This window comes from Phyllostomus hastatus, unplaced genomic scaffold (assembly GCF_019186645.2).
Source record: "Phyllostomus hastatus isolate PE091 unplaced genomic scaffold, TTU_PhHast_1.1 phas_contig_137, whole genome shotgun sequence".
NCBI lineage: Eukaryota > Metazoa > Chordata > Mammalia > Chiroptera > Phyllostomidae > Phyllostomus > Phyllostomus hastatus.
This window is the reverse complement of record NW_025333583.1, coordinates 3,686,989-4,263,704: the sequence shown is the minus strand read 5'-3', so window position 1 is coordinate 4,263,704 and position 576,716 is coordinate 3,686,989. Positions and strand designations below refer to the sequence as shown.

The following is a 576,716-nucleotide window of genomic DNA, read 5'->3' as shown; positions in this document are numbered from 1 at the left end:
GTTGCTGGGGGCCGTGGCCTGCAGCCCAGGCATGTACCCTGACTGGGAATCGAACCTGTGATGCTTCGGTTCACAGCCCGAGCTCAATCCACTGAGCTACGCCGGCCAGACGCTGGTGCATTTTCAAGGCTGTCCGAGAGGCAGGGTGGGAAAGCAGAGCCCAAAGGCATGAAGTGAAGTCGCACTCATGGGATCTGAAGGGTGGAAATGGACTCAGGGGTTTCCGGCTCCACCTTCCACCCGGGGCCAGAAGGCCCGGGTAAGGCTCCCCCTCCGGCAACCCCTCCAGACAGGTGGCTAGCCATGGGGGCTGGAGAAAAGTGCGCAGCCTCGACTTTCAATAAAAGACAGGAGCCCTACACCTGAACAGAAAGGGAAGCCGGACCACTTTCTCCACGGAGCCTCCAGAAAGCAATGCAGTGTTCCATTCCACTTCTAACACTCTGAGGCTTCAAAAGGAAGGTGATTTTACAAAGGGGCATCTGACTTCTAAGGGGCTTTGAACGCTGGAGTCTTCAATGCTCCCCTCAGCTACACAGCATTTTCCAAAGTGCATCGTGGAGGAATCAGTAGGAGTCAGGTGAATAAAAGAGTTTCATGGTCAAACAGATATGGATTCAATACATAGGGACTTTAAAAAGTGTAAAAAAATAAAGTAAACACTTTATAGTAGCACTTCTTAGAGAAGCTTATATGCTAGGTAGTTCTTTACTTTCCAGAGGGTTAACTAATGGAGTCATCTTGACTAGACATCAGAGTTCATGGCTGCTGAGGTCCCTGGCCTCAGAGGCAAAAATCAAAAGCAGGCACGTGCAGCAACTTACTGGGGAGGAAAAAAATTAATTATGAACATATCTGAGTTTCAAAATGCATTTTCTGTTTCTAAGCTTTCTCTCTCTCTCTCTTTTTTTTGGTTCAAAAGATACTGCTCTCCAAGCAGTAACGCCTTGTGTGCTGACCCCTGGTGGATTCCGCAAGTGCCTCTTTACTACAATTTGTGGAGTTGGAATAGATCGTATTCCCGCAATCACAGACTCAAACGCCTTCAGAAGCCAGATGGGTTACATACGTGTGTCCGAATGCTGAATGTGACAATAGATATGGTGTCTATGGGTCACAAAAGTGGGGAGTGCAGGCTCCAGCAAAGATACATGAACTCAGTGTCTTAAAACAAAACGTTGGCAAACACAAATTAGCGAAACCGAGAGCGGGTGCCTGGTGGGGCCAGTCCTTCTGGCTGGACCTTCCACGCTGAAGTCACGCAGAAAGGTTCAGCCTCTGTCTGCCCTGAGGTCACACCCCACACTCGTTTTGTAGATTAATTGCAAGTGTTCTTTCCATGATTCACTCTTACTTTCCAAAAAAAAAAAAAACGTAGCAAAACCTCATGGGCTACTTGTGTAAATTACAGGGACACATTTGTTGACAAAGCCCAATATTAATCTTCAAGTGAATTCGTATATGGATTGTGTTTTAAGTTAAAAAAAAATGGAACCTTTTTTGTCCTAGGTGTTAATTCGAAGCGTTTTACAGAGTTAAAACATTGAAATGGTATACAAGTTTAATTTTTTTTCTATGCTTTTTAATGCGGTCGTCTTAAAGTTGAAGAGTTTAAAATCAGAAACCAACCTCGACGTGCTGGCTCCTCAACTGAAGAGCATAATGGAAGGGCGTGAGAGTGAATCGCTGAGGAGGACAAGGCGTGGTGTGCTAGAACCAGACACTCTGTCCAAATTCCTGGGGGGAAAAAAAATCCAGGTTACATTTCTGCTACGGGCATTTTCACTCATTTTACTTGTAATGGTTAAAGGGCAGTCAATCTTTCCTTATTCTGCTTGATTTAAAATTTCTGGTCTATTTTTTTTTCTGGAATCTGTTGGGGGGGTCTCCGTTTGAAATATCAGTGGCTTCTTATGATCTACCAAGTTCCTCCCCCCCCTACCCTGGATATTTTTGGTTCCCACCGTCGGTTTCCTCTGTTTTAACCGCCCTATTTCGGGTATCATTGTGTCGTTGGAGAAAATCTGCCAGCTTCTCTCGTGCTATGGGGTGCGCATTCTCCGCTGCTTGGTCAGGACTCAGCTTTCTAGGGACTGCTGAGTCAGCCGTCATCATCCATCTGCTCTGCAGATCCTATGTTCTCCTGCCCTCCGGCCTTGAGGATTTATGCAAAATCCAAACAAAGAAAAACACCCTTACCCTCATTTCTGTAGGATTTCAGGAAGGGGGGGGGCAGTTTAAATGCATCCAGTCTGAATCTTTAATGAGTGGTCTCTATCTGTTCTTTCAGATGAACCTGAGAAGCAATTTATTTTGCTAAAAATGCACCCTGTGCCCTGGCTGGTGTGGCTCAGTGGATTGAGTGTCGGCCCACAAAGTGAAGGGTGGCGGGATGGACTCCCGGTCAGGGCACATGCCTGGGTTACAGGCTGGGTCCTCAGCTGGCAGCATGCAAGAAGCAACCAGTCGATGTTTCTCTCCCTCTCTCTCTCCCTCCCCACTCTCTAAAAATAAATAACATTTTTAAAAACATATCTGTAATTAATTCACTCACTTCCACCCAGGGTGAAACTCTTAGTTTTATATCCATGATTTCTATATTCTCTCGCTTATCAATGAATTTCTAGTTTTGTATTTATTATACCCTTCTTTCTTTTGCTTTGTGGTTAATTTTCTTATGTGCTTGAATATTTAGTCTTTTATTCATAAAAGCATTGAATCCTGAATTGTGTTTAGCATATGACTGTGGCCGAATTCCATAGTTATCAAAATCTAACATTCCCACGGTCATTCAATTCTAAGGAGCTCATAATTTCAGTTTTGATTTCCTTTGTGATAGGAGTTATTTAGAAGAGCAGTCTTAAGTTTCCAAACAGGCTTTTAAAAATCTTTTTATTAGCATCTTATCTTGCTTTACTGATCAACAGTGACAGTAAACTCTAAAAATTTTACTACAATTATTTTTTATATTATGCTATTTTTAAAATTCTTTATTTTTTTTACCACCTGTCCACTTAGGAACTACCTCATGAAAACTATCTAGATTATACCATGAAGTTTCTGTCGCATATGGAGATAATGTTTTTACAGAAATTTATATGCTTTCCTCTTCTGCCTTTCCAAATTTGAGTCCAACATGTTCACCTGCCATCAAGAGATGGTGGAAAATGAGAATAAAATCCATTTGTAGAGAGAAAATGTAGGGATGAACAGAGTTTTCCGTTTCTGACATGACATTTAAATGACATTTTGCAGGAAGACAATGGCAAATATGCTTGACAGCCAGTTGAAAACAAAGAGATGTCTCAGTTCCTTTGCTTCTACTTAATATATCAAATGCCAGGCAAAAAGGCACCAATGCTCCAAAAGTTTATAAAAAAAAAAACAAAAACATCTTGTCTGCCGGTTGGGGTGTTTAGCCAAGAAGGTGGGAGCCATGGCGGGGGAAATATTAACCAGAGGGAGGAAGAGGAGTTTGTCCGCCTGGTCCTGGGGGCCGATGGCTGGAAGGACAAGACGAAGAGGCCTGTGGACACGGGAACTCGCAGGAGGGACTCAGACCAGTGTCCGTTTCCCTGGGAGCCTCGGCTCAGGGAGGGGGGCTTGTGCTAAGATGACCCCGAGGCCTCAGCTTCCCGCTGGGGCCGTGGGAGGTGCGGAGGTGCAGGCAGGGTGGCCCTGTTCCAACAAGGGAGGGCAGTGCAGGTTCCCACCGGCGGATCTCCGTCTGTGCCGCCACCGGTCACCCTCGTTCAGATCCAGGGAGGCGGCGGGGCGATGCTGAGCGGACCGCCAGGAAAGGCACAGGCTCGGGGCGGGTGGTGGCGCTGAAGCTGGCAGGGAGCATCTGAGCAAGGGGCTCGGCGTTGGTGAAAATCACCGGGAGGATGACGGCGAGGCCAGAGGGAAGGGGCAGCCCGGCCCTGATGCAGCCTGAAGGAATCAGCGATGAAGTCGTCACTCCCCAGGCCAGACCGGAAAGAGGCCCACAATAGCATGGGGCCGCCACCTCTCAGCAGGCCAGGTGCACATCCGGGGACCAGCTTGAGAGATCAGGGGCTCCTTTCACCCCCCGCGCCCCCCCCAATGCCACGCAACTCTGCCGGTCCCACCCTGTGTTCCAGAGGCCATGCTAGAGAGGAACAAGGGTTAGAAGCCACAAGACTGCAGCTGGCCTCTCATAAACTGATTTAAGCCCAGAGATTGCATGGATTATTGCTTTAGATGAAATTGGAATCAATCTCAACTGGACCAGAATTTAACAATTTTCCCACCACTCAGCAGGTGGGGGGTATAAAGGAATCGAGAATTGTTTTAAGAGCAGAGCCTCTCACCTGGGAATCTAGTTTAAAGATTTGTGCACTGTCGGAGGGAGTGCAGACCGGTGCAGCCACTGTGGAAAGCAGTATGGAGACACCTCACAAAATTAAAAATGGAACTGCCTCATGACCCAGCATTTCTACTTCTAGGGAATTTATCTGAAGAAACCCAAAACGCTAACTGGAAAGAATATATGCAGCCCTATGTTCATTGCAGCGTAATGTAGAATTGCTAAGATTTGGCAGCAGCCCAAGTGCCCATCAGTTGATGAGTGGATAAAAAAAGCTGTGGTACATTTACACGATGGAATACTACTTGGCCATAAAAAGGGAAATCTTACCATTTATGACAGCATGGATGGACCTGGAGAGTATTATGCTAAGTGAAAGAAAAGTCAGAGAAAGACAAGTACTGTATGTTTTCACTTACATGTGGAATCTAAGGAACAAAATAAACTAACAAGCAAAAGAGAAACAGACTCATAGACCCAGAGAACAGACTGACAGCTGTCAGAGGGGAGAGGTGTGGGGGACTGGGTGATAGAGCTGAAGGGGTGAAGCAAAGGAAGAAACACAGACACGGACACCAGTACAGTGATTACAAGAGGGAAAGGGGGCGGGGGCAGGCAGAAGAGGTTATGCGGGGGCAGATGGTGATGGAAGGAGACTTGACTTGGGGTGGTGAACACACAGCACAACATACAGATGGTGTATTATAGAACTGTACACCTGAAACCGATGTCATTTTATTAACCAAGGCCACCCCAGTAAGTTCAATAAAAAGAAGTCAAAGGTGAGAGGCAACTTTATATTGTGCAGGTTCACGTCATTCTGGAGGTTAGAGTTCCCCTACACTTTAGAATCCACACCCGCCACACGGCCCAGCAAATAACAAACTCTCACAAAGCCGGGCGGTTATTTTGTTTCCCTCTCCCTAGCAGAGAAGCAAGGAGGCAGTTAGCAGCACGCACACCGAGGGTGGAGGCTCACTCCCCTGGACTGGGAGGGAGGCCAGGGACCCTTTAGCAGGCACAGAAAGAACTCTCTGACAACTGCATCTGATGGTCATCTGTCTGGTCTCAGGAGACTGACCCCGTGACATACCCACCGGGTGACATATCCACCTTTTTGAGAAGGTGCCAGCCGGTGTGGCTCAGTGGGCTGAGCACAGGCCTGCGAATCGAAAGGTCACTGATTCAAGTCCCACAGGACACATGCCTGGGCTGCAGGCTGACCGAGGGCCCTGCAAGAGGCAACATGTCTCATGCACCAATGTTTCTCTCCCCCTTTCTCCCTCCGCCCCTCTCTAAAAATGAAAGAAAAAGGTGCCAACACGTGCAACACAGTTGCAGAAAAATGACATCAGGTGTGAAAATAATATAAACTGTGTAAATACTTTGCTGTTTTAGAGAGATGTAGCATTTTTATATACTATATGTAGACATCTTTATATGTTTATGAATTTCTAGGACTTATTTTTATTCACATCATAGTATCTGATAATATATGTAACCATGGGAAATTAACTTAACACTTGTTTCTTAGTAAACACATTCCCCAGTTCCGTCTATGTAAGGCCTGCGTGTCCCAGTCGTGTGGTTTTTCCTATGATAGAATTATATTGATATTTAATAACTGCTTCTTAGTGAAGGTAGTGAGATAGTATGGATTTACTTACTACTGTGTAGCTTCTCACTTGATAAACTATGTACCTAGGAGTAATTTATAGCGGAAATTACCCATCTAACCAGCTGTCCAGTCTTTTTTAAGAACTAATGTAACTCATCACACTTATTAAATTTGCACACATATATATATACATATATGCATACACATATATCTGTGCAAAACACACAAGTGACTTCAGTGTTGTGGTTTATTGTCATTTATAACAACTTGCTTTTTGGTCATATTGATTGCAAAGTAAGTTTTCAGCATGGACCCTTTAAGCAAGAACTGCAGAAAGTTCAAAACAGAAATTAAGCACTATATTTCAAGAAGGTAAACTAGCCCAAGGAAAAGAAGAGAGAGTATGAACTGGTTTAGTGTATAAACCAGCCTTCAGGCAGTAAGCTCGGCTGTGAGAGCGACTCGAGGACTTGCAGACAGGTTGTGTGACGCCAAGAGCCAGCACAGTGAGAGCACGCGCCTGCTACGCCTTCGGTAAATCCAAGCTCCAGATTTTTCTAGGAGCTACAGGGAGAAACGTCTCCCTCAGAAGCAGTAATGGCATTTGTCACCCAGATCTACCACTGGATTCACACTTGAGCCCGTGGAGGAGAAAAAGGAGTCAGCATTACAAAGAAGTCAGCTTAGGTCGAAGCAGCAGTCCCTGTGGCCAGGGTCGTGAGAACAGCGATACCTAGTGAGCGATCTCCAAAGCGCACATCCATCGAGGCCGAAGCACAGGCAGGGAGGGGCCCTCCCTGCCTCACCCACCAACCCCGGTGTGAGCGAGTGACCGTGGTTCCCCACGGAGGAGCGTATGGGTTTCCTCCTGCACTTACGTCTTACTCTATGCGCCAATCTGCAGGAGGTACTTTTATGACTCTCAATTTTTGTTTTCAAGAGAAAAAATAAAAGTAATAAACATGTGCTTTGCTGAATTACTGGTAAGAAAATGTGGGTGATCCTATCAATATCCATTACTGAAAATAATCCAGCCGGGTGTACTGGGAAGTGGTACCATCGTGTTAACGGGACCACTTCTGGCCCGACTACGTGGGTGGTCATGACACCGGAGCCCACTGTCATTTGCCTTGTTCACGACCCTACAAAGATGGCCCTGCTAACAGACCAATTCTTGTCACCCACCCAGGTCTCAATAAATTGCCTCACAAAGGTTCCAATGGGAAGAAAGTCCCCATCTGTTCAGTAGACACTTGTCTTATTCTTAGAGCCACTCAGTGTTGTCAGCTCAACTCACGCTAACGGGACGCAGGTCACTGAGCTCCGGACACTCAGCTTCTAAATCTGGTTCCCCCAGTGGGAGGGCCTCAGGGCTGCCCCGTGGCTTTGAGGACGCGATTGCTGCTGCTCCCCCAATGAGGAGGATTGGCTGCCGGTGGGTTGTGATGATCGCAGTGATCTGTGGCCATGAACGGCACGAAATTAACTGTCCCACTTTTCATCAGGCCTCTTGCCTTGACCTGCAACACGGTTGCCTCACCCGGCGGAGGCACAGCTCCCACAACTTGCATCACATCAGCTGAATGTTCCCTTCTAATCGGTCCAAGTGGGAGCTTGGATGATTTATTGTAACTTACAAGCGAAATCGATGGCTCCCAAATCCCGCTGCACAAGAACTTACCACAGGCCTACAAAATCAAATCTACAAGAGGCATCGGTTTTGATTTGAGGCTTCCTAGGAAATGCTGCTTTAAAACACCAAGGCACTTGCGACTCCTTTCGAATAGCTTTTCAGTCTGTAGCACATTCTGTGCTTCCTTATTAATGAGCTCAACCTTTCATTTCTTCAATAGATTGCATTACTTTTCAGCCAGTTCAAGTCAGTCTGGTAAACATAAATAAATGCCTTATTAGAAATTTGGACAATGCTAATTTTGGTAAAAAAAAAAAAGTAGTAACAACACTTTCCTTAGCATTGCAATGGCTTTGCAGGCAAACCTTGGAGGGCAATCTTTGAAAGGTGATGAATACAGTATGTACAGACTCCCTCATGTTGAAAAGGCCTTCCCTTCTTCCTTCCCCCTCCTTCAGAAGTAGAAGTTACAATGGGTTTTTGGTAGCATCTCTGCTTTACACTTACACAAAGGGGTCGCCTATTGCTAAGGCTACAATGGAGCCAAGTGCAGATGTTGTCCTCCCCCAACTGCCGCCATGCCCTCTGGGTAAGTTTTCGGTCTCTTCTGACCTCCATCCATTTAAAACATTGAGTCTAGTGGTTACTTTTTAATACAGAGAACAGCATCATTGGAAACAAATGTTAAAAATGTATCTACATCAGTTCTGTAAACAATTCACATATAATATACACACTAATATGCACGGTATCATAGAATTTTCTCTTGTTCAGGATCTAGAAAAGTTCCACAATATCAAGTTCTCTAAGGAACACTCTAATTCACCAAAACAGTCACCAAGAGAATTTACTTTCAGATCCAAATTCAACTGATCAAATTCTGTCCAGAATCTGCCAAAACTATGGACACATTAACACTCATTAAAAATACAGGTTTCAAAATCAGAAGGAATTGGACCCCAACTCCTATAGCCCACTATGTGTGGGGTCTTGAGTGAGTCTGTATAGCAGTTAAGTCTGAATGTTTTCCACGGGATGCCTGTCTCAAGAGAGCTTTACAATCAGCATTTGGTGCTGTCTGCAACACTGCAGTTGGCCTACATTGTCTACTTTTTAACTAGTGGGAAACTGAACATCAAACAGTTCCCACATAATGAGTAAAAAGATAATCCTTGTATCATATTCCTTGTCATACTTCCAATAATGCAGGGCAAATTTTAATTTATCAAGTTCGATGAAGACTTTCTTCCGAGACATTTCGTGATCATTCGGCACATTCTTCTGAGATTTACTGAGTGCCTACGCCCACCACATGCCAGACATTGTGCTGAGGCATTTAAGTATCACAGCTGCAGAAAGAATTTTGAGAGAATTCTGATTTATCCCCACACTGCAAGAATTCTTATATAAAGTTCTGGGTATTATTTGGACGGTACGTTCTTATCTGGGTACTGAAATTTGACAATTTCATTAAATTATGAGGGCATAGAACATCAACAGCGCTTTACCAGGACAAGGATCCTTACTGAGAAGGCCATCAGCACCTTGGGGGCCTGGGAGTGGAACATGTCTGGCACATGACGCTGCACAGGTGACTAACACATCCTTTAGAGAGACGTGCATCCCTTCCCCCACCCCCTTTTAAAATTCACCAACATAAAGAATCCTTGCAATCACCACATTTTATTTTGTGAGGCTGTGTTCCCTAATTGCAACGAATTTTCAATCTTTAAATAACTGTGTAACAATTCAAAGTAAACACTGTCCTGGACTTAATGATATCAGAGCATTACAATTTAACAAGTGAACAAAGGTTACATCATTTTTGCAGTTGGAAAACTACTATCCACCCTCCTTAAATTTCTTCAAGTATAAGTCACCAAAATGTATTCACATCAACAGGATTAAATAAATGTTTCAAATGCATTATTCTTTGAAATTAAGACATTAAAAAACAGAAAAAAAAATTGCCCTGACCGGCGTGGCTCAGTGGGGTTGGGCACTGTTCTGCAAAGCAAAAGGTCACTGTTCAATTCCCTGCCAGGGCACATGTCTGGGCTGGGGGCCAGGTCCCTGGGTTGGGGATGTGTGAGAGGCAACTGATCGGTGTTTCTCTCCCTCTTTTTTTCTCCCTTCCTTCCCCTCTCTCTGAAAATAAATACAATCTTAAAAAGAAAAAACCCCTGAAAATAGCATGAATGACTTCTTGCTAAAAAGAAAGCAACGTCAAAACAGATTACAAGCCTAAATAATACTTATGAGCTAAAACACATATGCGTGTGAGGTGACCCCACTGCTTCTCAACGCGTCGTTCTGCGATCACTCAACTTGACTGCCATCGAGAGCAACGCACCTCGGCGCGAACGGCTGCATTCTCCAGCCAGTCCACTCAACTGCGAGTCAGAAATGTTTTCATTTACACAGAAGCACTTTGAAGCATAAATATGAAACTTGTGCTCCAAAACTGACAGGTATGTTTCTAAACTCTAGATTTGATCTGTATGTCCACACTTGAGACAATGACATAAATTTCAATTTACTGATTTTTAATACTTTAAACTAGCACTTAACTTTTCCTTTTAATGTCTCATGTAGATTTCAAGTGAGGTTTTTACATTCTTCGTATTTATTAATGTGCCAACTGAGTTATTCTAATTCCCAGGGTGCTACCACGTAAATGGGAATTGAGAGCAATAAAATAATTCTGAAATCCAAAATACCACTGTCTTCCTGTAGATTTCTAACACAGAAATTCCAATCACGTAAAAATAAGAAGGTGAAAACCTCCAGCTTTCCCGTCACGTCTGACCTCTTATCGCTTAAGTCTGATGAAGATAACCTGAGACTGATGTTCGTGACAGTTTCCATTTGTATCTTGGTTGCATCGTGTGCAAGTGGAAAACGCAGACTGAGAGCATCCAGTTTGTAATTCTACAGTACAAATGAAGACAAAAACTCAATGCGGTAAGAGCGCATCTGCAAGTCTAGAAGGAAAATTATAACCCAAGACGCAGGGGGGAAAAGATTTATATGGAGTTTTTAATCCATATTAGAATTCAACTGTTGTAACTTGACCATAAACTGAAACAGAAACCATCTTCTGAGACATACATTCTAATAAAGGTATCAACAGTACTGATAGTCAACGAAGGGTTGGTTATTTGAACTTCTTAGTAACATATCATTTCTCTATCCAATAGAAATCTATAGTGGTTTGCCCCAATTACATATCTGAAACAATGTCTTATGAAAACAAATGAAACAAAATTAAATAAAGTTGAAGATAAAAATACTCTGAAGGTATTAAAAATAAAGCAAACTATAATCCTTGGCAGATCAATCAGGTAAAAAACATTGGTGGAAGTTGGAAGCACAGGATAACCGAGACAATCTTCAGCACAAAGCACATCTTTAAAAACATGAAATGATACTCTTTGGAGGACAATAGTTAAATATCCAAGAATCATCAGGTTTGAAAAATATTGCTTAATCACTTTCCAAAACACGGTTAGCTGCAAGAACTGAAGATCTTGTTAAAAAATATCAAGATAATCATATTTATTGCATCTTTAAAATGCATTTCCAAACAGAAAATTAACATGCACCCTAGCTTCACCAAAATATATATATTTAAGAGAGGGGGAACCTACAATATTTTATAAACAAAGTGTAGACCATATGTGCTTTTCAAAGGGGCTGAATTAAATATAACCAGCTGCCAATGTTGTGCTCTGACATACTTGAATTAGTGGGTATGTGTATGCTAAATTCATTTATTTTTGTCAACAATAAATGAAATAAAAACACTGCCCTATACAATCCACTATTAGCAGTGAGTACAACAGCAAAAAATTATTGTACAATTTATACATACTAAAATATTTTCTTTCTCTAGTGATAATGCAGAACAAAACCTAATTATTATGAGAGTTAATTTGGGAAATCTCAAATTACAATAGGGAAAAACCAAATCAGGGTGTCTACTGAGCCCAAAACAAAGGTTCCTGGTCATAAGGCTGTAAGATTAGTAAGTGCAAGTGGTAGAATAAAGCATGCTCAAATTGTATGCTTGGGTCTTTGTCTATTTATCGAACCTTTAAATTAAACAAGCCTAGCTAAAGAAATGCCTTAAGCAGAGCAAGATAATTGGGAATCATGTCATTTCTTTTACCATTTCCGTTACCCCACTTATACAATGCGCAAAGTGCTAAGCAACACTACAAAACACATTTACATCAACACTGAAGACCTGGGGAAATGAAATCCAACAATTTTATTTTAATGAGCTGCATTTTCTAAATTTTTGTTTTATTTTTTCCTGTTTTCATACAGTATTGAAAACAAAACGCGGCACATTCACATTTTCCCGAGGAGATGTAAAGATGATCTCTACAGGGGTAAACGTTGTAAAGCCTGAAGCTCAATCAACTGATGTTGAAAACTCTCAAAGGGAGTAAAGGCTTGATCTGAATGGTCTAGAACATGTAATTTAATAGAAGAGATGGTCGTCTTAATATTTAATGATTTAAAAGAACTTCCCAGTCCATGCGAAGGGTACAGTCAGTCCAAGAATAAATCAAATTTCTGAACGCATTTTATGCTACATATGTGTATACTTTGCGATCTTCAGGTGTTCGTGCCAAGTATTCTCTCTCAATAAGTCCTTCAATACGCTTCTTAATAACGACTGGACTTGGTAAGAATCGAGCCTTTAACTGCTGAGTTACCTAAAACAGAAGGGTAAAAAAAAACTATTATTCACCAGCAAATTCTAAAAATGTTACCATTTCCATACTAACACAAAAATGTGTCCCTTTGAATACAACTGATGTGCCATTTTAAGACTCAAATCAAACTTTACCAAGTTGATTACCCAAGCTGAAAGTGCCAGAAGTTTTAAAAGGTTTTATTTGAAGACGTAATGCATGGTTAAAACACGCCTCCTCACATCAGCAGGTGAACACTAGAGTAGATTATGATTGTTTGGAATGTATCAGTATGAGTGTATACCAATTACACTTCAATCGTTTTGACTTTGGGGTGCCCCCCCACTTCACCGAATCTGGGGAGCACAGCATGATGTGTGTAAGAGCAAACTGTGGACGCCAACTGCCTGGACTCAGAGCCACTCTCCCACTCCCTGGCGGCTCTAGGACTCCGGGGAAGTCATGCAGCCTCATCAAGCTGCTGGGTGTACTAAATGAGTTAACAGACGGGACGCTTTTATAACAGTGCCCATTGCACAGTTAAGTGCTACAGTTGCCATTCTTTCCTCCAACTGTCAGGATTCTAAGTATTGTGACATCAGTTATAAGAAGACAGTAACTAAGGCAGCAGCCAAAGCCTGACTGTGCACTATGTATCGGTCATTTCATGTATTAATTTATTTAGTGCTCTTAGCCCCATAGAGGAGGCGTCTAACTTTTACAAATGAGGATAACATGCCAGAGCAGAAAACTGACATCAACACAGTAGAGAGCGCCAGCAGTCAGAGATGAGAATCTGAACCTTGCTGCCGCCAGCCCACACTCTCCCCATGAGCCCACAGCCTCTCGCAGAGCATCCATCCGCAAGCCTGCTTTTCCTCTCCTTTTCCTCTCCTTTAGCTCATTTTCCAAGGCCACAACAAACTGAAAATTCTTTGAAGTCTGACACTCCAGCACTCCACCCTCCAACTAAAATCTACCATCCTTCTAGTATTATCATCCCATTGTCAACAAACTTGTTCTCAACCCACCTGAGACCTCTAATCCTCTGACCCTTTCTTCTAAGCTAGGAATAACTTTTGATGACAGCAGGCTGTACACAAGGATCATTTCAGCACACACTCAACAGTACCCACAACTCCCAGATTCCTGTTTCTATCCCATAAACACCTTTTCTACATTCCTGACATCATTCAAAATCTACTACTGAGCTCCCTGCTGAGTAACTGAGTAAAGTTGTGGTTTGTCATACCTTGCACGCAGACCAGGAGTCAGCAAACTGCACCCACAGGCCCAATACACCCCCACTGCCTGTTTTCTTAATTCTTACTAGAACACACTGCCAACCCACTTGTTATCTATGGCTACTTCCATGCTACAAATGGTTATAAAAACAACATACCCACCCACCCACACACCCCATCCCTATCTGCCAGTCTCTAAAAGAGACTGTTAACAAAAATTACAATTTTAGCCAAAATGCCCAGAAGCGATACACAAATTCATAGTACTCAAGTTCCACAAGTTTCTGAGGACAGTAACTTGGCATCCTGTTTTACATAGGGAGAAGAGGCTATTTCAGTTTGAAATTCCTCCAACTCCCACCACCTGACACATTCAGTCATATCTGTGTCCATCCCTTGCTAACATGCACCCCTGCCCCGTGCCCTGGACTCTCTGGAAGAAGAATGTTCAGTAACATCCCTGTGAACGCACCTACCATCCTCCTGCGCCCTCTCTGTACAGCCCTCTTGTCGTTCCCCTCACTTTGGTACCTCAATTATGCCCTCACTTCATCTTCTCCCCTTTTGTTTTTAAGCATCCATTTTTTATCCTCAGTATATAAACACGCTCAGTATCTTCCCTTCCAGGAGTATGAAGTCCAGAGCCCCTCAACTCGACCCTCAGTCCCGAAGCACTGCTCTCGGCCTCTTCCCATGCGCCCACGCCACAGAGGACACGCTGCTCTCACACTGCACCTCCGTTTCCTTCTCAAGGCACTGCCATCAAAACCCACTCGTACCAGCGAAGTGCCCAGCCCAGCGAAGTGCCTGGGAAACTAACCAGTCACCTAATTGCCCACACGTCTTAATTATTTATTTGATTTGGTTATTCCATGATTTTTGAATTTGCAGTATGTAAACACTCAATAAATGTTAACAGTTATCTTTCGACAATAAGGTCGTTTTACACAAAGGTATTAAATAGCACTGAAAACTGTTTATTCTTCCTGTGACAATATTCTAGGATTTTCATTACAAACATGTTTTTAAAGTATGCACCTATTTCGATGTACTGCTATGTTTAAATTATCATAGCAGTATTGTCATGCTTTTAATAAGTATCACCTGACTGTAGTTTCCTAATTTAAAATTGTATCTTAAATCAGCCGAATACAGCACTGCCCTAAATCCCCACCGCTAAGCTGCCCCTGTCCCACACTCGCGCACTGCCAGTGCCCTCACCTCTGCCACTAGCACGTTGTGCTGCATCTTCTTTCTAGATTTCATTATCCGCACGATGGCCGCCTCTATCTCGTGTTTTCTGTCGTCGTCTACTTTCTGTCTTGTTTCTTTCCTTTCTGGGTCAGACTCACCTTGTTTGGCAGCAACTAAAAGAGAAAGACACTTACGTGATTATCATGTAGTTTCAAATGTAATGGGGAAAAAATGTGGTTTATAAACAGTACAAATTAGTAATGTCCACTGGGAAAAACCGATTTCAACCTAAGTCTACATATATGCTCATTCCAAGTAAACGTCCAAGAAGTGCCTAATTCAGTGTTTAATAAATATTTAGCGCCCTGGCTGGAGTAGCTCAGTGGATTGAGTACTGGCTGCAAACCAAAGTGTCGCAGGTTTGATTCCCAGTCAGGGCACATGCCTGGGTTGCAGACCACAGCCCCCAGCAACCGCACATTGATGTCTCTCTCTCTCTCTCTCTCTCTCTCCCCCCCCCCTTTCCCTTCCCTCTCTAAAAAAAATAAACAAAATCTTAAAAAAAAAGTTTAAGTAACAAGCAGTAACATAAAAATTCTGCAATTCTAAATTATTCCTTTTAAATACTAGGAATTTGTTTTTATAGAGAGTACAGTAAAAGAGATTATATTCTTATTTTTATACAATGATTCTTTTCTTGAAAAAGAAAGGTAGCTAAATAGATTATTATTTATTAGTCAGTTTCGTTGCTTGTGAGTTCAGCAGGTCAACTACTATTTCACCACCTCAAGGCTAGGTTAAACCTCACAAGTATCTCAGGTAAACAAATACCTGATGTCTTACCAATTCAAAATGTGGCTCTACTGTCTGCCTAATGCTTAAAGAGGAAGGTAGGGCATGTACTGCTGAGATTTAGTTTGGTCAATAAATAACTAGAAAGTATCGCTAGAATGTCAATTAAGCAAACTCTGTAACAATTCATTTATTTGTACCTCTCACCAGTTATCTAACAATTTCTTGTCATATATCTTATTACCTTATTTATTTCACAATCTCACTGTCACTAAATACACTATATTCTAATCTTTAGGAGAAGTCTTACTGTTACTTTCTATAGACTTCCAAGTCAATTGCTAAGGAATTAAATATAGAAGTTTCTTTCTCCTACAACCTTGCCCTAATTGAAGAGGAAGAGAAAGAAAAGTGGTAACTAAATTTTGGTTTACTGGTTAGCAGAAATTGGAAAACCACAAAGAGCCACATGGGACACTGCTGCCTCAGGCGTGGGCACCCCCAAGAGACAGCAGACTGCACGATTTATAAGACCATCCCAGGGAACTGATCCACCTAGCTGTTTCTCACTACAATCCCTTGGTTAAGAATTCTGCTTTCAGTGTCTCCCCAATTTAATCAATCTTAAAAAAGGTTAGATTTAAATGGTCTGCTGAGACAGAATAATGTTATTCCTCAAAAAACTCAATGTCATTAAAAGAGACAGGCATTGCTTTAAATCAATTTAATGTGAAAAACTTGATTGAATCCTGGATCCAAAAAGTAAGGTATGAAAGGCATTTCTGATACAACTGCAGACATACAAACACAGGCGGTATGTAGTTGTATGATGTTACTAATTTTATCAAGTTTGAACTATTATTACAATTCTGGGGGAAAATATCTTGTTCTAAGGATGAATGTTTGCTGAAGTACTTGGAGAGAAGTGTTACGACGTCTGCAAATGAATTTTAAAATGCTGGAGCACGTATACACCTGGATGGGGGGAGAGGGGAAGGACGGAGGCAAGGGTGCCCAAGCAAGTGGGGCAAATCCTTAGTGACCTGTAAATACATGTGATGACAATGTCCACTGTGTGTTTTCACCATTTCTGCAGATCTGAAAATATTTTTTAAAAAGAGATAGAGGGAAAGAAATATTTTAAACAACCCATGTGATTCATCTAGATTGGTCACCTAAATAGGTATACTCCAAAATAAATGTGAATACTGTGGTGATACAAACTGAACCATGATTTTGTAAAACCACGAGGGCAGGGCTTACTCCTAGAGCCCAGCGCAACGCTCTGCACTTGAAAAGCACAACGAAGGTATCTGCTTGTGTAAGTGGGCGCCCACGTATATGGACGTAAGCGGGGAACGGAGGCAGAAGGCAAGTGGCGGTGGTGGAAGAATCTACCAACTATGGAAACTGCTGCAAATTACAACAAATCTAGTTCTTTCCAAAGGTTGTATTAGGTAGTATTTTTAACTTCTTTGCTTAAATTTCTATTACAAACTACAGTAAAAAGCAGCATAAATAGGTATGGCCAGAATTTCTGAGTGCATATTTGATTATGATTCTAAGTATTTAATAACAATAGGTATTTTGACAACTTAAGAAAGCCTATGTGGTCAAAATACTTGTAACAGAGAGAAAATTTTAACTTACACAAAATACCAGCAAGAGCCAAGCTAATCTAAGTACCACTCCAAAATGAAAAATAGTATTTCTTTACAGAATTTATAGCTTAAAAGAAATCCAGATCATGCCAAATTTTTCATCATATATAACTATATTCCTATTTTAATAAGATCTAAAACACTACACACATATAACACCAAAAATTAAAAATCCATCAACAGTTTTTTAAAGCTTAAAAAAAAAAAAAAGATTTTATTTATTTATTTATTTCTAGAGAGAGGGGAAAGGAGGGAGAAAGAGAGGGAGGAACAACAATGTGTAAGAGAAACATCTATCGCTTGCCTCTTGCATGGCCCCCAACTAGGGACCTGGCTCACAAGTGCCTTGACTAGGAATCGAACGGGAAACCTTTAAGTTCGCAAGATGGCATTCAATCCACTGAGCCATACTAGCCATGGCTATTTTTTTGATAATAATAATAATAATACTGCACAATATTATTGCTGAGCATGATGGAATCTATGATTACAAAGATTTTATTTAGGGTAAAGCAGCATGAGACTAAAATTCAGATTTATGTCATCATACATTTTCCCCCAAATCTAGGATACAAACACCGTATTTTGCCATGTATAATGCAGACCTTTTCACCCAAATTTTTAAGGGAAAAAAAAAGGATGCACATTATACATGGGTAGTGCCTAAAAAACCTTTTATCTGTTCTTGTGTTTTGTAATTATTTGTTACATAAAATTTTTTGTATGTTAAAAAATAAATGTTAAAATTCCTTTATAATACAGAAAACAAGTATCTAAATATAAATAAATAAAAGATTGAATTAAAAATTGAAACCAAAGGTTGTTTTTCCTGAAAGTGTGGCCCAAAAACGTGGGTGCACATCACACACAGTAAGTCCTGCAACCCCACACCTGTATCTGTCCAAAACTACAAACTCGTACGTCTCACACCAGGGGAAAAAAGACATTTTTTCCCATGACTCACTAGAACAGCTCTGTTTTATTTTTAATCTACATCCGTGTCCCAAAGATATGGGGTCAATTTTGATGATGAAGATACAATGATACCATTTTCAACTATGGAACAGTGTAGTCAAGGCTTTAACAGAAATACACCACCCAGCTTCACAAAGCACACGGGTCCAATCAGGGTCAAAAAGGGAAACATAAGTGTGTCTACTGTGTTCTTGAATCAATGTGCTCTGGCAACTGATTGTATATTTAGAATTAAAATAATTTTTAAAAGACTATCTTTTACTAACATACAACATAAATACAATTTCTTAAGTAAAAAAACTGCAGTCACTATCTTATCTTATTTTAAAAAGTTTTACCACAAGACATATCTGCTATAATAAACAAATCAGTACTGGAAAACTTTCTAATACCAGCTTTAAGACCAAGTTTAAAACTACATTAGCGTTTAAGTGTCAACAAAGGTGGAGCGCCTTTTTTCTCTTTAAATGCACAGAAAACACACATCTTACATCATGTTAAATATACAATAAATAGAATGTTTATTAACTTTGTTAATAAAGGTCGTACTAAAAATTGTTCACAACAGGGACACTTATATGTTTTAAAGAAAGAAATTAGGAGTTTTAAGATTTTCAAACTTAAAAATATTCATCAAAATATAAATAGTTGCATCTAAGATCAAACTTTAGATAATTCCCAATTTTGAAAAATGTATAAATCAGTTTTAAAGGCAAATGTCCACTATCATTAGTTAACCAGATAAAAAGAGTCACTTTATAAATAGCAGCATGTGGATAAAATTGTACTCCATGCATTAAAACCTATGGAAATAAGTAACACAATCGCCATGCCGCATTACTTTTTAAAGTGCTTGGACTCAACTGCGTTTTGACAGGAACACATATCAATAAAAGCCGTTTTATTTCTCAAGCCTATGTCTCATGCAGCACCAGAAAAGATTTTTTAAAGGATAAAAATCAAACTGATAAGAATTTTTAGAGAAAAAAACTGTAATTTGTTTCAGGAGAAAAACTCTAGTACCTGTCTGAATCTTGACCCTGTGCAGCTTGGATGTGAACTGATCGTTGACGGTGAAGATGTGGCCATTTTCGATTTCCTTGGACTTGGGCTCCTTGGTGAGAACCCGCTGTGTGGGTTTGCCGCAGGCGAGGGACTGCAGCGCTCTAACAAGTTCTCGCTCGGGGATATCCGTTTCTTGTTGAATTTCCTGAAATTTCATCGGATGGACATAATTATAGTTTTTGAAAGATTAAAGCATATTAATTAGTAAGTAAAACTGACCAAACAGAGGTTAGAGATGTAATTCCCTTAAAGTAATAATTTATAACCAAGAATTCCACGACTATTATGATGCTTCACTAAAATCTCACTATTTGAATAAACCAGAGAAAAACAGTGACTCAAATGACAAAATATTGAACATATATGTACTTTTTTGTTTCAGGAAATATAAGGCCTGATCTAAAAACGTCACCCAGCAGAGAATATTAGGGACCTGTTTTAATATTTAAATAAAAAACAAAGTGCTAATCAACACATAATTGCTAGTTTTAGACATACTCTACAATCTTCCTTCCCACACTTGGGAAGGGAGTTGACACACACTACTCTTCCGCTTAGCGATTTCGTTTGCAGAGAGAGGCAATGTAAGCTTGAACTAAGGCCTTCTATCATGCAATCAGAATTTATAGTCCAAGGTGACCCTATCTATTGTCTGTATGACCAAATAAAAAAATCAAATAGCTGGCAATTAACACTAAATATGAGAAGCAATCTGTTTTCAAGTGCAGGTGATAACTGTTGCTACATATTATGAGATAAATAAAAGACAATAAAAGCAGCTCAGGGAAAAATTAATGTGTTGCTGACCCTTGAACAACGTGGGTTTGAACTACGTGGGTACACTGTACATGTTTCTCAGTAAAAACAGTCAACCCTTCACATCCGTGGCTTTCACATCCACAGACTTAACCAACCTTGCATGGGAAAGGGTATTTTTGGATTCCTAATGACCGTTTTACAATCGTGGCTGAATCTAGGGATGGATGCAAGGGGCCAATGACTGTAGAGTTAAAAGTTGTATGTGGATTTTCAACTGAGTGTGTGCAGGTACTGGGACCCTACATTCTACCTTATTTAGGGGTCAACTGGATAACTTTTAAATTCATTATAATCTTATGTCAGTGGGACAATAGATAATTGTACACAGATATGGTTTAGTCCCTACACAACTAGATGGATGTATGATGCAACAAGTCTGCACACAGGGTTACATCATTTTGATTCACTGTATACAGCTGTTTCTTTCTCAAAAGTAGCACAGTAAGGTGGGTATGAAGACGGTTATGCTCGGATTATGTAACTAACATGAGAGGGTCAGCCTGCTTTTCACAAGAGTCCGTGAGCAAGTGTAGTTTTTTTCTAAATGACTGTCTGGTTAAGTGAGGATTCAGAAAAACGTGAATTTTAGTGATGATGTATATTCATATGCTTGAAATGATCTCTGGTTATGTCCACCTATTTTAGGCGTTGCAAATATTATACATGTTAACCCCGGTGAATCAAACAGGTGTTGTTATTAGAATGTTGATTATAATTATTATGTAGAGACGCTAAAATGGACTTATTTATATACTTTATTGCTTAATTATATTCAAAGAACTAGAAATAGTCTTAGGTGATAGCACAATTGCAGATCATCACCAGAGATAACCACTGCAATCCAATATGTATTCTTCTATGTCTTTTTTCTGTACAGCTACATACATACACATGAATAGAAACACACATATACATGTATGCACATGAACATGCCATCTATGTAAGTATTACTGTTAAATGTAAGTGGGACCACACCGTATGAATTCTCCTACTAATTTCTTGGAGATTTTCCATGTCATCAGAGAATTTAAAGCTACAGGGAATTCCATAGTACTGCTCTAACACGATATAAATGAAGACTGAGACTGTACTTCATTTTGTGAACCATGCATTTCATACAAAAGCCAGGTTTTCTGAAGCATATTTCCAGATGTGTACTTGGTTTCTCTAAGTTATAATTATATCTGACAAAGTACCTTTCAAGTTGCTTAACTGTCTATCTTTATCACAGTCTAAGAGTAACCATTCTCTCTACCCTCCATTTTCTTTTTGTCTTGTCCATCTGTTGGGCCCAAAACTGGGAGCAGTAGTAAAGGTAGGTATCCTAACTTGTTTCTGACTTTAATGGGAAGATAGCTAATATTTTAATACTAACTACTGCTTGCTTAGGTCTCTCACTGGATACACCCGTAAGACATTAAGGACAGGTATTTCATTCCATTCTTAGGTGGCCAAGAGTCCCTCCATCCTGGATTGTAAGGGATGGGGACTGACTTTTATCAAATGCTTTCTGTACACCTGTAGAAATCATTCACTGATTTTCTCCTTGAAGTGGTATCTGGCAATACAACAAGTGGTCAGTCAATTATTCCCGTTGTTATTATTACAAAATCTCGCAACTATTTGTTAATAAATTCCTTCTTTGTACTCCAGGGGTAAGTCCTATTTGGACAGTAAGTTCCTTTCTCAACATACTGCTGAACTTGAGTGTGCGTTTGGTTTGGATAACAGAGCTGTCTCTTTCTGTTGCTGCGGTTTCCGGGCTCAATTCTGCACTAAGGCTACGCCGGCCTCAGATGCTTCCCAGGGTATGTATTCTGCTTTTGGGGTTCAAGTTCCTCTGCACAGCTTTCATTTTAATTTGCTAATTGTGCTATTCAGTTGTGTTATTGTCTGTCAGTCAGTACATGTGAGGAATTTTTATGATGGTGAAATTTTCTGCTTATAGTTCCAACCATTTTCTTTTATATATTGTGGTTATATCACTAATTGTTAGTAGCTTCTTGATAAAATATTATCATCGTTGTCTAATGGCTTGCTATTTAAATTCTACTGACATTAATTTTGCTATTGTCCACAATTAGCTTTTATTATTTCAGACTTACTCGCAGAAAAATTTAAAAGTATAATAAAGAACATTTAGAAAATGTGTATTAATACCCATAGCTCTTTCAAAAACCAAATGCTAATTACCAAAGCCGAAGGTATAGAATACCATTGTACAGACTTCCTTATTCTAGCTGTTCTAAACCACAATACAGACTTCTATTCAAAAAATATACACACACCCAAGAAGAGGAAAAAGCCACAGTAGCCTGACTTCTATGAATTAAATGTGAAACTACAAATAAATGCCACCTTTTTGTAGGTAGTTTCCAAGATGGCTCGTAATAATTTTGGTATGTTTTAACCGTGTGTGGTTCCCTCCTTGTATCAGGGCTGACTGGGGAGACCAAGAAAATAAGAAGTGGCAATATGTGGCTTCCAAGGCTAGGTCACCAAGACACTATAGGTCCTGCTTGGGTTGCCTGGATTGCCTGCTCTAAGGAGTCAGCCACCATAACTCAAGGACGTGGTAAGGCCCACGTGGAGATCTCTTACCAAAAGCCGAAAGAACTTGCCAGCCACATGGAAGGAAGCATACACCAGTAGCTTAGAAGTGTATATTCTAGCCCCAAACAACCAAGATGCCTGAAGCCCCAGCTGACATGTTAATGCAACCTCATGCGGTCGAGCCAGAAACCACCCAAACAAGCCTTTCCTGAATCCATAACTCACCGAAACCACGGAAGATAGTAAATTGTTAGTGGTTAAGTTTTAAGATTTGTCACGTAGCATTACATAACTAATATACTATCTTACCAAACTCATAAAGAACATTCAAAATTAAAAGATCAACTTCTTTTAAAGTTACTAACTACCTATTCTAACTTGTACAGGTGATTTCGGGAGAGCTGGCAATAAGATGTGTGTGGCAGACTACGGAGAAACCCCTGGTGTATTCTGAGCAAGGACAAACTGCACGTGCCCCCGGCAACGCCTCAGATCACGATGTGACCAGTGAGAAGGCGCTGGAGTCACCGCAACAGCAGCCCTCATACGCCGTTTCTACTAAGGCTTCTTCTGGTTTGTGACTTAGCTACTAACATTTAAAGCATGAGAGGGAATTTCTACTTTATTTTACTTTCTACCTACTGCTCATTAGCATCAATGACCCCAAACCGGTTTCAAAAGGCAAAAGTTAGCTTGGACCATTAAAATTACTAGCAATTCCAATAACAGCTACAGAAAATGAGTTTATGTTTTTGTTTATCTGATTATTTTGTCAGTTCTTTATAAATGAGAACTCTGAAAACCAACTCTAGCATTTTCCAAGCAGCTTATTTTGCTTAAAATATATTATCCAGGACAGGTGCAGATTAAAACATCCAAGCTGTTAAAGACAATTTAATTCTACCTCTGTTTGAAAAGGCTTACAATGTCTGAGTAAGGTATTCAATATTTGCTCAGTCAACATTGTTGGGACTTGATCATTTATAACTTGTATGTGAAAATTAAGGTTATTCCCTAGTTAAGACATACCTGGAAATATGTAAGGGCAAAAGCACTGACTTAGAAAACTCAGGTTTCAAAACATTTCCTGTAGGAATATCACATAAAAGTGGTCATCTCTTAACTATACCCTTCACATAAACAGAAGTATGGACATGCGTATTAATATTAAAACAGGCCTAAAATTTAATCTTGCTCTTAATTTCAAACTTAATCTATTTCCTATGTTCACCTATATCTAGAAACTGCCTCTCCGTTAGTATAAATAGGGCAGTAACTTTAAAAATGCTCATTATTTTAAGTTTACTAAGAATCACATGACCTTCATTTTAACTCCAACCTATTTAAAGGTATTTAGAGAAAGAAAAAGGGTAATAAAAAAGCCAGCATATTAAAAGGCACTGTAAAAAAAGAAAAGATGGAAAGAAAAGATGGGGAAGAAAAAATCTGATACTGTATCAAGACAGTGTAAAATTAGCACAAGGACAAACACTGAAATCAATCAAACAAGTGAGAGAATACAGAAACAGACTCACAAATGTATGGTCAGCTGCTTTTTAAAATAAAGGTACCATGATAATCTAAAGAGAAAAGACTACTGCTTTAGACAAATGATGCTGGAATGAACAACTAAGTATTGGCGTTTATCATTCACTGCAATGTCAAGGTGGTCAATAATTTCTTAGGATACTGAAAGCCAGAACTATAAAAGGGAAAAACTTGGACTTTTGTCAATATTAAAAAATTCTGCTCTTGAAAACATACCACTAAAAAACTGAAAAGGCAAGTGACAGACTGAGCAAATATTCACAGGACACAGATCTGACAAAGAATTTGTATGCAGAATTTATAAAGAGCTTCCAGAAACTCAGTCAAGATATGGAAACCTCCCTAGCAAGACACATCAGTGGCACACGAACACATAAAAGATGCTCAACATCATCAGTCATCAAGGAAAGGCAAATAAAATCCACAGTAAGATATAGTTACACATCGGTTAAAATGGCTAATGTTAAAAAGATGGCTAATTCCAAATTTTGAAGAGTAAGTATGTGAGGAGCTGGACTCGTTTACACTGCGAGCAGGAATGAAAAGTGGTACAATCACTTTGGAACACAGTTTGGTAGCTTCTTAAAAAGTTAAACATACATCCCTGTTTTTAACAGCCTCAATCTGGTAACTCAAATGCCCATCAACAGAAAACGTAGTGCGTCCACAGAGTATCACTCAGCAATAAAAAGGAATGAACTACCGTAGCTATTACTTGGAATAACATGGATGAATCTAAGAAACACCGTGCTATGTAAAAGAAGCACTGCAAAAGCATTATGTATTGTATTCCATTCATGGAAAATGCTATAAAGGCAAAACTAACCCATGGTGATACAGAGCAAATCACTGGCTGCCTGGGTATGGGTACAAAGGGAGGGAATTGACTGCACAGGAGTATAAAAAATTTGGAGAGTAATATTCTATAGATTGTGATGGCAGTTGCATAGGTATACACATCTGTTAAAATTCCATCAAAATACGCACTTAAATGGGGTATGTTTGACCACATAAAACTCATACTTCAATAAAGTTGATTAAAAAAGCCAAATGAAATGTGACCCAACAAGTATATGATTAGTTCCACATATCTAATTTTATGCTGTTTCCTCTAATGGTACTCAAAGGTTACTCAAATAGTAGAAAAAATAATAATCCTCAAGTAATAATGACTCTAAAGGTTACTCAGATAAGACAGACTCAAGTAACATGTGAGAAGGAGAAACACAACTGGTTAGAATTTACACAGCCAACCCGTACCTCAAACGTGTATTTCTCTCTATTATTAAAGAGCATTAATATGGTCATCTGGAAGGTGGAGACTTGCAGTATGTGCTTCCGTGTGTTAGAGCCAGTGACTTGTGCCCCTCCAACACCAACTTCAGATCCATCTTCCTGTTTCATTGTTTTAAAAAACATAAAGTAGATATAGTTATCTCTTGGTAACTTTCACAGTATGCTTGAGAAATAACCCTTTATGAAACTACAAAATTTTTTGCTATACAAAAAGAAAATGTTATTTAAAAATGTATATGCCTGTATATATGTGTGTGTATGTAAACACACAATAATTAAAGCTGAGTTCTTCAGTATCCTTGACCTTCCCATTTACACTTAAATACACGGTGGAGCAAAAGTAGGTATACAGTTATGAGTATGTGCAACACAACGTTTATTCTTGTATTATTATTTATCAATTATTGTGCTATTTTCTGTCCAAAAACCTGTAAAACCTACTTTTCCCTGCCCTGTAATCAATAGTTTCTAACATTATTCAGTTAGATATAAAAATCAGAATATACGTAGCCATTTTCAACAATATTAAAAAAAAACTTTGGTGTTATAATGGTATCATACAAAACTACTAAAATTCTAATTACAATACAGAATGAAACAGTTATTTGCTGCCTACATGACAACTTACATATTTTTTTAATGTTTTGATAGAAGCCTTTTATTACTTTTCTATTTTAAGGCAAATGACCCTGATTTGAGTTATACCAAGCAATGAAGGTATTCTAAATCTCACAATTTTAGATATAAAAAGGTGACTTTTTCCTTCCTTAAAAAAAAAACAAAAACAAAAAACCCACCCAAGAATTTTGGAGGGGGAGGGGGTAGGGAGAAGGAGGGGAAGGGCAAGGGAATAAGGGAGGGGAGGGGAAGGGGGAGAGGGAGAAACATCTATTGGTTGCCTCCCATATGCACCTTCTGGTGTATGGGATGATGCTCCAACCAACCAAGCCACCCAGCCAGTGTGCAACTGCATTTTTTTTTAAACAAAAGCAATTCACTAGCATAGTGTTCATTTTATTTTACTCTTAAAAATGTTTGACTATCTTTTTTTAATTAAACATTTTATTGTTATTCTGTTACAGTTGTCCCAATTTCCCCCCCTTTGCTCTCCTCCTCCCAGCCCACCCCCGCCCCCACAGTCACTCCCACTCCTGCTGCCCATGCCCAGTAAGTTACTTCATACGTGTTCCTTGCTTAGTCCCTTGCTTGTTTTAAATAATCAAATAATCACTTTACTAACATTTTGTATATCTCACAAATCTAAAGTGATATAATGTTTCCAGTTCTGACTACTGACAAATAGTAAGGATTACAGGAGACTGAGAATTCCGAAAAGGAACTCACAGCTTTGCATGCCCTCAAATCAACTTAAATTTTATTTTATGCAATACAGTCTCAAGACTGATCTTATAAATAAAGTATGTAATTGTTATTATTACTTATTCCTTAAGAAAGGATACTAGTATAATCTTCATATTGTCAAATGAAGGTATTTAGCAACTAAGAGAATATAGGTAAGTAAAGCCAAAGTTCTCTCTTTTCTAAGTATATGAAACAGGTAGGGAAATAAGAGAAATAAATAATTTACTCAAATCAACAGAAATCACAAATCGATTCTACAGACTAATTTTAAGTTACTTTATATATATATACACACACATACATATATATGTTCAAACTATCAATATTTACCTTTTTCACTGGTCCGTAGAAAGTGGCATTGAGATCTGCAGAGCCCATATGATGCTGGAGTGTGAGCTGTCGACCACTGTGTTTTGCTAAGTAAAACCTTTGGCAAATCAAACCAGATTTTAGAGAATCAAACGATTTACATATTTGAAAATATAAACTATGTGATAACAACCCTTAACAAATACATATATAAAAGAGAGTTTAAAAGATTAAGAGTTAAACCTTAGAAATCAGGTCCAGTTCTAATTTTCTACGTAAGAGGAAACAAAAATAAAAATAAAGAGAAAGGAAAGGAAAGGAGGGGCACAGAGAAGGACAGACAGAGAAAAATACAGACCTAAGTGAGCTAGGTACCACAAGATACAGGCAGCGCACTAAATCATTTCTGCTGGTACCCTTTGCCCCTGGCCTGCTGCTCAGCCCCTGTGGTTAGAAGACCACCGTTCTCCATAGTAACTCAACAATCAATCAGTCCCAAGTCACTGGCAGACATCGACAATACAAACTATACTCTTAACCATGCACTAATGCTGAAGGACATCAACCAAATAGTCCTCTGAAAAGAATTTATGCAATGCACAGTAAAACCATAAAGGATAAATTCTCCTTTTGAACAACAGTTTTAAAAATGGAATATACTCATTTTCAATCAGGGACACTATAAATGCTCGTATTTATTTCAATTTTGGACAGTTATCTCTACTTAGAAATATGAAGTCTGATCTATGTTTACCTTCTAAATATCTCAAAAGCATGTCTCGGTGCTGGTGGGATGTTGCACTTCGGTGTGGCTGACTGAGTGGGCCAGTATCCTGTTGTGAGCACCCGCACCGTGAGATCGACACCGCCCAAAGACACCTGCGGGAAGGAGAAAGAGCCGTCGCCAACACTTCACGAGGACTTGGCATCTGTTCCACACAGACACTGTGTTTGCTATCAGAGCAGTCAGGGCCATGCTCCGCATCAAGCAAATAAAACACTTATCTTCTTAAAGATCAGACTAATCAGTACTTTTCACATTTTAATTCTCCTGGTGAGTTTTTATAATTATCGCTTAAGATGTTGACTTTAAAATATTGACCAGAGGACAGTTAACATGTGAACAAAAGGTGACTGGTGTCACTGAGAAATGTCAAGTTTTGGCCCTGAAGCTTTTTTAGATAAAAGGTTAAGGGGTCATATCTGAGTCACTTTTAAAGGAAATTCTAGGGTAATATCTCTCATCTCAGCTTTTAAGTATTTTTACCATCTTAACACACAAAATATTCCAATCCCATTCACATTTGAAGTACATTGAGAAACACTGTTTCTGCATGGAATTCACATTCTAACAACCTCTATACAGGACACTAGATCCAGTTTTACATGGTAGGTACTCTATGAGTATTTGCATAATAGATGACTATATCTAAAAATATATGCCAGGATTACTGTCACATTAGATATTTTCTTCTTTTTAAACAAATTATATTTTTAAGAAAATAAAAATAAAACCTATTAAAAAACTTCTGAAATGTGAATTTATTGGTAGTCACAGCTTGTTCTAAACCATTATTGCATTTTTATCTAACTTGAATGATTTAGTGATAGATTTCTAAAAGGAAGAGATGAGTTCATAAAATATTGTGAAGTATTCCATACTCAGATTTCTTCACAAATATCTACTAAATGATTACTCCAGTTTAAAGAGACCACAACTGGGAACCCTAGACGACACACAGATGAGCTGACCGCAGCAGAGACTGCTACGAGGTAGCAGAGAGGATGAACACGAACCGAGGAGGCTGGGAACTGCCGGTACCTGTGCAAGGAGGTGTGGGGGGGTTGGTTCAGCCCGCCCAAGTCTGCTCTCTCTTCTTTCATACACCCACACAGACTTAACCTTCGAGTCTTTTTTTTTTAATGCCACTTTTAAAAGAAGCCTTCTCTGACCACTCTTCCCTGCTCCCCAACAACTGCCTCTATGTCTTCTATCACCAGCTAAAGTGCTATGAGTTATCTTGCTTATCATCTATTTCCCAGATTAGAAAGTAAGCTCCGTAGCAGCAGAGGATTTTCCTTTCCTCACTATTTGAGGCCACCAAGCTTATATCCAAAGACAGAATACGACAGAGTCAAGTACAGGGAGGCAGAGGTGCCAGGAAAGTCTGTGAATAAATAGAAATATGATAGCAAGGTGGTTTTCCTGCCCCATTCACATTTTAAAAATAAGAACAGGAAAAAATAAACACTTAAGTTACTTTCAGTATAATACAGAAGATTTATCTAAAAGTGAATGGAAGAGCCACTCTCTTGATATATTTCAGCAGGTCAAGAAAGTTACCAAGAATCACCTGCTTGAGGACTAGTGATATTTTAAAAGTGCTCAAAGATTTCAGAAAGTTTAGGATGTATTTGATCACTTTGTCACTTTTTCATCAAATCTTTCTAAGTAGGTTAAAGATTAGGAGACTTAAGGCTTAAGGTCCTTAGCAGAAACAATTAAAAAAGTAACTGCATGCAAATAATGGCCTTTCAGTAAATGGGAGCTGCAACTAAATTAGCAGATCTGTAGTTCAGAGCCTCTGGAGAAGTACTCTGCTTACTATAGTTATTAGCTAATATTCTATTACACAATGAAGGATATATCTGAAAATTCACAAACTTCGTAACAGAAAACAACAGGCAAACAATCTGATGAAATCATCATGTTGAACAGTCACCCCACCCCGTAAATGAAACAACTGCAGCAGAATCATCAAGAGTCGAGAGTGTGATTTTCCTATCAAAAGGCCTTCAACTATCACAGGTAGTAAGACACTTAAAAAATAGTAAGGGTGCTGGATCCATCAGGAACAGTCCCTTACAGATGATTTCAGTAGTGTTTTTGTAGACCAGGTTATTTCCCCAAACCTTTCAATATGTGTAAAATTAGCAGAAGGAAAAAATAAACAGAAAAAAATTTTATCATATGAAAATGTAATCATATCAATATATTAGAATTAAGTACAAATTCCTAAATAGTCAGGAAAAAACAAACAAACAAAACCTCAAAAACAAAACCAACCCTAAGATAATCACATTATTCAGTTCTTGCCCACACAGATTTCAATATATCACACACTAGTATCCTTCCTGCTCTCAGCCATTCCCTGCTGTAGGTATTATGAGGGAAATCATTATATAACTACTTAAAATGCAGAGGGGCCACAAATCCCTTTGGGTGAGAATGCCTTCATATGTACTTGTCCGTTTCTACAGAATCAGCTGTTTTCACATATTTTGTTTGTTATGAGACTGTAGGACCATAGAAGGGATAATCTAGTATTTAAATATCAAAAAATAGCTCTCACTTTTTTTTAAATGATTGTGACATGTCTCAATTACCAAGTGATACAAAGTCACTAGAGAGAGAAAACTTTTAAAGAAAAACTGTGGAGTTCTCTAAACTTAAGGAAAAGTTAAAAAACAGTTTAAAAAATTCAGAACTTTATTAAATCCTCATAAACCCCCACTGGATTCCAAAGCCATACAGGTCACAGCTCATCCCTACTCTGGGAGTCGGAGTACAGACCACACTCACAACACACTAGTGTCAGTGTTCTATACTCAGCTTATCCCCAACTGATCCTGGCAATGTCAGGCCCATCTAGTATCAATTAAATATGAAGTAACAGAGACACAGCACAATGCTGGTGTAAAGTGAAAGGACGAGAACTATAACTCAGTAAGCTTGCCTAAGCTCAGTATTCTTTCCACAGTCTATAGTGACTATAATAGCAGAATCATGCTATTTATCACATTTTCAGCACATTCCTTTAAGTGGGGAGGATAAACTAAGTTTTAAAAGAATAAAAATTAACATTAATCGTTAGAAAAAGAGGTTATATGGAGAAAAATAGTTTTTAGACAATATATGTTGTTTCAGACTACACATGTTGACAATAACATTTAAAAAAACACCAGTTCAGTTATTTTACAGATAAAAATGCGTGTTACAAAAAACTTCATATTAAAACATACACATTTAAGTAGAAATTAGAGAATTTTACCCCAGTTGCCTGTAGATGTTGCCTGAATTCATCCATGGTTGTGTTTGAGATGCTCATATCCCTAAACATTCCTTCCAGTTTTGATGTGAACTGACATCCACATTCAGTCTGGGGAAGAAACCCACAAATAGACACAAATAAGTGATTGGTTTTTCTATGAGAACACACACAGTGAAATAAACCAGTCCATGTTACTGACGCCATTTCTAAATCTTCCCAATAGTTGCTCTATGACTACAGGTACGCAACTTTAGTGTGTTTAAAAATAACCAAAGATTTTAAAATGCAGATTTCAGGTCTCGTTCAGAGATTCCAACAACCTCACTGAAGCCAGGGTTCAGAGCTCTGCATTTTTAACCAGCACCCCAAGCGATACAGGAACAGGTAGTCTATGGGCCACACCTTTGTGACAGAACTCTACACTAATATTCCCTTTACTGTTTCCTTTGTACTAATCCGATCCAGATCTCCATAAATCAATTCCAGCAAACTCTGAATGTCTGAGAACTTGAACAAATGTAAGGACAGCCTGTGCAAAAAAATTCTAGCTTTATTAATTTATAAACTAGGTATTTTAAATTAATTAAATATTTTCTAATCAGATGTTGCTGGCATTTAATCAAGTGATAAACGTTAAGTGCACATCCTTGCATCTTATATACACCTTACCTTTAACTTAGATATCATATTTTTTTCAGAGTCATCAGAAACACTTTTATTTGTGAGAAGTCTCCTCGCCAAATGTTGTTTATAATAGCGTTCAAATACATCTTTTTCTTGCATAAACCTAAAAAGGACCATTGCTTTATCCAATATCGTTTCTACTTCTTGTTCTGTTAGCTGAAAAATCAATTAAAAGGCTATTCAGTAATCCCAAAATTTTAGTTATACAAAAACAGCACTGCACCTCAACAGTTTAAAAACAACACTGTGACAATGAACATAAATATCAAGTTGAGCCATGTCAGAAGGAGTGATTTCATTAGAGGAAGTGTCCCCTACTCTACACAGCAGCAGCACACCACAACTCTTACATCCTATTCTAGTGCAGCATTAAGCAGGGGCTGAAGTACAGTTCCATGCCCTAGAGGGCTACCACTGAAATGATACATGACTAGATTAAAGGATGACAAAGAACAGAAGAAATAAAATGGTAATGGCAAAAAAGAACATTTTATGATGCCTTTGCGTAACTTAGGCAGGAATATACATAGTCAAAAGACAGATATTTTCATGTTAGCTCATTCAAAATCTAAATTGTGCAAACAGAAAGGTAATAATTTGTTAGAATTTAAAGAGTAAAAAGGCCCCCTTTCCTTTATATTTTAAGTAAGGGAAAAATGATACTGTGGCACATTATATTAAGTTTATATTAAAAATATGGAAGATTAAACAAATGTGTCTTTTTTATCCTGTGTTCTTGATCTTCCTTTTGCTTGTTTCTGTTATAGGAGCCTGTAAAACCTGTGGCCATTTGTTGCTTTCCCTTTTGTCTCACAAATTCCAAGATGAAGTCAAAAAGACCAATTTATGTGTGATCACAATATGTTTAATTTGATTTTCTATGCTACAGTTAGCTTCCAAGATCCCAGACATAAAATAAAGGATTGAAACTGAGCTTCAGTATATGTTTTCAAACTATTTTCTGATAGTTAGTCTATCTACGCCCTTCAAATTCTTGACATCTAAGTATTATTTGATTCATAAACCGCCAAACCAGACGACAGCAACAACATTTTGTGCTGTGGATAACTGTTTTTTAGTTTATTATCTCCAGAGCTGATCTAACCCTCGCGGTCTAAAGACTTCAAGAACCAAGGCTGTGTAGCTGTTGGTTTTTACACATTAAGTGAAATGTCAAAGTACCTCTGGCCATTTCAAATACCTTAAACAATCCTTCACAAAAACCACAGCACACATCTAAGTACAGCAAAGGGCTATGCTTATTTTTATATCTACAAAATTTCCTAACTTTATACTTGATTTCTTAAGTTTACACACAATCTTCTACCTACGAGTAAAATTTAATGTATTTTCAAATATATTATACTTACCCCTTTGACTCCCTTTTTCAACTTATCATCAATAAATAATGAGAGGTATTCAGGGGACCTGGAGTTGAGGTTGAGAAAGTACTCAAAGTCACCAGCAATAGTTTGTTTAAAGAGCCGGTCATTATTAAATGATTCCTGGAGGAAGCGATCAAATCTACTCTTCAGATCCAACAAGCCCTTCCAAATAAAAACACAGAAAGTCAAGATACATTATTTTTCTAGAAACAATACACATATGAACATGCATGCTAATTTTAACTTCACTGGATATGTGTGTATTCAGTATTAAATTTTTAAGCTTATATCTAAGTCTATTAGAAATGTCAGTGATTAGAGAAGTATTCTATCTTCCATTTATGTATTGCTGCCAATGAATCAAAGAACGTCCTCACTTGTTACTCCTGATCATCTGTCCTTATTAAATGTGCAAATCTGAGAAAATTAGCTTTAAAAATGTACCTCAAAAGCCCATTCTTTATATTAAAACACAAGAAACTTGGAGCATAATTTATTCAGACTATTGCTTGAAAGCAAAACATTTTGACACAAAAAGTATTTAACACATTTTTTTAACACACTAAGGTATATGAATAGGTAGGTATCTAAAAAAGTGAAACAACAGCTTCCACTCTTAAGACTATTTAAACAGGGTCTTTGCCAGACAGAATATAAATGAGAAGCAGCAGCTTAGTCTGGCTCCCAGATATATACATATTTTGCAAAGTTCTAAAATATTTAAGTCTACCACTGGGAAAATTAAGCAAAAAATACATAATATATAACATAGTAAAAGTGACCTTTTTATAGCATTTGACAATATTCCTTTATCATAAACTTAGAGAGAATCTTCCATATTTACTTACCTGGATATAGTCAACGGGATTCTTTCCTTCGCCCTCCTCAGAAACTAGGGCTTTACCTTGTTCCCTCAAATAGGAACTCATACACTCACACATTGTTTTCAAACCATTTGGCACACGACTAAATAACTTGTACATGCAAGCAAGGTCTGCAATCAGAAAGAACACAAAAATCGGCTACATTAAAGATTAAGAAAAAATATGAATCTGTTCATGCTAATTTGTGATACTTAAAACTAAATTCTCCATTATAATCATTTGCTGACATGAAAAAATACTAAAAAACTCCCAGCAAAATTCCAAAAAAGAAAAAAAAACCCAGGATAATTAATGGTTATTATTGCAATTTATAAAATACGTGTTTTAGGTGAAACATTCTGAAAGCATCAGTAAAATGTCTCAGCGATTTTAGTTTACATGAAGAGATGCCCAAAAAACATAACAAAGCCACAAAAAATGAAAACAAATTTTGAATTTCTGCATAATTGATCCGATATAATTCTAATCTAGAACCTAATATTACTAGAAATTATGTATCAAAAGGATAACTTTAATTGTGGTGTAATTTGTAGTCAATGTTCATTAAAACCAATTAAAAAGTTTGGTCCTATAGCTATTTAAAAAAACATCTGGTCTTATAGATATTTTTAAGCATGACATCTCAAAAGTTCAAACAACAACCATGAAAACAAATAAAGTATACTAGGATTTACTTCATTACATATCATGGGAAAGTTTAAATGAAATTTATAGCATCAATTCCTATTCCTCAATATTTTCCTCAGTGCAAATCTCTAAGACTTCCCCAGGTGATGTCTTAGAGCCGGAGCCAGTATCTGTACTTTTAAAAATTGGTCTATCTCGCTATCTTGCTTTTATTTAGAATGAACACTTTAGACTCTGTCCACTTTTTACATCATTTTCACAAGATTAAAATGTGGAGCTGAAATAACGCTTTTCCATATCTAGGGTTTCTTTGAAATAAGAACTTACAGGGAGACTATAGTGTCAGAACTTTACGATGACATAAAAAAGCTTTATAATTAAGAACTTTAAAAATGGAGTTAAAAGAACAGTTTCTAGATCAGAGGCTGGTAAATCTTTTCTATAAAGTACCACAAAAATACTGCAGATCTATGAACCACACATGGTCTCTGTTGCTATTCAATTTTGCCAGTGTACAAGCAAGAAGCCATAGGCGATACATAGGTAAATGGGCATGGCTGTTTCAATAAAACTTTATTTATTAAATCTAAAATTTATATAATTTTATATATAATGAAATTGTTCTTTAAAAAAAGAATTCCCAACCAAACTGGTGGTGGCTCATATTTGGCAAACAAGCTGTAATTTACTAGTCTGGTATACATTTACAAGAGCAATTTAAATCCTAAAACTGATGTATGTATTTTAAAAATACTTAAAAGTTTTACAAAAAGGGCTCCTAAAATTATTCAGTAACTCACAGAAGCCAATTTTATTTAAAAATAAGTTTCCATCAATAATGCATGTCCAAAGTAATCTACATACAACAAAGCTTATAGTTTTCTCACATTTAATATAAAACCAAATTTCCCATGTTAAAAACAGGTATTACATATTTAACAATATAGACATACAAGGTCTGCCCAGAAAGTATCCAGCAATGTAATATGAAAAATAGAGACATTTATTGAAGGTACAAGAAGAACTGTACACAGGGCAATGATGCCTCAGTACTCTTCAAAGTAGGCTCCTTGGGACCTCACACAGTTCTCCCAACTGCTGTATCAGATGCTTTGTCATATTTTCTTGAATCTTGATGGTCTGAAATCTCTTCCTTTTTTAAAAGGTGATTTTAGTTTTCAAAAAAACCAAAAGCCACAGGGCACCACATCTGGGCTGGAGGGGGGATGAGTCACCTGGGTGATCTGATGTTTCGCCAAACAATTCTGCACGAGATGTGATGCAAGAGCAGGAATGCTGTCATGATGAAGCTGTCAATCACCAGGTGCCCATAGCCGTGGCCTTCTGAATCATCTGAACAGTTTCCGCAGAGGATTGTTCAAGCTTAATGCAGATTTGTTGCTCTACTCACTCAGTCATTTTGAATGCGATGGCCACACAGTACACATGCTCACTCCATGGTGTCTACCACCCCCACTGACTAGTAATAGTGAAGTCATCACTGTTCTTGGCTGCCAGGTTACATTCATGTCTCACAAACCATTCTAGTTACATTAACAGTGGTTGGACTTTTTCCGGACAGACCTCGTATACCCCAGTAAATCTGGCATTATCAAATACCTCTTAACAAAATGGTTTTCAACATATCTATTTTGTTTCTACTTCATTACAGTTTTCCTGAATTATATGCTATATTAAATTAAACTGTAGGTAAATTACTACAATTTCATTGGCTTTCACTATATATAAATGTATGGTGTAGTGGAGGATATGAATGAGAAAATAAAAAATACTTGGCATTCCAAAATTAAATATCATTATTTCTGTATACAATAAAACAATAAAACGAGATACCATTTGAACTTAACTTCACAGTACTATCTGCATCTGATAATCAATCCAGTTCATTCTCCATTCATGGTGGGAAAACTGTTTTCACTTTCTGATTTATGAGACATTTGGCTTCATAATGGTGAAGCTGTGCCCCTGACCTATTCTTGACATAATGCTCAAGAGCAGAGCCTAGCAAAATTAAGACATTTCACAATTAGTTTTCTAGTAGAAAGTCAGGAAATTGAAGCCAGGATTTTACAATTTAATTTTGAATCACAGAAGTTGCTTACTTGCTGAAAACATTAAGTGCTAAATAGAGAACTATGGTGAGTAGCTACTGTGGTATTTCTTCATTTATGTACTTACTGAGCACTCGCCGTGTATCAGGCATAGTTAATGTCATTAACCCAAGTCTCCATGCAGGTTACAGAAATAATGTAATTCAGGCACCACTAACCACCTCTCTCCATCAAACATTTTATAGCCCCTAACCTTCAGCCCATTGAATCTTCCCCCTCTCACACCTTCAAGGTAGGTAAGAAAGAACTGACTCAACAGTGGCTAAACAGTACACTGGAAAGCTGGCTGATTCTCATTCTGTTTAAGTAGAGGAAAACACTTTTCATAATGTCCCAATCTGCCAGGGACCCTTTAGATCAGGGGCCAAACTGCAGTCTATGGGCCAAATACAAATACAGCCCACTGTCTTTTTTGTACATCTTAGGGACTAAAAATGGTTTTCACATTTTTAAGTGGTTGAAAAGAAAATCAAATGAAAGTTTACAGAAATATAGTCAAGCTTATTCTTTTGTGGTATTGTCTACTTTCTCAATACCACAGAGCATAGAGGAGTAGTGGACTATCATATATGGCTCACACACCTAAATATTTACTATGTGTCCCTTTACAAGAAAAAGTGTGCTAACCCCTGATTAAGACCTTCAGGAGCAGCTTATTCTAGAAAACATGGCAAACATACTTAAAAATGCTTTTGTTTCTATAAAGCAAAAATAATTTTAAGCCTTTTTGCTTTTACAAAAATGGTTTACCAGAAGGGCCTTTTAAAAAAGTTAACTTTGGGGGTTTAATGGAAACAATAAAGTACAACTGTTCAGGAACTTATCGCATGTGCAGAAATATGTAACCATTTCAGAACACACAGCAAGGGTTCCCTGAGAGGAACCATGGACCAACCTCTCTTCTCATCATCTTTCTTTCCCATTCTCTTATATTCTCCTCTCTTGAAAATTATTCACTTAAATTTTCTTCTTTTCATTCCCTTCCTAGGTCATTACCCCAAACAGGCAATACATATTTCTTCTATAAGAAATAAATGGCTAAAATATCAATAAGACTTCATCCAACGAGCAGGAAAATAGAAAAGTACCATGTTTATTTTTTAATATCATACCAGCGATTTATTTATAAACTCAGTTTTACAGCAAAGGTTCAGAAATTCAGAATAAGGGAAACATGACTGTTTACTTATTTCTTCTAGGATACTTGTCACAAAACATGTTTTCAGGAAAATAAAGGTAAATAGCCAAAAGAAGTAAATGCTACAGTTATCTCAAAATATTTACTTTTATGCAATTCTCCTTCTCTGTTTTCAGTCTGTAACTTCAAAGTCCCCCAAACCAGTTTACTAATTTATCTAAATACATCAATACAAAAGACACCCATTTTTGCCTTTTTGGAACCTTTATCAAAATTGACTCCGACAATAGAGCCTACAAAACTTGTAAGTCTGGAACTTCGGATTTTAAAAGAATCACAAAAACTACAGGACACTATATGGGAACAGAGTCCAAACCCTTTCGTATATATAACACCAAAGTTCAGGAATAGATGAGAAGCTCTCTGGCCTCACCAATATTAGATTTAGCTTCTGGGTTAAGAAAAACACAAACTGAGGAGACTTAAGATGAAAGACAGAAAAAAAAAGCCATTTGATTCACCAGAAACATCTAAAATCCTCATTATTATAAAGTTTTACTATGAAATACCATCAAAGTAACAAATAACAAACTAATGCTAGACATACACAACTTCTTGAAAACTGACATTGTAACCTATTTTAATTATAGGAAAATAAAAAAATTACTGAATAATTGGTAGAACTATAAGAATTTAACTGTTTTTCAACTGCTAAGACTTACCTTCTGTCTTTCCATTTTTTAACATATGTACTAGCCCAGAATTCTCCATTTCTACTATAGTTTTCATGTGCTTGGAAATGAGTTCCCTCTCAACCACCTTTACAATCGGCTCTTCAGTTGATTTGTCAAGGCAGTGCATCACTCGTTCTATTTCTTCATTAATTCTAGCTTCTACTTTCTTTATATATACTGAAGCACTGTTTTCTGCTAAAAATTTCTGGCTTTCCATCTGCAAATAAGAAGCATGATTCTTTAAAAACATAAAACCAAAATGTGTTTCTGCTTTTAACTAGGTTTCTGTAGTGTTTATCACAAACCAAATTAAGTATCATAAGCATTATTAATATTTTAGTTTATTACACATGTTCATATAGTCTGAGTTATATATATCCTTTAAAAGGCATCACTTACCCAAGACCAAATGAATACCCTATCCTTAAGCAGTGTTTTAAATGCCAGCCAGTGCACTCCTAATAGCAGAAGTAAACACATGCCAGAATACAGCACCTGACTCCAAGTGAGAGTGGCAACTTCTTCTTTGATCTGTTTTAATGTAAAATTATGCCTAGAAAGATCCATCATGTTCATCACCGAGTTTTGCTGGAGTACTCCTACATACCAACATCCTCCTGCCACCCCACTCCCAGTCTCAAAGGAGTATATATACTGAAGTTGGAGAAATAGAGCTTTTAAGTATTAAGCTTGTCTGCTAACACCAGCCTTACAGAAGTTCTACTAAATTACCAACGTTAACCCAAATGATTTAAACCTATTTGAAAGTAGGATTAATGAACATATCTAAGAATTACATAATAAAAGATACACTGATGTGAACTATGTACAAATTTAGTTAACACTTCTTACCCTAACAAAAAGTAGTTTTAATCCTAGAAAATATGAAGTTTCTAAGAACTAACAAACCAAACAAAAATCTTGGTGAGACCATCCTGATAAACCCTGGTTACTATTACTTTATAAATACTGTCTTTTCAGTTGGTGTTTGGGTTGTATATACTGCCACAAATTTGCATCAGCTGTACTTACTGACCTATAATTTCCCAATAAACAGTCTGTAAGACATATGCACTATGGGACCATGGGTATTTCTACATTTATTTTGCTAGTTACTGAACAGTGCGACTTCTTCAGTGATGCACTGCCTATTAACTCGTGGTAAATAATTTGCAACATATAAATATAATAAAATGTTAGTTATGTCTAAGTTTATATGTTTTATAAGATAAAAAACAATGTGTCTTAAGTTCAAACTCTTCCATTTGTTTTCAATGAGTTCCTTCACTGAAATGTGAGAATGTGGGTAGTTATGCTGAAGCATGTTTTTGCACACTCCTCTCCCTCAGTAAAAAAAGGTCAAGATATTCAAATTAATAACCACATTCAGTAACTTTAAGAACATCTTAAAAGAGCACTATTTATATCTTCACTGATTACCTGAAAAAATTCTGCAGACATTTCCAAAAAAGGAGCCTCAAAATCTTCTTCATAGACGGATCGTCCTTCAAGGCCTAAAATCATTAACATCTGGCAAGCATTTCTTATTGCGCCTCTGTCAAAAGAAGTTGAAACCATTTGAAAATCAAATTATATCAAAGACTCATGTAAAAAAAAAAAACACAACAGTAGTAGCTAGAGTTTCAGAACGTTTTTTAAATCAAAGTGACCAATCTCCCAGAAGCGGCTTCTTTATAACATAAGGCTCTAAAGTAATTTTATTTGGAAAGCATATCTTGACTGCACAGGTATTTATCTAAAGTTGTTCTCATGTAGTGATTACTTAAGCATTTTACAGAAATATGTTTAAAATGTGCCAATATTTGTGTATTTAAAAGCAGTGAGAATAAAAATGCTGCTTATTAGGAAGCAGGGAGGAGGGAAGGAGGCTGTGTTGCTAGACAGAAATTTTTGTACCAAGTGGCTTTTAAGCAATCCTGACCAAGCACCAAAGCTGAAATAAAAAGACTAGCAAAAGTCTTCATTTAATAGCTGCTTTGAATAGAGAAGCAGAGAAAGCAGTTTTGTATGTTTAAGCCACTCTAGCTGGCATCACAAAAATGGCACTCCAATCATGCTAGAAAGGGAGAAGGGATATGACAGAACGGTACAGTAGTTCTTAGTCATTTTAGACTATGCTCAACGTTTTCATTAAATATGTTAAGAATGAAGGCTAGTCAAAAGCCCTTAAAGAAAAAGACAAAAGAAAAACAATGTTATCAAGCAGCTAAAAAAGAAGAAAAAGAAAGAAAGGGACAAAATGCCAGCATAAAAAATACATGAAAAATTGAATGGGGAGACTAACGGCTGATTTGCTTTAAAAAAGTACACCAAATGAAAGCTTAGGGTGGCCTCTTCTAGCAAGAGAAGTATGCTTTTAAGTCAACATCTACGTATTTTTTGTTAATCGTGATATGGGCTTTCAAGAATTTTCATAATGTGCTAGGCAAACTTTTATTTATTTTAATAAAATTTTGACAGCAAATGGATTCTCAGGATATAACTGCTAAAAACCAAAGCTCAAGTAAAAAGATGATTAATACCGGTCTACAACTTCTCCTTTCCGCTCTCTTGCAATCATATCCAATAACGTTTGTCGTAGATGATCCCTAATACACCCATAACGTACAACTTGATCTCGAAAAATAATTAATCCTAAATTGTAGACATTCTCCACATTATTTTGTTGTACATATACACGGTCCTGCAGGGAACAGAAAATCATATAAACATGAGCACAACTGAAGACATAACACTCACCGTGAGCTACAAAAGTAAAGGCAATGCAATTCCAAAAGCAGTCATTTCAGGTGAGAAACACTTCAAGCTATCTTAAGCAACATGGAATTTTCTACTAGCCTCTAAATTATATAAAAGTAGGACTTTACAATTTACAATTGTTTTGAAATGAACGATGGCTGTATTGCTCACTTACCCTAAGAAAAGAGGAGAAAACAGCAAGCACACACCCGGAGAGGGGCCCAGGAGAGGAAGCAGAGAGCAGGAGAGAAAGGCGGACGGCCACACAGGCAGAGCTTCCCTTCTCCCCAGAGTCACGCCAGGCCCTAACATGGCTCTTACTTTGTGAAATACTCTACCTGAAAACAATTTTCTATGAAGTAAAATTAAGACCCAAATGATTTAAGTTGATTGCATACTGGTAAATATTAAAAGGCTTTCAGGCTTATAGCAGAGCAGCATTAAAACACCTCCAGTTATTGTCATTTTAAACAGATTACTTACTACTAGCCATCTTATTTTCAAGTTCTTATCAATGTGATTACAGGCGTCTCACTTTCTAAAGCTCAGGTAATCCAGAACTGGCTATCAAAGTCCTATTTTGGTCATTATTTCAAAATACATATTTACACCAAAATACACTGAAATAAAACTACTGATCTGAACTCACAAAAGGATTAGTAATAGAATTCCTTTCTGTTTTTAACCAGAAGCTCTCTGGTCTGTGAACTTCCTAAAATTATAAAATTGTGTTTGTTCATACATAAGTACTTTGGAAACAGAGCTTTCACTAGATTCTTAAAGGCATCTGTAATCCCCAAACAGTTAAGAACCACTTTAAACTGTGGTCCTTGAACTTTGAAAAGGAACACTGGCATTACAAGCAGTATCAAACAAAGCTACAAGGTGAACATGAACAGAAGTTCTACCATATTAGCGATGCAACTAAAATGATATCGATCAACCTTCCAATCAATTTTGACTAAATTCTCTATGAGTAACACTCTTTTCATGCGACATCCTTCTCCAATCTTCTTTTATTTATGTCACATAATAGTACATAACAAATGGATACAAGGAAACTTGCTCTTTTATTAGCACCTTTGGTGCTCACATTTTCCAAGTCCTGATATCAACTTTAGTGAGTTCAAAATTTCCACTGATGATTTTTCTGACAAGTTCTTGAGCTTCACAAGACACTAAGTACCAAGATTCCCACTGAGCAACTCTTTCTCCCTTTTTGATGGCTCTCTGTTTTCCATATACTGAAGCTAGTCTTTCTACTCATGACCTTCAGACCCTAGTGTATGTTATAAAATTCCCTCATTTAAGAGTACAGTTCAATAATTTACAGGGAATTTCTACAGTTGCATAACAATTGCCACAATCCAATCCTAGACTATTTCTATCACTACCCGCCCCCCAAAATCTTCCAAGCCATTTGCAGTCAATCCCACCCCAGAACCCTTGCTTTCTCTTTCTACACATTTTCTTTTCTAGACATTTCATAATTGGAATCATGTCATCTTCCATATCTGACTTTTTACTAAGTATAAAGTTGTTAAGGTTCAATAATGTAATATGTATTTCACTCCTTGTTAGTGCTGAATAGTATTCCACTGTATGGATATACCACCTTTAGTTTATTCATTCATCAGCTAAAGGGTATTCTGAGCCATTTCCCGTTGTCTACTATGAGTAATGTTGCTATGAACATTTAGGTACAATCTATTTGTGTACGTATGCGTTCAATTTTTCTTGGATAAGATTTTTAGGAGTAAAAGTACTGAGAGGAACATGAAAAGTACCTATTTTCTCTAAAGTGAAAATATCAGTTATTAAAAATTTTTGAATATGAAAGTAAGAGACACAGAGTCAGGAATTCTTCATATAATTTCCATCTCTACCATTAGCTGGCTGTGTGTCAGCTGATGTTGGAGCCAAGCTTCGAATGTTTAAGTCCATGAGAGACAACTGTGGGGAAGGGAAATACAGATGTTGTAGCCTGAAAGCTAAACCTTTGTCTTTTAATGTTAATGTAAGATTCTCAAGGTGTAGGTAATGATTATAGTCAAATGGCATATAATATTAACTCTGAAATTTGATTATAGATCCCAGAGGGATACTAAATGGAGAAGGGAAAACCCACAAACTTGAGTGTGGCTATTTAAATTAGTAATACTAAAGAGTCATTTATATTATATGTTTAGTATGTATGATTAATTACCATCAAGCAAAGTAAGAGCTACATGCATATACCACATGTTTATGTGCACATATGTTAAACAGATGTGCGTGCACACCTTTAACAATAAACCTGTGATGTGTACATGAAGTATGAAAATATTTGCTAAATGAAAATGCTAAATATGTGTATTGCTTATTAACACAATCAGCCTATGGGTAACACAATAGTATTTTCATAATACTAGTTTCTAATAGGAACCTCTCTTTGTTAAAGTACAATCTCAAAGTACAGATAAGAAAAAAATCATCCCAAGAGAAAAAAATATTAAACATAGCATAAAAATAATATTTTAACCTCAGGCTTTTTAACCAAAATGTAGTTTGTATGAGTCTAACACCAGTCATTTATCTGTTGAAGACAGCTCAGCAAAGGTAGAAAGTTGATGGATGCTTCTATCTGCCTTTTCAAGCCAAAATGCAGCCATTTTAAATATAAAATGTTCTGAAAAACATGTTTGAAAGCCTAATGTCTGAATCAAACATCAGATTTACTAAAGAGAGGTGACTTCATCTCCACAGAGATAAGCTACATTTTAAATCTCTAAATTTATTATTCTCTCTCAGGAGTTGCTAACCTGCAGTGTGCGGGAACCTTCACAAGCTAGATGGACGAGGGGGTGGGGAGTGATCAATGACGGAATCATTTCATCACTCCTGTTTTCAGAACTGGGAAACAGTCAGACTGCTTTTGCATCTGACTTCATCTGTGCAATTAACTCGATAAACCAACCTAGAAGCACTTCATCTGTAATGCAACATCCACCTCACAATCTTAATTCTACTTATTTCCATTTCTATCCTTGATAGAACAGCTTTTATTAAGACCAACTTCCCTGCCAAGAACAACTATAAAAGTGAGATTCAAGAAAATTTAAAAGTACCACCTGTTTAAAAACACGGACTAGGACAGGCAGATCGCTAGGAGCTGAGCAGAGAGTTGCAGTCTTGCTTGCTCCTACTACAAAAAAAGAGGACCTAAGCCAGCGGATGTCCACGTAAAACCTCTGTGGCAAATACCTACTCATAACCTAGGACTCTTCACAGTCTCAGTTGACAAGAGGTTATCAGTCTACAAGACCGCAGGTATTACTACTACCACCATCTAAAAACGATTTGTCTGTCCCCCTTAACTAATGGCTTCTCCAAGATACCCAATCCATCAAGACACCTAAATATTTAATGTATGACAGATCAAACTCAGCATGCCAAAAGTATTTTTAGGGGTGTCAAGATGTGCTAGGTAAAAATACAAATTTTATGAAAGCTAAACCTGTGCAAAGTCAAGGAGTGACTTTGTAAGTGGCTACACAGCGTCACCACTCAGAAACTGGTATTAAAAACAAATCAAAATAAAGCAAAAAATCTGTTAATGAAGTCAACTCTTACTAGTTAATTTACCTATAAGAAATGGTTCAGCAAATATTTTTAACCAACCGTCATTATGCCACAGAAAAGCAAAGTAGGGTAAATGGCTATTGGGCACAGTAGCCAATGAGGCACCCAAGGAAAGAAATAAATTATAAATTCTTTCACAGTATCACTCATATCTAGTGTCTCACTGAATAATGTTTTCTTACGAAACTAAATCGGTACTTGGGAAGCAAATTCTAAAACTAACCTTTTAGAATTGGTCACATTCAATTACAAAACTTGCTAGTACAACCTTAAATACAATAGTCCTTTGTCTTTTTATAAAGTCTAAGGGAGCTCTTTATAAAATCTGTGCTTCGAATACAAGTAGTTCAGTACTTTCAATAATACCACTAATGAAACAAGGGCAGTTATGGATTACTACACATTCGTCTACACTTCCCTGCCTGGTCCTTACAGTGGTCACTGGGAGTTATTTATTTAGGCAAAGACCCACAGAAAACAACAAGCGTTGGGGAGAATACAGAGAAATTGAAGGTTCTGAGAAAAGCAAGGTCTTAGAGAAATAGTTATATATCTGTGTGCATAGTAGCATTATTCAAACTAACCAAAGAGTAAAGACTACTCAAGCGTCCACTGACAGATGAATGCATAAGCAAAATGTGGTACATACATACAATGGAATATTATTAGCCTTAAAAGGGAAGGCAATTCTGACACATGCTATAACACAGGTTAACTCTGAGTCACACTGGAGGTCAAATGCAGAGACAGGAAGTACAATGGTGGTGACCAGGAGCTAAGGGGAAGGGGCAATGGGGAGTTATTGTTTAATGGCTACAGAGTTTTAGTTTGGCAAGATCCAAGTTCTGGAGATGGTTAGAGGTGATGTTTGCATGGCAGTATGAATATACTTAGTATCACTGGACTGTACACTTAAAAATAGTTAAGATAAATTTTGTTATGTGTGTTATACAACTTTTTAAAATCCAACTATTTAAAAGCATCAAAGAGCAACAAAGGCAACCTGGACTTGAGGGGTCCAGATTCTGGAGAAAAGCCCAGTATACTGAGAGGAGCCCCACATTCACCTTTTGTTCCCCTGGGTCATTTGTTGTTTTTGGAGAACTGGAAATAGGGGACCAAACAGAAAGTATCAAGCAGCTAAGACTTATAAGGGACCAAAGACGGAAGAGGAGAGAAATCAGAAGAACCAGAAATTCTGCAAACAATTTTGATCAAGATGTTCACTGACACACATAACCTAAGCGTGGATGAGGTACCAAACCACCCAACAGCAGCACTGGGAAAGGAGCTGGATCGAGACTGCTGGCTGACTTGCTGAGGCAAGGAGAGAAAAGCTGGAATTCAAGGCAGAGTAATGTGTAGAGCAAACTGGTAAACACCTCAAGCTTTTTGCTGAGACCCCAGAAGGTCTATTCCCTGAATAAAGACCTGCCTTGGAAATAGAGGCAAACTAAAAACAGCCCAATCTTACTAACAAAGCCTAAATAAAGGCCAACTTCAACTAAATTATAGTGATCTGCCCATACTGTGCCTGCCTGCAAAAGAAAATTGCATTTCCTTTAAAGATAATATTATCCAAGGTCTCCACATTTTTCATATACAGTATTGGTAAAATTACCAGGTTTGTTCCCCCACCAAAATAAAACACCCCAGGATCAAATGTCTGAAAACCAAGAGGAAAAAACACACAGGGAGTCTAAAGTAGTCTAAAACTCATTCTATCTAGGAAGTAGTTGAAAACAAAACTAATATAAAGTAAACCACAAGTCAAGGACCTATGTTGTAATCACTAAGATAACCACTAAAATAATTTTAGAGTAATATATAAAAAGCAGCTAATGGGGAAGGATGATAATGGGACAATAAAATATACTTGATACTAAAGAAGGCAAGAAAGCCGGGAAAGCCAATAAAGAACAGGTGAGACTAAAATTAAAAAAAAAATTAGTGGGATGGCAAATTTAAACCAAATGTACCAATAATTACATTAAATGTAAATGAAAATTACTGTAAATGATGGGGTTAAAAGGCATGTTACTGTTTGGTGCTTACAAGTGACACACCTTAAATATAAGGACACAGAAAGGGTGGAAAGAAAAAGATGGGAAGAAATTTGCCACACAAACATTAATCAAAAGAAAGCTCATATAGGTAATACTATACAGAGCAGACTTTTAATTAAGGCAAGAAGTATTACTAGAGATAAAGATATTTCATAAAAGAAGGCAATTCAATAGAAAGATAAAACTATTCCAAATTTATAGTCACTCCAAATATATAAACTAAAATGAGAAATAAATCCAAATTTACAATAAATGATATTACAAATTTAAAGATTTTAACATTTCTTAGTAGCTGACAGGACAAGCAAAAAATATTTTTAGTTAAGATGTGAAAGATTTGAACATGGTTAATAAATTCAACCGAACTGATATGTGTACAACACTATGTAACTTGCAGACTGAAACACTGGAATTAACTGAAATTTAAAACTTTTCTTCAAAGATACCATTAAGAGAGAGGAGGACAAGTCCAGAATGAAGACAGTATTTCATAATACATCTATCTGAAAAATAACATCTATCCAGAATATATAACTTCCACAAATTACAAAAAAAAAAGGCAAAAAAGTTTGTGTTCGTTAAGTTATGCATCAACAAAAATGTTTTAGAAAATTAGAAGAGGACTTTCAAATTGGTGTAGGGCTAGTGTAGAGCATCTGATTTTTTGGTGAGTTTCTAAGTATCACAACAATGGTTTTAAATAACTTCTGATGACAACTAGGAACATAAGTCCTAGCCATTTTTTTCAATGAGTATTTTAATATCAGACTTAAAATTATTGATAAAAAGCACAGAATACAAAAGATCGCAACGTGCTTTGATAACTCAGAACAGTGACTCTGCACCAGTAATGCCACACCACACTGCTGTGCCAGAGGGATTTTTAAAACATGCAATAAATACCTGAGGGGCACTGACCTCTTATCCCTTAGACTGTCACAGGGATTTTTAAAACATGCAATAAATACCTGAGGGGCACTGACCTCTTATCCCTTAGACTGTCAAATAAAAAATGACAACAGCCAATACAACAATAAACGTCCAGTGTGAAGGAATCAAAATTACACCTATTTTTTTGGTCACAATGGCAAATCTTTTTTGGTGTGCCACAGAATTTTACTAATTAGTTTATGTGTGCCATGAGATGAAAAAGGTTGAAAGTCTCTGGTTAGCTCAGAGATAAAGTCAGTGTTCTTAAATCAGGCTCTGAAAACAGGGTTATCTGCCCAAACAGATGTCTACATCATAAAATTTCCCAATGACAGAAGAACTTGGAAAAAGAAAACACAGCTTTTTAGAACAAGGGCTTGATACATAATACAGACTTGTATACTTTCTGAATGAATGACTTTACCTTCATAAGCACAAAACGTGAATCAATGTTAGTCCAACTCAGCGTAAATTATCATATGTAATTTATCAGGGTAAATGATCATACTCATAAGTTCTGTTAAAGCAGAGTCAATATATGTAAGTCTTCTGCATTGAGGTGAAGACTGTGAGCTTTGGAATAAAAAAAATTCACTACTCCAGTTATGTAGTAACTGTGTGATTGTGGCAAGTTAACCTCTCTAATCCCAGTTGTTAATCTAACTTCAGTTTATTAATTCACAAAATTGAGAATATAATACTCACCTGGAAGTTCAGGTATTTAAAACATCTTGCACAGGGATACAGCCATGTGGTAAATGATATCTCTTGTTATGTATTCGGAAAAGTATTTTTACTTTTTCAAATAAATAAAAAAAGTTATTGCTTTCCCAGATTATAATAAAAAAAAAACTCTGAGAATTAAATAAATTAATATGCTTAGGCTGTGAACTGCTATCTGCTATTATAAGGAATAGTAGAACTGGGTAGACTCATAGGCAACCAAGGCTCTATAAACCCACCTTAAGAGTTGCTTAAGACATTTCATCAACTTAATAGTAGTAACCTACCCACAGCTCCTGTTTCCCTTCGCTTTCAGTTTTAAATGGTGTGAAACTTCAGAGCTGAAAGAGCTCTAAATTTAAAATGATCTAACCAACGCAACTTCCAACCACATCCCCTAGGTAGGTTTGAGGAAACCAACACATTAATCCTTGAAACTGCATACAAAAGGGTGTGTGTGTGGTGCATAGATGCACACATGTATCTTCCAGGAGAGGACCCATGATTTTTGACCATTCTCCAAGGGGTGTGTAACTCCCAGAAGAACCAAAGCTCTTACCCAAAAATTTTATTTTCCTTGTAAATAAGGAAACAAGTGTCTTAACCAGAAAGGTTAAATGACTTTAGCAAATTAATGACCACGTATGAACTAAAGCTTACTGTCTCTTAATTCATCATTAAATATTTTCCTCACTACTCCAAATTTCCTATATATATAGTATTGGGAGCTTCCCCTTTATGTACAAAAGTTTCACTTCCTTTATTACATCAAGAAATACATGCTCTATCTCTGACTGTACCACAGGGCCTACACCTTGTGCTTAATATATACTTGCCTCCCTAAACTCAATGTCATGGACTGTTGGCTATACCATCACTGTGCACACACAAAAACAGTTCACAGGTCACAGTAACCACAGTGTTCGTGGTTCTATTAATTTGTTTGAAACAGACATTGAGATGGAAGGCAATGAATTCCTAATTGTCAAGTACAACACTCTTAACCTTTAAAATATTATGATGATGCCCTGGTTTTATTTTACATAAAGGTCTAGTGCTTGGCTTTTGACCTAACCATAAAGATGTCAAGGTCTTACACTGTCAGCCACAAACGCAAGAACTAGAGAACATATGGGGAAAGCCTGTCTTGAACAAACCACTCTTGCAAAAGCAGCCATTAAAAATACTAAACAGGTGTGATGCTTAACAGCCCAAAAGCCACTGGACCCATTTTCTAAGATATCATTTTGAAAGCAGAGGAAGTGCCAAGATTCTTAAGCAAACTATCTGTGCTCATCCAGAATACAGCTACTTTTCAAACTTCCCTAAATGTGTAACCTAGAACATTGGAAAAAAGAAATGTTTCTTGAACCTAAAACCATCAAAATCTATAGAAAAAAAATACAAACTCACAAATTCCACCATCTCCATATTCTCATCCTATTTCTGACTTCCAGGGACATACAAATCCTTAGTAGCTTCAGCAAATAATTTACATTTCTCACAACTCTACTCCTTGACATTTATTACCTTCGGTAACTTTAACATTCATAATAGTGGCCAATCTGACATAAGTCCTTACAGATGCCTTAATTTTCATCTCCCATTTTACTAGGATTCCCTGCCCCCTCCCCCATATTGATACAGGCAAATCCTGAAACCCATCATTAGAAAACATCAAACATTTCTGGCACTGAAGATATTTTCCTCCCACTTCCCCTTACTTTATTGTAGTTTGACAAACCTGCTCCTCATGCTCACTGGATCTTCAGATCTATTGATCCCTAATACCTAATACCTCTATTTCCTAGAACCTTAGGATTCACTTGCCTACTTATTAAAACAGTCCATGATCATTTCATTAATGCCACTAGCAATCAGAATTCTCCCCCACACCCTTAGGCAACGTCTATCACTGGCTTTCCCTTATTTTGAATATTCTTCTCTGAGATGTCTAAGTACCTTCAGAAAAAGCACAAACTCTGCTGCCTGCCTCTACTATATGAAATTTGTGCCACCTCACCTAAATTATCCTCTCACAACCACAGATAATCCATTTGTTTATAGATAGCTGACCCCAGCAGAGGAGTTATTCCAAACTTCTCTCTTGTATTAATTTCCTACTGCTGCTAAACAAATTACCAAAAATTTAGTAGCTTTTATATTCTCTTAAGAGTTCTAGACTAAAATCAGTTTCATTGGGTTAAGGTCAGGATGACTACAGAGCTGGTTCCTTCTGGAGGTTCTGAGGGGGGAATCCACTTCCTTGCCTTTCTCAGCTTCTGATGACCACAGGTATTCCTTGGCTGCAGCCTCCCCCATCTTCGAAGCGTGTCACTCCCATCCCTGCCTCTGTCCGCACACTGCCTTCTCCTCTGACTCCCATCTCCTGCAACCCTTTGGTAAGCACACCGGGAGACCCCTTTGGGGGCCTACCAGAACCACCTAGGACAATCTCATTTCAAGGCCCTTAACCTAATCACATTTACAAAGTTCCCTTTACCTTTCAAGGTAACAATCATTAGGTTCCAAAAATCAGTCATGGACATATTCGGAGGATCATTATTTAGCCTACCCCATTCCTCAACACCTCACATGGCTGTCACCCTAAACGGATGGTCCCACCTCCGACTTTACTTGGAAGAGCATCAGAAGAGTTTTTCAGCTCCTCTCCACAAAGCTGTTGCTACGTTCCACCTCACCGTTTTACCCATCCTTGATGACTTTCCAAATGCTTCAAAAGAAGTACTGACCCTCTTTCCTAGATTATCTTTCCCCTACGATTTTGAATTTACAGTCTCTAATCTTTAACCTGAAATACTCTATCTTGCTGTTCATAAAAATGACCAGAAATACAGACAAATTCAAGTAAAAACATGAAAATATCTTTGAAATTTACCATCATTTTAGGCAGAAAATTCCTCTACTAACCATCCATTAACCTACATATCACAACAGAAAACCCTTTTTTCTCTTTCCTTTCCTGACATGAATTCTAATTGCTCAAAAATAGCTTAGAGAATACCACCCATAATTTCATCCTGATGTTGTATAATGTTTAATGGGAAAAAACAAACTGATAATCTCAATTTATTGATTATACCAATAATTAAAGTTACTTTATAACCTATAACAAACTTTATAAAATATTTAATTTTTCCCACAATCATTAATCTTTTAAATAATTAAATAATTAAAGCTGAAAATAAAGGTCATACTGAGCAACCTCAAACCAATCTTAGAAGTTTAATATGTTAACTGTTCTTTTATGAACAGAATGAACTTAAAATAACCAATTTAAGTAAAGCAGAGATCACAAACTCTACTGCCTTCAGAGTCTAAACAGGTAATGCAAGTCTCAAACACCAGGAAGAGGTGGAGTGGCAGAAACTGGAGGTCACATGTTTCATCTAGAGGCATAAACATTTTTTTTTTTTTGAAACACTGAACCTGCCAAACAACAAAGTTATGTGGGACAAATTTTGACCAATGGCTGCTTCCATGTAACCTGTGAATACATTGTCATTTTCAGGAGTTAGTGCATCCCAAGGTACCCATACATTGGGGCTCATGGCACTTTAGACACAGATACCCCTTGTTAAAGTAAAGTCAGCTGGCTGAGTAGGTGGTAGGTGGTAGGTGGGTAGACACTGAAGTATCTTCTCTCCTTCTCTGAGCCTGAGATCTAAAATTCCAACAGTTAGAACTAGTATTCATTGGAAGAAGAGATCTGTTTTGTCTCCATGAAGGTATAACCAGAACACTTCAAGTATATGCTCTAGCTAGCAGGCAATGTGACCAAAAGTAATGCAGACATCGACTACTTTTTTGATTTTTAGACAACTAAAATCACTTATTTACTTTGACTAAAATACTGGATGCATGGATGCACACACTTATCAAAAATAATTTTATATACTTTATTTCTGTACATTTCAAGGTATATAAAGTATACCTTAAATTTAAAAAGCCCTCATTTAATTAAGACCAGAAAACCTCGGGGAAGAAGGGCAAAATAAAGAAAACGAAAGGATTCTACTTTGTGAAACATGAAGAAACCTCATCAACTCTTTAATTTCTGAATATAAAAGAACGTATTTTTAATAAGCATTTTGAAAAAGGACAAGCTATTTTGAAATCTATGTATATTAACTCTTTCGAGATATGTAAGTGCCTAGGTTTGCTCAAGGAGTTCTGCTGGGTGTGGGAGATGCAGTGTGGTGACAGATCTCATAAAGTTCAGTCTAAGAAAACAAGGCACTAAACGGTGGTTAATGAACGTGATAAATGCTGCAAAGGAACAGTACCAGGTACGATCAGAACAGCTGTGGCCAGCAGGCAGTACGTGTAGCATGGGTCAGGGAAAGCTTACCAGAAATTAAGCTAAGTTCTAGAGGGTAAGTAGGAATAAATCACATAAAGAAAGGAAACATTCTAGAAACATTTTCAGACAGGAGACATGTTCGAAGATTTGAAGATGAGAAGGATCTCTGCAGGGAAGTAACATCATGTGCTTTAAAATAGTAACTCTAGGAGCAACATGGAAAAGAGAGAGGAGCACAATGTTTTAAGACTAGTTATTATATGAAGAGAAAGGAAAGAAATGAAGGTGATCTGGTCTTAGGTAGTAGACATAAAAACAGAAATTGCCAATTATCGAAATATACGATATGGAAAGAGGGAGAAGAAACTGACAAAAATAAGTCCCATAAACAAATGAAATGAATTGACACAGATTATGAGCTCACTTGGAAATGCCAAGTTTGAAATACCTCTCAGACAATGCAGGGAGCTGTCAACTAGACAAATGAATGTATGAGTCTGAATCTCAGAGAATGAGACTGCAGACATAATTTGGGAATCAACTACACAGAGGCACTAAATGAAACCATGGTAGTAAATGAGGTAGGTATACCAGGAGAAGGAAAACTAGGTCAAAGCCCCAAGAATGCCTCTAGTTAAATGGCAGAGGGGGGGTGGCTAAGAAGAGAAAGTCAGAAAGGGAGGAGGCACAGTAAGGGAGTGCTGTGTCACAGAAATTAAGGACCCAACATGTGAGAAGAAATGACTGCCCAACTGTGCAAATACTGCTGGACAAAAATAAAAAAGCAGGAGAATTAGCAGTGATCTTTGCCTTCAGATGTGCAAATATGGTGATCCTGATAAGGGTAAGACTGAACAGAATACTTGAGACAGAATCTTAACTGGAACATACCCAAACTGAATGAAAGATGAGAAAAGGGAGATAACAAGTGTCAACATTTCTTATGAGATGTTTAGTAACTCGAGGACCCAAAACAAAATTCAGTAGAATTTCATTTTGAGGATGTGAGTGGCCCAAACATACTAAAACTGATGAGTAAGACCCAGTGTAAAGGCAGAACCTGAAAATACTTTTGGTTTTTGACAAGGTAAAAAGGGATGTAATCCTTACAAGGGGTAGAGTATTGGCTTTTGCCAGAGAGACACTACCCTCCATTAAAACAGGATGGAAAAAGAAAAACACAAAAGGGGAGAAAATACAGGTAAAATTGTAGATTCAGTGGCAAGACACTAACATAGTTTCCACCTGATGCTCTCTCTTTTCCCTGAGAGGCAGAAGGCAAGATGAGTTATTAAAAGCAAGGGGACCAACAGGACAGCTGGAAGTTTGAAGAGAAACAATAATTTCAAAGTGGTGGAATGAGCTGGCTAGAGAAAGAGTGAGGCTACTGGGTAGTGTAGGGGGCTGACTGGAGGTCTGTGACAAAGGACAAATGGTGGCACTGACCTACCCTATGTGGGGCTTCTCCAACAGAGGCCCAGGAAAGGTTTAAGTTGCTGGGTTTATCTAGGGTTGTAGCGCTACCAGATAGGTTGATGAAAGGTTGAGGGGACAAGAAATAATAATATTAGTTAAATTTTACTGGGCACATTTTAGTCTGGGGCTCTGAAAATACTTTATATAAATGGATCCTTTAAGCCTCATGGCTACTCTATCTCGTTGGTACCATATTTCATTTTATGAACGAGGAAGCTGAGGAATGAACTTGACTATGGCCACATTAGCTGCTAACATTTCATGAGAATAGATAGATAGATAGATAGACAGATAACTGAAATAAAACAAATAAAAAAAAATAACAAGCCCTGGCTGGTGTGGTCAGTGGGCTGAGTGCCAGCCTGCAAACTAAAAGGTTGCTGGTTAGAGTCCTGGGTTGCAGGCGAGGTCCCCAGTTGCAAGTGGCAGTCAATTGATGTCTCTCTCCTTTCTCTCTCCCTTCCCCCTCTCTAAAAATAAATAAATAAAATCTTTTAAAAAAGTAACATGATAAAAGATTGAGTGTGTATGTAATTTTAAAATACTTGTGTTAGTAGAGCAACGGACCATGAAATTATAGGTGGACTTCTACCTTAGTGTTAAAATATAAAGACTCACCAAATCCAGCAGAAGTTAAAGAGAACAGTAATAAGCTAACTCATTTCACAGTTACATCCCAAACATCATATGTTTTTATATACTACTATCTCATTTCCTCCAAATGTCAGCACAACATGAATCTATATTCTGAAAAGGAAAATGAGGCTCAGAAACACTAAACAATTTATTGCACCTTTTACCAAACCCTTGAGAAATGAAGTACCCTCTTCCTGACCTCCTTGCCACTAGGCCCTACAAAACCAGGGTGATATAGGCCTGACTGAATTTACCAGCAGAACATGTTTTCTCTCACTGAACATTCGTTCCACACATTACTTTATTCTAGTAAGTAAAAGAAACTAGGAAAACTCTTACTACTTCATTACAACTAAAGAAAATAAAATAAAAATTTGAAAAGCAAAAAGTAAAAGCTTAAAAGAAAATCATTATTTCCATTTCCCAAATATGAGCACTGATATAATAAGATGTTATAGCTTGGTCATTTTGTAGTGACAGAATAATTAAGCAGTTTGATGGGTTTACTTTCATTCTATAATCATACTGAAGTTTAAAAAAACCTGATAGTTTATCACCTTTAAAGTAATGAAACACCTTAGCTCAAGTCAATGTTTTCCAAATTGTTGTACTGAACAAGATATTTGTCTTAACTGAAAGAAATAACAGTAATAATACGTGAAAAAATGAAACGTACAAAGGGGACCCTCCCCCAAACCGGAATTATCTTCTGGAGGGTGGGTCCCTTGTAGTACAGGCTTCTCCCGATCTATATAGGTGAGTGTTCTAGGAACCCAACTCTATCAGTGTACCGGCTGGCATTGTTGTGACAGGCTGTGTTCAGCTTCAGCAATTTTGTTTAGAAGACTCTTTCAATGTGTTTGCCCATTTCATGATGGGTGATTTACGAGCACACCTGCCCACACTACAAGGGGTGTTCGGCAGTTTTTGACCAAAAACAGCATGACCCCTATCCACCCCATCCTCCTTATTCACCGGATCTTGCCCTGAGAAACTTTCTTTATTTCCCTGGATGAAAAAAGTCCTCAAAGGGAAATGTTTTACCAATGCAGAAGAGGTGAAACAAGAAAAGGCAGATGCACTAAAAGGCACACAAATCGGCAAGTTCAAAAACTGTTTTAAGCAGTGGAAAAACTGTCTTCATAGGTGTATCACATCAAATGGAGAGTACTACGACGGTGACTGAAGTTTAAACATGTAAGAATAAATACACAATTTTTTATAAGTAAATTCTGGGATTGTTTTGGTCACCCCTCATATATCTGAAGGATATGTAATACTCCAAGGATTTACTATTAGAATAAATAGATGGCAGCTAATAGAGTACAGTTATTACAAAAGTATTTGAATTAATGACATCCCCTTTCACTGAAGATAGGAGGACATTAGGTTTTAAAAATGTGTAATAAAATATTTGCCTTTCATCTATCATGTTGTCATTTAACCACCCTTACACTCAAGCGATATTAATAAAGGTTTTCAATATTTCCCATTTTGAAGCAAAAATGCTAGATATTGAAGAAAAAAAATAACATCTTATCCTCCAAGTCTTTCATTCCAATCATTAAGTACATGAAACACTAAATCTTTTACTCATAAGCTAAGGTGGCCCTTGCAAGTGAAATATAGTTTATTAAAAAAAAAAAAAGCACCTTCCACACTGACATACTATTCAACTAAATGTAACAAGAAAACATTTTGAAATATCTGACTTCTTAAAGGAAAAACAAGAAAAAACTCTACTTACCATATACATTAGTATGTCTCTGATCATCACCATAGCTGTTTGATGATCATTCCAAGCTTGATTTAGCGTTTGAAGAAAGTTGTTATTCAATGAATTAAGTACATCCTCTCGCACCTATTAACAGAAGAGTTCATTACAGTTTGTTTACACATACACACACGTGCACACACTCATATGTATACATGCACTTATCTGTTTGATAAAATAAAGTGGAATCTTCAATTTTAAATTAAAGAAACGTTACAGACCAATAGAAATATTTTAAGCTATAATATAACCTATGTACGGATGACTAACAAATGTGTTTTGTATAGTCCAGGCCCTTCCCTTGACTTCCGAAATCATAAAGCAACCTCCTGGGCATTTCTTAATATCACAGTCGGAATAGAATCCTAAACACTTGTAAGGAAATACAAGCCTCTATAGAACTGGTCCCAGGTCATCGCTCCAACTCCACCTTCCCTCTCCTGTCTTTGAAGAATGGTGAGACCACTGATTCTGGAGTCAAATTACCTGGGCTCAAATCCCAGCTCCCTGACTAGGTGTGTGACTTTGGGTAAATTATTTAATCCCTATGCTTTAGTTTCCTTACATGTGAAATAGTGTCCATCGTGTAGGATTGTTCTAAGGATTGCATTAACACTCCTAACACACTTAGAACAGTGCCTGGCACTCATTAAACACTCAGGGAACATTAACTATTAATTTAGTACACTCTAGCTACAATGGAGCTGCATACAGCAAATGTGCTCTGACATTTCTTCTGCCTTGATTCACAGCTCACTCCCTCATTTCTTTCTACTCAAGTTTCACCTCCACAAACAGGTTTCCCCTGACCACCTATTTCAAACAACAACCTCTATCTTTACTCCTTTACCCTACCGTTCATTTTTCTGCACAGTACTCATCACTACCCACTATATTACTAGTTTATTGCTTTTCCCACCAAAACATACAGCAGCAGGGATTCTATCTTTTCCATGTGAATCTCCTGCACCTACAACAGTGCCTGGCATTTGTATGTTAAGAACCTTTAGCTCACCCCACCCTCTAATCCCTGGTCCACTTCCAACACGGTAAGCTCTCTCAGGACATCTGTCTTTGCACATTAAGTTCCCCGAGTCTGAAATGCCTTTCTAATGCAATCCTGATACAACTACGTAGATTCAAGAATTTCTTTACAAAGTCCACAAACATACTTCCACTTTCTTCAATAGGAGGTTACTGACCACTTCTTCCTGCTATGCTATTAGTCCAATAGAAAGTATTTAAGTAGAAAACAGAATCTAGACTCTGGTTCTAGCATTAAATGAAGAAGTATTGCGTTTGTCCTCTAAGTTCCCATGACTCTTTGGGACTACACTGCCAACCTCTCCCTGTTATTTAAATCCAACTAATCTTCCATGGTAAGGTATAGCTCAATTCTCAGTTAACTCCAGCCTCACCACACATCTGTATCTCCAAATATCCTTTACCACAGATAATCTGCAATAGTAAATTTCTTCCAGGTTGGGGAGAATCTGAAGTCATGATGTTTTTTTTAAAAAACAAATTAATACATGAGTTGAAATATATAAATATCTATAAATCCGAATTCTAAACACATGCAATAAAATGTCATTGTATATTATAACTAGTGTAAACAAGTGGTTGGAAGTGCCAAACACTGAAAGAAAATACACATAACACACTATTCCCAACACATGACAGAATAAGTTCAAATTGAGAAAACTGTATCTAATTTATTTTTTCTTACATATTAGAGGAAATGAGGTCTTCAAAAGATATTAGAGAGGGGACAATACATCTATTCTACAACCACTAGCCTATACTTAATCTTTTGTTCACAACTGTATTTTGAAGCATCTGAACTTCAAAACATATCACCCAGAAATTCTCCCATAAAAATGTTGACTATATCAAAAGTGATAAACATCCATGTTGGTTAGTTTATAGTACTGTGTTTAACAAATACTATTATGCAAAGTAGAAAAAATATCATTTATTTAAACCCATAAGTCTACCATTTGTCAGATACAAATTCCCAAGATAGCTATGAACACAAGTTGAAAATGTAGCTATTTACAAAATTCTTCACCAAACTTCATATTCTTTCACTGAAGCACTAAATTTTGAGTGTTAATTAAATTAAAATCATGACAATACTAGAGATACTCTACTACGTAACAAAAATGATATATTCCAAACACCAGAATTTTTTGCAATTAATTAGTTTTAAGGACTTAAGTAAACCTCTGTATACTCCTTTGCTGTAAAAATTAAGTTATGTGTTAACTATACTAAAGTCACTCTGATTTTGGAAAACAAAAATGTGCTTGGTGTATTTATTTGAATGAATGAAAACATGATAAAATATAGTATGTTTTTCAAAATAATACTCTTTAAAGTAAAATATATCAACAAGTGTTTATGTAATATTTATACCTGACTTTCAACAAAATAATGTGATCAACTAGCACAAGCTGCCATAAAGCTTCATTTGCATCACACTTCAAACAATTATCCTTACAAATCAATAACAGAGAATATTAAGCAAAAAATAGCTACTGAGTTAATTTTATTTAATTTTGAGTGACTACACATACACACACATCTAAGATGTACAATAATGCCTTAGATACCCTTGCTGTAACCACCTGTTGATTCTTCAAATCAGTCTATGAGCAAAAAATTATTTCTTTAATACCATCCCAGGAAAATATCTTTCTACTCTGATACATGAAAAGTAAATGGATATTTATTCAAATATATACAATAAATGGTAGGAATCAGATGAAAATTGAACTTTTATGAGAATTAAACAGGCTTAAAAAGAAAAATTGGCATATAAATGAAAAATATACATTAAGTGAAAAAAATTGATCTGATTTTATAAATTATTAACGTAACAATACAGAAATTTTGAAAAAGAGAAAGAGGGGACAGTGTGGGGGACGGCAACATTGTTAGTCTCACACTCTAAGACAACCAAACCATCTGTTTTTGTACCATCAAAGGCAAGTGGGAAGGAACCCTGCTGTAGAGGTGATACCAGAATCAAAAGGGGCCTGACGCAGGGAAGTACAAGGTATCCATTCGAAGAGCTGGAATTTGAAGGGTGAGACAAACAAGAACAAGTAAAGCCATGGAAGTTGAGAGTAGAACGGAGTCTGCTATGACAGAGACTAAAATGAGTAGTTGAAAACTGAGGGCTGTGCATGGCACTGAGCCTTGCAAAGGATAAAGCAATATACAGACAACAGTTCAAAAACAGATGACGAGCCTGGTGAATAACTAGAATCATATGCAGAGCAACAGATTTTGATCAAGGGAACAAGAAGACAAGACAGACTGGGAGAAAATACTTGCACAAGATGTATCTAATAAAGGACTGTTCCATCTTGTTTCCTAGCCACGGTAAAATCAGTTTCGTATATGTCATCACACTTGAAGGCACAGAACCTAACAATGTTAAGTGAGGACTTAACTGTATACAAAGAATTCATAAAACTCAGCAATAAGAAAACAAATAACCAAATTAAAAAAACTGACAAAACACCTGGACACCTCACCAAAAAATTCAGATGCTAAATAAGCACAGAAAAAGATATTCAATCTGATCACCAAAAAATGCAAATTAAAAATATAATGGGATACCACTACACATGAATTAGAATGGGCAAAACCTCAAACACAACACCAAATGCTGGTAAGGATGTAGATTAACAAGCATTCTCATTCATTGCTGTTGGAAATGCAAAATGGCACCAGCCACTTTGGAAGACAGTTCAGCAGTTTCTTACACAACTAGATATATTCTTACCATAATGATCCTGCAATTATGTTCCTTGGTATAAAAACCAAAGGAATTGATAACTCATGTCCACACAAAATCCCCCACACAGATGTTTATAGCAGCTTTGTTCATAATTGCCAAAACTTGGAAGCAACCAAGATGTTCTTTAGTCAATGAATAGATACATCCGGACAACAGAATACAGCCATGAAAAGACATGGAGGAACCTTAAGTGCATAATACCAAGTGAAAGAAGACAATCTGAAAAGGCTACATATCATATGACTCCAAGTGCTATATGACATTCTAGAAAAGGTAAAACTAAGGAGGCTGTAAAACCACAGATTGCCAGGGGTCAGGGTGGAAGGAGCTATGGAAAGGCAGTGAAACTATCCTCTTTGGTACTGTAACAAAGGATACATTCCCTAATTTATGTGTTAAAACCCACAGAATGCACACCAATAGAGAGAGCCCTACTGTAAACTACAGACTGGGTGGTGACAGAGATACATCAGTGTAGGTTCACCCTTTGTAACGCATGTGCCACTCCAGTGCGAGATGCAGGAAGCAGGGGAGGCTGTGTGCGTGTGTGTGGAGGCAGAAGGCATATGAAACATCCCTGTACCTTCTGCTCAGTTTTGATGTGAACCTAAAACTGCTCTAAAAATAAAGTCTATTAAAAAAAAATGGGGCCTAACCAAGATCCAAAGAAAATGAATCTGTTTTGTTTTTCTGCATAAAAAGAAAAAACAAATATATCCACGGGCATAAAAGAACCACACTAGCCATTCATGTACCTTCCCTTTGTAGAATTTGTTCAACACAAATCTTTTTAAGTAGTCAGAGTAATTATTATTGATATAATTCTGAGTCCTGACTTTTTTTAAACCACTGATTAACATTCAACATTAACCTCTGCTTTAGGAGAAAAACATCTAGTTATATGTAGCATATCATTTCCAAAGCATTGTAGTAATTCAAAGAAAAAGGTTTATTAGAATAAAACAAAAGAAAAAAATGTCATCTGAGATTTTAAGCGACTTCTTACATAATACTAAAAGCATGATGTATATAGGAAAAAAAATAAATTGTGCTCCATCAAAACACTTGTTCTGCTCTGGCTGGTGTGGCTCAGTGGCCTGAGCACTGGCCTGCAAACCAAAAGGTCGCCAGTTGGATTCCCAGTCAGGGCACATGCCTAGGTTGCAGGCCAGGTCCCCCAAAAAGGGCACACGAGAGGCAACTGTACATTGATGTTTCTCTCGTGCTCTCTCCCCCCTCCCTTCTCCTCTCTAAAATAAATAAATAAAATCTTAAAAAAGAAAACACCCCAAAAACCTTGTTCAGCAGATAGTTAAAACAATAAAGACAAGCTATAGATAAAAACATCAAATGACCTGTATCCAGAATATTGACACATATATGTATACATATATACACGTATTTTTAAACTCTCATAGAAGTAAAGGAAGTAAACAATTAAAAATTGGAAGAAAGACTTGAATGCACACTTCACCAAAGAAGTAAAGGCAATTTTGTACATGGAAAGATTTCAACATCAGCCATTGAGGAAATGCAAATTAAAACCATGAGGTAACACTACACATCCATTAGAATGGCTAACATAAAATAAACTGACAGAACAAAGTGCTGATGATGATCCCCAGCAAGTAGAACTCTCATATGTCACCAAAAGAGTAAAGGAACACAAAAATGATACAGTCCTGAAGAAAAACAGGTTGGCAGTATCGCAGTATCTTATAAAGTTAAATATACGCTTGCCATATGACCCAGCAATCCCACTCCTAGAGAAATGAAAGCATATATGCACACAAAACCTGTACACAAATGTTCCAAGTAGCTCTATTCAAAATCACAAGAAACCACATACAACACAAATGTCTTAAAACAAGTAAATAGGCAAATGGATAAGCAAATGATGGTACATTCATACAATAGAATATCACTCAGCAATAAAGAAAATTATTGATACATACAATAGCTTGGATCAATCTCAAAATAATTATGCTGAATGAAGAATTAGTCTCAAAGGGTTACAAACATTCCATTTACATAACATTCTTGAGAAAACAAAACTACAGTGACAGAGGACAGATCAGTGGTTACTACATATTAGGGGTGAAAGAAAGGTGTGACTATTAAAAGAAAACAGAGGGAGTTTTCTGGTGTAAGGGAATGTTCTATATTGTGAGATATTATGGAAATCTACACATGGGATAAAAACCAAAGAAAGTACATGAAAATAAGAGGCTAGTTTTATTATATAACTTGCAATTAAGATTCCCAAGTTGGGTACTGCCTTGTTACTATACCATAAAGGTAAGCTATGATACCACAATCTTTACTCATAAAAGCAATTTGAATGCCAAATAATGAAAGAATTGTGAATTATTTTGAGTATGTCAATTTTATGAATGATCATGCAATAATGCAAATTGGCATACTACATTCTTCATTTCTGTGAATATGGCTTTTCCTGTCCTTTTTCTTAAATACTTGGCAAAGATTAAAGTGGAATTACTAAGGCAAAAAGAAACCCTCATTTTTCGACGTTATAATAAAACATGTTCACTTATAATTTAATGCCCAAGTTGCAAAACAGACACCTTCAAAGCAAATTCCTGGCCAAGGGAAGAGGAGGAGGATGGAAAGGAGTATGAAAGGACAGCAGGCATGAGCATGCCCTTGAGTTTCCACATCCAAGTATCTTTCTGGAATGATAAGGAGGTTAATGTTGGGCCAGCAGCTTTTGGCTGGCTGGCTGGAGAGTTGAAGGACATTAATAATCCGCATAGCACCCCACCCTCGAACATGTGCAGGCATGCGCATGCACACAAAATTACTTTTAATCAATTAAAAATTTTCACCCTCTAAATTTCAATGCCTGAGGAAAAATCCTAGGCAGCCAAATTAACAGACTGTCTAGGTAATACAAAGAAATTCATCAGCTAAAACTAATTATAAAGATTTTAGTTCTAAAGTTCACCGAAATGAAAATTGAGCCATATAATTAATGATGGTGGGGATTACTGGAAGTTAAGGACTTTTTTCTTAAAGAATTTCAAAACTTGGGATAATATTTAATTCAAGCATCAATTAAATCTCTGAAGTACAGAAATTTGTACTTAGCATTATTTTGCATTAAAATAGACATGTATTAAGAACATAAAATGAAGCATGAATAACAGGAACACATGCTAACTATACAAAGAAGACTTTTAAAAAATATCACAAGGATATTATAAGTTTAAGAGAGATGACCTCCTAGAAGTCTGTAGTATTATAACATTCAATCTGGAACTAAAACAATCAAATCAGTATTTGCAACCTCAGGACAGGTACTAACTAGTTACTTAACCTACCTGGTCTGCAGCTCCTCTTACCTGTAATATGACTGGGTTTGCTTCGGTCCATGACATTTATACCACATCCACTAAGATGCTTTAGTACCGTTGCAGGGCAGGCTCCATTTCCTCTCATTAAACATTATTTCTATTGGTTTTGTATGATTTTAAAAGTGGGGTTGATTTTCTACTGTTTTAAAAGAACTGAGAGTCTGGATGTCTGCTATGTACCTTTCTGACTCCAAATTCTGAAATAGTTTGCTGTTTTGTCAATGAAACCAGAATATTTGCATAAGTATGCAACATTTACCATAATTTAAAAAAATTTAAGTTCTCATTTATAACATTTGAATTTTTTCAGAGTCCTGCCTATATGATCTGGGGCCTTGTCACTTTATAAATTATACCAGCTATGTAAATCGTCCTTTTCCAAGAAATGCCATTAAAAAATTCTTGAAGATCTCAAAACAACTTTCACTTCATCATACCACAGTGATGTGTCTAAACCTATCAATAAAAGTAGCGCAAAAATGAATCTCAATGGAAGCTAAGTCTTGGAATATAGAAAACATTTCTCCTAATCAAACATAAATAGTTAGAAAAGAGCTGTACAGCTCTTTGCATCACCCCAATAATTCTTGATTTTAGAGATTAAAAAGAGATAGTGCAATGTTTTGCTATTTTTATGTAACAGCCATATACAATGAATAGTGGCCACACAGGAGTATGAATGTCAAAAAGCCCCTCTGTCTGATTTATTTTATTTTTAAATTTAGAGAGGGGAAGGGAGGGAGAAAGAGAGGGAAAGAAACATCAATGTGTAGTTGCCTCTTGCACACTCCCTACTAGGGACCTGGCCCGCAACCCAGGCAAGTGCCCTGACTGGGAATCAAACCAGTGACCCTTTGGTTTGCAGGCTGGCACTCAATCTACTGAACCACACCAGCCAGGCCTGTGTCTGATTTAAATCATAGATTCAACACTTAGTGGATGTGTGACTCAGAGCAACTTAATTCTTTGTACATCAGTTTTTATAAAACAGGAGTACCTACTTCAAGAAGGTGTTTTGTGGACAAAATGAGTTAACATACACAAAATACTTAAAACAGTTCCTAGCCTACAGTAAATGTTATATAAACATTTTCTACTAATATTTCTTATATTATATATTCATAATATGATTAATACACGTATTTGAATCTTGTCCCTCAAAGCATGTTCCAAAGAGCAACATCATGGTCACGATCCTCATCGTCATTATTTGGAATCTTGTTAGAAATGCACAACCACAATCTACATTTTATCAAGATTATCAGAATATTCATTAAGTACCTTAAATTCTGAGAAAAAAGTGACATTAAATATATACATGCCTGTTCACATATTTTATACAGTATTTCCCAAACTCTCAATTTCCACTTGATTCTTGTTTTCGTGTCCTCTATACAACAGTTATTTCTCCACTAGAAGGAATTATTTTACTCCATACTTTGAGGAGTTTGTAATGTAGCCAATCTCCTAATATTTGTATATTCAATGTAAGTTAGGTGAATACATGTTGTTACCTCTTCTAATACATATAACACCTCAAGATTTCTGTATTTCAAAGCAAGCTTCTCCTAAAGTTAGGAGTATTGATCTTAACTGTTGCATATGTTTAAAACTTTCTAAGAATTCACTAATGGGAAATGATTCCTGAATGATACAAAATTCACTGCCCTCTTGACATTTTCTACACTGATAGGTTTGTTCTAATTTTCACTAAATTTTCAGAATAAAGGTAGAAATCTTGATCAGAGGAATCATAATAGTATCATTAACAAATCAAGATAGCCAATGTAGGGAAAGCTTTCTTCCTGATGCTGAAGGAAGATTCTGCTCTAAGTAATTTACTAATGCATATAATAGTAACATCAACTTAAGGATTTTGCAAAGAGGGAGCTACTTTGCTTTAAGTGTCCAAAGTGAAGCTCTTAATTCAAAACAATACATAAAATCTCTACCCAAAATAACACTTCAAAGATTAAATGATTCCTTTCAGCAAACAAAAGCAGGATGCTAGGCACTATGGGGGATACAAAATGCATTAAGCCACTTTAAAATCTCTATGGGGAAAGGGAGGAAAGAGCAGCCTAACAGTAACGACCACATGATCTTAATGTAATGACGAGTGATAGAGAAATCATAAGGTTAAAAGGAGGGGCACACAGGGGGAATTAATACAACACACTTTCAAATTTTCATACACAAAGAAAATTGGGTACATGTTCAAGCAAATAATCATCTAAATTGTGACAGTTCTGTAAAGATTTTATTTACTTATTTTTAGACAGAGGGGAAGGGTAGGAGAAAGAAAGGGAGAGAAACATTAATGTGTGGTTGCTTCTCATGCATCCCCCACTGGGGACCTGGCCCACAACCCAGGCATGTGCCCTGACTGGGAATCAAACCAGCGACCTTTTGCTTTGCAGTCAGGTGACCAGAGACCAAATGCTTAGCAGACCAGCAGCTGGCACTAGTAAGTCCTCAATAGGCAGTTTTCTGAATGAATGAAAAGTGAGCAGAATGAAGCCCTTCTTATTTTGTCTTCTTCCCAGGCAAAGCAAGGTATTATTTGAAAAATAGGGTACATGAATAGAAAGAGTTTGAAAGCCACTGAAATAAATGTTCCTTTTAGCAATAAGAACCTGTTTCTTGTAAAAAAGTCAACATCTTTTTGTTCAGCTGCTTTTTAAAGAGGAAAACAAACCTTCAAAGTACAAGAATTAGGTTTCATAAGCTTATTTATGAGGCTGCATTATTAATAAATTACTATATTATAGAGTAATAATTTGAAAGAAAATGGAAAATGAAACATAAAACAAATCTAAGAAACCTGTTAAGTATCACAAAATTAAAATAAAATTCTTGACATGTAAAAACAGAAGAAAGTTTCTCCCCTGACTTAAAGAAATAATTTAAAATTGAAATGATTCTATTCTATTCTGATTTTATTCTGTGTCACACATGATGACACAGGAAAAAACTGCAAAAATTATGAACCTCCTAAGTCTTAATAACCCAAAATTTCAAGACACATAATCATTATATAATTTTAAGGCTCTGGCAAACAAAAACAATCCCAATCTCACTTTATAAATTAGTAATCTAAAGTGCAGAAAAGTCTAGTAATTTGTTCAAGACTGTTGGTGGCAGAATTAGCCCTAAAGTCCAGCTCTTCATACTTTCCACCCAGTAGTCTTCTATTGCTGCTGTATATTTCTTATTAAACATGGAATGCTCAACACTTGGTAAAAGAAAAGGAACAGTCCTAGTTTAATGTACTGTGACCTTACAAACTATCAAGTCTGAACCCCAAAAAGGAATCTTCTAAAAGTAAATAATCTCCCCCAAAACAAATACTTTAAATATCTCATAATTTTGTCAATTATACCTCAATAAACCTGTATAAAACCTTTTAAAAAGACAACTCAAGGTTTATATAACCCTGCCCACTAGTAACTAGTACTAATTATATCTTTACTTTTGAATTTAAAATTGTCTTTTAATGTTACAAACACAGAAATTCAGATAAATGTTGCCATTATTTTATAATTTAAGGTGCCACTAACACTATGCCCATTTTTCAGTCTCCACCTCAATCCTCAAACCACTTGAAAAGTTTAAATTCAGAGTTCAATCTGGATCCCTTATTTCTTTTTTTCTGTGCGATTTCTTTCACTTCTAGGGTTTTAACATTATCTATATGCTCAAAACCCCCGAATTTACATGTTTAGTCCAAACTTCTCGAAGAACTGGATTTGCATACCCAATTTCACTGGCATCTTAAAAGTAACCTGTTTAAATAGAGTTCCCCTCCACCCTCCTAATCTGTATCAAGAAATGGAATCACTGGCCCTGGCCAAACGACTGGAGCATCATCCTGTACACCAAAAGGCTACGGGTTTGATTCCTGGTCAGGGCACATGCCTCGGTTGCGGGTTCAATCCCTGGTCAGGGTGCATAGGGAAGGAAACCAACTGATGTTGCTCTCTGCAATCAATCAATCAATCAATCAATCAAATCAATAACCATATCCTCTGGTGAGGATTAAAAAAGAAGAAAAAAGAAATGTATTCACTGAATTATCCAAGAGCCCCAAACCTGGAAATCACTCTTCCCTCTTCTTCAATCTGATGGCAACAATTTTTTTACATCCAAAATATATATCTTAAAACTGAACATTTTTCTCTAACCCCATTGTCACTGGACTGGTACAAATCACCAGTATCACTCACCTGAAGCTAGTGAATTATTCCTTTCTGTTCCCCTCACTTCAACTCTTGAGCCCTCCAACTTTGAGCTCTCCAACAGATTTACCACACAGAAACCAGAGTAATGTCTTAAAACCCTAATCAGATCATGTCACTGTCTTGATTACATGGCTTGCATGTAATCCTTGCATAGTTTCCTAGTGTATACATAAATCAGTATGAAGTCCTCATACCTAGGCATCAAAGCCTGCCATGATCTGGCTTCTGCTTCTCTCTCTAACCTCACCTAGACCCACTCTTCCTCACTATCAATTCTTAACTTCCCATTCACAACAGGCTTTTTCTCTCTCCCCTTCACTTTCTCTAGTTCAGAAATGGGCACAAGATGGCTTGCTATCTTTCTAAAATACCGTAATTTTTTCTTGAAATACCACCTGCCACTCATTATATCTGGTCTATTATGGTTACTGTGCTGTAACAGGAGTGCTGAGAAGCCTTGACAAAGAACATATAGCTCAGAAAGCTGAAAATACTACCTGGTCATTCACAGAAAAAGAAGTCTTAGAAGCACTCCTTTAGCCTGGAATGCTCTTCAACCCATTTGTCTCACGAACATCTTTTTCATTTTTCAAGTCTTAGTTTAAAAATCACCAGTTCCTCAAAGAGCCATATCTTGGCCTATGTAGTTGCTCTCATCAATTTTCTTTATCACTGTATCCTTTTTTCTTCATTATATTTTATAACTAAACATTTGTTTATCTGTTCCTGGGACCAGATGTAGTCTATTCTCAACAAAGTTCTCACACTTAAGCCAGAGCCTGGCAAATAATAGATACTTGTGAATGTTGAATTCTGCAATGTCTCACAAGGATACATTTGAGGCTTTAACAAAATGATCTATAATTTAAAAATTGTTAAAACTGGAAAGAAGAACTTGCTCCCCTCCAATGTAACCATGCTCTTAAAGTTATTTAGAAAAAATGTTAAAGAAAAAAGAATTCCTGTGAAATCTGAAATGTTTTCATATTTACAAAATAAGACAAAATTCTTCTTAAGGCCAAGCACAAAAGCCACATCACACCCTCATTTTTGTTTTGTGGTCTTGTGGAATTCACTGAATTCCTTTGGGTCTCAGTTTCCTCAAAGGGAACATTCTTCTAGAGACAGAAAGAAAATACTACCAAGAAACAGAAATTAGCATTTGGATTTTCTATGCCTGCTTCAATTTTGTGAATTCATTTCCAAAGTCAACAGTCAGATACTTTCATCCCAAAGATGTGTTCTCTCTTCATATGCCCTCTGCTTTACCACAAATGTTCCTCAAAATGTTCACTCTTCTCATTTTGAAATCAGGGTACTGATAAACTACAGTGAACACTGACTCTATTGATTCCAAGTAAAAACTGTATTTCCTTTGAGTTCTTCAACGTGAAGAGACAGGTTCTGACCATCTATGCCTCAGCACTAAAACACCAGAAAGGTTCACTTCAGTAGAACCTTTAAGCAAGGCTTGGTTCACTTTATATGTATATACGCCAGTTCAGTTAACTATTACAAGCACAATGAACAAAAAACTGATGAACAGACCATGCAGTAACGCTTTCAAAACACAAAGGGAATATATACTCCTTGAGACTGAACATAATTACATCAACAGAACCTTAAACCATTTCTTCATCTTCCAGTTAGAAGGTGGAATGTTGAGACCCATGATACTGATTTTCATGCCAACTGCACTCAGCACATTTTATCAGAAACATTTCTGAACGTCCCATTTGGTAGAACAAGTGTGAAACTTCCTACATCAGAGGACAAACATTTTGAGCTATGGTATGATGGCCCTAACCTGCCAGTTAATAGACTTATTTCAGCAGTGTCTCCACACAGTAGTATTCACAGTTAAATTTTCATAAAAGTAAAAATCAAGTAAGATAAATGGAAAACACAAAAATGAAAGCACAGATACTTGCAGAGTTTCAAAAAGTAATTTGATTGAGATAAAGAATTAGATATGCTGAAACTGGTACATTTCCTAGCCAGAAACTGATAGTTTAAGCTGAGCAAATGAGTGTTTGTGAAAGAAAAAAGTTAAAGAACATTTTCAGATGTTGAAGATACATAATTAAGGCCTACATAAAAAAAATTAAGAATTTAGCATATATTTTTAATTTCTTTAGCACATTCAACAAGAATACACGTTCTCTGGGATATATTGGGGGAACTGCTGTATTTTGACATGACAGTTAACCTTATAATATAGGACCACTTTAAGCAACTGAAAATATGCTAAACCTCTCCCAATTACCATGGAGTTATTTGTTCACATGACTTCAATTTCTACCTAACCATGTTGCAGAGTCCAAAAACTAATCACTTAAAACACTGACCTCACACTCTGGCCTCCTCTCCTCACTTACTGGATAAGCCAATTCTCAACTACAGCACAATAACTACAGATGTTTTTCTACATCTGCGCCCCAAGCTGCAAAGCACTGCTTAAAAAACACAAAACAAAAACCTAAATACACCTTTAGGCCATTTTCTACTGAGCTATCGTTTTCCTTACTTAACAATTCCTAAGTATATTCTCCACAAAGGCTATTTCAAGCCTCTTTATCTTGTTTTCAGAAGACACGTGGTTTAATTATCTGATTCATAATAGTTTTAGAACTAAAGAATCTTGGAGATATTACTGCCAATTTCTTCATTTTAATTATATAAACTAAGACCTAGAATTTAAAGGACTATAGCTTCACAAACATTGAGTCAATTGACTTGAAGACGCCCCAAGCTCCCTTAAGGCCAGCATATTCACTGCACGCTGATCCATGCACTACATACGCCTCACGAGCCAATCTACAGAGGTCAAGGACTCAGGCTGAAGCCACACTGACTGAATGTCCAAGGCCATTTACTAGCTATGTGCGCTTGGACAAATTACCAATTCTCTGCGCCTCAATTTCTTCACTTATAAAATAGAGATAACAGTAGCATCTGACTCATTGGATTGTGACCATTAACTAAGTTAATACTTGTAAAAAGCATTAGAATTGGACCTGGCACATAGTAAGTAATCAAGAGTCAGTTATGACTGTTATCATTCCCAACAGAACTCTGGCAAATGAGAACACGCCCCTCTCTTTTACCTTTACTCCCCCCACTGTTGCCAACTCTCTCCACATGCAAAACCTCAGCTGCTCCAATCTTCTCCCCTTTCAAGAGTTTTAAGCAAAACTCTTCCATTCTATTTCTCTTCTTTCTTTTGATACCAAGCTTTGTAAATTAGCCCCCCCCCCATCCCTATTTAACCAGTTTGCTCTTGAAGATTCACCCCTTGACTCTGGGATTTTTGTTTTCGGAACCCCAATACTCATTCCTCAGTACAGGCTACTACCAAATGTCCAGCTGATCTTCAGTGTTGAGCTCCTGCCCAAGCTCTAATCCTGTATATCTCCAGACACACGTTTCTACTTGAGCATCTTATTACAATCTCACACTCAATTTTCTCTGAACATAAAATAACTTCTAAGGTGCCTGCCAACTATAAAAATTTCCAATATAATCTAAAACAACATTTTTCATTTCCTCTACTCGTTCCGCATCAGTTTCCCACTCCAACTTTACAATATTTCTATTGGTGAGACCATAATTCTCCCAGTAACCAAAGCCTATCTAGTCCTTCTTTAGAATTTCTGGCATCATCAATTCATTTCTAGCCTATCACTATACTCTGATTTTTCTGGGTTTTCTCTTGCTTCTATCAAATCATCTCTCAATTCAACATGTCTATCATTTCCATTCTAATCTTACTAAAATACTGTCATATTACCATCTACTAAAAATATCCAATAAACCTCAACTATTAGTCCAAATCCCTTAACTTGGCAATCAGGTTTTTCTCCAATTTGTTCCCAAACCATTTTTGTAACACTATAATCCAATAATCCCCATAAATTGTAATATATATACACTTCAAATTCTATCTGAGCGTATATTTCTCTATAATCATGTGACATCTGCAATCCCTGGAATGCCTTCCACACTGTTTACTTATATCCCAAATCTGCCACAGCTCAGTTCAATTTGATCCTTTTGCATAAAATCTTACAGCCCAGGGTAACTTAATTACCACGTATTTATATAACGCCTCACACTGTTATCTAAATGTGTGTATTGTCTCGCACATCACAGTAAAAACAAACCTAGGAAGGGATAGTAGCATATGTCTCCTTATATATCGTACAGCCACTGTACTTTCCTAGAAGGCTGTGCATAGTAGGCACTTAACAAAAACCTGCTGATTTGTTTGGAGAACACAATCACCTGCTTTATGATATAATTCCACTTAAGGGAAAAGACTTGCAGAAAGAACAGTAGAAATAAAAAGTGACTATTTTGTAATCACTAGAGTAATAATGATTCATGCAAGAATCATCAATGGATGCTAAAACCATTACATGAAAGTTTCTTGGGGAACAGGATATTTACACAATCTCAAAATATATCTGAACAAATTACTTATGAATTACAAAGGGAAAAAAGGTACCTTTACAGTGGAGAAATCTGGCGAACACCAAGTGATCAAAGTTAACATCACCAATAATGGGATAAACTGACATCATGTGCCTCCTGATGTGATGCACTGAGGACACAACATCACTTATGTATTATTCCTGCCAAAAATGCATAACCTGAAACTAGTCATGAGGAAACAATCAGACAAACCAAAAACTGAGGGACAATCTGCAAAACAACTGACCCATACTCTTCAAAAATGTCAATGTGTTGAAAGACAAAGAAAAGCTGAGGAATTGTGTGTGTGATCCTGGATTGGATCAGAAAACAAACAGCTATAAAGGACATCTCTGCTACACAGCACAAGGGTGAATTTACATGTGGACTGTATTAAATAACAGTATTACAGCAATGTTCAACTGCCTGGTTTTGAACATTGTTCTTTGGTTAAGTAAGAGAATTTCCTTGTTCTTAGGAGTAACACTCCACAGTATTTGAGGGTAAATAAATCTAAAACTCATTCTCTAATTGTTCAGCAATAATAATATCAATAATAGTAATAATAGGTATCAATAAAAAGATTGGCAAAAATATGGTAAAATGCTAACAAGTGAATCTACAATAAAACAGATCATTATACTATTGGTGCAACTTTTCCATTCTTTCAAAATAAAATTAAAAAAAATTAATAATCTAATACCACACAAAAACTCTGAGAAGTTTTTATTTATCTGTGGCATTTACATTTTATCTGACAATCTTAAAGCAAGACATACTTGCACTGGAAGAGTTTGCTCTATAAAAACAAGTGTTCTAAAAAAAAAACACACCTACATCTTTTTGGAACCAAAGAACCATTTTATAATGTTAACAGCCCACCACTCTATTTTTTAAATTCACATTTGTATAGTAAAACTCAGGTAAAATGAATAAAGTCAATTTCAAATGGTGAAAAATCTTAGACAATATTTTTTAAATAATGTCGTTTTAATGTTTTCAACTATACAGAGAAAGTGGAGAAAACTAATATCAGCTGATTAAGCATTTTAAGGAAAAATGATCTATAATTAACATGTTAATAAGCACTTGTAAATTACTGAAAGTTTGCTTTCTTAAAATCTGATTACCTGATTACAAGTTTTGAGTAAGGTTTTGTAATACAACCAATTACTTGATTATTATTTCTATAAGCTTCCTGGAGCCTTTAAAAATAGTACTTCTAGTCAAAGTAAAATATGGTATAAAGGATTTTCTAGATTTAATATAATTAGTAACAGTCCTTTAAAGTTGGATACCTTATTTATGAGATGTTCGGTAACAACTTCTCTTAGTCCAGTGTAGAGCTTTTCTCCATGTTTATGCAAAACCATTGTATATGCATTTCTATAGAGCTCCTCAAAACTAAGACCACTGTTATTCTTACGCTGGATTTCTTGAATTGCATTTTTCAGAAGGTCCCAAATGCTGTTTACATATTTTTCATCCATGGTCATCTGTAATATCCAAGAGAGAAAAAAGAGACAAAAAAAAAGGAAAAAAAAAGAAAAAAAAACCAATGGTTGAAATTTGTCTGTATTTGTCCATATAGTAAATATTTTATTATATGGCTATAATAATAATAAAGCTGTATGATTTATAAGGACATTAACAACCTATTTTAACAGAAATAAAGAAATACATTTAAAACAGTTTTCAGATAGAAACAATTTTTAAAAATCCTTTAAGACCTCCCTCCCTTATCTACAGCAGAACACTCTACTTTAAATAAAACCATAATCCCTAATGTTAATACTCGCTTCAGGTGAAAATGTAAGATGCCCCTAAGTTTATTTAGTACAACACAAGTTCAGAGATTTCCTTTCTTGAAGATTTACAGAGCTCCTAAGCAAATAAAGATTGGGAGAAGACCTGCAATTAAAAACAAAACAATATACCAAAACCAAAACCAAAACCAAAACACACACACAAAAAAACCCACGTCTTCTCTAAGCTAGCATTCTCACCTTTCCTCCTTTACCAGTTTAGATACCATAATCCATCATTTGTAACTACCTCTTATACAACATTGTCACTTTCCCTTCTGGTTCCTCCATCCAAAATACATGCCATCCTAAGCCTCCGCTGCCTGCCTACAGTTCACCTGCACCCATGTAGTTGAAAGTAAATGAACACACACCCATATTTAATCCATCTCAGTTTAAATTCATGGCCTCTAATCGCAAGTGGGCCCTTAGTGCAATCCCACAATTCTGCTTTTCTAGTCTACTGACTCAACTCTTCTAGATGATTTTACACCACCTCCTCCATCCTCACTTTAGGATAATAACTTGCTTCCTGTTCCACTGAGAAGACAGGAACAACCTGAAAAGAAAGTGCACAAACTCACCATATCCACTAACCTAGTTGATTGTTTACCAATGTAATCTGCTAGCTCTTGTGTTCAAAATGCCAAGTTCTTATACTCAAATTATACCACAGGGCCCAAGAACATAGGCAAAATCTGGGAACTTGTTAGAAATGGAGAATTTCAGACCCCTATCCAGGCCTACAGAACCATCACCTGCATTTTAACAAGAACCCCAGGCAGTATGTATACGAATGATGTTTAACAAGTACTGCTTTAGTTCCATCACAACTCACCTATTCAAGCACCCCTTTGGCAATCTCCCCTCCCAGCACCATCAAATTTTTTCTTCTCTGCTATGTAATTTTCATCTGCATTCAAAATCATCAGTTCCCCATCTTAAAAACAAATCTTCACAACCCCACATATTTCTCCAGCACCACCTAATTTCTCTTTCCCATTTACAGCAAAATCTCGGGGCAAGGGAGGTGAATAACTATGTTCACCATCTCCAAGTCCTATTTTTCCCATTATATCTTGAAGCCACTCTAGTAAGGCTTCCATCTCTACCGTTTCATTGACATTAGTCAAGAAGATCACCAGTGACTTCCACATTGTGAGAGTGAATGGGCAAAGTCTCAGTTCTTATCGTACTTTACCTATCTGGCAGCAACTGAAAGAGCTGATCATTCCTCCTTGGAAATGCATTTCTCACTTGCCTTCCAAGCACTAAAATTTTCCTTCTTTCTATTCTATTGGCCCCTATTTGTCACTCTGCTTGTCACAATCTGTAACCCTAAGGTTCAGGTTCTAAACCCTTTTGTCTATCCACATTGTTTTAAAAAGGTGAAGCTGATCTCATCTATAATCACGGCTTCAAATTAACCTCAAAATGTATACATCCTACTTGGCCTTCTCTCCTAACACCAGAGTCATATATTCAGCTTCCTACTCAATGTTTCCACTTGAATGCTTGCTATCAAGTCTAAAACAGAAACCCTAATCTTTTCCCCTAAATCTGCTTCTCAAGCAGTCTTCTCCAACTGAGCAAACATCCAATCCATCCTTACATCTGCTAATGCCAAAAAGCTTGTAATCCTCTTTATACCCTTACCTCACTTATAATCCAACAGGAAATTCTGTTGCCTCTACCTTCAAAATGTACCCAGAATCTAAGTCCTCCTCACTAGTTACACTACTAGCCTAGTCCAAAGCACCATCACTCTCAGATTATTGCCAACAGCCTCCTTACCCGTCTTATGTGAACTTTCTGTTCTTGGCTTATTATCATGGAGCAACCAAACTGACCTGAAAACATAAATCCAATCATGTCACTCATCTGTTCACAACCCACAAGGCACTTCTCATTTCACTGGGTGCCCTTACACTATCTCACAAAGCCTTATTAGATCTGATAGTCTCTGCGACTTCAGCTAGCCCCCCTCCTTGCTCACTCTGCTCCAGCCACGCCAGCTTCTCTGCTACTTCCTGGAATACACCCAACAAGTTCACTCTAAGGTATCTGTATCTGCTAGTCTCTCTGAAATGCTCTTCCCCCAGATACCTGCATGGCTCATTCACTTATGAACCTCAACTCTGCTCAACTGTCACCTTAAAATGAAGTTTTATAACTGCCCACTCTTTTAAAAATAGCAGCAGCCTCCTACCAGCAACCCTCAAATTCCAACCCCACATTCCTTATTTCTTTCCCTGGACTCCCTCTTGCCAGTCAAATGCCAGCTCCATTAAGGCAGGGATTTTTTTCACTGCTGAATCCCTGAGCCACTAAAATCATATCTGGCATATAACAGGTTACACTTTTTGACTGAATGATTTCCTGCTAATCTCTGACTAAGGAGCTCTTTTTATACCGCCTAAAACTTACAAGTTCTACATTCACAATCTGGGAAACCCTGCAACAATTACTCATTAGTTTCTCACCTACTTCTGATCTGGATAGAAATTACTGAGCTAGAATTCACTCCAAAGACGACAGAGAAAAAACTGTTGGAAGAAAAGGATATGCTTACTGTATAGACTGTGGTGATGGTTTTGCAGGTGAATACTTACCTCCAAACTCATCAGGTTGTATACATTACATAGGTACAGTTTTTTGTATGTCAGTCACACCTCCATGAAGTGGTTAAAAAAAAAAAAAGTCCTCTCCAAGCCATGTCCAATGAGTATGAATGTGAAAGAAAAAGGAGGAGGTAGGAAAAACAGTTCTTTCAATCATCCTAGCAATAAAATACCAGCTCAACTATCAATCAAGAGGATTCTTAAGCAGATGACTCAAGCTGAGTCTTATTACTCATATCTTTTCTGGAGGGCTTATAAAAAGAAACTCTTTAGAAAAACAACTTCTTTCCTATTTCTCTAATCTTATTCAATCCCAGGTCCATTGAACTTTTCTGAAATGGCCTCTTATACCTAAATCACTATTTTTTGGTTAGATACATAGGGTGCCATCCATATCAAATATAAATAAAATGTAGCTATTTATAAATTTTCATAAATAAAAATACAAACCCGAATGATCATAATGGGTTCAATACTCCACATACAGTAGTCCTCCTTATCCACAATTTTGCCTTCTGGGGTTTCAGTTACCCACAGTCAACTATGGTCCAAAAATACTAAATTAAAAATTTCAGATATAAACAATTCATAGTGTTTAAACTATGTTACCATCTAAACAGCATAAAATCTTGTACCATCCTGCTCTGTCCAGCCCAGGACACAAATCATCCTTCTATCTACCATATCCACGCTATATATATATATATGTTACCTGCCCATTAATCACTTGGCAGCTATTAGATCAACTGTTCCTGTTTCACAGTGCTTGTGTTCAAATAACGCTTATTTTATTGAAGAATGGCCCCAAAGTATAAGAGCAGTGATGCTTGCAATTTGGATATGCCAAAGAGAAGATGCAAAGTGCTTTCCTTAAGTGAAAAAGTTAAAGTTCTTAACTTGAAAAAAAAAATCATATGGTGAGGTTGTGAAGATAGATCTACAGTAAGAATGATTCTTCTAACCATGACATTATGAGGAAGTAAAAAGAAATTTGTGCTAGTTTAGCTGTCATACCTTAAACAGCCACAGTGCACGATAAACCCTTTGTTAAGATGGAAAAGGCACTAAATTTGTGGGTAGAAGACTTGAACGAACGGGTTCTGAATGACAGCAGCAAGAAAGCACTGAGCCTATACGAAAACTTTTAGCACAAGTGATTCCCTCCAACAAATGACCATATTCACATAATTTTATTTCATTATATTTTATTATTGTTGTTTGGTACTATTTTATTATTTTATTGTATTATTGTTGTTTGGCACTACCACAATTTCAGGTATCCACTGGGGATATTGGAATTTATCCCATGTACAAGGGGACTACTATATGTGCATGTGGTTTTAGTTTGCTGACAGAATATGCAGAGGTTATAATAAACCAGACTAAGACACCATCCCTTAATATCAGTTAGTAACTATCTAAAGCAGAATATTCAGAACAATTTCAGAGGAGGAGGAGTGTGTGTGTAGACTATAAACTCCAGAGATAACTAAACTGCTAATAGTTGAGCAAAACTTCAAATGGCCTTTTCAAGCTCTACAACTTAAGTTTCCATGTACATTTGCAAGCTAGAAAATATACAAAAATGTCTCTACCCAGCACAAATTACTGATTTTTTTTATTAGAGACTAAAGAATTTAAAAAATATAAACCAAGGGGCTTCAGATATTATACAAGTACTCTCCCATTAAGATAAAATCATTTCCCACATAAAAGTTGTTTTGTAATCCAGTATCGTATTAATGTTTTCCTCAACATTCCTGACTTACAGAGCAGAGCTAGAGCAACAGGACAACAATGTTTCTTCTTGTGATTGCTCAGGTATAAAAATTTTCAAACAAAGGAAAAGAAAATGGAGATTAAATGATTTACTCAAATTACAGAGCTAGTGTTAGAACTCAACATCCCAAAGCTAGTCCATAATCTTGGACTCAATCACATTCCACTGTGCTAACATGGTGAAGTATATCAATCACACTGCCAGTCACTGATTATCTTGGTAAACGTAGAATGGTACACTAGCAGAGAACACAGGTTTTGCTGTCTGAATGGCCTGAATTTGTGTCATGGCTGTTTTAAATTCACAAGCCAGGTGGCCTTGGGCAAATTACTTAACTCCTCTGAGGTTTTATTTCCTCACGTGTAAAGGGGATTTACTAACAGTATCTATCTCAAAGAACTATCATTAAGATTAAATGAGAATGTCAGTCAAGTTAAGCCCAGCCCAGGACACAGTCTAACTCCTCTCACGTTGACTAACAAAAGAACCCAATGATAGAATATTCCTCTTGAACTCTCATCTATGGGCATCAAATGTCAGGAAAAATACAGCTTTTCAAACTTAGCAAATAAACAAATTATGACCTGAAACAAAAACCCCATAAGAGTACAACTACGCTAAATAAATGTAAGTCAGTATAATGTAGTCTTCTTTCAGAAAACAGTATTCCCCTACTTCATGTCTCCTGTTCATCTACTGCTATTTAAATAATTTTAATCCTGAGAGTTCTGTGCAGGGCTCTTTTCGCTTTACAATGGGTCCCTATGCATTTTCATTCACAGTTACAACTATTACTCAAACATCTAGGATTCTCAAATTCACAAGACTAGACTGGCAAGGGATTCTGGAGCCTCCTAACAAAATTTTGCAAATATAACATACATATGTACCCTTTTCTGGGTAGTGGATTCCCAGCTCAGATTTCCCAAGAAGTCTGGGCCACATGTAAAGTAAGATAAATTACTGGCTTATAAATTTAATTGCTCCCAAATCTATATTGCCAGTCCAGATGCTCCCCCTAAAGCCTAAAACAATCTGCTAGCTATCTGCAATCAAATGCTCCAGACCAAGGATCAAACTTAGCTTGTCCAAAATCCCTAGTAAATCCACTCCCCACCCAATCTTCCTCCTGTATTCTCAGATTCAGTAGAGGCAACACAACCATGCAGGTAATAAGATAGAAGCATAACCCTTAACTTTTCTTTTTTCCTCTCTCTCAACCCCTTCTCATTCATTCGTCAAGTGCTTTAATAACGTTGGGCCAAATATGTCCCCATTCTTTCACCCTGAATATTAATGCCTTAAAATTTTCATCTAGATCACTCCAAGAGCCTTTCAAACTTCATAAACCCTAATATTCTCCTGGAATCTACCTTTCTCAAAATCACCAGTGAAATAAACATGAGCATCATGAAATAAACATGAGTATCATGCCCATGTTCAATTTAAAACCAATTCTCATCAATGACAGGGCTGTGGAGGGTATATTTTGAAAGGGAACATAACACTCTTTCAGATCTAGTCTATGCCTACTTTAACTTCATTTTTCACTCACCACTACATATTTTACATTTATTCCCTAATGACATTAAACCAATGGTAAATCCAGACTGCTGTTACTCCTCCCACCTACTCACCACCCTCCCATGTCTTTGTTATGACCCCCCGCATTTGATTCTTCACATGGCCTCTGAACACAGCTCAGGTGTCATATTCGCCAGAGATCCTTCTCTGACCTCAAAGCAAAGCTAATGATCCCTTCTTAGCTGTTTCAAATACTCAGCTTTTATCTAACATTACATTCCCATACTGCTTTATAATATGTTCGTGCATCTTTTTTTGACTAGAGTATGAGATGCTTAAGGGAGTGTACATTTTTCTTCAATGCCATTTAGAAGACCATAAGCAAATGTCTGGTGAATGAATATCATTTCACCTGTGTTATACCAATGCAATTTTAAAAACATGAACATTTGAACTACTAAGCACAATAACAGGGGGAAATATTTTAATGTGCTTATTTATAGCAATTAATGTAATTTTTAAATAGTCAAACATATTCTTTGAAATGAAGTATAATAATGTGCAAGCAACAAACTCAAATTTTGGATATGAAGTAGTATTTTCACATTTTCCATTCATGTAACTAAATATCTCACAAGTTTGCTTAATCATGAATTTTATTAATAAGTTTTAACTGGGAGGAAACCAGTGAGCGGAAAAGGCCATTAAAGAGAAGACCCATTAAGCTACAATGTTCCCCGAAATTAAACAAGTCCAAAAACAAAAGAAACTAGCTTCAAGTGCAAATTCCTACATACACATGCTTTTGTCTTGGCATCACTGAGCATGCCAACAACTGTGGCAAAATAATTATGCTAATAATAAACTTTAATTTCTCACTCACCCATCCTTGCTACAGAACACATTAGCTGTCACAAAACACAAAGGCCCTAGTTTTATGTACATTTTTTTTTTACAAAAGAGTGATAATATGCTTACTTTAAATGATGTAAGGAGGATTTTAATTCCATTTGATGAAACTGAGTTAGACTGCAATAACTGCAAACATACTCAGGAAGGGACCTCGTAATAATACTTCAGCAAAACAATAAAATGATAAAATGCATACACATATACACACAAACATTTAATATTTGTTAATTGTTAGGTGTATACAATATCTATCCCTAAAAAGCTCAAGTTACAAAGTGATCAGCAAGCAAAGTAAATTCAGTTAGCAGGAAAAGAAGTAAAAGCCCCCTTTTAAAGGAAAGCTGTAATTAAGTATTCTTAAATTCTTAAGATTTAGTATGCCTTTTAAAAAAACAAATCAAGACTTTAATTTTAAAAAGGGACCTTCTCCCCCTTACCTTTCCCCAATCCAAGATTAAAATTCCCTCACTAGAAAGTACCAATAACAAAAATAATGCTAATCGTCTTTATTTTCTTTCATAAATCTCTGATTTTCTCACCTACATTACTTCAAATGATATACAAACATAACCTTCAAAATGCCTGAATTTGAAAGGATCTAAGTCTCTCATCTACTTACACATCTTGAAGTTGAGGTAACTTAGTTTCTAAGAGTTGGAGAGAATTATAGCATGAGCCAATTAAAACTATAATGAAGGGAACTGTATTCTTCACATTCACTATATACAAAAGACAAGAAGTCTTTAGTCCCCTGTGAATAATTTTCTACAAGAAATTCAGAACAGGGTGGGTGGGGGAAAAGGGTGAGAATTTGAAATTCCAAGCAATTCAGAATGACACTGCTAGCAAAAAACAAGGAAAAATGCTTAATCTTAATTTTAAGCTTCAGCCTCAAAAAAAGTTGCTTTGGTACAAATATCTGAGGAATGGCAGTGTTCTAGTCAGACACAACTAAGTCATAAATTATGAAAAGGAAGCTCCCTCCAAATGTTGTAAGCACCTCAGGGTGATATAAAGTCTCCCTTCTTTTATTTTATTGTACCCTTTAGACTACATGGCACAATGACTAGATAATATTAAAAAATATGGCTTAAATGCAGTCTAGTTATTGCTAGTGATGATTAATCTTACTTGATGACCAATGACCATGTAATAATTTATGACATCTGCAATAATGCTATTTACCCATCCATTAATCTTTAAGCAACCTCAACCAGCAAAAATATTGCCAAAGATGCAAGTTTTGAGAATAACAGTCCAGTGGAAAACATTCAGACATTGGACAAGTTATTTAACTTTCCAGACTTCACTTTCCTCATCTGCTTAGGGAAGGAGGAATGGGAGAAGATGGTGTATTGTGGGGCAATTAAGTTTGTGAAAACATTTGGCACACAGCACTTGCTCAATAAATGTTTCTTTACTACACAGAAAAGACATATATTGTCTTAAAGATTCAACCTAAATGTAAAGTTAAGACTAGTGATGTTTGGTTGACTGGTTTCTCTTTAGTTCCAGCAGACACCCGATGGAAGTAGAACTGGGCTGCCAAAAGTAGTAAACTGACATTAAGGAAAGAGAGAAAAAGTTTATCAATTAGAAAAGCACAGTAGTCTCAGACAATAATTCTGTGAAATCACAAACTAAGTCTGATCTACACTTAGATGGCCTCAGCATTATTAAATTATATAAGAGTAACATGATGAGAAAACCAAATCATCAACAGAAGGTTCAATTACAACCTACATTTCAGATCTCAACATGAGTAAGCTGTTCAAAAATCAATTTGAAAACTTTGAACAATTTTTTTTCAAGGACACAAGTAAAGCTTCCAGACTAGCCTATTAAAATCTATGTAAATCACAAGTGACTTAAATTCAAACAATACAGTATTATTTCATTATCTCTATGAATTACTTTTGCATTTACTGAAAAACATGTGTAACATTTCAGTCTGATGATGACCACAACAAATAAGATGCAATCCTAAGTGGTATTCTCACTAAGGCAACAAGCCTGTCACTATCCTCTATTGGTCTTAAACACATGTTACTTGGCACCCTGAAACACATTTTATCCAGAGACTACTGTATTCACCTTGACTGACACTCTTCAAACATTATAATCAGAGATCCTCTCTATTAAGACAAATTATTACATCTATAAGATCAGCACTTTAAAATAATAAAAACATTTGCTGTATTTCCCAACATGCTATTAAATACCAAACACTATTTAGGATCCTGTGTATAAAATTGCTTTTTAAACATTCACCTGGAAAACAAATAATAGAAAAGCAGGACTCGAATTTTGAGTGAAATTTCAAAGCAGTAGTAATGTTACAGGGAAAAAGACTTTAAATGTACATGCATGTTTGAATTCCATACTTTTACCCTATAATCTAAAAGTATTGATTTTAATCAAAAGTGAAAATACTGTCTTCTCTCTAGCTTAAGTCAGTAAGTTTTTTTTTTAATGGGTAAAACAGTTTTTCTAAAACTATGATAATGTGTAAAAGCTCTATAAACTGTAAGGCACCTAATACCAAATTAGTTTACACTAGAACCAACTACACACAATGCAAAGGAGGAGATAAAAACGTGTGAAACAGTATAAACTGCCAGTTAGCTTTGTCTTTTAATTGAAGGAACATAACCGTAACCACTGTGGAAAGACAGCAAAAGGCCTATAATAGAAAATTATTACTAATACACAAGGTCTGTCCAGAAAAAGTCCAGCCCCTGTTAATATAACTAGAATGGTTTGTGCAATATCCGTGTAACCTGGCAGCCAGGGAGACTGTGCTGGAATGCACATGGGTGAACAATGACTTCACTGTAGCAGTCAGTGGGGGTGGTAGACGCCTTTGAGTGAGTATGTGTACTGTGTGGCCATCGCATTCAAAATGAGTGAATAGAGCAACAATTCTGCATCCAATTTTGTGTTAAACTTGAACATTCCTCTGTGGAAACTATTCGGATGATTCAGAAGGCTTTCCCAGAAAATGCAATGAGTGGAGTGCAAATAAAAGTGTGACACAAACACTTTAAAGATGGTCAAGAATCTGTTGAAAATGACCCACATTCTGGAAGGCCTGCAACAAGCAGAACCCCTGAGAATGTTGAATGTATACGGGGTGCAATCAAAAAAGATTGGTGACTGACAGTGTAAGAACTACAAGCTGATCTGGAGATTCTAAAAACTACTGTCATCAGAGATTTTGACGCAGGGTCCTGGCATGAAATGTGTCCTGACAAAATTCATTTTGCAGTTTCTGCATGCTGCAGTTGCTAATGAATTAATTCAAACTGCTACCAATGAACATGGTTTCCTCAAGAAAGTCATAACCAGAGATGAATCATCTACTGCTATGATCAGGAAACAAAGGCCCAGTTGTCCCAATGGAAGTCACCTGGTTCTCCACACCTGAAGAAGGCGTAGCAAAGTCGCAGCAAGATCAAGACCATGTTAACTGTGTTTTTTGATTGGGAAGGCATGGCCCATCACAAGTATATTCCTTCAGGCCAAAAAATAAGGAGTACTGTACCTCAGTGTTCTTGTCAGTTGAGAAATGCAGTGCAACAAAATGGCCACAGCTATGGGCAACTGGTAACTGGCAACTTCATCACCACAACATGCCCACTCATACATCACATCTCATGCAGACTTTTTTTACAAAACATCCAATCACCCACGAGACTCACAGCTCCCCTCTTACAGCCCAGACTTTGTGTTCTTTGCCTTCTAGCTTTTCCCAAACTTATGACTAAAATCAAAATCACCCTTGAAAGGGAAGGTATTTCAGACTGTTGATGAGATTCAGGAAAATACGATGGGGCAGCTGATGGCGATTCCAACAAAGGATTTTGCAGAGTGTTTTGAACAGTGAAAGAGATGCTCGAAGAACTGTGTCTGAGTACGTACCCAAGGTACCCACTTTGAAGGGGGCTGAGGCATCCATGTCCTATGTACAATGTTTCTTGCATCTTCCTTAATAAATGTCTCTTTTTCATAACGCATGGCTGGATACTTTCTAGACAAACATCATGGTATCAAATCTGCTCAAAACTTCTCTAAACCTATCAATCACACAGAAAGATGTAGAACACATAGCTAACTTCCCCATTGCTTCATACTAGAATTTAACCATCATCACTGAAATATACCATTTTTATTTTAAAGGAAATTGTAAGGATGAAACAGGTAAGTGACTTCTGCAACATCACAGAAAATGTTTTAGGCCATAGATCACACCAGCATTCAATTCCTAGACTTATGTGTAAGTACAATGCCTTCACTAAAATTTTTAGAGTTCAAAATGAGCCTAAAACAACCCCAAAGTAAAATCTCTCCATCTTACAAATGAGGAAAACCGTGGCTAAGAGACTTATCCACGATCACACAGCTAGTTAGAGCAATGAAGGAAACCAAGTGTTCTAAGCTAAGAGTGTGTCCCTTATACTATGTCAACTCAAGTCACTTGGGTGCTCAATGTTAAAACACTAAATGACTACAGCCAAATGCTTATTTCAGTTCAGTCTAGAGAAAAATACTTTCAACTGGAAATCATGCTTCTCAATCATGGTTCCTCCATGAAGTCCTCTCTAGTTCTCTATTGCTAATCTAGTAAATAAAATTAGAACAGATTCTCTTTAAAGTCCCATACAGCTCTTAAAAAGTAAAATACGAATACAAACAGCAAGTAAGTCACTTGTGTATTTGGCTAGTAATAGCATTCATCCAAAAAATATACCTTTTTCATGTCTTCTTTGCATACACCAAGAGGAAAAGTGAATTAGTTAAAAATATCTGATCTTTGTGCTTCAAAATTCATTTTACTATTTATGTTTAACCCAATTCTTAGTACATTCTCAAACACAAAAAATGTTAAAGATTATATTAAAGTATGTATACATATTAATAACTTCAAGGATCCACTTTTTTCTAAACACATACTTAACAAAACAAGTTTATATTAACAAAGGAAGTTAAAAATATGTGCTATGAGCCTTATAATTTGAAAAGGAAAGTGTTAACTCATAAATATGACAACTAGTCTGTGTTTCTTATAGGTTGTAATTTTGTCTAAAGTCAATACACACTAGGGTCTCTTTAAGCAATTTATATATTCTAATTTCACTGTATATTTTGACTGATCCAAAGTTTTTATAATATTTATTCTTATAAGTGGTACATTTACGTTGAATCTAGTGAAGCTTAAGCTTGCACACACAAGAGCTCCTTCCAAGGCCCAGAACTTAATTTTGAACTCTTTTCATAGAGAGTACTGCATTGTACAAGCTTTAGAGCACCCCAAATCTGCCCCTGGCTAATAATTTAAATGGAAACCTTAGAATTAATTTCCTAGTACATTCATATTAAGAAAGTAAATATTTGAGAATCTAGCAAATTCTTAACAGAATATAATTAGGTGGTGTGGTTTCATGGAAAGAACACAAATTTTTGAGTCAGACATACCTGGGACTGAATCCCAGCTACACTCTTTCCTAGGTGTAAATGTATTCGATTATACTAGGTCTCTGAGTCCCAGATAGATTTAATAACAGAAGTAATAACATCTAAAGATTGTTGTGAGGATTTGAGATTATAGTTCAAAGTACCTAAAACAAAGCCTAACACAAAGCAGACATACAAAACACTGTGGCTATTCATCTTATAAAGAAACTTCTCACATACTATTAATAAATTGGAAATAAATAAATAAGGAAAACGAATTTTTCATGACTACTTTCAAGAGCACAGGGTAAATACAAGAAGCTAAGTGCTGCTCAGAAGAAGCAGTTAAGAGCTGCTTTAGATAAGAATGACTAACAATCAGTATATTAAAAGTATTCCTTTTAGCAATGATGGCTTGCTTTTGGAAAAGGTACCTCTAAAAATGTTGTATTTTTTAAAGTAGGTAAAGATATCCTTTGAAGTCTTTATTCTTTTGCTTACCAGTAGCCCTTCCTCATTTAAAAAGCAAATTTGGATCCATTCCTTTCTCAATGATTACAAGCACTAAAAGAATGAAAAGTCAAATGAAGAAGTTTTACTCAGTTACATTTTCAACTTTAAAACTGATTTAAGAAAAAGATGTAATGCTTTCTAGTAGTAAAAGCTCTGGATTAGGGGTTAAGGCAACTATCAACCTGTGCAAGTAGGACTCTCCTCAATTTTAAAAAGGCTTAACTAATGACTGATGATTTTAAAGCAATGGTTCAACAACTTACACAAATGGCAACACAGGACCTGCTCTAAATATCAGAGAGGGAGATTTGTAAAGATATTTAACTTTGCTCTTCCTGGGTCTGTCCCAAATGAAACACATTACTTTTCTTTTAACTTTATTTTTATTGTTTATATTCTTACAGATGTGGCCCCTGTCCACCACTCCCCACCCCGTCCATCACCACATTGTTGTCTGTGTCTATGGGTTATGCATCTATGTTATTTGGTTACACATTAATTTTAGTTGAAAATTCTGACTTTAGGATTCGAAAATTCTTGTAAATGTCTCAGTGATGCCATTGTTTATTGGAAAGCACTTCCTGACATTATGTCTTTTAATTGTCACAATTAATCCACAAAAAAGATTATTATAGTTCCCATCTTAAAGATAAGAAACAAACTAGAGTCTATTAGTTCATTCATTTGGCATTGTTGGGATACTACTGTGCCATACTGACAAAGATCAATACAAAGAGACTTGATGCCTCCTCTAAAGAAAACTGTGTTCTAGTAAAGGACAGACTATTCTCTGAAGGCTCTTGGCTATTAAGACAGGTAACATGGTAGTCACAAGACAACAGGAAAAAAGCATCTTCCTTCTCGGAGACCTGAGAGAAGGAGTTGAGAATGAGCAAAGATACTAGTTAAAGGACACAAGGACACTTTGAAAGGGAAAAAAGTTGAAGAACTTACACAAGCTACCATTAGTTTTCACAATGAAGCAGTACTTAAATTTTTTGAAGAACGATAAGGGAATTTTCAATAAAGAACTTAAGGGCAGTGATTAAAGTCTGGAATAATTCATGCAGCAAAGGGGAGAATGAGCTTACAAGGACACAAAAAAACTGCCCAAAGGCACTGAGAGTCCAGCTAAGTTAGAGACCACTGAATCTTGCAACTTTCAAGAGGAGTGTAAAATAGCGTAAAAAATACAAGCAGCGAAGGCAGACAGGTGGAATGATCCAAGATGCTTTCTGCTGGTAGTTCTGACCTTGCTGTGAGAAGGTAGCAGGAAATAAGGGGCAACTAGTAGCATTCAATGGGAGAAGGGAAAGGAGTCTTCTCGAGATCCAAAAGGACATTAATGTGCGAAGGAAACAACACGACAGAATAATTAAATAATAATTACAGCATGCATTTATTTATAACACTTGCTACATGCCAGGCATTACTGTAAGAGCTTTACATGTATCAATTAACTATTTTTACAACAATCTTATGAGGTAGGTCCTATTGTTTTTCCTTTTTACAAAAGAGGAAACTGGCAGAGGTTAAATGATTTGCTTAAACCCTACATCTAATAAATAGAAGAGCTAGGATACAAGGCAATATTGGAGTTTAAGATTTCTAAAGTAGTGGGATGACAACCTCCAAGACAGTGTGAAGATCACAAACATAGAAGAGGCCAGGTCTATTTGATCATCACTGTATATCTAGCGCCTGATCCCTAGTAGAACATACAATAAATGTATTTTAAATCAAATAAATGAATGACTATGCCCACATGCACTGGATAAAGTCAAGATTTAAACTTGAAAGGATGTCCGTAAAGAAGGTATTAAAGTCTTCAATGACTGAGGGAACACAGGTAAGAAGTTAGAACAGGGTCGTAAGAAGGATTCAAAAGAATAGTTCACAGGGGCCTGAGCCACAAAAGAGAATGATGGATGTGGCAGTAAATGGCACCTGGGCCCAGTGATTCAAGGATTATACAGAAAAGAAGCACCTCAATTCAAGAAAATAAGCCCTTATCCTCAGGGCAAACCAAGGTTTCAGATGAAAAGGCTAAGAATTCCAAGAACAGGATGAGGATATGGACGAGTAAAGTAGGGGATCCGCGTGTACAGGCGAACAGGCTAGGAGGAAGCAGTCAAGGCGTGAAATGTAAAGGACCACAGAAAAGACTGACCAGAGGTTATGTCTTCTGACACTCATCCGATGCTGCCAATGCGTCATACTACCTACCTTCACTTTGTCATTATTGTTTCAGGAGACCAGGATGCTTGCACTGACTTACCAAATTAATCGATTATTATGGTTTGGCTTAAAGAACTAGTTTCACATTTAATTAATTGCTAGTAACCACTCACACTACGTCTAACATTATGCTAAGTGCTCTGTGGTTCAAAAGGGTGTCTGGTATAAGCTCTGGGCAGGGACCACAACCTAGTTCACAAGTGAAACAAAAAAAGGAAGGTAGGGGAGAAAGGGAGGGAAAACTGGGAGGAAATTTTTTAAAGTATATAAAAACTTAACGTAAATATTAGAATGTTCATACCAAATGAGTGTTTACTCCTCCAATAAAGTTATGTCCTTACTCCAATGATTATGTGAGACTCATTATCCGAACTTCTCTTTGAATCTATCCCCCAAGAGCCAGCAGCATTCTTGTGAAGTGCCCCAGGGGTACCCAACCTATATCCTTTGAGACTAATTTCTTAGTGTCGTTCACAAATTGTGCAGGCTTTTCAAAATTCAAGTTCTCAAAACTGTACCAAAAAAATGACAGCATCACTAAAATAAATGTATAGCATCCTCATATTTTAGTATTTAAACTGTGGCATAATCATGGCTCCATGCTGATATAGCAATAGCTAACTGTACTAGGTACTGTTCTAATGCTTTATTTTCTTTACCTCACAACAACCCTGTAAGGTAGATACTACTAGTATTTACATTTTGCAAGGGAGAAAAGCAGGCTACAAGTGGTTAAGTAACGTGTTAAATATAACACAGCTAGCAAGAGGAGGAGCTGACATTCAAACCCTGGCAGCCCAGAGCCCACACTCATATGGCTCAGTCTCTGGACTTTTCAGGCATATTCCTTTGCTGTGTATAATGCGCACCCATAGCTTTAGTACCACCCATGTGTAATGTGCATCCTTTTGTACCACCTGTGTACAACCTTATTTTTCCCTCAAAAGTCTGGGCAAAAAAGTGTACATTATACTCGACAAAAGACAGTACATATGTTGAATACATTAGTGTAAAAATAAATGAAAATTCTCTACAGACTTTCCACAGTTTTATTCTTACAAGTAGAGAAATACAAATTAAAACATTAACTATTTTTTTAACCTATGACATTAAAAGTATATGTTGACTAAGACACTGCTACACAAAATGACACGATCTTGAGAGGTATAATTAATTCTAAAGAGCATCACTTTAGAGCCAGACAGTCTGGGTTAGAATCCCAATTCTGACACTTAAAATTACAGTGGTCTTAAGCAAATCACTTAACCTCTCAAGGCCTTGTTTGTAAAACAGATGAGAATAGTAGTATTCTATAGAGTTGTGCAAATTAAATGAGTTTATATATGCAAAGAGAACAATGCAAGCACATGACAGCATTCAGTGAGCGTTAGCTATTATTATTACTACCTTTCTGTCAATTTGGTAATACATATCAATTATGGTCAGCCCAGTAATTCCATAATCATAAATGAGCTCAAATATTCATATGCCTAGTCACCGCTACATTATTTATAACAGAGTAAATATGGATTCACTAGAATTAATCAAAATACCTGGCAGTAAGGAAATGATTAAGCAAAATGAGGTGCTATAGAGTATTGCAGTCATCAAAAATCATGCTTTCAATATATATAACATGAAAATGTTATGTATGGTAGGGTATATTTTTTAAAGGCAGTATGTAAAATGATATTGTACCTCACTTTTACTGTGTGTTCACATGTGCATGACAGATTAAAAGGAAACACATCAAAATGTTACAATCCCTGTAGTGTTACAGGTAATTTTTATTTCCTTATTTATAATTTAGATATTTATTAAGTTTTCTATTACGAATATGTATCGTTTTTATAATTAGAAAAGGACTAAAATGAATTCATTGTTTTGACATTATGATTGAACAGTTTTCACAATATACTGATAGGCACTAACTGTAATTCATATTTCATCTCAGTGACTTGTTCTTACTAGTAACACCTTTACTTTTTTTGTTGATTTTACAATGGACAAACTATTCTGGGTTGCATTATTTAAAACTACAAATCGTCCAGCAAGTTTTATAAAAATCTAATAAAACTGCTAAAGAACATTAAGATAATCTTGAATGACAGTAAGAGCAAAGAACTATCTCTAAGATCTCCTAATTTATAATACAAAGGGAAGCCATACTACTTGATCTAGTCTTAATTATAAAATCTTCCTAAACTAGACAAAAGGCGGTTACTTAATGAATGAATGTTGTATATACAAATAAATGAAGCCTTCTCTATTTTGTTTGAATGAATCATCCTTGTGGCCAATACAGAATTTTAAAGGACAAATTCTCACCGTTATATTCTATACTACCAAAAATAGTTTCAAATTCAATATTGGCACTAATAATTTTCCAGGTTCCTCTGAACTGTTATCTAGGATGGCAATACAAAATAAGCACTTTATGGATAATTACTTTATACTTTTATTTTTCAACTTCTTACAGCTACACTACAGCTGGCTGTCCTAAAACTATTAAAAAGAATCAGTCTAAGTATAAGCAACCCTTTAATGAATCTGTTACACTTTACTCCAGAATTTCTCTATAAGGAAATACTAGAGCATGAAAAACAAACTTAACAGTTAATTCCCCACCTTGTGTGATTTGCAAAAACTATTATTATTCAGGTTTCCTGTATGTAGAGCCCAGGTAGTTCTAGACAATTACTTTCCCTAAGGGAAACCCAGTATGAAGATCAAAGCTGTTCCCCCAAATCTGGCAAATGTTAGGTAGCTAGGAAAAACAAAAACATTAACTGCCCTCATTTGTTGTTAAAAGTTCTTATGCCCTTACATATATCAAAAATAATCTTAAAACTTAATCTCTTACTAATGTCAGTCACTTTGTGGGTTCCACCTAACAGTAACCTCCACATCATCCCCTGTCCAAGCCACACAGGTAGAGCTCTGGTAAACTCATCTAGAATGATGGAACAGACGTCACAATCAGAGATTCTTTATCATGATTAGCATGCTTCTACAGACTAGCAACTGAAGCCATTTCCAGATCACACTCTAAAGACAAAGCACTTTCAAAATATCTTAAACTCTGATGGCTAAGCCAATTAAGGCAAATTGAAGGACAGGCCAGCATTTCGATTCAAATATATCCCCTCCAATCCAACCAACTTCTCAAGCTCATGTGGACAAAGCCCTGGACAGTACAGATGATGAGGAATGGCTTTTCAGAGATAAGAACAGAAGGTTCATCTGACAGCAAGTAATCCTACATAGTGGAACAAAAGCTCAGGAGTGAGACACGTGGCAACAGCAAGGAAAGAAGAGCAGGAACTTCTGGTGGGCAGCATTTTTTTGGCCCAAATCCATAGTTTCCAGGAGTTTGGCAACTACAACCTCCTTCCTTGAAAAAGTTTTGTAGCCCTTGCTGCCATTTTGGGTATCCAAAAAAACCAAAAAGATGTTAAATGACGTATTTTGAACACCGCAGGAAAGCTTAAAAACTGGAATAAACTTTTCCTCTATCAACAATTTATAAATATAGAAAGTTCCTTATTGTTATCCACCTTAAAAAGAACCAATTTCTCTTGAAATCTTATGAAAAAGTCTAGTTAAAATGTAAATTGTACATAAAACTGGATGGTGTAACTTCTATTTTTGTGACCAATGATGAAAGCACACTTAAAATATGCATTCAAAATACTAAAAAGAACCTGATTCTACTGATAGGACTCTATCAGGAATAGGCTTACACGACTATAAAGGATCTTGTTAGGTCACTTACCACTCCTTTGCAATGAAAACAAAACAATCCCCCAACATATTTTTATACATTTTACTTATTAATTTTATAGAACAGAATCTGAAATGAGTACTGCAGACTTCTGGTTAAACTATAATTTCCCTTAAATTACAGTAACTATATGTCCAAATGGTAATGTAAAATACAGCATTTGTATGTACATAGGTATACACATAAACAATATTTTTTTCTTTATGGAACACTACATATTTACTACTTCTAACTAGCAATCAATGCAGACTATAGTTATGCAAAAATTACTGACCTGGACAAAAAATTTTAAATGCCTGTAAGTACTCATTTACCAGTGAGAAATACTGTACCACTGAGGCACATCTATATCTTAATAAAGGCTCAAGGAACTGTGACTTTAAAATTTACATATTAAAAAACTATAATAGTTCTTGTCATTGGGAACTAGTTATGAATGATGTTAATAATTATGAAGGAATAATGAAAAAATCTATGGTTTTTTAAAAAATCAGCAGACATTAACTACTGAATATTGAACACTAGTCATAAATTCCATTAAAGGATTTTGAAAAACTTAGAGGGCAACAAACTAGAGACAGGATCCAAATCAGCTCATAACCATAATGCTACTTAAAAAAAATCTGTTTCAGTACTATCATATATTATACTCTCCAACTAAAGGAATAATGAAATTTTCTCCCAACAATTCAACATCCAGAAACAGCAATCCTGGTCTTTCAAGCTACACTGATATATCCCAAGTCCTTAGAACAGTGCCTGAAACATAGCACTCAGCATCTCTTGAATGAATGAAAAAATGAGAGAACAGGCAGGAACAAGCAAAGCTATAGACCAAAGAGTTGACACTACATAGGTTAATCAGAATGTTGAGTGAGTTGATGTCAAACGTGAGCTATCCCACATTTCAGCAATAATCTGAGGTAGAAGAACTCACACTCTAAGAGCAGCAAACTTTTCCTAGAAAACTTGTATAATATTACTTAAAATACTAAATAATTCTAAACTCTGCTAAAAAATGGTCAGCACTGGTTTAGTAGGAAAACATTACTCACAAATTCATCAACATAGTTCACTGTTCAATTCCATGCTCTTTTGTCAACATTTCTCACTTTGTAGTTTCTCACCTTTACTTAGAAAAAAACTTCAAATATTGAAGAATCCCTTCAAAACACTTAATTCCCCTGAGTATATCCCACATATGTACAGAGAGCAGGAAGTCTCCACACACTGACATTGGTACATATTTATTATTACAATTTCAGAAGTCTGAATCAGGTGTATTCTTTTAAATTTTAAGAATTCAGAGAGGTCAAGTTCTTTGGGTGACTTTCTTAACTATGACAACTATATTATTAATAAAGTCTTTCCCGGCTGAAAACTCCACTTTAGAAAACTCGTGCTTTAAAAAGTGAGTACAAAGCCCCTTTCTCCTCCCCATAGGATGTGTATGATTCTTAGAAATGAAACCCCAAGATCTTTCTCTAGTTTTACTGTTTTAAAATCTTCTGTTCAACTGTTAGTTTGTCTACCTTGATATATCCGTGTTACTGCAGCGATACGAACAAGTACGTCCATTGCTCTGTTACAACAGAACATTTTGCGTGCTTGCCATTGACTACCTGAGTCAGATGGAGCATCCAAAGTTACACCCTATATGCTGAACACCACAAGTGGACGACTCAACGTAAGGCTAAAAAGAGAAAGTTTCTAAGCAGCGTATGTTTGCAGTCTGTCACTAAACCCTACAGAGGAAAGCAACCCAGGGCAGTGACTACTCATTCTTTTGGGCTTCCAGGGCTAAGAAATGGGGAACTGATTGTCCAATTTGTTCCTGCTTGCTTCTCCTGACCCTCCTACGGGAGAGGAGGCAATTCCTGCACAAGAGTTTGTAAAGTGCTTTGGAAGCTTGTGTGTGAAAGACGCTGTGAATGCACCTGAGGTTATCGGTGTGTCACTACTGAGCATTACGAGGAACCCCTGTCCCTGCGTCGGGGGTAGGCTGATAGCATAACGCTTCCTGAGGACTGGGGGAGAGAGAAAAAGGGCAGTCCCCTTCATCAGCGTAAAGGTCCGGGTGGCCGTCTTTCAGGCTGGGTTATTTTGTGAAACCACAGCGAATCCACACGTGAAAAGTTACACACAGACCGCACACAAGGAGAACTTCAACTGTCCCCATCCTCGCAGGTCTGGGAGTCCTAGGAAGTGAGAGGTGAGAAGAACACTAGGGGTTGGGGCTACAGCCCTGTGGGAAAGGTGCAAGGACCGGCAAAGGGGTCCCGGCCACAACTGACGCCCGCGGGGCGGCTGAAACAGTTCCGCGCGGGGGCGCGGTGCCGGGCGCGGGGAACCGCCAGGCCCCGGAGGGCGGCCGCGCAGGGGTGCCGGGAAGGCTCGCGCCCCGCGGCCGGCGGCGTGGGGGAGGGGAGACAGGGCCTGCGGCCTGTTAAGGGAGTTCAGCCCGGGCCTCGCGTGCGGCTCTCAGCCGGGCCCCCGGCCCCGGGGTCCCGGGTACCGAGTAGAGACTCACCGGAAAGGCCCGGATCCGCATTTTGGTGTCCTTCCGGCTGCCCGTTCCTTTGCTCAGATTCGACATGGTGCCCGCACCCTCCCGGCCGCGGCTGTGGGTCGCTCTCCGAGGCGCCGGTGTCACATTTAAGGCGGACGGGCAGGAGAGGGGCGACGCTGGGGGCGGCGGCGCGGCCCCCGGGCTAGGCTGGGGAGCTGGCCGGCCCCTGGGCGGCCGCGGTGGGGGCGGCGGCAGCTGAAGCTCCGGCGTCTGAGGCTCGGTTGGGGGTACTGCGCTGGCGCGGCTGTTCCGCGGGGTCCCCCTCACGTCCGACTCGGCTCCCTTTATCGCGCTCCTCCGCGATGGCGGCGGCGGCGGCGACGGACAAACATCTCACTGCGCAAGCCGAACGTCCTCCTCCTCCTTCTCCTCCTCCGCCTCAGCGAGACGAGATCCGGCCCAGAGGGTGGAGGGGGTGGAGGGAGGGAGGAGAGCCGGAGAGCGGAGAGACTGGGGGGAGGGAGGTGGGAGGACGGGAGGAGGCGGCGGACGGCCGCCGCGTTGGGGCAGGGACGCTCAAATCTCGCGAGAAGAGGACTAGCGCGCAACCCTAGGTGAGGCGGGGCGAAGGCGGGGAGCGGGGTGGGGCGGGGGGAGAGTGGGGAGTTGGGAAAGTGGGAGGGACCAGCGGGGCGGGGAGGGGGGCGGGGCTGAGGGCGGGAGGAGTAAATTGCCTTTTTGAAAGGGGAGAGTCGAAGACCGGGTACTGGACGGAGGTAGTTGCTGATTGGTGGAGCATGGAGCGGGTCTTGGTCACGTGGGCCCAGTGGGCGGGTAAAGTTTGGGGAGCCCGTGCGGGATGGTAGTGGGCTGGGTCCCGCTGAGCTGGGCCTGGGTGGTGGCTGGGGCTGGGGCTGGGGCTGGGGCTGGGGCTGGGGCTGGGGCGGGGATTGGGGCGGGGTTTGGGGCGGGAGGATAGTCTCCGGAGGATCGTGGGGTACACGGTGGATAACTATGTCCTGGAACTGGTTCCTGTGTTTTACTAGGGCATGTGGACTAGGGATGGATCTTGAGCAGAAGCCAGCAAGTTGAAAAAGAAGAGTTTGCAGGAGTCACCTGCAGCGTCAAATTAGGGTCCTGTATGGGTAACAAGGTATTCAGATTGGATGTGCACGCCCCAACTCCAGGACTGAGGGTTGGAGACGCAAAATTTCCTTAAACTGCAGAAGCTCCAGGGCCTCTTCAATCGCTGATACTCTCTGAGGGACCCAGGACTTTTTACTTTTAAAATTTCTTTTCCTTATCATTGAAATAAAATGACAAATCCCTTAATGTAGTGCAATATGTTGGTAAATGGTGTTAAACAGAAGGTATGATAGGAGCCTATATTTAACCAAACATTCATTTTCACCACTACCAAGAGTGTTTTGAAAGACAAAATTATTGCCTTTGATTCAATTTACTGCAAATTTGGAAGTTTTTTTTTCCATTGTAGTCAAAACGCCTAGTTTGATTCATCAGTGATGAATTTTACTTTCTGATTTGCCTATTTGCCCCAATGATGTTATATTTGCCAGTCTGACACTGCAGAGAAATATATGAGTTCCCACTAAAGTTTGGGATCTTCTCATTTTAAGTAAGAAGCAACTGTTGGGAGGGGTATCTACATTTGGAAGCTGGGGTTAGACACACACACACACACACACACACACACATTTATGTATATATGTCAGCCATATATATTTTAACAGGTAAACTGAAATACAGTTTTCTATATGTTTACTACTTGAATTTGCCCTAAATTAACTTAATGACTGTATTTGAATGTATGCTTTCCTCCCATACTTGGTTGAAATGCCCCATTTGAAAATATATTTTCTTGTTTTGTTTTTCAGTATTTGCTAATCAAAACATGAGCTTAAGAAATGAGGATGTTGCTTGAAGTAATGTCTGTGTAAACACTGAAGCTAAAAATAGGTCATCAAGAACTGGGTTGATAAGATTGGGAGGGACTCCAATTTAAATATAAGATAATATGAGTCTTGGATAGAAGTTTATAATCTGTATGGTGATTGAACCTCCATTTGTATGGGCATTAGAATACAACAACCAATGTTTTTTTTATTGTAATGTCATATGGCCCAGTTTCTTAATATAAGAATGTGCAAGTATGTTCTGGAGCCGTGGGTTTGATTCCTAGCTCTATCAACTTACTAGCTATATTTTGTGCCTTTTGGGGCAAAGACTTGAATTTTGTGCTTGGCGTTCCTCATCTGTAAAATGAGGATAATAATACTTCCTTCTTGGGCTGCCGTGAAATTTAAATGAATTCATACGTTTCAAGAAGACTGAGAGCAGTGCTCAACACAGAGTAGCCAGTCAACACTTGTTGGCTATTATTAGCATAGATAATTAAGGCCAAGTTTATATTATCTTCCCTTATTCAATATATATGTTTCTAAAAAGAAATATTTCTATGCTTTTATAAAAATGAATTTTATTTTAAAATGGAGCCAGTCTCCAATACTTGGATTGCACAAACCAATAAAATACTTTCCAAAACCTGGAGAACCAATATAGATTCTGCAACTTTATGTTTGCAAATAGGGGCATTAAAAAGGAATAACTAGCATAAACTAGTCCATTATGGGTTTGTTTTTATTTGTTGTTTTTTTTTAGTATTTTAATCACATAAATGGGGAAAGGTCAATTTTTGAATAAAGGACAGTATCTTAAATTGATTGATTTAGCCTCATGAAGCACAATCCACTGAGCTGATATTTCTCATTTCACTGTGAACTTGAGAAACTGTCAAGGGCCCACATTTAGGAACCCTCTGCAGTAAGGCATATTTCCATGTAATTGTGATGCAATAATCATGTTTTAATTTATTTGCTTTGTGAACACATATTTTTTTATATGTTGACTTTGTTTAAGCAAAATTTGACAGCATTTAGAAGAATCACTCTCAACTATGTCCTCTGTTAGGCTTTTAATCACAAAGACCCAGGAAAAGTCTTTAAAATGAATTCGTCTGCCACTGTCACCAAGAAATTTACTGCTCATTTGTTTGTCCAGTTATCTCTTCATTTATTCAAGAAATATTTATTTAATGGCTTCTCTGTATCAGGCACTAAGGAGGATAAGACAGCTGAGACCTTCCATCACGGACTCCACGGCCCTTTTTCATATCTCAGATTCGGAAACCACAGACCCACACTGGATTTGGCAATAACTGCTTGTACGCTCCAGTCCAGAAATCAGAGACTTTTTCTTCTCAAGAAACGAGCATCCTCAAAAATAGGTGAAATACTCTCTAAAGCAGCAGCAGACTTTTCTATACCCAATGATATCCCGGACTTGAGACTAGCAAATTAACTTTCAGGAGAGTCATTTTTCTGTCAACCGCCACCTGATCTAGCAGAGAAAGCAGTGTTGGAATTGGAACTCACTGGATGTTGCGTGCCTGTGGGTTGGTATTCCCACTTTTGCTGACGGTGTCCTGACACAGGAAAACAGTGGCCCCATTTCCATTTATGTGTAGGGCGCACGTGCTGTCAAAGCTGGAAGGCTGAGTGGACCAGCCCCTATTCTACATCTCAGTCTGGAATTGGAAATTATGCATTGTGAGAAGCCAGTAAAAGGGAATAGCCTCCTCTTGGCCATGAGTTTCTAGGTATCCAGGACACCAAGCCACTTTAATCACTGTATCAGACCTGCTGATTTGGTTGTGCTAATATTGGTTATTAAAACCGCTGAGGGCCTACCAATTCACTGAGAAAAACCTGTTCAAAGGTTTTGAAAAGAAAAAGACTGGGTTAGGGAAAGAGGTATGTTTTTCAAATTGGAAGGGGAAGATCTATAGATATTATCACTTCTGTGAAAGTGAGGGCTAGATTTTCTACTTTCTTACTTGTCTCCACCAGGCAACTAATAAGTATTGTAGGCCATCAGATTTGTATATATTTAAAGCAGTAACATTCATATGTGCTTTCTGAGATGACCTGTTAGAGGAGTATCCCATTGAAACGTAACCACAGGCCCTTATTCTTTTCCTTACATATCCTCGAAACAAGGAGCGTATGAAACATAAGAACAGATGAGACAAGTTACATCTGGAGTTAAAGAAAAAAAGTCTCAACATATCATAAAAATCCATCTCCATTTTTCACCACATTGTCATGTGCATAAAATCAGCTCACTCACAGCTCTGGAAACTTTCTAGTTGGCCTGGACAGTGTTCTGTTTGTTGCCCATTTTTCTAGTAAATTACTATTTTTGAAATAAAAATATTTATATGTACCACCAACTAATCTAATTTCACAGAACATAAATTCTCAGTTGAAAATTAGAGGCACCGCATCCATGTCATTTTGTTTTGAAGAAAAGGAATTTCCTTTTATTGATAGTAGTAACTGTATCAAGAAATCTCCAGGGAACAATTACAAATATGTATTGCTTTCATTCACAATGAGGAAAGACTATGGTGACATAAGTCAGCAGCTCTGTGTTTGTGAAGTAAGTTAATTTTGGAGCTAGATAAAGCATGGTTCCAAAGAACTATAAAAGTCAATAGTCTAAATTTTGCATTAGATTTTTAGCAATCGTGTGAATTATGAATACAGCAGTCAACAAATGTAACAAAATAGTATTATTTTTAAATTTCAATAAGCTATTTGTCTTTAGTCCTGATAAAACTCTATTCTTTCTTATATCTAGAACTAGTAAAAGTCAAAATCTGCTTAAAAGAAGGGATTGCTGGTAGAGATTCAAAATAATTGTTAAGAGACTAACCAATAAGAAAAGAAAATTGGGCCAATTTCTAACCCAAAAGTGATACAATGAATAATTTTCTAGAGATGAGTTTATTTGTGGTTATGGTTTCTGAATCTTCTAATTCTTGGGGGGCGGGTTATTGGGCAGAAGACCCCTTCAGTCTGCAGTTCTGAGAGAGGGACAAGATAGACACCTTGTGAGGATGAAACCGGCAACTTTGCATCTAATCTGGTTAAAAAACCTTTTAAAGAATTTTCATTTCTGAGGCCTTTTGAAATGGTCCTTCTCTGCCACTGCAATCCTTGTGGACAAGTGCTTATCTCTATAGGGACCTACATCTTTTGAGAAAAGTTGCTTTAGATGCTTGGATGGTTATGGCAGTGTCACATTCTTTTACTAATTATTATAGCAACATTTGTCCTTTGGCAGAGTCTTGCTCCCTTTTAGCACCCTGGTTTCTTATTTTAAAGGATTTTCCCATTGGTTGGTGTTGGTGGGTAGTGGTGTCCACTTCCTATCACAGTAGCCAGACAGGCCTGATCCTCCCCCTCCATTCCTCAGATTGGCCTGGGGATGTACAAGGTAGACTCAGGCAATCAGACCCCCTCCCAGAAACTCCTGAGTAGGCGTATGGAGGACACAGGGCCAGCTGGTAAGCACGCAGGCTGTGGCCGTGGGTGGCCTCGGCTCTTCCCACTGAATGACTTGAGCTGTGACTCCTGCTCCTCCACTTCCCAGCAGTCCTTTGATTCCTGCTTGTTCTCCTTCCCTGGTCCCCCCACCTCCCCTGATTTCTGTGACTCCAAACATGCCTTCCCCAAATTGCATTTTTGCTTAAAATAGCCAAAGTTTGTTTCTGCTGTGTATCAATCAAGGTCCTGGCAGGAAACAGATGGCTCACTCTAAGAGGGAATTGGAAGTGACTTTCGTGCAGGGACTGTTTACAGAAGTGTGGGCAGAGTTAGGGAGTGATCAGGGACAATGAAGCATCTCGGGACTAGCTACAGCAGGGAGCCTTGCAGCACTTCTAGGCGAGAAGGGCCAAGAGTGGAAGTGGCCGCCAGAACCTGGAGAGAAAATTCTCTCTGTAGCTATGGGAGAGGGCTGCCCTGAGAAGCTGAGGCCTTAAGAAAGGTCTCAGGCTACTGGGTTCTGTATGGAGGCAGCCAGGGGACAAAATACCTTGGCCTCACTCTCCTCCTGTCTTCAGTCTTTTGGCTGGTCCTTCTGAGTGGATGGAACTAACTGAAAACCAGGGAGCAAAGGAGCCCTTGATGGAGCTCATGAAGGTCAGCCCTCCAAGACCCAGAGTGGAGTGAAGGGTGGATAATAGATCTAAAGAGGCGTATAAAGACTATCCATGTAGAGTGCTTGTGAACAAGACTTGGGCTGACGAAGGTGAGGGATACACATTATCTTTTAAAAGCCCCTCATATTGTTGGAGTCTTTGCATTGCAGGAAGGTGGCTTGCTGAGTGGGTAAATGGAGAGTGATACCCAAACCCTGTATCTGACAAGTGCCATCAATACTTGAAGGATGGAACACCTGTTTGTTTCCTTGATCAAAGACGCCAACTGCCTTTGACACTGTGAAGCTATGTGGCTGAATTTCTCTGGGTGGTAGACAGAGCCCTTTGGCTGTTTTTACTTGCATTAGAATCATCATATAGGGTAGCAGTGGCTGGCTGTGCTCTGCCAGTACTCTAATATTTTCAACGGTGAAATAATAGAGTACCGTGGTAAAGAGGGCGAGCTCTGGAATGAGACAACCTGGATCCTAATCTGAGTTCTGCAATGTATCAAGCGAGCCCCATTTATTCTCTTGGATAAAATTAGGTGAATAATTAGTACCAACTTCATGAGGCCAGTGTGAGAATTAAATGAAACAATGTAGCTAAGGGATATAGCCCATCTGGCTGTAGTCTGAAGTCCAGGAATATTAACAACTCTTTTATGGTTAATTTTTAATTCCATTTTGGACTTTCATTCGTGCAGCCCCCATGTCATCCTGTTTGCTTATCTATTTCTCAGTACCCGGTCCCATCACCTTAACCTGGTGGCCTCCCTGTCACGTGTATCTGGTATCTACACTTCAGGCTCTCAATCACATCGCTTTCCAATCAATGTAGATCTTCTTCCCTGTAAATGTTGCTTCTCTACGCCTATTCACTAGCTATCTCTTATCAGTGGAGGAAGATCCCAAATTATCAGTCTTCCCAGGGAGGCCCAGGAGCTGCAAGGCTTCTGAAAACAACCAACAAGAAGAACCAATGACGGGAACTCTGCTCTTTCAAACCAGGTCAGAATCTTCCCCAAGCTTTAGATCACTAAGACACCTCCTCTGCATGTTGGGTTCCCCACCATTCTAGGATTGACACTTTAAATCTGTTATGTTTATTTGAAGAGTAAACAATGGATTTTTTAAAAATAAATGCACAAAGCTCTGAGTCCCAGCTGTCACTTCTCATGATCTTTCTTATACCATACTGTTTCTTTCCAAAACGCACACATTATAAACTTGGGCTACGAAAATTCCTCATCTGTGCTTGTGCACTCCTTTCCCCACTGCCATGACACATTTGTCCTGCACAAGGGAACAGCAAAGCTGGACCTTGCATCATGACAACAACCGAAAGGCGATGAGTCTCACTGTCAATGGCAAGTGCATGGCAAATTAAAAGCATCCTTAAAATTTTGATTAAATATATGGAGCTATCTAACCTGAAGTAATTTTTGGATCTACTGATAAGAAGTCTAGCTAGTACTTTTTATAATTGTCTTCAGATTTTTAGAAGCAAAAGAATATGGGCCCTATGGGTCTAGTTTGATCAACTCATTGGCCATCAGCTTTTGGTGAATTTACTTGGCTACTGCCTGACATTACACTAACCAGTGATATGTGGTAACAAGTGACCATGAGTAGAGATGGAGAAGAATTACAACTTAATTTACTATAAGTAATATCACTTTTTAAAACCAGGTAGCAGGCTCTCCTCTGTATCTATACCTGGCACGTAATTTGAACTCAAAAAATATTAGCAATTATCTTATGGTTGTGTCAGAGAAATCAAGTATATAGCCAACTCAAGAAATATGTGAAATTAAATAACTGTTAACAATGACGGTTGTCCATAAAAATAGTGCATCTGAATCAGCTAAATTACTCTTTGATGTAAGTAACAGCAAACCCAACCCAAACTGGCATAAGCAATAATCAAAGCTATTCTCTCACCCATAACAAGGAGTCCGGAGTTACTGTGGGTTCCAGGCATGGTACGTCAGGGCTTTGGAGCAACTCTCTTGGCCCTGGCCTGGCTGGTGGGAAGGTGGCTGCAGTCATTACAGGCATCACTTACAGGTACAACGAAGTCTAGACTAGAGGAAGACATGAGACAGACTGTGTCTTTTTGATGGATCTATGTTATGAGCTAGAAAACTATTCCCAGAAGCCATCCCAGGAGACTTGCTCATGGCTCATTGGCCAAGACTAGGTTACATGTCTCTATTAACCCACTCAGTGGCAAGGGGGAGTGGGCATCATTTATACTAATCAGGGTAGAAGCGTTGGGAGCCAGCTACCACCGCCTACCAGTACAGAGCACGTTTATCTCCGAAGAGATTTGGCATGGCGATGGATGAGTCTCAGGGAGTACGAAGGGAAATGTGTGTATGTGTATGCACGTGTGTGTATGTGCGTGCATGTGTGTGTAATAATAGGGTGTTTGGCTAATGGCAGGGCCCTGATCTCGGCTCAAATTACATTAAAAGTATAACTTTCAAACCTGGATAAAGAGATCAAAAAGAAACACCTCACAGCCAGAGACACACAGAAAGGCACAGCTTGTTTCAAAAAGGTACGATGGGCTTGCACATTCACACTGACTCCTGCATACTCCTTTTACGGAGCACACGATTCTCTTTCAGAGGCGCTGGAGAAATGCCATTCTCCGCTCCCTGCTTGTATGAGGTCGAGAGACAAGGGCAGCCACAGGCAAATGAGGGCAAGGAGGTTGGTTGCCCACACGGAACAGCCTGACAGGTGATTAACAGACCCCTTTCCTCTTCAAACTCTGCACTCTAAAAACGAAAACAAAGCAAAACCCAATGCACAAAAACACCCAGGGACCCAACTAGCTCGTTGCTGAGGCATACAAGATAGGGAGGTAAGGAACATAGCATGAGAGGCCCTGTGCTGTCTCTCCAGGCCCCACAGTACCCCGCTCGGAGCCCCACAGCCAGCCGCTCTGCTATTGGACAGAGCCGCCAGCACCTTGGCATTCATTATTACATCATGGAAACTAAGTGTGCCGGGAAACAAGCAAATTCCCTAGATGGGTGCGATCTTCAAAAAAGGGGAAAAGCAACTTCTCTAGCATTTTGCCTGATTTCCAATACCACAAACACAGCTATGTAAAACACATGGGAAACTAATGTGGCCAAGAGACTCAAGCATGGGCCCTACTTGAGCCAATACGTGGGGAAGACCCATGAGCTTAAGATTCTCAGGAGAGGCCGCTGTGGCCCTCTGGGAGCTCCCCCTCCCCCGCCTGGCTGCTGAGGGGTGTCCTGGGATTCCCTTCTTCACTCCACTGCCTGCTTGTTGATAAGAGGTTGGCTGTTGTCCACATTACAATGGAAATTAAGACATTGCCCTAGAATGAAGTGTGACCTTTGGTTCATTTTAGACACTCATCAAGGGTGTGCATAGGTATGTGAACACTTTGCATTGAGATGTTTCATTCAGAAATGTTTGTACTTGATTGATGCCAAAATGTTTACCTGTCATTCTGGAACCAAGCTCTTGATCCTGTCTTTACTACTTAGTAGCAAAGGTGTATATGTCTCCCAAAGACATAAAGAGTTTGTATAAAAAGGAAAATTCCCTTGGGAATAGAAGTTCATATTTTAGGTCAGACCTATTCTTAATGTATGGCTTCTTTTACATTCACTAACTCCCTTAAGGTAAGGAAACATCTAAAGTCAAGTTTCTGAGCATTCTTTTTTTAAAAAGATTTTATTTATTTATTTTTAGAGAGGGAAGGGAGGGAGATAGAGAGCGAGAGAGAGAAACATCAATGCGTGGTTGCTGGGGGTCATGGCCTGCAACCCAGGCATGTGCCCTGACTGGGAATTGAACCTGCGACACTTTGGTTCACAGCCCTCACTCAGTCCACTGAGCTACGCCAGCCAAAAGTTTCTGAGCATTCTTAATTTGGGTACACTTTTGCAAAGGTGAGACGGGCTGCCAGGGATTGAACATTTACTACATGCCTGTTCCACGACGCAGCTGTGCTCACCTGATCTTCACAGCACCCCCATGGGATTCAGTGTTGTTAGCCTCCCGATGAAGAGCTCTGGGTGTGTGTGATTCCAGGCACCCCGCCAGTCAGCTGCACGGCCTGGGTGCTCCTGTATGAAAAGGGAATAACAACAACAGTTTCTATAGGCACGAGACGGTTGTGAGAATCAAACGAGTTAAGGAAATTTAAGGGCTCTTCGCACTTTGCAAATAAATAAAGTTAGTGTCTTCTCTTATTTTATTGTTTTCCTCATTTTTTAAAAAGATTTTATTTATTTATTTCTAGAGAGGGAAGGGAGGGAGAGAGAGAGAGAGAGAGAAAGAAACATCAATGTGCGGTTGCTGGGGGTTATGGCCTGCAACCCAGGCATGTGCCCTGGCTGGGAATCGAACCTGGGACACTTTGGTTCCCAGCCCGCGCTTGTTTTCCTCATTTTACAGGTTAGAAAGTCATTTCTCAGAGAGATGGAGTAACGCGTCCTATCTGACAAGTTCCTGGAGAGGTTACATAATTCACCAAAGCTCACCATGTGAGTAAATTGGGAGAGAGGAACCAGATTTAAAGCTTAAATCTGCCTTAAGCTTTCTCCAGTTCTAGAGCATGCACATTTTTCTATCGAATCATCTATTTTCATACTCTATTTCACACAGTATAGCAGGACAAAGCGCCTGAAAGTTGGGGATCAAAAATAATTTATTTTGGTATCGTCCCGAGTGCTCTGCACCTAGAGGGCACTAAGAGAATGTTACTGAAAGGCCAACCCATAGAACATCAATGCCTCAGACCCTGACAAACCATCTCGTTGTAATTTTGAGTGATGGCCTGAAAAGTGTAGTGATATTCATGGCTTGGGCAGCAAGGCAAAGTGGTTTCCCCAAGGTCACCTAGCTGCAGGTGACAGATCTCTGGTGGGAAGTGTGCGTGGCTGCATTACCCCCAATCCTGGTCACCTGCTGGATCGCCCCCCCCCACCCCCCCGTGCTTTGAAAAAGCTCTCAATGCATGCAGAATAAACTTAGTACAATGGATAGCAAAACCTTAAGTGACAAGAACCTAAGAATCAGCCCTGGCTGGCGTAGCTCAGTGGATTGAGCGTGGGCTGTGAACCAAAGTGTCGCAGGTTCGATTCCCAGTCAGGGCACATGCCTGGGTTGCAGGCCATGACTCCCAGCAACCCCACATTGATGTTTCTCTCTCTCTTTCTCCCTCCCTTCCCTCTCTAAAAAATAAATAAATAAATAAAATGTTTTTTTTTTAAAAGAACCTAAGAATCAGATTTGGGTTCTCTAGAAAAACAGCCAACAAGATACAGCTAGCTTGCTAGATACATAGATATATTATAAGCAATGGGCCCATCATTATGGAAGCTAAGAAGTCCTACCACTAGCTTTCCGTAAGCTGGAGAACCAGGTGTAAAATCAGTCTGAGTGTGAAGGCCCAGGAGCCATGGAGTGCCAAGGGCTCCAGCGCCAAGGGCAGGAGAGAATGAAAGCCCCAAGCCAGGCAGAGAGTAACCTCTGACCTCTTGTTCTATTGGAGCCCTGAAAGGATCGGATGATGCCCACCCACATTGATCAGGTTTATCTTCTTCACCCAGTCTGCTGAGTGCAGTGCTAATTTCTTCTGGAAACACCCTCACAGACACACCCGGAAATAATGTTTTATCTGTGCTCTGAGCATCCATCCCTTAGCCCAGTCAGTTGACCTATAAAATTAACCATCCAATCAGGCTTTGTTTTCTGACGTGAAAGAAATGTACAAGCAAACCAAACATACTGGTGATGAAAGCAACCTCCCTTACGGGCTAACACTGGGGTTGGAACAAGGTTGGGCCGTCAGTCACTCTTCCTGTCCTCTGCAGCTTCGTTAGTTCCATGTCACTATGATCTCTACTCACGAAGACCATGTCTGTGTACTTTAAGACATAACCTAGCACGTTAGAGAAAGGAAGTTTCAATAGAGGTTTTGAAGCATAATGAATTTCCTTAGTTCACCAGAAACCTTAGAAATAGATCTCTGAGTGTCCCAGCTATGGTTAATTGATGTTTTTCAGTAACTGTAGTGGAACTGGGTTTGTTTGTTTGTTTGGTTGGTTGGTTGGTTCTGTCCAGGGTTTATTTTGTACAGAAAACATATGATGAGAGGTGGGCAGGGTGTAGATGAATGATAAAGCACTTTGAACAGGTACACTTTAGGGGATAATATTGTCAGAATCCTTTCTTTTAAAGTACACCCAATAAAACTCAAGATTGCTAAAGCTCTTTCCTTTGGTAGGGGAACTCTTACTCATCTTTCTCTCAGTGCTACTCGTGGGAACTATTGAGTTCGAGTGCTTAAACATGGTAGAATGAAACAAAAAGTCATAGAACCAGAACGTGACCTCTGTCTTATCATTGACTCTCAAAATTTGTTTTTTATGTCTTATTACATCTTTATATATTTATCTTATTTTCAATTGAGATATAATTGATTATAACATCATATTAATTTTGAGTGTACAACATATGATTCAATGTATATGTATATTGCAAAACAATCACCACAAGTGTAGTTGACATCCATCACCACACATAGTAACAATTTATTTGGGTGTGTGATGAAACATCTTTTTATTTATGGGTTTGGATAGATGACACCAGGATCAAATTACATGTTCCCAAATAAAACAACCACCAAAGAAAAATGCGCTTTGGTTCGGCTGACCTACAAGGTAGGATTGCCCTTTGACATGAGGATTTTAAAGGCATTTCAATGCATTATGAGATTATAGCAAATATAACTGATGATTTGATTTTTGATATTTAAGTCAATACCAAAGAGTCAATATGGAAAATTTAAATCACCTCCACATATAAAAATAAATGCGTAATTTTGTTGTATGTTAAGTTTTACGTCAAGTGGAAAAAAGAGGCACAAAAAAATTCTGGACTCTAGTATATGCAGGCTGGTATGTTTAGGAGGAAAGTGTACTGATGTCTTCCCCTGGATTTCAAAAACCAATAAGGAAGTCTTGTTGGATGTACTTAGAAACGAGTAGACAGGTATGTGATAACACAAATCTAGTGAAATGTTAATTGTAGGATCTAGGTATTCACTGCCTAGTTCTTTCAACTTAATAATAGGTTTGACATTTTTCAATAAAATGTTAGACAAAACACGAATGCATGGATTGACTTATAGTGAGACTTTATTTAAAAATAGAGAAAAGCCTAGGATGTGCGTGTATTATAGGAAGCCTCACAGTGAGTGAACTTGATACATGAAGATGGAGAATGAACAATGATATTGATTGTAATCTATTGAGTGCTGAGTATGTACCAGGCACAGTATAAAGTGCTTAATAAACATTATCTACTTTAATTTAATACTCAAAAGTATTATTTGAAGTGTGTATTTTTACCCCAATTTTACAGGCTAGAAAAAGGTATAAGAAGGTTTCATAACTTGTGGGAGGGGGAGGGGGAACATCCAGTATGTGGCACAGCTGAGAGTTAAGCCACGTCTGTCTGGGTCTACAGCCAATGTCCTCAATCACTGGACTCTAGGAAAGAGAAATCTGAATTTCAGACACTTAGAGACCATCTAGTTCAATTTCTGCATCTCTTAATACAAGTGACAGGAGGGTGAGTGGTACCAGAATACCCAAATTTCTACTATTTGGCCCAGATTTTTTCTACTAATCTTGATGTCTCTCTAAGTGCACTGGGTTTTTTTCCCCCCCACAAAATGGATTCACTATAGGATTCCATTAAGGAACAAATTTCCATAATGGGCTTTAACAATACTGTGCTATAGTCCCATTTGATCTATGCTTTTTTCAGATATAATATGTGTCATAAGTGGTGGCTCCCTGATGCTATAAACAGTATGCCCTACCATGTAACATTTCCTTGAGCTTTTGAATGCATTCAAATTGGGCACATTTCCCTGGTGGAAAAAATGCATGGAATTCGGAAATAAATATTATTGTATCTATTTGAGTGAAAATGCTATCATTCTGATAATTCCGGAAATTTTTCACAGCTCACTTCCAAACTTGTGGCATTTCTGAGACCTTTTTTTTTTTTAATTTTAGCAGTGATGGATGTACACAGCGCAAACCACCTTTAAAAAACATGAACAAAGAAAAGAGAAATTGAGTATTAAAAAGCTAAAAAGAACATATTTATGTCCTTTCCTCTGCTTGCATCTCACCCTTCACCCAACTCATGTCTTATTCTGACATGAGAATATGGCAGCATTCAAGAAATGAAGAGATCCACTAACTTTTATGCTTTGAGTTCTAGGAGGCTGTCATCTACTCTAATGCTATTAGTCAAATGTTTTGCAGCTTTGTAGTTAGACGTCCTGGGTCGAGCTTTTGGCTCCACCAATCCCCAGGTGTCAGGGAAGCTCCTATTCTTCTAAGTCATTTTTCCATCAGCTATTACATAGTCGCCTCAAAGGAATACTGTGAAGATCAGAGGAAAATGTACTGATGCTTTGAAAACAAAATGACAAAAACATCAGAACTAAGAACAACACAAACAAGTTTTCAAATTTTATCATTTGTTTCTGCCACTTTCTGTAAGACATAACTATGTTTCCAATGTGTAATGGGTCTGTGAACATCTTTCCTGATTTCAGAACACACACAAAAAAACAATTCTCCATGGGTTTCTTGCATATCTGCACACCTTTCTAGTGGGACACCGATTACTTTTATTACAGACTATCTTTTCAAAATTGTTTTGTGTAGATAACGTCCCTGAAAGACAGAAATAGTGTCTCTGGAGCAAAGATCAGGCATGCTTACTGTCCAGTAATAAAAGATTTGGGTCCCCTAACCTCAGGGTTTCTCTTCCATAGCACGGGCCACTGTCTGTGCAGTTATTTATCTGGGTTCATCTGTGCTGTCCTGTGGAGAATGGGCCTAGTGAAACTGGTGCAAATGCTGGTTCTCTAGATACTGCTCGTGCTGTGTGTAACACAGTCTCTTATCTCTGACCCAGGAATCCCATGTCTTCTACCAGCCCTCATCAAATCGTGGCAGGCAAGGAGAGTAAAATCTCAGAACTTTCACAGTTCTTGACAAGAAGTTAGGGTGTAAAATAGATACCAAGATTCTTCTGTCAATGCCTTGAGAGAACTTTTACAAACTATACGTGAACTTCTGGGGAGAACAGGCAGGATATTGTAGTGATTAAACACACAGACTGTGTGACCAGGCTGTCTGGGTTCTGATTCTACGTAGGGCTCTCTTGTAGTTTGGGTTCCCCTAGACAGAGACTCTATGATAAGGATATGAGTGACAACAGTGAAACAGGAAGGGATCCCAGGAATCACTGGTAAGAATTGAGGAAATAAGAAAGGGGAGGAAAGGCAACCAATAACTGATGAATTTTCAAGTAAGTTATAACTGTGGGCAACAAAGCTTTACCCTACTTGGGAATTATTAGTAGCCAATGTAGAACATACAACTCTGAGTTATCATCCTACCTGAGGGAAAAGGAACCTCGGATATTTTACACCAAATCCCATTCATCACTGATTGAGGGACCCTGGGAGGGGCCAGGGTTCTCGCTCTGGTTTTTCTGGCTTGGCCTGCGCATAGCACATGCTGGGCTGCAGTGGGCCCTGGCAGTTGGCACTGAGATGTGCACTACATTGATAACACCCAAGGGAGTATAGTTGGCACACCCACAGCCTTTGCTACAAACATCCTCTAGCAGTGTATTCTTTGGAAGCCACTCAACCTGTTTATGCCCCTCGTTTCCTCATCTGTAAAGTTGGAATAATAATAATAGCACCAGCCACACAGGGTTGACAGAAAGATTAAGGAAAAATTCCATTCATGTAAAGCACTTAATAGAATCTATAGCATTTCCTAAGCCCTTAGTAAATGTGGCCGTTCTCTTTAATAGAAGAAGATGACATTTATTGATTGATTGATAGTTTGTCTTTATCATTTTTTTGATATTCTGGAGGTTGACTTCTAATTCCTTAACACTGTGCAATTTTATTTTACTAAATGCCCAAAATGGACTTTTATAGATTCAGGGTATATTTATGCTGGCCATTTGTCAAGGACCAACGCTGGCTGCCTCATGGGAAGCAGCAAAAAAAGATGTGCTTAAACCTTATTATTCCTATTTAAATTTCCTTAGAGGATTTATGGGGCTAAGCACTCCTGAACTCTTTAATTTAAAGATTTACTGCTTTGTCAGAGAAACTAATTAAATCTTATTGAAGTGTCAGTAGCACAGCAGCATTAGACTCAATTTTCTCTTCTATTACGGGAATGAGAATATAAAAGAGAAGTGTATTTTAAACTCGATTTTCTAGTATTATGTATCGTTTATGTCAGACTCCTGTGAATCAGTGTCCTAGTAACCATGGAATTCACCAAAACAAACACTCAGGAATTTTAGTAAGCCTACTTAAATCTCGATTAAGGTAAAATTCTGTTATTAAGCTAAACAACATGAGTAGAAAGTTACAGCTTACCAGGGAAAAGACTCATATTTATGGAAACCTTCAGAGGTCTTGGATTTGCCTGTTTGCTACCCTAGTGATTCCCCTGACCTCTACCCCCTTTTCTTCTCCTGAGACGTTCCTCTCGGCTCGCTCTGACTCTCTTATTTAAAGATCTCGTTCACTTTTACATATTTCCTGAGTCTTTATATTAAGGGAATTGTCTCAGAAATTTCCCCCCAAGTCCTTTTTTCAGTTTTGCAATTGTCTATTTAGGTCATCTTTTCTTTGTCTAAGTCTAAGGATGTCTTGATGCAATATGTATCTGTATATATGTGAATATGAAAAAAGTTAAGAAAATTATAATTTTTAATGAATATTTTATCAGTGTTTACACTGAAAAAAAAATAACCCAAATCTTCCATATTAAAACTTACAGTTTTAATAAGACAAATTTACATTTAGCTACATTTTTTCACTTTTAAATACTTAATTATTATAGATAAAGGTGAGTTGAAAAAAATCTGTAAACTTTCTCTTCTTCCATTAGTCAACTTAAAAAAAACAATTTTCTTTGGATGTCTTACTGCCTTATAAAACCTTTTAAAGAAAAAGGTAGGATCAAGTTTCCTATAAATTTAATCCATATGTGCTATGACATTATTTTTATTCTTTCAAATTTTCTTACCATTTTCTTTCTTGCTTAGCCTCAGTTTAATAAAATATATTGCTATAAATAAAGTGAATCAAATGTTTTTATCATAAACATAGTATACTCAGGCTATTAGGGAGGAAAATTAATGAAATCCAGTGCTTAACCTATGCTTTTATAAAGAAAACATAAAATAAAACAAGTTTTAAAAAGCAAGTTCAAATTGTATTACTGATTTATTGATGTTAAGAGTACTTTAAATGGTCTTTTAGTGCATATAGGTCATTGTAAAAATAATGTGATTTAGTAATAACTGAATTCAATCTCTGCTACATTTATTTTCATTGTAAAAAGTCTTCTAAATTCTTATAAAATATAGACATCAGAAAAAGAATTGCTGTTCTTTCCTCTCCTTTGAATGCCTTCTTGGGCTTTAAGCTCTATTTTAAAAAGTTCAATGTTTATGTGTTGCTCTACTCACTAATGCTATGGTATTTATTGAATGCTCACTGTATGATAAGCTCCAGAAATACCATGATAACTCAGCATGCTTTCTGGCCAATGAGACCAGATAGTAATCAACTAATGCCACACAAAAAGCCGGTCAGAGACAACTGTGATAATTGCCGTGTATGAAAGCTAAACAGACGCTGTGAGAGCATGCATTAGGGAGACCAGACCCAGCCTTGTGAATAGAGAGAGGGCTTCCTAGAGGAAGGGGCATTTGAACTGAGATCTGAGGGTTGTGTAGGGCTCAAACATAAAATACAGTTTTAGCTACAATTGCAAGTCTGCAGCCTGAGAGTCACTATACAAAATTCTGTTTCCAGATTTCACAGCTGAAGTAAGCAGCCCATCACAATTAGTGAGCCCACCCCTGCAGTTTCATTGGAGATGCTTCCCTCAATTACACTTCAACTATCTGGGCCTTAAATTACTCTTTTATTAATAAAGCAGTTTATAATGTTAACTCCATTTCTGAGAAGATTGCTGTAAGAATCAATTGAAGTAACACATGTGAAAGTGGTTTTTTTTTTCCCACAGCATAGAGTTTTGTGCAGATACTATTTTATCTCTACATGATCTCCATCACTATTATTATTTTCACATAGCAAGTCGAAAAAAGAGTTGGTGCTTTAGAAGAAAGGGTTCTTTGTTTCCACAACTAAAATTTCTGGGTGTTCTTGCCCAATTGTTCATTAGCAAATAATTTTTAGTAAGTAATTCCTTGATATAGCTGTCTCCCATAGAGTAAGAACAGATCTTTTTAAATCTTGCAATAACAACCTTTTTCATTAATTTAAAACTGTTTGACTTTAATTAATAATATTGAACATATTTTGATATCTTTAAAAAAAAACACCTAAGGGTTAAATTTTATGAATCTATGATTGTAATGCAGAATGAGCGTTTCTAATAAAAGCCAAGAATTTGCTTTTGTGCAACCTGAAATATTCATTGCCTAAGATTTCTAAGAAAATAATGGAGAATATGGTCAAGTAGAATTTCCAAATGAAAACATGGAATCGGAGTCCTATTGCGCCAAATCCAGCTTATTCGTCCTGAAAAGAAAGACTACAGCAAAGACACACAATCAGCATAGACTACATAACACCAAGGGAATAAATAAATTCATTGCTCGTTTATTCATTCATTCAATCACTATTTAGCTCAAAGGATAAAAGGAAAAATAAGACAATAGACAGAAGTGACCCTGGTCTTTGTAGAGCTGCTAATCTAGTTCTAGTTAAGCGTGGTGAACATGTGTAAGATGTATATGTAATTTCAGGAACACGTACTAGAAAGAACATGAGCTAAGAAGTATATTCCTTATAGAAACTACGAGGCCGATGATTCATACAAAAATGTATGTGTAGACCTCAAAGCCACCCACAAGTTCTGGAAGACACCTAAGCTGTTTGCATTACTTCATCCCACTCCCTGGCAAATGTCCCCTTTGGCATTTGTTTAGATTCCAGCTGAGAGGAGATTAAAGTTGTCAGAGGCATGATCACCCCACCTCTGCTCTGTGAAAAGGGAACAGAATGGCTCTCAGGAAAAGGCTAGGTTTCTCACAAGGTAGGTTATCCTTTCAGTGGGAGATGGCAGGCCCAGCTCGGCGTGCTGGCGGAGTGGAGACCGTCTCCCTGCAGACCCACCCACCCACTGGACTCCGAGCAGGCTTTGCAGGAGAGACAGGCAAAGAATGCAACCGCTTGGCTTGTAGCCAGCCCTGCTCAGCATCCTAAAATGCCGTAGGAAATGTTAGCTCATTTCTGGAAGGTCATCCACCTACTGAGACGAATCCAAAGAACCTCAGAGACTTGGGAGACTCCTACTGACTTTGAAGTCCATAACCTCAAAGCAGAGATGTACAGCTGGACTAGCAAAAAGAGTATCATTAGCAAAGCACAAGTTCCATCAGAAAGATAAAGCAGGCAAATGTATATTTGGTGACACTGCTGCCCCCTCTTCTTGCACCATATTTTACCTCCTCTTCCTTTGCTGACGCCTAGGGTCCTCAGCCACACCTGACTGTGCCGTGTTCCTCTGCAGAGCCCCGCTAAAGTTCATCGTGCCTGGACGTGCTCTGAGGCTAACCAAATCTTACCTTTCAATGGGAGTTATTATCCTGTCTTTCATTTCTTATGGGCCATTTTTTTTTCCTGGGTGAAAGATGACCTGAAAAATTCATTCATGGTTCATTGTTGTTAATGGTGATAATGGATAAGGATCATACCTGACATTAAATGCCTCTTGAGAAAATATAAAAGTATCTGGTAATCTCTTTAGGTTATATATATATTTATATATAATATATATAGTGAACATATATACACACATACATGCCACAATATATCCACAATATTGCAATTTCAATATGTAATCAATATAAAAATTACTAATAAAAGATTTACATTCTTATTTTATGCTGTCATAATAATATATATATTATATCTATATGTAATACATACGTGTACACACACACACACGAGGTTTTTGGGTGTGATGCAATGAGTGCAGTGCAAATAAAAGTGAGGCATGAACACTTCAAAGTAGGTGGAGAATCTGTTAAAAGTGGTCCATGTCCTGGAAGGCCTGCAAGAGGCAGAACACTTGAGGATGTTGAACGTGTACGGGCTGCAATCAACAAAGACTGGTGACTGACAGTGTGAGAAGCTAGCTGATCTCGGGGTTCTAAAAACTATCAAAATCTCAGGATTTTGATGCAGGAACTTGGCATGAAATGTGTCGTGGCAAAATTTGTTCTGTGGCTTCTGCTACCAGAGCAGAAGGAACATTGAGCTGCAGTTGCTAATGAACTGATTCAAACTGCTACCAATGAACTGGATTTCCTCAAGAAGGTCATAATCAGAGATGAATGGTGGGTCTATGTCCATGATCCCAAAACAAAGGCCCTATTGTCCCAATGGAAGTCGCCTGGTTCTCCACACCTGAAGAAGGTGCAGCAAAGTTGCAGCAAGATCAAGACCATGTTAATGGTCTTTTTTGGTCTGTGTTTGGTCTGTGTTTTGGTCTGTGTTTTTTTAATTGGGAAGGTGTTATCCCTAATGAGTAAGCCCCTCCAGGCCAAACAATAGGAAGTACTACCTCAATGTTCTTCATTGGTTGGCAGGTGCAATACAATGAGAATGGACAAAGTATCCAGCCAGGTAATATGAAAAATAGAGACATTTATTGAAGAAGGTACAAGACACAAGAAACATTGTACATAGGACAATGATGCCTCAGTCCCCTTCAAAGAAGGAACCTTGGGGCCTCACACAGTTCTCCCAATCACCATCAGCTGCCTTGTTTCATCAGTTTGATACAGATTCATTGCTCTACTTGCTCAGTCATTTTTTAATGCAATGACCACACAGTACATATACTCACTCAATGATGTCTACTGCCCCCACTGACTAGTACAGTGAAGTCATCATTGTTCACGCATGTGCATTCCAGTCCACTCTCCTTGGCTGCCAGGTTACATCAATGTCACACAAACCATTCTCATTATATTAGCAGTGGCTAGACTTTTTCTTATATATATATACACATATTCTCATATATACATATTCTCATATATATATATATATTCTCATCTATCTATCTATCTATCTATATGAATTTAAAACATTTCTTGAAGTCCAGAGAATGGTACTAAAATTAAAAAGTTCTAGCCTCACTTAATATCCAAAATTTATAAAAAATGTATAAAACTTAACATGCAAAGAACAAATGATCCAATTAAGAAATGGGCAAAGGACTTGAATAGGCACTTCTCCAAAGAGGACACACAGATGGCCAATCGATATATGAAAAGATGCTCAACATCACTAATCATGAGAGAAATGCAAATTAAAACCACAATGAGATACCATCTCACATCTGTCAGAATGGCTACCACCAATAAATCAACAAACAAGTGTTGGAAAAGATGTGGAGAAAAGGGAACCCGCATGCGTTGTTTGCGGGATTGTGATTTGTGCAGGCTCTGTGGGAAAGAGGATAAAGTTACCTCAAAAAATTAAATATGGAATTGCCTTATGACCCAGCAATTTTACTTCTGGAATATATCCAAGAAACCTGAAACACTGATTCAAAAGACTATAGGCACCCCTATGTGCATTGCAGTGTTGATTACGATAGCCAAGCTGTGGAAGCAGCCCAAGTGCCCATCAGTAGATGAGTGGATAAAAAAAGCTGTGGTACCTTTATACAATGGAATATTCCTCAGCCAAAAAGAAAAAAAAAAAGAAAGAAATCTTACATTTTTGCAACAGCATGGATGAACCTGGTGAGTATTATGCTAAGTGAAATAAGCCAGTCAGAGAAGAAAGACAATTGCCATATGATTTCATTTATATGTGGAATCTAATAAACAAAATAAACTAACAAACAATAGAAACAGACTCATACATACAGAGAACAGACTGACAGCTGTCAGAGGGAAAGATGTTGGGGGCTGGATAAAAAGTCGAACGGATGAAGCAAAGGAAAAAAAAATCTCATAGGCACTGACAACAGTATGGTGATTGCCAGGAGGAAAGAGGGGTAGAAGAGGGTAAAGGGGGGCTAGATGATGGTGGAAGAAATCTTTTTTTTAAATATTTCATTTTTTTAAGATTTTATTTATTTATTTTTAGAGAGGAAAGGGAGGGAGAAAGAGAGAGAGAGAGAAATATCAATGTGCAGTTGCTGGGGGCCGTGGCCTGCAACCCAGGCATGTGCCCTGACTGGGAATCGAACCTGTGACACTTTGGTTTGCAGCCCTCGCTCAATCCACTGAGCTATGCCAGCCAGTGATGGAAGAAATCTTAACCCGGGGTGGTGACCACACAATGCAGGCGAGGTATCATAGAATTACATACTCGAAACCTATACAATTTTATTAACCAATGTCACCCCAATAAATTCAATGAAAAATAAATAGAAGTTCAAGCCCTAAAGAAGAGTTATATTTGGAGATGTATCCCCCATTTGTTAACTCTACCTTCATATAATTTCTGCATATGATTTGATTAGCCTGGTACTTTGATCTCAACCTGGTGTTATATAAATACGCGTTGAGCCCAAGATGCACTGTTGGAAATTCTAGACCTGTCAGTGAATTTGACTGTTTCTGGGCACTTGTACAAGCTCCAGCAAGAAAGATTAGTTACATGTTTTCTTTAGTGATGACATGAGCTCACTAGTAATACCTTCAGATTAAATTTGTCACCTATTCAACACAGAGTTCTTACAAAAGGCCTCAAAGCAAACATATAGTCTATTAAGTGTAAAAATTGGGGAATGTTGACAGCTGCCAAGCCCATGTGACATTTACACATTCTACTTGCTGAGCCAACACGTCAGTCAATTTGTCTGACCTTCCTTTGCCCCCTTCTTGAGAAGCTGTTCCCATTGCTTCTAGTGAATGGGCAGCAAGCCATTTGACCCTACCCTCCTGACCACAGGGATGAAAAAGAGAAAGAGTAGTAAAGCCAGTAGGTATGGAAAGAAACACCAGGGACTGTGTGGCTCCAGTGAGAGAGAGGGGGGTGGGGAGGGAGGGAGGGAAGGAGAGAGAGAGAGAGAGAGAGAGAGAGAGAGAGAGAGAGAGAGAGAGAGAGAGAGAGAGAAAGCAAAAGAGAGAAGGTTCATCTTGATTCCAGAGAGCTTCTGATTCCTTTTTCTGATCCCATGGGTGGCCCTGATGCATTCCTTATTTTGATTCTGTGAGATGATTTGTGTGCAAAAAAGGCTGATTTTTATAGCAGTGCTATCCATTAGAAATAGAACACGAGGCACATGTATAATTTGAAACTTTCTAGTAGACACAGTAAAAAGAAACAGGCAAAATTATTTTTAATAATGCATTTTATTGAACCCAATATACCCACAATATTGCTATTTCCATCAGAAATCAATGGAAAGGTTTTCAATGAGGCACTTACATTTTTAGTTTCATGCTAAGTCATCAGAGTCTGGTGTACCTTTTCCACTATGGCACAATTCAGTTTGGATCAACCACATTCTAAGGGCCCAAAGGCACTTGGATGTGACAGCAGCTACCGTATTGAGCAGTGCAGGGATGGACCAGTCACTGGAAGGCAGCTTTGCTATCAGGGATTTCATTTCCCAGTTACCTTGCATCCAAGAAAGGCTGGTGACTAAGTATAGTCAAAGGATTGGGAGTAGACATTATGTATGTCACTTCTGAACTAAGATGGTTAAGAAGCAGCTGTGGCTTCTCTGCTCTCTGTCTGTTTGTATCAGCTTGATGCAAGTGGACACTGTCTCTGAAAGATGGCATAAGAATGAAGAAACATGGGTTTTGAATCATCACTTGAAGGAGAACCTGCCATTAATTGGAAATATTTGTGTTGGATGTTACATAAGCAATCCCCCAAAAAAACCCACAGAAAAAAACACTCTGTTTTTGTTGAACAGTTTTGTTTAGGTTTATTTGGATAGCCATAAGTCTACCTTATTTAATATCCCATGTTTTTTATTGGTGTTATATGGATTTTCTATTTCTTGTAGCAAGTGATAATCTAACACATGAATGTGGTCACACACACACACATGTGCAGGCACAGGCACAATAGCTAATTACCTTTGGGTTTTTCCAAATGAGTGATACATCTGTGTGTATTTTACCCAGGACATGTTTGGGCTGCAAACTTGATATGAGAAAATGAAGCTCTAAGAACAAAGCAAGAGGAAAAAATGAATAAACTATAAAACTCTAAGAAGAAAATGAGGAACTAAAGCTTCACAACTTTATGCAGTGATTTTTGGCAGTGATTTTTTTGGATATGAGACGAAGGCATGGGCAATAAAAAATAAGCAAATTAGGCATCATGAAAATAAAAGCTTTTGTGCATCAAGAATCACTTTTAACAGTAAAAAGACAATTCACAGACTGGGAAAAATGCAAATCATATATCTGATAAGATAATAATATACAGAATACATAGACAACTCCTGAATCTCAAGGACAAAAAACCCAAACAACCCAATTCAAAAATAGGCAGTGGGCTTGGATAGTTATTTCTTCAAAGAAGATATGCAAATGGCCAATAAGCATAGGAAAAGATGCTCAACATCCCTAAATATTAGGTAAATGCAAATCAAAACTAAGGAGACACAACTTCACACCCATTAAGATGGCTACTATAGAGATTTAACAAAAACCACCCACGTTGGTGAGGACAGATTGGAACCCTTGGGCACTGTTGGTGGGACTATACATTGGTGTAATGCTAGGGAAAACAGGATGGCAATTCCTTAAAAAATTAAGAACAAAATTGGGTATGATCCAGCAATTCCACTTCTGGGTATAAACTCAAAAGAATTGAATGCAGGGTCTTGAAGAGGCATCTGTACAACTGTGTTCATTGCAGAGTTATTTACAATAGCTAAAATGTGGACACAACCAAAGTGTCTGTCAACAGCTGAACGGGTAAGCAAACTGCAATATATACATACGGTATAATATTATTTAGTCTTAAAAAGGCAGGGCAGTCTGACACATGCTACAGCAAGAGTGAACTGTGGGGATATTATGCTAAGTTTACAGTAAGCTGGACACAGAAGACAAATACTCTATCATTCCACTTATATGAGTACCTAGAGGAGTCAAAGTCCTAAACACAGAAAGTAAAATGGTGATTTCCAGGGGTTGGGTGAAAGGAAAGGAGGACTTATTATTTCATGGGCACAGAGTTTTAATTTTGCAAGATGAAAAGAGTTCCGGAGATGGATGGAGGCGATGGGCGCACAGTAACACGAATGCACTCAATACCACCACACTGTACACTTAAAGGTGGTTAAGACAGCAAATTTTATATTGCGTGTATTTTACCACCATAAAAATGTTTATTAAAACACCTTATTTTAAAAAAAAAACCAACAGAAGAACATGATAAAAAGCCTTTAGAATCCTGAGAAATTCCATGAGTGAATATGGAATTCATCCCTGCCAAGAATTTCCCCAACCTCAGAGTACACACATAGAATAAGAAAGAAACAGGCAATGCTATAATTATTTACTAAGTTTTTTCATTATACAAACATAACTGTAACAAAGTACTGAAGGTATCTCTGTTTTTATGGAGGGACATTCTGAAGCACAGAGGTGTTCAAGAACTGCTTCCACGTCCTGCAGATGGTAGCCTAAAGGGCGGTTTCTCAGCTTCAGCCTTATTCACGTTTTGGAGCAGCATCTCTGACCTCTACCCACTAGCCGCTAACAGCACCCCGCCCCCGCTGGGTTGTGATAACAGACCTTGCCAAAAGTGCCCTGGGTGCAAAAGCACCCCCAGCTGAGAACCACTGATGTAATAGCAAGAAGTCCCTAGGGTGAGGGGGTTCTGGCAGAGCCCCTCCCTAGAACCAGACCGGCAGAAAACAACGGGTCAGGGCAAGGTAGAATCCGTTTAGGACGATCTCACCTACCAAATTATCAGAACGCGTTCGGCCACAGAACCGAGCTACAGTCTGACTTCTAACTCCTATCAGAGCAGCGCTAGGTGATTAAACGAGGGCTTCCCCACGAATCTCAAATGGTAGAGTACGATCCGCCCTTGGGCTCAGGGTGGGGCTGAGCCTCCAGGAGGGGTGCAGTGACTGGAGAGCCAGGAGAATGGGCAGGTCAAGACAAGGTAGCACTGCAAGGCAAGAGCGGTCCCAGCCGAGATCGCTCAGAAAAGCATCATAGAAGCGTTGTCATCTGCGGGAGCGTATTTTTTAAAAGCAAACTCCATGGCCATGAGGGGCAGACACCCACTCACATGACTTCCAATGGAAAAGGAGGTTTAGTTTCAGGATCTGGAGCTCCCAGATACCTGAGTTACAGCTGGGGATGGAACCGCCAGGTGCGGGGCTGCCAGGGACCACAGGTGCTTTCTCCTTCAGTAGCTGTATATTTCTCCTCCTGCGAACGGATTTGCAGGCATGGTCTCCTCTGTTTAACAAACCGACTTCCTCTGCTTACTCTTGGTCTCTGATGCTTCACAACTTTGTCCTGCACAAACATGACTTGGGTTGACAAGGTACTAGCCCAAGAATAGACCCTAGGTGAGCTTTTACAAAGCTTTCGATGTTGACTCGCTATGTTAATTCCAGCTATCCAGTAAAAAAAAAAAATCTGATTGCTTCAGTTTTGCTTGGCTACGCACCGAACACGATCCATTCAGCTTAGAGTAGCAATGGGAATGCGTGGTAAAAACACAGCCACACATACCCATCCCTTTAGCAGCCCTGGTAGGGCTGTGGAGGACGGTGGCAGTTCCCAGGAAGGGGAGTTTGGGAAGACTCATTTCTGAAAACATGTCCAGGACAGCTTTGACGTGTGAGTACATGGTATCAGATGGTCAAGGGTACTGAGCAGTAGGCTGTGGCATTTAGACTTTCCAGGGCATCTGTCCTCTCTGTGGACAGACACACTGTGGAGGAAAGCGGTTCTGTTTTTCTAGAATACACTCTTTGGCTCTCGGGCTCCAGAGTCAAGTAGCAGATTAATTTGATGTTATAGTGTGTTTACAGAGAAGTCAAGCCGTGACGGGAAACAATCAGATATAAGACAACTGGAATACGAGCTTCCTTCAAGTAAACTTGTCGGAAAGAGAGACTCTCTGATATCTCAACTTGTAAAAATAAAGTTAGCGGATCACTAGAAGACATTTAATTAAAGAATCTACAAACAACAACAGCAATAACATCTACAACTACAGCTACAAACAGCACCAATAATAAAAGCTAATGTTTATCACGCTTCTACTATGGGCCAGAAATTGTGTCAGGCATTTGTGTGAATGGAGCAAGGCGAGTTTTGTTCACTATCCAGTAAACGTATATTACCTTCCTCTTTCAGGGACTAGAATCACCAAACCTTTGAATTGCATGGCCTTTGACATGCGCACCAGGGGCAGGCTCCTCTAGCACTTACCTGTGACTGCCCTGACAGTCACCAGAGGCTGCCTGGTAACTGGCTAACCAGCCAGTCCAGAGCTGAACTGGCCCCAGATGGCGCAGCCTTCCAAGTGGGAGGGATGGTCTGGCGGTTCCATGCACAGAGGTACGTACGGTTGGCATGGATTCTACGTTTTTGGATTTAGAGTCCACATTAGAATATCAAATGTGTTGTGTAAACTGTATGTCTCTACAGAGAATAAAAGTCTATTCTAGGATTTAATAAGCCTGCTTCTTGCTTCAAATTTAATGCTAATGGCAAAGTGAAAAAGATTTCTAGTGACAGATAATTAGTGATAATGGTGATTACCAGCATTTATGTAGTCTTTCACCCAAACAGATGGTGAAGAGCTTAAAAAATGAATGCTCTAAGGCATCATTTCTCCCCCTTCTTAAGTAAAAGTTCCTCCAGGGTCAACGGTAGATTGTGTTTAACACAGTGCATTATGTTACCCGTACTAAATAACAATTCCTGGGCAATTCAGTGAGTCTGTTAATTTGCTTAGCAATTAGCTACGAATAGATTTTTTACCCTGAATACATTACAAATGTGTGAATGCATGTGAGCCGTCTTTATTGTTCTTAGTCATTTATTTACCTTTTACCAGCCTCCACGGTTACCATCACGAGGATGGATGACTTTCAGGCCATGTGAGGCTCAGGTTGCTGAGCGGGCCCCTCTCTGGTGGCCTGCAGAGCCCCTGCCTCTGTTGGGAAAGCCAGCCTCTTGCAACGCACAGGGACAGAGCTGGGTGGGAGACCTGTACGTATTCTCGGATCCCCAGGACCCAGTATCAGGACGCAATTTCTGGTTACCTTTTTTCTCTTTCTATGTCAACTTTTAAAGACATAATGTTAAAAAGGCTTAATGTTTAATCAAAATGTATCATATATGAAGTTATGAAAGGAAACGTTGAGTCCCTTCCTTGCTCTCTTCTCCCTTTCCTTCCCCTCTCCTCTCTTGGGGAAGGTGGCTTGGGATTTGTGTTATTCACTGTCTGGTTCACATGGGTGCTTCCTGGTGGGATCTGGGGAAAATTTCAGGTGAATGCTCTTTGGCTTAATGAGACTAAGATATTAATTTGGAAGAAAAGTCAAGGTGATGTTAATGGGAAGAATATGAATTTCTACTCTAGACTTTGGACCAACCTTCAGAAGGAAACGAGTGTTTGTGTTGGTGGATGGGTTTGGTGTAGCCTCTCAGCATGGAAGCAGTGGCAGAGGGTAAGCGGGGGCTGCTGCAGTCTGGGAAGAAAGACTCTAGCCTCCCTCCCTTCCTCCCTGTCCCCCAGTCCTTTTCCTGCCTTGGGCAGACTTATCTTGAAGTTCTCACCAATTCCCTGAGCATCCTCATAACCATTTTTTGAACTCTATATCTGATCAATTTCTTGTCTCCATTTCTTGAGTCAGAGACCAGTGCTCTCCTCTTTGGAGCAGAATCCGCTGGATGGCTGGTTGGGGTGGGGGTGGGGTGGGGAGAAGGGTTGAAAGAGATATCGTGGTCGAGAGGCCTGGAGAGGTGATCTGGATTGGAATCCCAAAGCCAGGTGGCACCGGGAATGCCATTCTCTACCTGAAGCTTCAGCTTCTTCCCTATGTAAAATAGGCTTAATAAGTTCCCTGAGCATCATATAAAATACGAAAACACTCAGCTCATAGTGCTGGCCACATAGTATAGACTCTATCATGCTAGCTTTTCTTCTTAATCACTGGCACTCAGTGCCTGGAATTGTGGCATTTACTTGGCTACGTCTTCACGGAGGGGTGAAAAGTCCTGGGAAAGATGGGAATGGATGGGGTATGAGAAAAGAAGGGGTCAAAGGGAGAGAGAGGAGATAGGAAACAAGGGCGTCCCAGGCAAAGCACCTCAGAGCAGTGGAGAGGCTTCCTCTGGGGCCTAATCCCCTGCCTGGGGGAGTGAGACCTGAAATCTTAGCCACAGTGAGGCTGAAGAAACCTGAGCATCTACAGGAGGGGTGCCAGGTTTAATCCCACCTCCATCTCCACACTCCCTACTGGGAACCATGACCTGGAGGGGAGACCTGATGCAGGAGCCACACATGTTCATGTCTCCAGGGGCCACAGCGGCAGCTCAAATGTCAGAGGCGTCCAAGTGGAAGAGAGGTGGGGCTGTGGTGAGTGGGTGTCTCACCTCAAGGGCCTCAGAGTCACTTTTTTTTTTTTTTTTTAAAAAATGCCCTTTCTACCAATCGGTTCTGCCCATCTTTTGCTTTGGTTTGCAAGCTTTGGCTTAATTCTTCAAGCAGTCCTGTGCAATGTCGCTCCAGCCAAATGTCCATGAGGCAGTAACTGTATAAGGGAGCAGGGATGGCTCTCTTTTCCCTGCCTAGTCACACAGAGCCCTCCTCGTGAGCTGCTGGGCTCCAGAAGCTTCTTCTGGTAGACCCGGAACATCTCAGAGGGGCAAAGAGGGAGAAAAAGTCTATCCCCTGGGTTACATAATAATGCATTTTTTATTGGGAAGAACTCAATTAGTATTGTCTTGGAACTGCATAGGAAGGTAGTGAGAAGAAAAAAGCCATATGATTTCACTCATATGTGGAAACTAATGAACAAACTGGGCTAACTAGCAAAATGGAAACAGACTTAGAGAGCAGGACGGCAGTTATGGGGGAGGTTAGGGGGTGGAGGGATCAAGTGAAACGGAAAAAGGACTCATGAACACAGACACCAATGTGGTGATTTTTTGGTGGGGAGTGCAGGTAGCAAAAGGGGATAAATTATAATGGAAAAAATTACAAGAACTAAAAAAAAGGAGATAGTGAATTCAATGAGAAGAATGGTCAGGAAAAACTGAACCACTGAAATGTGAATGACCGGCAGGGCATTGCCCAGAATTGGAGTCTAGGATTCTATCATGACTGAAGTCTCTCCAACCTTCACGTGTCTTGTTTGTAAAATCGAACCATCACTACACCCTCGTGCAGATGTGCGTGTCAAACGAGGCCACGCAGAGAAAAGTGTTGCTATGCTAAAATTTCCACTATGTACTTATTTGCATTTGTACTCACTGTCTGCAAATGTTTCCTTGATCTCTTTATCCCTTTTAAGCACAAAACTGTTCCTTTTTCTGAAAGTTTAAGTGCGGCTCTTAATCTCCCCTCCAAACATTGCCTCTTTCCCAGATATTTTCATATGTATTTGACTTTCCTCATGAGGGGTGAGACAAACTCCTCTTGGTAATTATCCTTATGTTCTCCCACACCAATGCCAAAAAGGTCTACAAATTTTGAAATTGTATTATCTTCGTCAATTGCAGCTGAATTGAACAAAGACAGTCTTCAGTTCTGACACATCTGCCCCAACTGCTGCCCGGCTGGCATTTTAACCCACAGCTCACCTGCAAAAATGCATGTATTGTTCATTGTGGTTACGGTCATCTGCCGTGGCTGGAAAGAGGGACTGGAAAATCAGCTTCTTCTCATGGTCTAGCAAGTCTGTTTGTTTATAAGCAAACCTTTATACACAATTCATACCTGCCTATATACACCCGATGGAAGGAAGCACAGTAAATGCTGGCTGCCATTCTAGGTGACAAACCTGAGGCTCGTTTAAGAATAGGTGAAACAAGTGGGAAAAAAGAAGCTGGGACAGGTAGATTTCTCAGTAGTGTTTTCTAGCCAGAGTGTTAGAGTGCATTTCTGAATCATTTTTCTACCCTGATGTACTTTTCTGTCAGACAAGGCCACTTCTAAGAGTTGGGACATAGCGTTATCTGGGTCTCTCAGCTTCTCTGGGATTGTATTTCTTTGAACCTGGTATGTGTTAGTCAGAGCTTTCCAGAGAAAGAGCACCGAAGGGATGAATGGATATATACCCTAAGAAAGAAGGAGTTGACCCGTGTGGTTTACGGAGACTGTGCTCAGCAAGCTGCAGACCCCAAGAGCCCATGATGGGAGTCCAGTGACTCCAGTCTGAGGGCCAGCAAGCTCAGGAACCAAGAAGAACCTGTGTTTAAGTTTGAAACATGGCAGACATACTAATGACAAATCCTTCTTAAAATTTAAGTTTAATTTTTTAAAAAGCATCTCTCTAAACATTCTATAATTTAGGCTGTGTCCTTAATGACCACCAAACAGCTGAAAAAAAAGAGAAAAATCCAGTCAAACAGTAGACATGACTTCAGTTTCTCTCTTTGAAAAGACTTGCTTTGCCCACCCTTTGCTTAATCTGACCAAGTTTCTCTTGACCAAAGCTCTCCAATGGAAGTTTTTACCAGTCTTCCTAAAGCCACAGAGAAGCTGGTGTTATTTTAGAGGGCATCTTTGGGTAAAACTGAATTCAATGACAAGTTTTTTTTTAATCAATAACTTCTTTTATTATGTCTTTGTCACAGGAAAGCCAGAAAATGTAGCTCAGAGACAGCTACTATTAATGGCCCTCCTCAATCTTTTTTCATGTTTATACATGGAAAACAGTGAAAATGAGAACACCTTATATGCTGCTTTTTTAACACTTTCAGTTTTGTATTTCTACTTATGCTTTTAGAGAAATTTTTAATTTTACTTCATTTTATTTCTTTTTTTAATCTTCATTGTATTTTTTTTTATTTTGGCACATTTTGCACTACGCTATTCTTTTGGGTGATAAAAAATAATAAGCAAGGCAATAACAAATTAGTTCTCTATGAAACTCACGCTGTGTTTTTACTGAGTATATTCCATGGTTGTTCTTAAAAATGACCAAACTAAATAAAATTATAGTCCCTTTGCTTTGAAAATAGTTTGTGGCTAGGAAATGAATATTATGTGATGTTTTGGGTGATGATATTACATACTTTTGGTGGAAGTTTTAATATTGTATTTTTGCTTATTTATCTCTTACTTACAATTTTTTATTGAAAATTTCTAGATGACAAGACAGAATTCTTCAAAGACATGAGAAATGGCAAGAACTTGGTAAGCTTTAGTGGCAGGAAGACAAAAAGCCCTGGTTGAACTGTGTGGGTCTTTACATTTTTTACACACACACACACACACACACACACACACTTTTACCCAGGTGAAATTATTGACTCGAAATAAGCACTCAGTGCAACTTTGAGTAAAAAGTGATGTCACAACACATCTAGTCCCTGAGGGCACCCGTTACATGTGGTCCTGTTTATGAACCCCAGTCCTGCCTCAACACCTGCTTTCTTTGAAGTACTATTTGCTTTCTCAGTCATTGTCCGGAGCTCGGTAGGCAGCTTTCAGTCCTTTAAAGAGACTTTGGAGGTGGGGGCGGGGGGGTGGAAGGGTGGGAGTGGGGGAATGGAAGGAAGTACAGCATGGTCTCAGAAAAGACCCCTAACTTGAAAATGGAGACTCCTGAATGATCACCATAACAATGAGATATTTGTATATTGCATTTGTATTGTATAGTTTATAAAACTGAGATCTAATTCATGTGCCATAAATTCACCCTTCTAAAGTCTACAATCCAGGGATTTCTAGTATATTCGCAGACTCGTGCAGCCATCACCAGGGTCTAATTGAAAAACGTTGCCATGACCCTTGTCCCCACGAGCAGCGACTCTCCAGTATTCCTTCCTCCCAGCCCGGCACCACCAAGCCACTTTCTGTCTGCGGGTTTACCTGCTTTGGGCATTTCCCATAAATAGACTCACACAAGTATGGGCCGTTTGTTTGTTTTGGTGTGTGTGCTGGCTTCTCTCACCTAGTATAAAGTTTTCAAGGTTCATCCATGTTGTGACGTGTGTCAGTATTTCATTCCTTTTTATGGCCAAGAAATATTCCGCTGCAGAGCTATTCTATACCTTTGGTTTATCCACATATCACTTAGTGGGCATTGGAGTTAGTAATTTCCACTTTTTGGCTATTATGAATAATGTAGCTACAAATATTCACACTCAAGTTTTTTGCTTATAGATGATGCTTGAGTGTTTATGATGTGCTGAGGTCAAGGCAAGGCCTGCTGTTTCCATCTTTTCAGGTAGGGAAACAGAGGTTCTCAGAAATAATTGCCTGCTAAATAATAAAGTCGGCACACAAGTCCAGTTCTATGATCAAGAATAGCTTAAAGAATGCCAAGAAGCTTACTATTCCCAAAGAAAGACAAAACTTGTTGTCCATTTCAGTTTTATAAAGGTATTCACCAGTGCCTGTTGGAAAAACTTGCATAGATTAATTTAAAGTTTTCAGGAGAATATGTTTCTATAACAAGTCGTCAGAACTGAACACAGAGTTCTATTGCTTGTGGAGGTGCAGGCAGTTTTGTCCTTTGCTGGTTTGTGACTTCACTTTCAAGGAAAACGCAAAGATGTATTGTAGCTGTTCACAGTTCTGACAGCTCACAGAAAGTAACATCTCCAGATTATTTTTCCTCCTAATTATCATGCATCTTATCTTGGAGACGTATTTATGACTAGATTTAAATCTTAACACACTCTATTAATATTTCAGTTTTGGCACCAGACACGAGGAATAGTATTATTCATGAAACCCTTGCCAAAAGCATTCTATGAGTCAAAAGTTGACTAAACGAATTAAGTCCCTTTTTTTGATCATTTAAGTCATCATATATCAAAATTTTGCAGGGGATTTGAAAAGAGTTGAATCCAAGCTTCTTACCTAATGCATATGGTCTGGTCCAAGAGCCAAATTCTTCCTGCCCACCTGCCCTGTTATAGACAAGAGCAATGTCACTAATAATAAAGAACAGAAGCTGGATAACAAAGACAAAAAAAAGTCCTGTTCAGTTTTTCCTTGTTCGGGATATCTTTGTCACACACTGTATTTTTGATGAGTTCTGACTTGTTCTGGCCTTTCTCTGGCTTGCTGGGGTAAATTGCTCTCACCTTGTAGGAATACTCTTACTCCCTGTATCACACTATATTAAAATGATTTGTTTAAGGGACTGTGTTCTCTATCAGAGGATGCGTGTCTTGGGAATTACGTATTTTGTTCTCTTCGGCATCCTGTAGAATTCCTAGTATAGTCATGCAGTAAAGATTTGTGGAATCGGATTGACTTTTTAATAGGATCTCAAGAACTCTGAGTTCTGCCTTTGACGGCCGATTGTGAAATCACTCTCTGCATCACCACCGTAGCCCTTAGCGCCAGAAGAACTGAACTGGACCTAGCAGATTGTAAAGTATCTGGCACCTGGTCCCTGCACTTAGGAAGTTAACAAAGCCTATACAAAGGAGGAGGCAAGCCAGAGAAAAGTAAGTTCGCAATGAACAGAATGACTACACGTACGATGCATGTCATTAGTGGAATACCGATCTGTGGGATATGTGAAAGGATCGGATGTGTAAGTGTTGACATTAGTCACGGTATTTTATAGGAATTGGGTTATGTTATTAGCAAGTTTCCCCAAGATCAATCAGTCTGTCTTTCAACATGAAATTATTGAGCAATTAGGGTGGAGCCAAAAAGGCTTCCTGACTGATTGGTTGTGGGTGTAACAGGTAAGAGTCAAAGAGGCCTCCAGGGTTTCTGACCAGGGCCACAGAGGAAACGAGGTTGCCAGCGCCCGAGAAGAATCTGTGCTGAAGCAGGTTGTGCTGGGGCGGGGGGTGGGGGGGGTGGGGGGGGGGTGGGGGGGGCGATCAGGAGTCAGTCCTACGCTCCATCCAGGTGGGCACTCAGGACCCCCCAGTGAACAAAACACGAAAAGCCTCCAGCCCTGCCATCATCACATTCGCATGGAGGATAGGGCACAAAAATGTGTTATGTAGGAAAATGACACAGGTGTAAGAAGGGACGAGAGCTAAGAGAAAGCGTAGAGAAGGCGAGGGTATTGGGAGTGCTGGCGGGAGGCGGGGGGTATCTGGAGAGGAGTGATGTCAGGCAGAGAGAATAGTCGGAACAGTTTGCTAGTTTCTCCTGGGACCACCGGGGACTAAAGAATAGAGTAGTATAAGGAGAGTACAAGAGACCCAGCAGGCCGAGGGGCCGGATCCTGCGGGGCTCATAGACTATGCTATAAGGACCTTGGTTTATGCTACTGTGGTTTAAACAGGGAGTTTGGGTGGGTCTCCCGTGGTGGCATGATCTGATTTATGTATTTAAAGGATTTATCTAGCTGCTGGGTTGAGCATAGGCTCCAGGAAGGTGGAAGAGACTCCGGTGGAGGAGTGGAGACATTAAAAAATGCTATTGCAGTAATCTAGCCAAGGGATGGTCGTGGTGGACCACTGGGGGTGGCAAGAAGAGGTTGGATTCTGGGTATGTTTTGAAAGTAGAGCCCACTGGATGTCTTTAGATTGAATGTAGGGTGTGACCAGAAAAAGGATTCCAGGATGACTTCAAGGTTTTTGACCTGAGCAACTGGAAGGGTGGGGTTGCCGTTAATAAAACAGGACGTCTGTAGTCAGGAGATTCACAGAGGAAGATCAGAGCTGGTCTGCACACGTCGGCCTTGAGATGCTTATTAGACATCCAAGTGATACAAGGGCTGTGGGAGAGGAGGGGTCCATCAGCTGAGAGGCTGCCGGGGAAACGGTGTCCTCGGGTGAGAACCAGGTTACAGTGAGAGCAGGAAACTGAAGGGAACGTGCAGAGACAGCTTGCGGATGGAGGGGTTTTACCAAGGAGAGACGATGAGCTGCAGAGGGCGGTGGGGGGCGTGTTTTAAGAGTTGGAAGGAGCAGCAGCGAGACCTTTATAGGGGTTGGAGCGAGGAAGGTTCCAGGTGACCTGAAAATCTGGGCCTCGTTAGGGTGATGGACATGCACGAAGGTGTGAGGCTTAATGAGATTTGTTCTGGGGGATTCAAGGCGGTGGTGATGAGGCTTTGAATCTTAGGGGCCAGACGAAGGGGGTTGTCTGGAGCTCCCTTTCAACCCTGTGGGGGGTGAGGAAGTCAGAGGAAGATGCTCCCTTTGACCCCTGCCGATGTGTTTAAGAACCTCTTCAGAAGACCGACGTTGCTGCAGGCAGGCACCCTGTATTGAGTCCTGTTTATGAGGGGTAGGAGGTATAGGGTCATTGAAACCCTGTTATACTTAGAGCACTAGGCTAAGCCACGTGGGGCAAAGAAATCATGTGGGTGCTGCCCTTAAATTATTTGCGATTATTATGTTTTGTATGAAAATGGAAATCATATTTTCACCACAGTGACAACCCAAGTTAACCAGTCACAGAATCCGTGTCACTTTGAAATTCCTCAGAGGAATACCTCAGAGAGGGCACTCCGTCGGGATGTTCTTCAGGCTGGCCCGTGGTTTTGCAAAGACTTTATTTTTTATTTTTTTTAAGAGATTTTATTTATTTATTTTTAGAGAAGGGGGAGGGAGGGAGAAAGAGAGAGAGAGAGAAACATCCATGTGTGGTTGCCTCTAGCACACCCCCCACCAGGGTCCCGGCCCACAACCCAGGCACGTGACCCAGAACCGGGGGCCCTTTGGTTCAAAGGCTGGCACCCCGTCCGCTGAGGCACACCAGCCAGGGCTATTTTTAAAGGCACTAATTGGCAGAGAACTTGAGTTCGGGTTTCACTTTTCAATTTACTCATTGTGAACTTTCATGTTCATTGTGCATTCACTTTTCCTATCTTTTAACGTTGGCGTAATGAGACCTACTTCACGGACAAGTGAAAAATAAAATGAGAATGCATGCAAAAAGAAGTGTACAAAAAATAAACAAGGAAGTGTCATAGAAAGTAAAGGTGGTATTATCATGGCGAGAAATGGTAAATATTTTTCTGTGTATTTAATCTGTGAGTACTAGGGGATCCTCAAAAGCACCCTTTGAAATACTTAGCAGGTCCTGTACCAAGCCACCATTAACCAGAGGACCCAACAATGGTATTTTGAAAAAGGAAATTGCTCCTTGGATTTATAAATAGAAATAGAATAGCGATAAAGAAAACATATATATATATACATATATATATATATATATATAAAATCTCTAAATAGAATTGTCATCACTTGTTGTACTTAGCAATATAGACTATGTGTAAAATTTAAGTATTTTTATCTACATTAAAAGTTGATATGAAAGTATTTTCTTTTCAAAGGAAAAATCATAAACATTATAAGATTTTATACTTAATGCATTTTGATTAAAAACTTCAGAAATTTTAAAAAGTTAAATTTTTTTTTACATTTTGTTGCTCTAGTTTATATAGTGGTTCTACGCTCCTAGTGTTAAATGCTAGAATTTGGTCATTAAATAATGACTGCCTGCTCCAGATGGGTGGTAGATGTAATGTCGAGGGCCCCAGGCCATATATATATATATATATACACACACACACACACACACACACACACACACACATATGTATATATATACACACACGGTAGTTCACAATAAAGGGGAAGCAAGGTCAGAGATGGTGGGTAGAATGGGATTTTATACCATTTCCCCCACTTAATCCTAGTGTGGGCCAGTAATCAATCATAATTTTCCTAAAACCAGTTCTGGAATATTCTCCCTTTCACTCCTCCCTCCCAATTTTGAGTCTATATGGTGGTTTGCACACAGAACAACATCTCTTACAGTTGAGATAGAAATACTGATGGGTGAGAAACCAAAGCCACAGCTAGTTCAAGACCAGCAGATAGTCAGCCACTTAGGTGATGGATCTCCATATCTCAGTTGAGCCAACTTGTATGTTTTTCTTCGTTCAGTTTCAGCACTTTCCTACTGAGAATAGTAGTGAGTGGAATTCAGCTAATATCTCTGCTCTGGCTGCTACACAAACAGCCACAATTCACAGATACTTAGGGCTGGAACCACTCTGAAAAGATTGTGTAGTCTACCTGAGTCTACTCTCTATGGCTTTGGGCCTGCAGAATCATCCATAAGCCGTGTCAGATGAATGCACCTGAGTTCTACTTTTAAATATATTTTCACTGAAAATGATTTTTATGACTGAAAAATATAATTTTGGAAACAGTCATACGCTGATCAACTTTCTCACATCTACCTTACATTTCTCACATTATAGTTTAGGTTAAATTAGTTGGAGAAAAAGGAAGCAGTCTTGCAAAAAAACAAGGACAAAGCGAGGGGAGAAAGCATCCAGTGACCTCAAGGGTCATAACTGAGAGGCAGGAGCACAGTTAATGCAAATGCCACGTGATGTTGGTGATTACCTGTCACTATCACCATTGAGACAACAATGGCGCAAAGCATGGGTCTTCTCATGGCGAGAGTGTTTTGTAAAAGCATGCCAAACAATTTTGTTTGCACATACAAGGAAACCCAACTCCAACAGGCTTAAATGACAAAGAAATTCATTGGCTCCCGTCACTAGAAGGCCAGACAGAAGACAGATTTTCAGTTGTCTTCACCCACAGACTCCATTTCCCCGTGGCTCCCTCAGCTCTGTACCTCCCCATGGGTCAGCTCCATCCTCAGGCTGGCAGGGAACTGGAGGCAGCGATTCCATGAACACCATCATCAGAGGGGGAAAAAAGAGAAAGCTTCAGGAAGCTCATTCTGAAGCACATGGGGGAAGCCCACAGCATCCCTCTTCTCCCAACTCGTTGGCAAAGATTTTCCCCTGCCCAATCACTGACGGGAGGAAGGGATTTAGTTCTCAGCCAGAGTTCTGTTTGGAAGGCTTGAGGGGCGAATGCTTGCTAGGTAAGTGATTGCCAATGTCCACCTACTCTCTCACTTTCTGCTAGATTTTGCTGAGTGTGAGCGTCATGTTTTACTCATTCTTTTATTTTTGGCATCTATCACAGTGGCTTGCACAGACTTGTCATTCAAAAATACCATTGAATAAATAAATTAACAAATGAGTACCCCGAAAGGTGGCAAATCTGATTTGTAATTGTCCTGTAGTTTTTTTTTTAAGTCCAAATAGTCCTTGGTTTCCTGAGATTAGAAAGGAAGTCATTCATAAGGGCATCTTTTTGGGAGGGAACAGAGGAAGATACAATAATATAATCAGAACTCAAATTACATAGGACTTTATAATAGACCAGATGTCAACCATTTGAACATTTAGCAGTAAACAGACAGAAGTGCTGCATTTTTTAATGAACAATTTGGATCCTGAATCAAATGAGCTTCTGAATTTCACACAATGAAAGCTTCCAGATTTTCAGGCTGCATTAATAGGTTTAAAATCATTTTGCCGGAAGATGGGGGGCCGGAAGCATGGGTCAGCAATTTGCAGGTATTTCTAACAGATTTTGTGATTAGTGGGACTGAGAACTACAGAGCTGAACAGAAACTCAACAGAGAGCAATTAGCGCCAACTTGTAGGAAGGGCTCCCCCTTGAAGCAAGTTTTCTTCTGCTTTCCTCACCATTTACCCAGAATGACCTGCCTACTACAAATTATCAGCATTGGATTACTGTGAGTGGGAGGAAATGCAATATTCACCAGTGCTTTGCATCAGCCTGTTGGGCACCCTCATGTGCACCCAGCCTCCTGCTGCTGTTTTGAGGGGTTAACCTCTCATTGCATCAGTGATACCTTGAAGTTTCATGCCAAGCCCTATAAAGTAAACAGCTCAACAGGTGGGTGATTTGGGAGGAGCCCTCAGTATTTCAATGGCAACACGTCCAGCACATCCTCATTAGGGCTGCCTCCTCATCCTGATTGAAAAGAAAACAAACAAGCTGGTCTTCCACCTCAGTGACTGTGCACCTGCCAGGCTGCTGTTTACTGGCATGAGCGGTAACTGTGCTGCTCTGGGCCCCGACGGTCTCGCCAGAGGTTGCAAATTCGTGGGGCCCGCACAATGGTTGTGGTTTTCTTTTCTTTTTATACTATTTGAATTTGAATGACTTCAGGTGAGGCATGTTCTTTTCTTTACTGTAAGTCTCACTTACAGTAAGTGTCTTATTTGACTCACGCATTTCTATTGCTTGCCCCGGCCCCTGTAGGCATGGAGCTTGGCAGCCCAGAGTAAACCACAGAAGGAAACAGACATTGAGGCCGAGCCTATTTCGGTTCAGGAGGGAAAATACAGAGGAAAACAGGTGCTACTTGAGCATCCTAGGCTAAATGTGACTATTAGCATTTTCAATCACTGCTTCTGGAACTGTGTTGAAACCCGTGGTGGAAGGTGTGGGGGCGGGTCGTCGAGAGGACATGGCCATTGTTTGACCCAGGTGCTGGGCCTGGGCCAGCAGAGGCTCCACAACCCCTTGCCCTGTCCTTGGAATGTACGTTCTGCCCCCTCGTTCCCACAGTGGGAACGTTTTCAAAGACTCGGCTTTGGGAGAATACGATGTTGTTGAGACCAGCTGGCCGGTAGGTATACGTTACTGAAGATTTTGGTGACAAATGCGGAGGTAGACTTGCCTTGCTGTCACCTGAGATAAGCCTTGCATGTAAGGTCCTTGGCTTATTAAACATGCCATGTGCCTCCTGACTCTGTTTTGGGTCTCCTCTCGCCTTCTGGGTGCAGGGGACAGTTTCGGATTTCATCCAAGAAGCTCCTGAGATATCTAATCAGAATTGGGTTATCTTTACCTCTATCTTGACAGGCTCATGGTTTTGGATCAACTTGGTACTCAGGGTTTCCTGCTACTACCCTAAGAATGTGGCTCATTTCACATGTTTCTGTAAGAACGGCTGATTTTGGAGATAACAGTGTTTTCACTGCGTGTACAAGGCGCTACAGCACTGAATCGAAAACCTGCCACTCCCCAGTCCCAGTATTTATTCTCTGCTGTTACAGGTTCTTTCATTTATTGCTTTTCTTTCCATATTTCTTATGTAGGTTGCCCTGGTGATTTGTCTTTTTCTAGCCTTCTATGCCTTTGCTTATTATTTTAGATTCATGCCTCCACTCAGCCAATATTTGTCGGGCAGCTGCTGTACAATGGGCACTATCTGAAGCAGGGTGTCCCACCTCTTGCCTTGCTGGTGGAAGCTAACTGTGGCTGAGAGCCTCTGAAAAATGAGAAGGATTGTTGTCAGCTATTTAGGGGAAGCTTTGTTCAGGTCATTTGTGAGGATAGGCAGTTTGAAGAGCTATCTTATAAATCCTTATCACGTATATGAACTGTTAGTTATTCTAATTAGAGGGTAAGTAGTCTGTTTTATGCCAGCCATTCCTTAGCTACCCAGAGTGACTTAAGTATGCACTTAAAAAATCATTTGAAAAAAAATCATTGGTCTTGAAGTTATTACAGCTTCACAGGGAGTTGCAAAGGCCATGGAGAGAATCCCTTTGCCCACGTCACTCAGTTTCCCCGATGGTCACCCCTTACAGAACTCTAGCACCATATCACAGCCAGAAAGCTGACATCGGTACCGTCAGCATGTGCATGGCTCTATGTCATCTTATTACATGCACAGATTTGTGTAACCGCTCCAGCAATCCGGATACAAAGCGATTCTAACACCGCAGAGATTTCCCTCTTGCTACCCACCCCTCCCTCCACATCACTAAACCCTGGCAACCACTAATCTGTTTTCTATTTCTGTAATTTCATTATGTTAGGATAATTATGTAAGTGGAACCATATGGCCTGTGGCCTTTTGATTGGCACTTTGCACTCGGCTTAGTGCCCCGTAGACCCATCCGGGCCGTGACACTAGTCCATTCCTTTGTATCGCTGAGTGGTGTTCCACGGCATAGATGTGCCACAGTCGGCTGGCTCTTTCCCTTAAGGTTGCTGTAGACAACGGTGCAGAGTTCTGTGTGCACATGTGTTTTTGTTTCTGTAGGATAAGTGTAGTTTCTGGGTCATATGGTAAGTATATGTGTAGTGTTTTCTTTTAAAAACTGTCCAACTGTGGCTTTGTATACTTCCAACATGCTATTTTTTTTCTTCTTTTTTTTTATATAGAACATTAGTTCCTTAGGAAGCGGATTCTTGATGAAGGTTCTTCAAATGGGAAAAGCCAATTTGCTTATCATTGTGATCATTCTGCCTTATCACAGTGTGTTTCCTCTGTAAGGTAAGACATCATGATTGATGGGGAGACTTAGGATCCTGGTACATGGCCTATTAGAGACCCACCGATACAGAAGCTGGGTTGAAGGGCTATGGGCAGGGGTGGACACATCAGGCCTGTACTCACTGACCTCACTTTATCAACATGGGCTCAGTTCGTTCTGGCATTCCAGATAATTAAGAGACACTTCGCTATCAATGCGTGCTCTTCTCCCAAGACACTGAAACAATTTTTGAGCTTTTTTTTTTTTTTTTGGCCTGGGCCACATTCCTAGGATTTAGGAGGTATGTTCTTTTCAGTCAGTTTCTTAAAGGAGAAACTGAAAGTGTGTAAGTAAAGTCAAAGGCAGTAGTGAAAGTCACGGGGTGGTGGGTCGGAAAAAAAATCTCTGGCTTCATGAACAATTGTGTCACTTTCTAGCTGTTTGAGTGGCCCATAGTAGTTAACACTTTAACCTCAGTTTCCTGTCCTATAAAAAGGGGGACACTCATGTCTACCTCCTAGGGTCTAGGAAAGGAGCAAGTGCAGTTTGGTGGGTAAATCTGTGGGCATACAGTACCAACAAGCACAGTTTTGCTAGGGACTTGTCCCATTCAAGGTAAGGTACTCACCCTCTTGTACTGAATATAGGTGCTTAAAAGACGTGACTGTGGCTGGCGTAGCTCAGTGGATTGAGCACGGGCTGAGAACCAAAGTGTCGCAGGTTCGATTCCCAGTCAGGCCACATACCTGGGTTGTAGGTCACGGCCCCCAGCAACTGCACATTGATGTTTCTCTCTCTCTCTCTCATTCTCCCTCTCTTCCCTCTCTAAAAATAAATAAATAAAATCTTTTAAAAAGAAGACATGACTGTGTTCTGATCCCTCTTTCTAATTCCTTTTTGTCTTCTCACTCTCTTTTTTTAGCTCCCCAAAGCCAGAAACACGACGGTCACTTTAGAACTCTGTTCTTTCATTCAACAAATATTTACTGAGCAGCTACTGTGTGCCAGCTGTGGTTCTAGGTTCTGAAGATAAAGCCCTCAAAAGGATAAAGTCTAGGTTCTCCTGGGGATTGTAATCGAGCGGAGGGACACGTATGAAACAGGTAAGCAAACACGTGTACTAGATCACGTCAGACCGTGTGAAAGTGTTAAGTTAAAGAAAGGACAGGGCACACAGAGGCAGCTGGGATGGGGCAGAAGAGGCGAGGAATGAGGGCTATTTTAGAAGTGGTGGTCAAGGGAGCAATCTCTAAGGATGGGGCACCAGAAAAAAAACTCAAAGGAAGTGAGGAAATAGCAATAGAAAAATATAGGAAAATAGGGTGACGGGCACAGCGTTTGCAAATGAATCTGATGTGTTTGGTACTTAGTGTTTAGCACACGTGAGAGAAGGAAGACGAAGCTGGAGAGACCGGGCTTTTGAGGACACGGCAAGAAGTTTGGACTTGACTCTAAGCAGCACGAGGGGGTTTTGAACGTTGCAATGATGCGATCTGATTTGTGTTTTACGAGGAGTCTTTTTTCTGCTGGACCGGAGAGGTGACAGTGGTAAGAGGACACGCGAAGGGACGAGCTCCGAGGTGCTGCAGTCACCTCCTGGGGACAGGTGGCCGTGGCTTGGCCGAGGGTGTTGGCAGTGGAGATGGAGGGAAGAAGGTGGACTTGAGATAAGTTTTAGAGAAGAGCTGATCGGACCTACACAGACAGAACTCGGGAAGTGAAGGAAAATGAGCCACCAAGGGTGACGCCTACACTTTTGGCCAAGGCTTTGTCAGTTGGGAAATCCAGGGCTCCCTCCATTGCTCCACCGTATCTTTTAAACAAGACTGGTTTCTCGCATTGCAGAAGATGAGCTCATTGAGATGTACATGTGCTGTGTTCAGTGACAACCAAGGCTGGGCTATAGGTAGATTTGGCAGAACCAGAGAAGGGATGTTAATCACTTCTGAATCCTTTAGATACGTGTCCCTTCTGTGCCCCAGTGGTGGACTGCTTTGTAACTTCTGCTGGGGAGGTGGATTGCTTTGGTAACTTTTTGCTTGGTGGTGGGTTACTTTGTAACTTTTGCTTGGGTTGCCTTCCAGCTGTCCCAGTTTCCACACCTACTCCCTGGCCCCCACGTCTGCTGTTTCCTCTGCATCTCAGCAGAACAGGAACCTCTGCGCAAGGCACAGCCCAGGCAGCAGACTTGGTGTGGGCCCTGGTGGTTGAGCCCTGCCCTGCGGGTGCTAGGCCTCCTGGCTTGGGGAATCTGGCATGCTATCTACCCTGGCTGTCTGTGCTGACCCCTCACCTGGCTTGGGGGCTGTAACAGAGCAGAGCAGACCTCCCCTCACACTTCCTTCGGTTAGGGTCTGCGAGGAAAGGGGCCGCAGCCCTGGGTGCGTCTAGTACTGAAAACCCAGCCCTGCTACTGGGAGCTGGCTCTGGGAAGCTGATGCAGGCTGGTGGCAGTTCCTCCTCTGCAGAGCCTGACTAGTACCCTCAGGAGACTCCCTTGACTTCTGTGAGCAGTATGTCCCTCATTTGCAAAGATGAGGATAGAAACACTGGTTGCTTCTCAGAGTTACTGTGAGAGCTGACTTAATTCGAGAGGCAGGAAGCACCCAAAGCAAGCGTGGCAGACTCGGCCTGGACCCGAGGTTCTGCCCCAGGTTCTGTCCCAGGACCACCCAGGTTCTGCCCCATCTGGATCCTGACACTGGAACCAGTTTGTTAACCTCTCTGTGCCTCAGCATCCTCCTCTCCAATGAGAGGATAATGACCGCACCGCACCTACTTCGATTGGTTATTGGGACAATTAGTTGAACTATTTTGTGTAAAATGCTTCAGGCCAGGCCTGGCTGGTATTTGATTAAGAGACTTCAAAACAGCGCCTGGAAAGAGGCCCCTGGTGACTCTCCGTCGGGAAAACGGTGTCTGTAAACAGTGCACAAACAGCCTCACAAAGGTATTGTTTCATTTTTACACCCTCCGCTGGCCTTGCCGATTCTGTTTTCCAGAAATAATTACATTTTTGGCATGTGACTCTCTGAGATCCAGGCGAGAGGATCACGTACTCGGATGCCCTTGGGGAGAAGCAGGTCTCAGGACGCGGAATGGGAAGCGGGCCCAGGTGAACCAGGGAGCACGCGGTCTCGTCTGCCAGCAGGTCCTGACGACTCCGCCTTAGCGGAGTGATTGACAGCTCAATGACGGCTTCAGTCCAAGGTGTGTCCCATGCAAGTTTTTCAAGAGAAGCTGGAAACTGGGCATCTGTAGGCAGACATTCCGGGCTTATAAATATTGGAAGTTAAACCAGAATTTAAAACACCTTGCTGGCTAACGAAATGTATGTTTCAGGGGGGTAGGCCTGGCATAGGGCCACCAGCTCGGAAACTTGGAGCTAGATTAGTGTGTGAGATCAGTTGCAAATGGGATCCGAGAAAGGTTAATTTAAATGAGAGGATGGTTTTAAGCACTAGAAGCCACTGGGGCGGGGAAGCCCAGGTGGTTGATGCCGCAGGAGCTCCTGTAGGGCAGGAGGCAGGTTGGACTTGTGATAAGGGAGGATGCTGAAACGAGGAACCACGTGGCCCGGCCATACCTCAGAACCTGATGGAGGGCTGGCCCCAATGCCACAGATGTCTGTGCTTTGAATCCCCAGGCTGTTTTTGCTTCCTTGGCAGGCAGGTTACACAGAGGCGGTATTGTTCAATTCCCACCGCTTCCTGGGGCCCGCATGGCAGCTGCTGTGCATAGCTGCGGCATTCTCCGCATTGAGCAACCGCTCCCTTTGTCTCCAGGCTCCTGCGGGCCTCCCAGGGTGCTCGGAGGAGCACGAACACAAAGACGGCTGGAGTGGGATCACGTGCGCTGGTGCACTCACCTGGATGACGTCGTAGACCAGGCTCTCCGCGTTGCCTGTCGTTGCGGAGCTTAGTTTCACTTTCAATGAGCTGGTCTGTCACACGGCTCTTTGGGTGGGGTTCAGCTGTGCCACATCACAGGTGTGTGAGAGTTGTTGAATTCTCTCATCCACTGGCAGAGAGAAGCAAGGCATAAAATCGGGGCAAAAATAAAACCTCGATAATCACTGCGAATGTTCAAAATGAGAAGCAAGCATCTAATGTTATTTAAAAATTATATAGGACAATATTAGCTGATCGGTGGTTCTTAGGGGCAATTTTGTACCCCCGCCCTACGCGGCCTCCCACCATCCCCCCCAATGACAATAATGTTTGGAGACACTTTTGGTTGTTACAGCTGAGGGGGGGCTTTGTTCCGGCATCTCGTGGGGAGAAGGGCCAGGGATGCTTCCAAACACCCTGAGATGCACAGGACGGTCTCCCACAGCAAAGAATTAATAGGCCCACTGTGTTCACGGTGACAAGGCTGAGAAACACGCCCTAGAGTGAAAACAATTCATATGAGTGTGAGAAGGTAACGTTAGAAAGGAAACCCGGGACATAAGTTAAAGGCTGCCATGCACTGGGTTAAAGTTGCGTTTGTGTGTGGTTACAGCAAATTGCCCTCTTCATGAACTCTGATTTGGGATTAATTAAGCTGATGATATGTATTATGTATTTTATGCTTTATATATATGAAGCACTCTATTTCCTCTTACAATAAGAAACTATTTTCACTGTAAAGGAGCTTAGGTTGCACATAGATGTCCCCCAAAGGGGGACATGCTGATATCCAGAGCAATAATCATATAGACAAGCAGAACCTATAAAGCAAAACCTCGGGTCTTCCGTCCTCCTTTTGTGAGGATCCGCCCATTGTGTCATCACCACCAACTGCTCCCAGTAGGTGTGGAGTTTACCTTTGACACCTTGCTCTACTGACAGATGCTTTCAATACAAAGGAAGTTCAAAGACAAGTAAAGAGAGGCTGCTGCGGAGTTTATGCAACAGACGTGCCATGGACTTGTCACCACGTCAAGTTCAACACTTAACCAGGAGTTCCCCCTGAGTGGACCACACAGGTTGAGATTCCCAAAGGGGACGCTGGCTGTTCCCCAAAGCCCAGCCTGAGCCGCTGAGGACTGAGGGCAATGCCAAGTGGCTGGAAGGGGCGGGATATCGAGGTGAAATACCGAATTTTGTGAGATGTCTGACAGAAAGGAAGCAAGATTGGCATAATTGATCTCTTTCTTTTTTTTTCTGTAAGAATACTGGTGGTTTCTCTGGAGTATTCTTGAAGAAATAAGTCATTTCAATTTCTCTGCAAAAGAGAAGAGGTGGGGCCTTGGCATTTGAAACGAAATATACGCATGGCCTGTTAAACTAGGGAGACTTTTATCCTTGCCCGGAAACAACCTCATTAGGCAACCACAGAGCGCACATCACCCACACGGACCCGACGGAAACCCAAGCCCAAACTGGCATATTTACATGGGGTCTTGAACAAAGTCTTATTTGTTAAGCTTAAATAATATACACCCCCCTTTTCTCAGGTTGCTTATCCCTGTTTTCATGTTTCCCATTATTAAACCTCTCTCTCCTTTGACCTTCAACAAAATAATGAGAGTTTGTGCTAAGTGCTTAGCAGGTGTTGTAAGCACTTCACATACAGCTAATTGTTTAAGCCTCACCTGTGAAGTATGTATTATTATCCAGTTTCCAAATGAGGAAAACGAGGCCCAGGGATGTTAAATAATTTGTTAAAAGTAATTCAGCTAGTAAATGAGGAGCTGAAATTTCAATGTAGGCTGCCTAGCACCAAACTCTGTCACGTAAACATTACCCAGTATGGCTGGAAATCAGGATTTAGGATTTTTCTAAGCAACATCAGTCAGTTTTGCCAGGGAGAATATTGAGAAAACCAATTGCTTGTTTCCCTGAGATTCCTTTTGACTCTCCACACTATCTTTGCAAGAAAAGAGTACTTAAAAGTTTATAGATTAGGAGATACTCAAGGGGAGCCTTCCCAGGTTGCCGAAGTAGCAGTAGACAAGAAAGTAGACTCTGCGTGAGACAGTGATTTGAATTCTATTTACATTTCCCAGCTGAGTGACGCCGAGCAAGTTGCTTTCCATCTCTGAGCCTTGGGGTCCTCATTTGTAAAGTGGATAATGAGACAACCTTGTGTCATTGTAAAGATTATATGATGTAATTTAGAACAAGCGCTTAATGCAATGCCTGGCACATAGAAAATGCTCAACAAATGTTAGTTCTTGGTTTTGCAGAGAGCCTAGTGGTGGGATTGTAGAATTGGGGTAGATTAGCCAGCAAACCTCAGATAAATGTTTTAAAACCACGAGATTAAATTCTCACTCTGCCACTGAGAAATACAGGGACTGTTGGGTAATTATTTGACTTTTTGGAAACTTTAACTTATAAAGGACAGGTATGACATATTGTATGAGTTCACAGTGTATGGCTACCTTTATCATTTATTAGGTGGCCCTTTTCTTGTCTGAAAAACAATACCAGGCCAAACAAACAAAGCCCAGGAAGGTGAAGTTTGAGATGAGACACCTAGTGTGTCAATATTTTGATGTACAGCAAACAGCTGTTACTAATTTGGTGCCAAGAAACCATATCACACAAGGAAGGTGATAGGATTTCTATTAATAGAGGGGGCTTTTAGAGATTATTTGAATTTTTCTCAGTACCAAGATAAAGGTAGTTCGACTTATTTACAGATGTGGACAGGAAAAAAAAGACACTGTGAAAAATAAGGACTGGGGTGATGGGTGTGCTACAGGTAATGTGAAAGCAGGGACAGGTTTTTCCTTTCATAGTTTTCACCAAAGCTGAGTAGCTGCCACTTGCCGCACTTGGTTCATTTCTGTGCTCTTTCCCCGAGTCAAGTCCTTTTAAAATGAGGAAGGATCGCCCTCTAGAGGTCAAGCTAAAGAGAGAAGAACTGCTGATGAGATTCACATCCAGGAAGATCTGGGAGCTGAAAAAAAACACCCCTCCTAATTTGAAAAGAGACAACTGTAGGTTCTGCAAACGAGGAGGGGTGTTGCCGTGTCAGGTTAATTAGTATAATTCAGGGAATTAGGTAATCCAGAGCACCTCCCTTCTGAGGCTGCCCCACGACACTAATTAAATAAAGCGGCAACTCTTTAATGACAAACCCCTTTCATGAGCAGGAAGTTCAAGAACACTAAGGAGAAGACACAACAGTTAATCAGCCACCGGTGGCCCATTCTATTTATTTACTCTCATCGCTGCCACGGAGAGTGATTGCTTTACCTTTAGATGCATAATTTGGCTAATCTGTCAAGACTGGACAGAACGTATTGAAGTGCCAGGGCCACGACACTTCGCTTGTGCTCCTCTTGCACAGTCTGATTCCGAAAGTCCTGAAGGAAACAGATGAAGTGGCCCCAGAGCAGGGCGAGAAAGGCATGGACACAGTGGGAGGGGGGCCCTGGGGTGGAGCAGGGGAGGTGTCCTTTTGAAAACATAATTACACTGGCATTTAATGAGGCACATTTATGAATGCTTGAACACAGGTAAAACCCACGTCCAAATTTAAGAGAAAGTTTTTTAGTCTTTACTTTTCAGTGATAGTTTACTTTCAGTATTAATTTGGATTGGTTTCAGGGGTACAGCACAGTTGTAGACAATTATATACCTTACAGAGTGGTCACCCCTGATATTTCCAGTACCCACCTAACACCGTACAGAGTGATTACAATATTTTTCCCTATGTCCCTTGTGCTGTACTTCACCTTCCTATGACTGTTTTGTAACCACCAATTTGTCCTCCTTAATCCTTTCATCTTGTTCGCCCAGTCCCCCAAGTCCCCTCCCTTCTGGCAACCACCTATCTGCTCTCTGTCTATGAGTCTGTTTCAATTTTGTTTGTTTATGTTGTTCACATATAAGTGAAATCATCTGATGTTTGTCTTTCTCTCACTGATTTTCCTGAGCATAATATCCTCTAGGTTCATCTATGCTGAACCAAATGGTAAGAGTTCATCCTTTTTTAAAGCCGAGTAGTATTCCTTTGTGTGTGTGCACCAGAGCTGTTTTTAGTCCACTTGTCTATTGACTGCCATCCAAATGTGAGAAATGTTTTTATTCAAAATTTACTTCATAATGAAAATGGCTCTCACCGAAGATATTTGTATTGGCCCATTTTGATCGCTAAAGATGCAATACATTTGTTTCAATAGTAATAACTTTTCAGCTGTAGAAAGTCATCTTCAGACCAATATAATTTATATGTAGTAAGCAAGCTGGAAATCAAATGTTGAAGTTGTGTATCATTTATAAGTCCTTAATAAAGTGATGATTCATAAGTAATGGAGCTTTGCAGTCAGTGTCACTTAGTTCTATGCTATTTACCATCAGTATGTTTAGAAAATTGCACTAAAAGGAAAGGAACAAATCATCTTTCTTATAAGGTGTTATATTTTGGAGTAGATTAACAGTTTTTCATTGAAGGTGAGCTGAAAGCTGATTGAACTTAACTGGAAGCTCTTTCAAGGCCATAAATTCTAGGAGTCTGACACAAAATCAGTAAACAAGAGTTATAGAATCAGTGAAGTACAAATCTGAGGCTCCTTTAAAGAAAAAAACATGAAATTGACTTGAAAGATATAGCCCAACACTCAGGATACAGATGTAGATAACCACAAGGAAAAGAAAGTCTTTTCATTGGAAAAAAAAAAAGAAAAGAGAAAAAAAAAGTAAAAGAAAAGAAAAGAAATATTGGACCACTGACTTAAATCTAGCAAGATACATGGAAAATACTTTTTACATTACAGATCTGACCTGCATAGAGTTTTAGGGAAGTAAAATACCATTCTAACTTAAATAACACATTGATGAGTACATTTTCTCCATTATATTCCTTATAAAACCATGTAAATAAAGAAAAGCATCACTCAGAAATGACCTGGAGTTGCCTCTGTTGATCTTAAAGAGTGTTGGGTGGAATTATTGTTAGCCTGAAATTTGTATTCATTAATTTTTGGTGATGAAATCACTTAGCATTTGTTAAGCATTTGAAATTATGAAAAGTATAATGGGTTGTTTCCATGTGGTTACTTTTAGAAAAAAAGGGTAATCATTATACATTTTGTATGTAGTACTTGTGAAAGGACCGGAACACATTTGGTGATAAATTTAGCCAAAGAGATACACACACACACACAGAGATGCATGCACAATACCCTCCATGCAGTGTGCTGGACACTGTTTTTCTGTACGACTAACTCATCTAATGTAGGTAGGATATATGATATTGTTTGTCCAGCCAAGCAATGGTTTAAGATAAAAACACACGATGCTAGAAGTACGCATCCCCCAAACTTCTAAAATGCCTTTTGTTTTATTTTATAGACTCTGCTCTTGATCAGTAACAATTAAGTACATTCTTATGACTAAAGCAACACTTTGTCACAATGGATAGAAGCATCTGCATCAATCTAGAACGTTTTACATAGAAAAGACCTTTGTCTCACAAGTGCAGACTAGGTTCAGACACTGGAGTCTGAGTTTGTTTCCCCTGCTTCTGGCATTGCACCCAGCGGCCAACCAGCTGCATTTCCCCTGAGGTTTGCATTCTGCCATAATTAGGCCAGCAAATTATTTGCTAGTGGATGTGGTTTTGAGGAGTGCTCCCAGCGTCTGAGGAACAAATGCAAAGCCCCCCTTGACAGCTTGTTGAATTCAGCACCTTGTTTGGAACAGCTCCTTTAGCACTGCGGTGCCAGCTGCAGACTGCTAGTCAGTCGTGTGGGTTGTCGCCCCAGGAAAACACACGGAAGCCCAGTGACCTTGGCCTCTGACCAGCAACCAGGGGTATCCATATATATGGCTGTATAAGTATAAGCATTTTATTTTATTTTAGGCAAGAGAGATTAATGAGAGAAGCATTTTAAATTTCTCCCGAGTATTTAAGAGCAGGTTGTGTTTGCTCAGTGGTGGTGGGGACTGGGGAGGGAGCTAAGAAAGAACAGTTAATAAGGACTAAAGGATTCATGAAGTCTGGGAAACTGGTGGTGAAAGACACATACCATATGATCTCACCTATAAGTGGAATTTAATGAGCAAAACAAACAAGCAAGCTAACTATAACCAGGGACATTGAAGTAAAGAACAAACTGACAGTAACCAGAGAGGAGGGGGAGGGGATAACAGGGGGACAGGGGAAGGGTCCTCAAGGAACATGTATAAAGGACACATGGACAAAGCCAAAGGGGGTAGGATTGAGGATGAGAGTGGGGATGGACAGGGGGTGTAGTGGGGGGGCGCGTGGAAATGGAGATAACTGTATTTGAACAACAATAAAAAAAGGGAAGTCTGGGAAATCGTGGCATTTGCATGAAACTGAGGAGAGCTGGCATGAATGTTTCCTAGAGCATCAAATTTTATATTAAACCATATTTTTAGTTTTAATAAAGGAGAAATGCCCACCGATGGACCTGAAGCTGAAGTGCTATGATGGCAGATGTGTGTCCTAATAGTGCTATGATATGGACATGAAGGACTGTGTGTGTGCAAGACAGAAAGTAAGAAAGAGAAAAATAAGATTAGTATTTGGAGAATATGTTTTTTTTTCCCCCCCTGCAGGAGAATCCCCTTTAAAATCCTCTGTCAGTTTTAGAATTGATGGTCAGTTAATTCTGAGTTGTTTATTTTCACATAAAACTTCATCTGTTGGTAATGAGGCCGGGACCTTTACTTCAACATTCCATGGGTACCAACGCTTAACCATGTGGCAAAAGACTCTAATGTGTTGCCCACTCCCATCACTGCCAATGCCTTCTCTTACTCCACTCCCAGGAATTAGAGGTGACTGGTGCCTACTTGCCTCCTTTCGTTCAAGCACGATTTATCTAGAGAAAAGCTTTTCAAAAGTAGACCTATGCATTTCTGCCCTTTCCCTCTCCTTATCTCACCCCTCATGGTTGTGCCCAGCTCTTTTTCAGTGGAGTATGATGACTGAAAGCTGGCTCTGAACTCAAGTGGCAAATGGTCACTGACATGGTCAAGAGGCTCCTAAAACTCTGGTAGTGTTTTCATCAGCTCCCCCTATTTCCAGAGGTTTATAATTTGGAGTGAAATGTTCTGTAAGCTCTGTAACATACATGGGTGGAAGTGAAAAATCTCTTGGGCATTATTTCAGTGGCTGAAAATATGCAGACAAAGTTTTTGCTACTGAAGGATACAGCCAATCTGCTAGCTTTGATATTTTGAGAGAGCCCAGAAAGAAGGGAGATAAATAACTCAGTAAGCAAAAACTCATTGCCTGTGGATGATTGTAAGTGCTGATAGTTATTCATGGATAATAGACACAAACAGATATAACGTGGTAGTTATATAATTGTAGTATTTATCTGGCATTCCTAGAAGAGGTTGCATATGCATAAATATACATGTACACATATTGATGTATTCCACCTTCAGACCATTTTCAAGCATGACTATAGATTTAATGCGCTCCTGTTCTGTGATGCATGACTGCACAATGCGTTATGATCTGAAATATGAGCTATTTTTCAAATCTGCTAAGGAATTGAAGGTTGAGGTAGAATGGAACATAAAAATATTCTTTGTTCGTAAATGAGGTGTAAATCTTCTGAAGCTGCCAGAACATTTTGTGAATCGAAGGACTTCAAATAGCTTTTCAAAGTTCCCGACTTCAATAACCAGAGAGACTAGGAGGGAAAGAACCTGGCAGTTTTGCCATAATAATTCTATTGAATTTCTGAAGTCTGACTGACAGTGGTAATTTTAGTTCTGAATGTACACTTTTTAGTATTGATAAAGATGAGATGTTAAACCGGTTGCAGGAAAGTAAGACCAAGGATTGAGAAGCCTGTGTAATATTAGCTCTCCATATTATTTCAAGTGTAAATCCATAAAAACCTGCCTAAAGTCACTAGTAGTGGAAAAGTGGGGGTGAATGTAGTAGATAATATTGGGACTCTGCCCAGGCATTTCTGTATTACATTTTACTATTTTTGAGTCCTCTTCTCTTTCAGTGTGCTTTCCCCCCAATGGCTATGGGCTTTCAGAGGTCTGCCCATGAGCTCCTGGGCACCTCTGTCTGTGCACAGAGTTTTATATTGTCTGGGGACTGGGCCAGTGACTGACAGGTGCAGGGGCGTGAAAGCCCCAGCTCCTTGTCTCAAATGGAAACCCCTCTGAGGTGTAAGTGACATTTTGGAGCTCTCTAGCAGGGTCAGGCGGACACCACCCCCTAGGGGCTCTGCCTGGCATTGCACCTGGTTGGGCTTCCTCCTTTCTCTCACCACCCTCCCCACTTCCTTAATCCACCCCTTGCATGTGAGTCCTCATTTCAACATCAGCTTCCAGAGAACCAGCACTGAGGCTGTGAAGGAAAAACAAGAAGGAGATGACCTGATTTACACAGTCACCTTGTTTCTCTAAGCACGTTTATTTTTGACTCATGATGAGACCACGGGAGTGGAGATGATTTCAAAGGGAGGTCACAGTTCAGCGGCTCTGGTCCATATCTCTGGATGTCCTTGTTAATACCAGGAACTTTACATCTCGTTGTTAATCAATTTAGAGGAGACCTTGGATGATTCTGGCATCAAATAACAAAAATGTTACTTACACTGGCTGAAAGAATATTTTTTTTGCCTACATATCTGAAAAGTCAAGCATTTCAGGCACAGGGACATCCAGGTGACAGAAATGTTCATCAGTAACATTTCTGTCACTTTCTGGGTCTGTTTCTCTTCATGCTGGCTTCAACCTTGGGTGGATTTTCCCTTGTGGTGACAAAGATGGCATCATGCCATCTTAGCATCTTCTGAAAAGAAGACATCTTTTCCAACAGTTCTAATAAAGAGACTAGAGTCTATTTTGTTGTTGTTGTTTGTTTGTTTGTTTGTTTGTTTTAAACACATTGGGTCCTGGACCCATTCCTGAATCAGAAATCGTATCCTGGAAATGGAAAGTTCCTACTGGCTAATTGAGTCACATGCTCACTTCTAGAGCTGGGGACTGGGTATGGGGTGGGGTCAGCTCATCTAATCATGTGGCCTGGGAGTTGGAAAAGAGATAGTTCCCTGAAAGAAGACCAGGTGCTCATTAACAGAGGGGGTTCGACGTTGGCCAGGCCAAAATAATGGGTGCCTCTTACAAGACTGCAAAATCTAATGGGTTTTACAGTCTGTTTATTAAAAGAGGGGACAATAAAATGTGCTTTAACTTACTTGACAGTGTTAGATTCAACGCTTTGCGTGAACTTCAAAAATTATAGAGGATTTTACAGAGGCCAGGCAAAATGGTAAGTTCTCTTCCCCAGGTCTATGACTAAGGGACAATGTAGGGAGATATTACTAAAGAGAAGGTCATACCCAGTTTCTTTAGCTCACCAGATATTGACTCCAATATGATTTTGAAGGAGCTGGGAGAATATTTCTTCAAGTGTTGCAAAAGGTCAGACTCTGACCATGTGCTGAAGACGCGAGTAGCAAGTCTCACTAACTTCATGGAAAACTTGGGGCATTACATAATTACTTGTCCCTGACAAACCAGCCAAAAAATAACATATTGTAAGAGCTTTCAGACTTTCACAAAAAGTCACTAGAAGGTTAATAGTAGAGTCAGTACCTTAGCTCTCACTCTGTCTGATAAGAGTTTAAGTTTTCAGTAGATAATCAGCAAAGTAGATAATTGGCTGGGAGATAATGGAGCAGACACTGTTACTCTGAGAATCGCTCTTATACAAGTCTACTTATTTTTCAGTGGTGGGTTTTTTCTTTGGAAAGAGTGCCACATTATAGGAGAGTGCAGGAAATTTAATTATTAAGTTAGGCAATAAACTCTTTAAATGGTCTTTAAATTTCCAAGGGATTCAACAATTCTATTAGTCGAGGTGTATGTAAGTAAAAAAAAACCTCAAAACAATCAGAAAACCCTTGTACAAAAGGCAAACGATTAGAAAGACCGTACCCTGGGGCCTAAGCAATATAATTAAAAGAAGTATTTTAAAAAAGAAGTTGTCTTATAAAGTAGAAGAAGACAGTTGTTCTGTTTGCCGAAGCTTTTCCAGGCCCTGGGAGCATTAGTAGGATCTGCGTAATTGTGATATTTTCTAAAATACAGATAACAGGAGATCACTTATCTTTCTAGCATATAAAAACATGTCAAAAGGGCCAGGGCTCTTGTTGAAATGCTCTGTATATGTCACCATTTATAGTAAAGTTAGAAGGGAGACACGTGCTCCCAGCATCGTGGGAGACGACAGGTATGTCGGTACTTAGCTGCTGTCCTTCACCAGGGCTCATGAGGCAGAGGGTCTGTTCTTAGACTATGTTGTTGTTATCTTCTCCTTTAGACAAAGAATAAGTAATGGTGACTTATTTATCTATTTACTTGTTTATTGGAGATGAGTGCAGCTTGTCTCTGAGTAAAGAGGAATGAGGATGGGCAATGCATTGCACCCCTCCTCATTCATGTGGACTTGACCCCAGTGTTGTAGACACCCCTGGCTGTGAGGTGCTGTAACATTATCATTTTTGTCCTGGTTATAGGTAGTCAGGGTCCTTCCTCACCTAGATTCACTGAAGCATGCAGGATGGTGATATCAGTTAATGATTGCTGTTGAACAGCAACACCCCAAAACTTAGTGGCTTAAAACAATGATTTATTGTTTTTCACACTTCTAAGGGCTGACAGGGCAGGGAGACTCATTCCGGCAGTGGCATTCGGCTGGGGGTCATGGGCTCACAGCCCAAAACGGCCTCACATACACGACTGGCAGGTGCTGGCTGTTGGCTGGGGTGCCTCAGTTGGCTTCCGAGGTCTCACGACACCCATGAGGCTAGATTGGCTTTCTCTCATGGCAATTTCAGGAAGGTTTCCCAAAAAGGCAAGTGCAGAATTTCCGAGGCTTTTGAGGCCTACGGGCTGGGGCTTGAATAACATCCCTTTCAGCACGTTTTATTGGTTAAAGCAAGACACGAGGCCAGCTGGGTTCCAGAGTTTGAAAAATAGACTCTGGTTTCAGATGAGAGAATCAGCAAAGGCCCACTAGAGGCACAGTGTGAGATGGGAGACATTCTGGGCCTTTAGACAATTTACCACGATGGTAATCTGACAGGTTGCTGTTATTATTAAGTTAATGTAGGTATTTTGATGCCAAAGACCATGCTAGAATTGTGTAAAAGACTTACTTGGAACGACAACAAAATCCCAATCTCAGTAGAATTTGTTGTTTTTTTAAATTTAATCTTTATTATATTTTTCCCATTACCATTTAGTCCTCTTATACCCTCTCCCTCTCTCATAATCACTGCACTGCTGTCCATGTCCATGGGTCCTTTTTCTTTTTTGCTCAATCCCTCCACCCCCTCACCTCCCACCACTGCCCCCAGCTGTCACCCTGCTCTCCGTTTGTGAGTCTGTCCCCATTTTCATTGTTAGTTCAATTTGTTCATTAGCTTCCACATGTGAGTGAAATCATACAGTATTTGTCTTTCTCTGACTGGCTTATCTCACTTAGCATAATGTTTTCCAGAGCCATCCACATTGTCACAAAGGGTAAAATCTTCCTTTTCATGACTGAGTTGTATTTCATTGTGTAAATGTCCCATAGTTGTTTTATCCACTCATCTTGTGTTTGGCATAACTCGTTAAGCTCTTGCATAGAGCAAGCAGAGGAGGATTCAATCACAGGTATTGTATTGGAAGGACAGGTTGCACAGCGCATGCAGATCACCTCTGAGCACAGGTGGAAGGTAAAAACGGGCACTCTCTTTGTAGACTCCTTTCAGACCTGAGGTGGGTCAGGACAGTCTTGTTCAAAGTGTGGTTTATGACATAAAAGCATCAGCAGCACTTGCATGCTGGTTAGAAATGCAAACGTTTAGACTCCATCCAAAACCGGAATGAGTATCTCTGGAGTGGGGCCCAGGAACCTGCATTTTAACAAACCTTCCAGGGGATTCTCAATGCATACTAAAATCTGAGCAGCAGTGATTTAGATCAGACCCCTCTTCCATAGAAGCACCAGATTAGAGATACTTTATCTCAAATCTCTTTTCTTCATATACCTAGGGTTCATCCAAAGATCTGTATAAAGTTGGATTCATCTAACAGAATCATCTAGTTTGTTTCTCAATAGGTTTGAATTCAAGTAACTTTATCATTAATATTTATCCTGCTATATATGTAGGAAGTCAACGATGAGAGATATTACACTGTCTGTTCTGATGTGGGATCAGAGGCATCACACAGGGTTGTTCCGAGAGGGCACCTTCTAAACAATGGTGCGCACGGCACTTTGTGAACACAGGTGGAGCTCATCTCGCTCAGAGGCAAAACAAACACACCCTGGCAAGGCCCAACCAAAGAGCCCAATGCTTTTGCAAGGAGCTTCGTGGCAGACAGCTGTTCGCGCTCATTTTCTAAAGGAAGGGATTTAGGCTTACTCACAAAAGTAAACATGGTATTGTAATCCAGAGCCTGTGTTTTTTTCTTTTAAATAATGAAGAGTTCATTTATTAAAGTAGGAGAGCCTCATCACAGCCAATTATGTCCTAGAAAAATCATTTGTAAAAAGAGATGATCACAAATAACATTAAGGATAATAGCTAATTTTATCAGCACATTTTCTGAGGAGCATTCCCATTTTAAACGAGGCAGTTTTCCCAGATTTATACTTAGTATTCCAGACATCGGGGCGCGTTCCTGTGACGCTGCTCACTATGTTTCAGCCCCGAGTCTACCATGACCTCCTTATTTTCACTGATCCTTCAACCCTGGGCAGGCTGCCTCCTCTCTCACTTGGAATCATTGGGGACCCCACCAGGCAGCAAAGATTCAGACTCACAGATTTTGAGGACAAGTTCTGAATGTGACAGGGCAGGGCACTGAAGTGGTAGACTCCGCATTAAACCCAAGAGCTGTGCCTCCAGCTGGTGCAGCTCCTCTCGTCCAGAGGTGGAGCCAGTTTCCCCTCCCCTAGATCCTGGGCTGACCTTGTGACTTGCGTTGACCAATAGAATGGACAGAAGTTACACTGTGAGTTCCGATGCCCAAATGTTTTTAAAAATAATTTTTTATTTTTCAATTTCAGTGGACATCCAATATTATATTAGTTTCAGGTGAAAACCCAGTGGTCAGGCACTTATATAACTTATAAGGAGATCACTCTGATAAATATCTAGTACCCATCTGACACCCTTCTTAATTATTAATGATATTTCCTATACTGTACTTGGCGTCCCCATAACTCTTCTGTAACTACCAACTTGTACTTCTGAATCCTCTCACCTTTGTGAATGCCTAAATCTTATGGGACCTTGCAGCTTCTTCCTTACTCTCTGGGAACACTACCCTGAAGCCACCAGGGAGGGAAGTAGTTCTATCCCACTGGAGGATGAGATGCATGGAATTTTGTTTTGTTGAGTGCTCTGAACAAATGCATGTTTGAAAAGATTATAAAACTGATGAAAAATAAGAATGAGAAAATGCACTCACAACTTATTAGAACCTTTTCTTTTACTACCTGAAAGTATATAAAAATGAGTGGGCTAAATACTGAGTTTGTCTTCCCTCTTGTTATAATAACAAATATCCAGTGTGGGCACCACGCATCCTTCTGCTGCGTTGAGTTTGTTGAACACTGCTCTGTCCCAGAGACCAGGGAAATGGTGGAGAATGGGAGGCGCACAGTGCCTGCCCTCAGGGGGTGTAGTACAGATGGCGAAGGCAGAGAAAACCAAGTGGACAGACCAAATGATTCTACATTAGCATAAATGTTACAAAGTAAAAAGAGAGGGCTGAGGATAATAGTGGCGGGTGTCTACTTGGTACAGGGTGGCCAGGGCAATTGCTTGACAGAATAGCACTTCAACTGAGATCTAAAGGGTGAGAATAAGTCAGCTACACAAAAAAGTCGGGGAGGAGAGTTCCTGGTGGAGGGAAAAGTGAGCGAAGACCACCAGGCAGGAAATAATTGGGGTTTGCTAGGGGAGGGATTAGCACGCTGGCTCTGGGGTCAGAGTTCAAATCCAGCCTCTGTTGCTCTCTAGCAGGGTGACCCTGGTGTGAGTTTCCTAACTTCTGTGTGCCTCAGTTTCCTTATCTGTAAATAGGGTACTCCATGAAGTTGAAAGCAGGAGAGGTTATATCACACACAGGACTTTGTGGGCCATCCCAAAAGATTTGGGAACCACCTGACAAAGTATAATGAGAAGCCATTTAAGGGTTTTTAGAAGAATAATCTCATTGGTTTTATATCTGAGAAAATTATTTTTTGCTGCTGTACAGAAAAGAAGAGGAGGAGGTATGTGTGGACCAGGCGGGCCGGGTGGGAGGGTAGGAGTCCAGGTAAGAGGAGAAGGCTTCCCAGTGGACACGACTTGCCGACGGCTGGATGGGGAAAGACAGGAAAGCAAAGCATCCAAAGTGAACCTTAGGTTTTGGCTTTAACAACTGGGTGGTTTATGTGGGCATTTACCGAGGTGCCATTTACCTGGTTTGAGGATCATGGAGCCAGGTAGGCTGGTCTGGGCCCGCCAGACCATCAGGCCTAGACCCTACACCGAAAGCTGCACCATAAAGGCTGGTAATGATCCCAGCCATCCTTTGTACACTTGAGAAAGAATACTTCAATATTGCCCTCGCTGGGCCTGGCATTGATCGAGGGCTGTCTAGATGGTGACTCTCCTAATGCACAGAATGACGCTTTGAGGCAGAGACTGTCCTCATTGCCATTTGACAGACGAGGACGAAGAAAGTCTTGTAGCAATAAGACAGGGACCACAGATTAGAGTCCAAGGGAGTCCGGCTCCAGGGCTGCGCCCCTCACCGGTAAATTCCTATGGAGGCTGTGAAGCAGGGGGAGCAATTCTGACTTTTTATTAATAAACTTTAACTAAAATATAATATACACACACAAGAAACTATGACACTCACAGGCATGCTGCTCTGTGAGTTATCGAAGTGGACGTGTTTGAGAGCAACTCTCTAGTCCAGCAACGGAAGCTTCCTGTGCCCGAAACCCGCCCGGTGCCCCTTTCCCGGTCACTCCTCCCCGCTGCTCCCCAGAGGTCACTCTCCCGACTTCTACTGCAGTAGCTAGACCTTGCCTGTTTTTGTCTTAACATAAATGAAGTGATAAGATTTACCTTTTTAAAAATGACAATAATCTGCCTTGTTTTGGGGTCCTGAAGTGGAAAGTAGAATAACTTAGCAGGAACTGTCTCTCAATGCCGTGGAGAAGCCGCCGTGCCCACGCAGGGGACGTAGGGCCAGGTGTGGAAGGACCTTCCCCGAGTCTGCCGGGGACAGGCGGTGCAGTCTATCTGGAGAGAAAGGAAAAGAATGTAGAAAGGACATTTTAAAGGAGGCACCTTGAGTATGCATGAACCAAACTGGGCTGGTAAATGCCAGATGGAATTCATAATGTGGGTCAAGAACGGGAGGTGAAGCCCCTACGAAGTTATAAAGGCCAAGTGCAAGGTCGTAGGACATTCATGGAAAAGCCATTTCTTAGTTGGGGTGTTTGGGGTGAGGGGCCACTTAGAGTAGTCCTCTTTTCAAAATCCACTTTGAAAAACCACAAGGGGAAGCTCTGAAAAGGCAATAATATGGACCAGAGACTATATCACGTAGTGCGGTTTATGAGATGCAGTAAAGAAGATTAAGGGACAGTACAAGCCTACAGTTGTCAGTTAATCACAGGCCGCATGAGTGATAAAAGGGATTTGTGATCTGCCGCCTGCAGATGGTGGAAGCCCACGCTAGCTAAGTGAACTGAGGCGCAGGTGAGTAGGGGACACCCCGAGGGGAGGCGTGCTCCCCAGGCCAGACCCTGGGTTTTATGAACATTCAGGTCTTCACGCTGTACGGAGTTGTCTTCCTCATGAGGTTAAAATGCATGTACAAGGGTTGTGGTCTGAGATCTTAAAAAAGGGGAGCTAGAATCATGGTCCAGGGTCATTTGCATATGACTTTTCTGCCTTCATGAAAGACCAATGGCCTCTGGGAGTGGGAAATGGTCCCTGTGGGTTTGGGGCAGATGACTGCCTGCACCAGGAGTAGAAAGTATTCCTCCCACTCCTCAGATGACCTTTTCCCATTTTGTCAAAAGCTGGCTCCGTCTCAGCCTTCAGCCTCCGTTCCTAAAAGTGACACCTAATCAGTCTCTACTTAGCACTCGAAGCATTTTCCTCTCCACACTTATTACAATCAGTATCTATTTCATGTATTGTTTGCACTTGGTTGGTAAACCCTTGGCTGCTTCCTGAGCTGCGATGTAAACACCAGCCCGTCAGGGACAGCCTATCCAGTTCCCTGCAGTAACCCCAGACCTGGCACCACACTCCACCTGTAGGGGGTGCTAAACTAGGATGTCCTAGATAAACAGTGGACTTTCCGGAAGGCCTATGTAGCAACCACAGGTCCCTGAGTGGCAGGTTCTTGTAGAGGCAAGTTGCTGTTGAATAAGCCTGTACTGTACCTTCGGCTTTTGAAAGCCATGGTCTCTGTGAGCAGGTTTGAGTGTTTGTGGTACCTTGTCTTCGTATCTTTTCTAAACTGACCCCTCAGCTTAAAAAAACGAGAGAGGTTGCAGGGGATGAACCATTCTTTTATTCTACTTTTCTTCAAGTCTGTCTAGTACAGAAGGCAGCGGCTCTCCCCTTGTGCTTAACTAACATCTAGGATTTTTTCCTGAGTGCGCTTGCCCTGGGGAAATCCAGTGTGTATGTGTGTGTGAGTGTGTGTGTGTGTGTTAGTGGGATTTTGTTTCCATTTCCTGGATCATCCTAGTGAATCTGAGAAGTCTCTGGCATTGCCTCACTGGCTTAAGTGTGGCCAGGAAATTCTGGGGATCTAGGGATCTGGAAATTTTGGGGTCCTTCGAGCTGGAGTCCTTCTCCATTTGGACCCTCAATGGCAATTCAAGGTATCTTCAAGTCCAGAGAACAATGTGTTCCTCCTCTTTGTTCAGCCCAGGGCATAGGGCGTGGAGGCAGACTCATTTCACAGCGGAAGCGCACATGACCATGACTTCCAAGGCCTGGGCGGCGACAGAAGAGCGCAGTGAGTGGCACGAATGGAGGTTTATCCCATGAGAGCCAGGCTGCCTGGGCTCAAACACTGTCTTTATTGCTTAGTGGCAGTGTGACTTGGGGACAGTGACTTATCCAGTATGGACAATTGCTTACCAGTTTTGGTGTCTGGGTTTTTTACCTTCAGGTGCTAAATTCCATGCCCATAAAAGTCCTTTCCTTTTTGAACCTGTTAGACCAAAAGGGATTTGCCATCTGGCAAATGGTATATACAGATATTCTCTTTCTCAGGAAAACTCCAAAGTTCTGGTGTACAGTTGTTTACAATCAGGGGAGAAGCAATGCCGCTCCTAGTGGAAGGTGTCTGGCCCATTGTCCAGGCTCAGGGGCCTGCGAGAAGCAAGATGGCCCAGACCTCTGGCAGGGCAGCCAGTGTGCAGGTAAGCAGGATTAGGCTGGCACAGGGCCAGAGGTATGGTTTTTCATTTTATGTTATTTTCTTAGCTTAATCCACTGACGCCTTTTCCCTAAAGCAAATGTAATACGCATTGGCAAAATAGTGCAAATGTAACTGACACCATATGGTGCAATATTTATTTTCTTCTTAGGCAAATACTGTTAATTTAAATAGTAAGTATCTGTTGTGAACATTTACTTATTTTTCCTTTTTATTGAATTCGTTGGGATGACACTGGTTAACACAATTATGTGAACAAAGCAATAGCTAAAATACTTTTAACAAAGTAGGCTTATTCCATCCTCTTGCATCTGTTTAATTATTTTACTGTCATATAATATTTGTGTCTTTAAAAAACATTTGTTTCATGGCCTTTTCAATCAATGGCAAGTTTACGTAGAAAGCTCAAAATAAAAATGTTCCAGATTGGGCTAATGATTTATCTCTTGGCTTGTTCATCTAGTTAAAAGTCAAAGTTAACTAGAAATTAAATGCTTCCTATCATCAATTATCAGTCAACAGTCTGTTGGGTGAGGCGGTATAAGGGGCATGAGATAAACAGAGACAAATTGGTCTTTAGGTGCCTGACATTTCTCCACACTGTATTGCACTTTATATAGATTTCACATATGCTCTTCAGCTAAATAGAAACATAAGCTTGTGTATTTGATTTACTCCTAAATCAGACTATGTATATTAGACCAAATAGCAAGCTATGAATTCACTTTTTAAAAAGATTTTATTTATTTATTTTTAGAGAGAGGGGAAGGGTGAGAGAAAGAGAGAGAGAAACATCAATGTGTGGCTGCCTCTCACATGGCCCCCACTGGGGGCCTGGCCCCCAACCCAGGCATGTGTCCTAACTGGGAATTGAACTGGCGACCCTTTGGTTTGCAGCCCGAGCTCAGTCCACTGAGCTATACCAGCCAGGGCTGAATTCACTTTTAATAGCTTGAATTTTCTTGGCTTTTGATCTGTCTTCATGACTCTCACAAGCTTGAGAGTCTCAGGGTTTTTATGGAGATTTCTGACCTCAGTGTTTTTCTATTCTTAGAAAACTTTTTTTTTTAAACGGAGGTGTACTTTATACCCAAGTAAGTGCACAAATCTTAAGTGTGTGGTAGACAGAATAATGGACGGCCAAAAAGACCCGCATCCTCATCCCTGAAAACTGTGACTATATGATCATCCAGGACCAAAGGGATTTTCCAGAGCTGCTTAAATGAAGGTCCTTGCGATGGAGAAATTGTTCTGGATTATCCCTGTGGGCCCAGTGAAATCCAAGGAGTTCTTAAAAGCAGAAAAGGGAAGGAGAAACAGAAGTCAGAGTGATGAGATATGAAAAAGACTGCACCAGCCCCCAACACTGGCTTTGAAGATGCAGGGAAGGGACCAGGATCCGAGGACTGCGGGTGGCACCCAGCCGCAGGAATGGGTGAACAGCATAAGCTCCACCACAGCCTTCAGAAAGGAACCCAAGCCTGGCAACACTCGGATTTGAGCTCAGTGAGACTTTTGCAAGATACCGGCTCACAAAATTATAAGAGAATAGACTTGTGTCACTTTAAGCCACTGTATGTGTGATGATTTGTTATGGTACCAGTAGGAAACCAACATGACAGCAAAATAAAATTTTATATGTGTATAAATCTAACCTGTGTAACCACTACCCACAACTAGACATAGGACATTTCCAGCCCCCTAGAAAGTTACCTCATGCCTTTTCCCAAAATCACCCATTAGGAGGAGTCACTATTTGGATTTGGATCTTCATAAATTAGTTTCACCTGTTTCTGACCTTCCTGTCAATGAAATCATGCCCCACGCTCTTTTGTGTCTGGCTTCTGTCTTTCAACATAATATTTTTGAAGTTCGTCTATCAATTCCATTTATTTTTATTGCTATGTGGGTTTCCCATTGATGGATATATCACTTGGTGCATGGAAAAGAATTTATTCTTTTTTCTTTGTTTCTAGATTTTGTCTATTAATAATAAAGCTTTTTTTAGTGGACATATGAGCTTGTTTCTGTTGGAACTATACGGAGTAGCAGAATTGCTGCATTTTAGATAGGTGTATATTTAACTTTAGCAAAAATTGCCAATAGTTCCCCCAAGTGATTATTCTATTGCAGAATACTTTTGCAAAGATTTGGATCAGATGCAGAAACTCTCAGGAGAAACATAAAAAATTCTGTAGTGGGCTGCCTGTTGTCATAGTTATTCATGAAAAGGATTTTTTTTGTGTGGAACCATATGGCACAGGGCTTGTTACCAGCTTGTTTGGTGGAGAGCAAAGAGCAAGGGGAGACCACGGCTGGACCATGGTGCTTTAGACTTTCACTGCCAACTGAAATACTCAGCTCTGGTCAAGGTACTGGTCAGAATCAAAAGCTGGTAGTATGAAACTTAACTAGCACTAACATGTGTCAATCACTATTTGGAGAGATATTGGTGGCAGATGTAAACAAGACAGAGGGAAGATGAGGAAGAAGACCGAGAGCCTTGGGTGTGGGGTATTGCCATTTATTATTGCACAAAACGGAGCGCGATGAGTACGATGACCCTCCTCCCAAGGTAGGTGGTGGAGGTGTCCTGACAAAACCATAGGCACCAGATTCTGGAGACATGAGGAGCAGGATGATCCTTACGCGTCTGTTTTTCAAAATTCTTTTTTTTAAGGATTTTATTTATTTATTTTTAGAGAGGGAAGGGAGGGAGATAGAGAGAGAGAAACATCAATGTGCGGTTGCTGGGGGTCATGGCCTGCAACCCAGGCATGTACCCTGACTGGGAATCGAACCTGCGATGCTTTGGTTCGCAGCCCGTGCTCAGTCCACTGAGCTATGCCAGCCAGGGCTTGTTTTTCAAAATTCTTAAAGCTCACAAATACCCTCGTCCCCCAGGCTTCCATCATCCTTCTCATCTACATTTCAATGGGCGATGAGATGACAGACACAGTGGACCCCCATTATTTACAGACTGTGTGTGTGTGAGTTCACCTTCTCACTAAAGTTGTTGATAACCCCCCAGTCAATGCGCACTGCCCTGTCACCGCCATTTGCAGATATGCACAGAGTGACAAAACATTTCAGTCCCCAGGCGTATGTTCCCGGCTGATGGCGAAGAGGCCTTGTCTTCTTGTTTTAGCTCTCGGGCTGCAAACTCGTGTCCTGTCCATGGCGTATCAATGCCATGATTTCCGCATTTATGTATTTTTTGTTGGTGAGTTTGATGTTTAAAATGTCTCCCAAGCTAGTAGTGCTGAAGTACTGTCTACTGCTTTTCTTGTGATGTAAGAAAATTATAATGAACATTAGGAAGAACACACGTGTTAGACAAACTTACTTCTGGCATGAGTTACAGTGCTCTTGGCTGTGAATTCCTTATTGAATCACAATATATATTAAACTAGGTGTCTTTTAGACAGAAATGCACATAAAATAAGCTTATGTATGGATTGGATGATGAAAATTGTGTGATCACAGGCTCATAGGACCCTAACCTTATATTTCCCTTAAGAGGAATTATTCAGTATTTTCTAATCCAGTTCACAGTGAGGTTATAACACCATGATTAATGAGAATGCATTTATATAGGATATAGACCCTCAAGGCCACCAATATCCTTGAGAAATTCTCCGTGATAAAACGTACCAACCTCACATAGAAACAGGAGAAAACAGAGTTCTTACAGATCTACTGAAGGGATTTCTTTAGTTTCAAAGAGAAATTTCATAAAAGCCCATTCTGATCTCTTTCAGGTTCCGGCGTATGGCTTCATATTTGCCCATCTCTGTTTCTCCTACCTAAAATAGCTGACACACCGGGGCCATGCTCATAGAATCATAGCACATCAATGGTGGCAAGACCCCCAGAGGAATCGGTCCAGCTCTGTCTTTAACAGACAAGGCGTCCGAGGTCCGGCAGGGTCGAAAGGTTGCCATGGCCTGGAATTACATTCCTTTCACTGCATTTTATTTCATAACTATACACAGACCAGAGGAGAGGAGGTGACGAGAATAGAAATGGAGGAAACTCCCGTTAAACAGTCAGTACAGGAAGAATACATTCTGGATTATCAGCATCGCGTGTATGTGGGACATAACCATAGACAGAAGCATTGGTTTGTCAGATAACTGAGATCTCTGTCCGTGCCAGTCCGCGTCCCGACCGACAGTGTCACCCTGCAGAGACACCCTGCGACTGGGTGACCGCCAGCTCGCCCTGCCTCGTGTGAAGGGCGCCTCTGTGTTTGGGATGGGCCGTGAGATACAGGGGAGCTGAAATGACTCTTGGGGCCGCCCCGTTTCCTGACTTCCTGGACCTGGAAATAAGTCTGTCTTCACCTGTTCGGTGTGAAGCACACTCATGTGATACTTAAAAGGCTGTTTCTGATCTTCGGAAGACAGACATTGGATTAAATCATTAGTTTCATATTGTAGATCCTGAAGTAATTTTCAATGTCTCATTTGAAAAGTACCTCATCTGAATAGATGTTTATTAGTAGCCAATATGTTTATTTTTCTTATGTATCATTTTTACTATCTAGGCCTACTGTATATATGTGTGTGTGTGTATGTGTGTGTGTGTGTATATAAATACACATGTGTTATATATAATGTTCTTTGCACTGAGAGGAGGATGCTGCCACAGTGTGGGAGAAGCGACCACACCAGAAACGTGGGGTCCTGGAATGTCTGAGTGATGTTGTCATTCACGCGTGAAGGCGATGCTACAAGCTCACTCTGTCGGCATGACATAGTGCACGGTGTTTCTGCGTAAACACCATAGTTCTGGTGTTTCTGTGTTTCTGCGTAAACTCTGATAGGAGAGTTCATCACAGATATTTTGGGAAGAATATCATTTACTAATAATTCTATCACTCAGAGATGAGTCTGTGATGTTTGGACATACTTTATCATTTGTGTGTATGTACTCACAGATACTTGTATTTTTTACATATAACAAAATGGGATTATATGCTCTATTTTGTATTCCCACTTAAGGTTAATATAGCATGTGTATATTCCTAAAACTATAAAATCCATCATGCTCCCAAAGCTGCTAAAGTAATCCCCAGTTTTGGACAAAGAGGTTATTTTTTTTGCTCTTTAAAGTAGCATTACAATGAGTAGCTTTGAATGTGTTCGGCATAACTGACGATTTTCTCAGGATAAACGAGACGTGGAGTTACTGGGGGAGGGGGCTGGGGGCTTTCCTAGTGTCAGTGCAGGGCTGCCTGCCCGTTGCTGTGGTAGGGCCTCTTCGTGTGATGTGGGGAAGGGGATCGCGCTCCTTGTGGTGGTAACTGCCCCCCTGAGAGGCTCCAAATGGATCATTCAGGTAGAGCCTAATGCTCTGTTTTGTTAGAATAGCTGTTAGTCATTTTCCTGGAGGGGGGTACCTGTGGTTAAACCTCTTTCTTTTTCATTGAATTTGAAAACCATGATTTAAAAAAAAAACTGAAGTGGATATGTTGGTAAGAAAAATGATAACAGTGTACACACAAACTTTTTGATTATTTTAAGGAGGAACATAAATTTTTGAGACTCTTTCCCTTTGACAGGCAGTAGAGTTAGAGTCGGAGAAGGTTGGGAGAGGGAGAGAGAGAGAGAGAGCGAGAGAGAGAGAGATTTGAAGGTGTTACTCTGCTGGCTATGGACAGAGTCAGGGCCCATGAGCCAAAGAATGCAGCCAAAGCTGGAAAAGGAAAGGAAATCGATTCTCTCTTGAAGCCTCCAGAATAAGCACAGCCCTGCTGACACCTTGAGTTTAGGACATCTGATCCCCAGAACTGTAAGATAATAAATGTGTGTTCTACTTTGTTATGGCAACAATAGAAAACCAATAAAAATTTCCCAAAGGATGTCAGAGTGATGGTAGGAGGTAGGGTGGCTTCAGGGACTGGTGAATCCAACCACTTAATGACATACTCCATATCCTAGACTCTTTATAAAATTCCTCTCTGACATCCTCAATGTGGTTTTTGCTTTTGTTCTCAGGCTAATCTACTCATGGTGACAAGATTGCTGCTTTGGCTCCAAGCATCACATCTCACACCACATTATTCATTCAGGAAGGAAGAAGGATTACTTATTTAGCCAGGTAGCTATAGCATTTATAGATTCATTCACACCCTGCAGGGGACTGCCACCAGGGAGACTTAATCCTAGGAGTAAAGAACACTTTCTCATATCAGCAGAATACAACACTTTTTGACCTGCAGGGCCACCACTCTTTGTATTTGACCCGCAAGTCTGGATAGCTAAAGGAAAAAATGTAAAGAGCTGTGTGGAAGTTGTGATATGATATTGACTAGGTAAGTGACCTTTGAACCCCTAAATGTTCTTGTCATGTTTATTAAGGATGAGAGTTGACATTCAGGGCACTCGTTTCCAATGGAAGTGTTTGTTGAGAAGATGTGCATTTATCAAATATTTGGAGACACGGCTAATGAAGCATCTTGCCTAAAGTGTTACAGGATCCCAAACAAAATTTAATTCAGCCCAAGCACTTATTAGTAAGTAGCTGTGGAAATGGCCATTAACTTAAAGGCTTGTAATCTTCTTTTGAAAGCTCTGAAGGCAGATTGCCTTTTAAAATGATCAACATGTACTTATTTGCCTGTAACAAACTCTTTTCAGTGATGTTTGCTCCATAAATAGCTTTCATGGACCCATTCCATTTCTCAGCTTGTCCAGGTAACTACACCGCATTTTGTTCTGAGGTCCCAGTGAGCAGGAGGATGATGTCATGGTTCCCTGGCGTAAGACAGTCAGTGTAGTCGTTTGGCTGGAAATTTCCCCAAGAACGGCTGCACCTTCATCAAGGTTTCCGCCGCAGCCCAGCAGCCCTGGGGTTGACTGTCCTGGTGGGCAGGAGGTCCTTCGGGGTCCTTGGAATGGAACTGATGAGAAACGGCTCAGAGACCATTGGAGCCTCTTGAAGTCCCTCCAGCCTTCAAAAAAGAAATGAACTCTTTCAGTGTGTATTCAAAAAGTAGATTTCAAATGCATTGTTTTCTATGGGAAAGAGCTCTGGGGCTGGGTTCTGTCTTATTCACCATATAAATTCTCTGTGGCTACCAAGCAGCAGCAGGAGGGCTGAGATCCTCACCTGGGTGAGGTGCTGTGGACAGGGCGCAGCGCCGTGAGTCAGGAGACCTGGATTCCCGCTGTGGAGTGCCACTGGCGATCTGTGTAGGGTTGGGAGTGCCAATGAGTCTCTACTTTTCCTTGAAGGCAAAGGCCATGCCTTGTACATAGTACTGCTATTCCTATTCCTATCAAGATTGTTTTCCTTGTCTTCTTACTGGGTGCTGGGTATGGTAGTAGGCGATTTACTAGCTCATGAAATCTCCGTATGCCAAATGATGGCAGCGTATCTCAATTTTACTGATAAAGTAACTGAGGCATAAAGATGCCCAGTGACTTTGCCTGAGATCACAGGAGCCTGCAGGAGTTAGGGCCCGGGGCTGTGTATTTTCGAGGCTGTGCACTTCTTCAAGATTTATGATAAGGAAGGTCGATCTTAGCAACAGTCACTGTTGTAAATAGCCGTTACAACTGCTTGTATATTGTAATCACTGGGGTTGCTTTACTTGAAAGAACATGAATGCTGCGGTCTGTCCACAGGGATGGTGATATAATGTGTCCAGGGTACAGCTGGGCAATGGGGCTTTTAACGCTCCCCCGTTTATTTTATTGTGCAGCCAGGAAGGAGCACCACTGCTTTACATGAAGTTTCAGGGATGGGGGACAGAAGGCTGGGAAGACTGGGGTGTTTCCCAGTCTTGGAGCTCTCATTTTCACAGGGCTGTCTTTTTTGGGAATGGTATTTGAAGAGATCCATTAATTGCTAGATTCCTGAGCTTCGGTGCCCCTCTAGAAATGTAAAGCACTTGAGGATGGAAGAAATCAAATATTTGGGAGGAGTTGTTGACTGAGTTGGTTCAGGACAGATTTGATGTTGGTGACTTTCTGTTTTAAGAGAGGAAGTGTCATTGTAGATAGCTAGGTATTAATAAAGGGAGCAAAGGTAATTGGACATTGAGTTTAGTCAACTGGGGAACATAGGCCTGCTTGCCTAACCAGGAAGCTACAGCATTTACAGACTCATTCATGCACTGCAGGGTCTGCAACTCAGGAGGCTTAATCCAAGGGGCACTGGAAATCTCTCCAGGACCACTGTCCACCCTCTGGTTCCCAGATTGTTGGGGGGCCCTGGGGGGAGCCCTATCAGTCTAAAGAGGGTGGATCTGTCAGATGCCCACAACAGCTTGGGAAGTTGGTTGGTTACTTTGAAAAAGCACCAGGTCCTCCCCAAGCTGAGCTAATACAATCCCAGGGGAACATTCTCTCCCTCTCTCTCTCTCTCTCTCCTCTCTGTCTCTCTCAGTGACCCACACTTGCCCTGTTCATTTGTATGGTCTCTCTCTCACCCAGGAACACATGCAGCCATGTGGATCTAGCAGCCATAAAGGCCCACAGCAGACCGATGTCTCCAGAGACCTACACTTTAACATGAACCAGAAACCCAGGACACGGGCCTTTGTTTGGCCTTGCTATGAAGACACCATCAGACTTCTTCCATGGTGGGACAGATGGAGATGGGATGTTGGAAACCCAAGGGAAGGCTTCCACCAAATAAGTCTTGCCACACCACCGTCTCCTGTGCGTGGGCCTGTGAAATGCATTTCTTATGATCTTGTGAAAGAGCCTGATTTCCACTGTCAACAGAAGGAGTATCTGTGTTTAATAATGTGATGGCAGATTTGCACATCATCTATATAGACAAGACTATGACTGAAGACAATGGCGGAGGAGAAAATGGCCACAGTTTGGGTGGACAATACAAAACCATCCACAGAGTAGATCAGATAAATAGGAAGAGAATAATTGACTCACTACTTGGAGGCCTGTTTAACTGTTATATGTGACCCTGGGGTCATTTAGCAAGTTACTTTTTCTAGCGCAATAAACGGTATAGCATGTGGTTCAAAGAGTTATTTGCTTCTGAGCTCTCCATGTACTCTGCTGCTCTTCAATGTCCAATGCTTTTCTTATGTTAAAGAATGGGTTTTGTTGGACAAAATAGTATTATAAAAAAAACCAAGAATCTTCTGGATGATTTATAGAGTGAAGTTTCTCATATTTAGAGAGTCTTCGTTATACCCCTATCTTTCCATCGGAAGTGAGTTCCTGGTCTGAACTAAGCCCATAGGAATTAAAAATCCTCAAGGTTAGAGGAGAAACTATGGCGGAATGAAGGAGAAAGGGTGTGTCTTGGGAATTCGTGCTGGATGAAATTAGGGACAATTTTTCACAAATGACTACAATTATGACTGGTAATTGTGTTTGCTAAAGAAAAGGGGTGCTGTATTTCTTGGAATGCTCTTAACAAAGATGGGTGTATATATGATCATCATAAAATGGTATTGAGCAGATGGCAGAACAAATTTTCTTATCATTATTAAGAATAGACTTTTACATTGTCCTCAGATTCAGACATCTCAAGCGTAAGAATTTTGAGGTGACTTGAGGAGGAGAAATCCTAGTAAAACAATGAGAGATGTTCCCTGAATGTAAACCCAGAGCCACAGGGAATTAATTATCTTTTAGTGAAACCTGGACAGGAACGGATTTAATCTCTCTCTGAGTTCAGGGTGAATTGTGTTTCAAGTTCAGCTTTTCAAGGAACTTTTAATAATGTCAAACTACTAAGTATGCATGTATGGGATTGGATAAATTCAGTCTTTCTTTTCTCACCTTTTAGAAAACTAATTGTGAGAAGATTATTGTAGTCATGAAATCGTTTGACTGTTTTGTGGCTCTAAGGCAGAAATCAAAAAGAATTAAAGGTATGGTGGGTCTTTTATTCATTCCTGTACAAGAAACAGTGTTCTCCGATTACACACTTTTTCAAATACAGCTTGAGTGAATGAATATTTCCCTGCATTGATATTTAACAATCGAGTATTGCTGCAGGTGGCAGAGCTCAGTCTCTTAAGAAAGGAATATAACTGGACATTACATTTTGATTGTAATCACCACATACTTCTCTGCCCAATTGTTTTTATCATATTCTTTGAGTTCTACTGATGGTGATCTCCATAATCAGCAGGTATTTCTGTATTTTGCTTCTTATTTTGGTGGCAACAACTATCAAGTTCAGTGATTATACATGCCAGGATTCACGGAGGGCCCTAAGATCTCTTTTCTAGAGGATAAACTGGAGTTTGGATGAAGTAATCAAATGAATGCCCTAATGTTTCACATTGTTCCTGTACACAGCTCTCTGTTTGGTTATTTGTTCTAGATTCACAGCTTAGGCAGTAGAAGGATCTCAAGGCAATGGGAACAGACAGAGTTGGGATGCTAGAAAAATCACCAGGGCTTGCTATTTAAGTCTTCTTTTGTTTCCATACCCCTATTCGTTAAAGCAAATTTGCAGAAGACCGTATGTATGAAAGCAGATAGCTCTGGCAGAGATTGGTGTACATGGATAATTGATGTAGTTGTTAACCTTTGGCTTTTCATCACCCACCGAGTTATTAATTTGTTGTCGTTGGTGGTATTGATGGCCATTAAGAATTCATCACGGGACGGTTTCCTCTTCCTGCTTCTTTGTTCCCTTCTTCACGGGTGAAGCAATGACTGAATGCTAGCAAAGTGTTTTGCTGTCCCTCTATTATTACCTGATACCTCATCAATTTAACGAAAAGAAAAATTAAAAGCTAGGGAAAAAAAGCTAGCAATTTGACATATAATTTTTAAAAATTAATTTAACACCTTTATTTAAAATGAGGTCTATGTTGGGAATCTATGTTTTGAATGGAAAAAAAAATAACAGTGTCTCGTGTTTGTTTAGTGCTTTAGACAATGTATCCACATACAGGATCTCATTTGATTCTTCCATACTGCGGATGCTGGAAACGTACCGATCACCTTCACTTAATTGAGAATGCCTCTAATTACAAACATTTTAAATTGACTGGCTTAGTGTGGCCAATTCAGGGGGCAGCACGGAACTCCTGTAGGACTGTCAGGCTGAAGTAACCATGAATTCAGTTCAGTTTACAGAACGTGTACGAAATGCCAGTCACAGACTAGTCCTTGAGCTTGGCATGGGTGGTAATTCATTATTATAACTTTTCTGGTTATGGCAATGTAATTTGGGTGGTTGTCATTTATTGCCTTTTTTCTCGTGCTTGGGAAATGTTTCTTTAAACTATGTCAACACAAAATTTTCCATTTTGTAAATATGCAGATAATATAATTGTACACAAACTAAAAATGGCAGTTGTTTTTAAAAATCTCAAAGGTTAATTACCTATTTGGTGTGTGTCTTTGTTCTTAGAAAAATGTGTTTTACATCTCATTTGTATCTTTTCCTTCTGGTTGTAACCTTGCCCCATTGTATAGCTGTTACAATGCTGGCAGTAAATGAACCGTTTGAGCCATTGGGCAGCTGGTGCCTCCGGGTATTATTCCTCGATTCAGCCATCTTCCTTTGCGACTTGTTTGTGACCATTGAAATCCCTTCCTAGGGACAGGACCATTCCTGCCTTTTCCTTGCTTCAGCTGCTTCCACTTCAACTTGGCATGGGATTCGGGGAGCCCTGGACTGTGTTTCTTGCTTTCTCAGATTTCAAGCACAGCTAAACAGCAGAAATCGCCTGGGAAGGCTCGTTTAACACGTGAGTTTCTAGTCTTCTCTCTGCCTGCTTCCCAACCTCTCCAACCATTTTAGTTGGTCTGGGGCAGGGCCCTGGAATCTGCCTTTCAACACTCTGGAAATTTTAAGGTATTTGTTTAGAAAGGGTATTGGCATTAAAACGTGATTGTCGCAAACCAGGACATGGAGATATTCTGTTGACTAGCAGTTCTTGAGGGAGTTCTGAGATTTCCAGCCCCTAAGAAATGATCCTGAACCTTTTTTCTGTCCTCCTAACCTGGTTGAGTGTCTTGGTCCAGCCAGCCCACAGTTGCGCTGAGACCATAGTATGTGCCATTGGCGGTGGCTCTGTCTGTTTCTGCTCACGTGCCGGTGACACGGGATATTCAGGGACCCAGTAAGAGTGTCAGTGAAATATCAAAGCACAATTAACTGTAAGGACATCACTATTTGCTCTAGATTTGTTAGTGTGATCTGGAGAGTGACACGTATGATGGGAACAGCGGCATTTGCTGATGACATAACACAGATTCGGGACACTGAGCACACAGTTTAATTTGCTCACGTTTAAGGGCCCGAGTGCTGCACGGTGAGGAGAGACTGCCACAGCTGCTGCGCATGCGTCAGCGTTCGCATTCCACACCGACACGAAGTCCTCGCGCCCGTTTCTCAGCGAAGTCCACTGACAAGTCCACTGGCCTGACACCGAGTATGTCTTACTGGGCATCTGGCCAGAGCTCTTTGCAGGAGAGGATGCTGACCCCTTGAGGAGGCCCTGGTGCTCCCATGTCTCGGGCATCAGCTGTTCCTTCAAGTTCACCACCTCACATTCTATTCTGCAATGGTGCTCAGCTGATTGGCGGTCTGATTTGCTGGGTACTTCGAAGAACTTGAGTTTCTGGAACATGGAGCGATGCCCATGGGTAACAGGAAACCGACAGTCTTTATCTTGTCCCTAAAGAAAGCAGGATAAGGGGAGGAGAAACACAACTTGTTAGTAGCTTTTATACAAAACATCCAGTTTTTTTCCCAAATCACCCACCACTGCCTAAAGTGTTACAACTTCATTTTAAATATAGCATAATATTTTCTTGCTGTGTATTTGCTCAGTGACAACTCTAGACTATATGTTGAAACTGGCCCTTTGATGAAGTCCAGAGAAGAGGGTTGATAACACTACAATTTGAAAACACTGACAAAGTGTCTGTATGCCTGAGAATCATTGACTGGACGTTTAAAGGTGAAGACTATTTTGCCACCTCAGGCAGAAGGCCTTTTCCCATCCAGGCTCTTTAGTTGAAAAGCACGCATCTGAGGCAATTATTTTATGAACCAGATCGATCTGCAGCTACGGACTTCGCAGTAGGTAACTGAGTACCCGTCACGTCCGACCAATAAAGGGGAGAGAGTATCCACAGTAATAACCCAGCACTGTGTGAGTGATTATCTTTTCATTTTGCTCACTTCCCTTTTCCCGCTAACAGTGTTATGTAGGATTTTGACATAAAACAGGACAAACTGCTCCCAGGAAGAAGCCTGGAGAATGGTGTTTAAACTTATTGCCTCTTCTCCAATTTTGGTCTCTCTCTTTCATTACGTGAGGCTGTAACTCCAGTGAACGGCAGTTAGTGGCCCGCAGCTAGGGGTGCGCATCTGCGCCCTTCCTTGGGAGGAAGGCCCGTGGTTCCACATATTGGGATCCATAAAATAACACCTGCTGGTGCTTAGTAAGCACTCACTTTGCTGCTTCATTTTTTCTTCACAAAAGCAACACGGTGACTGCTATTATGACCCCGTTTTTAGGGAAGAGTGAACTGGCATAGGCTAGACCAGTGACTTAGCCAAGGCCGTGTTGCTGGTGAATGGTGGAGTTGGAGCTTTAGCCATGTGAGTCCGGGGCTGCCTTCTTAACCCCTTTGTTACAGGAGACGAAGACAGTGTATCGCTTTTGATGTGTCTGGTTTCTCCTACCAGTAAAATAAATAGAATAGCACTTGTCATTTTAGGTGTCTCCATGGGCCCTTTCTCCTAATCTTTTTGACAACTTGAGATTGTTTTTTTTTTCTTCAACGTAGGAGGAAAAGATTGCATTTCTATGTTGAAATTCAGGAAAAATTAAAATCCTATCTCCAGTTTTCTGAGAGCACTGGTTCTTAGAAATATTGACATTGGCATTATTCTATAAAATACTTCCTCGACATAATAGTGGAGAATTTCACAAGCAAATTAGGTCTGACTGTTCCAAAAAGCCAGTCCAAACAAACTGGTCTTCATAAATCTTTGTAAAATTCTTTGAGAGCTGTTAGAAAGTAAATAAATCTCCCAGAAACACCAGAGGAGTAATATAATGGCATGTCACTTTACTACTCAATCCTTGAGAAAGTAAAAGAAAAAAAAATCTGAAAAAATCTGTGTAATTCCTAATCAACTGTTCTCTCTCTATCTACTGGATGTTATGCCAACCTAGCTGTTGATTTTCATCCACTACTTAGTTTCTTGTTTTCACACAGTCCCAAAATTGGCTCAATCTTTCAAATTAAAGTAGATTCCAAATTAGAAATGGGTGGTGTTCCAATAGTTTATTTGTTGGCAGCTCGGAAGCTGGAAAATGTTTAGCTTCAGAGAAATAATACATCATAAACATTGGGTAGGTTCCCAAACTATCATAGAAAATATATACACCAACATGGTAAAATTGATACTACTCTATCTCTCAGTGAACATTGCAGGTCTGTGAGAAGGTAACGGTTTAAGAGGAGAAAACATAACATTGTAAAACACGCCGTGTGCAACTTCAGACGAGTGGACGCGAGCCTGCAAAGACGTCCGTCACAACCTAAATGACGCTGGTTCGTGTGTGGGAGTACGGAAGATGTTCCTTTGCAGACTTCTTCCTTTGAATGTTGCATTTCTACTCTGTGATCTGTAATGTTTTACAAAAATTCCATTTCGTGCTTTTAAGTGACCAGAACTATCTGTGTATTTATGTATGTACGTATGATTTCTTTAGGCAAAGGGCACATCTCTGCTTCTCCTCCGTCTTTGAAAACACACAGCCACTGGAACACGACCGTTGGGTGCGCATTTCTCATTTCTGTGCCCACAGCTCCTCTGACAACACACTCTGTTGGCTCCACCTCCAAAGCACATTCAGAAAGGGTGCTCACCGTTGCAGCCCTTGGCCAAGGAACTGTCGCCTCTTGCCCAGATTACTATTTTTAGCCTTAAATCTGGTCTCCTTGTTTTCTGTATTGTTTTTGTAGAGTCTTTGTAAAAGCAGGGCTACTGATATGATCTTTAAAAAATATGGTAAGAGTATGCTATGCACCCCCATTCACGTGGAATAAATCCAGAATCATCGGAAGAAAGTGGAAGTCCCCCTGGGCATTTTCCTTCACTTCCTCTGCTCTCTCTCTTTCCCACTCCATTGCCTTCACACCTGCCTCCTCACCTTCCTCAAACACCCATCCGGAGCCTGCCCAGGACCTTGCCCTCTGTTCTCAGTGCCTAGAATGTGCCCCCCCACCCCCCGCCCCAAATCCTCAGAATCCCCTTTCCTCTTTACATACACGATGAGGCATTTTCTGGCCATGATATAAACATTTCAGCAATGCTTGCTCCTTATAGCCATCTAACCTAATATACATTTTATGCATTTTTATGTCTATTGATTATCATGTCACAAAGGAAAAAGCCCATATAGGCAGGGAGTTTTGAGAATTCTGTGTCCTACGGCATCCTCCGTGCCTGGAATCCTGCCCAGCACATGGTATATCATCAGGATGTATTTGCTGAATGAATGAAGGCATGTAATGAAGGCATGAAAAATACACTCAAAGGATAGAAACTAAACTCATAATAATACTTGCTCCTCGGGACTGGGGAAGAGAGGCATAGGCCCTCTCTTTTTAGTAGTAATATTTTTTCTTTCATATATAAAAATGTCTGAAGAACATATGATAAATTTTTATGGATGAATACATTAGTATTTGTAACATCAGCTTCTGAATATTTCTGTATGTTGAAATTTTTCATAAAAACATTTTTTCTAGATTTGCCATAATTACTGGATAAAGCGCAGACTCTGAGCTCGCGGGAGGCCTTTCATGTTGGATCTTGCTCACCGCTCCATCCTCATTTGCTTCACTCGCCACGGGGACAATCTCCTCTGCCTTGCTGTTATTTTTGCTCTACCTGGGATGAGCTCTCCACTGTTCTCTGCCTGGCTACATCCACCCGTCTGCACGACTCCGGTTACCCTCTTTGCACCTGTAATGGAACTTCCTGTAAGCGAGATACAATTTTCATCCTGCCTTGTAAAAGTCAAATAAAACTGCCTCTACCTTTGTACCCCACATCCTGTGGGGAGTCCCATGCTCTTTTCAACACTGATGAGAATTCCCACCAGCCTGTTACTTCTCACTATCTCTTGATTTGACTTCCTGCCACTGCCGGATTAGATGGCTCCCGTATTCTCTCCTCCACCCTATTGGTTCCATTTTCTCTTCCTGGCGATAAGGGAATCATGAAACTCAGGCCCAATTTTCTTTGTTCTCCTTCTTCCAGTCTGAGGAGACCAATGGGTGCAGACTCCTGATAAAGACTCAGGGCTGAAGCAGGGGTTGGAAAATAGAAACGCAGAGTGTGGGGCCGGGGGGTCAAGATCTAGCAGTTTAGAGCCGATCCGTTTTGCTGGATGGCAACACTCTCGTTCTGAAAGAGCCCTCAGCTGTACCCAGCCCAGGGGGCACTGGCCGGCCAGCATTCCTCTTACACTCCCAGGCTGTCTCTCCAGTGTTTTCTCAAGCCCTCCAGTGCTCGGGCAGCTGCTTCTCACCTCCTAAATGCCAATGTACATATTTTGCATTGCATTTAGTTTTCACTTTGTCTTTTGGCCATTTTAGGTTATGCCCAAAGGGCCCTTTTTATGCCCCCCAAAGCCTTCTTAAGACACCTTCCTCCAAAAGAACAGTTCTCTCTCAGAGGGGACTTCTGTGCTCCGTACCTAGAGTAACTGTCTTCTCCCCAAGACACACATTATTGTAGGGGTCAGTTTACCTATGTGTCCTTGTCGGTCCATGAAAGTTTCAAGTAAAACATTTTATTTTTGCTGACTCTTGTATCACTGGCTCCTAGCTCAGAGAATGATCACTAATAATGTTTGATGAGTGAATGGACACTGTTTTCCACTTACTACAGGCATCTGTTAGAGAGTGCCATTTGACTTCAAATACATGTGTTCTTTTTTTTTAAGATTTTTAAAAAAGATTTTATTTATTTATTTTTAGAGAGGGAAGGGAAAGAGAAAGAGAGAGAGAGAGAGAGAAACATCAATGTGCGGTTGCTGGGGGCTGTGGCCTGCAACCCAGGCATGTGCCCTGACTGGGAATCGAACCTGCGACACTTTGGTTCACAGCCCACGCTCAATCCACTGAGCTACACCAGCCAGGGCCATGTGTTCTTTTTGATTTCTGAAATGGACATAAGTCAGATGGAAGTAATTTTGGCCCAATGGCCTATTTGGTTTTCTTTCCTCCACTAGATATGACCTTGCCTATCCAGGAGAACATCCAAGTAGCCATCACAGCTTATGTCCCTGTAAACTAGCTTGGGGCAGATGGGACCTCACCTGCAGCCAAGAACAGGCTCAGGAAGGGCTCTGTGGCTGTGACTCTTGCTGGTAAAAGAATCTTCTGCAAGCAGTTTTTCTTCATTGTCTTTCTTCTTGATTGAAGAACATGCCAGCGATTGGACTGTTCCCCGGGCTTCTAGATTTCTACTGTGTGCATGTCTTTTCCCAGGTGTCCAGGGATCCTTTGCAGCAAATAAATGGATCGGCGAGGAAACAGAATAGCGCCGAACAATCATGACGTTGCCTGTACAGGAGACACAAAACTTAAGTTTAAAAATCCTATATTTAATAATGTTCAGAAAGGGAAAATTGTCTTGATAGTATTTTCTTGAAAGTAACTACACAAAAATATTATTTTTTATTTGTTTTTTTTTGCATAAAAGACATCCACTCACTGATTTACATTACAAAAATTGTCAACATTTTTAAGAGATGGGGATGTGCTCGTGAACAAAACAAAATTCTCCCCTGTGTAGAGCTGACCCTCTTGTGTGGCCAGCGGACAATTAACAAACAATAAATTCAGGTGGCGATAGATTCTAGGAAGACAAATAAGGCTGATGAGGGCATTGGGGTAGAGACCGAGGAGGGAGTGGATGTGAAGGCCGTTTAACTGTGTGGCCGGGAAAGAACTTTCTGGGAATACAGCATTGAAACAGAGATGCTGATTCTGGGTGGCTGCCTCACTCCTGAGTCTCAAGATCCTGCTCTACCATGGTCCCTCATCACCTGAGTGGCCACAGATGTCTGGTCTGGCTGCTGCTAACCGGCCTATGATTGTGTGCTTTGCCTTTAGTTGGGAGAGTCATCATAAGGAAGCCTGTTGAATGAGGGGTGAAAGCGAAGTTGACACGTGGAAAGAAGCAAAAATATCTTTTGTGAAAAACTGGAGCGCTGCTGAGAGAGAGGGAGAGATCTGTAGCCTTCCTTTCTGAAGGTTTCCAATTCAATTTCTGTCCATAATGTCTTCCAATAAGTTCTTTTCCTGAAGCAAACCAAATCTTTTAGAACCATTCCTGGTAACTAAAGCACACTGATTAAAAGAGCTTCATTCAAGGAAGTCTTCGTTTGTCTGAGTCTCAGCTCTAACACTGAGCTAGCTGACCCCATGGCCTGCATCCAACATCTATGCAGACATCAGACATCGAGTTATCACCCCCGAGGCTTACCACCCTGACCTTGAGACCTCGCAGTTTGTTTTTCTTTTTCTGGTTTTTTTTTCCCCTGTAAGATGGGTCTAGTAGTGCTTAGTTGTCTTTAACTTCATTCAAAAACAATTTTGTTAGATTGTATTGTGACAGCTGTCAGATCAGAGTGCACTTAAAAAAACTTAGCAAAATTGGTGAATTTTTGTGCAGCCATTTTAATATTGAAGATGGAAGAAAATAAGTGACATTTTCAGCCTATTATGCTTTATTATTTCAAGAAAGGCGAACATGCAATTGAAATAATAAAAAATAAAGATGTGTTCAGTGTGTGGAGAAGGTGCTGTGACTGATCGGATGTGTCAGAAGTGTTTTTGTGAAGTTTCCTGCTGGAGAGTTCTCGTGGGATGATGCTCCATGACTGATGGACAAGATGCTGCTGGTCGTGATCACATTGAGACATTCGAGGATAATCAATCTTATACAATGCAGGAGATAGCTGACATACTCAAAATATCCAAATCCATAAAGCTGTTGGTGAAAATGAAAATGGGGCTTTTATTTTTCAGAGGAAATTTAAGTGGAAGTTTTGGCCAGCCCAATAAATGTTTTCAAATCTTGACCATAGCGTTAGTCATAGCGTTGCCATTAACTAACGTAGAAGTGTGAGGAATCCCTGCTCTTAGGCTCCTGTTTAAAGTAAACGGAAGTTTAAAGTATCTGATTAAAGTAACTAACCTGGGCTCCTGAGCACAGACTCAAATCATATTTCTTTCTGTGTCTGATCCATGCCAACGGGTAAGTGGTCCCCAAATTTACCGAATGTTTCCCACCCGTCCTTTTTAAATATAATGCTAATATTCTTATTGGAAGTTATCCTCCATATGCTGAAGAAGTGTTGTACCAACCGCCTTATTAATATTCTAACTTCCTCTCGGCTGGGTGGCATGCTCTGTTCTTTGAACAGTGTACTGCTTGTTTTAGAATGGCACCGGATACGCAAAGGCCACACTTTCTTATCAGGAGAAGCACCCCAGAAAACAGGTGTGAAGGAGTGTAATTGACCTTCGGAGTGAGCAAGGCAGCGGTTTCCAGTTGGAGGGCCTTTTGTCCCCGAGGTGACACTGCGAATGTCTGAAGGCATTTTGGATGGTCCTGGTTGGAGAGGGGAGGCGAGTGGTACTGGCATCTAGTGCTTGGAAGCCAGGGAAACGGCTAAACATCCTCCCAGGCCCCAGACAGACTCCTACAGTACAGAACTGCTCAGCCCCCGAAGCCGAGAACCCGGAGGTTACGGAGCCCTAGAATCGGGAGATATAAATGTCCATTTTTTTTTTTACCAGGAGCAGTTCAAACCTCCTCATGGGTTACGCTTTCAATTTTATTAATAACCGGCAGACAGAACTACTCAGATCCAAACTTGTACTTGACAAAAAAGGGAAAAGGCCCTGATTTAAATCTGTTCCCAGCTTTGAAACATAGGGTCTTATCCTAGACAGAGAGTTCTTTAACAGAGAGAAGCAGCTGGTAAGTAGGACATGTCTCACCGCCAAGCTGTTCAGGACCTCTAAATGGTATTGCCCGAAGCCTTTGGCAGATGATGTCAAGAGGACTTTGAGTATTTAATTATGTATATCAGTTTTATTTGAATAGGCTGTGTGTAGGCAAGCACCGACAATTTCAATACAGGATGTATTTTTTTCCCTCTGTTCATTTCTGACCTCATGTATATAGCCTTCACAGTCAAATTTATTCTCAGTAAAAGGTGAGAGATTTGATTTTTAGAATATATTAACATTGACCTTGCATCTTGAAGCATTCAACTTGTATAATAGGTTGAATTATATATAACATACCTTCATACAGGACGGTAAAGTTCTTTGTAAAACAGGGATAAGCAACAATACCTGCCTTTTGTTGTATATTCGCCAGGTGGTAATGCTAAGCACTTGATCTATTATTGCAGTTAATCCTCACAACTGTGTGGGATGGGTACTATAACATTTTCTTTTTAATTTTATTTCTAAATTACAATTCACATTCGATATTGTTTTGTATTAGTTTCAGGTGTGCAGTGTAGTGATTAGACAATTACATAATTTATGAGGTGATACCCCAGTAATTCAAGTACCTACCTGGCACCATACAGAGTTATTAGAATATTATTGAATATATTCCCAGGGCTGTACTTTACATCCCTGTGACTCTTTTGTAACTATAAACTTGTACTTCTTAATCCCCTCAGCTTTTCCGCTCAGCCCCCAACCCCCTTCCCTTCTGGCAACCATCAGTCTGTTCTCTGTACCTACGAGCCTGTTTCTGTTTTATCGGTTCCTTTATTTTGTTCTTTAGATTCCACGTGTAAGTAGAATCATATGGTATTTGTCTCTCTCTGTCTGACTTATTTTACTCAGCGTATCACCCTGTAGGTCCATCCATGTTGTAGCAAATGGTAGGATTTTATTCTTTTTAATTAGCCAAGTAATATTTCATTGTATATATGTACCACAACTTTCCTATCCACTCGTCTATTGATGGGCACTTGGTTGCTCTGAATCTTGACTATTGTAAATATCAGTGCAATGAACATAAGGTGCATCTATCTTTTTGAATTGGTAATTTTTTTAAAGATATATGATACCCAGAAGTAGAATTGCTGGTAGAATTAAGGTAGTTTTGTAAAAGAATTTTGAGGATCCTCTCTATGGAGATGACTTTCTAGCAACAGTGTACAAGGGTTCCCTTTCCTTCACACTCTCACCAACCTTGTTTGTTGATTTATTGGCGTGAGAACATTTTCAAATGAAGAAAATAAAAATGAAAGATCAGTCAAGCGGCTGACGAGTGACCAGTCACTGGCATCCGTATTGCCTGACTCTGATGTTCATACACTCAGCTCTTGTGCAATATCATTCAAGCTCAGTAAGCGAGCATGTTGCTTGACGTACATCCATTCGGTGTCCAATTATGTAGCATTTAAATGCTTGAAGCCAAAAAACACATTGTTTGAAATATGACTGATCTTCACAAACCTGCCTTTCTTATCTTTGTAGGAATGTATGGAAATAGTTTTAATGTTGCCAAAATCTGTTGTTTAACGATGCTAAAGAAATGTTTGCCCTAGGGTTTAAAGGTCACCTAACAATAGAAAATAAAAGAAACTTGCCACTGTTAACATGAAATGATACATTTATGTGAGAGGCACAGTAAGCCTGCCGTTTAGGAGATACTTGCAAACACGCGCACAGCCCAGAAGACCTATGGACTTTCTTTACCTTGGTTTGCGTGCACATCTGGTGCAGTATCAGTGGAAATAGCATCGTGAAGAGTTGCTGGAGGTTGTCCGGGCACTTTTCCTAGGTCACCAGAGTCTGTGACGTCCTCTTCCCCTTCATCTCCTGACTGTCCCTCTGAGCCTGGGGTTCTCTGATTGTTTGAAGCCAGCATCAGCCGGAGCGCTTGATTCTCCTTCTCTAGCGTGTTGATCTTGGCCCGCATTTCCTGGACAGCTCTCACAAGCTGGACATGAGCGTCCATCACCTCTTCTCTGGTGGCCCTGGTGTGCAGCTCTGGGGAGACAGGTCAACTTTGGCTCATAAGCCACATGCACAGTGTCCTCAGTGGGGTTGGCTGATCCGCCCATACAGCTTCCTGAACAATAGAGGTCATTCTTCTCCGTGCCATCTTTCAGCACCTGGGGAATTAGGCTGTCAAGGGAGGTAAAGGATTTCCATGACTTATTCATTCTGGGTTTTGTTTTTCAGAACAGAGCTTTTCTTTGTATTTTACATTTCCTATCAGTCCACGGCTCTAGAATATTGCTCTGTGTCTGAAGAGAAGAGAATGCTCCGAAGTGTCCAATGAGAAGCAGTTTCTTGTTTCTGTCATGAACTCACCGCCCTACCTGCCAGTCAGGCTTGTTCTCTGCTGCTATTTCTGGGATCAAATGGTTCATAAGATCGCCAACTGTCACAAGCACATCAAAACTGGCACACAAGGATTATGCCTTGCCTGCTCTGTAACATGCCATACTTCTGAACATTCAGGGTAAATGATTAACGTTGACATCTGTTGGTTAAGGGTAACAGTAGTCATAGGGGGGTCATATAAATTGCAGCAAGATTGTTTAAATAAAATACTTATAATGATACCTAATCCCGCAAGATAAGAGCAAGGATCATAGAATCACTTTTCAGTAGGTTTCTATTTTATAAGCGGTTCTGCTGTTATTTGTGGGGGCTGGAAGAGATTGGCCAAAGAACACGTGTGCATATGTGCACAGCCCATGGACACAGGCCACAATGTGCTGAAGGCTGGGGGGGAGGGGCTGGATGGAGGGGGCAAGGGCAGAAGTGGGAGGCATCTGTCATCATGTCAACAAGAAAAAATTTTTTTAAAAAAGTGATTGGACAAAGGCTGCCCAGGGGTACTTTGGGAGTGTGAGAAGATACAGGTTTATCATTAATCTTTTTTTTTATCGTTGTTCTGTTTCAGTTGTCTCAGTTTTCCCCAGTTGCTCTCCTCTGCCCACCCCCAACTCCTCGCTTCCACAGGAACATTAATCTTGAATGAGAAAGATATGAAACAGTTAACAGCTTTCATTACCTATTTCCTGAAGAGGTGTCTTTATTGGGGAGGAAAAGCACAATTCTTAAGTAGCATGTGCTCTGATAGCAGTATCTGTTTGGAAATTCAAGTAATGCTTACATATATGTATTCTTTTACTATAAGGTACAAATGGGTAGAACATTTTTCATGCTGATAGTTTAACCTGCACATTTATTTCTTGCTGTTGTCTAGGTGTATTGATGCTTTTGCTGCCTTAATAAATATTTGTTGATTGATTAAGACTGCAAGTGGAAGAAATGATTGGAGAAAGTATTATTCCATTTTTAGTCATACAAATTTAAGTTATATAAATTTTAGGGTGTGCTTACTAAAAAGTTAGTCTAAAAATAGTGAGGTTGTTTTGATATACAGTTGACTCTTGAACAATACTGGTTTGAATTGTATGGGCCCACTTACATGTGCATTTTTTTCTCGGAAATGCTTGTACTGTTTTCTAACCACGGTTCAGAGCCCCTGGGTGTGAGGACCAACCGCATGCATTGGTCTAGCATACTATACTTGAGCATCCGCAGATTTGGGTGTCCACTGGGGTTCCTGGAGCCAATCTCCCATGAATACTGAGGGACAACTTAAGTTTTGGGGGAGTCAAATGTTATACATGGATTTTCAGCTGTGTGTGGGTTGATGCCCCTAACGTTCTCATTGTTCAAGGGTCCATGGTACTACTTCTGTTTGTATTTAAATGAATTTCAGTAAACAAAGTGGTTGTGGAAATATGGAATATGAAGTAAGATAAATCTTAAAGGACATCCAGCCTACCTACCTATCAGATTTTCAAATATTTTTCACAACCTCTCTGTAATGGCCTATGGGCCCTGTATTTGAACAGCTCTCCTTTAGGAGAGTGCCCTTCCTACCAAGGTATTCCACTTGCTTTTTCATTAAAATTATTTACATTGGCCAAACACTGGCCTCTATGTAGTTTGTTCCTAGTGCATCTCTTTGGAGAGGAGAAACACATGTCTAACTCCTGTTTTAATGAAACTTTTAATTTCATCACGTTCTAGTGAGTGTCTGCTCTTCAGAATAAACACCCCAATTCAACACTTCATGATCTGATGTGGGTTCAAGGACCTGGAGTTCATCCTGGCCACTCTCATTCAAACATGTCCCCATTGACAATGGGCCTCTTGCACTAGGATCTCCAGGTCTAAATGCATCCTCTCGAAGGTGCCCAGTTAGGCTAGAGTGTTTGGCCATGCCTTCTGTAAAGTGTCTTGTGGGAAATATCCCCCAAACGTGGGCATTAGAGACCACTCTTGGAATTGTATTCAGTCAACAAAGCAAGAAATAAAAATAGCTTGTATGACTTGGAAATAGCAAGGTATAATTATTTATAGACAATTTGATTGTATATCTAGAAAGCCCAAGAATACGAGTCAAAATGTTATTTTGTAATCTACCCTATGTTAAAAAATAAACACTTAAAAACCAGTAGTTTTCCAAAATTCTATTAATAACTGTGTAGAAAAAATAACTGAAAAATATTCCACTGGCAATAGGCCCCCACAGAGAAGAAAACTCAGTAATTATTTTCTTTAAGTTTTTAAGGTTTAAAATGAAGAAAATCTAGCATTTTACTAAGAGAGGACACTTAAGAAAACAAAAGCTATGCTCCTGGCGAGAGAACTGTATATTTTAAAGAAATAGCATAGTTTTATAAACCTAAAAATGTTGAGTGAAAAATTAGTATGTCCAACTACATATGGAATACAATCAAAACCATGTAAAAAGAATTAGGAAGAAACACCCCCAAAGGAAAACAAGTTCTATCTCTGTGTGGTAAGGTCTTGGAAAAATTTTATTTACTCCTGTGTGCTATCTGAATTTTAAAAATTCTATAGTTACACAAAAGTTTTCCATGATGGAAAAATTAAAAAATGAAAATAATATTCATGTAAAAGGATTTATTGAAATGAACCAACATTATATTTTCTTTGGACTTTTTGACTTTTGTATTTTAATTTTATTTTTTATTTAATAATTTTTATTGTATTTTTCATGACCATTTAGTGCCCCACCACCCAGCCATAACCACACTGTTGTCCGTGCCTATGGGTCCTTTTTCCTTTTGCCCATCCTCTACCTCCTGCTCTCCCCACCACTCGCTGTCATCTGCTCTCCATCTGTGACTTTGTCTTTATTTTGCTAGTTAGTCCAGTTTGTTCATTGGATTCCACATATGAGTGAGGTCAAATGGTATTTGTCTCTCTCTGACCGGCTTATTTCACTTAGCATAATGTTCTCCAGGTCCATCCATATTGTTGCAAAGGATAGTCCTTGCCAGCAGTTTTGTTTGTTGATTTATTGATGATGGCCACTCTGACAGATGTGGGACAGTATCCCATTGTATAGTTTTAATTTGCATTTCTCTGATGATTAATGGCGTTGAGCATCTTTTCAATGTCTATGGGCCATCTGTATGTCCTTTTTGGAGAAATGTCTATTCAGGTCCTTTGCCCATTTTTAAAATGGGCTGTTTGTGTTTTGGTGTTGAGTTTTGTAAGTTCTTTACAAATTCATGATACGAACCCCTTATCAGATGTGTCAGGTAATATGTTCTCCCATTCTGCGGGTTGCCTTTTTATTTTGTTGATGATTTCCTTTGTTTTGCAAAAACTATTTTAGTTTGATGTAGTCCCACTTGTTAATTTTTTTTTATTTCTCTTGCCTTGGGGAGTTAGTTATATTGGATAAAAATTGCTACAAGCAATGTCTGAGATTTCACTGCCTATGTTTTCTCCTATGATTTTTATGGTTTCAGATCTAACATTTAAGTCTTTAATCCATTTTGGATTTATTCTTGTATGTGGTATTAGAAAGTGGTCTGGTTTCCTTTTCTGCAAATATCTGCCCAATTTTCCCAACACCATTTATTGAATAACGAATGGGCTAAAGGCACTTTTTGGCTTTTGATTAAGTCAAATGGCTAGTGAGAACTGGAATTTTAATACCAAACCAGTTTTAGTCTTTAATAGTTGGCATGATAGTGTTAAAACTTGATGTATGAGTAAAAGTTGTTTAAAATTAGTAAATTTTTATATAAATGCTAGGGTTGATAGTCCTATAATTACTTATAATACGTTTCTAAGGGTGTGAATGTCTTATGCAATGGAGCAGGCCGGCCTCAGAGAGCCCTGTTTTGGCAACTGACCCACTCAGCAGAGTAGACAATGTTCTGGGTGGGATGAGAAGGAGGGAAGGTGGTGACTGGGGCTCATGGAGAACGCGTCCAGTGGCATACTCTCAGAAGTCCAGTCTGGTGAGTAGTTACAGTGTTTGAAGTTCATGGCAGTAGCTGACAGGTAATAATTTAGGCAAGAGAGTGGTTGAGGGGCGTAGCCCGAAGGATGGCAGAGCGGGTCGTTGTTGGCTTATAGAAGAGCTGTGGCCTTTGCCACCATGACTCTCTGATGGAGCTTCGGGCCTTTATCTAGAGCTAGTTTAATCAAGACTGTGGGCCCTTTCTCTAGAGCAGGGGTCTTCAGATCCTTCAGTGTCGCCTGGGCGTGCTTGCTTAAAATGCAGGTTTGGGGCACAACCCTGGACCTGTTGTGGACTCTCTGGCACCAAATTGGTAAGTCACATGGTAAGAAGCTCCCTGCATTATTCTTATGCATATTAAAGTTTTGTAACAATTATTCCAGAGCAGTACTGTCCAATAGAAAGATATTGTAAGCCACATATGCAATTACGAATGTTCTAGTAGTCATATTAAAAAGGAAAAGAAACACATGAAATTAATTTTACTGTGTTTTTTTTAACATAGTGTATCCACAATGTTGTCATGTCAACATGCTAATAGGTGTAGAAATTGCAAATGAGATATTTTATATAGTTTTGCTCACGCTAAGTCTTTACAATACAATGTGCAATGTTAGAGTCCATCACAATTCAGGCACTCGGTTTTCACTGGAAATACCCGATCTGTATTTACATTGTATAAAATGGACAGTTGAAAAAGTGGGCTTGCCCGCTGATTGGCTGCGAACATACCAGGATGCACTTGGGTGTTAGTCAGTCCTCTGCCCAGCAGCCTCCAGTGGCCCTCCGGCTCAGCGGGAGTAGAGAGCCGTGGGCACAGAGATCGACAGGTCTTACGTGATCTCGCCTTTGGCTCTACCCTGTTTTCACCCGCTACCCCTCCCCTTGCTCCACCGCTCTGCACTGTCCTGGTCACACCAGTCTCCTCGATTCTGTAAACACTCAAGGCACATTCCTGCTTCAGGACCCTGGTTCCGGATGTCCCTGTGACTGGGGGTGTTTGCCTCTGATGTCCACACAGAGAATTCCCTCATCGCCTGCACCACCTAGCTAGTAAACCCCACACCTCCAGCCTCCAGCAGGAGTTGGCACTATGGGGATGAAGTAGGTCTTTGGCTCTTCCCGAATCTGAGGGCAAAGTTTTAAAACAGGAGATGGCATTAGCATGTCTGGTTCTCAGAGAGCGGAGAGTTGGCACCTAGTGCCGTCCCACGATCCTCCTCAAATAAATGAGGACAGAGCCTGCCCCTTTTCTGCACATAAAATCATGTCTTGCTGGAATATGGTGTGTAGGCTTGAAGGCGGCTTCCTCATCTGTCAGAACCTTCAGTTTCGGTCCGTGACAGAGGACGAGCAAGATGCCATGAGAATTCGGGGATTTTGACGGCCTCATCATCACTTGCCCGCATGTCTTTCTGGGTGGAGATATCCACTTCCTCACCCTCTAAGACGTGATAGGAAAGTGTCACTTACATGAAATCTTATGTCTCACTTTTCAAGTAGGCACACATCCTGCTGTTATAAATTATTTAAACAACTGCTGAAAACTTCTATTTTTGCAGCACTTGCTGAGAATTTACTTTGACCTTGAACTTGGCATGTAACTATGGTCAGAGTTATTTCCCAGGTGACCAGAAGCATCTGGTGTTGCAATGAGCCCAGACTGAGGGGCAGATTTGACAGTCTGTCATCTTGCCATTTTTTCGACATTTGAGTACCACACTGTGACAGAGCAATCATGTGGAAAGGAAGGAGGAGATGAGAAGTTTTTGACGGGAACAGCATCCCTGAAATGCTGATAAGCCTGCAAGAGGGACATTTAAAGGTGCCCTGGGCCACCTTGCATGAAAGGAATTAGTTGTTTCCCCATACAGCCACCTGTGGGATGACCTTGGCTTGGCTAGCTTTGTGTGCGAGAAAAAACTTTCATGAAGACGTGTTTGCAAAGGAATGCCCTCCATCCGAAAGACCACCCTGTGGTGCGCTTCCAGCGAGAACAAGAATGTCAAGGACTCCTTGAGACTTGGTACGTGTGCAAGAAGTTTGAACTGATATAACTGACAGGAAGATGCTGGGTCCTGAGGTTCTAACTTCTGCTCTGTCACTAATTCATTGAATGTTACTCATAAAAATACGGGCTTTGCAGAAATTATAAATGGAGTGTCTTACATGGAGAAGCAACAAACAACAACAACAACAACAACAAATGAAGATGATGAGTTCAGCAACCGCTCAGTTCCAGCCCCTTGATATGAAGGAAGGTAGCGCTAGTGTTTCCTGTTCCTTAGACTTTCCAAAACATGTTGAGAATCCAGATTTGATGAGGTCTCCACGTTTTTATAGCTGGGTAACTACTTGAAACTTTCAGATATACCATGTAGATCCAACAAAACAAGTTAGAGAGAGTGGACTAAGTCCCTTGGCGGTAGAGTGCTTCCCTTCCCCCACAAGAAGCTAAGGACCAGAACAAGAACAGAACTATCCCAAATCAACTTGTTTTCATGAACATTCACTGAGGGCCAAGTGTAGGCCTCCAGGCAGGATATCCTGTAAACATCTGGCTCTGTGAACTTGCAGGTGCAAAAACAAATTCTCCTCCTCCTTTTTTTAATTGAGTCTGAATCTTCATCTGTAAAGGGAACTTGAGGACAGTTATCTCCATGGATAATTCTGGAAATTAAATGAATTTATGCTGAGAAATGCACCTCAGTGCTTTGGAATTAGTAAGTTCTCAAGACATGTTTGTTGAATGACACCGAACCTTAGAATGAAAGATGGCGGGTTGATTGTATTATTTGCCATCTAGCATGGGTCATGCAAGGTTTTGGAGGCGGAGAGAGAGGAAGGGTGGAAAAGCATAGATGGCAGGGGAACAGAGCTGACGTGTCGTCCGATTCAAGTGTTGGCCCTTAATAGCTGTGTTACTTCTCTCTGCTGAGTCCCAATGTTTTTAGTTTCATGAAAATCCACCTTGGACTATATGGGCCTATTGGGAAGAAGTGACATCTTTATGATGAAAAAGGGGAAAGATTTATACAATCTGAAGAGAAATCAGAGTTATGATATTGAGTCTTTATTTTGTCAAAATTATTCAGATCTACTTTTAACTACTTCAGTAGTATTCTGTACTTTTATCCATAGAAATCTTCCACTTATTTTATTATGGGATACTTTCATTATCCTTTAGCTGTAAATATTAAAAAAACTCCTATTGCTATCATCTCATTCATCCATTCAATATTTATTTACTTCTTACCGTGTGCCAAGCTCTGTCCAAAGCACTAGACATGTACTGGTGACGGAAAGACAGAAATTCCTCCCAGTATGCAATATGCATCAGAGTCAGAAGACAGCAAAGAAGCACAGTAAGTAAACCAATGTACAGCATGTTAGAAGGGGTAATGGGTAAAGAGAAATATAAAGCAGGAAAAAGGAGCAAAGAATGTCAAGTGAGGGCAGAGACAGTTCAATTTGAAATTCATTTTTAAATAGAGCGATTGGAAAGAGGTCATTGCGAAAGTGACCCGAGGGGCGGGAGGAGGAAACTGAGGGTGCACAGCGTTTCAGCCACTGTGGGGGAGAGAACGAAGGCACTGACGGAACTGTGTGCGCTCGAGCTACCTTTGCAACGTTCACGGGTCTCAGGCGATTTAAGTGAATCAGGGAAAGCAATAGAAAGAGTCAGCGAGGCAACGAGGAGCCAGATACTGTGGGCTCTGCAGGCTGCTGGGCAACCTGGGGCTTGTTTTTCCAAATAACAAATTTTCAAGTCCATTTACATTTACCATTACGATTGATAGATTTGGATTTATTTCTCTTTTTATTCTCTATTTGTGATTCTTTTGTCTTTGCTTCCTTTTCGTCCTCTACCCTTGTCACCCGAGGGCTTAATACAATTCCCTTTATTTATCACTGATGTTAAAACACAGCCTGGGAAAGCCCTCTCTGCCCTGGGCTGGGGTTTGGGCTCCACCCCTTCTTAGCTGCATGGCCTTGGGCCGGTTCCTTAGCCTCTCTGTGCCCTCAGCTCCCGTCTGTTAGAAAGGTGCAGAGGAGCGATCCGGCCTGGGGATGCCGTCCAGCACTTCCTACAATATCCGAGACCTATTTGCTGTTATCCTGCTGGCTTGGAATTGACACATTGGTTTTATTTCTATTCTAACTATACCTTTAATTTTTAAATGTGCATATTTTTCAATAATGTGAAAAGGTATCCAGTATCTTTTTCTCCTCTTGACTACTGCAAAACCTAATGTTACTTAACCTTTCCTTTAAATGTTTCCTATTGGTTAGTGTTATTTAGAATTTGGTTTTGAAAAACAGGATTTGCTTTTTGCAATCGTGAGATTATTAAATGTAACAATAACTTTTGTTTCTGTAATTACCTTGTTTTTCCCCTGGGTTCATCTTCTTCCTTTAGTGAATTTTTTTTTTTTTACCAATTCTTTTAATGAGGAATATAAACTATGCTTATATAGCGAGATAAGCTATAATTTTGTCCTGACTTGTAACTAAAGGCTTAGCCGGGTATAAAATTCTAGAACATCTGTAAGGGCACCTACAAATTCCCGGCCATCATTGTACATCATCGGTTTTTCTTTTAAGTGTCATCTGTCAAGTACAAGACTGTGCAAGGGTTCTGAATGCTACAGTAGAGAGGTGCAAGGAGAGAGGGAAGGAAGGGCTGGGTAAGGAGGAGCGTCAGACTGCAGACCACTTGGCCAGGCCCATGTGGCCCCTCCAGCAGGAGCTGCTCCTCAGAGAAACCCAGCAGTGGTCAGGGATCTCCCGCTACCCACTGCTGGGCACTAGTAACCCCACTGGCTGAGCACTGACAAACGGCTCAGGGAAGCGAGGTTTGGGTGGGTTTGCAGCAGCTCTGGAGGTGCGGCAGCTCAGCTAGGCTGTCAGGCAGCAATGCTCCCCACCGCAGGTTCTTTACGGGAAGTCCCGTGTGGGTCCTTCATGGTCACTGGGTCAGTGTGCCACTTGGAGAGGGTTGAGTCGTGTCTCCCAAAATGCTATGTCTATGTTTCAATCCCTGGACTCTGCCAGTGTGAGCTTATTTAGAAAAAGGGTGTTTGCTGACATAATTGAGAATTTTGAGATGAGATCAGCAGCTGAGTGGGACTAGTGGCTGCCGTACTGGTCAGTGCAAACACGTAGCTCACCCATCATGTTGGGAGGGCCTTTGAACAGTGCTGTTCTCCAGTATGTCATTTACATTAGGCAACACGACAGTGTGTGAGAGTGTGTGTGTGTGTGTATGAGTACACACTCACGGGCAACTGAAGTCATACTGAAAGAAGATCTGAAAACTACAAAGTTAGCACACTTGGCTGTGGTCCTGGTGCCAGTCAGGCTGGTCCCTGAGGCCGGCTGTTCCCTGTTCCTGACTGTGCCGCTCTCTCCCTCTCCTCCTACCTCCCCAGCTCCCTCCAAATCCTGCAGGAAGATCCCACATTTGGAATTTTTTTAAAAAGAAAATGTTCTTTCTAAATAATGATTTTTGCACTGGCTGGTGTAGCTCACTGGATTGAGTGTGGGCTGCAAATCAAAGGGTTACTGGTTCGATTCCCAGTCAGGGCACATGCCTGGGTTGCAGGCCTGGTCCCTGGTGGGGGGTGAGTGAAAAGCAACCACACATTGACTTTTCTCTCCCTTTCTTCTTCCTATCCCCGCTCTCTAAAAATAAATAAATAAAATCTTTAAAAAATATAGTGATTCTTAACTTTGGCTGTCTGCTCGTGTTGGTGTGCTTGTGTTTTTAAGCTGCTGGAGGAGATCATTGAAAGGATGTGATCACCAGGTGACCCAAGGGCTGGACCTCACCAGCACTTGTTTGTTGATTTGTTTATGGTGGCCATTCTCACTGGTGTGAAGTGGTATATCACTGTGGTTTTAATTTGCATTTTTCTGATGGCTAGTGATGAGCATCTTTTCATGTCTCTGGGCCCTCTGTATGTCCTCTTTGGAGAAGTGTCTGTTGAAGTCCTTGTCCATTTTTTAAATTGGGTTGTTTGTCTTTTTGGAGTGGAGTCATATGAGTTCTTTATATATTTTGGAGATCAGACCCTTGTCCAAGGTATCATTGGCTAATATGTTTTTCCATACAGTTGGTTCTCTTTTTCTTTTAATGCTGTTTCCTTTAGCTGTGCAGAAGCTTTTTATTTTGATGAGGTCCCCTTTGTTTATTCTTTCCTTTGTGTCTTTTGCTCTAGGGAACATATCAGTGAAAATGTAAATAAATAACTTTTCTAAAGATTATGTTTTTAAAAATTCAGAATACTCATTGGCAACCAGAAGTCATTGCAGTGTCGGCTTCTTCCTTCTTTGTTTAGGTTTTCTCCTTCATTTCAAACATAGTTCTCCATATTCCTAATCAAGGTGCGGGCCAAGGAGAAGCAAAATGCTAATACTTGAAGAGGCCACAGGTCAGCCGGCCTTTTTCGTTCAGCATATGAAGCGCTCACATGCAAAAGTTTTCACCAGACACCGAATTTGCTGGTCCTTGATTATGAATGCCCAGCCTCCAGAACTGTGAGAAAATAAATTTCTGTCGTTCAAGCCACAAACCCGTGGCATTTGTTATCACAACCCACGCTGACGAAGACGAGCACCCTGGGCCCATTGTTGAACGTCTGAGCCCCATCTGTGCCATGCGGCTCAGAACCCTCAGGTCGCAAAGCACAGCCCCCCCACTCCCCCGTACCCACCCCCTGCCCCCTGCCCCACCACACACTTTGTTCAGTGCTCTTTTCAATTGTCAGCTCCTTGGAGAGCCCCTGGCTGTCCAAGAAGCCTGTCCCGTCACATCTTACCTCCCCAGGCCATTGACACCTCACATATCCAGCTGACTACTCAAGTATTAATACTATACAACTGGAGGGGATTTATTTTCTGGAGAGGATGAACCAAAAAGGCTCCCAACTGGGCACATCAGGTTGAAAGTGTGAATGCCACACTGAAAACAGAGGATTAGGGAATCTACCCACCCAATTGGGACAGTGTCAGAAAAGTTTATTGGCAAGACAGGCTTCTAATTCTTCACCAATTTTCTCTGGTTTATGAAACATTTACCAGCCCAATCAGAAAGATCTATAAATATTGTCAGTTGACGGTGGTATCAAAAGAGAGGCGATTTCCCTTTCTTCCTCTCCCTCTCCCCTTCTCCCCTTCATCCTCTGTCCCCACCTCCTCTCGCTGCCAGGTCGAATGGAGGGATGCAGTGAAGACCTGTTCCAAGTGCCAGCAAACGTTACCCATGCTTCTGCTGCTGCTGAGCCTGTTGTCTTTTCAAAGGCGCGACATCCTTTACCCTGCTCATTCAAAGTTTTTAAATCCACGCTCCTGGGATACCTAGTAGCTTTGCATAAAGTGACCACATATTTGAAGGTCTGACCTCAGTGGAGCCACAGCTTGAAAAGTTTCCTTACCATAAGCTGATCACCCTCTGTGCATATGTGTTAGTGTTAATCTCTCTTTGAGAGATTGAAGCGATGCACTCATTTGTTCATTCATTCATATATCCAGCAAATTGTTTATTAAGCATCTATCTGTCTGATACACTATACTGAGCACTGGAGGCAGACAGGTTTCATGCCTTAATAAGGGAGACGAGCAAATAAATACATTGAGGACGTGAAGGTCGGGGCCCCGCAAAAACTCAGCTAGATCACGAAGGGCTTGCAGACCATGCAGAGACACTTGCCTTTTATTTTAAATCTTTAAGTTTAAAAACGTCTCTTGGGCTTTGGGTAGAGAATGGATTAGAGCAGATAGTATGTAACCGGTAGTGAATGTGAGGAGATAGGATAATTTATGAGAATACAGTTTTGAAATCCATTCCTATGTAATGCCATATAAGGAATTTCTCCTACTGGTCACATCTGAGCGAACGGTTCTCAGTCTCAGGCTTGACAGCCTGCCGGAAAGGGCCCTGCCTTCCAGGTGACTGCGTGACTGCATTGCTTCTGGCAGCAAAAACAATGTTATTTTCAAGAAGCATTTCTACCGTGTCTGTTATTTTAACTGGCAAGACATTCTTGGATGTACCTGAGGATGAAATGTCTCAGTGAAGTTTGTGATCTGTGTGGTGATGGGAAAGTCTGATTCCCAAGAGGAGAATAAATGAACTATTACTGTTTGTTCTCTTATTACTTTATACTAGAGACTGTTCAAAATAAACGGTGCTATTTTGACTAGTGCCATTGTATCAGAACAAAGAACCTTCTTTGTTCCTTATACTAATAGGGTGGGTTTGGCAAAGGAAGGAATGAATAGTAATTTTCTGTGAATATGTTTAAGAAATAAATAGAGGGTACTCTGCCAGTAGAAGGAGAATGAGGAATGCCTGTTCAGTTGGTTCTTCCAAGAATGGCTAGTGTCCTTACAAACTGGCCCTGTGGCTGGTTCCTCTGTAGGCGTGAAAAATGCAAATGATGGGGCTAGTTGACCCCCAGATGGAATCTCTCTGAAGTTGGTGACACATGGTTTCCTGCAGTCTGGCTGGGTCGGGGGTCTGAAAATAGGCCTTCCATGACCTCTTCCATTCCCCAACTTCACTGCTATTACGGGGGACTATTCACAACAACAGTCAGCCCACAGAAATGGGTTCACAGGGCAGAAGAGTCGTTTGACTAGGAGGCTGTTACGTTCGATGATGTGGAGGGGTTGACTTCTCCTTCTGACCTTGCCAGGAGCGCCACTCAGTGAAAATGTGCTTGCGTTGTGAGTCGCTTCTGGTCTGCTCTTTATATGAGATGCATGTTAATAATACATGTAGTAATATCTGGGTTGAACTTATTCTACAAAGTATACTGTCTTTGGTTGCATTTGTGATTTTGCTAAAAAACATTTTCTGTCAAATATTTAAGCGTGTTCTTGTTTTTTGTTCAATTCAAACGATTGGTCTCTGGAGATGCTTATAAATGAAGCAAATGGCCATCTGTTTTTTGAGAGAGCCATTTCTCTACTGAAGCAGCATTGAGGAGGTCTCCAGCTCTAGGCTTTTGTGATTGAGGCAGGAAAATGTATCATTTTGTTTGGAGACATGGCTCTCCTCTGTGATTTTTGATATGCTGCTATGTAGAAAATAGCAATGCATCAGAAAGTGGGCTTAAAAAGTGTTAGAAGAATTAAAGAATGCCAATAGATGTTTCTTAGTGTCTGTTATAAAGATTCTGTGTCTGTGTTGCTATTACAATTCTTTTCCCTATTTATTTTCAACAAAATAGTCAATCAAATTATTCTTTGGAGTTGACCTTTTGGGTCCTCTATTCTTTCTTTTTAAAAAGAATTTCTTGGCAGGAAAGTATTATCCCGAGTTTTTAGTCTTGCTTCTTTTATGGAACTCAAGTAAAATGATTACTCTAAAAGGCCATAGCGTGCAGTTATTGGCTGGTGATGAAGTGACCCAGAAACAGGGAATCTTGTTGGGCTCTTAGTTATTTCTCCAGGTTTTCTTTTAAAACTAAATGCAGTCAGCGATTAAATACCATGGCACATTTAGCTGTAATTGCAAATGCAAATAGTTCACAGATACGAGCATTTAGAAAATGTGTTCTTTTCTACCATTAAGCTTTTCGCCACTCTACATTATTGAAAAGGCGCTTCCATGGTTTCCTATCACTCTCTGTCTTACCTGTTCTTCTGTTTATGTGATTATTGCATGTGCATAGATTTCCCATAAAAGGCCTAAGAGATGAAGGGTGGTGTTACCCTGCTCCCCCCAAAGGACAGCCAAGGACCCTTTGGGTTCTATCTCAGATGTGTTCAAAATTTTGCCATTCATAAAGGTGTGCAGCCAACATCTTTATCATTATCTGGAAGTTTCCCTCACTCTGAAAAGAAACACACTACCCCTTAGCAGTCACTCCACATGGCCTCCTCTCTCCCTCCCTCTGGCCATCATTAATCTAGCCGTTGTCTTGGAATTTGCATGTCCTGCACATCTTATGCAAATGGTTGCAGTCTGTTGTTTCACTTAGCATTGTGTTTTCCAGATTCATTCTTGGTGAGTTTTATCTCATGAGAATTCTATCTCCGTAGAAATGTATATAAAAATCATGGGATTTAGTTAAATAAATAAATTTAAAAGAGGCCTCATCATTGAAACAAGAGTGCACCAACTGTATGGAAACATGTTCTTAAAACCAATTTATAAACTTATAGCTCTACATTGCTAGGTACTCATTAACTTCATGAATTACCTCCCTCCACCGTATATATTAAAACTGGATTTGAAATAACTCTTTATCTACTATATCAACATCAGTTTCTATCACATCAATCATGCAATATCTTCTTTTATTTAAAGATTTTTTAACTTTATTTTTAGAGAGAAGGGAAGGGAGAGAGAAAGAGAAGGAGAGAAACATCAATGTGTGGTTGCCTCTCACATGGCCCCCACTGGGGACCTGGCCCGCAACCCAGGCATGTGTCCTCACTGGGAATCGAACTGGCAACCCTTTGATTCACAGCCCACGCTTAATCCACTGAGCTACATCAGCCAGGGGCAATATCGTCTCTTTGATCATATCCTATTCATCTTTGTTCCTACAAAATACCACATGATCTCACCTATAAGTGGAACCTAATCAACAAAACAAGCAAGCAATCAAAATATAACCAGAGACATTGAAGTTAAGAACAAACTGACAGTAACCAGAGGGGAAGTGGGAGGAGATAATGGGGGGAAGAGGGGGAAGGGTTTTCAGGAACAACTATATAGGACACGTGGACAAAACCAAAGGGGGGTGGGATCAGGGGTGGGAGGTGGGGATGGTTGGGGTTGGGGGCAGTGAGGAGGGGGAAATGGAGACAACCATACTTGAACAAAAATAAAAACAAACAAACAAGCAAACAAACCAAAAACCAGGTTAAAACCATCCTGAGGCAGAATAAGTTGCAGACAAGCATGTCAACTCAGAGTTGAGTGTGGAGTTTGCCTCTTTGGTACAACGTGTATGATGTTCACCTTTCTTGGTGTAGTTTCCCCTGCCATAACACGGACACAAGGATAACTGCTGCCAGAGGGTGACTGTGAGGTGTCAGCGAGTGCTCAGAGCAGTGCAGGGTATACAGCGCGTTTTCAGATGATGGGAATAATTATTACTCTTATGAATCCTGTTGTTTACACCAGACAGTGTCCGGTTGTGTGTGTTTCTGGAACAAGAAGTACTGCAGTAATAATTATAAATGTTCAACGGCAGGGGAAGGGAATCTATTAATCCCTGGACTTATACATCAGAATTCTGTTCATATGGCTAACGAGGTTCGGTTTGGGGCATTTATTCCTGGATCTCTGTGGCCATGTGACTAATCAAGGACATGATGGAAATATAGAGCTAAAGTCACTGAATGAAAATAAATACAATTCAACTCAGCTTTCTTTTCTACTACGTATCATTTGTGTTAAAGAGTGGGTAAAGAAGTTGGGAAGAACTTGACACTCTGGCTAATGTCATTAATAAGCAGAACTTTTTAAAAAAGATTGTATTTATTTATTTTTAGAGACAGGGAGGAAGAGAGAAAAGAGGGAGAGAAACACCAATGTGTGGTTGCCTCTCGCGTGCTCCCTACTGGGGATCTGGCCCACAACCCAGGCATGTGCCCTGACTGGGAATAGAACTGGTGACCCTTTGGTTCACAGGCTGGTGCTCAATCCACTGAGCCACACCAGCCAGGGCTAGTAAACAGAATTTTTGAAATGCATAAAAGTAAGATCAACTTAATAAGGAGGTATAAAATTTCAAATTCTTCTTCAGATGGATTACTTTTATTCCATATTAAAATTATGAATACAATCACATGAAAGTTTTAATTATTTGTAGATTTTTCTAATATTTATTAGAAAAATAAATCATCTAGACTACTAATTTTATCTATAAGAAGTATATTGCATGTAATCGTGCTACATTATTTATTTAATAAATGTAATGAATTTTGGAAGACAACTACTTTGATATCAAATACATTCTATTTTAAAAAACTGTATCTGTGGATGAAGTTATATATTTTTTAATAGTGGCATAATAGTAATAGAATACCTAAATAGGCCATTTTGCTCATTTATAAAATGATTTTATATGCACATATATTGATCTCCTCCAGAACCCGAGTGTTGATATTAATTATGAAAAATCTATTAAGGACTGACTTTGGGCCAGATATTGAGGTCCACAAGTTAACTTAAATAAAATTGTTGAACATTCCTAGCTGCTGTGGCTGACTGTTTGTGTTCCCCCAGAGTTCATGTGTTGAAATCCTAACCCCAAGATATGGTATTAGGAGGTGTGGCCGTGGGAAGGTGATCAGTTCCTAACTGGGTCTAGTGCCCTTGTAAAGGAGACCTGAGAGAACCTTCCCTTGTATGAGTGCACAGTAAGAAGGCATCCTTGATAAGGAAGCAGGCTCTCACTAAACACCGAGTCTGTTGACACCATGATCTTGGACTTCACAGCCTCCAGAACTGTGAGAAATAAATGTTTGTTGTTCATAAGTTACCCAGCTTATAGTATTTTTGTTATAGTATTTCTGAATGCATTAATATACTGACCCTCATGGAGCATACAATCTAGTAAACTAATTACCATATACATAAATAACATAGCAGTAAATAACTCATCTATTGTGTAATCCCAGGTAGCAATAAGTACTAGGGGGAAACAAGAAGCAAGATAGAAAGTAGGGCATGATCAGAAGGAAGGCGAGGAATGCTGCTTTGAATTCAATTTCAACTGTGAGGTTCAGAGAGGTCCCCATTGAGGAGGTAACATGAATTGGGACCTGAATTGAGCTGAGGGGGCAAGACAGGCAACTGTCTGGGGAAAGTCAATGTCCCAGCAGTTGCAACATTAAGTGTGAAGCCTTGGGTTGGCAATGAGCTTGCCGTGTGTGAGGACCAGAAGGCTAGTGTGGCTGCAGCAGAGTGAATCTGAGGGAAAAGGCAAGAGGGGAGGACACAGAGGGAGTCGTGGGCCCCATGACATTGACCTTGCAGATGGTAGCAAGGCTTCCAGTTCTATTGTACGTGTACAGGCAAATCCTGGAGGGCTTTGGCGGGAGTGGCAAGATCGGACTACATTTCTAGGTACAAATACTTGAAAAAAATGGAAGAAGAGAACAAAACTCACAGGGGTACAGTCGCCTGCTCAGCCCAGGGTGCGGATGGTGGGTGGGTGCCATGGGCTAATGAAGTACAGGTATGTTACCTACAGTCCCGGGAGAGATATTGGCTACACAAAGCTTGCTCAAGGATAAGAATGAGAACAAGACAGACTGATCCTGGGGCTTCATCTCATCCCCCCTGAATGATAATCTTCAGGGAAAACGCCCTGGAATCTGCGTTTTGGTAACTGCACAAGTCTTTCCTCACCAAAGCTAACTCCTGAAGTCTCGGACAAGTAGGTAATCCAGGCCTTCCCAGAATTTGGGTTTCTATAAAATTAGACACATCATACTATCATTTGAGAAAAACACCTAAGTGAAAAAAGTCCGAAAAATCACCAATAAACATAGCAAGTAGATCTGTTCTTCTAGGCTATCTCAGTGTTATGAAGGAGACTCTTTTTTTTTTTTAAGATTTTATTTATTTATTTTTAGAGAGGGAAGGGAGGGAGGGAGAGAGAGAGAGAGAAAAACATCAATGTGCGGTTGCTGGGGGCTGTGGCCTGCAACCCAGGCATGTACCCTGACTGGGAATCGAACCTGCAACACTTTGGTTTGCAGCCCGCGCTCAATCCACTGAGCTACACCAGCCAGGTGAAGGAGACTCTTACCTGCACTTGCCTGGGCTGGAGGCGTGACTCGTTACACAGAACACAATAATGACCATGGCACTTCTCACTTTTTTCTATTTCTGTAGATAGAGAGAATGAAAATTATTTAAGCTGCGTGTTTATTTTGCTGAATTTTTAAAACTTTGAGGTTGCATAAAATATAGATGAATAAAAAAGTCATGCTCTCTAATGACTGAATCTTGCTCTCACTTTTTTATTACTCCCCAATGAGATGCAATTTTTTAACAGTTCTTTGCAAAAGTTTCTGTAGAGGTTTTTATTTGGAAGTGTGGAAATATAAATTATGGGACTGAATATTTCCATGACACCTCCTCCACCAGCATTCTCTCTGAAACAAATATAATTTTAATGGGTATCCGTGGAGTGTTGTAGAGCAAAATTTAATTTGAAAATATGCCACCGAGTCTTGCTACAGCCTATCACCCAGTTTTCTTTTTAGTCTGCTCTCTATTATAAATTACATCTTGGTATAAGCTGCGAAGTTATTTTTATCTTCTCATCTGTGGCCCTAGGGTCCAATAACACTATTAAAAAGAAAAGCAGAATATAATCCACTGTAGTACTAAACTTAAGGGACTAACAACAGCAGTCGGTGAGAATATGGAACAGGCAGAACTCTCATACATTGTCAGTGGAAGTATAAAGTGAACTAGGATAAAGGTCTGGTAGTTTGCATAATACAACTCAGTGTACATCTGACCCAGCAATTCCACTCCTAGGTGCTTACCTGAAGAAAATGGAAGATGTGTACAAAAGTGTTTATAGCAGCTTTATTAAGAGTAAGTCCCCAAATGTACTTAGCTGAGGTGATGATTATCAGGAGAAAAACAGAAAAACAAATTGTGGTATATTTATACAGTGGAATACCACCAAGCATTAAAAAGAATGAACTACCAATTCGTGCATAAACTTGAATGTATCTCAAAAAGATTATGCAGAAAAGAAGGCTTACCTGAAGGCCTGCATGTAATTCCATTTATAAGTTGTTATATGCAAAACTAACTGGTGGATAAACATTTCAAACATTGTTTGCCTCAAAGGAGTTAGACGGGAAGGGGCATGAGGGAACTTTGTGGAATGGTGGTAATGTTATATATCTTAAAAGGGGTGGGGGGTAGTACTCAGGAGCAAGCATTTGTCAAAAAGATCAAAGAGTGCACTTAAGATCTAAGCATTTCACTTCATGTAAATTTTATCCCTTCAAACACTCAGCAATTATTAATCTCTAGTAATGATATGCACGCAGCAGTCTTTAGGGCCGAGACTTAGTGATGTTAGCAATTTACCCTAGAATATATTTTAAAAAAATGAGATGGATCAATGGGTGGTTATAGGCATGAATAGATGGTTAGATGAGTGGTAAATACAGGAAATGTTTCTTGTGGAATCAAAGCGAGAGCATGTGGGTGGTCTGCTCTCAAACTATTTTTTTTTTTTGGCGTATCAAATTCCATTTTTCTTTCAAGGTCTGCTTGGAACACTATCAAGTTCACAAAACCCTTCTCAATATCCCATACCACCTTGTGTTTTCTTTCTCTGAGTTCTTTTAATAAATGCGGCAAACCACAATTTTTTGACACTTGATGATATGCTGTCATGCATTTTCTGGAATCATATAAATAGCATTTATCTTCCTGAGTAAGATAGAAACTTCTTCAGAGGGAAGACTGGTCTCATTGTTTTTGGTTTCTTTTCCCCTATGTTCCTTCTCCAACAGTCACAGAGCTCACGAGAGTACTGTCACATCATGATAATGTTGGTCGACGTCGCTCAGCTTCAAGACACATAAAACAGCCGCGACTCCTCTGTAATTTCCGGAGGCGTGCGTAGTTTGTGTTTTCAGGACGGCGTTGCCCTGCAGAACTAGACTAATCTGTTTCCTGGATGGATTCCAGTTTCCATTTCATAGGCCTGAACACTTTCTATTTACGGCTCCATAGTATGCATAGAGAAGGGGCTCTGAGAGAGGAGCCAGACGAAGTACCACCAGTGAGCCAAACACCGCCCATGGAGTTACATTTGCAGCGCTTGGCAGGGCGGTCTTCCCTCGGCAGCCTGTAGAGACACTAAGACAGCGTGGGAAGGGGGTGAGACAAAATGGTATGCACACCAGTGGGCTATGGGTACCCCCACGCGGCAGACAAAAAGTGACCGACAATCGCAAAATTATCAGAGGGTGGTTTACTTCAGGACTGCCTTTCGGGACACTGAACCTGACCTTGCCTTTCCTCAGTGACTGACGACCCAATGGAGACAGAACTATTGTACCGTGAGTAGCTAGTAAGAGCCCTTGCTGTTAATTCCAGGGACAATGACCTCTAGGATAGTGAATAGGAGTAATTAATCTACACCAAGAGGAATGTTACAAACTCAAAGCAGATGACTAATCCCAATGGGCTAGTTATATAATATATAATACATGTTTCAGTATACATATATATAATACAGTTATATATAATATACATATATAATACATTTTATATAATAAAATACATGTTTCACTCTCTTTTTTGACTTTTATTAATTATAATTATGAATTTGTCACTTTTTCACATATTTTTGGAGAGATAAACATCAATGTGCGGTTGCTGGGGTCATGGCCTGCAGCCAGGCATGTACCCTGACTGGGAATCGAACCTGCGACACTTTGGTTTGCAGCTTGCGCTCAATCCACTGAGCTACGCCAGCCAGGGCTGAAGTCTACCATCTTAACCATTTTTAAAGAGTCCATTTCAGTAGTGTTAAGTATATTCACATTGTTGCATTGAGCTTCAGAACCCTTTCATCCTGCAAAACTGAAGCTCTGTACCCACTAGACAACAGCTCCCCATCTGTCCCTTCCCCAGTCCCTGGCAACTACCATTGTCCCTTCTGTTCTCATGATTTGTCTACTTTAGATACCATATAAGTGCAATCATATAGTATTTGTCCTTTTGTGACTGGCTAGCTCACTTAACATTGTGTCCTCGAGGTTCACTCATATAGCAGAATTTCTTAAGACTAAATAATATTCCAGTACATGTATATAGCATTTTTAAAAAATCCATTCACCTGTCAATGGACAGTTGGGTTGATCTACCTCTCAGATATATTGTTTTAAAGATTTTATTTATTTATTTTTTAGAGAAGGGAAGGGAGGGAGAAAGAAGGAGAGAAACATCAATGTGTGCTTGCCTCTTGCACACCCCCTACTGGGGACCTGGCCTGCAACCCAGGCGTGTGCCCTGACTGGGAATCAAACTGGCAACCCTTTGCTTTCCAGGCCGGTGCTCCATCCACTGAGCCACACCAGCCAGGGCTACCTCTTAGATATTTTGAATAACGCTGTTATGAAGACCAGTGTGCAAATATCTCTCTGCAACCCTGTTTTCATGTACTTCAGGTATACACCCAGAAGGGAAATTGTGAGATCACATAGTAGTTCTCCTTTTAATTTTCCGAGCAACTGCCACGCCGTTTTCTTTATGACTGCTGCAGCATTTTACATGCCCACCAACAGCCTACAAGGATTCTGTTTTTTCCACATCCTTGCTAGTACTTGGTATTATTTTTTAATAGTAGTCATTCTAATGGGTGTTAGGGGTGACACAAACTTTCAAATTGAAAAAAATAACTTTCTCACCAAAGGAGTTTAAAATATTGAGGGTACAAGATCCAAATAAGATTGGTTTCACATGAAGCTTCTTGTGGCCTATTATTTCTCACGTTGCTCGTGGATGTGCCTTTCTTTAGAGTTCTGAAGTTACCCATATACTCAAATGAGTCACCCACCTCAGTATGGACTGCACACAGCTTGGCTGGTGAACTTTTGTAACCCCATTTTCCGTGGTGAATACATGCCTGTAAGAGAAACTACTTTCTAAAGTTGTGAAAAACTGACAGTGCAAACTTGCCCTTTCACTAAAGAGATAATGAGAATGAAAGTTGGCCATCACCACGAAGCCCAGCGTTCTCCTTGCTGTATAACACAAAGGCGTTTGCCCCGGTGAGAGGCTGCAAACACGTGCACCTACAGGGCCCGGTGCCCCCTGGAAATGGGTGAAGCAGGCTGGTGGTGAGACACCCCGGGCAGCGGGAGGACACGTCCTCCGAGGGCAGGAAGCCAGCCATCAGCTCTGACTCACTGTGCCACGAGGGAGCCCAGACTTCTGTCCACGTGGTGTACTGTCAGACCTTCAGACTTGTCGGGCAAAGCTGACCATTTTAAGGGTGGCAGTCATTTTCATGGAAAGAACCCTGTTGTGTGGGAGAAAACAAACACGTTTCTGGGGGGGGGATGGGATGAGGGGCACGGATGGTGGTGAGCACGCTGGGGACCGGACGAGGTTTCACGTTCTTTGAGGTCTAAAATTCTTCGATTTCCGGATTGCAAGAACAGATTGAAAACAGTGGCAATGAGTGGAGGCTCTGATTCTATTGTCAGTCAAAACGAGAGGCTGTTGTCTTGGTTTCACTGGAACGGATTAAAATGACTCAATTGTGTGATAGATAGACCCTGTCTCCTTAAGCACTGTATTTATCTTCAGTGAATTGTCCTAAGAACAATTTGTGTGACAACTCAGATCACATTTGAAATGATACATGGCTCTCTGTGGTAAAAAAAAAACTTTTGCTTCTGATTGGATTCCTCAGGTCTGTATTGAATTGCAGCAAAATGAAGGGACAGAAAAATCAGTTCATGTCTCAATCAATTTCATAAACTAAAAGACAGATGAGAAGTCTCTTTGGCTCCAGATTTTCCTGTTCCTGCAGAATTGCTGGAGGCCGTGGGTGGCTGCCTGACCTCTTCCAAGCAGCTGGGATTGATATTTGCTCCTTCTTTTGCCTTCTTTTTTTTTTTGGCAATAGAATATTGCTTTTCCAATGAGCCACTCCTGTTTTGCATGCCTAACCTAGATCCCTGAGCCTCAAAGTGGATCAAAATTCCCCAGACCGGCATTATCATCATTATTATCTGGCACCTTGTTAGGATTGGACATTCTCAGGCCCTGTCCCACTGGTTTAGATAATTCTGGGGTTGCTGACCCATCCCCCAGCTCCAGGTCTGATTATTCATGCACTGTGATGAGTCTGAAAATGGACAGGATCTAGGTCGGCGGTTTTTCAAAATTTATGGTGAATCTGATTCACTTGGATGGCTTGTAAAAACACAACGGTCTGGCTCCTCCCTCAGTGTTCATGATTCTCCAAGTCTGGGGTAGAACCTAACTAAGCATTCTTTTTTTCCTCAGCAGACAAAAACTACAAGCATTCCCCTTACGATGGGAACAAGAGTGGGATGTCTGCTTTCATCTCCTATTCAACATAGTACTACTGGAGTCCTAGCCTCATCAATCAAACAGGAAGAAGAAATAAAAGGCATCCAAATTGGATAAGAAGAAGTAAAACTGTTTTCATTTGCAGGCGACATGATACTGTTCATAGAGAACCCCAAAGATTTCATCAAGAAACTAATAGAACTGATAAATGAATTCAACAGAGTAGCAGGATACAAAGTTAACATCCAGACATCAGTTGCATATTTATATGCCAATAATGAACTAACAGAAAGGGAAATTAGAAAAACAATCCCATTCACGATTGCTTCAAAAAGAATAAAATGCCTGGTAATAAACCTAACCAAGGTTGTAAAAGCCCTGTACTTGGAAAATTATAAGACACTGAAGAAAGAGATTGAAGAAGATACAAATAAGTGGAAGCACGTACCATGTCCATGGACAGGAAGAATTAGCATCCTTCACTAAGCATTCTTAACAAGTCCCCAGGTGATGCTGATGTGCTCTAGGAAAGAGAGGCTGATGACCACATGTTGAGAATCACCTATCTGAGCTGATGAGGTCAAAGCCTGGACATTCTGTGGGAATGCCACCTGTATCAGTTAGCTGATGCCTCACACATGCGGTGTGAAAAACGACTCCAAATCTTACTTGCATAGAACGATACACATTTATTTCTCTTTTAGATATGTGATGGCTGGTGGGTATTTCACTGAGTCTGGGGGTGCCTGGCCGTGGCTCCAAGCTGCAGGTTGTCCTGCTCTGCTCCACGTGTCTTTCATCCTCCCTGGTGCAATGGCCACTCAACTCAGAGCACAGAACTTCAATAACGAAAGGCAAAATGCAAGGGGGCAGGTCCCACTGTGCTAGTTTATTGCAGCTCTAGCCCACGCCACTTACACCTACCTCCATTCCATCCTCCGTCAGCCAAAGCAAATCATACGGCCAATACCAATATCAAAATTTCCCAGGAGAGCTGAAGGGGAGACAATAAATATTAATTGAATGGTAATATAATATACAATATCTGGGAGAAAGTGCTTTCTTTCCACCACATTTTTAAGCTGGTAAACGGTAGTCTTGAATCTGTTCACTGCTGACTCTGCAGCCACGCTGGAAAAGACTGCCTCAAAGTAAAGCCAACAAACAGAAAGGCAGAGCTGAAGGCTGAAGACAGAGTGAATCCTGAGGATGCCGCTGTGTGAGGAACCGGATCTACCGCGGCGCTTGTCGGCAAATCAGTGCTTCTGTTTTTCTTAAGCTATTTCTTGCAACCCGAAGTCCTTAAGACCTTAGCTTTCTTTCGGTTTATAAATCTTCATCAATCCTCGAGACAATGGAGATTTTAATAAATGCTAATATAATACTATATTTACATTATAAATGGAAATGTTTATTTGCCACTTTTTTTTTGGTACAGTGGTATTCTAAATGAGTGATTCAAAGTTAAATTTACCGCAACAGAATTTGTCTTTAATTAAAGACTTTCAATGCCCTATAACATTGCACTTAGTCATACTTCAAAATGTTCTACAAAAGTTATCTTAGATAAAAGTTAAGTGTCATAAACGACCCAAAGAGGACTCTGTATCTTCAGCAGGACCCATTTGTTAGAAATTGCATAATGATGATATTACAACAATGCTGGCTTACATAGGATGCAATTTGAAGTTTTTTGTTCTGCAGCAACAGGCAGTCTAAGATGGGCATGGCACCCCACCACCATCTTGGACTCAGCCTCTTTCTCGTTTTCTTCTCTGCCTTCTTTAATGTGCAACTACCCCTCTCTCCCCAGGGTTCAAGAGGGCTACCCGAACTCAGGCTCATGTCCCCGGCCGCAGGGAGGAAGTGAGGAAGAGAGAAACGGTCCAGGCCAAGCAATCTGTGGCTTTTTAAAAGGAGCTTTTCTGGATGTGTCACCCGACAACTTCCACTGATGTGTCATCTGCCAGACCTTAGTCATGTAGGCACAGGAAGGGTGGCTGAGAAACAGCGTCTTTTGGCTCAGCCCTTCCATCCCCTGCATAAAGTCAGGGCTGTGTCACAGAGGAAGGGGGACAGAACTGGGGAAGGCTACTGACCATGGCTGCCGCAACTGCACCTGTCAGAAGTAAACGAGAATGGAGCATCTTTGACAGAAATAAACAAAATCAAAAGTCCACAGGAGACAAACTGAAATGGCTATAGAAATTGAATGGGAACTTATCTCAAAGGAGAATGGGAATATGAAATGCAGGTAGAGATGGGCTGGGAATGGACATCTGAATGGTCATTAGAACCCCAGGAAAAAGGGGGTGGTAAACAGTACCTTTCCTTGGGGTTTAATGCACATAGTTCTTGGAAGAGAAGTAAATATTCGTGGTTCAGTTCATAGGAGGGTATAACGCTGAGAGGGAGAGGAACTTTTGAAAATAACACAAGTCAAACTGGTTTTTCAGCAGGGTTTGTCAGACTCAGTGTAAATTAAATATCTTTAAAAATACTCATTGCTGGCATACTTGCCTCCTCATTCACTGGGTGATAAATTTGCCCTTCCCAGTAGACTTCCTCCCCATGCAGGGATATATAATGAAGGCAATGCGAACATTGGAGTTTACTCAGAAGTTATTTCTTATTGTAGAAACCTGTGACCTTTAGTGAGAAAAACATCATTATGGAAATTTCCCTGGAATGAGAGGGGTAGGCAACCTCACACGGTATCAAGGGCTCTTGTACCCCAGGGATGAGGGTACCCTGAGAAAGGACATGTCTGATGACGTGGTGGACAACGGCTAACTATGGCCAGTGCGGCTGGGCTCCTGCTGACCAGGGTTTTGGATTAGGTTCAACCAAATTCAGGCAAGTAGCAAATGGGCAGGTAGAGAGAACTGACCACAGTCTAGTCCTGTTTCTTATCATGTTACATCGTGATGTTGAACTCATTTCTTTACTCCTCTGCACTTGCATTTCTTCATCCATGAAATTATGGTAAGGATACCTATTCCCAGTGGTGCTGACAGGATTAATGAGACCGTGCAGGTAAAGTTGTTTAGTGAGGTACAAATAGTAGACACTCAGTGAGTTCAACCCCCGAGTCCATCCTTGGCTCTGTCCTTGACCCTGTCTTCCCTTCCTTTCTCACTCCAGCCTTTTCCGAAAGACATCAGTTACCACAACGAGGCACAGTTTAACCTTCAGCCTCGTGAATGAGCAGAGTCCACGCAGCTCCCTGAGTTCTCAGGGGTGGTTCCTGGGTTACTCTGCAGTACGATGGAGGGCCTGGCTGGGAAGTTCTGCCGTTATTCCGAGTACATTGTACATGTGCATCAGTTCATTTACCCCCATTTGTTTAATCTATAATCCAAAGCATAGAAGATGAGTCCAGTTTGAGCTGTTTGTCATTTTAATATCCATTTCTTTCTTCTATTTTCACTCATTTGTTATTTGCCTAAGTTCTTGCTCTCTAGTCAAAGTCATACTATTCCTTGTGTGTGTGTGCGTGCCTGTGTGTGCACACGCACTTGTGTGTGCACCCATGTGTTGGCTTTCAGAATGAACTAGAAAAGAAGCAGCTGGCTTTAGGGTTTCCTGACTCTTACTTCCCTACCTCCTGACCTTCTCCACCAGAACTGTGTTTTGCATTTCTTTACAATGATGTGTCTACTTTTGTGTATGCCTCCTTAATTACTTCACAGCCTTGCTCTGAAAAGCTGTCAGTGTAATTAATCACTGTATTTTGAGTAACTTTTTTTTGGTGTTAATTGTGGTAAATGCTTCCTAAGAACATTAATCAGTTCAATGAATTATCAGTCTCAAGTTCTGAGACGCCCACCAGGTCAGGCTTTCATATCTGTCTGCTTGTTTTCCCGTAGCTTCCAGGCATTTGTAATACTGCCTCCCATCTTCCTGCTGTTTTCCTGTCGCTAAGGAAGATCAAATTCTCTAACGTAGCAGGCAAATTCTGTGCTGTTATTTTGACAGCACTAATTAAAAAAGAAACATCTTTGGGCAAATCGCTGTTTCATTTAGCTGGACTTTAGAAAGCATACCTGTTCTGTATTCGCTTTCTCCATCAGTGATTAATTTCACTTCTCTCTCTTCTGGGCAATTTTAGAGGGTTTATCCAAAGCCAGGCCAATGGGTATCATCTTTTTTGGGGATACATTCAAGTAAGGAGTAGCATTTATGTACTTTTAACAACACCTTCTTTTTTTAAAAGTACTTTTTATTGATTATGCTATTACAGTTTTCCCAATTTTCCCCCCTGTATCTCCCCTCTGCCCTGCCCTCACAACCCTCCAGCATTCCCCTCCCCTCAGTTCATGTCCATGGTTTGTACATTTCAGTTCTTTGAGTCCTCTGTTTCCTATACATTTTTGTCTCTCCCCATCTATTTTATGCCTAATAATTATGCTTCTTCTTCCCTGTACCTTTTCCCCCCATTACTCCCTCCCCCCTCCCCACCAAAATCCCTCCATGTGATGTCCATTTCTCTGATTCTGCTCCTGTTCTAGTTGTTTGCTTAGTTTTTGTTTTCATTATTTTTCTTTTCTCTTAGGTTCATTTGTTGATAGTTATGAGTTTGTTGTCATTTTATTGTTCATATTTTTCATCTTCTTTTTCTTAGATAAGTCCCTTTAACATTTCATATAATAATGGCTTGGTGATGATGAACTCCTTTAACTTGACCTTATCTGGGAAGCACTTTATGTGCCCTTCCATTCCAAATGAAAGCTTTGCTGGATAGACGAATCTTGGATGTAGGTCCTTGCCTTTCATGACTTCGAACACTTCTTTCTAGCCTCTTCTTGCCTGCAAGGTTTCTTTTGAGAAATCAGCTGATAGCCTTATGGGAACTCCTTTGTAGGTAACTGCCTCCTTTCCTCTTGCTGCTTTTAAGATTCTCTCCTTATCTTAATCTTGAGTAACTTAATGATGATGTGCCTTAGTGTGTTCCTCTTTGGGCCCAACTTCTTTGGGACTTTCTGGGCTTCCTGGACTTCCTGGAAGTCTATTTCCTTTGCCACATTGGGGAAGTTTTCCTTCATTATTTGTTCAAATAAGTTTTCAATATCTTGCTGTTGTTCTTCTCCTTCTGGCACCCCTATAATTCAGATATTGGAACACTTTCTGAGCACCTAGGAAGGGTGTCCAACCCGTGGCCCATGCAGTCCAGGATGGCTATGAATGAGGCCCAACACAAAATTATAAATTTACTTAAAACCTTGGCCCAACGTGTGGCCCAAGACGACAACTCTTCTTCCAGTGTGGCCCAGAGACGCCAAAAGGCTGGACACCCTGCCCCGGCAGGACAGCGTGCACTGTGCCAGCAGTCTTTGAGGTAGGGAAACCGCCCCGGCCTCCTCTGGGTACTCTGCTCATTAGTGACCACAGAACAGTTACCCACTTCTGAGCGTATGCACTCAATTTCCATCAACCTTAGTCATTCTTTTAATACATAGTATTAAAATAATTTGAAGTCATAAACCCAATTTCTCCCTTGAGTTCTATTTGTCTGATATACTGTTGGCAGTTATAGGTCACAGGTATGGAGTGCTTCTTTTCACCAGGCCGTGTGCTGAGAACTTTCTGTTCTTTATTTCATTTAATCCTTTTAACAACCCCCATGAATCAACCAGTGCATTTGTTATTGCCATTTTACAGATGATGAAACTTGGTGAAGATTCTCACTCAGTATCACATGGGCAGTTCACAGCAGAGCAGATGTCCTGCATCTGCCCGAGGACTCGTGCTGAAGGCCTCAGGGCCATTCTGATTTGACACTTTTCTTTCTTTTTTTTTAAGATTTCAAAAAATATTTTATTTATTTATTTTTAGAGAGGGGAGGGAGGGAGAAAGAGAGAGAGAGAGAAACATCAATGTGTGGTTGTTGGGGGCCGTGGCCTGCAACCCAGGCATGTGCCCCGACTGGGAATCGAACCTGCAATGCTTTGGTTCGCAGCCTGTGCACTCAGTCCACTGAGCTATGCCAGCCAGGGCTGCTTTGGCACTTTGCAACGTTAATGACATGAGTAAGAAAATTGAAGAGTCATTAGTCAGTATGAAATTGATCAAGGAAGTCTAGCCTTGATAACTTCTTCACCTTGATAACTTCACTCATATATCCAGCAAGTATCGATGGGGACCCCTCTCTGTGCCAGGCAGTTTGCTAAGCCTCCAGAACACAAAGGCACACAAGAAGCAGTCTTTGCATTGGAGCAGTGACATGCTTGGATTCAACTGTTTATTTTCTGTCTGTGTCCATGAATTTCTCATTTCATATTCTTGAACCATGTAACATCTTAGCTGTGTGAGACCAGGAGAAGGTGTTTGCTGCTGACCCTTGGCAATGAACTGCTATAGGAGTCTTTCCGATCTGACCTAATTGCATATTCAAATGTGAAAATATCACAGTACCTGAAACTTAAGTGGAGAATCCTGCCAAGGAAAATGCTACTTCTTAATTTTTAAAAAGAGAACACGCTAACATTTAGACCTCAAAGGGCGTATCATCCAGTTTGGTAAATAGATAACTGAGGAAGTTGCTCATTTCAGTGAAGTTGCTCTTTCTCAGTTGCTGTTGAAAGAAGTATTGGAAAGTCTGCATGTTTGATGAGTGAAAAAATCGACAGCGGCTCAGATATTAAAACCTGTTATTCGAGGTTAAGGCACCTTGTTACCTTATAGACAACTTGAGTTGAAAATCCAACCTTTAATGGTGGACGTATAAACAGAACCAAATGGAAGCGATTTCGAGATGTGTAAAATAACATTGCCACGACGTCCTCCAGGAACAAACAGATGCCCCCTTGTATGGGAGCTTTTGCAGAAGGGAAACCTCAGACTCCCCAGGGCTGGTGATGTGCCGGGGAGTCAGGGAACTCTTGGCTTACTTTGCTGGGCTAGATTCGCTTGTGTTTCAAGATTTTTAAAAAACATCCATTCCATTCTTGCCAAATGGATGATGTTTGGAAATCCCCAGCTCTTGGTGTGGCAGCTCTCCATCCCCTCTCGGGGCTCTGACTCATGTCAAGCAGGACCAACTGCCAGATAGGCAAGGAAGCTCTCCATTTAACAGAGTCTCTTACGGGTACACACCCAGGTTACACTGTAGGAGGCAGGAGATGTTGGCTTTAATGATGCCATTGTTGTCTGTCCTCACTTTCCCCAGTAATCACTGTAAATACCCATAGTATCGGGGTCTGGGTCCCCTAAAGGAAGAGTGGTTTTCATCATCACTTGTGACGTCAGGGCTTCCAATCCTAACGGGAACCATTTTGTTCTGGAAAGGACTCCTATTTTCAAGCCTTCCAAACGTGACAGGCAAAAGAAGGGGCCATTCACATCCCAAACCCCTCAGCTTAGGAAAGAATAACCAATTGAACAGACTCAGGGGAGTCAATGGCTTTTTTGCCCAGCTGTTGAGGAGGGAGAGACTGAAACTGGAAGCCACGTGATGGAATGTGCTGGGCCTCAGGAGTCCGGAGAAGTGTTTTTGAGCTGAGGTGGTGGAAGGCCTCCACCCAGGCCTTGGGTGGCTGCTTGTAAATATTTTTGTAGAATACTCAGAGCCCTTCAGGCCAGATTTCCTTTTTCCTTGACCTTTGTTATAAAGTAAAAATTCCATTTTTTTTGGTTACATTGGTTTCTAGAACTTCACTATTATTCCTTATTTCTTTTTTTTTAAAGTTGTCCACCCAAAGGGAAAAATAATGTTACAGAAGATAAGTCCCTTAGAAATCCAAAGAAACTCACTGAGCTCCCTGCAAGTATCAAGAAACCAACTTTCTCAACCAATGGGCCATTCTGTTCAAAAAGATATCCTGCAAGTACTGCGATCTTATTTATAACTTAAAAAGTCCACCTACTCTGGATTTAGTAGTTATAGTTATATTGCTGTTGGTGAAATACAAGTAAAGTCATCAGCGTTGAGAGTAAAGAGCTTTTGCACATTAAGAATACATCCAAGAAACAATGACTTTATAGTGGAGTATTAATATTAATGATGTAAGAAAATTGCAAGGAGATCCCTCTGGAGAACCCTTGGCATTCATGTTATTTAAAGCTATTCTTTGTAAACCTCTGCTCAATTACTCAGGCTCAATCACCATTACTTTCTTCAAACGACCTTCATGAACCCCAGCTGGGCACGCTTTGATCTCTCTCATTCTGCATCCCTCTAAGATCAGACTTATGTGCTTACTGGAGTGTCTCTCATGAGACTTGTGATTTACAATCTCTCCCTCCAATTAGTCTTGTCTTACCTTCCATCTTCAACCACATGCATCTGCCACAGGAAGATCAAGAGGCAAGGGGAAGGCAAAGGAGGTCAGAGCTTTCATGGGAATTTCTTTCTTTTGCTGACGTCTCGCAATCTCCATAATTCACCTGGAACTTTTTAATTATCCGTGTTCTGAATCCAACCATGCTCTGGTTCTTATCTATCCTCTCTCCATAGCAGCTCCTCTCGTGCACACACAGGTAAGTCCATACTTACCTTGTTCCATTTCAGGCACATGAACTCCTGCCAGGATGGGACTGTGTTCTCCAACTGGAACGTGGATCTTCTCGTTAAGTCTCAAGACACAACCAGGGTGGTGCTCCAGGGGATAGACTAAGGGGGCTCTCAGATGCCAACTCTTACCACTCCTTGACCTCCCTTTCACCCTCTTAAACAAGTCAGGATCCCATGTAAATTTCCTTATGTTTTCAAATGTCTTTTATTGGCCTTGTGCATTAGACTCTCTCAGTAGCCATCAGACTTTGAAAGTTGTCTGGGAATCAGAGCCTGATTGCTTTGGGCTGATGCGGGAAGATGGAGTGAGTGGCTCGCATTGCTAAACTAACACATTCCACATGTGTGCACCACTGGACAAAGTCCCCACACATCTGTTTTTATTTTTGGATTTGAACAGGCAACCCACTGCCGACAGAGTCTGTGGGTCAGGGGTAATGGATGGGTTGGGATGGGCATGAGGGCTGGAGCCTAGAGGTAGAGTTGGGAGAAGAGACAACAGCAGAGACAGAGTCTTCCTGGGTCCTGGGACAGACCCAAAGGGGCATCCTAAAAATCCAAAGGCAGAAGTGGGGTGAGAGGAGCCATGATGCCGATCTAAGAGGTGAGAAACCAGGGGCGCTGGAGCTTGAAGGAAGCCTGGAGTAACGCTCTGATCCAGAGGTCAGCTCATCACAGATACATGCATCTCGAGGGATCAGAATTCTCGTCTAAATTATATCTTTTAATCACTTCAGTGTACACAATGTTTAAGTGGCTTCCAGGTGCTATCCTCTAAACGTAGGGAGCAGAAAGATGGACTCAGCTAAAGTGTCCTAACTTGAACACTGGGCCTTTGCAATGGCTGCTGGGGTGGAAACAAAAAAGATGCTCCCGAGCTTACCTTCCACAGCGGGAGGCAGCTTTGTTTGCTGGTGTTGGCTGAGGGGGCGGGGCAGGTGGCTGGGAAAGGGAGGTGGAATGTGCTCATGGTTCCCAAACCCGGCAGAACATCAGTCACAGTCTTGAGAAAAGTACAGATCAGCCAGGATAAGCTCCCAATGCTGCAGTGAAAAAACAAGCCCTGAATCTCAGGCACCTTAACACAATACAATGTATTTTCCACTCAGGCTCCAGGTTCTACAAACTCGGCAGGGACCGCTGGGTGTGCGTGACTGTGTGCACCTGCTCACTGCGGCTCCAGCTCCGTGTGCTTCATGGGTGATCACAGCAGGGAAGAGGCTGGGCAGAACCACTTCCTCACTGCTCAGTACCTGCCTGAAAGGGACACAGGCCCCTTTCTTCTCACATTTCAGTGGCTAAAGCAAGTCACGTGGTCGAATGTAACTTTGAAAGAGGCAGGAAAGTGCAGTCCTACCACAAGTTTGCAGAATGTAGAGATGGCATATCTGTGAAGAGCCTTAATAATTACAAACAGCCCTTGACATTCTGATTCATGATATCATCTCCACATTAGTCCACTAATCTCCCAGGTCTGGAAACCCCTGGCTTGTCTAATTGATCTCTTTGGAAGAACTGCCCAGCGGAAGTTCGAGTTCTCTCCCTGACCTCTTGGAGTGGCAGCATAAGTAATGAGTGTGGGACTGCATTCAACACACGCCCAGCCCAGCGAACCACTTGAAGCTGCAACTCACCCACGCTTCGAGAGGGAACGGAATGCAAATAATTGTAGTTTTTATTTCTATTAACAACAAAATACTTCTGTAATTTCACAACCCATGGCTTTTAAGAGCACATATATTACAAATAAAGGAACTTCACAAACTTTAAAGATTAGTATTTATCAACACTTTTGTACACATACACAAATATTTTAATAGTACGATATCTGAAATGTTATTCATATAATTTTAGCATGTCCTAAGTATCAACTAAAAAGTTTTTTTTTAAATTTGGTAAAAACCATATATTTTACAATCTTCTATTTACATTTGAAATATGCTTAAATGTTACAAAAACATTCATTTTGACCTTTAAAACATGTGTACGAGGACTTGGTGTTGAACGTATTGTAACCGACAGCAAACCGAGGTTTGCTTTTGAGCTGCACGTTCATTGAAATTTCATGGCAAATATTCAGCTTGGCTTGAATGCTTGTTTAACACTGCTCAAAGGAAAAAAAAATCTTAAGAAATGTGCAAATTCAGAGACTGGCAAAATTCTCAAGCTAGCGAGGTAAAAAAAATATTAACATTAAAAACTTCAAATAAATTAAATGTGGCTTCTCTTCCCCGAGATTAGCTGCATGTTCAGAAAGTTCTCTTAGAGGCGTGTCCGACGCCGCGGGCCTCTGCTCAGACTTCCGCGCTGGGCGAGACGGAGACCGTGGGCAGAGCTAGGGTCCCCTTGCTAAGTATTCGAGAGCACGTTCGCTCCACCCCTCGCTTTGACGGCTCGTCCCGGCACGGAATCTTCAGGCAGGACAAAGCACAATAGGACAAAAGAACGCAATGGATAGGTTCATGTTAATATCTCCAAACACAAAGTGAAAACCCAGAAAAGTGATTTCTAACCAATTTCTCACAGGAAATCTGCAGATTTTGAAAACGCACTTCTCAAAGGAGATCTGAAGAGTTTCCAAGCCCATGTCATAGCCATTTTGGCAAGATTTAAAGTATTGTCACAATACTCTTCAACTATCGGATATCAATTTATAAATGTTTGAATAAACCTTATGAATATATCTGAGTAATTCCAGAATTTTATTTTATTCTGAAAGTGTATAATTTATATTGTCAACAACTACCAAAAAGGGGAGACAACTGAAACCTCATTTAAATGTTTGCATGAATGGAAATATGAGAAAATATATACTTTTGAAAATTATGTTAATATGCTTATATAATACTTTCCTGTTACATCTGTCCTAATGATATGTAAACACAATAAACAATGATAAGACACCCAGGCACCTCTAAAATGTATTTCTATACAGAAATACATTTAAAATGGATATTTAAAATTCCTAGCTATGGAGATTTTCCCACTAACTGCACACATTGTTACGTTTTAGCTCTGCTCTTCCAAGATAGAAGCGCCACTACTATCCCCACTGAGCACCAGCATCTTCTATGACCAATTCATGCTCATTATCAATGTCACAAGTTCTGCTGAAATAATTTGGAAAATAATGTTTCCAAAGAGCATGTAAAACCCTAAGAGCAACATGCCTTTGCATCTCTCCTGCTGGGCACCATAACAGAATAGATCTGTTCCTTTCTCTGTATATTTTGTTTGATGCCCATTACCATGCATGGTTGACTTCACTATGCCTTTGTCTTTCCAAATGTTGAAATAAACTCCAGATGAGTATCTTATATTCATGTTTCATTCAAATACTTATATGCGTTCCTTTGGCTTCCATCAAAGAAGGCTTTATGCTTTTTGGATATTTGTAGAACAGTGTGGCATTTTGGCTGCCTATAAAGGCAATTATTGCCTGCCTATCCTTTTCATCACTCAAACCACTTCCCCACAAGATGTCCATTTTGCATCCACTTCCTCCCGTCCCGTCTCGTCCCTGAGACTGAATGTTCGTTCCCTGAGTCAACGACCCCAGACTGCCTTTCAGCTAACACTTTGCTGACACTCTGGGAATGAGTGGCATAATTAATTCTATTTCTACTTTTGTATTTCTACGTCTGTCTCTCCATTCTAACTACGCTTCTATTTTTAAAGTTCAATGATAGAATTTCTCTCTTCACTGTAATTATTATGTATGTACCTGTTTCCAGAATATCTGCATGAATATAGAGGTACAGGAAGGTACCCGCACATTACGGGTTATGGTTCATTCCTGCGCTACAGGGTTATGTGAAGACTTGCCAGCCCTTCCAGTTCCATAGAGTTCAAACTCAAACTTTCTGGTCCAATGCATTTTCATTGAAAACAAATTGAGAAAACCATCATTTTTTTTTGTTATAAGCACAAAGTAAAATAAATATCCATTTTTAATACTATGGACTTAACCAACCCTTATCTTTTATTAGTTATTTCTGATTTCAGGAAGTTGTTCATTATGACTAACTCAAAGCACATGGTTATCATGAACATAGCTTATTTTGCTGTACATAGCATAGTTTTGCTATGGATAACTTGTACTTATGATTGATAATTGTCAATTAAATAGTCCCTCCTCCAGGACCTCATCTACAGTTAATATTTTGTCCTCATTTTAATTAAGATGGAAATGTTAAACAGCCATATAATGGAGTAAATCATTTTTTAAGGAACACCTTTTTTTGAAGATATCATGTATGTTGTGGTGATTGTGCCATAGGCAAAGACCTGTGGGCAAATCCCCATAAAAGCTTAGGACAAAGAGAAACTTTATCATTCCTGCTGACAGTTCTGTTTTGATAACTGAGTAGCAAGACCTGTTCAGTCCATCAGTTTCTTTTCTCTGCGTCAGTTTGCAGAAAGTACAGAGTCAAACTTTGCTTCTCTTAGAAAGGTTTTCTGGAAAATCAATGATCTTTTTCTCCCATTAATTACCAGATCCCTGTCTTTGTCTTTTTGTTTTAGCACTTTACAGTATAGTGAGTTTTAGTTTTGGATACAAATGAGGTCAAATATTTTTTAAAATTGGTAAAGTATGAATTTTCTTTTAAAAAGCTAAGTGGTTAAATTTAACTTGAATCAGTAGGCTTTACCATCATTTTGACCTACCTTGAAGTGGAAATACAGCTGTTTTAATTCAAATAAAAACTTAGAGAACACTAGCCACTTGGAGGTGTCTGGGGACAATGACAAGAAGAGATAGGCAGATCAGAAGGCCACAAAAGACAGAGTAGACATAAGGAAAGAGAAACATACCACTTTTGCTCATAGTACTGAGGGAAATACTAGACACAGAGGAACAGAAGTTGTACAAGCACGGGCTGCAACAGAGCTGCCAGGAAAAAAAGAGAAAAGCATTTTTGCCCGAAGTGTGAAGGTCAGATGCAATTTACAGTTGGAAACAAGCATTTCTTCACCACCTTTTCCAACTTTCAGATCCACTGTTTGTTCTTTCTGCTTCATGCTCAGATTTATGAGTTCCCCAAGGCACCTCCCCTGAACATTTGATTCCCATCAGCTTCTTACTAATCCCAAACCAACGCTCCTCTTCTGGGAATCCTACCCATAGAGATGAATTCTCTCTAACAGTTGTCAATTAGCCATTTCTTTCTCCAGCTTTGATGGATGGTTTACAGTGTGGGTAGAAAGAGATGGAAAAGGAGAAAAAAGAAGCATATATGGAAAAAGTGATTAGAATAAAAAATTCATAGGAAACATTTCATGTTTCCTGAGTAGTTTGGATAGCATTAGCCCATTTAAGGAAAGAAAGGGGACTCATGTTTAATGAGGGACAACTATGCATGAGGCACTATTTGTAGGTAAGTTCTCCCCCTTAATTATTTTGTAAAGAACACATACATCTAACTCCTGGAAGGGACCATGGGTGATGATATGTCAGGGGAAGGGAGGGCCTGTGGGCGCTGGGAAGCCCAACGAGCAGCATTTGCCTTTCATCCACTTGATTTTCAGCACTTCCAAAAGTACTATGATTACTGAATGCCCACATTTTGTGCACGGCCTTATAGAGCAGGCTGAGCACATGCCAGAAGTCATGAATGACTTGTTTGCAGGGTGGGAGACTGAGTCTTTTCCCAATTCTGCACGTTTTTAGGAGGCCCAACCTTGTGGAGGCAATCTTGCCCTTCAAAATACATGTCTTTCTTGGTTCTGATGTTCTTCCTGAGTGTGGTGCAGAGGCCCCTAGTGGAAGAACCATGTAACTCCACCTCACAGCCTGGGGAAGGGGTGTGAGGTCCTAAATCAGGGGTGAAGGGAGTGGTAGTAAACCCTACCAGGAGTGCTACCCAGTGTTTCTTGGTGTCTAATGGGGCCCATACGTCCTAGCAAACCAACAGCTCATACGGTCTGGAAAAACACCTCTGAAAACTGTGGAAAGTATCTGGGTCCTCATCGTTTTTCTCCAGCCTTTTCTCTTCCCTGATCTTTGCTCTGAGGCAAGGGGTGTTGCGCACAGGGGATAGGACAAGTCAGCAACAGGATGTTCACATAAAGTGCGGTGATTTCAGCAGCAAGGAAAGAGGCTCTTCCCGGTCCTCCTGGCACTGAGGAGCTGATGGGCACTTTCTATGAAGGGACAGCTGCAGCCACCCCAAGGCGCGCCTCACCTGCTCATTCATGATTGCGGAGAGTTCGCTGAGCATGTCCTTATAATGGGACCTCAGTTCCTCCTGGTATTCCAGCTGGTCTTCCTTGATGAGGCGCTCATTCACGTCGAGGGCCTGCCCACACGCGTCTGCAAATTGCCTTTTGCGACAACAAAAGCAAATGAACAACCAGCCACAGAAAGAGGTTGGTCAGGTGGGTGGCTTCCTGGGGAACTCGTGACTCCCTGTTTGAAGGAGCCCGAGGAAGAACATGCCCACGAAGAAACGCTTACCTGAAGATCTCCTTCAAAAGCTTTACTTGGTTGTCAGGGTATTTCTTTGCATTGGTTTCTTCAAGGAAAGCCCGTGCATAGGCCATGGGCCCAGCGTTAACCTATTGGGGAAAGAGAATTTGCTGAGAATGACCCCACTTCCTCCACTGAGGAGCTCTCTCTGCAGCCGGAAGGAGTAGCCACTTGTATACCAATCATGTGGGATGCCAATTCTCCCACATCGTCGTGAAGTCCGTTAATCTGTCTCATCGGCTGTCCTCCACCAGCCGCTGCAGGGCACATCTGAGTCCCTCCACCCCCACTTCATGACTATCTTCCCCACCTTCAGTCCCTCGCCTACCACTTCCCGTCTTTGCCTTATCCAAATACAGCTTGAACTATTTTTGTTTTTATTGAACATATCGGGGTGACATTGGTTAATACAATTACATAGGTTTCAGGGGTACAGCTGTATAATGCATCATCTGTGTATTGTATTGTGTGTGCATCACTCCAAGCCTCCTCCCATCACCATTTATCCCCCGTCTGCCCACTCGAACTGTTATTTTTGTACTGGCTTTGGAAACTAGATTCCCTTTGTTTATTTAAACAAATGAATGTAAGGCAAACACCTGTGAAGCCCAGTGTTTGAAGTGCTGGTATTTTTTCTATTAGCATTAAAATAAACATGCAACTGTTAATAAAAGACACCCTCCGGTGGCAGCGGCGTACGCTCCACACAGGGCTTGGCTGCCGCGCTGTCTTCCGCCTGACGGGCTGGCTTAGGTTCTGGCCCAGGGTGGTATTTATCAGACTTGTGTGTGAATGCTCAGTGCCAGGCCCCGTTCACGCTCACACCCGAGAGGAGGCTCACACTGGTGATGGCATCCATATTTATTCCTTAGTGCTTGTGGTCTTCTAATGTGACGGTGGAGCTGGGGAGGAGTAAGGGCCAGGAGCAGGGAGCCAGGCCTGGGTCTGAGCCATCGTCAGCTGCCTGTGACTTCCAGGTGCTACCTCCGCTCAGCTGTGTGCTGAGGGAAGCTGTCCCTTTCGGAGGCCATGGTTCCTTTGCTTCTGGCTTTTGAAAATTTATTATTATTATTATTATTATTATTATTATTGAATTAGCCATGGGAAACTCAGATAAGAGGTTGGCAGGGAAGAGGGCAGCCAGGTCGGTATCAGGCTCAACATCAGATTTTTCCTTCTGCCTCTGGCTCCAATACAGCTCCAGGTGATGCCGTGACTGGCCTGCTCTTATTTAAAATGCTAATATTTTGTCCATCATGAATTCTTGACATTATTTTTGATTTTTGAAAATAGTGCATTTTATCACGGTTCCTGTGTTTTTTGGATGTGCCCCCGCCTCCCACCTTAAATTTTCTGCCCACGGTGAGAGCCTCGCCTGCTGCACCCTGGTCTCTGACTGGGTGGGGTGTTAAGGAAGCCCCAGGGCGTCCTCCTTGCAGCCCTCTGGCAGGGACTGTGCCTGTCTGTCTGTCATCACCAGGCTCTGTCAGCTCTCTCGGTGCCTCCAACGATTCTTTCTCCTCGGCTTTCAGGTCTAGGAAGGGGCGGCGGCCCCCATCTTGCTAGCCCCTATGCCCGCCCCTGTCGGTTTTCCTAACTACTGCTTGTATTTTGCAGATAGTCTATTTATTATGTTTTCTTTAACCACCCACTGTGAGCAGGCCATCTGCTTCCTATCGGGACCTTGACAGTGCAATAAATATTGACGTGCCTTTTATGAACAAATATACATTCCAAACATATTTGTTTTCGGAAAGTTGTGTAAGGCTCATAGTGACAGATATTTACAAGAGAGATATGTTAGAATTTAGAATATAAAACATACTTTATCCAGAGGAGATGGGAAAGGAAGGCGAGGAAGAAGACATTTTATTTCAACTAAACTTAAGAAAGGCTTACCTCCAGGTGTTTGGCACCATCCATGGGCATTTGCAATGAAACACAATTTGAAAGACTCAAATGAAGGTGTTGGATGGTACCAGAAACCAAAACATATCTCATGTAACTTTTGTAAAAAAAAAATGTCAAGGGTGGGGTTACACCAGGGCCCGTGGGTCACGCGCGTCTGGGCCCTGGGCGGTGCCTCCTCACCTTCACGCTGACACTGCCTTGGAGCTTGAGCTGCAGCCGGATCATGTCCACCTCTTCCATGGTGCAGAGCTGGTTCAGCTCGGAGACCTTCTTGGACATCTCGTCTATCGCCACTTCAATGGGGTTCAGCTCCGTGCTCGACTGGCTTACGACTTGGATTCTCTTCTTCACGTAGGGAAACATGTGGCTGGCTGCAGAAGGGCAAAAGGCGGGCATGGAACCACTGAGGGTGCGTGCCAGGTCCAGGCTCCCCTGCCTGTTTCCTCTGCACATGGCACGTCCCGTCCAGCTTGTTGCTGTGTGTGTGAGTGATCTTGTGTCCTGTGGGCACGTGCCCTCACTCCTCTCGGCTTCTGCCCCAGCCTCTTTTGCCCGCCATCCTCTCCCACACCTCGCTGGCCACGTCCTTGTTCTCAGGGCTAGAGTGAGACCTTGATTTAGAGTCACTCCACACTGAAAAGATTATAGCTCCCGCCACAGCTTGTAATTCAAATAAACACCACACTAAACCACACTAAAGAATGCTTAAATATATGCGGGATAGCACACCCTATAATAGCTTTGGTTTATAAATATATATTTTTATTTACAGAAGTTCTAGAAGACTTTCCTGAAGGTGAACGTTCACCCTGGTTTGGACATCCCTGTTATTTGTCAACTGCGTAATCCGGGTCTGCCGTCTCTCAGGCAGCTGAGGCAACATGTGTCCAGAACGCCTCTGCCCACCTTCCCCCTCGGTCCACCTCGGGAGCCCCTCTCCTCTGCTCCCATTTCCTTTCTCAGGCTGTGCTCAGCCAAAATCCTCGTTTCACCCGGCTCTTTCTCCTGTCATTCCGTGAGCACCTCAAGGGCAAACACTGTGTTCTATTTATCTGAGTTGCCAGAACAGTGCCTGACCCCTAGCAGGCACTTCCTAAATGTTTGTTGCCTACATGGAAGGAGACTAGCTCACAGAATAGACTTAGATGGCACCAGAAGGGATGTGGACCATCCTTTGCATTCATTTTACAGATGAGGGACCCAAGTCCCAGAGTGACTGAAGATCTTGGCCCCAAGCACGCCACCCTGAGAGCTGTTCATCCTGAAATAGCCGAGGGGAGATTCAGAGGGACAGGAGAGGGAAGTTGAGAACGCCCTTCCTGAGACACCGATGCCATGACCTTCACGACTGCACGATCTAAGGGCAGGAGTAAAGTAACTCCGTGTAAAGGAACTCTGCCGACAACTTCTCTTCTGGTTGACTACTCTGGACCGATTCTAGAGAAGGGGGAAATCTGCTCTTCCGGGCAAGCATTTCCCTGTTGGCACATTTTGGGGACTTGTCTGCAAGACCAAACTGTGCCGATTTGAGCTCATTGAGCCCACGGCAGGGGCCTGTGTGGGATGCACAGGCTGGCACCTACTTGTCAGGACGGTCCTCCGCTTGCACTGCTCTTCCACGCCGCCGTGCTTCTTGCCCGACAGCGTGAAGGGCGTCTCGAACACAAAGCGGTGGATGTTGTGATGCATTTCAAAATCCGTCCTCCGCTCCTCTATTTCCTTTTCCTCGAAGAATGGCGTGACATAGGTCACCTGGATGTAGGCATATTTGGGGTCCAAATCCTTGGGGTTTACCTGTGTGAACACATGATGGTGAAAGAGGGGTGAGCCCTAAGGGACTCCTGGAGGAAAAGCAGGAGGCTCTGAGCCCCCTCAGCCAGCACCCTGGGGTGCTGTCTCTGTGCCCTTGGGGACAAATGGGCAATCACGTCATTGCAGAAAAAGTGACTGCCTGGACTCTGGTCAGATCGCCAGACAGTGGTGGAGGGAGGATTGGGGCCAGCTCGCCAGCAGCTGAGGCTCTTTGAAACATAAGTACCTGCCTATGGCCTATTATTTAATCCTTTATTTTCTTGTTTTTCTGTGGTGTACGTCCTCACCTTTGGAATATAAGCTTCTTTGAGAGCAGAAACATACCTCCTTGTTCCTCTACTTTTCAGCCATGTACCTAGACTGGGGCCATTGTTTCGGTTTTGTCATGTGGAAGAAGGTTCCTGGTTTGTTTAGCAGGTTAACTTATCCTGCCACATGATTGCGAACATTTTTATTTTCCATTTCTCTAACTCCTTCTCTTATCTGCAATAAGTTATTCTGTATAATTTCTTCACTACCTCTGCTTTGGTGATGAGGCTTGATAAACGCCAAGGTAGGCAGGCTGAGGGTCTCAAAGAAAGCCAGAGAGTGACTCTCTCTTTCCTTTGAGGCTGAAAGAGCTGGTTCTTGGTCTCTTTTCTAATGATTCTTTGAGGAATTTTTGAACTTGTTCCATTTTTCCATCTATTTACTCATCCACTACTTCATAACTGGAAGACTCCAGTTGTTCTGACTCCAAATCTGGCATTTTTCTCATCCCATGTTCTAATCTGTCTACACTTTCTCGTTAGGAGAGCCACCAAGACCATTGCTGTGGCTCCGCCCCCCTTTATGAGGAAGCGGATTGTACCTTTCTAGATAAGGATGAGAAGGATGAACACATTTGTGACTTTTACCCAGAATAAGCAATCTCATGCCCAGACTCCCCTAAACACCAGCTTTGTTAAAAGAGGACAGGGGGACAAAACATGTATATTTTGTGACCCAGTCCCACCTACTGAAATACTCTTCTATCCAACCTGTGTTTGGAAGACTGGCCATTCTGTAAACATATCTCCCCTTTACATTCCTCCCCTGTTATTCCACGTGCTGGGCTGTTCAGAATGTCCTTTGCTTCCAGCAAACACCTTATCACTGGGCAATTTCCAGCTCAAACATCACCTCCCCTGGGAAACACTGCCCAGCCCAGAAGGAGCTGGTCAGGAAACCCCTGCCCCCAGCTCCCCTGTCTGACTTGCACTGTGTCTCCTGTGGCACTTCATCACACTCTATTTAATGGGCTGTTTGCACACACCTTTCTCTTCTTAGCCCCAAGTGAGCTGGGAGCTTGGGGGGAGTCTGCGCCCCAGCTCCTAGTTCTGGGGATGGCAGGCAGTGGGTGCTGGATAGACACTGGCTCAAGGAATGAAAGCTTATTAGAAGACTCTGAATAATCTAATCAGACACTATAAGCATTTACTTTCTGTGGCTGTGAGGAGGTTAATTAGATATTCACTGGGTAATACAATGTAACCGGCAAGTCTTCTACTATCACAGAGAATACCCTCAAAATCGGTATGACCGGGAAGACCTCCATGACAAAAGAAATACATTTTTGCTTTTCCTCCAAGTCTACCACTGGGTCCAATCACTTTAACTCTTTGGTTGCCATACAAGTGCAAATAACCTACGGGGAAAAGTAGGGAATTGAGAAGTTACTGAAGTAAACATCTATGACGTTTTTGTCAAAAATAATCACCAATCAACCAGCCAGTAAACAAACAGGCAGAAACGCCCAAAATACTCTAGGTAGTTTACTTTGCATAGTCAGGCTCAAACTTAAAATTTTAGTAAATGCAGTGAAAAAAGAAAAAAAAATTAAAATTCACTCAGGTCTATACATTTGCACAAATACTGCCTTTCCTCTACCTTGTTGGAATCCTGGATTATCTTCACGTTGTCTGCTCCGAACTTGTCCGCATACAGCTTGAGCAGCCTCTGCGAAATCTCGGACAGACCGGTCAGCTTCGGCTCTTTATAAATATACTCTTTCCCTTCTTCTTCCTCGAAAAAACCCTATGGGAGACACATAACGAACCACCAGTTTCATTAGAAACCTCCAACTGCACATCACAAGTAAACCAGGAGCCATTTACTTGGGCACCATGTCCAGTCTTTTGGTTGCCATCCAAACCCCAAACTAGCACCCCCACACCATCAAAATCGGAGGAAAATCAAGTGAAGAAAACAAAATATCCTGCTAGAATCCGTCGTCAGTGGAAAGACTCCCTAGCCAGGCCAAAGAACCTCATGGGATAGCGTACACATATTTTCTTTGTTTGTGGAAATCAGTGGAATTACCTACTGCATCTATTTTGGGCGAAGGATGCCCTCATGTGGCAGCCTGGGATAGCACACAGAGTCTGGAATAATACTTGGCATTTTTTTTTCAAAGAGCACTGCCATTTTTAACAAGGTCTTCTCAAGTCTTTGAAGCTAGCCAATAAAGGTACCAGAATGGGTGGCCATGCAACCCCGAGTCATCGTAGATAAAGAGCGTCAATGCCTGTATTGTTATCACAGAAAGTACATGTGGTATGTGCCCGACTTCTGTTATTTTAAAATTAATGATATGTTATTATCGTGAGGAGGGGCCTGATGCAACCTAGCTGCACGCAGTTTCATCATTCAGTTTACTCTCTTCTTATGTCTGCTACATTTTTTGCAGAGATAGACCTTATAGGGTTGAAAATAATAAAGTAACCGTTTCTCCATTTTATGTCATAGGAGCACGTAGGTCTTAGCCTCTATCAATTTGTCTCTCTGGTTTGAAATGGGGAAGAAAGGATTCTATTCCTTGTGGATAACTGAGTGTGCTAACCTTTATAATTCCTTCGCTTTGAAGAGACACAGCGTTTTTCCTGGGGGCCATGTGGCCTTAGAGTACTAGATTAAGTCTGGATTAAGAATCCACAGGCATCTGGTTTCTTCTGACTCGCATTTACCTCGAGGCAGTGGCTTCTGAGAGCTCAGTAAAGACACTGGGGGTCACAAAGAATCTTAGCTCTACTTTAAAAACATGGTGATTTTTGACTATTTAATAACATTCACTATGTGTGAATGACATGGGTCAAATGTTCCCATGCTGGGTTTTTCACAGCTAATGTGAGGCGGTCTGAGGATAATAATTGAACTCGCATCTGTATGGCGCCTCTACACTGGAAGGCACTTTCGCCGACGCACACTTGACCATCATGAACACTGACTGTACTTTGTGTTGGAAGTGGGATGTTGCTGTGTATTTGCAGAAGCCAAACATGGGTCTTGTCAAGCACAAAATGAATTGCTTCTCTCCTTGTGCATTTCCTGAAAGGACTTCGGGCTTTTTCATGTCAGGGAAGTGTCTTGTTCAACGTGGTGTGTCTACTGTTTAGCACAGTGCCTGGTCTATAGGGGAATGCCACTCTGCATTTATGAAATGGATAAACAGATGAACGAAATAGTTCCAGTGGGGATACATCTTAATAAAAAGGTCCATTTGCAGCAGGTATAAATGGAAAAGTTTCTATTGCTTTTAATAACAGTTTTCAGTTGAGCTTTTTTTGGGAGAAATGTTTACAACCAAACACAGATGATTATGAGTCCATGATGCTGAGAGGGTGAACATCAGCTCCCTGCTGCTCCTCTGGACTTCGTGTGGGGGATGAGACCTGGTCCGTTTCCCACACGACTTCCCGCCTGCTCTGTTTTCTCTGTCATTGTGGGGCTTTGTCTGATTCAAGGTCAGGAGTCAGTGGCTAAAACTGACAGATGGATGGATACGGAAATACGGCTTCTGAGGCCACCACCCAGAATCCCCCCAGGGCAATAGCTGAAGCAACATTTACCACTTTCATTTCAGTGAGAAAAATGTCTCCAAGTCCCAGGAAAAGTTTTTCTCACCACAGTGTGAAAACCAGCACAAAGAGACATTTTCACTGGGAATTCTTGCCCCAACACATTTCGGAATCCAGAGTTAGCGGAAAAGGAGTGTGGGAAGCAAGAATTTATCGCCATTACTCTGGCCTTTGTGGCCTTGGCCGTGACCTGTGACTTTCTTCCCTCCCCGCTCCTTGGTCTGGAGGATGGGAAACAGTAGACTCAGAACTCCAGTGGGAGGTGCTAAGGATAGTGCCTGAGTGTCATGTGTGATGATGATGAGGAGGAGGATGACAAGGACAGAGAAAACACGCCTGTGTCAGGAAAGCAATTTGAGTTCCAGCTCCTATGTGGAGAAATAGCTTAACTGAGTGTCTATCATTCACATAGAAATGATACTTTTTTATTACAGACGTCTATTGATGCTCATTTCAATATTTTGGTATGTGACCAATCAGAAAGAAATGGTGATTAAAATCTATCTATCATCTATCTATCTATCTATCTATCTATCTATCTATCTATCTATCTATCATGGAGATAGAAACTTGTTGAGACTATTTTATAAAGCCAGTAGAATGGAGCTCGAGTGACAGAATAAAAGATTTAATCTGCTGCTGGCCAGGGACAGTGTAAGAGCTTTTGGAGCCAGAGAAACAGCAGCTCTGGAGACGACGGCAGTGTGTGCTTACCTTTCACCCTGGGAAACTGTCAGAGCCAAGCCCCCTGAGCCACAGGTCACTATCTTAAAGGAGGTTCCCATTCCAGCTCTGCCCGTGAAATAAATGGTTTATAGACAGGGACACAAGGTGATGAGAACCCAGGGGCAGCTTCTGTTTTGTGTTAGCCACCAGGTCATGAGTAGACTGTGTTTCAAGGCGACGGGAATTGTGGTCTCTGCCTTTCTCTCACTAGGCTGATTTTCTAAAAGGTCGTGTCCCCATGCAATAAACAGCCTGATCTCAGTTAAGAAACATCACTTGCTCTAGTTAAACAAGGATTTTGAGCCAGTAGAGATAACATGCCTGCACTATTAAACTTCAATAGGTTGTGATAAACATGTTACTTCAAAAAATGACAGGTAATATCACTGACTCCTTCGGTGTCTTTGCAGGTACTTCAGAATTTTGCAATAGCCCTGATCATTGTTGGGGTGTCATATATAAATCCTCCTGCTATGATAGTCAACTGAGTCCAAGGTCATAAATAAAGGGGTGCATTGAACGAGGAATCTAGTAAATAAAAGATGGGTCAAAAATGTTAATAATAGGCTAAATTTAAGAGAAGAAAAGCTACCAGAAGGCAGAGATACGGTTCCATGTAAATATGAACTCAATTATACATGTACATGGTCCATATTAGTGACTTTCATAGAGGCGGGGGGCCAGAAGGTTATATCACACCCCCAAATGGAGGTGCTGGTTTTGGAAACTACCTATGTACCATCCCTCCTCACCCAATCTCCTTTCTATCAAGAGTCTGAGAGGCACCTACACCCACGCAGGCATGGCTGAGAACCCAGGAATCTACATCCTTTGGTGAATGGGGTAAAATTCCCCAGGCCTTTCACTTAAACTCGTTCTAGGGGCATCTGATATTTTAAGTTATGCATTGGGCACATACTTGCTTGCTTTCATGCTAAATATCAGAGCCTAAGGATTGTATAGGTTACAGTTGATGTTTGATCACTACTGCGGCTCATTACTCTGGAAATGGATACTTCAGGGACACCGGGGATGCTTTAGATAGGCTGCTCTATGTAAAATTTCTATAGGCAATGATGCCAGCTATCACAGGAGAAAATTGATGCTATGCAAGACTCGTGTTTTTAAAGGTCCAACTTGTTTTCTAGCGTCTGGCTCATTGCAGACAGACGTTACATGAGTTACTCTAGCCAATACTGTAATATGAAAATGCTAGTCCACCCCAGGGCCCTAAAGGTTTTTATCCAAGGCCTTTACAGAGGCAAAGAGCCTATTGAATATGCTATTTGCATAATCTTTGACACACGATTGCAAGACATGCCAATCTGGATACTGAAAGGTGAATGCTAATTAAGTAGTCAAGACTTTATCTTAGATCTTTGGAACCTTCCTTCTCCATGCGTTTGGGGGAATGTTCAAGTCTTTTTGGTATTCTTTTATCATCATGTGTGAAGTGCAGGGCACTGTCTGCTCCAGTTCAATATCATAGTTCTCATCTCCATTTGGCGCTTTGGGACAGGTACCTGAAAACCATGGGACAATGATGGCCCAGGCTCTAAACTGCTGCTTATCCGGACGACCTCCATTCACCTCTTTGGTCAGAGGAGGCTGGAGATTGACCTCATAGAGGACCACACTTAGCCATGCCCTTGGGTCTACAGCCTTAACAGACCCCTCTGCCTCTTAAGCTCAAATTGGAATCAATAAAAGATAATCATGAATACTGGTAGCATTAAAATAAAATAAAATAAAAAAAAACTAGGCACACAATCAGCACACTTTATTGAGGAATCTGCAAAAAGAACAAAGTTAGGACATTTGAGAGTAGCTCTCCTCAGTCCTGCCCTACCGCCCCCTCAGTCTGTTTAGTACAGGGATTTCCAAGTGTTCTTTTAGTAGGTGAGTTAAGGACACACGGCCCCAAATTTATAAGTGAAAGTAGAAAATACCGATGTGGTATGGATGTGGGAAGGGACGGACAGAATTACAAAAAAGTATGTACTGGACAGACAAGCAGAGTTGAATGCGGACAACATGTGGATATCAAAGGAATTTTTCTTTCCACTTAAATCAATAATACTTATGTTGAACCACAGGAGGTTGCTATTTTTTTTTTGCCAGTAAACTAAAGGTTGAACATGGGCAATTTCACATGGTTCAAAATAATATAAAGAAAATTCTGTGCCCCAGAGCTCCAGGGACTGGCATGTGATTTATGCCTCCGCTTGTCCTCCAAAACTCTCACGTGGTTTCTTTCTGCATCTCAGGAGACTCCGCCTGACCTCCTGGGTAAAGACTGAGTCCATTGTTCAGCTTGTGTATTGGGAAGAGTTACCATCCCTTTTGAGAATGCTCAGAGCCACCACAGTAGAGAGACCTGCTTCTTCACAGCACTCAGATGGAAAAAGGCAGTGTCCTTTGAGGAACTGCAAAGGTGCCCATCAATGGCCATCACTTCAAAATGTGAAATTCTGAGCACCCCATGCTCTTCCTAACCAGCTGCAACACAGTGGCCTGATTAGCTGGCCATCTCCAGTGCTGAGTCTACCATCCGCATGTTTCAGATACATGGTGTCCATGTTTATCTGTGTGAGTGCGTGTGCATGTGTGTAGGTTTTCAGACCGTACCTACGGTTGTGCAGAAAGAGATTATATATGAACAAGAAAGGATACATTTTTGTAATTCAGATAACTGGAGTAAATACAGTTTAGTTCAAGAAATGCAGGATGACACCCAAATGAATGCAAGCAAGATTATTTTTGGACCAAATGTTGATTGGCACAAAAAAAGTTAAGGTTCAGTAAAACCATACAGAGGGAAGTGTGAGAATTTTTAGAACATGCAAATGAAGAGAGAGAGAGAAAGAGAGAGGAGAGAGAGAATGAACTTACCACAGCCTGGAACAATGAAGACCAAAAGAAGAAAAGAGTAAACATTTGCATTAAAATCTGGTGGGAAAGCAGCCTGATTTGTTTCCACCTGTTCAGCAGCCAGTATGGTTGCAGCCAGTATGGATGGTGCTGGCTGGAGAGGCCACCAGGCAGGCAAGCTCGTTTTCACAACCTCAGTATTAACGGCCGTTCATCACTTTGTCATTGGAAAGGTCGCCCGGAGGGTCGGCACCTCCAATGCAAGTTGCTGAGCGCACATGTGAGTGTCACTACAGTGCTGCCATTCCCTGGAGACCCTCCTTCCCCTGTAACCCCTCAATCCCCACATCCCCTTCTCGATGCTTTTTGTTTTTTGCTAATGTTTCAGCAAGGTCAAAGATGTTTACTTTTAGTTTCTTGTTGACTTTCAAGATATCACTTCCATTTCTCTCTCCTCCTCTCCTGCAGATTTCTACATTTCTCTGTCCCCAACATGTTCTATCATTTCAGAAAGTTCAGATTCTTTTCCAGGGATCCCCCGAACGTCTAAATTTAGCTTCTTTCCATGGGCCATCTCCCACATCTGTTCCTCACACCCCTGGCTTTCTCTGCTGCTGTGCAGTGGGGACACTGGGGCAGGATCTGCTTGCTTATAGTAAGTGGTTACTCAGTGACACTTCCTTTCCAGGTAAGGAGCAGCTGTCTTTTTTAAAATATATATTTTATTTATTTATTCTTAGAGAGAGGGGGAGAGAGGGAGAAAGAGAAGGTGAGAAACATCGATGTGTGGTTGCCTCTCACACACCTCCAACTAGGGACCTGGCTTGCAACCCAGGTATGTGCCCTGACTGGGAATCGAACCAGTGACTGTTTGATTTGAAGGCTGGCACTCAATCCACTGAGCCACACTAGCCAGGGCGAGAGCAGCTATCTTGATTAATTCAGAAGTTAGTTTTTAAGCTGCCTTTGGTGATTAGCAGAAAATACCTATGTTTCAAAAACTTCAATGGGAAATGATCTACAATGACCATGCTGCCTTTGACCCCTTATAAGATTCCAAGGGGAACAAGAGCTATGTGCATTAGTGCCCTACATGGGGGCTGGGGGAGAATAAAAAGGAAATGAGAAGGCTGAGAATCATTCCGACTATGAAAAAACAAGGATGGAATGTTTCTCCGCAAGAGTTACGGCCTAAAATATGTCTGCTGAAATGCAATAGTTATAAACCTCCCTGAAAAGAACAGGATGGTGCCAGGATCTATCCCACTTAAAACCCTAGTCAGACACATTCATAATTAATATGTAATGCATTCACTTTACTTTCAGGCCAGTACCGTGGCCAGCTAATATTTTCAATCCTTGTTATTTGTGTATGTCGTTAAATGAGAATGGCAACCTTAAAATTATAAATTATATTGACCTGCCATACAGGAAACAAAACCACCATAGGGTGTTCTGCCTAGAAGCAATGATCGTTTGAAAGAAGGAGAAAAGAAAATGCATGATTATAAAGTCCAAAGTTTGTGCTTTTGGTACAGTGAAACCCCTAGGAATTCTTTATTACTTAAAATGCTATGAATTTCATTTCTTAACACACATTAAATTTAATTTCACTTTGATACATGACACAAACCTATAATTAGATCTTTTGAGATGAAATGAGAAGACGAGGATGCAAAAAAAACCCCCCAACAAAACAAATGCCTTTCTCCTCCAAGAAGTTAGCCATCACTGTTTAAACTCATCTGTATTAAGACCTCTGGGGTCCCCTGCTGAGTACCCTCCTCTGGACACACACAGACTTGCACCCAGAGGACAACTCAAATATACCCAGACACACCCACACCCACAGCCCCTCAAGCCTTCGGCACGTGGAATCAGATGCCTCATAAAGAATTAAAGGCAGCATTCAAATGATCAACGGAATTTACAGGCCATGACGCTTCTGGTGAACTCACCTGCCCGTAGAACGCCACACGGTAGTACCGACCAAAGAGCCGCTTCTCTGAGTTCACCACCTCTGCGACTTTCAGGTACGACCGGTGGATGTCGTAGTAAAGATCGGATAATTTCTGAAACCATAAATCAACGGGTTTCATGATGATGATGATGATGATGCGGACATCAAACATACGGAGTTTCTACTTGTGCAAATAGGAAGCCACCCACCAGTTTAAGTAGGGTGTTGTAACTATGGTTTTGGAAACGTACCTTGAAGTCTCTCTGCTTCTCGAAGACAGCAATGATGGGCTTGTTGACATCAGCGATGAGTTCGTATCTCTCAGACTTCCAGAGAAACTCCACACACATGTACAGCTGCTCCACCAGGATGTTCTGCAGGCCCCCGACCAAAGCAAGATCTCGCATGACTAACACTGTAGCTCATCTCTGAAACTTATTTTCAAAACTGCTGTGCTCTCAATTTTTTTCATCCTGGAATTTCTGTGATCTCTAATTTCGGCAAGTGCATCTGACATCATCTGGACCACACCCTTTCCCTCACTGCCAGCAGCTGATCAGTCCCTCAGACTTGCTTATTTAAACCCATGAAGAGCCTTCAGTTCTGCCTCGTTCTTTCCATTCTCCCTGTCACTGACTTACATCAAACCACTGCTCATGTCCACACCCCCGCGGGAATCGGAAGACTTCGCGTCTGACTTCTCACTCCAGCTGCTCCTATGGCCTGCTCTCCAGTAATCCTGCTTTCTGAAACATAGATCCGGCCCTGAGAGCTCCACTGCCCTAAACCTTCGGGGGAACTCCGCTCTCTGAACTGTCCACGCTTGCTAGCACGGCGTTCAAGGAGCTCCAGCACCACGCAGCAGCCTCCCCTGCAGAGCCTGTCTCTTGGCACCCTGCCTCTGACTTTGCACTTTGGCCATGTAGGACCATCCACACCACTCTCAGGGTACTTTCTCACCTTTATACATTTGCCTGGTTTGTTGTTTATTTTTTCACTGACACCTTCAAATCCTATTCAATGTCAAGACCCAATGCCAAAGTCTGGAGAACTTTTATTTATGTCTTATCTGTCTCTGTTCCAACCACTTCCACATAAAAAGTTGTTCCCTTTTAATTGTAGCCACATATGATGCCTAGATATATAGTCAGTGGGTCTCAGACTGGGTATTACCTACTCTGAAGGAAGTCTGTCTTTCTTAAGATCCTAAAATCTTTGAGAGCCAGGATCATGTCTGAGTCATCTGCATCTCCCACCTTTAACTTCCTGCCTCACACATACTAGTGGTTTAATAAATGTTCAGCTGAATCAGATTATATACTCCCTAAAGCCAGTGAATGATATTGCTGGAATGTTTCCAACAATGTCTTTTAAGAAAAGATCCTTAAACATTATTTGAGTTAGTTAATATAAATATGTAGTTACAGTCAATGTCTTTTTGCAATGTACATTAAATTAATGTAGAACCATACATAAAATTTCCTTAAAATCCACCGCCAAATTTGCTTTCTGTATTCTTTTCAATCTATGCAATATTATGATTAAAAAATTTAATTTGTGTAATATTTTGCTTACTTGATGAGGGGGTGTTATTTTCTTCATTAGAACTGTTGCTAAGTTATTCCCAGTAGAAAGCTTAGTTTTATTAGTGGAAAACAACCAAGGCTTAGATACCAGGAGGGTTTCTGCAGAAACTAGTGTACCTCTCTGTTCAAATGTATCTGTAAATATACTTCCTAATGTATTAAAAAAAGTTATGAGCAGCTCACAACAATTTCAGCATCCTTTACTACATTTACAAAAGGACTAGAAATTATTTATCTTATAGGAGAGCCGATCATATACATTTGGGTTCATCTTAGAGAAGTAAAGTTTAGCTTACATTTTCATAGAAAATTATGCTTTATCACAAAATCTCATATTGATTAATCTTAGCTTAATTTTAGCCTGCATTTCATTTTGCCTCAGTCATAGTGTAACTTCATTTGACTTCTGAACAGGATTTTCTCCTCCCTATTTAGTTTAATATTACAATTCAAAGCATCTTTTTCCTAAATGACCGCATACTTGATTATTTTGCTCTCACCTCATTGTACGGTGTGTCTTGCATTCCCGAATCTTCTTTCATTGCTCCTTCTTCTTTAATATTTGGGGTGATGCTCAGAAAAGCCGGCCAGCCCATGGAGAACATGCCTTGAGAGGAATGAGAGAAATGCAACGTTATCATTTGAGTCAGACATTGCTTGGATTAGACCATGCTCTTCCTCACAATGCTATAGGTCACAGTACAATGCTCACACAGTCAACGAGATGGCTAGACTATGACTGTTGGTAAATACTCTCTGTCAAGCAACCAGTGTCACCCTTATGTAATTTTGTAGTATTTTCTGGTGACACATTTTCTATAAGAAGCTGACGTAGGGTTATGGGCAGACAACATGATTTGCAGGTTGACACAGCTCCAATGTTCTGGTTTAGCTAGCCTCCTTGAGCCTGTCTCTCGCATTTGTTAAACTGAAGGCATTAATGTCTATCTCAAAGGGTGATTGGAAGGACTGATATTTGAGAAAATACCTCTTACGGTCAGTGTGTTATAAAGGCAATGCCCTATACTCAGTTTTACTCTTTGGCGTTATCTAGAAAACTTCGTGTTTTTTAGCATCTTTGCTACCAAGATTTAAAAAAGGGCTGGCTCTGCAGATATATATATATATATATGAAAACAGTTGATAATGGGTATGTTCCCTGAGGGGGGACTCGATCTGAATGGTGGAGAATATGAGTGGTCAGGAACACAGCCCGGAGTGACAGCCCAGCCTTGAACTTCGGCCGCCACAAACTAACCGTGAGCTCCAGGGCAGGTTGTTGAACTTCTCTTGGTTTTCTCATTTGTAATCAGGAGCGGGCAACAGCACCTGGCTCCTAGACTTGTTATTGATGACCAACTGGGACGCTGCCCCAGAATGGAGCCCGGTCCAGTGCCTGACGTGGGCACCGGCTTTGGGAGTTATAGCTAGAGTTTCTGTGGGGAGTCTTCATGTTTAAGTATCATCTCGTTGGCTATGTAACTTAGTCATCACCTCCAAACGTGCTAAAAATTATAACGATAATAATTACTGCAGCCTAATCCTTACATTAAAAAGTCTACTTTCCTACATCTCTATAATAATATTCCTGCTGTAATTAAACATATATTAAAATCCATGAGAATGGATTGTGGCAGGAAATGTCATGACAGACTTCTCACAGGATGATGGGCATTATTAGAGCTGTGTTTTCTGGAGTCACCTCTATTTACCCGCATTATCACCATTCACACATTGTTTGAAATGTGTGATTGGTTCTGACTAAGAAACATTGTAACAAAAAGTGGACCGAGGACTTCAAATATATGGATACGCAAATACGCTAGTGCCTCATAAATGATCGCATTCCTTAATGTAAAGTTTACTAAACAAATGCATTCTTTTCTCTATGGGTATGATACATTCTAATATTATTTCAGGTCTAAAAGTAGATCTTTAAAATGTTCTGAATATTAAAGTCCACACAACATTTTGGGATATAAGTTTCCACAACTTTTCAATTAACACATAGTTTTATCAGGTTTCTCTAATTTTGTGTTTTAACTAGAGTTTGAAACAGTCTTTATGGAACTGTGTGGTATCTGGTAATGATAAAAAAAATGGACGGGGAAGGAAGGCATATTAAATAGAACAGTAATGATTTTGGTGAGTTGCATATGAAAGGAAGGCTCAACAGGAAACTCGGAGCTGAGGGAGCAGGTCCCTGACTCTCAGTGCAGGCGTGAGCTGTGGTGCGGGGCCTGGTCTCTTCTCCACGGTCCCCGAGCAAGTGGCCGTGCAGTCCCACAGTTCACTCCGGTCATTTGGTTCGAATGTCTTCTCTGTAAAATCCACCGAGATTCTTTAGAAAATACATCCATGTTTAAAAGTATAAGGGACAGCCCTGGCTGGCGTAGCTCACTGGATTGAGCGTGGGCTGTGAACCAAAGTGTCGCAGGTTCGATTCCCAGTCAGGGCACATGCCTGGGTTGCAGGCCACGGCCCCCAGCAACCACACATTCATGTTTCTCTATATATACTTCCCTCCCTTCCCTCTCTAAAAATAAATACATAAAATCTTTTAAAAAAGTATAAGGGACAAATTACATTTCCAAAATACTGTAACTAAAGGTCATTTACCTTTTGTTTAGTACTTTAATCTTTATATCTAAAGATTTTCTTCTATTTTTTATACACTGACTTCTCCACAGCTTTTGGAAGCTTAAGTTGTGAAGCAGATTGCAGCTCATAAACTTGGGGTTTGAGCAAACTTTTGCAAAAGAAAATGGATTAAATGTGTTGACTATATTGCCAAATCTTTTTACAAAGAGTAATTATTTAGTCATCATTATAAAATCTTTTTTATCAGACAATGAAGATAGGATATTTCTAATAGGTGGAAATCAATATTATAAATTATTACATGTTATAAGTTGTCAGAATCAGTTATGCATTTGAAAAAGGAAATGGGACATGCTAATTATAACTACAGTCCTGTATATGCACTTTAGTTATATGTGTTCATTTTACATCCTTTTTTTAAAATAGTTTTATTACATTTAAAAATTAAAATAGACTTCTCTTGCAATTTTAAATAATTCATCAATTTCAGAATAAAATCCCAAAGGCAGACTAGCGGGCAAATTGGTAGCAAAATATGGCCATAACTCATAATAATATAGGATAAGATGAAGTTCTGTTTGCTGGAAACTTATTCAGTAATCTAAACCTCATAAAATTTGAAGGGATGGGACTTCTCTGAATGCTAGGAACTTCGGGATTTTACAGAGTCAGTCATGTACGTCTGACACAGTGTTTGCTCCTAGGAATACAGTCAAGAGTTTCTCTGAAGTAAAATTTAAGCTGCAGCTTCATTTCCTCCGCACTGTTCCGTGGGGTAAAGGCGCTCAGTTAGACCACTCACTTCCGCCACCGGGACTTGTTAGTAATGGGTTGCTATCACAGGGGTGGACGTCCTCCGAGAGCAGGGACGGTGTGCAAATCTTTTCTGCTTTCCAGTAACCTATGGTAGTGCGAGATGAGGTTAGCACATTGCCGCACGGCTGTGTTAATTCAAGCCTACAAAACTACACATCGTTAACCGACGCACCACTCTCACTCCAGCTAAGAAGCTGACAGGCCTGCTGTACGTAAAATCAACATGATCACGGCATGAAAGAGAGAGTTAAAACTTCAGAGCACAACATAATTAGACATATTTGTGATAGCTAATGATATTTAATAAAACATAAAAGGTTAAACAGTCTAAAATTAATAAATGACTTTTAAGTTAGGTTCTGACATGTGGATTCCCGGATGTTGCCCCCCATCCCCCGGCCACCTTACCCCTTCTTTTCAGGTACTCTGCAATGAGGGCGGCGATGTGGATGTAGCACATGGCGGCCTGTAGTGGGACAGAGACCGTGTCAGCGGAAGGCACACCGTGCATTCAGCTTTTTGCCTAAACCTCGGGTGAGCAGTATCCCACGTCGGCATAGGTGGAAGAATCTTTTTAATAACAAAACTAAGAATCAATTAGATTTCAGTAGTTTTCAGGTGCATGAATAAGTCGGCCTGAAGAATCTTCCCATTCGCCTTCCTTCCTTAATACCTAAGTCTCTCTCTCTTTCTCTTTCTCTAAGTATATACAGGGGTGGGCAAAAGCAGGTTTGCAGTTGTTCATAGTGAAAAAGACATGCAGGTTGTGATTATCACAATAGCTGAATAAACTGTGTTTTGCGTCTGCCCACCCGTAAACCTACTTCTGCCCACCCATATCATGTGTGTGTGTGTGTGTGTGTGTATATATATATAAACATGTATTTATATAATTATAAATATATATTTAAATCCACAGTTCTCTTTTCTTGTGAAAACTGTAAATTATAGCATCTGGATCTAATCTGGAAACAGCAAAAGCTGTCCTCCTACTTTTCTTGCCTCCAGTGACCGTCCTCACTCGGATATGTGCCGCCTTTACAGTGGCTGCCTCGCGAGGCGGCCCCTGGTTAAACAGTGAGGCCTAATGTGTCGTGTCTGCTCCCCTCACCCAGAGGACACAGGCGACATTTCACCGTTCCCCAGTATCTCCTGTAAAACCTTAAACACTGCAGAACACAGACTAGAACTTGACGTGTTGAAGACTTCCGCTTTTCCCTTTGAAGTTTCATGGAGGAATTTTCCCATTCTCAGGGCGGTCCGAGGGAAATGGAGTTTTGCATTCTTGTCCTCATCGAATGGCCACCAAGCGAGGCTCTGTTTCCACCCCAGAGTCCTTCACGAGCGTTTATAAGTGCTTTAGGACTACCCGAGACAAGTTAATCTCTTTCTAAAGGGGGCATATGTCTGAGGACAAAGCAGAACTTTCCTATTTGGTGTCTGGAAGCCATCTGTGAATTGCTGCTTATAAATCCCCCGAGTGTTTAAACTGACATAAAAATGGTAGCCATGGTTTGTAACCTTCACCCAGTGCACTCTCTCCACTCATGCAGCTCTTGGGAGTGTCGCTTTCTTCATCGCTTGTGCAGACTGGCTGCCAGTGAGGACAGATCACTGCAGCCTGAGTTTACTCACCGAGGTGGTGAGCTTCCCCGTCCATCTCTAATTATAGGGAAGAAGCTTTAAAACAGAGACCCCTAACTTACATAAGTCTTAATTTCCAGAACCCTTACAGCCATCCTCCTTAGCCTTAGGTGTGTAGAATTCAGCTCTACGTGGCATAGCCTACAATTGTCCCTACAGACTCACCTTTATTTGATTTCATTTACATGGGGTCAGGCAGCAAATTTAATGCACGTAATGTGTAATTAGGCCATATCCAGATTAGTGGGAAAATATGATCATGTTTTATATTCCTGCTGTGAATGAAAATCCCATCGCCCTGATAGAAAGGACAATGCCGATGGCGAAGGACAGCCCTTGCCAATCACCTCGGACAGGTCTCCATTTCTCGCGTGGATCTTGGCCATGCTCTCCAGCCAGGTCCTCCGCAGCTCGGGGGTGCTCGCATAGGAGTTAGCCAGGCTGTACTGGAGATCCACCAGCATCTCAGGGTCCTTCTCGTGCTCCTTCATCTGAGCCGTGGCCATCAAAACAGTCCTTATGCGTTTGGTCAGATCTTTCACCTCTGCTGGGAAATTGCTGTTCTTTGGAACAGAGAGAGCCCGAGTCAGTATCTGCTTAGCTTTCAGAAGTTAGGCTGCTAATTATGGCTTGGCATCACAGTTTGGTGCATCCTATATATTGTTCATAAATATGCACATGCTTTATACATGCATCCTATGCATTGCAATTGTGGTTATGCACATTCAAAATTAAGAATTGCAGTAGGTTACATTTCTTGATCTTCCATCCCACCTTCTAGTAATAGTATCCTGATTGGCCATTGAGACGCTCTCCTCTCTGCCTCATGTTCATGTGATTTGAAGGGATCTAATTCATTCCCAGGCAATGTGGCGGTGGTGGGGGCACATGATACTGGCCGAATCAGTCATATCCTTTGGTTCCCACCAGGCCACAGTGATTGGTTTAGGGATGGGCATATGACACAAGGTTGAATGAAAGAGATTCAGTTCTGGGACTTCAGCTGGCACTATGGGACAAGGCGCTTTTTCCACTCGGGGAATACTACCAGCATCCTTAGAATTTTTGAAAGAATGAACTCATGGGGAAAGCCTACCTGTAACTGGAATACACAATGTGGAAATTTAAACTGAGAGGTAGGAAGATGGGCAAAAAATAGACAGGAGGAGGAGGGCATCTGAAAACATTATTTTGACCCCTGGGTTTAGCCATGCCTGAAGCCAGCCTCCACCCCTGGACTTTTCCATATCCTGACTAAAGGAAAGTCTTCAGAATGTTCTAAACAAAAGATAAGATAAATTTGGCCAAGAATGGAATTATGAGAGAATCACTGGATGTCTGGATATTTGGATATTTGTGGTGTTTCCTTGTTACACACTATTCAACCACACATCTTGGAAATTCCACTTAGCAGATTACATTCTGAAAGTGTTAGAACTGATGATCAGTTCAGACATGCAAACATAACGTAAGGACTCAAAACCTCAATATACAAAATTTCTATTTCTTATTGATTTAGATATCTCACAAAACAGTCCAGTTTAGATTGTTCCCAATTATTTAAAAGGCCCACAAACCATTTCTTACTTTCATTTGTTTGTCTCCATTAGCAAAATTATTGGTGATTGCAAGGGAATGCTGAAACCGAGAGCCTCCGATCCCAGCATCGGCTATCAACTGACTGACAGCCTTGATGAGCTGAAAGAGAAAAGACGAATGGGACCACAGAAGTAAGTAACTCAGAAATAGGAGTTATAAAGAAATCCATTGGATGAGATGCATGCATTGTTAATTTCTCCCTGTAGACCCAAGGAATGACATCGTTATGTATTAAATCTTTAGAAGGCCCATCCTGGGCTTTACTTATAAACTTAAATACTTAAGGAAGGTTGCAAGAATCTTAGGAGGCCTTGAAGAAAGAAATTTATGCATTTAGGATCTGGTGGGATTTGGCATCCTAGAGAAGCCATGGATTCTTGAGTTGTATACTCTGTACATTATATTGGTGAAGAATTCTATCCTGGCTGAAGAAAGGAGAAGTTCAGGTGGAGTGATGGACCTTGGTGATGTCTGCCCAGCCACCTTCAGCCCATGAATCAGAACTCAGTGTGATGGGCACCTTTAAGAGCGGAATCTGTCAGAAGCACTGGTGCCTGGTTGCTCTGCAGACAGCAGGCTCTCTTATCAACGCTGAAACAGAGGAGTGGCTTGAATACAAACAGCATTACTGAAAATGAGCAGCACTTACTTGTAAGTGGGATCGGACAATTGACTTCTGCTTGTTAAATTCGAAATTCTTCCTCATGAAGAAGTAGAGGAGTGCTGACGCTTCTGTCTGAGTTGACCGTGACCTGTGGTTGCAGCATTTTAGGACTTCGTAGCAGAACGATCCACACAGGTCGGCAGGCCCTTGGAAAAACGCTGAAGGAAACTACGGAAAGGGAAACGCTGGTGAGGTCAGCCATGCTCCTTCCTTGCGCTCTGTTCTCTCCGGTATTTTAAAATTTCTTGGAATGAAATCCTTCTTTCTTTCCTTCTAACCCAGTCTTTTCTTCTATTTGCAAGTGGAAGAGGTTATACTATTATTTATTAAAATCTATGTTAGTATTCCTCTTTTTTTCTAGATGTAATGATTCTCTCTATTGTAAGTATTCCTTGTAGAAATAAATAATGATAACCCAAAAGGGCTGAGTGAGGGCTTCCAAACGTTTTCTGTTTGCCCCACATTGTAAAGCCACAGGGGCCCTCCAAGGTCATGGCTGTAGCTACTTTCATATGCAACCTTCACTTGGCATGAAGGGACTTCACAGTTCATGGTGTGCATTTTCCCTAATTCTGCTGCAAAACACTGAGAACTCAAAGAATTGGTGGCCAGAGGTTACTTTCATTCCTTTTTGATATCCAAGCAGATAGGCTGTCCAGGCTCTGAGGTTATCCTGAGGCCATGAATCAAGGAGTTTAATAAAACGAAACATACCAAAATGAAAGAAAACATACCTTCCCTCCATACCAGGAGACTTAAGGATTAGTGTGCATTGGTTGTCACCCTGCCATCGGAGCCGGCGCGCTCTTACCTTGCACACAAACAGTCTCAAGGAGGCGAACACATGCTTCAGCGCTGCAGCTGACTGGTTGACTTGGAAGAAGAGCATGTAGGTGTCGAAGACTCGTTTCATCAGTGAATTTTGACATTCCGATTGCTGGAGTTGTCTCTGGAAAGTTAACACAGAAGCTATTTGGGAGGAGGGAAAGGACGCCTGAATTCTCTCAAAGATATTTTTGGTGAATCTACACGGTGGTAGCACAATTCTGGGTGATGGAAATAAAATGCTGAATAAGAAGAGAAGGTCTACATCCCTGGTGAAGCTGACATAGCAGCGATCGAAAAACATTCCTAAATGAGAAAATAGAGTAGAAGGATATGTTATGATAGAAGGTAATTGCTGTAGGGGTAGGGTTATCCTTTAGATGGGGTGGTTAGGTAAGACCTCTCCAATGGAAGGACTGACGTGTGAGCTAAAGCGTGTGCCGTGGGCACATCTAGGGGTGCTGTCCAAAGAGGGAGACTTGAGTCAGGACACAGGAGTGGGGAAGGAGCTTGTGGCTTCAAGGCTGAGGAAAAAAGATCAGAACAGTCTGAGCATGGGAGTGGGCTGAGGTCATGAGAGAGGTAGGAGACACGGTCACAGACGGGCAAGTCGTCACGGGCATTTGTGAAGCCTGTGAGAGGTATGAGCTTTGAGTGACATTTCCACTGAGCCATGAAAATTAAAATGCGGTGATTGCTTTCTCTACCACCATGCTGACTTTTCACCTGCAGGGCTTTCTTGGTGTACTCATTCTGTTTGACGTAGACTTTATTCCACACATCCGACTTTTCCTAGTTCAAATCTTAACATCCATGAACTCATTAGGTGCAGCTAATGTCTTTAGTAGCTTTACCGAGGTTTAATTAACATGCAATTTCTATAGTTAGCATTTTATAAAATATTATATAAGGGGAACTGTACAGTATATACTTTGTTTTGTTTGTTTTCTTTTATTGAACACAACAGAACTGTATCAATTATATGAATATAACACCATTTTTTAAAGCCATTCTCCTGTTGATATACATTTAGGTTGTTTCCAGAATGTAGTTATTAAAAATAAACTTTTCATGAATATTTGTGCACAAAGGTTTGTGTGGACAAATGCTTTTATTGCTGCTAGGTAAATTCCTAGTATAGGGATGGTGGGTCACATGACCGATGTGATACATGTTTAATTTTTTACACTGACACACCATTTCCCAAAGTGTTCATACCATTTTGCATTCCCCTTACTAGTGAACAAGAGTTCTGGTTTCTTCATCTCTTTGCCATAACTTGGCCCAGTCAGTCTTTGTAACTTTAGCTATTCTAATAGTACTTAGTGGAATGATTTCACTAAAGAGATATCAACTGAGCAATAGTCAACTCCTGATAAAATCTGTATCTCATCTTTAACATGGTTTCCACTAACACTTAGGTTGATTCACACAAGGTTAAGTGATTTCATAAAATATTTTAATTCAGGTTCCTGACATCACATGCCTTTCATACCTTGCACTGTATCACGTTGCAGAAGAGGCTGTGATCACACTCACCTGGTGAATCTGAGTGAAGAGAGACAGCAGGTCCAGAATAGTCAGGCAAACCTCTGTAGCTACATTGGCCTCTGTGTCCACGTGGTGCACGATGTCTATTTCATTGGAACTGCCTAAAAGTACAGAGTAGAACATGCGTGGAGACATCTAAGGTACCTCTTTGCATCCTATCATGGACTTTCTTTTGTTATTACATACTCAGTGCTTACTGGTGTTTTAATGAAGCATTTATTAAAATGCTTTTGTTTATTCAACTTCCTTATGGGCTGAATCAAAAACACCAGAAAGAATCTTTAGTGGATTCTATAAACTAAATGTTTGTGCCTCCCCAAATTCATACGTTGATGTGAATTCCAGTGTGATGGTGCTTGGAGGTGAGCTCTTTGCTGGGTCATTAGCTCATGAGAGTGAAACTCCATAAGTGGGATTAGTCCCTTTTAAGAAAAGACACCAGAAAGACGGTCCCTCTCTCTCCATCATGGAAGGACACAGCAAGAGGGCAGCCCAGCCAGCTGCAAACCAGGAGGTGGGTTCTCACTGGACATTAAGTCTACTGGCACCTTGATCTTGGACCTCCCAGCCTCCAACACTGTGAGAAACAAATGTTGTTTAAGTCACCCCGTCTATGGCATCTTGTAGCAGCTTCAGCTAAGACAGTGTGTGTTCCCTGTCACTATGTTCAGCTGCAGAGAGTCCGAAGACCAGAGTGGTCTACTTCCATTACTTCCTACATCTTTTCCACTAATTCAGTCATTGCCAGATTCATGTTTCTTCCACAGTTAGTCTGGGTCAAGTAGGCTCCCAGGCTAAGAGACCAAATATATGGTCTCAGAGGATGATCTCCATTCAAGGCCTACTCAGACAGGCATTAAATATATTTATAGGATATGGCATACACCTTCCTATGGCTCACTGTGGTCACGTGTCCATAATCACTAACACTTACATGATGCAGAACTCTGGCTCCGTGTTTTCCTCACTCACAAGCTGAAGTGCGTGCATCACTGAATTCGAGATGTCACGCTTCCTATTTCTAGGCCATGGACACTGTTTTCCTCTTCCCACAGGGCAGCCAGTAAATAACCCGATCGAGAGAGGACTGCATAACCCTCATAACGCCGAAGACCGTGTTTTCAGAGGAGCCGCACTAGGCATCTGATACTGAGAGTTCTGCTTTCCCTCTTCTTTCCTCATGAGAACACTGTACATTCTAAGCACACCGTGGTGAGTCCCTCTCTAAGAACCCCCAGGCTGCAGCAAGCCTGAAACACGGTGACCTCAGCAGTGCCACAGCGATCTTTCCATTTCTGACACATTATGATGCATTTCACAGCCTACAGCTGTCTAGAGAAAACCCGATCATCACCTGTTCCTATTATTTCTCATTTACTTACTGGTCATGGTGCTGTCTAGCATCTGTAAGAGTTTGGGGTTGGAAAGTGCATTTTTGCCTCGAATTATAGGTAAAGTTTGCGATCTGTGCTGCTTGTGCCCTTCGTGACTGGGATTGGTGTTCATCCTGAAAATTAAATGGGGAAAATGGTTAAAGTAACAGGGGTGGGATAGCCAAATGTGCATTCAAGTATTCTAGACTGAGGCAAATATAAAGCCGTTTTTTGAATTGAGACTCTTTATTGAAAATGTTAATTAAAGTGGACGTAATACAAGGGACTTCAAAAATCCTTTTGAAGGAGTTTTATTTGAGCCAAAAGAAAGGCTCAGAAAGATAAGCAATACAGAAAGATAATAGAAGAGTAATAGTGAATTTAAATCTGTATAAGCATATTCATTGGTATTTAATGAATCATGGGATTCTGTGGATGTGAGGCTGGCTATTGGTAGATCACGAAGGCAGAGTGGCAGATATTAAAAATGTATTACAATGCCGGGTAGCTCCATTGTGTGAAATTATTTTTAGGAGGCAAAATGTGTGAAAAAGTAAAATCTAGTCTAAAACAGCTCTTGCTCTCCTAGATGTTCATATTTGGAAATTCTTCATGTTTCATCTTTCCATTTGAATCCTGTTGACACAGGATCCATGTGGGGCAGAGAGAGCTGGGGGGCCTCTGGGAGGCGCCTTCCCCAGGGCAATGACCGTGACCTGCAATGGCTCTCACTCAATGCCTCCTTGGCACTTCCAGCTAGGGGAATGAGCCAGTGGTACTGGGGTAGTAGGGATACTTCCCATTCTCGTCTGTGACTGAGACTACCATTTGGCCAAGGTAATAGAATATGCCATTGAGGATAGCATATAATGGGGGGTACCCTAAAGGGTCAGGCCTGAAAAAGAGACCATGGTTTCCTCTGTGTCATGCTCCTCAAATACTCTGACAAACCTGGGTCCCAAGACATTTGACTTTGGCTTTCAGTGGCCAGGGTGTTTGGGTCATTCCTGAAGCTACAGGGAATCATGGGATCTGGGACAGAGGGCTTGGACCTTTGGGACTGGATTATTTCCAGAATTTGAGTTCACTTCCGCTTAACTCCTGGAGAGCCAGCCCCAGTTTCTAGGAGGGGAGGGGCAGAAATGGTCAGGATCTGTCCAGATGGTTCAGAAAAAAACCATCTAACATGTGCAGAACTGCAGTGACCTCAGGGAGGTTATTATTGTCATTAAATGCAAAAAGTAACTGTCAATAGTCCTCTATTTTCTTACCTCTATCAAAACACCACCATTACATTTTTTCCTTTAGTTTTTCACAAAGGGGCAATTTCAAGGGATCCTCATAGACAGAGAGGCAAAATTTGTTGGCTCTATACCACTTTAATATTTCTTTCTAAAACTCTTTCTAAAATATAGACATTTAAAAATATTATATATTATTATACCTTTGGGAAGCATAAATCAAACTGGAAAAAATTTCAGCAAAGGCTTCTTATTTAGTAGGCCCAGAGGAGCTTTAAGGTAGGATTCCAGGCCAAATGTTTCCCATAAAATAGGTTAATGAATATCCTACATGCCAGTGGAGTCTGTCTAATGACGAGGAATCTAAAATGAGCTTATGCAGCCATCCATACTTCCTCATTGCCTGGTACTTTTTAAAAAGCAATTTCAGCTCTAAGAACACTGCTAAAACACCAAGATTACTAAAAATAATGGGGATACGTGACTTCACATGTTACTCTGTCACTAGGAGATTAGCAAACTTTAAACGAGGCATTTATTGGAATTATTCCTTTTCAGGCTCAATTAAATTAAGATAGTCATTAACCCTTATTCTATGCAAGGCATTGTGCTCTTGGTACATGTAAATTAGTGATAGTCTTTGCCTTTTAAGTTTTATAATTAGTGGGGAGATAAGGAGGTACCTAAGAAGTTTCTTCAGAGAAACACAGTTGAATTCTGCATTTGGTTTGAAATATATATACATACCTACACACGTGTGTGCACACATGCATGTGTGTCCACACCCCCAGATACATGCATAGACATGCACAAACATAAACACACAATATAATTTTAAATATCAAGCAAATGTGGCATTACCATTGTGACAAGAGGCCTGAGTTCTGGCAGGAAGGATTCGACCCTTTGAGAGTTCCATTGTTCTGGGTGGACTGCACAAATTTAAATGCAGCAGCAATTTTTCTGCAAGAAAAATAGGTGTTTTTGTCATAGCTCAGTATTTGTGCTTTATATATAAATAAAGAATGGTAACTACAAATTCACATGCTGTGAAAAAGAAAATCACATTTCCTTCTGGAAATGGAGAACCCCCCGGGGACGCAGCGGCGGTGCTGAGGGCTGGGCTGTGGTGCATGAGAAAAGAACGGCAGCACAGTTATTCCCGACTAATTTTTCTTTTTTGTTTAGTAGGAATATTTTCTTAAATTGGTATCTTCCCAGTTTTATCCCAATACAGGCAGATACATTTGTTCCAAGATGCCTGAAAGGCGGTTTCCTCTTAGAAATGCATGTTTTGTGGTTTTCTACCTCTACGGCTTTATGGACAGTTGTCAAACTTCTAATGTGAGGTCAACTTGATCATCTTTATTTGCATTTTAAAATTTCTATCATATATTTATAAGTCTAACTCGATGCATTAATATACGTCATAATTCTTTCTGAAAAACCAGACTAACCTATTGGAAATTAAAATTATTACCTTATTATATTGCGTTTTCCTAGGTACCTGAAACTTTGAAGACAAACTCTAGAAAGGAAAAAAAATCACATTTAAATCATTTGCATTTTTATTTATGCAAACCATTCATTTAAATACATTAAAAGAAAAATATTAAATTTCCTTTAAATAGTGTATGTATTATTACTGATAGATAACTCACCATATGGGTACTTAAAATGTAGAATGGTATAATGAACTACTTAGAAGGTTACAGAAAAAGAAAGTGTTAACTAGTCAACACTATAACTTACTCCAAGATGCTGAAGAAGTCGGACAACTCTGGACTGGGTGCTCTTTGCCAGTACGCGATGAGAGTCTCTGAAAGGAAACACCATGTAGTATGAGACTCTTTGAAATTCAAGGCGCTATTCCTTTTAAAGATTTTAATTTTAAAGAGCTCTCTTTACCCTCTGAAATATTCTTTATAATGTGAAGAAAGCACATAAGAAGACTCCTGGTTTCTGCTTGATCTAACTTGTCAAATCGAAGCGTTGAGCCTATCAAAGACAAGGGTCTTGGGATCTAGGAATCAAAGAACCAATAAGCATTGAGTAGAGTATGAGACTTCTGAGCCCTAATGTGCTGAGCAAGACTGGAGGGGAAGTCCTCCTACCTTTTCACAGTTGTCAGTCTTCTCACTGCTCTTCTCATTGGTACTTGGGTTGGAGTCAAGACTTGCTAAGGATGCTCTGGAATCAGCATGGTTTACTGTAGAAATAGCTATTGATGAAAATGCTGTAAACACAAGCCACAGCACACGGATGATAATGAGATGTATGGGCACAGATGCAAAACAAGCTAAAATGATGAACCAAAAAGATGTTGACCTTTGAGCAGTGTTTTGAAAGCTTGACATATGGAGTCTGGGATTGGCATGAGAGATATGAGACATTTTGAGCGTCATTACAATGGCCATGCCAGCGTTAAGGATTTAGAAAAATTTTGACCATGATAAATGGAAGCATAATAAAGCTTGTTTCTTTGATGTCTTAAAAAGCTTTTTAAAATAGTTCCTGTTTTAAGAATGCTTTAATAAAAGTTCACAAGGATACTTTTTGGGAAAAAGCTTTCAGTTTTTGACAGCTTATAAGGAATCAAGATGAAATTGTCAAAATTGTTCTTTAAGTATTCTTTGAAGTTGAAGAGCTATTTTATTTCAGAAGGCTGCATGCAGAGAAAGCTTAAATATTGTTTCCAGAAGGAAGCACAGTTTGGTAACATCTGAGTAGACTACTCCTTGAGCCAAATAAAAATGAAATCCAAGTAGAAGAGGAAATCATTGGATGGCGTTCCAAAATGTAAAAAGACTCTTCAGCTATATAAATATAGTATACTTTGCCATACAAATGATGTGTAATGGATTACCGACTGGGTGAAAACACAGTACTATACAATGTGAACATGGATGACTGTTAAACATAAGTGTCCTCAGAAAGTCTCATGTACCTGCTATGGAATTTAAAACATCCTTAGAAAATGATGTATCCACAGAGTTTGCATGTTTCATAGCTGACTGGCTGTGAAGTCCTCCATTGGGGCTGAGGTCATCTCTAGACCCCTGTATTCAAAGCACAGAAGAAATTAATAGGATTTGTCATATTTCAACATTGCAAACCCACCCATGCCTTCTTCACTGTGCTTTCAATTAGATGACATTTGATTTGATCTGTTATATTCCAGCCAAGGTCTTCTGCCAAAGCACACAATAATAATGAATATAGTCAAAACCAAACTTTTGGTCACAGTTTGATTTTGTATGTGATTTAGAAAATTTTTACAATGTAGTGTAAACTATCTTTTAGGTATAGACTAAATGACTGAAATGGTTATTTATGGATTACATTATAGAGTATATATCATTTTTATCACAGGATATCTTATGTGTATTACTATTACTAAAAATGAGATTCTAAATACTTACGATGTACTAGTTTCTGTGATAAATGTTTCCTATTACACAATTTAATCCTCATAAGAAACCTGTGATGGAGGTATTTTTATCCCATGTTATAAATAAGAAATTAGGAGCTTGAAGAAGTTGGATAATGTACCTAATATCACAGTTAGTAACTGGTACTACTGGGATTTGAACAAGGTCCAAAAAACAGTTCCTAAGGCACAGCACCCAACTTCTAAATGGTACTATCTTGCATGGCTGCTGGTTTCAGCAGTGCACTAATGCAGCTGGGGTCTGAACACAGGTAACAGATCCCAAGAGGGTTTGTTGTACAGTCACTATGATGACTCAGTGGAGAAGGCCGACAAACAGGCCACTCGAGGGCTGTGACTTGGCTATATGACAACCAGGTGGTCGGTCATGAAGCTGATACAGAGAGGTGGTGGGAAAGGTGTCCGCTGAGGATGGGGCTGTGGATGCAACCAAGGAGCCTGGCGGAAGCTGGAGAGAACTGGAAAATGATGCAGAGGACAGAGGAACATGACAACACAAAGTGCTGGAGAGATGGGCCAGGTAGAAGGCTTCAGTGACCAATCTAGGACACTTCAGTGACCGATCTAGTGGCACTCATACGAATGTCTCAGAAATACCTTGCAAGAAATGCTGTTTAATCCTTAGTTGCTCACAGTTGGGTGGAAGCGGTATCCAGGCAAATATATACAAAGGCTACCTTTTCATTCCAATAGACATTGGAAATAGTAAGCAGACTTGCCTGGTTCGACGTATTGGCAGTGAAAGGAAACAGGTCCTTCAGGTAAATCCTTGGCATGTTGTCCAGAAGCATGCCGTAGAGGGGCATGTATAAACTTGCTACCTGGGCCTGCTTTCTCTGGGTGAACAGGGAGCCAAAAGAAATGATACACGTGAAAATCAATGGGCTCCTGGGTTTGATTACACATTTAATGCAGCGTGCCATTAAGTGGTGTTTAGGGAAGGAAGAAAGGAAGGCCACTTACTGGTTCTCTGTATCGATCATCAAATGAATGCTTAGCCATTAGATTTTTCAGGACAGCCAAAGCTAAGTGCCTGATATCTTGGTCTTCCTGCAGAGCAAAACCGACTTCTCGGAGCAGAATCCCGATTAAGAAGTGCTTGCGGCAAAACTCATTCGTGACGGAATATTCAGGCATATCTTCGTGAGGCAAGTAAAGAGACCATGTTATTGAAAAGCAAACGATCGCTTTATAATCAAGATAGATTTATCAAAGTACTGTCAACGGCTCTCCCTAGCGGGAGGATTCGGTGATATGGTGTTGCCACAGAGACGGGAAAGACGAGAGAGGAACATTCAGTAAGAGCGGGGGCTACTGGGTGCGCGTGAATACAAGCAATGCATGACGTCAAGTATCCAGTGCCACGAAAGTGGCGTGTCTTCAGTGTCAGAGCTGAGGGGAGATAAAACTATTTTCTGTCTGAGGGACTCAGGAAATGTGTAACTGGAGTTGTAATGTGTTGAAACGGGCCACTGAGGATGCTTAAGAATTGGAGGTGCAGAGTTGTGGACACAGCTGGAGGCAGTGGGGGAAGAAGACACCGGGAGAAGATCCAGGGTTTCTGGGGCAGGTTTGAGGGGAACACAGGTATGGGGCACAGTAAGCACAGCACCCAAAAGGGGAGGGATGAGAGCTCAGATTTGAGCCACAGATTGGGGATAGATGATGAGAAACTTAAGTACAAATTCCTTAGCTGGCATTTTGGTTTCTCTGCTATTTGTGCAACTGTAGAAATCCCATTTGCATTTCTCTAGGGGATGATAAGTCACTGAGGGCTTTGAGATCAGTGGCCCAGTCAGACCTGTGCTTTATTGACTTACAGATATGGTGGCTGGATGTAATGAATTAGACTGTAGGAAGGCATGGGGTGAGGGATACAGCACAAGAGGCTGTAGCAGGAGAGGGAGGGAGATACTAGAGGGCCTGGGTGGGTAGGACTGAACTAGCAGAAGCATCTGCAGGACAAGTTGTCTGAAGAATGGGAAGGAGCAAGGAGAGAGAAAAACCAAGGGTGGCTACGAAATCTTGAGCCTGAATTACCAAGAAAGGACTGTGAAGATTTCCAGGAATAATACACATTCATGCAGAATTGTCCAATGTGTCTCCTAAATGTAACTATTAATTATAGAACTAGCACCCACTCATAGAACACGTACTGTGTGCCAACCCCAGACTAAGCACTTTATAAACATTACCTTATTTAATTTTCAGGACAACCGGTAAGGTAGTTATGATTCGTATAATGAACCACTGGAACATTCCTGTTATATTTAATTTATAAATTTATGTGGTATCAATAATCTCAATTTTGAAAAAACAACCCAAACTAGGATGTGGTTTATTGAAAGGAATATATAAATCTACTTACATGGAACAAACATGCTATTCTATGTAGCTGGGGATTTTATTTATGATACACTCTAAAGGAATTTCAGGTCCTTTGGGAAATTAAAAAGAATTGAACTCTAGAGAATAAAACATGAAGGAAGTCAAGCTGAGGAACCATTTAATTATCTGTGACTAGAGAAACATTCAGACAATTTTTTGCTTATTTTGACTATATGGTATTAAATATATAGCTACTTATTAGCATTTGGAAACTAGACATTTGTAATATCTGTACTCATCAATGTTATAGGACTGTGACACGGTTATTGATGCTTAGGTAGTATCACATAAAATTCCATTATTACCTGATGCATGTAATTCTTGAGTTGTTTCTGAAGGTGTCAGAGGATCTAGATTTGATATAAATAAACAAAGTTCAGATATATCTATGCTTAGATACACACTATGTTTATCAGCTATGAATAATGTACACTGCAAAATTAAAATCTATTGTTCTGAAATGGGAGTCACTGCAGTAAAACTTTGTTTTTCAAGACCAATGCCTTAGGTCAGTTGTTTCATTACAAAGAATGCCGTGAATAGAATTATTTTAATCCTTAGCCTTCTGTTTGAGCACCTCCTTTGCCAGCAGAAATATGCTTGCTGTGAAACGTATATTTTTATGTTCACTGTTGATAATATTGGATCTATAAAGAGACAATCAGGCCTTTTTGTCTGAGCTACTGACCAATAGCAAACCACTGGAATCAAAGTGACCCAGTACAGGTGGGATTCCCCTGAGGCTCTTAACCAGCTTGGCTAACCCAATGATCACCTGGCACTAGTTGATAAAACAAAAACAAACACAGAAGTATAAACATTTTATTATACAAAATCACATTCCTATCCTTTTTTCTATGAAGGCATTTAGATTAAATGCACTTAATAAATTAGAAAGAGAATGGGATAGTGGATGTAGCTTGTAGTTAAGACGAGAATGACAAAACTTTTAGAGGCTGGATAATGTACTTGACTCTCTCCCTCTCCCCCCAGATATGAGTGCAAGTTATAATACACAGAAGGAGGCTCTTTATCATCCTACTTTGTGCTTTCTATGAACATCAAAATTGCACCTTGTGAATAATTTACTCACTGCTTAGAAGTAAAGTATTTAAGGGTAAAGGAGGTCAATTATACAGGTGGGGCAAAAGTAGGTTTCCGGTTGTTCATACGGAAAATAATACAATCATTAATGAATAATAATGCAAGAAGAAGCTGTGTTTCCTGTACTCACAACTGCACATCTACTTTGGCCCCATCCCGTGTGCTGATGGTGGAAGGAGACTTGACTTTGGGTGGTGAACATACAAGGTGATACCCACATGATGTGTTATAGAATTATACAAATAAAACTGGTTAATTTTACTAACCAATGTCACCCCAGTAAGTTTAATAAAATTAAAATTTTTAAAAGTTCGTAAATCATTTTAGTATTTTCTTTGCATCTTGATGCTTGATGAGTGTCTGATCATGCTCTGCCATGATCACGCTAGTACATGATTGTGGTAGAGAATGAACAATGCGTATGTACTGAATGTAATGAACGAAAACATTTCCTGTCCACCATGTATGCCACAGTAAGCACAGTAAACAAAATGTGGAGCACAGTTCTTACCTGCACACCCATCTCTGTGACCTTCCGACCCTGAGATGCCAACAATGTATAATGGTGCCCACCCACCTGCCTGCCTGCCTTCCCTCCAAGGTATCAGTTTCTTCGTCTCAAACTCACGTTGCAGAATCACATTCTAACATAAATGCACACATTAACTGATCATTTTAAATGAATGTATACTGAAAAATATAACTGTATCTCTGAAAATCAAAGGAGAGCTGTCTTTGGGAGCCAGCGTGGTGAAAGACAGTATGGCTCGAGGTTAACATTCTTTGAGCTACAAGCACCAATTTTAAAATTTTCTTGGCCTTCTCTTTAATGAAAAGGGAAACACAGACAAAAATTGAGAATTATAGAGCCAAACTCATTACCATGGGCCAACAATTTCTTTTGCATTTAAAAATCTGATTATCTGGGTCTACTGCTCATGTGACATCTTGAGACCAAACCAAGATAGAGGAAACAGGAAAAGTAACAAAAAACAAAGAAAAGTGTTCACTTGGTAGGAGCTGATGAAAACTCTTGGAATTGTTACCTGGAATGTTTGCTGATCTTATGGGGAGACACAAAGGGATAAAGTGCTCGTGCTGACATACTTCTTGAAGAAAATCAAATTTATACTGGCTTAAGGTCTGAAAAAGAGACAAGCTGATTGACTATTATTTACGCACCATGAAAGTTAGTATAAAACGAAAATCTGCTCTTGAATCTTATGCCTAGAGGGAAGATGTAATTCCTTTTGTGTGACCATCAGCTAATTGTTAAGTTTAAGGAATTTCATCCCCTCCCAATTGGTAAATGCAGCCACCTTCCTGTTCCAAGAGGTTGGTCAAAGCCTTTATCATCTCATTGTTAACCTACCTTGCTGACTCATTTTTTTCCACTTCTTTTAGCTTATATCATAATATGTTTATTTAGAGAAAAATAGTGCCTCGCCAATGCACACAGCCCTAAAACTACACTCAGATCATGAAACAGATCACTACAATCAACTCCAATGCTCTCAGGACCTAGGCAGACAATGATGCAGACGATAAAAAACGAAAGTGAATCTTTCTCTGCGCACCATTTGTTCTGAGGATGCATTATTAACTCGACCTCGCCTCTGCTCCCGCAAACAGTTTAGCTTTTCAGTAATATTCTGCACAGGACAGTGATGAATAGAGTCCAGACATGGTCTAAGACGACTGTGTGATACATGAGCTAAGAATAACCACAGAAGTCGGGATAATTAGCACGTTTCACAACTGTTCTATTTTCCCTCCCATGCAAGATAAGGAATCACTTTTTTAAGACTCAGATGGTATTCACTGTATTTGCTAACATCAGCTAATAAAATAAAATATATTCCTTTCGCTTAGATATTTTAGAATTATGTTTTCTGGCAACTTGAGTCAATAATTGAAACTACTGCAATTTATAAATGATGAACCATTTAAAAAACTGCCTCTCCTTGGTATAGAACTTATTTTTTTTTTGATGCAGAGAATGGATAAGTTAATGTCCTAGGCAGATATAAAGACTAACTTATTTATTTATGATGCCATCGCGGAGAATGCAGTCACTCCCGCACGCGGGGCTCACCTTGAGGTCCCCGGAGGAGAACATGCTGATGTAATTGTTCACCATCTTGAACACAAAGCCCCGGTCCATAAACGTAAAGCAGCGCTACAAAAGATAATGTTTTACATTCAGTCATTTTTACTTTTAGGATCATTAAAGATTTTAGAAAAGATAATGAGATTTATTAAAATAAAATAACATTAAACGAAATGTGTTGTATCGTTAAGTGTTTAAAAAATCTCTAAAATATGTTTAAGCATTCGTCTACCTATGGCAGCTAGTTAAAATGTCAGGTATAGTACACACATGAGAAGGTTACAACCCATACTAATCAATGTTATATATCCCTTGGAGGTTTGCAATTAAATATTAGAAAGTTTTGTATAGAAAGTTTTAGCTTTCAGTTGCCTATTTATTTTTTAAACAGGTACATTTTATTGTGGTTTTTTAGCAATCTGATTCCTGTGCTATACCGCTCTGGGAAGGCAGGGGGGTGGCAGAGATGGGTCGGGAAAACCTTTAAAACCGCACTGGCCTCCTTCAGCAGACTAGCTTTTTCTCTAGCAGCTCAAATTTAGAGAAGGTAAGAGATTCTGAGATTTCTATCATGAAGCTGCTCCCTGTCTCTCTTACTGTGTTGTCAAAATCTCTTAATAATGAATGTGTTAAGCAGTAGGTGGTTTTGCAGGAGACAGGCAAGCATTCCGAGCTGGCATAGCACCTACTCTTCCTCCAAAACACTGAAGGCCACGCGACCAGTAACCGAGCGACAGTGGCCAAGGACTGCAGTGGAAAAGTAGGAAGTGGGAGGCATGGACCACACAGGGTGGGGCAAAAGTATATGCAAAATAATGCAACAATTAATAAATAATAATAATATGAGAATAAACTGTGTTTCACGTACTCAAAACTATAAACCTAGTTTTTGCCCCACCCTGTATTTACCGATGAGTGTCTCGGGGCATTACAGCAGATCACTGTATGGGGGGACATTGCCACAGGTGTCCCATTCTATCCATTTACACATGTGGAAAACTCTTTGGGGACTTTTCCCACTGCTGTTCCACTCAGTATGGAATGCTCCCCTCTTGTCCAAAAGAGTCTAGGATGGTCCAGTGCAATGGTTTTGCATTTCTTGGGTCTCTCCTCAATTTTACTCACAAATCTCTGCTCAGAAAGGACTGGGCATAAAGTCTTGCTATACGTAGTCTACTGAGTGGAATGTCTTCCATGGAACTATGCCCATGCATAAACGAGAGCTATTTTCTCAAATAACATTCTTCCATTTGTTAGGTCATTTGTGTTTTTGTTTTGTTTTTCCCTTCTATTTTTGTCTTTATCCTTTGGAGGGTTTTTAACATACGCATTCATTCCATAATAGTATACTGCCTCATGTATATCTTCCTTTTTAACACAAATTTAAGCTCTTTCGACGACTCCTCTCATTTCCCATTAGAACAGAGGGAGAGGTGGACACCAGAGGGTGACCTCAGGCTCAGGTGATGCAGAGTCCTGCGGGGAGGAGGGGGGAGAAGAGGAACTTTCGAGACATCTGCACTATGCAGGCTCCCAGCAGGCGTGCCGGGTCCTTCCAGGCACTCCATCATAAGTGAACATGCGAATCAAATAACACTGAGAACATCTCGTGTCTGCGAGCACGGGGGCTTGGATGGACTGCAACCTCATATGACTGTACCTTAAGAAACCTGGCGACGCTGCTGTTGGCCCTTCTGGTTTCTTCAAGGGCATCTTTGTATTTCCAAATCACGTGATCAGACAGGATCATGACAAGATTGTCCAGTTCGTTTTGGTAAGATTCCGGAAATCTTTGAGCCCGAGGCAGCTAAGGAAAGAATGGATCATTTCTTTATAACGTGGCATGGGGAGATACTAAGCCTGGAAAAAAATCAACTGAAACAATTACTTCATTTTATATATTGCCAAACAAAGCGTCCTTTTGAAAACTTGGATGTGGTAATAAAATAGAAGCCCTTTTAACTTCAAGGTCATGATTTCCATTATTTTCATTTAATGTTTCCCTCTGTCTTGGCTAGTAAAATGTTCATGTTTTCATGAAAAAAGTAAATTGTTACATTTTTAGTGCAAACTCTTAAAACAGTGTAACATTTTCTATGACTCCTCACATTTTTTTTCAATTACATATAATTGAAAAAGTTTACATATAATATTATATTAGTTTCAGGTGCACAGGTGTCTGATTTAGCGATCTGACATTTGTATAACTTACTAGGTGATCCCCGCATAAGTCTGGTGCCCTGGGACCATACATAGTTATTATAATATTAGTGACTATATTACCTCTCACATCTTAATTCCCCTCACTGCCCCTTCAGGAAGTAAATACTATCAATAGTTTAATGAATGCTATTCTAGATTTCCTTTGACATATAGTCCTCTATTAGTTGAAAATCAGTTACTTTGATTTTTTAAACGGGAAACCCCCCAGTAAAGCACTGTAAAAAATCAATGAATGAATAACTGAATGAATAACTGAATGAGTACAGATGTTGGTTTGACATGTCCTCTAATAAGTACTGAGTTCCAGCTAGTCCTTTTGGGGATTTTATTTCAGGTCTATTGAGGTATAATTGATGTGAAATTAGAAGGTGTTTAAAGGTGTGCATCTTGATATTTTGGTACACATGTGTAGTGTGTAAGAATTTTCCTCATCTAGTCACTGAACACATCCATCACCTCACATGTTCAGCCTTTTCTGTGTGAGAATGTTTGCCGTTTTCTTCTAGCAAACGTCATTCCCAACCATGACCACCACGTCTCGGATGGATCCTCAGACCTTACTCATAGCGGAGAGATTGCACCAGCTGGTCTTAACTCCATGGTCCCGGCACTTGCCACAGCGAGTGCCTGTGGGACCTCAGAGTCAAGGGAGTTCTGCCACCACATGCAAAAGGGCTTGGCTGTGAGATTCCATATGGTTCATGGAATAAAACTCCATGGGTCCCTAAAGACCACCCTTAGGTCCAGGAATCCACTCATCCTGTCTGGACTCCTGCATACAGGGAAAGTTCCAGACACTCTAATTTCTAGTCTCCCATCTCTACCTCGTGAACTTACACACCCTCTTTGCATGAGATCGGTAAAATCCATTCATCCCACCAGCTGGCTTTAAAATTAAACTCACATTTTTACTATAGACAAAAGCACAAAAATCACTGTTAGATTGAGCCATACATTTCTAAAATTCTGAGTACCCAGCCTTGCAGGCAGCAGCAATAAAAACCATGGAGGTTAAGGGACACATGCAATCATTTCTCCTGCTTAAAAAGCAATGAACATGTATTGATAAAGTTGCAGAGTAAATGAAAATGGAACTCCTGACTGCATATTCATTAGTGTAATTGTTGGATAGTATTTATTGCCTGTGATCTTACCTGAATTTTATTTGTGTCAATCAAGTGCTGTGCCATTGATTTTAGGATAATTGCAAAGAAGAACCAGGAATGCTGTTAGGAAAAGAAAAGACAGTAAGAAATTTGCTGTCCTATTGTAAAATAATGTAATTCTGTTCTTTACAACTTGTGACATTAGAACATCTTTATCTAAAAATGTATGCTTTAAAAGTAAATGCATCAGAGCAATAATATTTTCTCCATTGTGTTAGAGTGATCTTTATCAAAGTTCTAATGGTAAAAGTAAGTGGCGGACATTCTGTTTTCTCTGTAATCTCAAAGAATGTTTGAACTAAAACAAGATTCCAGTGTACTTGACATGGTTAATTGAAGAGTAGTCTTATGAGGTCTTTATCCATGGGTCTGTATTTGTTTCACTTATCTAAACAAAACTCAAACCTTTTTGTTTTATAATAGATCATAGCAGGCCTACCCCTAACCTTTCCAGGGTTAGAGACAAGATTGAAAATGGATGCCTTATGTCTAAATACCTGAGTTCAAGTCATGCTAACAAAGTGTTAAATACAATATGTTTGATCACCCTACCTGGACAAGTAGAACTCCATGACAACTTGGAATCTTGTCCCAGAATGTGGGGCCCTGGGGAGAGAAGCCCCCTAGCCTACCCCCTCTTGTCTCTCGAGGCTCTGTCCTGCACCGTGAGAGGCCAGGTTCACGCGTGACTGTCCGGCCTGCACGTCCACGTGTTGTCCACAAACCAGCCCCTCCCTTCCACTGCAGACCACCCCCCACTTGGTCTAGGGTTGCACTCTGGCATCAAGCCTTTCCCTGTGAAGGCTGGAGTTAGGAATGAGGTCTAAGTGAGTCAGCCTGCAGGGCCAGGCAGTGGGAGCTCCTAGAATACTCAGGGATTCAGAAGGGCTCCCAGCGAGCATGTCTCTTGGCTACTCTTACACCTTTTCCTATGGGGCGGGCTCAGGTGGCGGAGACTAAAGCACACGTTCACAGCGGAGACCCCTGTTTCTCAGGTGTAAGGGTGAAAGGGTGATATTATCCCAGGCATGAAAAGTATAGTTTGTGTATATACAGTTCAAAGAATGCACCCCCCTATCATCTCTCTTTCTCTTCCCCTCCACCACAAAAATTTCTGAATTCTGGGCAGTCTTTCCCTTGGTTAACTTCATAATTTTGCTACCGATATTATACATTAAAACAATATATTTAGTTAAGTGAAATAAGCCAGGCAGTGAGGGACAAATACCATATGATCTCACCTTTAACTGGAACATAATCAACAAAAGAAAAAAAGAAAAAGAAATATAACCAGAGTCACTGAAAATAAGAACAATCTAACAATAGCCAGAGGGGAGGGGGGAGGTGACAGTGGGGAGAAGGGTTTTCAGGAACTACTATAAAGGACACCTGGACAAAACCAAGGGGGAGGGTGGAAGTGAGGGAGGGAGCTGGGTTTGGAGGGGGTGGGGAGAGAATACAGACAACTGTAATTGAACAACAATAAAATAATGAACAAAACAAAACAACATATTTAGTTTTGTTTGCCACTGAATTTCATATGAATGGAATCATCCTGTATGTATTCCCCTGCAATTGCCCTTTTCATTCAACAAATTATGTTTTGAGGTTCCTTTATGTTGAATCATGAAGCCGAGGGTCCCATATTGGTACAACACTGTGTGTCTAACCACAGCTTACCTAACTGCTCTGCTGTGGATGGGCAGTGGCATTATATCCAGTTTCAGGCTGATACCAACCATACTGCTAGGGACTTCTGAGTACGTAGTCTCAGAACTCTAGAAGACTGAGACGAAGCTTAAGTTCCAAATGTGCAGCTCTGACTTAATAAAAGGGTCACTTTTTATTTATTTATTTATTTATTTATTTATTTATTTTTAGAGAGGGAAGGGAGGGAGAAAGAGAGAGAGAGAGAAACATCAATGTGTGGTTGTTGGGGGCCGTGGCCTGTAACCCAGGCATGTGCCCTGACTGGGAATCGAACCTGCGATGCCTTGGTTTGCAGCCCGCGCTCAATCCACTGAGCTATGCCAGCCAGGAAAGGGTCACTTCTTAATAAACGGTATTGGAAATCAAATTCATGTTGTTGGGCATATTAATACAAGGGACACTTAAAACCCCCTTTCGGTCACCTTGTCCAAAATGGTATTATTAACCATCAGGCAAAGGTTCTGACATGTGCCCCGGAATTCGGCTGATACCATTCTCCACCCTCAGCACCCTGGCTGCCTCCCTCTTCCCCGCAGTTCACCAGATCTAATCACGTGCGGCCTTCTGCCTCTGCCCAAGTCAGACAACAGAAGAGGCCCATCTCCTCTCCTGCTCTTGAACCTCCACCGTTCCTTTCGTATCCACATATCCCATGGCTTCCATCTCCTGACACCCACCTGTTCTGGAACACATGGTCCACCAGCCGCAAAACCTGCTGAAGATGCAAATGCCCCTCCAAACAGTCCCTTCCTCTTGTCTTTCAACTGAACGCTGACTCTCTCCAGAAGACCCTGCTTCTGGGCAGGCGACTTCTGCAGTGGGCCCTGTGTCCGTCTTCAGCCCACTACATCTGCTCTCCACACAGCCATCAGAGTGATCCTTTTACACCCAGGCCAGCTCACAGCACTCCTCTGCTCAGTTCCCTCCACGTGGGTCCCCGTTTCACTCTGAGGGGCAGCCAAAGGCCTGGCCAGGGCCCATGTGGCCTTCTGCCACCTGCCAAACCACCCGCTGCTCCTCTGACTTCATCTGGCCGTCTCCCTCCTTCGCTCACTGGGTCCCAGCCACCCTGCCCTCCCGTTCCCCCTCAGGGACTTCCAAGCACGCTGCTGCCTTACTACCTCACACGGGCCTCCCCTTGTGCCTTTAACGTTCTACTCTAAGCATCCACATACGCTCTTTCAACTCTCTCACATTTTTCTTTTTTGGCTCAAGTACTCCCGTCTCTGTGAGCCCTATCCTGCCCACTCTGTTTAAATCCGCAAACCTCCCCTGCACTCTCACTGCTCCCAATTCCCCTTCTCTGCTTGATACGTTCCCTTCCCTCACCCCCGCTCCCCTTCTAGCGTAGGATTGAATTAACGTTGTTATTGTGTCTGTGGTTGATTGTTGGTATTTCCCAGTAGAATGTAAGCAGAGATCTTTATGTCGTTCTCTGTCGTGTGCCGAGTGCCGAGGATGGTGCCTGTTGCATGGGAGGCACCAACGGCATGCTTGTTGAATTAACTAAAGGAATACACTCACAAGGGTAATTTAAACAAATTGCTTGGCTCAGGGTAATTTGATATTAGTGAACTCATGTTGATGCTTATTGATCCTGCCTTCTCTTTGTAGCTACTTACTAATCCATTATCCGTCTGTCAAGTCAGGATAGATAATTAATTAAGCTGGGGACTAAGTTCGCTCTTCTGCATAGAATAATGTAGAGTTGCCTTTTCATAAACTTTCACCATCTCTTCTTTATGTGTTTCAGCTTTTGGGGGGTCACAGAGTGGCTGTGACTTGGTTTCCTCTCTGGTGTCCATATATCCACTCATGAACATATCATCAATCCTTTTGTTGGTATATTTCCTCTTACTGTGTCTAATAAACCCAACACATTTTACTTTTGCTACATTTTGAGTTTTTCAGTATTTTAGATAACTCTTCACAGACATTTATTCTGGCCTTAGGCCAAAGGACGTAACTTGCGTCCTGCTACTTCTGAAGGTGATCTTATTCTGTTGACGCAGATGTCTCTCGCTTAATACTTCTTATATGCTACAGTTACAATAGGAAGCTTATGCTAGAAACTACAAGAGGAATGATCTCTGAAAATCGGTGGATTTTATCACCTTCCGAGGGTAACGGTGAACCTCATACTAACAATGAAAGAATTGTCTTTAAATTCCTTACCTTCAGGACATGCTTCACGGTTGTTGAGTCATTTGTTTTCAAAAGACCAGCCACATTCTTAGCCAGCTCCTCGTGTATTGTTCTCTCCTTGCATGTCCTGGTCTTGAACACAAACTGAAGAAAATCCAAAAAGAGAAATCAGTCAAATGCTTTAAGAAAACAAAAGCTTCAAAAATCATGTTCCATGAGTAACTCATAACTCAAAATTGTCTGCTCATGCCAGATTTTTTTTTCATGAAACAAATGAAGGCCCGATGACAAGAGTAGTGCACACCTGCTCCTAGGTAGTAGGGCTTTGCACAGGTAGGGACTGGCTCACCTAGGCTCTCCTTGAAACTCTTTTTTGTAGAAATCAAAAGAAAGAGTCAGAGAGCAATTCAGCAGGTTGAAGGAAACACGGAGGGCTTTGACCCACCTACTTAGGATACATTTCCCCTTCTCCTTCTTTCCACTGGTAACAGGTGGCATGGTAGCACTTCTTCATCCTGAAAGGGTAGAGCACCCACTCAAATAGCCAAGTGGGGACGCGGGTGCCTTCCGGAGGCCAGTAGGTGAGCTCCCCACACGCCCAGGGTCTACCATCTCATGCTAAGGTGCAGCCATCCAAGGGTCATGAACACTGGCCATCCGTGAGATAACACACGCTGCTCACTATTTTATTTCTCAAAAGATGGGTTTGGGCACACACCACTGAGTGCACGCCACGGTCTTAGTTTCCGGTATTTCTTCATCTACGTTAAGGATATCAACATCAGCGTGCTGATTACTAAATTGTATTATTTTACTTAGGAGTGGGGTTTGCCTCAAGGGACTTCATTTCTTAAGGATGTTCACAATTCAGACTTCATTATAATCAAGAGTGAAGGCAGGCACGAAACTCAAAGCAAAAGCACATTCGCGTTTAGACCTGGAATTTGTTTGGACTTTATAGCTCATCGACAGTGAAGTCATTCTGATGGGGCCTGACTTCTCCAAGTTCATCCCAGAGGAGAGAGACGAAGCTAAGAGATGCGTGAAACTAGCTAAAATCAAGAGTAATACAATTTTCCCCCCATCGTGGATTATGACTCATGTGAGGGGAATGTCCTAACTACCTAATACCACGCACAGTTAGTTAGCCCCGAGGGTATTACAACTAGCTCTGAGATATTCTTATTTTAAAATGTTGGCTATAGTATGTCAGTGCCATGAATTTCTGTAAACCATGGCATTTCATTAATTAACTCTAGGCATACATTTTTGAAAAAGACATGGTGTGTATGTGCGTGTGTTGGATATTGTAGATGGGTGAGTTAGCAGCATTTAGCACCACTGAACTTGAAATGGTGTTTAGTTTGTTTCTGAATCAATATTAATTGCATTGACTATCACATCTCTCAAGGACATCAAAGCATGTATACGTACTGGTCCCTCAGTTTCCATTATGTTCCTAGTTGTGGGGCTTCATATCTATCTATATGTTAAATAATAACCTTTCCTACCAACGGAGGAAAAATGGATTCCTTGGTCAAGGTCAGGCTCTCAACCATGTGCAATACTGCAGCAGGAGTCCAATCTCAGAGTCATAGAGCTGGGTGTTCATCCGGCCCAACCCATCTCACTTCACAGAGGAGGAAAGAGAGGTTCAGAGAGACTGACTGCTTAAGTTAACCATCTAACCTTGATGACAATCTAGTTTCCCACTCGCTAATTCACTGCTCTTTCCAGAGTAAAACTCCAGCCAGTTATAGTTGTTAGGTTGCATTTGTTTTAAGCTTATGAAGATGTGTTGTAAAACATGTTTAGAAATTGTTATCAGCTTGAAATGTCATAGAGGTGTGTTTTTGGATTTGAACCTCTCAGGAGCACAAACGAAATAAGCGGTCTGCTATATTACAAACTCAAATGATCTCATCAGGATCATTCAAACATCCTGGTTAAAAATAAAGACCATCCCAGGACGCATGTCCAATAGACCTCTCCAAGAGTGTCACAGATGGAGTCTGAGAGCTGATTTGAAGGTTCTCATAGGATCTACACTTGACTGTCACAAAAATGTCACAACACCGGTGGGTTCTAAATGTAATTTCCAGTGATTCCATTGGGAAAAGGTACACAATCCTTGTGTTGAAATGGAGAAGATGTTGTGTAATGTGAACTGGAGAATTTTTTTTTTGTCTCAGTCCCCTTGGAGAGTGAAATGGAAAATCAAAGTAAGCATTGAGAGAGTGAAGGTTGTGTAGATGGTTTTGTGGAATGTAAATTTGTCAATACCCTATAAAAGCAAGCAAAGACTCTATCTTAAACAGAGAGCAAACTAAAAAGTCGTTTATAGGTAAATCTGGCCTTCTGCAAATGAAATGTCGATCTTATTGAGTAAAATTAGACCAGAGAGAAATGATTTTGAAGTAACTGACTATTTTTGGCATTTGGGCCATTTTAAGAAGGACATACACTTATGCATAGGTTTTGGAAAAGCATCTAACATTTCTGGCAGGTAGAAAGTATATAGACATAAAACTGAAATGAAAAAATTTCTTAGGTAAATTATTTAAAAAACAACTTTTTAGCACAAAAGACCCACAATTCTTTTCTAGTCCACTTTCTAGACTTGTAAAATTATAAGGGTACATGTCTATTAATATGTATTAGTATAATATATTCTTTTAATTAAAAAGGTCTACGTCTCAAAAAATTTCACCTATGTATAGAAAGAATAGGAATTTAGGTCCTCCATGCATCATAAATAAAGTGAACTAAGCTACTGTTATTTATCTCTGCATGGGTTCTTGCTTTTCATTCAAGCAGATGTAGGAACTACAATGTGCAAACATCATCGCAAGTTCATGGGCATTGATTCACAGGCCAACTGGAAATGAGACTATATACTCGACAAAGGACACTGGAAGAAGCAGTGCACAGTTGATGGAATGGGCTAGTGGTTCATGCCGGAGGATAAAGGGCTTAACATACCAGAAGCAGGTACAAATATACAGTAACTGGGAAAATGAAATAATGCCTGAGAAAACAATAAGAAAAGCTAAGAAAACATTACAGAAGATACACAGAGCATTCAACAAACCAACAGGAAAAATCTTCCTTAAATTTACACAGGAATTTCATTCATTGCAATGTTGACTTCTAAAGGACAATACTTAAATTTTCTCCTCTCGTTCTTTGCTTTTTCTTCCCATACAAATATTCATTTATATATGCACATGTTATTTATACATTTATACATTCAAACAACACATCTAGCCCATCACTGCAAAGAGAAGGAATTCCAAGTAGCTGAGAGGAATGCTTGGCATTGCTGTGAGGGGGCACCATCCAGCTACAGAGAAAAACTTCCTACTTATCGCAGACAGGAAATGAGACAAGCCACACAACATAAGGGCAAGCGACCAGTGGCCAAGCGGTGATCCCATACCTTAATGTACGACTGGACGGAGTGGTCCAGCTGCTCCTCGTGGCACTTGGCCACAATGTCAGTCAGAACCCTGAAAAAACAAAGCTGTTCAGTGGCCTCTCTGGAGAAGGCAGGGAGATACCATTTGGTTTGTCACTGGAGTGCTCGAAAACTGGGTACTTAATAGTTACTGAATAAATGAATGAACCAATTGCAGCCTCTCCCTCATCCTATCTTCCCTGCAGTACTGAGTACTTAATATCTATATTACCTGTTAGCCATTGCAACCTTGAAATCTCTAAATGCTAGGACGCTAGATATAAGTACTGTCTTACGGCTGCAGTGTCTCACATTGGAGACTTTTTTTTTTTGCCTGAGTTGAAGGTGCTATTGTAGCCTACGTGTTTGTGGACATTGTCTTCTTGAAAAAGGGATCATTTTTAGTGCCTGATTAACTGTAAGATCTTTAACCTTGTATTACTTATCATATTCCTTTTTAAAATTCTTTTTAAAGATTTTATTTATTTATTTTTAGAGAGGGAAGGGAGGGAGAAAGAGAGAGAGAGAGAGAAACATCAATGTGCAGTTGCTGGGGGCCATGGCCTGCAACCCAGGCATGTGCCCTGACTGGGACTCAAACCTGTGATGCTTTGGTTTGCAGCCTGTGCTCAATCCACTGAGCTACGCCAGCCAGGGCTATATTCCTTTTTTTTTTTTTTAAACAAGGCTTCCCTTCCAACCTAGAGGCACTCTATGTACATGCTTTTGGAAAAAGTAATTAGGTGAAGATGCGGGATCTTTTCTGTCTTCCTTCACTGGAACAGGGCTTCTGTAGCAGTGGTGGCACTGGTGGGTATTTTCACGTGACCACTTCTGTGTACTCCATGGCTAGTGTTTAGGAATATCTCAGAATTGCAACAGGCCAGTCCAGTGAAACATTTAGGAGTCTTGTCACCACAGACCCATACGCTCACGCTGAAAGGAGCATCCACTGAAGACACAGTTGGGGACATTTACTCGGGACCTAGAAATGGCTGGCCGTGGGGCTGTTAGAGCTACGATCATTTTCCAGAGCTTCAGGGCTCCACTTTAAAAACGAGACCAGAGGTCTCCTTCTGCAAAAGGCTAATAACATGCCTGTGAGTTCAGAAGGTGCTGGAAACATTTCAATGCCAAGAGTAATTTTTTTTTTCTGGAATGCTGTGACTAATGCTTTCAAAATGAACACTAGGAATATATGATTCAGTAATTAGTTCAAGACGTGATCTCTATAAAAAGGAAACTGTGATTGCCAAAGTCACCAGGGAGATTAGTAATGTTGGAAGGATGTGTAGCATAGATAAACTTAAAGTGAGAAGAGTTAAAGAAAAATTGAATATTTTTTTTTAAAAAAGGAAAAAGATCTGTTAGGAATGTGAAGTGGTATGGCCATTGTGGAAAACAATTAAATATTTTTTTAAAAAAATTAAACATGAGACTCTCATCCAAACCAGGAACCCCATGGGACATTTCTCTCAGATAAATGAGAACTTAGGTTAACCCCAAATCTACCCCAAACGTGACACAACCCAGCTTCATTCAACAGATGAATTGTTCAACAGGGGAATCGTGCTGTGGAGTACCACTCAGAAATAAAAAGAAAGGAACTATGGGTAGATGCAGCAACCTGGATGACGCTCCAGAGAATTACGCTGAGTGAAGAATATCAGGCCCAAAAGGTTGCACACTATATGGTGACATACTGTATGATTCTATCTACAGCTATATAGGTAAATATAAAGGTACCTTTAGATATGTAGATGAACCATTGTATATACATACTAATTCTTACAATAAGGTTATAGAGATGGAGACAGATTAGTAGTGACCAGGGATAAGGAGTGGAGGTGGGGGTGGGAGAAATAGCTGTGACTGTAAAAGGGCCACAGGAGGGACCCCTGTGGTGACAGAATGTTCTGCATCCTGATTCTATCGATGTCCATACCCTGGTAGTGCTAGCGGACTACAGTTTTGCAACATGCTGCCTGTGGGTAAATTGGGTGAAAGGAAAATGGGATCTCTCTGCTTATTATTTCTTATAACCACGTGCAAATCTATAATCATCTCAAGATAAAACGTTTAAAAATCACAATGAAAAAGTTGAAAAAAGAGGTTTAGTCTTTTCCTCAAATGATAGCAATAGATGATTAGAAGGTAAAAAGGGGAGAGTGAGGAATCTGAGAGGTGCGTTCAGGCGACATGCAAGCATACACATTTAGGGGGCTGTTCGCTCATAATCAACGTTTTGTGTAACCACAGAGGCAAAATCTCTTCTCCTAAGGCCACGTTATGGGTACCTGGTCACGGTTGTGCTTATTTCATCTTCCTCATTCTGTACCAAAACCTTGAAGAGCTGATTCAGAATGATAGGCAGAAAACTCATGATTGCCTGAATCTTTTCCACATTCAGTAAGTTCTGTAGTAAATTGACAGGAAACAAAAGGGCACCGATTAATTGTAAAGCTTATTCTTCTGAGGTGTTGCTGAACTTGAACATGAATACTGTAGGTCCCCTTAGTTTGGCTTTAATCTTCATTGCATTTAGCATGAGGGTAATGGGGGCGATGTGGCAAGGGTGAGCACTTAAAAATTAATGTAAACTTAATTGGTTTTAATTTTCAATCATTTTATTTTGAAACATTGACCTCTGCTTGTTTTTTAATCGACAGAAACTATTAAGGAATTGTGAAATAAAATAATTTACTCTCTGAATTGGTAAGTCATTTAAAAATCTTCAGTGATAACGACCTCTTAGTTTGTTATTCAATGAAAATTATCAAGGCCTTTTTTTGCCCATGTCTTCCCCGAAGACCACTGAAACTATTTGCACGTCATGTTACCTTACAAGAGCGCACAAAATTCGAGGTAGGTGATTGAGACATATCTTTCTCTCTCTTTTGGCACTGTTGGAAAAATGCGTTCACATATGGATCCTGAAACACCAAAAAAAAGTATTTATTTTTTTATCGTATTTTTTTTCATTACCATTTAGTCCCCTTTTACCCCTTTTCTCCCCACAACCACCACACTGCTGTCCACGTCCCTGAGCCCTTTTTCCTTTTGGCTCGTATTTCTGGTGACATGGACACTGTAGCAACCACAGTGATGGGCGCGAGCATTTCTGCAGACTCGATGCCGCAACGGGCGGGCGCCGTACAGAGGGGCCAGTGCCAGAGCTTTCATCCTCACTACGTATCCTGGCACGTGGGAGGCTTGAGTTGAAATCCACGGCACAGCCCGCTCTCTTCCCTGCTTCATTCTGATACATTTGTTTTCCTCCTCGGCCACACAACGATGGCTGGAGAGTGACTCCCTTGTTTTTTTAAAAATTGCCTTCCTTCTTCCTCTTGCTCCTCCTTCTTCCACAGACTTCTACCAGTTTTTCTTACCTCTTCCTTAACATACATGAGAAATGCCCAAGGATATTTTACTATGCATGGGGATCTTTTCAGACTTCAATGACCAAGCTCATGAAAAAATTAGGGAGTTCACACTAACATCATGAAATAACACTGACTCTGACCTTTGTTAGGGGCTGAAATGTGTCCCCTCCAAATCCTTATGTTGGTGTTGTAACTCCCAGCACCACAGGATATGAGTGTTTGGAGGTAGTTAAGTTAGACTGAGGCAGTAGGGTGGCCCCAATCCAATATCAGATGTCCTCACAATAGAGTGAATTGGGACACCAGACACACGCACACACAGAGGAACAGCCACGTGAAGACAGAAAGAAGGCCAAGGAGAGAGGCCTCACTGGAAACCAACTCTGCCGATGCCTCGATCTCAGACTTCCAGCCTCCAGAATTGTGAGAAAAGACATGTCTGTTGTGTAAGCCACCCAGCTCGTGGCATTCTGTTCTGGCAACCCTAGAACACTACTACGCCCTTTAATGTTATTTCCTGCAGAGAGTGGCACCTTGGGAATTCTCTAAATTCGGCGCCGAGGGCTCAGAGTGATGCCGTCAGGAAGTGAGATGCAGAATTTGGGTAAAGAGACACTGTCTGTGTGTTTTGCTGGTATTTGTCAATGCTGGAAGGGCATCTGTGGTTTGGGTTCCCCTCAGTTCCACGTGTGTGTGTGTGTATGTGTGATATGTTCAGTATTATTTCATTTATTCCTTGATTGGACTATTATTTATTGAAAGCTGACTCTGCTCCAGGCCCCTGGCAGGCACAGCAGACAAAATGAAGGGCCAGGAAAACCCGCTCTTCCCCTCTGGGGTTCTCGCATCATGCCAGGGGGACAGCGGTGCCCCACGCTTCCACATATACCTATTTGATCAAAATCTGAGAAGTGCTCAACGGAAGCAGGTGCCATGTGGGTGCAGGGCAAGATGACCCAGAGTGTCTGCAAGTGCAGGGAACAGGGAAGGCTTGCCTGAAGAACGGACCTTTGAGCTGAGATATGAAGGGTGGATAAGAGCTGGCCAGGCCAGCGAGGGGAGGCGCGGAGGTGCAGAGAGGGAGAGATCGCCTTTCCGGCTGAGGAGATGCTGAGTGTCAAAGGAGCAGCCTAAGCAGATGATGGGCACAGTGCTGAAGAGAGCCTGGGGCGCTGGAGAACTGAGGTCAATAATATGGTAAAGGAAAGACGAATGTGTCCCCTCCCCTGGAGACGACAAGTGTGTGGGTAGAGGAAGGTGAGTTGTGAGTCCCAGAGGGACCTGGGAAGGCAGCTAGAAACGAGAAAAATAACTCTGGGCACTCTGAGATACATAAAGGTGGGGTTTGGTGGGCAATAACCCTTTTGTGGGACTTGACCAGAGCTTAGGGCATTAAGGGAAAGATGGGTTTAAAGAGTTAGGGGTACAGGGCTGGGGAGCCTTGGCTGGGCATTGAGAATTAGACTTAGTTGTATACTTCTGGTGTTTTGGGTGCCTGGATTTTAATGGACTAGGACAGCATCTCCCCCCGGAGAGGCATATAATTATCCACAGACAGTCTTCCTTTTCCATCACCAGCTCTTCTGACAACTTGTAAAATGGTGAGTCTCCTCCCACCAATGTAGGAGACACCTTGTGGTGTCACGTGTGGGAGAAGATGCTGGCATTTCAGACATCGTGCTCACCTGAGTATTCACCGTGGACACAACGAATGTCGACACTTTGAAAAGAGGTTTGCCACCGTCAACCCATTTCACGTCACTCCCACCGTGCTGCAAAAAAACCCCAGTTTGTTACTGTCACCGTGACAACTTCAGAGAAAACAGATAAGCAGGTTGTTCGGTGTATGTTAATTTGCCATCTTGATCCACTAACTTACATTACTACATAGACGGAAAATAAAAGATGCGTCTGACAATACTGGTGAATGAGACCACTGTGGTATCAGGGGATCACTGCTAATAGATCACTTCTACTGGCCATAAAGTAAACAAGATGTTCAAAATACTGTAGGTACATTTCATTCATAATTACAATGGATGCATAGTTCCAGGGTTGGGTTAGTTTAAATAGCAAAGAGAAGATAACCTCATGCCATTTAGCTCATTTTTTTCCCTCTTAAATTATACATCACTCAATACCTTTCCACTCGCAGAATCTTGAAAGCTTAGGTAATTAGGAGGCAGGCTCGTAGCTACCGAGATATTGTGCTCTTGAGAAGCTATCCGATCGTGTTTCATCAGAGGAAGCCACGCGTAGCCAACTGTGCGGAGGAACCACAAAGAGAAAACCTTGAGTACAAGCCTCCAAGGTGAGGAGGCAAAATAAAGTTATTTATCATTTATGAATGCAAAACTTCACTGAAAAACTGAGTAAATCACAGCCCTTCAAATACTCTCCAGTTCAAGTCCAACAGATGACAGGCAAAGCTATCTCAGATTGCTTCCTGTCAGTACCTGATGTCTCCAGAGCCTCCTTCTTTTTGGCATTAGCTTTGGCGTTTATGTCACACGTGACGTGATAAAAAGAAAACAAAATGTGGTGTTTCTCATGGAGTTGTGTGGGTAGCTCAATTTTCACCTGCAATGAAAGCGATAATAGCTGGACTGAGATTCAAATCATTTGCTCAGGGTCAGGGCAAGACAAAATTCTCTTAAAAATGCTGTAACTGAAATCCAAGTCTCTGTTTCATAGTGTCAGAAGTACCCATCCTGCTAGCAGTAGTGTGTTAGGATGTTGATATTTGTATTTCCTTATCGTGGCGGATGATGATTTGCTAGAATACGCAGTATGTCTCATTAGGTAATGTCTGCTACTGTAGTGTCTGGATGCAACACAGGCACATGCACACACGCAACCATAACTGGAGAGCGTAAAGAAGGCACAGACTGGGGACCTATCAGCAAGCGGCACAAAATGAGAGAACCGTAATTCTCCGCCGCACAGAGGGTGTGCAGGAACCAGTTGCATGAGCGCCACTTGGGAGCTCGTTAGAAATGCAGAGTCTCAGTCACGACCCCAGACATATGGACTCAGAATCTGAATTTTAATAAGATCTTCAGGCAACCAGAGGCACATGGCTGAGAAACGTGGCAGTAATTAATGATGCAACTTCAGCAATTTAAAAAATAGCAACAAATATATGTAGTGTATTGTATAAAATATACACATTGTGGTAACCAAGTAATGAGCCATTTTATGAAGAGGCCATGCTGTAGCTATAATGCTTCCGAATACATAAAACAAAATTGGTGTAGGTTAAGAATATACTTAATGAGGAGCATGCTCTATGATCCTGGAAAGAAGCGCTTTGAAACTCTCTACATTTAAACCCTCAACAGCCTTCTGAGTGGGATGATAGAGAGGTAGGAACCAAGGCAAGATATGTCCGTGGGCTTTGAGTCACTGAAATTATGGCATTGTCAGTAATAGGATCTTCCAGGACAAGGACCCGTATCTTCCGATCACCACGTCACACTGGAATCCCAGGATCCCACACAGGTGAGCTGCATTCCATTCAATATCAGCAAGTAAGTAGTTTCCAGAACAGTCAAGTAAAGCAGTAAGGTGATAGAGAGCCATGCAAATGATCTATCAGCTTATTTATTAGACTCTCTGGGCCTCTATCTATCTACTTATCTATCTATCTATCTATCCATCCATCCATCCACCCAATTTCACATTGTTCAGGAAAGAATTTAATACACCTATTATCAAAGGGATGTCCCTGGTAATAGTATACCTATTACCAGTAGCATGAACATCACTTGGAAATTTGTTAGAAATGCAAATTCTCAGGTCCCCCATTCCAGACATATGGAATCCAAAAAAAATCTGGGGTGACTTCTACTAATCTGGGCTTTAACAAGGCTTCCAGGTGATTGTGATGCATGATAAAGTTTGAGAAGTCCTGAACTGTCATGGTTTGCAAACTTATATATTTGTTATATACCAACATGCTAACCTGCTTTAAAAAAGCCAATATGCAGTTCAAAATACACAATGATTAACAGTGCAATAGAATGAAAATTTCTCTCTTTACCCATGTGCTAAGAGAGTCTTGAGAGTTGGCCAGGGGGTCTTGTTCCATGCCACGTTTACAGCTGAGGGGGTCCAAGGTCATTCAGATTCACCCAGGCTACAAGCAATAGTGTGGGCTCATACCCTAGCTCTTCCTTTGTTCTTTTCATTATGACATGAAATTGATTGGTAAACGCTATCTGACACAATTTTTATTATATTGGCCAGAGAAATAAAAGAAACGAAATCAGTTCCATTAGAAAAGAATCTCCAAGGCTCACATTTTAAAGACAATTTGGGGCTGAACTAATGGAATTCCCAACATGCTTTTGGGGCAACAGTCAGTTCGTGTAATTTCTAAGTGTTGGTTGAGTTCAATGTCTGCCAAGGCGTGTGCTCAGTCTGAGGTGTGGTCTGCAGCAAGTGTTAAATATTGCGCGTTCTCCTGCCCACTCACCCATCTTTTTAGGAGCTGCTGGGGGCCATGGAGGCCTGGCCCTTACCTCGTCTGAGAAATCCGGATTCTGGGAATGGTGCAGAACTGCTGTGTAGGCGGCTGAGGTGAAGAGGGGCCCTCCAGGTTTTCCATAAATACACTGTTCAAAAAGTCATGAGTCGATTAATGGTAAGTGTCTGAAATTAACCCTGACCACTACTCTTCAGTAACCAATCCTGGGATGAAAAGGAAGTTAGTGAGAACTTGCCAGGCTGAGCAGACATCTGATTAACCTGGAACTCCTTTGATCTGCTACTCTGTATTTAGTATACAATGGGCTGCTGCTGAAGAAAGATTTGAAGCTTTAATTCATTGTGTAGATAGCACGTCGACACTGAACATCCAAATCAGCTCATTAGCTAATTTTTGATTACTACGAGATAAGACCTCCTGTGCTCTGTTCTGATTCCTGCAGGATGGCCCCTTGAAGGGGCCCACGGTACCCAGCACTGGCCTAGAGTTTGAGGCAATCAGTGGGGTGACCAGAAGTCTTGGTGGGACCCCAGCCCCTGACTTGCTGGTCCCCATCCAAGAATGCTGAATGGGAAGGATAGAGCTGGGTCGAGGCTCCGCCACATGGAATGACCCTAGTCAGGCCTGGGGTATGTGACATGGCACTTTCCAGTCACGCAGTTTACAAGCTCCCTGAGCCCGAGGCTCATGGTGCTTCTTCTGGCATCTGCTGTAACTGTGCAAAGCTTCAGAACAAAGCAGTGACACAGGGGACCCGCACACCTGCGGAGGTTCCTCTTTCCTAGAATTTTCCACACAACACTGCTCTAAGAGGCCTGGCATGTCTGCCATCCGGTCACTGCGTTTGTTTGCTCAGCAACTCCGTTTCACTTTACTTTTTTTCCCTCTCCCGATGCTGATGCTACTGTGGAGCTCGGAACCTGTGGGAGTGGAGAGTGGCTCAAGGCTACTCTAAGGCAGTCCCTCTGTGGCCTGATTCATTCAGTCGCTCAGACTGATGGTTGTTCTTCTGAATAACGCCGCACCTTCTGACCACAGAGCACGTGATTGGTGCCTGACAGAAGGTTTTAGGAGATGATCTCAGATAATTGTGGGGATTAGTTAGCAATTCATTTTGTCCTTTGCTATCTCATTTCTCTGATTGCCTAAAACTGGGGAGATGTGGCCACTGGCCAACTGGAAACAATTTCCCTCTGTATTTCATAGGTTATTTTATGTGTGAAGCCCCTAAAATAAAAACAGTATATATCAAATGTGAACTCAGACACATGCCACCCAGTTGCAGCTTTAGAGGTTAAAACAGCACAGATCATACAGACCTCATAGTTTTATTGATTTTTAAAAATTGTGTGACCAACACATGGGACCGACTTCCCAGAGCCATTTCCCAGCTCCTCAGGCCACCTTCCGTGACCGTGAGCATACCACGGGCCCACTGCATTAGCCGTCAGGCCTCTCGGCGGCAACCTCTCCGCACAGGCCACACGAAGGCCTGTGGGATGCTGCACTTTAAATCAAGCACGTGGAATAGAGAGGCCGGCCAATCTTTGAAAATGGCAAAGTCCTCCAGAGGGGAAGCTTTGCGGTTATTTCACACTAGAATGGTTTTCTTTTTTTTTCCAAATCACGAACAGCTAAGCATAGCCACAAGTCTGAAAGGTCTAATAGATCTAGTTAATCACAGCCATTAAATCAGGTATATTTTAGCACATTTAAAACAAGTCTGTTGAATTGCTCCTCTCTCAACCACACTCAAATAAAAAGCTCCTCCTCAGCAGAGGGAAGCTCGGCCCACCTGCCTGCCCCCTTTGATGCTGCTTCCCGGGTGGACTTGGCCTACCTTCACGGGCTTGGCACCGTCCTCATCGGAGTTTTTGAATTCAATGCACACGGTTATATTTCGTGCCTGAAATGACAGCGAGGGAAAATGGAAATTGTAACGGCCTGTAATATAATACCAAAAAACAATCTAAGTGCCTAAAATAAGTAGTTTCTAATTAAACCCAATGTAGACTACCCAATACTTTCTCGTGACATCTATAGTGCTCAGAAATAGCAGAAGGATTTGGAGAGATTATTTAAAAGGGAAGAAAAAGCCTTATATTAAAAGGGAGTGGATATGCTATTTTCAGAGGATCTTAAGAAACTAAAAAGAAGTCCAGAGCAACATTATTTAGGGCTGATTTAGAAAGGTTATTAATATGCACCCTTAGCACTTTTAAGGGGAAACTCATCATTGTCCTTTATGAAGCATTTTTTTTCCAAATCATTTTCATTTCCAAAGTGATGGGCTATAGCAGTTTGTATTAGAACTTTCAAGAAACCATCTTTACAGGGTCTAAAAATAGTGGAGAGAGATGATGATATTTCAGAAACATAGCATACCTTGTTAAAACATTTCTGGCTGTCATACTTGAGGTGCTTGGGATAAATGTAAATCTGATTTTTGTACACTCTGTAAGGACGGCAGTACTTAGTTGAGTCGTACACGAACTCTTCCACCTCCACCGTGGGTTCTGGCTGAGCCGTCACATCGAACGGCTTGACAGGGATAAAGGACGACGTCACACAGTCTTTAAAAATCAGAAAATAAGAGTTTGTTATTTAATACGATTTTTTAAGCAAACTACTTAACGCACTTTAAAATTAATCCACTCAAAATAGAAATCCCATTCTTTTATGCCAATGTACGTTAAATTAGGCCAGCATGAAACATTTTTAGGAAGTAGGTAGGACAGACAATCAAACTGTATATTTACTACCAAACTTGATGTCTTAAAAACTAGCAAATCTTTTGGGTGGATTTATAATTATTTTCTTTTTGTATTAAGATTGGTATAAAGAGTAAATGTAGCTACTGTTGCTCTGAGCCCACTCCCCAGGTGTTATAGGGTATGGACTACCCTGCTGACCATTAGCATGACACTGTGAAAGTGACCCCGCTGCGGGGACACGTCGGAGCGAAACCTGGTTCAGTGGGTCTACTACTGACAGTGCCAATGGGTTCAGAGCATTTTCCCCTACAGAGCGATTCCACAACATAGGTCTGAAATCCCCCTGCATTATTAGGTAAAATATATTTTTCTTTTTAGTTTTTACAATCTGTTAAAATTGAACCTTGCAGGGATCGCTTAAGAAAAATTAAAAAAAAAAACCCATGAAGGATTTATAAAGCAAATATACTTTGGTCCCTAATTAGTATGGAGGCTGAAGTTGTGGTTGAACAGGTAGAAAGGTCTTCAACCTTCCTTTGTCCCGTCTGGAATCTTCCTGTGTTCAAAATAACAAAATCACTAACTAAATATGCTTGGGAATCAGATGACAGGTTTTCTGTTCAAAAATCAATGGTAATACTTTTATTATTTGTTTGAATTTCTCTAATGCCCTACGGTCCTTACAAAGAGAATATTTAGCTTTCCTTTTCGTTAGGGAGTAAAAGCCACATCCCACATATCGGGGAGAGGAAATGGCTCCATTTATCCTCGGCTTTTTTCGCACCAATCAATACGAAAGTGATTTGGAACACAGCTTAAGGCAGAATCCTCATTTCATTTCGTATTAAAATGATTTGTGGAAAATTGATAAGAATAAAAATCTTAACGGTGCTAATGGTGCTTCAGATCTCCAGTGGCAAATGCCCTGCACCTGTGTGTCGTTACTTTTAGGATGCCTGGATTCATCCTTTGCATCACTGAGGAAGTCACTAAGAGGCAGAACCAGAAATAGCAAAATGAAAGCTGATCTCACTACTTAAGAAATAAATCCTGGAACTCTTATTTATGAGTTCTTCAAGCTCTATCGGAAATTCAGCTTTGCGCTGACATAAATAGGACCTCTGACCCCAGTCTGAAAGAGACGGCAGCTTTCCGTGTGACAACAGAGTCTGCAGATACCCTAGCTCCCATCCTGCGCGGTTGCTGGGTGGCTGTGCCTGGTGCTCACGGTGCTCGGGCAGAACCAGCTGTGCATTTTGAGTCTGAGAAATCGGAAAGAGTACGGATTCTCCCACGATGGGTTATTAGTTTATCACTCTCTCTGAACCTGGCTTTCCACATTTGCAATCCTTTAGAGTTCTGAGGATTCAACAATATAATTGAATACCTTGCTGGGTGCATGGTGCCTACCAGATAATTATTAGGTTACCCTGAATATAGTTCTTGTGCTACTATACTTACAGTCTTAATAAAGAAATAAGAAGCCTGAAATTTCTATAAGGTCATACATTCTATGTATCTCGAACTTTGAGAAAAAAATACCCCAATAAAATTTTGTAACCAACCCTCTAACCCACTAACTATTCAAAACTCCGCCAGCAAACTATGACGTCATCATCATCATACTTGGGTGCTCCAGAGGAATGTTGTCCACAGCGACCTCCAGGCTTCCGGGGATGGTCTGCAGTTTGCTTGTTCGGTCAGCTCTGCAAAAGCATGCCGGCATAGACACACGCACAGACACACAGACACGCAGACACAAAGACACACAGACACACACACGCTGAATTATTCAAATCATCCAGGAAAAAAAACTGTCAACTGTAATTCTGAGCTTTGATAATGGTAAACAGGAGGGCCCTACCCAATCTTGTGAAGGATTTTATGTAGCTAGTTTGAATCTGGAAACTAAAATGTATGTGCTCTTGCCAACAAAAAGAAAAATCAGGCAGGGGTCAAGTTACAGATATTCCGAAGAACGTCGTACATTTGTTTGGACCTGCTCCTGATAACGTTTACGTAAATGGCCAAAGAAGCATGGCAGTGGGTACAGAATTCTCAGTAACGGAGAGGCCCAGCGTCTGAACGGCTGTCAGGGACGCACTGTTGTCAGTTGTCTGAAGAAGTCTGAGGAGTAGCCCTGGCCTTTGCACAAGTGCTAAGTGGGCCACAAGTGTGCTTTCTTCCTCTGCACCGACAGTCTAGGAGGTCAAGGAGCCTCTGCCTGTTCTTGGTTCTCTGCCTCCAGCGCCCCATTCCTGCCGGTCCCTGCCCCGCACGCACTCTGAATCCTGAATCCTGAGTCTGGAGCCCTCACATTCCTCTTCCCCTCTCCCCCTGCCAACACCTTCTCGCCCGACTTCCTTCACAGTGAAGTGGGAGTGATGGCTAACGGCTTCTGGTGTTCTCCCTTTTGGGAGATCTACTTTGACAGGCAGAATAGTTACAGCGGTAGGCCAGAGCCAGCTCTTCCCAGCTTGTGAGCGCCGATTGTTACATTTTCACTTATTTTGCCTGCCAATTGTTAAACACAGCCATTATTAAAAATAAAATTATATCAACTTACCATTAAACAAATTATACTAAACCCCAATGTAATAAGTACTACTCAAAATTCATCACTGAGTAATTATTTTACTGCATGATAAGATTATCCAGAGTCTTGAGAGTATTTACATCTGTCTGTGTGGTGGGAACGTTACATCACTGTGTGCACATTTCTTCCCGGTCCAGTAATGGTAGCTTGACATCCGCAATGGTAGGAGAATTGACACCACAGAAATTGGCCATCGGTATAAATCAGTTTTCCCTCCTGGAGGGTCAGTGGTAAACATTTATTGGCACGACACTAAGACTACGTGCCAGGGGTGTGCGGTGTCTATGACAGGATCTACTGTCCCACCAGAATGGCCCTGGGCGTTCGAGATGCCCCCTAACTGTCGCAGTGAAAAGTGTCTTTGCTATGCACTGCTAACATGGGACCGTTCCCTTCTCAGCACTGCAACTTCCCCTGCTTCAGTGTGCTGGCGAGAGAGTAAAGAGAAACAGCACTCTTGGTTCCCACGTGGTAGCTGCGGGAAGGCCAATGCAGAGCTGTTGTCCAGGAGGAGTCAAGGTTGAGGGGATCTCTCTGTGGAGGGAGTATCGCAACCAAGGAATATTGGTTCAGGGTCTCCTCCAGGATTTTACTTCTCACTTTTATTTTGCTTTCTAAGAAAGGTTTCGTCACTTTCCAGAGCAACAACAAAATCATTAGGAAAATTTCCCTTACAGTTAAAGAGAAAACCTCCTCTATTGAAGATACAGAAAATATTAATCATGCTTGTTTCATAGTGACGTATTATTTTTGTTTTGGGTGAACAAAATTAATTGGTAACAGACTGTTGACTCTGAGATGGGAGGGGCAGAGAGTGAACATCTGGGAAAGGGCAGTGGGTACCAGGCTCCTGTGTGTGTCAGGGTATAACACGTTAAGATAAGCTGCTTACTGTGAAAGAGCTTATCTTCATAAGATAATGTATGTTGATTCATTTTAAAAATGTGGCTTTAGTATTTTTCCTTTTTTTGGCACTAACTTCTATCATTTTCTCCAAAAGCATTTGAATGACAGACATATTATAAACTATTGTATTCACAGCAATTAATTGCTCTGTGAAGTTTCAAAGCATAGTTCTAAAATTCCTTAACTCTCCTCCTATTTAGTGGTGCCCATGTCCCCTTCATTTGAATCTAGGCTCTGTGACAATTTGACAGTGTAGTATGGCAACAATGGCACTGTGGCACTTTCTCAGACCCAGTGTTAAGAAAACGGGCAGTAATCATTTTCTATCTGCCGGGACACTTACTCCTAGAACCCAGCCATGAGAAAGCTGTAGTAGCTCTTGGAGAGGGTGCATGGTGAGACCCAAAGTCTGGCCATCAGCTCCAGTGAGCTTTCAGCCAACATCCAGCACCCACTTGGCAGTCGGTAAGTGCGCCACCTTAAAAGTGCATCCGCTGGCTCCAGCAAACCTCGTCCAGCTGATGCCCCTCATCTAGCAGTGCTCAAATTACAGACTCGGGAATAAAATAAGTGATGTTGTTCTTGTAAGAAGCCAAGTTTTGGGGTACTTTGTTACATAGCAAGAGGTAACTGACACAGTTTGGTGCTTTACAGTACTTCCATATAATTCTGGCCAATATACTCTTGTGGTGTCGTGTGGGCATATGTGAAGTCATCTGCAAATGATCTGCCTTCTGGAGGAATTTGGACATTTGAGAATAATCAAATGTCCAATCAAGTATTATTTATGCATCTATAAATCAATAGTAGCAATGGTGTTGATTTATGTGAATTTTGAGAGTACCCCCCAAATCCTACCTTCTATAATCTGACACTAGTTTCAGTAGGTCTTCGGTTGAAATCTTGCTACTTTCTTGTCTATACAACGGTGAAAATCTTGAGTCTCTGTCCACATTTCCCTGGTTGTCCTTAAATACTGATCTGAAAGAAAATAATACTTATTTAGGTTGGTATTTGGATAATGTTCACAGAGTTGTGTTTTTAAGGTGATTAAAATGATTAGGTTTCCATTTATAATGGAAAAAACTTCCATTATAAAATATTTATCAACTGGAAATACAAGAAAACTTCTTAGATAAAAGTTTTATTTACACCCTATATTTATACTTAAATTTTTATTTTTAACTCCGTATCTCAAGTGACAGCAGCTCATTAGTACAACTGCATTTATTTATGATTTAGTAACACATCAAAATCTTGGAGTATTTGAGAAGTTGAAAAGGAATGAATATGTTGGTCCTTTGTCATTATTTCCTGATCAAGCCAGGACGACTTCTGTTGAGCGGTCTCATTAGCTTTTACAAGTACAGAAAAAGGATGAGGTCGTGAATGTGGGCACCGTGGGCCTGATTCTTAAGACATTTTCATGGAGATAAGTGTGCCAAGTCCTAAGTCTAAGGACAGAGACGAATATGAAATGAAGAATACTTGAGTCAGAATTTCATATTAAATAATGAGACTGCCATGAATCTAAGCCATGCATTTCCTTCCTTGATCCATTTCATTGCAACTACAAAGATGTAGCTAAAATACGTAAATTGTTTTCATCCAAAGAATATGGTAAGGTAAAGCGACACTTTCTGACAAACTAGTACACGCAGCATGGCTAATGTCAGATTTCCTTCCTCATAATGCATCACACTGTGCCTACCTAAGAAAAGCAGATGCATGTGTAATTGATTTTTCTCTCTTAGAGATATGCTGAATTTTTATTTCTCCTAACTTAAAGGCCCTAACTAGGCCATTTTATTACTTTTTAAATTAACCAAAGGTTTCAGTGCTCAGGTGGAAATGGCCATTTAAATGGCTATCTCATCACAGAGCTTTAATGTCAAATAATCTAGAAAACGTGCCAGGAATTTATCAGAAAGAATGATATTTTTAGACTCCTTCAATCTTTCTTCTCATTTTTCTCTGTTAAGCACTAAGTAAGGGAAAAAAGGTCCCCTATCAGATAACATGGAGGAAGCAGAATGAAAATATTCAACTTGAATTTTTTTAAAAAAATTAAAATATAATACAGGGCTTTAATTTGAGTGCCTGACATGTTGAGACAAATATGATGAATTTCCCAACACGGGAGGAAGCTAACTGAGCCTGTATTAGGATTTTTAAAAAATTAATCAGCCACTGCAAATACATGGATGGACAGGGGTTGTATCACTCATTTTTCCTCTTAGCACAGCTCTGCCCTGGAAACAGCTCCCTTGCATGCACGGGGCACCTTGTAAAGGGAACGAGGAGCACAGTGCCCGGAAGTACTGCTCCCGGCACCAGACACCTGTCCTTGCTCAATGACTATGCTAACTGGCAAGAGAACGCAGGACTGACTCATTCACACAGATGGTCAGAGGGTGATGCTTGGGACACTGCCTAGTTCCAGTCGCCACAGCTGAACAATAGTCGGTATAGGGCGAGGGCCTTGAATCATGACATTTGGGGTATGATTGAGGGAAAGGCGACCTTTAGCCAAAAGGGATAGAAGCCTCAGTGTCCCCAAATAGCTTGTCATAAGCAGCATGAACAGCCATGATGTAAGGAAAGAATTGGGCATGTTTCTTTATGGCTATGGAAGGCAAAATATAAAAGTGATTATGGGGCAGTTTAAAAATAGTTTTTACAGAACGACTCTTCTAATCATTAGAGCTACGGAAAGACAGGAGGAAGCACAGTGGGATGCGCTTGACTCCTTGTCGCTGGAGAGATTCAAACAGGGGCTGGATATCCATTTGGTGGGGATGTTGTTGCACTCTGTATCTTCTTTAAGTGGAGAGATATAAGAATAACATTTTTATTGTAGTCTCATTTAATTTAAAGAAGATTCAGTGCTGGGCATTGGTCCGTTTAGAACGCTGCTTGGGACAGAGCAAAAGAAACAAGAAAGAGTCTTGGCACGGATTCAGGCACATTGGGTTCTGGGGGTGAGATGCACAGGGTTAGATGGTATCAATCTAACAACATGGGATGTTTGCAAGGGTTGATTTTTCTCTGGAATCAGTGAGTGGAAAACACCCTATGCAGCCATCTGAATCAGTCTCTTTACCTAGCCTGAGGATAAACATTTTTGCTGTAAAATGGCACCATGGCTGGTGCCAAAGACAAGAACAGGCACCGGATTCATGTCCGATAAAACGTTCATGGCAATGAGCATCTGTGGGCTATAGTGGGTAGGATGATTCGTTCTGGGTAAAAACATGGTCATAAGCTAAACTGTCACTTCTGCGCTTTTTAGTGGCAGTTGATTTTAAGGGTCAAAGTACACTCAAAGCTATATTGTGAAAACAAATGGCAATCTGGAAAACATAATAGAAAGGAGAAGTAGTCAGAGAATTAGCAGTACCAGTAGGGTATTGAAGTATGTCAGGAAACTGGTTTATGTCAAAATGAGATGAGTAACAAGTCCTTCTCTGATTGGGTCACATTTATTTGAAGCACTTCCGCATAATAAAGGGAACATTAAAATCTTCTTTGATTGTATCTTACACTTATTTTTGAGGTTAGATAATGTAAGTGGTCACACAGAAAATCTTTAGAAGTGTACCATTTATCTCAGTTGCTAGAGATGTTTATGTAAATCGAAAGCATAACTGTATATATGCAAATTGGTGGTGTCTACTGTCTCCTAACCTACGAACAAACCACTAATCAGGCATTTGTGTAGCATGAGCTTGTGGTTTTGCTGGCTTTCCTGTCCTAGATGTAATTACTCTCATCATTGGTAATATTGCCAGCCTCCTTAGGAACTTCGTCTGTCTTTCATCCAACATATTTCACTGGACAACTTCAGAAGAGGACTGTTACTTCCCCTTGTTGCTCCATGATGGGTAATTCTTCTACCTATTTCTCTCACAGTATTTTCCAAGGCCCAAAATTTACTAGGAAGGGGGACTTGTTGAGGTGAATATGATCTTCACAAAAGACTTCATAATAATCATATGGAAATAATGACTTCTAATAGCGGCTGTCTTTCACCGGGGACACACAAGTGCTCATTAATCCCTGCAATAGTAAATTAGGTATTATCATTCTTCTGTTGTACATTTAAAAACTTGAGGTAAAGACAGACCCTAGGTACCTGCCTAAATTCGCTTGTCTAGTGAACAGAGTTGGCATTTCACACCGAGCTCTGGTTCTAAAATGCCTGTTTCTAAAACCTCTGAACAATGCTGGATCCTTAAAGAAAAAATATGGCCACCACCATTATTTTGCTATATTGGAATATTTCACTTTTGCCAAGGGATGTCTTGCTTTTATGTTTACCAGTAGGTTTTCTTGTGGTAACTGCTGAGAATACTTATCAATAAGTGTTTGACCAGCCAATTACAAGTTACCCCTTCTTTTGAAGCTTATGAGAGATTAGAAACCATGAACTTTATCACAGAGGGTTCAGTAAATTTCACTACCACCTTTTTCATGCAGAATATCCTGGCATAATTGTCCCTGTAGGGAGAGAGAGGAAAGGGAGATAAAGTGATGTTTATGACCCACTCATGCGGCATGCTTCTGCACCTGAGACTGTACTCGCTGCCCATGAGATAGGTATGGTCAGCTTCATGCTGCAGGTGGGGACCCTGAGAATTGGAAAGGAAACTTGCCCAAAGTTACAATCTTCAATTACAATCTTTACATAGTGGCCTGATCTAGACCCTCTCTGTCAGAGTGCTGGGCCTGGCCTTTGTCTCGCCTGCTTCAAGCGTGCCTAAGAGCAAACTAGTTCTTGGAGGCTAGTGGGTCTCCATTGGTGTGCTGCTGCCCAGACTTCCACATTCCTCTTCCCTGCACTCACCTGTCCCGACTTTAAGTAGCACCCTCAAAACTGCAACAAATATTGGTGAGTTTACTCTGGTTATGCTCATCACTGGGAACTCTGAGACCCAAACATGGCATAAGTAAGAGGTTCTCCCTTCCGAATTTTAAAGTCACTTCCATTGGGACAATGTGATCAACCTTCAAATGAATACTTGATAGGCTGTCTCTTTTTGTCGCACTTTTAGTTCACTTGGTTTGTGTACTGGGGACCATTTTTTCCCTCATGTTTATGCCAGACTCTTCCTCTTTTAAGAAATTCTTATACTAATAAAGATGCGAAGAGATTTGAGGACAATAATAATGAATGTTTGAGCAGACCTAAAAAGCAACTTTTGTTCTTTATGCAGAGGTTATATTTCCAGGAAGATGAGTCTGCCATCAGTGTCCACGGAACTCAGCATTTCTGATTGGTACTGATAAATCTGGGTGCTAATCAGCACGCAAATCAAAGAGATTTGAAATGATCAATCATTTTATCTAGACATCCATACACAAACCTGTGCTCTGTGCATAGATGAAAATACGCAGATGCCTAAGAAATCACAGCATGTTCATCTGAATTTCATGCACAGCAAACTCTCAGGGATGATACAATGTCAAGTGTTTAATAACCCAAATATACATAATAAACACTTCATGACTTTGATTTGATCCTACCAAGAACCCAAGGCGTAGCTGGTCATGCCCACACTATATGCATGCCATAGTCCCAGTCTCCTATGAGTTGTCTTGCTCAATTTTCTTGTAAAACATATTTCTGGGGAGCTCAAGAAGTTTATAAAGATGAGCACATTAGCATTATTCTGGAGGCTGGTATATTAAAAAGAACAGGTAACAGAGAGGTTACTTGTTCTTTCAGTAACAGGTAACAGAAGCTTTCAATACAGACTCTCAGAGCATTTCTATTCTGTTGGTGGCAATTGTCAACATACCTCACGGCCCACGCAAATGGCATGCGGTATTTCCCCAGCTTGCTGCAGAACTGCCTGTTGGATTTGAGTATCTTTTGTGCAGACTGAGGAAAAAATAATATATTGTTTAGAACATCACTTTGTACAAACTGCCCATGTAAAACACTAACAAGCACTTTTCTATGTTATCTTACATTGAAACTCAGTGCGATTCCACCTCACTAGCCCACAGATGCACCCCTGAGAGAGCCAAATGATAGTCTTCATGTTCAAACTAATATATTACATTTTTCTTTCTTTTTCACTAGGAAATTTCAAATACAGAAAAAAGCTTTGTCTTGGAATACCAACTTTTTCCCTTTCTTCTGACTTCAAAAACCTTAAAATATTAAGTGGAAAATGTTATCAAATTCATATCCACAGTCTGCCCAATGTTTTATTTATTATGGCAGCATTCTGCGAAATTATTCTGTTAAGGGTCACACAGTAAATACACTGGGCCATATGGTCTTTGTCTTAACTTCTCAACTCTGCTGCTGGAGCAGGAAAGCAGCCAGGGACAATTCATACATGAATAAGTGTGACAGTGTTTCAATAAAACTTTATTTACAAAAACAGATGGCAGGGTAGATTTGCCCACAATCACAGTTTGCCAAACTTTAAATCTCATAGATCTGTCAGGCTCTGCCATAAACTATTATATGTGCTCAAATTCAATTCTTAACACATTATTTTCTCAATATAGTCCCTTTGTGTGGAAAATATGGACTTTTTATATTTATTTTCTATTAAACAGTAACATTCAATTATTAAAGAAAAAATGTCCCGTAGTCCCACCATTCAAAGAACTTTGAGTATATTTTCTTTCTTTACTTACATGCTATTATAATTTGATATGCAATTACCTAACTTCCTTTTTCATTTACTTTCCCATCAGCATTCCTGATGTCTTAGTACACTGTATTAATTTGTTTTCAGTCAGATTAATCCTAACTCTTCATCATCATTAACACTTTGATCCTTGCAGTTAAAGCTTTACCCATATTTACATTTATATTTCCTACTAGATGATCAAAACTCAAAACCTACTGCATGACAAAGCATTAACAAAGAATATATACTTCTACATTTTCCCAATGAATGCTGATTTCACTAGTAAGTGAACATTTGAAGACTTAGATTTATCAAACTTGATAATTTATCAGGCATATGATTTTATTTCTTGAAATAATTTGAAATTCTGTGTGAAAATACTGTACATTACCTTGTTGGAGTCTGGGTTCTTAATGTAAGGTTCAGCACCACTTGCAATATTTCCCATTAATACTTTCTCGATTTTGGCCACCAAAACAATGTCAGAATGTGGGTTGCTCACAGAGAATATAGCCTATGTACAAAAATAAATTAGAATTAATAAGTTAATAAGCATCTAGGAAACCACACTGAAGACTTACAACATTCTAGGTTTTTTTTTAAGAATTGCTTTAATAAGTTGATGAACAAAATAGAACCACAGGCGTGGAAACATGGAACAGAGTGACACTGACCAGAGGGGGAGGGGATGGTGGTGGAAGGAAGGGGAAGGGACTAGAGAAAGAACATGTATGAGTGACCCATGGACGTGGACAGCAGTGTGGGAACTGACTGTGGGAGTGGGGGTGGGAGAGATGGAGGAGGGCAAAAAGGAAAAAATTGGGACAAATCTAATAGAATAAACAATAAAAAGGATAAAAAAGAAGAGCTTTAAGGAAATTTTTATTTGGAAATTGCTCATCCTATGTATAGTATAGGTAAGAACAACGGGATGGTGTTTTCCATCCTACCACGAGTAAACAAAAGTGCCACCTGCTTTGGAAATTTCAACCATTCCTCCGGAAATCCCTTGATGTGAGGTTCTTCTGGTTGTCGTGGAGTGAGCGTGTCGATGTTTCCGTTTTCCAGCGCCACGGGAGCCCCTGGCAGCATCTGCCTGACAGCCGTGTGGTTCAGGTCCACATGAAAATCGGCGGAAATCTTCCTGCTGTCTCTGAGGTCGTAAAGTGCCACGCTCATGAAAAAGGGCTCAATCTGTGGGGAAAAGAGAGAACTCATGGGTTTGACAAAAACCAACCAAACACACAAATAAAAAATGCCCTCTAAACTAGAAACTGCTAAATTTTAAACAATGCTGCCAGATTATCATAAACAGTAAAAAACAGAAAGATTCAGGAAAAATGTTTTTTTCAACCAGAAAAACATCAAACATAACAGATAGAATAAAACAAGGATGGAAATAAACAAATCTATGTATATGTACTTATATATTAGATACATGTATAAAAATAATTACATATGTAGTTAACTACAGGCTTCTATGGCTGGAATATCCCTACAAAAACATCTTTACTTCTGTTTATGCTACTTAATTTTAATTTGATGCCTGTCATCTGCCAACATTCTGTGGTCAAGCAGGTTATACACAAAAACCAAATTATGACAGTTCATCACTGTACAGAATCACTCATGCTGTGGGTTTTGCTGAATGTTTAATAGATACTTCGTGTTCTTTCAAATGTAGTAATATGGCTAGCTTATAACAAGGGTTTCAGCTTAGTTCCTTAATATTAGCAACATGTACCAGATGCTTTACTGTTAGAAGCTAAATAGAAGGATACAGCTAAAATAAAATTGAATGGTTTATTTTTTAAAATAAGATAATTAAAAAGTAAAAGTTTTTTATTTTACTAATATAATTTATTTCATAAAAACTCCTGGTTTGTTGGGGTGGTAGACTGCCAAGTTGAAAAACTCAAAAATTACTCAAAAATAATTCAGGTAGGAACTCAAAGCACATAGAAGGTCAAAGGAAAAATCCTTATTTTTAATAAATTGCTGCATTCTGATTTTCATTTCTACTTAGTGACTGGAAATAAATGACCTACATTGATAATAACATCAGAAATTAAATCTCATACGGTGATTCAGTTATTTCTTCCAACCCATCTTTTCAACTTAAAGGTCAAATGTTACTCTTGGAATCACTAGCTTTTCAATAAGGATTTGTTTAATAAAGCACCTTGAAAACCCAACAAATTGAGTCATAGGTTTCTTATGTTTAGAATTTTGTATTTTCTTTAATAAATTCAAGAACATGACATTTCAAATGTCGCTCTGCTGTGAAGCAGCTTTGTTAGTTCAGGTTTTTGGAATCAATTCTTACTGTCAAAGAAATCTTTCATACTATAAAACCATCAACCTGAATTTCCAATGATGGACTAAAAAAATTACATGCTATTAAATAGTTTTCTCCTTATAAAAGGTTCTGTTAGGGTGTTTTTATCAAGAAGCTCATGCATTAAATACAGTAGTTGGTGCTTTAGCAACTTAAAGAAATATTTCAATTAATTTAAAAGCATGCTCCTTGACTTGAAAACAGTAAATTTAAAAGTAGCCACATGGATGTGTGTCACTGAGAAATATGCAGGGATTTAAAAAATACACCACTACATAACAAACTGCGGTTTGGTTAACGGGACATTGTTTTAATCATTTTTTATATCATTGCTTATAAGCACAATGAGATTATATTTTAAAAAGCAGTTTCTTTGTTTTTTAACATTGGTATCAACTGGAAAATAAATTAAACCTAGAGAGACATACAAAGCACTTCATGTCAACTTCTCCCTCTGGCGGACAGGTGGGAGAGAGGCAGTCGAGTCAGAACTTCTGAGCTTCTGCCTGTTCTCATGCTTGGGAGATCGGCCCGAGTACAAACACTGAGCTTTGGAATAGGAATTTTCGTACAAGGAAAGGAGTCCACCTGGAAATAGTCACGTGCTCCCCGCACAGGCAGGAAAAACCCACTATCTTTGCATTTCGGTTTCTTTTTTTGTTTATTTGTTTTTTTTAAGATTTTTATTTATTCATTTTTAGAGAGGGAAGGGAGGGAGAGAGAGAGAGAGAGAGAGAAACATCAATGTGCGGTTGCTGGGGGCTGTGGCCTGCAACCCAGGCATGTGCCCTGACTGGGAATCAAACCTGCGATGCTTCAACAAGAATTTCACATTGAAAATATCAATAACTTGCACGCATGATATTTACAAATTTCAAAAGAATTTCCACATTAAATAAGTCACTATTTAATGAATGCTTACTATGCGCCAAGCACTGTCTGAATACTTTCCATACATGACCTCATTTAATCTTCACAACGACACTGTGAAACAGTTACTGTTATTATTATCCCCATTTACAGAAGAGCAGATTGTGGGCAAGCCACTTGTCCAAAGTGGCAGCAGAACTCATAAAGGGAAGTGTCAGGCATTCCGATCCAGGAGAGGCACGTACTTGATTCTCCTTATCACACCTGAAGTCTACAGCATGCACCATTTTCCTGGGTCTACACCAGAGAGGAGGAGGCTCTGGGAATCAGCAAGGTGCTAAAGGACCCAAGGGCGATAGGGGTTAAGTCTTCTGAAAGAGTTCATCCTTTCTGCCAGCCACTCACTGTCACACCTAACAAGTCTCCATCTAAAAAGAGGTGATGAAATTGTGTGTGCATGATTCGTAGAGAAAACATAAGGCTGTGCCTGCCTTCTGAAGGCAATGTGGCCTGCATCACGGATCTGGAGACAAGTTTTCGACTTTGAGGTGAAAAGTGACCATTGAGAGATGATTTATTAGAAATTAGAACAGAATGCATTAAAAAATAATGAAAGGGAACATGCTGATATAGTGACTCTTTAATTGATGGTAGGATTGTGAGTGATTTTTATTTTTTTCTTTATAGAAAGAAACATTTAATAATGTTTATGCTAAAAAGTGCATCCTTCCCACACACATACTTACAATTAGCAAAGAACTGTCCCTTAGAATACTGAGAACTCTCAAGGGGATCTACTTAGTAGAAAAGAGAATCTGGTATTGATTTAATGAGCAGTGAAGCACTTTCCAAGTATCAGTGAACACCTTTCTTTCCTGCCATTTACATGTACCATCTCTATTATTCCTTATTTAATATTTAGCTGATATCATTTTACTTAATTCACTCTTTAGCCTTATTTTAAACAGTAATGACTGTGAAATCACAGGACCGATTTGTTCGTTTTAATTTTTTTCTTTTTTTAATTGCTGAGAGAGAGATGTGCCCTGACCAGGAATCAAACCCATGACCCTTTGGGCTATTGGACGAAGTTCCAACCAAATAAGTCACACTGGCCAGGGCTTAATTACATTCTATACACATTAAAATTAATATATAAATATTAAAATAAAAATGTTGATTTAAAAGCCACCTCTAGCACTACCAAAAAGATACAAACAACATCTTAGGAGACTCTGAGCCATCCTGCTGATGTAATGGAAAGAACCCTAGAACATAGCCCCTCTGGTGATTCTTCTTTAAGTTAACAGAAAATTGTTATGACAGTATACTGCCAGTTCCATTTCAGAACTTGCGCACATTTGTAATGTGGAAAAGTGCTGTTAGTCATGTTCCCTGGTTCATTAGATGGTATTAACTCTGTGCTTGGAATGACCAGGAACAGGAAAGAGTTTGACCGGGGTGGCGTGCTGCCGTCCGGCTGATGTAGGAGGTAACAGGAGGGCAACTCACATTCGTGATCGGGTCGTTTTCATTCTCCGTCACACATCCCTGGAGACTGAAGTGGAGAGCTTTACAAACGACCATGATCCTCTTGGCAGCTTTTTCTTCAAAGGGTTTGATGGCAGACTCGGGATCCAAAAGACCCTTTTTCTGAAGTTTCAAGCTCTAGAAAAATTGTGACCGTTTTACTCAAAAAGCATCCGTCGCAAATAAAGAAAACCTAAATTATAAACCACAGTGGTATGGACCGTGTTCATGTCAGCTTACATCTATATCCGGATCCATCGAGAACAGATTGAGCCTCTCCGAGTTTCGAGTCGCCCTGACCGTCTCTTCGGTTTCTGTGAGGTACTGCAGAGAACAGTGTGTTAGCTCTCGGTGTCTAAACATCCAGACGCTTACAGCCAAGCCCCATGCAAAGGGCAAGACGTAGCCCCTTACTATTATCACAGTTTTAATATCATCCGTTAACACTGGGCAAATTATAAAAAACCATGCTTTTAATTTTTGAGTTTTGTGTTTCTTCATCTAAATCTTTGAAAAGCATTTTTTTCCATGGAAGCATTAATTAATAAGCAATCTTTTCCAAGAGCGCATTAATTAGTAAGCAATGCAAATCTATTTGCATAAATCGTGTCAGCTTTATTACTTTTGCGAAGTCCGGATGGAGGCTGTTCTCTGAAGAATCCGTTTCCTCTGGCGTGCATTCGCTTGTGACGGAAGTATCCAGCGAATCTTGAAAAGATACACGAAGGCAGGTTATTAAGTAATTCTCATGCATCGCACATTTCTCTAATCTGTCACATATCAAAACTGGATGACACCTGAGAGCCATGAAAGACGGATGTGGGTGAGCAGGTGCCTGTTTGGTACCCTGCTCCCAGTAGTCCGCATCGCTAGAAGGTACTGGCTGGGAAACCAGACCCCCCGATGACCTCTTTGGGATTCTGTCCACGCCCCATCCTGTGCCCACAGGAACTCTGAACCCTTGCAATACTACAATGACGGGTGGGGCTGTCTTGACTTCATCAATGCACACTCAGGTTTTCCTGTATGTGTATATATTTTTGATAATTCTGACTCTGAGGCCATCAATTTAAAACCCATGTTCTAGCCCCCATTACTTGAACTCTCTAAGACTCTGTAAATACTACTAGTGTAGCTGAATATTAATAAGTAAATCATGAATGTAAGACACCTATTGTGCTGTACAGTAGTGGTGTTAAAATCAACAGTGTTTTTTTTCCTGATTAGCACATGACTTGTTTGTTTTAAAGCATGTGATACTTAGGCTACGAGCACTTAAAGACGCTTTGGGTTTAATGTACTATGAGGTTGTGCAAAGTGCTTAAAATAGCTTTCCTTTGGGAGGACTGACTGACTGTGAACTTGCCTTCCTCGTAGTTATAAACATGTTTTTCTACCCTTCTCTTCACCCTTTCTTTCATCTCTCTTGCTCCCTTTTCTTGGCCTGGAGTGAATTAGAACCATCTGAGGGAATTAGGATAGGCTGAAATTTTTTTTTCTTGTAAAATGTTTAATACTATGTAAAATTTATGGGGCTTTCACATGTACGTAAGCTGATCTCAATATGGTCAAAAAACATTCATGATGTTCCTTTCCATGAAAAGGAAGTAATGCATATCTGCCTTACAGAATATAATGGTCATTAATTAAATTTAATAAAAGGTTATAAAACACCAAATATCCCCTCTGCAGTTACATCCTACCAGACCTGGGTACATTTCTGATACTGCTGACAAATGATTCCCAAAATCGTTTCCTGCCTGTCAACCTCCATTTAACGTCAGGCAACTCAACATTGTACCTACGTGTGGTGGCACTCACTACTCAGTAAAAGGGAAGATTTAGGGTGATTTCCTGGAGCAATTAGCTCAGGGATGGATGAGCTAGACCTGGCAGGCAATACAGCTTCCAGGAGCTGACGGGAACCACACGCACATGTCACTCTAGGTGAAGGAAGGGAGTTGGGTACGGGTGCCCTCACCCAGCCCCAGATCAGTGAGCTCCGTGCTCCGCCGGCCCTGAAGGGGTCCCTCAGGGCTGATCTGCAGAATGCGGTTGAGGGTGTGGATCCACTCATCCATGTCGGACTCCGTTTCGGCAGCCAGCACAAAGTAGGTCAGGTCATTCATTTTCAATTCAAAGGCATATTTTCTTAGTCTGTTATTCTGTGGTACAAAAAGAAAGAAAAACACCCCCCACCAGATAAGTAAGTCTTAGAGAGTAAGAGACATATTTTGTGGGGTCCTGGTGGTTCTAAAGCTTTTCCATACAAGTAGGTAACATAAAGAAATCTCCCAAAACAGGACACAAATTTAGGTGGTTATGAGTCGTTTTGTAATTCTTATACAGGCATTCAACTCTTACACTGTTGCAAAAGTCTTTAGGGCCCCCACAGTGTATTAAAGCAAGCCCTACATACTTAAGATGACTTTGTATAAGTAGAATACAAATAGGAGAACCAGAAGATGAGAATGTTAACTATTGTGTGAGATGGTGGCTAAATATCAAAGAATAAATTTTTTTTTGAGAATAGAGTTGTTGTTCTTCGTGGCAAGAATAAGTAATTTTTAATATCTTCTTGACCATGCCCTCTTTCTTCGGGATCCCTTCAGAGACTATCCCAAAATGACAAGTTCCTTTCAACTTCCACAGCAGCATGATTATAACTACAAATACAACACTTACGAAACACTTGCCATCTGTATACCAGGACTGTGCTGAGCATTGCACAGTAATTGTTTTATTTAAATCTCCCAACAACCTTATGAGATAAATCAAATTATTCCACTCCACATACGATGTCATGGAAGCTTGGGGAGATAGATGTGCTAGAGATTACTTGGGCAGCAAGTGACAGAGAAGGAAAATACCCTCTTTAAACACCCCTGAGATGAGCTGGGTACAAAGAGATGCTCAGCAAATGTCATTCTCTTTTCTTGCTCCCTCCCTGGCACAATCACGTACCAATGGGGTATCCCTGGCTTGGGAGGCAATAAATTCTCTAAGTGCTGAGAATAGACAGTGGGGCCTCAAGTAAAAGTAAAATTTGGAGATTAAAGGAGAAAGAAGAATGAACTAAAAAGCTACTTGTGATTCTCATTGCAACACATCACAGCTCAAATGCCACTTTCTAGACTCTTCCAAGGACAAGCTCTTTGCTCCCGTCCGTACTTTTGCAATATTGCCAAGTATTATTATCTCCTTGCCTTGTAATGACTTGTTCACAGGCTGGCTCTTTTATGAGTCCATAAGCCTGATAACAGCAGAAGTGGCCTGGCTATCTCCAGTGTCCTGTGCAGTGATCACATCTACTCATAAAGAGGCGCCTATTGCGTGTATATTTTGTGCCGGGCAAAAATAGGTACAGTCTCTGCCCTGGCAGAAGAGGGCAGACAGGTGTTGACCAGCTAATCCCACAAATGTGAACTTGGAAGAAAAATGTACTTAAACTTCGCGTGAAAATATTGAAGAAGAGGTGTACAATCAAGGTATTAAAAATTCTCCTTGAGAACAGAATTGCTATTGTAATATTCGAATACAGCTGTTGAACCCAAGAGAGCACAGAACAGGATGGCTTTGACGAGTAAAAGGCCAGAGCTGCAATTGGAAAAATCATTTTGGCTGCGATGTCAACCGACTGAGGAGTCAAGGGAAAAGCAGTGGCCCGCACTTCCCTGTGTGCAAAGCAAACACCTAGGCAGCTTCTTTAGGAATGCAGATCCTCAGAAGCCACGCCTTCCTCGGGAGGAGAGGGCAGACTGCCTCCACACACCCTCACACAGGCTCCAGGAGCTCCAGTGAACCACCTGTGGCCACACAGATGCAGAGAGCCTCAGGACAAAGGCAAGTTGGCTGATAGCAAGTATAAGAAAGAGAGACCAGTTTCCTTCCTCCCCCAAAAAGACACAGGAAGAAAAAAAAACATAGGAAGAGAAAGAGACCAGAAGGAAAGAACTAGAAATGCCCAGAGTGCAGGCGCTTGCTTTGGCTAGGGTCTTGTTAACTACTGGAGAACAATAGCAAGTGCAAGCCAGTCTCAGCACTGTCGTGAAAACAAGCAAATCAGTCTCCCTCACTCATCCGATGCTGTAACTCAAGGGCACCCTAACTCAAGGGCACCGGGAGAGTCATGGCCGTGCAAATGCTAGTACTGGGTCCAAGTTAGAAGTGCGTGGAGCTGCAATGCAACCTGCTTTCCCATGCACAGTGACTAATACAATTTTAGGGGGAAAAAGAAATACAAAAATCTTGTTTTTCTAGATTGCGTTCTGTGTGTCAAACAAGTTGAATATATTTGCCAACTTCAACAATATTATTAAAAATATTTTGAAAAATTTGAGGGAATTATAAGAAGCCCTTGTTTCTCACAGAGGTATTCATAAATGAAATAAAGATGCTATTGACAATGGCTCACAAACCAAGTAACCTTTTTCCATTTGGAGTGAAACAGAACTACTTGCAGTGCAGAGAAGCTTACGTTGGGGGAGAGTGAGATGCCTACGAGGTTTTCTGTCTCACTCTCCAAAATAATGATGTATAAACTAGCACACCAGAAGAGAAAGGAATAGAACATCAACGGGACATTTTAATAATCTTGGAATGCAATGGTTAAGTCATTACCATGGTAATCAAAAAGTAATCATACTCTTTTCAGTCCCCGATTTTCTCCAATTTCCCTGAAATCAGTGTTCTTTGTGTCCACAGCAACTGCTCTGTTCACTCAAGCTCCCCACAGCCCAGCTACCTGGCTCCGTTAAGAATTAGGAAACTGTGACTGTCCTAACACCATCTGATAGGTTAAACGAGTTGCAGCAGACTGGTCTGTTTCACAATGTTTATCTAGAAAACTTCTGAAATGGAAACTCCAAGGAAGTGGCTGAAGCCCATGGAGGACTCAGTGTCGAACAAGGAGGCTACCCAAACAAAATATTCCATCACACCAATATGGTACTAGCATCTTTTGCAGAATTTTGCAGAAACAAAAGGAGAGTTTTAAAAGAAAACACAACATCCAATCCAAGTTACTGGCATTGGTGGCTACCATCCATGCAATTCTTCCCAGTCTTTGTATGTTTACTTGTTCATTCATTGAAAAACATTTTCTTGGCATCTTCTCTGTGCCAGGTACACAGCAGTAAAAAAAAAACATAAAGTGCTTGCCCTCACTGAACTTACATTCTAGTGTAATGGAGTGTCAATAAACAAATATGGAGAACTATAACATATCTAAGATGTATAATGCAATATAATATTCCAACATGCAGGGATAAATATAATTGCATTCGTGTGTGTATTATCAGAACCTAATATTTGAGATGAGTCACTCAAGTTTTATTTGCATGTGCTATATGTATGTTTTCTGTGCATCCTCCCACAGGCTGGAAGCTCTTTGAAAACAGGAGCCACTTTAAGTCTTACTTGGCTTTCCCACAATGCTTTGCATATAGAAAAATTTTCAATATACATTTGCTGAAGTAAATCCTGCATAAAAAACTCACCGTTTAGAACTTTATAGTGTTCTAAAAATTACATGAGCACATCTTTGTAGTGTTTCCTGTGCCCACGTGGCTTATGTAGGAAAACCTATGTATATATGTATACAGGTGTGCCCACTTAACATATTAATAACCCAAGTATTTCCTCGAGCATCTTCCTGTAAATTTGGACATTCCTGCACCTCAGATCTAATTTTGCTTTATTAGCTCTGTGACTTGGGAAAGTTACTCTATCTCTCTGAGTTTTATATTAATGAATTGGGGCAGTAATAATGCATATTCCATCAACTGCTGTCAAATAATATACTAAATGAAGAAAATCACATGTGTCATCCTGGTTTTTATTGTTATTATGGCAAGTGAGATTCTTAGGAGCCCGAGTTTGCCAGTGTGGGGTGGGCTATACGTCATGCTTGGTTCCTAGATTTGTTTTCCTGGGCAGGTACGTGTTTTTCTCCCCAGCTGACTGCCTTCCTGTGGGTGTGCACACTCCGGGTCCACACAGTCCAAGCTGCTCGCTCTCTGCTCGCACCTGGCCCCACTGCCCTTATGAAGTGGCTACCTGAGCTACAGAAGGCATCTGAGCATCTAGTCTTTGATTAAGCATGTGAGGCCATTGTTTTGGACCCCATATCCACCAGGGACCAGATCCAGCACCAGTCCCCATTCAAGCCTGTATACAGTGACATCAGTCATTATTGCTGTTGAAGTGTGGACCCTAGGCAGATGGGATTCCTGGGCTATTCCTTCTCTTCACAGTGGCAGGACCTGGAGGAGGTGGGTGGATGGATGGATGGATGGATAGCTGGATGGACCAGTACATGAATGAATAAATGAGAAGACTGACAAAACAAGGTGGAATAACAGGCCTCACTAACCCTTAGTCCCAGATCAAAGCTGAAGAAGCAAAACCCGAAAGTTCTGCCTCAGAATGGGGGGTGCAGGGCTATAAAACGGATCTAATAGTGTTTGATGGTATTACCAAGAAGTGGAAAACTACTGTGAGTCTTTATTTTACCAAAGTCCAGGAAACTTGGGTAAGAGTTTCTCTGTACTTCAGGTAACTCTTGAAAGGTCTTTCTAAGAACTCTAAGGGTTATTCTTAGGAAAACACAATGGTACAGAGTAGGCCTGAATGGTTCGCTCACTAAAGAGTCTGAGCTTGAACTCTCTAAAGATGCCGGAGAGTAGGCAGCGCTCTCTGAGCCCAAGTCTTTGTTCCTCTTTGCTCTTTTATTCAAGGGAAACAGACAGTGATTCCTGACAACATAGGTCTGACTCATCCTATTATTCATTTGCTCTGTGCTTTTGTGGGTCCTGTTTCATCTTTAGGCACATTTTGTGCCGGAGGGCTTGCTGTAGCAATGACTAAGCTTGTACTACCTCATTCAGAATATTCTTTCCAGATGCAACAGCTTGTAAGTTAGAGTCATAAGCGGAATATGTTAAGAACTGGGACCTAGACATCAGGTGAGAAGAAACCCAGATACCTAGTTTCCCGAAGTTATTTTAAGCCGGAAGTCCCTCCCTCTAAAAAGGTAACAAGTTCTTGATAAAGAGGAACATAAATGAAGGGATAGAGAGCTGAACTCTTTAAAAGATGTAATAAATGTTCTCAAATATTTGAATGATGATTTGTGGGAAAATGAAGTAGGATTTTTTAATTATGTTTTAACATGCAATATCTACCTTGGGGCATCCTACCTACAGGCCCATGTTTTCTCTGCAGGACTCCAGCAGACCCAGAAGAGTTCACTGGTGTTCTGTGCAACTAGGGCATTCCACGGAGCGTACTGTTTGTGCCTCCAGTACTGCTCCTAGGCACTGTGGAACGGAGAGGAGCCTGCCTCCCTCTGGTTGGGACTTCAGGAGGGAATCCCAATGCCTAAGCACAGTGCCCAAGCACAGTCATAGCGCTGAATACGTACTGAATGAACAAATGAGCACATCTAGGCAGAAATTTCAGGAAGGTAGATTAAGATGTTCTAGAAAGGCTTTTCCACAACGGAATGTCTATCTTCAGAGGCTGCGGCCTTTGTAATCAATGGAAAGACTCGGGAAGGAGGGCTGAGTACACACTGTCTCCCAGGCCCTTTTCATGCGTGAGCACATTTATGCTAGCTTTGCAGGTGAGGAAGCCAAGATCAGAGACTTTAAGTAACTCACTCCAAAGCCTTCAGATGGTAAATGGTAAAACTAGAATTTCAACACTGACTTGTACCCCTAGAAGACACTCTCTTTCCAAGGTGCTGCTTAATCAGAGAATGAAACACCCCCTAAGAGGTTCCTACCATGGAAGGTCAGAATAGAGCGCTAAGGTGTGTGAACAGCACAGAATTACAGGGTATTTGACAGAAGAAATTACGTGTTATCTGTAGCTCTGCAAACTTCACATATAACAAGGGCTGCAATGACACTTCCTCAAAGATGGGGACTCATTTGCTAGAGCAAGCTTGGAAGTCCACACGGAAAAGAAAATAAGTTTTTTAGTCAAGGTCTATAAAACGTAGCTATTGATTTTTAACCTATTGCTAAAGAAATATTTCTAAAGCCAGACAGACTCCTTCTAACCAGCAATAAAAAACTATCTCCACCCTCCATTAAATCCTCATTGCTCTTTCCACAGAGAAAGTTATCCTCTGCGTTTACAGATTACATGCAATTATTTTTCACTTTGAGTGGAGTGTTCAGCAACCCAATAAATTTTTTCCTTTTAAAGTTCAGCATTATTTCTGGAGGAAGTCTAGATTTTAACAGAGAAATTCCATCCAGGAATATTCTAGATTATTCCAGATCATTCCATCCAGGAATAGTCTAGAACTAAGCGACTGGAGTGAACGCCATTTTGCTTCCATATTGTCAGGCGCCCCTGGTGTTAATCCAAGGTGTAATCGCAGCTACATAGCGAGCTCTGTGAATGCCCGTGGGAAGAAGAAGGAGCTGCTCCTTGTGGCCTGTGACCAGAAACAGAGTCCTCAACCTCTCAATTAGTTGGTGTCTTAAGATGAAATTTGAGGTACAATGGTAAGACACTTGATTTCTTCAATTTTTATGTAGCGGGAATAAGGATAGCTCCTTCAGCAGGGCAGAAAGAGTAAATGTCTTGAAAGGAAGAAGTCCACATGCGGTCTATGGAATTAATCTGCTGCCCTTTGCCCTCTGCCCTCTGCGGTCCATCCAACTGAACACTCAGGACCACGGGCTGAAGGCCGAGAGGCTGCTGAACAGCACTGCCTGTTAAAGGCGCTGTGTCTGTTTCTGAAATTAAACTCTTGGAAATCGATGTGATCCCTGTCTTTGAAGGAAACCTCCTGTTAGAAGGAAGACGATGTATATGCACATTATGAATTTACTAACTCACACCTAATAATAAAGATCATATTTATGAAGTGTGTGCTTTCGGCTATATGATTTACTTGTTGTCTCACTGAATTCTTTAGCTCAGTGGTTCTCCATACCACAGACACACGGGTGGTCCTTTTCCTGTTGTCCTTGAATATATCCGACTTGCTCTGGCCCCAGGACCTTTGCACTTGCTGTCCCCGCTCATTCTTTAGTCTCTGGGTCAAATACTTTCTCTTCAAATGTGCTTCCCCCCTCACTTCTGGAGAGTTAATATCCTTTTCCACTCTCACCATGTGTTCCTTCAGTAACCCTGTTTATTTTCTTTATTTCAGATTTCACCAACTGGTTCTGTTCTGTTTATTTCTTTCTTTGCCTACTTTCTGTTTTTCTTCCTTTACTGAAAGTAGGTTTTGTGAAATCAGGCATCAAGTTTCCCTTGTTCTCTACGGAACCCCCAGGGGTTGGAATAATTCTTGGCTCATCTCAGATGCTCCATAAACATTTCTGGAATAAATAACAGACTACTGAATAAACATACCCTTTGCTTAAAAAATAAACCCAAGAGGGAAAAGGGATTCCTACTCACCTGCAGCACACCTGTACAGGAATCCAAAAAGATGCAGCCTTTGGGTTCTTTGGATATTTTCTCATCTTTGTAAAAATTCATGATGTAGGAGCTATCGGGTAGCTGAGTCAGCTGAAAGTAGCGCTTTTTGAACGACTAAACAAAGGAAAAGACACGAGGAGGCAGTTCAGGTTGTAGTGTGCTACTACTCAGGGAAACAGCATGTTTTCTAAGTCCTTCAGGAGTGTGATTTCTTTTTTTTTTGAAGATTTTATTTATTTTTAGAGAGGGAAGGGAGGGAGGGAGAGAGAGAGAGAGAGAGAGAGAGAGAGAGGAACATCAATGTGCGGTTGCTGGGGGTCATGGCCTGCAACCCAGGCATGTGGCCTGACTGGGAATTGAACCTGCGACACTTTGGTTCGCAGCCCACGCTCAATCCACTGAGCTATGCCAGCCAGGGCAAGGAGTGCGATTTCTGTAGGGCACTGTTTGAGGGAAGAGCACCCTCCTTTCCCGTGAATAAAATATGACACTGAGCACGAACTCAATGCAAGTGGCTCTCCTCTATGCTCTGAGCAAAGGAGGAGGTGTCAGGAAAGGTGATAGCAACCAAGAGGCGTCCTGAGGTCCCCTTACCCGCACAGTAATGGTATTGTTCACGGTGCTGTTGAAATTCCCCTTGTAGAGCCAGCCGGACTTGAAAACTCCAGTGCCTCCCGCTCCCCCACCGCCCTTGGAAGACGAGTGGGAGGTGGTATCCTGCACAAAAGGCATCGTTTAGCGGGACTGCAATCGCCGTGAATCCCACATCTTCGCGGCACTTAAAAACAAGCTCCCTGTTCCTCTCCCGACTCATCTCAAGTAATCATGCTCAACTTCAAAACAAACGTGACTCGTTTTGACTAAAAGCCCTCACACAAACAATTATGGCAGCTTGATGAAAAACGGTTCAGAACGTGAAACACTCACGTGAGAGACAGGGACTCATTATCCTCGCGTTTTTAGCATTTCACTCTCAACAGTCTACTTACTTCATCCTTATCAGCGTCTTCATGGTCAACCTCAAAGGAATGTGAAGGAAGTTTCTCTGGTTTGTATTCTGCTCTGATATTAAAACAAACAAAAGAAAAAAGGTTCTGATTTGTCATTTGAGACATGGCTTTCAGTGCGGCTGTGCCCTGGGTAACAACTATCGTGTCTTTTCATAAAATAATGTAATCTTGGGAAGGTCCCATTTGCTTTGGAGACACTGACCCTCCCCTGCACTCTGACATCCTATTCCAGTAAATAAATCCCTAGTTTCATCCGCGGGGTTACTCTTTACACAGATTTACACACTCAATGAGATGAAGGTGAGCAGGACCATTTGTAGGCTTGGTGGTTTGTATTTTCCTTTTCCCACAAGTTGAAGTGGAATATGAAGTAGTGATGTTTTCATTACTACGTAATTACTTGTCATGTTTCACCTTTACAAGACAAGCCCAAGGGCACGGGGTGGTCAGTGGGAGAACCCTGTTCCAAAAACAAGCCTGTGCTCTGGCCACTAGGCTGCGCTGTTTTCCTGACCGTGGTTTCCCCCAAAGTCTGCATCAATGCGACTCATTGGCAATTGTGTTCACTTTGTGCTTTTCCACGGCAGCACAGAAACACAACTCCATGTTACAGCGCCACCGACTGGCACAGAGGAGCGAGAGAGTACACCTGGCTCTATAAATGCTAAATAAGACAGATACACTTTCTTAGGCTTGATTCAGTCTCCTGCCTCACAGTGGAATGGAAACTGGACAATACCATATCAGGCATTCCTTGATATCTAGCCAGAAATTTCTACACGTAGAATTTGCAGGGCATATTTTTTAAAAGATCACGTATACTGTGTAGAAGCAACCTGAGCATCTGACTACTGAGAGCAAAAAGCCCGGTGGCATGTTCAGGATTCCCATCATTCGCAAATGGTCTCCTATGTTGAAGGTGTTCCACAGAGCAACGCTCGGCCAGCTCCATCAGTCCCCAGCCAAGTCCTTGCTGGCCTCACACTCAGAGAAAGAGTGCAGGCCAGTGAGTGTCAACGGGGATCATGCCACAGGGATGGGGGGTGGGTGAATGGGGCCATGCCTTTTCATTGCTGGCTTTTCTTAATTGTGAATTTGCTTGATCAAATTCAATGGAAGTTGAGGGCTGTCTTAATTCTTGGAGTCCGTTCTTCTTGCCACTAAATGATCGGAGGCCCAGAGAGTACCTGTTACACAGAAGACCCGCAATACCACCACCCATACACAAGAAAAGAAATCCCCAAATGGAGGGCACTTGCATTCCAAGGGAGTAGAGAAGAGATAGTTAAGCACAGACACACAAGACGATTTCCCTGGGTGAAAATGGTTGTGAAGAAAATTAAAGAGGGGAGGAGAAAAAGTGTGATCTAGGTGAGGTGGCAGGGGCTAGATTTAGAAAAGGTGGTCACGGATGGCCGTGTAAGCTGAGAGTCGGAAGAAGCTGGCCGTGCGGTGATCTGGGGGAAGATCATTTGGGGCACAGCGAGTGGTGGCGACAACACCGCTCCAGGGGAGGGACCAGGTTGGAGTGACCAGGAGCGGAAGGCTGGGGGTGGAGCACAGTCATGGGGAGAGAGCGACAGGAGGTGAGGTCAGACCATCTTCGAGCCACGGGGGCTACGGAGGACTCTTCTTTCCCAGTCAGCCCTCGTCCCACTGACCCACACGGCACAGCCTCCTCGCCTTCAAGTGGCCCTCATCGCCACGGAGTCTCACGTCTGCAGGCCCACTGGGCAATGATCACTCTTTCACAGGTCATTAACATGTAAGCACCCCTGCCACTGAGTTTAACATTCTTCCCCCAGCAGCACTGTGGGGTCTCTGAGTCCCTGGGGTTCTGAGAAAAAAAAAGGGCTCAATAGGGACCTTACTCTCTGGTGTTCGAACCCAAGTTAGCTGTCATTTCTGGGTGGTCTCATCTCTCATTTCTCCATCACTCGTATAAGGGGTGTGGGGAGGCCTGAGCGTCCCATCAGCTACAGTCGTGAAGTCAGGGCGAGTTGCTGACCCTCCCAGGGCCCGAGTTCCCTTTACACAACACGGATGACAGTTCCCGCTCTGTGGGATTATGTGTGTTAAGTGAGATGCCACACACACGGCGTCTAGCACATTCTGGCTCACTGTCGACACCTGGCACATGTTCTTTTATTTAAAAGAAATTCTGTTCTAGTGCAACCCACTCCAACCGGTTCTATTTTATTTGGTCTTCAGCCACAAAACACATTCTGTAAAATTTTCTCCTTTATATCAAACCAGCTGTAGTAAAACATTTAAATATGTCCTATATCTTTGTCTTCTACCCCTTGGATCAATGAGCAAAGTGGCATCATACACATTTTTTGTTTCATATATATTTTCTAAATTGAGGTATAATCGACAGATAATATATTAGTTTTAGGCGTACAACACAATGATTCTAAATTTGTGTATACTGCAAAATGATCTCCACAGTAAGTCTAGTTCACATCTGTCACCATACATAGTTGTGAGTTTTCCCTTTTGATGAGGATTTTTAAGGTGTACTCTCTTAGTAACTTTCAGACATGCCCCACTGTGTTATCAACCGTAGTTGCCACGCTGTACCTTGCATCCCCACGACATTTACTCTGTAACTGGAAGTTTCTGCCTTTGGATCCTCGTCACCCAATTTGCCTCCTCCTCCTCCTGCCTCTGAGAACCATCAGCAGGTTCTCTGTATCGATGAGCTTGTTTTGCTTGTTTGTTTTTAAATTCTACATATAAGCGAGATTATATGGTATTTGTCTTTCTTGGACTTATTTCACCTAGCATGATGCCCTTGAGAGCCATCCTGTTGTCGCAAATGACAAGATTTCACTCTTTTTAAAAAGTTTTTATTATGAAGGAACAGTGTTCCATTCACCCATCAATAGTTAGATTGTTTTTATATCTTGGCTATTGTAAATATTGCTTCAGTGAACGTAGGGTGTATATACTTTTTTGAATTGGTGTTTTCATTTTCTTTAGGTAAGTACCCAGAAGTGAAAATGCTGGCTGATATGGTAGTTCTATTCTTAATTTTTTGAGGAACCTCCATATTTGTTTCTATAGTCACTGCACCAATTGACACTCCCACGAACAGTGTATGAAGCTTCCCTTTTCTCCATATCCTCACCAACACTTGTTATTTCTTCTCTTTTTGATGCTGGCCACTCTAACAGGTGTGATAGGCCATTGTGGTTTGGATTTTACCCTCCCTGTTGATTAGTGATGCTGAGCATCTTTTCATGAACCTGTTGGCCACCTGTATGTTGTCTTTGGAGAAATGTCTATTCATAGCCTCTGCCTAGTTTTTATTAGATCGGTTGCTGGATTTTTTTTTCTGTTGATTTGTATGAGTTCTTTGTATATTTTGGCTGTTAACCACTTATCAGATACATGACTTACAAATATTTTCTTCCATTCAAAGATTACCTTTTTCAATTTGTTGATAGTTTTCTTTGCTCTGCAGAAACTTTTTAGTTTGATATAGTCCCACTTGTTTATTTTTTGCTTTGGTTGCCAAATACAAAGAAAAAAAATTGCCTGTGCTTTCTTCTAGGGCTTTTATGGTTTTAGGTCTTGCATGCAAGTCTTAACTCATTCTGAGTTAATTTTTGTGTATGGTGTAAGACAGTAGCCTAGTTTCTATAGCCTAATGAGCTATATATATATAGTTCATTGGTTTCTTCTTTTGTGGCAGTCTTAATCTTCCCCTTCTTGGTATCTACTTCCATTTCCTCTAGTTAAAATAGGAAAAATTCTCAACAATATTTCGGTTACTATTGCATGTCTTCTTATGAGAATTTTTTGCTTATGTTCTATGACAATTCCAAGTCAGTAAGACCCTGTATCTACTAGAGGTGCTTTCTCTATTGTTTTAATAGAAGAAAAATGCCACAAATCTTTTACATATTTCTTTTCTCTTCATTCTTTTTACTTTTATTGAATTTATTGGGGTGACATTGATTAATATAATTATATAGGTTTTGAGTGTACAATTCTATAATATATTATCTGTGTATTGCAGCAATTTTCAACCTTTTTCATTTCTTGGCATACATAAACTAATTACCAAAATTCTGCAGCACACCAAAATATATATATTTTTGCCAATCTGACAAAAAAATAGGTATAATTTTGGTTCATTCACACTGTAGATCTACTGTTGTGTTGCCTGTTGTCATTGTTTAAATTTGACAATCTCAGGCACAGGTGGCAAACACAAGGCCCGCAGGCTGAATCCGGCCCTCCAGCTTGTTTTATCTGGCCCAGCACCTTGGTTCTACCCGGCGGCAGTGCTGAGCTCCTTGCCCCTAGTTAAGGAGTAGTTACATTTACACAGCCCTAAAGTTACGTTCGGCCCTTTGGCGGCAACCACAAGGCGGATGTGGCCCCCCGTGAAAATGAGTTTGACTCCCCTGATCTACGGGAAAAGAAATCAGTGCCCTTGACTACATAGTCAGGTGTTGCATGATATAAAACTTCTTGCGCACACTGGTTAAAAATCACTCGTATATTGCACAGTGTGTTCACCTCCCCCAAGTGAAGTCTCCTTCCCTCTCCATTTACATGTCCTCCATCTCCCCTCACTCCACTCTCCCTCTGGTCCTCATCGTGCTGGTGTCTGTGTCCATGCGTTTCTTTTCTTTGCTTAAGTCCTTCCCCCTTTTCACCCAACTCCCAACCCTCTTCCCCTCTGGCAGCTGTCTTTACGGCATCATGAACATAAGAAAAGAAAAACAGTGTTTAGGGATAGAGCCAATAGAAATTTCAATGTCAAGACCTAAACAGAGTGGGAGGCATTTATCTGAAAGGCCAGCTGAATACTGCTTTCCACACTCTCACTTCATATGCAGTGTTCCAAGTGCTTGGACACAGTTTCCAATCTGTAACCACTTCTCCCAACTATTTTGAGAAAGAGGAAGTCTCAATGTGAAAAGAAAAATGCTTTGCTTTTCAACTGAGCCTATGAGGTGCGTGTGCTGACATCCAGACATTCCGAGTGCAGCTTAACTGCTCACGAAAGCCTAGTGTGTGACGGGACCCTCCCAACGTGAAGTGGCCGAGGGCTATCTGTTAAGGGTGATCTGAACGTAGTGGGATGTTCAGAGATTTGGTGAAAGTTCGTGTCCACTGTTTGAAAAAGACCTGCTGTTTTGGAGGGACATGGGCTCTTCACAGTCATGCAACTCCAAAAGAAAGGCCCCCCTTTTCCCCGCTCTGTTTCTGACTCTGTCTCTCTCTCTCCCCCCCATTCTCACGCCTGCAATCCCTTTTGCCATGGAGCAGACCGAGTCCTCTTGCAAAGAGGTGAACCGGATCCTGTCACACCCCTGGGTACAACTTCCACAGGCTTCTGTTGCCAAGGGAGTAAACTCCAAGCTCCTTTCCAGGGCCCGCAAGGTCTCCTGCCTCGGTTTCCATAGTTTCATGTCACCCACTCTCGTTCCTGTTCCAGCATCCCTGACTGTCGGTCTGCTCAGGTGACCGCGCTCGTTCCCACCCCAGGACCTCTGCTCACGCTGTTCCCTATGGGAAGCCTTTCCCAGCATCACAGTGCTGGCAGCCACTGTGGCTTTAGATCCGAGCTCACATGCCACCTTCTCAGAGCCATTCCACAACGCTTTTTTCCAATTCTGCATTCAGAAGCTCAGAGTGGCACTTTCAAGGGTCTGAGTCTGGAAAGATGGTTGTGGCAGGGGATGAGGGGCGCTGAGAAATCTTGGAAAGTGGTGCCCAAATCTGAACCATGTGTCCATTAAAAAGTTAGATGCACATTAAAAAGTGTATCATCTCAATATTTCACTTGAGGAAAGGGTTGGTAAAGACATCTCTTTTGATTATCTTACGTGTTTTTTTCTGGATTATTTGCATCATTTGAGCCTGATGATATGTGCTTTTCTTAAACACATGTCACTTCCAAAGAGGTTGTTCATTTTAGTGATTTTTGGTATCCCGGCATGGAGACACACGGATCCAATGGTAAATCTGAACACCCTCTACAGAATACTGTCAGAAAAAAGTTTCCGTCCACACTGAACTTTTCTAATCCTCTGTATCTGCTGTGGAGAGGACAGCTCACGGAAGAGTGGTACAAGGGCACTTTATGGACTGTGTCCAACAATCAAACAGGAATATATTTATATCTCACTCCCAGTTTTGCCACTATACACACATCCCATTGTGGAATAACACATTGTCTCGTGACTCTTCTTTTTAAATGTTGTAAAATATCCCCTGACACTAGATTGACACACAGGCGTTCGTCAACAAGGGCAGAGCTTCGACAGAGCAGTATTTTATGTATGGGAAAACCCAAGCTATGCTCATGATAGTTTCTTACCGAGGTAACTGTCGGATGTCTCCAGAATATTGTTCATACTTGTAGTTTACCACGTACCACTGGGAACTATAAAATTTACAAGCCTTAAAGAAAGAAAAACAACAATAAACAATTAGCATTAAAAAATCCAGCTGTCCCGACAAAGGCACCGTGAACACAGTTCTCCTAGTCTCCGGGGCCACGTTAAGGGAGCTATGCTAGCCACGTTAACGTAGGTGAGGGACTTGCTCGTTACAACCATTTCCCATTTTCCAGTGCAGTGAAAATTTACCCTTCCCCAGACTCTTGGAGGAGGAACCGTTGAACATATTTACTCTGCTTTGCTCCATCCAGAGAGGCCCAATTTGATCACTCTCCGAATCACACCCAGGGCGTGTTGTTAACCTCAAACGCCATCATTTCTCAGCTTCCCTTGGCAACTCCTTCCATTATTTAATAGTTCTTAGTAGTGAAAGACGTTATTAGTTACATGTAATCCTTCCATCACCGTTTCCTCTTGTTTTTGTACCAGTAACTTTCCTTTTTCTTTATATCGACCTTGCTTGATATAATGAAAAACGGACATCTGTTTTTCCATTTCCCAGACTACCTAGTAAGGCCCAGCCTTCTCCATCATTGTTCATGGATTTTATAGAATTATGTGAATACATGAGGATAAAATTTTTTTTTCTTTAAAAAACACAGGTTAATGGCACAACGTAATTATCTTACAGTCCGTAACGAACGATTTTGCAGCACTTACTGGTGGCAAGTATTTCTCAAGCACCTACGATGCACTTAGCGCTGTAACGACTGTGGGTTGGTAACAGGGGTTTTTCACTGGGTGGCTTTTATGATTCCTTTTGATTCCAAAATTACATGATTCTCAGGATTAAACTACTAGCATTAGGAAAATACTTTGTCTTCTAGCATTAGTGGAAGCACAAGGAGCAATACATGTAACATAATGAGAAGAAGGAAGGTCTGTGGTTGTCTTCGAGAACGGGCAGGGGACCGGCAGCATCTCTCTCTGCGGCAGCAGTCGCTCAAGGTGCAGAAAGGCCGCAGCCTGGGGAGCCCTGGCGCTGCCTTTGCAGAAAGAGAAAGTGGCAGGGAAGGCCCGGTGGGGCCGGGGGGCGTGCAGAAAGTTTGATGGGAAACTCGGGGTGCAGGCACCTGGCTCAGGAAGCACAGAAACGGCAGGGAGAGGGGAGCAGGATTAGGGGGTCTCAGCTGAAGACCTCCAGATTTCTCTGGGCCGGAGCTTTCTCGGTGCCACGGCTGTATTTGTTCAGGGAAACACCCACGCACGAACCAGGCACCGGGGCCGGAACAATGCACGCGGCTGGCACAAAGACGGGAGTAGGAGGGTGTGGGCAGAGACCGCAGGAGAGGCGAGTTTAAAAACGAAACAGCAGTGAGACGAACAGACGTGGAGACGTGGACAGGGAACGCAGGAGATCTGTAATGACTAGATGGAAGGAATGTGGACAAGACTCAATGTTTTGCTAATATTAAATTTCTTAACTTGCCAATTCCTGAGCTGATTCTGCAGATTGCATGTTTCTGGAAATAAGAGGAAAAAGGAGCCCCAGATATACTCCTTGGCTAAAAAGTTCCATCTTCGTTTTATATAAAGATGCAGGGAATGCAGGCCAGGAGCAGCCGCAGCCTTGGAGACAAAACATTCGTGATGATAATGCTTTATCCCCTACTCTCACTTACTTTCCTTTCTCCATGCCTTGCTGCAGTTCTCAAATGAAACAAAGCATATCTTAAAATAGAAAACAAAAAGCATAAACCCACTCCCTGTTTGTACTCCCTGTCAGTATTTTCTTTTTTTCTGGTACATAGTGTTATCTCGTTCCCCTCTAAGTATATACTTGAATTTAAATAGTTTTTTATTCACTTAACTGGCATATTCTAGAGATTTCTACAGTGGCTTTCCAAATTCTATGCCACTTGAAAGTAGAATAAAATATCATGCCCTAATTTACTAGCCCAGTCTCCTAGTTCCGGAGACCATTCGTTCATGAATTCCCTGAAAAAACCCTTACTGCGCCTTTCCCGTCTTCCCGGGGTCGAGCTCAGTGGTGGGACTCCAGCAGTGAGCAAGAGACTAAAATGTATTCCCCCTTGAAACTTCTGCCTTTGTGAAGAGATGGTTCATATTAATACATACAAAAAATAAGTAAACTGTGCAACGTGTTATCAAATGGCATGAAAAACGAAGCGGAGGAGGGAGGGATAGAGCTGGGGAAAGGAGGTCCATTTGAATACAATGGGTAGGGTATTGCGTTTGCCATGTGAACAAAGACTCAGAGAAGAGAGCGGTCCTTGGGGCTACTTGAGATTTGTCCATGGCCGAAAACAATAGTTTAGAGTGTTTCTTCATGCATATAGTCCTCTCATCCTCCCCCAAGTCCTACCTATTTTGGATTATTTTTTTAGGATACAATGCTCAAAGCACTTTAAAAATCCCTGATTAAAAAAATTGCCAAACCTATGTATATTCTTTATAAGCAAAATGCAAACGAAAGGTGCACCTAGAGCAAGAAGGAGCTACAGGGCTCCTTCTTGTTCTAGAATTAGTGCTCATTTCCACCACGATTGTGGTCAAATCAATTTATTTATTTGGATCTCAGATATAGTAGCTATTGAATATTTAGGATGCTGGAATGGATTAGAAGTTTCTGCCCCCTAATATCTAGCTCTACACTTTCTGATCTGAAGGTTTTAATGAAACAATGATGCACTGCATTGATACCCATTGTCTTTTCTTGCTATGGACAGTACCTCTGTGTAGCCATGATAAACATGTGTACTTGTGTGTATCACACACAATACCCACAATATGCCACAGGCTTAAGGGAGTGAATCTGAGCGGCGCTAATCCTGGATTCCAATGACCAGAAATGAATGGTGTACTTTCTTCTATCAGTGTACTATATCAAAGAACTGCCTCTTTTGTTCCGGAGTGGTAAGGATTTGTCAGATACTCTACTTACAGGTGTTTTACATATAATCTTAATAAGCACTCAGTGAGATTTTATTACTCCCATTTTATAGGTCACAGGGGCAAAGAGAGGCTCAGATCTCTGCCCAGGATCCTACATGTGATAGAAGATTACAAACTGGATTTGTCTGACTCTAAAAGTCCATTCAGCATATTTATGAGCTGTATGATGATTGCAGACTTTTTTGTTTTAATCACATCCAGACCATCATTCCAGATGTTTTTATGGCATTTCTGTTTCTGCCTTGGAATTAGACAGACCTGCTTTTGAATTTTGATATTAGCTGTGTGATCTCAAGTAAGTAACTTAATGTCTCTAAATGTCTTAATCCGTCTTAATAATACCAACTTTAATAAGATCAAATAACATGATTCATATAAAGCATTTAGCATAGGGTAAGTACTTAACAAGTACTTGCTTTAAGAAAATAAGCTTTTCCAGAGTGTGACTCAGTCTATAATTCACATTCACAATGGTTGATAATAACTTTTTTTCTTGATTTTTATAAGCATAATTCTGGAAAGATATCTTAGCTCTGATTATCCAAGAGTCTTGTTTTAATCAAGTCCTTTATGAATCTATATGCTATATTTCATGTATCTGGTGGTGGGTAGATGAGAATTAGGGTTAGACTAGATGACCCTGAAGAATCCTTCTAAATATGTGATTTCTCTGATTCTGAGAAAGCCAGTGCATTTTACAAAAACATAAATGTTTCTCTTACTTAGTTATGGCATTTTGGAAATGCTATGCATGGAAAATCATTCTCTATTCTTTGTCCCAGCCCACACAGTCGCTGTAAGAAGATCATTAAGAACCATTCTAATTATGACTACAACTCCTCTTTGTCCCAAATCTAAGCTGCAATGATCTGCTGCAAATTCAAAGTCACAGGCTGTACAACTCTGCTTCTTACCAGAAGGCAAGAGCTCCAGTTTCCCTATACTGACTACCAGTCCCACACTAGTTTCAGAGGTGGGGGTGGGTAGGGCAGGGGAGAGTAATGGCGGGGGTGGTGTGGGGACAACTGTAACTGAACAACATTAAAAAAAATACCAACTCTTTTTATCCCTTGAAAATGGAGGCTCCCACAGTCTACTTCAAAGGTGAAGTATGCTGAGCTTGTTAATTTGTCCAAATAGTAATGGCCCAGTTCACGTTTTATTCGCTTGTTCAGCCTTTACGCTAGCCACCTCTGCTACGCTATTCATCAGCACAAGAAAGCTGAGCCAACTCAACGTGGTTCAAGGTGTACGTGCCATCAGGATAGCGTTCGCTCAGCTGCAGTGTTCATGAATGTCTTGAGGTTGTTAATTAAAGTGCAGGTACCAGGGTCCCACATGAATCCACTGACTCAGAGTCTGTAGAGAAATCCTTTGGTCCTTGTCACTCTGTTTGCCTGTGAACTGAAAGCATGAGGGTCCTAGCTTCCTACTGTGAACCCAAGTAACTGAGATCACCCTCCGGCTTTCACTCAAGTAGACACAACCTTTCAAAAGAGCAGGGAATGTAACTCCAGCATGGCATTTATTTATAGTGGATATTCAATGTGCATTTGTTAAATGAATGAATCCTCTGTCTCCTTTTCCTCTAGAAGTTACTAAACAAGGCACTGTGGAAGTTCTAAAAATCTAAATATTTTAGAAAAGATTGAGTAACTGTAGAGAGCAGCAGAATGCTGTAAAGAAATCTTTCATTTGTCTTCCTCCTTGTAGAGAATCATCAGAATCGATTCAAATCATGTTACCTACCTCAGAGAGCAATGTGGGTTTGGTAATGTAATTGGTCCATCTCTGAAAAGGCCTAATTATTAGATGCTGGCTGCAGAGTAATAAGCAGGTCATATATGGCTTTTTAGATGCAAAATTGGTTTTCTTTTTAGCTACACAGGTTTATTTAATTACGCCTCTACTTTCTTGCCAGAAGGATTTATGCAACCACAAAAGGTGTTCATTCTGGCACTTTGTCACCCCAGGGATTAATTCTGTATTTGTGAAATGATTGTGGTAATTTTCATATCCATGCTATTCTTTACAAAGTGTAGGGAGTAATTGTGGCTCCTGTATGAATGTTGAAAATCTAGCGTAGGACATTGGGTGAATTTAGGGAAATTGTGTATTGATAGGGTTGCTGAATAATGTATTGTCCACATTGAGGCACTTCACGTTGAAAGGCGATGCTGATAACCAGGCCAATAGCTAGAGCTCGAGAGGAGGCCTAAAACCAGGGTGCGTTTCAGAGAAAAAGGAAAAACGTGCTGAATTTTTATTCTGTCATTGTATCATATTATGTATTCCTTTAAAATTAATTTCTGCAGTATAAAATTAAGTTAAAATGATTTTTAAAAAACTTACACTGCACACTTGGGAGAGAAGTAAAAATAATGAGTTTGGACAAAATGATGTAAATATAGATATAACTCAGTTTCAGAAGTCTTGGTAGAATGTTACTTAATGGATTTAGGTTTGATTTTTTAAAAAAATATTACTTAGTATTAGATAGTGTTAGTAGGTATATAAATAATGCAAGTACAATACAAAGTGGAATGTCATTTCAAATGACGACCACATGAAAAATCATTTTTAAAACTATTTTGTTACTTTGCATGATAGAGTAGCCTAATTTGTTTTCTTTGTTGATTCTAAATTGAAAATGAATAAATATGTCTGGTCTGTAACTTTCGGAACGTGCTCTATTGAGGCAGTTGAACAAACTGTCAAATTAGACTTACATAGATCACACCTGTGCCTGACCTGGGACCACACACTCTAATTTCCTGGCTCCATCTCACAAGTAATTCGTCAGGGCACAAACAGTGGGTGGTACTGAAAACCTTGGTAATATTATGATCTCATCATCCCTTTTGTGTAAGGCATAAAACCTGGGTTGTAATTCAATGCAATCGAAATATCAGGTGCAAACTTAAAATGGGTTCTTTATTATTCTTGCCCTCCCGAGTCTCTGACTGGTGCTTCTGTGTTTTCATTCATTCACCACCAAACACCACAGGCTCGTTTTTATTGTGGAAGAGGAAGCCAAGTTAGAACTGGAACCATCTCGTATATTTGGAAACAAGGCTATTACTCTGGGGATTTTGGTGACCAGAAAATAAATTTCTTCAGGGTCATTCATGTGAAACACAAAACTGTTTTGCCTTCCTCAGTGTTTTCCATGTCTACTCGATCCCAATGCCACTAAAAACAATGCACTTGAATTTACCTTAATCAAACTTTGCATGTTTATTATCTTTCATGTTGCACATTTAGCATAAAGAAAACTTGGTAACTCATTTGTGCTGGCTATGGCAAAAATAAAATCATTACATCTATATGTGTGTGTGTGTATGTGTGTATATATATGAATGACTAGGCCAAATAGAGAACAACAACAAATTTTGATAACATTTTCCATTAAATTCTTGAAGTCATAAAATACAAGTGGTTTACTTTTAAAAAGTACACATGGACTGAAAAGTCCCTCAGCCTCCAGTAAGGCCTTCATCAGTGACCTAAGAAAGAGCCCCATTCTTCAAAAGTCAAAATCTTCTTATTCTCACTAATTTTATGAAGATAGGACTATAATTCTTTTTTGTAAACTTTGGAGAGATTTTTAGTTGCATGTTCCCCAGTGTCTTCCAGCGATGTCACCTGCGCACGTAGCCCTGGTGTCACATGGAAGGTGCTAGTTCTGTAGTGGGAAAAACGGCACACACTCACTGCGCTCTGGCCTTCAGTTAATGAATGCATTAGAATCACTCATTTGCTTCCCAATGATTCAGAATCAGAAAAGAGCATTCATTTTGACCTAATTTATTTATACATGCAAAAAATCCAGAATCGCTTATTGAGAAACATGCTTATTTCCGGGAAAGTTTGAGTGCACGTTATTTTGCATATTAGATCTAAATTTGTTGTATAAATTACAAAGGCATTTTGGTTAAAAGATGACTTATCAATGTACATAATATGCCATCCAAAATTAAACATAAAGGCCATGATGTTATTTTAATTGTAAAAGTGAGAAATGATATTCTGTGGGGTTTTTTTTGGTGAGTCAAGATACGTCTCATTCTAATTAGATATATTTCTTTCAACAAAAATGGGCAGCAAATACCATATGATCTAACCTTTAACAGGAACCTAAACAACAAAACAAAGAAACAAGCAAAATATAACCAAAGACACTTAAATAAGAGGACAGGCTGACAGTGACCAGAGGGGAGAGAAGAGGGAATTTCAGGGGAGAATGGGAAGGGTTTACAGGAACAAATTTAAAGGACACATGGACAAAAACTAGGGGGGTGGTAATGGGAGGGAAGTGGGGAGGGTGGGGTGGGTGGGCTGGAATGGGAGTAAAAGGGAGAAAACTGTACTTGAACAATGATTAAAATTTTAAAAATGGGCAGCATGAAATACATGTAAAATCATGGCCAATCCCTCTGTCCCCATAATTTCCTTTGCTATGTCTGGGACTTAAATTGTTTAATATCTGTTTTATTTCTCAGCGTAATGCAGATTCTACCTTGACTACATATCATTTTCCCTTAAATTAGCTGAATGCCATTTGCCTGGGTCCACATGGTGGAAGAGGAAGAAGAGGACAATTTCATTTTCAATATGATACTCATCGGACTGCATTGTTTTTCATGTTTATAAAATTTGGCTTCTTAATAGATTCAGCAATGTTTTTACATAGAATTTAACAGCCTACTGAACTATTTTTAACTCTGGAATGCATAGGTTATTCTGTCTGAAGAGCTCCAACATTCCCTGGGGGTTTACTCCCAAAGTGCCTTGGAGGTAAAGGGACAACAACACGCTAATGCCTTGCTTGATAAAATCACATCCCACATCTCTTCAGGGTTTAACCTGCTGTAACCGGGCTGAGTTCACAGCTTCTGAAGGTGCTCTGTTCAAGGAACACCAATGGCTGAATGACGAACCAGTGTGAGCCCTTATCTTGACTCCTTTTTGGCATTTTATACCATGGACTCATTCTTGCTGTTGACTCTTCTTGGATTCTGAGAAGGAGGTTTCTCCTTGTTTCCTACCTCCCTCCTTGTCCGCTCCATCTCCACTTTGTATCCAGGGCCCTCTTTTTCAGCTCCTTACGAGGGAGTGTAGCTCAGGGACCTGCCTCTCAACTTCAGCCCAGCCCTCATGGCATTCCCGGGCAAGCTCTTCTAAGCTCAAGCTTCAGCTTTCAAATCCAGAGCAAAGGCCCACCCCTTCCTCCTCTATTTATGTCCCCGTGGACATCTCTCTGATGTTGGCCAGTGATATTAACCTATTTGCTTCATCCACCCCTGCTCAAGCAACCTTCATTTTCCTTGGAGCGCCATACTTAAATTACAGGCACAGCTGTCTATCGGATAGCCCAAGCCAGAAATGTGGGGATCATCACCAACGTCTTCCTCTCCTTTCCTTTCTTCCCAGTCACCAACTCCTGTCAATTCTGTCTTGTTAGTAGTTCCTTACTGTCGCCACAAGCACATGCCGTATGTCAGTAGAGGTCTTGAACTCAACTCTGTCCAACTTCTTTTCAGTTTTATTCACGCCGCCCTCCCGCCACCCCAAGCCTACCGATGCATTCTGCGGTCTGCCTTTAGTTATTATTTCTACTACGTGAACCTGACTTCACTTCTTTATTTTACAGTCATTGTTCCAGGAGTACTTTTCAGATTGTATTGACAAAAATACAATCGCAGGTGTGTTACTTTCTTCCTGATGGTGAGCTCCCTTCCAGGCAAAGGCAGTGCTATATCCATGTGGTTTCACCAGCTCACTAAGTGATACATGTGGTTGGGTAATGACCCCAGTCCAATCTCTCATGCAGTGGACAAGGCCCCCTACTGCACACACTTTATATAGGATTCACAGTAGTAGTTTAAGTCAGTGGGAGAGGGACTTTTTGTGTAAAGAATTTCATCCTTTGTAAAGATAAGTTAATTAACTCCACCCAGTTAAGCTGGGAGTAGCAGTTTCTGTGTTTGTCTAAAGGAACCACTTGTTTAATCCACTGACTTTGCATTTACCTTTAGAACAAGGAAAAGTCCCTAATCTGACAGTTAGGTGGGGAGTCGAGAGGAGAAATTTCAAGGCCTGAAAAGTGCTACTCTGACTTTCATGATCCTTACTATTTACTTCAAACTTTGGAATTAACTTAATTTATGATTATAATTTGCTGCATGAAGGACAGTCTACAGAACATTCACCTCTGGTGTGCGTCTGAGACCGTGTCCTAGGACTGCAAAGGTTCACTCCAGGGACAAAGGTGGACATCTTTGATACTAACGATAAGAACTAACAAGGTTCGCCCACGAAAAGAAGAGAATTTCTTTGATCTTTGGGGGTCTTTAATATCTCCTTTCTTTTCGTCACCGTCTGTCTTGATGAAATGCATGCCAAGGTTCACCTAATAGCTGATTCTGCTTTACTTGAGCTGTTTAGGGGCCCCTAGATCTTGGTGATCTCCTTCCATGAGGTTTTCCTCAGCATTTCTCAAGGATATTCTCAAGACACTTGGGGGCAAAGGGACAGAATTTCTCCATGGTCAAACATATTTGGGAAACATTTTAGGCCACTTGTTCCCTTTTAAGATGGCATCAAGGGAGGTTAGAAAGGTAAAGACTTTGAGTGTGCATGTGTATGCGTGAGTGTGGGAGTGTGTATGGACATCCTGCAGGCTGGGATTTCTGCGGTACCTTTCGTGCTTCTGTGAAATGGGTGTCTGCTCTGCGCTCAGCCATTTGTTCTGCTGGGTTTTGGTGTGAACTTCCTATGGAAGCCCAGAGATGTCAACATTTATTGTGTCTGCTTTGAATCTAATTTGTAAATCCCATTCAGTTTTAGGTACTATCTTTTTTTTTTTCATTATTTTTTCCCCCTGGAGAATTCCATTATTTCTGGTCTAGAACTTCTGCTTAACATGTGGACTTTTCCTTCCCCAGTAACCTAGTACTGTCTGGATTAGGGCAGCACGTAACCATGTGTGTGTTTATACAAATACAGATATAGATGTAGCTTCTATTTGCTAATGTTGCCATAACTCTTAAGTCCTTGAGCCTTTTACCCCTTGACTTGCATTCTTGGGTTCATGACTCCCTCCTCCTTCCTCATTACTCTACTCCTGTAGCAGGTGGATTTCCAGAAATGGCTGAGGGCTTTGCTGGCAGAATAACTTGCTACCTTAGTACTTTGTCAGTATTTCTCTCAGCCATTCGGCTGGAGTGGTCCCTAGACCCTTGCTCTCTCCTGGGCCATGGTACCATTCTCAATTCTCTGCTCTCTCATATTCTTTATTAAGAGAGACCAAACCAAGAGCTTAGTTTTAATTAGTATTCTGTGCTTCTGGCTTCATAGTATCCTTTTGTGCATATTAAAAGGAAAACTTTGCATGAGAAGTTTGGCTTAGGAAGTCTTCATCCTATTTATAGATCCTTTAATTGCTCCCCTAGCCCTGAGTGGGAGGGAGTGGTGCTTGTTCTATCATGGAAGTGTCTGATTGTTTTTGTGGTTATAGATGTTGATTTATTTATTTTTAGAGAGAGTAGAAGGGAGAAAGAAAGAGAAGCAGAGAAACATCTATGTGCAAAGGAAACATTGATGGGCTACTTCTCACAGGGCCCCAGCTGGGAACCTGACCCATAAGCCAGGCATGTGCCCTGACTGGGAAAGAAAGGGAATCGAACCAGTGACCTTTTGGTTCACAAGCCAGTGCTCTAGCCACTGAGCCACAGCAGCCAGGGCTAGATGTGGATTTTAAGTCACTTATGAGGATCAGATAAAGACGTTGTTCCCCATTTGCTACTTTCCTAATGTTTTCATGTCATTGCTATATTTATTTTTAGAAACACAATATTGGGATTATTATATCAATCTCCCTGTTTAAGGATGGAGAAACTGAGCCAGAAAGCTTCCAGGTTTGTCAAAGTGAGCAGTGGAAATATCCTCATCAAGTCAGAATATAAAGTGCATAGTTTAAATACATTCCTCAAAGAATCAGAGGTTGCAAAGTGGGTAAGGGCACAGAGCAAGCATTGGGTCAGAGAGTCAGGGCTTTAATTTTGGCTCTGCGTGAACTTGGGCAAGTTTGCTAATGATTCAGAACCAGCTTTGTAGGCTAGAAAATGAGGTAGCAATATCTCAATGTCACAAAATGCTCAAAAAATACATTAGGTACAACCTTGGTCAACTATGGATCAGCGTTCATCTAACATACCTGTGAAGTGTTGTCGTGGATGTGAAATAAACTTATGCTCTTGTGTGGAGAACATTTAACACTATATTTAAAATACCGGGAAGAGAATTAATAACAGATGAAGAGGGAGAGTGACCATTCATTTTATGGAAACTCCCATTTAAAGTATGAAGTCATTCAACATGAAAAAAGGAAGCACTGCCCACTGCCTTTCCCGAGAGGCTGAGAGATGTCCGTGGAGGGTGGAGCGAGAGACAGTTCAAAATCAGCATTGAGCAGGACGTGTGTGTGAAAGCTCGAGTATGCCAGTTTGCCGCCCGGCAACCATGGCATTCCCCTCGCCATGCTGTGGAGCCGGCCGCGGGGCAATTTAGCACAGAGTGGACCAGAAAGGTTGCTGAGTGCAGTGCAGCAGCTGCTGTAAGAGAAACACGTGTTTCTGCAAAACCCTTCAGACATCAATGGATTCATTTTAGTGTAGGCTTCATCTGGTTTCAAATATCCGGCCAATGTTTCTCAAAGTGTGGACCACTAACCATACACACCAGAGCCACCCGGACGCAACTACAATGGGGTTGCTGAAGCAAAGGCCGAGAAGAGTGAGATGCAGCAAAACAGCATCTGGAGATGGCCGTCGTGGGTCAGGTTGCTGGACCTGCCTATTCCCAGCTGCATGAGGGTCAACACACTTTTTAATCTTTCCATGACAGTTTCCTCTTCCTTAAAAGGTGGTGATGATGATAAGGGTAAAATATACGTTTGTAATTACTGCAGGAAAAGGGCTTTGGAGCATGTCTGGCAAAAAGTAAGTAGTCAGTAACGATTAGCTGCTATTAGCTATTGAGTCAAGCGTTTTTGCCAACAAAATTCTCTGGGTTCCTTTCTCAGTCTTAAACCAGCTCTCTGCTGGCCCCGTTCATTTTATCTACAGTCTCCAGGCTTGACCACTCATGTTGCATTTTTATCTCGTGATATTTGTAACTGGGGCATCTCATCTCCTTAGCCCAGAGCGCACAGGTTTCACTCTGTCTCCATCCTTAGAGCCAAGCTAAACCGTGGGAGTTTTCACAAGGTCCTCACTGCTAGTGATACAGAGGTGTTAGCAGGGGAGGACTTCTTCCCAGCCTTCTTCCTCTTCTTTCTCTTGTTTCTACTTTAGACCCATGAAGTTGGGAAAAACATGATAAAAAGATTCACCTGTAGCTGAGCTGAAAGTTCCATCCTGAGATGTGCAACATGGAAGTTTGGCAGATACTTGAGACCTAAACTAAAAGAAATTGTACTTGACTTTTCCATGGAGCAGTGTTTAGGGCAAATGAGAAGCAGAAGGTGCAAGTGAGAAGAGGAGAAATAATTCCAGGATGCAAGCAGCTGAAAGGGAATTAAACTAGGAGCAAGGGTGAGGGCGAGAAATTTCGCCCCAGGATACACACAGAGCCGGATAGAGGCAAATGTGGTCAACCGGTTCTCAGCTGAAGCTGACATTCTCAGAGAACTAGAAAGAGAACAACGGTGGGGGGATTGCCTAAGGGAGTAGGGGGTGCTGGGTGGAGGGGGGCAAAGGGCGAAAAATCAGGACAACCGTAATAGCATGATCAATAAAATATAATTAAAAAAAGAGATCAATCTGCTCATTTGAAGCTGTGGCACAGCAACTCATGGAAGCACATACAAAGCCAAAGTTCTCTGAGAACCCTAGAATACCCTTAGAAGTCTCCAGTGTCGTATTAGTCTGCTTTTCAGGCAATCTCATCTCTTCATCTCTGGGACCTTGATCGGATCCGGAGATTAAGGACGGGGCTTCTGAACCAGCCCTGGGAGGGAGTCAGGATCTGATCTGACTGGCCCTGCCTCAAAGGCAAACCAGGCAATAGAACGAGCAGATATTAGGAGGCAAGAGCTGAAGCAAGCCGGCAACCACAGCCAGGGCCTCAGAGCTCAGCTGCTGCAGACCCACAGGAGAAAGCTGAGAACCCCTGGTCTGTGAGAACAGTGTTCCACGGCCCGAAGGAGGCTGCTGGGGGCCTGGAAACATGCAAATGCCTAGGAAGAGGTGAAAGGGCCACGAACTGAAGAGTCCCTAAAATCCTGCAATCCTGTATAAATCCATGGTAGTTGTGCCACAAATGATTAAGAAGGGATTATGTCAGATGAACTTAATGGTCTCTGGGACACATGACAAGTCCAGAGGTAGAGAAAGCAAACACATATGGGATTTTGATCGCTTTATATGATATTTTTATCATCTAACTAAAATAACAATAATAAAGGAATCTAATGCAGTCTCTAGTCTCTAAGGTGACTACCTAATGCCTTGAAAAATAAAGGTAGATTTTCACTGTTAGAGAATAAGTTTAGGAAATAGACTTGATCGCTTCTAATTCTGGCAGTATTTTAAGATACATTCTAACCATTTTTTTTCTGAAATATTGTTTAATTATAAAAATTCATTTGTAACACCACAATGATGGAGAATATATATTGAAAATCAATCTCTCCCTATCCCCTATGATCTCAAACTTGTGAGGCAACCAATACTATGAGTTTAATATGCATTTTAAAAATACTGGGGTGGGTGGGGGGAGGGGAGGAAGATGGAGACAACTGTACTTGAACAACAAAAATAAAATAAAAAATGAATAAAAGTAAAAAAATAAAGTAAAATGCAAAATAAAAAAATAAAAATACTTTTTCTAGGCATATATAAACATATTTACTTATAGACATATAGGTTTTATAATTTACTTATAGACATGTAGGTTTTATATCTTCATTAATATCATACCATATATTCTGTAACTTACTTTTTTCTCTTAACAACATATCATGGGCATCCAAGTTAATATATTTAAATATATATAAGTTTTATTAACTATATAGCACAATGTTATAAAATATAAATGTGTCAACATTGATTCACCCGAACCCTTATCAATTGATATTACAAACTGCCCAGCACAGCAATACTTATGCTTATAATGATATTTTATGCCCTAGTGTTTGTTTTTATAATATTCATGTTGTATATTCATGTGTACTACCTAAGAGAAACATTTGAATTACATCTCATATGAACTGCTTGTTCATATGTTTGTTCATATTTTCTTGGGTCATTAATCTTTTCCTTATTAATTTGTAGGATTTTGAATATGAGGAGCATGGCTGTCTGTGTGTGGGACAAAAGATATATGAGTTGCAAATAATTTCTGTGGTTAAGTATTTCCTTTTGGCTTTATGGTACCATTTATCATATACAAATTAAAATTTTTTTATTTCCTGAAGTCTATCCATTTTCACAATTTTTACAATTTTCTTTTTTTCAGACATATCTGGGATTCATTGTTCAGATCTTTAATATTTATCTGGAGTTAATTTTTGGATGTAATGTGAGATAGAGAGCCCTAACTTTATATTCACCCCAAATGGACAACCAAATATTTGTGGAATTGTTTCCCCTTTCCCAAAGGATGTCACGTGCCATATTTACCATTTATTAAGAAACCATACGTACTTGGATCTTTTTCTACATATTCTGCTTCATTTCACTGGTTACTTGTTTATTCCACAATATAAAAAAAATTGGAAATTGTCTCAATTTATTTTTTAAAGTTAGCATTTCCCTAATACCAAAGGAGGTGGGAGAGAAAACTACAGCCAAATTTCACTCATAAATATGAATGCAAAAATTTGAAGAACAATATTAGCAATTCTAATGCAGTAGGGTATGAAGGTAGAAATACAACTTGAGCACAAAAGTTTATACCAGAAACACAAGTATGGATCCCCAGGACAACAACTTATTAAATCTACTGTAGCACTTTATGAATCCAAGCAGGAAAGCTCTTCTATCAATACACTGAATATGCATTACAAAACATAAGTAGCCAGTCATCGTAAGCACTGTAGAGACCAAGTAAGACCCTTCTTAGACATTTCTTTTATGCCAGAAAGTGTCATAAAACACGAACTTAAAAATAAGACAAGATGCCTGATATTAGCATTGTTATTCAACACTGTTTTAGAGATGGTAGACAATACAATAAGAGAAAAATATCCTGATGTGACCACACACCTGAAAATCAAATAAGAACTATTAGGATAAGAGAGTTTAGTAAGCTAGTTATGCATACTCGAAAACTAATAGCTTTTAAAAAATAGTAGTAATGAATACTAAGAAAAGGAAATGGATTTTTAACATTCCATCACATTTGCAGCAAAACTATAAAGCACACTGAAGTGAATTTGACAACAAAGATCTTTATAAATAACGTGCAACATTTTGGTGAAGACCATGCAAGAAGACCAGGTTAAATATCCCGTAGGAGTTCAATGTCACATCCACTGCAAACCCTACCTCATTTAACACATACGGATGTCCTGTAGGGCTTTTGTAGACTTAGTCTCATTGATTCTGATTTTCCTGAGTAGCAAATAATTTCCCAACTCTTTTTTGTTTTTCTTTTTTAAACAGTGATGCCCTAGTAGATATTCAAACTTCCTCTGTGGTGACTGCAAACAAAATATTATGGTACTGATGTCACCCTGGTTATTTTTATTAGTAAGTACAAAAACAATATGCTCAGATATCATGATGTGATCTAAATCTGCATTTTTTCCTCTTTTTCTACTTCCTTAAACCAGGCTATAATTTAACGTGAACTTTGGGAAATAAATTTGAAATTAAGGAATTGGAAAAAATAAACAGGTAAATTTCTGGCAAAAAAAAGGCTTGGACAGAATAGTATAATTTAAAGATATGTAGTACAACATAAAGGTATTTATAGACATATACATATATGTAAAAAGACTAGTATGACATAAAATATGATTACTACTAATACTAGTATGACTAATCATACTAGTATTAATACATGCACAAATATGCAGCTTACATTCATATAAAAATGTTTGAGAGCTGAGAAAGGGTTTCCCTCTTGTGTGTAGCTTTAATTAAATCCTAATTAGGACACATTACTTTCTCAGGGTTAAAGACTACTTTCAGGTTAACCTGTCTGGGGCTAAATTTTATCATTGCTTTCTCTGTAAAGGAAGGACCACTTCATTTATTCATTCAACAAACACCTGCTAAGTCGCTGTTACATGCCAGCCCAGTCCCTTCCCTAGAGCAGCCTGCAGTCAGGTTGTGGACCCGTCAAACGCAAGTAGGTGACATGCCAGCTGATTTTTATCTGTCTCTTAAAGCTGCCCACAGGGTTTTACCATTAACTAGCACCGCAGTTACTGCCTGAAAGGAATGTACCTCTTAAGGAACATGTATATAAATGACCCATGGACAAACACAATGGGGGAGGGGTGAAGATTGAATGTAGGGAGGGGGGCAGGGGGAGAGTAATGGGGAGAAATGGGGATGACTGTAATTGCACAACAATAAAAAAAGGAAATGCATCTCTTAAAATAGAAATGCTATTATCCAAAATCCTCACATAGTAAGGCCTTGCCTATGACTCAATCCAAATAAGTAAAATGAAATGAAATCTGCCTATTATGAATACTCAAATATTCCTCAGTGTGGGGGTTTTAAGTTAAATAAAAACAAGCAAAATTCCAAAATTTGAACAGTCGGCAGACAATGAAAAATGATTAATAGGAAAATCAAAAACATTTCCAGGCGACCAAGGTTAGAAAACACCAATGAATCATTGCATTTAAAATTCTCTACTGAAAAGGTGAGGAAGACAATAATGATTAAGTTACAATAAGAACTGGGAGGAAAGCAAAGCTCCACAAAATAAATGAGGGGGAGCATCACATTTACCTCCTTCACCAGTAAACTTTCTGCTTTGTGCTCTGCGTCTTCAGGTACTGTTGAGTACAACGTTCGGATATCCCAAGCAACTGTGGCAGTCTGAGGGGAGCAAGGAGAAGAAGTTAAGCTCTCTAACTCAAAAGGATTGTGCAGACCATTGCATCAAAAACACAACAGGGAAGCAATTTCCATCTTAGCATTTAAAGCTAAGAGAAGACAGAGAAACTTCCATGGTTCTTACCAATGTATTCTCCAGGAGAGAAGACCTAAACCTTCTTTGGATTATTATAATTACTAGCATTTATCCTCTAGGAGGGAAGACCCAAAGCTTCCTTGGATTACCACTCACCAGCATTACTACAATTACTGTTTTATCAGTGAAGCTCATAATTTTAAACTGCTTCCTTCCCTACAAAAAAGTGAAAATTTGGACATCTGTATATTGAGACTGGTTTAATTCCACTGGTATGTTTTGTTGTTAATGCTAAAATAAATTTGAGATAAAGAAGACAATTTACAAAAATCAGCATTATTATAATCCCACTCTAAATAATCTTTGAACATCTACAGGGTGCATTTAGCCCCTTTTGGAGATGGCTTTGTGTGTGTCTGCCTGTAGTCACAATTGGGGACGGGAGGGGAGGAGGGGTGTCCAGTGAATCTCTACCTTGAAGAAAACAAGTCATGTTCTTAGTGTCATTTTTGGTTGTTGTTGTTGAAATGAACAAAACATTTTCAATGCTAAACAAACATCCTTCTATCAAATGAATACACATACACTGAAAGTATAAAGCACCTCTGAAAACAAAATAGCTACAATAGAATTCACAGGTTGTTTCCTCTTTATATACCCTCAGCTCTATCAAGCCGGGGGCCATGGATGCGGTACAACAGTGACTTTCCTTCCCCAGCCACCAGCTCCCTTCAGTCTGTGCTCCTTGTGATTGTGGGGGTGCTGGGATCCTGAGTCTGTCCACATTCATGGTATCCAACAGTTGGGATCTTTTCTTTCATACGTCCCCAAACCCACACATGATTCATCAGGGTTTCTAAAGCACAAGCTAAAGGTCATTGGAACTGTTCTAGACAAGGGGTATTTTTTCTGTGCCGATTGTTGGAACTGAAGAAAGTGTCAAAGTCCTTCTTATTTGGGGGAAAGATGGGGAGGAGAGGGATCTGGGGAATCCAGTCTTCTGAGTTCAGAGCTGCCATAAGCTCTGCCTCCCAGAGCAGCATCCTTCCTTTTCCTCCAGGCCCAGACTCCTGTTTTCTTCAGGTTCCCTCTTTTCTCACTCCTGACGTGGGCTCCATGAGGGCAAGACATTTGGTCTCTTCCATTTACTGCTATAACCCCAGTGCCTGGTTCGGGGCTTAAAGCCTTAAATACTTACTTGTTAAAGGTGCTGAGTATGTGAGCACACATATGGGTGTTTTGCGTGAGTATGTATGTGTGTGCATGTGGTGTGTGTCTGTGTGAACACATGTGACTGGGGGTAGTGTATGAGTGTGCCTGTGTGTTTAGGTGTATGTGTATCTGGTGAGAAGGGTGTGCAAGTGTGTGTGTGCTGTGTGAGTACGATGGGAATGTGCAGTACCTGAGTGTGTCTGTAAATGTGTGTGATGTGAGTGTGTGTGGTGTGTGAGCACATAAACGTGCATGTGAGAGCGAGTGTGCTGTGTTAGTGTATCGTGTGAGTGTGTGTGTGTGTGTGTGTGTGCGCGTGCTTGGGGAACATGTGGCGTGGACCCTGTGAAAGAGGAAGAATGCCTTGTGAATCTAACAGGATCAGAGACTAAGAAATCATGAGAACGCTGGGTTGAAGGTTCATCGTACGGTAGAAATCAGGGCTCATCCCGAACCACAGCCACGGACTGAGCTCCTTCATCAGCGCCGTTCCCCTGGGACTCGGCTGCAGCTGTGTGACCAGGCTGCGGGAGCGCTGACAGGCGTGGCCATCGATTCCAACCAAGCGCGGGGACACACTCACAGGGAGCCATCGCCTCCCAAGGGAAGTTTGCTAGGGTGAATTTAAGATTTATTATTATCTAGAATTTACATTTTTTCATCCCTTTTGAATTTCCTCTTTCAACTGTTTTCTTTTATGTTACTCACTCTGTTAGATAAACAGTGAATGAACTCAAACTTTGAAGGAGAAGATTAAAACCCATGCCTGAATTGAGCTTTGGGGATTACTGCTGGATTCCGATTATTTGGGGATAATTTATTTCTTGTTTGGACAGATAATTCGCAGATACACAGTGTCACTTGCTTGGTTTCTAGGGAACATGACACAGTGTGATCCATCCGCAAGATTAGGGATTCTTTTTTTCTCTAATTCAAACATTTTTCTATACTTCAATCAGTATTTTATAATAAAATTTTTATATAAAAAGTAAATTATTTCCTTTTTTCATTATGGACTATAGACTTCTATCGCTCTTTTGCCTTTTGGAAAAAAATAGCTGTTCTAGATGCTCTCAGTCTGAGCAACACGGCCCCACCGAACGCTCCCTGTTCGGTTCCATCATAACCCACTGCCTCACTAAGATCGCTGCTCTGTGGTGTAATACGACAGAACGCATACTGAACTAGTGCAAGAAGCTTTTCTCCCTTCGTGGTAAGTAGCTGGAATGCGAATCCAGGTTTTCAGTAATAATAATCACAGGGCTACTTGATTCATGAGGTCACATAGTACAGATAGAGTTTCAATACCTAAACTAACACTCACACGCAGAGTATGAGAGTGGGAATTCAGTGGGGTCAGGGCCATAAAAACCGATCCTGTGTACGATGGCTCTGAGTGACTCCCCATGACCTCTAGTTATGAAATGATCACGGAGATCGAATCACCCCCACGTAACCATGACATAAACCTAAAATGGTATTTTACAATGTGCATGAAATTACTGCACATCTAATACCTGGCACAGAACACAGAAGAGACGAGAAAAGGGATGCACGCCACACAAATGCCCATAACATGCAATGGATCTCAGTTCTGTTTTGTGGTAATACTGGAGAATTTGCCTGAGAAAGCAGAAAGCCTCCAAAGAGTTTTGAGAGTGTAAGACTGTGGTTCTTCTGCTCATTTTTGACTTCTTTCATGTGTCTCCTTAGACACGAAAATAAACTGATCAAAAAAAGAAAACTCTACAGAGTCATATTTGTTAAGGTTACAGAGAATTTTGTTTCTGAGAACTGGATGCTTTTAGACCACTACAAATTGCCTTGGCCACAACAGACTTCCTGTTCTCTTTTGTAAACCCTCTGGTCGACAATTAGCACAGCTCAACAGCATGCAATGGGGCTCAGGCTCCCCTGGCAGGCAGCCAAGCTCTCTCTTTCGGTGGTAGCGTTTTATAAGGGGCTATTGTCCAGAGGCTAAGCCTTTGGAAGTGGAAACTATCATTTTAATTTATGAAACAATGCATGCAGGCCCGGGTTTGGAATTTCAGGTCCATAACATTCAGACATCTTAGGCCACGGCCCTGCCACCTTCCGGTTCCTTCTGTTCTGCAGTGGGTAGTCTTGGTGGCCTTGTCCGTCACCATTCTGCTGACAAAAATGACCACAGAGGACTTCATTCCAAGCACATCAGGGCCATTTCTCAAGTGACCAAAGGCCACTGTCAGAGTCTAAGAAACGGTCCGCTTTTCCTGTTCTGGGGCTGAGCACAGCTCCCTGCGACAGCACGGTAGATCCCAGCTGTTCCAAAAAGAGGACATGCATGATGGGGTTTGTAGTCACCAGTCCCAGCCTAGAAGTCAATGAGGCTCACAGCAGGCACTCTTAAGTAACACTTCACCGTCAGTTCCAACCTAAGCAAATGTTTGGAAGTGATCTTCACCTGAGTTGCTCAGACTAACACTGATGGTGTCTGTCATTTTAGTAGAGCAGGCACTTCTGCTGCATTAGCTGCTTGAAAAACATTTTTTTTACCATATTCAGAACAGTGTCATTTGATTTTATTTTTTTCAAGTACATGAGAATACCACTTTAATACCTTCATTGGGCTTTAGGAGGAAAGTCCTTGTTTTGCTGGAGTTAAACCATATGAGCAACGCACAGATAGGGAGCTGTGGCCCATTACTGGACAGCTGTCCTCATCCAGCCAAGCTGAGCATGAGGACATGGGGACGCCTCCACTGCAGTGTTCATGTGTCCAAGAGGGGAGGTTTGCAGACCCGGTTCCAGTTTTACTCTTGGACTGGAAACCACTGAACAAGTCATTTCACTTCTTTTTTGGGATTCATTTTCCAGTCTTTAAAATGTGTTTCACCCCCTCTAAGGAGATGAGGACAAAACATTCTATGTATGGAAAAATGTGAGCATGAATCAACCCAGTGCTCCAGTATATAGACACTTAGGCACCAGGTCCTTCCGTTGGCAGGGAGTCGAGGTTGTTGTCTGAGCTCACTGTGCAAAGAAGGGCACAGTGGCCTGTGAGGCCTGCAGACACGGCGCAATGGGCCTCAGACACGAGCTGACCTGCCGTGGCCACCCTGCTGTAGCACCTTCCCACACGGCTGCTCACGTCCCTTATTCCTGTGGGCTCAATGCCACCCAAGCCTTGCCCACGCTCCCTGCCTCGCCGACAACTCCTTTCTTTCCTCATCTCAGCTCTAGTACAGGTGTCAGCTGCTTCTGAAAAAAATCTTCTCTAATTCATGCAACCTACATTTTCTCTTCTCTGAACTGTAGGATTTGCTGCCTGTACCATGCATGAAGTTGGCAGCTCAACTAGAGAATCTTTTAGAACCGAAAGCTCTGCTAGTGATGAGTGAAGTCAGTCCTTTTCCGTGTGTGTGTGTGTGTGTGTGTGTGTGTTTGGTTTTTGCATATAGGCAAGCCACATTAAGTCTGCTTTGGAAATAAATTATAACAATAAATGAAATGTCTTTTGCCATGTTCTTTACTGTTTGTTATACTTTTGTGTAATTCTTTTAAAGAATGAAGTACTTGAACACAGACGTGTCTAGAACAATTTCTTTTTTTTTAAATAACAGTGTCACTGAGACTAAGCTGACATACCACAAAACTCACCCTTTAACGTTTAGAATTCACCGGTTTGAGTACACTCACGGGGTTGTGCAGCCATCATCACTATGTCATTTTAGAACATTTTCATCATGCCCAGAAGAAACCCATACCCATTAGCAGTTACTTCCCAATCTCCCTTCTCCCCAACCCTTGACAATCATGAATCTGCTTTCTGTCTCTGTGAATTTGCCTATTCTGGACACTTCCTGTAAATGGACTTATACCACACATGGCCTTTGTGACTGGCCTCTTTCACTTAGCATAATGTTTCCAAGTTTCCTCCTTGTCGCAGCATGTGTCAGTGCTTCACTGCTTTTCAGGTGGAATTGTTTACCCATTCACCACGTGACGGACGTGTGGGTGTTTCCACTTTGGGGCTATCGTGAGCAATGCTGGCTGTGACCGGCGGTGTGCGGGCCTGTATTTGGATATATGTCCACACATTCTTACTGAGCTGAAATAAGCACGCTACAGTCATTTCGTTGTCGTACCAATTATGTAATGACACCACTCACCCTGGGATTTGGGGAGTGAATACTTCTCTCAAGTTGTGCGGCATATTTTTCTAAGAAGCAGCTGACCAAAAGTATGCTATTTAGATAGAAACTCTTTAACACCAAAGTCAAGGTGCTTATGTTTGATTTCTCTCCTCGCAGTTATGCTCCATCCTTGAACAAGAGCCTTTTCAAATCTCAGCTTCATTAGCTTGTAAATGAGCGGGATATTATAACTTAGAAATAGCCGCGTTTGACAAAGACTATTACTTAGCTTTTAAATCGCAATTATAGTGTTCTCGCATGAACACTGTGAGCCATTTAAAGCCTCAGAAGCCAAGGATTAAAAAGAGGTTGAGGTTCCTGTGAAATGTTAAGTTGTGTCTCAGTAAGAGAAGTAAGAAGAAGAAAAAAAAAACTCATGACCTTTCTGCTTTGCAATTGAAAAAGAATATTAAGGCCTTGCTGCTTCCTCTCACCAAATGACCCACGTGGTTGAGTCTGGAAATCCCCATACACCAGTTGCTTTTTATAGCTAAAAACATACTATGAAAAGAACAAGCCTTTGGTGTGCTAAAAAATCACCATTCACTCAGTAATAATAGCGAGCCAATGAAAACCGCAGGATGTATTGAAGAGCCCAGAGACACTAATTCTGACATGCACAAGGGATTCAATATAAAGAAGAACTGCGAGAAGATCTCGTAACTCTCTAAACAGGCTACTTCAGGTGTGTAGATAGACCTTTGACTTTGACAATGGCACTGCCCCGTGTTGGAAGTATGACCTTTCAAATGCACGCACTGCCCCTTGTTTATATGGGTGAGGTTCACAGCTTAGCTCCCAGAACGAGGGCCATAGGCTGAGCTGCAAGAGAGCCGTTTTCTTGGTGTGGGCAGCACTGGGATCAAGGAGATGACGCTTTCTCGTGGTGTGAGGGGCACTGCTAGCGGCGTGGAGTTGTGTACCTTCTTACTTCAGGTCCACAACTTCCAGAAATGATTTCACCTCAGGCTCTCTGTGTCTTTCTCAGGGCAAGAAACTCATTTCTGGCTTTCTCACTTTTTGTTCTGCCCTTTTGTACCTGCCTCTCCTTGAACAGAATCCCTCCGTGATATGATTCAGCGTGGCCCCGCAACTGTCCTTCAGCTTTCCTTTTCTTTCTTACTGTCCTGGCCTAGTTCGCTAAGATGCCATTTGGTGACTAAGTTCTTCATTTGGGGTCTCTGAAGCTTCTATTGTCACCAGCTTCAAAAAAAGATGAGAAAATCAAGAACAGAAATATAATGTAATTATTGAAGTAGTGCATTTCTGAACTGGGTTAGCGAGTGCATCTAAAAAGCTACTTTCTGGTGAGTCATCAACAGTCACTCAGAAGACCATGGCGCCCGCTCTCGGAACCCACACACCAGGAGAAACTATTTCTACCTGCTGTGCCAAGATAATGAAGATGCTTCTACTTCAGCCCCTTAACCTGGAGGAAGACGGTTTTAATTCAATGTTCAGCAAGCTTTACTGTATGCCCATGAGCCAGACATTGTGTTGAGTACTGGAAATACAGTTATAAATGGATTTCTTCCTTGCCTAGTAACAAAAAGCGTGTGAATAAGTTCATTAAGTGTTACAGGGAGGAAGTTAGCCAGGCACTGTACTAATGAGCCTCAGGAGAAAGGGGCTCTTAATGCTACTTCTTCAATGTGATATGTTGAGTGGTGTCAAGAAGGAAAGTATATTAATGGTCATTTTCCTCATCCTCAGGAAAGGCCGGTTACTTCATTCTGTTTATTCTCAAATTTCATTTCAGAATGGCCATTTGGTTCCTAGAGGTACTCAAAGAATTGAAGTTATATTTTAAACTAATAACCTAAAGGGTTCTGACATAAATATTCATTTTTTCCACTTGCATTGTGCCAAGGACCACTCTAGTTGCGGGGGGTCTTGCAATGATCACAACAAAAGACATCCCTGCCCTCCTAGAGTTTACGTGCTAACGAAAAGCAACATGAGGAGGGAAAAAGGAACCCAAGAGCTTTCTAGGTAGTGATAAATGCTACAAAGAGAAGCTGGCCAGCTGATGGGACAGCGCAGCGCAGAGGGAGGGGCAGGGCAATGTTGGTTGGAGTCAGAGACGTGATCTCGCAGAGGTAGCATTTGAACCGAACCACGGATAAAAAACAGGAACTGGCCTGCAGAGAGGGTAAAGGCCCTATGAATGTGGCAGGTTCAGGGAGCAGAAAGATGGTAGGTGTCCCAGAAACAGGGCTGGGAGGTAAGGGTTCAGAGATCATTAGGAACCGGATGACTGGGACGAAGGCAAGAAGGAGCTCGACTGGGTGCTCAAGACCATGGAAACCCACTGGAAAGTTTTAACCGGAGGCCTGGCATGACCTGACTTGCATTTCTAACAGCTTTCTTTAAATGAATTGAGCAGAGGCAGGAAAGAAGCAGGAAGACCCTTTAAAAGCCACTTCTGGGGGTCTAGGCCCAAAATGACGATGATGGCTTGGGCCAGGAGCGTGGACAGAGAGAAACAACGCAGGGCTCCTTGGTATTTCTGAACTATAAGCATTCTTCATCGACTTTGTTTTTCATCCATATTAGGGCATACACTTCTTAGTCACAGGGTTTTTGTTTTTCCTGTCAGTCTCGCTCGTCTAGGAAGTACCGTTCTATATTCAGCACCTTGTGGGTGCTGAATAAATATTGATTAAACAAACCAAGCCATGAAGGATGTCTGCTCTAAGTGTGGGTGCTTGGAAATGTGGGAACACCGAAGTGAGCTGGATTCTGGGCCATGGGGAGGAGTGGGAGGAGTGGGAGGAGTTGAGGCTCCTCCCCTTACTTCCACCCTGTGACACCTTAGGCCCGGAGCGGTCATCTAATTCTGCCGCCCATTGGGTGAGCGGGAACAGTCCGCACACACCCCACACAATCCTCACCATCACTCAGGGAGGAGCCCGGGGAATGATCATCTAGCCCGGTGACCAGGAGGCTGGCTGCTGGTGACCCCTGCCATGTGACATGGGCTGTGGATGGAGCAGACGGGGCAGAGGGCTTTTAAGGAAAGCTCTTTTTTTTTTTAAGAATTTATTTATTTATTTTTAGAGAGGGAAGGGAGGGGAGAGAGAGAGAGAGAGAGGCAGGCATCAATGTGCGGTTGCTGGGGGCCGTGGCCTGCAACCCAGGCATGTGCCCTGACTGGGAATCGAACCTGTGATGCTTTGGTTCGCAGCCCGCGCTCAATCCACTGAGCTACGCCAGCCAGGGCCTAAGGAAAGCTCTTTATTCCACACAGAGGAAGATGAAAACCCCAAAACGTGAACACAATGTGTGTTAGCAGGGATCTGTACAACAGAGCTCCCCAAATGTTTTCCATAAAGGGTCAGATCAATTTTTAAGGGTCCTCCATCCCTGCCGTAGTTACCGCAGCCCTGCTGACCTCTGCCCTGGGGTCATGAAAACAGCCGTGGGCGACAGGCGAAGAGAAGGGCATCATGGGATTCAAGGGAAACCTCATTTACGGATGCCAAAATCTGAATTGCATGTAATTGTTATGAGTTACAAAATAAGCTTTTTTTCCCTTGCACTATTTAACCAGTTTGGTGAAGAAAATACAACAAGGCAGTGTTAAAAAAAACATAAAAACCATCCTTAGTTCACAGGGCACACAAAAATAGGCAGCAGGCTGCCCACGGGCCACCGTTTATCAACTCTTACTTCGTAGGGCAGCAAAGAGGAAGAACTAACCATCCATCTGAATCTTGCTCAAAAACTGGTAATGTTGTATAGTAATAATATTTGACATTATCCTTTGATTTAGCGGGTGCTTAATGCAAATAAAAATGTAGCTGTTTTTCTGAGGTGACATTTTCTGCTAATAGGGACTCGGTGGCATCAGAAGTCCCTCGAGTGCCTGCTGATTGGAATCTGCTCTCCCACCTGGTCTCCCAGGGTCCTCCCCACCCTGTTAGATGTTCTGATAACATGCACCAGGTCATCTGTCCCCCTTGGAACTCCTCAGTGACTCGCCAGGTGCCTTTGGAATAAGGTGCAAAGCCCTATCTTGTCCTTGCCGGACCTCCTCAGTAACCACTCCCTCCGTCTGCCCCCACCACCTTCCATCTCAGAGCTCTTTGGGGCCTCGTGGTGGCTTCCTTCAGCCCGAGACACCCCTCCCCCCCCCACCCCACCCTCCCCAGGTTTTAGCATGGTGGGCCCTCCTCCAGGACTCAAGACCCAGCTCAGATGTCACCGTGTCAGAGGTGCTGTCCTTGACCACCCAGTCCAGCTCAGTTCTTCCTGTAGTCGGTCCCTATTGCATGGCCCTGTCTCATTTTCTTCACACAACTGCTCTGTGTCCCAATTATCTTGTGAATTCATTGGTTTACTTGTTTTTGTTTTTGTTTTTGCCGGATTCCTGCCACCCAAAGGCAAGCTCCATTAAAACAGGGTAGTTTCCGTCTAATCATTGCTCTTCCCCCACTCTGAGATTCACGCCTCACGTGCAGTATTGTACATCTGCTGAATGAGTGAAGGAGGCACATAGGCTGAGGGGTGACAGAATGTTCCATTCAGAACCCTGCTAGTGTGTGACCTCAGCTGGGAATGAGGACACCTGTGGGTGTTCGGGGTGAGCGTCGGGGGGAGGCGGGAGAGCATGGTCTTGAGGAATGGACAAGGATCAGATGTTGGACAAACCTGGGGCAATGCTAACGCTTTTGCCCTTCACTTTGATGGTGCTGGAGGTGGCCACGGAAGGCCTGTGAGCAGGCAAAGGATGAAAGAACTTAGTGTATTTACTGCAATGTCCACAGAGGGAAAATAAAAAAAAGTGCGTTATCATGTGTTCTGTGCACACCATTTAGGGATGGCAAAGGTCATACCATGGTCAGGCCTTTCTTAACTGCAGCGAGTGTGGGAAGATGCCCCTCAATGAAGTCAAACTCAGTGCCCATGTTTCATTCCATCTACACGCCTCCGCTCTCTTCTCGCGTTAGGGAGGCTCGGAGCAGATTTTGACATGTTTCTGAATAACAGAGCTAGAAGGAAGGGTTCTCCAAAGTTTTGAGATTTGTTTTGTGTGTGTGTATATTGATGTTTGACAGAAAAAAGCTGTTTGTTAAGCTTGCCTTCTGTCTAAGAGAAAATGAGGATGTGGAATTAAGAAAATGAGACATAGTTCAACTTTGTGTTTGCAGTTCAAGACCCTGTGGCCTGGTCCAACCACGGAAATGAGATTTCTGCACGAGATAAGCCTCTCTTCAAGTGTGTCAAATGCTGCTGTGGGAGACACTTAAAATTCTGAAAAAGATTGGAAGAATGTTTTCTTCCTACCTACAAGTCTGTCTCCTTCCTCCCATCCTTCTTTGTACTTGGAACAGAAAGTTAGCTTTCATGATACCTTCTTTTTTTATCAGTCCACGGAGGAAGGCGGAAACGATGAACCTTTAGAAGCCAGAAGGCAGACCTGCCCCCAAGTTAAGGGAGGGTATGGAGGTTTGGGGCCGTTTGGGGAAGTGTGGGCTCTGAGGGCCCAGAGCTCGACAGGGGTTCCCATGACAACGGCCATTTCCCAGGGTGACCCTGGAGCTGCCTTTTCCTCTGTTTTCAAATGCCCGTGTTGGTGATGTCTGAGAGTACCTTTCTTTTAGGGAAACTCACCACCTGCCCATTGAGATCTCTGTTTTTGTAGTTGGATATTTACTAATGTTTTTTAAATGTTTGCAATGACCACAGATAGAATGGTTGGGACATGTGGGTGCTCAGCATCCATAACTTTTTTTTAAAAGATTTTATTTATTTTTTTAGAGAGGGAAGGGAGGGAGAAAGAGAGAGAGAGAGAAACATCAATGTGCGGTTGCTGGGGGTCATGGCCTGCAACCCACGCATGTGCCCTGACTGGGAATCGAACCTGCGACACTTTGGTTCGCAGCCCGCGCTCAATCCACTGAGCTATGCCAGCCAGGGCAGCATCCATAACTTTACTAATTTCTCTCTGAAACAAATTTCCTTTTCATTCATTCTCTTTACCACCCCAAGAGCAGTCTGTGTGCCGAGGAGTATTATCCTGAAGATCAGAAATCCTCTATGAAATTGTGCCGGACTATCTGTTTTTGCCCACAGGCCTCCTCATTTCCTTCTTAGAGGGCACCCCAGATTCAGGGTGATTTTTAGGAACTACATCTTTTGTGCCAAGAGAGTCCCACCTTTGCCATTGATTCATTACAATCGCTTGGGAGCTTTCGGTTAGAACCAGCCTGAGGGAAGCCGTGAGGCCAGATGGGACAGTGGTTAGAAACCCATTCATTGGCAGGGACACAGTTCTAGCTGGACCCTGGCAGAACCCCACGCCACCCCCATCCCTAGGGGCCACCATGTCCCCGAGCACCGATCTTCCACAACTACGAGGTGCCTGGGCCCTTGAAATTGCCGGATGTGGATTCTTTGTGCATTGACCGTGAGGAAGGGTAGCCGTAGGAAAGGCTGCACTCCCCTTACTCTCCAAGGGAAGAAAACACCTTTGGGAGGGTCACCTGCGGGGCCCCCCTGAGCTCTGATGGTTTGAAAAGAGCCCACTTACTGAGAAGTCGTCACTGGGGAAGAAGAGGAGGTCTCGAAGGGGATCATTCTGATGTGTCTTTTCAAGTTCTTCAATGACAGTTTCATAATCCAAAGGCTCGAGAAGCCTGGGTTTTTCTTGCTGTAGGAAAAGAGAAAATGATATTAACTCCTGGCACATTTAATCTCCATGCCTGGTTGTGTTTCACTTCTTTTTTTAAAAATATTTTTAAAAGATTTTATTTATTTATTATTATTTTTAGAGAGGGAAGGGAGAGAGAAAGACTGAGAGAGAGAGAGAAACATCAATGTGCGGTTGCTGGGGGCCATGGCCTGCAACCTAGGCATGTGCCCTGACTGGGAATCGAACCTGCGATGCTTGGTTCGCAGCCCATGCTCAATCCACTGAGCTACACCAGCCAGGGCTATTTCTTGTATCACCAAGGCTTACTCTGGCATTGGCAACCCTTCCAATAGAGTCACAGAGACACCAGGCAAGTACGGCTAAGCCACGTAACTATTATTTCAAGATCTGAAATAACAGGAGAAGATCCAGAAATACTTGACCTCTCTCTAAGTAGTTCAAGCTATCCACACTGAGCCTCGAAAGTTCACTGTCTTTAGCCCCATCACATCCATACACTGCAGGTTTATGTAACCATTACCCTTGTCCATGGGAAGAGAGGCCTTCTGTTACTTGCTACAGTATTGTGATGGTGATCATCACTTTTGCTGAATTAGATACTTCCCAGGGAGGTCTACTTGAGTCTGTTTTAAAATGCTGGCAATCACAGGATCACAGGCTGCCTTCAATGTCACTGGAGCATGGATCCTGTGTCAGGATGAATTGCTTGGCCCTGAGCCTCTTAGTCACGATAGAGAGAAGCTGGGGAATTCTGACATAATTGAACAACGTAACTATTATAGACACAGTGCGGTGAAAATGGAGAAGCGTCTGGAAGATAGTTCGGTAATCACTCTGCATTAATGCCCTGAAGCCGAGACGAAAGGCACTTCCCTCAGAGAAACTGCCCGCAGCACCGAAAAGATTAATGCCAGTGGGTGAAGGTATGATTGTTTTATTACAGGGTGGGTGCGTTTCTTCTCATCGCTGGAGCCCAGAAGAAAGACTGCAGTGTTACCAAGAAATGCTGGAAAACCAAGGCCACAAGCGGAGTTCCCTTGGCCCTTTGATGAAGCATTTACGCCAGCTGAAGTGAGAACAAATGGTTGTTTGGGTTATTTTAAAGCCCCTGGAAGATGGAGTGATCACCAGGAAATATGTATGCTGGACTGACCTTGTAAATTAAAAAAAAAAAGTTCCTTTTTTCCCTTTTCACATCAATGACATCAACAGTTTCTCACCAACCTTGACCCTCTCCAGTCTGCAAAGCACAGAATTAGCTCCCATTTTTAAGACTTTCTTTGCAAGATCTGTGCTGGTAAATCTCAAGAAATGTTTATTGACAGTTTCAATAATTTCTAGTGGGCTCCTGAGAGTAACAATGTTTATTCTGATGATTTTCCAAGTATAAAAAAATGAAACAAAACAAAATGTAACTCAGTGGACCAGTAACAAGGATTTTCATGTATTTTCTGCATTGAAACAAAACAAAAGGAAACCAAACCCATTTTACAAATGCTTAAGTAAACCGAGTATAACGTAGACTGAATAATTTTCCTGGAAGGGCCCTTCAAGTAAGACTGCTAGGTTTAGCAAATAAAAACACAGAACTCCATGCAATATTGGAAGAAAAAAAGAAATTTAGTGGCCCAACATAATCTATTGAGTGAAAGAGCTGTGAAACCTTCAACATTTTGAAGTAGAAGCCACAGACATACTATCGCACAATGCGAGTAATTAAACAAAAATCCTTCCAAAATCCATGTCTTTTGATATACTTTATTTAGACTGATTTTAAGTTCCAATTCCCCATCTCCCCAGGCAAAAAGATTAATTCCAATGATGACAGAATGATAGTTCAAGAGGCATGCAGGCTCCAGATGTTCGGTTTGGCACAAACATTTATTTCATTTTACTTTTCGTTGACTTTCAGTGAGTATTTAAGTGATGGCATTTCACTGCAGTTCAGCTATGGACCTCCACAGTCCTTTTCAACGACCTATTTCCCCTGCAAAATCACACATTTATTTTACCAACTGCTCCAAAAGGCCTTTGCGTCTGAAACACATGACTTATTCTGGAACTCCCTTTTTTCCCCCCGATATAATTTTTGTATATTAAATGTAGCATATTAAACAGGATTCATTTAAAACCACCTGTAAGCTATCTGAGTTGCAGATTTGGTTGGTTACATCCCTTCCCCTTGCTGTGAATTTTCAGCTGAAGGGTTTGACGCCTCTTGGTCTCACATGCCAACGGTTCACGGTGTAGCCACTAGCACTTTCCCTCTTCTTTCTGTCCTTCACGCCATCATGTGAGAATGTGGCTTAGTACGTGTGTTGAAATTGGTAGACTTAAAGGCAAATGACATCAAGATGTTTTAAGAGGCCTCCTCCAATCTTGCCTGCACTGTCTTTTTCATTTCAATTCCCATTGTTTGGGATCTACAGCATGAATGAATAAGCTGGAGACAAGAAGACCTTCAAAGGAGACATTTCAAGAGGGCCCACCTTCCATCCAAAGTTAATGCCATTTAAAAGAGCACAATAGGAAAATCAGGGTTCATGACTTCTGGCCAAGATGGTGGCATAGGTAGATATAGTGTGCCTCCTTGCACAACCAAAAGAAGGACAACAATAAATTTAAAACAAAAAACAACCACAACTGCCAGAAAATCAAACTGTATGGAAGGCTGACAACCAAGGAGTTAAAGAGGAAACATTTATCCAGACACGTGTAGGAAGGGTGGAGATGGGCAGCCAGGGTGGAGAGGGCTTGCAGCAAGGTGATGGCTGGAGGACAGACTGGAGTGGGCCAGATGGCAGCTCATGGACTGGGCAAGTTGGTAACTGATGGAGCAAGTGGTCCCACATTTGACTGGGTAAAACCAGGAGGAACAACTGAGGAGCGAGACAGACCATGCAACCCAGGGTTCCAGCATGGGGAAATAAAGGTTAAAACCTCTGACTGTAAAAACCTATGGGAGTTGCAGTGGTGTGAGAAACTCCCAACCTCACAGGAGAGTTCATTCAGAGACCAACGGGGTCCTAGAACAGACACAAAACCACCCACCTGGGAATCACCACCAGAAGGGTCCAATTTGCTTGTAGGTAGTGGGGCAAGTGACTGAAAGCCAGAGCTCAGCAAGTGGCATTGTTCTCTTTTGGACTCCACACCCATGTACAGCACCATGATGCAGCTATATGGGTTGACCCTCCCTGGCGAATACCTAAGGCTCTGCCCCTTAATATGTGACAGGACTGCCAAGACACCAAAAAATGGCCCAAATGAAAGAACAGATGAAAGCTCCAGAAAAAATACAACTAAGTGATGAAGAGATAGCCAACCTATCAGATGCACAGTTCAAAATACTGGTAATCAGGATGCTTTCCGAATTGTTTGAGTATGGTTGCCAAGTAGAGGAAAGGGTGAAGGCTATTAAAAGTGAATTAAAGGAAAATGCACAGGGAATCAACAGTGACGGGAAGGAAGTCAGGACTTGAATCAACAATTTGGAGCAGAAGGAAGAAATAAACATTTAACCAGAACAGAATGAAGAAACAAGAATCCAAAAAAATGAGGAGAGGCTTAGGAATCTCCAGGACAACTTTAAACGTTCCAACATCTGAATCACAGGGGTGCTAGAAGGAGAATAGGAAGAGCAAGAAATTGGAAACTTATTTGAAAACATAATGAAGGAGAACTTCCCTAATCTGTCAAAGGAAATAGACTTCCAGTAAGTCCAGGAAGCTCAGAGAGTCCCAAAGAAGTTGGACCCAAGGCACATGATAATTACAATACCCAAGATTAAAGATAAGGAGAGAGTTACCTACAAAGGAGTTCCCAATCATCTGATTTCTCAAAAGAAACATTACAGGCAAGAAGGGGTGGGAAAGAAGTATTCCAAGTCATAAAAGGCAAGGACTTACATCCAAGATTACTCTATCCAGCAAAGCTATCATTTATTTATTTTTTTAAAAATATTTTATTTGCTCATTTTTAGACAGATGAGTAGGGAGGGAGAAAGAGAGGGAGAGAAACATCAATGTGTGGTTGCCTCTCATGCACCCCCTACTGGGGACCTGGCTTGCAACCCAAGTATGTGCCCTGGCTGGGAGTCGAACCAGCAACCTTTGGTTCACAGATCGGCACTCAATCCACTGAGCCACACCAGCCAGGGCCAGCAAAGTTATCATTTAGAATGGAAGGGCAGATAAAGTGCTTCCCAGATAAGGTCAAGTTAAAGGAGTTCACCATCACCCAGCCCTTATTATATGAAATGTTAAAGGGACTTATCTAAGGAAAAGAAGAAGATCAAAAACTATGAACAGTAAAATGACAACAAACTCACAACTATTAACAACCGAACCTAAAAAACAAACAAAAAAAACAAATAAGCAAACAATTAGAACAGGAACAGAATCACAGAAATTGCATGGAAGGTTATTGGTGGGGTGGGGGAGCGGGGAGAAACAGGGGAAAATGTACAGGGAATAAGAAGCATAAATAGTAGGTACAAAATAGACAGGGGGAGGTTAAGAATAGTCTAGGAAATGGAGAAGCCAAAGAACTTATATGTATGACCCATGGGCGTGAACTAAGAAGGGGGGAATGCGGGTGGGAGTGGGGTACAAGGCCGAGGGGAATGAAAGGGGGAAAATGGGACAACTGTCCCATTTTCAATAAAAGGAAAAGGCTGCATAATCAATAAAATATATTTTTAAAAAAGGAAAATCAGATACCACAAGGCACAGGTTATCAATAAAACCACAGAAATACTAAATTTTAAACTCCCCTTGATATGTCCAATAGAAGGCACAACTTGCAACAGATGTAAATGTCTGTCAGAAGATAGATTTTTATTTATTCATTTCAAGATATGACATACCATCCAATCAATCAATGACCTTTATTGAGCCTTTTCTGTTTAAAATGTTGGCTGAGGTTAATTTGACATGGGGCTGCACAACCTGGCAGACCTGCTTTATATAATTCATTAAGTCAAGTTCTGGAAGCAGATACGTTACTTAAGTTCAGTCTTTCCAAGGAATGTGTTTGTTAATCGATGTGTAACTTTCAAGACATTCAACGTATTATAATTACTGTGGACATGAGGTTTAAAAATAAAAATAACGATAATATATTTCGTGTCATCTAGAGCCTGCAATTTGGTGGTGTTGGCCATCAATTTGTTATGACGGAAGAATCTAGGCTATGGAGCGCATAGACCTCTCTGGAACAAGAGAGCTATCTGTTCAGCACCTTGGTCAAAGAGACAGATGTATACAAGGAAGGTGGGAGAAGTTAATTTCTCACTACTGCTGCTTGCAGAGACATTGAGTGCAACTGGCAACGGAGCGGCATTGATTTACAGCTTTACAACGGTTGAGTTTGTCCCTGCTGGATTTAATGCACCTCCTTCTCCTTGGAAATGCACCAACTGGGATGAGGCATGTGCCAAGATCACCCTGAATTGGACTGGATTTTTATATTACTTTTTACTCTCTTTTTCTTTCCAATGAGTAATGAATTTCATTAGCTATTCTGAAACCACTCCCGGCCTGGGAAAAGGCACCCACCAGTACCTGTTACTATGCAGCAGGGTTGGTGCTGCACCACAGGGTAATACGCCCTATTCTTCTTACATCGTATTAAGGGATTTGTTTGCTCCACTTCCCCAGATCCACAGCTCTCCTCCAATTTAACGTCACTGCAGAACAATGGATCCTGTCACAAAACAAATGCTCCCTTCCCTTCTACTTATTCCTCAGCTTCTCATGAAATGCCAACAAAACGTCCAACTCCTGGAGTTGGTCAACCTGCCACCTTGGTCATATCCAGGGCTGCCAAGAGCCGTTTAATGGGTTTGCAGCAAGCAGATTGTCCGAGCCTTAGCTAAAGACTCCAATTTCAAGAAAGTAGTGTTCTATCTGAATATCTGAATTATTTTCAAACTGGCAATTAAAAATCAAATGGGTGAAGAAATGACATGGAAGAGCTAAGCATTTGAAGTATGTCACACCGAAAAATGAAATGACTAAATTATCAACCTAGACTTATCTCCAGAATAGAAATAGGATCGAACTAAGAAATGACCGAGACTGTGCAGCCTAGCTTTAGGAAAGTCCAACATGAAAGGCAGAGTGTGATGATAGGTTCTCTATGTTGAGATGCAACCAGGAGGGTAACGCATACTCTAGAATGCATGTGATTCTAGTGTGAAGTGGTACCTGTTATGCTCTGAGGCCTGTGCTGCACCCACAGTGCTCATCACATAAGTACTAAGTTTTAAATTTTCACTAGCCCTGGGTTTGAAGCACTTGCATTATAAATTTAATGTGTACAAAGAGCAAATAGTAGGCACTCAGCAAATATTTGTTGAGTAATAAGTTTATGTTGTTTCATCCAGAAATTCACTTTCTGGGACTCTATTTTAAAAACAATCACACATATTACCCAAGATTTATATAAAGATGTCTCCATAACAGGATGGAGAAAATACATTCACCTTAATCCAAGAGAGGTAAGAAAAGCAGGCAGGCTGGTAGAGGCCATATCCAAAAAGTAAGGATACCAGAGCTGCTGCTCCAAAAGTGTGGTTTATATTTTCCAAAGAACCGTGTGTTATGGAGAGAGGCTTAGTGCTATAATGGCCTTTGGGCAGGACATTGAAAATAGGAGAGGGGTTGGAACAAATCAATAAATAATTGTGTCATGTCTGTGATGGTTCCTCCTTGTAACACTTCAATCCTTCATTGCAGTTAGCTGACCCACGACATTCTGCATAGGAGTGGCTTTTGTGGGAAAACCCAAGGAGTTTGGGGTCTGTGATCAAGGTGCCAAGCATTGCTACAAAGGAAGAGATAACAAAAGGGCACCACATCAGAAGGGAAGAAGGTCAAGTTCATCTTGACATTGGTTTTCTAGATTTACACATGCTGTGACATCAGAGTTTGGATCTAGAATCCTAGATTTGTCGGGGGTAGTCAGGTCTGAAGGACATAGTCAGCTAAAGATGGGAAACAATAAATTAGCAAGGATAAGGTATGATTAAAAAATCACGGCACATCCATTTGAATATATACCACATGGCCATTAAAACTGAGTTTTTCAAGTTTGCAATAACAAGCAAAATTGCTCATGTCTTATTGTTAAGTAAAAGTAGGGATGGATATTGCATACCAGAATAACTGCACTGGACTTAAAATTTTTAAAGAAAAATGATTAGAGATGTAGACCTAAATATTATCAGTTATTATATTCAGGGGAGACTATGACATTTAGGATTTTGCTATTTTGAGTTTTCACATTTCCTAAACTTTCCATGAAGACCGTGGATCACTTTCATCACGGTGAAGAAATGAACTTGGTCTTTCAAATTACTGTGCCTCCATGGAAACAATGGGGAGTTGTTTGACTTGAAGATTATTTAGCTTTTGAAAATCTACCAGAAATGGAACCTCAAAAATCACAGTGCAGAAGTTCAAGGACTAATAGTCAAGTAATTAAAAAGAGGATACATAAACACTTGATAAAGAGACTGGGGTAAAGAACATTAGCAGAAAAGGGACGAACAATTATCAATGCGTTTACTGAAGTATCTCGAGTTCTGTAGGGTACCATGAAAATCAGGTGAATTACTTCAACGCCTCTGTGCACTGGTCGCTGCCATGAAGGATTGTAAGTCAGAATCTGCATTTGGAAGTTCAGGGTCTTTTTCCTACCAGCTGCACAACTGGGACAAGTCATTTAAACCAGGACTAAGTGAGGTGACTCAAATGAGTCCAGTGAGTCAGACGGCAGCTTCCTGCTTGTCTGCCACTGTAAGAACCACGGAGGTGGGGTACGTGAGGGTGTGGCGTCAACCACCCAATGCCGGCAAATGCAGATTTGTCTTTATTTGAAAATGACTGAGATTACTCCACAGGTTTTACCCCAAAATGTACACCAAAACCAAGCCAAATCAACCAGCCAACTGAACTAGTTACACTAAATTCTTCATGGACCAAGAATCATGGGCTCCATGATTCTATAGTGATCATGTAAATTTCCTTTTAAAACACAAACAAACAAACTTCCACAATTAACGACTCTGTGGGCACAAGGGAGGTAATGACACGAGGAAAAACAGTGAAATAAAACAAATGGGCAGTGTTTTCCCCATGTATCTCCTGAATCAACTTGGGCTGCTCTGTCTTTGGGCTGCTCTGTCCTTGGGCTACTACTCAGTTCTGTATATCAGCACATGAAAGTCACCTTGAACTTCTACCTTTTATTTTCCTTGAAAAACAGCCTAGAAAATAGTTTTACATATTTATACCTGCAGATTAAAAAAGGATGACACTGAAACAGAGAACAGGCTGACAGTGACCAGAGGGGAGAGGGGAGGGAATTTCAGGGGAATTTCAGGGGGAAAGGGGAAGGGTTTACAGGAACAAGTATAAAGGACACCTGGACACAAACTGGCGGGGGTGTGGAAATGGGAGGGAGGTGGGGAGGGCTGGGTGGGTGGGCTGGGATGGGAGTAAAGGACAGAAAACTGTACTTGAACAACAATTAAAATAAAAAAAGGATTACATTTAGAATTGGTTTAGTATTACTCATTAGCTTTGCAAATATAAATATTTAGACAACAATCAAGTTGTAGATACTTAGAATCTGTTTCTGCAGCTTTTACCTGCTCACAGGCAGGTCAAGCGTGTTAGCACTGGGGAATTAGCACGATCACTAAGGACTAATCAGGGTAATGGCCTGATTTGAGAGGAATGAAGATTAATATTTGGGCCCCCGTGTTTGTGTTGTAAATTTTAAGTGTAATCAGGGGGCCGAACCTTGGTTACCCACCATCAGGTTCATTCTAGTTTGTCGATCTGAACCGGTTGCTCCGGCGCTCCTTCTTGGACAATCTGATCTTTTCGAGAAACACATTAGGAAAAGAGATTTTTTCCCCCTTACTTTTGAGAAGTTATATACATATTTTTCCTGACACGTGTAGTCTATTCTCTGATGCTAATTTGGATTTCCTTGATTACCTTAGACATTTCCAGATATCTGAAACTTTATTCTAATTAGAAGATTCATAACACAGTTTATCCTGCATCTGAATGCCTTGTTCGTCTTACATAACCTTGCATCCTGGCTAACGACCCAGAAAAACAAACCGATAAAAATACTTATTTACTTCAGGAGCAATACAGTAGGCTCCGTCACGTCAGTTCTTTAAACATCTTCTTCCCATCTTGGCACACAGACGAGCAAAAAGCTGAGAGTGAGGGTCCGGGGGTCTTGAGAGAGACCCTGAAAAGAATCCCACCCTCTCAGTCTTCAAAGCTAATCAGAAACAACACAGCTGTTAACTAATCTCTGCATTTTCAAGAGAAATGATTCCTTTTCTTAGAGGAAATAAAAGATCTAAATGACACATGGGTTCTTCAGACCTTAATTTAATCCAGGCCCCTTGGCCTTCATGCAACTGGCATGGGACCAACTTCCACACGATTTGTGTTTAAAACAAATGAGAAAATGGGAGAGAGACCGCGCAGCTGGCTCCACGGTCACAGCTATCAGCCCGTGGTCGTGTGACAGATTTAATTCAGCCTTTCATCAGAGGGAGTTCCACTGGACAACTTCTCAAATGTTGGAGCTTCAGAAAACAAGACGGGCTTCTCTTACCGAAAAGGAAGTGATTAAGTAAAGAATGAGCCATCTTCTGCTGACCCTGTCACCTCCTCTCTGTTTTGAACCACAGTTCCCTGAGAGTGGAAAAACACTAGCTGCGTCCAAGTTAGGCACGGTACAGCTGGGCAGGCTCAGATTAAGCTGAATTTGGAAACGGTTTCCTTGGTAACAAAAAAGGACATAGATCTCAGAAGAAGTCGACCAGTAGTAACTCTTTCAACGTCTCAGCCCATTTCAGTGCAATGGACTCGGTTCAACTTGCTAAATTATAAAGCCCTTTGCAACTCCAAAAAAAAATAATCATTATACTCAACATAAACATGATAGATGGAAAAGTCAGCATATTTTATTTTGTTAACCCTTAATTCCATCAGGAAAACCAAAGATGCCAATATGTTTTATAGGACCTATAAAACAAGGTGTACTTTCAAATTAAATTCAGACCTTCAGAGTTTTACTTTCTTTTTAAGTAGATTTGATGATGTATATCTCTTAGGAGCATGTAGATATTCATGTCTTATTGTTTAGCAAATGGAAATGAAAGATAAAATAAAAATGACTGTTTTTCTATCTAATACTGAAAGAAGCAGAAAACACCCCAGAAGATCTAAATCAAATGAAATTACGTGTCTCATTTAGTTTTCTAGAAACACTTGAAAGATAATAAATATCATTACAAATGCATCACAACCCAATTACAAGTCTGCCTGACACCAGGGAAATTGATGCCTTAAGGCAAACTGCTGGGAATTTCAGACTAATTTGTGTGAAGTCCGTGATGAAAGCTGCTACTGCCTTAAACTCCGATACTATTTTAGTATCAACAGTCACACAAATAAACTTTTACTAACGGGTCAAGTGTGAGGGGAATGTGTGTGTGTGTGCATACACAAAAACATACAAGTCACACACATAAATGTAAACGGTTCTATCAAGAACGTGTGCCTATGTTTTCAATAAATCATCCCCTAATGAGAGCTCATTCCTTTCTTACTCTTGGCTACTTGAAACTGAGTATGTGTGGCGGACGTGTGCTGGTTTTTGGCCTGTGTAACACCTATCCTGTTATTTATTTATGTGTTTGTTTTTTTGTGCTGACAATGGAATTCCCTTCTGGTGACGTAATTTTGTCCCCTCTCGGCCCATCCCCCTATGCAGCAGTCTTCATGGGCCTGACCATGAAAAGGATCCTGCTTTTCTGGGTCCGGGGCATGTGACCCCCATGAGGTTCATTCAAATTTTCCCTCCAGAACTCTGGATCTTGAGTGGAGAGATGGCCGAAGTCCCACATGACTGTCCTCACTTCCGAACACCAGCAGCACCCCGGTTTCCCATTGCTCTGGGATACCCTGTGTCCATCCGGATTCTTTCCTGACCTGTCTCTCCACTCTCCCTTCTGCTCCTGTCTTTGGACTGCCTGCTTGTTTACCTGAGTAGGTTTCCTCTGCCTGCAGCTAAAGAAATCTAAGAAGATACAATGCAAGGAACAACGTCTATTGTAAGGGACTATTATCTCCTCATCTGGTCTTTCTTTGGATTCGAATGGTCTTAAATGAGAACTTCTCATAGCCAAGGACTCCTTCTTTGTGTAGCTGTGCACGCTGCAGGAAAAATGACCTTGTGATGTGGGGTGGGTCCAGGTCCCCAATCAAAGGACAGATTAACCTCTCGTTACCATTCTGCACCTCACCAGTGGACAAGAGGGACTAAAACCACAGGCAACGAGGACTGGATAGCTCTGAAAAGGCCGCCAGTATCCTTCAAATTCAGGAGTTTAGGTTCAGTAAACTCATGCATTGCTAAGGAATTCCAATGTCATCTCATTCTATAAAACATACATCATCGCTAATTTTCTACTAAGCCTAATTCGTCCCTTTCCTCTGACACCAGAATAACTGGAGGCCAAACGACAAGAGTATCTCTACATTCGTATTCAGTGCTGACATTCCAAATACGACAACTATCTGTCCCAGGAGGCGCGAGGCCGGGCTGGAAGTGCTGGTGGGCACCCAGGGTAATCACAAACGGGGCACCCCTCAGCCGCTGCTGGCCCCAGATCCGCTCCCTTTGCTCTGCCGGTTTCATTCTAAGGGGCACATTTGCTGTTTTTCTTTTACATTAAAACTAACTCATCTTTTAAGAATGTTCAATTATAAAGCCCTGGCTGGCATAGCTCAGTGGATTGAGCATGAGCTGCGAGCCAAAGTGTTACAGGTTCGATTCCCAGTCAGGGTACATGCCTGGGTTACAGGCCATGACCCCCAGCAAGCGCGCATTGATATTTCTCTCTCTCTCTCTCTTTCTCCCACCCTTCCCTCTCTAAACATAAATAAATAAAATCTTTGAAAAAAAGAATGTTCAATTATAGAAATAACATAGTTATCAAGATAATTTACTGATAATTTACTGATGGTCACAATGAAAACTACCATTTTTGTGAGTCGCCCCATGCATGCTAATCACAGTTACTATTTTTCTGCTACTGTTATCATGAGCAAACGGCAAGGACCACAAGAAGTATTTATCACTTTCTCTCCTTGAGCATCACATCCAGTCGAGAAGAGATCATCATTGCTTTGTGTTACAGATGCAGAGACCTGGGTTCTGAGAACCTGCTGAGCAAGCTGACGGAAGACCCCACCTTTCAACCAGGCTTAACAGGAACCCTTTGGTCCACTCCACCCCCTCCACGCCACTCCACCGGCAAAGGTCATGGCCTTTCAGGGATAGACGACATGAAAACTTCTTTGTTTCCTGCTGGGAAGATTCTGAAACAGAGCTGCAGTTTTGAGGACTATTCCTGCTCCCTCTGTCAGTTCTGCGGGGAAAGACCTGAGAAATCTCGGGGCTGGTCACCTCAGGGAAGGAGGTGCTAAGGACAGAGGACAGAACTTTGTATAAGAGGGTCCAGAGAAGAAAATGAACAGGTGTACTAAGGACTCAGATAGCGAATGTCAGATATGTCTGTGTCAAAAGCCACAGTGGAAATTGCCACTAATTGAGGGAACCTGTGAATTCAGAAGGTTTTTGTACCACTGCCACCGGCTGGAAAATAAAAAGAGCGGTTGGGATCACGGTGTTACTTCCTGCCTGCTCTGGCGTTCCCCTGCTCTGGCAAGTGGACTACCCCTGCTCAGAGAGGTCAAGGGCACTGTCAGGGAGCTAATTCTGCCTGGTGTGGCGATTACCCTCCACCTTCTTCTCTCCTGGCTCACCTCTTCTCCCTCCCTGAGCAGTGGGACCTGAGGAAAGTGAGTTCATTCTTGGAACCTCTCTGAGTCCACTTGGAGAGCTTCCTCTGTGCAGCAACCTGGCACCTGAGCTGGCTCCTCCCTCTTGCTTCGGCCACACCCAGAGCCCTCTTATGGGGCCTCCATTCCTAGGCCAGATCAGATTTCGATTTACACTTCTCCATTTCCATGGACTGAACTGAACTTGTCCTATTGCTCCTGTTTCTTTGCTTCCTCCATCCCATCCATGTGTAGCTTTCACCCGTATTTCCCATTGTGTGTCAAACTTGATTCAGTCTCATTTCATTGTTTGCTTGCAGGCATCATCCTGGGATCCCTTCCCATGCTTCCCTTCACCTAACTGGCTCATTATAAAATAGTCTAAACAGGTAGCTGAGGATGCTTGTATAAAACCAACAGTAACAGTAAGAAAGCTCAGATGACCAGAGTGGGAGGCTGCTCACATTAACATAGAAGAATAAAGGATAAAAAATAAACTTGAAACATAACAGCACAATGTATATTAGAAAATGATGTGTGTGGAAGGTATGTTAAAGATATTCGGATTAGATCCTCTGTCCATAGTTATTAATTTTCTATAAAAGTGCTAATGAGCTCTTACTAAAGAGGGCAGCAAGCATTTTCATGCATATCTGAAGTTTTCCAAATATTTTGAAACCTGGCAGATTTAAAGTCTATCAACCAGTAAGAACTTAAAAATATCAACTCACATTTATTTAAATACATTTTTCATTTTTATAATTATACCGATGATTGATAATAATAATTCAGCTTACTTGTGTACTTAATCTTTACACATTGAGACATGCAACTTAGGAAGGACACTATCTTCTTTACTGACCTCCTATGCACTCGAGATCATCCTGAGTGATTTCGGTTAAAAAAAAAGAGACAGTTATAAAGAAACCCTTCCACGACAGAACACCACACACATTTTAAAAATGAAGGGAAGTTGTTCTACTTGATCTAACACATTTCATTTCCCTGGCGTCCTGATAAGTGAATTAAAATAGATAAAGGCATTTCTTAGAAAATGCACTTAAAATTTGGATTCATAAGGGAAACTTCTAAAACAATGAAAATTTACCACAGAGTTAAATAAACAGCTTCAAACAGCATTTGAAGGAAACAGAAGAGATAAATTTCTCAACCTGGGTCACAAGAGTATGAAGTTGGGGTTGTATACCTTTCAGAAAGCCACAGGCATTTGGCTAAACATTCTAGGTGGCAAAGAAACTAGACCATTTCTGTATTTGCCTTACTGCAAAAAAAATAATTTGTTGAGTCTGAAATCCACATGATCCTTACAAAAACAAATCATTTATAATAATTATCTCCAGGAATCCTTATTTCTCCTTTCCCTACAATATAGGAATATATTCAAAAATTCAAAAGAATTCACTATTGTATTCTCTAAACTAACTTTAAAGACACACCTCCACTCGTTAGTCATTCTGTCACTTGAATTGCTTTTTCCTTATCACTTATTGAGTCACCTCTGAAGCCAGTCTAGGGATGTTGGTTTAGCTTTTAGAAGGCTTAGGTGCTGTGCTGGGGAAGGCCCAGCTGGCTTCGGGTGGAGGAGGAAACAAACGCGGCCTCTCTAAGGCAAACCCCGTGAACACAGAGCAGTCTAGAACCTCTGAGCACTCAGCCTGATGCAAGTCAGAACTGTGTCTGCTACGTTGCTCTGTCACCAAGAGAGGCTCCCCAGAAAAATGTGTCACTTCCCATTGACTTCATTTGTAGCTGTCACAGAAGAGACAATCTCACTACAGTTACATCCCTCTTCCTTTGTCATGGAAACAAACATATTTTACTTGATTAGATTGATGCTACCTAACACTGATAACTCATAACTTTCACTGGGTCAAAATCATGTTCAGAATGCACAAGATCAACGTGAACTCCAGTGAGTAACCCTATGACAGGGCAGGTGCTGTCATGAACATTGTATGGAGGAAGAAACTGAGGCTCAGGCTAATGTAAGAAATATGCCCAAGGTCATATACTGTTGGTGAGAAAGTGAGACGGCATGATCCCCTCGGGCTCTAGTTATGCATTTCACTGTCTTGGATTCTCTTTGTTTTGTAGCGTGAAACCACATCTCGGGACAATACTTCTGGATGGACTGAGCAACCCCTCGTCCCCAGAAGAGACAACCTGTGAAAGGAGATAGGCCTATCTGAGGCTGGCTGTGAGCGGGCAACAGTAGCAGGAAAGTCCCCAGTGCCTTCCCAAGAAGAAAGCTAATCACTGTGTAAACGATCTTAATTAAATGTGAGCGCGTTGCTACTAAATGCTGTGGGACAAACACTCCGTCCTTACTGGCTGCTTTCCCCATAGTGCTCAGTAGCAATACCTCCAAATTCAATTAAGATAATTCATAGCCTGATTAGCTTCATTATGTGGCGAGACACCGGGGACTGTCCTGTTGCCAGATCATACGTATGTCTGTTGTGAGATAGACCTGTTCTTCCTTTCGGTGTTGTCTCTTTTAGCGAACGTGAGAAGAAGTAAATCTCATGGTGACATAAGCCACGGAACTTCTAAATTCCACTGGGGGAGAAGCAGCAAGGAAATTACGCCTTTGGGGCTGATCTAAAGGTTAAAATAATGTCAAACCAAAGAGGTTTTTCAAACTCTGATCCTCTTTAATGGGCTGGTGGTAGACTCTTAGGGAGCCAGGAGAGAAGACACAAGTGGGCCCTCATTTTGGGGTCAACGGAGACCAAGAGGTTAAGTCCAGGACTCTGAATATCCCAGCTCTGAAATGCTGCGTGGCAAGATCCAGGTGCACACGATGGGTCAAGGTCAAGGGCTCACTTGCCTGTGTTTCCCAATGGGAGACGTGCACTACTGAGATAATGACCAAGACCCGACCAAACAACAATATGGCGCTGATCCTATGAGCCAGATGTCTGCTAAATTCTACCCACATTACATTACCACTCCATAGATGGTTATTCTGGTTATTTTGGCCTACCAAGGGCTGACTATTCATTAATTTGATTATTCATATTCATTAAATGACTGTTCATAAAGACTCATTATCATACACAATTTTTTAAAAAGCCGCCCTGTTTCTCGATGTTTACATGAACAAAAAAAAAACATTTACCCCTCGTGGTTCTCTCAACCAGGGACATCACCTTTCCCTCCCAGGGGACATTTGGCAATATCAGAGACATTTCTGTCACTGCTGGGGAGAGTTTGCCATTAGCATCTAGTGGGTAGAGGCCGGAAATGTTACTAAACATCACACAATGCATAGATAGCCTGGCACAGCGACAAAAATCTCAGACCCCAAGTGAGAGTAGAGCTGAGGCTAAGAACCCCTACCCTGAAGGAAGCAAGCAAAACTTGGACACCCTGTAGAACAGATATTTCTGTACAAAGAAACTACCCAATAATGTCACTGCTTCATGTTTCATGTGAAATGAGCCTTCCACATTACCTGTGGTTTGCTGATGGCCTCTAGCAATAGGCTCTGATATGCAGCTGCCCCTGGTTCCAGCAGAAATCTAGAACTCTGCCACAAGTACACATTCCAGAGCCCTCATTTTACTCACAAACAGTAAGAAAGGCAGAAACATTTTTAACGGTAGATAAACCCCTTTCAACCATCACTTTTTACTCTCTTCCTTGGCTCATTCAATACTTATTTATATTTTCTTTCATCTTCTGAGTTAGTCTAAGAATTATAAAACAAATAATAATTGGTATGTGATAAGAAACAGTAATGTTTTTTTTTAAAAACACAACTATGTACAAGTCATTGACTGGGCTCTTAATTGAGGCAATTGTAGGCCTTTCTTGTAAAAAGACAGTATTCTACTCATATTTTAACAGTTTACGTTCTCTATCAATGTTTTAAAATAACAATGGTAGTAATTCCAATATTCCAGATAGTCTAGTAATGTCTTAGCTACTTAAATTCTCTACCAACATATTTAAAATAATAGTGTAAGTAAAAGAGGATATTTATGATCCAAATAGAAAGTTCTGTGTGTCCAGAACTTCACCCAGAGCCTATGTTAGGCTATCCCTGCCAGAGCCAATGTTGTTAATTTTTTTAAGTTTTGAAACAAAGCTGGAAAGCAAACAATGAAGTTTAGATACCTACAGAACTAAGTCTGTGGATTTCTTCTCGATTTACTCTTCTCACTGTGCGTCTCTTCTTCCAAAACTCACTGGGCTCCCGTCTGAAAACCTTTCCTCGGAAGCTCATGGTGCTGCTGTCACTCGATTCGCAAAGTATTTGAAAATATCAGTTCTGTCCAACCTCTTCCTTCTGCAGCTTTGCCGGGCCTAACGATTCTTTCTTCTCTGGTAAAAAGGGAAATGCTCATGCTACACTCACATAACCAGAAAGGAAAACCGACCAGTTACTGCTTCCTGTAAGTCACTAACTACCAGCGGTTCAGACAGGCTTCGGGGTGTGTGCTCCCCCTAATCGCCCGATTTAAAGCAAGACAAACACACACAATGACTTTGGACGTCTAAAAGAATTGCTCATAGCAAAACAAACCAGATGATGTCAAGTCCGCCGCGGAATCAAATCAAGATGAAATAAAAAAGCTAAAGGTTCTATGTCTGCCACCAAAACAGACATCAAACTTTATCAGTTTGGCTAGATCCCAAAGGTAAACTGTAATAATACATCCGAGGTCCCAGAAGTCTGTTTTAAATAGGCTGAAATCAGTCTGTTTCATTCTCATGAAAATGTAGAATAAATTAGTGGTCTTCCTAGAGAGGTGTCCAAGACGATCACTTAGGGCACAAGAAGGAAATATTAGAATTCTCTTTATATTGGTTACTAAATAAAGGAAATTGAAATGGACACCTTGATACTACTTGGTTCCAAAGAGTCAAAGACTCAATTCCCTAATCTTTAGATTTTTGCTCTCTTTCTCTGGGGCTGTGTAAAAGCGCAACCCGTCCCTCACACCCACCTGAATGTTCCTTCCCATTTTATTTTTCTCCGAAGCGCTTACTAGCATGCCACGCTGCTCTACATTTTACTTACTTATTTAAATTATGGTCTGTCTTCTACTAGACTCTATGGTCTGTGAGAGTGGGAGTTTTTTCTGCTTCACTCACATGTCATCAGTGATTAGAACAGTGTCCGGCATCCAGAAGGCTCTCAGGTTACGTGTAATGAAAAAATTAATGAGGGGCTTACATTTTTTTGTGCTTAACAATGAACCTTGTCCCCTATGTATATTGTGCTTTGACATATTAGCTATTGATAAGAACTATATAATTTATTAACAAACGCAGGATATGGGAGTGTAGTCAGTTTTTTTCTACTGGGTGCATAAGATATGAAATATTTGGAGGCCACAGGACTAAGAGATCATTGACTCAACATTTAAAGATTGTTTCTAGAAACTGCTGCTGTGTAAGACAGCTATTTAGTTTAAGATTTAGCTTCTTCATCTGCAGATGGATCTACTCAAAAGTGGTGTCCACCAGGGTGACACAAGTTCCTGAAGAACCATTCCTCATTCATGAAGCACAACATGGGTTATAAAGATGGTTGAAGGAGTATTTCCACAGAGGACTGATCTCCATGACTACCGAGGTTCAAGAACTCCCACCAACCTTCCAGAGAGGTGCGTCTTGAGGAAGGCACCCTATGCACTGTGCCTGCTCTGACATCAGGGAAGGCCAGTTGAGGGCATCTTTGCACGGAGCCCTGTGTGATGTGCACTGTGGGCAGAAGCAAGAAGCTTTACCAGGAGAAGGATTTCCGTGCAAAAGGTTCTCAGTGTTCTGGGAGTTTTGCACTTTAAGAAAGGAAAATAACAAGGCGGCTACCTAGCTCATGAATCTTGTTCCTGTCCTGGCTGGGAGGAGGATTCAGGCTACAAATGGAAAGGGAGAGACCACCAAGAAGGGGGACAATGAGTAAGCATGCTGTGGTTTGTGCAGACACTTTTGTTCCAGAGTCTTGTCTCTTCTTTCTGGTGCTCAACACAGTTACTGGTGGAGGTACAGGCTGGCGGCCACTGATGATGCAAACTTAACCCACAGGTGAATGGTCTCACAGATTCCGTGGCAATTTCCTACTGGTCTTACTCAAATGTCTCTTCTTCACAAAGCATCCTCTACCATCAATTTAAAACTGTGGCCTCCTCCCCTACACATTTCTGATGACCCTCCCTTGCTTGATTTCCAGCCATTCGAAAATGGAATGACGTTCTTATTTCCCCCCTGGAAACCACATGTGAAAACACAGGTCTGATTCTGTATCACAGGTGGGGATTCCTAGCGGAGCTCTCCTTTAACCAGCTAGTTTCCATGACCACGGCCTTTAGCTCAATTACTTTGTACTGACACAGGCCGTCCCCTTGTCCCCGATAACTACATTTAACCGAGGCACACACATACACCTGACACGAGCCGCTCACACACTTCCATCTTGTCGTGCAGCGATTTGTGCAAGACAAGTGAGAAGAGGCATTGGCCATTCCCTGACCCGCCATGGAGACCGAGGAGGCTTCTTTCTGAAACCATGAGGAAAATCACAAGATAACTATAAAAATAGCAACTGGGGAGGTAAACCGTGCTGTTAATCTGTCACCAGCTTAAGTAGCCAACCAGGGATTCCACAGAGCGGAAGCCCTTTGGAGCCATGGTCACTGAATATTTAAAAATTCCGTTGTACGTCTTTAGCCCTAAGCAGAGCTCACCCTCCAAATAGCTCTTTGGCGTCTGTTAGATGAGCAGGTGTATTATTGTACATGCCTAATTTTCAGATGTAATTGTTTTCATTATACAGTATCATGAGAGTCTGCTTCCAGTCACCTAATTTCCTGGGGGTGAGATTGTGGTTCTATTTTAATTGCTGAAAGTAGTATTTTACAACCCTTTTTGGGCTGTGGACCCTGAGAATCTGATAAAAACTATGGACTCACCAGAAAAAGTGTAAGCATCAGCAGATGTACACGTATGGTCAAGGGTTGCAAATCTCTGAAGTCTATCTCGGGCCCTCTTCCCCATGGTGCTGTGAACCCCTAACTTGGAGTTTTAGAAGACTCAAAGGTTTTTAAAAGAATACTATCTTATAACAAGGAATTTAAGAATCTTGAGCAACTCCGAAGTGACTTCCTCTCATTCTAATATTTGCATCTTGTCTCTCCTCTATTCCTCTTTAGGCGCCATGCTACTTTATCCTGGAGTCCCTCCCACTCCTCGACTTCTGCAATATCAGAATGACTCATCTTTCCCTGTTCTTAGTTGTTAATCAAGTCTCCCTAAAACAGAGGCAAAAGGAGGCATTGCCAGGCAACATGTGGGAATGCCAGACAGACATCATTTGGGGTGGCTGCAAAGGAGGGGGACCTCCAGTAGCACGAAGTGGTGTTCCTTGGGACAGCACTGTCGGGGAGCCTCCACAGCCTAAATAGACTAAATCTATTTCTCCAGCATTCTGTGGTACCCCATACCCTCCCAACAAATTCTCTTTCTGCTTAAGTTCATAAATACATTGGCAATCAAAACAAACAAACAAACAAACAAACAAACAAACCTAAGTAGGACAATGGGAAAGAGTGGATGTTAGAGAGAAATCAGTTTCATTGCTCAGCCACAAGACATCACTGTGAAGTTCAGTAGGAAAGAAATCTGATACCAACAGTCAGAATTGAAGCACTATACTCAGATGTCGCTGAGCCTCATGAGAAATATATAACACCCTTTCTAGTCTTGAGATACAGAGGAGTTCACGAAAGTTTGAAGGGGTCTGGGAAAACTTCGAACTAAAGTTAGAACCCAAGGAAGGTTTTGAATACCAGATGGGAGTGAAATAGATGAGAGAAGAGCAAAGGATACTCTAGGAAAGGGGAATGTAGCACAGACAAGGCATAAGATAGAATGGTTCAAATCTGCAGTTTGGATTCGAATCTCAGGTCCACTGCTTCCTAACTTTGTGTCTTTCAGCCAATCACTCACTCTCTCCAAGCCTCAGTTTTCTCATCTGCAAGATAGGGCTAGCAGGGTAACTATCTTATAGAGTTATTGTGAAGAGAAATAAAATGATACTCTGAAAAATTTCAGCACTGCCTGGCACCTATTAAGTATAACAATTAATTGTCACAAAAGCTAAGAGTCAGGCCAAAACAGAATGTTGAAGAAAAAGTTGGAAGCCCAGCCCGTCTAGAGACAAAGGTTGAGAAAGAGAGAAGAAATAGAAACAATTAGAAACTAGAAGCCAGGAGCCAGTTCACGGATGACTCTGAATGCCAAGATAATGAAAGTTGTCATTGCCTCTTGAATGCCATGAGAAATCACTGAAGGATTTTTGAATTATAGTTAAAATAGTGCCTTCAGAAGATTCATTTGGTAGCCATCTACAAGCTGAATTTGGGATAATATGACCCAGAGACAGTCTGCATGAATCCAGGTGTTAACACAGAGTGGTAGAGGGCAGAAAACTTGGCAAAAGAAGCGTAACCATAGATTGCAGGGAGGTTTTACATGAAGAGCTGGCAAGTAAATGGAAAATGATAGCTGAAATTTACTGAGCAGGTACCAGGTGCTGGGTGCTGGTTTAAACGTTTACGGTGCCTTATTTAAGACAGGCCAACAACCCTGTGAGGTATTATTATTATTAATATTATTATTATTGTTATTATTATTAATAATACAACAACCCTGTGAGTTGTTATTATTATTAATATTGTTATTATTATTATTATTGTCATCACCACCCTAATTTTGCAGAGGAAATTACTTGGATCCTGGTAAGTTAAACAATTGGCCCAAAGTCCTGATGCAAGCAAGCAGCACACCTAGGATCTAAACCTGGGCAATCCAGGGTCACAGCTCATGCTCTTACCCTGAAGAGAGGGTCACAGAAGCCAGCGGTTTCTAAGCGTGGCTGTCTAGGTGACAGACAATAGGACTGAGAGACACAGGGTGGTAAGAAGGGAGGACTTCTTTTCCTGCAAGTGCTGATTTAGACACAGTGGGTATCAGTTGGAAAGACAGACAAATGGGCTTGTCTAGCGCCCTTGTGACACGTGGGCCTGAAACTCGGGAAAGCATCAGGCCTGGAGACACGAAGCTGAAAAGTCATCAACACAGTTAAAATTGAAAGTTTAAAAATAAATGGAATTTCTGGAGAACAGAGTAGCACCTGAGAAAATTGAAAACACAGTCTTTTTGGAAATCCTTTAAAAAAACCTTTTTATATGAATTTATTGGGGTGATGATTAATAAAATTATATAGGTTTCAGGTGTACGGTTGTATAATACATCATCTGTATATTGTATTGTGTGTCCACCACCCCAAGGCAAGTCTCCCTGACAGTCTTGATGTTCCTTCACATATCACAGATGGAAGGGATTTATGAAATAGAGAAGGCACAGATGTAAAGGGGAAAACCAGCAGGGCGCTGGCATCCCGTTGCATGGGGGAGAGGAGTTTACTCGGGTGGCACATGGCATCCGGGCAGAGATGGCTGTACCCGAGAGTGTCCAAAAAGGTTCAGCGTGAGAGACAAGCAAGATGAAAACAAACGACCTTGTGGTCTCGCATCCAGACAGATCTATACTTGAATCCTCTTCAGCCATCTATTAAAGCACTTCCAGCAAGTTACTTGACCTCTGTGTGCCTGTTTCTTATGTATACTATGAAGCAATTAGCATACATTTTCCAAGGTTGTTGTGAAATAATACATGTTGGTCCCTGGCACTGAGGAAAAATACATATACATATGGCTAAGATTCCTATATGTACATATATGTAAAACTATTATGGAATCATGGAATATGATTGGTATTTACCAGGTCTGCATAGGCAGGTATAGACACACCTTTATATGCATATACACACACACACAAAATACACAAACACACATATTCACATATAAATGTAAATATATACAAAGTTTGTCCCCATGGTGTCCAGACAGAGAAAGTAAGTTTGCAATTTTCAATTTTCAAGAGCTAAGAGTCTGGCTATTTGGAAGTTAGATAAAAATACGAAATTTTAACCATGTTTTCAAGGACACAGGAATGAGGGTGCAAAGATGTCCTGAACTTGAGAAAAGGCTCTGGCAGTCTGTATGACCTTCTATTGCTGCTGTAACAGATTACTGTCCACTTAGGGGCTGAGGTCAACACCCATTCATCATCCCACAGTCCTCGTGGGTCAGAAATCTGGGTACAACTCCCCTCAGCCAAGTGTCTGCTTGCAGCCTCAGAGGCTGAAATCCAAGTGTGTTGTTGACAGAGTCCAATCCCTCGCATTTGTTGGACTGAGATCCCTGGTTCGCTGCTGTCTGTCAGCCAGGGGTCATTGTCAGTGTCCAGGGGCTGCCTGCATTCTGTGGCTCATGGTTCTTTTCTAAGCCAGAGACAGCAGGTCAAATCCCTCTCGCACTCAAAACCTCTCTGACTTTTCTTTCTGCCTCGTCTCTCTTAAACCTGTCTTCCGCTGCCTCTCTGTAAGCCTGGCCAGAGGCAAGTCTCCGCTGTTCAGGCCTCATGTGATTCCATTGGCCCTACCTGGATAATCCAGGATAATTTCTCTATCTTCAGGCCTGCTGAAAAGCAACCTTAATTCATATCTGCAAAGTCCTTCTGCAGCTGTACTAGGATTAGTGTTTGATTAAGCCACCAGACAGTCTTTGGGTGGGGGGCATCCTTAGAAAGCTGTCTCCCTCACAGTCTTGTTCTGCACTACAGCTTGGCTTCGGTGCTGGTCTCTTTAAAACAATGTTAACATCAAGAATGCACCGAGAAGATGGTGTAGGGGAAAACAAACTTGGTCTTTGAGGGCTGTTTCTCCAAGCACGGAGGTGGGATGTGGGTTTTGGTAGGGATGAGAAATGAGTATGAAAGAATAGAAATGTGGCTGACGGACAGCAACCTGGAGAAAATGAGCGATGAAATAAAGGTGAGAAAGAGAATGGTGGTTGTGGGGAGGGACAGCCGAACCAAACAGAAAAACCTGGAAGATGAGGAATGGTCGAGAAGTAATCAAATACAGGAACCCAGAAAACCAAGGAAATGAGCTGACCCAAGTCATGAGGTCATCTCTGAAATTTTAAATACGTTTGTGCAATGTTTGAATAGGCTACCACATCGGCAAATGACATCCTTCCTGAATCTAAGAAACCAGAGGGCAGAAACCTGTGTTTTGTTGATAATGCATGTAAATTTACTTGATAAAAATTACCCTAAAAGCACCGCTGGGGATGCCAAGTAACTGACGATCCGTGGTTAAGACTTAGCTACACGTGACATCACACTTGAATCCACAAAGCCTATTGGAGTCCCGGGTAAGGCACTTCCTGTTCGTTTCCACCGCCTTCTTTACCACCGCTTCATTCCATCTTCTCTTTATTCCAGTTTCTTTTACCTGCTGACCTTTTCAGCATTTACTGTGGCTACTTCCTCATTGTTAGAAGACGTCCAGGCAAAGCCTTTTATTTTACTTTTTCCTCTCCCGCCTCCAACAAGTTCCTCCTTGCCGGTGGGTCTGTGTGTTGCCCTGCCTTCTTCCTCTCTCGCAGGGAAAACCAGCAGGTCCACGGGCTCGGCGCTCAGCGTCCACCTTGTTCGAAGGAAGTGAAGCCCACGTGGCCACTTCCTCCTTCGCTGCGGTCTCTGCTGAACCCGGGCCCGGCAGAGGTGCCCTTCGAGCCAGCAGCGGGAGCCTCACTGCTTCCTCTGCCGCAGAGGTCGGACTGGACAGCTCAGACCTGCTGATGAGAGAGCTGCAGCTCTCTCCGAGGGAGTTTCAATGAACGCTACCAACTCCCCCCCGCCCCGCCCCGCCCCGCCCCGCCCCGCCCACGCCAGTCCCCATGTCGCAGTGCCCAGCTGTCCGTGGACGCGCTCGGGTGACATTCTAAGCATATGTTTCCTCCAAATACCAATGAACACTGCCTAGGTTGTTAGTGCTTTTTAAGAAGTCGCAGAGCCAATTTCTCACCTAGCATGTAGTGTTCTTTTCTCAGTAAAAATAACATGGAAGCAATGCCCTGTTCACCCGACTATTTGTTATTCCTCTGTCTCAGTGATTTTCAAACCAGTGTGTGGCAAGAATTGTTAACACATGCAGCACCTGACTATTTAGTTAGGGATACTGGTCTCTTTTCCCTTAGATTGTTAAATAAAAAAAATGACAACAGCCAACACAACAATAGCCATTCGGTGTGAATGAATCAAAACTACACCTACTGTGTGTGTGTGTGTGTGTGTGTGTGTGTGTGTGTGTGTGTGTGAGACAGCAAACACTGTGCTTTGGTGTGCTGCAGAATTTTAATAATTAGTTTGTGTGTGCCATGTGATGGGGAAGGCTAAAAGTCACTGCTCTAGCTTTTAAAGAAGACTGAGAGACCTTCTGGGCTAAGCAGATAAGCCCACCAATGATCAGGTGAAGGCGCACAAATGCAGCCTCCCAGGAGGTGGGAGCTGAGGGACTATGAATCAACGTTATTACCTTTGATCACGAGGGACAACTGCCCGGCAGTCATTTCCCCCTAGGGACACACGCATTCTCTCTGCTGGCTGGCTGGGATCCCGCGCCAGCGTCCCAGTGCTGGCGAAGTGAGCTACAGATGAGGGTTACTTCTTTTAAAATACAAGAAGCACCTAAAATTGCCCTCCTGTATTCATTCCGATTGTTAATTACCTTGCTTTCAATGTGAATGTCACCCAATGTTTAATAACTACCCTGAAATCACACTGTGCATAAGTTTTAAGGTCTTTCCTATCTGTAAAGCTCTGAAGGGAAGATTAGTAATGTATAGAATGTTGGCATTACATAGATTTTTATTTATTTTTTAATCCTTACCTGAGAAAGGAAGGAAGTGAGGTGGGGGGAGAGAGACATTGCTACAAGAGAGAACTATCTATGGGCTTCAACTGGGAATCAAACCTGCAACCTAGGCACATGCCCAGACTGGGGATTGAGCTCAGAACGTTCTGGTCTATGAACTGACTCTCCACCCAACTGAGATGCCCTGCCAGGGCAGTTTTACTGTTGTGGTGGCATTTTTTTTTCCCAGCAGAAAGATGTGTCTTTACAGGGGAAGGGCAACGAAGCATTCTTACCTCAGCCACTTTGATGAGGGAGCAAATGGTCGTGAAAATGCCAAATGCCGAGTGCAGGCAGGGCAACCAACGATTCAGACCGAGAGCTGCTGGCCGGGGGGTCTGACTATTGGACTAGGTGACATCTGAGCAGCCAGTCCGCCCCCCAAACCATGTGTTTGCTGACTTTATAATGTATTCTCATCTTTTAAGATGATGGAGGAGACAAAGGTTATATATTTGATTTAGGTGTTTAATGCCTTACATTGTAGAAATGGGAACATAATGGAAGGGTCTTGGCTTCTCAAATAAGAGCTTCTTTGTGTTTTTCAGAGAATTAACTGTTGTGGTTTCTTTATATAGCTGTGCATGCTGCAGGAAAATGACCTCGTGATGTGGGGTAGCTCCAGGTCCCCCAGATAAAGGACACATTAACCTCTTGCCATCTGTTCTGCACCTCACCAGGGGACACGAGGGACCAAAACAACAGGCAGCAAGCACCGAGTAGCTCTGAAAAGGCCGCCAGTATCTATTTAATCTGGTTTGTGAGAATGGAAGCGAATGCAGAGTGGCTCTGATTCTCTGCCAGACTCCTCTTGGCCCTGGGCCAGTGCCAGGTATCAGCGACGGCGAGAACAGAGCGGCCACCCAGAGTCCGTGTGGGGAGCCGGTGGTACAGAAAGCAATGCACAGAAATGCCAGAAAGGAGACACGAAGGGTGAAGAGAAGACTGCGAGTCGAGAACATGAGGTCTAGGTCCAGGAGGACTTCCTACAGGCACGGAGGCCCAAGTCAGGGCCTGAATGCCGCAGGACTTGAAACATCCCCCTTGTAAGAAGCCCCAGGGCAGACATGTGTGCGAGCGTCACACGGGGAGGCTGTTAACGAGATTGACTCCTGAGCCTGTTCCAGGACCTCAGGAGGTCTGACAGGGGGTCCTGCCATCTGCCTCTGTAACAAACAGCCACGAGACTCACCAGAAGATGCTGCGCAGACCACACTTTAGGGAGAGACCCAGAAGCTAGTCCACATGACAGTTTTCTTAGGCAGAGGCACATACCACCTCCCAATGCACGTTGTTTTGTACATTAGACTGAAGTTTCTTTATCAAATCAAACATTCTCTTTCCCATGTGGATATACAATCAGGCCGGATTAACTTGACTAGCCACAACACCCTGAACGTTTGGGGGACCTGGGATGAAATCAGCCATCAGAAACTGGGCTTCTGGCATGTCCCACTAGTCCTTCAATTTCACTTCGTTTTTCCCTTCAATGGCCATTTCTCTGCTTGGACTTTTGCAACCCTGGCCGTACTTGTTCCTTAGTTATTATCAAAATCAGGTTTTCTCAGACTTGGCGCTATGGACATTGTGGGTCAGGCCATTCTTTTCTGTAGGGGGTTGTCCTGTGCACCCCAGGATGTTTAGCAGCATCCCTGGCCTTTACTCCCTGGGTGCCAGTGACCCTCCCCCCCACATCCTGCTGTCATACCCGACACAGTCCTCAGAGGTTGCCAAAGTCCTCTGCAGGCCGTGGGAGGAGGGAGAAAAATCACTCCTGCTAGCAAATCTCTGATTCAAATTCTAATGCAATTTATTTCCCCTCAGTGTTCCTTCGATGACAGCTTTCAGGCCCAGAAGATGGTGCAGCTTCTCTTCAGAACTGGGTTGGCTCCTCTGGGCAGCCAAGCTGATGACCCCTTGCTTTCGAGAACCTGAGGGCTACAGGCCTTCAAGTCGGTCCTCTCTCTCACTCCTCCCTCTGCCTCAAAACCCCACTGTTGGAATTAGTCTATGAGTCTGGGTTTGCACTCCTATTCAGGGCTGTCCCTGGTAAAATGCAGCTACTGGTGTAGTAGACCATCCTGCGTGGCGTGGGCCCAGCCCCCAGTGGCAAACATTTACTGCAAAGTAACTTCCTAAAAACCATGCTAAACCTTCCAAGGATGAGAGTAATCAGGTTCAACCACTTTTGCCTTTTCATTTGCAAATATCCCTCTTCTGTGATGTGATTAGCAGCATTGGCTCCTTTGTTTTCAGTAAAATGTACCCACCTAAAGTGAACCTGTGCATAGTGAAAGAGGACCCTCATGCAATGGGCAGAGAAACCAATAAAGGCCTGTCATGGTGGAGGCCTCGGCATTTGCTCCCCTTGAGAGAAAAGGCATGCTGTCCCTTTTCCTCCACCGGACTCGGTAGTCCGTGTGAATGTCTCATTTCGTCCACAATGACGCAGACACTGCAGGCTGGTGTCTGCATCAACTGGTTGCCTGGAAAAGACCCAATGCCATTCCAAACTTCAGTAACTTAGCATATCACAAAAGGCCACCTAGGCAAAGCCCCACACAGCCAGAGAGGAGGACAGACGTGGTAATGGTGTGAAGGATGAAGCTGGGAGTATGGTGTGTGCCACTGTGGTAAGATCGTTGTGTTTTGCCTGATTCTTGGCCTCCCCACTTGCTGGAGGCCTTTAGACAAGTTACCCACCCCGCTCTGAACCTGAGTTTCCTTGCCTGTAAAATCAGGGTAATCACAGTTCCTACTCCACTGAGCCCTGCGAAGCTTCATGAGAGGATATTTGTCAAGTGCTCAGCGCAGTGCCTGGAATACTGGGTCTGGCACAAATAATACCCTTTTTTAATGACAAAATCTTTTATTACGAAATCATAAGTCTATAATTCTCTAACAGCAGTATCACACGAAAGCATACCATATGGCATCTTAGGTGAAATGTTCAATTAAAACTGTAAGTTATTACACCCATATTATTATCCTACCAACCACACTCGGGCAGGCCTGACTTCTGCCAGACCCTGTATGATAAAATGGCCAGCGGATGCCAGCTCTACCTTTGGTTGTGTCCAGGAGGTGATCTGAAGCTGGGCTGCAGCAGTGTATGCATGGGGGGCAGGGGCAAATGGTTCCCGCTGTGTGTGCTCTGTACATCGGGGCAACGGTGAGGGCACAAGAGGCTCACTCGCTGCTTTGCAAGTGGCAGTGAAAGGAAAAGGACATTCCAAAAATGAAGGGAGTGTCCAGAAGACCCTCTTGGCTTGGACAGAAATAATGAAGCTCAATGGCCCCTCCCCCGCTGCACGGCCGGTCCTCCCACAACTGACCTCTTTGTGCTCACTGTGTCTTGCAACACTGACCGTTTCATTTTTAAATCCCCACTGTGCACGACTACAAAAGCTTCCAATTACCCTGTTCCTGGCCTCTCCCTTCATCCCACACAAAAGACCCAAATGCCAAGGAAGTTAAGAAAGCCAAGATTTAACCAATAGCATATGCTTTTTAAAATCTTTTATGGTTACTTTTCTGCCTAAGCATGACTGTAAATTCCCTGAGCAACAAATGGTATCATCTTTAAGTCTGAGCTGTGCTGGGGTCCCCTCCCGGCATGTGGCAAGTGTCTACATGATAACTGTCCATTTGATGTTGCCAACGGGAGGGAAGGGCATCGTGCTTTCTTTTTCTCTGTCCCATCTTTCCCCCTCCCCACCACTTTCCAGGACCACTGCAAGGTGTTCAAGGACACCAGCAAGGAGACATTTAGTCCGACTTTGTTCCCGTTTGCAAGGGTGTCATAGATTGGGAAGGAGATCTGTTATCTAGATGGTACCAAAGATCTTTGGCAGCGTTTACAACTGGCACCCCTCTAGCCAACCAAGTTGGCATTCAGGGATATGTTTTCAGAAACCAGTCTGGAATTTGTGTCCACTGCTATCTCTCTGTGCCCAGAAGTGCTGCCATTGATGAGTCCTTTCTTTTCTTCTTCTAGGCAGGGGGCATCTGCATTCCGAGGGATAAGAGCATTGCATGGCATGGCAGGCCAGAGCCCTGGACCCAAGAATTGGTCTACTCACTGACGGCTTGAGCAACCCTGGGAAAAACGGTAACCTCTGGCCCATCCCTAAATCTCTACATTTTTAGGTTTTTAGGTGTATTACCATTTTCAGATAGACCAAGGACTGGGCTGAGGAAATAAGCTTTTGCTTTTCTTTTTTTTTAAAACCTCTAGTGCCCATTGAAAAAGAAAGAGAATCTTTGATCAGAGCACCTCTTTCTCCCTACCTATTCCAAAAAGATGCTACCCGTTTCTCACTCCCTATTCCCAGTTAGATTTCATTTCAGAAGCGGACAGCTGCACCTTCTCACTAGCTGACACTGCCCTTCACGTGGTTTGTAAGCAAAGCATTAAAAGGAATTTGTCGCTGTTTCACACCCACTCATTTGACTGATATGATCTTGGTTTAATATGAGTATTTAGATTATTTTTTAAACATATTGTTACTTTTGCCTTGAGTGTAGCTACTAAGACAGAAGTCAACCCTGGGAAGCCAGTCCTTTCAAAATTGCCTGATGTTTGCTTTTGTCCCCCTCTGCTCTTTGGACTGGTTCATGTGCCCACTGCCAAGGTTGAGTCTTTGCAGAAAAGCCTGAGCTACTAATCTGTTGGGAGAAAAAAGCAGAGTTCAGGTGGGCATGGTGCTTAATCTCTTTTCCCTTGTTGTTGTCGTCACTGTACCCTCTACCCCCTCACCTTCCAGAGAACACCAAACAAGTGACCTGACTGCACCTGGACCAAAAAGACTCTTTTCTCTGAACTTGAACCTTGAGATGAATGACATAAGGGGAGAGGACACCTTGATTTATACCAAAGACTGGCCTGAACCCAGCGCACTCTAGTCCAAGGGTCCTTGCTCTGCACTGTTCTTAGGAAAACCTGCCGCTCGGGTCCCCTTTCAGTCTAGTGGGCGACCTGCAGCTTCGCTCTTCACGCACCTTGGTCATTGTGCTACGCAGTTAGGGCAGTCAGAAAACAAAACAGTTTCCTTGCCTCCGCAGAGTTTAAAGGAAGTGGGTTGGTAAATGTGGGCATGGGAAGTGGGCATCAGAGAGTGCTAAACATCAAATAAAAAAATCTCATCTGTCCCCAAATTTCTCTGTAAGCCCTAAAGAAACACCCAAGTCAACCAAAGCGCATTGCTTTTTCTTCCAAATACTATTCCATGTAATTTTAGCATTGTGTTAATAAATCATTCGCCAGGGGACAAAATCAAGGACCTGATGGTCATTTTCAACGTCCCTTATCCCTCATCTGCATAACTAGCCCATTACTAAATTCTCACGATTATAGAGTTTCCCTTAATCCCCCTTCGCATTGCACCAATTTCCCTGGCTATAGTCAGGTCTGCCTATGTCACTCTACAGCTCGAAAGCCTTGTCAATATTAATGGTTTCCAGGCTGTGGTCTAGGGCTTCGCCGTGGGTGAATCACTGCTCCAGACAAGAGATATTTAATGTCAAGTCGACTTGAGAAGCCGTGGATTGAACAAAGCTGAACAGGCCTCCCTTCTCACTGAAGAACTCCTCAGGGCTTTAGACCGCCAGCGGGCAATGTGAGTATCTTAAGGAGCATGTCCCCCGTGGCATTCGCCACCCTGATTCTTGCACAGCAGCCTTTTCTTATGGAGCACTCACTCTTCTGTGTCACACGTGCTGGGCAACGGGGTCGGCAATCAGTGTACGTGCTGAGACAGAACTTAAAATGACTTAGAAAGAGAAGATGGCAGTGGCATCATCTTCAGCACAGACAGGACTGGCAGGAGCTTATGTGAGGTGCCAGGCTGTGTCGGTGTTGAAACAAGGAGACCACAGCTGGTGGACAGGGAGCTGGTGGCTTCAGGGTGAGACCCCTCTGCACCGTCCCCGATTTCGGCCCGATTCCTTCCCCTGAGTGAGCACCACCCACATCACTAGATGACATTGCTCTTGTCGTCTCTCCCGGGAGTGACTGTTTAAAGCAGTCTAAAGCAGTCTAAAACACTTGTGGACATCAGTTAGGCAAGTGTGTAACTTAAATAAATGCTTAAAACATGTCCTTAAACGAGACAAAAATGAACGCCTATTTAAGTGTGTGTATTGGGGTCGATTTGGCCTCTGTGAAATCCCAGCCTCACAGGACGCAGCGGGAACGGACTCTCAGGGTCACGGAGTAAGCTCTGAGTAAGCACTGCAGTCAGCACGGAAAGTAACTCATGGCCCAATTCAGGGGAAAAGACGGGACATCTGCATCCTCCTCCCACCCCTCCTCTGCCTCTGGCCTTCCGTCGCTGGTGATAGCTCTTGTCTGGTTTGTAAACACGCTTTTAAAAAGGATTTGCTGCTTCTGATGCATTAGTATCCATGTCTTTTATTGGCATTAGGTTGCTAAAAATTAAATTGTCAGATGTTTATTGCCGCACTCCCCCTTTTATTGTTCGTAGGTCAAGAAACGATAGTCTGACTTGTTATTAATCAATTACACCTGTGTAAATCTTCCTGCAGCAGGAGCTGGAGAGCACATTTCTCGAAGTCAAAATATAATTTCTAGCCTTACATTTATTTCTATTAACATCAAAATCATTTTCTACTCATATCGGTCTCAAACATATCTTAACATATCCTGGGCAACATTCCCACTGGCTCCTTCAGTTGGAACCCTGCGTTAAAGTGAAACTCTAATAAAATTTTATAAGAGCATGACAACCAGGCAGCCTATGACTCAAGTTGGCCCTGTAATGGTGTTTTTCTGCCAGTAGTGTTTTAGAATATTTAAATTACTTGCCAGCATTGAAAAACTGAAAGATTTTACATAAACACATTGGTTGCTAGCATCTCTTGGAAAATTCAAGATCTGACCATACTGATCCTACCTTCTCGCATGGAAAGAGTTGCCCAAGCCAACCAGTAGCCTGACCCTTTCGAGGGCCCATGCCTTCTTTGCTTTGCTATGCTCCCCACCACTCCCATATGTCTTCTGGTCTAGCTTTCTTGGTCCATAGGCATTGGAATTTGGAACTTTTGGCTTTGTGGGACAATTATAACTAGGAATCTTCTCTAAGCCTTACCGAATCCCTCTACATTAGACAACAAGCCTAAAGACTTCTCGTGCCGATATATTTGCAGTAAATCCAGGTCTGTATCACATCAATAATTTACTCCTGATGATTCCCCAAAGGTGAATAATACACCAGTATCTTGACTGCAGTAATGAAATTGTGTTTCTGTTGTAACGCTCCTACCAGAAGGCCCCCTCCTGGAATGCATGGGACTAGATAAGATTTTGTGCATTTCTGAAGCCATTGTGCATCTCTGTGCATTTCTGAAAGCATCACTGCACGCTGATTTTTTTCAATTTTTCAAAATAAAAACTATTTTGATGCCGAGTCACCTCATGTGAGAATCTGGTGTGGCAATAAATGACATGGCTCAATGCCTCTTCATGTAAATGATGGGATCTTGATGCTAAGCAAGACCTCTAAGAAGTGATATTTGCTTTAAAGAGGAAGTAAGCCTTTTGTTAAAAAGTAATTTTAAGAATGAAAAAAGAACTTTATTACTAAAGGTGATCATGCTATTACTATGTTATTTATCTATACATTTAAACTGATTCTCACCACGTACTTTTCAAATATATCACCTATCAGGATAAGGAACTGAGCACTTGAGTTGATCATTTTCTTCATTCAATAAAATAAGAGTGGCAGATTATGAATAATCTCGAGGACACTTGATATTTCTAAAATCCTACCCTATTATGAGAGTACAGCTATGAAAGATTAACAATGGTGATATTTCTTCTCTACATTTACCCTTGGAAAACTCAGAGAGTGTTATTCTTCCTTCTTCATATCCTCGTAGATTCCTTGTGTTGGTAATCATGTAAATCATGATAAAAACCTGTAACAGTCTTTTGAATAATTTAATAATTTCATGATACTATTTCCAGATTTGCTGTGGCTGCATTTTTCCTTATACTTTGAAAGATGGTCAAGATAGGATTCTGCCATACCTCAAGTCCCTAGTGACCACACAGCCGTGCTGGCATTTTCCCTGCTGATGTCAGAGGAGGTGATTTAGTCCTGGGTTTACCCCAGAAACCTTCCCTCCAGAGCACCGATGCCATTACCTTGGCGAGTCCACCACGTCCATGGTCATGGTTTCCTGCCGGATGGCTGAGGTGAGGCAGTGAATCACCTCTCATGGCACCTACCATCTCCCAGACGAGCACCTCTCTGGCCTCTCCGTCTCAACACGGAATCACACAACTTGCAGTTGCCTTAGCAGGATAATCCAAATGGGATGCCAAGACTTTCCCTGCTGACATCTTTTGTATCAGATAACAAATGCTTATAGCTTGCCCTCCCTGTTACAATGGAAAGGTGGACTGAACACCAAATTCCGCCCTCTCCAAGGAAAAAAAGCATGAAAAATGTACAGAATCACAAAAGAGATGAAGGAAATCTGTAAGAACCAATGATTGTACCAGGCTTTTCTTAAAACGTGAGAGACAAGGAAAAATTTGCTTTAGTGTAACTATAGAATGGGAAATTTTTATTTCAAAAACAAGAGAAATGATGATATGAGGGAGTGAGAAGGGGGAAAGTCAAAGTGATGATAAAGTTCTGAAACTCTCCAATGCAGGTTCAAACCTATTATCCCAAAATTATTTTGATACGCTATTAACAATGAATAATCAACAACTGCCCAGGCTTGGACTTGATCCTCCTACTATAGAATTTAATAAGGTTAGCCTTACCCACCAGAAGCACAACTTACTCCTCTATGGTTTAGTTCAGGGAAGAACTATTTGGCTTTGGAAGATTTCTAGCTGGTGTTCCTTATGCCAAACCTATGTGTTTCATAACACCGGGAAGCAATATTTAAGATGTAAAAAATTGGGGGAAATAATATAATATTAACATCTATTGTGGAGCAGAGAAATAGAGGACAGAGGAGTCCAAGGAGGCAAGGAGGCCTTCGGGATGTGTGTGGTTAGCGTGAGATCCTGCTACATGACTCTTGGGGACATAAAGAGTCTTTGCACCAGAGTCATCATGCTTTTTTACATTCTGGTCTAATACCCAAAGAGCCATTTTCTGCACATTACATTTTCTAATATCTATTTAAATGTTTCTATTTGAAAGGAGGATTTCAATGCAGGATGAACAAGACTAGACCATGTTAAGTTTCTTGTGAGTGTTTTCCTTGGTAAAATTTAGAAGACTGCGTGTAGATGAATGTAATAAAAAGCATCCCATAGAGTTTAAAGTGAACTAGTTGTCTTTAAATGATGAGCTGCTACCAGCAAAATATAATCTCATTCATTTTCTAAACACAAACAATTCTTTAACACGGCTTGATCTTGAAGCAAAACCTGCGGATGCCACCTGACTCGCCAGCCATTCCTCTCGAGAGCACAAAGAAGCACGGGACCCGGGGGGCCAGGACTAAAGCCAGAAGTTTTCCATGGGTTTAAATCCTGGCTTTTAAATACTTCCGAGACAAGGTGATTACTAGTCTTGAGTATCATCAACAAATTAAAGTTTAAATCTTCCCTTTTAACAACACATCCTCCAAAAAGCAGAACTCTGCTCCCTTCCGTTTTCCCCCTGCTAGTTCGGAAGGGACATACAGCAGTGGTACAAGAAGGCACACTCATGGACACGAGACCAGGAGAAGGAATGATGCAGAAGGGTTCAGGGGAGAGGCCCAGGGCAGCCGTGCTGTTATTTCTAGCTGTGGACATAACGTGTCCACAGCAAAAGTTCTTCTTCCTGATGGTTTAGCTCATTATCACTACATCAGATGAAACAGAAACTCTTTTGGTAGGAGAAAGGACACCTATGAATAAACTTTTTAACTGATTGAAGAAGTATTAATAATTGTTGCGTTGATTTTTAAAAACAATTACATCCTGGATCCAATGATGGGCATTTTTTCCCCAAAACATAACCATTTGACTTTTTAAGTGTGAGGTCGAAACTACGTGTGAGGCCTGGTGGACAAGTGCTCTGGTTCCACAGTCCGTGCAAAGTGAAGGGAGTCTGGTCCGGATCCTGGAAGGGCCCAGAGTTCACGTCGTGCCGGAGATGGGGCAGCAGCTGGCGTGCAGGGAATACTAAGTAAACGTTTGTCGACTGCACGTCCGGCGACAGGCATTGTCGGGCCGTCTACTATAACAAGGTCAATGTTCGGACACAAGACGTCTGTTATTTCCTTTTCTGCCCTCGTCTCCCACTGTGATGCTGTGAATAGTCCATAATCCAGCCCTTCTTGGAGGGGTCCTTGTCTTCTCTACCCCTCTATGGAAACCTCACGGCCCTTTCTGCACACTGCTCTTATGGCAATCATTTCTCTTCAGATTGTATTCACTCAGTACAGACCAGCTGCCCTATTGCTGTGGGACCTTCTCAGACGTAGAACTGGTGGTTTAATTACCTTTCTATCCCTTAGAGAGCTCAGCTTTAGAACTCTAATACAGCAGGTGCTCCATAATTACTAAGATTTAACTGTCTTCCCTGAAACTTCCATACAGCTCACACAATCTGAAGTCTAAAGCACTATTTCTTAAGAATTCACTTGAAAATACTTAAATGAGAAACTAGACTTGGACTCCTGCATGCAGGAAGGGCCAGTGGCACCATATAAAACTTTATAATATTTTCCTTCTCACAGGGCTATTTTCAGAGAAATAAATTTCAATCCTATCATGTTCCTTGTATAAGAAATATACTTTTCAAATAGCCACGTTTAAGTGCCGAGTGAAATGCTACTTGGGAAACTGAAATGTATTATTAATCACATCCCTGTGGCTTCCAGTGAATGTAATTACTTACTATTTATAGAAGAGTTCAGCTAATTGATTAACATCACTCTGTAAAGACTCAAGTGGGTACAACAGACTATCTGACGCCTTCAGATATTTGGCCAAACATGAAGTGCTCAGCGTACATCATCCATTCTCTGTCCTCTCCTTTCCTCCAGATTCTTCCAAAAGCCATTTTTGAAGGGGCTGCCCATTCCTGATACCTACGAATTATGTGGGCACTAGAAAATCCTGAAAGGACACTGCCCCACTGACAGCTCTAGCTGTCTGTCTTACGTTCACTACAGAAAATATCTCTATTTGATAAAAAGCATGGCTTTGTTGCATTAGCACGATATGACACAGGCTGTTTTGAATATACAAAACAATTGTCCCATGCATGGCTTGTAATTGATATAAGACCAAATTTCTACTGTTTTGCAACTGTGAGTTCCAGAATGTCACTCCTAGAGCAATAGAAAAGAAATGTTGGCCTTTCTACTGAAAAAAACAAACAAACAAATAAACAAACAACTATTATAGTCACTGAATGCATAAATTAAGTGGAATAACAAATCCATGTTTCTTTCTCTAAATAAATAAATAAATAATAAATAAAATGTAAGGCCTTGGGTCTTAACTCCATCCAGCAGCCCTCAGCTCCTGCCACTATTCTCAATTTTCTGCGTCCTGCGTGATCTTCAGCACAATTCTTCTTTAATCCACTTGGCATTGAGAAGTCCATTTGGCACTGAGCATTCCCTATTCTGTACAAAATGATGACACACTGACATTTCCTGCTAAATGGTAAGAGATTAAATGAGATAATAATTGCTACGGTATATAAATTCTATCTCAAAAATGTTGTCCTCACGGGTTTTATTCTGACAAGGCTCCAAAATAACAGATTCTATCCTAAATGTCTAAAAAAGGTATTTTTTTCCATCCTCACAGGGCTCCATTTAAAACTCTGGTTACCGGGCTAATGAATATCACATTGTAGTTGTGTCTACACCTAACTCCATAGCTACATGGCGCACATACTTGTAAGTATCAACTGCGCTTATGTGGACAAAAGGAGGCCGAACGTTTAAAACAACATGAAGTTGCAAAGCTTCTTGACTCTTGCAATGGTAAATTTTATGAAACCTAAATACTGAGTAGTTTTAGTGATAAATATTTAATGTCCAAATTGAGATGAGTTATAAGTATAAATACACATTGGGTCTTGGAGTTTTAGTGTCAAAAATGTAGAATATCTCATTAATAATTTTATATTGCTTACCTACTAAAATAATAATGATTTAAATATTAAAGAAAATGTATTTTTGAATTCATGATTTAAAAATTTTGAAAGTGTGGCTCCTGGAAAGTTAAAAACGTGAGTGAAATGCAACTCACATTGTATCTCAGTTAGAAAGAGCTACTCTATATGCTTTAATATTCCCCTCAATAATAAGAAGAAAATGAATTTCTTCCAGTGGTTGTTGTGGCAACGAGAAAAGATCACTGCAAAGTTGTTAACAAAGTACCTGACAGGTAGCTGGGCGCACTCCCTACATAGCTATTATTTTGTGAGCATTATTTCCATCATCAGTTTCTCTGACACAGAAAGAGGATTTAGTTGAACACGTTCTGCGGGGTGTTGAATCGGTTCCCACACAGTGCGTGCGAGCCAAGGAGGGCACTGACAACACGGCAGGGATCCTGATAATTTACCAAATGCGTCCACATCTTTGTACCTCGCAGATTCCTGCTTTGCCTCCTTTAGGGCCCATCAGATATGGCATTCATTCATTCATTCATTCATTCATCCACGAAGCCTTTTACTGAGCACCTACTTCCAGAAGAATCTAGAGTCCATAATTTTGAATTTAAGGATGTCTTAATTGCTATCAATTTGTGATAAAAATGCACCACATCAGAAAACACTGAAATAAACTTACAATGACATGTATTGAGCTACAGACAATTTTTCATCTCTAAATTGATAACCTCAATTGTCTCTTACTGGATTTAAAATGTATTTTTCTCTCTCTCTCACTTGACTTTCTGCTTTTATTATTGTGGTGGTTTTAAATTCTAACCATTTCTTTTAGAATGTTATATATTTTTTCTTCTTCATCATTTCTAAATTGGGCATAATTTGAAGAGCTGGGAAGATGCAATATCCTTTTGTGAATAGTGAGAGAAAAGAGAGAAGAAACTAACAGTTAAATTTCAGAGAAGTAGCAATTAGTGGATAGCACAGAAGAGAGTCTCAAACACAAGTGTTCTTTGAATCATCTGTTTGAGTGAACAATCTATTCAGCAAGCACTCCAGTGCTCCAGTAGATAAGCTGACCTTCAATTTCTATTTTTTTTCGTTATTCTGTGAAGCATAATTTGTTTCCTTTAAGCAGTCCAAGTCTTTTTCCAAAAATAACTCTTTAAAGTACATTAAATTTGTAAAACTTTCTCAGTTTCAACAAAACAATAAAAGAAATCACAATAGCTAACACTTAGTGAGTTCTTACTTGTATTCACTCTCTGAATTCTTAAAGTAACCCTATGACACACTATGGTAAAGAGAACAATCGCCACGTTCAAAGCTCTGGAACTTGTATGTTATTTCCATGGCAAGTGAATCTGCAGATAAAATTAAGGTTGCCGATCAGCTGTCCTTGAGCTGGGGAGTGTGTCCTGGATTGTCCAGGTGGGTCTCCTGTAGTCACAAGTGCCCTTTGTAAGTGCAAGAGGGAGGTAGGGTCGGGGTCAGAGGCAGAGACATGTTTGAAGACACTCCACTGCTGGCTTTGAAGATGGAAGAGGGCCAAGAACCAAGGAATGCGGGCAGCCCCCAGAAGCTGGAAGAGGCAAAAAAGAAAACAAACAAGGAGCAGCAAAAAACAACAAACAAAACCCCAAACAAATTCTCCCCTGTAGCCTCCAGAAAGGAATACAGACAGCCCTGCCAATGTGGATCCAGGGAGACCCGTTTTGGATTTCTGACCTCTAGAACTGTAAGATCATAAACCCGTGTTGTTTTAGGCTTCTCACGATGTGACAATCTGTTAGAGCGGAAAAAGGAAACCAACAGAGACAGGTACCCTCACGATTTCCATGTTACACACAGCAAAGCCAAGGCACGGGGAAATGAAATACTGGATCCAGCCACTGCGCAGCAAGCCGAGGGTTCTGCAAGGGATTCAGACCCATGTGCTCTGGCTCTTCACCCATGGCAACAAAACAAACATTAGGACTGTGGTAGGTTGCAACTTCCTTGGGAGCTTCCAGGGAGTCATTTGAAATTGACCCCAGAGATGGAGAGCAGAGACCAAAGAGGAAGGCAAACCACTCCCGGTTAGTTGGTGGCAGGTTTAATAAGCCAGGGAATTTAGGAGACCTGCCATGGGCGGCCACAAGTCATTTTGTGCATCTGCTCGTCTAACATTAAAAGTTTATGTAGAGGCCTTCACTGGGGTCAGTCATGTCCACAGGGGGCCTTCACTGGGTTAGTCAAGTACCCAGCCCACACAGGCTCATCATCACATGGCTGTCTCAGGGCTGTGTCCTTGGGCAGCTTCTAGTACGAGGGAGGGGCGCGGAGAGCACATTCCAAGCACAGGGGAGGAAGGGGGAGCCTGCAATTCCCTGAGTCCAGCTCTTGGGTCAATCCTGCAGTCATGCCTTCTCGATGACCTTCCCCAACAGACTGACATGTGGCATGTTTTTCTCTTTTGCATTCTCCAGGTCTCAGCTCCATGGACACTTCCTTAGGAAGCCTTCCTTGACTGCACTGATGAAGTCGGGGGCCCAGGGAACACAGTCTTAAGGTGACATGCAACTCTCATTTGAAGCTCCGATCATAGTTACAGTTTTACATTTGTTTGAGTCCTTTCTGTCTCCGCCACCAGACGGTAAGCTCCATGACAGCAGGGCAGCGGCTGCCTGCCCAGTGCCATCCACGCCTACCCGACGCAGGGTGCAGCTGTCCCATGGCTGTCTTCTGAACCTCCGACGTTTGGACCCTCTGACTGTGACTAACCCCTCGGGTGGCTATTGAGTTTGTTGGACATGGTCTTAAAACATAAAATATATTTCAGCAGAATAAAGCAGGTGATGGGAAATAGAGTTCAAAAATCTTACACTTTAGCCCCTGAATACATCAGTTCCATGGAAATAAAATCTGAGAGAACAAAACAGCTATCTAGAGAAATCTGTTGGAGCATGAGGAAAACACTGTCTATGTATTTAGTGTGCTAAAAGATTCATTTTATCTTCAATTGTGCTACTCAGGTTTCACGAGATCTCATTATACTGACTGAATCCTGATACTCGGGGATAAGCCTTATAATCCACTCTTCTGGAAAGTGCAGAAACAAACAGAAACAAGAACTACAATGTATTTTTTTCATTTGATTATTTTTGAAAGTTAAGGGATCTTTTATTACCATTGATTTATCGAGCCTATGTGTTTCTAGCCATGTAAGCACATATTTCTACTTGGTAATAAAGTCTTTCATCTTCACACTATAGCCTCTCGCTCAAACATATCCACTAGGGAATTGAACTTGCAACCTTTCAGTTATGGGACAACACTCCAACCCACTGCGCCACACTAACCAGGGTTGTTTTACATATATTTAATAAATAGTTATGTCTATCTATATCCAGATATAGTTGATTTGCTCATTGTTTTTAGTGTAAGTTTCTACATATCTCCAATACACACCTAATTTTTCTGCTTTTCTTTATTATTGCAGTGATTTTAAATTTTAAACATTTCTTCTTCAGATGTTGTATCTATTTTCTCTGTTCCTTATCATTTCTAAACTTGTATCATTTGGAGAACTAGAAAGATGCAGGGTGATATAATTGAGATGCTACTGAATGTAATTTAAATTTAGTAAACCTTGCGCCAAAGATTTGTGATGCTAATTACTCAGCCTCTGATCACATTCAGTTAATTCTTATACCCAAGAAAAAGGATCAATTAATTTCACCATTTTTGGTGGCTTTGAGATTCAGTTCAAAATTAGTTCACAAGGAAAAATGACTGCTAGCCTGCATTCCCACCAACAGTGCACCAGGGTTCCCTTTTCTCCACATCCTACCCAGCACCTGTTTGTTGATTTGTTTATGATGGCCGTTCTGACCATTGTGAGGTGGTGGCTCACTGTGGTTTTAATTTGCATCTCTCTGATGGCTAGTGATGTTCAGCATCCTTTCATAGGCTTATGGGCCCTCTATATGTCCTCCTTGGTGAAATGTCTGTTCAGATCCTTTGTCTATTTTTTAATTGGATTGTTTGTCTTCCTGAGGTTGGGTCATATAGGTTTTTTATATATTTTGGAGATCAAACCTTTGTCCAAGGTATCATTGGCAAATATATTTTCCCATATGGTTGGTTCCCTTTCCACAATTATGTTTTCTTTAGCTGTGCAGAAGCTTTTTAATTTGATGCAGTTCCATTTGTTTATGCTTTCTTTTATTTCCCTAAGAATCCTGAAACACCAATTCAAAAGAACTTAAGCACCCCTATGTTCATAGCAGAGTGATTTATAATAGCCAAGTGCTGGAAACAGCCTAAGCACCCATCAGTAAATGAGTGGATCAAAAAACTGGTACACTTACACAATGGAATACTACGTAGCAGAAAGAAAGAAGGAACTCCTATCTTTCATGACAACAATGGGTGGAACTAGAAAGCATTATGCTAAGTGTAGTAAGCCAGGTGGTTGAAAGAGAAATACCATATGATCTCACCTATAAGAGAAACTTAATGAACAAGACAAACAAACAAACAAGCAAAAAAAAAAGACCCCAGAGACATGGAAATAAAGAATAAACTGTCAGGGACCAGAGGGGGTGGAAGTAGGGTATGGGAAAAAGAAGGGGAAGGGTCTAGTCAAGGAATATAAATGACCCATGGACATGGATGACAAGGGGGGGATTGATGGAGGGACTGGGGGGATGGGGCAGAGGGAAGTAATGGGGAAATTGGGACAACTGTAACAGAACAGCAATAAAATAATGAAAAATGACTGCCAGGGATTCCTTGTGCTATTAGTCCCACATCACACCCTTCTATGGCAAGCCATTTAAAAATCACACTACATTACACAAGCTCCCCTCCCAGGGGACTCTTATATTAGTACATTCACGATCCAACCTCACTAAAATGAAATAAGAACTTGAACTCAAGATTCGAATTCTTACAAGTTGTGTTTTCATCACGCAACCATTCAAAAAGATGGAATTGGACAAAACATGTTAATATCCCTATGGTTATAGAGTTTCATTAAATTAGAAGATTTATTATAGAGTAAGAAGAGAGATAATTTCATTTCCTTTGAAGTAGTTCCCATAGTTTAATCCTCTCTGGTCTTCATAAGACACATATGTAAATAATGTATGTTCCAAAAATATGAAATAGCTCAAAGTATGATTAACTGCAAAGGAATCCATATACTGTAAGTGTTATAGAAACTAGGAAAGGAAGAGCATCTATTCATTCATCAATAATTTAAGTGATATTTGCATTGTGGCAGGCATTGTATCTTGATCCTCAGAACTTGGACTTGCATGTCTGATTTCCTATCTGACATCTGCATGTATGGACCTAATGGGCACTTCACACATGACATAGGAATGCCGATTTTCTCACCACCTTTTCTCCTCTAGTCTTTCCTCTCTGAATAGCAACTCAGTCTTCTGGTTTTTCTTGGCAAAAACAGAACAAGTAAAACAAACAAAAAAGCCCATACCTTCATCCCTGATGCCTCTCTTTCTTTCACTCAGGTGTTCAATTTGTAAGCCAACCTTCCTGCTGGCCCCACTGTTGGAATATATCCAGATGTCATCACCTCTCCCAACCTCAACAACCACCATCCAGGTCTTTTGCTGGAATCACTGAAATGGTTTCCTGGTTAGTGGTCTCCCTGCTTCAACCCTTGAGCCTCTGCAGCCATACATCCTGTTACCAACCCTCCCACCCTGCTCAGGAACCTCTAAATCAATGCACTTGGAATCAGTCAAGCACTGACTGTCCACTGGGCACTGGTGTAAGCTCTTCACATATTAACATCCTGAATTCTCAAAGTAACCTTATACAGTAGGCACCATTAACCTGTTTCCTCAATGAAGAAATGAAGGCACAGGGAGGTCAAGTCATTTGTAAAGACCTCACACTTCGTGAGTGGCAGAGATGGGACTTGAATCCTGATGGTCTGGCTCCAGAGCCCATGCCATCAACTTCTGTGACTGTCCCTCCAATGGCTTCTCTTCTCACTCTTGGAAAAAACCAAGTCTTGCCGACGGCCTGCCGAGCCCGGCATGATCTTCCCTCGTAACCACAGAGAGCTCACCTTCCACCACCTTCTCCCTGGCTCTCAGTCACCATGGCCTCCCCTTTGTTTGCCACTCACCCCGGGCTTCTGCCCATCGTAGGAACTTCTGCCCCGGCTGGTCCCTCAGCCTGAGACAGTTCCCCACCCAGCAGGGCACGGTCACTCCCTCGCCCCCTTCAGGTCTTTCCACAAATGTCACTTTTCAGTCAGGACATTCCTAATCCTCCTTATTGAACATCTTACTAATATGTCTAGACACTATTCTAGGCACTTGACATATACTTTACTCCATTAAACACCCATAATAGCTCTGTTCTGGGCTGATGGAACCGTTATGTCCACCTCACAGATGAGGAAAAGAGGCACAGATGTCAAATACCATGTGGAAGGTCACACAGCTAATAAGTGATGGAGTCAGGATTCCAACCTAGAGTCTCTGACTCTGGTGACTGTGACTGTACACATGCATGCACACACGCACAGGCAATTTGGTAAGTTGGTGACTAGTGGGTGATGAGAAAGTGAGAGAAAATTAATGTGTTGAGAAGCTTAGAGTCAGAGCGAGAACATTAGCTTATCAGGTTAAAGGAAGAGAAGAGGGGAGAGTTTGGAAGATCAGTTTCCAAAGCCATGCTTCTCAGACTGTCAGAATCACCCAGAGGTGCTTGCTAAAAATGCAGGTTCCTGGGCTCCATGCCAGACCCTGAAAGAGTCTTTGGGGAGCACCAAGTGTTCAAGCATTTGTATAAATAAGAACTCCTAAGTGAACTCAAGTTCTCAAACCACCAACTTGGAAATTATGAAATTGTTTCACCACCTTAAATTCATGCACTAAGCATCACAGCCCTATTATAGCATTTCCATAACAACAGGATTTGCAGAATATACTACCTCCATAAAACTTTGCAACTTAGGGCACAGCCTTGGACAGGTTTTTTCATGAGTGGTTTCCAAGTATCTACAACAGTGCTTGACTCACAGTAGGTCAACAATAAATGGTTGTTGAATGGGTGAATTTTGGAGAGGCCCAGAGGAAACTTTCAAAATACACAGTAACTTTGCATGAGCATGTGACTCTGAGTAGCCCAAGACTCCCATAAGACTGCTCATGAGAATTCAGTTTCATCAGTATTTCCTAAGAGGTGTGAAAGGAGTTGCAAGTATACTGGCTTTGGGGATCCTGGATTTAAGTACGGCTTCAGGCTTTGTCATTTAGACCCCGTGTGATGCAAACAAGATATTCAATCTTTGTAAAACCCTGTTATCATCATCAGTAAATTTATCCTCACTTCATGTACCATAAAGGTACTGTAAAAATATAAAAAAAATCTTTGAAAAGACAAGGCACTGCTATTAAGTGAATTCATTATTTTTTATTTCTCAGTTACTCTGAGATACTTCTCTCTGCAAATTCCTAGCTGCAAGATTTTATAGTCCGATTAGTAAAATTAGGAAAAAATGACTTGTAATGATTGAGGCAGTATGATTCCTACACAGAGGTACAGAATGTGTTGACACTAACAAGAGTCCAACTTGAAAACAGAGGTTTCAGATCTTTTCAGAAATTTAATTGTGAAAACTTGTCAGCGTAATGAGTGAGAAATTATTCCTACCTAGTGTTTCCTCTCGGAGGTAATCATAGCCAAATAGTTCAAGCACAGTATCACTTTTCAAAAACCAAATATTGATCTGTTAAAGAAGTAAGCATAAAAATATTGTAGCTTAGTATTCTGTCACTCAGAGGCACAGCCCGAGCCAAATGACTTTCACTTAAAAACTTTTAGTGTAACAGGTGCTCTTCATTCATTATTTACTACATCCTTGATATCTGAACACTGAAATCTAAGAGAAAATAAAAGTCGATTGTACTGAAACCACCCAGACTTCAGTGCCTCCCCAGTTTTGGAAACTCTAGCACACCGTTTCCATCCTAACGTGGAATTTCAGTGACTAAGCAGATATCTCCCTGAACCTAAAGGAAGGAAAAGCTTTATCATCTCCTTTATTCTTGCTGATCACACAGATGCATCAAGTAGGAGTAACACTGTCTGTCATAATTAAAGCATAAATAAAAATGTAATTAGACAAGAGGTGAGAAACAGCTTCCTAATTAGAGCATCATGCATTCCACAGAATTCTCAAAAACTTTATTCCGATTGGGTGCCTACGTTAAGCCCTTTGGAGAAACATTTCTGTTGCAGAGTCAGAAATAAAAGCTCCAGCTACCTTAAAGTTAGAGCTGTAACCACCAACATCTATCCAACTTGATGGGTTACCTGTGTTACAAAAATATCTGCTTGAGGCTCTTCTTTCAAATTAGAATTATAAAATAAAATCAACTTAATTAAACCAACTGCAAAATGTTCACTTTTTCCTGCATAAAAGTTAGTAATAGCATACATAAGGTCAGTCAGGAAAGAATTTGTAACAGACCGATACACTGCACATTTTGTTGACAGATCTAAGAGAAAGAAAATCATCTCTTTGAATAATAGAAAGGGTTTTAAAAGGTCTCCCCCAAACAATAAAGCACAGTAGTAAACTCTAGGTCACACATTCCTTGATCTGAAGCCGAACTCACCATAACCCTAAATCGTAACCTCCTCCTGTAATAAGAGTTCAATCAAGTGAGGCCGCTCTGCCACAGATACCATACCATTATAACGAGGGTTCTGGGTCTGTTCATTTCATCGTCACTTTCCAGAGGCAAAATTTCGTGGGATGGTTCCTCCTCCTGGTGTCGGCTACAAATGTGTGGACAGCTCCTCTGGACCACAGAACGAAAAGCTTGCAGCAGAACAATGCTGGCAGTGCAGCCCATTGCTGCATCCTGGAGCCCACAAAATAACTTCTATGTTGATGCTATGTTTGCAAAACAGTGGCTCCTTGTCCCTGAACACAGCCTACATTGCAGCTGCAGCCAGCTCAGGCTCCAATCACTTCCTTGAGCTCTGATCATCTGATCAGCGCCAAATAGCTTGGATGCAGAGATGGGAAAGATTGGATCCACTGAAACTGAACACACTCAGGAATATTAGAGCGTTTCGACCAGAGAGTATTTCTCAGTTCATTTTGAGAGCCTGTTTCCTGTTCATTACACCAATCCTGTTCCATTCTCCTCTCAGAGCTCCGAATAAATATATCTTTCCCATAGACATTCAAATAAATCATTTTTTTTCAAACTAAACAACTGCAAATCTGACTTACACTCACATTTTTTTTCCAAATCTGACTTCACACTGACAATTTTTTTCAAAGGCAAATGAGTGTCATGTAAAGAGTTGAAAATGATTATTATTTTTTTTTAAATATAAACACTTCCGGAAGGAAATTTTGCTAGACACCTCACTAAGTCATTGAGGTTTTACTTTCCATAGCCCTTAAGTTCCAGAAATGGAATCGATGCATCTGAAATGTGGCACCCACTGAATCAAAACGAATTATCAAAAGTATGCACACATTAACCAAACCCATGCGAGCCTGTGATTTCCTTTCAATGGTGTGGTTGTTCTGTTCCCACACATGCGGTTATGCAGCCTAATACATTTTTATATTTACATAGGCAGGCAGCTTGCAGGGCTAAAAAACGTCCATTACGGAGGTCACTCAGCTGACTGAGCCACTCAAGCTGACCTCTCAGAAAACGCGGCTGTCAGGCATTTTCACATCCTATCAATAGGAATGTAAGTCTTCAGGAAGGACTTTGGTGGTTAAGAGTCTAGTATTCCCTGACTCCTGCAAGACCAGTCACTTAGGAGGCAGCCAGAGAGATGCTTAGAAGTCACGTGACCTGCCTGCCTGGCCTGGCTTCAAGGTCTAATGGTCTACTGTAACAGAAGAGGGCGGCAGGGGATGCTTGCACTAAAAATATCTCGCAGAAAATGGATTTTGCTTATAAATGAGGGAAGGATGCAATCCCCAGTAGGATTTGCAATGTCAGGATCTTTCTGTCAAGCCAATGCTCCCAGGGTAACTCTGAGAGTCAGAGTGAAAATATTTTCTTTGGTTTCTGGACTCCTTGGTGTGTGTGTGTTGGGGGGGCGGCGCTGCAGGAAGTTCGGAGAAGTCTTGTTTGGCTGTAAGGCTCTGCCACTCCCGCCCCAGTAAACTTGGTTTCACAGAAGCATCTAGCATACTGCCCAATTAGGCATTAATTGCTCAGTAATCTGTCACAATACAGCACCGTTTTAATTAGTGTTTGCCAGAGAAGTAAAACATTTTTGTTTCTTTCAAGAGGTACTGGCTGCCAATAGTTTCTCATCTCTCTCTGTTTTGAGCAAACATATTTTAGTGTTGCTGGAAAAAGAAGAAAAAAATGCTAATGGTGCTGGCAAGTCCCCTCACTCCCTGCGGACCTTTGTCAGAGAGCCCGGGTGCTAATCTAAACCATTTTTTTTTACTCTGAACAACTAGGGCATTTAGCTGAACAGAGGCTACAATTTAGCCTGTCTGGCCTGTGTGTATTGACTATCTATATAAGTGGTGTCCACCAGGGACCCAGCACAGAGTGGGCTTCCGTGATTATAGAGATGTCTTTTTAAGTGTGACTGCCCCTTCAGACGGCCTGCATGTCAGTGCCTACCCTCCCCCACCCACTCCCATGCCCCTCAGGGAGCCTTCTCCAACTATCTCCTTAGTCCCCGGTCCTCTGCTTGTGACTGAGTAACTCAAAAGCAGAAGGGCACCGGCTGAATGCTTAAGCAGTCCACCAGCTCCAGCCTGCAGCAGGACGGGGCGGGAAGCCGGGTCCCTCCATCACGCAGCACGGCTTGGCAGACAAGATGCACTTCGCTTCCCAGACTCCTTTCCAGCCTCCCCTCCCGAAGTCTGGCTAACCTCTAGGGTGGCTTTTGCAGTCAGATGTTTTGGCAGGTGACAAAGCCTTTGGGGAAACGAATGAGATGCTTTCTAGCTATTGGAGTTGTATTACCATTGATGCCTTCTTTGCCTCTGAGGAATTCATCCCCATTACTGACGGACTGCTGGGGGCCTCCCAGTGTTCTCTCTCCTTCTCTTTCACCTTCTGTCATCAAGGAAAGGGACCTCCAAGAGTTCCTTTCTTGGGAACCCAGGACACACCACGGTTACCTCGCAAACAAGAGGACCAAAAGGATGGAAAAAAGGGGCTAACAGTTGGACATAGAGTCCAATATTTTCCTATGAAAAATTTCAAATATGCAGCAAAACTGCAAGAAAGGGAGTGGGTTCTGAGCTGTAAGCGTGCCTTAGTAGATTGGGCCGGGTGGGTGAGGAGGTAGAAATCAACCCAGACAGGTGGTCCTTTCTCCACCCCCTTCATATTTAGCATACAGGTGGACACAGAGAAAATATTTTAAAAAGAGGAATAAACTCTTCACACATGTCTGCTATTTTTGTTTGCAGTATTAATAATATGAGTATTGATTTGGCCTTCAAGCAGCAAATGTGCGTATCCTTCCTAATTCATAACTTTTGGAGAATTTTGCTCTCATTTGCCTCCTTCCCTTAACTGTGTCGTCTTTTCTCACAATTCACTAAGGTAGTTAGTAAATATAAAATGCTCCAAGGAAGATTTTTAATTTACTGTCATAGATGAGGAAATAATGTCGCTATCGTTTGTAAGACTAAATTTTCCAAGAAAGTGGTAGGAACTAGAATTCATTCTGAGTTATTAAATAAAATACATATGTATGTATATTTGTGCACATGTATCCACATATATAAATTTATCTATGTTGTATATATTTGTGTGTGCATATACACATATGCACACATATGCATGATGTTATATTTGGTCATTCATTCAGCACTTACGCAATCTTAAATTTACGCACAGCGAGAAAACTTTCTTGCTTCAAAGCAGAGATGGCCATGTTGCATAGACATGAAGCAGCGTTTGTGTAGATAGGAATGGAAGGAAGAGTGAAGAGAGATAGCATTGATAAGTTAAGGTATACCTGGGAGAAAGTTAAATATAGAAAGAAAAAGTAACGAGTTTTGAAGAGTGAATGGGGGACATGAAAAAAAAATTAAAAAAAGAAAGACTAATAAAACAGCTAAAAAAAATCACCCAAATACCCTTCACTTCTGTCTCAAATGACTGCTCCCCCACTTCTCCTCTCTTTTCCAAAGATCCCGGCGATTATGTTTAGTTTTTAGAGCTGTTTTCAATATTTTTTTGGACTAAGAATTTTTTCATTTTAGGTGTTGACACTGCAGCATCCAAAGATCTTTGGAGTCATGCACCCAAAGATCTTTCTACAATGGACAAGGGAAACCCATCTTTAATTTAAATAAATAATGTCTGTTGAAAGTGCTGGACTTCTCTAGCTTTGCTAAGTTACGTAAGAGCTATATGTCTAAACATACCCTGAGATGCAGACTGTGTTGAGTCGGACCACATGTGGCCACGATGGAGGCGGAGCCCACACTTCTCCCTCACCCAAAGGACACACGCCCAGGCCTCTGAGTCTCCTCAAGCATTGCGACAGACCCGCGTGGAGGGAGGGAGGGAGGGAGGTTTTCTGCCGTCTTCACAGGGCAAGTGCACTGCAAGCTACTGCTGATAACCACATCAACTTGCTGAAACACACTTGAGCTCAGGTGAAGATACTTTGAGAAATGAAGCGGAACCAGGCCAGCCTTCCCTGCTTCTTGGGTATCCCCGACGCTCTCTAGCGTCGTCTCACTGCGCAACACCCTGGAGCTGCTGGTTACTATGGCGAGAGCTTAACAAGACCATGATTAGAACTTATCTGTGAAGAGGACTGTACGGTTGAGTCTTTGAATGTCAAAGACCTTGCCTGGGGAAACCATACCTCCACAACAAAGTCTCGAGTGAAATTGTCGCCTCCCCGGAGAAAGCTTCTAAATGCCCTCAGATTCAATTAACCCCACTTTTCTCCCTGCTTCCAAAACACGAAGGTTCAGGAGCCTCTGGGAACTGGCTCCGCAGGGCACCCACACGTCCCGATCCAGAAGAATGTGGTTTCCGCCACGTCGGGAGTCCAGATTCCTTGACTTCTAGTTCAGGAGGGTAGAGGGAGAACATTTGCTTCATTCCTCCCTTTGCAAAGTCCAGGTGAAATGGCAGCAAAGCAGTAAAAGAGGGATTGTATTGATTACAATGGTGTGGGGAAGGCTTTTCCAGCGGATGAGACTTTACAGGAAGTTTTACTGAAAAACAAAAAGTGAGCCTGACCACACTGATCCATAACCCAACAGGAAGGATCAGCAGCGTGCACACAGCAGAGGAGGGCTCCCCGCTCTCCAACAGAGCCCTGAACGGGCTCCCAGCTTGGAGAAGGTGGGCGCTGGATACGAGAAAGTACTTCGTCTGCCCTCCCATGCATGCCCGGCGCTCACAGAACACCAGACCACCTGACAGCCACTCTGTAAAGAAGAGCAAAGGCTTCCAGCATCCTAGCCTAGCTGTTGGCACCTCAGAGAAACGCCCACATCATTTCGACATTGGCAGGGGGAGGCGGGGCACGTCTCCAGCCTGCCTGCCTGGCTCACCCTCTAAAGTACAGACTGCATCAGGGGCGCTTGTCAACTTAGAAATGGTCAGTCCATTGTCAGTCTGGTCCAGTGAAAGATGGGGCTCAGACACAGAGCACTTTGGCTACCCACACTAAGAAGATCCCTCTCTGGGGTTAAATTAATTTATAGAGAAACTGACAGTGTATGCACTGAGCAACGTGGCCCAAATCGAAGTAGATCCTCATCCCCGGTGGCAGCCTGTGGGCAGGCAGGCAGCGGAGGGCAGCGGAGAGGCTCACAGTGAGCTCTGGACTCAGACGGACACACGCCATTGTCCTGGCTCTGCCAGGGGGAAGCTGCGTGATCGTGAGCCAGTTGCTTAACCTCTCTGAGCCTTGATAGTATCCGCTGTAAAATGGGGATCATCCTTGATACCCGTCAAGATATTGGTGGGAGGAAAAGAAAAGGCCAGCGTGGAACCTGGGTTATAAAACCATCAAGCAGATACATGTGGTGCTGCCTCTGCTAACGGTAATAACAGGGGCTCGGTCTCCTTCCTCCCAGCCTCCACTCTCAGTTTCTACTCGACACCGCCCAAGAGGAGCCTCCCCTGAGGGGCCTCGCCTCTCAGCCCCGAACCTCAGTCCTTATCACTGCATCCTGTGGGTTTCCTTTCTAAGACACAAGCTGAAATTACCTTCTGGTGAATTTCATTTTTAAGTGATGTCTTCCTCTTTCTATAGAGCTCAGATTGTCTTGACTTGGTTCACTAGATGTCCAGTGCCCACAGTGTGGTTGGTGCTCAATGAACAATAATAATGATACTAATAATAAAGCAAGCCCTTCCCTAGCCCTGTGTGCCAGGCGCATGGGTCTACGTATTGATTCATGTACACAGCGCTCTTCGAGGTCGTTCTCTGATCATCCCCATTTTACAGATGAGAAAGCGGAGGCACAGAGAAGTGACGTGACTTCCTCAAAGACTCACAGCGAGCAAGTGGCAGAGCCAGGGTTTGAATTCAGCCAGAGCCGGAGCTTATTACCAATTCTGAATGTCAAGTCTGTGCCAAGTAAGCCTTGTATATTCCCAAGGTGGATTTACACCAAAATTTTTTTGGCACAGGCATGGCTGTAGTGAAGCAGTCCTGGAAAATCCCCCTTGAGAGCTGGTGTGTCTCGCACAGGCAAATCCGTGACGTCTCCTTGGATGACGGCTTCAGAAGGCAGCTAGCACTCTTAGCAGACTGTTTCAGCTTATAATATAAATTGCATTTTGACGGGTATGTAAAACATTTTAAAATGTAATGAATTTGATGATAAGAGGATTTTTTTAAAAAAATGCAGCATGTTTACTGTGTGAAGTGTTCACCTGTCCAAATTGCCTGTAAAGCATAGAAGTGGTAGATGGAAGCGTGACTGGCCCCCTCTGTCACCCTCTGATGCAACATCTGCTCTTACAGGACAGGAGATACTGGTTAACACCAAAATGCCCCCAGAAAAGAAGTTACTTCCGGTCCAACAAGAATGAGGCCATCGTCCAAGGACACTCTTTCAGCCTGGACATGGCTGTCCACGCTCACAGAGGACAGCCTGCTGCCACTTGATGTCGAATCCACAGACTTACAGCCTGGCTACGTCTCAGCCACCTGCCTTGCTGAGCGAGCGTGAGAACCCGGGCAGGATTAGCAAGCTGGGGGAGCACAGCTGCCTCACGTCTCTGTTGCTCCTGCCTGCACCACCACGGTATTCTGTGCAGTCGTGCGATGGGAGGAGTCTGGAGACCAGGCAGAGGGAAGGGGGTTCCATCCAGTTATCTCAGTTGCAGGACAACCTTTACACAGGACCTCAATGATTAGTGGAGTGAAGCAATCAATCAATAAGGAATAAAAATCAACTCCTCCTTCTTCTCCTCTTCCTTTTCCTCTTTCTCTTCTTCTCCCCCCTACCCCTTTCTCCTCCTCATCATCAGTGTCATCATCAAAGTCTAAATCCTGCTGATCTTCTTTGTAAACTTTGCAGAGACTCAGCAAGTATTCCCAAGTGAAAGTGACCTCAAAGGAAGAGAAACCCCCCACACCAGCCCCTAAGGACAACTCAGGATTTAGCCCCAAGTTGAGTAAAACCAGGTCATGGATTTGGCCATTTTGCTGAGCAGGGATTCGTGAGAATCTTTTTCCTTGTCTATTTTGAGATAGGTAAATCCCCTCAGGTACAAACCCAATTAAATGGCCAGGAGGGAGTTAATCAGTGCTTTCTTGGCTAAAACAGGGGCAAGAGAACCCAGTGAAATCATTCTCCCTGAGGCCCTGTTGCCCTTGGTCAACTTGCACCTCTGCCTCTCCCAGTGCGACTTCCACTCCGGACCTTGGGACTTTGGTCTATTTTGATCGTAAGCCACGGCCTCTTTGTTCCACATCTGATGGGACGAGTTCTCTCCTTTCCGTCTTTCTCTTCATTTCCACTGACAGTAGCTTCCCGCTTGCAGGGATCCTCCCCACTTGCTGACAGCTACTGAGTCGCACAATTAATCCCTCTGGAAACCAGCACACCATTCTTTCGCAGGAAAAACCCAGGTCAAGCTCTTCTTTTTCTTCATTTTCCTGCCTTTCACACTGGCGCGGTTCAGAAGCAGGTTACTGTTTTGTTGGTACATTTAGAGGCATCAGAAAACTCCCCTTCGTTTCTCTTGAAGGCAGCTTCCTGCAGGGCGCGTGGATAACGTACACGTTCCATTAGTATCGCAGCTTCTACGGGTGACTGCACTGTTCTCAGGTCAGAATGGATCCGTCTTATTCTTAATTGCAGCAGTTGGGCGAAGGTGCAGGAAGCAGATTGCCAAGATTAAACCCCCGTTGAGACATTTACTATTACGCAAATTTTTAAAGCCTCAATTGGTTCCCTTACCTGCTAACTGGATGAGTGCTCACGAAGGTCTGATATCCATGTCAGGGCCTGGCACAGTGCCAGGCACAGGGCGCATGCGTACCCTCTCCATGTTTGCCAGTTATTACAGGAAAGAGCAGATCACAGGACTTTCAGACATGGTTTTTGTTTCCACACTCCCTCCACAAATGCTTTTGTGGTTTATTTTGGTGTGTTATCTCCCAGCTTTTTTTTCTGTTTGGGAATACACAGTGTGCCCTGGGTGATGAAGAAGTGGGGGTGTTGGGCGTGCCTCCACTATGCTTCAAGTTCAACCCCCATGGTCACGTGAGACGAGATCCATAGCTGCTCCCCAGTCCATTGCCAGGAGCAAACACATTTGAAATGATATAACAATACCTCATTTAACTGGAGGTCACTCATTTGCAAGCTCAGTATTCTCAGAACAGCCAAGTCCTGGAAGGCAACAGAAACAAGTTCTGCGGAGCCAGAAGGAGACAAAAGCTGATTCAATAATCAATGAAGCTTATAGGACCTGCTCGGAGGAGAGATGCGCACACCTTCACCATTCACTGTTCAGCCACCGTATGCAGAAGTCTAAAGAACTTGCTCACCTGAGCCTGCAACGGCCTTTGACCAGAAGCGGTATGTTTTTACCTGCCCTGCTCCAGCAGGACTAGGGAGCAGGTGATTAGAATAATGTTCCTGCCGAATATAGAAGTGCTGACAGTTGTCAAACTTCTTCAAAAGATTGTAGTGTGCCCAGGCATTAAGCCACCAGCCCACCAAGACTCAGCCACTAGCTGGGGTTTGGGGTTGCGTATCTGGGGCAGAAATAAGGCTACGTTATTCTAGTCTAGTTCCGAAGAAGTGATTCAGAGCAATGAACATGATCTTTGGAGTTGAAGACACCTAACTTTGAATTCTCTGAGTCTTATTGTCCTCAACCATACGATGAAACTAAGATGACCTTTTTTGCAGTTACTTTAACAGAAGACACTACTGTTACTGGACTTAAGGGGTTCATATGCCTGCATGCATCAAAGCCCAGCAAGACATAAACAGGAGTTTGCAGCCAAGAAAATGAGGATTTATGAAGGACATGATACAACGCCCAGAGTCACAGGTAGCTCATGCTTAGAGACCTGACTTCCCGGTGATTTTCAGGGGATGGATTACATAGGGAAAAATCATTAATCACAAGCCTCAAAGACTCAGGGTCATAGTCTCTACTGAGTGGTGGGTGCTATTGATCATTGCATTTGGTCCTGATATAAGCTATGGAGTTGTTCTGTCAAATTTCACAAAGTTTTGTTCTTTGGGATCATTTCGCTTTCCTGGGTACAGAGCTAAAACATAACTGAGGCTGAGATACTATGCGTAGTTTGGTTGAAAACTCTTTCTCAATAACCAGTAGACTGAGGACCTTGGTTCTAAGACTGCTGGATGCTGACCAGAACCTCATTGTCCTGGGGGTTTAATGATTCAGCAACGGAGAGGGAGGTGGGTGAGTCAGGGTGCCGGGTGAGGCTGGTTTGAGTCAAAGGAAAACAACCCAAAATAAAAGGCCAAATTAAAGAAAATAAGGTTTCTGCGTGGTTACATTACGTATGAAACATTGTCCTAAATGATAGATTTCATCATTCTTTTACCACTATTATTAATACAACTATTCTATTTATTATCATTGTTATTCTAAATAATTGTCAAAAGGGATAAATAGTCCTGCAAGACAAGGTTCGTAGCTAATGCAGTCTCGTGCAAACAGTAATGAACAAAAGAAAGAGCCTTGGCACTAGAATGGAAGGGCAAGGTCAAGAGTGAGGTGAGGCAGGAAGTGTTGTAGGGTCCTCTTGGCACCCCCAGTGAATCCAGAGCGCATGGTCGGTCACACTAACTTAAAGGAACTTGCATTCCCACTCCCATTCCACCGCACGCACCTGCCCCGAAAGGAGGGGAGAGATGACGGACTCTGACAGGAAGAAAGAGACAGAAGGAGTCAACATCCGGAGTATCTGGAGCTCATCTGTGGCGGGGCCACAAACACCGTGAAGGACAGCGACTGCACAGCGTGCTGGACCAGTCCGGTAATGAGAGGTCACAGCAATGACACTGACGCCTCAGGAACGGACCGAGCATGTCCAGTGGCCACAGTTCCAGAAGTAAGAGAAGCCTCTGAAATGTTCTAAACAAATATCCATCAACGACTGCTTTCATTTTTTTAAAGTTTATGATTACATGGGATATATTATGGGATCTTCAAAAGTCAGCTCTGTAAAAAAAATACTCTCAGCGTAGGCTGGATAAATAAGCTCTTAACTGTACATTCAGAACTTGTTCTCTTTTATTTTCTATGTTCACATTTTTTTCTCCTCTGAATTGTGGCAGGAATTAGCCACCCACATATTACGCATTCCAAGTTAAATCTAGTTTACAATGATTATGAATTGGTTTCCAAACATGAAAACAGCAGTCTTTTAAGTAATTTAAAAACATGCTCTCCCAACCAGATTGAAAGATGAAAAAGATGGTGTCAACATGAGCAAACGTCAAGCTTCCACTCTTTGACCACTCGGGAGTAGCCCAACATAGCATCTTCGGGTGGGTGTGAAGTCCAGGCTCAGGCTTTGGAAAGACCAGGAGAAGAAAGCAAGATTTAGAGCCAGCCGGAGCAGGAGGGGCGGGGCTATACACAAAAGATGAACTTGATAATGTTCAGTTTCTCTTTACACCCTAACCTGTAGGATGTGGATTCTTACAGATAGTGTTATCTCCAGTTTCTGCTACTGACAAACAAAGCTATAGCAGTTCTTAGAGAGGACTTGTGCAACCTGTATTCCAGCAGGATATGGTGGGGAAAGCAGTGGGTGGAGCCTCTGGCACTAATTATAACTCCAGACAGGTCTTATTGCCTCTCTCTGGATCTACGTTTGTGATACTGGCGCGGTTGCAGGAAACACTGCGGGACTGAAGCTGCAGTGAGGCACGTGGTAGATGCTCCCTACCCCCAGGTAAAGGGTAAACAAGCCAGCAGCATTGCGTTGCTCCGGCAACCAATGTACCACAGTGCATAAGAACAGAGGGAGACGTTGCATGGGGATTGCACTAGGATGGTGAGGAGGACTGAGGGAGGAAAACCCCTCCTACCCATTTCTGCAACACGGCCACAGGGCGAAGTGCAGACCGCCCAGTCTAGCCTGGGAAAAGGATGGACTGATTGGGAAGGTGGATGCTCTGACGTGCATGGGATTTGGGGCCCGAATTTTTAAACAGAGGGAGGGCAGAGACTCAGCCCTTCACCTTCTCCATGCTTGCTCTGTCAGGGGCCAGAGCGTTCCTGGACCAGCAGGCCCCGGAAACCACATGGTCTGACAGCAGCCTGGCTTCAGATGCAGAAAGTGGCAGCAGAGCTGTGGCTGCGAGGGCCATGAGCACGCAGGCTCCAGAAAGATGCGTGGAGCCGGTCCGTGGCTGGGGGAAAGCTAAGCATCCCAATGATGGTGTAGCAGCCCCCTGCATTTCCCACAGGGCAGTATTTTAAATGGAGAATGAACTCCAGGCACAGCCTTGATCTAACCTGGCAGAGGATGGTGCGATTTTTCTTTGGGTGTTTTAGAGAAAACGGGCTCTGAGGCAGAAGCCGACCATTCTTCCACAATTGTTTAGCTTTTGAATTGTTTAGCTCTTTCCTTCTTCACCAAACCTCTGCCTCCAGATTTTGCCTATGGGCAGCGGGCAATAGAACCCCATTTCTGTTCAGTAACATTTGCTTCTCCATAAAATCAGAGAGTTAGAACAGATGATTCCAGGTTCCTTGTCTCGGATCCAAGAGCTACATCTAACCACAAGATTCAGAGAAGACCGATAGCCAATGTCTGGGCTTTGGGGAGGAGGGATGACCTAGAAAAAGTCATATATACTAGGTTCCCCCGACCAATACTTTTTTAAGGCTATGATGAACATCACGAGCAGTTCTGAAAAAGGTAGCAACACTCTGGAGAGTTAGGGGGAAGAGGAAGGAGATGGAAATGAGGTGGTGGAAAGAGGTCCAACAAAATCCACTTCTTTTTCTTGGAGACCGAGCCAGTAGGACTTTACCCTGCCTGCTTCTCCCTGACCCAGCGCTAGAGGCAGTACAACCGTCCCAGCGAGCTCTGAGTGTGCAGTGTTGGGGCGGAACAGCAACTTCCTTCCTCCCTTCCAAGTTGTGGCTGCGCTAGTAATCACATTGACAGGAGAGAGATTATGGCAGTTAGGGGTTGTGTATACCTAACCCCATAATACCTAATCTATTAGTATGCACATACTGGGGTTCTAGAAGCATACAGGGTCTGAGGACAAATGTGGCAGTTGGGGTGAGCTGCCATCTTAAGCTAAGGATGAAGTGGGCGTGAGGTTTGGGGCTTCAAAGCGGAGGAAGACAATTCCTACGGAGACGGAGGAGCAAATGTTTGGTAAGTAAATGGTTGCTGGGCCATCGGTAACAATGAGAGCGGAGAGGACTTCGATCAAAGGGGACCTGCCCGGGCTCCCTCTGGCCATCACACTCTAGTGCATATTCAACTCTAGTTACCTGTGAGGGCAACTCGCTGGAGCAGGTCTTTCATCTGAATTCTTTTAGGCAGTTAAGGGGAAGGTCAACGTGTTTCCCAGAGATCTTCTTTCCTTAAAAGTAACCAGTTTAAAATACAATATTTTGGGGTGGCAAACTCTGTCCCCCCTCACCAGCAAAGTCCCGGGGAGCAGAAGCAGGTTGATGGGACGATCACAAGACGACTCAGTCGGTCTGCCTTTTTCTGTGATCATTTTCTGTGCCCCAGACCGAAGTCTGTCATCACCAGGACTCGTGACCCTTGACACGTGACCTTTGAGCTTTGTTTCCATTTCGGTGAAATGAAGATGATAAGTCTCCTATGATGAGTCAGTGAGATAATACATGGGAAGCACTTAAACGGTGCCTGGAACCGACTGAGGAAGAGCCCAGTGAACAGGGAAGATCTGTGGTTTAGGAACTCCACTCAGGAATCTCCGCAGCTCACAACCACTCACGGCTGAGTCGAGCGCCCACGGCTGGGCGGCAGGCACTCGGGGTGGTGGAAAAACAGACAACCTCCCGCAGTGGGAGAAAGGTCTGGGCTCCCGGCCGTTTAGGACAGAAGAACGCAAGACAGAACGCGGGATGTTCCTGTTCACCCTTCGGGCAAGGCACGGTCAGCCTGTTTTCTACTATGGAGCAGAACGGGTCGCAGGAGGGAGACTCGCATTTCACCGCAGAAGCGAACTGACTTCTGATTGCAGAAAGGAGGCCCCTCCTTGCCCTCCGCCCATTCTGACCCCCACCAGACAAGGACACAGGAACTCCGCCCTGCGCTGAGCAACGCATTGCAAATGCCGCGGGTCAGCGTCCACGGCACCTTCCCTGTTCAGGAGCAAGAAGCAACAAGCAGTCCAGCGCGGGCGGCCCAGCCACCAGAGGGCAAAACCGATTCCCAAACTGTCTGGACTGTGCGGGGCTGGGATCCCAGCCACCACACTGCTGTTGCTTCTCCTTTGAAAAGTCTTACTCGAAATTCCCCAAATTTGACAGTATATACCTTCAGGTCTTTAAAAATACCTGTGTCATCGGGCTATGATATGATTCTATTACATTCCTCAAAGAGAGTTCAAAGCAGCTTAATGCAACCGCCATAAAGGACTAATCCCCAGCCGACAGCAGGACGAAGAAAAGAAATTTCCTATGATCGTATTTTGGCTCTGAAAGCACAGTCTGTCACTACACATCTGTGAGTCTTCCTTCATTCAGACAATTCAGATCACGTTGAATTCATTTACTATACAACAGTTATTTTTAAAAGAACCATCGATCAATTTATATTATGATTACTTTTGTAGGTGCTAACGGAAATATAAGCTTGAGAATGCAATGTAACCAGAGGCAGCACTTGTGTTGGTTAAGGAAGACCCTGCCGGACCCCAGCCTGGCTTTGGAAGTGAGGTCAGTCTCTGAGCTAGCTGGGCGGTCTTCAGCACGTCACTCAGCTCTCCTCTGCTTTCACGCCCGCCACAGAGAACCGGTGTGAGCATTCAATGAGATAAGACAGGTAAAAGTGCACACGTGATACGCCCCCAGCTACTCTGGAACATTGCTGCAAGGCGAGATCATACCTGGTGTGGAGGCACAGCCGCAGCCTCAGATTCTATCTATTCCCATGGATAGGCTGACCCGCACGCACACTGGAGACACCGTCTGGGCGAGATGGTGCGGGATTGTGTGGGAATGCTGGCGTGCTACTTGCACATAGGAACGGGAGTGAACGTTAGTGCTTCAGTAATGAAAGCATGGTCCACTGTGTGAATCTCAGTACATTCATTGTTTTCAAGGTATCGGAAGGGACCATTGCTTCATTTTAACTATTTTACTTTTATGTGTTTATTTGTTTGAGAAAAAGGTGTTGCATTAGCTCGATGGTTCTTAAATATGCATGGCTCACATTCTTGGCCATAAACTTGACTTAGCATGAAAAGGACCCTACTGATTTTCAAAATTTAGTTTCTGCAAAAGCCAGGTTTGTCTACATAAGGTGAACTTGTGGGTGGCATGGTTGTTCTCGGGCACGTTAGTCATTCACGTAATGATACTCTTTGCCTCATTGGAATCGATGATGGGGTACTTTGAGTCAACTGGTACACTGTCCAAAATAAATGGCCAGACCATTAATTGGCCTAACGATTTCTCTTCAATACAATTCTTGCTCAGGTCTTTTGTACCAAACTGCTCATGTGTTCCATCCTGAAAAATAAACTCAAGTGTCCTACGCATTCGAGCAAGCACCCGCCCTCCCCCCTCTCCCTCCGCGTGCAGTCAGAGCTCACTCTGCAGGGCGTGTCTCCAAGCAGGTGCCGTGGGGTATGGCGGCCACCGGGGCTGGGGCTGTGGGTGAAAGAGGATGAGCTGCCTGGTGCGACACAAAGTATCACAACTGCATTAGCAGCAGAAGTGAATCTGCACAGGCCAGGGATCCATTCAGACCTGAAGGGGACAATGGAGCAGGAACCCGTGCCCAGTGGGTCACTGGCTGGCACGTGGGCTAGGCCACCTGGGTCCAAGTCCTGACTCAGCCCTGAATGGCATGTGACAGTGGATGAGGGCCTTGATGTCTCTGTCTCATGTGTAAACTGAGGAGAGTAAGTGCAGTAACAGGATGCCCATGCTGCTGACCTTCAGGTGCTGTTAATAATTATGCTAAGACACGAGGCATGAAGAGGGCCTATGCACAGACAGGTCCACGCATGCTCACCTTGGTAATTTCTAACTCGCATGGTTGCTGTGAAAAATCAAATAAGGCCATGCATGTGAAATCACTTAGCCAGGAGCCTGGGACAACAGCACCGATAACTTAGCAGCATGAGTGGGGCTTAATAGTCGGGGGGTCCGTCCTGAACCACACAAGAAGAAGCAGCTTTTGAACTTGGCTCTGCGTGGAGGTTGGTCGGCTCGCAGGGCGATTACATTTCAGGGAGGGAGGGAATGCGGGCCTCAGACGTGGCGGGGGGCATGGAGGTGGATTTCCAACATGGACGGGGTTCAGCAGGCAGAAGCGGACTCAGGTGAGGCTGCAGCTCTGGGGAGAAGGTGGAGTGGGGGAGCAGAGCTGATCTGGAGCCCCACTGGCTGTGCTGACTTCAGATTAGGGCAGGAGGAGGAAAGGTAGGAAGAGTCCCACCGTGGGAAGGTGTTCCTGTGACCCCCCAAGAACTTGGTTTGCTCTGTACCTGGGATCCCTGAACCCTCACCTCTCAGTTCAAAATCTGCTCCCACCTCCCCATGCCTGCTTCCATATTTCTATGTAGACATTTTCCCCCACCAAATTCAGCACTGTCTTCGGACATTGCTTCTGAACAAGTTCTGCCATGCAACGGTCCTGTTGCTTTGACTAGCTGCACCATTTTCCCTCAAACATTGGGGTACTTTTGGCTGCCTGCCTTTTTATTGCCTCCCATGTGCAACAGTGACATGCAATGCTTATATGCCCCTGCTGATGGAGGACAGGAGGACAGGAGGACAGGAGGACACGCATCAGAGAGCAGCCTGTGCTGGGCATGGAGTATGTGAAACCCAGCACTTGCTGCCGTAGGCTGATCTCAGGAACGGTGAGTGTAAGAACTGACATCAAGAGTGACGAGCAAGCTAGGGAGGACCAGAGTCGAATTCGAAGAGTCCTTGCCAGACCTGCAATGTGATCCAGAGCCACAGAGAAGATTTCACAATCTGAAAGACAGCGTCTCAGAGGGAAGACTGTTGTCCACAGAGAGAGACGGACCCGGGGGGACAGCGGAGGAGTGAGCGAGATGTGGGTGTACGGGCAGGGGCACGGGGACAACACTCTGTTACACAAACACGTGTCGCCCCAGCTGCCTCTCATCTGCGTTTCCCCCAGTGTCGATTCCGAAGCTGTCAAGCTCTGCCCTCTCAGACCTCCTTGAGGTGACCTTGGACACATCCCCATATTTCAGCGCCTCGTGCCACCCCTCTGGTCATAGTTCTTGTCACTTCCAACCTCATGGTCGTTCAAGAACCACACAACGACAGCTTGAAAACTGGCGGTCTAGTTCTGATCTCGAACAAGAGTTACATCAATGGTATATTTTCTTTCCACGTGTTTTCTTAACCCTTCGCCTCTTCGAATGCGTGCGTGTGACTCAGCATGAGCCGACGGGCAGAAATGACTGAATGCGGAGCAAACACATTTACAAAAATGATTCAGACGCATCCGGTTTTCCTTGGCTCAGCACCCTGGGGTTGTTTGTGTCAGTGTTCTTTCTAAATATTTACTCACGTGCCCCTACCTTCCCCCGGAGTCAGAGCCAGGGGCGAGATCCTTTTGCGGGCGTCTCTGCCCTGTCACCTCTCCCAGGGCCTTCCCGTCTCTCCTTCTGTCTCCTCTCCTGCCTCCCTCCCCTCGGCAGCCTCGCAGCTGCTCCCACAGGTGAAGTAAACAGACAAAAATGAAGCCTCGTTCACCCCTGACATGTCTATGGCTACAGGACTCTCTCCAGCCTTCCCTCGCAGACAAGCAACCGGAGAGAATCACCTAAAGATGTTACTGTTTTCCTCTCCCGTCTCACCTTCACACTTACTCCAGAGAGTCCAGGGCTGCACTCACTTCGCTGGGCTCCCTGCATCCAAGGATCCCCCACCCGCCCTGAAACACGATCTTTATATGGAAAAAACGACGGCTGAAGTCCTGCGATGTGCCTTTCTCCCTTAGAAAAGGCTTGCTTTTGTAAATACCTTCCTCAGGGTTGTTTAAATGAGGGGATACTATGCCAGCTTTTCTTCCTCCCAAGTGGACAGGTCCCTGTCGGCTGCTCCTAACCACTCCTATGGCTGTGCAACTCCAGGGAATTGCTGGTTGGGTCCACCTGTCCAAAGTGAAACCTTTTACTTTTGTGCATTCCCGGGCGAGTCCTGAAGAGGGCGTCCAGGAGCACGCCCAGGACTGCCAACCCCTCAACCGCCTGAGGCTCCTCAAGTTTCTCTCCAAGAAGAGAAAGCCTCTCCTCTAGAAGCTGCCTTCCTGCAGGTGACTCCGCCACAGGCTGCCGGCTCCTCCGACATCGTCTCCTCTAGACGTTGGGTAGGCTGGCGCCCAGGGCAGCAGACTGACTGGACTTTGCAAAATCCCTCTTCCCTTTTGCTCCTTTCTCCCTTTGGCAGATTCAGAAGAAAGTCTGGGCCTGAGGACAGTCAGGAGGATGACCTTCGACAGCAAGAAGCAGCTACACAAGATGAAGCTTTCCTCTATTCACCCTCGTAAGATTACAAGGCCCAAAGTCTTCGGGGGGACATGTTACCATAGGCTGGCAGCTAGTTATTCATAAAGGCAGGAATCAAAAGAAATCCATAACCAACCAGGGGGCATGAGCCTGCTTGCTTAGCCAGAAAGCTATAGCTTTACACACTGCGGGGCATCACAGCATTGCCCTGCCAAGGATTGGCACCCCTCCCTTCTGCCCTCAGACACCGAGGTGTCTCGGGAAACAGGGGCTGGTGAGCACATGCCCAGTACAAGTCACAGTGGTGCAGGGGGAGGTGCTTGACCACAGAGGCCTGTCAGTCTAACCCGGGAAAGGGGTCAATTGGCTAGAGGATGGATCCTTCAATCAGAAGCCTGTGATTGGAAAGCTGACTAGTTATTTTGAAAAACCACCTCATCTGTCCCAAGCCCAAGATAATATAACCCAGCTTAACAAAGGAGCGCTCTCTGTCTCTTGCCTTGGAACGTGCACTCACCCCCATTTGTTTGCACGCCCTCTCCATAACAACCATGCAGGTCCAGCAGCTGTGCAGCCGGCAGCTGCGTGGGCTCCAACCACAGGCTCCAGGCGGGAACCTGGGTAGAGCGGCACGGCCAGGACCAGTGCTGAGCTACCTGGAGGGGGACTGAGACCACCTAGCAGCTGCCTGTGGGCTCCAGGGGACTGAGCTTTAATATGAAAATACGAGAGCCTCTGGACACTGGCCTTTGTCTCGGCCTTGCTGAAGGCATGGTCGGACTTTTCCATGGAGAGCTGGGTGATGGGACACAGGCAGCCTTGTGTTTCCACCCGAATAAATCTTGCCGCACCACAACCTGCCATGCATAGGTCCCTGCCTTGCAATCCCGTGAAAGAGCCCTACTTCCACTGGCCACAAACAGAAGGGAGAGAAGAAGGGAAGAAGGTGGCGAGGGCGGGGGCGGGGGGAGAGGCAAGAAAGCAGGGAGAGAGGGAGAAAAGGAAAAGGAAGGAGGACGTTGTTTCTATTGCATGGATGTTTCTCTAATGAATGACTATTTACCAGAAGCCCGTCTGTGCCAGGCTCCGCCCCCGGCCCTGGGGATAGAGCGGTGAACATGAACATGAGAGCTCTGTCCCCTCGGGGCCTGTGTTCTGGTGTAAATCTCAGATAAAATGATTCCCTCTTGAGAAAATATTGTCCAACACACCATAATAGTGCCTTTGGGGGTGGATTCTTTCGTCACTTGCATTAATGCTTGTAATTTCAGGTAGGAAACATTAAGACCAAAGAAGCAACTTTTCCCAGGTCCCCAGTCCAATAGCTGCAACTTGATGCTACCCCATAGTTAATATTAGAACGTATTTGATTGCATGGCACGTGTCCAGAAAGCTCAGTGATGGCACGAAAGCTTTACTGCGTGAGATGCAAGGTAACTGGTTCCTTCTGCTTGTCCTGCTAAATGCACTCTGCCTGATGTCACGAGGCACTGAGGCAGTCACTGTTAAATTAGCAAGTGATTGGAAGTTCAAAAATTGTATGTCAAGGGCTAAGAGAATGTGATTTTCCATTCCACACCCATTTCAGCAGACTTACGGCTGGTCCCAGGGAACAGATTCATGAAGAGTTTTCTGAAACCACAGAATTTATGTCCTATCATTTATTTTAAAACATGAAGGGATCACTCCACACAAACATGTGCATGCACAGGCGCACACACGCCACACAGTTGCTGACTTTACACACAGTACTTCAGGCTCATTGCTGCAGGGTCTGAGGGTGTGTGTGGCTGGCTTCTAAAACGCAAGAATCGTGACCTTAGGGAACTCCTAGTGTCTGGAAATATGTACGGATAAACTTACAATGTTTTGATTTTGATTTTTTGACCTCATGATGGTACAAAAGGGATACATAGATGCCATATTTAGAATTCTGAATTTTGACGTTTCCCTGGGCTAGCGATATGGGGTACCATGTGTACCCTCTCACGATGCTGGGCAGCTCCCGGTCAGCCACGCCGTCACAAGGGTGAACAACCTCCACTCTACAGTGTGTTCATCGTGTCAGATGGACGATGCCGCCCACCTTCAGGCTGATGGAAGGGTTCTGAGCGTGTTTGATGCAGGCTGGGCAAAGCTGCAAGGTTCACTGCATTAGGTGCATTCAATACATTTTTGACTCACGATATTTTCAATGTATGATGGGTTTACGGGAACACAACCCCATTTTAAGTGCAGGAGCTTCTGTCTCCGGGCTGTCACACTCATGAGTGGAACTGTGCTTTCACGACTGGAAGGTGGAAGACCAACAGCGAGCACTTTAACAGTGGGAGACAAGCAGCTTGTGTTCCCCCTCTCACTGCATTTTGCTTTTCCTTTATTGCGGTGAGAACACAAGCATGAGATCTACCCCATTAGTAGATGTTAAGGTGCACTGTGCACTACTGTTATCTACAGGCACTGTGTTTCACAGCTGGTCTCTGTCTTGCAAAACGGAAGCTTCCTATCCATTGACTAGCCACTGCCCCATTGCCCTTTCCCAGCCTACTTTAAAGAAAAAAATGATTTTATTTTTAGAGCAACCCAGCTCACATCTAAACTGTGCTGTTCTAGCATGTCCTGTCCAGACTCATGAAGAATAATAGTGCCAATCTTGTTAGAAGCACCTCCCCCCAATTTTTCACACATCCACAGTGTCTCGAGGGTGTCTTTGACAGCAGTAGAGCCAACCCAAGGGACTGAGAATGGTGAGTCCATAAGCCACAGCGACGGTGACTTTCCTTTAGAGAAACACTGCCCCGAGCAGGGCTGTAGCTATTACTCAAAAAAAAAAATCACCAATCACTAGAAACTGTTGTATTCATCTGGCATCAAAGGAGTTAACCTGCTAAAATGGTTCAGTGCCGCTTTGAACCATTGCCCAAAACCGTGGGCAGCCAAGGATTGCTATGGGCCGTGGTCTCTTGCTAGTATTTTAAAGTTATTAGTGTCAAAGTTATTGGTTAGCTGGTAAGAGTACTAGTCTTGGCCATCTTTCAGGGTATGTGTATCTACCAACACGTATGTAGGGGCCAATAGTAGCTGCTGGCGACTTTGGTTAAGGCTTCAGTGAGGCGTCCTACAGCTATGCAACAGAGCTTATACAATAGCGTTTACTTTTTCAATTATAGTTTATATTCAATATTATTCTGTGTTAGTCTCAAATGTAACAGTAGTTAGACAATAATGTACATTAAACTAAAAACTTTTTGCACAGCAAGAGACACCATCCACAGGAAGAAAAGACAACATACCGAATAAAAGATATTTGCCAATGATATATCCGATAAGGGGTTAATATCCACAATTTATAAAGAACTCAGACAACTCAACACCAGGAAAACAAACAACCCAGTTAAAAAGTGGGCAGGAGACCTGAACAGACACTTTTCCGCAGAGGACATACAGATGGCCAATAAACGTATGAAAAACGCTCCACATCAGTAATCATCGGAGAAATGCAAGTCAAAGCCACAGTAAGACGCCACCTCACGCTGTCAGAATGGCTGCCATCTACAGCGGAGCTTTGTTCCAAGTGCTGCGGAAGGACACGGAAGGGCAGCAGATTTGCAAGGAATTAGATATGGCTTCTTAGAGCCTGAGATGCTGGAGCTGCGCCATGAAAAAGGAATGAATGACGTTTGGGAAGCAAAGTGAGGAAAACGGTTGGAACCTGAAAGGCTATGCCCCTCATAAAGGCATCCTACTGTTAAGAGGCAGATGCCACTTCTCTACTGGATGCTGAAATCTCTCAATACAAGTGCTGCCCCCTGGTGTCCATTGTGAGAAGGGGCCTCAAGTGTAAACATTCATCCTCTTCCCCATACCACCCATTTAATCCTGGGATCATTTCTCCAGGCTTTGGCATGATGAATAAACGCAGGCACAGAATTGTAACAGTAACAACAACAAGAACAACAACAACAACAACAACACATGTCTTTTTCAATGAGTCTTTGCAGAAGTAAACCCCTTACTGACAGATAAGAAAGAATTACTCCCATTAACGTGTTTGGCCTTGGTGGCTAGTCAACTATTCAGCTCTCTGTAACTGACAGAACACTGAGACACAGACAGCGTCTGAGTGCCTACGCATCACAGGGCGCTGTGCACGTGCTCAGGCAGACGGACCTCTATGTCCGTACCTGCAGCAGGAAGGAAACCAGGAGACGGCCCCTCGTTACCCACAGATCCCAGAACAGGCCTGGAGTTTTGGCCGAAGCTCAGTACGCACTGAAGAACCCATATCAACCATGTCCGAGAGGCCTGCCTGGGGGTGGACAGGTAGGAACCTACCAATGACGAGGGAAAAATTTGAATATGTGACCCATGCCATTTCTAAGAATGGGAATGGAATTTCAGAAGATTACAGTTTTGGGTTAAGAGTTGGGGGTCAGCCTCCCAAGAAGGGTTTCGGCTCCCTGACGGTGGAAGGTGGGCCTTTTCCCAAAGCTGGGTCTTAGGGGCACTGCAGCGTTCTCAATTAGCATCAGAGAAAAGGCCCCCAATCCTCAAACTATCCGTTACTGATTTCACTGGGTTCATGTTTAATCAAATGAGACTTTTGTTTAAATAAAAGCACATCAAAAGCATTGAGCTATACTCCATTTATTTCAGTTTAAAATGAATGATTTTATCTAATAATGGTCCTCGTTACAAACTTTATGGAGTGGAGTTGCTGGTATTTCATTATCACCCTTGATTTCTAATGGCCTTCCTTGTGTGCTGAAACTACAAGAAATATAGCCCTTGGAAAGTTCTGTTAAGGTGCGTTTATCCTGATAATGTAAGGCCAATGGCTCCCCAGGCACTTTGGGGAGAGAAGATGTGTTTTCTCACATAAAATATTCAAAGGCAACTGGAATCTTACGTCTGCTCCTGAGGTCTGATGGTCGCAGAATTCAGTGTTAAGTTCAGTTAGGTCTACTGAAAGGAAATATAATGACCAGACCAAGGGCTATTTCATAATCATAAAAATGACGACGACTAGCATTTCTTGAGCATGTCCTATGTGCTCCACATTTCCTCATGTAATCTGGAAGGGCATGATGACGCCCTGCAGTGGAGAATGGTGTCCCTCAGAAAGATATGTCCACAACGTCATCCCTGGAGCTGGCGCATGTGGCCTTATGTGGGGAAAGGGTCTTTGCAGATGCAATTAAGCTAAGGATTTAAGATGAAATCATTTTGGATTACCGGGGTGGGCCCTAAAACTGATGACAAGTGTCTTTATAAAAGACAGAAGAAGGGAAGTCACAGAGAGGAGCCAGGGACAATGTGAAGATGGGTCAGAGGCTGGAGTGACGCAGCGATTAGCCAAGGAATGCCTGCAGCCTCCAGGAACGGGAACAGGCAGGAAGGACTCACCTCTAGACTCTCCAGAGGGAGTGCGGACCTGCTTAGTACCTGATTGAGGATTTCCAGCCTATGAAAAAAGGAAATTCCCATTGCCACAAGCCACCCAGTTTATGGAGATTTGTTACGGCAGCCTTAGGAAACGATCGCATTCCCATTTTAAAGGTGAGAAGCCTGAGGCTCAGAGAGGTTAAATAGCTTCCAAAGGCCACACAGCTCGAACGTATCTGCCAGGCTCAAGAACCTGTGCTCTAAGCATAAAACTGCAGACCTAGCTTAACAGTTTGGAGAGCACTTGATTGCCTAAGGAAAATGAAAAAGAACGTCAAGAGTGTGCTGATGCAAAGTTTCAGAGCAGCCCCTGCCAGCAGCTTCCTGCCCCCAGAACCAGTTGTTTGCAGTTAAAGAGCCATTAGCGCCCGTGCATCAGCAATGAGTTCACCTGTGGCCCAGCTTCCACGCTCAGGGGCAAGGGAGTTCTCCACCCCCAAAGGAGCAGCCTGGGCCGCCCTCAATTTCTCTAACCGTATGCGTGATCCTCTTTACCCGTGCTGGGCAATAATACAATGGAGAGTGAACATTAAATTAAATCTATGAAGAGCCTGAAATCAATCAAGCCCTTCATGAAACTAATTTTAGAAAAGAGGTCATTAGATATATTAGAGTCAATTTAGAAGTGAATTGAGAAATAGGACCTCATGTTCTCTTAAAAAAAAACGCTTTTTGTCGTGAGATAGAATTTTTCTTGTTACATCAGAGGGGCACAGGTGTCACACACACACACACACACACACACACACACACACACACACACACCCACCCCAAACTACAAGTCTCTGGTAGTCAAAACAGTGATTGTATTCTCCAAGGGGGAACAGGCGACCACTGCTGCCCCCTATAGGTGGAGAGCGCAAACAGCATTCTATTCTCTGTGGGCCACCAGGCGAACTCTAAGCAATGTACAGTCATTATTTCAACAACTGGTGAATTCAGTGAGTTCAGTGAAGGGGAAAAACATCTTGTAAACACATAACATTTTGGCAATTCCAGTTGGACCTTTAATAGGAGAGCATTCATTGATTGTTACCTATTCCCACACTGAGGTCTTGATTTTTGCCAAATTGCTGTATTACCTGCTCATATACTCAACCTAATCCTTTGAATCAACAACTTAAATGTTTTGCCATTAAATTTTATTTTAAATTAAAATCATATACTTTGACCCTAAACAGAATCGAGTGTCACTTGCCAAAATTAGAATAATTGAAGGTAGTGTTAAAATACAAAGGCAAAAATAAATCAATGTTGTCATTGAATTATAGCTCCATACAGTTGCCTACCGAAGTTCAAGCCCAAACTCACTCTCTCCTTGTAAGAACAGAGGACAGCAAAATGTTAGCCAGCGTGTAAAGACAAACTAACACTAAACTGAAACTTTATCAAGAATATCAAAAGAGAATTTGCAAGAAAACACCCACTCACTGGGTGATTCCCTGTTATCTAAAGTTGTATGTGAAACCATCAGAAATAATGTTGAGCAAGACCACTGGTTTGCATTTGGTCTCACTTTGGGAAAGAGTGCCAATATTTGCGAGGAGGATAGGTTAAGTCATTTTCTAAAAGAGACCAAATACAATATATGTATCCTTTAAATTCTTGATTAATTTGAGACCTTCATTTTTCTCCCCATCTTTTTTAATAAGATTCCAGATTTTTTAAAAAGATTTTATATATTTATTTATTTTTTTAGAGTGGGAAGGGAGGGAGAAAGAGAGAGAGAGAGAAACATCAATGTGCAGTTACTGGGGGCTGTGGCCTGCAACCCAGGCATGTGCCCTGACTGGGAATCGAACCTGTGATGCTTTGGTTTGCAGCCCATACTCAATCCACTGAGCTACGCCAGCCAGAGTCCTCTCCCCATCTTTATGAGCAGTTTCTATACTTTTCCATTTAAGGCACTATCTTAATTTGAGGCACGGGCTACTGTACAATTCCCTAATGGTTTTTCTCACTTTAATCTTTCTCTCTTTTAGGTCGAGTTTACACATTCACTCATATCATGGCTTTAGTTGAAAACCTTCAAAACCTTCAGTCCATCAAGTGATTCGAATGAGGGGCAACCGAAAGGCTCTCGTGAATCCAGCTCATATGCACCAGGTAACATAATAGTTTCCTGGCTGCATCTTAAATATGGAAGCATTCTCCCATTTCCGCTCTCCCTGCCACCCCTCTTTGCATCCACAGTCCCTCTCAAAGCTTCAAGTCGAAATCCCACTCATGTTTCAAAGAGCAGCTCAAAAAGCACATTTGCCGAGGCCTTGTGACCAAAGCGATTTCTTCTTCTTTCCCTTCTATTCCCCCCATACTCATCAAACACTGCTCAACATGAATTATTTGAGTGTATTTCTTATTTGTATTGATATTTTAATTTATGTTCAGAGAAAGAAAGACAACAAGGAAGGGGGAGGCCTGCTGCTTAACACTGAAAAAAAATGTTGATGGGTATTAAGATTGATCTCCATATTGATTCCACCTTCTCAAGATAAATAATCTGTGCTTAAAAAGGATAAAGAGAATCTTGGAAAGGGAGAAGTGAAGCCCCCGCTTTCAGCAGAGTCCTAGTAGCCCTGAGCCCTTGAACTTCAAGGCCCTGACACTGCGCTGTGGGGTACTGAGAGAACTCACTCCAGAGAGGCCAGAAGACTTGAGATGCACACATGCATCACAAAATTTATGAGAGGAATTGGAGGTGGATTCTGCTATCCATCCTATTGCTTTGTGTTTATTTCCAGCAAATTTCTCAGTGGACGTTGAAGGATTGTTTGTTGGCTCTTAGAAAAGGAAAGGTGGCCACGAAGAGTCGGTAGTGATCTTGCATCAAATCAAATCACAGCCATGTTGTGGCTGTTTCCCTTGGCCCGAGACGGGATGATTGTGTGAATGATAACGGCATCTGACAAGACCTCCGGGACGTTTGTGTAGACGACCTGGAGGGTGGCTCTAGCAGGGAGCACCCCTGCTCTCTCCTGACTCTATTAAATCAGACACAGGCATGAAGAAAACATGGGACTAGGTCACGGAGCCAGCACTGCTGTAGACGACACGAAGTTAAAAGCAGAAGTGATTTGTAGGTTGACATATCCAGAGTCCAAAATGTTCCTACGTGCAGGCTGAGTCTAAGACGATGCACTTCAGGGATGATTAAAAGATATCGATTTAAAACATCATGATGAAATTGAGATAGGATTTAATGGTGCATTCATGAAAGACACCTAGATATTAGTATGAATAAACCAACATGTGGTGTAGAATGTAGTGTTTAGTTGTGTCAGCAGAAAAACAGTATTTACAATAAAGGCAGTGGTCATCCTGATGTTGTTGGAATTGATATAAGCATTGAAAACTGTTCAGTTCTTAGTGACAGAGCAGGAAGGAAGCAGACGAGCCAGGGTCCATGTAGAAGAGAGTCTTGAAGACATTAAAAAACATGCATAAGAAAGTCCTGAGGAATGATGACTAGCTTTGAGAAAATAAAGCTGTATCAAGTGTGAGAATTATCAAAACACCAAAAAAGGCTGTGGAAAAGGAGTTATGCCTAATTATGAGCACAGCCCATGGTATGCATCCCATGCTTTGAGAAACTCTATTTCCATCTAACTATTTTAGCAGTGGGCGGCAGGGCGGGGGGGAAAATAAAAGTAACTCTCCATGTAGAGCAAATACAATATACCCAACATAACTCAAAGGAGATTTAACACCATCGCTGGAAGTTCATAAAGACCAATTTCAACTCAATATGATAAAGAATCATCTAGAAATAAAAGCTGTACCAAAAATGGAATAAGCCATTTGCCATTCATTCAACAACTGTTTCTTGAACAAAGACTCCTATGCATGGTAGATCTTGAGTTGACACCTTTTCTTCTGCACTGATATTAAACCCAAAACTTGTGATGATTTTATGAAAATATTCATGTTTTAAGAAGATACACAAAACATATTTATTCACATTTATGGTTTTCCATAATAAGATGTAACATATTTCTCAGAATTGAAGATATTTTCTACGGGGCTGACCAAAATTTCACTGGGCAACTCCCTAAGTTTACTTCGAATTAGCAGTTAGGAACACTAGTATCACTTCCTCTACCAAACTGTATAGAACTATTGTTATGTAGCAAAGATCGTATTATAGAGACAGTAGATCATAAAAAAAAAATCATGCCCAACTCTCTAACCTTACGAATGAGGAAATGAAAATGCCAGTGGGGTAAGTACCGTCCGAGAGCTCAGGTCCACTGAATCTGTCCTTAGTGGCCCACCCGTGACTCCACTAGCTGTCCATGATCTTGCAAGGGGTTGACACAGGGATGGATTAGCACCAAACTGAACCACCACCACTGGACCAAATAAACGCTAGCACCTCCTTCATAATCTGTGTCTCCTCTGTGGTAATACATCCAGTACACCCAGGAAGTTACACATTTATTATGTTGAAATGAAGGCTCCAAGCACAGTAGATTTACTAAAAGATTCCAATGTCATCTAAACAACTTGGGCCTCGGATTGATAATATTATGGGCCAGATGCCCACGTTGGAAAGACGGAGTCTTGAAGTGAGGATATGGCGCCCTCTAGGGAGAACTACTTGAAAAACCATGTGTATGCCTAAAAGGGTCATGTGTTTCAACAGTCCAATTGTTAAAATATCATGTCCCCATAGAAACTCTTCAACTGAAATAAGTGTTAGGCTTTTCATTAAGCTATAATGTTCTGTCCATCACAAAAAAAAACCCCAACCACTGCATCAAAATATTGAAAGTAACGGACACTAAGTTCTGTACCAGTGAAATCTAGACAGGGAAGCTGTCTGGACAATCAAGTACTCTCTACTGAACGCTACGTTAGGAAAAATACCTCAGGAATTTCCCTCTTTGTGATCTCAAAAACAAGAGCGCAAAATATCCACAGTATCTGTTTATTTGCTTCAACCAAAGGAGAGACCACTGTTGCAATCGCCTCTCTGCAACTATGCCTTTCCTCTGCCCCGGGGAATCCCACAAATATCTCCCTCACTTGGGAGGCCCCTGGCAGGGTCTGCAGAATGTCTGCGAGAAAGAAACGCCGACGAAAGCACGGGAAGGACAAAGGCAACCCCAAAGGGTTTTTTTTGTTTGATTTTGTTTGTTTTTTAAGGACTGGAAAACTATATCCAGAGTTTGCTTAAAAATGAAAACTCTCCAACAACAACTAGTCCCAGCCGGCCACTTCAAAGACCTGCCTGTGAAGTTTTGTTTTGACCCAACAGTATGCCTGGGTTCTGCCCACACTTAACCATGTGGTCGGTTCCTCAAGCTGCTATGGATGTGACTTCGGATAGACTGAGACGGGCATTGTATTGCCCGCCTCTTTGAGCTGAGACATTTGATTCCTTTAACAGGTGTAGTGGTGAGCTCTTGCTAACTCCCTCAAAACTCAGTGGCTTAGGGGAAAAGCAACCAATGTGACTGCCGAGGAGCCTATGGGTCAGCTGGGCAGCTCTTCTGGGACTGGCTGGGGGTTCGCTCCTGTGCCTGCAGGCAGTCACAGGTCAGCCAGGCGGGTCTGCACGTTTCCGGGGCCTGGGCAGACCCACTCTTCTCGTAAGCATCGTCCTCCAGCAGCCAGCCCAGGCCCTTTCTCCTGCTGAAGGCAGAGGAACAAAAGAGGAAGCAGAGGCGCTCAAGGGCTTGGTAAGCCTCTGTACGTGTATTAAGGTTACTTACTACTGTCTCATGGGCCAAAGTGCATCATAACACCAAGCCAGAGTCAGTGTGGAAGGGCGCCCCTGAGGGCCTGGATAGAAGGCAAGGTAAAGAGCCGGGGAGGTCAATGTCATCGATCTGCCAGGACAAGGGACAGAACCTTAGGGGGTCCAACTAGAAGTCACATCAAGACTCATACGTCGGACAACGGAAGCAATCAGTGGTACACGTGCGTGACTGCAGTTCCTTGTGCAGAGTGCAATTCGGGAAAGCAGAAGAGGACGGGGAAAGCAAAAGAAAGGAAGAGTCAGAGCAGGGAGGCAGGCAGGGTATAATCAACTTGACTTCACACTGGGATTTCCTGCAGGGCGTGTTGAAGCCCAGGCACCTTGCTGGGCCCCTGGCCCAGACTTTCTGAGTTGGTAGGTAGTAATGGGTGGGGCCTGCTAGCTTGCGTTCCTAACATGTTCCCAGGTGATGCTGACACGTGATGCTACTGGGGGGAATGGGGGTGGGGAGGCCACCCTTTGAGAACCACTGCTCTGGAAAGCCCAGGTGGGGCCCAAGAAGGAACTTCAGGTCCCGATTTGTTCCAAGATCCATTCAGGCACTTGACCTTTTGGTTCAGTTCCAATAATTCACACAATTTGAGGGGTCAACAGTTTTGACAACATGAAAAACATAGTTAGGAATATTAATTCAACCTTGAAAAATGGAGAGCAGAAAGAAGACAGAAGGGTTTTTATATGAAAGACATCAACTAATCTGGGACTAGAAACAGCTTTTATAACACTCCATCCTGCAAAACTTTTCTCCCAATGAAGCACTTGGCTTGTGCCAAGCAGACCAGCTAATAAGTAATATAGCGCCTCAATGGCACAGAGACCTCGTCATCCTTATGGGTCTAAAACAAACCGAAAATAGGAGGCCTGCTATGTTCTCAGCTGACAAGTCAAATACTTTGAAGGGAAATGTAGTGAAATATTTCAACTTCCAAAAGCAAGTCTGTCTGTGACTCATTCTGCCTAACAGAAGGGCAGGTTTTGCTCTGATGACGTTAAGTCATGATGGAAAATATTGATACAACAGCTATAACGGCATATGTGTACGGTTCAAGTTCTTTTGAAGCAAGGAGGTCTTTCCGAATGATCAGGCTCCTTCATGTCGATGAAGATTACTACAACAAAAGTGATGATGTTGTAGTCGTTGACAGGAAAATTTATGCCTTTATATGAAGAGCAGAGAAGTCATAGCTAACAGTTTCTTTCTTTGTTTCCGGGAAGAAAATTAAATAAAACATCATATTTGCCACTCAAACCAACCCATTAGAGGTGTCCACACCAGAAATTTCAGCTTCTCAAGATTATTCCCTTTCATTAGACAGAGAAAATTGGAAAATTATCTTTACTTAGAGAACAAATGCAAATCAAGTGAACTTAGCCCTTAAAGGGCTTCAAATACCGACATCAATGTCACCGGCCAAGGGGAGGAGAAACTGAAGTCTGCCGTTATGACTTCAGCATATGCACAAATTTTCTATACAATAAAATGTTTATGATATAGTTTTCAAAATGAAATGCATTACTTTAGTCCTCACCTTTAAGGAGCAAACCAAACAGAAGATTCTCTGTCCTTTAGTGAAGGAACTTAGCCCAGTCAGGTCCAGAACTGGGTGGAGTTGAGTGAAAGGAAGACTTCGGGGCTTGCCGGGACCTCTGGGTATGGGGAGAGAGGCCAGCTCGCTATAGAAAGCACCCACCACGTTAGGCTCAGAAAGAAAGGGCCAGTCCTGGCTGCTCTGGCTCAGTGGATTGAGCGTGGGCCCAAGAACCAAAGGGTTGCCGGTTTGAATCCCAGTCAGGGCACATGCCTAGATTGTGGGCCAGGTCCCCAGTAGGCAGTGCTCAAGAGGCAACCACACACTGATGTTTCTCTTCCTTTCTTTCTCCTTCCCTCCCCCCCCCCAATAAATAAATAAATAAATAAATAAATAAATAAAACCTTTTTTTAAAAAAAGAAGGGCCAGCTGCTCTCAGCTCCGGCATCAGCGTGAGTACCCAGAGCCCACAGGGCTTGAGCTGCTTGGAGCTGAACCCCACTGCAAACAGCTCGGGGGAGCAAGCTCAGCACAGACACACACCTGAATGAAAACTACCTCTCCTGCACTGGGAGGAGGAAAATAAACTACTTCCAAACTTATGACAGGGGAAAGAGGATTTGAAAATGGCTTTATATGGTATTTTTTTCTACCAGTAATAATTCATATTATATAGTCATGCACTGTATAATGTTTCAGTCAATAATGGACCCCATTTGTGATGGTGGTCCCATAAGATTGTCATGGAGCTGAGAAATCCCTATGGTCTTGTGAGGTGGCAGCCTCCATAAGATCGCAGTGCAATGCATCGGTCACTGCTTTGTGGTGTTTCAGTATCAGTAGTGATGCTCTCAGCTGGAAATGCCTGGGAGCACTCACCTGGGCCTGGGAGCTTCCCACCGACATCTCCCCTTTCCAAACCAGTGTTACAACTTCATCCACCCTGCGGTGCTTACTGAGACTGCAGGACTCCCTCCAGCAACAATCGTTAGGACACTTTGAAGAAAGAAAGGGTTTATTACTTACAGGCCTTGGAGCTTACACGGTGCTCCAGAGGCACAGAGCGAGGTCTTAGGTAGAGAAAGAAACACAGAGGGTGTGGGCCTGGGGTTCTGCTTTTATTCAGGTCTAGGGTGGAGCCTAGGGTTTCTGGGTTCACTCTTTATTGGTGTATTTAAAACACAAAAGAGAACTTTATCTTGTTCTAGTTGGGAAGAAAGTAACCCAAATGGTCAGTTACCAACATCAACCAAGATCCCTAAAACAAAGGGTGGGGGAGGCCGCCCAGCTCTTATCTAATCCAGTGGGGTGGCCGGCAATGTGTTTATTCTACACAGCCTTCCAGGAAGGGAAGGCCTCTTTGAAGTGGATGCAAAGTTTAAGTCAGCCACTTGCATTACAAAGAAAAGCCAACTCTTAGGGCTCACACTGTGGTGATGTGTTTGTGGTGATGCTGGTGTAAGCAAACCTAGTGAGCAGCCAGTCTTATAAAATAAAAGTATAGCTCATATGATTACAGTAGCAGGCTACACCATCCCGGTGTGTGTCAGTGCACTCTACAATGTTCACACATAGACAAAATCACTTAATAACACGGTTCTCTGAGGGTATCCTGGTCATTAAGCAGTGCGGCCGAATATAACGCATCTCCAAATTTCTGAAAATGAGGTGAATCTGGAATGCACAGTAGACAGAGTGAAACCGTCCCCTGTTAACCGAAGGTCACTGGCATCAATTCAATAGCAACGGGAATCCCCAGTCTGGGGTGCGGTGAAGGAAACTTTATCCAGTACAAACAGCTCAATTGTGAGCACACAGCACAGATGGGGGACAGCACTGCGGCAGGTGGCCCCGAGGCTCGGCAGGCCTGGGGCCGGACCCCTCTCCCGACAGATAGCCCTGCTCAGCACCAGTCTGTGGCACTCTGCTCCAGTGTTTTGGTGTCTCATTGCTAGCCAAGAAAATACAGTTCCCACTTTTTTGGAGAAAAAGGAAAATGCGCTCTCAGAGCCAGAGAGGAGCTGACTTATACAGAAGAAGTCCCCACCTCTCGTCTCTGATTGGTTCATCCACATGCAAATGAGGACTCCAAATTTTCCCAGTTTGATTGGCCCAAAAGGCACTGTTCTGACTGGTCAGAGTGGGTTGGTCAGTGAAGAAGCTGATGGGGACGTAGCTGGGCAGCTCCAATGGGATGAAGGAAGTTTCAGTCGGACTGGTGGAAATGGGGTTCCAGGAACTCCTTTGTAAGGGCTGGTTCAGCCAGCAGACACAGTTCAGAGCAGGACTCTCCCTGAAATGCAGTTTGTGTGAGAGGCCCCTGTGCAGACATGGCTGCTGGGCTCTGTTTTTTAAATTTGATCCCAGTTAGCCGCCAGGAGTCCTTCTTAGTAGGTGTCTTCTTTCTCAGGGTCCACAGCTCCAATTTCATACACACACACACACACACAAAATTCCAAGTGCAGACACTTCCTCAACTTGCCACAGGTTTAGTAAAGGCTGGAGCCTCTCCATCAGTTTTCTGGACTCTGCTCTGGACTCGACCGTTAGGAACTGTAATCAGATATGATACTTTCACACAAACCAAAGGCTAAAATATCTTCAATGATCTCTTTGTTAAACAAGGGGCTTTGGAAAGCGTTTGGAGGCATGCATAACAACTAGGGAGAATATATAAACCACCCAAAATCTACTTCTAAGTTCATTTTATTTCAGTAATAATTTCAGACTAAATTCCATCTGCTTCCACTTTATTTTCAAAATGAGAAAGAGGGAGAAAATTCCCAAATCCTTTAATCTGCTTGTGTAGCAACATCTGTTTTCTCAGTTTCATACTCAGCTTTCAAATAATTACAGTGCCAAAAGAAGTTGGCTTTTCCATCGGATAATCAAAAAGAAATATTAACAATAAAACTAAAACTTAACAGTTGACAAGGCACATCAGTTTACAAAGCACTGATCTCAAGAGATGCTCACAACTAATAATAATAAGAATGGTTAACCATTTTGAACATCGACTGTATATAACAGAGAAAATGTTAAAATCACTTGTTCTTTAAAAAATATAATCTTCACAGAATCTCTGGAAGGCAGGTGTGATTATTGTCCCCATTTGTACAGAAGAGAAAACTGAAGCTTAGAAAGGTGCTGCCAGCTGCTTTCAGTTCAACCACCAGCTCTGAGCACCATTAGTGATACCAAAGTTGAGATAGAAAATCCAGCACAGGCTGTAGGGCTGTGGGGGGTGTGTGTGTGTGTGTGTGTGTGTGTGTGCACGCACACACGTGCGTGAGAGAGAGAGAGAGACTTACTTACATAATTTTCGTTTTTTCTCTTTCCTGTATACTTTAGCAACCTGCCACTTAGACAACAGCCAACATTTTAACATCTTCAGTTCCCTGCCTAGTTCCTCTTATGATGACATTGTGCAAATTTTTCCCCCCTTTCCATCCGACTCATCCCTCCTGCTGGTTGAACTCTCCTCCTTCCTTGCTCATCTGCGGATGGCACAAGCCCAGGATGCGATTCCCTCTCCATGATGGGAGATAGACAGCGCCCAACAAAAGAGCCATATCCAGCCTTCAGCAGAGTTTGGCTCAGCTCAGCTGGGGTAGGAGCCCACTTGGCATGACAGGGTCCCTGCCAGAGTTTCATCAGCGTGCACAGAAATTAAATAACAGCTTGATCTCCCAATGGAAACAAATGCCCCCTTTCTCTTTCAGGAACTCCCAGCTCCCAGCATGCAAGTATTGCTGTTAGTGAGGCTATTCCGTGTGATGGTGAGATTTTAAAGACATCTGCCACAAAGAAGTCACTATAGAATCACCCTTACAGAACTGTAGTTGTACTTGGGATTCTTTCCTCCTTAAATTTCTATTGTATCAAACTGCAAGATGAAACTCTACTAAATCATCATCTCTTCATGTTATTAAATGATAGCATTTACGATGAAATCCTTTTCTCTTTTTTTTATAAAGGAACTTCCTTTTACTTAATAGGAACTTTTTAACAAGTAAAGCTCTTCTCAACACAGGAACACCCAAAATATCATTTCGAAAGTTTCTCAGTGTCTCCAAAGTCCACATGCCAAAATCATTTTGTAACTGTAAGCAGTAGGTGATGTCATTAACAAATTCCCAGAAGTCAGAATATGAAGGTTATTTTTAAAGAGAAATAAGGCTTATAAACTCATTGGAAACAAAGTACAAAATCAAAATTCTCAAATAAAAGTGTGCATTTTAAACTGACATTTTGCCTCTGGGGATTTTAAAATGATACCATCTACTTTCTACTGTAACTAGATATCATGATAGACTAAATAATTTTCTTATATATCTTTTGGAGACAATGAGAAAGTTTTGAATGATATTTTGGGTGTTTCTGTGTTGAGAAAATGCTTAGTTGCTGAAAATTCTAATTAAGTAAAAAGACATTTTCTTATAAAATATATTTTTAAAGTAAAAATACTATAATATTGCTATTATAGCATTATAATATACTATAATACTAACATAATGACTATATTTTCTGTTTTGTAAGTGGTGAAATTAATCAGTTCACATTTATTGTTGTTAATTACTAATGTATTCAAGTTAAAGTTTAAAATTTTATTTTTGAGATATCTATCAATCATGGCTTTTGTTTGTCTTTAAATTTTTTTTTACCTATTATCTATTTGATTGGAATAATATGTTTTAAAATATTTTTCTCCTCTGCTGGTTCAGAAGCTCAACACTTTATTTTTCCTCTTAATTAACTATAGCTAAATTTATCATTTTTTTCTCTTCCTTATTTTAGTCTTCTAATTTCTCTGAATTTTTTTCTGTGTCAATCTGGTACTGCCTTTTAATATACTTGTTCTCTTTGAATTGAGTCTTGTATGAAGTTTATTCCTTCATTGCAGGGGATATAATTTTCATTTCCATGATTTCCAATTGGTTCATTTAAAAAATCTGTATGTTCTTGTTTTTCTATTCTTTATACAGATGTTAATTCTACCTTTGCCTCTTGAAGATTCTGGATTAAAAATAAACTCCTCTAATATAAAGGAACAAAAAAATACTTTAATGTGGCTATTATGTAGTTGACAATTGATCTCTACTGTTGGCCTTTTCTCTGAAGGTTATATAAAAGTCCTGTCTACTCCTTGGGTCTGGGTGGGGTCGGGGGGGAAGTTTAAAAGTGACCACTTTATGATCATTTAGGATTTTCTCAGTTTACTATATGATACGAAATTTATCCCAGTGGTATGTTTTATTAAACTTACTAAATATTCCCAATGAATAAGAATATGAAAATCAAAAAACATTTTTTCTTTTATTTTTCCCACAGAAGCTGCAAGACAGCCAAAACATACCTCCTTCTTCCCCAAGAACACAACTTTGCAGTTTATGCGACTGAGCGTGTCCTAAGTCCTGACTTCTCGGTGACGGCGGCGTTTTACTGCGACGCTCTTCAAGGAGTCTTTTCCAGATTGCACCGTTATTTCCACGTCATCAGGACCAAATGCATCTTTCAATTGTTGGCTTAAGGGGGAACTTTTCTTAGTGTTCGTTTTCCTCACGTGATCTGAAATTTTAGTCTACAGACTAATCTTGAGTCAGAGTTTGACGCTACTTTCCACCGCAGCCTGGTGACTCGGCCAGGGCTGAGAGGCTGCATTTCAGGAACTCAGCTGTCAGGAAGGAGACGGGGTGGGGGAGGAGCAGCTTTTTCTGGGCCTGTCCGAGGGCGGCGGAGCCCATTCCAAGGGTTTCCCCAGTTTTCGAGTGACTTCCTTCAGCGGGGTGCACTCAGAACTCATCACTCACAGGCGGTACCCTGGTCTACGCTGCTTCTGGCCTCTATTTCTTCTTTCCAGCGGTCCTCACTGTGTTGTGTTTCTGCTTCATTTCTATTTTTATTTAAAAGATTATTTTTATTTCTATACTTGGTAAGAGTAGGAAAGGTGGTGGGGGAGCCTTGAAAAGTCAACAAAGTAAAATAAAATGTCACTAACTAAAAAGAAAAGGGATCAACTAAAATAAGAGGCTTTTGGCCAAAAATTTTACTTAAACTCTTTAAGTTTGCGTTTTCCCACCATAGAGTTTCAGTGAGGCTTAAATTAGATGGGATTATTTTAAAATGACCTTATCTTAAAGTTCTTTTCAAACTATAAAGGCATAAAACTTTAGGTACTGCTCTTGTTTGTATGCATCTGGTCTACCCCATGGCTGCCATATTGAAAGTTAGAGGGCTTTGACAGGCTTCGTTAACAGGTTTGTAATTAGTATATAATTTGTTTTTTAAATGTCTTAATTATGACATTTTCTATATAAAAATATGCAAGTAAAAAGAAAAAAATAGTTGGTCTGCATGTGAAGATTTTCTGTTTTTATCTGGACTTCTACAACATACACAAAACTTCTTAGGCTTTATGCTTACAACAAGGGCCATTTTCAACAACATAATTTGTACTTGTGTAGAATCTGTTAAACAGGAAAAGAAATTGTGATATTTTGATATATGTAAGAAGGCAAATACCTGACTTAAAATCTAGTAGGTGGGGTTATCTAAATGTACATTCTTTCCCAAACAGCAAATCCTCTTATAGTTTTCATTTTCCAAGCTCAACCCCAAATCAGAACAACTAAAATTAAACCAAGAAAAGCTTTTGAAAGGATTTCCTAATCAAATCTCTTTTTTAATATTTTTTTTTATTTTATTTATTTATTTTTAGAGAGGGAAGGGAGGGAGAAGGAGAGAGAGAGGGAGAAACATCAATGTGCGGTTGCTGGGGGCCATGGCTTGCAACCCAGGCATGTGCTCTGACTGGGAATCGAACCTGCGACACTTTGGTTCGCAGCCCATGCTCAATCCACTGAGCTATGCCGGCCAGGGCTCTAATCAAATCTCTTGTTCAATAATTTCATTTTTAGGAAATGGCAAGAGTGAGTGGGTGATTCAGCCCAGCTTTGGGCCTTTCCAAAGGCTGTGTGTCAAGTGTAAGTCAAGGAGGTCAGCTTAGGATGAAATTAGCCCATCTTTTATTTATTTATTTTTTTAAGATAATGTAGACACAGGAACAAATCTAATTTTCATACTAAGAATCGAATGTCATAGGGAGAGAAACAGAAATAAGATTATCTTGCAGTGAAAGACAGACACACACACACACACACACACACACTGAGTGAGTGAGTCAGCTGTCTGACCTGCTACGCCATTCAGGGAAACATCTAAAAAAAAATATTCAGCAGGAACACTTCTATAGCTTGTCCATTTTCTTTTAGACCTCTAAACCATCTCTTAGTGATTTTTTTCTGCTTTGTCAAAAAAAAAGTAAATAACACTGTCCAGCCAGAGAAGTCAATAATTGGAGATAGGCCAACTAGTAAAAAAAAAAAAATAGCAAAAAGAAATGCTGGCTTTGCTGAATGTGTTTAAGCCGGCTTTCTCCTTTCAGACCTCCGCTAACAAAGTTAGGTTAATCACTGATGATATCACCAAGAAAACTGAATCAACCAAGCCTCGTGTTGACTGCGTTATCCAAGTAATCCTGGTCTGAGCTATAAATCTATTTATAATTGCATCTGTTCTTCCCAGTTCCTGCCGACAGAGAGCAGAGGCCACCTTCTGGTCACCAGCCCCATTCCCCGCCTTTCCAGCCAGTTTCTCAGCTGGAATAACATGAATTCACAGTCCTGGTGGGCTGGCGCGCTAGGTCAGGGCCGTCCCACAACTCATGCTTGATTTTCCACAACAGAAAGGAGCTTTAAGGAATAGTACCCCAACGTGTCAACTTGTTTTCCAAATACAGTACTCATACACTTTCACGGAAAAACACAGGATGTGAAAAATAATTTTTATAGCCCTTATTTTTAATGAAGTGTGTGGTCTTCTGTATTTATTCTGCATCTCCTATCCATCACGGAGACTCAATTTTCCATCTGTTTCTGAAGAGTTGGAAAGGAGGAAACCAGTGACCCTAGGACCACTGTCCCTTCCAGGACGCAAGCAGGAGGCTGGACGGAATGAGCCAAGCACAGCCCTTCTTCGCCCTCGCTCTCCCCTCGGGCGGAGCACCCAGCAGGTTTCACAGCAAGGCGGCAAGCTGCTTGCGGCTGAAGATGGGGGAGTTCTAGGCCCTTCCAAGTGGTCAGGAAAATGTACCTAAAGCTCTCTTAGGAATTCGCAATACTCTATCTCTGAATGGCTATACTTTTTCTAATCCCTTCTCTTTGAATTGTTTAAGAACACCTTGGTGAATATGTATGAGAGAAAAGAGACTTATGGTCTGGGCCCCTAGAGACCAACACTCTAGCCTTTTGTTCCTCGGGGTCTCTGCCGGGCAGCCCCCCCGAGTCCCAGGACCCCTGCTATTAAGAGTGGGACTTTGAATGAGGAAAGGCTGTCAACCTGACCACACGATGTGATCGCTTCCTGAACAGATATGGAGAAATACCACACTCCCCGACTAATACAGACTCTGGGTTTCCAAGATCTGAAACAGACGCTCATGGTTAACTAAAAAGAACACAACTGTGAATTTGCGGGTTGGCAACTTCAAAGCTCCAGAGAGTATGGTTTCATTTTTTTTTCCTGGCTATGAGACAAACCCTCAAGCCAATCCCACTTCAGTGTCCCATGCCCCCGCCTGGTTTTCTTCTGTAGACCCACTTTGGAATACTCCTGGCATCTACCCCCCCTTGGCTTCTCCCGTTCGGTTCCAGCTGTTTGATGCCTACAATTTCCTGTCAAACACAGTGGCCCGCCCCGCATTTCTCCGCCACCAGATCCTCCATTCTGAACCCGAGGGTTTATTCTCTCATCGCTGGAACCTCTTTCGGCACACATAGCCCTGGGCCCTCTGGCTTAGGTAGCAGGCTGGAATGTCAGGGTGAACAAAAAGATGGAAAAATTTTAACGTTCAGTTCTCATTCTGCAAAGCACGGTCTACTGATTTCATGATTATTAAGCTCCGGCTCGGCAGCCAAAATCTGCCTGTAAGTAAGGCAAGTTCCCATGCTTTCTGTCGGGCTATGTGACCAATTGACAAAAGCTAAACCAGCAAGCTGGGGCCCCGAAGACACGGGTGTCAGTTACAAGCATATCTGTGGACCATATGTTGTGCTTGCGCCTTAATTCCCCAGGAAGCCAGCTCCGAGGCAGACACAGAGACTCAACATATCTATAGTGGCCTGTCTGGGTGGGCGGGGCACTCACCTCCACGGCTTTCCATACTTTGAAACTTCCAAGGATTTAATGTTATGTTTCTTTCCCATTCTAGAACACTCACATTGATAATGATTTCTAAGTGAATGGCCTTGAAATCGATATCAAAGTATATAATAGTTTTAACAAGGCAGCTATAACATTTGTAGCTATATGGCCTAGGCGTTTTCTTGAGAATAAGACACAAGTTTATCTTCATCTGTCGTCAATATACTCTACAGAGCAGAACAGATGAGCCATTGCAAAGACCGGATAGATATGGTGAACACGTTGGTGAGGCACTAGAGGATGAATGAGCTAATCAGGAAGCGAAAAGTGAATCTGTTGTCAAACAACTTAACCCAGCAGCATATAATACTTTAAAAGCAACTTTCCCTGTATTGTGTTTATTACGATCATTCTCCAAAAATCATAGTTTATTACATTATTTGGATGAGCAAAAGTGACGATGGTTGCTGTGATGTATTCTGGAGGGGGGGTTCTGTCCTCTGGGTAGAGGTAGCTATTTTAAGATTCTAAGGGGGGGTGGGGGGGTAGGTGGAAGTGCCCAAGTGGGGAGGAATGGGTCAGGGAGAGACTTGGCTTGGGGCAATGGGTGCACAATGCAGTGTGTAGATGATATTTGGTGGAGTAGTACACTTGAAACCTGTATGGTTTTGTGAACCAATGTCCCCCCAATAAATTCAACAAAAAAAAGAGAGAAGACTCTAAAGGAGAGTTTGTCAACTTCATGGCAATCAAGAGATGATGTAATTTCATAAAAATGTGTTGTAAGTATCTCAACATGAGATGAATGAAGCAACACTTGCTACCATTTAAGGATAATCTCCACCTTCAGAAGTCTAATTTCTAACATACACCAGAGAATTTCCTCCTAGTAAGGGGAGTGGAACTGGTGTAGATTCCCAAGAATCTTGGGTTTCAGACATACTCACACCCCTCCTGCACTTCTATGAAAACAACTCCATAAACATGACGGAATGCATATGCGACATGGAAATATATTGTAGATATTATTTATTGTTTTAAAACACATCTGCAAAGATAAAATAATGAGCATTTCATTTGCAGAACTACACTTTCGGGGTGGAAAGTTGGGTAAAAATCAAGGGGGTCTGCTGGAGGTAAAGGGATTTGGAGAGTTTTGCCTTCTGCTGAGCAGTGAATGTGGCAGAGACCATAAGTGTCTGGCTCAGCAGTACCCTGTGTCCATCAGAGAACCTGACTAGGCAGCTGGCGAAACAGGGAGGAGACCCCCTTTCATCAGTCTTCCATGTCTACTAAAGCTAAGCAGATACTAATGCCTCCTCACCCCAACCTACGGCCCTGCCTACCAATGCCAGGATGCTCATTTATAATTATTTCCTCATCCGAAACTGTCCTCACTGTTTGTTTTAGTCAATGGTGTTTGTTTAAAGCACGCTGTTAAGGAAGTGGAGAAAGGTGAGAAAAAGATAAACTCAGGGAAGGATTTGTACGTGAAAACCCTGCATCCTTTAGGGTGGACCTTCATTCCGATTTGTGGTGAAGCCGCACATCAGATACTTGCAGCGGGTTCCTGTGACAGTCACGTGTAGCAGTAGATTTCCACTTGTTTGAATCTGCAGCTTGATTTCCTCATTCAGTTTAGACAGAAGGTAGACTAACCTGTCATAAGGGTTTGTTGTTATTGTTGTTTTATTTATTTCTCTCCCAGCTCTTTACCAAGAAATACAAATCTGAGTGTTGGGGTTCTTCAGCATTCTTAAAATAACTCCTAGAGATCAATAGTCATGTCAGTGTAGCAAAGCTGATGCAGTTCCTTTGGGACACTTGAGCCACCACGTAACATGAAGATGAGACCCAGCTCTTAAATAATTTAGGCTGTTCTACAAAGTTATAGGTAAATTTAAAACTTATTATAAAGTTATTTATGGGAAAGTTTTATAGACATTGATTTTCCACTTAGTAAGTAACAAAAGAATAGAAAGCAAGTTGGATTCTGTACTCAATACCGTTAAATTGCATTTTCCTAATTATGAATTTTTCCCATGATGCCCTATAATGCATACTGTTACAATGCACACACAGAGCATTTTACAATAGAGTACCTAAGGTTGTGAGTTCTGGAGCTTGAGTGTTATCTCTATCACTTAAAATTGTATAGTCTTGAGCAAGTTACTTAACCACTGCATGCTTGTGACTCTTGTTGGGTCAAATTGAGCTGCTCAGACGCTCCTGCAGGTGTCCTTTCACCTGTTCCTCGAAGGCTGAATCTTGGCAGCCAGAATCCACACAGTGGGGCTCCCTCGCTCAGCTCCCAGTCACAGCCCTGACTGACAGCAATCCTGCGATGGTAAAAACGAAGCTTCTCTATCAAAGTCACTTGCACAACCACTTACTTTCATACAGGCGTAGAATTTAACTGTTAACCTAAAGTCAAGAAGAATCTTCTAACATAAAAACTATATATTGCCACCAAAATCTGTCTCTGGAAGAATCTGAGACTTTGAAATTACTACATGCCTTTCAGGCTGGGTATTTACTATAATCCAAATGGAATGTGTGAGATATTTTTATGGTGTATAGTTTAATTTGATTTAAATGAAATCATTTGCACTAGAAATGCTTGAGCCAGGAACCTCTGTGGCCCAAATGTCCCTTTTGTCCCTAGATTTGGGCAAAATTTCAAATACTTGGAACTTTCCTAAATGGTAACACCTGCTTGCACTTACTGTTGTGAAGATCATTATGGACATTTGACACAGGACAGGTACGTGGTGAGTAATGAAGTCCATGCCCCTGATGCTGGAAGGGTACTGTTCCCATTTACCAACGTAGTTTTGAGAGAATGCTAACGAAACTTCAAAATACAACTTAAACAAACTCCACAAATTTCCTCCTACAAAACTGATGACCATCCAACCATTAATTCTGATGCCCTGGCTGACACGAACTCAAGTATCCCAAATACATGCCGCGTTGTCAGTGTGAAAAGGGAGCAAGAGTGGCCAGTAAACATATGAAAAGATGCTGCACTTCACCGGCAAACAAGGAACCCCAATGAAAACAGCAATACGATCGACACTACCTTTTACCCAACAAACGGCAGAACTCCAAGTCTGACAATAAGTTCACCATCAAGGAAGCGGTAGAAGGGAAAGTCTTTTGCTCTGCTTGTGCAAGCGGAGGGTGGGTTTGTGGAGAACAGCCTGGCAGTGCAGGGAACCCTCCGGGGACGGGAGAACTGGGGGTGAGAAGACGCAGGCAGGCTGCGGTGGGCAGACATGCCGCTCTCGGCCATTTCCTGAGCAGTGGTTTTATTTTCATTCTTTAAGGAGCAAATACATATTCTAGCTGATCTTTCCATCTATGAAATATTTCATAATCAAAAACAGAAAACCAGTATTTGCCACAGGTTGTGGGTACCCAGTGCAATCAAACTGACTGGGCTTTGGACTAAGAGATTAGGGAAGGATTCCTTGAGGACATGAAGAGTGAGAAGCGTCTGAGGAAGAAGGGTGAACGGGGCTTTCTGGGCTGGGGAAGACCAGCCATAAACGCCGAGGGCTTACAGGTGCATGTTGCATTGTCAGGTGCGCTAGGCCTTTGAACCAGGCAGCAAGGGGAGGCTGGGGTTTGGAACTGTTAGATCAAAGATCTTTAATGTGAACAATGGGGCAATTTCATGTCTCCATATTTTCCCCAGCAAACTGGATAATTCATAAAAAATTTAAGGCATGATTTATTGGAACTCACCGAAACTACAAAAACATGGGCTGGCAGGGAGCGGAAAACACTGGGCATGGTTTCAGTTTGAGATGAACTGCAACAACTCAGAAAACTCAGGAAAAAAGACACCAGATTTTATGAGGCAAGAAAATGTGATAAATGTGTTAGATACGGGTCCTGTTGAATTTGGAATAGCTGAGAGACCCCAGGATGGAGACATCCATAAGCAGAGCTCAGAAGCAGCATGCAAAGTGGAGGCAGAGTTGGAAGCATCAGTGCTGGGTGGGGAGTGAACCCATGTGGGAGGATGGGTCATGCAGGGAAGGTGGAGAGAAGAAACTCTAAGGCTAAATCTCTGGTGAACCTCATTAGGAAGCGGTTCATTTTTCCTCAAGGTGTCCCATGAACTGAAAATATATTGAAGAATTCTGGATCCACTCTTCTATGACCAAAATGCCCCGAGTCTCTGCTGATTGATATTATTTAAATGCCATTTGGAAAAATATTAAATGGTTCATTTCACTATCAGCTTACATGATAAAAGATAAAAGTTTCAGCCTATCTTTCTGAGTAATTAATGGTCATTGAATCTGCATACATGAATTGTAGACAACTTGTCTGATCTTAACACAGAGTATTTGGTCCTGCCCACCAGGGACCTCGGTATAGGATGCTGGAGAATATGGAGAAGGAAGTTCAGGGCAGGAGTTATGAGCTCTACCATGGAGCAAAGCTAGTCTCATACAGAAAAACGATGAGGCCTGGTCAGAGACAAGGCCCTAAACAGACTGCGCACAGCATTCACATTCCCTCGAATGCCCGAAGGAGGTCCCACTACTGTCACCTTAGGTGACCGCCTTCTGTCTACTGAGTCACAGTGCTGCTCATACCAAATGCCTGTTCCTAGGCACATGGGTGTAGAAACAAATGGGCCATTTTCTCCTTGGCTGGAATGATAACTATTCATTGTCAATGAATGTGAACATAGCTTTAAAAACTCAGGTATGTCATGGTTTGAGCCACATGAGAATTTCGTGTCTCCTTATTTTACTAAAATAAAAGCTCGGGTTTCCTAACTTGGATCAAAGGCACACAAATAAAAAGGGTCAGGTTTTGGACTGACTTCCAGTCTTCCACCGAAGACTTCCCTCCACTTTGCGTTAGGATCAGACAACAGGGAAGGTTTGCTCCTTTTCATAATCCTTCTAAGTGTGGTTTTGGTAGTTTCCCCAAAGATGTCAGACTCCGACCCCCAGAACCTGGGAATATGCTAACATTCATGGAAAAGAGGACTGTGCAAACGTGACCAAGTTAAGAACTTGAGAGGGAGAGGTCATCCTAGATTATCCAGGTGGCTGCATGTCATCACAGGACTTCTGAACAGGGAAAGAAGGCAGAAGAATGAGTCAGAGAGATGCACCACAGGACAGACTTGACTCGGCATCGCTGGCATTGAGGATGGAGAGAGTGGGCTGTGGCTAAGAAACGTGGGGGCCCTCTAGAAGCGGGAATGGCCCTCAGTTTACATCCTGCAAGGGAACAGGAAACTTGCTCCTAGCCACAAAAAACAAATCCTCGCCGACCATGCAAATGAGCAGAACACAGATTTCTCCCAGGAGGCTGCAGAAAGGGGCACATCCCTGAAACACCTTGGTTTTAGCCTGGTGGAACCCTACGCAGCTTCTCACCTACAGCTAAAGTAGTAAGATAATAGAACTGTGTTGCTCAAGCCACTAAATTTGTCATAATGTTTTATGGCAGCAATAAAAATCTAGTGATTGTGTTTGTATCTCTACAAAGTCGCAGAGGCCCAGACTTAGTCAAGTTGTGATCACTCTTCAGGACACTGACAGATTGCATGCCATCATGCCCATGCAAGATATCATGTCAGTGTACAGGACTGACACAGCCCAGGGACACAGCTGCTCCCTCCCTGCACTTGCAGACCGGAGGCATACATTTCTACCTGCTGCCGAATGCAAGACACACTGGCAGCAAACAACAGATAGCACCGACCTCACATGCTCAAGAATGAAACCACGCCCAAGTTTATAAGTATACGCATAACTATTGAGTCTAAATCTTACTCACTTTTACTGGAGAACCTCATAGAAACACAAGTCAATTCTAGACTTTGATGTTCTGATACTAAATCACACTTATGACCGCAATGGTGCGCTGGGCGGAGGGAGAAAGGTACTGGGCTGGAGATTTCTCACGGCCTTGCTCTGGGGACCCTGGCCGCACCCATTTAGACCTGCCCGTGATTCTGTTTCCTTCGCTCCTTTAGACCAAACTGTCCTTCGGTTCTGAATGTTTACGGTTATAGGACACCAGGAAATGCAGCACAATTTCTTTTTTCTTATTCACAACACATATTCCATGGAGAGTTGGTACATGAGTGCCGGGGGCAAGAATTCTTGGACGGAATTTAGCTTGAGGCAGTTGACAAACATTGAAAAGTTAAATATTCACTAGGAGCTTAAATGCGAGTCAGAGAATATTTTTGTGAACAGACAAATGTTTCCAATAAACTTACCAAAAGCGGTTACCAGTGGGTGGTAGGGTTGTGGGTGATTACTGGTGCTTTTCTTCGTGATTTTCTATATAATGAGTTATTAATTTAATGAAAGGAACAGAAGTTTAACAAGTGCAGATGTAAAAAGAGACTATTAAATGAAAATCAAAATTGAAAACAATACCACTACCCGGGGCACGGTTATTACAACGCTCTAAAACGGTGTCAGGGAAGAACCTTGACCTTCAGGAGAGACTATGTGTTCTTAAGAACTAAAATAGCTCTCACAGCCACTGATAAAATCATGTCGTTCTGGTGATTTATTAAGGGTCTCCTTGAAGATCTAAGCCGCTCTCCATTATGAGACTCGGAACGGACTGTGGTTGTCACAACTGTGTCGCCCACACTTCCCGAATTTTAATCAATCATTTTCTGTGCCCCGCGCAGAGCTTTATTCTGCCGCAGCCTCGGGACTGCTAACAGCATCAGTGGGAAGGACGATGACATCTCTGGCCACACAGTGAGGCCTGTGAGTGCCACCGAGGAGCCCCCGAGGTAAGCAGCTGGTGTTGGAATGATGGCAACACCTATTTGGCCGAATCTTATTTATTCAAGAGTAGGCATTCGTGCCAATGAACACTTAATCTTTTAAAAAATCTTTGAGTGGCCCTTTGAATTCAATTCCGTTTAGTTTATTTCAATTCAATGTGTTTACTGCAAACCAGGCACTTAGATTTCCTTTTGTCTAACCTGTACTTTTGTCATCTCTAAGGGTGACACACTTCCTTGCATTTAATGAGCAGTTAGTAAATACCTACTATGTGCCAGACATTTTTCTGCCTTGGGAGTATGGAAACAGTAGCCATGGTGCCTCTCTGTGAAGGTCTCTCAGGATACTGAAAATGTGAGAGCAAAACCATACTTCGGCCTCCTGGTCCCGGAGACGCACTGGGGACAAATGTCATGTGGATTTTGGTGAAGTGTGCCAGACATCAGACTAGCTACCAGCAAAGCCATGAGAAGTTGTCTCTGGAACCACTAGCCTCCCATTTCTACAGTATTTCTTTTATCCTACTGGACCAGTGCTCTTCTCCAAGGCACACTGCTAGGGAATTCATTTTGTTGTGAAATTAAATCAATGACCATCTTGCATATTTAAGGTTACTTTCTAATTGCTGAATGAAATCCCTAGTCCTTCTTAGGGATCTGCTTGCTTGGAGACCAATCTGGGAAGGGGGACTCTGCTGTCTTTCCAACACCCCAGACATCACACCATGGCGGGGACTGATCACACTACCTTTCTCAGGTGTGAGAAGGAGGGATTAGAGGCAGACACTAAAAAACAGAGACAGGACACAGAACTAGAAAATGAGACACTCTTGCTGCTTTTTGACGGCAGAGGGAAGGTGTGGAGCCTGCAGGATAGTTCATCCTCTCCCTGCCCTGGCCCGTGGTCTAGCCACGTGGCTGCTGCGAGGCTCATGGCACAGACATGGTGCCAGAGAGCTGCGATGGCAAAGGTCACACGTGGGAACCAAGAAACTCGCTCTTTAAAGCAGGTGGGTCTTCCTGTTCTTTCTTCCAGAAAGACAAAGAGGAAGTGAGACCACAGGCATGCCTTGGAGCCTGCATCAGCTCCGAAGAACCTGTCTTGCCCACCCTTGTCTCCATTGCCTGTCTTCTGGCCACTTCTCAAGCAGCCAGCCCCCTCCTTAGGTATGCAAACACCGTTCCCTTCCTCACACCCTCAGATAACCACTTTATGCCGCCATTGTCATCACTGGAATACAAATACGTTTGTAGGTTATTTGCACCAATTCTTCCAGTGGCTAACATCAGATCTCTTAATCAATAATGGTGTTATTAAAATGAAAACAATTAATCTTCTATGGAAGCCTCTTAAGAAGAATAAGACCGCCTAGATCTTTAGAATGAAAGCATCTTTGAAGGTCTTAGTATCCAACCTTCCTGTACTGAAGACAAGGAAATTAACTCTTCCACCCTCCAAAAAAAGACTTGGGCAAGGTTACACAGCCTGGAAAATACTGCTTCCTAATGATAAAAAGATACATTTTTCTAACTGGTGGCTGGCAGCCACCTAATGGCCTTGACTTCAAAATTTGAAGTTAATGAATGAACCTTCCCTCTTAGCTCTCAGAAAGGTCCTGAAAGAAACTTACCTCTCTGCGTTTCAGCTCACCAATAAATTTTATCATTACCAGTGACACATATGAAAAACTTATAGCTATGTATACAGATATGCTTTAAAGCAAACTAGTTTTCCTTTGAAGATAAAATCTTCTTTTGAGTAAAGGTCTGATTTTAAATAAATGTAAAAAACATAAAAAATAAGTAACTTGAAACATTAGTTCTCCATATTTGAATTTTCTTCTTCAAAGAAGTCATTGAGCTCCAACATCACTTTCATTTTTTTTTTTTTGTGAAGGTTACTCGGCTACAGTCAATTTCCATTTTCTCATTTGAAAACTGACAACCCCATGACAAAGGGGTCCTTAAGAGCTAAGCAAACAAACAACGTGTGTTCAAAGTTCATTATCATATTTCATTGAACAGTACATTTTGTTAAGGTTTCTGTTTGTTTGTTTGCCAAGTCAAATGTTCATGCCTGGGATCTTTTTATAGAATGTGTGATTGGAAAGGCCAGAAGTCCTTGGTCATTTTGACAGTCTGAATTAGTCACTTAAATTGGTAATCACTAAAATAATTATGTGAAGAAAAGCTCATTGTGCTGATCATAAATGGTGCCCTCATTTTAAATAGGCCCCCTCCCCGGATCCTATTCTCAAACGCTGCCGTTTTGGCATTTCACTTAAATGCAAAAGCTGCCAAGCTTCCAAATTCTACATGTCAGGGAAGGAGGTACGCTGACATTGAATTCCAGGGACTATTTTCACATTTAGCAGCACAATTATAGATACTTTTGATGATTTGGGCCCATTAATTCTTCTCGTCTCAGAGGCAGACACTTCCACTTCAACTGCAAAATATTAACGTTTTCAAGAGCAAGTGTTTTTCTCGATTGCCGCTAACTCGCTCACAGTCATTACACGTTATTATTTCTGACACTGCTTAATGTAGGTCACCACGTGGAGGCCGGCAACCTCCGGCCTTTCTTTCCAGCCCACTGACACGTCTGTGACAGATGAGAGGCACACAAATCTCACTTCATGGGTGGGAAAAAAGCTTTCTCATTTGCAAACATGAACACTAAAATCAGGACTACTACAAAAGGTAATGTAGCAGCCATCATGCTGCAACCCAACCACTCCATGCTCGTGGTGCCAGAGATGTACTTCTACAGCCTGAGAATAATCAAAGGCTGCCCTTTTAGGGTTAAAGGAGTCTTTGTTTGCAAAGCTTAGCCTGCTCTGTTTCAGGCCTGTGCTTCGTAAGTGCCATCGCGTCCAAAGTTGGGGCCACTGCCCATGGCCCGTGCTGCTGAGAGGTCATAAATGAAAAATTGTTAAGCAGAGCAAAGGTAGCCACACTATTCTCTCATTAAGAAACTGCTCTTACAAACCTCTTCCTGTGGCTAGCACTCTGAGGTTTCCTTTTTTCTCCTTGTTCTCTCACATGGATGCTAACTGCATGTTTAATGAGACCTGCTGGCCTGCCTGCCTGGTGGAACTGGTCAGCAGGGCAGAGCTGTCCCGCAGAACAGACTGCCTGTGTGTGACTCCTGGATCCGTCAGCGACTCGTCATCTGATGCAGGGCAAATTCCTGATTTCTAAGTGTCTCTTTCCTCATCTCTAAAACAGGAATAAAAGTCTTTTGCCATAGGGTTGTCACGAGGCTCAAAAAAGATTGTACAAGTAAAGGACTCGGCACACAGGACGTGTTCAATATCTTTCTATATAATTGCGTTTCCACCACTTACTAAGTAGATGGTGCAGATGACTCAAGGAGCAGTATCATTAGCAAATACTGACAGCCTGGAAATTTTTGTCACAATTCCTGTCTCTCACTGACTCAGGGCATCCAGCCCACTCTCCTAACTTTCCTCCAGCACCTCATTTACAGTGAGAAGGGAGACCTCTCTGCCTCATTTTCATGTTGTAGATCAAGTGTCAAAGTGGTGAAAGAGACCAGTTTCTGGCTGCCAGTGGCTCTTTTATTGAAGGCAAGAGGGCTGGCAAAGAGAAACAAGAAATTAACTAAGTGGAAAGATCAGCGTAGGTAATAACAAGAGGCCTGAGGAAAAGGAAGCAGAAGAACTAAAAAGAGCAGGCAGCGGCAGAGAGAGGCTGGGGAAAATCCTTCAATTTGGTGACTCAGGATGACCTTCCAGAGGAGGTGACATTGGAGGAGTGACGCTGCAGAGCATGAAGGATGAGAGGGAGAGACCACGGGCAGAGAAAGGGTCAGTGCAAGAACCCAGTCATCTAGTCCCCTAAGTTGACAGATCGGGGAACTGAGACTCCCAGAAGAGAAGGGACCTCTAAAAGCGTCACAGGCCAGGGATGGAATTCTGTTCTCCACACTCACAGGCCCTGACACTTCCTGTGCCAGCTGCCACTCACTGAACATCCATATGGCCAAATTTTTCAAAATATATGAGGACACCTCCCCTTGGAGGGTCAAGGAGAGGGGAGAGCATCCCGAGACAGGGGTGGAGGGGAGCCCATCAAAGTGCCCTGGACCCCATGACAGCCTATGGGTGAGTCAAGGTCTTTAACTCCACAGAATCCCATCCCTGGGACATTCGGGTATGAACAAGAAAAATCATTCTTTTCTGAGACTTAACAAGTGTAAGAGAAAAGAAACATGTGCATCCTTTTATGATTCCAGGAATCAGACTTTATGACATAACCAATTATTTTCCATGTGGTAGCGACATAAATGTTATAAAGCAATAAGGAATCACCACTGCACAGCCTTCATGAGATTCTGTTTTCACATCCTCTGGCCAGTGGGTTAGCACCTGCCACACACGGCAACACATCTCCAGGGCTGTAACCCAGGGCAGACCTTCAGCAGTTTCAGAGTGCAAGCATGTCACGTACTTTATGGAAATTGTTTTCTTAACCTAGAAGCTTAATTTAAGTTCACAGTACAATGAAGGTGCTAGATGAAGGAGGAAATGTAACACAAAATAAAAGGGACTTCCCTAAAGTTACGTCTCAATGAATCGATCCCATTTTCACTCTTAGATGGTCTAAATGTTGTTACCTTTGCCTCAAGGGACTCTTTCAAAGAACTGCAGAATAAACCACATTGTAATGGATCGTCAGACAGTCGCCTTTCCTGACAATATACTGCAAAAATAGGGCTAATGTTGCTTAGTTCCATGTTTCCCCAATTTTAACGTGCTTGTGAAATCACCAGAGGATCTTGTTAAAATGCACTTTCTGATCCGGTAGGTCCACAGGGACCCAGGCAAGGGACTTGCCTAGAATTCTGGATGCCTAACAAGCTTCCATCACAAGCAATGCCTGTGCCGCTGGCCCGTGGAGCACGCTGAGTGGTGAGGGTCTATCACTGCCTCGTGTCGCCCTCTATGAAAAATCACAGAAATAATTTCCCTTGTCTCTTGAGTCTCAGTACACATTAAAATTAAACCTGTCTAGAGCAAATTATCTCCTTTTATCTCCCAGACCTCTTAATCTCATGGATAATCCTGTTTCCCTCTTTGACTTGGCCACTAGGAAGCACCTTTAGCAGAGTAAATATCACAGGGCTTTGTGCTCATGCGTTTTACCTACTGATCTTACTCCACTGGCTTTCTCTTGGCTACATCTAACTTTCCTAACGTTGCTTTTTGTTGTTGTTGCTCATACTGTTTTTTACCCCTTCATTTACTGTATTTTTGTTGTCTTATATCTCTCTTTGTAAAATACTTAGCACCCCGCCTTCAAATGGGATAGTGTGTGAGCAGAGATCCCAACCTAACCCGGATGAATGGAAATATGAGCTCAAGAACATAGAACGCATTGGTAATTTTCAGGCACTTGCTGGAGCTGGGTGAGGGGGCTGAGCGTGAAGAGGGAGCTGGTCCTGGAAGAAAAGCGGACTTGGGAAGATGCCGTTGGAAGCAGCTACCACAGTGCAAGGTTAACCCTCTGCTAGTTACTATCAGGTTACGGAAGAGATCACAAGTCAGTTGCTTCGACACTATGCCAGGCACTTTGTAGGTTGTCCAAAAATGGTTTATCATAGTACATTTACGGCTGCTCTTTTCTTGTGCCAGGCCTTCCAGAAAAGGGTGAAGGAAAAGACAGCCCAAACCCATACACATGTACCCTGTCTTGTTGTTCTTGGACCCAATGTCGTTACCATTTCTTTTTAGAGTTGTTTCCGCCATGCCCTTGAGAAGTCAAAACCGTTAGTCGACACAGTCAGTAACATTCAACATTAATCTAGTAAACTATGTCTGTGTTGACTTCTTCATCAGGCAAGGGACTTTCCTCACATGGAAACAAATGTGCGACTTCTGCTCAAGTCTGCGATGCCTGCTAAAGTGTAAATACCCTTGTTACGAAAAGCCCTTCCCGAGACGAAGCAACAACAGAAGACTGTACTGTGGATGCCAAACAAACGGGCCTTTGCTTTGCACATTGTTTTTAACCGTAGACACTGACAGGAAAACAAGTGTTTCATTTTCGTTCAGGCCCCTGTTTGCATCTTTTCCTCTTACCCCCAGCACATGACTTTTTGTAACATCTAGAATTTCCCACTCGTTTTTTCAAAACTCCTCCCACCCTATTCAAATAACACAAAGTTCAGAGGGAAGGAAATTCTTTCTTCTAGGAATTCCTCCTGCTCCTATAAAAATGTGTGTGTGTGTGTGTGTGTGTGTGTGTGTGTGTGTGTATAATCATTACTTCTCAGCCACAGAGCTTTGGTCTGTCAAATGTTCTGCTGCTTATTCAAAGTTCCTTAAAATATCAAAAAGTGTGTCATTGGTGAAGACAGAAAGTTGGGAAACATCGCATCAAAGCGAGGACACGGAATTTTTGTGCTTGTTGAAGTCAGTAGTGTCCTCTCTTCACTGCTACTCGTCTCTGGGTGGGTAGGGAGGGACAAAACCTGTGGGTACAGCCACTTCCAACGGGATGTTTCCTTTTTAAAAGACGTTTATAAAGTTAAACACAGGTTACAATGAGTTGCAGAGGAATTTTTGCTGTCACGACAGAGTAAATACCACGCGCATGTTAAAGAGTGCATGGAAATGAAGTGGCATGCTCTGATCTGGAAATACACAAGTTTGGACGCAGTGATGACGCCGTCGTGAGTGACCCCCACCAGTCTTTGCGCTTGCTCTCCTTCACCTGACCCCTGTAGCTCTCTCCCTGTTACTCAAAGCCTTCCATGACTCCAACTCACCCACTCACATTCCATAGATAAAACTCCAGTTCTCTTAAGCGACAGAGCTGATGGGTTAGCAAAACCTAATCTATACTTTTTAAAGTATTTTCTTCTATCAGAAAAATACACAGGGTCCAGCACAGATAAGGCCCCCTTTTTATTACAAAATCTTTTATTATAAAATCATAAGCATGCTGTAACATAACAATATTACACTCAAGCACACCATATGACATTTTAGGTGAAATGCTTAAATTAAAACTATAAATTATCACACCCATCTTGTTACCCTACCAACCACACTCAAGCAGGCCTTACTTCTGCTGGACTCTGTATACACACAAGTGTACAAATCCTAGGTTTATAGTTTAAGGAAATGTAGAAAGTGGTCTAAATGAACAAATCAGTGCAAAAGTACAAACACACTCAATACATTTTAAAAGAAAGGCTTCTTACAAAAAAAGTTCTCTAATTAGTAGCATTACAATTTTGAGGTCAACATAGTATGTACATTCAAGCAAAGTAATAAAACACTCAGGCCCTAACAGGAGGAAACTGTTTCTAATTATGTTCAAACTGAGATTTTGCTCTAGGGGAGCGTGCGTTGGGGGACCGCCGTGAATAGCACATCAGCAAATTACATAAACTTCACTCGATCCTGCCATTGGCCTTTGCCCAAGTTACGATTCACTTACTGTCTATTAAAAAAAAAAAGCTTCAGGCCCTGGCTGGCGTAGCTCAGTGGATTGAGTGCGGGCTGCGAACCAAAGTGTCGCAGGTTCGATTCCCAGTCAGGGTACATGCCTGGGTTGCAGGCCATGACCCCCAGCAACCACACATTGATGTTTCTCTCTCTCTCTCTATCTCCCTCCCTTCCCTCTCTAAAAATAAATAAATAAAATCTTTAAAAAAAGTTTCAGATAACTCAGGAGCAGATATGTCTCTTTTCAAAAGGTATGGCTTTTTTTCATAATTGTTCTTTATTATTGCTTCTTTTTTTCTTTTAACAACTTCATTAAGATATCTTTGACATATAAAAGTTACATATATTTAAGAGTACAACTTGATGCTTTGATCTACACATACAATATGAAAAGACCACCACAACCAAGTTAAATAACTTATCCATCACCTGTACATAATTACCATTGTATGGGGAGAAGACTGAATTAAAGACGGATCCTCTTAGAAAATTTCAAAGACACAGTAGACCATTGCCAACTGCGGCCAACCATGCCCCATGCCATACACGGGCCCTCCAGAAGTCAACCGTCTTGTGTAACTGGAGTCTGTATGCTCTGGCCCGTATCTCCTCATTTCTCCCTCGCCACTCACCCCCCATCCCACCTCAGCAATCACTGTTCTACTCTTTGCTTCCCGGAGTTCTAACATTGGATATTCCACATATACATGTTGTCATGCAGTATTTGTCTTTCTGTGTTTGACTTATTTCACTTAGCATGCCCTCCAGGTTCATCCACATTGTTGTAATTGGCAGAATTTCCTTTTAAAGGTCGAATCATAATACACACATATACATATATGCATGCTGCATACATGTGTATATACAACACATATACAAATATGCGATGCCTATACATATTCATAAGTATATGTGTGTATATGTGATGAGCATGTCATATACACTCATATGTCATATATACAGACATATGCTTGTATATCATACACACACATATCACATTTCCTTTATTCACGCATCCCTTCACAACATCTAGGTTATTTCCATATCTTGACTAATGTGAAGAACGCTGCAATGAACGAGGCTGTGCAGGCATCTCTTTGCAATCGTTATGAAGAAGGATGCAAAATTAGGTGGGCCCCAACCAGCAGTGAGCTTTCACAGAAGCCTACTGCAGTGTCTTGGGTAAAATCTGAAATCAAGTTTGCCTTGGTGCCTCCCTCTCCTTTCCTCAGCCGCCGCCCTGCAGTGGGCCCCCTGGTCAGTGACTCACTCAGCATGCTGTGCTCTCTACTCTCCGTAATCCAAACACATGTTGAAGCTCTCTTGTCCTGTGTGCATGTGTGTGTGACAGTGATACAAACATATAGAAACAGACACTCTCGGAGTCCAAAACTACCTTATTAATCTGACAATTGCAACTATTCATATTGGATAAAGTGGAGTTCTAAAGCTACAGCAATCTCTTTGTAACATTCTGGAGCATTTTGGTCCCCAAACAGGGATTTTGGAAAGGACAAGACAGGTTTTCTCAGCCAAACCTCCTAGCGCCCCTCAAATAGTTTTCAACAGATGACACCGTGTCCCAATCAAGCCGTCCTACTCGATTGTACTGAAGTGGGCTAACCATAATCTTCCCCTGCCCTATTAGTTTTACCCCTTGACAACCAGGACTTGACTTGAAGTAACAAACGTAAAGAGTCCTAAGGGATTGGATCCGTTTAAACTAAGACCAGCCTCCACCACACAGTCCAGTGACAAGGCTTGAGGTTCAGAAGGGATGCTCTGCCATCCAGAACCCCATGGAGTTTGGGTGCCAACTCGGAGAACCCATCACTGAATAGCATGGAGTGCAAAGTGTGTGTCTTCTTGTGGCCAAAATCCCTGCCAGTGCTGCCTGACTAGATGTGTAAGATCCATGACATGCCTTGGCAAAAGCTAGTTCAGGAGTGTTGGCCAAGGTGCTGAATCGTGGGAAGGGAGGCAGGAACACCTTTGCTGGTGAATCACCCCCCACCAACTCATTTTAAGACGTTGAGCTCATTCATTTTGACAAGATACCCTAGGGCTTCAAATCTGATGTAAATTTGGTGAAGGTGATGTGTGTGTGTGTGTGTGTGTGTGTGTTTGTGTAGAAGGGTGTGCGGGATGCATATTCTTTATAGAAATTCCAGCAGCACACCAACTCTAGAACCCACTTAAAAACAAAGCACATTTAGAGTTGTTTATTCCAAATGAATGTGACCTATACCTCCACACTTCTCTATCAGATTGTTACTGACATTTGCAAAAAAAAGAGAATCAATTGCAAAATAAAACTATTGTAGATCAAATGGCAGAGAACCCATAGCCACAATCCTGAAGAATAATTCAAAAGTAAAGCCCATTTTCTACGCATGCCCACGGATTTCCTTATTATTTCTACCTTTACTCAAATTGAACCTTTTATTCAAATACTTTTTTTTTTTTTTTTGGCAGCTTATCCTCCCTGCCCCGAAAGCGAAAGCGGGCATGCTGATATCAGAACTACAGGGTTGGCTAACAGTCGAATCACCCGTGAATAACTGCAGACGGCACCCCGTGGTAAATGAAAGTGAAGGCATCCTGGCCCCCCGAGTCGTTTTGCACCGCCGTGGCCCCCTCGCCCATACTGGCAGCTGACGCCTCCTCCCTCTGCCAGGCCATTAGCTTCCGTTCTGTTCAACTTTCTGACCTCTAGCTTTAGAGACAAGTCCTGGCTGTGGGAACTGGCTCTGGGTAGCGCTTGGCTCCCTCCCGATGGGTGGCTGGCACGAGGAACACTTTCTTTGACACTCTTAAAAGAAGCCTAAGGATATTTCCTGGCAAAAAGGAAATCGAAACCCACAACGTGGGATTCCGGTCCAGCAAAGGCTGGCCAAGAGGGCAGTGTGGCTGTTGAGCCCTGGTCTTGCTGGAAGGCTGTTTCCTTTGGCTTCCCTTTCCCTCCAGAGTGGATTTTTTTTTCTCTCTCTCTCTCTTTTGACACTTCCAGCCCGGAGTGTGACACCTACTGGAATTTATGAGCAGCTGAAGAGGGACGGATATGATTTGGGCACCAGGCGAGAACGGCTGGCTTCTGCCCCAGGATTTCCCGCGGAAATCACCCAAGACTTAGAAGGCGTTTCAATAAGGAAGTAACCAGTAAAGTGATCTTGGCGGGAGAGCCCCGAGAACATCTTAGAAAAATACCAGACACCACTGGGTACTGTGGAGATGTCCACGCCTCCTTCAGCCCGCTCCCCCTGGCCTTTCTGGAGTGATAGAAGGTGGTCTGCGGGTATTTCCCCAGTGGAGGGGGAGGGATGCGAAGTACATTGATTTCCCGGATAACGTTAACGTGGGGGTCCCAGCTTCACATCCCGCGAGGACCTCAGACCACCACCTCCCTTCATTGCGCACTGGTCGCTGGGCTGAGGGTGGCGCGCAGACCTGTGAACCGAGGGGCTCGGTTCAGTAGGTACCCCCACCCCTCGGGTCCCTGGCACTTCACCAGCTATCGCCCCACGAGGCATTCCCGCCACCTCCCCACCGCCTCAAACCCGTACACATCGTCTCCCACGCTGCGCTTCTGCAGCCCGCGCAGCGGTTCCTCCGAGTGTCCCAGGTCCCCAAACGCGCCCCGGTTCTCACGCGTCGGTGGCACTGCCTCGCGGAGGTGGCGCTACTAGGAGCACGAGCAGAGGCGGCGCGGGAGGGAGTGCGGGGGTGGTAGTGACAGGGGGCAGGGGCGCGCTGGGATCTGGCGGAGGCCGGGCTCGGGGTCCCTGGCCACCCGGGGCGCGCGGGGAGGCGCGGAGGACCCGCTGCGGCACTCACCCGCTGCTGCTGCCGACTGCTGACGGCCACGGCGGCGGCGGACGCGGCGCTGTGCCGGAGCTCGGCCGCCTGCCCGGGTCTCAGCAGGCTCCGGGTGAACCTGCGGGTCCGCTCCACAGCCATCGCGGGCCCGCGCCGACCCCGCCGCGGTCCGGGAGTGCGCGTCCCTTCGGCCTTCCCAGCGCCAACCTTCTCTACCCACAGCCGTTCAGGAAGCGGAACTCGGCGCCTTTGCCCCCCTCTTCCTCGCTCTACTCACTAGAGGCGGGTTTTTCTCTCCTGAAACCCCACTTCCCCACCCCCTTCTCTCGCAGAAGCTTCTCGACGACTTTCCAAACTCTGCTCTCCTCCCGGCGCACGCGGCCAACTCGGCGAGCGGCCCCGACCCCGCGGCCGCGCCTCCGGAGCTGGGGGCGCACGGCGCACGTGGGGTGGTTCCAGCCCGCGCCACCCCCGGGCTCAGCTGGCTGGCCCGGGCTGGCCCCGCCACCCCAGGGACGGCAGACCACGGGGCTCCGGGCGGGGCCTGTCCGCGGCCCTGGTCCCCATTTGGGGAGCTCTGGCCGCCTTTACTGATTTGGCTCAAACCAGCCCTTCGAAGTCTTCCTTGCCTGCAGTCCTCACTGAGGGCCTTAAAACAAGGTTCCAAATGCATCCATGCCTTCCATTGGTATTCATGAAGCGCCTACTATGTGTCAGTTCACACTGTTCTGAAAACTGGGGAGAAGGAGAGGGACTTGCCAGCCCCACCTTAAGGCTGTGTGGGGCTCTTGTATTTTGGTGGCTGTGGTGGGAAGCAGCCAATAACCAAGTTAACCAATGAAAGTATACGAGAAAGCGAACACGGGAGTTTAGATGATAGAAGGGAGAGAATTAATACATCAAGGTAATGTGGTTTAAAAGGCTGGGGTGGGGGTGTGACAGTGGAGAGGGTGAGGAGGCTAGAACTGACCTGGGGGGGTTACTGGGTCCTGTGGGTCAGGGATAGGGGTGGACTTAGATTGGTGGTGTCTTTTTCTGCTCCCAGTTTTGCCACACCTCCATCTGTCCTGCAGGGGGTCTTAGCCATCTGATGAAAGCCTTCTAGGAATTCTCATTCCAAGTCACACCCGGGGGTTTCTCAGACTCAGTGTGGGGCTAAGTAGGTGGAAGAGCAGAACCATTCTGACGCCCCAAGATGCCAGCCTGGAGAGATCCGGGAGCCTCTCCAAGTATTCTAGGTTTTTCTTCCCAGCTTTTTATAGATCTGTGACCCTGGCATTTTTCCAAAGTAGTATATAGTGTTAACACACTTGGGTACAAAGAATTCTTAAGCAGCTGATAACTTTGCTTGAGTGAGCTCTCTGCTGTCTGGGATTCAGTTGGCCAGAGATGCAACTGGGGCATTATCTCAGCACATTCTAGAAATAATGTTGAGCAGAGTCCCTGGAAGATTTGGGAGGTTTCATGGAAATATCAGTTGGTTCTTCAGTCCCCTTTGTAACAACCATCATGACGAAGGACGGTGCCTTGCACTGTGTGCCTTCACATTGCTGCGCAATACCAGAACAATGTCACCTTTAAGGGTGAACTATACGTGGGTGGTTGCCTCTGTGGTGACATTTAAAGATCTCTGGGGGAAAAAACTCCTTCCAGCCACAGCCTCCTCTCACAGGTGTGCCCTTTACATGTACATTCTCTCTCGAGAAATAATATGTTAAGCACTTTTGAATGAACTTGAGCTTGTCAAGAGGAGGTGGTCTAGTCCTTGCCCTCGGTTTCAGACCAGCACCTGGCACACAGTAGGCACTCTATAAATATTTGTTTGCGGAGGACTTTCCCGAGGGCTTAGGGGGGTTGGTGCAGTCAGGGGCTCAGGGTGCATGAGGCAGGGAGAGACAGAAAGTAGAAGAGAAATGTGTGCTAGGAAGACAATCTATAGTAATCTAAAATAGCTTGTAATGTGTCCTGGGTATGGCAACTCACTGAGTTGATCCAAATTACTGAGTCATCCACATAACCCATTCATTCTCCAACCATATCAGGTAATAAATAGATAAGTCACCGGTACTTCTTTTATTACTATGAACTGTACTTTCTTCGGCTTTAGGGAGTCACCAGAACACTGGTGTGAGAGCATTTGACGCACAGTGTATGATGACCATTCCATGGCTCACAGTGAGAAGGGTGGATGTATGTGACCCCCAGGGCCAATGCATTTCAATAAGGATGCCCCTGGGACTCTCCGCAGCCCTTGGCGGTCATGGAGGTTTCAGTGAAGCCCTCTTCTGGATGTCAAGGACGTTTTTGTTAGACACAACCCCCTTCCCCCCCTGCAGCTTAGGCAGACATTCTGAGCTGTAGAAACAGGACTTCAGGGCTGCTAATTTGGCACTCTCTGAGGCTCTCGCGGTCACATCTCTCCGTTCCCCAGAGAGATCTGGCTCAGATACTTTGCAAAGACAAATCTACATGAATGTATCATGAAGACCCTACTATGAACTACGGACTTTGGGTGATTATGATGTGTCGGTTTAGGCTCATCAGGTGTAACAAATGTATCACTTGGGTTGGAGATGTTGATAATGGGGTGGGAGTTATGTATGTCTGGGGGTAGGAGAAACAAGTGTATTTTCCTTTTTATATTGCTCTGAATTTAAACTGCTCTAAAAATAAAGATTTCTTTAAAAAAAAAGAAAATCAATGTAACACAACAATGAAAAGACAAATTGCCCCACAGAAGAATGGGTAAAGGGTGGGAATACAGCATTTCTCCAAAGAGATACACAAATGGTCAATGCTCTCCATCATTAGGCATCAGCTGAGCCAGTGCTCAGCATGAAATCAAAGTCACTGTGAGAAAGCACAATAAGATAACACGCCCACCAGGGCGGCCCTAATAAAAGACCTGGAGAATAACAAATGCTGAGGAACCAGAAGCCTGGCACTTTGGTTGGTGGGAATGTAAGACGGCATGGCCCTTTTGCAAAAAGATTTGGCACTTCCTCAAAATATCAAACAAGTCACCACATGACCCAGAAATTCCACTCCTACAGAAATGACATTCACACAGACAGTTATACAAATAAAAAGTTATATAAGAATGTTTACGGCAACATTATTCATGTTGCCCAAAGTAGAAACAACCCAAATCGCCATCGCTTGATAAATGGATAAACAAAAGGTGGCATACCCACACAAGGGAATATTTTTGGAAATAAAGAAATGAAGTATTATGTGCGCCACTACCTGGATAAACATTGAAAACACTTTGCTGTGTGAAAGAAGCTAGTCACAACAGGCCATAAATTTAGGATACCTTCTCTATGGAATGTCCACAATAGACAGACCTCAAAACAGGGAGCGAATGAGTGGTTGCCTAGGGGTTGAGGGGCTGAGGAAAATGGGGCGTAACAACAAGTGGGTACGGGGTTTGGTTTTGGTTTTTTTTTTGAATGATGAAAACTTTCTAAAATTAATTGCAGTGGAGGTTGTACAAGAAACGGATTACAGTTACTGCTTTTGGGAAGGGGAACTTGACAGCTGAGGGATAGGAGTGTCTATGTATATTCTATATTGTATACATTTTTACTATACATTGTGCGTTTATTGCATTTTGTATCACATGTGTAATAACCTCTTCACAAAGAAATAAAAAATGTTCCATTTTATTTGCAGAGATACCATTACAGAAACATGTCCATCCTGGTTCCCATTTCTCGGGGAACAAGTAATTAATAAAACAAGTGAATCCTTCTATGGTCTCTAATATTGTAGAACAGTGGCTGAAAGTACATGCTATGGACTCCAAATGCCTGGGTTCAAATCCCAATACTACTTCTTGCTTTAGCAAGTTATTTAACATCTTTAAGCATCCATGTTCTTATCTGAAAAATTGGGATAACAATAGGTAGCTGGGAGGCTTCTATGAAGGTTATGGGGTTGTTTAGCCCACTGATTCTATGCCCCATTGTCTATAATTCTAGATGGCTCAGAAAGGAAGCTCCCCAAATCCGCAGAAGAGGCATTTTAGAATCAGTAGTGTGATCAAATTTTGTTCCATGGCCCAAAGTCAAGTTTTTACTGTTCTGCATTTTCGAGTGTTTAGAATGCATAGCCTGCAATCATGTTTTATCAAGTTCTAATTATCCTCTTTCATTGAGTTGGCATGGACCAAGCCATTCAATCAGAAAGAAATAACACCACTCAACGACATTTATGGAATATCAGCTGTGGACAGAATCTCACCCTCAGCCATGGAGGCGTAAGCTCAGCGAAAGCTTTCTACCTCCAGAGAGTTTCAAATAGAGAAACTGACTGATAAAACATTAGTGGGTGAGGAGTTATTCTTATGGCTTTGAGATTTTAAAGAATTGATTGCAACATGAAATTTTCTAGCCCTTCCTTCCCTCCCCTCCTCCTTTCCTCCCTCCCTTCCTCCCTCCCTCCCTTCCTTCCCTTCCGTTCCTTCCCTTCCCTTCCTTCCCTTCCCTTCCTTCCCTTCCTTCCCTACCCTTCCTTCCTTTCCTTCCTTCCTTCCTTCCCTTCTTTAAATCTCAAGTACTCATCCTCCTTATGCAAAAGCACCAGTGGCTTTATTAAGATGCAGTATGCAATGATTACCTGCCCTGGTACAGTTCAAAGCTCTATACAACCAGAACTATGAAATTGTCAGTAGTCCTTTCCTGTCATCTTTCTCCATGACTTTGCCCAGAATGATTATATTGGTCTTTTGAGTAACAAAAGGCTTCGGGAAATTTTTCATTACAGTAATAAGTATAAAAGTGAAAGCTGTGGTATCTTTTCCAAATCACCTAATAGTGTGATGGCATACAATTTAGTCATTAACCCAGGAGTCTGATGTGAGTTCAGGTCTTGACACTTGGAGACCATAGAAAGTAGGACAAATACCCCCTTGAACTAATTCTGTGGCATTTAGCCTCCTTTCCTAAGTGACCCCAGGTCCAGTGCACTCTGGGTTTCATCCTGGGCATGAGTGTGTCTCAAGTCTTGACTATTCAAGTATGTCTAGTGTTACTCACTTTACCAAGTACACTTGTTATAGCATTTGATTCTCCTATCACTCATCCTAAAAGGCAGGTGGAAATGTAATATTGCTCCCACTTTACATACAAGAAAGCTGAGAGAGAATTCGATAACATAGAAATTAAAAGGAGAACTACTTTAATGAATAAAGGCCCAGGAAAAGGAGTCCACAGAAGCAGGTGACTTGCCTCGACACTCTAGTAACTCTACCTGGGGTGAGTAAATTAAAATAATTTCACTTGGCAATTAAAATGGCAATATACAACTCATCGTATTCAAAAAGGCAATAAAATATCAGCATTTTAAATTAAAATATTGACTATAAGCAAAATACTCATCTATAAACATTTCTTTGTTCTCTAACATTAAGAAAAAAAATTAAACAACCGAATTTACATCCAGTGGCTTTTTGGCTGAATACTATGTCACCAGATAGATTTTTTTCTTCACGTTGGCAAGGGCGTATTAAAGAGCAACAAGAAAAATATGGTTTGAAAGCGCTGATATTTATGGGAACCCATTAGTCCTGGCCAGCATCAGAGCCATTTGACAGCATTGAGTTCCTCTGGTGGTTTACGGGCAAAGGCATTACATTTGATGTGAATTTGTTACTGTGATTAGAAGACAGATTCTTGGAAGAATGGTACACTTGAGGTAATGTGATTTGCATGCGTAACTTTGCCAGGCTGTTTATTTCGTCCACAGTCCACGTGCAGTGGGTCTATCACTGTCGGTCCACAGGAACCCCCGTGGGGAACGTACCTCCAAGAGAGGCACGTGGGTAAGTGACAAGAACAGTTCTCACTGGGAACCTGTGTCTGGGTTCTCTGTCCTGCTTTGGATTTAATTTGGAGTCTGGCCTTAGGGAATGAATGCCTGGGACCCTTATTTCTCCATCTGTAAAAATGACTCAGAGACAGATCTTGGCTTGATACGAAGAAGGAAGTGATTAGTAAATGTAGCATGGGAACGTTTCAGTTTCTTACATGCATAATTAAACCCCTGTGCTTACTTTACTCTTCTGGGCATTTCCATTCTCTCCTCCCCTTCTGTGGTGTGCTGATGACTTCAGACCACTATTCTCACAGAAATCTACCTAGACGTAGAACGAAGTCATAACACAATGATTTCTTTTATTTTTTTAAAGAAAGCAACATAAGAATAAAACTAATTTTCTAATATTTTATGGAGAATTTTGCATCTGTGCACCTGAGTGAGATTGGCTAACTTGTGTTTTTGGAATTAACTTTATTACATGTTGCCAGGAAGACTTTTCTTGCTTGCTACAGTGGACTGGAGATATTTCTGTCCCTTCCTGTGGCCCACAATAATTTAACTAACATTGAGATCATCTGTTCTCCAAAGGTTGAAGAGACTCCAGCTGTGGAACCATCTGGTTCTGGTGCATTTTTAATCTGGGATCTATAATCACTTTCAAATCTCTTTCATAGATATTGGCCTATTCAAGATTTGTACATTGTCTTTTAATCATTAATAATTTGTATTTTGCTAAGAGTATGATCAATTTTTTTCAGGTTTTAGAGATATTTGTCTTAGAATTGCACACAGCATTAACTTACATATTTGTCTTTATCATGCATTGTTTTTAATTTTACCATAAAGATTTTACATGTGCCCTTGAAGTATCAAAAAGAATATAATCAACACCCTTATAACCCCCAACTATATTTAAGAATTTTAAATTAGAGAAATCATAGCCTTTCATCTCTTCAATAATGCAGCACTTATTTCCAAAATGTAAGAAAATTTTCTTACATAACTGCAATATCGTTTAACACACTAAACTCAATTAACAGCAATTTCTCAATAACTTTCGTTACCCAGTTCATATTCAAATTTCTCCAATTATTTCCAAAATGACTTTTCTTCTGTAGCTGAGTTGACCAAATCAGAATTTAAGCACAGAACACACATTGACTTGCTTGTCATGCCTCCTTAACTCTATGTTAAGCCATTTCCCTCCCCCACTTTTGATTACTACATGGATTTGTTCAGGAGGCTGAGTCAGTTGTCCCACAAGTTCTGTTTCTTCTTACTGACATTTAATTTGTTCCTTTTTATCAAAAGCCTTTTCTCGTTTTTAATCTTGAATTTTTGCTTCCTGTTTTTCTCCTTTAATTGGGTCCCCAAAGGGGATTATCTGTTATATTAGTCTCTTCAAAGAACTGGCTTCAAGTTTAATTAGTTTGACTATGTCTTGTTGTTCATTATTTTTATTAATAGGGTTTGATACTCTCTTTATCAAGACAAAAAGCCCACATACTATAGACTAAAAATGGTAATATTTAAATACATTAAACTCAAATCTTCATTATGGCAAAAATAGCAAAAAAGCCAACAGGCAAATATATAATTGGGCAAATATGTCTAATAAAAATAAACAAGAAAGGTAAATAGCTCTAATATGCAAAGATTTTGGTTGACAAGAAAATTACCCAAACAAGCAATTTCCTAAAAGAGAAATTCCGGATGAAACAAAAGGAAAAGAAAATGTACTCACATTTTTTGCCTATTTTAAATTGGGTTTGTCAGTCATTTTCTTATTGATTTTCAAAGTCTACTTAATATATTCTGCATAAGTCAATTGTCAAAGATTGTGTATATGTAATTTGTTTTTACTATTGTGCATCGCTAACAGGGACCAGAATTTATGGAATAACTGTCATTTTCTTTATCTAAGTATGGAAGTGTTACACCAAATATCTATTTAACAAATATTAAGTGATTATTTTCCATAAAAAATAGGAGATGTGTTTTTTTTCCCTAGTAGACCACCTTACAAAGAAACATATTAATACTTAGTTTATACTTATAAATGTTTCAAAACATTAATTCCATATCCTCATTAGGTAGGCAGAAAACAGGTTTTGGATGGATCTAACTGATGTAGAGCAACTATTTCACTTCCAGGAAATTTTTCTTTTAAGAACTTTATCTACATTGCCACAGTGCTTTCTCAGGCATGTGGTTTTGGTGTGCACTTGAATTTGCACTAACCCACTTCCTGTGCCTACACTCTTCTTGACTCTGCTCTTGTTGCAGTAAAAGAAACTGGCAAAGAAGTATAACATAATTGCCCAGAGCTCAGTTTTTGAAAAGGGATAAGACAGAGAGAGGGAAGAAAGCAATGTAAACTATGTGTGTATGCACCTCTTAAACCTACAACAAAAACGGCAGATTGACAAGTCTTGAAGGTGTCTATTTAAATGAAAGCCAGTGGGCTTTTGTTCTCCCCCACAGGATCATTAGAATTTATTAATACTACTAGATTTGGATTTTTATAGCTATATCTTCTAGCAAGATCTTATTGGTAGGCTTTAAAATGTTTCAGTTGTAAGCTAATCATGAATATTGTCCCTGTTCTCCTTGTTTATTTGCTAGAGGGACAAAAAGATGTAAAATAGCTACTTTGCAGAAATATTAAAAGCAAGAGGAGAGTTATTATGCAACTATTATAAAAATATCCTAATAAAGTCAACGTACTGTTTGCATGTTTTTAAAGGGCACCATTAGCATTGCCACGTGCACAGAGCTCTCTGCTCACATTACCAAGAGGCCTTTTTACACCCGCCAGGTAGCCTCTCTTCTGTTGAAGAAATGATTGGACGGAGCTACTTAAGAGCATGGGAGCATGATTCTGGAAGCTCAGTAAAAGTACTCTATAAAGGCACAAGTCTTTCACTACCCTTTTCTGCTTTCGTTGGCTACAAAATGTATCCAACCAACATTGACCATTTTGATGTTTACCCATAAGGGCCAAAGCTGGTGGCCACTCTGTAAATATGCTTAATGGGCTTCAGTTCAGATGTTGGATATGTATTTTTGGGTTAGATTCATGTTTTGGGCGGTGATAGAGCAACTGATGTGTGGGTGCTGAATGAGCTGGTAAAAACTACTGGGCATGAGCAGGTCAAGGCATTTCAGAGACTCAAAGCTGGAAATAGTCATGAAAATTATCTAAGTCATGTTTGCTTGTTTATTTTTTTTTATATCTGGTACTGTCATTTACAGGAGGAAAAGTGAAAACCCAGAAGGTAAGTGTTGTAAATCAGATCAGCTAGTTATTTTGTGCAAGAATAGGGTTGCTACCGAGATATATTCCTAGTCCAGTGTTTAGTCCAATATACCTTACAGCCAGAAACATGAAACTAAAAAAAAACAACCCAGAAGATAATGACACTAAATACCATTCTATGATCTGTTTGAGAAATATAGTGCAGAACCACTAGACTACAGTGGTCCTACCTATAGTGCCATGGGTGGGGGGGCGGCACAGAGAGAGACATCAGTACCCATAATTGCTGTTCCCACCACTATTTCTGACTGGATCTTCTCCTATTTCAAGGTTTAGACCAGAAATCACTTTTTAAGGGTGTCTTTTCTCCCTCTCAATCTGCCTTTTCTCCTTCTATATGATCAAATAATATCCTCTCTATGTTGTAGTATTTTTCCCTTTGTTCTCTCCTCCATTAATAACAATTGTCATCAGTTGGAGTACCTATTATGGATCAGACATTTTACCAGGAAGTATATGGAAGTTGTACTGAGTTCTCAGAAAAACCCTCCAAACTAGGTACGAGTATTCCCATTTTTATGAATGGGGGAACTGAGGTTCAGACGGGTTAAGTAGTGTGACCAAGCTCATACACCTAGTGAGCCACAGAGCCAGGGTGGAAAACCGTATTTGTCACTCTCCCAACCTTGTGCCCTTTTCATGTGTCATACTGACTCAGTTCAGTGTCAGAAGACTGTGATCATGGAACCTGGACTTCTCTCATTATCCATTCCACCCCGCTTCTAGCCCCTGAGATGGGAAAGCTAAATCTGCATTTTTCATATTCTCTTGAGTCTGGGATCCTGGGTACGGCACAAAGGGTGAAGGGAGAAAACACCTGTGTACGATCTGGGAAGCAGCAGTGAGGTACCAGCCACCTTCCAGCTGGTGTGGCAGCTGGGAAGGGAGGTAGCGGGGATGGGAGTGTGCAGAGGCAATTCTGGAGGCCAGACTCAAGGATCCGGGGCTGGTCCCAGCCTTCCGGTTGAAGAGGCATTGTGGCAAGGACTGTGGTATCAGCCACAGAAGCTTCCTGACATCTGGATCACATTATGAGGTGAATCTGTAATCTCAAACAACAGTGCAGGAGGGTCCCCTGGACTGGGGCTCTATTTGCCCTTCCAGTGATTTTGTAAAACTGAATTCCTTATTTTATTTCTTTTGGCTTCAAATACGCAGTAAGATATAGTGGTTATTCCCCATATCTATTTCTATATAACAAACTGCTTCAAAACTTGCAGTCTAAAACAACAATAATTTATTTTTTAGACATTGTGTAGTGTACTTTTTCCATTACCATTTAGTCTCCTTGTATCCCACCCCCAACAATCATGATACTGGTCCATGTCCATGAGTCCTTTTTCCTTTTTGCTCAATCCTTCCACTCTTCCTTGCCTTCCTCCCCACCTCCTTACCTGTCATCTTGCTATCTATGTGTCTGTTTCTATTTTCTTCTTAGTCACTTTGTTTATTAGATGCCACATGTGAGTGATATTATACAGTATTTATCTTCCTCTGACTGGCTTATTTTATTTAGCATAATGTTCTCCAGGTCCATCCATACTGTCACAAAGGGTAAAATTTTCTTATGTTTTTACAGCTGAGAAGTATTCCATTGTGTAAATGTCCCATAGTTGTTTTGTCCACTCATCTACTGATGGACACTTGAGCTGCTTCCACGTCTTTGTGATTGTAAATTACACTGCAATGAACATAGGGGTGCTTATGTTCTTTTGAATTGGTATTTTGGGTTCCTTTGGCTATATTCCCACAAGTGGAATTGCTGGGTCAAAAGGCAGATCCATTTTTAATTGTTTGAGGTATATCCACATGGCTTTCCACAGTGGCTGCACCAGTCTACATTCCCATCAATGGTGCAGAAGTATTCCCCTTTTTCCACATCCTCGCCAACACTTGTTGTTTGTTGATTCATTGATGACGGCCACTTCAACAAGTATGAGATAGTATCTCATTGTGGTTTTAATGTGCATTTCTCTGCTGATTAGTGACATTGAACATCTTTTCATATGTTTGTTGGCCATCTGTATGTCCTCTCTGGAGAACTGTCTATTCAGGTCTTTTGCCCATTTTTTAATTGGATTGTTTGTTTTTTGGTGTTGAGTTTTGTAAATTCTTTATAAATTGATATGAATTCCTATCAGATGTATTGGTGAATATGTTCTCTCATTCTGTGGGTTGTCTTTTTATTTTGTTGATGTTTTCCTTTGTTATGCAAAAACTTTTTAGTTTGATGTAGTCCCATTTGTTTATTTTTTCTTTTGTTTCCCTTGCCTGAGGATTTATATCTGATAAAATATTGCTATGAGCAATTCTGACATTTTACTGCCTATGTTTCCTTCTATGATTTTTATTGTTTCAGGTCTAACATTTAAATCTTTAATTTATTTTGAATTTATTCTTATGTGTGGTATAGGAAGGTGGTGTAGTTTCATTTTTTCTGCATGTATCTGTCCAATTTTCCCAACACCACTTGTTAAATAAGCTATCTTTAGCCCATTGTATATGTTTGCTTCCTCTGACAAATATTAATTGACTGTAAACATGTGGGTTTATTTCTGGGATCTCTATTCTGTTCCACTGATCTATGTGTCTGTTTTTATGCCAGTATCATGCTGTTTTGATTACTATGGCCTTATAGTATAGTTTGATATTAGGTAGTGTGATTCCTTCAACTTTGTTCTTCTTTCTCAGGATCACTGCTGCTGTGTGGGGCCTTTTGTGGTTCCATGTAAATTTTTGAAATATTTGTTCTAGTTCTGTGAAATGTGTCATCGAAATCCTGATAGGGATTGTATTAAATCTATAGATTGGTTTGGGTCATATGGACATTTTAATGATGTTAATTCTTCCTATCCATGAACACAGTATGTGCTTCCACTTATTTGTGCCTTCTTCAGTTTCTTTCTTTGGTGTCTTATAATTTTCTGAGTATAGCTTTTTTACATTCTTGGTTAGGTTTATTCTTAGGTATTTTATTATTTTTGAAGCAATTATGAATGAGACTGTCTTCTTAATTTCTCTTTCTGTTAGCTCATTTTTGGCATATAAAAATGCAACTAATGTCTGGATCTTAATTTTGTAACCTGCTTCTTTGTGGATTCATTTTCAGTTTAGTAGTTTCTCAGTCGAATCTTTGGTGTTCTCTATGTACAATATCATGTCATCTGCAAATAGTGACAGTTCTACTTCTTCCTTTCCAATTTGGTTGTCTTGTATTTCTTCTTCTTGTCTGATTTCTGTGGCTAGGACTTCCAGTACCTTCAGAGCATTTCATCCCAAAGCGGCAGAATATACATACTTTTCAAATGAACAAAGAATGTTTTCTAGGATAGACCACATGTTAGGACATAAAACAAGTCTAAATAAATTTAAGAAGATTGAAATCATATCAAGCATCTTCTCTGACCACAATGCTATGAAACTAGAAATCAACCACAAGAAGAACACTGGAAAACACACAAAGACATGAAAGCTAAAAAACATATTAATACACAGTGAGTGGGCCAACAATGAGATCAAGGAAGAAATCAAAAGATACCTTGAAACAAATGAAAATGAGGACACAAAAATCCAAAATCTGTGGGACACTAGGAAAGCCACCCTAAGAAGGAGATTCATAGCATTACAGCCCTGTCTCAAAGGAAGAAGAAAAGCTCAAAAGAACAATCTAACCTTATACTTAATGGAACTTGAAGAAGAACAACACACAAAGCCCAAAGTGAGTAGGAGGAAGGAAACAATAAAGATTAGAACAGAAATAAACTAGAGTCTAAAAAAAAGCATACAAAAGATCAATGAATCCAAGAGTTTCTTCTTTGAAAAGATAAACAAGATTGGCAAACCTGTAACCAGACTCATCAAGAAAAAACAAGGAGGACCCAAATAAATAAATAAAATCAGAAATGAAAGAGGAAAAATAACCACTGACAGCAAAGAAACACAAAGGACTGTGAGGAAATATTACTAATTACATGCCAACAAACTGGACAACATGGAAAAAGTGATACATTCCTAGATGCATACAATAATCAGAAGAATCAGAGAATCTGAGTAGATGGATTACACCTAGTGAAAGTGAAACAATAATAAAAAAAAATCCCCAGCAAACAAAAGCCCTAGACTGGATGGCTTCACAGGTGAATTTTACCAAACATTTCGAGGAGAACTAACACCTCTCCTTCTCAAACCTTTTCAAAAAATTCAGTAGGATGGAAGGCTGGCACAATATCCCACTTTCCCATTCTATTTCTGCAAAACAATTTTTATCATGCATTTTCCCTGGCTGGTGTGGCTCAGTGGCTTGAGTGCCAGCCTGCAAACCAAAGGGTTTAACAGTTCGATTCCCAGTCAGGGCACATGCCTGGGTTGCTGGCCAGATCCCCAGTTGGGGGTGCCTGAGAGGCAGCCACACATTGATGTTTCTCTCCCTCTCTCTCTCCCTCCCTTCCTCTCTCTCTAAAAATAAATAAATAAACTCTTTAAAAAATTCATCATCCATTTATGCTGCAAACATTGATTTAGTATATAACATTTAAAGTGACCATTCTAAGTGCTCAGTGTAGAAAAGATCTGCTTTGAAGAAATAAGTAATACATGCCAAGGGTGTGATAATAATCCACATAGAGTGACAAGGAGGAAATCACTGGGTCTGCTGTGCAGTCAAAGAAACCAGGTGAGGACACATCATCCTAGAAGAAGGTCTTGAAGGTTGAGTGGGAGTTGGACAGGGTGGAAGAGATTTGTTTGAAGAAAAGGGGAAATAACTAGACTTATGAAAACAGTGTTGTGGCACACATTTTTGTTTAAAATAATGATGGAATATATAATTGAGAGTGAGGATAACTGAAAAGTCGAGGAAAACATATGTTTGTGTGACTGTATGTGCATTATTTTGTAATACAGAGACACAAAGTCAGTGAGGATATAGATTTGAACCACATAATTAACAAGGACCTACGCACATGTAGAGATCATTGCATCCGACTTCAAAATATGTATTTTTAAGGAGAATTTAGTTTTAGAGGGGTTTTAGGTTCACAACAGAGTTGAGAAAATGGATAAGAGAGTTCCATATGCCCCATTCCCACCAACTCACACCCCCCCAGCTACGAACACAGTGCAACATTTATTACAGTTGATGAGCCTAAATTGACCTATCATTCACTTTTGGTGATGGATGAGTTGTGACAAATGTATAATGACACAGAGATTCATGCACATTATAATATCATACAGAATGTCAAATCATCTCTTTTGGCAAATGGTGCCTTTTAGGAAATTTGTCTGTTCTACCTAGGTTATCAAATTGGTGGGCATGGCATACAGTTGAGATCTGTAGTAATGTCTTTTCTTCTATTTTGATACTAGTAATTTGTGTCTTCTCTTTTTCTCGTTCAGCTTGGTTAGAAGTTTATCAATTTTATTGCTTCCAAAAAACAGCTTGTGGTTTCATTGATTTTCTGTTGATTTCTTGTTTTGAAGTCCATGATTTCTGCTCCTCTAATTCTTATTATAGCTTTTATTCTGTTTACTTTGGATATCATTTGCTCTTGTTTCTAGTTTCCTAAGGTAGGGCTTAAATTATAGATTTAGATCTTCCTTCTTTTCTAATGCGTGCATCCAATGCTGTGAACTTCCTTCTCAGCACTGCTTTTGCTGCATCCCTTACATTTTTGTAACTTATATTTTTATCTTATGCATTTTTTAAAATACCCATGGAACATATATTAAAAAAATAACAGATATTTGAACAAAAGGAATACACAAACTATATCAAAGGATTCAAATCCTGCCATTTATTTATTTATGTATTTATTTATTGCCATTCATAATATGAAAATTATAAAAATCAATAACAAAGTATGATTTTAAAGTTTACAAATATCTTAGAATTAAGAAATACACTTTTAAATAGTTCAAATATCTTTAAAAAACATAATGGAAATTAAAAAATAAATTGAAATGACCTATAACACATATATAAAATCAATTGTGAGATGTGGCTAGTTCAGCACTTTGAGGAACATTTATATTCTTAGATACTTATATACATTTACAAAATTTAAAAATTACAGAAATTAGAAAAACAATAGGAAAACATACCCAAGGCATGTAGAAGGTAAATAATAATAAAAGTGACAGCACAACTTAATAAAACAGAATACAAACACACAAGGGAGTGGTTCAATAAAGCCAAAAAATAGTTCTTTAAAGAACAAAAAAGAAATGATAACCCCCTGGTGAAATTGATAGAGTAAATAGAATGGAAGGCACAATAGTAAGGGTAAAATAAGAACCTATAGTAGATTATTAGAAGATAAATAAACAGAAAATAGCCCATGCCATAGTAGAAATTAAAGAGTTAACAAGCAAACTGGTGATAAAACTGGACAACTTTAGACAAAATGGAAAAATCCAGCTTATTGAAACTTAATAAGCAATAGAAAATTACAGTAGACCTACGATTATTAAGGTAAGTTATTGAGTTAATTATTGAAAGAATAGCCAGGTCCAATTGACTTCACTGGGCAGTTGTAACATTCAAAGAAAAGATAATTACAAAATAGTACAGGGTCTCCCAAAGATGGCTTAGCCAGTACATTGCAGGGTTGAGGAGGAGGTGAGAGAAGCCAGGCTAAAGCTGAAGCATTGGAGTAGGCTATTGAGGTCCTCACGTCCCAGAACTCCTTTAAAAAGTTCAAGGCATATTTGCAGTCTCAGAGTGATCACTCCCTTTCTGGGTCAGACCTCTGCTGTTTGTAGTGTAAGCACCAGCTTTTCAGCGTGGAGCCAGTATAGCCTAAACCCGCAACGGCATGAGTGGGGGGTTGCTGACTGGGGCCTGCCCCGAAAGGTGAAAAGAATCTATGGAGTCCTTGGGGCAGGAAGAGGAAAAAGGTCTTTCAGCAGCTACAACAGGATGGAAGTTATTATCTCCACAGCTGATGTTGCACATTCTTACGAAGATATATGATTTAATAAGCCCACTCCTTATCCTCACTATGTGTTATACATATTTTTTTTCTTACTTCTGCAGCTTGTTTCAAAGTCATTTCCTGGGCTTGGAATTTCCTCTTTGCTTATCTCACTTCCAACTATTATTCAAATCACGGCTCAGATCATCTTTTTCTTTGATGTTTTCTGCAACCGATCAGCAGATCCTGCTTATTTAGCAGTAGGGGGAGGTTGGTGGGACATGTGTGGAGAGATGGGGAGGGACTGTGGGGGGAGTGGGTAGTGCCCCTAGGGGTGTCTTTCTGAGCCACTTCCACCTTGAGTAACTTTCATCTCTTTGCGGCAGGAATGATGTCATTTCTTTTTGCAGCGTCCTTATGTATCGCTTCCACCCAATGTACACTTACAGAGTCGTTACTGATGACACATGCATTGTCATGCCTGGAACTCGACTACAGCAGCTTGAAAGGGTTTTATATTGGGAGCTTATTTCATGTTTGTTAAAGGCAGATAAAGTAGTGTCTTCTCATAATATATATGAAGAAAAGGTCATGCCATTCTCAAGTATCATGATATAACAAGGTCGGAAGTTCTTTGAGAGTAAAACCCCTATTTGGTATGTGCATTGTTCATTTAATGTAATATTAACAGTGCTGGATATTGATGCTACATTGTCTATGTCATGTAATTAATGTTTTGCTGATAATGTGTTTAATGCCTACTCCAAGTATTTCTAATTCTTTCCTTCTCATAATACTCAAGGTTTAAGAAGAAAGTATTGCAAGGTATTAAATAAGATTAGTATATTCAATTGGGGCTTTTACCAAATTCAGATTTGCCATCCTTACATATGCAATGATTAACTCAGAAATAATAGGCATATATAACTTAGCTTAATCAGCAACAGTAACTTCATACATTTATTGTATCCATTCATTCAACAAATATGTACTATGAGCCAGGCAATGTTAGGAACTTGAAACAGAATGTATTTAAGATAGACATGTATCCTGCCCTCCTGGAAATCATCCTAGCTGAGGGAGAAAGACATCATATTAGAAATTACAAAATTGATCATTAGTTCCAATTGTGGCAAGTGTCCAGGAGAATTATTACGTCCTAGGATGCCTGGATTGGTCTCGCATGGAGCTGGGGGTGCCCTGCATCTTCTATTCGGTTTCTTGGGAGTCAGAAACCAGAGTTTGGCATCACCTTTGGAGTAAACAAAGAAGCTGCTACCCAAATGCAAACACAGAAACACGGGAAAACATACTCCTGCCTCTCAGAATTCAATGATCTTAATAAGGATAGCTGTACAATGGCCTTTGAAAATTAAATGAATAGTCGAAGACACAATTTATGTGCTTTAAAAGTCAAAGTTAACACTACTCTAAAATCGTAGTTCCTGTGTATCTCCCTGTCAAGTACTAAGTAAGACTCAGGAATGAATCGTGGAATGCGTGCTTTGGAGAAATCTGTTCGGAGCCATTGCCGCTTGAACTCCAGTTGAGGCGGGTATTATTGTCACGTGAAGACATATGTCCAAGGTTTTAGAACAATATACCCCAACCTTTTCATTTCTTCTCCTGTGTGGTTTATTTTGCTCACTGATAGTCTAATTTTACAATTGTACAACAGAAAAAAGTGACAGAGTACAACATTTGTTTTGGAGGGAGTATTTGCATTTCTGCCAATGATGGAATTAAAGATCTTTTTTGATAAAGTATGTCATTTCATGGAATCCTGAAGAGTAATGTGCTGTCAATCTAAAAATGTATTAAAAGTGTGCCTTTAGAAAAAACTTATTTGGAAAATTTTATTGTTATAACTCGATTGGTTTCCTGTAGCTGTTTCACCACAGACTTAATGTGGTTTTCCGTTCTAGCTAAAAACAACACACTTCTACCTCTTTTCAGTTTGGGACTTTGAACATTCAAGGTCCGTTTCGCTGGGCTGAAATCGAGGTGTGGGCAGGACTACACTCTCCTGCCTTCCCCGGTTTCTAGAGCTGCCTTTCTCGCTTTCCTTTGTTCCTGCCCCGCCCTGCTTGCATCTTCAAAGCCAGCCATGGAAATCACCGGTCTGCTTTATCTTCCCATCGCTGTCTTCTCTTCCTTTCTGTTTGGAAGTCCCTGCCTCTTTCTTATGAGAACACTGTAGATAGTTTAGGGACTATCAAAGTAACCCCGGGTAACCTTGCCATCTTAAGAATCACTTATTTAAACACCCTTTTTGTGTTACAAAGTAAAAATTCACGGGTCCAAAAGACGAGCACATAGACATCTTTGGCGTGGGGGCTCCCTCGCATTATTCTTAGAGATCTGGGAGGAGCCCAGATGTGTACATTTTATCTTTGAATGAGATAATACATCCTTAAATTCTTTCCAAATTTTTCTTTGGTTTTACTGAACTCCTTAATACGAAGTTTCTTCCCCTTGTCTCCGCTTGGAGGAAGGTGAACAGCTTGTTCACTCTTCTGCCAGTTAATAACAGGGAAAGTCTCTGTCCTCTTGTCGTTATACATTGGGATTGACAGCCACAGTCTCCATACACTCCTGCTATTGCAAGGGCAAGTGCCATAGTTTTTCTTCTCATGGGGGAAACTTGGATCCTTTTGTGCAGGAGTGAATTTTCTTACTCATTTGCTCAGGAGTATCAAAACAATTGTATCCAGAATGAAGAAAAAATTGTTAAAATATCCATGCCAAACCAAACACTATACTACTTTCCAATTCTAAAGAATGATCTCTTTTTCTTGATTTTCTTGATATCTATTTCTTGAAACAACTTTGGTTTTATCATTCTATATGTATTCTTGATACTAACAATTAAAACTCTGGACTAGAATGAAATTATCATCCTGGAATCCATACTTAGTAAAGGAAGCCACAGAGAGTAGACAGTGGTTTAGAACATATCAAAAAAACTGAACAGATCTTCAACTGTTTCCTCCAAATATGTGTCAGTTAAGATGTATTCAGTTTGAGACACAGGAAATCCAACTCAAGTTTGCAAAAAATAATACAAAGGATTTTTTGTTTGTTTCAATAACTAAATGAAGGTCTAGTTATACAACGGTTCCAGGTTTGATTTAATGCTATTGTGTGGTATCTCATCGCTTCCCGTTTCTCTGCTTTACCTTCCACACCATCTTCCTCTTCTGGACAAATTCCAGCCACCAAAAGCACACTCATATTGAGAATAGGCGAATGGAATTGTCTCTCATCAGCTGGCACAAAGCCAGCACTACCACACCTTCTGCTGAATCCATAGGTTAAGAGTTCAAGCATCTCCAGGTTTGTTCATCTGATCTACATAGGTCATCAACCATTAAGTGACTTTTATCAATGCTCTCACTTTAAATTTAAGGAGTAGAGATTCTAGATTGTGATAGAATGGAATTAGAGGAAATCTCTTGATCTCTTTTTTTAAGGAGTGTCTGGTTTAGGTGTATTTTGCATACATTATGGCCAGAAAAAATGACATCAGAGATCAATAGTTGGTGCTAAAACTCACATCACATTGCCCAAATACCTCTCAATGCCCAAAGAGTGGATTTACACCAAAGCTTTGAAGCCATTTGTTGCTGCTGTCAGAATTTATTTATAAATACTGACAGGCTTTAAATCATTTATGCCTTACCCAGGTTTCTCCATTTTTCTCTTCAGTACTGAAATCCACCAATTTTGTTATTCCTCTCAAGACTGTTATGGAAAGATAAACTATGTAGTGGTTAAAGGGGTAGTTGGTATGTCCTTTGTGTTTAAGGTTAGGTGTGTTAGTTAGTTATTGCTGTATATAAAAAAATCACCCCCCAATTTAATGGATTGAAATAGCACCCATTTACTATCTTGTAGTTTCGGTGAGTCAGGGGTGCACTCAGCTTTGCAGGGTGCCTTAGCTTCAGAATCCCTTACAAGGCTGCAGGTCAGATGTCGTGAGCACTGGGGTCTCATCGCCAAGCTGTGCTGTGGTGAGATCTACTTCCAGGCTCACGCGACTGTTAGCAGGGCTCAGATTCCTGCGGGAGGTTGGAATGAGGGCCTCAGTTTCTTGATAGTTATTGATTCTTTGCTACCCAAGCCTCCTCGATATGACTGCTTCATCAAAGCCAAAAATTGAGAAAACCTGCAAGCCGGGTAGAAGTGAATATCTTGCCTTATGTAATCTTGAAAGTGACATTCTATCCTTTCAGAAGCAAGTCACTACGCCGGCCCAGACTCACGGAGAGGGAACTGCACCAGGGCATGGCTCTATGAGGGTGTTTCCACTTTTATTAATCAACCTGTTTATTGAGTTCATGTAGTGCAAAGACCTTTACGAAGCATCCCGAATAACTATAAGAGATAGAAGGGCTGTGGTGAGATTTTTAGAGTTGATTTTCCATTAGATCGAGAATAGGACAATTCATTCCTTCTCTGGAAAAAAAAACTCAAAAAGGACGAAAGTATGTTTTTAATCCTTAATGTAAGAGAAGGCAACGTGCAAGTTTCAGTGCTGCTGTGCCCAGGAGAGCTCGGCTGTGGATTTCCGGTCACCTGGTGGCTGGAGAACACCCAGAGGCCTAAAGCATAGCACATGCCGTGGGGCGGGCAGGGCTGTCCGTATCCTCCAGGCGCACCTTCTCCATACCTCCTCCTGTTTACCTTCCCCAGAGCTGGAGGAGGAAAGTGGCCTTTAGACTCACTGGCACAACGTCTGGAATTATGCAAACCAAGACTTTGGAAACGTATCCTGCTCTTGGATGCTATGCTTCTTGGCACCAGCCATTTTTTTCCTAAAGAACTCTTGAAGAAAAACACAGACTGGCAACATTAATCTTTCCCCAGATATCTTTAAAATATGGTCACGGACCATTGTAGAGAAACAACAGATATGTAAGTTTGGAACGGCAAAAATCAACCATTTTGTGGAGAAGATAACTTTAGTTTTACTCCTTACATATCTGTACAGGCCCTGGAAAGAAAATTTGGAAGGAGAGATGATAACAGTATTTCATCACGGGGCTCAAGTTCTTCCCTTGCCCCCCTTGCCAACACCCCCGAAGTCCTGCTATGTACTAAATGTGTGACCTTGAAAAGGTGACTTCATCTGTCAGCTCTAGGCAAGCGTCCCAACAAAAGTGAGAACTTTCGGTATGGTTGTGAGGGTTAAGGATATTAAAGCCATGAAAGTACAAAAGAAAGTGCTTTATCTATAAATCCTGTTTCTCATCTCTGCCGGATATGCAGAAATTGCTGGAGGCACACACTCTTGAAAGAATTCTTTAATATCTCAGGGGCAGGTGAACACTGCATCTTCATTCACTTCAGGCTCCTTGGGAAAGGGTCCTAATGGACAGGAAGTACTCACAGCGGATGAAGACATGAACGGGGCCAAAGAGGCGGTATGGCATCACCCAGCTGGCTGGCCAACTCAGAAAGACACAAACCAGCAAAGCTGTCAACAAAATATTTATAACACAGATCAGAGATTTTTGGAAAAAGAAAAACAGTTAACTCTGGACTTGGAAGAAGGACGGGGAAGACATAGAAACTCTCATTTGTCTTTTCTCCTCCACAGTCTCTCTGACCCCAAGGAAACAATGAACAATGGAAGCCTGGGGAGGAATCAAAGGTTAAAAGACTGAAAGGGTTTGAACACTGGGGTGTTTATGGGGGCAGGGCAAAGAAGGAGGGACGTTGATACTGTGAACTTTAGACCAGGGCTGGCCTTGGGGAACTTTTGGATGTTTTGAACAGCTACCACCTTCAAGGTTTCTGATTTTTACATTGATGCTTCTTCATTTTAGGGGGTGGAAGGTAGATGTGGCCTGGACGACAAAGGTAGGGTCCCAGGAAGACACTGGGAGCTGGGTATGTGGGGCTGGCCCTAAGCTCAGGAATGAGAGCTCCTGGGTTCTTTGGATTGCTGCCCTTGGTGTACTGCTCACCAGCGCTGCAGCCTGGGAAGGAAGCAGGGCTCTGGGAGGGGTGGGGGGGGGGTGCTCTGGGTGCAGACAAAAATGAGCTTCTATTTGTTTGACTGGCGCTTGCTTCCCTTGTTAGGAATTAAGGCATCCGAATGGTCATTCACGGATGAGCCCATTAAAATGTATTTACTAAGCTTCATTTTTCTTTTCTCCATTCATTAACATTTCAGTTTTTTAGCTTTTTGCATTATTTTGCAAATACCAAGTCTTAGGACCAGAGAAGGAGGGAAAACACAATTCTGAAAATAAATGGAATCCTGCTGAGACATTCCAGCCTAAAGTAAATACTGCTGCTGCTTACATTGTGCAATGCTCTTGCTTCTTTTATGGAGGTCTCCAGTGCCCTATTTCTATATTATTATATGAAGTGCAATTAGACTCTGAGAATCACTAAGGAACAGATTGCTTTGAGAACTTAGGGCTGATTTTAATGAGTGATTTGTAGTTGTGTTCTGTATTGCCTTCCAAAATTTAATAAAGCTCTTTCAAAGTCTGAAACTCCATTGGCAAAGAAAAAAAACAACTATGAGTGATTATTTTATTTCACGCAGCTAAGATAATAAAATAGTGCTTCATCATCAAACTAAAAAGTGAAAACACTGGGCTAGGAGTTGGGTTCTTCTCAGGCCTCTGAGCAAGTTCCCTTGTCTACATGATAAGATTAGACCAGCTGTCTCCAAGTAAGACAGCTCAGGGCAGAAAGGAAAGGTGAATGAACGCGTCAAGTTGGGCTTGATGGCACCATGTGCCATGGGTAACCGACTAGCTCTTCAGTGGTTACAAGCTTTAATGACTCAATCCATGCCGTGATTTCAAAGTTCCCCCCTCTCAAGGGGCAGCATATATTTCCCCATTCCTTGACTTTAGTTCAGCCATGTGACTGGCTCTTTCCACTTTAAAGAGACAGACATGAAGACAAGCCATGAAGCTAGACACCAAGAGGACTTGTGTGTTCCTTTGATCTTTCCATTCCCGTCATGGCCATGAGGAGAAGCGGTCCAGCTAATCTGCCACGGTGGTGAAGATTGAGGGAAACGTGGAGTAGAACCAAGCCACATCGGAATGTCCCAGCCTAGTCTAGTTGAACGCAGCTGATCCCCAGACACATGAACAAAACAAATGCTTATTGTTCTTTGCTGCTGAGCTTCTGAGGCTCTTTACTAGGCAACATAATCAGGGCCATGGAACTAATCTGCTCTGTTTACTCTGGATGAATTCCCCTCTCGGCAGCATGAGGGTGTTAGGATAGGGCTGCTGTCCCGAATTCAGATCGCCTTCAAGGCAGGAAGGAAAAGTAAATGAGGGGAAGAAGGTGGTGTTTGATGCCCCATCACATACTCCTTCTAAAAATGGTAGCTGCCGCTCAGCTCCTGCCAAAAGGGATCGTTCTGAAAAATATAGAAGTTGTGTTGCCAAATCTACCTTTTTTCCCTACAAGCTATAAATCTGGATTTTAAAATGTGAAATTTTGAAAACTTTAGTCTCGAAACTAAATGAAATCGTTGTAGCACTCTGAATTGGCAGGGTGCACGTCACAGGGTCACCCTCAGCATTCTCTGGATCAGAGTGCGTATGCAGGTCACTGTCAGTAATCAGCTCTAATGTTCAGTAATCACTAGTACTCAATGCGTTGCAAGTCTATACTGTGTCTGCCACCTTATCCAAGGGGTATTTGCATTAAATGAGCTCAGCAAAAATTCGATGTAAGTATATCACAAAACATGCTTCTTTTGTCCCCAGTGGAATAGCTTACAAATATGGTCAAGGCATAAAGGTTAGAAACACCAAACAAAAAACCAGACAAAACTACCCAACTACTAAATCTTCAGCTACTTCTCAGGCTTGAAAATAACCAACTTACTTATTTATGGAAACTCACTTTTATTTATTTTACTAAAGTGATTTTATGGTGCAACTAAAAAATTATTCTTATTACTCAGGATCTTAATTTTTAAGATGATCTATTGTTATTATTTGAAGCCATGCAAGTTCTACTCCTGAAGTGTAATATGTGTTTATCAGAGGACAATGGAAATGGTTAACTTCTTATATAATTTTTCTTAATAAATCGGCCATTAACTGGAAGAACGGCCTGGTGTGTCTGTTAAGGGAAAGGAAACCAGAAAGTGAACCCTTCATTGAAGTCTTCATTAGCTGCTGATTAGGCCAATCTAAGGGCTCCCATCTCCAGGTTTCCTTGAATGAGGATTATAAACCCAGGATAATTAAGTGGGAGGAATATAACCTCTTCACGGGGTTCTTGAGTGGATTAATGGTTATATGTACACGACTTGCAAAACAGAGATTGTGTGTGTGTGTCAATTTAATTTTAAAAATTTTACTTAGATCCCATCCAAATGTGTACTGGACACAGGGCAAAGCTGTGCGCAGAACACAGGGGACGCTCTGAAATAACGTACAATTAAATGGAAACTAAATGGAGAAAGCAGCACCTGGGGAGATTTCATTTTATATTTAGAACGAAAGGTTAAGGTACATTAGTTATTATTGCTTTATACCTCATTCTACTTGGAAAAGCTTCTCTCCATGTTATGTTCTCTGCTATTTCTTTTCCTTCACGGTTTTTCAGATTCCTTAACCAAAAAACAGTAAGGGGGTTGATTAATACTTGGTACAATAACCCACTGCAGTAAATCCTTGAATCTCATTTGACAGAATGAGGAAAATGAAGCTCAGGGGATCTAGTACATCTGTTGAAATATCACTGCTTCCTAGAAGTCTTCCTTGGTTCCCACCTGTGAGCATCCTCACCCCATGGCATGCTTCTGTTCCAGCCCTTGGAACACTTTACAGTGGGAGTCATTTACTTTCTGCCTCCTCTGCTGCACCGTGAACTCTGGGAGGCTAGCGTTTGGCAGTGTTACCAGAAAGGTAGGAGAAATGTTTACATTTGGCCAAGCTCATATGACCACAATCAAGGTTTTCCCAAAGAGAAATCTTCTGCACTTCCTACTGCACTGCTACTTCAAAAACTGAAGACTTGGTAAACATTTTATAAAATTTTTCTTCAATAGGCAAATGGGATCGCATCAAACTAAAAAGCTTCTGCATAGCAAAGGAAATGATCAGAGTGATAAGATAACCTATCGAGTCAGAAAAAAATGTGCAAACCACACAGCTGATAAAGGATTAACATCCAAAACAGAAAGAACTAAATAACACAAAACAAACAACCTGATTTAAAAATGGGGCAAAGGACCTGAATAGACATTTTTGAAAAGAATACTTACAAATAGCCAGCAAATATAAATATAAAAATGTTCAACATCACTAATTATCAGGGAGACACGAATCAAAACCAAATGGGATACGCCTCACTCCGATAAGAATGACTATTATCAAAACAGACAAAGGGTAAGTGTTGGTGCGGAAGTGGAGCAAAGGGAATCCCTGTACACACTGTTGGTGGGAATGTACATTGTATAAGCTGTTAATGGAAAACAGTGTAGAGTTTCCTCAAAAAATTAAAAATAGAACTACCGGGTGATTCAGTAACCCTACCTCTGGGTATACACCTAAGGGAACGGAAACAAATGTTTTGAAGAGAGTACTCTTAAGTGTTTTAAATTCACCTGCACTTCATATAAATATTCTTCATTTTCATCTTCATTAGGAATTTTAAATCAATACCCAACATATGATTGGTTAAGGCAGCGTTACCCAAAACTGGCATGTGATCATAATCACTTGGGGTTTTCTGGTCCCAAGCAGACACCATACTCTAGATAGGGAGGGGCTTGGGCATCTGTATTAAAGTGCTCCGGGTGACTGTTATCATAACACATATTTAAAAAATACTGGTTGGACATTGTAGTAGTGTGTATGATGACGGGGATTTTAAAGAAGAAAACAACTATTTTATCCACTTCTATGTCTGAAGACCCAGGAGGCAATTCAAGTTAGAGAATATTTATTTGGAATAGGAATATTTTGGATGACCTGTCTTATTAAGTAAGAAATTAAGCAAGCGAGTGTCGACTACACGTTCATTGCCACAACCCCAGAACTGGGCCCATTGCTGGGCACATTACAGGCTCTCAAGAAACGTTTATTAAATGAATAAATGGATGAATAATTGAACAGAAACCTAGAACTGATACATCCAAAGTCTTTTTTAAGAGCTCAGCCTACCTGTAAAGGCAGATGTAGCAAGATGAATCTATAAAATACTGTCTGATATTGTGTATAATACTAATATTAATATTGTTAATTGATCAATTAAATAATTGAATTACTACACTATCACAATATTAATACGTATTAGTGTCACAATAATTATTACTATTATTATAATATTTATGTTAGTTAATAACAATGTATAAAATGCTTTGGGAGTGCACAAAAAAGAGCAATTAACCCTGGAGGGTGGAGGGACTGGCGCTGTGGGAGGCGGCATGGGGTCACAGGGTCACAGGGAGGACGTGACGTGGGGGTGGGAAGGGAGGTGTACGTGGGGCTGTGAAAGTGCACGCAGAGTTCAGGGCGAGCGCAGCGTCCTGGCCGACTTAGCCTTGAATGAATTTGACTAGTGAATTGCTTTCCATCTTTAAGGTTTTTTTTCTTAATCTGAATGCACAATCTAACAATACTTTGTCTTGTTTGGCTTTTTTCCAGTAAATAGGTTTCATTTGTTAAAAAAAACACTGAAGATTAATTTAAGAAAAAAATGGTACAAACAAACAAACAAACCCCTTTCAGCCACGGAGCTCCTTCTCGCCTGCCTCCCAGGCTGCCTGTGCTTCCTGGGAGCTTCCTGCCTCCTTCCGACCTTGCTCTGCATCCTCTCGCATCCCATCCCGTGCAACAGCTGCTCCAGACTGTGTTTGTGCGAGTCCTTAAAACCGCACTCCATTGAGAAGCTGTGACTTCTACACCCTCTGCCTGAAATGTTTCCCCCTCCGTGGTCTCCCTTCACCCGGACATTTCCTACTCATCTCCCATTCCACAGCCCCAGGAAGGTATCGGCTGCCAAGGTCATCTTTGCGATTTCTCCACACGGGGAAGGCGCTGTGTACGTCTGTTCCAGGTATCCGAACACTCCACATCAAACCCTGTCTATTCTGCTGCAGGGCAGTTTTCTTTGGTCTGGGTCACCACTGTGACTCACCTGCATTTATCACGGGGCCTGAGCATCACACGCATTCAATAGTTTTTTTGTGGAAGAAATGAGGGAACCTGTGCTTTCCCCCTTCCTATCTGGTGTATCGCGTGATTTGGGGCTTTGGGCAGCTGCATCTGAATTTGCCTGGGTCACCGCGTTGGCCCTTACCCAGGGCCCTGCTCTGAGGGTGTTTATGTTCAGACACAAGCATGGAAAACAAGGATTGAGAGAGACCATCTTTGCCTTGTTAGTCAAGTCGGTGGAAACTGTGTGCACTTTGAGAAATGCATTTTTTTTTCCTTCTTTGGGCTATTGAATGTGTTTCCACTGGGATGCAAGTGCAACTTTTTTTGTATTTCAGTAGAACAACAAACAGAATTGATCCAACATGGAAAGGAAATTCATTGGTGGTTCAACATGCCAGTGACTTGTTCCGCTGCTCATAAACATGGTTTTTGGAGATGTTGTAACACAAGACAAAGAGAAACTGAGGTCCCTAGGTATCTACCTCATATTATGTTGGGAATTTAAATATTAAATGGTGGCTTGAAAAAGAGACCTCCACAATACGTTTACCTGTCTGCAATGCTGCAGACTGTTTACTAGCCTGTGAAGCGTGAATTACAGCTTGCTGGTGGCCTCCAGGCACTGCAATGGGCTAGGCTGAAACCTAACGCTCTTCTAGGTGAGAAAAAGAAAAGATCTGATCATTCCACTATCACCTGCTTACTTCCAGGCAGCAGTTCAGAAAATGTTCAATACACTGAGTTCAAACTCAGAGAAACAGGCACCCCATTCAGCCAAGAATTAGATGTTGCATCTGGTAGAACTTAAAGAGACCAGCAAAGGCATTGCTTTGGGGACTGAACAATGTCAGAGGCAGGAAATGCGAGTTGATCGAACATTTAATCTTTTAAAAGTCATTCATTGCACTCATCCTTAATATCAGAAAAATAAAAATTTATTTTCTGACAAAAATGTGCATGAAGAATATGCACAAAATATGTACACATGTTTATTATAGCAGCTTCATTCATAATGGTCCCAAACTGAAAGCAACCAAGTGTCCTTTGACAGGTGAGTGATTAACTACTGCTCAGTAGGGAGATGGACCCAATGGTCCATGTGACAGCTTGAATGAATCTCTGAGAGCAATGCTGAATGAAAACAGTCTCAGAGGGGTACATGCCGTATGATTCCATTTGTATGGAATTCCTGACACGACAAAATTTTGGAGATGGAGAACTGATTGTTGGTTGCCAGGGATTCCAGATGGCTGTGGCTGTAGAAGAGCATCACCAAGGAAACAATGGGGATGGAATGGTTCAGGGCCTTTTCTGTACCCAGATCATGAAGCTGCATAAAGCTACACACATACACATGCATGCACACACACGAGTGTGTACGTGCAATGTTGATGCAATCTGAATGAGCCCTGCAGATGATGCTGATGTCGATCTTGGGTTACACATTGTACTCTAGTTGTGGAGGTTATTGCCATTGTGTGGGGCTGGGATGCGTGGGGTCTCGCTATGCATTCCTTGTGTGTGCACCTTCCTCTGAATCTGCGACTACCGTAGAATGAAATGTTATGAGAAATCATTTTCCCACTTGCAATAGTTAAAATTTCAGTGGAATTTAAGGAAGTGGAACACACGCCCTCACTACATGTCATTGTCATTTGCTTTTGCTTTCTTTTTGCTTTAGGTTATTTCTAGAAGCTTTAGATGGATTGAGAGGATTTAGATGATAACCTGTGATATTGTCAGATTTTTATGCATATGTAGTGTGCGAAATAGTTGATCTATTTATACCCCAAGGTGAACCAACACAGAAATCCCATGGATTGAACAAGTAGACGTTACAGGCAGGCTTGCTCACCTACCTCAGCAGCGCTGAGGGTGAAGGGTGCTGGTGGATGGCAGGCACCACGTTGTACGTTCCTGTACCTGCTCTCACCACGCGGCGGCCATTTTTCATTTGGCGTTTACTACACGTTCCACATGGCACTCGCCCTTTCCCGTGATCAAGGACCCTGTCGACGTATAACAGGTACCATGTAAACGATATAAGTGAACACAGTGTCTACTAGGCATCTTGACTTATATTTAGCATTGCTATCAATGAACACATTTTCACATACAAATGACAGAAAAATACATTCCAACTGAATCAGGCAAAAAGGAAGATGTGGTGACTCATGCAGCAGAAAAGTCCAGGAGTATATTTGCCTTCAGAACTTGCTTCTCTCCATCTTCCCTCTACTTTCTCCATATTGGCTCCATTAGCAACGGGGTTCTGCGCTTGGGGTCACAAGGAGGCCACAGTTGCCTTAATTTTACTCCTTCAACTGGAAGACCAGCTGGATAGTCTTTTGGGATAGTTCCCACAGAAGTCCAAGTATTCTCTCCTTCTCTGGCTAGGTCACATTCCCAGCCCTGAGCCAACCACCGGCAAGGACAACACTGACTGGCCAGACCTGAGTTTACAAGCTTTGCCTTTATATCCAGCAGTGGGGCCCCACAGGAACCTTGCAAACCAATAGCTGGGGGAAGTTGTTCTACCAAAGCAGGAAGCATCTCCTACATTTGGCAGCATCTCCACAATTATCCCTTATCACAGTTTAGAGACTCCTAGACCCTTTTTGTGATGGGCTTATATTGGGGGAAGAGAGATCATCATGAGGCTTTGGAGTGGTTACTGGAGATCTCGTTATTAGCGGTTTGCTTCTTGCCTCCACAGAACACAAATGTAAAATACGATTTATTATTTGATGTGCCATGAAACGTTAACATAGTTTGTATGTCCTATGACGGGCTTGTTTTTGTGTATGTCAATAAATAAGTTTATACTGTTTTTTATTTATTTTTTTTCAGGTTCAGACAGCATCTGTAGATTTCATAATCTGTGCAGCAGTATTGGAGAGCTAATTGGTTTTGGTTTATATTCATCACAGACTTCATTATCTTCATTCCCCTCAAGAGAAATCCTTAACTCAGACTCATAATTTCCTTGCTATCATGGATTGATGGTCTGAAGCATCTAAAATGTGTAATTATGAATGTTAATGGTGCCCCTCTGCAGAGTCCTATTTTTATCTTGTTTCTGTTAATGACCCTGGAAACGGGTGATGCAACAAGAGCTGTCAGGACCTCTCAGGTATGGCAGGTTGTCACTCTGCTTCTGGGTGAGCCGCACCCTCGATGTGGTTCTTTTCCCAGACAAGGTCATGTGAGAGACTCCTAACTGAGGTAGCCGCAAATGCCCAGTATTACGGTCTTTGTATTGCAGACATATTCTGATTTCCTAAAGGCATTCCTCCTGTTGACATTATATTTTGGATTTTGCTCCAGCTTGGATGCACTGCCCAGCTCTGTGTTTGGAGGAACCCATATGTCCTGAGCTTTCAATCAATCACTCACATCTCTGGTTGGAGTTCATATTGACAGCCCATTCTTTCACGTTCTGCCATTATCTTGGCTCTCCTCACCATGACTTATTGTCTTGTCTACTTAATCATTTGCTCATAATATTTCATTTGATAATAACCTTTCTCATATCCCACCATGGTTACTTCTTGGTACTTTGATTGCACTCTTTTTGTAAAGTGTCTCCACTTCAGGTCAAACTACCTGCGTTTCAGTTCTCACTTTCTCTCTCGTCTATCCCTACCCATTAACTTCTCTCCACACTCTACCTACAGTGAAAACTTGGGAACATAACTAACAGTGTCAATAACCTGTCCTTTTCCCTCCATTCCATTATGAAGCCATAGGTTCCTTGGATTTAGGGGTGTTCCTGGTTGCTTAGCAAGAGTACTTGAATTTTCTTTGTGTCCTCAGAACAGAGTAAAAGAGTCAGTGAGTTTGCAAAACAGAAACTTGGGAGAGACATTCCAAGAATGCATAAGTTTGCCCTAAGTCCAGAAGATGCTGTGCAGATACCTGAACTTAAGCGCTTATTCTGTTAACCCACACAAGACATCATGTACTGGGTCAGGAGAGCCTATCACTCAGAGGCAGTAGGTGGACTCCTTCTGGTGGGTGGGGGGTATGATGTATTAATAGAAGAGGGCTATCTAGAACTAGAACAACCTCTTTTAGTGTAGAGGTCACAGAAGGGGCCCACTATGTAATAGAGGCAACATTTGCGAACCTGTGACTTGAAGGACCTGGGCAGAGTAGAGTGTCAGCTGACCAAGGAAAAGGCCGCTCCCTAGTCATCCATTTCCTCCTCTTCATCCCAACACAATAGACGAGCTCTGACTCGTGTCTGGAAGATGGCAGAGAGATAGAAGTAGATCAAAAGCATTTTCTTCCTTCTGACTTGCAACACCTCTCTCCCAGCAGCTCCTTGACCAGCCCTACCCACAGGTGCTAGCGTCCTGACTCTTTATTGCTGGAAATGAGACTTTTTGAATAAGTGGAATTGGTCTGAGAATCGCTAAGTCTTGCCAAGTTATCATTAAAGCATACAGTGAGAAATGCAAGATGAGAATAGGACAATTAGAGAACGATTATTGTAAAATCTTTTCATGTTTAGATGCCAAACTGAAACTCCTTGATGTACTGCAGACACATAAATATTTTAATACCAAACAACAAACTTTCCTAAAAGGATCATTTAATCATATAATTTCCAAGCTAAAAAAAAAGAAAAAAATAAAACTTGTCTTTGCCAAAAGAATACAAAATAGATATTTGGTCTGAAACGTAAGTCTTTCTAACACCTATTTTATTTTAAATAATGTTATTTGATACATGTCTTTTATTGCAGGTCAACTCATATACTTCAGAAAATTTGATGAGGATATATATTATAAATACAAATGTTTGAAATACTACAAAATAATTTATATTTTGGTGTTTTGGACTTGCATTTGCATATTGGTTTATTTATGTTTTGCAAAATAATAAATATATATATTATATACACTACAGAATGCCATGTTTTTGAAACTATTAGATTACGGAGAAAATTTATCCAAAGTAAAGTAAAATAAAATAAGTTGAGAGACAAGAAAGCAGTTACAGAAAAACGGAGGTTATCGCATTTGCGTGGTGGATCAAGCAAGGCGTGCGATCCTGATCTCCTGTGTGGATGTCAGGACTCTGGAGAACTTAACTTTAAAGTTTTGCAAAGCAAAAAGTCACATTCCATGGAGCCACCGCTTACCCTGTGCTCTACTCGTCACCAAGGCAAGAAAGCAAAGTCGAATATTTGGGGAACTTAAAACCTGGAAAGATCTGGAAGTGTTGGTTGCAGTGGGGTCCGGCAGTGGTCTGGACATTCAGGATAGAGGGGCGTCACTGTGGCCGTGCCCTGCGAGCCATCTGTCCAAAGGCCGAATCCGCGGGATGCCTTGAGAGGACAAGGGCAGAGCAGTGGGGGCTGGTCCGTTGTGTCCCATGTTGTCGGACAGCTGCAGGAGTGTAAAGAACCAAACAAGGAATAACTCACTGGGACTTGAAGGATCGAGAAACATTAAGGGGAAGGGTGGTATCTGGAGAAGAAACAGTGGCAAGAATGAAGGGATCAGAGTTTTCAGGAAGCTGTCTGGTAAGTAGAAGGGGCATCTAAGTGTTATTTTAACACAAACAGGTTCCTTCATAGTTTTGAAATATTAATTGTATCTTCTCAAATATTAATCCTTCGTTTACATTTAAAATGCAGATGAAAAAATACAACAAAAATAACATAAAATCACTAATTAAGAGCAAGACTGTAATTAATTCAGCAACATTTATAACGAACTTTAAAAAATGCATATGATTTTTAAAGTTTGGATAGTTTTGCATATATAGCACCTCAATTAGAATCGCAATTTCCCACTGGTGTTTAACCATTGCATTCCAGAGTCTCTGTGTCAGAATGATTTATTCTTTACCCACAGAATTGCTTATTATCTTCATGATAACATTGGGAGAAAAACTGGAAAACAGTTATTTAAAGAAGCATTTTCAAGATCAGGAAGAAAATAATTATGCTGAGAAAAAAAAAGACCCTCACTTACCATCCAAGTCTATACTACAGTCATTTTCTCTTTTATAACAACACTTTGTATCCAGTAATAGACACACAAGGAAAAACAATGACAGAATATAGAGGAGCTAATAATGAGAAGCCAGTTTCCCCTCCCTGACCCCACTAACCAGAGGCAACTCATTGTAACCATTTCTATTTTAGTTTGGGAGGTTACTTACTTTACTACGTTCATTGTGTTTATACTACAACTTCTTGGTCTTTCAGTCCCTCCAAATGAAACACGAAGCTTCAGCCTCTCTCTCTCTCCTTTTCTTTCTCCCATCTTTTTTGGTAGTTCTAGTATTTGCAGGCTTTCCATTGGTTACCTGTTTATTTAAAAAAAGAAAAATAAATAACCTAGATATCTTTTTTTCTACTGACTTTTGAAACCAAACCAGGGAAGCTGATGCTATCAGCTCCCCTAATATTCCTTCCAACTTTGCTCTCACTCATGGCTCCCAAATTCGGTCAGCTATGCTTTGGAGTGTTATTAAAAGTATTTCACAGCTGAGTTCTCTTGTGAACTGGAGGTTGGACCATCAACTACAATCATTTATGTTGTTTACCTGATCTCTTGTTTCCCCTGACCCCTTCAGTGCCCTTTGCCACTTTGTTTCTTGTTGGGAAGCTCTCTCCCTTAGGGGCGCTCTCCCACTAAAAAGAGTGGCCATTCCGTTCCTACTTCCCCACAGGACCTGGTTGTCTCTGTGTATGTTTTTCTCGTGTGTTGACGAGCCATCCACAGCATTCCACAGTCACTGCCGATCGGTGATCACTTCAGTTTCTGTCCTGGGAGGGGCCGTAAGTATCATAATAGACCAGACTTACATAGAGCTGAAGATGTGAAAACATGGATGCATACATAGGGACACAGAAAAACTCACTAATCCTTGTAACAAGCGTATGAGATTAGTACTTTAAGTCACCTTACTGTTCTATAAGTACCTCATAAGTGGTACAGTTTATATTTAAAACTCAGGCAGTCTGGTTACAGAGTCCATGTTCTTAAACTTCCATGAGAAAAAAGTATATCTCTATATATACTTTATATATATTACATTAAAATAGTGAAGTATGTTAAGTATATGTTAAATATACTAAAACATATATAATACACATAGAATTTCATATTATAGTAGCTGGGGGTTGTTTTTATAATTTTCTAATTAATTTATTCTATTCCTTGATTTATCTATGTTATCTTTAGGTTCAGTGGTTTATTTATTAATCTTGGGCTTTTCCCTTGCATGTGTCTGCTTTTCCTTTTATATCTCTTGGTCATCATTGTCCTTCTGTGCTTAAGGGTAAAGACCTGGTTGCATGTCCCGGTGGCCAGTCCGGGCCCCACTTTCTTTAGTGTGCCGACATCCGTGTTCTGTCGGCTGCCTGTGAGCTGTAAATCAGGGTGGGGCTTCCTGACAACCTCCGTGAGAGCACGAGGACTTCGCGCTGAGGACTTCACCCTGGGGCCCAAGCCCACAGTGACAGCCCTGTTTCCTGCCCGAGGGGAAGTGGCGGTGGGTCCACAGGTGAAGCTGCTGAGAAGGCCGACCTCAGGAAGAGCCAGCAAGGTGTTTCGGCCCCACGTTTGCCCTATTAGTCTCTGTTTAGCTTCATCTCCTTGTTCTGTGCAGAGCAAGCACCGCCTCAGCTGCAGACCCCTCCTCCTGGGTACAGCTTCCTCTCTTCTTCAACCGCCCACCTCTTCGACATACTTTCAGACTTCTAACTGTGATGGCCTCGTGGATCTGTATGCCTATCCCCTTCTTTTTTTTAAAAAATTATTTATTTATCTTTCGAGAGGGAAGGGAGGGAGATAGAGAGAGAGAGAAACATCAATGTGCAGTTGCTGGGGGTCATGGCCTGCAACCCAGGCAGGTACCCTGAGTGGGAATCGAACCTGCGACACTTTGGTTCACAGCCCACACTCAATCCACTGAGCTATGCCAGCCAGGGCTTATCCCCTTCTTTTTTACAGTTGTATGTTCATTCTGAAAGTCAGAGCTTGAGTACTTTGCTTTCTGCTCTCTCTTTTAGAGGATGGTAAAGTGGTTGGTACGGTTGCTGAGTGAGCCAACCTGTGGCACTTGCCACGCTCGGGCTGGCTGTAGGTGACACTTCCGGCACGTTTGCTGTCAGCTTTGTCTGAGAGCACCACGGTCGTCTCGTCTTTTATGATGTCTTCCACCATCCTACTTCTTCCTTTGCTCAGTTTGTCTGTGATTCCCCATATGTTATGTTGTGGTTTGCAGTCCCAGATCCCATTTTCCTGGAGATAGAACGTGCATTTCCAATTTTCATTCTCTGTCTCTGTTTCTGCTGGGGAGGAGGCATTGGTGACTGATTTCTTAACTCTCCCATTTTAAAACCAAATGTTGCTGTTACCTTAGAGGTGCCTCAGATAAGAGGGATCCCACACTCTTATTTTTCAATTGGCCACCTAGACATGGTACTTTCCTTTTAAATGAAATTGAAATTCCATTTTTATGAATTCTCATTCATAAAAGCCTTCTAATCAGGAAGCAAGCAGTTATGTACTAGGGCACTTCCCTGATAATCTTTTCTCTGAAAAATAGTTTTTGATGATTAGCGACAGCATGGATGAAGCTGGAAAGCATTATGCTAAGTGAAATAAGACAGGCGGTGAAAGACAAATACCATATGATCTCACCTTTAACAGGAACCTAAACAACAAAGCAAGGAAACAAGCAAAATAAAACCAAAGATGCTGAAATAGAGGACAGGCTGACAGAGTTCAGAGGGAAGAGGGGAGGGAATTTCAGGGGAATTCAGGGGAAAAGGGGAAGGGTTTACAGGAGCAAGTATAAAGGACACAAGGATAAAAAACTAGGGGTGGGTGGAAATGGGAGGGAGGAGGGGGAGGGCTGGGTGGGTGGGCTGGGATGGGAGTAAAAGATAGAACATTGTACTTCAACAACAGTTAAAATAAAATAAAAAAACAACTTTCAAATGCTGGTCAACTTTGCTGAAGATGTTAACTGCCTTTTTCCTTTCAGATCTTGGAGAAAAAAGGACATTGCTATTTTAGCGTCTTTGAAAACCTCACCTTCCTGGGAAGCATTTCAGTGGCGTAGATTGCTTTGCCCAAGCCCTCCACTACAGCTATTATCAGTGGAAAGTGGAGCTTCTGAAGATTTGTTGAGACTGGATTTTCAGTGCTTCTGGATGTAAGCGGAGATTGAAGCAGCTACCTGATACCCACTCTACAATTTAATTAGTTCAGCCCTTCATCCACTCACCTAATATGTGTCAAGAGTAGTCGAGGAGCCATGAACTAGCAAAGTCACCCCCTCCCCATAGTCACTGAGCTTACGTACTTATATCATTTAATTCTCACTGTAACTCTGAGAGATATGTGTAAATATCATCTTCAATGTATAGTTCAGAAAAATGAGACTCAGTGAGGCTAAATAATTCACCCTACATCATATAGCCAACACCACAGCTGGGATGAAATCCAAGCTATGTGGCCACTTTGTCACTTTTTTATTATAATTTACAATTTTATACTTGATTTATAATTAGTATGAATCATTGGGCTACAACTATGGCCTGCAGACCTTAGAAAGCTACATTTGTCTGAGTCTCCATTGTTAATCTTAACAAGAAAGATGCTATTTAATCATTTTAGATAAATGTACATATAAACTACTTATAGTAATCTCTATTTGCAGAAACGATGTTAACAGAAAGAGATTTACTTATATTCATTCGGTCAGACAACTATTTTTATTTTGAGCACCTACTTTATACTGAATATTGGTCTGGGAGCTGTGCGTATAATATTGAAAGACACAAGATGTGTTTCTGTCCTATTGGGGCTTATATTTTTGGAGGAGATGGTATTAAACAAATGCATAATTATTTATATGATCACATATTCAGATAAATGTTATGAAGGCTATAAATGGGGGCTGTTACACTCAGGAGATAGTCCAGGGAGTGTGGAGGGATATTTGGAAGAAGCAAGTGCTATCTGTTTAGATACCCTCGCTGTGATCATCACTCTTGTGCCGAGGAAAAGGTCAGCATGACATAGTGGAAGGAGCATTGATCTTGCTTACTTTATCCATTTACTCAGTAATGGACACTGAGTTTGTTTCCATATATTGGCTATTGTGAATAATGCTGCAATGATTGTGGAGGTCCCGATTTCTTTTCTTTTCTTATATTTTAATCATTGTTCAAGTACAGTTTTCTGTTCTTTACTCCCATTCCAGCCCACCCACCCATCCCTCCCCACTTCCCTCCCATTACCACCCCCCACTAGTTTTTGTCCATGTGTCCTTTATATTTGCTCCTGTAAAGCTTTCCCATTCTCCCCTGAAATTCCCTCCCCTCTCCCCTCTGGTCACTGTCAGCCTGTCCTCTATTTCAGTGTCTTTGACTATATTTTGCTTGTTTCTTTGTTTTGTTGTTTAGGTTCCTGTTAAAGGTGAGATCATATGGTATTTGTCTTTCACTGCCTGGCTTATTTCGCTTAGCATAATGCTTTCCAGCTCCATCCATGCTGATGCAAAGGGTAGGAGCTCCTTCTTTCTTTCTGCTGTCCCGATTTCTTCAAGAGAATGATTTCATTTTTCTTAGGTATATAATCAGAAGTGGTATTTCTGGGTGATATAATAGTTCTATTTTTAATTTCTTGAGGAACCTCCATAACGTTTTCAGTGGTGGCTATACCAGTTTATACTCCCACCAACAGTGTACAAGGGTTTGCTTTTATCTACATCCTCACCAGGAATTGTTATCTTCTGTCTTGTCGATGATAGCTATTCTAACAGGTGTGATGTAATGTTTCACTGTGGTTTTGATTTGCCTCTCCCCGACGATCAGTGATGCTGAGCACATTTTCATGTACATGGGCCCCTTGGCCATATTTATGTCCTTGGAACCATGTCCACTCAAATATTTTCCTCATTTTTAAATCAGATTAACTTTTTGATGTTGAGATATATGATTTCCTCACATATTTCAAATATTAACCCCTTATCAGATAAATAAATGGTTTCCCAATATTTTCTCCCATGCCTTAGGTTGACTTTTGTCAATTGTTTCTGTTGCTGTGCAGAAGATTTTAGTTTGAGGAGGTCCCACTTGTTTATTTCTGCTGTATAACGCCTTCTTAAAGATGCACTGCCAGACCAGGAAAATAGCTGGTTCTAAAGAAAGCATATTGTGGCTTGGCAATTCCTCCTTTTATACTGATTTTCTCTCCTTTCTAACTTTGCTCCCTTGTCCCTCCATTCTTGCCTTTCTAGGGTTGCACTCCCACAGAAAATGTTTACCCCAAATCTTCTGCCTTCAGCTTCCAGGAGCTCAGTCTAAAACAACTTCACAATTGTCTACTCCTACCAAATCAGTGCAATCATTCCAGAATAATAATAATACCAGTTATTCTCCAAAGCTGTTGAAATATCTTTTTGCAGGCCTTTCTGCCCCAGTATGTGTCCAGACTACTCTACGAGTAGTCAATGTCCTTCAGAGTCATTTGAGAAAGTTTTTTTCCATATGGTCATACCCCAGTATGATATCCTGTTAACTTTGTTTGTTTGTCTTACATGTTTACTTTGTTTTTTTTTAAATTTATGAGACATCTTTTCCATCTTTTTGTTGTTACCAAGTGAAACCACAGAACAAGAGGTACTTGCAGAGGTCAACTTTCCATCCCTGTCCTCTTCTTTCTTTACCTCCCTCCATGTAGAGGTGACTTTTGTTTATTTTGGTTTGATTTATGCTTTCATATTTTCCAGCCCTTTGCCATAAAAAGTAGTGTTTACGTGAACATAGGCTAAGTTTTTCAGATACGTCAATTTGTTGGCAAAATTTAATGGTGAAGATCAAATACAGTGGCTGCCTGAATTTTTTACCCATCTACTCAGTCCCCATGTGACAGTTGACTGATGACAAATATGCAGACAAATGAATATATTGAAAATACATATTGTTGAGAGAGAAAATCAGGTTGCAGAAGCATAGGCAGAAAGGAGAAATGACCATCCTCAATGTAGTACTATGCATCCTATAGATATTGTATGTGTCACCTATCTCTCTATCTATCTGAGAGAATGCAAAGAATACACATTAAAATAGATGCAAAATCATAGCAGGGTGACATCTGAAGACAGGAAGAAGGACCTGGCACTGAGAGTGATGATCAAAAGGACTTAGAGAATATATTCATTTTTTCATTATAAAAATGATTAGAATAATAAGTAGCTTGGGACCATATTCAGAAATGCCATCTTCTTATCAGCAGAGTGATGTGGGGAGGAGGATGCGCATTATTCATGTCTGAGAGGTGCAAATCAGGCCCTTGTTGATTTGTTGAGTGGCTCTTCAAAATCAGTGGTGCATTTATGATGCAGTGGTAAGTCACAGAAAAGCCCACTTCAGTAAAAATATACCTACACAATTACTGTGGGGTATGAATGTCTTATGTCTGAATGTCTCAGGCATCCATGGTAGGGATGGTAGAATGTGAAGGACTTCTAATCCCCCCTTTTTCTGGTAGCACAGTGACTGAACAAAACATTTTTGTAGTCAGTGAAGATGTCCACTTCCTTGCTTTCTTGAAGTCACCCAGACTAAAAGGGTAATAAGAAATACAAGTTCACACTTTATTTTTCAGTGAGCCTAAGAGATGTTTGTTGACCTGTTCACATATATGAAGAAAAAAATAAAATAGAAGCCTAATAACAATCAGATGAAATATCAGTCAAAAGGCAAACTCAATAGTGGAGCGACAATGGATAAGAAGCGAGTTCATTTGTCACCCAGGGCCCAGAAGAGTCTTGGTGTTGGGGTCACTGCGTGTTATACAGAGTAAGAATAAAAGGAAAACAAAGATTTACAGAGTAAATAAAGTGTATGCAAAGACTTAATTGGATATTTAAAGAAATTAAGTAAAAATAAAGGAGACACTTTTTAAATACAATAAAAATGATAATATTAACCAATACATGCCATACACCATTTTAAGGACTCATGCATTTTAACTCAACATTAGTGTGAGGTTTTCTTTTCATGTGATGCCTTTTCCTCCCCCACCCCCAAGCTTATTGAAGTATAATTGGCATATAAAAACGGCATGTAATTAATGCATATATATTAGTGAGTCTACACAAATGTACACACTCATGTCAAACAGGTAATAAAGATATTTTTCACCTCCAAAAGTTTTCTTGCGTCCTCTTTTTTTTTTATTTAATGGTAGGTCACCTCACATAGGTAATTTAATCATTTCTAGTCTTCTTGCAAAACCATGGCGGCAGTGGAGCTGGGAGGCATGGATGAGATGGAGAAGAACTCAGTTGCTACAAAGACCTTGATGTTCTCTCCTTTTCTTCTGTTCCCTATGCTTCTGTGAATGACGTATCCTTTTTCTTTTACTTGGTGTGGATTTCGCTTCACAGAAGAAAGACTGAGTCTAGCTTCATGCCCAGCACTAGGTACCGTTCTGTGTAAGAGGCGCTGCAGCATACTGAATAAAAGTGTGAGCTCTTCACTCGTACTGCTTGAATCTGATTGTGACTCTGATGAGCTGTGCGACCTTCCACAAATTACTTAACCCCTCTCTGTCTCATGTCTTTAAGGGTAAAATGGGGAAAATAATATTACTGACCCTATGAGTTTTGTGAGCATTTAATGATGTGAACTATGGGAAGCACTTAATACAGTGTCTAGCACTTGGTAAGTATTCTATAAATACTATCACCGTGCTGTACCATTTGGCTATTAATAAATGCTTTTTAATGCATTTGCTAATGATGAAGCACTGTTTTTTTTTACCTGATTTTAAGATTTATTATAAAACTTCATTAATCATGACAGGATGGTACAGACAAAGATACAAATATATCAATGGAACAGAACAGAATCCAGAAATAGATGCACACATATATGGAAAACTGATATGAAGCACTGGTTTTAAACTAGAACCTTTGCGACACTTTATAAAACGACAGTGTGAGGGGGTCCTGGGGAATTAAGGCTGCATGAAGGAAGTGAGACTTCCGTTCTTCTCTGGGAATGATGCTAATAGATCAAAAGCATCTAGGTGCACCTGGGAAGAAGCGGTACCAGGTGCTTTCTCCTGATATGGGAGGTGCTCGTCCTCGGGGGAGACCGGGAACATGCCAGGGGAGACCGTCAGAGGGCCCAGGTTTTCATCCTGTATAAACCACCACTGACGGACCCCCCGGGGCCAGTGGCTTAACCACTTTCAGCATCAGTTGTCTCATTTCTAAAATGGAAATATGTCCCTGGTAGGAAGAATGTAAGAACAAAATGAGATGACCTGAGATGCCGGGCACACAGGAGGGGCTTGATAGAATTTGGTTTCTTTCTTCTTTCTCATTCTCCATAATTGCCTCACACGTGTGTCATTAACCCTTGAAAAAAATTTAAGTAACACCAAAAAAGGCACCAACTCAATTCCAGATTTTTTCATGTGGCTTCCTTCTGAAGGACCTCATGTTATTTTTACTAAGTTAAAGTTACGATTACTTCACATGGCTGAAATGTCGAGTTCTCCTGAAATTACGGTCATCTTTCTTTCTGATGTACAAAATGATGAATCCCACCCTGACGTAATGTAAGAAATTCAACCATTTTGTAACGGTTGCTAGGCAGTTTCCGAGGTTGCTTTTGCATCCAGTGTGTGTTCTGTGACACTCAACTGGTGACCCCAGGCGTGCTTGGACTCCCGGACAGCACCTGGCCGTCTCATCGCCGTAACCTCCCTGCTGGCCCAGTTCTCTGGCCTGTCTCCCTGTCCCAGCTTGGTCCCACCCCTTCTCTTCAATCTTTCAGGTTGCCTCCGTGTAAGGTCAGTGTGAAATTAGTGGCCGATATGCCTTCGCTGAATACCAGGGGGTGGGAAGTGGCAGGGTATTGCATTATACCATGAGAAAATCATTAAAAATGGATATTAGACATCATCGTTTCTGAAGTGCAGAAGCTGGGCCTTCTCTTTCATTGAAGCCATCTCCATCCCATGGGCCACGTCCTGCTTCGGCTGCTGCGGTCCGTGTTCTGTCTCACCAGCTCCCCACGTTCTGCGACCGCAGGCTCCCCTGTTCTCAGCTCACCCCCAGGAATCCCAGAATCATTTTTTACAGGAAATTACATCTTGAGCTCAAAAGGATGCCCTTCCCCTCGCTTTAGGCTTAGTTGTATGGACCCATTCAGCTCTCTCTGTTCCCACTTCTGCCGCCCAGATTATGCCCCAGGCCCCGCCTTTCCTAAGGGCACCTGTTCCTGGGTCAGTCCCCTCCCCCAGAGGCAAAAATGGGGACTGCAGGCTGTGCGTACTCACATGCACGCACTCCATTGCGATTCCTGCCACTCTACGTTGTGTGGACTTGATGCTTTCGGTACTCAGTAACACGTTGTTATGAAACCGTCCTCTTAAACCTGTTGTGCACTGAAAATAGGTTCAAAATTTAAAAGGTCTTTAAAAGTTATGAAAGTTTAAGTATCTTGTCTGAGAGTAAAAAAAACCACTCTTATTAAATGTGAGAGCCCAGAATGAAACTTCGCTCTGTCTGATGCCAGCCCTCTTCCCTGCAGCGACGCTAAGCTGTATCTTATAGAATTTTCCTTGAGACGGTCACAGAGGCCCAGTAATTCCCAATGAAGAGCAGTGTCACAGGTAGTGGACAACATTAAATCAAGTAACTGCTCTCAAATCATGGCTACTCGTCTTTCAAAATGTTCGTAAAATTTATAGAAGTACGCCATAAGGATTTCTACTCATAGAAAGGAACATTTTGGTTTCAAAGCTGTGGAAACCTGATTTCTGTCACATCTGTAATCCAGAAGTCCCGAAGGCCCAAGATTATCCAACGGTGGTACAAATGAAATAGATGTTTCATTGTTTATGAAATGCTCGGTACGAATGTTGGCAGCCAGTGCTCGATTATGGGAGACTCTATTTCCCGGTGCCTCTCCCAGACTGCCAAAAATACGACAACTGTTCGTTCTCACTGCCCCCTGAGACATAATCAATTTATAGCACAGAAATCAAACCCAAAAAAGGTAATATTCAGAACCCAGGCATGGATAAGACCATGCCTCCAGTCTGGTAGGTAAGCCAAATTTAATTCTCAAGTGCTTCAAAGGCTGGGAGGGCTCTGCTTCTGTGTTTCCTCTGGAAGCCTGATCTCTGCCCAGGGTCACGATCACAGTGGCCTCGTAGAACACTATGCCACAGTCCAGAGAAGCACAGCAATGCCGGGTTTTTATTTCCCCCTAATGCTTTCGGCGTGTTAACTGCACGTGATTCACGTCCAGTGCACGTCAATGTAAATGACAGTACTTTGGTTAATAAATTTCGTGCGCATGTATGCCAGTGCTCTGTCCAAAATATATAATGCATCATTAGATGAGTGAATTAACAACTTTTTCAATCTAATTTCTTAACAATGTTTTTCCAGATAATTTTGTTGCAGCTTAAAATTTTTGTTTTTCCTGTCTGGTCAACCACAAAGAGAAAAGCTAGGGGAAATAATCCTCTAAAATGGCAGAAAATTCATTAAATTCTCTGAATAATTTTCCCATAGAAGGAGCTTTTCATAGCATCATGGTGAAACCAGTAATTACTGGTAGGGTCCTAGGGCAACCCGATAACGTTTCAGTCCAGAATTTTCCTAATTGACATTTGCCAGAGAAAGTAAAACAGGGAGACAATAACTAATAACTGCGTAGAGTTCTGAAGCGTGCACTCGGTGGCACACACGTCTCCTCGCGTTTTGCGGGTATATTGGATCGCCAGCAGGAACAAGAATAGCTTTCTCATCTGGTCTGGCATTGGAGAGAACCACCACACAATGCATGCACTGACCCCGCAGGTGTGCGGCTGTCACCACAACAAAGACACATTATTCCCCTGACTCTTTCCAGTGGTATCATCATCTGTGCTGAGACACAAAGAAGTAAACACATTCCAAAGGCTGGCTCTGCTCTGCGATCCCCTCACTCGGGACCTGGAATCGGGTCAAACAGGAGTCAAATGAGGGGGAGGGGGGCCGTGGCCAGTTTTAGCTGTCAGCTGATGGATTGGAAAGGAGGAAAAGAGACAATGACTGGAGACATTGTTTCTAGGCTGTGACAAAGATATTGCTAGAAAATTCTGTTACAGTCTCTTCTTTATTTATTTTCCATGTGAATTGGATTGTTTTATGGCTGGGAAGACCAGGCAGACATTTTTCTTTTTATCAGGGGGGAAGAATCACTGTTTCCATTTTTCCTACTGATGGCTGGCTGCTGTGTCAGGTGTGGCTGACAACCCTGTGGGCTTTGTTGCCTCATTAAAAAAGTTGTAAGACAGAAGCCTCATGCCCCTCAAGATTACCTCTTCTCTTCCATGGTAAACCCAACAGAATGTCAACTGGAAGGGTTAAATGTAGCAAAATTGAATTTTATGTCATGCCCTGTAGGTTAGCCAAATTTAATATTTGATCAATGAGAGGCCGAGGAAAATCTGAGGGCCACTGTCACACAGTGTGGTTACACTGTAGGCAGCAAACTGAAGGTCACCGTGGGCTTTATGGATGTTCACGTCTGGCTTTTTTATTCTGCTCTCTCCACAGTCTACAGAATCCGGGAGATTATAAACCATGAGCAGTCTTATTATTGTGTTAATCATATTTCTAAGTATCATTTCTTAGTGGCTATAAATAAGATCCTTTTTCCAATGATACTAAAATCATGATCTACGCATGGCCTCTGTAAGTCTTAGCCCTTTTCACAGCGTGAAAGAGCATTTCCATGAGCTATTTGGGGTCTGTGTCACGTGTGTTTCATCCCACACAACTGGTCCTCTGTCAGGCTGCCTTGCCATGTTCTCCATCGTCTACCCATGCCTCCCCGTCTCAGCGTAATCCACCCAATCATCAATATCGTATGATACGAATGGCCAATTTTGTCATACCTTGAAATTAAACTGTGGGAGAACAAAAGATAAACTCACAAGAATTGGGGCAGAGCATAATCGTGCTAGAAGGGGATCTGAGATGTGAGGGGAAAATGACACTAGCAGAAGCAGAACAAATGTCACAGCACACGTGCGCCGTGGCAGCCATGACCGCAGGGCCCAGACCTTCTGCTGGGGAGGGCAGTGAGTGAGAGTCCTGCTGTGCTTCAGGATCCACCGCCATGGTCACACTGAAGCCACACTCCTCTGGGGCCGCCTCCTTGCCAATGACAGCCAATCGCAGGCAGGCTCATTCCTGCCAAATGTGGGACTTCTTGAATGGGTGACTTTAGACCTAACAGCATGGTCCCAACCTTTTTGGGCCCATGACACAGCGGCTGGAGAGCCTCCCTACCAATTCTCCTTGCTGTCCCTCACCATTTGCTGGTCTCAGACTTGCGTCACTGTGTGGAGATGGCCTGCCTCCCTGGGCTGTCACCTCCGCCCTGTACAGGAGCCTCCCAGTACATCTCTGGGCTGTAGAACCCTGTCTCGGCATCTGTTTCTCAGAGGACACGAACGGATGCTTGTGCATGTATTACTCATTATGCAAACACTACAATATAAAGCAACACTCAGAGAAAGGGGAGAAAACTATCAAACTATCAGCCTGTTCCTTCCCACTGTTTTTCCATACGTCTAGTGATGATATTTTACTAAATATTAATCATAGTCTAAAAATAGTTTTGAAACTTTTTTTACCATTTTGTTCTAATTTATTTTATTGCTGGTTAGTTTTCTTAAGCTCAATTATAGGCAATATGATGTTTCAATTGACATATCATAAATTGTTTATATATTTATAGTCATGTATATATCGTGTACTCATTCCAAGTCATGCTGGAAGAAATTTTATGTATATATGTACAAGTATCTAAGTATCTACTTATTTATAACTATGTATGTTTATATGTAGTTATAAGTATAGTTATATATGTTATAACTGTGGTTGGACTATACATAGTTATATATACGTCACTATATATAACTATAGTTATAACATATATAACTATATATTATATATACTGTATATAACTATAGTTATAACATATATAACTATATATTATATATACTATATATAAAAATACTATATATAATTATATATATTTGTCTCCCTCCTTTTTTTAAGGGCCTGAGATGATAACATCTTATGGAAAATCCAGAATGACTCCATGTCTTTGGTAGAAAACCAGCCAGTATGGCCCATGCTGAAAGAAATACTGTTCAGCTGACACTGAGGTTAAGGCAGCCATGTTGCCCATCCAAGGCTGCTTTCTTACCTGTAGGAAGGGTTAATAAAGGCACCTCAGGAGAGTTTTGTGAGGATGGTTAAGAATGGACATACTACTTAGTCATTAAATGATACTATTTGTATTATTTTATTATACTTCTTCTGAACAAGAGGATTTTAAAATCTTATTCAAATTCTCATTCTCTGAAGCCACCAAGAACTCTTCCTTTGTCACTAAGATCTTTCTTTAATCATATACCAAAGATTATTCTCTTCCTCTTTTTCTCTTTAAAACAAAGTAATTCTGTGCCCAGCTTCTAATCCATGACACCCTCATTCATTGCTAAGGTTCCCACACACTTTGCATTTTAAGGGAATTTAAGAAAAAATTAGAAGTTGCCCTCAACCTATTACATTGAAAATTTTCTTCCAAATTTTTATTCGAACAGATTTGTTATTTATTCTGGAAAGTGATACTTCAACTAACTGTATTGATTAAAGTTGAACTGAAAATTGGAAGATATCACAAGAGACTGATAACACAGAAAACTTAACTCAGTGTCAAGCCCCTGGCCCCAGGGCCATGGACTGGACCTCTTAGGTGCTGTTCTTCCCTGGGCCTCAAACACCACCATCTCCGGGGGAAACTTTCCAACCAAGAATAGCCTCTCTTCGTTAATGCTTAGTTTTGCCTGTTACGGAAGCTCTAAAGTCTTACCCTTTAGCCTACTGGAAAAATCATAAAGTCTTGTAAGACAATTGTGTGTGTGTGTGTGTGTGTGTGTGTGTGTGTGTGTATCTGACAGAAAGCCCTCTCCATCAATTAAAAAGCCTTTTAGGTTATTAAACATTTATTTAATATCCCATGGTTTCCTCACCAGTGTCCAGCGAGTGAGTGAGTTTTCGAGTTTTGACTGTAAGAATTCACCAGTGAGCTTTGCTAAAACAGAGAAGTCTACCCCAAAGGCTCATGTCTGCTTCCATCAGGAATTCCACAAAACAAACTTCTGGCCATTTTACCATAGATGTCTTACCCTTTTTATAAACCTGTCCAATATTTTAAATGTTCACATGTAGTCTCAGAGCTGCCCTCTGGTCAAAAGCAGGTCCTCAAAACGACAGTCTCCTCTCACCCAGTGATTTTCACCTGTCCCCATTATAGTTTTATTTGGTTGAAAAACGAGCTTCTTTAAAGTGAACCTTTAACTAACCAAGGATTGTCTAGGAGCCAGGTTATTACTTTCCAATTTGGAAGTGTATTACAATATTTAAACATTCTACTGCACAGAGTTAATTAATCTATTTTCTAATTGAGCAACAACATGGATGCTTTGCTTTAGGCTTACCCTTTCGGATTATTATAATACAATTATGAAGACTGCAGACTTTAAAACATTTATAATAAATTTGTTATTGCCAATAGTATGTTTTCTCACTTGCAGTTCTCCAGTCTGCCGGCAGGCTGCAGCAGAGGGCTAGTTTCAAATTAGCATGTGAAGAAGAGTTAAGATCCTTTCTCTTCCTCCTATCTCCTCCCTTCCCCACTTTCTCACTTCTCTCTCCCTCTCTCCATCCTTTCCTTTTTCCTCCCTTTCTTCCATCCCTCCCTCCCTTCTTCCTCATTTCATTCTTCTTACAACATCGGCATGACACCCAATACTATTTTGTAAGTGGAAGAGCTGGCTCAGTAATAAAGTTCTATGTCAACATTTGATTTTAAATAATGTCAAGGCTACCCACTTTCTAATTTTTTTAAATAATAAGATAAAGACTGGACTAATAATAACAGGAAATTATGAACTTACTGTTTGATTAACATAGATAATAATAGCAAAGCCCAGATTTGGTTTGAAATACACAAATTATTAAGATTGCATTCCACTCTCATGGAGCATATGCAAATGACCTCCTTTTTGCTACTGCATTTGGAGATGTGGAAGTGGGAAAAGACATTTCAATCATAGCTCTCATCAGTTATTCACTGTATCCAGGCCTCTCGATTGTGTTTCTTTCTTTAACGTACAAGTTAGCAATAATCTCACAGCTGTGTTTCATAGAGTAAACTATAGAAGCATCTATATTGAGATTGCATACACACGGAACATAAAAGAAAGGAAAAAAATACCAAGAACAGTGCTTAGTCTATTGCAAAACCATACAAAAGAACTAATGATTCTCTCTGCACAGTCCTGTACAGTGACCAGCTGTAAGACCTGATTTGTATTCCAAAATGGCATCACCATTCAAAAAACGATTACTTCAAGGTATAGCACTAGTTTACCTGTGAGGTCTTAGTATCTTTAATTGCATACTATTGGTTCTGGTGGTGAACTCACACAGACTCCTAAGCCAAATTTTGTCATCTATTTAATTTGCTCCTTCTTTTCATCTCTGTGAAAACATTTACGGAAAGCTCCTCCCACTCCCAAATGTTGCTCATTTGAGAAATGTTGTAGGTAAGTCCTGACTTTTTGCTCCAGTTTCTGAGGTTGAGTGTTTACTGTTATGTGGGAAGTGTTTTAAACTTATAACTTAATTCACAGAGTGCCATTCTTCAGCTGCCCAAAAGTGCTCTGTAATAGAAGGCTTGCATCAATAGCCTTGGGAGAGCTAACACCAGAGTTCATTCCGCATTCAGGCAACAGATGTTTATGGAGCTGTGTCTCCGGCAGGCACTCACCAGGGCAGGTCCAGGGGCTGAGGACGGGGCAGCCGGGGAGCCCGTCTCCAGCTGACGGCTACACTCGTCCTAATATAACGACAGCTGCTGTAAACGCCATGAAAGAAAGGGACACTGTGTTATGAGAACTTATAAGAAAGGCACTGAGTCTGGTCTAGAGGAGGGGGATAGATTAGGGACACTTCCCTCTGTGACGGATGGGAAATTCACTGGTCTCAGACAGTGATTTAGAGAGAGGTTTGATTAGTGTCTTTGACTTATGGTTAAATGGAGGAAACTAAAATTAAGCATGAAATCAAATCTTAAGTAATATTGCCCATTAATTTATTGTGTGGAACAATCATTATGGTAAGTGGTAACACTACATGGAGCAACTTCATTTGAACGGTAGCATTTTGAGTTCTATGGACAACGGTTTATCTGTGGTATGGCAAGCCCACAGATGTGCGGCCTGCAATGCTCACGTAAAGAGAGACCGTGTAACTTGGTAAGATGACTGTTATCCATGGGCTAGGACTTTGTCTTTTGAAGTTTTGTTGGAACATATGGGTTTTAAAAGTATACAACAATATCACATTTTGCTATAAAATAGCATATTTTAACACAATTCATTTATTTTGCATTTTTTCACCTTTACAGTTTTCTCTTTTTTTCAGTATTTTAAAACTCATATCCGAGATCAGTTTTAGGTTTTGTAGTGCCATTTTTTTTATTGGAAAGTATATTATATACTCTTCATTCACAGGTGGCATGAATTAATGTACTAAGCTGAATTGAAGCTGACTAAATACTGATGAAGAAATAATAATTAAGAGGTTGCAGAGCAAGCAGTGGTTTAAGTATCTTATTTAATAGAAAAAAAGGGGAGGAATAGCATAACATTACCAGGGATTAGTGAATGAAGGTAACATACACTTAAAAGTAATACATAATGCACGAGGTAATTTAACAGAACATGGGTGCATGGTGTTATCCTGGTATAGGAGTCTGTAAGAAATGCTGAAGTATAAGAATCAGCCAGACTTCATAGTCTTGGAAAGAAATGCTGGAAGCAGAAAAGCAAATGAAAATAAAATCAAAACAACAGTTCAGTTACACTAAAGTGGAACAGAAAAAGACATCTCACAATGTTTGATTAAAAATTCTTTGAGAAGTCTGGATGAGAATAATAGATTGATACAGAAAATAAGCAACACAAATAATTAACACTAAGAAAGAATGAACTTTAAACACAAAATAATACTATGCATAAAGAATACAAATGTGAAGGTAAAAGGCATTATGCTCTTTTTTTTGAGAAAATCAACATGACAAAAACAAAAAAGGCAAATGTAATCTAAAAATTAGCGAAAAAAATGAACAGATAAATTTGAGCTATAAACTGATGACATAGACTTATTCCAAGATACATAAACACTTTTTATCACTTTAAGAATGAGGTTATTATTATTTGATTAAATAATAAAAGTAAGGTTAAGCTCACTGATGGCTGAGGAACCAAAGTATTTGGGTATTTTCGGTAGCTGAGCTTTCTGATGCTCTGGGGTCTTTGCATGATTGACTTGAATTCTAGAACAATCAAGAGTTTCACCAATGAGGCTGGCTGGCGTAGCTCAGTGGATTGAGCGCAGGCTGCGAACCCAAGCATCGCAGGTTCGATTCCCAGTCAGGGCATACGCCTGGGTTGCAGGCCACGGCCCCCGGCAACTGCACATTGATGTTTCTCTCTCTCTCTTTTTATCTCTCCCTTCCCTTTATAAAAAAATAAATAAATAAAATCTTCAAAAAAAGAGTTTTACCAACAAAAACTGCCCACATCCTACCCCAGCCGTCTCTCACCTACATCTCCTGTGAGGTAAGGAAACTATCTGGACTTTATTAGCAGGCTCAACTGGACAACTGCCACTTGTGTCCCTTGTCCACCTGTTTTCCAATTAGGCTCCAATAATTTTTTATTTTTTCAATTTCCCAGGCCATGATTCAAAACTGTAAATCCTAGAATTTATGTTCCAGATAAGGGAAATGAGACATTCCTTCACTGTGCTGCATGCAGGTAGCCTTATTCTACCAAGGGTTATCATTAGGTCCAAGAGTCTTTCTGAAAGGGTGTTTGTTTAACAGAGATGCTCTAACTCAATCATCTGGTTCTAAAAAGAATGAAAGAAAGCCATTACGCAAATGTCTGCAATGAAGCAGACAAAGGTTCTTGAGTTTTAAACCAATTTATGATTAATATCAAGCCTTTCCTTGCATGCCATTAATATTATAATGTAAATGATGGGAATCATTGGAAAAAATATGAGCTATACAAGGGCATAAATAAAGGTTAGATCATAACATGAGATTTAGATTATATTCCCTTTGATGATAGAATTACAACTGATCAGATTGATTGTGGAAACTAGTCATAAAATTTCCACGATGCTTAGAAAAAACCTGCTCATTGAATAAATAAAAATAGATAAAAAGAAATATCATTTTATCTATGGATACTTCTTCCTGTTAAAATCCTAGTGATAGAACTTCTCCCAAGTATTTGTTAAACATTTTACTTCATTCTACGATGTAAAGGTGAACAGAATAACCTCTGCAATGTTAGAAGTTTTGAACCAAAGAGAAAGTTGAAGACAAAAGTGTATTCAATTTGGGATCGCACTGAGCTCAGTGTTGTCCCTTCAAAATCTTTGTTGAAACTAATAGGTCATCAATCATCAATCCCCCCCAAAAGCAGATTGCACAATTAGGTGCATTGCACCTCTCTCTCTCCTCCCCACATTGTATACATGTGCATATATGCACACATATACAGTTTAAAATATTGTATTATGTATATGATATAAAATATTGTCTTATATTCTATATAACTATGTATTACTAATTTTTAAATAGTGTATGTTTTCCAAATTTATAAAATCAATAAGATGGAATATTAAATATATAACATTCGATAGTTCATAATGATGTATATTATGTAAATATACGTTTTCCAGTAGTAAATACTCAAGGCTTATAAAATTCTTTATGAAGTTAAAGCTCCGTCTCAAGATAAGCCAGTCCTTTAGGCAAAGTTACTACAACTCACACTCACTATGACAGAAAATGAGAAATCGAAATACCTGTGTTGGCTTTAGCTTGTGGTTTTGCCAGTTTGCCAGCTTTTCCACTTGCCATTCCTCACTGCTGGCCGAGTCAGCAGTCGTGCTGCGGGTGGGCGTTTCGTGGTGTTTCCTCACACTAGCGGTTTCATAGCTCCTTCAAGGTCGGGGAAACAACAGTGCTGATCCCTCACCTACTCTGTTATTGGGGGGGTGTCTGCAGCCACAGGGTTTGGGGGAGGGAGGGGCTGCTCCCTCAGGCTGGGGACCCCAGCAGAGTGAATGCAAAAGGAACAAAGAAGGGTCACAGGAATCTAATCTAGCGCAGCCCCAGCAAGTGTAGTAAGCATCACCTTTAGTACAATATCATTCTCTAACTCTCCTCCTCCTCCTCGAAGATTGCTTGCTTGAGATATGACAGAAAGACTGAGCCCAAAGAAGATACACTGCGACTGTCAGTGGGTCCAGTTGAGCTACTGAGAAAGATTTCCAAGTACATCTATTCCATAGTCATTAGCACTGGCCAAAGATTGGGATGGAACCCACTATCATAATAGAAAAATACTTGCTAAGTATTTTTGGCTCTTGCTGTGTTTCTTAGAAGGAGGATATCCCGAATACTATCCAGATCAGTATTCATTGATGAGTTTACAGACTTGTTTGGGACCTAGCACTGTTATTTAGTGACTTAGCCAATAGTGGTGTGGGGCATATCTGATAGTTCTCATAAAGTGGGGAGCATGTAATAGGAAACTGGAACATCAGGTCAAGGATAAAGAGTTTCCTTATAGGAATGGCCTCCTGTTTTTTCCATTGGCTTTGGTGGAGTCAGTGTAAGTAATGAATGCTATACAAGCTTATTCATATGGTCTCCGCTATTCTACTTATTGGCATCATTGTCTAGATTCCTATTGAAATCCCATACATCCAGGAATCCCAGACTGGGAAGAGCAGAGACTCAATCTTCTGGCATCCCAAGTAAGGGTGCAACAGACTCAATGCACAATGAGATAAACATGGGTCAGAAAGTTTGACATGTGCGCATCTGTCTGGGATCAGGGGCTGGGATCTTTCAAGTATGCCATGTTAACGTGCTTTAATTTGTAGCCTAAAAGAGTCTAAACTTCACAGCAATATAGTGCATGTTACAGCTTAATGGAATATATTTTAGCATCAGTTGTTAGTATCTTAAGGATTTAAAGCCTCTCTGCTCCTTCCTCCTTCCCTGAATGACTGTGTGTAGGAGCAGAATTGGAGAGAGGGCGCGTTCTGTCTGAGAAATGCAGCCACCCCTTCTGAAAACACCTACTGTGGTCTCTGTCCCTCCTATGAATTCAGAAGGTCGTGGAGCCCAGTGATCTGCTGGGTCATTGTAGCAGATTAGGCTTTGCATTTGTTCACTATTCTCTGTATCAGAAGAGAAGTGGTCATTGGATATTTTGTAAACCAACATAGATGATCTTGTAATATCAGATTTGGGTGCGTATGTTAGAACGGAGCCAGCGGAGCACGGACAGAAGGGATAAAAGGAAGCCCAGGTAAGTGCCTTCTGCTCCTGTTTCTGGAAGGTGGTGGTGGGCCATCGCTGAAGAAGCTGCTTAAAACAGGGTTTGACACTGACTGGCCCCTGAAGCCATTTGGGTCCCATCCTAAAAGGGATTTCAAATCTTAATTCACTTACAGTGAGATAACTAAGTGCTCATAGCTCCAAAAAGTACTACTGTCGTCAGCAAAAGCATGCCATTACTTCCAACCTTTCTTGTAAAGGTCTTGAGTCATCTTGGAGACAAATTCTTTTTTCTTCCTGAAATGATTAATATGGAAACTCACATCAGGGTGGCTGAGGGAGGTCTCACACCGGCTCTCAGAAGCCTGCTTTTCCCAGGAGTGAGGGTGGGCTCACAGGTCAGATTTGGGAAAGGCGGGGCCGTGGTTTGAAGGGTTACTCAAGCTTGTCATGGTGACGGGGTGATGGCCATGGTCCTCAAGGAGGCAGAGGGCATGCAGACATCACCTCTGTGCGTGGTGCCGATCTATGCACAGGAATGAGTTAAACTGTGAAGAGGAATTTTGACACTCAGGGCTGGAGTCCCACCTCTCTCCTGGGCCTTTCACTGCTTGGTTGATTTCTCTGCAACTTCTCTTTCCTGCAAGATTGTTAACTTTTTCTTTTGTCTAAATGCTGTGATTTAGACATCTCCTGGATGCTCAAGGACCTACCACAGTGTGAGGTACCTGACAATTTCCCTGCAAATGCAGATTCACAAAAAGAATGAGGAAGACCTCAATCAATCCCCTGTGGATTTTTCTTTGTCTGGAGTCTCAGACAAGTTATTTCTGATGGGACTGATAGTCCAGAGAGTTTCTGTGCATGAGTGTGGGTAATAAGATATAAACGATCTAGAAAGTAGGATCATGGGCATTTGAATGGGGAATGCTTAAGTTCTCTTTGTAATGTAATAATTATTAATATTGCCACCCCTTCTCTCTCTTACTCAAACTCACCCCTAATATTTGTGGGACTAGGAATAAGAGTACAAATAGAGACGTATGTGTAGTATTTACTTAAATATTTAAAATAAATGAATCAAGCTAAAATACAATTAAATATATTATTTTCTGTCCTTATAAATGGTCAGATAAACTTCATAGCAAGGGTTCACTTCCAACATACAGTATGTCTTTATAAATAAAGGTTATCAAAATATTACAGATGATTTTCTAAAATATTTTTTATATAGATCTGAGTGTTCTGGTGATGGAGTAGTGCATCAATCTGACTGTTCTGGAAGCAGAAGCTGAGACAGGTCTAGGAGTGCAAGAGGTGGACCGAGGAGTGATGTCTATGAAAACCAGCGGGGCAGAGAGCAGGCCTGCCGAGGTAACGCCTTCCAAAGCAGTACAAACCCCTTATCTGTGAAAGGGAAGTGAAGTGGAAGCAAAACTGGATAGAAAGTCCCAGACTGTGACGTAAGCCTGGCAGTCTCAGCCCACCGGACAGAAAGACTTGAAACAGAGTTTCCCGGCCTGGAGAGTCCCGCACTGGACTGAAACGGCGTCACGGCCTCCAGGGAAGATGTTCACTATGTTTAGTCATTGGCTGAGGCTGTCTGGGGAGAACTGGGAAACTGAGCTTGGCCTTGCCGGCTCTAAAGCTGGAGGCTGTCAGCTGACGTCATTCCTTATAGCGGAATGTCTTTATCTTCTCAAGGGCTAGCCCTGCTGGTCCCTTCGGGGCTGCCCCCATTGAAAGCTTGTCCGCACAGACGCAGTTCTGCATGCAGGCTTGAGAAGCAGCTCCCCCGGGATCCCAGTGGGCTCTTCCTGAGAGAATCTCAGAAGAGACACATCAGTGGGATGAACTAGATGCCTTCTCCCCCAACTGCAGCTGGTCTTGGGTCTCCAAGTGGCATGTCTATCAGCCATCCATCCGTTTAGTTAAACCTCTCACTTTCATCAAGTACCTGCTGATATTCTAACTCTTTCACTAAAAATTACTAGACTTACTGTGATTTATTTTTTCATCCAGGGAAGTGTTGTATTACGTACACTTTACTTATTAATGGTATTGTCTAACTCTTCACACTAGAATGTAAGATACATACATCTAAGGGTTTTTGTCTGCTTATTGTTGATTTCCTAGCACGTACAACACTTTCTGGCACAAGTTAGGTCCGAAATTACTATTTATTGAATGAATGAATTATGGAAAGCATGAGGAGTGAGATAGTAAGTATTCAAGCAGCTTTGATTTGAAGGGGAGAGTCAGCTTGCTATGATTTTGTGTTTAGAGAATGAAAATGTTTTATTCCTTGCTAGTTCAAGTGTGTGTGTGTGTGTGTGCATGTGTGTGAACATGCAGACATGCAGGACAAAGCCCATCCCATTGGAAGGGACACGGAGTCCTCTCCTCTCTTTTAGTTACCAGGAAGATCCTAAGTTGAGTGAACGAGAAGTACACATCAGCAATTTAAAACTGTAAAAAATATAAATGGGTGTTTCAAAAGGTCAGACTTGCTGATGAATGTTTAAATATTCTCTTCTCTCTAAAATATGCCATATTGATACGGTGCTATCCTTTGCATCGTGTGACCTCTATGCCGGTTAAAAATGGAGATGGTATTCTGTAATTCAAGGTTCCTTAAGTCAGAGGGAGATGGCCCCTTTACCAATGAAGTTTGAAAGTAAAATTGTGCTTTGCCACTAATCTTAATTCTTCATAAACACACCTTTAATCTTTTTGATAACTTGAGTATATTATCTTTCATGAACACTGCAAAGGTCAAAGAAGACAATTCCCTTTTTAAACAGACCCTTGGTGAACATTTCATATTTAATTTGTTTAGAGATGAAGTTTTTGACGTTTTCCTCTCCCTTTCTATTCATGGCTTATGAAAAAAAAGTACATATTTGACACTTGACATGTTTAATTTTTTTTTCTTCACAATGACATTCACATTCGGAATCACTTAAAAATGGTTACTTCTACTCATTAGCATACTGGTCACTGGGCAATATTGCCTGTTACAAAAATTCTTGAGCTACACTAGGCAGAAAAATATGGACGATGTTTAGTTTAAATTAAAAGTCAGGACATGTGAGCAACATTTCACTCATTCATTCATTCATCCAAATAGCAAGCTATTGAGTATTAACTACCACCAGGCTCCCTGCTAGGCGTTTGGGCAATAGATTGCCAGACGTACACCTTTTCTTGAAAAGGTGAGTTTAATGGTGACAGCTGACATGTAAACATAGTCCTGTAATAGAGGTCCCTACACAAATGCTCTTCCATAGTTTCCTACCCCAAAGGACTAATTTGAGCAAGTCTTTTACTTTATCAATTAGCTGTTTTAACAATATTGTGCAGACCAACCTCAGTGTGTCTAGCAGCCTCTTTTTCGCTGCTGTTTGACTTCAAGGCAGCCTGGGGTGTCTTCCATTGGAAGGTCCAGGGACACAAACCACCCGTTGTCCAATTTTTGCTTTCTGTCTCTGCAGAGAGAATCAGCAGGGGCTGCAGTGGGAAGAGAACCTGACTCCGTCGTGTGCCAGTGTCAGTGAAATGTAAATTCATACAAAAAGGCCACCATGGACTTTCTCCCATGTCTTCATGACCAGCGGAGCTCCTGCCAGAGTGCCTGAGCTTTGGGATCATTATGTTGTCCCAACTTTTAAAAAAATCTTTGAAAACTCCTTTCTGCATTTCTTTTGATTTTGCTTTTTCCATGTGATGTTGTGGGCTTTTATTTAGTATCTTAGCTTTAGGTGTCTTGGGCACACAACATTGAAGGCTATAGGTTTGATTTTCAGTTTCTTGAAGCGTCAGAACTCGGCTGGGTACCGGCTGTTGCTGAGACAGGGCTCAGGTGGTATTGTTGTAAGTGTTTCAGGTTGAGCGGAAGGACCCCCAAAGAAACAGACATTAGAAACATACTTATAGCTGTATAAAGATTGTAAAAAGTGCATTGGATTTCTTAAAGATGGCATTTATTTTTAGGAACTAAGGGCTAGGGAATCGTATCTCCCTGTCATTTAAAAAGAGGAGAAAATGTGAGAAAGCACAATGGTAACTTCATGAGAAGGCTTTAGATCATTTTTCTCTTGTCCAAATCACTACAGTCTAGGTCCACATATCAATTTGTGTAAAGTTTCAGTGGCAAGTTGTATATCAGAAATTAGGAAAATGTAAAAATAGGGTCAAAGTACCATGTAAAAACTTCCAGAAAGCAAAATGCATAAACATTTTCATAGGTAAAGATAAGACACAGATGAATATGGGTGAATACAAAAGTTTCAATTTAAAATGATTTTTTTGTACAGGATGATGAGTTACCGTATTTACTACATTGAGGAAAAAGAGGAGTCAGCTTTACTTTGGAGTTTTAGAAGATAAAAATTACACATTTATGCATGGATGTATAAAACTTACAGAGATAGGGAAGAAATCATTAGAGAAATATGGCAATATAACCAAGGTAGGATACTTAATCCAGAAAAAGAAAGTAGGTCTGACTTCATGGATAGTTTATTAAAAGTTGTAGGTTTTTTTACATGGTACTTTGATACTACTTTTATATATTCCTAATTTTCTATATGAAGTCTGCAATTCAACCTTGATAGAAATTGATATATAACACCAGATTTTAATGATTTGTTCAAGATAAAAATGATCGAAATATCTGACTTCATGGGAAGTGTTCATTTTCCTGATACGAGTTGGACAGTGGTCAATTATTGAGGTATGTTTTGAAGAGTGGAACACAGAAGAATTTATTAGACTCTAGCCACACACTGGCAATGGCCCTCCCTTGGGTTAATGAGCCTCTCTGCTTGGCCCCACTGACTTGCTCCAACACTGGGGAAACGGACTCTTCTGCACGGTGCCCTGGAACATGTAGAACTTGGTAAGACAATGCAATCCTCTTGGAGGTGCTACTCCTTACCAAACTCTCAATGAATAAACAGCCACAAGATCCCATGTATTATCTGAAGGAAGTTCTCAATAATTTTTATGGCATTTTATATCTTATCAAAACATTTTCTCACTTATATACCTAGTCTCTCTGGCTTGTCTTTCTTCAAGTTTATATTCAGAGATGCTATCCAAACTATTGAAATGATTGATTGGTCATAGTTACTGATCCATCAGAAGAGATGTTGGTTTTAATAGTCATATAAATATATAGAACCAATCCTAGGCTTTTTCTACAATTATATTTTAAGCACTCTGTTACTACCTGCCATATTACTGTTCATTGAGAAGTCATACTTTCAAAGAAAAAACATGTCCTGATCAAGACAATATTTGGTGGCAGTGACAGAAACTCACCCTAAGCTGGTTAAGAAGAAAAAAAATGAGAGAAACAAACATATGCATAGACACTCTCTCACGTAGCCCGGAAGTCTAGGCATGACTGACCCAGGGGCTCAGTCCAGGTAGCATCACCCAGGATCTTCTCCTTGCCATCTTCACATCTGCTTTTTCCAGGTTAATCTTATCTCCTGTGGCAGGAAAGGGAGTAGCAGAGAACCCCAAGACTGTGTCTTTACAATATGACATCTGAAATAAAGAGAAATTCTTTTTTTTCCTCAGGGCTAATAAAGAGCAGTTCTGATTGGTGCTAGTTGTATAACACACTCACCCACTGAGCCAATTACTGTTGGCCAGGGGATACCATGCCATGATTGGCAGGACTTGGGTAAGTACACTCTCTCCTTCCTTTAGGGGATGAGGGGGCACTCTGCTTCATGGTATCAGCAGAATCACACAGGATGGGGAAAGGAATAATTCTCCCAAGAAAACCAGAAGGAAATAAAAATAATTGCTGGGTAGAAAGAAACCATCAATGCCAAAATTTGCTCTGGAATCACAAAGTAATTCATATTTCAGAAAGTGTAACCTGATGGTTGGTCATTTTTTTTTCTGTGAATTTCTTTTGTCTTTTAAAAATGTTATTTTTAGTAAGGACACTACTACCGGTTTGTCAAGTTACTTCAACTCACTTCTACAATCATATTCTAAGAGGAAATTTGCTATTTTTCAATAGTATAATATAGCATTTAATATAGTTCTCTATGCATACCTATTCAGCACTGAGTCCTTAGCACCTATAACACTGCTTTGAAAGATTATACTCAATAAATATTTGTAAAAGGATTAGAAATAAATGAATAATTACAAATTAACTTGTTAAGCAGATAGAACTTCATCAATGCCAAGACATCACCCTCTGAGGTCACAATTAATTACTCTTTTCTTGAAAACTCCTTAGCTGATTCCAAGGTGCAGCCAGAGTTGAAGAATCACCAAATTCGTAGCACCTATCACAGACCTGGAGATGTGGTTGGTTGTCTTCACGTCCAGGCAGTTGTTTCTCCTCTCTCATGTCTCTCCCTTTGTGACCTAGAGTGCCATTCCAGTTACGTCACATTGTATTTGCCTCTTGTTACTACCAACTACAAAGTGATCAAGCACTCTTTCTCATTGAGTAGGGACTTTAAATGGTTGTCATATATATCCTCCACTCAAAGTCTAGCATTGTCCCTGACGGTTTCAAAAGTCATTGAGATCATCATGTAAAACTCTGACTTCTAAGATGTAACCACTGGACTCCAGTGAACTTTAACCTACTCATCTTTAAGAGCTAAATATTATGGGTCAGCTTAGGTTTGTGCGAGTTTTATTAACTTATTTTTAAATTTATTTATTTGCTTATTTGTTCATATTGGACAAGGGATTTGGTTACAGATAAAGGGTGAGCCCAGGAGCTTATAAAAAAACCTGAGTCACATGTACAGAAGGGTTACAGTTGAGAGAACACCTAGACCTCACACTTGTTGCTTTTTACAATCACTGCGATCAAGTTGGTGTGCATAATGGATCAGGCAGTTGTCCCCTATGTCCTTTTGTCTGATATCACTCTAGACATTAGCGAGTGAAGAGAGAGATATCCCAGGGGCCCGCAACAGCCAGCTGTGCTATCTCCCTTCTGCCTGAGCCCTGTGTTGGTTAGAGTCAGGGCAATATGGAGAGCTTACCTTCGGATTTTCCTCCCCACTCAAAAGGGTGAGGCGAGTTCCAATAGAACAAGGAAACCAAGTCCCACGCTACTCATGGGCTCAAGTTGTCTCCTTCTTCTGTGTCTTAAGAAATGTATGTCCATTCTTCTTCTCGTACTCCCAAACACCAACACCAAAAAGTGATCTTTTGTCATACGTTATGTTTTCACAAAAACCAGCAAGAGTAATTTACTTTAAGGGAGTGAGGCTTTGGGTCTAGAAAATGTCCTTGAACAAAGGATCCCAAAGTGTTTGCCTTTTCAAACACTCAGAGCTCTCATTTCTTCTGATGAGCTTTTCCTTTAGTGTAACAAACTTCAGTCATTTCCAAATATGCTTATCCAAGTAACTTCTCTCCAGATCCTCTTCAGTTGGGGTGGCTTCACAAATTTGCAATATGGTTAGATTCTCTTGTCATCGTCTTTATTCCTCGATGAGATGTTCAACTGCGAAACACTTTTTTAACTAGTATCTCTGTGCTGTAGACTTGATGGGTTTTTGACAAATGCATGTGGTCTTATATCCACAATGACAGTCATATGAAATGATTTTATTATCTTAAAAATCCCCTTTTCTCCATCTGTTCATCCTTCCCTGTCCCTTTCCCCACCTTTTTCAATGCCTGATCATTTTGCTGTCTCTGTAGTTTTGTGCTTTCCAGAGTGTCACATTCTAATAGCTTCTTATTGGCATATAGGCAAACAATTGACTTCCGTATATTAAACTTGTACCCTGCAAACTTGTTATAATCACTTATTACCAACGGTTTTAAATGGATAAATTAGTTGGGTATATTCTAACTGTTGAGTGGATTTCCTGTGAATCCTTCCCAACTATTACTATAAATTATTTAAATATAGATACTGTGGATTATATATCTGTACCTACACATCTATTATAACCATTGCAAAATTCCCATTAAACAACAACAAAGTACCTCGTACGAAAATAATTTCGAATCCTGACTATACCAATTACCCAACTTCAGTAACCTTATGTGCAAGATGGAAGTGAGAATATCTACTTCAAAGTTATGTTTTATAAATCAAGGGCAAGAATATATGTGAAAGTGTGTTAAGAAATGTAAAGTGCCATACAAGTTTATTTAATATAATAACAGCAATATAAATACAATAAATCAAGGCCAAGAACATGAGATTGAAACCTTGATGATACAGAAAGACATTCTATTCTCCTTTCTTATGAGATCTCTCTGTAAATCATTTTCTTTTTCTACTCATACAGGTTGTCTCTTCACATTAAAATAATTAATAGAGGACTACATATCTGGAACTTATTAAATGCTCATGCCATGTAATTTTAGAGCTACACTAATATTTACTAGAAAATTTAGAATGCTTGAACGCTTCATCTGCAAAACACAAGTTTATAGCTGAGTAAATCTTTCTTCCACAAACATGGATCTATTTTCATTTTCACAATTAACAAAAATAATAGATAAATAGTCAGAAAAAGTAAATTCCCTATGTTATTATGAGCTTAGTATATTTTACAAATTTTTATGACCTTTCTTCAAATCCATGTCCTGGGAAAATTGTCTGTTCCTAAATATTTGTAACACCAGCTTCAATATCTTGAAGCCAGTGAATTCATTGTCACATCTAATCATAAGTACAAATAAAACCTTGAATGCGCTTTTGGAGTGTTGGCTGGTGTCCATAACTGAGTGCTCTTTATGCCATCTTGTGCTCAGAAGCTGAGTAGGCATTTAGGGTAGTAAATTGGTAAATTATAGCTCATTGTGGCAATTTATCTAGTATCCATAATTTTTATTTAGCCTTATAAAAAAGCTTACAAAATCTTGCTTATTCCTTACGATTTAGCTGATGACCTGTTCGCATTTGATTTTAAAGAAAAAGCTCTAAATTTTGATCTCTTAAATGGGTTTTCAGATATTGCTTATCAAATAAATAATAAATACTGTCTATCAATATAGTCAATATTTTTTCTTTTAAATGTAATATAACTAAAAATGTCATTCCCATGAGTTTGTTCTTATTTTTTAAATCAATGAAATCATTCAAATATCATAGTTAATTTTTGTTTTCTCTTTTTAATTTTTTCTTTAATTTTTTTTAAAATGTATCATCTGTCCATTTTTTTAAGATTTTATTTATTTAATTTTTTTTTTTAGAGAGGGAAAGGAGGGAGAAAGAGAGAGAGAGAGAAACATCAATGTGCAGTTGCTGGGGGCCATGGCCTGCAACCCAGGCATGTACCCTGACTGGGAATAGATTTTTCTTTTAATTTTAACATGGTCTTTGGAAAACTCATGCATACATTTCACTATTGGTTATTCCACACAGAGATTCTTGAACATGATCTCTACCTGACAGTTTAAAAATCGTTGAATTCATAAGCTTACAGTCTTCTATTGATTGATTCCATTTAAAACAAATAAAACAATCCTCTACATGATGTCTGAGTTCTAACAGAATTCCTTAAGGTCCTGGTTGTTGGTTGGATTACCTTCAGAAACATTACATTTAGTTTGTCTTTCCAGATTAATTTGTATCTGCTTTATGCTTACCAATTTATGTGTTCAGTATATGCTTTGCAAAGAGAAACAAGGTGAGAATGAGGAGCTCTGTGTGCCTGAGTGAGTTTTGCCTTTATCTGTCACCCAACTGGTGGCGCACTTCTTAAGGACTCTGTTTACCCCTCTGTGAAACGGGAGTGTAAATCCATAGCTTCCTCTTTCTTCTCTGACTATAATACGACTCTGGAGAAAAGGAACTTTGTTTTGTTCGCTGCTGTATCCTTAGTGCCTAGAACGGTCTGCACTAGGGATATGTATGTTGAGTGAAAGAGGGAAGAAAGAAAAGAAATGGGGGAAGAGAAGGGAGATGGAGGGAGGGAGAGAAAGACGGAGCATCATCAGAAGCGGCAGAAGAAGCAGAAATGGGGGAGGACAAGGAAAGAAGGGAGATTTTACAACCCTTCAGTTGCCTAACTTTGACCCTGATTCTAGAATCTCGAGACACCTAAATTTTTGTTTCTCTGCTTTGGTGTGATTTTGGTCAATTCTCCCACTAAAGTGTTTTGTTGTTACTTTGATTATTTAAAGGATGTCAAACATAATGTTTCAAATAAACATTTTACAAAACTGTTGTCTTTCACTGCTGGCTGCCCAGTTAGCCTTGTCTCTCTTCAATCCCTCCCATATTTGTAAAACTGCCAGTCTGATGGCTTTGCCACCTCTTGCTTGTCCCCGGGTATCCTCAGCCTTGGCTTGCTGATTTCCTTCCCCAGTAAACAGATTAAGCCTCATTCAGTCATAAGTGGATCGTGAAATTTCAGATTGTGAATACAATGAAATGCATATCATACTTATGTAAAATGTACATATACTGCTGTTTAGAGACTATTCCTTTAATAATTTCTAAATTACTTCAGTATATAAATTATTGTATCTGATATTTTTATAATGCATTGGATGCAGGATAAGCCAAGGTCCAGTCCTGCGTGGACCTGGAACAGAATAGCTGGCGTGGGGCAAGATGAGAGGGATTGGAAACTTCTCCGGCTCCCTTGCCTCGCTCCAAAGTAGCCCCCAGTCCTTTTCACATGATGCCTTAAATATATAATGTCTCATTTACTACTGTATAAAAACAAAGCTTCTGCTAAGAATTTCAAATACATCACGTAGGAGATGCCATATGCATTCATTGTCAGTCATTAGCAACTTAGCAGGGAGGACCGTGAGAAAGAGAGACGGATGGTGGCTGAATTTGATAATGGTAGAGTTGGGGGAGGCTTGGGCACGGAAGCGTTGGCAGCGGCAGAAGCCCAGAAGTCGAGCTTCCGTAGGGGTAAAGGAAGCAGGGCCAGCGGAACACACTCCGTTCAGGATCCGTAAGGTTGTGTCTGAACATGCTATCAATTGTATATGGAAACTCAGTCTTCCAGTCCATTTTTTCTTTGAGTCAGGTAAAACGTTGGACCGTGGATGTATCCCGCGGGCCTCCTCCATGAGTCTCTGAAGACTGGTTTTCTGCCATCTAAAAAAGTAGGGCAGCCCCGTGTTTTGTTTAGAGATAGTTTGATAGGTAGACTATGGAGGTACCACCCTGAATGCAGAACTCTACAATGACATTTAATTTCTGGAATATTTAGGTGGTTTGGAGGACAACATCAAAATGATTGTGTTTTGCCCAGTTGTGCCTTTGCATAAGGAAAACTCTGAGGGTCCAGCTTATCCAAACAAGATTCTGATGCATTAAACATATCATATGATTATCATATCTTATCTTCAAATATCATTGCCTAATAGCCCAATTTCCTTTTAGGGTATTTGGTTTCTTCTTGAGAATTTAAAAAACAGGCTTTTCTAATTTTCAACATATGTGGCATTGGGATCTTATTTAATTCTGTATATTTGGTCAGATGTAGAAATTTAAAAGTAATGTTACCACATGTCCAGATTTTCTATCAGTCTTTCTATTTAATAATGAGGGACAATGCTAAAAATATAGGTGCAGACACCTTTGAGTGAATTTATTTTTCCAGCATGGGTGAGACCCTGGCACTCCATATGGACTCGAGTCTGCTGGTGCTGTATTCTCCAAAATGAGCCTGTTAAATGAGCCCTTAGTTTTGTTCAGCAGCTAATATTAATTATTTGGGAAAATGTGGACTAAACACTTAAGAGTGCATTTGCTAAATTTCACATGAAAATGTTACAGCACACTTTGCTTGGGCAACATGCGCATGTTCAGAGGAATCGACTGAAATTTGGGTATGCTCTGCAACTAATCCTGAAGCTCAAGATTTTTCTGATTTGACCAAAGATTTGTAGCTAATTCTGCTGAAATAGCTACTTAGTCAAAGCAGCCTTCCTAACCAGATGATTCATTTGTGTGCTTCATTTCTTCTTAAGACCTGTGAGGGGTTTCCGAGCGGTCCCTCTTGGAGCAGACGGAATACTCACAGGAGTCCATCCCTATAGCAACCGCAGCTGCACCGGCAAACAACGCTCTACTAATTTCCAAATAGCACGGAGGCCCCTGGAGTCCGCAGAGCCTTCTTTCCACCACTGGATTACCTGCTGAGCTGTTTGGATCATGTGTAGTTTGATCTGTATCTCCAAGAAGATGGCTATCTTGTGTATAGTTTAAGAGAATATTTAACCTAAAAATAGAATTACCTCAGGGAAAACATTTTTTTCTAGGTGTGTCTGCCTTACATCGTATATTCTAAATGCTTGAGTTACATCTTACAAGATTGTTTGCCATAGGTGAATCTACACCATAGTCACATGATTCATTTCATTAGACCTTTGGCAAAACTCTGGGCCCTGATAGGATTTTTGTGAAGATTTAGCAGCTGCCATGCTGAAGTCTGAATGAAGTTTAATATCAAGTGTAGGGCAATGGGAATTCCTCTGGGGTTGGCACGCCCCTGGCCAGACATTTTGCAGTGTTTTCTGGCTGATTGTTCAGCGATCCCATCAGCAATCTGGATAGTGGCAAACAAACAGGATACAATCCCAGTTTGGATGGTGCCTCACAAAAATTATTTGATTATTCCAATTTAATCAGTTCAATGAGTCTTTAGAGAGTGCTCTTATTTGGGGCTAATGACAAGTACTCATGTGGAGTTTGCAGTTTGAAGGATATACTGATGGGAATGATTTTTAATAAATTGTAGCATTTGATCTGTATTAGCATTAAGGGGATAGTGGCTATGAGTGAAGAATTTCAACTTGGCGCTGTGGTGTAATATTAGTTTTACTAATATCCATGATTGTCTAGCTGTCACTACTCTCTCTCTGTTCTTCCTCCCGAACCTATTGGAGCTTGTTTTTATGTAAAGAGCAATGGGAAGACGTTGACAGGTTTTAAGAAGGACATGATGTGATCATTCTTGCATTTTCTAATCCTTGGCTATAGTTCAGAGTTTGGGATAGCAAGAAAACCAATCAGGGAAAAACAAAGCTTTAGTCCAGAAAAAGCTGATGGACATTTTGGTGAGGGGGAGGGTAGAGTAGTGAAAGTATAGATAAGTGGACAGGGTTTAGAGTTATCTAGAACATAAGAGTAACTGGACATGCCGGTAGATTGAGCTTGGAGATGGAGAAGATGAGACTGGTAACTATCTATTTGTCATTCATTAAGGTGGGGAATACTAGAATATAGCCAGTTTGGGGCAGGGTGGCTGTTTGGGTGGCGGGCTATGACTTTGGTTTAGGACGTGCTGGAATTGAAGTGCCTTTCAGGTATTGTTCCGGGATGGTGAGCAGGCAACACACTCAGTCACACTCTGTGCCTTGGCGAGTCCTGCAGATGTGCCCAGTGTCTCCTGGCAGTTCTCACGGCCTGCAGCCCACAGGGATAGCCATAGCACCCAGTGATTTCTTCCATGTCCAGTGGTAGCTCCTTGGGGCCATGCAAGCTTTTCATTGCCATCGTTTCTGAAAGCAATAGCTCCCGAGAACCTTCATGTAATGCTAGATGGTCAGCACGCCTTGACAGTGGTTCTGTATATTCCCAATCATTTCCCCTTCACAGGAGAGATTTTGCATTGACGGTTACCCTGGTGTTGTTTGCTCTCTCAGCCACCTTCGTGGGGCAGCCACACAGGAGCCTCGCTGAGCCCCAGGAAGCTGTTCGCTCAAGTTGAAGTGAGGGAAGTAAACCGGCAGAACATCACACAGGCCTATGTAAAACTGCTATCCTCTCCGCTTTGTTATTTATATCCTAGGGGAAGCTGGTGCAGGTGAGCTGTCATTCTTCTCAGTGGTGCTTCCCAGGGACTAAATTGGCAATTTTTCTTTTCCTCCTGGTTTTATTTAGCTTAAGTAATGGTGGAGCCTGGTGAGTCCAAGGGCCACTCAGCCTCCCGTGGACACGGGGCATGATTTACTGTACCTATGGGGTACTGAGTGATCTAAAGTTTCTCGCATAGTATGTGCAAGCTCCTAGGACAACCCTGAAACCATATACATTTTTATTATTGTAATTCTGTCACAGAGGAAGGGTCACCTCTTTCCCCAATATATTTATGTACTCATCTATTACTATCGATGTGGGCTTCGGTATAGTTATTTTATATTTTGACTTCTAACCCAGTAATACATTATTCTGTTGCACAAATTGCTCCAATATTGACCATTGGAAGGTCTTTCAAACTGGCTCCTCCGTCCCTCTGAAACATCCTTTTATTTTTTGAGTACTTCCTCACTTTCTAGTACTACAAGATGTTCAACGTTCTCATGCATTCTGTGTCCCAGTCCTAGAACTGCCCATTTCTTTAAGGAGCCTTTCTTCTTGTAATTGGAGGATGGTATTTAGAAACCAAGATTGGAAAACGAGCATCACTTTTTCTTTTTTTTTTTTGGCCCAAAGTCCCACCTTTATCTTATCTTTGCAGTGCACGTCTGCTGCTCACAAACTCCATCAGCTTTGGCACGCCTTGTAGTTCTTACCTTGGCTATAAGAACCTCACCTGCACGTGCTGATCAATATTTTGCTGAAGACCACAGGAAATGTTCTGCAGGCCTCCGGAGCTCTCTGTGGGGGTAGCTGTGTCCATTCCGGTATCGTGCCCCCGGAATTCCAGCTTCCTTCATGTTACTTCGTTCTCCAGCTAGCTAGCTCAAATCAGAGAGACCACCAGGCTCTGTTTTGATTTCCCTTCCTTCCCTTCAGTGCAGAGACATTCCAGGTAGTACCTCGGGGCAGTTAGAGGGCCCTGTGTTTGCTTCCTCTCTCCGCCTGGGATCACTAACCAGACCTGTTCATCGCTCGGGAACTACAATACTTGTCTGAAAAGAGTTCTGAAAACTGCTGTTATTTTGTCATTTAAAACAAACTTGTTTAAATCATAAACACAAGTCGGGTCACTATTGCTTCATCTTTTCATCCACTGGGAAATTGTCATAATATACAGATTTAGTCGCCAGCACAAGACCTATTACTGCTATCTGCTGGGAACTTCCCATTATGACATAAATATCTATGCTGTCTGCAACATAAATGTTATATGCCAGCTTTTTTTTTTTTTTAGTGTTTAACCTTCCCAACTGTGTTTGGGGGGGTCCCAGAAATTTTTTTGAAATGAAGAGGTAAAGGAAAGGAAATTTAAAACATGCAAAACTGCTCGTAGTTTTTATTGGAGGGAGTCAGTAAATGAGGGTTCACTTCTGCTATTGCTCACAAGGTCTAATTTGAAAAAAAAACTAAATATATCTATTAATTAAAAATAATATGGTATTACTTAAAATTCTCCATAAAATGAAATATCAAATAAACCTATGCCTTTTGCCCTGTATGTGATATTAGAAAATTACTATATGAAGGGGACTAGTAGGAAATACAGAGCTTTAAAAAAGTCTTTCCAGCCCTGGCTGGCATAGCTCAGTGGATTGAACGCGGGCAGCAAACCAAAGTGTCTCAGGTTCGATTCCCAGTCAGGGCACATGCCTGGGTTGCAGGCCATGACCCCCAGCAACTGCTCATTGATGTTTCTCTCTCTCTCTCTATCTCTCTCTCTTCCCTCTCTAAAAATAAATAAATAAAATCTTAAAAAAAAACCTTTCCAAGCATTAACTAGTTGGCAGTAGTAATAATAAACACATCAGTTATCATAATAAATATGAGTTAGGTTCCCAGTTTAAAAATGTTAATTTGTGTTAAACACAACCAAAGAAACAAATTCCTTGCAATTTATAATTATGAAAAATTAAAACAAAGTTGTTAAAAGAATAGGTCATGCATATCTACCAACCACAAATGAAAAGCATGCAGACAGTGGGTGACAAAGTTAAAAACAATTGTTTAAGCAGGACAAAGGGATTGCATTCTGTAAAGACAGAAAGGTACAAGCCTTTGTACCTTTGATAGGAAAATTAATTAATAGGAAATTAATTGTTATTTTTTTGGGGTGTGTGACAAAAAGGCATCATAAAATAGAGAATGGGAATAGTTTAAACCCAAAGATTTGATGGATTAGATAGAGAAAATAGATATACAGGAACTTGATAATAAAATTCATATGTTTTATCTAATGGATGTACATTTTAAAAATGATCATATTTGATAATATAAGAATCTCAACATATTTCAAAATTTAGAAATTTTATAAATCCTCTAACAAGATGTGCTAAAGCTTAAATTAATGGAAAATTTAAAAAACACATTAAAAGGCCCACATCATATAGAAACAGAACATTTAAACAAAATGGATTTTTGGAGGGAGTAAATAAGTAATAAAAATGACAATAAAATATATCAAAACCAAGGATTAATCTAAATTTGGAAAAATGTTAGTGGTTCTTTATTATTAAACAAGGATAAAACCAATGCAAGTAAATTAAAGTTTTAATTTATGAGATTGGAAAGACAAAGGAATCATAATAATAATACAAAATCAGGAATTATAAAATTAAAAAATGAAAGTTATAAATGAATGAAAAAGTTTGCTTTCAAAATAAATTTTGTAAAATATCATTTAAATCTGTTGTCTTATGAGAGAAAAACATCAAATAAAATATAATTAGCATTTAGAGGGATTTAAGTATAAGTATAGATGAGCTTTTTAAATGTAATAAAAGATCTTGAAATCGGTGCTGATAAATTCAAAAAGATGAGATATCATAAATGAAATTTTCTTCCTAGGAAATGTGAGCAAATTCCTTATCTTATCTAAAAATAGAAGTGTTGGCAAGTTAAAAATTAAACTTTAAAAGAGGATACATACCCCTAGAATAGTTCAAAGAAGTCTTTAGAAATCTCTATTCACAGAACCAAGTGTAACTGAAGGATGCAGGCAATGGACCCAGTGTGCCTCACCCCAGACTCATATGCTGAAATCACAGCCCCAGTGTGAGGGGACTAGGACCTGAGGCTTCCCAGAGACAATTAGGTCAGGAGGGTGCAGCCCCCGTAATGGGATCGGCGCCCTCATAAAATGCACCCTAGAGAGCTGTGGTGGCCTCTCTGCACCAGGTGAGGATGCAAGGGGAAATGAGCAGCCTGCAGCACAGGAGAGTTCTCACTGCAACCCAACCACGCCGGCACCTGGATCTCAGGACATCCAGCCTCCAAAACTGTGAAAAGTACGTTTTTGTTGTTTAAAAGCCACCTAATCTATGGGACTTGGTTAAAGAAACCTGAACTGACTAGGGCACTCGCTGAAAGACTGACAGCTTACGTGGGAGACAGAGGGGGAAGAAAGGAAAGAGAAATTCAGTAATCTAAATTAAGAAAGACATAATTAAGCATACAATGGGGTCAATATAATCTATTCAATAAAGGGTGTGGGGAGTATTAGACAGATACAGGCAAGAATATGAAACTAGATCTTCTTACACTGTATACAACAATGAACTCAAAATGGATTAAAGACAAATGTTAGACTCCCTATATTTATTTTAATTTCATGTAAAAGACTAAAGGAATTTTAATATTGATGGGGTTTCAACAAGGTAAATCTCCAATACACCTGAAAGAATAGTTACATGACCATAACCAAGAGAGTGTTGACAAAGAAGACAAATAAATAGATTACTTTTTACACAAAAGAGACAACCACGACCAAGACAAGTTAAATATCCTGCCCCATCATTTGTCTTACTATTGGTAGAGCCAAGAGTAAATCAAGATTTTTTTCAGACTCCACATCTGCAGCTGCCCCCTAGTGTGATGTGTCCAGTGTGATGTGTCCAGTGTGATGTGCACAGTGTAATGTGTCCAGTGAGATGTGTCCAGTGTGATGTGTACAGTGTGATGTGTCCAGTGTGATGTGCACAGTGTGATGTGTCCAGTGAGATGTGTCCAGTGTGATGTGCACAGTGTGATGTGTCCAGTGTGATGTGCACAGTGTGATGTGTCCAGTGTGATGTGCACAGTGTGATGTGCCCAGTGTGATGTGCCCAGTGTGATGTGTCCAGAGTGATGTGCACAGTGTGATGTGAACTGTGTGATGTGAACTGTGTGATGTGAACTGTGTGATGTGCACAGGGTGATGTGCCCTGTGTGATGTGCACAATTTGATGTGTCCAGTGTGATGTGCACAGTGTGATGTGTCCAGAGTGATATGCACAGTGTGATGTGTCCAGAGTGATACGCACAATTTGATGTGTCCAGTGTGATGTGCACAGTGTGATGTGCACAGTGTGATGTGTCCAGAGTGATGTGCACAGTGTGATGTGCACAGTGTGATGTGCACAGGGTGATGTGTCCAGAGTGATGTGCACAGTGTGATGTGCACAGTGTGATGTGCACAGGGTGATGTGTCCAGAGTGATGTGCACAGTGTGATGTGCACAGTGTGATGTGCACAGGGTGATGTGTCCTGTGTGATGTGAACTGTGTGATGTGTCCTGTGTGATGTGCACAGTGTGATGTGTAAAGTGTGATGTGCACATGGTGATGTGTACTGTGTGATGTTCCCAGTGTGATGTGCACAATGTGAGGTGCCCAGTGTGATATGCACAGTGTGATGTGCCCTGTGTGATGTGACCAGTGTGATGTGTAAAGTGTGATGTGTACAGTGTGATGGAGGCTGTGATAGCTCCCAGATCAGGACTGAGTCATGAGCTGCAAGCAGTGTTGGCCTGACTAGCTTCTTCACAAAGGTTAGACCTCTTCTCCACGGCTGCCCACATCCATGGCCAATTAATGTAGCAGTGCAGAGAGTAGGCCTCTCACCTCAGTATGGGACAACTCGGCTGGGTCACCCTAACTGGAGAACCTCCCCCACTGGGATAAGCTGAGGCGTCTTTGCAAATGGATTGCATTCAATCGTATCTTCTGCCTAATTCCTCTGCTTGATAAGTACAGCTCCTGACACTCCCATATAAAGTTTCTGCATGCATATCTTTGTTTCAGACTTTATGCCCTGGGGAACTGAACTTTATATATTTAATGATAAGAATGGTCCTAGGAAGCAGATTCAAAAACAGAAATTTAGGCCTGGATTACTCCTGGCCCACTGGCAACACAATTGCTTGACTGGTAGGAAGAGGCTGATGGTCTCTGACATGCTGCCACAGAACAGTTGTTAAAATGTTCCCTGGTGATGAGTTGCTTGGGCAGGTAGTACACTGGCCAATGGGTTGCTTGGGCAGGTGATACACTGGCTGCTGCAATAGCTCATAGGGTGGAGAAGTCAGGGGATGGGGCAGTTATAAAGACAATGGAATCAGAGAACTACTGATGCACTGGACAAAGACAATGAAAAATGATGGTGATTAATCAGTCATTTAAGATAAAATGTAAAAATCAAGGGGCCTCTTTTGCAGCATATAAAAAAAGGCCCATGTTTCACAGGCAAAGGACAAAAAAAGCTATAACATCGACCTGTATATAATTATAAGAGTAACAGAACTTCAGAGAAGGTTGCATTTTGCTATTGCTAGTCTGCTATTGCTAAGGAGAGGGTTGTGTTTGGGAAGGTCTGGATTCTGAGAATTGAGATGGGGTGTAGATTCTAAGAATTGAAATGAAGATACAAACTTAAAACCCAAAGATACTCCTACGTCCACTGGGTCTATAGAAATGTCACACTTCTGCCAATTAAAGTCTCCCCAATCTGCTTTGTAAGTCAGAATCCACATTCTCCTTTCCTCCTGGATGCCAGACCATGGATGCCAGAGTAAGAACTGGGACTACCACCAGATAACATGGCCATTGTGTTCTAGCGTATTCGGCTCAAGGAGGAGAAGAGCTATCTCCTGAAACAGCTTCAGAACCCACTCAACATGTAACCACAGGAGCCAGGAACCTATGGATGGGACTGGGTACTGCGGGTGCTGGATCATCGTGGTGGGTAAGAGGCTGAGTACAAAGTTGGGTAAGAAAGTGTTCATTAATATGGGAACACTCTCTTTGATACAGAATTTTACACCCTGGTAAATGAGGCAAATATGCTGCTATGACGGCCCTTGGAAATGTGGAGAAAATAAAGGCTTGCGCTCAGTGAAAAAGAAATGCCAGAATTGCTGTTCAAACAACAGAGGAAAAATTCAAGGCCCAGAGAGGAGGATGCTAGAATGGATGTAGCACATAAGGTTTTCTGATGATATGACAATTACAACCATCATTTTACTTTTAAATTTTATAATGTGTTATTCGTGTTTTTTATGGCAAGCAGAATAAACAAACTCTCCCAAGCATGATGTGAATTTACTGGTGGATATACAGGAACCCACAGGAATAAAGAAAAAGCAGAATGGTTTTTGGAAGTAGTCGAAATGAGCAGGAGTACGTTTAAGGAGTCTCCATCGAGAAATCATCTGACATTATGGCTTACCTCCTCAGGCTCACATTTCAAAATGTCTGGGAAGAGGGGCCAGTTGCCACCACTTTGGTCGTGTTTCTGCTCATGGTCTTCACGGGGCAGAAGGAGGTGTGGCCTGTCGAAGTCCCTAGGTTTCCCTTTGGTTGCCCTAGTTAGGGCATTTAACACGTAAACAATGCAACACACAATGTGGGGGTATAATCCCCCCCAAATCATGCTGATATCAGTTGAAAAATGGATCTCAGATGACTAGATCCACGTCAATTGCCCTCTAATATACATGTGATTACTTTTTTAACCATTCATTTATTTCTGATTAATAGATGTGCTATCGATATATATATTGACTGACAATCAAATCCTGCTTGCTTCTCCAGGCACCGTTTTATTTCCCTCCCATCAGCTGCACAGAGGTTAGGCAAAGGCACTCTTCCGTTACTGTCTTTGGTGGCTGGCCTCCCGTTGCCATCCCGGACAGCGCTGCCTTTGATGGGAGTGGCCTACAATGGCCTCTGGAGGCACTGAGTGCTGTGGCCTTTGAGTGGCCAAAGGCAGTTTTTATATGAAATCTTCATGAAGCAAAAATTACTTAACAGTTTGTACCTTTTTTAAAATTTCTTACCTGTGGAACTTTTTTCTTTTTCTTTTTTATCTTCTTTGCCTTGGAACGGATAGGAAAGTGTGTCCCTGAACAATGAAGAGATGCTGTCCATGAATCGAAGAGTGAATGAAAGTGAGTTGGATGGGTTAAGCATGCAGCCATTTTGGAGCAAATAGGCAAAGGCCCCCCAGGGTTTAGTAGAAACTGGGGAGGTGGGGAGTGGGAGTTTATAGAAAACTCGGCTTCAAACACTGCCCTTCTGGTTCCTTCGGTCATATCTCCTTTCTCTTGCTGGCATTCACAGTCTTTGTAGTTCTTAAACGACTCTAGCTATGGCATGCATCTCGCTCTGTTTCCCCAAGTCCAAAGTAAATATATCAGGTGCCCCTTATTTGTTTTACAAAAGCATTCTTTCTTGTATAGAAAGTTTAACAGCATTCTCTTAAAAACTGTTCATTGTTGATTGTGGTTTAATTCATAAACATAATGCCTGCACTCTACATTTTAAGTAAGGCCAACTCTAACTTTTATGGAATAACATGAAAAGCAATAGTAAGAAAATAGCAAAGAGCTGGCAGGAAATTATTCAAGCAGTTCATGCCTCCCTCTCCAAGGGAGTTTCAAGAGAACAGTGAAATCGAGTGCCCCAATAGGAAATGTGTTTTGCTGAAGGACAATGAAATCATGTTAAACTTAATGAGAATGTTTTAAAATTGTTCTTATTTCCTCCTTCAGGTGATGCTTGAAACACATTTGTTCTATTCTCCTGATACTGTGACAGGAAAGAAATTGTATTATTACTTCTGGTACCTAGGGAAAAATAGCTGATTAGCTAGTTTTGACTTCTTAGACTCTTCTCAAATCATTCTCACAGAATGCATTTCTTTGTAAAGCCATTGTGTAATTTCCATTATGCTTAAGGACCTATCCAATGATCTGAGGCCTGACATTTTTAATTTTTATTTTATAAAACATACCTACTACTGAGACAAAGTCTCCTTATTGTTCGCTGTAAGTTTTCCCCGAAGCATTCGTTTTTGTTTAAGTGGGGATACATAGATAAATAAATATTCATCTTATAGTTAAAAATGGACTGAAGTCAGACTGACATTTATCCCTCCAGCTGAAGAGTAAATGAATAACTATGTAGGAAAGCCACTTACAGAAAAATGTACAGTCTCTTTTTTATTTGGTCCCTACTATATATTAACGAGGATAGTCCTCTGGCCTTTCATAAATAAACCAGATAGATTTATTGGCACCAAGTGAATGATCTTTTTCTCTTAGTTCACCAAGCTAAGTGGCAGCCTCCCACGTCTACACCACAGGTTTTCAGCAGAATGGAATCCCTTGGGTGGTTCTCTGTGCTCATTGGCTGTTCATAATGAAATGCATTTTTTTCCCTTTTGGACAAAGGGCTTGTTAATTGCCTCATCTTTAGACTGTTATTTGGATCAGACTATTAATAGGCTGCTCAACAATGGAAATTTCAAAACAGAACTCATAGAGCAAGGTGTGTGCCCTTATTCAAGAAGCAAGTAGTGCAGCCTTTCTGGATCAAATGTCCTTGTCATTCGGATAAAAGAGCATCTTTTCTGTCTACTTGAGCAAATTGAGTGGAATTGAATCCACCCCTTTTGATCTTGGCATTTTCAAAGTCATGAATAAAGCATTCTGCCGGAGCGGAATGAGATTTATGTTCTCCAGACTTGACCTGTGATAGGCCGGAAGACAGCATGCCAGAATGAGCATCATGTTTTAAAATCCGCTCATTGCTGTTTGCATTTCCTGGTATCATGACTTTAGCAACTGGAGTGAAAGAAAGCGGAACAGAACTTACAGAATTAATGAAAGCTTTCTTCACAGTTTATAATACTTAATACTGAAAACTTCTTAAGATATCTGATTTCACTCACTGAATACCTGTATAGTTTAAACAAAAACATAAGGCATATATTTATATTAAAATATAAACTTCATGTAGAGTCAAGTACGATCATTAATGTTATTTGAATTTATAAATTCAGTTACAGTTAAACTACAAATGTATGACATTTAACTAAAATCTGTTTTATTCCCATCACAACACAGAGAATTCAGGGCAGACCTTATTTTACTGAGGTACCTTGTGCCTAGGAGGGTTGTTTGGGTCATATATTAGCAAGGTTACTCTGAAAGTAATCAGCACACAGGACCTCCCAAAAGTTGTCTTTCTCCTAGTCTTGAAATGGGTTTTCATTTATATCTTGAAAGATTTGTTCTTCCGTAAGGTTCCAAATGTTATTTGCACAGTGAACATCTATCATGTTTTCCTATAAAATTGAAAAGAAGTGAGCGTTATTGGGCTTACCCATAACACACACACACACACACACACACACACACACACACACACACACACGTCCAGTGCCTAAAACGTTGTTAAAGAAAAGATGACACGAATGGACAGCTGTCTCAGTGGGGTCAGTGGCCCAGTGCCATAGAGGAGCTGTGCAGGCAGCACAGGCTGCTCCCGTTTTCCCTAATTCCGGGCTCCCAGATTTAGGGACCCCCGTGTCCAGGGCTGCCTGCAGCAGCCCTTCTCCAAATACGTCACTGCTGCCTGTTAGAGTTCCTCGCATGGTTAAAAATGCTGAACTGGCAGCAAGCTTGCATAATTTGTGATTAGAGGGTGATAAATCAAGCCTTTGTTTTGGGGATGGTTTTATAATTCAATGAAAAGTCCACATTATCTCATTAGGGTCTCATCTGAAACAGGGATTTCTTTCTGTCATTCTCTGTATGACTCTGCCCCCGCACTCTTTCATGGGCAGTTAGCACGTAGGAGCGGTTGAGTGTGGTTGATCCACAGCCTGTTGACCAGTCCAGGTGGTCTAAGACGAGGGGTCACTGGAGAACACTCACACCAGAATGCAGGGAGTTAATCTACTTTTCAGAAGTACTGCAGTACTGCAAGCAATTACTGGCCATTTGGAAAATACTAAATTTAATGATGGCTGAACATTAGTTTTCCAGAAGGTTTTTGTTTTACTTCCATCTACATAACTGTAGGTCAGAAACTCGGCAAGGTGGGTGCAAACTTGCATTAAAGCTTTCGTGTTCTGTGCTAGCTGGAGAAATGTATCGGCAAAACTTCTCACCTTGCTCTGCAGTCTGCTTCTGCCATGTTGATGGATAAGGTTTCACTTTTCATATGGCTGGGAGGCCATGATTAAATTGCTTCTTGGAATAACAGAATGGCAGACAAAAAGTCAGTTATTGATTCCTTGCTATAAAACAAACAATTCAATGTGTTTAATAAGTTTGCACAAATAAAGTAGCATTTGGATATTTTAGGATAAAATATTTTTATATTCTACACCTGCAAATAAACACCCAATGTTTTTGCTTATTTATCAGGAAGATTACTTTGAATTATAGGATATTTTTGCACAAAGCAGCTGAACTACATTTTGTGTATGCCAGGAACTCAGTGTTAGTCTATCTTAATCTTAAAGGTAAATATCTTAAATTGGTAGGTAATAACTATCTGCTATTATCACAAGGATTAGGTGAAAATGGATGCTTAATACCCTTTAAATATTTTACTCTCTTTAATAAATACAACAAATGTTTTGAACTATTTCACAATAAATCATTTCTTGAAATAAATAGATACCTAAAAGCAAATGCCAATTTAGTCCCTCCCTACCTAAATTACCAAGAAGTCCAAATTACTGAGTTCTACCTTTCTGGTTTTATTGTATTAGTACTTTTATATGTAGGACCATATTAAAAGAAAAAATAATGAGCTCTCTTAAATGCAGATATATTTAACCAGTCTTAAAAATTTAGGTATAATATGTGTATAAAATAGATGTCATTTTTTAAGATGCTAAAATGAGATGTCATCATAGACTGGTCAGAAATTCATTGTAGGGTAGTTTGGGTTACGTGTGGAGGAGGAGTGGGGTGTAAACAACTGGTTATTTGCTGCTTTCATTTTCAGAATTAAAATGCTGGACAGAACACCCAGGGAATGAACTTAAATTATAGGGACAGAGCAAGAGACAGGACAACTTTTAGAGTTTTTGTAGATCACATTTTATATAACTTGTTTTTATCAAGAAATGAGGTATTCTACCTAAGCAACTATTCTAGAAAACGAAGCCTAAGACAAAATATAAATCACTTTGTGAGTGAACCCCAGTTTGGCTTCCTGTTGTAACAAAAACCAAACTCATGAGACAGGTGCTGGTGAGAAGGAAAGTGGTTTATTCTAGTGTCAGCATCTCGAGAAAATGGGTAGAGTCCTGTTCTCACAAACCCATCTTAACATCTCTGGTCAAGCCGTTGACTCTTACAGGGAGTCGGTAGGTATTTGGGAGGAGGAAAATTCCTAGGGGCAGTGTAGACGAGCTGTTTCTCTTGGGGGAAAGGGGAAGGGGACCTGAAAGGGGAACCACCCATGCTCCCTCCCTTCATTCCAGTGTTCTCTCCCTGTTCACACTGGCATCCTCCCTTCCCTGGACACCTGTGTGTGGTTTGCGGCCAGCACCAGCATATCACACAACTGCAGTGAGAATGGAAGCACACGGCTGATTAAATACTTTGATTTTTTACAGAACAGATACTAGCTGGGAGATACTAAATCATGATTACAATGTAACACCTTAGTGCAGGCAGAAGTTTTTATGAGGAGCGAGGAGAGGGAAAGCAGAACAAAAAGATCGGGGGGAGCCATTGTGGCCATGCAGGCAGGGTCCTTGCTCGTCCTGATATGGATCTTCATGGTCAGTGTCCTTGAGTTGGTGGGACCCTGAGGTCAGACTCTCTTTGGTTTACAGAGGAACCAAACCTGTTAATCCTAGTAAACTACACTTAACAAACAAACTTTTAACATGTGAACTCTGGCTTTGAGAGAAAAATCAGGTTAGAGTAACAAGCTTGGCTTCATATTTACTAAGATTAATATGGGTAGCTTTCTATAAGCATAATATATTCATTCCCTGTTACAACTACTCTACCTTTTTCAATAGTGAGAAGTCTAACCTGATTGTCTTTGAGTTAACAGCTCAGTGTGGTTAACATGATGCTCTCTAAGGATCCCCAGCTGTCTCCAATAAGCTGTACCACCTGGTCTTGCCATATTTCAAAATTACATTAAATCTCCTCATAATGTGTTTTCCCCTTTAATTAATGTCATATTTCATTGCAATAATAATGCATTAAAATCATTTTTTGAAGTGCTAAAATCATGATACTCATACAAATATAAAATGAACACTCATCAAAGATTTTGTAATTCGTTAATTAAGGAGGGAACCAGGAACACATTCCAACCTGCTCAAAGGAAACTTCAAAGAACGCAGTCAAAAATGTTGAAATGAATTTATACAGAACTTCAAAATCAGCCAATATCCAGAGGGCAATAAGCAGTTGTTTTCCACCTCACAAAAATCTTTTGCATTACTCTTAGTTTTTTTACAATTTCTAAAGTTATTTAAAAAATACTCAAGGACAGGAAAAGATGGAATCCTCCAAAGGGGTGGACTGGATAAGACACTGACTACTTTTCCTCATGCTCGTTTCAAAGTCTGTCACAGCTTTTCCTGACAAATGAAGTAAAAGGTGGTTGTTACAGCTGACCCTTGAACAACATCTGTTTAAACTGCATAAATCCACTTCTATGCAAACTTTTAAAAACAAATATACAGTTGGCCCTCCATAGCCTCAGGTTTTGCATGTGCTGGTTCAACCAACTATGGATTGTCAACGATATTGCTGATCCTCAGCTGGAGGGTTGCCTGTATGCATCGTTCTATGCCGTTTTACGTAAGGAACTTGAACATCTATGGATTTGGACATTTTGGGAAAGTAAACAGTTACATGCAAATTTTTGACTGTGCAGGGGTTGGCGCCCTTAACCCCTGTGTTATTCAAGGTTCCGCTGCACTTACTGTTCCAGGCACTGTTCTGACAATTCTACTTGCATTAATTTATTTTGCCTTTCAAAACCTCTTTTACTAATAATTACAATAGTCGCTACTGATAATATTAGGAACCGTCATTGCTATCCCCATTTTGCAGATGCCCTAACTTCATAGGTGTTATAGCAAGTGATAGGGTTTGATCACAGCTCATGTGCTTCCAGCTTTGATCTTTATGTTCTGTCTGATGTTAATCGCTGAAGCTTTCAGCAGGCATATTTAATTGTAACTGATCGTAAATATTTTTAAAGAAAATCCTTAATTTTGCTATTTGCAACACAATGAGATTATTTCCATATTAGCATGGAAAATCACATACATAACACTCTTAAGCCCATTGTCTTAGTAACACACGATAATTCCCTCTGCTGGTTTTGGAATGATGCTTCATTGGACAGCTCCGAGCATTTCTTCTAAATGAGCAGGTATGACTTTGTGTTAACTGTGTGCTCAGTTTTAATTATACCAATGAGTTCCTAGTAGAATGGAACATATCTTTTGGATAAATGTAGATTTCACATAATGTTACTGCATTGAGAAAACTAATGTAGACTACAATGAAGTCTGCTTTGTAGTTTATATTGGATGATGAACCTTAAAATCTTAGATATATTAGGATAACATAATGCACCACCTTTGCATGCATTCAGTTTGCTCACGTCATTCTTAGCAAATTAATAATAAAAATAAAATTATTCTATGCATGAATGATCCTCCAAACCTGGTCTATGAAGCCTTGGGAGCTTTGGAAACTCACTTAGGAGATCCATCAAGTAAAAATTATATTTTACAATAAAAATACTGACTTTATTTGTTTGTTTTTCACTGTGCTGATATTTTAGGTGATACAAAATCAATGGTGTAAAAATCCTCTAGCAACTTAATACAAAACAAGGTAGTACTAGTATGGTAGGAAAAAAAAGAGTTTCATTTAAAAACATGTTTAATGGGTCCTGGCTGGGCGTCTCAGCCGGTTACCACATCGTCCGGGTGCAGTAAGATTGCGGGTTTGCTCCACAGTCAGGACACGTATAACAGTAAACCAGTGAGTGCAGGAATCAACCAAAAAATGCATAAGTAAGTGGAGCGACAAATCTCTCTCCTTCTCTGCCCTTACTTTCTCTTTGAAATCAGTAAGTAAAAATCTCAAAAAATAAAAATGTCCTTAATGAAGCAATAAAATCATAAATTTTATTAAATCTCTACTTTTGGTGGGATGGGCAGAAAAGGGCAAAGGGAGAAAATTGGGGCAACTGTAATAGAATAACAATTAAAAAGGTATAAAAAATCTCTACTCTTAATTTTATGCATTTTTTAATGTTCTGTGTGACAAACTAGGAAATAGACATAAAGTGCTTCTGTTGCAAACTGAAAGCATGTATGTTTCAAGAAAAGACACAGGTGATTGAATCAGACCAATTACACTGTTTTTTTTGCACGGAACATCATTTTTACCTGAAAGAATGACTAGCAGACAAACTATGCCTATTCAGACTTGAATATTTGATAGATATTTTCTCTAAAGTACACCAAATGAGCTATTTTTGTACACAAAATAATTAACTACATAGTACTAGTGTTACAATTCCAGTTTTTATGTCAAAATGGTTTTGAAAACTTGTACTGTTATCATGAACATTTTTTGATGGGTCTGATAATGATATTGTTGAATGTACTCTAAAATAAAAATGTATAATAAAATTGCCAAATTTTGGAAGGTCTACTTAGCTTATATATATCTCATGAGAAACTATAATGTAGAATAATGTAAAATATGTAGAAATCAAATACATGAAAATTGTAATTTTATTGTACCCTACAAATAATGATAAGAAGCATTTAGCTGTTTTGAATGAGCAAGAGAAGCAAATTAATTCTACATTTAGTTAATATTTCTGTTAGGGATGCAAATTGGGTATATGCAAGGAATTAAGTTCCACTTCAAAGGAAGAGAATTAAGGCTCAGAAAAACCCCGCATGGTGGCGAATCCCAGTGGGCTCTTTGTCCTTCCTTCGAACCCCAGCATTTCACTATGTTTATTAAAAGTAAGCTTTGGAAAAGCTGTGACAATTTGGAGAAGACAGACTTGTTGGTTTCTTTTCTTCATAAAATAATGTAAAAACTTGCAGTTTATTTTTTTAACACTGAAAATCAATCACCAATCAATAAATGCATTTTATAAATATACATGCAATGAAGTCTATTATTGGGCATTTATTAAAATGTTTAAATCTCTTCAACATAACTAGAAATACAGGTTTATTTTTTAAATAAAGAATGGTTTACTGTTTTATCTTGTTAAATTTATTAGTGTAATATTTTTTGATAAGATTATGTAGGTGTCAGGGGTACAACTCTATCCTATATCATGTGTAGGATATATGTGTATCGCCCAAAGTCAAGTATCCTGTCATCTAATTTTTAGAAGACTTAAAAGAGGTGACTTTTTAAAAATAGTAAGTTAAAGCTAAATATGTCTAAGAAAATAGAATCCTCTAGAAAGAGTAAAATATCAATAAAACTGCACACTTTAGATTTGTTTCTGAACCTGCAAATGATATCTTAGGAAAAAAATGCAAACTTTTACAGAGGAAGACACTGGTTATAGGCTACAGGCTATGATATTAAGGGGAAAAATTAACATTGACTGGGTCTGGTTGTAGTTTTTCTTCAGGTGCATTGGTATTTTTTCTTGGCTCTCCAGATGTCTTGTTCTTAGATCTCCTTTCTCGGCTGCAAGGTGTTGATCTGTGCAGATCCCGTCAATAGGCTCCCGTCCTTCCTGTGTTAGTGTGAGCTTAGCCAGCAAGGACTTGCTGCAGGAACTCACAGGCACGGAGGAGAGGGAGTCAGGGTAATCATCCCCTTTGTGTCCTCTGTGGGGTCCTTTTGAGCTTCTTCAAGCCCCACATATGTCTCTTTGCTTCTGGGCTCCTGTAGCTTCTTCCTCTCCAAATATTGACTACTTGGAGTCTATGGGTGGTAGTGGCTTCAATAAGCTTGGATTTCTACGTTATCCCTAATGGTTCCTCTAGACCTTATGCGCCATTTGTAACTAACCTGTAAATGAGCCCTCCCCAGTTCGTCCTGACTGGAGTGTGCCATCTGTCTCTCTCCGGTGTCCAGCTGTTACAGAGATGGAAACCACTGATTGCCTCTGAGCGCGCCTGCATCCTGCCCTGGAGCGCAGGGAGCCCGAGAGAGCCAGCGAGAAAAGAGAACTAGAAACTAGAGGCAGTATGGGGGAGAAGTAGAAATGGATGCCAGAGAGGCAGAATAAATGAGTTAACCTCATAGAGGTTTGATCTTTTGGCAGGGAAATTTGGTGGGTGTCTCTCAGGCAGATGTTGGGTGTGTGTTTGTCTGTAAGGCTTTCCAGATGTTAGTTTGTTAGAAGCACATCTACGTCCCTTTTAGGATAGGAGTCCTGGATCCTGCCTTTGGGTATGGGGCTTGCAGAGGCTAGAAAGAGGTAGGCAACTGTGTTGGGACATTGGTTTATTCATGTAACATAGTGTTCGTTTGGAATAATGTAGATACATTGCATGATTGTTCATCCATGTTGCTGAATTTGGGGACAGTCTAGTGCACCTTTCATTTCATGTAATTCTGTCACATCTGCATATAATTGGGTGGCAAGAAGATAATTGAATTTCAACTCAGGAATTTAGGAATTCTATAGAAAAGGATATATATGAGCTTGGAGCAATTACACAAAGAAAATTCTGACTAGAGCTGGTCTGTGTTTTGTCTTCTCTGAAGGTGGTAAATGAAGACCAAGTTTCTTTTCCATTCATGTGGGCATGGTGCAAAAGCATATTTTTCCATTGATCTTTTGTTCACATTTTAGTCGGTTTTCCAGTTGTTCTCAGTGAGCGAAGATGCACTGGGTGAAAATGACTTGCATACTGGTTAACTAAATCTCTCTCTGTATCTTACTGGTATCGTTTCATAAGTGATTATGGCTAGTAGAGAAAACAGACAAAATGACTCAGGGGGTTGAAGAGAATGAATAATTACATTTCACTAAGGATGTTCAAATTATTTTATTAAGTACCTTTTAATTATGTCACTGTGCAGCTTTTATTTTGTTGTTCTTTGCAAAGTGAACATAAACTTCCAGTAAGTCTAAGATTTGTTTTAGTTGAAGTAACCAAAGGAGAGAGCAGCTAAAAATTATGCCAAAGCCAGGCTGATGTCGAAGTCTAATATCAGCCAAATTTTTGGATATTATTATAAGGAATAACACTCCATTTGATTGGCTTGCTCCGTGCACAGTATAGACACAATCTTTTACCTGAATGTCATGGGCATTCTTGAGAGCTGTTTGATTAGGTAAATCTACTTCAGATAGGACCAGATAGGACCTAATCTTCAGATTAGGAGATCAGATAGGACTAGAACCTAATCTATATGTGTATTTCTCAGTTCCTGGAGTTCTCTATTAATAGTTCATATCATCTTTAGGGGAAATTATTTCATATCGCTAATCTAATAGCTGAATCCAAACAAATCTATCAAAAAGCATGATGGAATTAGTTATTATTAGTAATGTCACAAATGGGCTTTAATTGTTCCTGCTGATAATTATTAGACTCATTTCCAAATGATTTTCTCCTGCCTGCTCCTTTTTAATAAATTAGAAAGAGCTAGAAATCATGTTTATAAAATTCCATTAATTCAGTGTGAGCTTTAAAAATTTACACATTGAACTTATAATAGTTTCAATGATGAAATTTCACCCAGCTTTTGCCATTCGCCTCCAGTCACCATAATTGAGTAGACCATTGGCTTTCTACTAGTTCAGAGTTCTTTAATTTCTTTTCCATGATACTATCTGCTTACTTGTAGATATTAAATAATTGCACAGATCTTGCATTTGGATCCTTTTTTAAAAAATTACAGTAGTTCTGTTTAACATTCTTTTTTTAAAAGATTTTATTTATTTATTTTTAGATAGGGAAAGGGGAGAGAGAGAGAGAGACATCAATGTGCGGTTGCTGGGGGCCATGGTCTGCAACCCAGGCATGTGCCCTGACTGGGAATCAAACATGTGATGCCTGGTTCACAGCCCATGCTCAATCCACTGAGCTACACCAGCCAGGGCTTGATATGCTTCTTGTTTACAATGAACACAGAACACTTCCCTGCTTCCCAACTCCAGATCAACATGCGCTCAACACACCAACACTGGGGTCGAGAAACAAGCTGGCTAAGGCTGGTGGACGGCTAGGGAGACAGATGTCACCAGCTCAGAGATGAAGCCAGAGCAAACACGCAAATCACCTTAAACATTGTCTTGAAGAAAAGAACTCGCTTAGTCTAAAAACTGAGTTCTGATTCTTTGGGGATACCGTATGTTTATGCCTACCTCCACACTTGTGTCCTTCAGAAGTAAAATACCATGGCTACAGAAGGAAAAGTTGTATATCTCTCTGCCTGTGTGAGGAGGGAAGGCAGTGGTGGGAGATGAGAAGGGAAAAAAGTCATGGAGAGCCGCGGAACATGCCATCACACAGTTGGTTATTCTGTGTCTTCTTTCTTGCCCGATCAATCAGTGAGGCATTCATACTTGGGTATGTGTTAATAATCAAACTTTGTTCATTCATGAGATTGTGGCATGATTGCTTCCTTGTAAGGAGACACTTACAGAAGTATTACAAAGACATCAAATATAACGTGAAACGTATTACACTAATATTAATGATGAAGTAGTTCTCAAATTATATTAACTGTTTTACAATGACATTTGGTGTTTGTATTTAGTGTATTTAAAAACCCAAGTCAACTCACTGATATCAAAATTATTTCTTTTTATATTAAGGGCTATGGAGGAGGGAAACTTTGACAGTTGGTTAATGTAGCAGTTCAGTGATTTCACCTGAAATCTAGTTAGTTGGCAGTTTCTAATTTTCCATTCTTGGCAGACGGATGAAATCCGCATCGCTACAAGGAAAGCAGTCCCATTTCACGTTTGTGTGATCATATGTGAGGACCAGGAAGGAGCTCTCGTTGCTGTTGATACACTGTTGTTGCTCCTGTTTAACCAGGGGGAAAGCTGTTTTGTCTGCTCCCAGACGGCCTCTCACGTTTCAACCAGAATTGAATTACATGCTAATGTAGTTGTGGGCGAAAGGTGGAAAGGGTTTTAACTAAAATAACAATTTCTTTAGCTGATGGAGGCCTGTTCAGGTAATCTAGTTCTTCTTAGGTGAGATCTGCTGGCTTGTGTCTTTCAGGCGGTTTTTCCATTTCAGTTCAAGCTGTTGAATTTAGTGTCATAAGTCTGTCCATAATATTTCTTTATTCTTGTATTATGTACAGAAGATATAATGGTGTGATCTCTCATTTGTGATATTGTTAATTTGTGTTATTCCTTTTTTCCTATATAATCAGACAAGAAACTTATCTCTTTTATTGAACTTCTCAATGAAACACTTTTTATTTCAGTGATAATTCTGTTTTTATTGCTGTTCTTTCTGATGTTTATTAGTTTAGTTATCACACTTACCCTAATTTGTTCTTCATTATCTAGTTGTCTTTTTTAAGTGGAAATTGAGGTTCATTATTCAGACTCTTCTTTTTCTATATGTGCGTTTGGAACTCTAATCTTCCTGCTCAGTACTGTGGGAGTTGCATCTCATACATTTTGTATTTGCATTTTTATTTTCAATTTAAAATAATTCAATTAATTTCATTGTACATAATTTCCATTTTTATTTCTTTTTTGACTGTTGAGTTAATAGGACATATGTAATTTAGTTTGCATACATTTTGGGATTACTACCTATTTTTATGAAATTGATTTGTATTTTAAAACTTTTGTGGTCATACGACATAATTTTCATGATTGGAACCCTACTAAAAATTTTAAGATTTACTTTATTGCTTAGAATATGGCCTATTTTGTACCATGTAGTCTTGTTTTTAATGTGAAGTTTTTCACCCATGTCAGTTAGGTCAAGTTATTGATCGTGTTATTTACTTCTGCCATCTCCTTGTTATCTCCCCTCTACGTGCTGTATTTCTCAGTCACAGAAGGATCTGGAAATCCCTTAGCAAAATGTTGGATATGTGTGTTTCTCTATGCATTTCTTAATTTCTTCATGTACTTTTATAACACTTGTTGAGAAATTATTCATATACACAAACTTCAATTTTAAACTGGATATTCCAGTAATTTTCATTATTTAAAGAGATGGGTGACCATCACCACTATCTAATTTTAGAAACCTTTTTCATCACCCCCTAAAGAAAACCTGTATCAATTGACATCATTCCTAATTCCCCCAGACCTCCAACTCCTGGCAATAATTCATATACTGTCTACCTCTATGGATTTCGCTATTTTAGATATTTCTAGAATATAACAAAACAATGTGTAGTTGTTCTAAAAACAGAAGGGGAAATAAAGTCCTTATGACCTCATTTAAGTAGGAGTGAAAGTAGAAAAGTCAAATTTGTGATTACTTATAATTAATAAAAAGAGAATCTTCTAGCTTTATAAAATCCATGCCATTGCTGTATCTGATCACACATAACACACCGGCGCTATATTTTTGGTGTAACGATGACAACTTTGAAAATTAAAACCTCCTATAAATTTAAACACACATTTACAAATACCAAGCAATATCAAGGAATTTTGTCTATATCCAGCAACCAAAATATTAAATTAAAAAGTATAAAATTGATTCACCTTCAACAAATTTAAACAGTACATTGAAAGTCCTCAATTCAACTCTTTGTGTGCAAAGGTGCTTGAAACAATACATTAAGCTTGTGTTTAGTTTTTGCTTCTCAGCCAGATGTTCTGGCACCATGCAGCCAACGCTCCAGACTGATTAAAATTATGAAGATTTATTGTTCTATAATGGTGAACATAAGGACTCCTTTGCTTTAGAATAATCTGTCAAAGGAAATTGCAGCAAAGAAAAAGCCAGTAAAAATATTTTCAAAATTACAGTAAAAAAGACTTACATTTTATAGAAGAGATTATATAAATAAATGCATTGTGAAAAAATGTAACTTCATTATTGAAAAATGCAAACTGAAACTGCAAATCAAACATTTTTTCCTTTGTTAGTCGATATTTAACTTATTGTTGATAATTTTCACTTTATTTCTTTTACATGCTCTTTTTTATTTTAATTGTTCAAGTACAGTTTTCTGTCTTTTACATACTCTTTACAACATAAATTTTGTTTACTTTAAATAAGCATAACCAATACTTTTCTTCTATAAAAATTAAGCACTGAATTTGAAACTGAATCTAGAATTTATCATTTTGGAAGTACAGATGCTAAGTATAATTTAAAACCCACCAAATAAAAAATAAATAAAATCTATCAAAGGAAAAAGAAAAGAAATAGGAAGTATCAAAAGTATCCTTTAAAATTTATATTAACATTGTTCTATAAGTGTCTTAGTTGTGTTTACAGTCAATTATATCCTATATTAAGGACAAAAACCTTTTTTTCTAAATTGTTTTCTAATCTGTTTTATTTATATCATACTAAAAATCATACCCTATCTAAATTCTTCCCCAAATCTTTTACATTATTCTCTAAGAAAAAAATATTTTGATAGTACATTTTTGTGGTTTCAACTTGCATTTTTCTAATTATTATGATGTTGAGCATCTTTTCCTGATTCAAAATCACTTATTTTCTTTGCTGAAGAGTTTGCACAAATATTTTGCCAATATTTTATGAATTTATTTGCCTTAATATTGAGTTGTAAGAACTCTTTGTATATTCTGGATATAAGGTCTTAACATAGAAGTGTTTTGGAAACAGTTTCTTCTGGTCTGTTCCTGTGTTCACCTTTTGTCTATAGTGTCTTTAAAAGGGCATAAAATTTTAATTGTTGACAAAATCCAAACTATCATTTTTTTATATTATGTTTCACACTTTTTGTGTCCCATATAAGTAATCTTTGCCTAAATCAAGGGCACAAGATTTTTATAGTATGTTTTCTTTTAGAAGTTCTTATAATTTTAACTCTTACATTTAAATCTATGACCCATATTAAGTTAATTAATATATGGTTTAAGATAATGAGTGTTTTTCTTAAAGTATTATTTCAGGACCATATGATGAAAAATCTATCCTTACCCATTGAATTGTCCTGGAATCTTTGTCAAAAAACAAGTGAACATAGTTTGGTAGGCGTGTTTCTCAACTTCCCATTAGGTTCTACTAATCTATATGGCTGCTCTTATGCCAAAACCTTAAATTATTGATTTCTATAACCCTGAAATCAGAATGTGATTCCTCCAACTGTGTTCTTTTTTTGTTCAAAATTGTTTTGTCAACCCTAGTGTTTTTCATTTCTACAACATTCAGAATAAATTTGTGAATTACTAAAAAACAAAAGCCTGGCTCTTGATTAGTCTCACACTTCTGGTAGAATGGCTATAATTGAAAAATAGTAAGACTGCCAGGTGTTGATGAGGGTACGAGAGAGACTAAAACTCTCATGACCTACAGGTGAAAATACAAAATGCTATAGCAACATCCAGAGAGAATTTGGCAGTTTTTTAAAAAAATATTTTATTTATTATAGAGAGGGAAGGGAGGGAGAAAGAGAGAGAGAGAGAAACATCAATGTGTGGTTGCTGGGGGCCGTGGCCTGCAACCCAGGCATGTGCCCTGACTGGGAATCGAACCTGCGATACTTTGGTTCACAGCCCGTGCTCAATCCACTGAGCTACCCCAGCCAGGGCTAAGCAATGTTTTATAATGTTAAATAAATGCTCACTGTATGATGCCACAGTCTTACTCTTTGGTTAATTATGACCAAAGACTTGTATGTCAATGTTGATGGCAATTAATCACCCCAAACTAGAAACTCTCTGAATGCCCATCAAGTGATGAACGAGTCACAATTTGTGGTGTATCTAATTCCGGGAATAATACTCAGCAATAACAAGGAACACACTACTGGGTGCATACAACAGCGTGGATGAATCCTCAAAGCATTCTGGTAATTAAAAGAAGCTAGACACAAAGGATTACATATTGAATGTTTTCACTTATATGACATTCTAGAAAGGCAAAACTATGGTAAACATGAGTATAAAGTCAAACGGCTGGAGTTGTAGGAGACAATTGACTGCAAAATGGCAAAAGAAATTTGTAGATGGATGAAAATGATGTATATTGACTGTGGGGTTATTATATAACTATATATATTTGTCACAGCTCCCCAATGTGTATACTTCAGCAGGAAGAATTTTATTGTGTAAAAATTATACCTCCATATACCTGACAAAATAAAACAAAACTAGTTTTTAGGAAGTCTGATTAGTTAGCTTTACCTTCACAAGTTATTCTAGACTTTATTATTCTAATGGTAAAACTTCAAATGTTGGGGTTTTCACATTAATATAAGTTAATGGGGGCCTGCTATTAAAAACATAGCAAGCACACAGAAATGTTCTTTCCTATTTTTTTTTTTTTTGCCAGGGGATAAGTAGTCTTATACTTGAATACTTCTTTTTTTAATGTTATATACGATTTAAGATTTAACCAGTATCTTGTTTCTGCATAGGTAATTTTAATGTCATTTAATACAATCCCCTTTATTTCCTATCAACTCGTTAACTTCTTTTGAAAGAATATTCTTTCCAAACTATGAGATGAATTTTCAAAGTTCTGTTAAAGTACTCCCTATAGGTTTCTTGGCTTACATTTAATTTTAAAGCTGTTAAATAATTTATTCTCAATGAAAGTCTTGTATATTTAGTTGGTAAGCCTTTTGAACACATTCATAAGCATATAAGGAACATGACCTTTGCAAAACAAACTATTGTTCTCGAGAGTTTGGGATCAAATGCTACACTGTAGCCATAACAACTGCCATTTAAACCTCTTACAGAAAAAGGTCAAGCACTTATCAAAACACACGTGACTGATGGGAAAAAATAACAGACTTGAAAATGCATTTCTCTTCCCTTCTTGGCAGCTTTTTACTTTTACAAAAGTCCGCAGAAAAATGGGTTTACTTCCTCTTGTGCTTATGGTACAATTTACTATTTTGCCTTTCTTTCTTTTCTTTTCTTTAAGTCGTAGTCTGTAATCATTCGCCAAGTAGTTCTCTATGGATGTAAAACTCCAGATGGCCTGGAAGGGTGGTGGCAATGTCCCAGACACATCCGTCACTTAAACACTCTGTGGGAAATTTGAATAAAATGGAAGATTTGACATGGTATGGACTGTAGAGGGTAGTCAGCTGTAAAGTTCACGGACAAAAACACAGTTGATTTTACTTCTTAAAGGAACCTTCTTATATTGTGCTATTTCTGCTTTATCATGTCAGCATTATAATGTCAGCATTAATAGCTGACATTAAGGCAAATCTAACAAATCTTGATGACAAGAAAACAGATTCACCACTTCTTTCATATTTCGTACCTCATTTATAAAAGCTAGACTTGGAGATGAGGGAAATTCTTGGAAATCAGTTCATAGAGTCTGCAGTGTTCTTTTCTTGGACAGAATGAGGACATATTTTCCTGTGGCAAAGGTTATTCGGTAGTATCAGTTTTTAAATATGTTTTCTCGATGGCAGTTTTTTTCAAAGATGAGGAAAAATAGTGATCTGATCAGTCCCATCACTTACAGAATAACAATACAGTGCCCACATCAAAAGGTAAAATATTGATATATGTTTTCATATCATAGATGCTTATAGATACTTGCTTGTTCTCTGTACTTATTGTTTTCGTATGTGTTACAATATAGGCTGAGACTATGGCATAGCTAACTAAGTATTTCAGTGGATCCATGAGATACTGTAATATGAATTTAGATTTAAATTTGAAACAAACAAAAGATTTTTTCTTAAAAATTAAACATGAGCTCTGGCTGGCGTAGCTCAGTGGATTGAGCACGGGCTGCGAACAAAAGCATCGCAGGTTTGATTCCCAGTCAGGGCACATGCCTGGGTTGCAGGCCACGGCCCCCAGCAACTGCACATTGATGTTTCTCTCTCTCTCTCTCTATCTCCCTTCCCTCTCTATAAATAAATAAATAAAATCTTTAAAAAAAATTAAACATGATATATTAGTGATCTTCAAAAGTGCCCAATATTCATGTCTCTATGTTCAAACCAAATGAAAGAGTAAATGGTAGAAATGTGTAATACATATTATATATAAAGTAGATATTTATTCAGGATATTTATAAATAAATACCTGATAGTTTTCTCTTTAACAAGAAATTGAAGGTCATAGACAATTTGGTCCTAGGTCATTTTCAGGTTCATTTTTGGAGATTTCCATTTCTGATTCATTCTCATGACCTCCTCCTTAGCTTTGACTCATTTTCTAGAGCAGCTCACATAACTCAGAGCCACATTTTACCCACTAGATTACTGGTTTATTGTAAAAGAAGATGACTTAGGAGCAGTCGGATAGAAGCATGCATGAGGGTAAAGGACGGGATGGGGTGCTGAGTCCCATGCCCTCTCCCAGCCCACTGCTCTCCCACGTCCTCCAAGTGCTCACCGTCCCAGCGGCTCTCTGAGCCCCATTCTTTCGTTTTTTAAGGAGGCTCCCTTATAGGGGTGTAATTGATTGAATCACTGGTATTAGCAATTGATTCAACCTCCAGTCCCTCTCCCCTCCCCCAGGGTAGTGGGTAGAGTGGGACTGAAAGTTTCAACCCTTTAATCACACCATTGGGTCCCCTCCTGCCACCCTAAATCCCCCTGCCCCCAATCCCCTGGTTACCTAAGTGCTTTTCAAAAGTCTCCCCATTAGCATAACAGAAGGCAGGTTTAGTGCTCTCAATCAACACTTAGGGATTTCCAGTGGTTATAGGAGGAGCTCTGAGCCGGAAAGAAGGATGAAGACCAAACGTTAATATTTCTTATTATAAATCACAATATTACAACTTTCTTATTTTCTGTAAAATAAAAGGGAGCAGTGAGAGTTTAAAAAGTACAAGTCCTTACCCATTCTTACTCTCTCAGTGAAACTATGTTGATTTTTGTACACCTTCACCTATCTGAGTCTGGCTTGTGGGATACTCAGTTAGAAATCCGGTTTGCCAGTCCTGTGAGACTGTGACTTCTCAAGGGTCAGAGACGAGTGAGTCTCGTGACCTACTCATCACTGTCTGCTCCGCGTCTGCCGTGGTCCTGAGTACATGGCAGCCTCTCAGTTTAACATGGTCCCGATTTTGTTACTGGAGAAAAACCCATCTCTGGAAATAGGTTCTTCCACGGCGTCACAGGAAAGGAATTTCAGAGACCAGGGACACACACCTAGAAGAATGTTAAGTGATAGTGGCAAGATTTATAGTGGAGAGCCCTTAAAAAGCCTGCCATACTCCATGAGGCTATTATTCCCTGGCGTTCAGTGGGTGGCTCGTGTTCAGTGCCCCCAGGTACACCAGGCCCCACCCCCCCACGCCTCACCCACCGCCACACAGTTCAGCTCTGTCTGGCTGTGGAAGAAGTCAGATTGCCAGGGCTGCAGGCCTGCACTTGGGCCCACCAGACTAGGAGTGTCAACAGGACTCAGAGCTGCATCAGCCCAGCACCTGAGGCTGACCTTGGCAAGTTACTTAAGTTTCCCCTGCCTCATTGCCTATCTGCACATCCACCACCAAGGCTCACTGGTTCCCGGGCAGCCATTGGCACTGTGCGTCTTTCACATGGCTGCTGCGTAGAGAGGCAGGCCTCCGTTAAACTTCCTTATAATTTCTGGGGCGTAGGAGAGAGCGGGCTTTCTTTCAAACTATCCAATCACTTTTCTGGATCTTCCCAGATCTATGCTGGTACCCTCTGCTCTGCAATCCCTTTGCAGTTCACCCAGATTTGTCTCCTCCCCTTTGTAGTCACCATTATGGCCTCTACTGCACATGTGCCCAGTAATCGACTTCTGCCGTAACCATTTCTTCCTTCCCCATTAATTCAGGGCACTAGCCAGTTGTGCTGGGCTTCCCTGCCCCCTCGGACTGTAATCTGTTTGGCACCGCAATTACGCTATTCCCTGGAGTGTCTGCGAAGCTGCCCCCTTCTAGTTAATCCCGCTTAATCAGATATCTGGCTCCCTTACTTTCAATTAACTACTAACTAGCTGCCCACGCTAACAATTTGAATGGTAATATATGAGACAAACAGCCTTCATTTTAGCAGCTGTATTAATCCTTGTTTTTCTCTCTGGGGCTTGTCCTTTTAAGCCTGTTCCTTTAAAAAGAAAACCATCCACATGCACTTTTGGTCTCTAATGTCTGGATCTGATTGAAGGTTGAGATATTATTAGCCTGAGTGGTAAAGAAGAACTTGAATTTTATGCCACCGGCCCCACCCCCTGCAGGAGCTGAAATAATGCTTGATTGTACCGAGGCTTCACTGTTGAGCTCTGCTATAAAATTACTCACTGTCAGTCTGTGATTGTAAGGAAAGAATGCATAGACAAGTTAGAAAAAAGCTGATAAATAGCAGCTAACATGATTCTACCGAAGAAGATAAAAAGGCCAATAGTGTCTGTTTTAAGGCTAACGGTAGCCCAAGAAATGGAAGACCTTCTGAACTATTGATCATGTACGTTCTTTTACATTTGGAATGAAGGTGTTTTGTGATCAAATAAATCTTAGGCGGACTTTGTGGCAGGTCAGGGTGAAATAATTCCTAATCTTGTGGACGTGACCACGTAACCAGTGCTATGGGTGCTCATGAGTATCCAAGGGCACTGACTTCCTCCTCCGTAAAGGAGAGAAAGAGCAGAATTTCAGTGGTCTTACAATAAATGCAAAACATTTGGCATAGAGGGGTTATACAATACAGGACAAATTAATGGCTAAGAATTTCACTATGGATAAGGCTGTAAGTTTTTTTCCCCGTGTGTTAAAAGTTCACACTGGCTGACTGCCGTTGGGGGGACTTGTATACCGTAACTCCAGCATTCCGTGTCAGAGTATTACTGTGATCAAGAATCAGCTGTGATATGAAAAGATGTGCCTGAGACTCTAGTAGTTAGAAACATATTTACAAGGTGGAAATGAATGTGATGCCTGAATTCTCTAAATGCATCCTCACCCTTAAATAGATATAATAATTATTCCTTGGGCTTGTTTAGACTAGTAGTTTCAAAAGGTCATCTCAGGAGCAACTGGGAACTTGTTAAAAGTGCAAATTCTCAGGTTTTCTCAGAAACGCTTGTGATACCAACTATGTGTGTGTAAACAAACCAAAACCCTTCAGATACTTCGAATGCACATTAAAGTTTGAGAGCCAGTCATTGTAACATAGAACGTAAATTTTAATAAAAGGTAGTAAAATAGTTAAGGGTGGCTTTGGAGTATTTATTACCTTTTCTTTTAATATAACTTATTTGATTTTAAATATATTATTTAATCATCAATAATGGTTGTCTTAACGTCTAGTTTGCAAAAAGGTCTTGCAAATTTGACAATTAGCTCTCACAAGTGTGTAGGAGCTGGCTTGTGCCCTGCACTTGGGTAATAATATTTTCCTGTCTCATTATCAGTTTAGTTTTCTTCTCCATGACTGGTCCACTACCCAGCACATGGATATATTGCAAGGAGTTCATAGCAATCTGAAAGTTTCCTCAAACAATTGACTATTCTAAGTCAAATTGCAGAAGATAGTTTAAAGAGGGAACTTAGGCAGAAAGATGTGGGAGACTAGTAAGGTGAGCCAAGCCGCCAGCATTCTATTATTAATCATTTTTTTTCTATCCTAACTGATAAATTGTGCCATAGGTTATTATAGCACATATGTAAGGAGTCACCTCCATCACTGCATTATAGGATTTTTTTCTAACTCTGCAGCCATCGCGAAGGTCAGGCCATTAAAAAGCATAGAGACATCCAGAAAGCAGGCAGAGGACTTGCTGGTACCTTCAGAAAGACCCAACACATGCCCACGTAAACTCAGCATGTTCAAAGAGCTGTGGTTAACATAGATATCAGGTGCACAGTTGAAAAACCACCCCAGGTTCCCCTGGAAAACATCCGCATCGCCTGAAGAGCTGGAGAATCAGCAGAACGGAAAGGGCACCAGTGGGCACGCACAAGCTTCCGTCTCGGTCTCAGCACCCAGCTTCTTTCCCTTCGGCTCCTTTCAGCACGAGTACGCCACTGGCTGGACACAGCAAACTAAAAACCATCGTGAAGGAAATCGGGCAGGCCATGCAGGCCCACTCAGCCAGAGTTCCTGAACATTTATTTTTCCTTGTGAAGTTTTTGGGTCCCATCCTACTGTAGGTTTCAAAACCCCAGTTCTTGCGTTTACAACTCACTCCAGCACTTTGGTAGTCAGCCATGGGGTTTTAATTCTTATTCACTTTGAAGACCGTGGGCTTTCTTTTCTCTTTTGGGCACTTGGATATTTTACTTTCTTGCTTTGAGCACAGCGGTGCATTTTTAATTCTTTAACTGTGTTTCATGAAGCATTCCTCCTTGTATGGAATGGATTGGGTGGCTCCCACGTTTCTCAGCCCATCATTTGTGAGGATCATTCTATGTGGGGTGAGCATGTAGTTTATCATCCAAATTTTTTAGTGAACCTGGGCACCGTTAATAGTTATTCTGGGGCAACAGAACTGTCGTGGTCAGGTTACATGGCCACCCCGTTTCTATGGAAATGAATGTATCAAAACAGTCGAGCAGAGTATGTTTCAGAGGAAGTCTTAATTGGTCTATTCAACTGGAATTGCAGAAAATCTTGGAAATGAAGAGACTTAAACAACAGGGTTCCTTTGAGGGCATTTAGGGATTAAGGCTGCCTGGTAATTCAGCATCCCTATGCAGTCTGTACTTTGAGACAACTGCATGCTATATATAGTAGCTCCTGTCCATTAAACTCCTCAATACAAAGCTGTGCGAGGGTAATTGGGAAGAATGGTCTACAGGGCAAGACAAGCTCTATTTGCTTCAATATAGTCACTATTCCCCAGTTTGCCATTTAGCAAATAAAGTGTGAACTTCATAAAAAAAATGAATAAGGTTTTTATAATAGCTGCAGGCTTCTTGGAAGATACCAACTCACATAAAAGTCAAAGAAAAATAAAACAGCATGATTTTAGAACTTTTATAGTGGTTCTCTGTATTGGTTTTTCTCATAAATAATTTCTCTTTCCTTTAGAAGAAATATATCTTATGAGGAATATTTTAAAACCCCCATCTGCTGATTGTCTTGCTTATCTATTTATCTGTATATTTATCACCCATGTATCATCTATCCATCCACCTACCTATCTTTCCATGACTTCATTTCACAACAGAATTTGAGGTGGTAGTAATGACACTGTCCAGGGGCCCTGCAAAAGTATAGTGAGAGAGGGGGAGCATTAGATGATATTATTACCACACAGAATTTTAGAGTTGGTGAGACCTTAGAGACTATATCATTTTATGTGATCTTAACTAGGCCATTTAACTATTCATCACTATTTCAGGTCATGGAGAAAATGCTTGTCTTCTGTAATCAACGCAAGTCCTCAGTGTGTCCCTGTTACTGCAGCTGGTCTTCTAGGTCATTTGCAGTAGCTTGGGCTACTCATAACTAGCAGTAATCACAGCGCCATTGTCTCCACAAGATGCAGCAGTTCTTAGCACTCGTAATATGATTTCATACTCTGGTGCAAAATGAAACAACTTTTGATGCTGGAGGAGAGCTCATTCCCAGAGCTTCATTCAAAGACTGAGCTGTGCACTAGCCCACCCAGGAGCAGTGCAGCCATCGTACAGTACCCGTGTGTTGTAAGGTGCGCACGTTCTGTCCTCTCCCTGGGATGAATACATTTCTCTTCTTATCCGTGTGCTACTCAAATTCTATTTATTCTGCATCGGCCAGTTACCCTGGGCCCCGTAATTCTGTATTTTAGAATATATTCCTAAGAAATAGTCTCAAGTGTGAAAAATATTTCTGAATACAAATGCTCTCCTCTGAATTATTTAAAAGAGCCAACTATTGGGAAATAAGCAAGTTATGGGGCAGGGTTATATAAATTATTGTACAGTGTGCCATATTAAATGTAAAAAACCAAAAGGGAAAAACAGATCATACTAATGCTGGATAATTTATTTTTTTTAGAATGCTTTCTGGTATTTTGTAGGACGCATATGAATTGTTCTTTGATAGTTTTCTAAAAAAAATAATGCTTATAAAACAATGTAATAAAATGAAAAATTAAGGCCTTATTTGTTATTTTTCTTGTTGTTCATTTACAGTTCTCTCCATTTCCCCCCATTTCTGTCCCCCAATCTACCCGCTCCCACATCCCACATTCAATCCTCATCCCCCATTGTCTTTGTCCATGGGTCCTTTATGCGTGTTCCTTGGTGACCCTGCCCCTTCTTTCCCCCATTACTCCCCTCCCCCTCCCTTCTGGTCACTGTCAGTTTGTTCCTTATTCCATGTTTCTGGTTCTGTTTTGCTCACTTGTGTGTTTTCTTGACTAGGTTCCACTTACATGGGAGATCATATGGTATTTGTCTTTCACCGCCTGGCTTCCACTTAGCATGGTGCTAACATTTTGTATATGTTATACATTTTGCTATACAAAATATAAAGCCCTTTTGCATTGAAAACATAGGATGAAATATGTTAAAATGTGAATCAAGATTTTATTTTCTTATGCCTTTGTACACTTACGGATTTTTCAATTTTGAAATGAGCTTTGATTATTTTTGTGAATTGGAAACCCCTCACAATGTAGTTAAAGTTTCAACTGCAGGTCCCTTTTCTCTATGAAGCCCTTCCTTAAAAGTGTGTATGGCTATATCCACTCTGCTTCTATATTAGTTTAAGCATAAGTCTTGACATCATTGGTCACACTGTATTTTGACTTTTTAAAGCATAGTTTTGTGCCTGGAGGCACAAAATCTGTCATTCACCCTTAAATCTTCAGCATCTAGCATATTGTCTGATGTGGTAGACATTTCAATATAAAGTGAATGAGTGAATGAATGAATGCAGAAAAAATTCTAAACACAAAGTCTTCTTGTCCTGACCGTCTATTCTCTTGTAGTTAGTGATGGTCCCATGGGTAAGTCTTACACAGATAAGATTCCTTGTTTTAGAGTTATTCCTTTCTTACTCATGGGTTAGGGATAAGGCATAACAATGAAATGTGAAGAATTTATAGCTCAAAAGGCACAGCTATCTTGGCTCCTAAATTTAGTTCTTAGTTAAAGATTGTAATATTTAAAACATCTTCAAATATTTTAAAAGTAAATGCATTTCACAAATATTTATTCACATTGAAATATCACTGTTATTTGATGAAGTATAATTTTGAATGGCTTAATAAAAGTAATTAATAGCACATAATCGTTTTCTATATAGTTTCTACAAAATGATATTAAAATAGACATTGATTTTTTAAAACTGCCCTATGTCAGTTATTCTTTTAAAACAGCTTGAAGTTTTTTTTATGGAGAGTAAGTGGAAATATCTATTTTGAGGAAAATAACACTTTTATAGGTATATGGAACTTATTTCTAAGGCCTACCAAGAGTCATCATTTCAAATTTGAAAATAATTTATTTCTGTTAATATAATTTACATGATGACACTGCTTCATTGACTTTTATTGCTTTTTTTATTGCTTTATTCTTACACTTGAAAATATGTTCCCTGCTTAAAGTTAGCGACAAGTAATCCTTAATCTCATTTGCTTATCTACTTGTCCTGGTTGTTGGATATTGGACGCCAGGTGGATACGAGAAAAGCAGTCCTTCAGCCTTTATGCGGAAACCAATGAGGTTTAAGTGTCTCCTTTCAGAACAAGTACATCAATCCCTGAGAAGGAGGGGGCCTGTTCTATGAAAAAGTCTTCTGGCAAAAGAGGCCCCCCAGACAAAAGGAAAAGGGGAAGAAAAATCTAGACTAATGTAATTCAATGTCTTAGAAATATGTTTTTAAAATAACTATGACTGTTCCAGGGCCAATATCTAGGTAGGGGCCTTGTCATCCAATATATCATTTATTCCAGGATACAGGAATTTAGAAAGAAGTTATCCAAGCTCTTTAGTAAAAGAAGTTTGTGTTTCTTAGCTCACACCAGGAACTACTTATTTTATAGGGACTAATTGCCAACTCACTACCATCTTGTAGTAATTATTGACATCAGAAATCATGCTAACCATCATGGATCAATTACTAATAGCATTTGATGCTGAATATAACTAATTGTGTAATTTTTAGACAGCTTAAAAAAGACTAAAGTACTTTCATAACACTGGAGTTTCCTGAAGGACTACAGAAGAAATCAATATGAAATTTCCTTTCAAAATATTTGATTTCATCTTTAATAACAGATATGCTGAAGTGGAATTCCTCAAACCACCAATCGTTATTAGTAAACACACAGATGTTCTCTAAACATTATAACTTGGTTTCTTTGTATAACTCTTCTTTACCCAATGAGGCAATTAGGATGATAAACTGTATAGATTTATCTGAACACTAATGACAGAATGAATCAGATCAATTGCATTTACTCCTGTAGGCCAGTAAGGAGACCCAAAACCCAAAGCTGCCCAATGTCAGCCTGAGTCTGCTCATGGAGAATATTGACATTTCCTTGCTGTCACGTATTTATTACATTCCTCCTCCACTAGAAGACTGATGAAATTTACCATGATTGTGGGAATGTGATTAACTTATATGAAGAGATCATGATCACATAAGAAACTTGATAGAATATTATCAGTCTTCATAAAGAACCAGCATATTTAAACCAGTTTTGAGAAGGAATTATTAAAATGCTTCATCTTTTATAAATGTTAATTTGAAAATGGCATTTCTTATGAGATAAAGTTATTTGGACTCATAATGAAAGTATGCCAAAGAGATATCTTTCTTTTCTGAATAATTTAAAATGAAAAAATATGTTATTTCAAAGCAAATATAATGTTTCATTTGGTGAAGGGAGATGAATTCAATTCATTTTAAAAAGTCAAATAAAACTTACAGTTTTTTTTAGTCTTACTATATTATGTAGAAGTTTTTAAAATGTAATTGACAATTTTTCCTTTTTAATTACAGTCAGTCATTACTTGCAAAATGTACTTTTAATCTTTTCTTCTAAGTTTTGATTGGGCTTTGAAAGTCATTGCTTAGGATATAGCTTTGAAGTTTTACCTATATTCACATATGACCAAATATTTTGTAGAAAAAGGAAACCTTAGAAGTGTGTCACCTATCTTATCCATGAGTCCTTTTCCTTTTTGCTCAGTCCCTCAAGGACAGGGAAAACTGTGAGGTGATTGCTGGGGGAAGGGGGTATAAGGGGACTAAATGGTAATGGAAAAAAATACAATAAATATTAAATTAAAAAGAAAAATATATCACCTATCTTGATGTTTTTATTGTGCATCTCAGGAAATAAGACACGCAAGAGCTAAACGGTAAGATTTTCAGGTATGTATGATTCTATTTATTGTTCACTCAAGCATTTTATCCTTCTTACCCAAGCCATTTTTGTTGTCCACCCAACTATTGTCTATCTTTGAGAATAGCAATGTGATAAAGGTCCCTAAAGGGACTGTCAGGTCAGAAAAGGTGCCTCATGCTTTGAAGCAGCTTTGCCTTCTAGAAACAAAGAAAGGGAAATAAGACATATTGAATATGCTCTAAATGTTAGCTATAATGACCAGCATTGTCTATGCATAATTGATTTCCCTTTGTCTTATGATGGGTTACATCCTGATAAACCCATCATAAGTTCAAAATATCATTAAGCTGAAAATGCATTTAATACTGTATAAGTACAGAACATACTCAACATCATAGCTTAGCCTAGCCTATTGTATATGTGTCAGAATACTTCCATTGGCCTACAGTTGGGCACAATCATCCATCACATGAATATACTGTAAAGAGTCAGTTGGTAACCATTGTGAGAGAGCATCTGACTGGGAGCTGCAGCTCACTGCCACTGTCCAGCATCATGACAGACTGTAGCCCAAGAAAAGATCAGAATTCAAAATTTGAAGTCCAGTTTCCATTACAGCTTTTGCACCATTGCAAAGCAGAGAGGGAGGGGAGGGAGGGAGGGAGGGAGGGAGGAAGGAAGGAAGGAAGGAAAGGAAGGAAGGAAGGAAGGAAAGGAAGGAAGGAAGGAAGGAAGGGAGGGAGGAAAAGAGACAAAGAAAGATCCCAAGAGCACAAAGCTGAAGAATCCCTGTGGGTTGTGTAGTGGATCTGGGGATTTCACAGGCCACATTTACCCAATTGCTGGGTAAGACTGCTTTGGAGAATTTATGGGACTGTTGGAGGAGGCCATGAGGCATGAGGTCCTGGGAACTGGAGTTCTAGGAGATACCAATGGACCAGGAATTGATGGAATTTGCTTTTAACTCTTCACTTTAGATCACATACCCAAAAGCTTACAAGGCAGAGGAAAATCCCACTACATATATGCATGTATATGTGTATATTTTCATTTTTCATTTTGTTGCAAAATTTTTGGTGGATTATAAAATTACCAATGATAGAGTGTGTTATTTTTTAATTAATAAAAAGAAGGAAAGCCACTAAGTTGAGGCAGGGGATGGGATATAAAAAAGTAGAGTTGCCCTGTCTGGTGTGGCTCAGTGGATTGAGTGTTAGCCTGTGAATCAAAGGGTTGCAGGTTCAATTCCCAGTCACGGTACATGCCTGGGTTGTGGTCCAGGTCCCCAGTTGGGGGCACACGAGAGGTAACCACATATTGATGTTTCTCTCCCTGTCTTTCTCCCTCCCTTCCTCTCTCTCCAAAAAAATAAATAAATAAAATCTTCTAAAAATGAAAAAAATAAAAAAGTAGGTATGTTACAAAAAAACAGAGGCACAAAATAATGTCAGAATGAGGATTTAAACTCATGATGCCTTCAGTTCAAAGTCCAAGCTATAGCATCAATGAGGACCACTGATATGGCTTGTTTCAAACTATTTCTGTGAAAGAGATGATGAGGTGACTTGGAGAAAATGAGGGAGGATCTGTGAGAATTACTAAGGTACTTTGCTGTAAAGGTACAAAGGTTTTTTTGCTCTTCTTTTTCTGAATTTAAGGTTATTTATGCAAAAGTCATGTTGAATTTTATCATCAATGTTTATTTTAGACAAAGCATTTGTTTAAAAGTCTTCTAGATTGGATATGTACCTACAAGTTTTCTTTAGGTGATTCAAATGTGGTACTTCACAAGTAAAAACAATATATTGTGTTATTGAAAAGGTGGGCCTTAGACCCTTTCTATACATGCATGAAATATATTGATGTCTTTTTCTTATGCAGATATATTAAAATAGGAACAAAGCAAACAACTGAAAAATCTTTGGCCAATATTTGATTTATATTGTAAATAGATGGAAGATCTATGAATAATAATAACAACATTTTTAGACTGAAACATAAAAAAAATCTTGGGCCATTTAATGTAGAGAAAAATGCTATAGAACATAATAAAACATTTTATTAACTGACAGTTTCTACAGTAACTGCCATAGGAAAAAACAGTTTTTATATGTATATTACAGAGTGAGTATATGCTGTTTGGCTTTAAACATGCGAGTCAACATGCATAGTAATATTGAGTTATTTTGGATTATATTCTAAACGGAAGTGAGATTGAACTAATAATGTAATAAAAGTGCATAGATTTTGAATTCAGGCAGTCCTGGACCTGAACTGTATATCACTTACAACTGTGATACCGGACACATGGCTTAAATTCTCTTAACCTCGCTTTTATTATCTGTAAATTGGTATAATAATACCATTATTATTGAATTGTAGGAAAGATGAAATAAGATGACATATGGAAAGGATCAAGCTGTTAATAACTCATGAGGATTTTATAGTAAATGAAGTAAATTACCAAAATTAACCTTTATGTGATAGATCTAAATATTTCGTCTCCTAACTATCCTTAGATGCCCACATAGAAGATATGATCCTAATAGAAAGAGTCCAAACACAAAGTTATATATCATGATTCTATCTGTATAATATTCTGGAAAAGCCAAAACTACACAGAAAAAGAGCAATAAGTAGTTGCCAGAAACTGATGGTGGGAGAGGGTCAATTTGGGGGGATGATACAACTGTTTAATATCTCCATTGTGAAGATGTTTGCATGATTTTATTTGTGTCCCGGATCTCACAGAGCCATACTTTAAAAAGATTGACTTATTCTATGTCAATTATTTTTTAATAAAAATAATTCTTAAATGAACAAATGAAGATACCTAATCGCTGTTTATTAAGCAGTTGGTGAAGTCTCACTCTGGAATAGAATCAGAGGCATGTTTGGGAAAAGAACAAAATTTTTGTTGGCCAATTTGGTGTTTGGATCTACTGTGTGAGCTGAAAATCTCAGAGGAAATGAACACAATGTATATTCATAAACTTTCAAAGGAGAGCAAGATAACATGCAAATGTTGAAAGCCACAGCAATTGCTAAAAGTATAAAATAAAAAATGGAAATAATATTGGAAAAAGGCGAATGTCAAACACTCTTAGGGTGGCAGTAGGCAGGTATCTGTACAGGAAGCAAGTGCTGGTTGTGTTCAAGACTTCCCCAAATAAGACTAATCTGAAGCAGTGAGTCAGCATTGTGAGTGTGCTAGAGACCGAGAGGTGCTCTTGAATATATAGCTCCTGGTTAATGATGATGATGCAAGCATGGGACCACAGATTCTGTGCAAGCCTAAGGCAATTTGTGCTGTTCATCAGAGAACAGGGGGCCAAGTACACTTTTTAAGCACTTGAAGGGTTAGATTGAACTGTTCTTTCCCTCTCCATCAAAATAGCTCCAAATTATAGCCTAGATTATTTGGAAATTTAAAAACTGTAATCAGGGAGGTATGGCCTGGAGAGAGGTAGAATAGTCTGGTGGGAGGTAGGTAGTGGGCGTTAAAATCATGGGCTGATGAGTCAGATGTGGATTGCCATTATTCTTTGCCATTTAGTCACTATGGACACTGGATAAATTCTGTGTAGAGCCAGTGAGATCTCAAAGTACTTAACCCAGTGAATGGCAAAGAGTTAGACACAAGAAATTGTGGCCTTGGTAGATGTGAGAGTATGCCTCTCAGATCTTAGACTGCTGGGAATAAAACTGACACAGGGCCTTGGCTGGTGGCTCTGAAATCCATCATCCTGTTTGTGCCAGTGACTGAATATGGGATGGATATACTTTGGTGGGACCATTCCCAGGAGACAGGGAAGGGTGTGGTGTGACTCCCTCTAGCAGATGACCTTGGCTCAAGGACTCCTCAACAGCCTTGCTGAATTTTCCTTAAGACTGCACTGCAGTGAACATAGGAGTACATATATTCATCTGAATTAGTGTTGCAGCATTATTCACAATAGTCAACCTATGGAAGCAACCCAAGAGCCCATTAATAGATGAGTGGATAAAAAAGCTGTGGTACATATATACAATGGAATATTACTTGGCCATAAAAAGAATGGACTCTTACCATTTGTGACAACATGGATGGACCTAGAGGGTATTATGCTAAGGGAAATAAATCTGTCAGAGAAAAACAAATACCGTATGATTTCACTTACATGTGGAATCTGAAGAACAATATAAACAAACAAAGCAAAAGCAGACTTATTATAGACACAGAGAGCAGACTGATGGTTGCCAAAGGGGAGCGGGGTTGGGGTCCTGGTGAGAAAGGTGAAGAGATTGAGAAGCACAGATTGGTAGTTACCGATTAGTCACAGAGAGAGGATGTCGAGCACAGCACAGGAAATATAGTCAGTGGTGTTGTACTGACTGTGTGTGGTGCTGCTGGGCGGATGGTATTGCAGCTGTTGGGGTACACCCTTTTGTAAAGTATGTGATCTTCTGGCCACTGTGGTGTACATCTGAAACTAATAAAGAGTAATATTGCATGTAAACAGTAATTGAAATCATTTTTAAAAATTAACAAAACAAACTGCATTGCTGTCTAAGAAATTCCACCCAGTTTCCTTTCTTCCTTCTTTCCTCCACCTGTGATTAGCAGTGCATTGTGATACGATGCTCCCCCAGCCTCTCCCAATTTTGTTTTCATTTTCCCCACAGGTGTTTTTCCTAAGATTTTCTTGCATGTTGAATTCCATCTTGACCTCTGCTTTTCAGGGGACTTTTATTAACAGAGAATCTGCTTGTTACTATCATTGATACTAATGTTATTTCTGTTGGCAGTAATGATTGACTTTAGGAACATATTACCCAGGAATTCTGTGAAGATCTTTAGTGATAGGGGAATTTTTTAAAGACATTGAGTGTGTTAAACTACAGTATTCTTAAGTAAGTTAGTCCCAAGAATAGGTAGTTATGAGTTAAAAAGTGGTTAGAGGAATATGAGTTCCGTTTAGAGTGTGCCTTCCTTTCTTTCTTCTTGGTTACATTCCTTTTCCCTGCCGGACTAAGCTTGAGCACTTTTCACCATACTTGTCTGCTGCTTTTTACTTTCTTCTCACTTTAGACCTGTTTAGCTTTAGTAAGTAAGCCATAAAATGTTAATCTGTTTTAAAGAACCAAAGAGAGGAGAGAAAAAAAATCCCATATCATTTGAGAATCATCAGTATGGAAAGACTCACACACTTCCTGGGTAAATGTTCCTTTAAGATTCTTCCCAGCCTTGTGACTATAAGTCAGGTTTAGCTGCTCTACCAGGACTTAAAGAACAGTAGAGGTAAATGGGGCACAGTGGGAGTTGTAGTCTATCTCATGCATTCTGACTCCAACAGCCCAGATCATTTATTAAGAAATAATTTTCTGTTCTTTTCTTAACTGGTCATGAATGCCCACCACTCATATGACCATCCATTTCACTATTGTGTAATGTTGATGATTAAAATAATATAACTAAATCAAATGACAAGTTCCCTTTATTAGGACCTCTTAAAATCCCCACAGATGCAGAGAACAACTCCATTTGATCCTTGAAGATTGTAATCAGGTCACCCTACAGTATTTTTTGTTCCAGTATACGGAGCCAATTTCATTCATTAATTTGTGTATTCATTTCCAAAGTAATTTAGTGCCTTATTATACCAGATATTTTTGTCAATTTCATTACTTCTGTTTGTATTTCTTGGACGGTCTCCAGCTGTTCTGGAATTTTAAAGGGTGACCATTAATAGACACACTATTATAATAAGAATCTGATATGATAAAAGGATTAGATGATAAGTCTTTCATTTTAATGTTTTGCTACCTCTTGAAATATGTTCTTACCTCTTTTCCTCCTGTCCTATCCACCAATGTCAACTCTGCCCTGACCCCTAAAAAGTTTGTGCTAACATTTCCCCTGTATCAAGCACAACTTTCAGCGCTTTTTTTCTGTATTACAGTTGGTCATCTTTTTAAGTGGTTTGCAACTTATCTATCTTATATTTTGTACTGTACAGTACCAGCATGTAGCTAATTTATCCACAATTTTTTAATCTTTTTTATTTCATTAACATCAGCATGATATAAAATGAAGGTAAAAACTAAGCTAATATAAACTAAGTGCTCAAAATGCTAGTCCCGGTTTGTAGATGTGGCCAGTTACTTACTTTGTCTACACTAAATTACAGTCAGGTGAAACTTAATTTGAAAGGGAATTTAGTTGAACAAATCTTCAGGAAAACTCAGAAAGGGAATATACTCTTAACTTTTTTGGAGAAAACACAACTGATAAACTTAGGAAAAAGGAATTAGATATCATATTTTTTATATTTGCTTTAATTTAGAGAAGGGCCACTGAGAAAATGTTGTTTTCTGCCCATATTTAGACATCTGAGAAAATATTCCAATATAGAAGAAACGTGCACTTAATTTTCTTAAAAAGAAAGCGATATGTTTTTCACTAAAGGGAACAAACAATCAGAGGAGAAAATCTCAAAGAAAACTTCACAACCATGGGAGAATTGCCTGAAAATATTGGAAACGTTGTCATATGGAAGGCAGGCCCATTTGTTGGAAGTGGGCCAGGAGTGGTGGCTGGCACACAAACAGATGGAAGGGGAACAGGCGAACAGAACGAGCTCATCCTGAAAACCATTCTAAAGGTCGAATGGGCCATCACAGGGTGGGTTAGTTTCCAATCACAGAGGCTGTGAAGTCCCTTTGCAGTATAGTGAATACAAGTATGAAAGGCTGACCTCACTAGATCCGTATTTTTCAAACTCTAACCTATCACGCAGAGCTGGAAACTCTCTGAATGACTTTCTAGAGACCATTCGAGTATGCGTCCAGGAAGAATGTAGGGAGACAGAAACCCCCTTAAAACTACTGGGCTCTTACAAAGATGGAATGGAAAGGAATGGGTGGGAGACCATATGTTCATTGGACTTGCCCATTCTTGCACCAGTGGTTAGCAAGCAGACACCTAGATACACCTATTCTTTTAGGTGGTCCTCCTCTGTTGAAGGCACCAGGATGGGAATAGAGAAGAGAACAAGTCGATCATGGTTTTGACCTTCTGAAGCATAAAGATGTATTCAGATGGACATTATTGACAAACCAGTAAAGAGATGATGAATAATTGTCATTTTTGAAAGTGCTATGAAGGAAATAGGTAAGGACTCAGACAGAGAAAAATTCTCTAAGGAGCTGCCATTCATTAAGTTGGGAGATTTAAAAAATAGATAAAAACAAAGAAAGGGAAAGAGGACAGGTGATAAATACATAGATAGACAGGAAATCAGCTAGGCAAATGAGGAGAGAAGAGCATCTATGAGATGTTCTCTTGAAAAGGAAAGAAAACTGTCATGATCACAAGATTTGCTCAGGGTGAGTCTATAGCAGTGGTCAGGAAATTTTAAGAAATTAATTTTTATTCTAAGGGAAATGGAAACTATTATAGGAGTTTAAAAGAAAGAACCAGAAAAAGTTATGTTGAACTAGATTGGTTTTTAAATTATTCACATTTTATTTTGATAAGAAAAGTCAAACAAAAAAATTATAAAAATGAATTAATTTATACTCATGACCTAGATTTATGATTTATCATATTAGTTCTGTTTATATAATAATAATAATAATTATTATTATTATTATTACTAGTAGTAGTAATATTGAATCATCTGAATGTTAGTTACAAGCTGCATGACACTTTACCCCTAAGTATTTTCAAAGGGGAAAAAATCCACTTTCTCTTAGATAACCCCAATGCAATGATCAAATTTCATCAATGTAGTATCAACATACTACTATTATTTAACATACAGAGCATATTTAAATCTCCCCAACTGTGTCTCTAATGTTCTTTGCAACCAATCATCCTATTTTTGGATTCAGGATCTATTCCAGGACCTGAGTTTAGACATCACGTAGCCTTCATTTTCTTTGTTGGAGAACATGTCTCTCAGCCTCTGTCCTCACGGCACTGACATTCTGCAGGGCACAGACCAGTGGAGGTGCAAACACGGAGCTCTCCAGTTTGGGATTGTCTGGTATTTCATCGCGATCAGGTTGAGGTAATAATGCATGCTGGCACCAACCCCGCAGAAGTGATGTCCTGTTTTAGGAATGATACAGGAACTGTGAGCTTCTCACTGCAGCACATCTGGGGATCAATGATTTCACTTTGTCTTATTAGTTGGTTATGTTAACTTTGACTGGTTAAGATCTTATATTTTCTAGATTTCCCCACTGGAGAGTTTTTATTGTTCTCTTTCCTAAAACATCTTTATAAATCTATAAATCTCCTGTTTTCTATTAAACTGTTACTCAATAGTATTCAGCATTCATGATACCTTACTTGAATCATTATTATGATGGTTGATTTTATAATTCCTTCATACCTTTTATATTAGTTGCTATTCTCCCATTACTTATTTTTTACTTTTGAAATGTTTATGCATTTACTCATTTATTCTCAGTGTAAACTCATGGGCCCTGATTGTTATCCATGGGTTATGATCTGTGCCATCATTCATTTTGAAACTCACATGGGCACATCTGTCTTTTCAACATGTCCCCATCAGTTTTTGAGTCCCTTCTTAATTTTTGATATACATATTCCAAATTCATGATTGTTTTTTTTCATTTTTAACCTGGTTCTTTCAGGGGCGAGTAGTGTTTTGAAATGAACATCTAGACAAAGAAGGTCATTCTGGCAGCTATGTGAGGAAGGTGGAATATTGCAGGGTGGGAGGTAATTGACCAGAGACTGTTGCAGTCATCTGGGGTAAAGGTCACAATGGCCTGGCCCAACGCCATGGGACTGGAGAGATGCAGATAAGAGGACATATAGGAGTACATAACAGGATATGTAATTACATATTAAAATTGCTGACATTTGGACATTTAGACGTTGAGATCATTAGATACCGAGGGGAGAAAATAAGGGATTAAAGATACTCGTAGGCAACCAGAACCCACAGTTGGTGAGGTGTGCACGTTTCTCACCTCTGATGTCCCCGTGGGCTCACATGCTGATGATTCGGTACCCTGGCAGCTGGGTGCTGCGTGCTTACTGTTGACTGTGCAGATGTGACCAAACTTGCATCTGCATCTGTGGGGTCGTGCTCATGAGTTGCTATGGCAACCTCTCAGGGCACAGCTGGGTGATGGCTTCAGAGGCTATCAGAAATAGAAGCCTCTGGAATCAACTGCCTGAAGGCACTTTTAGGTGACTCAGCTGGTGCCAAATAGTATTGGGAACCTTGGTCTTGTCTTTAGAAGTAGGGACTTCACAAAGGGAACATTCTCGGGCCTTCCTGACTAGTATTATGGTGACAAAAGCTTTACATTCGGTGAAAGAAAATGCCAGCTTGTGAATAAATAGAAGGTGATTGTCCTCTTCTAAAAAAATAATTCGGAATGAAAATGTAAGGATTAGGGGAAGCAGCAAGGAGAGAGGTATACAATTTACATTTTTGATGTATGACATCATAAGCTTATCTTCCTTCATTTCACAACTAGGAAATAAGATTTGATTGGCGTTTATTAAGAAAAATCTCAAGACTGGGAACATTTGTTTTATCTCCCATCTTTTTTAGTTTGCAGATAAATGCATAATAATCATTTAAATCTATAATCAAAATACTACTATACACCAAAACTTTTCTTTTTGATGCTTCATGTAAAGACACACTACATATTATTTTGATTTGTATAAAATAGGACCTTCAATGTAAGTTCTGAGAAGATTTCCTTGAGAGGAGAGATCATCTGACATGTTTAAGAAAACAAAACACAGTTCATGTAAGTAACCCTGCAGCTTTTTAGACTGTTGGTGTTCCTTTGGACCCAGTCTTCTTTGTTTGAGAGGCACTAAATCCTTGGCTTTTTCTCCCTAGGTGTCCAGTTTGTTGGTTTTTAGCTCAAAGCATGTTTGTGCCTTACCCGCAATCTCTGCAAATCCCTGAAGTGCCAGATGCGAGATCTAGCCCCCATGTGGAAGTCCTGATGAGAGAGCACAGGCTATGTGCAAGGGGAGGGCAAAAACCCCAAATTTATTTATAAAACATTGTGTATGTATTCTTACATGCTTCAACTTCAAAGTACTGTCTATTTCGTGCAATATACCTATCGAGGCTTTTTCCCACTGCTCAAAATCGTTTTTGAACTGGTCGATTTTGATGCCTTTTAGCGCTCCTGCCACTTTTTTATTTCACCTCTTCCACATCGGCAAAACATTTTCCTTTGAGGATTTTTTATCTGGGGAAACAAAAAAAGTCACTGGGAGCGAGATCAGCTGAAAAGGGAGAGTAGAGCACAGAGGTCATGCCGTTTTTGGTCAGAAACTGCTGAACACTCAGCCCGGTGTGAGCAGGGTGCTCATAAATCACCCATCATGAAACGGGCAAAAGCATTGAAATAGCCTTCAAAACAACACACTGGAGCCCAAGGTGGTCCCTCACAACAATGCCAAGTGATACACTGATACAGATGGGTTCCTAGAACACTCACTATTGCGGGGAGCCTACTACAGGGACTTGCCCTCCAGAAGATAATTCCACTTGGGCAGGGATGCCCCCTCATGTATTATGGAATCTAACTTTAGGGAAATTGGCTAATAGGTAGCCTTTGTATTCTGTCATGATAAATGAGATCTAACAGTATAGAATACAAAACATTATACTACTAACTTAACCTTCAGATATGCTAGGCTCAATCCCTTCTCAGCTACTGGGGGAAGGACAGTATGATTATGTGTAATTGAAAACGAAAGAGCTCTGCTTGCAGTGGGGATACATGGAGAGAGCTAAGACAGGAAAGGTGTTGCAATTCCAGGCCAGAAAAAAAGAATCCCAAAATATGAAAAAAAATGAGAGCATAGTCAATATAGAAGATGTCAAGTCAAAAGATTTCATAGTAAATTTATCCAAAATTATGCCTGATTACCTTTAGGAAATGCTGAGAGAAAACAAATTTAAAAAATAACTCTGCAGTTCCTACTTTGCCCAAAGTTTCACGTTTAGGGTAAGTGAGAGGATCATTTTACTAGAGATGCAGTAATCAATCACCATAAACTGTGTGTCTGAAAATGAAAGAAATATATTATCTCATAGGCTGGGGGCCACAAATCTGGTTAAGGTGCAGCTGGGCCACACTCCCTTCAAAGGTCAAAGGAGAGAATTCTTCCTTTCCTCTTCCAGTGTCTAGTGGCTACCAGCATTCCTTGGCTTGACATTACTGTAACTGCCTCTGTCTTCTCATGGTTTTTCCTCTCCTTCCTGTGGCCTCTCCTTTACTTATAAAGACACTAGTCGTTGAGTGTAGGAACAAAAACTTCCATTCGCTCCAAAGTCTGTGGGAGCCACAATTTGTTTCTTCACTCTCTTTCACAAATATTTCTCTAAGGAGCTGTGTTCTGTTCCTCAACCTTATTACATTTTGCTTCTTTATCCACTACTCCTCTGTCACTGCTTGACGAGGGCATCACTGACATCCATTAGTCGGATGTAGTAGACTAGGGTCTGATTTCTTGTCATTTGTACGAACATGTCTTGGTTCTGCAACACTCACTCTAAGCTCACTTGTAACCTTCACTTCCTTGTTATCTCATAATCCTGTACCCAAACTCTAATTGTGGGAGCTCATATAGCTCGGCTGTAAAATTTCTTTCCAGCCATGTTCTAAACTTCAATGATCTCATCTATTCCCTTGGACTTAACTACCACGTACATGTTCATAGCCAACTCAATATATCTTTCACTAAGAGATTGAATTTGAGCCCAGATTCTTGCATCCATCACTCTCTTCAAGAGTTGTCAAATTTAATATATGAATATAATTCTTCTTAAAAGTATTTTATTTATATATTTTTAGGGAGAGGAGGGGGGAGAGAAAGAGTGGGAGAGAAACATTGATGTGCAAGAGAAACATTGATCGGTTGCCTCTCATGCACCCTCACCTAGAGATGTGGCCTGCAACCCAGGCATGTGCCCTGACCAGGAATTGAACTGACAGCCTTTTGGTTTGCAGTATGATGACCAATCCACTGGGCTACACCAGTCAAGGCATGGATAGAATTCTTATCCCTCTCCCTGACAAAGCTGTTCCTCTACCAGTCCTAGAAACCTCTGTTGAATTCTACCCAGTTGTTCATACCAACATTTTAAGTCAATAAAAAGTAGCAACACAAAACTAAGTGAATTTTCAGGAGGCAGAAAAAAATAAGAGTTGAAAAATGTAAGAATTAGGAAAACTGGAGAATCAATGCAAAGATCCATGATCCCCCAATGGGAGTTGCAGAAGACAAGAAAAGTTGAGGCAGGAAGCATTCAAGGGCACAGGAGCATTCAAGGGCAGAGGTAATCCTGGGTACCATGGCCAATGTTTGGCCTGAGGAAGATAATGTCTGAACGGAAGTTTTATGGGTGAAGAGTTTATCATTCACAATGGGGGGGTGCATGAAGAGACAGGTAGATGAAGCGTCTTGAACAAAGACCAGATGCCTTTAGATAAGATGGCCTATTCAATGGCCTCTAGGGTGATAGTTCCAATTCTGCTGATGCTGAAACATCCAAGGGCACATTGAAGGACATCATAGAGACCTCAAGAATACTGTGCATTAGGTATTTATGTATTGGCCATAATCAGGGTCAACATTTAGATGCTTACTACTTAGGAGGAGGGCAGGATCTTTGCTACATATGCCATTAAAGATTATCAAGAGCTCAGCCTTTCTGTTGTAGCAACGTTGTCCACAGTTTGCTCACATGAAGGAATATATCAAGAAAAACATCTTGAGTTACAGATTTTGTTAACTCCTGAAGTTGTACTATGGTTTTTGAATAATCACTTTTATAGAATATTGAGCCAGATATTCATCTAAAGAAATTCAAAATGGTATATGCACCTGTATGTTCATTGCATCATTATTTACAGTCACCAAGATATGAAGGCAACTTAAGTGTCCACGGATAGACAAATGGATAAAGAAGATGTGGTATGTATATACGATGGAATATTACTCAGCCATAAAAAAGAATGAAATTTTGCCATTTGTGACAATGTGAATTGACCTGCAGGGTATTATGCTCAGTGAAGTTAAGTCAGGCAGAAAGACAAATGCTGTATGGTTTTACTTATACACCGAATGTGAAAAGAAAATAAATAAAACAGAAATTCATGGGTACTGTGAACAAATTTATGGCCACCAGATGGAAGACGAGGTGTGGGGAGGGTGAAAAAATTGAAAGGGAGTAAGAGAAAAAAAATTTAAGTAAAAAATGGGGAAAAATTAGCTCAAGGAAAGACTTGAAGACTTATAAAATATTTAACAGCTGTGCAATTACAATCTGTGCTTTAAAATATAATTTGGGTAATTGGTGACTTGCATTTTTAATTTAAAAATGTTAACTTATTATGTCCATAAATATAACCCTTTGTACTTTGACCCAGTGATCATGGCAGAGTTCTAACTGTACTAATTGGCTTTGCGTCCCAGTCTGTGAGTGCAAGCAAATCTGGTGACCTCCGAGAGCCACTTGTTCCGTCTGTAAACTGGGGAGGGGGGGAGGTAGAGAGGGCAGTAAGATAACACCCATCCCACACAGCTAGTGTGTGCATCAGATGAGTTAATGTTGGTAGAAGTGCATCATGCATTCTAAATCCGTAAACCAAGCATGCTATATTAGCACAAATTTAGAGTGTTGCCAAGTGAAAAGGCTGTAAACTGTCTGCCCAGATTCTGTACTGCCAACTCCAATAAAAGTCTTTTATGTGAAAAATTTATCCTGCCCATCTTTTTGGGCTAAGAGAATTGAACCTTCTTACTCAAAATTAATCTACTAAAGCAGTGTCGTAAGAGATAAATTGTCCAAGTAAGCTGTCACTCACTGGCTTTCCACACAATTACTCTAGCTATAGATCATATATTTTATAGGAAAATTGTGTCCTAATTCTTGAAGGAGGTGAGAACTGTAATAGCCATATACATGCCACACGTATAAAAGAATAAAGTCTTTTTTTAATGCCTACTCTTTTTTAAAAGATTTTATTTATTCATTTTTAGAGAGGGAAGGGAGGGAGAAAGAGGGAGAGAGAGAAACACCAATGTGTGGTTGCTGGGGGCTATGGCCTGCAACCCAGGCATGTGCCCTTACTGAGAATCGAACCTGTGATGCTTTGGTTCGCAGCCCACAATCAATCCACTGAGCTACGCCAGCCAGGGCAAAAGAATAAAGTCTTTACAAGAAGTTCCATTGTGTGTCATGGAATTGTATAAATTCTCAAGAAAATTTTTCTGCGTACAGTGACCACATACGTACTGCTTTTTATTGTAAGTCTGTTGTTAGTTACTTGACTCCACATGTCCCAGACTGATTGAAGGTCTTATGGAAATGAAATCAGGGTTTTCTACCTCTTTGAATTCCCCAGCATCTGAAACAATGCCTTGTATTGTGGCACGGATTGAGAAAATTAATCCTTGCCTTTGGTAAAACAGTTAATACGGATCTATAGAATTCAGGTTCCTTCTGTCTCCCTGGGGGCTTCAGAGTGTTTGGTAGAGAAGATACCTTGGATACGAACTCATCTGGGCTTGGCGTGTACTCCAGAGTTGAACTAAAGATGCTATCAGTCCTGCTTTCTCATTCTTGGTTTATTACAGTTATTCTTGGAATATCCGTAGCTACTGAGATATTAATCTTTCAGGCATGAAAATAATAGAACTTTCTTCATCTTTGCATTACCTGAGGGGAAATGAATTGTAATAAATAGCGTATATTTATTTTCAAAATTAATTTCAGAAGAAAAACTTGTATTTTGGAAACGCATGTTGTTTCATTGCACAGTGTGCTTGCTAATGTGAAAAATGCCATTTCGCATATCCTGTTGGACTAATAAGCTCAGGCAAATGAGGGAACAGGTGATTTGGAGAAACTTGTTATTAAACTGCTTCACGTTTAGGAATAATCCATTAAGGTAACTATTTCCAGATTCAAGAAAGGAAGCAAGTTGCTGTTACAGTTTATTTCTTTAAAAATTTCCCATTTTAGTTAATGAAAGGGTTCATGTTAATTTTATAAAATTTGGAAAATGCTGAAAACATTAAGAAAATGCTGACAACTGGCTATAACTGTCTCTATTCCCACCTACCCATCTGGAAATTGTTAACACGTTAGGGTATAAGCTTTTTGCTGTGAGCGTCTATGTAAGTAAACCAAATTACGTTCATATTTTGATCACGGTTTGATCACTTATTCAGTATATACAATGTCATTAGAACACGTAAACCCTAACGTAGAACCTACTGCATCCTGGGCACTGTTCTGAACACTTTCCTCATTTATTCGTTTGTTTATTTAATCGTTATGACAGCCCTATGAGTTTGGTAAGTCGTTGTTCCTATTCCATAGGTGAGCACACTGAGGGACTGACTGCTACACACAGCTAGAAGCCAGGTCTTTCCCAGGCAAAATGCAGTTAGGTCTGGAGGCCTTCTTTGATGTTTGAGGGCTTTGGAAGGATGTGACAAAGTACTAGTATGAAGCATCTAATAAATGACATCAAATTATTATTGTGATTTGTATTTATTATGGTAGTGGTGGTTATTCATAATTTTACCTCTGGTGTTTCATTCAATTTCTAGATATATAGTCGTTGCTAGAAAATGTCTGTCACATGAAGGACCTATAATGCTTTAGTTTCAAACTCCTAAAAATAGGAACAGAAGGTGGGTAGATGATTAGTAAGTCAGTACAGGTCAAGTTCAGGTCAATTTTTTTCTCAAGTAAAATCTTTTCCTCCCTTCCTTCCTTCCTTCCCTCCTTCCTTCCTTTCCTTCCTTCTACATATTTTCTCTCACTAACCTCACACTTTGTACAAAATAATAAGGGCAATGTTTTTGGATTACTCTCACCGCATACTGTGATTGACACGGTGGGGGCAGTTATGCCACAGACAATTCTTAAAGGCACCTTATTGTGCTGTTATTATCTTTACTTCCTTTTTATCTTCATCTCTCCAATCACATTCTAGTAATAGGCAGAAGTTTATTTTAAGCTATTTGATGTTATTGAGTCTTTACATTTTGAGTCTTTTTAAACATCAGATAATTGTTTCTCAATATTTCAGATGCCTTCTTTACAAGAAAATGCATGTCATATTGAGAGATGACAAAAGGGCAGTGAGCGAAGGTGCATGAGAATAAAACGCTTAGGTTTGCAGGCAGAAACATTGCAGCAATCCTCATTAATAAGTGCATTTATTAAGAGACTTGAAGGCGTGTTTGCATTTGCTTGCTGACATAATCATGCCTAACAGAAAGAATCCTAGCAAAATAGGCAGAACAGAGCCATCAAAGGGTATTTTTCCAAAAGACTAAATTTGATCATCACTTAGAAAATATGCTGATAAGCATATTGCCTGCATAAATACCAATTTTCGCCAATAGGACACTTCCTAATGGAGTATTAGTGGCTGATTTTAAAATGGAAACGCTGAATGCCAGAAAAAAAACATGAATGGTAATGATGGCTTGACGTAAATATAACTGAAGCACCATGTCGTAATCAAGAATTACATGCTTCTTCTAATTTAATAGTTATCCCCACTGCTTTTGAGATTGATCAGTTGTAAAAGTGCACAGAAAAACTAGATTTTCGGTACATACCATATATTTCTGCACAATGTAAAACCCCTCAGTTTTAGGTGAGAGACTCCTGCTGAGTTAGGTGAAGGTTTGTCCCCCAGTTGTAGGTGGAAGGCACCAATAACTGCACAATACTCTTCCATCACCCAAATCATGTGTTTGGTATTTTCAATTTTACTGTGTTCTTTAACTGTAGCTGTTTGGCTATATCTACTATTACTAAGGAACTAAAGCTTTAATCAAATCTTCTATACATTTTGTGAATGAAAGTTGAATTCAATTTAAATAAATAAGCACATAGATTTAAATACCAGAAATCATTTTGAGAACATGAACCAAGTTAATTATCTAGTTTTACAAATGTGTTATTATAGTTTGATGACTTAGCTTTGGTAAGCATACAAGGAATTTAAAAAGAAAAGAAAATAGGCAAATTGTAACCCATAGAGGAAACTGAAGAAAAATGAAAAAAATTCTAAAGTGAAATTTTTTTTTGATATATTAAATATTTCCAAATTAGGAAAAAAAGAAGAGAACTAATATTGTGTCAAGCACTGTATTATATACCTACATATATTATTTCATGTAAAGAATTCATATATAATGCTTTATATCATATTTAGAAAAAACTTTTATTAGTTATTTTATGGAATGAACATTTGATGATACAGACCTTGCCTTCAAAAATATAAACTCCAGTAAACCATTGAAAAATTATATGTTTCTCTATTTATAAATTAATTCCACCAACTCATTAAGTGCCTATAGTATGGTGGTAGCACACCTAGGTACTAGGAGCAGTAGTGAGTAATTTAGTTTTAACAAATAAATGCTCATCTATCCTAGTTTAAATGGAAAAAGATGATTCAAAATGTTTATGGCATTTTATATCTTAATAAATAACTTAAGCAAAGTAAGTGAAATACAAAGTAATTCAGATTTTCCTGGCAAAGTTATTGGCCTCCAGAATTCCTCTGCTTTTCAATTATCAACAGCATTTAAAGGCCATTGCCAAAGTTTAGTGTGTTTTTTTTTTCATTGAAAGGCCACACTAGTGTTAGTGAGATGATTATTGTTTTAACTCAGCTGAAAAAAATGAATGACTATATAGCCAGTTGTCCATGTAAAATCATTTTAGAGTTGAAGTCTTGGGAAACTGTAAGCAATGCCAGTCTCTCACTTATTGAATCTCTAATATGTGATTAGAGATTTTAAAATAATTCAATAAATTTCAGACCATATGTAGCTCAGACATCAGGATGCTCAGAGTATGGGTTACAGGAAGCCTGAACCTGAGGACTAAGGCCATTTTCAAGGCCAAGAGAAAAGGGACAGCAAAGGAGGCTGGTGGGGAACGCCTGAGGAATCCAGATCTCCCATTTCTGCAACCATCGTTCTCCGAATGTCCACGCACTGCACTTGAGAATGTCAGCAGCCAATGAGAGCTCTAGGCACTGCACTGGACTGTGTGATAGAGAAACTGTGCGTTCAGCAACACTGAAATACCAAGTATACCCTGCCCCTGCTACCTCTGCTTCTCTTCCCCAGAGCTCCCCGATATCCTCAACTTGGCCCACTTACCTCTCATGCATGTTTTAAATATGCATATATACCCATTTATAAAATTTACATGAGTGGTTGTAGTATCTATATTTTCTTCAACTTGTCTTTCCTCTTAAAAGTGTTTTAATGATTTACCCATGTTGATCTGTGTAGGATTTCTCTCTTTATTTTGACTGCGATATAGCATGCTGTTCTATGTTTATAGTATATCAATTAAGAAATGTTGGAGGAGGTCATCAAGAGGATGGGACAGCCAAGGTGACCTGCAAGCTGGACCCAAGGAATCGGGGAGTCCACAACCCCTCCCTGTCCTGTCCTTGGAATGTGTACTCTGCCAAACATTCCCACAGCGGGAGACATTTTCAAGGACAGAGCATTCAGAGAGTAAGGTGTTGTTGAGACCACCTGGATGGTATACATGACTGGACCCAGGTAAGACTTCTACATAAACTTTAAAGATTCTGGCCACAGCTGTGAAGAGCCACTGTTCTTGCCGCTGCTAAAGACAAGTTTCTTTGCTCATTACACCTGCCTCCTACCAATCTAGAGTATTTTACATCTTTTTCCAGTCTCTCCTTGCCCTCCGTGTATGGAAGCCAGCATCAGGTGTCACCCCAGAAGCTCCCAAGATTGCTTTACACCAAGATATTGCTGAAGAGGTGTGGTAGGAAGAATTATAAGATGATCCTCAAGATCTCTGTGTAAGTCCTGGGCTATAGGGATATGATGGATTTTCTGCCTGTGATTTGGTTAGTTGAAATGGCTCGGGTTGACTTTTTTTTTTTACTTCTTAAATTTTTTAAGTGCAATCTTTATTATATATGTTTTCATTACCATTTAGTCCCCTTATACTTCCCTCCCCCCAGCAATCACCCCATTGTCAGGTTGACTTTTAAAAAGGGAGATTATCTGGGTGGGCCTGCCTGACCCAATTACACATGCCTTTTAAATCTGAGGTTGGAGATGGAGAAAGCCAGAGGTTGAAAGCACATGAAGGGTGCTGTGTACCGTTGTGGCCTAAGGAGGAGGGGGTCACATGACAAATAAGTGCAGACAAGCTCCAAGGTGCTGAGAGCAGCCTCTGGCTCACAGCCAGCGAGGAAACGGGGACCTCGGTCCTACAACCACAGAGAACTGAAGTTCCAAAAAGAAAATTGAGCTTGGAGAGAGACCCTTATTTTCCCAGAATCTGCAGATGAGGACTCAGTCCCTTGCACACCATGATTTCAGTCTTGGGACCCCTGAGCAGAGAACCCAGTCACATCGCACTAAACTTCTAACCTGGAGAAACCATAAAATAATGCATTTTTGTTGTTTTAAGCCACTAGATTTGTGGTAATTTGTTACATAGCAATAGAACATGAATGGAAAAGCATCAATGGAAAAATGTTAACATTTGATAATCTTGGATATGGAACTAGTTTTTTTTCTAGACTTTTCTATGTGCTTGAATTTTTAAAATAATTTTAAAGAAGTGGAGGTTGTAACATTGAAGGGCATGTCTACTCATCTCATTAGCAGGAAAGCCAAGAGGACCAAAGGATTTTTGGGTAAAGAGAGGTTGTGCGTTATGAAAAGTAGTAATAGACCCTCTGCTCCTTGCCTACTCTGCCTCCATCTTATATTAGCTTCTCTTCCCAACATTGTTTTACTTCTCATCGCCCCAAGTTAAGGTCCAGGTTTCCATCTAGAATTCCTTCCACAGTACTTCATACAGCATATATTGTATGCAAAAAATATATGCCAGTCTCTGGCACAGCTAGAATGAGGTAATACATAATTAGACTCAGATATTAATAACTGGCAAGTGTCTCCCTGGAGAAAGACTCAGGAAGCGTGAACGCCCAGAGTGGTGCTCTAGGACAAGGGGAGCGGGCTGGGAGAAACGGCTCCATGGTGATCATGATGCAGCCTGGCTTAAGGAGGAATGGGGCGACTGGGAAATAATTAGCCATTCAAAAATGATTTCAAAGGTCTAGAAACGAGGAGCCTTAAAAGGATAAGCATGCTGTGGTAAAATAAATAAGTAAAATGATGAAAGTTAATGATGTGAAAGGGTCATAAACAAATTGTGAGAATGATTTCAGAAGGAAAACCAAGCAGGTCACCCAGAGGTTCCCATTCTTGAATTCAGCCTAAATTTAATTTTGAAAGGCAGTCCTAGGCTCTCCCTTCTATAAACTCAATTAAACTTAATGCGAGTTAGGGGCAGCATTTGTAAATCATAGCCTCTTGTAGGCTAATTATTTTGAACTAAATTGTTAAATAGCTACCTTTTCCTGCCTGGTAATAAGGAACATAACACCCCTGTCCACGTGACATTCCATTTTAAGAAAACAGAATTTCTTTTATAACATATTTTTTAATCTATCTAAATGAAAGAAACGTGAATTACTCTCTATGCCTGAAAAGGGTTTTTATTCTGCCAGAGTTGGAGACTTAACTTTTTTTTAAAGAATTTATTTATTTATTTTTAGAGAGGGAAGGGAGGGAGAAAGAGAGAGAGAGAGAAACATCAATGTGCGGTTGCTGGGGGCCGTGGCCTGCAACCCAGGCATGTGCCCTGACTGGGAATCGAACCTGCGACACTTTGGTTCCCAGCCCGCGCTCAATCCACTGAGCTACGCCAGCCAGGGCTGAGACTTAACTTTTTAAAGTTATTAAATACCCTTTCCAGGATAGTTTGCCTTAACGAATAATTCCATCTGTACGTTCAGGAGGTCGGGGTGACTGATCTCCATGTGTACAACCACGTTTCTCATAAAAATAGGTGACCCCTTAATTCTAATTATTTACCTCTGGCCTTTTTGAGTCTCTCATAAAAATAGGTGACCCCTTAATTCTAATTATTTACCTCTGGCCTTTTTGAGGTCTCTACAGCGTAAAGGCTAAAGTCCAGGGCAACATCTACATGGGGCCTAAGATGTACTTATGGGAAGTAATTAACTTGTTTATTTAATATTCATTGGGAGCGTGGTGTCCCCAGCACCTAGGCCAGGGTCAGGCCACAGCAGACCTCCTCATAAACATTTGCTGAGTTCAGGGCCACCTACAACTTTCTGGGCACTTGGCTGGCTCTCACTATACGGTGATACACATTTAATCTAATACTAAATTAGTGAATATGTATATGTAATCTTATTCAAGTGTCAAAGAAGAGGCACATGCAGATTATCTTGGTTGATGGTGTTCTCGTGTGTGGACATATTAAGAAATTAGGGAGAAGAGACATTTGACTCAATAGTCATTCTTGGTCTCAATTTTTCTAACACTGGGATATGTCCTAAGTCTCTTAGAAGAGCACAAAGTCTGGCAGTTTTAAGGATAAAATTGGCACTCTGAAGATCCACATTCTCTCGGGTCACCTACTCATAGTTTCTGAGGGAGAAGTTCTCATTGGATTGGTTGATCACCATCTAAGGCAGGAGCCAAGTATGGAACATATTTGGGGGCTAAGGAATTGCCTAGGGACTTGGGGACTCCATGTCCTGCTTTTAGGGGTTCGCCCTGTTTATCAAGCCCCAGAAATACCCACCCACAATATTGCAAGAATCGCGTGTTTGAACGCACACCTGCTCCTTGCACCTCGGCAGGGCGGTTCCCACATAACACAGCATGTGCCGCAGGCAGAGGAGAGGTGGCAGCCTGACCCGAAGGTGACCTCGGTGCCCACACTCTGTGGGTTCTGCAGTGCTTGGAATAACAGTACGTGCACGTCCACCAGAAGTGGGACAACAACAACAACAAAAGGTACTTTTAAGCTGGTGACAACTGGGTCAATTGATACTGTAAAATGGGGAGAAAAAGTAATTTTAAAATGCAAGGAAGTGCCTCTGAAAGAATCGGTAGTAAATTCAATTTTGCACAGAGGTTATGGAGGTAATATAAATGTGTACACCCGGACAGGCGTGAGCCAAACGTGAGCACAGGAGCCTGTCTGAATGGGAAAGTGGGTATCCTAGTGGAAGACATTGAAATTAACATTTTAAAATCAGACCAGACACTGTGTGGACCATCATTGGCTGGACTCAGCCCACTGGTTCTCATTCAGAATCACTATACCCGATGTCCAGAGGAAGTCCGGAAAAGGAAGCTAACATACAGGGGAGGTTTTTGACATCATTTCTTCAAGTGGTTACAGGGCCAGAGAAGATGTCTGCAGTTTCCTTCCTCTGCCATCCAGTCCTCATTCCGTCAACCTGGGCCAGGTTCCTAAGCCCTGGGTCCACCTACACTTTTATTTCTGAGGGCCTGTTCACTGGTGGGCTGCCTTGTCTATTTAGGAGTGTTGTAGGTTTTTTTTAATCTTTCACCATTGGACACAAAATACGTTGTAGAGTCCCCAGTGGCTCCACTCTGTAATAGCAACCCTATCCCCGTGAGGGGCGTGCGGGCTTGGTCTTGCTCAATGATCATCACGCCACTTTCCCACTTGACCCTGGAATTATTAGTGGAAGTGTCAGCTCTCCGTTTACTAGAAATGATATCATGGCTCCTGGTGAAGTGCCTCCCCATGACTCTTAACTTCTCCGAGTAAGAACATTCAGAGTTAGAGGTCAATTAAAAATTGAATTGGGTCATAATTAAGTGTCAGAGGCACTGCCTCCTTTCTGTCTCTGTGTTTGGCTTTGTTTCAGGCTGGAGAAGTGGAGGATAAATCCTGTCCTGCAAATCAGGACCTCAGATCTCTTAGATGAGTATCTATCTGCAAACAGTAGTATAGCTGGATATATTTCACATTTTATTTCAGTTTTATGGTGAAAAATTTCTAATATATAGATAGTAACATTTAACAATTTACAGTGGACATCAATATACCCAACTTCTAGAATCTACATTTACCATACTTGTTTCCTCACATCCCCATCCATCTGAATAGCCACCCATCAACATCTTATTTTTGATGCATTTCATGCATTTCCAGATATCAACATGCTTTTACCCAAATCCTTTAGTGTACTGATGTCAACGACAGGTGAATTTTTTGTTAGAGCTTTATTTGGGTATAAAATGCAGACACAATGAGATCTACAGGTCTTGAGTGTACCTTGGCTGCGTTTTGACAAATTCTTGCATCGGTGTAGCTCATACTCCGTCATCACTCCAGAAAGGTCCTTTGTGCCTCCTTCCTTCGGTCTCCACAAGACACATGCCGAAAACCACTGTCCCAACTGCTTTTTACTGTAGTTTCTGGTCTTCATAAAAATGGAGTTATACGGTATGTGTGATTTTGGTGGGTAAGGCCTCTATCATTTAGCATGTTTTGTTTGAGATTCATCTCTTTCATTGCATAATCCATAGTTCATTTCATTTTGTTAGTACATGATTATCCTGCATTTTACCCAGTCTTCCATTGGTAGTACCAGGACTGTTTATAAAAGTTTTAGAAATGCTTTATAATGATCGTATGATTTCATATCCATTCCAGCAGTGTATGAGGGTGGTGGTGGCTTCACACCCTTGCCAGTGATTGGTGTTGTAACTCTTACATTTTAGCCATTTAGATGACTGTGTAGTGTTCTTTCACATTTTTATTTTTGTTGTCATGCCCATGATGACTAATGATTGGAGTATTCTTTCTTGGTTATTTTCTATTTGTATACTTTCTTTGGTGATAAGTCTGTTCAGACCTCTTGTCCATTTTAAAATTTGGTGTGTGTCTTTTTTTTCCCCTTCTTTATTGATTTGCAATTACAGCTGTCCTCATTTTCTCCCCATAATGCACCCCACCTCTCACTTTCAGTCCTCCCCCACTGTTGTCTTTGTCCATGTCCTTTATGCAAGTTCCTTGACAGCATCTTCCCCTGTGCCCCCCCATTATCCCTCTTCCCTCTCCTCTCTGCTTGCTGTCAGTAGTTTGTGCTTTATTTCCATGGCTTTGGTTATATTTTGCTTGCTTGTTTGTTTTGTTGATTAGGTTCCAGTTATAGGTGAGATCATTTGGCATTTGTCTTTCACCACCTAGCTTATTTCACTTAGCATAAAGATGCGTGTCTTCTTAATGAGTCCTAGGAGTTCTTTATTTATTTTAGATACTAGCTCTGTCTCAGTCACATGTGTTTGTAACTAGATTGTTTTAATGGGCCATTTCATCATACCACCACTCCATCTACTCCTGAACTTTAGGACTGCTCCCAGGATAAACAAATCCCTTGTCATTCCCTACTGCCTCACTCTTTAGAGATAAGTCCTTTTGCTCTTGGAAGCACGCATGTAGAGCTTTATGGATTCTTTTGCAAGATAAATGATACTTGAGTGACGTCTGCCCTTTCTCGACTGGTAGATTTTGTTTTTTTGTGAATCATCTATTTTAAAACTTAGAAAAAATGGGATGAGAGTTAAAATAACTTGGTAAACACTGATCAGTGCTTTTCTTATGTTTTTCAGTTTACAATTTAAAAATTCTTTCAAACATATTATTTCATTTGATAGTCATTGATAGCTCTTTAAGTAAGCTCTACTTCACAGATGCATAAACTGAGCCTAATGAGGATAAGACCATTGCTCAAGACCATCCAGCTGGTAAGGGGAAGAGTTGAATTCAGTTCTGATTCTGTCCCTCACCACTGCCTGGTACCATAGCTGAAGTAATTGCCAGGATTAATCATCCACCCTGTGTCCCATGGCTTGTTTTGAGAAAAAAATTAGTCAAATGAATGGCAACTCGTGAAAAAACATAGTGACCAGCACTCTGGATGAAGTTCCTTTTTAACCCTAGTATTTTGAGGATTTCTACCTGTATATAAAAAGCAGTATGGGTTAGTTCCTCAAGGGCTTATTTTTAGCAAAAGCTTTGCAGATGATATTTGGAAGGCATTTGCTGAGCGAAAATTATTCTCGTGGCATGAATCAGCTTATTGCTGCTGCTCATCTCTTTAAAATAATGGCTTCTTTACATTTGTTGGATGTACTTTAACACATTAAAGCATTTTCAAAAGTGAATGTCAGTTTGAAAAATGACTCTCTCCATGTGTTCGGTAATGGAAGGGAAGCCCACAAGTGCACCATCAGCAGATATCCAAGGGTTGCTCTCATTAAGCTTTCCTGTTGCATCAGAGCAGGTGAAAGGATTAGAGGCCTTAATTCCTGCTTCTAATTTCATTTCCATCAGAGCTTTAAATATTTACTGCTGTTTAGGAATCTTGCATTTTGGTAATCTTTGATGAATTGGTTATGCGTTTTGAGTTATCAACTGAAGCACCCTATAGAACCATTTTATCCTTTGCATCTTTCGCCTTCTTCGGACCCCAGGTCCACTGAAAGTAGGTTAGTTAATCTAGATCAAACATAAGTCTAAATAATTGAAACTGGGCTCCCCCCGGGAGCAGTTGAAATCCTGTTGAAAAGCCAGCAATGAGACTGGGTAGAAAATTGTCCCATGGTTTAATATTTCCTTAGGTAAACTGTCTTCATTTCTTTGGACACATAACTTGACAAATGTCCTGCACATAATAGGTACTCAGAAGCCATTTGCAAATTGAATTTAAATCTATTCTTTACTGGGGAGGCAGAATGACTTCTTTTTTCTTTTTCCCCCTCTCAACTCCTCTAAATATTGAAAATACTGGATTAGAGAATGAACAGGGGTTCTGAACTGGGGTCAATGGACAGAAATCAAGGGGTCTGTGAACCTAGGTGGAAATTTGTATATCTTTCTTATGACTAATCTTTAACAATAAGTTAGTATTTTCTTCTATTGTGAATAAAAGCAGCCCCTGAAAAGTATAGTGAAGTTGACAATGTTCCTAAACATTTGCCACTAATAAAAAGCAGATATTTTCAAATTGCAAGTTTTTGAAAATATTGTGAAATATAATTTATGTTCATCAGTATTTCATAATTATCCGGCTCTCTAGAAGATATTTTCATTTACTGCATTCAAGTACATATATTATAATATCACATATTTTTGTGGTAATAATCATATTTCAGTTTCCTTAGTAATTTCCTGTGTTTTAGTTTATGGATTTGAACAGCACTGGGATTAGCTCCCTGCATTTGTATGAACTAGAGCCTGTTTCCTGGAGAGTGAGGTGCCGAAGCGCAGTGCATCTAGGAAAGCACTGCCATGGATCTGACATGGATCTAAGAGTAAGAATCTTCCATTTTGCACTCTTGGTGCCTCCTTTGTGTCAATCAAGTCCAGGTCTGCATTTGAAAATATTAATCTGAGAGAGTGCCTTTCTTATTTGTTATTCCTAAGTGCCCTTATCCTCCAGTCAAGCCTGACATACCCATGAAACTTGTAGTGTGTTTGGGAAGAATAAAGAAACAGAGAAGTGTGGTTTTGCTCACAATCAACTTTCTCTTATTGCTATGAGAGACAGAGCAACAGCCTTGGAGGACACTGGGGCCAAGAGTTCTGAGGGGCGGTCAAGTGCAAAGTGAGAGGAGGACACCGCAGCACTGCGATGGTGGAGCAGAACTCGCTATGGGTGCATTGATGGGAGTAAATGTGGAAAAGGATCTCTCCATGGGGATGCAGATAAATCCAACACTTCCTGCATATCCACTAGGAGTAACTGCATCCTGCCTGAATCCCCCCACAGCCTGTGACTGTGGCGCTGGGAGATTGTCCAGGTGGGTTTATTGGGGATGCTCTCCAGCTGGGCTTATTCCCTGTGGAGCTCTGAGAGCCCTTATAAACAGAGAAAGCCGGAGAACTTGACACATGAGAGGGTCTGATGCACGGTTACTGGCTTGAAGGTGGAGGGCTGGCAAAAAGGGTGAGTGGTCTCCAGCTGAGAGAGACCCCTGATGGGCAGCCAGCAACAACACGTGTGACTTGGTTCTCCAACTGCAGAACTGAGTTGTACTGCTAGCCTGAATGGCCTGGGAAGCCCATTTCTCTCCACAGCTACCTAATTCCAGATGAGTACTCAACCCCAGGTTACACACCGATTTCAGCCCGTGACACCCTGAGCAGAGGAACCTCATCTCACTGTGTCAGAATCATGACCTACAGAAGCAGGAGGGTGCTGGGAAGCACATTTCTCCAGACCTTCCAGATGAGCGCTCAGAGGAACACAGGAACTGACTATTGAAAAATGGGGTGGGATGGAATATATTTAGTTACACGTGGAACATTAAGTTAAACTCTTCGCCAGACCAAAGTGTTGTGTTACAGGCTTCTCAAACCCTGTGTTTCCATCTTTGTCCTTTTGTGAGCTTACCTTCACATAATTTTTGCTGAATATCTGTAAATCAGCTAGCGTGCAAATCTGGCTCTAAAGGCTGGCTCTAAAGGCTGGCTGCAAAAGGGCTAGCTCTGAAGATTTTCCTAACTAAAAATGGATCGAATATAATTTTAACAAAAAATATGTATATTTACTTCATTTTATTTTCCCCGTCTATTGAATTTATTGGGCTGACACATTGACAAAATTATACAGGTCTTAGTATACTGTATTGTGTGTTCATCATTCCATGTCAAGACTCTGTCCATCATCACTTATCCCTCTCCCCCATACCCTTCTCCCCTCCCCCCATCCCTTTCCTCCATAATCACCACATTGTATATCTAGTTTCATCAGGACTCAATGTTATAAGTGAAAGAAAACTAAATAAAAATTGCTCTGAACAGAATCATTGTGTTGTACACCTGAAACTAGAATAATGTTATATTTCAACTATATCTCAATTAAAAATTGTTCCACACAAGGAAGGGGAATTGTTGGATGATGGCACTGACAAAATGTAAGAGTCGCATCCCATTTAGGACTCCAGGTCTGCTCATCTGCAGTTCTCTTGGTGTAGTCCTCTTTATCGTGTTGGCTCAGTCCTCCTGCTGCTTTGTTGTAACTGCAAGATGCGTACCAGCAATAAGACTAGTTAATGGCACCCTGACTGGTGTGGCTCAGTTGGTTGGGCAACGTCCTGCAAAATGAAAGGTTGCCAGTTCAATTGCCGATGGTCAGGGCACGTGCCTGTGTTGTGGGTAGGTCTGGTCCCCATTTGGGGCACATGCAAGAAGCAATGGATCGATGTTTCTCTCCCTCTCTGTCTCTGCCCCCATTTAAAAAAATAAAATAGAATAGCTAAGGAAGGGCTTTCCATTTCCATCCTGGTGGAGACAGCATTGCTTTACCAAAATTACTAACAATAAAATCTCTCATTGCTATTAGAAAGGGAAAAGAGGAGCAGCATTTATAGATTATGCAACCAGTACCTGCCTAACCATTAGTATATATAGTTGGTATGTCAATATTTACAGCCACAATATTACACACTCCAGTTGTTTTATGTTGTCTTATGGTATGTTAACACTAAATACATTTTTAAAAACTAATTTAAAATATTGGTGCATATTTATTGGATCTCAGTAAAGAGACTGAAGTATAAGAGCAATGGACAAAATCTAAAAGGATCACATTATTTTTAAACTGACATGAAAAAATCAATAAAAATTATATATGTATATATACTACACATGGAAAAATCCATAAAGTTATATATGTATATATAATGTATATTATATACAATATAAAATGAATTAGGAAAAGTACTTGCCAGGAAAATGATGAGGCATTAATATTCTTCAAAATTAAAAGGTGTTTTTACAACGTTAAAAACAACAACTCACCTTGTAGCAGATGCTGCTGATGCTTCACCCCGCCCACTTGGCTGACATCGTGGGAGTGAAGCCATACCTGCTTCTCCTTACACCAGCATTGCACCTGGAACAGGCCGGAAATGCCAGGGAGTTGGTCCTCAGTCTCCTTCAACCCCTGACCACAGAATGGCGGGAGTAGTCAGGAAAGATCCCAGATTCCCAGTCCACGGGTGGGATGATTTCGAGTCAGGACTTAATTGAAAACAGACCTGTATCAGCTCCTTTCACTTCTCTGCCTCACTTTCCTTTTCTCAGACTGCGGTTTCCCAGATTACCAACCAGACCCACTGTCTCCACTCAGTACTAGTGTCTGGAAAGGCTCTGACAGAAACCAAACAAAGGCACACCTCCATAATAATTTTAAAAAGTGAGTAAACAAGTCACAAACCCTACTTCCCCTCCCTGTGCTCCAGAACTTGCTTTTGATCTTCCATGATATCACATTGTTTTAAAGACCCCTCTGGCTTCATTGTATAGCAGTGTTGTATTTAACATGGTATCAGTAGGTCTCACGATCCCTACTGGTCTCGAGTTCATCCCCTACTCGGCTGGCAGTGATTCATGTAAATGGCAAATACTGGTCATCTCACTGCCCTGGTTAAAGCCTTAGGAGTCTGGCTGTGCTCTGGGCAGAGGCTCCTCCTTGGCTATGCCTTTCCTCCCATTGGACCCAAAGAAGAAGAAGAAATAGAAGGAGGAGGAGATGGAAGAAATGCAATTCAATATAATCATCAAAACTGGAGATTTGGCAAAGTATACATGCATATAAATATTCAAAAACGTTTATGCCATTCAATTCAGGAAGTCCACTTCCATTCATTCTTATTGATTTACTCGAAAATTGCATCTGGTAAATTAGGCAATACTTTGATTAACTGCTTCCTTTCCTTCATATGAGACGAGAGAGGAGGAACCGAAGAACAGGCTCTCTGAGTATCAGTTACGTGATGGGAAGCTGGTAAAAGCAGAGGAGGTGGGTTTAACAAAGGATTAGATCAAGGTGTCTAGGATTTGCTTACCTTTCTTGTTCATCCATTCCTCTTGGCTCTGATGCCACACTGGCCTCGAAGCCTTGGCTCAGACACTCACTGTGGCTTAAAACAGGCACTTTCTACTTGAGACCTGTTTCTGGATCCTGGATCTTCCTGAATCCAGATGTTACTATGATATTACATTTCTGCCATTGGCCTACCTGTTCTTTCCCAAAGGTCTGACTGGCACTCCACTCCGTTTTCAATCATCTTCTTACAGTTCAACGGCAACACAGTCTGTATTGTGACCCATTATCACCCAGACTATTATTGCTCCATTGGCTAGAAGGCACTATTGTGTCTAAATGTCACGGATCATTTTAGTATTTTACAGTTCATGCTGGAAATGATATTGGGGCAGGATGTGGGCTGATGAGCATAAATGAAAAAGACTGTGCATGTATTTTCTAGGATGTAAGAAGATATTTTTAAACCTTGGGTGTTGGCTTCACTTTTCTACAGATATTCATTCTAAACCATGACAATCACCAATAAATGTTAAGGGCCACTGTGTCCTGTACCAGGGGAGCTGGTCCCTCAGCCTTCTTTGGTTACTGTGTCACTACTGTGAGAACTTGGGGACATTAGGCATGCAAAAGTATTCTGCTAATTATGGGTCAGCATATCAATTAACGTTTCATCATTATATTTTATATATTCTAGAGTGTAATGCGGTGATTCTATTCTCTAGATGGAGGCTGAACAACTTCCCATAATGCTGGACATAGGACAGACCTTCCACGTAGTTTTACTTAGCTAATCATAAATGCTTCTGGTGCTGTTTTTGCTCTCATGCACAGAATCGACTAATGTCACTCAGTAAACCTTTTCATCTCGTCTGGTACATTAAAATGCACAAAGAACCTCTGTTTTCATTTCTAAAAGTGGGGGATCATTAGAAACCACCAGTGATATGTATGGCTAATTGAATTGCTGGGCTAGAACACTGTTACTAATAAACAACTCACGGCACATGGCTCAAATGAACGCATTATGTGCAGACTGTAATTATGAGGCATGATAAATCACACGCAGAGGTTAGCCGCACCGCAGAGTAAATAACTGTCTCACTCAGAGCCGATCTGCTAAAACACTCTCTGGAAAACCAATAAATATTCATTATTCATATTAAACACAAAATTCTGTCGGTGGAAGATTATCTCTTTCAAGGTCACCTGTGTTGAAATGCACGAAGGAGAGGCAGCATGGATCCACTTACTCTGGTCCCTGTTAAACCTCAAAGGTTTTTACCTTTAGCAATTTCTGACCCTCCTCTTTCCCATATGCAAAGTCGAATTTCCTATTTTCTGACTTCTTTGGGTTTATAAGTATTTGCAGACATAAAAGACAAGGAGCTTGATGAAGATACCTGGAAGGCACAAAAATCTGTGTGAATATAAGACACTCACACCTCATTAGTCCTAGTAGTTAGAAAACACTTTCTTGGACATATTGCATTAAGTGTCTCTCAAAGTATTTTTTGAGTCTGTAAAAGTCACTTTAAATAATATATTCCTATCATAGGTATAAAGGAAAATATTTAAAGTCATATACATGGAGCATCATATATTGAAACATGAAGTAAAACACAGTCTTTAGACGCATTTAGGTTTTTTATCATGTTGACTGAAGCCGGTGTGATACACTTGTAGAAGGGAAATTACCTGAAGTTTGCTCCCACAAATCCATCACCAATCCAAAAAGATCACTTAAATTTACGTACACGAGGAAGATCAATCCACATTACTGAACGCTTATGTAGGGTTACACGTGATGGATTCCTTTACACATAATGAAGAGTAAATTTCAGTTCTAAAGAGCTGGCCATAAATCTTAAGACCTGTTTATTTTCACAAGGGATGCATTTCCTTTTTTCACTTTCTTGAAATGAATGCCCTTTGAAGCCGATGGGTACGTTTGTGTTCACCAGGACGACAGTCCGAGCTCGGAGGCCGACTTCCCAGCATTCCCTTGCACAGAGCTTTAGCGGCAGCCCTGATCCTCAGCTGGGATGGTGTCTGTGAATCTGGTTTGGCGACGTTTCCGCCACTCCCTGTAGACACCAGAGCGTCTTGGCACCTGGCCAGCCAATCAAGCACCAGTGAGTCCATGCGGTATGCGGCTGCCACGTGTGATCCCATCATTTCCAAATCTGGGACTCGGCAAAACTTCATTTTCCT

The 576,716-nt window shown here is 41.0% G+C and overlaps 3 protein-coding genes across 8 annotated transcripts; all 3 read right to left on the bottom strand.

Annotated features, from left to right (window-relative positions):
- Positions 1-11,831: 11,831 nt before the first annotated feature.
- On the bottom strand, positions 11,832-96,601 carry CUL3 (cullin 3). 3 transcript variants are annotated; one of them, XM_045853263.1, is made up of 16 exons: positions 96,112-96,601; positions 74,249-74,446; positions 57,025-57,138; positions 41,285-41,445; positions 40,182-40,296; positions 38,730-38,958; positions 34,075-34,220; positions 33,212-33,388; positions 31,827-31,997; positions 31,158-31,265; positions 27,860-27,984; positions 27,127-27,223; positions 25,399-25,533; positions 19,177-19,363; positions 14,753-14,898; positions 11,832-12,308 (listed from the first exon to the last, which is right to left on the bottom strand). In XM_045853263.1, the coding sequence occupies exons 1-16, from the start codon at positions 96,175-96,177 to the stop codon at positions 12,177-12,179; spliced, it is 2,307 nt and encodes a 768-aa protein (XP_045709219.1). In that variant the 5' UTR covers positions 96,178-96,601; the 3' UTR covers positions 11,832-12,176. The 3 variants fall into 3 exon arrangements, with proteins under 3 accessions (XP_045709219.1, XP_045709233.1, XP_045709225.1); XM_045853277.1 differs by lacking the exon at positions 96,112-96,601 and adding an exon at positions 72,985-73,111 and having other exon boundaries at positions 74,249-74,381; XM_045853269.1 differs by lacking the exon at positions 74,249-74,446.
- Positions 96,602-172,480: 75,879 nt separating this feature from the next.
- On the bottom strand, positions 172,481-181,963 carry CCDC195 (coiled-coil domain containing 195). The gene is made up of 3 exons (XM_045851390.1): positions 181,702-181,963; positions 177,279-177,525; positions 172,481-172,604 (listed from the first exon to the last, which is right to left on the bottom strand). Exons 1-3 carry the CDS (start codon positions 181,961-181,963, stop codon positions 172,481-172,483), a joined length of 633 nt encoding a protein of 210 aa, XP_045707346.1.
- A 33,581-nt stretch (positions 181,964-215,544) lies between these two features.
- Positions 215,545-442,984, bottom strand: DOCK10 (dedicator of cytokinesis 10). 4 transcript variants are annotated; one of them, XM_045853121.1, is made up of 57 exons: positions 442,737-442,984; positions 338,526-338,645; positions 326,420-326,509; positions 309,449-309,531; positions 303,085-303,157; positions 302,690-302,812; positions 302,075-302,209; positions 294,630-294,813; positions 293,271-293,356; positions 292,889-292,972; positions 292,631-292,786; positions 288,883-289,104; positions 288,302-288,424; positions 287,059-287,141; positions 282,116-282,238; positions 279,382-279,461; positions 277,427-277,614; positions 276,882-276,947; positions 275,076-275,168; positions 273,009-273,132; positions 272,694-272,815; positions 272,238-272,324; positions 270,010-270,102; positions 269,467-269,585; positions 267,152-267,221; positions 263,743-263,856; positions 259,846-259,917; positions 258,129-258,275; positions 256,454-256,537; positions 255,405-255,501; positions 253,560-253,604; positions 251,830-252,005; positions 251,586-251,702; positions 250,363-250,474; positions 249,530-249,651; positions 249,324-249,438; positions 249,168-249,234; positions 248,896-248,943; positions 248,277-248,378; positions 246,184-246,308; positions 244,790-244,902; positions 243,237-243,374; positions 242,411-242,593; positions 241,750-241,860; positions 240,510-240,725; positions 238,927-238,984; positions 238,505-238,603; positions 235,602-235,708; positions 233,767-233,889; positions 233,514-233,627; positions 231,577-231,582; positions 225,992-226,138; positions 223,855-224,065; positions 222,452-222,642; positions 220,349-220,449; positions 220,077-220,215; positions 215,545-216,302 (listed from the first exon to the last, which is right to left on the bottom strand). In XM_045853121.1, the coding sequence occupies exons 1-57, from the start codon at positions 442,857-442,859 to the stop codon at positions 216,186-216,188; spliced, it is 6,567 nt and encodes a 2,188-aa protein (XP_045709077.1). In that variant the 5' UTR covers positions 442,860-442,984; the 3' UTR covers positions 215,545-216,185. The 4 variants fall into 4 exon arrangements, with proteins under 4 accessions (XP_045709077.1, XP_045709087.1, XP_045709070.1 ...); XM_045853131.1 differs by lacking the exon at positions 231,577-231,582; XM_045853114.1 differs by lacking the exons at positions 231,577-231,582; positions 442,737-442,984 and adding an exon at positions 385,231-385,430.
- Positions 442,985-576,716: the final 133,732 nt, after the last annotated feature.

What these genes read in the sequence shown, in the direction of transcription:
- DOCK10 (XM_045853114.1), bottom strand. Translation starts at nt 385,395, where the DNA reads ATGGGCTGCACTGCCAGCATTGTTCTGCTGCAAGCTTTTCGTTCTGTG. An exon ending in ACGGTGCCAAGCCCGTGAAG is followed by an intron (nt 275,169 to 276,881) that starts GTAGGCCAAGTC and finishes CTTTTTGAACAG; the next exon opens with TGTATTTATGGAAAACCTGG. An exon ending in ATAAGCACAACCGTGACCAG is followed by an intron (nt 267,222 to 269,466) that starts GTACCCATAACG and finishes TTGTTTTTTCAG; the next exon opens with GGTTCTGACTGACATTGTGG.
- CCDC195 (XM_045851390.1), bottom strand. Translation starts at nt 181,963, where the DNA reads ATGGACGCTCATGTCCAGCTTGTGAGAGCTGTCCAGGAAATGCGGGCC. An exon ending in AGATGTGCACGCAAACCAAG is followed by an intron (nt 177,526 to 181,701) that starts GTAAAGAAAGTC and finishes TCTCCTGTACAG; the next exon opens with GCAACGTCATGATTGTTCGG. An exon ending in GAGCCTGTTCTTGGCTGCAG is followed by an intron (nt 172,605 to 177,278) that starts GTGAGGTCCCAT and finishes TGCTTTCTTTAG; the next exon opens with GGACAAGATAAAGACTGTCG.
- CUL3 (XM_045853263.1), bottom strand. Translation starts at nt 96,177, where the DNA reads ATGTCGAATCTGAGCAAAGGAACGGGCAGCCGGAAGGACACCAAAATG. An exon ending in CCGAACATCTCATAAATAAG is followed by an intron (nt 57,139 to 74,248) that starts GTATCCAACTTT and finishes TTCTGTTAATAG; the next exon opens with GTGCGAGAGGATGTACTTAA. An exon ending in AAAGGAGAAGTTGTAGACCG is followed by an intron (nt 40,297 to 41,284) that starts GTATTAATCATC and finishes TTCTTTTGACAG; the next exon opens with AGGCGCAATAAGAAATGCTT.